Here is a 477971-nt window from a genome sequence, read left to right as displayed (position 1 = left end):
CAGGAATCTCTCTCTTGTTCGCATGCTGGAGGGTCATACAAGTAGATACAGAACAACAAAAACAGGAGTTGCTGGAAAAGCTCATCAGGCCTGGCAGCATCTGTGAAGAAAAAAATCGGAGTTAACTTTTCAGGTCCGGTGACCTTTCCTCTCTCAAGCATTTGAGAAAGAAAGTTCTAAGACAATTTATTCTGATGGGGTAATCATGCCATCACATACCCCAGTTCTGATGAAGGATCCCAAACTGAAACGTCAACTTTCCTGCTCCTATGATGCTGCCTGACCTGCTGGGATCCTCCAGTTCCACACTGTGTTGACTCTGACTCCAGCACCTGCAGTTCTTGCTATCACTGTTTAGCCTAGCTATGAACACTTTCCCTGGTGATCAGCTTTTGGCTCAAAGGACACTGCCAACTGCGCCACAGGATTGCATTTATTCAACATCTTTCCCAACAAGGGAATAGATTTGCATTTATTCAGCACCATTCCCAACCAGTGGCCAGCATAATCAATGAAGCACCTCGTGATGGAATACTGCCCACTCGCCTGGATGGGTGCCGCTCCAACAGTACTCAAGAAGCTTGACACCATCTAGAACAAAGCAGTTTATTTGATTGGGACCACAGCCACAAGCATCCATTCCCTCCACCATCGATGTTCAGTAGCAGCAGTGTGTACCATCTACAAGATGCACTGCAGAAATTCACCTACTCAGACAGCACTTCCAAACGCATGACCACTTCTTTCAAGAAGGACAAGCAGAGCAGGTACATGGAAAAAACACCTGCACCATCCTGATTTGGAAATATATAACCATTCCTTCAGCATTGTTGGGTCAAAATCCTGGAATTCCCTCCCGAACAACATTGTGGATCTACCTACCGCACATGGGTTCAAGAAAGCAGCTCACCACCGCATTCTCAAGAGCATATAGGAATAGAAATAGACAGTTGGGTACATCTATGAGATATTTAAAGTGATAAAAGCATTTGATAGAGAAAGTTCCAAGACAACTTCTTCTGATGGAGTAATCATTGCATCACACACATACAAATTAGGAGAACGAGCAGGCCATTCAGCCTTTTAATCCTGCATTTATATTTGAACAGATCATGGATGACCTGATTGTGGCCTCAATTTGACATTCCTGTTTACCAACATCCCTCCCAAATCTTTGGCTCCCTTATGACTATCAAGGATAATCAGCAGATCTGGCAGAAAAAGCAGAATCATGTTGAAACAGTGAATCTGCTTTCTCTCCACAGACACTGTCAGGCCTGCTGGGTTTCTCCAGAAATTTTTGTTTTAGTTTCAGATTTCCAGCATCTGCAATTCTTTGCTTCTTGTCGAGGATATCAACACGGCTTTATCAGGGGAGTGATACTTCTAAAAAATTTGATGGATCTTTTTGAGAAGATGACTAGGTGTGCAAAGGTGCAGCAATGTTGTCAACATGGACTTCACTAAGGCATTTGACAGGGTCTTGCATGGCAGACTGGTTAAGAAGCTAAGAGTCCAAGGATTCAGGGCAATTGGCAAATTGGATCCAAAATTAGCTGGTGGCACGAAGCAGGCTCGGTGTTGACTCCCTTGTTGTTTGTAGTGTAGCCTACATTCATGATGAATGTAGGAGGTATAATTAGTAAGGTAGCAGGTGACATGAAAGTAGTGAAAACAGAAGCCTTACAATAAAGGGCTATATAGTCTTATGGACTACACCAGGCTCCCTCAGCCTAGACCTAAGGCTTTACGTATTTTAAGCGCAAATGTAAAGTTCTGTGTTTCAGATGCAATCTAACTGGTCAAACTACTCAGCATTAAGCAAAACACAATGTTGTCAAATACTATGGTTAAAATATGAACGAGAAAGAACTGAGAATAATTTAAGTATATTGGAAAACTTAACAGAACATTAGGTAGACTAAATATGACTAATTAACTGTTCAAATATAGTAACATTCCATAAACACACCCCTTGGCAAAAATGTAAATTTAGAAATCAGATTTTCTCACAATCATTGCCTGCAATAGAAGAGTAATTCCTGCTTTTAGCTGAAACAGAGAGGGGATAAAAAGCTTCTACTTCTTCAAGATTCCAGCAATTTCTGCTGAATCTAAAAGCTAAAATAAAACAGAAATCCTGGTCTGTGAGGGATAGCAGAAACTGCAGATGCTGGAGAATTTGAGATAACAAGTTGTAGAGCTGGATCAACATAGCAGGCCAAGCAGCATCAGAGGAGCAGGAAGGCTGACGTTTCTGGCCTAGATCCTTCTTCAGAAATGGGGGAGGAGAAGGAGGTTCTGAAATAAATAGGGAGAGAGGGGGAGGCAGATAGAAGATGAATAGAGGAGAAGATAGGTGGAGAGGAGACAGACAGGTCAAAGAGGCAGGGAAGGAGCCAGTAAAGGTAAGTGTAGGTGGGGAGTTAGGGAGGAGATAGGTCAGTCCGGGGAGGATAGACAGGTCACGAGGCGGGATGAGGTTAGTAGCTAGGAGATGGGGATGGGGCTTGAGGTGGGAGAAGGGGGTAGGTGAGAGGAAGAACAGGTTAGGGAGGCGGGGATGAGCTGGTCTGGTTTTGGGATGCAGTGGGGGAGGGGAGATTTTGAAGCTTGTGAAGTCCACATTGATACCATTGGGCTGCAGAATTCCCAAGCGGAATATGAGGTGCTGTTCTTGCAACCTTTGGCTAGCATCGTTATGGCACTGCAGGAGGCCCAGGATGGACATGTCCTTTGAGGAATGGGAAGGGGAGTTGAAATGGTTTGCGACTGGGAGGTGCTGTTGTTTAGTGCAAAGTTGTTTAGTTCTGCAAAGCGGTCTCCAAGCCGTTTCCCCAATATGTTGGAGGCCACAACAGGAATAGCGGACGCAGTATACCACATTAGCAAATGTGCAGGTGAACATCTGCTTGATGTGGAAAGTCTTCTTGAGCCTGGGATGGGGATGAGGGGGGAGGTGTGGGTGCAGGTGTAGCGATCCCTGCAGTTGCAGGGGAAAGTGCCGGGTGTGGTGGGGCAGTAAGGGATTGTGGAGCGGACAAGGGAGTCACGGAGTGAGTGGTCCCTCCAGAAAGCAGATAAGTGTGGGGAGGGGAAAAATGTCTTTGGTGGTGGGGTCGGATTGCAGTGTTGGAGGATGATGTGTTGGATCCGGAGGTTGGTGGAGTGGTATGTGATGGTGACGGGGATTCTGTTTTGGTTGTTATTGCAGGGAGTGGTTGTGAGGGATGAGTTGTGGGAAATGCTCCCCACCTACACTCACCTTTACTGGCTCCATCCCCACCTCTTTGACTTGTCTGTGTCCTCTCCACCTATCTTCTTTTCTATCCATCTTCTATCTACCGCCCCCTCTCGCCCTATTTATTTCAGAACCTCCTTCTCCTCCCCCGTTTCTGAAGAAGGGTCTAGGCCAGACATGTCTGCCTTCCTGCTCCTCTGCCTGCTGTGTTCATCCAGCTCTATACCTTGTTATCTCCTGGTCTGTGAAGCTGGCCACACCCAACCAGGCTATTTCTGTTGTTCCAAATTAAACAAAAACCAAGGCTTTACAAACTAATTACGTTACCACAGACCGCTCCATATCTCTTGTTCAATCTCTGTCTTAAAAAATACCAGAACAAAATACACCTCTTAAAGCTGCATCATCACAATAGAGTTCAGATGAGCTGAACAGTGACAAATGGAATTTAATCCTTAACAGTGTAACATTTGAACAGGAATGCTAACTATACACGTTTTTACTCACCATTTACACAAATTTATTAAAATGTAAAAAATTTAAAAAGAACTTTGAAACAGCTCCTAAAAGGATTGTTTTATGGACTACATTAGTGCAATGCAGAATTGCAAGTTTCCTCTCCTTTGTTATTGTAATTGTCAACCCTGCTTCCACTCTGATCTGTTTATCCTTGGCCAGCCACAATCCCAATGAAAATCAGCTGGAAGAGCTGAACCTTATCTGCAACTCGGCAAATTCGACATTAGATTCAACGGTTTTACATCTCCTGACTCTATTTTCAACTTTCTTCCCCCATTGATTCAATTTTCTTGCATTTCTTTACGTTTTTTTTCTTTTACTTTGCACTCAGAAAAGCAGCCCTGTAGCCAGTCACTCTTCATCAGACCACATTTTTGATTCTTAATCAATTCTTACAAAGCCTTTCGTCATTTAAGGTCTCCCGCCCGATACCAGATCACAAGCCTACTCTTTTATACTTCCCACACCCCACATTTCTATCGTTCCTCAGGTCATAATCGACTTGAAACTAACATTATTTTCCGCACAAAATGTTGCCCAAATGACGAAGTACTCTTAACATTTTCTAATGTTATTCTGTTACAAGTCTTCCAAAACTATTTTCAACCCAGGTAACTGCATAGAGGAAAGAAACAATCAGCAGAGGCTTTGCTGTATTCAGTGATCTCTGTCTGTGTATTTGATAGTTAACAATAACCCGAGCAGGGTATTCAGGAACTTCCGGTCCCTCATTCCGGCGTTGGTTCAACTCCGGGGCGGAGAGTGCATGCGCACTTGCGATTCCTTGAAAAAGTTCATCGTTTTAACATGGGGACTAAATTCAAAGTGAGGAGTTTGAAGACTGACAGAATGTATGGAATCGTAGCCAGAGATCTGCGAGATCTAATGACAAAGGGATGCCAGAAACTGCAGGTAAAATTGATTAGATTGTGTAAAATACGTATAAATTAATTTCATGAAAGCAAGTGCCCCACAATGAACAGAGAGGCCGGAAATCTGAAGAGACATTTAATGACTTAATTACGGTGGATGTTTAAAAGCACTTCCGTGAATTTTTCTGTAGAGAGAGCTCGCCGATGTTTGCAATTTCCCTGCAGCAGAATTGAAAACGTTCACCATATTTATTAATCCAGGGTTCTCTTGTCTGCTATATAATAAAATGTGAGGCTGGATGAACACAGCAGGCCAAGCAGCATCCCAGGAGCACAATGCTGCTTGGCCTGCTGTGTTCATCCAGCCTCACATTTTATTATCTTGGAATCTCCAGCATCTGCAGTTCCCATTATCTCTTCTCTTGTCTGCGAGTGGCTGAACGGTAGGGGTGCCATATACTGCTTGATCGGAGTGCAGAGTCACATCAGTCTCACCCAATTCAGGTCAAAGGGGACCGATATCTCATGCTACTTTTGAGAATCAAGCCCTGTCGTTTCAGTGCTGTAAATTGTTTTCCCCGAAAACGAATGTTGAATGTAACTTTTGATTCGTGCTTTCCATGTCCATTTAATGGAAGTCTGTCGCCCTTAAATACCTAAATTTAAATAATCAGAAATTAGAAAGCAGATCATGAATGAAATGATAGAATTCCAGAGAGTTGAATACAAAACCCCAAGTGGCACATCAACCTTAAGAGCATGTTGCCCCCTTTACTTTGAATTAATTTGCTGAGATTTGATTTTATTTATTATTGTCACATGTACCTAAGTATTGTGAAAAATTTTGTTTTGTGTGCAGTTCGGGCAGATCATACCTTACAGAGGTAGAATAGAGCGAGAAATACAAAGTTACAGATGTAGAGAAGGTGCACAAAAACCAAGACCAACGTTGGATTTCAATTTTGAGAGGTCCGTTCAGGAGTCTAATAACAGTGGGGAAGAAGCTGTTCTTGAGCATGTTGGTACGTGTGTTTAAGCTTTTGTTATCTTCTGCCCAACAGAAGAGGTTGGAAGAGATTATAGCCAGGTTGGGAGCAGTCTTTGGTGATGTTGGCTGCCTTCCTGAGGCAGCAAGAAGTGTAGATGGAGTCAATGGATTAAAGGCTGGAGTGATGGATTGGGCTGTGTTCACAACTTTATGTAGTTTCTAACAGCCCTGGACAAAACAGCTGCCGTACCAAGCCTTGATACATCCAGATAGAAAACTTTCAATGGTGCTTCTGTAAAAGTTGGTGAGAGTCTTTATGGACATGCTGAAATTCCTTCGCCTCCTGAGGAACAAGAAGCATTGTTATGCTTTCTTGACTATTGCGTCAGTGTGGGTGGACCAGGACAGATTGTTGGTGGTCATCACTCATAGGAACTTGAGCGCACTCGACCATCTCTAACTCAGCTGTATTACTGTAGATAGGGGCGTGAGCTGCTCCTTGCTTCCTGAAGTCAATGATCAGCTCTTTTGCTTTGTTAACATTAAGGGAGAGATTGTTATCTTAAGCTAGACCAACAAGCACTCTATTTCTTCCCTATAAACTGAGGCCTGAATTTTACAATATGATTTTTAGAAAGAGAAGCGGGGAGGGGGAACGAGAGGTCTCCCCTGTGTCCTGGCCAATATTTACTCTCCAGTTGTCACCACAACACCATTATCTGGTCATTATTTTAGTATTTGTGGGATCCTTCAGTCTATAAATTAGCTGTGGTGTTTTCCTGCAACAATGGCACCATTTATGGAAAGTCGTTTAGTACCTAGATGTTGTACATAGGAATCTTTGGTTAAACATTGATATGGCCACTTAACAAATCAAAAAGTGAATTTACTCATGATGGCTGTAGGGAAATTTGCCATTCTCGGGTGGGCATTCAACCAGCACTGAAAAGAGAGACCTTGAAACTGAGTAGAATATTTCGATTGTGATAAATGATATCCACTTCAATGTGATACATTGTGACAGATCACAGAAATACTTAAGGTATTTAATGTTGACTAATTGAGACGTAGTTTCACTCCTCATAAAATTGTACATTGCACCCTTGTATTTAATTCTCACATAAAATTTGCAAATTCAGAGGAAATTCAAATATTCAGCACCAGCAGTAAGATTTTAAACTGTCAGGAACAAACCTTGAGTTTGAAGATTTGTCATTGGTGTTCCAAGAGTCAGCCATCTGCTTTAGGGACATGTTGGCAATGATGAATTCGAGACTGCCTAACTGGAAGTGCTTGGTATGACTTGGTCTGTTGTTGGAGAAACTTGTGCATAGAGTATTCAACTTTGAAATACAGCACTAATGACATACCAATAAAATGTGAAGCATTTCAAATCTAATGAAGCATATTATACCTGTGTGGACTTTTCGTTCTATTTTCTGTTGTATAACACAATGTTACTGGTATAACTAGTTAGAGGCAAAGACACATAGATGACACCACCTCATAAAACACTGTCTCATTTGCACCTATGCCAATGTTCATGTTACAGATGCCAGGAATTCTTTGGTGAACTGTTTGGAGTAATATTGCCAGTGTAATGGCAATTTGAGACAAGTCATGGGCAGCATTTGCTCAGACTCATTGGAAACTGAGTCTTCTCAGATGAAGGTTACCAATGGCTTGAAGTTATTCTATTGTATAGTTCATATTTCGAGACAAGCCTCTTGAGTTAAAAGGACCACTATCATTCCTTTAAAAGTAGCAACAAAATGATTAAAAGGTAAAGTTGCTGTCATCTTACCTTCCATATAGCTGCTCTCTTATTCGATAGAGAGAAACTACTGGTGGTAATTTAACCTGAGGGTCACTGCACCTCAGGCAAGAGGGGAGGCGAGGAAAGAGAACCCTTCATAGGAACCTCACCTGGTGCCGGACATAGAACATAGAACATTACAGCACAGTACAGGCCCTTCGGCCCTCTATGTTGTGCCGACCTGTCATACCGATCTCAAGTCCATCTAACATACGCTATTCCATGTACGTCCATATGCTTATCCAATGATGACTTAAATGTACCTAAAGTTGGCGAATCTACTACCGTTGCAGGCAAAGTGTTCCATTCCCTTACTACTCTCTGACTAAAGAAACTACCTCTGATATCAGGAATTGAATCTACACTGTTAACATCACTTTGTTTCACAAACCAGCCAATCAACCAACTGAACTAACCAACCCCCAGAAAATGATTCCAGGAAAACAGCAATAGTGTTTATTATACTTTATGATAATTGCTTGTTTTATCTTGATTAGATCCCACGTAAAGGATGTCGCATATGTTTACATAAAGATGGCACAGAAGTCCACGCTGACAATTTCTCATGTCTAGAAGATAACTGTAAGCTCATTATTCTGGAGCAGGGACAGCAGTGGGATGGAAGTAAGTACAGATTCCCAGGTTGACTAGGGCAGGCTTTGTGAGGAGTGGGAACAGATTTTTTTGGAAACATGGGAATCCTGGTTTCTCATTGATTTTTTTCAAGTCGTTTCCTCCTCTGGAAGTCAGCCTGATTGATAGGCTTGAGACTGTTTGGAGAGGGATACAACTGCTTCCATACAGTCATAAGGGCAGAGAAGAAGGTCATTTAGCCCACCAAGTCCACAACAGCTCTCTGTAGAGCAGTTTGATATGTATTATTCCGTTACGCTCTCTCTGTAGTCTGCAGTTGTATTTCCATTAAGTGCCCATCCAGTTTTGTTTCAGAATCATTTCTCCCCATGCTCATAGGCAGTGAGTTCCAGGTTATTAATTGCATGTCAGGTAATTTCACTTATAAAAAGCGTTAAATCTGTGTAAACTCATCTTTGAACCATCTAAATTGGCGCATTTTCTGGGAGATTTGTCGCAAATATATACTGTTAGTTGGTTGCTCACACAGAGATCAATGCTAATCTCTGCATTTGAGTAGGAACAGTGTTGGTGAGCATTGAGACAAGAAGACTCAGTGTCACCAAATTAGGACTTTTTGGTGTGGTTATGGGGCATTTGGGAGATGGATTACTTCATGTGTCAAGGCAACATGCTAGACTACATGAAACCCAGTTTCCAACACCTATTATGTAAAAAATAATGGAATCTGATTAGCGGTAACAAAGTGTGGGGCTGGATGAACACAGCAGGCCAAGCAGCATCTTAGGAGCACAAAAGCTGACGTTTCGGGCCTAGACCCTTCATCAGAAAAAGGTTTTTCTGATGAAGGGTCCAGGCCCGAAACGTCAGCTTTTGTGCTCCTAAGATGCTGCTTGGCCTGCTGTGTTCGTCCAGAGCCACACTTTGTTAACTTGGATTCTCCAGCATCTGCAGTTCCCATTATCTCTGAAATCTGATTAGCCATGTTTTACTTTAGTTTATAATAATTTAAGATCATAATTCCAATCCAGACTGATTTTAAAACTGGAGGTTAATGTCTCTGTCCCATTTTCAGAGGTTTGCTACTACTTGAATAAAATACTTCATGACCAAAATAATGAAGAATTAATTATGATTGCAAGACGAATGTTATCTGATGAAACAGAACCCAGAAAAAAGATGCTGCTCAAGTGCATTGTTCAAAACAGTGCTGGAAATATAACAGCTGAAAACCGTAAGGATGACCAGGAATGGTTTGAAGGTGATGTGCTACTGAAGTTGACATTGATATAAGACTGAATAAAGTTGGTTATTTCGAAACAACATGCACAATGTACCAACAGAAAATTCATGCTCCAATGAAACAAGAAATTCCCATTAAGCCCATTGATAGGAGTTCTTTCACAGATAATGCACAATTTTCTCAATCATGCATCATAATCCAGACACCAACATTCTCCCTTTCTCTTGCCCAACACCTTCTATCCTTTCCTAAAGGTGCTTATTGTTTCTATGTGTCCAGAGTGTAAACTTTGACAGGTTCTTTGACTGAGTAAGGTGTCAGCTTTCTGTCTGTTTCAGTGTCTACACATAGCGTATCAATGGGCCCAGATATGCTAAACTACATGAAGAAGTCTTTGTTCCTTTGTAACAGAATCTAGCACCACATTGCATTTAAAAAGCTTGGCATTGAACACATTTGCAGCAATGTGATTTTGACAGGCACCCTCCTAAGCTGCCTAACATTATTAATACTGCTTTGCTAGAGGATGGAAAGTTAATGAGGGGTCAAAGAATCACAGAAGATGGAGACAAGGCTACGTTTTGGCATAGCTGTATCAGATTTATTATAGAAAATGTAACTTGGCATCATGGGGTAATTAATAACTTGCCAGCAATAACTGCTGTTTAGTGACCCATCCTTTCCTGAAGTAGTCAATTACATAGTCCATTCAACACCTTTGTGACTTGATGATTCAGTTAGACTAGTATAAAACTGTTATCACAAATTGCAAGCACTAGCTGTAAGATCTATAATGTTGCAGGTTTGGAGTCACGATTTAAAACCAAATCTGATTACATGAGATTCAGTTGTGGCAGAAGAATGAGAAACTACCTGTCAGAGGTATGAAACTGGAACAATTTATATTCTTTAATATAAAATTATCTGTATGAACCTCAGTTTTCTACCTTTTCTGAGATAGGCACAAAGAATAAGTGTCTCGTTAGCCTAAATAGGCTATTTCTATACCATTGTAATGACTAAGGTTGGAAATATAATAATTCCAAAAGTCTACACGTTTCCGTTTTACACCTTCCACAATGATGTAGTGCAAGTTTGCAATAAAGCAATGTCCTTGCCGTAACCAGGCTGAGGAATATTTGCACACCTAGGGTGGCTTTGGTTCTGAGTAATTTTCCTTTTTCAAAGGAACACCTCCCAAGTCAGTTGCTTCAAGATGTGGCACTCTGCCAACTGATGGTTTGCCTGGATGTTGAATCCTCACAAGGTCATTCTTTGCAGCATAGCATTCCATTGTCTTATGAAAATGCTTCCATCAATGACTATCATTTATCTCACACTTTTAATGTACCATGACACTTTGCAGGAATTTTATCAAACAACATTTGACACTAAAATAAGGAGATTTTGGGGTAGTTGGTCATAAGCTTTATCAAACAGGTGGGTGTTATGGAGCGTCTTAACTGAAGAAGAGAAATTACAGCTTTCGAGAGAAATTACAAAACTTGGAATCTTGGCAGCTGAAAGCACATGCTCCAATTATGGAGTGATTAAAATAATTACTCGCAAATATTCTTAATATTTCCTCCCTTTTTGCAAATTGTACATGTTCACTGTGTTATGTGTACTGATTCAATAAGTAGAATGTAATTGTTCTTTAAAAATACAATGCACATCATTTTTCCATTCGCAGGTTAAAAGCCATGCTGAAAATGTTGATAAAAAAGTAAAGGAGAAGTACTGTGCATTTGTAGCAAGAATAGAGAAGCTGCTTCAACAAAATAAGTTCAATGGTTGTTACTTTGATAGGACAGCAAAAGGGAATAGCCGGCTCTGCACTGACAAAGGATGGTTTACTTGCCAGGTGAGTATGAGTTGATAGCTGAGTAACATACAAGTTGAAACCTCAATCCTGGGGTTTTCCTTGTTCTGTGTCTATTCTATGCGAATTGATAGATATTAGTCATGTTAATCAATAACTCAAACACTATTTCAAAAAGCAAAATATTACAGATGCTCAAGAAATGAAGTAAAAACAAAGTGCTGGAAATATTCAACTTGTCAGGTAGCAACTATGGAGAGAGTAACTGAGCTAACAGTTCAAACCTAAAATCTTCATTCAGAATTGGGAAAAGTTAGAAAAGAAATAGGTTTTAAACATGCTTAGCACCTTCCCTCATTTAAGAACAAAGGAGAAGTTCTATGGCAGGACAGAAGACAACCAAAATTAAAGGGTGCAGAACCAAAGGAATTGGCAAATTTCAAAAAAAAGTTGAAACTTAAGCAGGCCATACAGCTCCTCTTATCTAATCTGCTATTCGATATGATTGTTGCCCACCTTCTATAATAATTCTTATTTCCCATTATATGGCCATGTCTCCAGATTCCCTAGGTACTCAAAATTTATTAGTCCGTCTCTTGAATCTACATTTTGACTGACCATCCACAGCTCTACAAGGCAGAAAATTCCCAAGATTCACAACTTTAAGTGTAGAAATTCCTCCTACCTCAGACCTGAATGTCTGACCCCTTATCTTGAGACGGTGACCCCTTTTTTTCTAGAATTCCCAGCAAAAGGAAACAACCCTCTAAAACTCCCAAGAATTTTTTTACATTTCACTTAAACATGAGAGAATATGAATCCAAATGTACTGAAGCATAACATTCTTACACCTGAAACCCAAGCCTGAGGAGAGGCATGCTGAAATCACAGTAAATTTAGATATTTTGTGTATCTGTGCACTGGCTTATATTGAGTTACAAACACACTAATACCTTGGCCACTCCAGAGCTTCTAGTCATAGAGTCGTACAGCTTGAAAACAGATCCTTCGGTCCAACCAGTCCATGCTGACCATGTCGACCATAATCCCAAACTAAGTCCGTTCCATCTGCCTGTGCTCAGCCTATATCCTTCCAAACATTTCTTAATCATGTATTGATCTAAATGTCTTTTAAACATTGTAACTGTACCCACATCTACAACTTCTTCTGGAAGCTCATTCCATACTTAAACCCACTATCTGTGTAAAAGAAATTGCCCCTTATTGTCAATCAACTGGTTAGTCTTTCTTGGGTCTAGTGTGGATATTCTTGAGATTTCTTCACACTGAATTCCATTTGTCACATTTTTTTCTCAGACACTTGATCTACTCTGTCCTTTTTGTAATTCTCTCCTTCCATCTATATAACAGTTCCTCCTAACAGAAGTATCATCTGCAAACTTGTATGTGCAGCTCTGTTCCTTCATTCATGCTGATATCACGGGGAAAAGTTAAGGTCTCAGCCTGAAACGCTGGAGGATACCATGTGTCACATTGTACGTCAGTCAGGTTTAGATTTGGTATCATAATAATATGTCAGCCAAGGCTCCCTGATAAGGGCCAGATTAATAGCTCCAATCAGGAAAATCATATTCTATGAGATCCACCTGGCTGAGCTCACTACAATCACTACAGCATAGGGATCAAGGTGTTCTAGTGCATGAGTCACAAAATGATCCAAATGCGGCTGTGGGAAGTGGTTAAGAAGGTAAATGGGAAGCTAACCCATTACTGAACGTAAATGTATGGTTATTATATGGGGCATTGATGAGACCACATCTTGAATGCTGTGCAGTGTCAGCATAGACTTTGTGATTATATCTCTGGAGCAAGCTTTGAATGAGGCATCTTCTGTTTCAAAGTTGCATATGTCACCAAATAAAGCAAGACAGATACCTGCACCCCAGTGTCTATGTTCTGTTTAGAAACTAGCAGCATAAGTTTATGTGGAAATGCATGGGCACTGAAGTGGTTCAAATGCTTTGTTTGGTTTGCAGTGGTTCAGGGTGCTTCCAGAGCTGAGGTACACCAACAGCACAAAGTACTCATAAACTTTTCCTGTTCAGACAAGAACCTCAGCCAAATCTCTGTTCAAGACTAAACAGATTGTCAAGTTGGAATTAAACAGTTGAACTGCTGTACATTTTCAGGGGGCATTTGATGAGCAGGAGTGCAATTCTTTCCATTCCATCAATCCATATGCCAGCAAAGAAAACAGAATTGTGTTTAGCACATGGAACCTGGATCACAGGTGGGTGGAGGTATCCAACTGTCTGTGCACTTTCAGTCAGTGCTTATGGATGTTTGAGAAACTGAGCTGTGATTTTCTGCAAAATTTGAGGCTGTCATTTATGTCATTCAGTTTGAATGTTTGTAAAGTTTTCACAATAACTTCAAGATTTCATGTTCAGATTTGATATGGGAGTTAAGAACTAATTATCAGAATTCAGTTCTGAAAAGATCCCTTCTCATTTTGTGTTTTTGCCTCCTTTATTAAGAGCAGGGGAAAAATTTGGCCATTCCTGCTCTTACCCTCAGTTCTGGTCATGCTTAGTGTATTTTCAGTTAGTACATATGTGCCCTTGTATTTTGTACTCTATCTCTCACACACAGACGAACAATCTTACGAATGATGGACACTAAGCTGCTTTAAAGTTTTTGAGAAGATTTGTAGCTCGGGTTGTGGATGAGGTTGCGGGTTGCTCACTGAGCCGGTGTATTTGATCGCAAACATTTCATCACCCTGTTGGGTAACGTCGTCAGTGCGCCACTGCTGAAGCATTGGCATTCTGTACCACTTGTTATTTATATGCCTTGGTTTGCTGGGGTGTTCAGAATTACTTCCTGTTCTGTTTTTCAGTGGTTTGTATACTGGGTCCAGGTCAGCGTGTTTGCTGATGGAGTTCCAGTTGGAATGCCAGGCCTCCAGCAATTCCCTGGCATGTCTCCGTTTGGCTTGTGCTGTTATGGACGTGTTGTCCCAGTCAAATTCATGTCCTTTTTTGTCATGTGTACTGAGACCAGTGAGAATTTGTCATGTCTCATGGTGGCTAGTTGGTGTTCATGTGTCCTTATTGTCAGTTTTCTTCCAGTTTGGCCTATGTAATATTTGTCACAGTAAAAACTAACATACTATACCAAATACCATGCAAAGACTGTGAGAATAACATAATATGTAATGTTTCTCACAGTCTTTGCATAGTATTTGGTATAGTATGTTAGTTTTTACTGTGACAAATATTACATAGGCCAAACTGGAAGAAAACTGACAATAAGGACACATGAACACCAACTAGCCACCATGAGACATGACAAATTCTCACTGGTCTCAATACTCATGACAAAAAAGGACATGAATTTGACTGGGACAACACGTCCATAACAGCACAAGTCAAATGGAGACATGCCAGGGAATTGCTGGAGGCCTGGCATTCCAACCGGAACTCCATCAGCAAACACACTGACCTGGACCCGGTATACAAACCACTGAAAAACAGAACCAAAAGCAATATCAACTACCCCAGCAAACTGAGGCCTATAAATGGCCAGCTGGACAGATCATCAATACTTCAGCGGAAGCGCACTGACGCTGTTACCTAGCAGGGTGACAAAACATCTGCAATCAAACACACTGGCTCAGCGAGCAAGTAATCCAATCTCACCAAGCCATTTGTGCTATTCAAACTCATTCATAAATTTTCCCAACTTGTTTGGATGTGTGCAGCTCCAATAACACTCAAGAAGCTCAATGCCACCCAGGACAAAGCAGCTTGCCTGATTGGCATCCCCCCACCACCTTCAACCTTCACTCCTTCTGCCCCTAGCACAGTGGCATCTGTGTGCATCATCTACACAGTGCATTGCCCCAACTTAACAAACCCCCTCCAGCAGTACCTTCAAAACCCACAACCTGTACTTCCGACAAGGATAAAGATATGAGATACATGTGAATACCACCACATGCAAATTCCCCTCCAAATCACACCATCCTGAATTGGATATATGCTGCTGCTACCTCAATGTCGCTCGGTCAAAATCCTGGAACTCCCTCCCCCACAGCACTGTGAATGTACGTACACATTGTAAACTACAACAGCTCAAGAAGACAGCTCTCATAAGCTTCTCCTGGGTAACCAGGGACAGGCAATAAATTCATCCAATTTTCACTTTTAATGAATTGGACTTAAACGCAGTTTAAACAAAATGTTTAATGTTTTATAAATGTGTAAAAAAAACTTTGAATCACTATATGCCCAGCAAATGAAAATATGTTTAATTGTTAAGTTTTTTTTAATTGAGTTTTTTTGGAACTCTCTTTGCAAAACTATTTTGAAAATTGTAAATGGGTAAAAAAGAATGTTTGATTTGATGTGGGTGGGACTGGGGAGTGGATCATTTCAACCGAGACAGCATGAGGTCAAGAGATTGCAAGCCATTGGCCTGAGCTCAGTCGGCTTCCTGCATGAGGTTGGCGGGAAGTAGATTCTGACAAGAACGAGTGTAAATTCCCAGGTGCAGGAAGTTGTATCATGCAGCAACACAGGAATAGTGCTGAGCTCCAGGCAACTCTCACAAAATTACTTTTTTGAAAAGTGTCTTTTTGTCACAGGCCCACCCCTTGCTTGGGTGACTTGGTTGAAAATCCACAGACCTTGTCCAGGTCTCGGGTTAAAACAGCAGGTAGGCCCTAATGACATGATTGGAGTCTGACCTACTTATTTACAGAAGCATCCTGCATATGCACTCCTAGTTCCTCTGATTAGAAGACTAAAGTTGCAGCTTGAGAAATCAACATAGCTTATCAGTAGGTTTATTGCTGTTGCATTTAATTATCTGTTAAAACTGTCTCTACATTTGCCAGACTTGATTTGCTTTCAGAAAGCATTGTTCGATTGTGATTATTGCACGATCGTTACAATCAGCACTCTAACCAAGTTCTGTTTTATTCTGAACCTCGCATCTTGATACATGGTTAGACATGAAGTAATGTGGGTGATCCTATGAATGTCCCTTCTTCACTCCAGCAATACCCTGTCAATCGTTTGAAATTACCTACCTGCTAAGAATAAATTTTCAAGATTCCCAAGATGAAAATATGAATTGTAACTGTGTTTGTTTGACTGAACAATCCTTGATAGTAACTGTGAAATTCCACTTGTTTAAATATGTACATTTCATGAAGATTGCATTTTATTTTAATGTTCCTAATTACACATTTTCTCCACAGGATTGAGAAGAAGCGGGCCATCATTCCAGCAATAGTCAATACTGTTAGGAAACAGGACACCGATGACCATCAAGTTGAATTTTTCTATAGTCACTTGTTTACTCTAGCCAATCTTAAGCTGGTTCACATTGCATGTCACAAGAAAACAGAGCACAATCTTACATGTGACCCATCCCAGATCAACAAGAGCAAGAAAAGAAAGATGAAGATGCCTTATGCTCCCCCAAGAACTGCTCACAAGTATTTTTCACAGAGTGCCATGTAGTATGCCAGAAGAATATCTTTCAGAATTGGATTAGGGTGGGGAGTGGGGAGACTTCTCCAAAATTACTGAAATGTGTAGTTGTAGAAGAGTTGAGCTTCTCAATTATCCCTTAGCGTGGTGCTCGTTAGTGAATTGAATGCTGTGAAATGGTGAATACCTAAAATAAAGTGATACAGGCTTGTGCAGGTATTCCCAAAATATTGATTACTATTGTCAGAAATTCAGAGATGGTCAAACCCAGACGATTAGTGACACTTATTAATGCCACATTTCCTCAAATTTAATGGTATTCCCTTGATAAGTGAAGGATGGATTGGTACAGTGGTGTTCGAGTACAGAAACATACAGTTTGCTATGTTTGAACGTTCAGGCTTCATTCACACTAAATATATTGAGTTCAAATAAACCTATTGAACATATTTAATAAAAGGGCATCAACCAAGTTTGACTAAACTTATTGGTATTAAAAAATATTCAATGAAAGGCCATCTGTGAAACCTCCATGCCACTTAGAAGTGAATGACAGCAAAACTGGATAGACCCTTTTCAGGTAAGACTCAAATTACTCAGGTAAGATATTAAAAAGAAAAGAGCTTGAACTCCTCTGTGTCTAATCGGTAATAAACGTCGATAGTGGCAATGGCGGCAGAATCTTGTTGTGCTTCATAGATAGAAGATAGTTACTTCTGTAATAACCTTCACTTTGCACATATACAGTTTGTACAGAGTATTCCAAAGCAAGAGGAAGTTGTTATATCATATGGTTACATTTGACAAGAGATAAGTACATCTCTTATCTACACGAGTGTCAGTTAGTTTGGGTAACCTCGATACCATCATTTCTGATGGATTCAACCAGAACCAAGAACCCAAGAGGCACAGAAAACCCATCACTGAAGCGTCTTATTGATTTCAATGTTTCAGAGTTTCATGCCAACCTTACAGTTAAGGAAAAATATTGATTCAGCCACATTGTTCATGAGAAGGTAGTTGTGTATCTGGAAGCACATGCACATTATACACTCTGCTGATTAGACTGGATATCCTTACATGCCTGTATTCCCAAAGTAATATCATAAACTTCAAATAGCCTCCGACTCTGATCTCAATAATAGCTTGGTCAGTGATTCCTGAAGTATTTGTTTATTGTGACATGAATGAATTGCCATTATAAGCACTTCTACATTTGGTTAAGGTAGTGAATCCATTAATGATGTATAATTTAAATCAATACGTAACCTGAAATATATCTCTTACTTGTTTGTATTTTTCATTTCATTTAAAGTTGTGAATCTGACTTCCTTTTAGATTTGTCAATGAGGGCAATTGGCAAATCAGTCATCTGAGTAGCTTGTGGGGATCTGAGTTGAGCACAGAAGGATAAATTTGATCTGAAGTTGTTCATGTAAGACAATTTGGTGAACTGACTTACGCAACTTTCATCTCTTGACTCAACAATGGATGGCAAACAACGGTCCATTCTACAGTGAGGAATTATGGTAATGAAATATTTTATGGGCCCCTTGGCATAAATTTCCTGGGATTCCTAAAATCTGACATTCTTACAGATCCAGAATTATTAGGTAGCAATCAGGAGCAAGGACCATAATTGTTTGATACTTTCCAAAGTTTGTGATGATGAAAGAATTATCATTTGTCCTGGTGCAGTTTCAATGAGAGCATTCATTACAGAGAATGGAACTGAGGAAAGCTTGTATGACTGTATGATAGTAGTCAATCCTAATTCTTCAATGAGCCATAGGAATCCTGTAAAAAAATCTGTTATGTATGTTATGTCCAGATTATTATCTATTTTCTGTAAGGGTATGAATATTTAATTCTATCAAAAGTATTAATTTTAACGTAGAAGAACAAATTGTAGCTCAAGTTGAGGTTCTGGATGTAAGTTTGCTCGCTGAGCTGGAAGATTCGTTTTCAGACATTTCATCACCATTCTAGGTAACATCATCAGTGAGCCTCCGGTGAAGCGCTGGCGTTATGTCCTGCTTTCTATTTATCTGTTTAGGATTCCTTGGGTTGGTGATGTCATTTCTTGTTCTTTTTCTCAGAGGGTGGTAGATGGGCTCCAAATCAATGCGTTTGTTGATAGAGTTCCGGTTGGAATGCCATGCTTATAGGCATTCTCGTGCATGTCTCTGTTTGGCTTGTCCTGGGATGCATGTGTTGTCCCAATCAAAGTGGTGTCTTTCCTCATCTGTATGTAAGGATACTAGTGATAGTGGGTCATGTCTTTTTGTGGCTAGTTGACATCAACAGCGCTTCAACGGAGGCTCACTGATGATGTTACCTAGAATGGTCATGAAACGCCTGAAAACGAACCTTCCAGCTCAGCGAGCAAACTTACATCCAGAAGAAAAATGCTGCAAATAACTTCAAATCATCCAATGGTGGTTTTCATCATTCTTATGTTTGGAGATTTGCTTCTGAAATTATTCTAGTGTCTTGGTTCTTGTGATTTTTCTTATTAAGCTACATCATTTTGTACTTGACATTGTTTGAAATTGACATGAAATTGTTTTATTATATATTTGTATAATAATTGAATTACAGTCTGAGTTTAAATTTGTGTACGTCAAATGCAGCCTCCAAGTTTCTCCACTTGTCTTTGTAACAATGTGTTAGGATATGATCTATTACAACTGTTATGGAAATAGAAATATAAAAATGTGAAAAATGGAATCTTTAATCTAATCAATTGATTATTTCACATTTTTGCTGCAGAATTGATCTGCCTGAATTTTTAGATTGCCACATAAATATATCAAGTTCAAATAAACTTGTTGAACATTTTTAATACCTGTTGCATCTTGCTCATTTGGGCAATGTGATTTTTTTTTCATCCTTGTGAAAATTAAACCCTGCTGCTTAAAACACTATCCTGATCCCAGCCAAAATGGAGACAATTCTGTTAAAAGGCAGCAGAACTCTGGTGATATTACTGTGCTAATAGTGGATAGGGGGAAGGTGATGGTCTGGCAATATTAACACTGGACTGTTAATCCGGGTTCGAATCCTGCCATGGCAAATTGTGGAATTTGAATTCAATAAAATATCTGGAATTAAGAATCTAATGATGACCAGGAATCCATTGTTGATTGTCAGAAAAAACCTACCTGGATCACTGATGTCCTTTAGGGAAGGAAAATGCCAGCCTTACCTGGTCTAACCTACATGTGATTCCAAACCCACAGCAATGTGATTGACTCCGAACTGCCCTCTGGGCAATTAGGGATGGGCCATAAATGCTGCCTAGCCAGCGATGCTCACATCCCATTAATAAAAAAAGTACAAAGGTCTAGAATAAGTTAGGTGTGAGATAAAATCCCACAACTAGGAATAGAAATTATGGGTCCTGGTATTTCTTTTGTGCTCTGAGGTCCATTATTTTGTCTCTTCAATCATACATCTTACCTTTCAGATATTTTCGAATCAACTTGTTCTGAGATGTTGCTCACCCCTCTGGAGGAGGTAGGACTTGAACTTGTTATGGGGATACCACCTCTGCACCATAAGGGCGTCAATCGACATTACTTTTCAACTATCTCCAAATTCACAAAGCAATCACAGAAGAGGCCTTGTAAACTGATATTGCCCAATGTACATGCAGCATGCGTCATTAATGTTGAGAGGAGCATGCAGAGATGGTTTGTGTATATCCAATTGGTGATCCCACCATGACTACTACCATTTCAGCAAGTTCAAAGCATCATGCAATATTATTAATTTGACAAGGAAATATTTTATTTGTTTTTTAGAATCTCAATGATGGCTTCAGTCATCATTAACATGTTCTGCGCATTGCACAATCAAGTTGGTGACAGAAAATTCACATATGGGAGTAGGAGTCCTGTGCATATCAGATGGTGAGAGAACCTTTGTTGGTTGTTCTGATGAAGAGTCACCAGATTCGAAATGTTAACTCTGCTTTCTCCCCATGGATGCCACCAGACCTGCTGAGTTTCACCAGCAATTTCTGTTTTTGTTTCAGGTTGACAGCATCCACAGTTCTTTGTTTTATTTGAACCTGTTTAGATTTTGGTTTTAGAGATGTCAACTACTTTGTTCTGTACAGAAAAGGATTCTCACCATGCTGTAGCTCACATTGTTGGGGAGGGGGAAGGGATGATAGAAGCCGAGGGATAGATGGAGGAAGAGAAGGAGGGAGGTGATGAGGGGGGAAGGGAGGGAGGAAAGGGAAAGTCCTTTCACTTGCTTAGCTCTCTGGACACCCTGACACATACGTCTCTCCGGATAATCCCAGACCACTAGCAGTGAAAGTCCACTACCTCGGAACAGACTGTGGTGTAGATGTGGCTGACTCACTGGAATTTAGAAGAATGAGGAGCGGTTGGGGTGCGATCACATACTAACATGGAAAATCCTGATGGGACTGGACAGGCTATATGTGGGAAGAATGTTCCTGATGTTGGAACTAGAGGTCACAGTCTAAAAATAAGGGGTAAGCCATTCAAGACGAAGATGAGGAAGAATTTCATCACTGAGCATAGGGATTCTGTGGAATTCTCCGCTACAGAAAGCTGTTGGGGCCAGTTTGTTCGATATATTCAAGAGGGAGCTGGATGTGGCCTTGTAGTTAAAGGGATCAAGGGATATAGAGAGAAAGTGGGAATGGGGTACTTAAATTCCATGATCAGCTATGATCATATTGAATGGTGGTACAGGCTCAAGGTGCCAAATGGGCTACGCCTGCACCTAGTTTCTATGTTTCTATAACTGTGCAGTCTGGCCGATGCTAACTATTAATCCCTGGGGCCAGGACTATTCCAGCCTCATCCCGTGCTGTTATTTGGCCTCCTACAAGAGGTCATCCCAACTGGTTCACTGCAACTGGAAGACCCCTGCAATGGTGAGCAGCAGCAAGGACCACAAACAATGTCCCATCTCCTTTGTTCACAGGTTCCCCCGCTCCTACTGCTGCTCTTCTGCCTTGGATAGTCTGCCCACGGAGGAGTGGTAAGTACAAGAGGAAGGGAACCCATGACTAGGCAATGGCTAACTTGACCACTGTCCTGTCTTGTTGGTTCCCTAACAGACTGTCCCCGGGTCTGAGCAACATCAAGCTAAAAAAAATGAGAACCTCAAAAGAAAGATTGTGATGATGCTCTCACACCTAAAGATCAGTTCATACTTTTGAACATGTTTATTTCTTTTTAACCCAAATATAAAATAAAATGTGAAGCTGGATGAACACAGCAGGCCCAGCAGCATCTCAGGAGCACAAAAGCTGACGTTACGGGCCTAGACCCTTCATCAGAGAGGGGGATGGGGTGAGGGTTCTGGAATAAATAGGGAGAGAGGGGGAGGCGGACCGAAGGTGGAGAGAAAACAAGATAGGTAGAGAGGAGAGTATAGGTGGGGAGGTAGGGAGGGGATAGGTCAGTCCAGGGAAGACGGACAGGTCAAGGAGGTGGGATGAGGTTAGTAGGTAGCTGGGGGTGCGGCATGGGGTGGGAGGAAGGGATGGGTGAGAGGAAGAACAGGTTAGGGAGGCAGAGACAGGCTGGACTGGTTTTGGGATGCTGTGGGTGGAGGGGAAGAGCTGGGCTGGTTGTGTGGTGCAGTGGGGGGAGGGGACGAACTGGGCTGGTTTTGGGATGCGGTGGGGGAAGGGGAGATTTTGAAGCTGGTGATGTCCACATTGATACCATTGGGCTGCAGGGTTCCCAAGCGGAATATGAGTTGCTGTTCCTGCAACCTTCGGGTGGCATCATTGTGGCACTGCAGGAGGCCCATGATGGACATGTCATCTAAAGAATGGGAGGGGGAGTGGAAATGATTCGCGACTGGCAGGTGCAGTTGTTTATTGCGAACCGAGTGGAGGTGTTCTGCAAAGCGGTCCCCAAGCCTCTGCTTGGTTTCCCCAATGTAGAGGAAGCCACACCTGGTACAGTGGATACAGTATACCACACTGGCAGATGTGCAGGTGAACCTCTGCTTAATATGGAAAGTCATCTTGGGGCCTGGGATGGGGGTGAGGGAGGAGGTGTGGGGGCAAGTGTAGTACTTCCTGCGGTTGCAGGGGAAGGTGCCAGCAACCACAGGAAGTGCTACACTTGCCCCCACACCTCCTCCCTCACCCCCATCCCAGGCCCCAAGATGACTTTCCATATTAAGCAGAGGTTCACCTGCACATCTGCCAATGTGGTTTACTGTATCCATTGTCCCCAGTGTGGCGTCCTCTACATTGGGGAAACGAAGCCGAGGCTTGGGGACCACTTTGCGGAACACCTCCGCTCGGTTCACAATAAACAACTGCACCTCCCAGTCGCAAACCATTTCAACTTCCCCCTCCCATTCTTTAGATGACATGTCCATCATGGGCCTCCTGCAGTGCCACAATGATGCCACCCGAAGGTTGCAGGAACAGGCACTCATATTCCGCTTGAGAACCCTGCAGCCCAATGGTATCAATGTGGACTTCACCAGCTTCAAAATCTCCCCTTCACCCACCGCATCCCAAAACCAGTCCAGCTCATCCCCTCCCCCCACTGCATCCCCAAACCAGCCCAGCCTGTCTCTGCCTCCCTAACCTGTTCTTCCTCTCACCCATCCCTTCCTCCCACCCCAAGCTGCACCTCCATCTCCTACCTACTAACCTCATCCCACCTCCTTGACCTGTCCGTCTTCCCTGGACTGACCTATCCCCTCCCTACCTATACTCTCCTCTCCACCTATCTTCTTTTTTCTCCATCTTCGGTCCGCCTCCCCCTCTCTCCCTAATTATTCCCGAACCCTCACCCCATCCCCCTCTCTGATGAAGGGTCTAGGCCCGAAATGTCAGCTTTTGTGCTCCTGAGATGCTGCTGGGCCTGCTGTGTTCATCCAGCTTCAGACTTTATTATCTTGGATTCTCCAGCATCTGCAGTTCCCATTGTCTCTTATAAAATGAAATGCATTGCCCAAATGACTTTTACAGAACAGTCAGCACTAGGAAGAGAGAGGAACAGACAGTGCCACATCGCACACACAGACTCTGGAAAATATTTTGACCGGCAAACCACCAGGAATCAAATTAATGCCAGATACTGGAAATCTGAAGTTAAAAGCAGAACATGCTGGAGGAACTCAGCAACTCTGGCCTCATCTGCCTGGTATCAGAAATCTTCAAGAATCTTGACCCTATCCAGGACAACTCAATTCACTTGACTGACACCCCATCCAGCACCTTCATAGCTAAAGCACTGTAGCAACAATATGCGCAAACAACAAGATGCATTACAGCAGCTCACCAAAGCTTTCCTCAGCCCCTCACAAGCCCTGTGATTTGTATGGCCAGGAGGACAGCAGAGACGTGGCAACATCACCACCTGCTTGTGTCACATCAAGCCACAAGCCATTCTGATTTGGAACTGTTTCCCTGTTCTTATACTGTTGCTGGGTGAAAATTCTGGAACTCCCTTACAGCAAAGTGAGTGTCTCTGTACACCATGAACTGTCATACTGCAAGGCAACACCAGGACAATTAGACATGGGCAATAAATGCTGGCTTTGTCTGTGGCACTCAAATGTCAAAAAATGTATAAAATAATTGGCCATTTAGAACACTTTTCATCATTCTGATACCCAGCAGAAGTGCAGGCTTAATATTATCTCTCCACAAAGTGATGGCAGAGTCACTCTTGAGCTGAAACTGTTTTTTCTGTCAAAGTCATCTTTGCACAATGAATCCTCATTTTTGGCTATCTGGAGTAGTTTCATTCCAGGATCCATGTGGAGTATTTCACTTTGACCTGATCAGGTCCTACAAGGATGCAAATTTTCACACTCTTCCAGACCAATTTCAGATTGTGTAGCCATCTGATCTGCCTTGTCGTTCTTATTGGCCCTGAAGCAATTTTAAAATGGTCAACTTTTTATTGTCTCTAATCCTTCACAGCTTTTGACAAGATTCACTGGATCAGCCCCATCAAGGGCAACATTTGACCATTCACATCATCTTTTATTTCAAATCACTTGTTGCTCATCAAAACTTGGGAACTGGGGAGAAGTCTATCACAATAACCAGTCTCAGATTTACAGGAATGAGATAAAGAAAACAGTGCTTCATAAATTATTTTAAAACCAGTAAAATTAATTTAAACTGCACACAATGATGGTTGTTTTTTAGCTGTAATTCAATGAAAGTAAAGTGCTCTGAAGGTGCTTTGAAGAAGTTCAAATTGCTACACAAGCAGATTTTTTAAAAAAGTAACTTATAGTTCTTGAAAACTGCAGCTTTTAATTTAAAACTTTCCTCATCACGTTCAAGTCCTTCAGTGACCTCACGCCTATAATCAGCAAACCTCTTCAATCGGACAACTGCCTGGAACTCTGTTTCTCTGTCTCTTAAGCACTGAATATTCCCTTTATTCCAGAACTGGTGGCTTTGTGTTTATCTACAAATGCCTTATACTCTGTAAGTCCGTTCCTAAACCTCTCCCGTCTGTCTCCTTTGGCATCCTGTTTAAAATCTAACTCTTTACCCAATCCATCGATCATCCCTCTTATCCTCTTTCTTTGATAGCATAAACAGAAATTGGTTGAAATGCTCAGCAGGTTAAACTGTGAAGAGAGAACTTTCTTATTTTTTAAACCAATATTCAGTTTTTGTTTGATCATCTCTCTTGAATGGTTTCTGCTTTCAGGGCACTACCGAAGTGTTAATTGTTGCTGTAGTCTCACAGTGAAGAGTAAAAGGTTATTCCAGAATTCCCTGCAGGTGGCACAGTCTGAGATGAAGGAAGAGCCTGGCAAATTTATTCTTTTCTTGGACAGGATTATTGAAACTAGGGAGACAGCTCTAATAATAGGGAATAAAGTCCCAGCATCAAGTTTCGGACTTCCCTGGTTTCTTCAGATCAGAACAGTTTGTGTTGGAGCATTTTTCATGAAGTAAGTTCTGCATGTTTGCACTTATTTGCTTAGCATTGTAAAAGGAATGGCTGGCATCATTCATCGGAAACAATTTATGGCTTCCCATATAATTACAACAAAAAAAAGGTTTTGTGATTTGGAATGGAAAATGAAAATCCTTAGAAACCATGGTAACTTGAAAGCATTGCAGCATGAAAACACTGACTCATAGGTTTCTACCAGAACTGTTTATTTTTCGTTAAACCAATTTTACAAATAGATATTCACGTACATTATACATAATTTTTTGTACATCCAATAGACAAATAAAACCATTGCTTAAGAGGTTAATTTCTTGATAACTCATATGGATTGACAAAAATGATCTTCCCTGACAGATTCCTGTTTCTTTAAATCAGATGCAGGTGTTTGGAGGCAATATCTCTTAAAAATGCTGCAACCTAGGAAATAAAAATCAAATCTAAAATTCACTAAACATTGATCCATGAGAACTAACACACATTGCTGTCTGGGTTTATAAATGGTTTTCTCTAAATTTCATAGTGCAAATACCAAAAATATTATGAATGAAGAGCATTCAAATTTTATGTCATTTTTAACAGCACAATTTGCACCAATATAGTCTGAAAATATTCTTTTCTTTATTGTTTAAAAGGCTGGGAAGGTGTTGATGGTCTACTGAATATATTTCATGTCAGACACTGTCCACCAGCACCTTCAGCCTGTGAGTTTTCCCCCCTTTTCTTCCTTTGCTGTATGTAAATCATTAGCCTTCAGTATTTAACTCATGAAACAACTTTTTGAATGTAGGTTTTGACGGAGGTGCTGGCAAGGTGGATTGGTGTTGATGTTTAAGCAGTTGTGCCCTCACTCCATTTCAACAAGTAAATGTATTTCCAGCTGGGAGCACTGGACCAACAAGGTCAATAACTAGTGATAATGGGAACTTGCAGATGCCGAAGAATCCAAGATAACAAAGTGTGAAGCTGGATGAACACAGCAGGCCAATAACTAGTCCAATTCATTCCCTTTCACCCAAAATGATTCAGGCTAATCATCATAGCTTAGTTGCTACCCTAGCTGAGGTCGGCTAACTCAAAGTAGAGTTTGGGACATTGCTTGTCTGTAAGACTTATTTCTTACTTTGGTAAGCTAGCTAATCTGTCACTGTTGGAGGGAGGCATTAAATACAAGTTTGAGGTGATGCACTTTGGTAGGAGTAACTAGAAGGCAAAGTACAGGGCTAATGGTAAGATTCTTGGTAGTGTAGATGAGCAGAGAGATCTCGGTGTCCATGTACACAGATCCTTGAAAGTTGCCACCCAGGTTGACAGGGCTGTTAAGAAGGCATACAGTGTTTTAGCCTTTATTTATAGAGGGATCGAGTTCCGGAACCAAGAGGTTATGGTGAAGCTGTACAAAACTCTGGTGCGGCCGCACTTGGAGTATTGTGTACAGTTCTGGTCACCGCATTATAAGAAGGATGTGGAAGCTTTGGAAAGGGTGCAGAGGAGATTTACTAGGATGTTGCCTGGTATGGAGGGAAGGTCTTAGGAGGAAAGGCTGAGGGACTTGAGACATTTTCGTTAGAGAGAAGAAGGTTGAGAGGTGACTTAATTGAAACATATAAAATAATCAGAGGGTTAGATAGGGTGGATAGGGAGAGCCTTTTTCCTAGGATGGTGACGGCGAGCACGAGGGGGCATAGCTTTAAATTGAGGGGTGAAAGATATAGGACAGATGTCCGAGGTAGTTTCTTTACTCAGAGTAGTAAGGGAATGGAACGCTTTGCCTGCAATGGTAGTAGATTCGCCAACTTTAGGTACATTTAAGTTGTCATTGGATAAGCATATGGACGTACATGGAATAGTGTAGGTTAGATGGGCTTGAGATCGGTATGACAGGTCAGCACAACATGGAGGGCCGAAGGGCCTGTACTGTGCTGTAATGTTCTATGTTCTATAACATATTCTTATTTCAATTTCTTCAAATAAATCAATGTTCATTGCATTAGGAAAACTATCTATCTATCTATCTAATGAGAGATGTTATTGAGCTTACAAGAAAATTTTGCTTAGTTGAAATCCAACTTTGAACCACTAGAAATAGACTGAATAAAAAAAGTGCTTCAAAATCTAAATTTCACTAAAATAGCACCAATGTTATTGAGGGAGACAGTTGTGTGGCAAGGTCACCTCATTTGGAAAGTCAGTTATCTGCTTTTTTTTTGTCTTTTTGATTTTGATTCTTAATCATTCCACGCTTTTCACACGTGTTTTCAGTGGCACCAGTCCATCGACCTGATAACATCACTCTCATACCAGTCTTGTATATTTACACAGCCACATTTAGAAGGTCCAGAATTTGGTGCAATGCAAACACAACATATCTCTAACAATGCTTCCTATCTAGACTCTGGGATGAGCTTCACTTCTAGCACTTGAATAAATCAAGACACTTGATTCTTTTTAGGATGTATCAGCAAAAGTAATATATTTGAAAATGGAAATAAAAATAGTATCACTTTGTGTAGAAAGTTAGTGCAACAAGCTTAAATTACTGAAAACTCCTCTGACCAACCCCCTTGGCTCAGTTTCAGATTTCAGTTTACAATTAAACACAGACTAGTGTACTTGCACTGTTCCACTTGGGAACGTTCCAGTTCTGGAGTGGAATTGCACACAAATAGAAGACAGCACACAAGTCACACTATGGAAAATTAGGTAATGGAGAGAAAATGAGAATGAAGCTCAGGGAAGCAAAGAATTTTTCAGAATGCTTTCTGCTGGATGCAGGAGGTCTGAACAATTTAGGTCAGGCTGGGGTCACAGGGCAATGAAGTCATATTCATTAAGTGAGGATTGGTGCATGTGGAGTGCTGTCTCCAATTATCCCAGGTTCAGTGGTAGTACTCTTGTTTCTGAGGCAGAGGATTATTCCTTTTGAGAGAATCTAGTCTGACACTCCATGTATTGCTGACGAAATATTTACTAAGAAAAAAAACCTACTGCATTAATTTGAAGAAAGGTAGGAGACTTCTCTTGTGTTGTGGCTGAGATTTATCCCTCAAGCAATGTCATTAAAACAGATTATTGGGTTATTATCACATTTTTGGCTGTGTGAGTTTGCTGCATACAAAATGGCAGCCATGTTTCCTAAATTATGACAGTAACTACACCTCTGAATGTACTTCATTTGCTGTCGTGCGCTTTCAGGCACATCTAAGTCAGGAAGGATGCTACAGAAATGCAAGTATTTTTCTTTTCAGAATCATAGAATCCTGGCAGATAGAGGCCATTCAGCCCATAAAATCTGCATCGACCCTCCTCGTAAACCCACATTTACTGTGGCTAATCGACGTAGCCAGCACACACCGTGCAATTTAGCACAGCCAATCCACCTAACCTGTACATCTCTGGACTGTGAGGGGAAACCTGAGCACCTGGTGGACAGCCAAGTAGACACAGGGATAATGTACAAACTCCACATAGTCACCCAATGTTGGAATCGAAACTGGGTCCCTGGTGCTGTCAGGCACTAGTGCTAACCACTATGTGTTTACCTCTTTATGAAGAATGATGAAAACTTGATCTCAAAATCAGTGGTAGGTGGAAGGTATCAACTGGAGACACTGCAGAGCAGTGGGTTCAATGCTGATGGAGTGGGGGAGAGAAGAGGAGGGATGGATTTGTGGAAATTGGAACAGTTTTCAGTTACAGACTGAAATAATAACATTTCCTTTTAAAGCACTTTCACAGTCTTCCCTGGCAGAAAATTATGAATTACTGGAAGGATTAACAGACTAATTGCCATGGCCTTTAGCTATCTTTATGCCCTGATGGTAGCATGACTAGCCCTACACATTGGGAGGAACCCATAACACAGTTCAAGGAAATAGAAGAAAGGACAATAAAGGAACAGGGATAAGGAACAAATAAGATGACAAATTAGAATAGTAATAACGATTTATTTCAGGTGAAAACTAAACCCTCTAAATTTTGTCTATCATTTCTAATTTAAAAAAACAGCCAATTTGTTGTTAAAGACATAGCACCAACAACAGAAGGGTAAAGAATACATTCTGATGATGCAGACCAACATTCTCCAGATTTAACAAAAGAAATTTTAATTCTAGGAACAAATTTCTAAACAGAGACATAAACTTATCACTTTGGTCATGAACATGAACCCCATGAGAATCACATAACAGTCATGTAGAATGGAATATCAACCATCACTTTTTGATAATTGTGCTCCTTCCTTCACTGAGTCTATCACGTGCAATAAGCATTTCATAATTTCTTGTCTACTCCTCTTCTGACCAATCTAATGGATTTCCTCTGGCTACGTCCTTAAAATACATTTATTTACCCAACACTTTTCCAAATACCTCCTGTCTGTCATTCAACATGTGCACCCACGACCAATATGATTTTGACAACCAGAGTTCCTGTTCAGTTTGAAATGTAGACTAATCGACCAATGTTTAATATGAGTCAAAAGCAACATTACAAACCACAGTGGCCTCAAAATGCAAATGTCCAACCCTTCTCTTAAAGTTAATTAATTTAAGAAACACAATTAAAAGGCTATTTTGTTGAATACACACAATATAGTTAGGTAGCATAATTGACTTTGTTTGGTTTATTGAAAGATTAACTATTTTTGAATTGAACCACATAACCAAAATCAATTGGATGTTAACTTTCCAATAAGTCAGCTAACTTCCCTCTTGTACCTTATGAACAGTTTACAAAAAAATGTTTTATATTCAGAGCTCTATGTCATCTTGAGGAAAACATTATTCACAATTCTTCACCAACTGCTAACAACGTGCTCAAAGCTCTCTGGGTTTTCATTTTAGCATTTATGAAAGCTTTTTACAGCCAGCTTGAACATATGATTGAATTAAATTATTTAACTGTTTAACTGTTGCTGGGATTTCATAAACTGGTCAATAAATGTGGCTTAGGACATGACTCCATGGATGGCAGAGAAGCACTATTTCTCTGAAACGGTGCTGCCAACATCATTAATTGTACTTCAAGGACAGAGGGCTGAGTGAAGGCCAGTCACAATACCTAGAGTGAGAAAGAACCAAAGCTTACAGAACATTTCTTCCTGAATCATTTCAAACAGCATTAACAGGAAACTGATGGCTGACACAGGGTAACCATGCAAAAGCACTTCCATTTGATCAAATTAAGTGTTAATGAGTTGAATAATTTTCTACGTGGTAACATGATAGTAATGCTGGTAAGATACAGAAAACTCAATAGGATTCAAAATGGCTTTAACTTTACAAAATGCAACCTTCAATGAATATTATCATAAACAATAAGCAGAAAAACTACAAGATGTAATTAGAATGAAGTATATGTACTGAAAATGGAGTTGCAGGCTTCTTTTCCAAGATTAATGAATGCTCTGAAAAATGCCATCCATCATCCCTATTACTTGTTAGCAAATATCTACTGCATCAATTAAGACAACTGACTCAATCAGAAAACTGAAGTGTTTAATTCATTCCTTATGTTAGGTTTTGAACACAGCGAAGACTGGTTACAGATTCTTATGTTTATTTTTGCCGTAATTTATCTTATTTCAATACTTCGTAATTATTGTTTGATGTTGAACAAAAAAATTGCAAATTCACTTCATTCACTTTGCATCACACATTTCCCTAAATTTACAAACTGAATTTAAGAACTGCAAACTAATTTCCATGAAAACACGATTTCAAATATGCAAAACATTCTCAGATGAGAATGGATGGACAGGTCATTTTAGTAGATAAGACAGGATTTTCCAAACCATGTCGTGATTTAAAATGTGACATTAAAAATCAATAATTATTCTAGAAAATGAATATGTACAAAATCCACAAAACCAATGTAAGACTCTGTCTTAGCTGTAAATTTGCAGTTATGATTTTCTGTAGCAGCACACTCTAACCACGCATTCATACTCACACTGGCAAAGGCTCTGCACAAATTCCAAAAGTATTCCAACATTTACTTTCATTTCTAACTTTAAGTAGTTGGTGTAACTTAAAAGGTCCTTAATTTGGATTTTTGCTCTAACAAAAGTTCTAGATATAAAGGTCAGGGCTATTTTACTCTGAGTGCAAACTTAAGTAAAAGAATATCATAAACAGTAAGATATAGCATAAAATCACAGAGCACAGCTGAAATAATTTCAAGCCAAAATTTTGATTACTAAATACCACAGATTCATGTTGTGCAACCATAGAAAGTATATTAGCTGAGTGATTACCAAAGTTGGTTTCCATAACAAACCAGGCCACAAAAATAAGGCTTTGCTATTATTAGGCATGAAATCATACATTTTTGGTTTGCCATTGACTGGTTTACAGTTTCCATCTGTGCTTTGACAGACCATCACAAACACTTTTCCACCATGTCCGGTATATTTTGCTGCACAGCATTTACTTTCATTTCAGTTCCCACAGGCACCTTTGAAGACAAAACATGATTGTTAATTTGTAGACGTGTAATTTTTCCTTTCCTTAACAGTTCAGCAGCTAAGGTAAATCATGAGCCTGTCACAATATGAGCTTCAAAGCGCTTGATACTTTTGCTATTCTGACGATCAGCCAGGAGGAGTTGTTTTCCTTCTCCTTGGCTCTTCTTTGAAGACGACTTGTTTCAACAATGCCTCTCTACCCAGATCGGTAGGAATTGGTTCAGGCTCATGATAACTTCTTCACAACAGCTGTCACTACATTCTTCAACTTACCATCCAGAAACATAATTCAAGCATGGTAGGGGAAGTGATTTTATTTTCATTGTTCACCATCTCTAAAATGCATCTGAACATGTAAATATTCATTCAAATAAAAAGGCCCTAATCCAATTTCTCTCATGAATGCAATCTCTTTTTGTGCTCGATGGTGGATCGCCCCATTTGATGATGAAATAATAACACTGATAAGTAGGTTGTGCAACAACTTCATCAAAAAAAAAATGACCTTGTACAGTTGGAACTTGGAACAAAAGACTGAATTGCTAATAGTAGTTCAAATTCCAAATCATTTCCTAATGGGAAAGGAAACTTTGCTGAGAAGTGAAGGATGTAATGTCAACAGAAATGCATCTCTGTCCCTACTATTTTATCTTCCCCAGAATTTCTGTTTGGAGAGTCAATCAATTTAACAAAAGCATAAAATTTGTTTCTCTCACCACAGAACCTGCCTAATCATCTGAGAATTTCCAGCAGTTTGTTTTCAGCATCAATTGTGTTTGTATGCTCATCGAATATCAGCCATGATCTGAATCATGGAGTACTTGTTTCCATTCAATATTGCTATACTGATTATTGTACACTGATGAAAAACCATCTGATATACTAAAGGAACCTCTGGAGCAGCACGTACACAGGAGTGTCATACCTCAGTTTCTGAAGGAGGCATGGCTCTTGGCTCTCCTGAAGTCTCATTAACTGCCTTGTCCTCTAGCTCTTCATCTTCTTCATCTTTGGCAATAAAATGTCTCCTCCTATACTCCCGCCTGGTGGCAGAATCCAGAAGTGGTACCGACTGCGGAAGGTCCTGAAACATCCATTATGTTATATTTTTATCAAGGTTAAAATGTATCTGCCTGTCCTCAAAGCCCAAATATTTTCTTTTTGTACATGAACATTGTAGCAGAAAATTCAAGTGAGGGCTATGTACTATTCCTGAGGGTGTCAGATATATTTCTGGAGACAAAGCAGATAGTGCATTGATTCAATCACCACATTATCAGGTGCAGACAGACAAAGCAGCACTGTCTCCATTAATAATATATGGGAATTGAAAAGTCCATTACTACGAGGGTCACAACTACTGTCTTGGAGAATTCTAACATCTGGTTTGAGTTTGACGAGTGTTTAAATTTAGGCATTCGAAAATTGAAAGTTAAAATCTGAATTAGTGAAAATGGTGCAATTTTTAAGAGGTTCTCAAATAGGCTTCACTTTTACCATAACTGTTAAAACAAAATAGATAACCCTCAAGAATGTTTTTAAAAGTTTGTGCGTTTATTCTTCAAATGATTTAATAGTTAATGACTGTCCAATAGGATCAGTGTCAATTTATTGCCACGCTTTAAATATTGCTTTGGATTCAAATAGAACATGTTTTAGAATTTTTTTGAACGGTGACAAGCTAATCTTAGCCATAGTAAAGACCTTCTTACTTTACCGGTCATCAATTCCCCCTTGCTTCTGGACAAAACACAGCAAATTATCCATCAGGTAAAGTCTGAAGGAGTGAAAATTGGTTAACCGAGTATGTATACACACACATGTATATGTATCGCGGAAGACACACTGTAGATGAAGAATATAAAGTGCAAAAATTGCTAAACTTCCAGATACACCATCTGCTCATGCACAGGCAAACCTGGCTGAGATTCTCTTTGATATTGTGAGCAAGGGAATTCCACTTCACATCAAATGCCTCTCGAGAGAGAAAGCAATAGTGACACCAAGTAAAGGTAACCAAGTGTGAAGCTAGACAAACACAGCAGGCCAAGCAGCATCTCAGGAGCACAAAAGCTGACGTTTCGGGTTTCACACTTGGTTATCTTGGATTCTCCAGCATCTGCAGTTCCCATTATCTCGTGGCATCAAAGTGTTTCACAACACAATTAGCCACTGCTCCATTGTGGATGCAAGCACGTACATTGGCAAATGATTCAGAATTTTAGATTTGACAGAAAGAGTCATTGCTTTACTTCTAATACTTGGAGTTGTCATATTTTCTCACTGCCAATGTGTGATAAACCTTCAAGAGATATGCTCATGATGACATCACCATATCCAGGCATGTGACCTAATGGTGTAAAGCCTTTAGTCTCCATTTTCCCGAGCCCTGTCCCCTGAACTCTTACAAACAATATTACTCATGTCCTCAGAACTCTTAAAAACGATGTTCCCTCTAAGCTGCTTGGCTGCACAGCTACTGGAAAACTCCACACATATTGATGCATGGCTTCTGGAAGGACATAAGCAAAACAAATTCCAGACTATATTGCCCACATCCCATATTTATGTTCCTACAGCTAACAAATTTAGGATCAAGAATCCCTACAGTATAGAAACAGGCCATTTGACCCATCGAGTCTACACCAACGCTGTGAACAGCATCCCACCCAGACCAACCCCTTTACCCCATCCCTGCATTTCCCATAATGCACCTATCCTGCACATCCCTGAACACTCTGGGACAATTTACCTAAGTCCGATATCTTTGGACTGTGGGGGGAAACCCATGCAGACACAGGGGAGAACATGCAAACTCCACACAGACAGTTGCCCAAGGCTGGAATGGAATTGAACCAGAGTCCCGGGTACTGTGAGGTAGTAGTTCTACCACACACAGTGTGATGGTTCCAGATCATCAACATATCTCGTCACTTCACGTCAGGAGCTCCTTAAAAATCTTGCTTTGTTAGCTTAAAATTGTCTCAAAGCAAATAAAAAGTCTCAGGCTGCATGGTAGCTTGAAAAGGCTTATCTGAGACTACAAGAATGCAAACAACTTATTTCCAGATTTGAGTTTGCGAGATAAACATCAACAAATTAATTCAGTTCTTTGGAGTTGATCATAGGACCACCTCTTTTGTGCCTGGGGCTTACACTGGAAATTGAAATGTCTTTCATTTAAGCATCAAGTATAGACACTCTAATCAGAAATTCACCCTCCAGTGGATTTGATGGTGATGACAAACCTTGCCAGGGAGTACACGTCTTAAAAAAAAATCACACAGCAATGTTACACAAAGCAGAAACGTCACATCTGGCTGGAATCAGCCACTGAGAATATTGCATGTCAAAATCTTGCATATAAATTTTGGCATAAACTGAAATAAATGTAATGGAATAAGACTCCATTGGCTAACTTGAAACATGAAAGAACAATTTATATGAATAACATCAAGAGTGTTGACCTTAAAAATTCAAATTTACATACGCATGGAAATATTTTACAATCATGAGAACTTGCATAGAATGACACATGTTGCGGCATTAAAACATATTATCTGGCCCATGCTCCACTCAAATCTCCCCCCATTCATCCTCATTCTTTTACTCCCTTCTCTTCTTCCTTAAATTTCCCCTTAGATGCACCTGCACCATTAGCTTCAAATACTCCCCGTGATACAAGGTTCCACATGCCCATCATCTTCTGGACAAACTGGTTCCTTCTAAGTTCTTTGCTTGATTTCTCAGTGATTACCTTGTAATAATGTCTCTGTTATGGTGTTCCCTACATTGGAAACACACCCTTTGGATGCAATTTAATGTTCTCCTACAGGGTAGTGTTTGGTATGAGAAGGGCATTCAATCTGATGTGGGAGTAGTGGATGAGAATCTTTCTGCCTCTTCTGACCAGGTGGGTGCACTACTGGCAGTAGCCACCTCCTTCCCGGCTCAGCTGTGGCCTCTGTTTGGCTAGTAGTTCTCCCTGACATCCCAGATTTTAAGGAATGCTCAAGGCTGTCCAATTAAGTTACTGAGAGGCCATCAACAAAAGGAGATGACACGGTACTTCTCTAGCTGGTGAGCAAGATGCCCTTTAAGTACTTCTGCCTGTGTGTAATCTATAAAACCCCTTCATAATTTTAAAAGGCCTCTATAAAAATCCTCCCTCAATCTTAACAAGAAAAAGGAGGCAGAGTGTGTTTGTCTGTTCCGGAGTACAAACTCTCAGTTCTGTTGCAATAATTATAGATCTCTATTAGACCTTCTACTGCCTCCATATCGTTGTTATAACGTGGTAACCAAAAGAGTGAACTGTATAACAAGTGTGGTTGAACCAGGTGATTAGCATTAATTCTCTACTGTTCAAATTCTGTCCCTCTGGGCATAAACCTGAGTGCTTTTGTCATGGCCACATTCACCTGCAGTGGAACTGTTGGTGATTTGTGCATTTGCATGCCCACATCTCCTCGGTTCTCCACCTCAAGCAGCAAGAGTACAGTGGAGGCCGGGACATTAGATGCCTTCAAGGCAGAGATCGATAAATTCTTGATCTCACGAGGAATCAAGGGCTACGGGGAGAGTGCATGGAAGTGGACCCATCAGCCGTGATTTAAATGGCAGAGTGGACTTGATGGGCCGAATGGCCTTACTTCCTCTCCTATGTCTTATCGTCTCATTTAGACTGTTCTTTGAAATAATATTTTGGAAAATAAAGAATGCATATCATGCCTTAGACTTATTAAAGTTGAATTCATTTGTTAGTTATCTGCCCATTAGGCAAATTTGTACCTATCTTCTTGTAATTTGCTGTAGTCTTCCTCAGTGTTTGGCTCTCTTCTCCAATCTAGTATTGTTGACAACGTAAAGATTATGTTTTTGCTTCAAAAGTTGAAATCATTGATATAAATTGTAAGCAACAGATCTGCTTCCACTGATCCCTGTGCAATCCCCTGTCTCACTTGTTGCCACTTAAAATACCAATCCTTTACACTTACCCGGTGTCTGTTTTGTCACTTATTAAATTATGTAAAACAAGCTTTCTCTTTGATTGTCATAGTGCAGACTTCTGCCAACTACAGGAAATACAATATATATCCAGAGCAAAGTTCGATTTACAGGCAGAATGAAGGAAGACCAGTTGATTAATAAAACGTCTTTACGGCATCCTTTTTTGCCTTGAGAGAAAATTTCCCAATGTATTTTATTTTCACAGAATGACATTTAACAGCAATTATGCACAGCACCTACTTGCATTATCTCTACATTTCCGAAGAACTTGCCAACAGGCATTGGCTGATTGCTGTCCTCATCCAGAAAGATGCTGCTGTCCACTTTGAATGAGGTCCCTGGTGGTTGATCAATCTCCATACTATTTCTCCTTTCCGCATCATTATCACTTTTCACTGTTTTCTCAATGTCTTCTTTGCTTTCCAACAGGCCCTTATCAACGACATCCAACATTTTCTTTGTTGTTATCTCTGCTGAAGACTCATTATTAGTAGCCAATTCTTCAGATTCAGCTGCATGCTCCCTTTGTTTCTCTGTGTTGCTCCATTCTATGGTTGTTGTGGAGGGCACTTCATTTTCCAGTTGTAATGGGGTCTCCTGTGTGCAGTCCTCATGAATAACTGGCTTCTCAGTTTGTTCTGCTGATTTATGGGATGGTTTATGAGGAAGGATGACTACAGAATCTTCCAGATCTTGCTCAGTGGTACCAGCTTTCTCCTGTGTTTGCACTTCCACTCTTTCGCATTTCTGTTTTTTTGAGGGATGGTCACTTGTACTGGAAACCACTTTATCCACCATGGGCAGGGCTTCAAATGATGGCTGCAATAAAAACAAACACACGATGGTTGTTGAGTGATAATGGGAACTGCAGATGCTGGAGAATCCAAGATAATGAAACGTGAGGCTGGATGAACACAGCAGGCCCAGCAGCATCTCAGGAGCACAAAAGCTGACGTTTCGGGCCTAGACCCTTCATCAGAGAGGGGGATGAGGTGAGGGTTCTGGAATAAATAGGGAGAGAGGGGGAGGCGGACCGAAGATGGAGAGAAAAGAAGATAGGTGGAGAGGAGAGTATAGGTGGGGAGGTAGGGAGGGGATAGGTCAGTCCAGGGAAGACGGACAGGTCAAGGAGGTGGGATGAGGTTAGTAGGTAGCAAATGGAGGTGCGGCTTGGGGTGGGAGGAAGGGATGAGTGAGAGGAAGAGCAGGTTAGGGAGGCAGAGACAGGCTGGACTGGTTTTGGGATGCCGTGGGTGGAGGGGAAGAGCTGGGCTGGTTGTGTGGTGCAGTGGGGGGAGGGGACGAACTGGGCTGGTTTTGGGATGCGGTGGGGGAAGGGGAGATTTTGAAGCTGGTGAAGTCCACATTGATACCATTGGGCTGCAGGGTTCCCAAGCGGAATATGAGTTGCTGTTCCTGCAACGTTCGGGTGGCATCATTGTGGCACTGCAGGAGGCCCATGATGGACATGTCATCTAAAGAATGGGAGGGGGAAGTTGAAATGGTTTGCGACTGGGAGGTTCAGTTGTTTATTGCGAACCGAGCGGAGGTGTTCTGCAAAGCGGTCCCCAAGCCTCTGCTTGGTTTCCCCAATGTAGAAGAAGCCACACCGGGTACAGTGGATGCCGTATACCACATTGGCAGATGCTCAGGTGAACCTCTGCTTAATGTGGAAAGTCATCTTGGGGCCTGGGATAGGGGTGAGGGAGGAAGTGTGGGGGCAAGAATAGCATTTCCTGCAGTTGCAGGGGAAGGTGCCGGGTGTGGTGGGTTGGAGGGCAGTGTGGAGCGAACAAGGGAGTCACGGAGAGAGTGGTCTCTCCGGAAAGCAGACAGTGGTGGGGATGGAAAAATGTCTTGGGTTGGATTGTAGATGGTGGAAGTGTCGGGGGATGATGTGTTGTATCCGGAGGTTGGTGGGGTGGTGTGTGAGAACGAGGGGGATCCTCTTTGGGCGGTTGTGGCGGGGGCGGGGTGTGAGGGATGTGTTGCGTGAAATGCGGGAGACGCGGTCAAGGGTGTTCTCGACCACTGTGGGGGGAAAGTTGCGGTCCTTGAAGAACTTGGACATCTGGGATGTGCGGGAGGTTGTTAAACATCAAAACACCTCAAATACCAACACCAATTACGAGCATAATATAAATAAAGGATTTTGGTGAGCTACAAGATACTACTCTGTATTGTCCTGAAACATATTTAGATCTTGCTATTTTGACATTGGGCGTCATTTTAAACACAAGACAAACATGTCTATTATTAAGTTATGTTCTCTTTCGTGTTACTTTTAATTCATCATCAAAAATTATCCAATGACATATTTGTAACTAGTAACACCACTCCAGTATTATACAGATCATAGAATTTTACAAAAAGAGGCCATTTGACCCATCGGTGTCTGTACAGGCTCCTGAAAGAGTCCCTTTTATATATGTTCAGCTCTCTTTTGAAACCTCTCACGGAATCCATTTCCACCACTCTCCAGACAGTGCATTCCAAATCCTAATAATTGACAGGTTTCTCCTCATGTCACTCCTAGCTTTCTTGGCGGCACTGGAGGGAGCACACAAATTTCCAAGCATCTCATCTACCTGACCCTTCAAGCACAATAGGCCTCATCTATGCAAATCTGGCAGTGGACTGATTAGCCATCTCAGAACCCACCAAATCCAGTGGAAGGAACTCATCCTTGTTCCTGAAAGACCACTGAAGAAGAATATATAAATTGTCTTATTTCCCTCCAAACTCATACTTGGAAGGACACATTTTTTGCATTCTTGTGTGGTCTATGCAATTTAAAATAGACAGCATACGAAAACTATCATTCACTGCCATGTTTTACTGGAATCTCAATGTCAATCCGATGCGAGAATGTCATCTTTATTGGTTTATCAATGCACAGCATGTTTGAGGTCTGACATGTCACTTGTGCAATGCGAAGCGCAGTTCCAGAGGGAGGGTGTAAAAGGTCATGTTGTCTGTTGCTATTTCAATTAATAATCATGTGAGAGTGAAAACAAAAGAAGGGAAACGTATCAGCAAATGAAAATCAGAGGGGGATAAAAAAACATACCTGTTCTTCTTGAAGCAAAATGTCTCCGAAAAAAACTGCTCATCAGGACATTGTAATATTAAAATACCATTAAACATCTGTCTCATATACCCTAGTACCACTGGGAGAACTATTTTATTAAGAAGGAAGAAAAAAAAAGTGCCTAATGCATGCCAATTTTACAAAAATAAAACAAAGAAACCAGTCATGACTTGAAGGCCAACATTTACAAGTGGTTACAATACCACAATTGATTTCAGCAATTTGTAAGTCACGACAATTAAGTGAACTTGCCTGTCCAAAAATCCCATAGCAGCTAACATGACAGTACTGCAGACCTGCGTATTGCCATGTGATCTGCTAGACGACACGTGTTTCGCATTTGCTACACATTGTCATGGATGCAAAACAAATCATTTTTTAAAATTTTCCCTGAGTGTGGGAGAACCATAACCTCACGTAGAAGAGTGATAATGGGAACTGCAGATGCTGGAGAATCCAAGATAATAAAATGTGAGGCTGGATGAACACAGCAGGCCCAGCAGCATCTCAGGAGCACAAAAGCTCCTGAGATGCTGCTGGGCCTGCTGCGTTCATCCAGCCTCACATTTTATTATCTCACGTAGAAGAGCTATGCGGTGGCTCAGATTTGTGGACCTCTTGTGGGTTTGATCCGGGGCTTAACATGTCCAACAGTACACATGACACCTCATAACCAGTGGGCACCTCAGAGACTGAACTGCATCATCAGCCCCAGGAAAGATATTTCAGTTTAAGTGCAGGATTTTTTTCTGAAGATTTGACTTTTGTTAAAGTTTTGAATTTTGCCCCATTAAGGGCTGCTTCTTTAAGTTAATTACCTCATTGTTTACCTGTGCATTTGATCATCCCAAAAAGGGATACTTTTAGCTTACACCTTAACTGAGTGCTTAATTATCATAACTCAACCCTCTGGCTTTAAAACTGGAGGCCGGAAACTGTTTTGAGCTGTCTAATGTATTGGTCACGAATTTATAAAACCATATAACCCTTCACTCATCATGAGCAGTGGCAGTGAAGATCTATTCATGTCAAAATTTCATGTACAATTTGGAACACAAACCGATTTGCATTTTTAGTAATTTTATTGTTTGGATTTTTTAGAAGATAAGCTTTGTAGCCTTTTTACACAAGTTGGTGCATTCTGCACAGGTGATGTGACTTAGCCATAGCATTCATGCAGGTGAAAGTGGTACTTTAGAATTCTGTTTGGCCCCAATGCTGTATTTTTTAATCATTAGGTCATGGAGACAGAGAACAGTGTGTGAAAATAAGCCTTTTGTTGAATGCAACAGTGTGTTTGGAGAACAAAGTCTAGAACACTAAATGTACAAACAAGCAGGTTCACTGACAACCAGTGGCAGGATGAACACATTATGCCATCCATTATAGTAATGAAAGTCAGATCTGCTATAAAGCATTGCCCCAGCTTTTCGGAAATTTTTGAAATGCAAATAAATAATCCTTCATTATTCAAACTATAATGTGTTGTCCAAATGCAATAACATCATGGATTGTAGAATAAATGCATACAATTGGGTCTCTGGAGTCTCTAGGTGATCAAATTTGGCCTGTGTAGATGTTCGATTTCCGACTGCACTGTAAGTTCTGGGTTTAGAGAAGATATTTTGTGCATCCTTTCTCTGTAAAGTATTCCATGCTATGCGTAGGGTATATATTGAAGCCAGATTCTTCTCAATAAACCTCTGAAACTTGACACATTAGCCATCTTGTTAAACAGTTAGTATTGCAACAGGAACAAAATGACCTAGGTAATCTCAAATAGCTCAGTGAATCTACTTCAGTATTCGTTCATTCAACCATCGACACACAGCTGCTTCAGTACATAATATCTGCCTTGGCCAGTTGGATGTTGGATGTGTATGTAGCCAGAGTGGCTGATATATTTATTACTTGCACTGCTAGGGCCAATAATTTAAGTTAATGCAATTCAAATTCTGATAATCATATTGCAATTTGATTAATTATAGAACTCATGCAAATTCTAACTGTTGCAAGCCTTTGTGAAGTCTGATTTTAAATCAGACCACTGTTATATTAAACATTACCACAGGGAAAAGCAACAATGGCATATAATACTTTGAGGCAAAAATATAAATTGCTTGTTCTGCCAAAATTCTGCTTTAAATGCAATCCAAATCCTCCTTTGAACAAAATGTGGTCCGGGTCATGGGCTAATGTATATCCTAGTAGAGTTAATCGTGGTAAGAGAATACATCACCTGAATACTCCACTTATATCCCAAATGTGTCATCATTTGTGTAATGTGTAGGAATAAACCAGTTGCCTTGTATTGGAAAATTGTGGGATAACTTCTGGCAACTATCCAGTCAAGCACACTAGTCTCTTTTTAAAGTAACTCCTAAAGCCTCTTCCTATATCTGCTTCATGGTTCCCTCTAATAAGTCAGCTTTTAAATTGTCGGCAGATTCCAAATCTTTCTTGCATTCCTACTCTTAAGCAATGCTGACATATTGGAATCCTTTACATTTTGAAGTTATCTACACTTGTGTTATCTGCAATGTGCTTGGGACATAACGTGCTTGAGAAATAGCGTATTGCAAGAGAATCATGTCTTTCTGCCTAATGATTATCGAGTAAAATCACTGGATGTAGTTTCTAGCTCACATTGCTCTCTTTTTACAAGCTTACAAACACAATGCTGAAAAGTTCTCACTTCATCGTAGCTGCACTGATGTCACAACATCCTGTTGCTATAGTTACAGTCATTATTTACTTTTGCAGCCAGTTGCCAAATACAACTGCTGGTTGTAGAAGGTAACTGCAAATGGAATCTGTTGAGGAAAACGTTCCACTCACGTTACAAGAGCTAACTGAAAATATATCTCATATTCATAAGTTTGGCAAGTCAATAAATCTTTGCAATGAAAAGAATACTAGAACGGAATTTAATTTCTTAAACATGTCACACATAAAACAATATGTATCAAACAACTGTACTGAATAGGTGGTGCCTGGGAAGAAGAAATTGAGAGGTTGAAATCACACCGTAAAGGATGAAGGTTCCTCGAAGGAAGACAAATTAGGCTTTTGATCAGTTGATATTCAAAGACAACAAATTTTCTTGTACACACTTAAATTCCTCTCCATCTAAGCCCTTAACACGATGGCAGTCCCAGTCTATGTCTGAAAAGTTTAAATCTCCTACCAAAACCACCCTATTATTCTCACAGATAACTGGATCCCCTTACAAATTTGTTTCTCAATTTCCTGCAAGTTGATCATTCATTTCTTATTTCTCAGTTCCATCCAAGTAACTTCCTTGGATGTATTCCGAGGAATCTCCTCCTTTGGTACAGCCGTAATGTTATCCATAATCAAAAATGCCACTCCCACTCCTCTCTTGCCCCCTTTCTATCCTTCCTATAGCATCGGTACCCTGGAACATGAAGCTGCCAGTCCTGCCCATCCCTGAGCCACATCTTTGTAATTGCTATGATATACCAGTCTCATTTTCCCAATCTTGTCCTGAGTTCATCTACATTGCCCAGTAGGCCTCCTGCATTGAAATAAATGCAGTTTAATTTTTCAGTCCTATCTCATTCAGCCTGCCCTCACCGTTTGATTTGTCCCTTTTCTTCCCAATGATACCAGCCTCAGGCTGATCTCTTTCCTCAGTATCTTCCTGAGACTCACGAACAAAAAGGATTGATGAAGGCAGAGCAGTGGGCGTGACCTATATGGTCGTCAGGAAGGTGCCTAACAGGGTCCCTCACGATGGTTGGTAAGGTGAGATCTCTTGAAATACAGGGAGAACTAGCCATTTGAATGGAGAACTGGATTAAAGGTAGAAGATAGAGGCTGGTGGTGGAGGTTACTTTTCAGACTACAGGCCTGCAACCAGCGGAATGCCACAAGGATTGGTCCTGGGTCCACTGCTTTTTGTCACTCACACACACACACACACACACACACACACACACACACACACACACACACACATACATATATATAAAGATGTCACCAAAATTGAAGGTGTGGGCACAACAGGATCTTGATCAGATGGGCCAATGGGCCTAGGAGTGACAGATGGAGTTTAATTTAGATAAATGTGAGGGGCTGCATCTTGGAAAGGCAAATCAGGGCAGGACATATACGCTTAATGGTAAGGTCCTGGGATGAGCTACTGAACAAAGACAGCTTGGAGTTCAAGTTCATGCATCCTTGAAAGTGGAGTCACAGGTAGACAGGAGAGTGAAGAAGGCATTTGGTATGCTTGCCTTTATTGGTTAGTGCATTGAGTAAAGGAGTTGGGAGATCACGTTGCGGCTGTGCGGGACAATGGTTAGATCACTTTTGGAATACTGCATGCAATTCTGATCTCCACGCAATAAGAAAGAATGTTATGAAAGTTAAAAGGATTCAAAAAAGATTTACAAGAATGCTGCCAGGAATGGAGGGTTTGAGCTTTCAGGAGAGGCTGAAAAGGGTGGGGGTTTGTCCCTGGAGTGTCGGAGGCTTAGGGGTGACCTTATAGAGGTTTATAAAATCATGAGGGGCATGGATAGGCTGAATAGTCGAGGTCTTTTCACCGGGGTGGGGACAGTCCAAAACTACAGGGCATAGGTTTAAGGTGAGAGGAGAAAGATTTAAGAGGAACCCAAAGGGCAACTTTTTCATACAGAAGGTGGAGCATCGATGGAACAAGCTGCCAGAGGAAGTGGTGGAGATAGGTACAATTGTATCATTTAAAAGGCATCTGGATGGGTATATGAACAGGCAGGGTTTACAGGGATATGGGCCTATGGCAAAGTCGACTAGATTAATTTAGGAAATCTGGTTGGCATGGATGTATTGGACCAAATGGTCTGTTTCCATGCTGTACAACTCTGTGACAATCATCACAATGTTTAAGTGTTGCCAAATCTAGAAACTGAGATATATGTACATTCTTTTGTCGAGAAGAGAGTGAATGAACACTTTGTTCCCACAGTTACACCTCTCATTTACTTCAGTTTGGAGATTTACGGAAAGATTGGCATCAGCTTATGGATCCCAAATTTTCTCAACAGTGGAGTGGAACTAGCTAAAACCATACAGTTTATCATTTCGCAAAACTGATTAATTTCCTAAACATAGCAAGAACTGCAGATGTTGGAATCAGAGATAACAAAGTGCGGTACTGGAGGAACATAGCAGGCCAGGCAGCATCAGAGAAACAGAAGAAGAATCCCAAACCGAAACATCAGCTTTCCTGTTCCTCTGATGATGCCTGGCTTATTGCATTCCTCCAGCTCCACACTTGATTAATTTCCTACCTGTCTTGATAAAGCCACTCAACTCATGCAGCAGATTAATTATCTCACAGTAGATTTTACTTCTCGTGATATTGGGATATGCAAACCAAGCATGACATCAGCATAGCTCATGGCTCCACAACTATAATGTGCTGACTTAACTCATTTCATAGCCGTACGAAGATGTTATTCTTAGCCTTGGTGGTTCTGGGAAAGGAAAACAAAATTGAGATTCTTATCCCCTGAACTTTACCCATGCCACACAATGCCATGAATGTTGGTTTAGAAGAAAACAGAATGATGTTTAATGGTAATGTGGCCTTTGGTCTGATGGGATTTTGAGACTTGCTGTTTCAGAAAAATGGTTACAGGTAATGATTGAGGGTACTTAACCTAGAATAATCAGCAACTTCAAGAGACAAATGCAGAAAAACTGGCATTCCCTCGTGGTTTTACATTAGAAGATATGCCAAATAGATGCTAAACAATTCTGATAAGTCAAGTAGTCGGCTGTAGAGGAAATCAAACAGACTTAGTCAGTTAGCTCAATGGGATGACTTTGCTTTTTCCCTAGTGCTGGGAATAGCAGTAAAATTCTTAAGTAGATGCCTCACCCATTCTTCACTGATTGACCTGAAAAAGTGCTAGAGAAATTAAGAGGCAAAAGATCAATGAATTCCCAGACCTAATGGAATGTACCTGAGGATATTAAAGGGAGTAGCTACACAGATAGTAGGCACATTGGTAATAAGCTTCCAGAAATCCTTACATTCTGGAGAAGTCCCAAAGGATTATAAAACTGCCAATATAACATCTTTGTTTATGAAAGGAAGGGACAAAAAGAAAAATCAGGAAACTATAGGCCTGTTAACTTGACATGTTATCGAGAAGATGTTCAAGTTTGTTGTAGAGAATATTACAGCATTTAAAAATGTGGTCAAAAAAAATCACACAACACCAGGTTATAGTCCAACAGATTTATTTGAAAACACTAACTTTCTGAGCATTACTTCTTCCTCAGGTATAGTAAGCCAGGAGGTGTCAAGACACAGATTTAAAAGTAAAAGATCAAAGGATCACACAACTGATGCAAATATATTGGATAAATCTAAAATGGCTGGCTGACTCTCTCCTGTTAAATCTAAAATCTGTTAGAAAGGAGATGCAGGTTTTGATTGATTAAAATGCAAATCCCAAAATGTCTTTCAGGTCACTGCCCTAAGACAACTAAAAGTTTTATCAGAGTCTGTAAGCAGTGACATCTCAGGTCAGACAATGCATTTTAGGTGTCAGGCCTTGTTTGGAGTCCAAGTTTTAACCTGGAGTCAGGTTAGTTTTATTTCCAAAGCAGGAATTTATAAAATGCCCCAGCAGCCAACGATGTTTGCAACTGTGTTTACAAACTTTGTGCTTTTTGAACAAAATAGAATGTAACTGCAAATACAAATCTGCAAATGCAAATTTACTCCATAGATTATACGCATGTGTGCGCATGTGCGTATGTTTGTGCGTGTAAGGGGGAGAGGGAGTGTGTGTGTACTGGTGTCCATTGGTGGGGGACGCAATGTGTGTGTTTGCGTATGTGCGTGTTGTGGGAGACACAGGAAGTTTGTGTGCAAGAGAGTGCGCGTGCTAGATAGTGCACGCGAGACTGCGCATGAGAGAGAGAGAGAGAGAATATGTGCGAGTGTGAGGGAGTACATGGACGTGACCTGACATGCCCAACCCAGGCCAACACTGCCATCTTCAGATCATTTAAAAATATATATATTTATCATGGCTTCATGGAGGGGAAATCACGCCTAACCAATTTACAGGAATTCTTTCAGGGAGGTAACAAGCAGGACAGATAAAGGGAAAGCAGAGAATGTAATATATTTGGATTTTCAGAAAATATTTGATATGGTACCACATATAAGCTACTTAAGTTAAAAGCCCATGGTGTTGGAGGTGGAATATATGCACAGATAGAAGATCAACTAACTAGTAGAAGACAGAAAATTGGGATGGGGGAGGCATTTTCAGGATGGCAACTTGCAACTTGTGGCGTGTTACAGGGGTCAGTGCAGACCACAAATATTATTTACAATATATATTTGTGACTTGGATGGGGAAAGAAAATGTACTAAAGTCAAGTTTGCAGATGGCACAAAAATAGTCGGGAAGGAGAGTGGTGAGGATGACACAAAGAGTCTGCAGAGATACAGGCAGGTTAATCTTCAGACATTTGAGCTCCTATCTTTTACAAATGGTCAACTAATACTTTCTTTAATTTTGACTTAAATTTACTACTTTTAAATTCCCTTTATATTAAGCAGTTGGTGGCATTTAATTTATTTTGAAGTCTTTTGAGTTACTTATGAAATCAGGATCATATGCACCATGCTTTCACAATGATTAGTTTTCTGATAATATTGCTGGTTAGGGGTACATGTGAAGAATTTTAGGTGAGGTATTTTAACCCATTGGTCATATCTCACTATAAGTCACCACCCTCAGGAGAACAGGAAAGAAGCACTGAGGAAAAATAATACACACCCTTCAAAATTTTGAGCAGATATGATAGTCCCTATCTCAATCTGTAACACAAACTTCAATAGAAATACACAGTGCTGTATTCCAACAGTAGGAATCATAAGAAGCCAGATAATATGAACATGGTTAAGTGAAACAAAAATATACACATTCATTGTGAAAATATGTAAAATTTGGTGGCCAGCTCTTGTATTCTGCAACAAAATAAACAAAAACCCAGACCAAACGTAAGCAGAACTTTTTCCTTATAGTGAACCGACCTGACACCAAGAAAGGCAGACTTGCATTTATGTCGCACTTTTTATGGTCACCTGGTATCCCATAACATTTTACCAGACAATGAGTACTCCTGAAGCGTAGTCACGTCAGTAGTAAAGGAAATATGACAGCTAATCTCTGCACAGTAAGCTCCTACAAACAGTGGCCTGTTAATGACCAGAAAATTTGTCTCCGTTTGGGCTTTTGAATGAGCTATAAATATCAGCAAGGATACTAGTGACAATTGCTGTTCTTCTTGGAAATTAGTGCCCTGGGACTTTTTACATCCATTTCAGAGTTCCATATCTCAACCTGTGATGGCATCTCCAACAACACTGCACTCCCCCAGCACTGCACTGGAATGTAAACCACTATTTTTGTACTTAAGTCCTAGAGTGGGACTTGAACCCACAACCCTCTGACTCAGAGTTACAAATACATACTTAACATATTGAAATGGCATTTTAATATTTAAAATTGATTAATGTGATTGCATATCAACAGTGTGTTGAGGAAGCAGACCAGGCAGGACTCTTTCCAAATGTAAAGGGCTATGTGTTATGGTAATAGAATCCTGCAGGGAGTGGTTGGAAGCCACTCATCCAAGATTACTTTGGTGTCGTCACTGGAGAGTGTTTTCCAGACATAACAGTATTCATTTTCCCTGAAGCATGTCATTTCATTTGTAAAATCTGTGGCATACTGCAACAATTTGTTGAAACATTAATATATAATGGCATTGCAACGAACTGGTGCAAATTTAATTTTCCTTCCAGCCCCACAAATTTTGGAAAGTGGACTAAAGGAAGCAGGACAGCTGTCCCTTGGTTATTGTGAAACAATGCCTAATTTCAAAAACTAAATCATAGAAACATGAAAAAAAAATGAGAGAGTTTGGATATCTTCCCTCTCTGTAACAGCAACTGTATGGACTGAGGAGGGAAGTAAGAAGAATGAATGAATCAATTGGTGTATTTCACTTACTCAGTGTTTCTTTTCAGGAATTTCCAAATAAATATTTCTCTCTCATTGGATCGGATTATTAGTTCCCCAAAAGATAGCCCTCATCTTTGGACCCTTGAGGGCACAGATTTGATTGTTTATAGTTCTAATTCCTTTGCTGCTTTGGCCTACATCGGCAATCTCCTATAGCCCTACAACTCAGTGAGATATCTATATTCCTTCAAAGAAGCTCAAGAAGCCTGAATTGATCTCATTCATTCCACCATTGCTGGTTTGTGCCTTCAGCTGCTTAAAGCATCAACTCAAATACATTGCCAGTAAACCTTGTCTGTCGCTCCCCCTTTAAGCTGCCCTTTACAAAGCCTTTCAACAAACCTTTGGTTATATGTCCTGACATTCTTTGTGTGGTTTAGTGTCAAATATTATCTAATGATCCTCCAGAAAAATATCTTGGAATATTTTTATTACATTAAATATACTATATAAATAATTGAGATATTGTTGTTAGATACAATACTGTTATTATAATAAGAAGTTCCAAATTCAAAACAATTAGCTTGTGGGTATAGATCAATGCAGAAGAACAGTTAAATGGATCAACACTGTCACTTCTCTTACCGTGGTTGTTTTCTGCACTGAGCTGTCATCTTTAACATCCTGATTGGGGACATTTGAAGCTGTAGAACAGAGCTCCCTGTTCCTAATACGTGCTGATCGACGGACTCCAACCTTAAACAAGATATTTTGCAAATGTATCATAGCTAAAACAATATGTAAGCATATGTGGATACAATATATATAATATACCTTCAGAAAGTCAATCTGTGATAATATGAGATTTGAAAAGCACATCCAGATTTCTTTCTCCGCCCAATTTGACAATCATGGATCATTTGTGGATTTTAACTTTTGCAACATGCAATCATTAAACTCACCTTTATAACATTTTTGGTTGGTGCAAATTGGTCAAATTATTAAAACTTTACATGTCTAACTTTTGGCTAATGCTGTTGAGAAATAGTGTCAAATGCCACCATGGCAGATGGCGTAATTTAGATCAAATGTTTATCTCAGCGATGTTGACCATGTTATAAAAGCTCATCTGGTTCACTAAGGCCCTCTCAGGAAGGAAATCTGCCATTCTTACCTGATTTTTCCTGCATGTAATTCCCAATCTATAGTAATGTGGTTGACTCTTAACCACCCTCTGGGCAATTCAGGGTGAGTAATAAATACTGATGTAGCCAGTGATGCCCACATCCAAAGAACATACTGTTTAAAAGAGTTAACAAGTCTAAATAATTTTTCAAACTCCCATTTATTCCTATCATTTGGTGAAACAATTACAAATTGTTTTATTCCAATTTGTGATCAAGTTTAATTAAAACTTGAGATATATGAGTATATCCTAGGCAACACAGTGTGGAGCTAGAGGAACATAGTATGCCAGGCAGCATCAGAGGAGCAGGAAAGCTGATGTTTCAGGTCAGAACTTGACCCAAAATGTCAACTTTCCAACTCCTCTGATGCTGCCTGGCCTATTGTGTTCCTCCAGCTCCACACTGTGTCGTCTCTGACTCCAGCATCTGCAGTTCTTGCTTATCTCGGAGTATATCCTGTGTCCCTTCAAGTCTAAGCTATCATTCTATATGACAATATTAATCGAGAGCATTCGATGTTCACTATTTTATAATACGTCAAAACCTTTCATAGTAACTTGTAATGTGTTCATTGCCCCTCAAGCTTTTTACAAATTGTGTGCTTCTGACAAGAATGCAAACCAACCTACAAAATTTTACATTTTGTTCTATACTCTAACAAAGTCAAAGTAAAGAGTAAGATTAAAGATTTCTATGTGGCAATAGATTGATAAAGTTACAGAAGGTAATGTATGTTTAAGGCTGGTATTCTAGCTATAGCAGTGATGTAAGTGCTAAGATAAAGAAACACATTGTACCTGACTAGTTCTTGTATTAGAACAACATTGTACTTGCAAGAAGTATATACTAGCGTTGTGTTTTCAACCAGAGCTATTGCAAGGTGCTGGAGACTATCAGAGTTGATTTAGGTGGTTAAAGAATGGTCTGCAAATCAGAAACACTGGTACTGTCAGAACAAAATTTCATGAAACTGATCCTGTGTAATCAGACATGGGTGAGACAAGGCTGCCGGCTATTACCAATGCAGAAGTCAACATGAAAGAAGCATGAAATAAGTACAAAAAGGTGTCCAAGTAGTTGGTCAATTGGTGAAGGCAGTGAAATTTGTAGATATGGGAAGATGTTGGCATAGCAGTATTGCCATTGGACTAATAATCTAGAGGCCCAGGCTCCGGGATATGGGTTCAAATCCCACCAGGGCAACTGATGGAATTTAAATTAAAATAGTAAATCTGAAACTGAAAGCTAGTCCTATATAATGATGACCATGACAAATATCATCAATTGTTGTAAAACTTCCTCTGGATCAACTATCCCTTTTTGGAAAGGAAAACTGTCATCCTAACTTGGCATGTGACCTACATGTGACTACAGGCCTACAGCTACAGAGTTGACTTTAACTACACGGTGGGACAGTGGTTAGCACTGCTTCTTCACAGCGCCAGGGACCCGGGTTCAATTCCACCCTGGGGCAACTGTCTGTGTGGAGTTTGCACATTCTCCCCATGTTGCGTGGGTTTCCTTTGGGTGCTCTGGTTTCTTCCCACAGTGCAAAAATGCGCAGGCTAGGTGGATTGGCCATGCTAAAATTGCCTGTAGTGTTCAGGGATGTGTAGATTAGGTAGTTTTATAGGGGGGTGGGCATGAACTTGTTAGGCCGAAGGGCCTATTTCCACGCTGTAGGGATTCTATTCTATCCTCTTCAATAACCTTGCAAACCACTCAAATCAAGGATCAAGGATGGGCAACACTGTCCACAGGGTGCTATTGAATTGGCATCAACCGCAGCAACAAGAGATGTTGTTGCACGCTAGCATTTATACAGATCCTAAAGGTCAAAAAGCTCAAACTAGGGATATTCAACAGTACAGACAGCAGAAATATTGCTTCAGAGATAGTAGGAACTGCAGATGCTGGAGAATCTGAAGGGTCTAGGTCCAAAACGTCAGCTTTCCTGCTCCTATGATGCTGCTTGGCCTGCATGTTCATCCAGCTATACACCTTGTTATCTCTTAGAGCAGAAATATTGAACTGCTTCTGAACATTAATCATAACATAGTTAGGGCAGTTGAAAGAAATACTTTTTGTCAATCATTCTTGAAAGATGTTCCCTGGCTCAAAATGCCAATGAGCCACCTGCTGTGATCCTAAATCACAGGGCAGCTTTTAAGACGTTGATAGTGGTTGCACACATGTCAACCATTGCTTCTTTTAGCGAAGACCCACTTAATTAACTGCCACTGAGACATACTTACCAGACAGCAATGACCTTACCCGGGATCAAGGAGCAGGTTGGGAATTAGCAGCAAGAGCAAAATAGTAAGACTCAAGCACTGTGCCTTTGAATGAGGGGCCCACCCATGATTTCTGTCATATGTTCCATGCATGGTGAGCATCCTTTCCCTCTACTCAACAGTGGAAGTGGGATAAATGGCATTAGTTGCTCACTTTGGTCTCAGTTAACAGTGAAGGTGAGAAGATTATCCATTGGCTTAATCAGGGCAGAAGAGGGTAGCTGGCAGAATCCCACCAATTAATTTGGCACCCCGGCATCAAGTTTACCACAGGGAAGAGCATTAAATTCCTCCCACAAAGACCAGGTTCAGTCAAGGAAAACAGTTGGAATGCCTTACCCCACTTGAGCTGGCCTAGAGGAGGAAGTTAGAGTCCAGTGATGTCTCACTGTGAATCACTATCCATTGACACCCCCATGCACAGACTCCGCTATCAGTAGAAGGGTGGTTGAGATGGTTTTTCCAGAACGAACAGCTTGATGACAAATTTTAAATTGAACTTGCAACTTCAGTAGCGATGATGGTTGGGCTGGAGTTTGGTCAGCTGACTGCAAATGCAAAGTTGATGCAGTACAACGAACACAAATTTCCTTTCTCGGAGGAAGGGTCACCGGACCCGAAACGTTAACTGTTTTCTCCTCCACAGATGCTGCCAGACCTGCTGAGCTTTTCCAGCAACTTTTGTTTTTGTTAGTGATTTACAGCATCCGCAGTTCTCTTGGTTTTTATTGCCCCCCACTCGGAACCATTCCGAAGCACTAGCACCCCCCACCTCCCGCCGATGTGGTTGAAATTTCTGCCCGTTAACTGCCGAAACACGCACTTGACAGAATGCTTATTCGTCAAAATAGTCAAAACTGCTCGTGCTGAAGGAACTTCACCCTGGCAATGAATTAACATCCTTGAGAAAGAGTGGGCGAAAACTGTGGAGAAAGAGTGGGTAAAACGAACGAAACCGTTTAACATCAACAAAATGCCTAGACAACCGCCGACAACACAATAAATGACTTCATAGATTTAAAGCTAACTCGCCCACTCGCTGATGAAAGCCTGACAGTATCCCGCCAAAGATCCGACTGTTTACACAAAGCACCTTTATAATGACATAATCGACATTCACACAGCTATCCCTGAGCCAACCATATGGGCCAACCTTCTGACACAGGCCTGCTGAATGTTTATAAACCACTTTCTTGGTGCCAAATATAAATGGAAACAAAGTGACTGGGCCTCAAAGCTCTGAGGACCTGCGACATAAATCTGGCTGTTTAATACTTTTTCTCTTGTTGCTTCATCTTTCAAGAACATCTAGCAGCACTGTACATTGTTGTCCTACTTCACAATTTGAAATCCAGACAAATTATCTTCCACAGACACAGGAAACGGTCCTTTATTGTTTTAGTTGGGGCACATTAGCTGTCATTCGCCTCAAAAAGTGTGCACCTTCCAAAACAAAATCTCGATGCCGGTACAACATCGATCGAAAACTTCACGATTCTGTGGCATCTCTTGATTGTGACAACAGCGAGATTCATATAATAATATTACCTCCAAAACACGTTCCAGCAGTATTCTCAACAAAGCTACCCTCCCAGCTCAGTCTGTGCCATCGTAACTCAGGATTGCTATTCTAGCAGAGCCCATATCAACCTACCCTATATAGGCAGGGCCAACTGGTGGGGAAGGACACAGCCTGCATTGAACTGACTTCCTGACTCCTCTTTTGTGACTTGCCGACGACATATTTGGACCTTGTGCCGGTCGGGTTCTAAGAGGCTCTTGCAATACAAGAGACAGCAATTAACTGTTGATGTTTTAAAACTGCACCTTAAAAAAATTTCAGCGCTTGCAGGCAGGCAGTTTTTGGGAATCTCAACTTTGTGAAGACAAACACTTCAGCGCGCTCAGGCACAGGCTGCGGATCCCTTTAATAACATTCAGTAGCTAGACGGGGAAAATAGCACCTGCAAGCCGAACTCCAGTAAACTCCTACCTGCTTAGTCTTCATCTTCAGTGAAAGCGATCGTCCCAACCTGTTACAGTCACACGCTCGCCGCAAACAGGACTGTAACAAACATTTGCAACTTTCAGCGAAACTCGGTCTCCGAGACTCAACCCCACCCCACACGCCCAGACCGCTGTCTGAATGGAGGATTGTGGCCCACTCGGCGTGTCGATTGGTTTGCTAAGACGTCCATCATTCCGTATTAAATGGGCCCCGCCATCTTTGTGAAGGGCAAAATAGAAAAATGTCAAACTGTGCAGAAAGCTGACTTTGCATTGGATTAATACCTTTTGAGTACTTTTGGCAGATGAAAGTAAACCATGAGCTCTATTTGTGTAAAAGCACAGTTTGCAACGCCAGTAAAAGTGACCGACCATTACTGTACCTTCTAAATTGTTTTGCAGTTTAGCAAGTAAGGGATATGTACAATTTCTAACCAATTTGCTTATCTTCTAGCATACTCGAACTATATGGCACATATTGCTTACACAATTTATATCAAAGTCAAGAACTGTTTCATTAAATTGACCACAATATATGTCGAACAACTCTGATGAATTTTCACGCGCGCGCACAGTAACAAACAGAAATACGGTTCAAATTGCCGCACAAAATGTACCTTATTCCAGGTACTATCAGCAGTGTATCTGTCGACAATTGTTCTTATATTCCCGGAAAAATGACCAAAAATGCCATTTTGAGCACTTTTTAAGATTATAATTGTCACTGATGAATGGCATTACCTATACACAATAACATCTGGAGCTCAAGGGGCGTTCTTAAATCCTTTGTATGTTCTGCAGATTGTCAGGCACAACAATGAATTCAACCGTTTCAAATTGTAACGTCTCTAATCACGTTCATTTTTCTTTGCTGATTTGAGGTTTTTACATTTGATTTGCCTACCCGCTCTTGGTTTTGCTTTTGAGCAGCGACTGTTCATCATTCTGTCGTTCCCAAAACCTCTTGACACATCTTTTGTTTCTTTACTTGTTCCACTATCACTTCTTTGGCTTCTGACTTGAGTCGTTTATCTTTCTTTCCCTCCATCTGACCACAAACATTCCCTTATGTGCTTTTTCTCACCATCACCCCTTCAATTTGCTTCAAACTTATCCCATCTCCCACTTTTTTCTTGTACAGATGAAAGATTATTAACCCGAAACATTAACTGCTTCTTTGTCGAGATGTGCTGCCTGACTTACTGAGTATTTCCACTTTTTTTTGTTTCTATTTCAGATTTCCATATTCTCTGTGCTTTAGAAAAATCGAACTATCGAAAAATTCACTACTTTGGATATTCGGTAAATTGCAAAGTAACTTTTGTGGGGCTAAGACTTATATTATTTTTAAAACTGAAATTTATTACAGCCGTGTGTTTACTCAGTGGATTGCCATTATTTTAGAACTAATTCTCTTTCACTAAATTATCTGACCTATAAATAATATTTAGATTCTTTCCCAGGTAGGGCTGAATGGCAGCTTTATTTTTTAGTGTCTATTTATCCTTAAGTAGAGGGCAGCTTGGTGATATTGCAATTTTTTTCAAGGTTGTGCTCTTTCAGGTCATAGGGTCAGAGTCATACAGCACAAAAACAGACACTTTGGTCCAACTCGTCTATGCTGACCATAATCCCAATCTAAAATGATCCCACCTGCCTGTGCTTGGCTCATATCCCTCCAAACACTTCTTATTTATGTACTTATCTAAATGTCTTTTAAACAATGCAAACAAACCACACCCACCACTCCCTCTGAAAGTTCACTCCACACATGAACCACTTTCTGTGTAAAAAAGTTGCCCATCATGTCTTTATAAAATCTTTCTCCTCTCACCTTAACAATATGGCATCTCGTCTTGAAATCACCCAACCTAGGGAAAAGACACCTATCCATGCCCCTCATGATTTTTTAATCACCCCCAAATTCTTACACTCCAGTGAAAAAAGACCCAGTCCATCCAGCCTATTTTTATAACTCAAAGACTCTACTCCAGCAACATCCTGGTAATTTTTTTTCTGAACCATCTGCAGTTTAATAATATCCTTCCAAAAACATAACTGGACACAATACTTCAGAAGAGGCTTCATCAACTTCCTGTACATCTCAACATGATGTCCCAACTCCTATACTTTGTCTTTGTAAGATAATTTTATTAGCCACTTTTCACTGAAGCGCTATATTTAGGACATTCTTTATTGCAGGAATAAACCATTACTGATCAAACACTATGAGGTTAATTTCAGAATATGATATCAAAGCACTAACATATAACCTCACCAAGCAACTAGATTAACACTGAATTGATACTGATAATATAAGCAATCACTCAGTGTCAGTGCTGTGGTGGATACTACTGAGATGGTAATTGCTTAGTTGTGTGCCTTACAAAGAATATGTATTATCAATCAAGAGTATAGAAATGTATTGAGGAACCTCAGAGTGGAACATGAAACTGTAAAATATGTTCTGACATTTCAAATACAAACTGGTTTACCATCAGCCTGTATACCTTATGTGAACTATATGTTGTATATATTAAGATTATTACAATTATATAAAGTGAAACTCATTGTATTGCGACAAGGTGAATTTTCTCGCAAACTGTAATTTGGAGCCATGTGTTTTGTAATTTTTTCACAAATTTTAAGAATAAAATACATAATTTTGGAAACAGAACGTGATTATTGTCTGGTGTTATCTGACTTGTTTTGAACAACTGCAGATAGGCTTTTAAACATTTCTGATTTTAATTGACTCACACTACGATCAGTGGCCCTGCCTTCAACTACTAAGACCCTAAATTGTGTATCTCCCTCCCTAAGTCTTTCTGCCTATATATTGCTCTTGATTGTTTAAAGACAATACTTAAGGCCTCCCTGTTTGACCAAACATCTGATTTTGTTACTGGTTCAGTGTCAATTTTTGATTTCACAGTAGTTGCAAATTGCCTTGGGACATTTTGTTACATGAAAAGCATGAAACAAATGCAAGTTGTTGTTGTTATAGAGGGTAGGGAAAATACCGAAGAGTGATAATTTGTGCTGAACCATGAGTGCTCTTTCTTAAGGAAATCTTATTTAATGATGTATTGTGTGAGGATCTTTAGGTCATAATCAAGCAGCTAGTTCTGTCAACAACATTCACGAACACTCTCATCCCTCTGGGAATTCTACTGGGAAGTGATTAAGATTAAAGATAAGACATATTTCTTTAGTAATTTGGAATTTGTGAGCAGATGTCTGGTACTATTACGTTCATATCCAGTGTTTACGATTCAGCAGAAAGCCATTGGCATTTTCTTACTGCATTACATGCAGTATGTAATAAATATTCAGATTGATTATATAAAATAGAGGCTCTGAAACCAATTAGAAGACAGGCCTACAGTTATGATATCTTAGGTTTCCATCAGATATACTCTGCAATTCCAATGCCTATTTCCAGGTTTCCATGTTCAGAAAATTTATCTTGGTGCTCTGAAAGGGCCAGCAGTTCCAGCACAGCAGCTGTGATGGCAAAACCTAGAATTACAACCTGTTTGGAGAATTATAGACACAGATTTTCATCAGAATTTGTAAAATAACTTTGTCAGTCCTACTTAAGTTTGCAAAGAAATAAAACCAAGCACTGGGCCCATCTCTCATAATTACTGCATTGGCTATAAGGAGCTCTGGGATATTTGGTGGTTATGTAAAATGCAAGATACTTACAGGTTTTGTTTATCTTTCCCTCCAGCTCACTAAAGAAAGAAGACAAAGTGAACTGTGGGAACTACTGAGGAGCCTCCCTCCTCTCCATCACCCAAATCATTGCTAAGCACCTTCTCTCAGTCTCAGAAGAAATCTTTCCTGAAAGCCAGCATGGCTTCCAACCAAACTGTGGACCTAGGCACATGATTTTCATTGCTTGGCAATACCAAGATAAATGTCAGAAACACCACCAACCACTCTACCTGGCCTTCATCAACCTGAGCAAGACTTTTGACTCAGGCAGGAACTTTTATGGAAGATCCTGTCAAAGTTTGGCTGTCTACTGTTACTCATTACCATCCTCTGTCTCCACTATGGCTAGATGAAGGGTCTGTTTCTATGCTACATGACTCGATATTGGCAATGGTCCTCATTGACAGCAAAGGATAGAATCCTTTGAGATGAAGATAATGATTGAGCAGGGATGTGTCATCACACCCGCCGTTTCCCACCTTCATTGCCAACATCCTTTATCTTGTCAAGAACAAATTTTCCAGTGGTGTGAACATTGTCCACAGCATGGATGGAAATCTTTTCAAACTCAACCAATTGAAATCCAAGAAGAAGCTGACACTGACCTCACTTGCGGAACTTGAGCATGCGGATGACAATGTCACCTCTGGTCTCTTGGAAGAGAATTTTCAAGCTTCACTTAATGCCTTCTCAGAAGCACACTGAAGAATTTGTCTCAGGCTCAACTTTAAGAAAGCTCAAATCCTTTACCAACCCATCCCAGGTCAAGTTCTGGTCCACCCCTCTATTAAGATCAACAGAGAAATCCTCCCAAATGTGGCACATTTCCGTACCTGAGAAGCTACCTCTCATCTAAGGCTGACAATGATGTAGAGATTCAACATTACATATAATCTGCAAGTGCTGCCTTCAGACAGCTAAGGGTGAGCGTCTTCAACAACTGTGACATCCATGTTGATAACAAGATCCTTGGGCATAAGGCAGTCATCCTTCCAACTCTTCTGTATAATAAAGTGTGAAGTTGGATGAACACAGCAGGCCAAGCAGCATCTCAGGAGCACAAAAGCTGATGTTTCGGGCCTAGACCCTTCATCAACTCTTCTATATGGTTTGAAACTTGGATTATGTATACGCGCCTACCTCAAGACCCTTGAGAAATACCAATGTTATTTGAGCTGGATTCTCCACATCAGTTGAGATGACAGGCGTACTAACATCAGCATCCTTGAAGCAGCTAACAGCAACAGCACTGAGGCCACGAGCATCCAAAATTGACTCGCCTGGGCTGGCCATATGCTTAGGATGCCTGAATTCTGACTACTAAAGCAAATCTTCTTTGCCCAATCAAGGAAGGCATTCGAATGTGAGGAGGACAAAGGAAGTGTTTCATAGGATCCACGAAGGCTTCCATCATGAAATGCAACATAGATATCAATTCATAGGAGACCCTCGTTCAGAAGAAACTGGCTTGGAGAAAGCTCCTGTACGAAAGGACACAATACTTTGAAAACACCTGGCAGCAATAGCAATTACAGAAAGGAACTGGAGAAAGGAACACCAACAATCTCAAGGTCAAGGACCAATTCCATCTTCTGGAAACACCTGCCAAATGTGTGCTCAGGATGTGGCTCTCAGATTGGGCTCATCAGTCATACAAGGTCCCACAGAACACATGATCAGTGACACAGAATTTCCTAGGTGGACAAGCATACTCACTCGTGAATGATTGCCGATGACAAGAAAAACAGGTGTTCCAAGAAGAATATAGAACTTCATAATACATACAGATGTACTGTATGCAAACAGACTCTTTGGTCCAACTTGTTCATGTTGACCAGATATCCTAAATTAATCTAGTTCCATTTGCCAACATTTGGCCCATATCCCTCTAAATCTTCCTATTCATATACCCATCCAGGTGCCTTTTAAATGTTGTTTTTGTAGCAGCCTCCACCACTTCCTCTGGCAGCTCATTCCATACATGCACCACCCTCTGCATAAAAGAAAATGAGCCTTAAGTCCTTTTTAAATCTTTCCTCTCTCACCTTCAATCTATGCCCTTTAGTTTTGGACTCCCTTACCCTGGGGTAAAGACCTTGGCTAGTCACTTTTTCTATACCCCTCATGATTTTATAAATTTCTTTAAGGTCACTGCTCAGCTTCTTACACTCGAGGGAAAATAGCCGCAGCCTATTCATCCTCTCCCTAAAGTTCAAACACGCCAACATTGATAACATCCTTGTAAATCTTTTCTGAACCTCTTTAAGTTTCACAACAAGGAGATCAGAAATGAATGCAATAGACCAAAAGCGGTCTGACAAATGTCCTGTACAGCCGCAACATGATCTCCCAACTCCTGTACCCAATGCAATGACCAATAAACCCAAGCATACCAAACACCTTTTACTATCTATCTGCAACTCTATTTTCAAGGAATTATGGACCTGCACTCTAAGGTCTCTTTGTTCAGCAACCTTCCCCTGGACCTACCATTGAGTATATACCTCAAGTCTTCTCCACGACAGAAAGGGACAAGTTAGTCTGATGCCAGGAAGGTTGTAGATGAAAAAAAAGCTCAGAAAGCACTACACCTCCACATCAAAGTTACTGACGCTTAGACCTCACAAATTTCTGCAACCTGTATTGGCAATCTTATGTGGACATTTGTGTATGTATTTAGGTTCAAATTGTAATAAACTAGTTCGGTTGAGTCTAAGACTTTCCATGGAGCATATTGTCTCTTTCTGTCTTGTATGACGTTAGTCTAGTGATGATGCGGGATTTTGAAGGTCAGTAACCAAGCAAATTTAGATTGAAAGAGGTTTCCAGTAAATCAGTGGAGGAATTTCAAATCTTATTATTTTATTCAGAAATAGTTTTAGAAATCTGATTTTCGTTAAATGCGTCTTTATACATATAGATGTCCTGAACTTTGAAATTGTCTGTATCAACAAGTATTATTGGAAGATTGGGAGAATACGGTTGTGGCTGAAAGTGTTTGGTACAAATGTGAAGTAGTTTGAGATGACTTTGACTTCTAATATCCTCAAAGATACTGATAGTCACCAGTTACTCAGGCAGTAGTGAATGGAAAAAGGTAATATTTTTACCAAGCAGATGCAGAGTATATGAAACAGTCAAAAATTTGCTTGCTCCTGCTCTGGCAAAAGGCACACATTGTGAGATGTTTTGTATAAGCTTGAGCAGCCAAACCAAAGCAACTGGAGATTGCTGAAAACTTTTGGCCTGGAACAAGGAATCACTTGCCCAGTGAATACATTGTAGAGTTTATCATGTCTTCGAAAAAAGATGTTAATCCATTGTAATTTCGGAAAACTTCAGCAGACAGCATTATGGGACAAATTTGTATGCAGTTCAAAGGGCAAATTCAATTGGAGCAAGTTGCTGACATTGTTAAAAATTAATTTTCAACGTAGCCTATCAAGTAGCATTGTAACAAGTGCATGGTGGAGTGAAGCTCTGGAGAAGTCTGAGTTAACAACCGTCAGTCATCTGCTGAAGTAAATAAACCCAATTTGACTAAACTGAAGGCCCAAAAGACAACATTTATTTGATCACATAATATTCTTTGAATATCTTACACAATTTTGTTCTTTTCCCATTGAAAAGTTTTGGAAACTGAAAAAGCACTAAATAGCAACCAATGAAACAAAAATAGACTCGAGTTTATTAATAGTCAAATATAACTTAGACTCATCATCTAACTCAAGTTACAGAAACACATTTGTCAGGTCTAATTTTGAAAAAAATCTGGCACTTGACAATGTTATGAATTAATCCTCCATGTGTGGCAAAGCGAAAGGTAGGTGGATTGCACTTTCCTACCAGATTTATGATGAATTTACAGCCTCCACATTTTTGGACATGATTAACTTACTTTGATAATACCAGTGTAGGAGTAGCCTAATTAATCTGTTCTATTTTAGACAAAATGTTCTCAGTCACAAGTTGTTTCAACTCTTGTTCAGCTTTGTCCCTTAAGAGCCCTGTACAAGGCATGAAATGAACAGGTCTTGTATTCCCATGCTTTGGTCCTTGAAATGGGTTGTCAGTTTCATTAAACATCTGAGGATCTCAACCACAAAGCAGCAGTTGCCTGAAAGTCCATCACTTCCAAGTTTCTATTAAAGTCAAACATTATCCTAAATTAGACAGGTATTGTAATTCATTCACTGTGTCTGGGTTAAAATTCTGGAACTCCTTACCTCACTACAATATGGGAGCATTTGCACGATCTAGATTGCTCTTTGCTACTTTGGCTCCATATATTGAATTCCTGTTTATAAACGGTGACTGAAACTGAATTCAGCAAACCCTATCTGATTAGAACATTATACAGTTTGATTATCTCTGATTATGTAATGTGCTATTCTATCTTGACTTTGTTGACTACTCAGCTTCATTCGTAGGACATTGTATAACTATAACGGAACAAAAAATTCTGAAGACATCTTTTGACTTCTTACTCATGGCGTATAATGTTGCCCATTTTCAAATAATATGCAACAAGAAGTCTTTTTAAAATTAAATGAAGTTTATCATACACTGTGTGAATAAAGTATGATCAGACCATAAGAAATGGAAATGGAAGTAGGCTATTTGGCCCATCTAGTCTACTTTGCCACTCACTCATGGCTTATATGTTTCTCGTTCCTATTCTCTTGCCTTCTCCCTGTAGCCCTTGATCCCCCTGCTAACGAAGAACCTGTCTATCTCTGTCTTAAATGCACTCAAATGACTTGGTTTCCACAGTCCTCTGCGGAAATGAGTTCCAAGAATCTCTACTCCCGGCTGAAGAAATACCTCCTCATTTCAGTTCTAAAAAGGTTGTCCCTTCACTCTGAGGCTGTGCCCTCAAATCCTACTCTCTCCCTACTGGTAGAAATACCTTCTCCACGTCCACTCTATCCAGGTCTCTCAGTATTTTGTAAGTTTCAATGAGAAAATCCCCCTTCTTCCATCTAAACTCCATTAAGTACAGACCCAGAATCTTCAACCACTCCTCATATGACAATCCCTTCAACCTGGATCATTCTCGTAATCCTCCTCTGGACTTAGTTCAAGGCCAGCACATCCTTCTTTACAAACAGGGCCCAAAATTGCTCACTATATTACAAATGCGCTCCGACGAGAGGCTTACCCAGCCTCCCACCTCAAGGGAGCCGCATGATTACCACCATCTCCACGGGCAAAAATCATGCTGGGACAAACACAGGGCAGTCTCAGCGAACTTATAAATATCTTCTCCATGCTCATTCTTTCCAGATCTCTCAGCGTTGCGTAATTTTCAGTGAGATTCCCCCTCTTCCTTCTAAACTCCATTGAGCCACAGTCCTCACGACAAGCCCTTCACCCCTGAGATCATTCTCTGGACCCGCTCCAATGCCAGCACATCCTCAAAATATTCCAAGCTGATTTGGATAAAATGAAGAGTCACTGGACCCGAAACGTTAAATCTGTCTTCTCCCCGAAGGGGCTGTCAGACTTGGCGAGTCTCTGCAGCAACTTTCTCGAACAAATTGCTCACTCCACCTCCCTCAACCGACATCGGCCCGTTTCCCTGGCAACCGACACCAGGCACGCCGTCTCCACCACATCAATCACATTTGGGGGTGCAGACAATGCTGGCAAATATTCAGAGCTCGGCCTTTGTGTAACAAAACATTTGAAACAGCATTTGCGTTTGGTTGCAGTTTATACCGTGGATTTTGTGTGAAGAAGGCGGGTTGAATTCCGTGTTGTTGTTGGGCGGCTGGTTTGTTCCTTTATGACACACCCCCCGTTGCAGTGAATGGTGCAGGCCACCGGGCCAGCTGGCAGCCGTGAAGATGGCGGCGGGTTTGTGGCGCGGATCAGGAGCTGGCAGCGGGCTGGCGAACTGCGACGTTCCTCCTCACTTTCAGCGCTATGCTGGGCTGGTGGATGAGTCGGAGGGGTTTCAGCTGTTGCTTAGGACGTTGGAGGGTCTACCGTTTAAAGCGGTAAGGATGCGGCATAGAGTTGGGAAAGAAAGAGGGAGAGACCCCTTCCTCTCTGTAGGAGCAGCACAGATGGGATGGGCCGAACTGCCTTCTGTAATTCCTCTGGGAAAAATTAAGGGTAATAACAGCGCAAAATTTTCACCTTCTTCACGGACCAAAGTGATATATAGACCGGGAAGGTACCCAGAATGTGAACTGGATAGATTATTGTTTGAAGGGGTGTCTGGTATCTTGTATCGCTAGATCTTGAATATTGTTGTTTGTTTAGGAAGTCCAGAAAAAGTGAATTCTTGTTTTGATGTAGACTTCAAAAAATGTCGTTTTTGTATTTGTTCTGGTATTTAGTACTTTCGCCCTCCTTCAAACATTGGTCGTGTCAGTTTTCGCACAACTTGGACTTGTGAATAAATATAAAATAATTGTCAACAATTACCTTTTTGACATCTATTACAAGTTTTATAGACAGTTCACCAGCCGCCTTAGATCTCATTCTGTTGACCCTTTTTATTGCACAAATACAAACTGGTTTGATATCATTTTTTATGTAAGTCAAGATGACAAGTGTGTGTCATCAATTGATTCAGAGTTAATGTGTGGTAACTGGGGATGCTTGACTTTGCCTTTCTAAACTAAGACTGTTCTCAAATTCTCTGTGGGAAGACAGATCCTAGATGATTACTTGATGAACTACAGTTAACCATGAAGGTAGGCCCTGAGGCTACCTTAACTGGAATTGTGTGGAATCCGTAGTCTTTGTGGTAAACTGATACACAGGCTATTCGAGCAATTGAACTCACCATCCCTGACTTGAAGAATACAGAGGCAAATTGTAGTTTTCTGACTTACATCACCTATAATGTTCACAGTTCACAACTTGTTCACAGTTGTTATAGGACACTTTTGGAGCAGGTGGAACTTGAACCTGAACCACTCAGTGCAGAGGGAGAGGCACTACCACTGCACGACACGAGGGCCTAATCATGTTCTTAAAAAGTGATTTGTTCTTGAAAGGACATACTTGATCTTTTTGTGGACATGTAGTGCCTAAGTAATTTTGCACTCTTCCTGTATTTGAATGTCAAATCTCTCATCTAGATATTGGTTTTGTGCAGCTTTTGGAGGAAGAAATTTACTTGGATAGCAATTTTTTGATTTCATGTATAACTGTATGTATGGATGGCAGATGTTTCTCTCTGATTTGTTGTTTAATCACAGTAAGTACTGATATTTTTACTGCAAAATCTTAAACTAAGTGAGGCCATGTGTGGAATTACTGCTTTAAAGCAGCTGCATGTGCATTTTTACTGGCAATTTGGTTGTTCGCACTGATTTCTAACAATCTTGAAGCATAAAGGGATACTTGCATCGTTGTGTATTTGTCAAGTCTGAAATTGGACAGAGAATGCCTTGTGAAGTTGAGATTTGCATGGCAAGGTGTCACCAAATTCTGAAATTCATGTGTCTGTATTATGAAATGCATGTATAAACTGACTTTTGTATCAGTTTATAAATAGCAGTACAGAACTTGAGAGCATATCGCTGTAAAAAGACATGCTTCCAAAGCTGTTCATCTTGCAGTCATAGGTACAAACAGACAAACAATTAGGAGCAAGACTAGGTAATTCAGCACCTCAAGCCTATTCCACCAATCAAAAAGATCGTGGGTGATCTAATTGTGTCCTCAACTTCACTATTCTGTCTATCCCTGATACTCTTGAGGGAATCTCTCTATTTCTGCCTTTAAAATATTCAATGATCCTGCCTCCATTGTGCCCTGGGGATGTCGCTTGCATAGATTTACGACTTCATGAGAGAGAGAGAGAGAGAGAGAGAGAGAGAATGTCTCCTTTTTTTTAATGAGACGCCCCTTTATTTTTAAACCACATCTCTTACTTCTAGCCTTTCTCACAAGGGGAGACATCTTTCAATATCCATCCTATCAAGACCTCTCAAGATCTTATGTGATCAATGTGATCACCTCTCATTCTTCTAAAACTTCAACGGATACAAGTCCAACCTATCCTCTTTCAGGGATCAGTTGAGTGAACCTTCTCTAACTCGCCTCCAGTTCAATAATATCCTTGCTTTTAATAAGATTGAAACTGTATACAATACTCCAGGTTTGTTCAAACCAATACCCTGTACAAGTGTAGCAAAACATTCTTACTTTTATTCCATTATCCTTGCAATAAAACTTAGCGACTCCATACTCCTTCCTTTCTCTACCTGTATATGAACCTTGCATAATTCATTTACGAATTATATCATGTATAATTCATCTGCCAAATTTCTGCCCATTTAAATGATTTACATCCCTTTGCAGTATCCTTGCATCCATTTCACAATTTACTTTCCTACCTAATTTTGTGTCATCAGTACGTTTAGTCCTTTCATCCAAGTCAGTGATGTAGATTGTGAACTGGTGAGGACCCAGCGCTGATCCATTTATGCCTACTGTTTCAGTTTGCTGACTGATTCTCGATCCATGCTAATGTGTTAGCACTGACTGCATGAGCTCTTATTTTCACTAGTAATAGTTATATAGCCATAGAATCGTACAGCATGTGAACAGATCCTTCAATCCAATCTGGCAGTCCTCACCAGACATCCCAATCTGACCTAGTCACGTTTGCCAGCATTGGCACATATATCTCTAAACCCTTCTTATTCATGTACCCATTAAGGTGCCCTCTAAATGTTGTAATTATACCTGCCTCCACCACTTTATCTGGCAGCTTTTCCCATACACGCACCACCATCTGTGAAAAAGTTACCCTTCAGGGCTTTTTAAAAATCTCTCCCCTGTCACCATAAATCTATGCCTTCTAGTTTTGGACTGCCCCACCCTAGGAAAGGACCTTGGTTATTCACCCTATCCGTGCTCCTCATGATTTTATAAACCTCTATAAGGTCATCCTTCAACCTCTGACACTCCAGGGGAAAAATTACCCAGTCCATTTAGCCTCTCATTATAACTCAAACCCTCAACCTGTGAACCATTTCTGTACCCTCTCAAGTTTAACAACATCCATGCCATTGAAAGGTAATCAGAATTGAATACAGTATTCTAAAAGTGGCTTCACCAATGATGTGTACAGCCACAACATGATGTCCCATGTTGATGTAGCACCTTGCCAAGTGCCTTCTGGAAAGCCAAATTTTGCACATCAACAGGTTTCCCTTTTATCTGTATAGTTTGTAACTTCCTCAAATAATTCTGACAAATTCGCCAAATGGAATTTCCCTTTCAATGACTTTGCCTGATTCCATCTAGATTTTCTAAGTGTCCTGCAAAAAAAAAATTCATAATAGTAGATTCTAGTGTTTTTCCCTGTGATGAATGCTAAGCTAACAGGCCTGTGTGACTATCTGCTTCCCTCTCTCCTTGAACAGAAGAATTTAGTCACTATTTTCCATTCTGATAGGAACTTTCCAGAACTTATTCGATTTTAGAAAATTAAGGCACCTTCTCTTACTTCTCTTACTTCCCTTAAGACCTTAAGTTGAAGTCTATTAGGACTTTAAAAATTAGAATGTAAAACAGTACAGCACACGAACAGGCCCTTTAGCTCACCATGTCTGTGGCAACCATGATGCCGTTTTACACTTGTCCCATCTGCCTCCACGTGGTCCACATCAGCCTATTCTTTGCCTGTACAAGTCTATCTTAATGTCTCTTAAACGTTCTTGTACCTGCTCTTAACATCTTCTGTGGCAGCTGTTACACCTCACTGAGATAGTGTTTTAGAAATCAATTCCTGCTATTCAGCACCAAAGTTGAAAAATTTGAAAATATGTAGAATTCCTCAATTTACTTCTTTAGAGCTGGGGTGATCAGCGCAGACCAGGTTTCTGCACTTAACAAGAATTACGATTTATTACAAGTAAATCAACTCTAGCTCCAGGTAAACAATTACGATCTGTTGGCATGTTGCACTATTTAGTTAAAACTCAAATCCCCTCACGAACTCCCTCATAACAACACATACGCAGAGAGACATTTGTCAGTCAGTGGTCCTGGCACAGTAAGCCAAAGGAAGCCTTTGCTACCAGTCTAGAGCCTCTCCTTGTAGGGCATGAGAAGCCAATTCTTTGGAATCATATGCTTTTTCTTTTGATTTGACATAGCGTTAGAAACATAGAGCATAGAATAATATAGCGCAGAACAGGCCCTTCAGCTCTCGTTATTGCGCCGACTTGTGGACTAATCTAAGCCCCTCCCCCTACACTATCCCATCATCATCCATATGCTTATCCAAGGACTGTTTAAATGCCCTTAATGTGGCTGAGTTAACTACATTGGCAGGCAGGGCGTACCACGCCCTTACCACTCTGAGTAAAGAACCTGCCTCTGACATCTGTCTTAAATCTATCACCCCTCAAATTGTAGCTATGCTCCCTTGTACAAGCTGAAGCCATCATCCTCGGAAAAAGACTCTCACTATCCACCCTATCTAATCCTCTGACAAAAAACAGATTTTCCTGTCCTTCCTTTAGAGCCTTTCTTTCTCCCTGGAATATACTTTGGATATTCTGAAGTATTTCCTTCAGTGTCTGTCACTGCATCTCTCCTGACGTTTTGCTTAAACTAATTTCCCTGTTCACTTTAGCTAGATCTGACCTTGTTAGCCTCATTGACCTTATTTGAGTATTATACATTTGTGCCAAGTGCAGCCTCCTTTTCCTCAAACTCAATGTGAAATTTCATCATGTTATGACCACTTCTACTTGGAGACCCCTTTACTAGGAAAGTCATTCATTAATCCTGTCATATTGCATATTACCATGTATGGAACAGCCTGCTTCCTGGTTGATTCTATCAAATTGAAATTGAAACCACAATTACAGCTGTGCCACTGATAAACCCCCATTATTTCCTCCTGCATATCCCATCCGAGTGTGCACTCATCGAGAGACTGACAAGAGTGTTGAATTGAATGAAAAGAAAAGCTGAATTTGACAGCAATTTTTTTTCCAGCAATACCCAAGCGCTGAATCACAGTGATTTTGTTTCAAAGTTGACATTCTTCAAAGAGGATGGTGCAACATGGAGGCGTTGGGATGGATGTGCCTTAATTGACTCTCTGGTAGCCCCATTTCCCTGCAGCCTTTTAAAAAATATGTTCACATGTTTACCAATTTCTTTTTGTGTAGTTGTTGGGAAACTAAAACATTCTGTCCTGTCTGAAAGTTGATTAATGATACCTGTCTTCAACACTGCAAACTGTGATCAGCAGAACAGGGCTTTAGGGTCGTGGTTTGAGTTCTAATGTTTGCTGTTCAGCGGTTGGGGTACAAAGGTACAGCTGTTTTTGTGCTGCAGTCAATTTGGACATACTTGGTTTTGGATTGAATGAGTGAAGTAGGATAAGTATGGAATATTAATTACCCACAGCGGCTTGATGCTTAGAACAAGCCAATTATGTACCTTGTTTAAAGTGAATGAGCATGAGTATTGTATGGTATTCGGGAAGACTTGGGTTTACACAAATAGTCTTCAGTGGTGGAACTGTACTCATTTGATTTGGCTGCACAAAGTTTACAAGATTGCTTGAAAATGATAGAATGGTATGAGGAGTGACATCTCCTTGGAGGCGTCTTTGAAATAATTGAATTTTGCATTCTGCTGGGTGTTCTCTAGTAATGTTATCAAATGTCTGTCAATAATTGTCCGCAATGTCCCTTACAAGAGAATCAAACTGTGTTTGTATCTCCACTTTGGCAACAAAATTTGCCTCTTACGTGTTTCTTTGGAATGAATGGTATGCACAAGGCAAGTCATTATTTATGAAGTTGCGGCACATGTGTTCTTGCTTCTTAGTCACTGCGACAACTTTTTTCTCTGAAGCGGTGGATATTCTGAAAAATGTCACAAGTTAATACTCTAATATGCTTCCAAATGGATAATGCAAATTAAATTGTTTTGATTTGTTACTTGTGCCATATTAACTTGTATATGCAAAGATACTTGTGGAGTGATGGTAAAGGAGGGAAATGCATTTGAAAAGCAGGAATGAAACAGATATACCATGGCATATTTTGTTAGTTTCATTCATAAAATCAAGTGTCACATCAGTTCCAGAGTTAAGTATATTGGTGAATCTTCAACTCCAAATATTGTGGGAGAACAAAATAAATTTTGACAAAAGGAACTTAATCTACTTTACAACTGTGCACAGTTCAAATGCACTTCATTTTCTGTAAAGTACTTAGAGATCTCCTGGCGAGGAAGAAAATTGACTTAATAACCAAAAGGTACAAGGCACAATGAAGACGATGTGATTTAGTAATAAAACACAAGCTTGGTTTTGAAGAATGCTAGTTAATCCACACTTCAGGAGGGACAGAATTCATTTCAAACGTGGTAAGTTTAAAGTGTTACCTAGTTATTTCTTGCATCTTTTTACTGTAAAAGTAGTTGGATACTATTGTGAATGATACATATGTTAGCTTGCTAATATGCATGTAATTCTCATGCATATTTTGCACACATACCTTGACTTGCATACATTATGCTCTGCCTGTTTAGTGTCTGTAAGAATCTTTTCTTTTTAAATGGTCTTGTCACAAGTTCTATAATATTTTTATCTGCAGAGTGGAATAAAGCTCATCCAGCTCTGCTGCATCCATCCACACAACATGTCAAGGCTGCAACAAGAGAGAAGAATTTATCAAAGTGGAATGAAATCATATGCAGCAACCAATTAATTACTACCACTGAAGGGAAATTTCCAGTGTCCTGTTGACCAACGAGGAGACTCCTTTCTGTTGAACTTGCCTATGCTACTACAAATATGTATGAAAGCACATCAGTCACATAAAGCAGATGTAACCTCGACATTTCACTGCCACTTGAAACCTGTATAGATGTTGGTTCTTGCCACTTAATGGAGACAACTAAACTAATATCAGTGCCAATATAAATAAAGTCCATGTGGAGACTTGTCTGGTTTAGCTCCATAATATTCTTCAGTTAGCCGACACATTTGGTGGAGAATATTGTCCAGAGGGGGTCAGTCTATTTCGTGAAACTCATGTAATTACATTCATTATTCTGGAATAACTGAACCTTTTGAAAGTTTCTGCCCAGCGTCTGGTCTGTTTTTCTGCAGCCTTTGTTCGAGACTGTGGTCTGTCAGAAGTCCTTCTCAATCTCAGCAGTCAGTTTGTAAATTTGCAAGTGGGAATGAGTAACTGAACTGCAGTACTGAGATCATTCATGCATTGCAGCAACAGTCAATAGACAGTGAGTTTATATTTTGCACATCTTGTAACCTCATGTCAATGTGACTTAGATGAATTTTATCTTTGTATATGTCTACAGATTTCAAGTATATCTTTTATGATAAAAATATAAGACAGCATCTATTTAAAAGAGAATGTTTGAAATAAAATAATTATTCGTCTCTTGTGCCTCCTTTAGTAGTCATTCTCTTCTCTAATGGAAGTGTTTTGTAATTTTTTCACTGAGTGGATTCTGAAACATACTGGCCATTCAATACCTAAAGGAAATTGATACTTTCTAGACTGTTCAGCTGCATATTCTGGATGAAATTAGGATAGTCCTATTTAAAAAAAAACCTAAATGTCTGCTAATTACAACATCAGCTTAGGATAACTGAATATAATTCTTCAAATCTACTAATTTATCCTTTACATTGGTTATATGCAGAAAAATATGCTGTGGGATACAATATTTGTAATATTCTACACATCTGAATAGTATTCACACTGATTCTTTTTGTAATAAAAACATAAAGTGCTGGAGCAGGTCTGCCACCATCTGCAGAGACGGATACAAAGTTAACAAAGTAATATAACTCTTCTTAATGGACTTGAAATATAAACATGTGGAGAGAGAAGGCATGTTGGCAGACTTGCCGAGTTTCTCCAGCACTTCGTGTTTTTACTTCAGATCGCCAGCATCTGCAGGACTTCGCTTTTATCTAGTCTTTTTTTTGTTTGTAGTAATTCCATATAGCTTGAGCAACATTCTGTGGCACTAGTAATTTTTCAAAACTTCATTTAAATGGCCATTTTTCACGCATGACTTTTGGGGTAACAGATTGTTTTGTCATGGTAGACTGAGAACTTGGAGGCCAGATTCTTTTCTGGCCAGACATTTGTGCCTGTAATTTCTTTGAATTCCAGATAGATATGAAATCAGGAAACGGAACCCATTTGATTTACTGTAGTCTCCTGCCTTAACCCATAGAAGCTTGGGCCAGTTGTTATGATTTCAGTTGTGATCAAACAAGAGCACATACGTTTTAATTAAATCTGGGACCTACTGGTCTCTGGAGTTTGTGTGTGTTAGAGGTGATGCCTTTTACAGAATTCTTGAAAACCATTCAATGTTGGAGTTTATCCATTGATGGAGAGCAAGGCTAGATGTGATTGTTTTAAGTAAAATAGCATTCTGCAAATTTGAAATACTGATAGCTGACTGCCCTTAACCCATGCATCAAAATGGTAAGAAAGCTTTAAAGCTGTACTGACTTGTCAGAAAGGATTTAAGAAAACTTCAAAATATTTAGACTATTTTTGACATGTTTTAAATTTGCAGTACAGTTGACTGTAATTTATTGAATACTTTTAAAATATTGAAGATAAGATTGTTATTTCTGAATTGTAATTGAAAATAATGTTATTTTTTAAAGATGTTACTTTTTGGAAAAGTAATAACTATGCTGTTAGCTTGGTCAATTTATTGCTAGGGCATTGTATTACAGGGAGTTAATCATGTGTCATCCTTTTTTGTAGGCACATCATGGACAAGTGACAACTTCATGTGTCATTATTAATGAATCTGCATTGTGCATCAGTTAATTAATGATGATAAAAAGATTTATCAAGTTTTTTTTGTAGTGAAGATGCCCTTTTTAGGTAGAAATTTCTAATCAATGATTATCAGCATTGCTTAGAGAGAGATTTGTCTCTGAAGGTTGAAACCGTTGCTCAGGAGTGTCACCTCTGTGTTCTTTTGTTTTGTATCCTTGATGACTGTTGCATTTTGGCATCAAGAGTCAAGTTTTTTTTTTGCATCTATTTTTACAATAGGCAAAAATTTTCACAGTGACCATTGATTTGCAAACCTTTCAGCTGTCTTCAGTGACACGGCAATTGAAAGGGGGGAAGTATTATTGGCTTCATCATTGACACAGAGTTAAACATTTAAGCAGACAATTTATGACTTGCATTTTTCAAATGAAAAGTAACAATTTTTCTTGGCCTTTTCATTTTCTTGGGGCTCCACAAATAATTCATGGCAATTAATTTTTTGAGGTGCTGTCTGTGTTACACAGCCAAAAGCAACAGCTGCTTTTCTAATCAACCTGTTCAGAAATGTTATTATACACTTGAATTTGGGACTTGACTCCAGCTCTCCTGGCTCAAGGTAGGGGTAGTACCACTGCACCACAAGATGCCTGCCATCAATTTATTTATTTTATTTATCTCCTTCAAACAATATGTAGGTGAATGTTCTTTGATCCATGTTTGGTGGCCTTTACAAGGCAAAAGAGCTCCCTGTGCTTCGCAAAATGGGACTATTTTCGGAGTTTTGTTTGGTCGTTGCATTAAAACTGCTATCAGGGCAATGCGTTATTCCTCAAGTGCTGCAATGGGTTGTTTATCTGATTTTATGTACTCAGATTTCATGTTGTGGTCTGGTTGAGGCAAAAGTGCTATTTCTGAACCATGTTTGGTAAACTGTATGCATATGATTATTGTAGATGAGATAATACAGATGAGACAGGAAAAGTATAGAGGAAAGCAAGACTGAAGAGTTTTAGAACCAGTGGGTACAGTCTCAGGATTAATATTTGGCAATTTAGATTAACAAGAATTTCTTAACCTGGAAGGTGATAAATTGTGGGAATTCTGTAACCAGAGATCTGTGAAAACTCGGTCATTGAGTACATGCCAGACGAAGATCAAAAGATTTCTAGATGCTATTGAGATCAAGAGTTATTGGGATATGGTGGGAAAATGGTGCTCTGTTAGAAAACAGCAAGATCTGGAAAGATGGCACAGGTTTGAGGGATTGAATGGTCTACTTCTGCTACAGTGTTTCTATGTTTTATTTGTCATTTAAATAGAGAAAGTTGCAAGGTTGAAAAGATCACAGGTCTACTTTGTTCCTCTCTTGTTGGCTTACCAGTTGTAACTGAAAAGTCTTCTTTGTCCAAGTTGCCTATGAAACAGATCTATTTAAAAAAAGCCTACATTATTATCATGCTTTTTAATGAACTCTGGATGACCTGAACTATGGCAGCCAATTTGTGCACAGTAAATTGATTGCAACATTGCAGAGAACTTTTCAGCGCATCAAAATAATGAAGTGGCATTCGTTGTGTGTTCTTGAAATGGCACATGGAGTTTACGATTAATAACTGCTCAAGCTAGCACGCTGACAGTATAACGCATCTCTGTTTGAACTGACTTCCTCAGTGTTCTCGTCCTTTCTCAGGTTTTGCAGATTAAAAACAAAAATGGGACTTTGGGCTACCTGATGACACTATGTTGGGGTCTGTGCCAGTATGAAATATTCAAAAGGAAATACTACTTTTTTAAAAAAGGGACCAAAATGATGACTAGAACCTCTCTTTAAAATAAGAGAGTGGTTTTAATATAACCACTTAAATAATTGGAGAAAATTTATGCTCATTTAGTACTGAGTAGTATTGAGCAGCAAGACAAATAGGAAACAATGGAGGTTTTGAAAAAAGTATTGGAGAGTGGGAGCTCGGAGCTGACGTTGGATGAGAACAGAAAGATTTGGGGATCTCGGGACTAATGTTGCAGTGTGTGGGAAGCAATGACGTTGACTTTGCAGGTGTCTGTACATTTTGGGGTAGCCAGCGGTGGGGAGGAATGACAAAAGTTCAAGGACGTAGGAAGAAAATATAATTAGAAATGGGACAGTAGTTTGCAAAGAGAGGTGAAAGATCTGTTTTTGAGGAGAGGGCCAATGATCAGCTTGAAGACAGGGGAAGCAACATTGTGCAGTAGTTTTTTTTTTCAATGATGATTTTTACTTTTAATGTTGAGACGGAAAAGAAGAGCAAGAGCAAGTAAGAGTTTCTGGTCAGGTGAGATTATTTCAGGACCTGTCACCCATTGTGATGTAAGGTGTGTGATATATATACCTTTCAATATGTAATACATAATTTAATTTAGAATGTGTATTTCAAAGTCGAGGCATGTGGGTTTAATGCTTAACTTGCCAATATTTCTGGAGCTTGTTTTATAGAACCAGTAATGCAGAAATCCTGGACGATGGGAATTTATTTGCATTGGGAGAGTTTTACAATATAACACTAAATGTTGAAAAGGATTAGCATGCTTTCAGTTTGAATAATAGGGAATATTTTCTGCTGAATTTGATTTTTATGTATTGTTGTCATGTGCCTAAGTACAGGGAAAACCTTTGTTTTGTGAGTAGTACAGGCAGATCATAGCAGACAAGGACATAAAGATCATAGGGCACTTGGCATACAAGGTTGTTACTGCACTGGAGGTGCACAAAGCAGAATCAACATTAGCAAGATCAACGTTATTTGAGTCCATTCATCAGTCTCATAATGGCAGGGAAGAAGCTGTTCTTGAACCTGCTGATGTGTGTGTTCAGGCTTCTGTCTCTTCTGTCAGGCAGAAGAGGTTGTAAGAAAGCATTACTAGGAAGTGCTGTGTCTTTGGCAGCCTTTCTGCCGCAGCAAGCTGTGTAAATGTGACTGCCTGAGCTGTGCTCACAATGTTCTGTAGTTTCTTCTGGTCCTAGGCAGTCAGAGCAGTTGCCATACCAGGCTGTTATGCACCTGAACGGCTATACTTTTTAAGGTGTATCTACAGAAGTTGGTGATGGTCTTTATGGAGATGCTGAAGCTCACAAGGCACCCGAGGAAGAAGAGACATTGATGTGCCATCTTGACCAGCGCATCTACGTGGGAGGTCCAGGACACAGTGGTGATAACCGACAACAATGAATCTGATGCTCTCAACCCTTTCAACCTCCACTCTTTTGATGTAGATTGGGGCTTATCATCCTCCTTTCTTCCTGTAGCCAATGATCAAATCTTTTGGTTTTTCTGCCTTTGAGAGAGAGTTTGTTATCATGCACCATGACACCAAGCCCTCTATCTCCTTTTTGTATTCTGACTCATCGTTGTTTGATATTCGTCTTACTACGATGCTGTTGTTGGCAAACTTGTAGATGGTATTTATTTGGAATTTGGCCACACAGTCATAGATGTACAGGGAGTACAGAAGGGGGCTGAGAACACATCTTGCAGGGCCTCCGGTATTGAGACTTATCATGGAGGAGATGCAGTTGTCTATCATCACAGTGGTCTGTGGGTCAGGAAGCTGAGGATCCAGTTTCAGAAGGCAGAGCCGAGACCCAGGTTTTGAAGTTTGGAGCTGAAGTCTGACATAGGTATCCTTGTTAGTCAGGTGTTCCAGGAATGAGTGCTGGGCTGGGAAAATGGCATCCATTGTGGACCTGAAGGGAGAACCCCCCGATGGGAAATTTTTTGTTTTTAGTTTGTAGAAGTCCTGGTTGAGGACATAGTTTCTCTGGAAAACCAAGATCAGAGTAGTTACGTAATACATTAACTCAGTTTAAGGGTTTTAGTGTGAAAGTTCCAGACCAGAAGTGTTTGAGTTGTCTGCAGAAGAGTTATCCAAAACTGAGAACATCTAAATTCGGTTGTTTGAATAATCAAGGCAGAAACTGTCAACCTCCCAAGACTGTGACTTTAAAGAATTGGCACCTTTCCCATGGTGTCCCTGACAGGTCTGTTTATTCCCCAGAATGTTGTCAAGTACTTGCATATGAACACGATGCCAGTAATAAATTGATCACGGTTGCAGCAGCGATATTTTATTTTTAACAAAATAATTTGATTTATTGCTAAATAAATCGTCATTGTGAGAGGACTGCAAGTACTAACATCAACTGGGATCATTTGTCTGTCTGGATTTGTCTCTGGGACTCTGGATAAATACAACTTCAGATATGCCACTAGTAGGAATTACTGCTGCCCGATGGAAGGGTCCCCAGAAATGTCAAAAAATACAATGTTTTTAAATGTAGCAGTTCATGCAGCATAATGACTTGCTCAAAATTCTGAAAGGATTTCAAGCTGCAGATAGGAAAACATTCTTTCTTTTGCAAGGATGGTTGGTAACTTGAGTGCAACAATTTAAGATAATTGACAAAGTATTCAATGGGAATTGAGCAGATTTTTTTTGGTTTTGCTGAGTGAATTACGATTTAGATTGCACTGCCTGAAAGAATGATGGAAACTGATTTGTTCGTGAATTGGATATACACTGGGAAAGTAGAACTTTGCAGGGCTGCACAGATAACTTTTATGAAGAGTTGGCACAAACATGAAGGCAGAAAGAACTCCTAAGTTGTATTCTTAGTTTCCTCAAGTCATGAAACCAAAACAATTTGAATTTATAATATGCTGTTTATAGAAAAAAAAATGATTTGATGCTTCGCTGGCATGAGGGGAGTTGGAAAAATTGACACTGACACAAAGAATGATGAAAGGAGGGCTGGCTGGTGGTGAAGCCGGATGGGTTTTTCCCAACAACCGACAATATATAATGATCATGATTAGTTTCTTAATTCCATTGTTTTACTGAATTCAAATTCAACCATCTGTTGTGGCAGGATTTGAACCCGGATCCCCGGAACATGAGCTGAGTTTGTGGGTTAATAATCTGGTGATAATTCCAGTTGTGCACGCACCCCCACATGTTTGAACAAATAGAGAAGAATATTTTCACGTCTTATTGCTGTTTTAAACACATGAATGGCAAGCGGTTTGTGCTCTAGAATTCATCAGCTGCAGAAGGCTTCCATACCATTAGCCACCTTGGCATTGTAATTCCAGTTATATCATTGAAAATGAGAATAATTGACTTTTCTCAGGATCAAAACAGAATATAATTAATTGAACCTAATGTTCTAAAGTTAATGTTAATTGAATCTTATGAATGGAGTGTTACAGCTTTTTGAATGTAGCAATAACTGATTAGTAACAGTTTTCTGAAAATTTTCATTGTATTCTCCTGAAGGCTAGCACATCTAATTCAGATTTGTGCAAAGCACAGGACAGAATAGATTACAAGCAATTAAACTTTGTCTTTGGCATTTTAAAAGCTGGAAGAGGAACATCAATTGTTACAAAAGGAAGATGAAGCTTGGCGAGGAGATTGAAGTTTTGAGTGGGAAAACATTTCGGGAGAGTGGCCTGAATTCCTTAAGTTTTGTGCAATTTATGGATAAGGATAAATGTAGTCTTCAGGTGAAAGTACTAAATTGGAAGAAAGGTAGTCTTCAGGTGAAAGTACTAAATTGGAAGAAAGGTAATGGCAATAATATTTAGCAGGAACTGGGGAATATAGATTGGGGCAACTATTTGAAGGTAAATTTGCATCAGCTATGTGGGATAAGGGTTAAATAAGGGTTAAAAAGGCTCATGAAATGTCTTTGGCAAACTGGTTCATGGAAAATCCCAAGGTGTTTTATACATATTCAAGGAGCAAGAGGAGCAGTCAAGGACAAAAAAGGGTATTTGATAAGAGCCATACTAAGAGGATGAGGCCGCTAATGAATACTTTGCATCAGTATTCACAAAGGAGAAGGACATGGTGTATGGTGAGACTTGAGAAGGTAATGTTGATATTCTGGGGCATGTCAATATTTAAAAAAAGAGGAGGTGTGGGTGTCTTGAAAAGCATAAGCTAGACAAGCTCCCAGTTCCTGATGGGATGTATCCTGGGATAGCAATATTCTGGGAAATTGCTGGGGCCTTGTAGGAAATCTTTGTGTCCCCTGTTAGTCACAGGGAGATCCCAGAAAATAGCCAATGTTGATTCTTCTGTTTTAAGAAGGGCAACAAGGTTAATCTGGGAAATTACAGACTGGTGCTCCTTAGCTCAATGGTAGGGAATTATTGCAGAAGATTCCTGGGGACAAGATTTACTTGCATTTGGGAAAATGTGGACTTGCTGGCGAGAGGCAGCATGGCTTTGTGTGGACAAGATCTTGTCTCGCAAATTTGAAGAAGTGATGAAGATGATTGAGGAAGGTTGATAGATGTTGCCTATATGGACTTTGGCAAGGCCTTTGACAAGGTTCCCCCCTAATGGCAGGCTGATACAGAAAGTGATGTCTCAACGGTGAGCTGCTAAGAAGGAAACAGAACTGGCTTGGTCAGAGAAAATAGGGAGTAGAGGTGGAAGGGTGTTTTTCTAACTAGACAACTGTGAATCGTGGTGTTCAGTAGTGATCAGAGCTGGGACCCCTGTTTGTAATATTTATGTGTAAAAATGATTTGGAGGAGAATGTAGGTGGTCTAATTACTAAGTTTGGAGACAACACAGATTGAGGGTCTTGCAGATAGTTAGGCTTGCTCGGAGATACAGCAGGGTATAGATAACCTGTGACTTGGGAGGAGAAATGGCAGATGGAGTTAATCCAGTCAAATGCAAGCTAATGCATTTTGGGAGATCTAATGCAAGAGGGAATTACACAGAAAATGGCATAACTCTTAGCATCAACATACAAAAGGATCAAGGCACTCAGGTCCACAGTTCCCTGAAAGTGACCACAAGTGGATCAAGAACGTATATGGCATGCGCACTTCAATGGGTTGGGGCATGGAGTATCAAAATTGGCAAATCATATTGTAGCTGCATATTGCTTTAGTTAAATTTTATGGCAGGCATGGATAGGGTGGACAGTCAGATGTTTTTTCCCAGGGAAGAAATGTCAATTAATTTGTGACATAGGTTTAACGTGAAAGGAGGTAAGTTTTTAAAGGAGCTGAAGCAAAGAGATAATAGAAACTGCAGATGCTGAAGAATCCGAGATAACAAAGTGTAGGGCTGCATGAACATAGCAGGCCAGGCAGCATTTTAGGATCAGAAAAGCTGACGTTTCAGGTCTAGACCCTTCAGGCCTGAAACGTCAGCTTTTCTGCTCCTAAGATGCTGCTTGACCTGCTGTGTTCATCCAGCGCTACACTTTGTCTTGTAGGAGATGAAGCAACTTATTTTACACAGCAAAAGTGCTTAGAATTCACTGCCAGAGGAGGTAATGGAGGCAGGTATAACAGCAACATGTAAGAGGCACTTTGACTGGTAGATAAATAGGCAGGGAATAGAGAGATATGAACTGCACAGAGGTAAAAGGTTTTTAATGATCATGGGTGATTTTTAATCTGCATATAGATTAGCCACATCAAATTAGCCACCATACTATAGAGGAGGAATTCCTAGAGTTTGTACGGGATAGTTTTCAACAACCAATATGTGGAGGAACCAGTTAGGGAGCAGGCCAGCTTAGACTGGGTACTGTGTAATGAAAAGGGAATCATTGCCAATCTAGCAGTGAGAGACCCCTTCGGGATAAGCAACCATAGCATGATAGAATTTTTTATCAAGATGGAGAGTGAGGAAATGGATTTTGAGACGAGGAAGCTAAATCTTTATGAAGGAAATGATGAAGATACAAGGCACGAGTTGGCCTTCATAGACTGGGGAGAGTTACTTAAAGGGATGACAGTGGACAGGCAATGGCAAACACTTGAGGAATGCTTGGGGAATCTGCAACAACTGTTTATTCCTGTCTGGCACAAAAGAAAAATGGGTTAGAGGGCTAATCCATGGCTTATGAAAGAAGTTAGAGTATCTGATGCAAGGAAAAAGCATAGAGGTTGGCCAAGAAAAATAATATATCTGAGGATTGGGAACAGTTTAGAATTCAGCAAAGAAGGACCAAGGGATTGATTTAAGAAGGGGGAAGTATGGTAGGAAAGCAAACTTGCAGGGAACATAAAGACCAAAACTAAGAGTTTCTACAGGTATGTGAAGGAAACTAGTAAAGACAAATGTAGATCCCCTACAGACAGAAACTGGGGACAAAGAAATGGCTGAGCAACTGAATACATATTCTGGTTCTGACCTCATGTAAGAGAACACAAATCAGATACTAGAAATGATGGAGAATGCAAGATTTAGTATGTGGGAAGAATTGAGGGAGACTAATATTTGTAGAGAAATAATGTTGAGAGAATTAATGGGATTGAAGGGGATAAACTCCGAGGGACCGATAATCTGTATACCAGAGAACTTAAGGAAGTGGCTCTAGAAATAGTGGATGCATTGGTGGTCAGCTTCCAGGATTCTATAGACTCTGGAACAGTCCCTGCAGATCGGAAGGTAGCTACTGTCACTCCAATATTCCAAAAGGGAGGTAGTGAGAAAACAAGCAATTATAGACCAGTAAACCTAACATCGTTAGCGGGGAAAATTCTTGAATCCATTATAGATGACATTACAGCGCAGCATTTAGAAAGTAGTGGCAGGATAAGCCAGAGTTAGCATGAATTTATGAAGGGGAAAATCATTACACTGACAAATCTGTTGGAATTCTATGAAAATGTAATTAGTAGAGATGACATGGGAGAGCCGGTCGATGTGGTAAATTTGGACTTGCAGAAAGCGTTCGGCAAAATCCTGCACAAGAAATTACTGTGTGAGGTTAAAATGCATAGGATTAGGGGAAGTGTATTGAGGTGGATAGAAAACTGGTTGGCTGAGAAGAAATAAAGAGTAGGAATTAATGGGTCCTTTTCAAATTGGTAGCAGCAACTAGCGGGGTGCCACAAGGATCAGTGCTGGGGCCCCAGCTATTCACAAGATAGATGAATGATTGGATGAGGGAACAAAATGTAACATCTCAAAGTTTGCAGATGATACCAAGTTGGGTGGGAGGATCAACTGTGACGAGGACTTAGATCTCAGCATGATCTGGACAGTTTGGGTAAGTGAGCAAATCAATGGCAGTTGCAGCATAATTTGGATAAATGTGAGGTTATTCACTTTGTTTTTGATTCCAATGCAGCAGATTACTGCCTGAATGGTTGTAAGTTGGGAGAGGGGAGTGTGCGCAGGACCTGGGCATCTTAGTGCACTAGCTGTTGAAGGTAAGCATACAAGTGCAGCAGGCAGTAAAGGTGACAAATGGTATGTTGGCCTTCATTGCGAGAGGTGTTGAATACAGGGGCAGGGATGTGTTGTTGCAGTTATACAGTGCCTTGGTCAGGCCATGCCTAGAATATTGTGTGCAGTTTAGGCCTCCTTTTCTGAGGAAGTGTGCTGTTGCTCTTGAGAGAGTGCAACAAAGTTTACCACGCTGTGGGTAGCAGGACTGACGTCTGAGGAGAAATTGACTGACTAGGTTAGGATTGTTTTTGCTGGTGTTGAAACAAATGAGGGAGGATCTCCTTGGAGACTAAAAATTCTAACAGGGTAGATGCAGGAAGGATGCTTCTAGTGATTGGCATGCCCAGAACCAAAGAGTCACAGTCTGAGGATTCAGGGTAGAACATTTTGGACAGAGATGAAGAGATGTAAAATGTTGTTCGGAGGGTCGATGTGGACTCGATGGCCTGCTTCCACACTGTCGGGATCCTACCTTTCTATGATTTCAGAAGTTGGTTTCATGCAGCTAATCCCTGTCTGGAATCCCTCAACATATGCTAGAGTGATTTTTTTTTTTAAATTTTGAGCAATCTCAATTGGAGGCCACAGGATGGCTGATATCAGAAATGGAGTGTCCCACTGATGAGTTGCTTTCTGCTCTGCTGTGTATGACCTGACACTGAAGAACAAAAAGTGCTGTGCTTCCCCAATTAGAACCAAAATTTACCATTTTCAAAAAAGCTGCCTCAATGGAAATATGAATTAATTAGTCTTCCATGTTTCAAGTGTGTTGGATTATGTTTTTGTAGGACGAGTCTTAGAAATATGAGTGATCTCCTTGATCTGAAATTTTTTTAAGGAAACAGTATACAGTATTCAAGCCTTTTTTCTTTTTTGAAGGCATACTTTCAAACTAGAACATTCTGGCAAAGTTCTTAATTGTGCCTGGATCTGCAAGTCAAGCAAAGCCAGTATAGGACACTGAGATTTCCCATCAATCTTGTGATCAAGGCTGTTGTCACATATCATGATGCTCTCCTCTGACTGTAGGACCGTCAACTCAGCATTTCTCAATTTGTATATATGCCACTGCTAACGCAAAATGGATGTTGCTTTTAAATTGCTCTGATGCAACAGGTAACACGTTGAACAGATGGCAGAAACAGATTCAATGTGTTCAAGGTCGTCATAACTTTTTGTGCTTTAAAGGAAAGTTTCCTCATTTCATCCGAAGCTCTTTTGCCAAATACTTTTAAATCCCAATTCATCTGTTACTGACACTGCTATCTTTGGCAGCAGTTTTTCTTTATTTGCTTTCCTCAAATCCCTCCATAATTTTATCACCCCATTACCATTTATTATTCTTTTACCGTTTCTACTGTCTGATGACCCATGCCAGGTCTGCTATCTCCATTCTAAGCTAACTCATTCATTGGGAATAATGTTATAATCCAACAGCTTTATTTGCAATCACAAGCTTTTGGAGCATAGTCCCTTCGTCACCTGATTAAAAATAAACCTGTTGGACTATAACCTGGTGTTGTGTGACTTCTGACTTTGTCACCCCAGTCCAACACCAGCACCTCCACATCATAACATTGGTTGGGAGACCAATGTGAACAGGTATAATGCTGGTTTTTCATGTTTATTTAAAAAAAATTTAAGTGAGTGGAGATTGACATATAACAAGACATAGTATCGGGGTTCTAACTTCAGTTTTCTGGCTACCCTGGAAAATTGCTCCCAAGTCGTTGAAGCTGTTATTACATTAGTCAACAGGTAATTTGAGCTTGGTGTGCACAGATGTTGCCAAAATCTGTCTGCCTAGAGGGCATGCAGGTAATCCTTTTCAGGAAGGTGAAATGAAAGGATGATGATGCTTAATGCTGCTGGGAATTTAAATTGATAATGTAAACTGTCAGATTCGATTTAAGGTTTTGTTCTGGGCTATGCATCTTTTGGTTTCCTTTGGTTTTATAACATTAAAAACACACGTGTTGTGTTGCAGATAGTGGACAAAGTGAAGACCATACAATTTCTGAGTTTATGTTAGAAATCCACTTTCAGCTGATCCTTCAGAAGGTCATATTTGTCATCACAGCACTCTATCTTTAGAGACACTGTCCAAGACTTGTTAGTTAACAACCAAACTACCCCATGATGATTTCATACTATTACTTAGCAGCTTAGGCAGTTACACCACCGATCGACAGCCGCAGGCTTAATTTTTAGTTATAATTAATACTATAATCCATTATCCCCACTTGTCGGATCTGGCAAAGAACAAAGGGCTTGCACTTAGGTTGCTACTTGAAAGGATTCTTCCTTTTGAAATGCTGAATTGGAGCGATTGGGAAATTAAAGTGCAAATTTTAGGAGATAGTGGGAACTGCCAATGTTGGAGAATCTGAGATAACATGGTGTGAAGCTAGATGAACACAGCAGGCCGAGCAGGAAAGTCTGACGTTTCAGGTCGAGATCCTTCGTCCGAAACAGGGGAGGGGAAGAGGATTCTGAAATAAATAGGGAGATGGGGAGGTGGATAGAAGATGGATAAAGGAGAAGTCCTTTACGAGACCTTTTACAAGACCTCTTTAAGACCTCCCAGCAGCGAACCATTTCAACCCCCCCCCCCCCCCCAACACTCCTCGGATGACATGTCCATCCTGGGCCTCCTACATTGCCACAATGGCGCAACCCGAAAGATGCAGGAACAGCATCTCCTATTTTGCTTGGGAACTCTGCAGCCCAAGGGTATCAATGTGGACTTCACAAGTTTCTAAATTTCCCCTCCCTCGACCACATCCCAAAACCAGCCCAGCTAGTCCCCACCTCCCTCACCATTTATCCCTCCCACTAACCTCATCCAGCCTCCTTGACCTGCCCATCCTCCCTGGACTGACCTATCGCTCCCACCCAACTGCCCAACTCACCACCTACATTCGCCTTCACTGACTCTAATCCCGCCCCTTTGACCTGTCTGTTTCCTCTCCCCCTATCTTCTCCTTTATCCATCTTTTATCCTCCTCCCCCGTCTCCATTTATTTCAGAATCCCCTTCCCCTCCCCCATTTCTGAAGGGTCTCGACCCAAAACATCAAACTTTCCTGCTCCTCTGTTGCTTGGCTTGCTGTGTTCATTCAGCTTCACACCGTGTTATTGCAAATTTTAAGATACTGGTTCTCTGCTATCAATGAAAATATTAATGTTGCGGATATTGAAATAGTGACAATTCTTGAGTAATAAAATGTCCTAAAGTGTGAGTTATCAGACAGATTTGACGTTGGGCACGTAAGGAAATAAGTGTCCACTAACTTGGTAATAGAACTAGTTTTAATGAGTATCATAAAAGGTGAGAGAAGGAGAGTGTTACTGTCCAGTGGGAAAGCAATAAACCAAAATAATCAAACTTGCCAAATGACTTCCACAAGAAGAACTTACCGAGATTTCACTTTTTGCAGCTTTCACTTCAACAAATATGAGAAGTAATATAAATAAAACATGAATTAATGGACTGATCGTACTTCAAATGAAAAGGTAGATTTCTGTTGTGCAAATGTGGCACAGTGTAGGTACACAGTTCTACAATATTCTGTTCTTTATTTACACAGGGTAGTTAGGAGTGTTGTTTGTCAGTAGCTTCCACATTTGATTCGCGACTTCAGCAAGGTGCATTTCTACGAGCTCTGTTCTCTTCAGGGCCTGACAGCCCTGATGGTACAAATTTCTAGGGTTATTTTAGTGAGTTGGCAAGGACTTGGCAGATGGAATACAATGTGGGAAAATTTAAGGTTATGCACTTTGGCAGGATGAACAGAAGACTGAAATATTCTTTTTAAATGGGGAAAGACTGGAGAAAGCAAAAAGATTTGGGGGCCCTTTGCGTGAATCATAGAATCACCCATGTTCAGCGGGTAATAGAAAGGCAAATGGACCTTAAGCCTTTATATCAAATGGAATGGCGTATTCAAAATAGGAAGATTTTACTAAATCTATGCAACATTCTAGTCAGACCACAGGTGGAATACTTTGAATAGTTTTGGTTCTTGTATTTATGGTAAAATAAATTGACATTGGATGCAGACCAGAGAAGGTTTGCTTGATTGACCCTGGGCCTGGAGGGATTTTCTTACGAAGAACGATTTGAGTGGGACTTGTATTCTTTGTAATTTACAGGAATGAAAGATGACCTTGTTGAAACATACAACACTGTTAGGAGGTTTAGCAGGGTAAATGTAAAGAGGTTGTTTTCCCCGCTAGGAGGGTCTTGCACCAGAGGGAAAGTCTCAGAATAAGGCATATCTATTTAAAACCGAGATGAAGACGAATTTCTTCTCTGAGGATAGTGGACCATTACTGTCTACAACAGAGATTTCCTGAAGCTGTGTTATGAAGTGTATTTTAAAGATAGTCAATTGTAATCCCTAGGGGAATTGAGGATGATGGGGATAAGGCAGAAATGTGGAGTTGAGGATTATTAGTTACTAGTATGATCTTATTGAATGACAGGGCAGACTTAATGGGTTAAATGGGCTACTTCTGCTCCACTGTCATAGTCTTTTTGAACAGACCAAGTAATAAACCTTCTGTGTGAAGTAGTAGTTTTTGTTTTCCCAAAATTGGCCAAACCACCTCACAGTTTCTCTAGGTTATCTGCACAGCATTCTTGGTTTTAGACTTTTTTTTCTATCTTGTACAGTAGCAGTAACTCCAAAAAATATTTTCTACCAAACCATAACTGACCCCTTCTTGTAAATGATTTGCTCCTTAGACTCTCCCGTTGTTGTTTTTTTTTTTGCTGCTGTTTTTCTCCTTGTGTCTGTGTCTGCATCTGGATCCTCACCCTCTAACACCTCTATTTGTAGTTCTTGTTTGTACCTGCCTGTCGTATGGCTTCCTTCTTACCTTCCTGTTGGTACTGCATCCAAGTCAAGAGTTGCTAAGTCACAAGGACCAGCTGTTTTCCTGTTATCCATGAAAGTTATTTCCCTGAAATTTTAAAGAAATTACATATTGCCCTTGTTAAACTGTTTCAGGCTGAAGGTCATTGTGAGATTTTAATGACAAAAAATTCTACGACAATGATCTGAGGTTGCCACCTCAGAATTGAGTCCAGAATTGGACTGACACAGAACTGTGATTGTTTTTTCAGGGCTAGAAGAAGTTATGGAGAAAGGCAGAATTGAAGCCATGGAGGAATTTAAATTTGAGGCATTGCTGAGTGAAAAGCCAGCCCTGATCAATGAGCGTAGATTGTTTGAAAGGACATGTGATACAGAATTTTGGATGATCTCAAATTTAAGTATGGATGATGGGAGGCCAGGAAGGACGAGACAAGAGTAGCCATGTTTGACCAAAGCATGAGATACGCACAGGAGATGGGGTTCAGAAAGAACCAGACAATGGTAGAAGTAGTGTAAGACCCCCAAAGAGTAACCTTACTGTAGGAAAGGGTATAAATCAAGAAATAATAGGAGCATGTAAAAAGAATTGAGCAATAATTATGGGCAACTATAATCTTTACGTTTGGGTCAATTAAGTTGAAAAGCATATCTACAACAATTCAAACAATTCTGCGACAAATTCATAGAATACTTTACAATATGTAATGGATCCAAACAGGGAACTGGCTGTTTTAGATCTTGTAACGGGTAATGAAGCAGATTTAATAAATCACTTCAAGTACAAGATCCCTGAGGAAGGAGTGATCATAGCGTGATAAAATTTAATATCCTATTTGAGTGGGAGAAACTTGAGTCAAAAACAACTTAAAGAACTAAAATAAAGGATATGATAATGAAGTGAGATAGAGTTAGCTAAAGTGAACTTCACCTGATGAAGGAACAGTGTTCCAAAAGCTTGTGATTTCAAAGACCTGTTGGACTATAACCTAGAAGTGTATGACATCTGACTTTGTTCACACCAGTCCAACACTGGCACTTCCACATCAACTCAAGGCTGAGATGAGGAGGAATTTCCTCCCTGAAAAGTTTGAGTCTTTGGAGTTCTTTGCCACAGAGAGCTGTGGGGCTGAGTCCTTGTATATATTTAAGACTGAGGGACATTCTTGATCAGTCAGGGAATCAAGAGTTATGGGGAAAATGCAGGAAAGTGGATGAGAGGAATGTTGGATCAGCTGTGATTGAATTGAATTGTACAGCAAGCTTGAGAAGAACAATCTTCAGCCTGATCCTATTTCTTATGGTCTTGTGGTCATACTTTTAATTTTCCAGGCCAAGTAACATTAAATGGACAGTTACCAATGAATCTGCTTGTACAGGGCTAAGTATTACCAAATTATGTTCATTTAATATTTAGAAGCTGCATTTTGCTTTCTTTCAAGTTCTATTTATTCCCATTGTCCAGGTATGACCAAGTGACGTAAACTCTGGGTACCACTAAATGCATAGCAGAATTGTTTTTTTTGGGAAGTACTGGTTCTGTGCTGTTTACCCACAGTAGACCTACTTGAATTAAAAAAAAGTAGCAGACTTTCTGAACTGGTACCTTGGTGGAATTGCCCACCCAAATCTTGCCTCTCTGTGAAGCTACTTTTTACAAGGTGAGTTATAATAGTGAATAAAGAAATGGCAGACCAACTAAATTGATATTTTGGGTCTGTCTTCATGAAGGAGGACAAAATAATGTCCCAGAGTCTTGGGCAACATGTAGCCTTAGTGAGAGGGAGGAACTGAAGGAAATCAGTATTAGAGAGGCAAGATATTTAGAGAATTTATGGGGTTAAGTACTGAGAAAGCTCCAGGGCCCGATAATCTGCATCCCAGAGTACTTAAGGAAACAACCTTAGGAATAGAAATGCCTGTTGGTGATCATCTTTCAGGATTCTATCCACTGTGGAACAGTTACGTAAGAACATAAGGAATGGAAACAGGTGTTAGCCATCTGGTCCACTGAGCCTGCTTTGCCATTCAATTAGGTCATGGCTGATCTTTTAGTAGACTCCGCTCCATTTATCTGCCCATTTATCATAACCCCTCAGTTCTTTACTGTTCAAAAATCTATCCATCTACCTTTGGCTTCATGGATTGGAGGATTGTTAATGCAACACTATTGCTTATAGGCTGAGAGAAGACAGGAAATGAATGATTGGTTAGCCTGATGTTGACAAAGGACTCTCACATATTCCCCACTATGAAGATTTAATAGCAGAGCACTAAGAAAACAGTGACAGAATCAGACAGAGTCGGCATGGATTTACAAAAGGGAAATCGTGCATGACAAATCTACTGGAAATCTTTTTGAGGATATAACTATTTGAGTTCTTAAGAGGGAGCCAGTGGATCTGGTTTACTTGGACATTCACAAGCCTTTTGATAAGGTCCCACAGAAGAGGTTAGCTCGTTAAATTGAAGTGGATAGAATTGGGGACAGTGTACTGAAACGGATAGAGAACTGGTTGGAAGACAAGAAACAGAATAGGAATAAGTGGGTTAATTTCTGAGTGGCGACCAATGGGATACCACAGAGATCATGGCTGTTCAGAATACATGTTCATGATTTATATGACTGAACTAAATTTAACATCTTCAAGTTTGCACAGGACAGAAAGCTGGTGAGAGAGTGAGTTGTGAGGAGGATGTAGGGATGCCACAGTGTCGTATGGACAAGCTGTATGAGTGGGCAAATGCATGGTAGATGAAGTATAATGCAGATAAATGTTATTCACTTCAGTAACAAAAACTGAGAAAGTAGTTGAGGCCTAAGCATTGAATGTTTACAATAAGTTAGATGTAGCTTTTAGGATATGGGTGGTTGATCAGCTGTGATCATATTGAATGGCAGAGCAGGCCAAGTGTCAAATGGCCTACTTCTGTTCCAGTTTTCTATGTTTATGGTGATCATGCGCTACTTGTTTTTCTGAAATGGATACAATAGAGGCAAACCAATGGGCAAAGGTAATTGATTCAGGATTAAGCAAAGTACCATGAAGCTTGTTAGCAAAAGGTTGCAAATTTCATAGATTGTGTGAATTTCAAAAATGAGTTACTAAGTGAAGGTGAATTTAATCAAAAGGAGTGGTAAACATGGGTAGTAATTGCAATGTTGCCAGTTAATGCTGAATTACCATGAGTGAATTTTTTTCAGTGATGTCTGACTCAGCTGAATCTATGATAGGAAATTTGCCAAAGTACATTGATCTGAAAAATGAATTGATGAAAGCTTTTATTCCTCAAGATATTTTTTGTATTTTTCATGCTGCCTTTCAATGGCAGAGTGAGGCACACGCAGCCTCTGCCAGTTTTGTTACTGACATGGTTTTACTCAGAGTTATGAGAAGATGATGTCAGTGTTCTTCGGTTGATTCACAACACATCTGCCATATTGTGGTATTGCACATTATAGTTACGTTGTATTCGTACTCATATAAGAAATGCAAGTTATTAACTTTTAAATTTGAAATCAATACTGCATGATCATTATTTTGAGCCTGTTCAAATCTTAATTTTTCTTTAAGTGTTTAATTATTACAAAAACAGTCCATTTCAAAGGTGCCTCCTGTCAAGCATAATAGAAAGTATATGTTTATCTTAAAGCAAAATATTTTTTCAGTTGCACAGTTTAAGAATTTCTTGTATAGTTGTAAACTGATAATAAGTACGTTATGCAAGTTTGTTTTCTTGCTTGATTCCTATATCCCAGTATTGTTCTCACTCTGAACTGAGTTAGTTGATGTTAGTTGGGCTGTGTCATGTGTTAGCATTCAGCCAATGTGGAAGAACAGGTATGACTTCGACCCATTAATAATGTCCCAGTTGAAAAGTGTGTTTGCATGGTTGCCAGGTAAGGATTGGCTGGGTTTAGCTGTGAGTCCTTCCACAGCTGATGAGCTTTGCTCGTTGTTCTCTATCCAGATGAATGAATAGTGGCTATTCAGCTGAGATCCTTGGGCGATTGCTGATGCTTCTGGAACTGTATCTTGTCATGAGAGTTTTCTTTCTGAAGAAAACAGGGACACATTGGGCAGTGTTTCAGCAAAAACAGCCCTGATCAATTACAAAGAAAATGGGAAAATTGTTCTTTCAGCATTCATAGTAAAATATTGATAACCACTCATTAGTTGTAAAATTTCAAAACCCAGCCTCAGTGATTTGTTATGAAGTTGTGTAAGAGGCCATAATTCTTTCTTCGTATTTGCTCATAGGATATGGGATTTCTGGCTGTGACAGCATTTATTGTTCATTCTTTGATTTGGTGGTCCAGTTGTGCATTCAATGTCTTTTTGTTGTGTTATTCAAGGTTTGCAATTTAATTCCTGCTATTAGGCTAGTCCATTTATAGGACTACCCTAGTGGTGTGTTTTCTACTTACAGTTGTCAATTTGAATTTTTTTCTGCCTGGAGCTGCTGGAATCTTCAAATTCTGGTTGGATGTTAGCCTGTCGTGTTCTACATTTTTAAAAAATATCTGAAGCCGTTTTGCTGAATCACTCCTGAATCAAGAGTTATTTGAGGTAACCTCTGAGCATACAGTTTTCATTTGGCATCAAATGGCAATATTTTTCCATTGTGCTGAACATGTAGAAGGTTTTTTTTATTGAACAGTGGGCTTCAATGATGATTTGGTGTCTGCCTGTCCTGTTTATTTGAGTGTAACCTGAACAAACTAACACAAAATGTGAAAGGCAGCCTGCTATATTCACTACTTTATATGTGCAAACTGTCACATCGCACGCCCTAGCAACAGAAAACATTACTGTCCAGCATTAGCAGCACACTGCCAGAAGTGCTCACACTGTTCAGCTATTTTTAAAGTGCATTGTGTTCTCTGATCTTTATAAATGTTAAACAGTTTCAGACAGTGATAGAGGATAAGCACAGTAACCAGGTGTTTACCGAATGAACAGTCAAGGTTAATGTTTTCTTTCAATAGCAATGCCGTTAAACACATTTATTGACTTCTTGGAATATTTGCCAAACTCAGGGAGCTTGACAAATCAAATTGACCTTTCCTTCTGTGGTTTTTCTCACACTCCCAGCTTACTACATTCTTATAAATACAATGCAGTTCAATCAAAGGAAAAGAATGCATTGTCAAGTTTTACCTTTTGATATAATGTTCTCTGGCTGCAGATGATTGGAATATTGATGGATGGAATAAGACAGGAGAAAGTTAGTTGCCCAGCGTGGTACAAAACAGAGTCATGGTGACCTGCTGACTTCACTAATCAGCCAATTTCACCTGGGAACTGAATTGCAGCAACATAGATACCATGGAAGCCAGTGGTTGAAGCTGAGCTGTTAAACAAAAGACATCCATGTTTCTTCTACTTTGGAACCTGCTTGATCCCCAGCAGTGGGATTTTTCATTTCATTGTGATCAAACCAAAGGTGCTCTGAATTGATTTCCGTTTCTTGTTGGTATTTATGCTATTAATATCTACATTATTTCCACTAATGGCTGGAATTACCCTCATCAGTCTGTGAGATTGTCAGCCTTGCTGACTTTTTAGCATTAGAGATCCCAACTGAGAGAAACTACAAACTAATAGAAAGGATTACTCAAGATTCAGTAGAAGGTGGGATCTGCACTTGTAATGGATAGAGCTGTCTTCCTAGCTTTGTCCACCTTGGCAAGGAACCAGCACATTGCTTGTGTAGGATTTGCTGAAGGGAGTTCCAGCGAAGAAATACCTGTTGACATGCAGCAAAATCAATTTGCAGTATTGGAGCAGCACAGGATACAAAAACAGTGGTTGAAACAGTTTTACAAGTTGCTAGAGAAAAGATGCATTGTACCACCTAGTTTTCGGTATGAAATGTTGAAACATAACAAGCAGTCAATGCCATATTGCATTGTATTCAGCCAACTACTTGGTTTATGGTGCAACAACAAAATGCAGGTCAGTAATTTAACTTTTTGTTATGAAATCTTTATGATGGTAATTGCTAAGGGGATAATTGCGTTTATTTTGCAACCAGCCTCAAAGGAATGCTTTGCTGCCAATTGTCCAGAGTTTTCTCAAAGGAGTTTTGCTTACTAATCTGGCATTTTCTCCAGTACAGTGCCCTCTACCAGATATCTGTGGTGGTGTTAGCCAATCAGTTTGACAAACCCTCGTTGAGACTTATAGAGTCCAAACTTGGAAATATAAACTGGTTTTAAATAATGTTCAGAAAATGCAATAGAGATTGGAAAATATGAATTGGATTAATGAAGAGATGTAAAGGCAAATAACCAGAAAAAGTTTTATATTTTTTAAAATTTATATATTAATGTTTTAATTTGTTAGGTCTTTGAAAATCTCTACCCTAATTTTCTTCTGAGAGAATGAAATGCCAGACTTGTACACATGTAATATTTCAGCGCTGTTGAAGTTGTGATGAGTAATGGTTACTTACCATGCCTCCAGAATTAGTAAACAAGTACAAAGCGTCACACCATTTGCAGTCACATCAGTTCTGAACTTACTCTATATATTTATATAGTGCTCAAAAAGTAAAGAGAAATGCTGAGGCATTCACAGGAGCATTATACAACAAAATATGATACCAAGCCATGTAAGGTGATCTTAGGCATGTGATCAAAAGTTTGGTCAAAAAGGTTTCAAGGCATGGCCTAAAGGGGGACAATGTGGCAGAGAAGTGTAGGGATTGGATTCAACTAGGCAATTGAAGGTGGGGTTTCATTGCAGCAACTGAAAATGGAGATGCATGAGACCTGAGAGTTAAGGTGGCGTACGTATATTAGAGGAAAATGGGGCCTAAAAGCATTACAGAACTAAGGAGGGAGGAGGCCATGGAGGAATTTGAAAATGAGGATGAAAATTTTCAAATTGAGAACTATTACAGTGTACTGTGTTGAAGAATGACGTGTCATGATGGCAACTTTTTGATTTCAATTCCCAGGCAAGGAAAAAAAAACATAACACGTGTGCAGGTACATGAAGTAACTGTCTGTTTTACACTGTGTTGATGTGCTCTGATAGCTTCAGCATCATTGTAAGCATGAAATCCAAGCCACAGGAAGAGGATATCTCCGAGTTTATAGAATCATGGGCAATCTGTCTGATGGTGTTTGAACATTTTTGTTGTTCTTTTTGGAGTTAAGAGAAAAATGTGTCCAAGCTGAATCACTGTTAAATCCAAATTCTTTCAGGAGCTGTAGTTGCAACTTAGTAGTTGAGGGCGGCACGGTGGCTCAGTGGTTAGCACTGCAGCCTCACAGCACCAGGGACCCAGGTTCAATTCCAGCCTTGGGTGACTTCTGTGTGGAGTTTGCACATTCTCCCCGCGTCTGCGTGGGTTTCCTCCGGGTGCTCCGGTTTCCTCCCACAGTCCAAAGATGTGCAGGCTAGGTGGATTGGCCATGCTAAATGTGGGTGGGATGCTTCAAGGGGCGGTGTGGACTTGTTGGGCCAAAGGGCCTGTTTCCACACTGTGGGGAATCTAATCTAATCTTAACATAGCAAGAAATAGGTTCAGGAAATGCTGGAAATATTTAGTATGTCAGGCAGCAGATGAGAAGAGTAGAACAAGATCAATGTTTCAGGTTCAGGACCATTTATCTGAAATCTTAATTCCAATTCTTTATTTACAGATGCTCAGCATCACTGGTATTTTGATTTTGAAGAGCAATTTTAACTTAGCTTAGATCACCATGTGTTATAAAGTAGGCAAAGAACGAAGACAAGGCCAAGGTACGGTGGCACAGTTGCCATCTTACTGGACTAGTGACTCTGAAGCTTGGACTAATCATCTGGGGACTTCAGTACAAGTCCTAAAATGGCAGCCGAGAAACTGAAATTCAGTTGTTAAATAACAAACTCTGCCTTTTTCTCCGAATCTGTCTGTATGTGATTTCAAACGGTCAGCAGTATGATTAACTCCTAATAGTCCTCTGAAATGGCCAAACAAGCTACTTTGGTGAAGCTGCTCAGATTTTCATTACATGTACTTCATTGGTTCAAGAAAATGCCTGGCCATCATTCTCTCAAGTACAATTACGGATGTGCAATAAATACTGACCATACCAGTTACATTACGTGGCATGAATACCTGTTTATTCATTATTTGGATATAAGCACACTGGAAAGGCCAGCATTTATTACTGATCCCGAGCCCTAATTGCCCTTGAGAAGATGATGCTGAACCATTGTCTTGACCAGTGTGGTGTCAGTATACCTGCGATGCTGTTGATGAGGGTGTTACAAAATTTTGACCCAGGAACAGGAAACAAATTAGTTCCAAGCAAAGCTAGGATCGTATGTGATTTGAAGGAGGACTTGCAAATATTCCTATGTGACCACTGCCCTCTTCTTCTAGTTGGCCGATGTCACAGGTTTGAGAGGTGCCATGGCATGTTCTTGCAGTTCATGTGTCACTGGTACACACTGCTGGTGGAGGAAGTGAATGTTTAAGGTGATGGATGGATACCATTTGAGAAGACTGCTTTGGAATGGATGTTGTTGAGTGCCTTGAAATTGGAACTTCACTAGGCAAATGGTACTTCTTGATTTGCGACTTGTAGAGAGTCGAGAGTCGAGAATCTTTGGGGAGCTAGCAGGTGAGTTAGTTGTTGCAGAATTCCTAGCCTGTGACATGCTGTTATAACCATAAGATTTACGTGGCTGGTTCATTTCAGTTTCTGGCCAGTGGTAATCCTGGCCATTAATGGTAAAGGGATTTGGTGATGGTGGAGCTGCCGAACATTATGTAAATGGTTAGATTCTCTGTTCTTGGAGATGCCACTTATGTGATGCAAATGTTACTTGCTACTTATCAGCCCAAGTCTGAATGTTATACAGGTCTTGCTGCATTTGGACATGGATTGCTTCTGTTTTTGAGGCATTGCGTGGTTCTGAACATGCCTGTTGTTGGTGAAGATCTCTGCTTGCGATTTGTTAATGGAGTGAGCTTGATTTGAATTTTGTGTGGAGGTGACAAAGTGATCGAAGAGGGAGTTGCAAATGATACTTCTTGACTTCTTGTGACTTGTGGAGAGTCTTTGGGGAGTCAGCTGGTGTGCTAGTCTACATGGATCTTAGTAAGGCTTTCGACAAGGTCCCTCATGGTAGGCTCAACCAGAAGGTTAAGATGCATGGGATCCATGGTGACTTGGCTACATGGGTTCAGAATTGGCTTGCCTACAGAAGGCAGATTGTAGTTATGGAATGTTGTTTCTCAGGCTGGAGGTCTGTGATTAGTGGTGTTCCGCAGGAATCCATACTGGGAACTCTGCTATTTGTGATACATATATATATAAACAATTTGGATGAAGATGTAGATGAGTGTGTTAGTAAGTTTGCAGATGATACAAAGATGGGTGGAGTTGTGGATGGTGCAGAAGTTTATCAAAGGATACTATGGGATATAGATCAGTTGCACATGTGGGTGGAAAAATGGCAAATGGACGTTAATCTGTCTCAGTGTGAGGTGCTGCACTTTGGGAGATCAAATGTTAAGGAAAAGTATACAATTAATGGCAGGACTCTGAACAGCATTGAGGGATCTTGAAGTCCTAGTCCATTAGCTCTCTGAAAGTGGCAATGAAAGTAAATAGGGTGTAAAGAAGCTATATGGCATGGTTGTCTATATTGATCAGGGAATTGCGTACAAGAGTCAGGATGTCATGTTGTAGCTTTATTGGGCTTTGGTTAGGCCACACTTAGTATTGCTTTCAATTCTGGTTGCCATATTATAGGAAGGATGTGGAGGCTTTGGAGAGGGTGCAGAAGAGGCTTACTAGGATGCTGCCAAGATTAGAGGGTATGAGCTATAAGAAGAGGCTAGAAAAATGCAGGTTGTTTTTTCTGGAGTTGTGGAGGCTGAAGGGAGACCTGATAGAAGTCTACAAAATTATGAGATGCATAGATAGGGTTGACAATCAGAATCTTTTCCCAGAGTTGAAATATCTAAAACTAGGGGGCATGTATTTAAGCTCGGGAGAATGTTCAATGGAGATATGAAGGGCAAATTTTTTTTTACACAGTGAAAGAAGTCTAGAACACACTGCTAGGGGTGGAGGTGGAGGCAGATACAATAGGAGCGTCAAAGAGACTTTTAGATCAGCATGTGAATATGCAAGAAATGGAGGGATGTGGCCCATGGGCAGGCAGAAGGGATTAGTTTAACTTGGTGTCTTGCTCAGCCCAAACATCGTGGGTCATAGGGCTTATTCCTGTGCTGTACGGTTCTATCTTCCATGTTTTATGTTGAGTGAAAGGCAATGATGAAGCAGCTGAAGGTGTTTGGTGCTAGTACTGTATCCTAAGGAACTCTTGCACTGATGTCCTGGGGCTGATTGGCCTCCAATGAATAGAATAGAGTAGAATACCTCCATTTGGCCTAACAAGTCCACATTGGACCTCTGAAGAGCATCCCACCCTGACCCATCTCCCTACCCTATCCCTATAACCCTGCAATTCCCATGGCTAATGCAATCAGTTGACACATTGCTGAACACTGAGTAATTTAATGTGGCCAATCCACCCAGCTTACACATCTTTGACTGCAAATATATTCTTTGGAGTTTGGTTTGATTCGAAATGTTGGCGAGCTCTCCCTTTATTCTGGTTAGGCTGCAGCTTCTTGATGCTGCTTTGTGTCAGATGTTGCCTTGATGTCAAGGACAGTTAGTCTCACCTCCTCTCTCAAACTCAGCTCCCTAGAACTTGTTTGTGCAAAGGCTGCAGTGAAGTTTGGAGCCAAAGAGTCCTGAAAGAATCTGAACTGAGTGTCAATGAAGAGGTTATTGTTGAATGTGTTACTGGACAACACTGGTAATGATTCTTCCCATCGCTTAAATGAAGATTGACAGTCAATTGAATGGGTAATTTGGCAGGAGACAGTAAGGACTGCAGGTCCTGGAAGCCAGAGTCAATAAACATGGAGCTGGACAAACACAGCAGGTCAGACAGCATCAGGGGAGCAGGAAAGTCAAGGTTTTGGGTCGAAACTGTTTGTCAGGACTGGGGAGGGGTAGGGGAGCCCAGAAGTAAATCAAAGGAGGGAGGTGGGTTGGGGAAAGGTTGGTGGGATGGTGATAGGTGGATGCCGGTAACGGGTTATTGTGATTGATCAGTGGGCAGGATGGCGCAGACAGGTGAAATGAAAGATTTACAGGTCAGGTCAGGGAGGCGGGATGTGGGATAAGGCTGGGAGTGGAGGGACTTTGAAGCTGGTGAAGCCAATATTCTTGGGCTGTAATCTCCCGAGGTGAAATATCAGGTGTAGTTCCTTCAGTTTATGTTGACCTCACTCTGACGGTGGAGGAGGCCAAAGATGGACATGTTACCAGGGGAGCGGTGGGACGGATGGGGTTTAAAGTGGAGAGCAACCAGAAGGTTGGGTTGGTTGCTGCATACAGAGTGCAGAAACTCCATGAACCGGTACCCCCAGTCTGCATTTGGTCTTTCTGATATGGAGGAGACCATGTCAGGCACAAGGAATGCAATAGATCAGGTTGGATGAAGTGTAGGTGAATCTCTGCTGGATCTGGAAGGATTGTTTGGGGCCTTGGGAGGAGGTGAGGGGGAGGTGTATGGACAGGTGTTACACCTCTTGTGGTTGCAGGGAAAGGTACCAGGTGCAGTGGAGGAATTGGTGGGGAGTGTAGAGCTGACAAGGGAGTCACAGAATGAACAGTCCCTGCAGGGGTGGGTAAGGAAATGTCTTTTTGGTGGTAGGGTCTGATTGGTGGTGGTGGAAATGTCAGAGGCTGATGGGTTGTATTTGGAGGTTGGTGGAGTGGTATGTGAGATCAAGGGTGGCTTGATCCTTTATGTTTTTGGGGGGAGGGGTTTTGAGGGCTGAAGTGCAGGAAATGAAGGAGATGCGGTTGAGGGGGTTCTTAATTTCAGAGGAGGGGAAGCTTTGGTCTCTAAAGTAGGAGGATATCTGGGAGGTCCTGAAGTAGAGTGCCTTGTTCTGGGAGCAGATGAGGCAGAGATGGAGGAATTGAAAGGGTGGATGAGAGGAGGTGTAGTTATGGTAATTGTGGGAGTCAGTGTGTTTGAAATGGATGTCAGTGGTGAGCTGGCTTCTGGAGATGGAGACTGACAGGTCCAGAAGTTGGAGGGAGGTGTCAGAAATAGTCAGGTAAATTTGAGGGTGGGGTGGATGGTGTAAGTAAATTTGATGAACTACTTGAGCTCCAATACAGGAACTCCCTACCTATATTTGTCACGCTACCCACATCCTCCACCTTCCAAAACTTTCAGTTCCCTGGTCCGCAAAACCTCATGTTCACAATGTACATACAGTTCTTGTACACCCGTATCCCCCATGTAGAGGGCTCAAAAGGCAGCACCGATATAGTCATCAATATAGTGGAGAAAGAGGTGAGGGATGATGGTGGTGTAGTTGCGGAAGAGGGGCTATTCTATGAATTCTACAAAGAAGCAGGCACAGTTCGGGCCCATCTGGGTGTCCATGGCCACCCCTTTGGTTTGGAGGAAGTGGGGGGAATTGAAAGCAGAATTGTTGAGGGTGAGGACTGGCTCTGCCAAGTGAATGTGGGTGTCAATGGAGGGGGACTGGCTGGGCCTACAGGAGGGGAACAAGTAGAGGTTTTTTAAGCCCCCCATGTGGGGTATATAGATTTACAAAGACTGTATGTCTATGGTGAAGATGAGTTGTTGGGGGCTGTGGAATTGAAAGTTTTGGGAAAGGTGGAGGGTGTGAGTTGGACCCCATATGTAGGTGGGGAGTTCCTGGACCAAAGGGGGAAAAGAATGGAGTTGAGCTAGAAAGAAATGAGCTCAGTGGGACTGGAGCAAGCAGAGATAATGGGTCGACCGGGGAAGTTGGGTTTATGGAGTTTTGGTAGGAGATAGACATGGGCAGTGAAGTTTTGTGAAACTATCAGATTGGCGGCTGTGGACAGGAGATCTCTCGAGCTGATGAGGTTCTTGATAGCCTGGGAGATGATGACTTGGTGATGAGAGACATAAGGTCATAATTTAGGGGGAGGGTAGGTGGAGGTGTCAGCTGGTGTCTGGCCTCAATGATTTGGCGCTCAGTTCACCATTCTACCATCATGCCCACCCCCTCTATTGGTGAGTTTAATTGTGAGCTTGGGTTTGGAGCGAAGGGTGCAGAGTGCTGTGTGCTCTGGGGAGAGGTTGGAGTGAGTGGGAGGAGTGGAGAGATCCAAGTGATTGATATCACAGCAGCAATTTGTGATAATTGGCTAGGCTTAATTTGTTCTGCTTTTTGTTTGGACCAAGGCTGCAATGAGGCCTTGAGCTGAGTTGCCCTTGTGGAGTTAAAACTGAGTATGAATGTTGTTCAATTATTCAGTAATAGGATGAATGCCATCTTCAGTTGCTTTGTTTGGGAGTAAATTGATGCAGTAATTACAGTTAGCTGAATTGGCTAGATGGCTAGTGTGTGGATCAGATAGACTCCAACATTAGCAAATCTGATCCCTGCTTTAGCTATTTTTCAGATTTGGGGCCTGTCTCCTTGTTTGCCTTGTAGGATTAAAAAATCCAAGGCATTTTGCTGTATTTGATAAGTAATTGTTAAAGGTTTGTCTTTGGGCACAGAACTCAAGAAGAAGAACTTATTGAATGTACTTCTTCTGACTTCAATAATATTGAAGCTTTATTGAATTGCTGTCAGTTTTTGTTTTCTCATATCCCTTTCCCCACTTCTGATTATCTACTACCCCTTCATTTTCATCCTACCTCTGTTATATGCTTGGCCGGAAGACCAGGAAGCAATGGCTTAAAATTTCATCCGCTTTGTTGATGTGCTGTCCGATGATGCGCAGTAGGCATCTACTGATTGCTTGTCTAATGAAGCTGAAGTCTGAGATACCATATTGAGGGAGTCTCGGACCCAACTCTGAGCAAAGGATGACAAAACCGTCAAAGTCTAACTTCTGCTGGCAGATGCTGTCCAATTTCCCTTCCATTGTACAAAAGGTATTGTTTTGGTTCCTTTCATGCGCTCATTTTTGAGCGCGTGATAGAGGCTTTAACATTTATATGACAATTTACTTTAACATTATTTATCTAGAGTGCTCCAGATTTTCAAGCATACTTGATATCTGGGAATGATTATAAAGAAACAATCTAATCAAGGTGATGTGATCTGTGAGGAGACTGCAGTTACAAAGTTGCTTTCTTCTACTAAGTAGAAATTACTTGTGATAACCTTAAGAAGGGTGTGGGCCAGTACTGACCATCAAGGACATCCCCACCATGTGGAAATCTGCCCTCACCTGACCTTTATACAAATGGGCTTCCAACACGCAAGATTGTCAGTGATCAGGAAAGGCACCTTATAAAGTTGACCCTTTTTAATCAGAAAGCTGAGACCAGTTCCAGTGCCTGAAGTGCCACTTGGTAAACCACGCAACTTGGTTTTGGGCAGATACCATCCTGGTTTCTATGGCTCAGGAAATTGCCCGTAGATTTGCTGAACTGACAATGGAGAGCTATGCTTGGAGTTGTTCCTTCTGCAATTGTGTTATGACCAAGGGGCAGTTTCACACAGGTTTTAGGATGTACGCTGGAGCCATCATTTATTTAAATTTCAGTGGATCAAATTTGAAGGTTCTGATTTGGGGCTTGCTTTTAGAGGGTCTCAAATTTGAAATCATTTGAATTGAGCTGAATATCAATCCCTCATCCCCAACTCTGCTGTACTCCCACCTTTGTTAACACTGAGGAAAGAAAAGTTCAAAGAAAAGTAAACATCCTGTAACGTCAGATTGCAGCATGATCTCATCTGAATTGAGCAACATATACATTTCGAAACCTGTTTTCTGGAGTGTTGCTGCAGCCAAAATAATTTCAAAATTGAAGTGAGAGTACAAACTTCTAGATTTTCTTCTTTTTGAAATCTTCTTTTATGTCTCTGAATAAATTATTCAAAATCAACTGTCCACATGGGTCCTGGGCGTACGGTAGTGAATTCAGTTTTTGCCAAATACAAAGAATCTTTGAAGATGTCTTTGATGTAAATACTTGCAGCAGTGCTGATTTTAGACTTCAAAGCTGAACAAAAAGAAGATATGCCTTAATATGATATCACTGATGGCATCAAAGAGCTACTTCACATTAGTTATAACAGTTTATCAACTTTGTCAGCAGTCTTATATTGTGAATTACTATGTAATTCAGACAAATTGTTTCCAGCTGTCTTGCACTTAACAGTTGGTTCAGCTATAATGTGAGATTCTTCAACGTGAATTGGCTTTAACGCGATTGTATCTGACTGCTTCACTTGGTCCATGCAGTATTGGATGTGTTCAATTTCTTTGTTTCTCAGAGCACGTTGCGTGAAAGTCAAACTTGAGACTTGCAATTTTTTCTCACTTATTTTCTGATCTACTTTGCATTAATTTTGTGAAGACTTGATATAGTACTGAAAACATACCAGCTACAAGCAAAGCTTTTAATCCTTTATAAATACCCTTTATCCTATTTGACACATCAAAAATCATTTGAAAATTTTGAAGTCAGTAGCCTTTCCATTTAGAAGGTCCCAGTTTGTTTTGTTCTGTGTTATCGATGAGGTAAATTATGTAGTATTATGATCCTTTGTAGAGACCTAAATTTTTTAGAAGAGATTAATTTCCTAAATGACCCAATGGAAATAACCCAAAAGATAAGATTTCATTTTTGAAGATTTTTATCATAACGAAGTAAAATCAACATAAATCAAGTATCAACCAACAGTCAACTGCTACATCAATTTAAAAAAAAAGAGGTAGATTTCTTCAACTTGACACCATATTTCTGATAGACCTGTTATATGGAAGGGACAGTTTCCAAGTCTCTCCTATTCTCCAGCAGAAGTTCATCAAATACGCCACAGCAGGCTGAAACTTCTGGCATCCTTCAACAATTGTTCCGCTGTGTAAGAGTATTCACAGGTACAGCTATCACCTTGATGAATCCCCTACTTTCTAAGATCACAATAGTGTTGACCATCCAGAAAACTAGAACTTCCTGTCTTCAACTCCTTCAAAGCCTTCAAGCATTAAAGTTGGCTTTGATAACACTGTTTATCTTGTAGACTGGGAGCAGAAGTAAAACAGTCGTTTCTGACAGAATGGAATTGACAGATTACTGGAACAGTTCCAAATCTTTCTTTGCTGCTTTCTCAATAGGAACTTTTCCTCTTATGAGTTTTGGTGAGAGGTGCTAAAAACTGCAACTCCAGACCACAATGGCTTTCACTTTGACTTTCTAGCCCTTCACTGTCATTCCCATGGCAATCTGAAATCACTTGGGTATTTTTCCAATCTAAGGTGTTTACCAGAAATTCTACACCCCTTTTGCAGAAGAATCTGTTTTATGTAGAATTAAAGGACATTTTAAATTAAATTTGTTTGGTGAAGTTTCATGTTAGTGACCACAGATGTTATTCTTTAGGCTGCCTGCACCAAGAATTCTGTTCCATTCGCTGCCGGTGACCCTTGATGGTACTATTCACAGTGAGATTTCCTGCACAATGTGATGGAACCCGTAAAAGGAACAAAAATATCTGATCTTCAGCATGAGATCAATTTACATTTGAGAAAAATATGATCAAAAGTAAGACGAAAGTAATGAGATTTTTTCAAACTTTATTGAGATGTAATTACAGATGAAAATGTTCTAAGCTATGCCACCCTCCTCTTTGATCTTCAAGTAACTAGCAAAGCCTTTCTGTTCTGTCTATCAATCATTTCAACCTATGTTGTTTAACCCTTATAGGTTGCACTTGCCTTCCTTACTGAGAGTTCCAAGCTCAGCAACTATAAATTTCCACAGATCAGTTAATGCGATTGCTCATTCTCACAGTCTTTCAGGGGAGAAGTTATTTTGCCATTTCCTGTAAGTTTTTAATGTTTGCCACAAGATGAAGAATGCTGACTGCCATTTAGTTTCTCACTGGATTGGCCTGCCTTCATGTGTAACCCGAGAGATTAGCATGCTATCTGACCATGTGACCTCACAGACTTATTAACTCCTGTCATGAGGATGTCATTTGTATGCAGGACTTTACCCTTCGGGCCAAAATCATGTGTGACAAATTCACTAAAGTAGCATTCATAGTAATTCGAAAATGATGTGATTCATATAAAATAGGCATAAAGTATGATATTCAGTAAACTGCAATTCAAGTGTATCTCAGATTTCTGAGATAATAGGAACTGCAGATGCTGGAGAATCTGAGATAACAAGGTGTAGAGCTGGGTGAACACAGCAGGCCCAGCAGCATCATAGGAGCATGAAAGCTGAGGTTTCGGGGCCGAGACCGTCGGTCTATGCTTGAAACCTTAGCTTTCCTGCTCCTTTGACGCTTAGTGGGCCTACTGTGTTCATTCAGCTCTACATCTTGTTATCTCAGATTTCTGAGGCTTGTTTTAAGATTTTATACCCAATTATGTGTTCAGTTAAAAAAATTACTTTTAATTTTCCATAGCACAGGCAATCTTGCGTTCCTCATGCTGACAATAGTACTGTTGGACGAGACTTTAGTTCATGCCAGGCAAGGCAACATCTCTATATTATCTTAGATCTGAGTCTCTCATTTGGGATAAGCTGGTTTTCTTTATATAGGGCAAAATCCATTGCAATATTTACCAGTAATCTTGCAGGTTTTGTTTCTTGTTGCCCATATTATGAATGATTTTTGTTTATGAAGAATGAGCCTCACAAATATGCTAGTATATAAAGCAGCAGAATGATATGCTGCACTTGCATGCCTGGACAAAATGCAAGAAAAACTTGTCTGATCAGTTGCACTTTCTTTCCCACTTAAGTGCTAACTTTTCTATATAATTTCTTTACTTCACTTGTTCATCGGTATTGCAGTAGTTATTGATCATTGTAATTCCCAAAAGGGTTGTCTTCCACCAACTTCTTTGTTGTTTTGAAATTATGATTTATGCCCATGCCACCTTCTGTTGCTCAGTATTTTTCTGTCATCGGAATTATCTCACTTTTTTTACTTCCTTCAGTAATCTCTACCAGCTCCAATCTTTAAAAACGGTTCTCGGGTTTGAAATTTAATTTCTGTTTTTATTATACATTTTGACCTTGGCTCAAATCTGTTATGCAGATCCTGGTCTGTTACCTTTGTTTCTAAATAATAAAAATTTCATACGCATCATAACCATTCCCCTGATGTCAGGATATTCTTCTAGATTGTTTTCTGTATATACAATGACTCTGCTTTGCATATTACCTTAATTAACAGAAAGCTAAACACATACTGAGTTTTAAATTCATTGTGCAAGAGTGAAGTGCTTGCTTGAACCATCTGCAAAGTGTAGCATGCAGTTACATAACAATATAGAGTCGACTACATGTTGCGATAGAAATAACAGCAAGAATATCTGCATGCACCATTCTGTGTGGAAATGGGAATTAACTACTGGTGAGAGTTCATACTAGAGAACGTGGAAGTTTAGAAGCTGCAGTTCTAAATGTGGCTTTTTTCTAAAAGCTACTTGACCGAAACATCTTGCCACCTCATTTTCCATTCATTAACATTAATCATAGTGTTTGCTGCCTTATAGTATACTGTTATAGTATAGTGTTTGCTATTCTTAGCTCAAAGATACTTAGCTTAACCAGCACGGTGGTTTATTGGTTAGTGCTGCTGCCTTACAGCACCAAGGACCTGAGTTCGATTCCACCCTTGGGTGACTGTGTGGAGTTTGCATGTTCTCCCCATGTGTGTGGGTTTCCCTGGGCACTGTGGTTTCTTCCCACAGTCCAAAGATGTGCTGGTTAAGTGCATTGGCCAGGCTAAATTGCCTGTTATGTTTAGAGGTGTGCAAGTTAGATGGATTAGCCGTTGGAAATGCAGGGCTAAGGGGCTAAGGTAGGGGGATGGGGAGTGTGGATTTGGGTGTGGTTTTCTTCGGAAGGTTGTTGCAGATTTGATGGGCTGAACAGCCTTTATCTGCATTGTGAGGATTCTATGATATGAATTGAACTTGGCAAAAAAATGTCAGGAATTCTTCATTCCACTGTAAACTTAAAATAAAATTTATAAACTTAAAGTTATAATGCTCCAGTAAATCTCAAATGCTGCCAAGCAACTTTGCATATTGTGGACATGAATGTTTAAAATATGGACTCTCATTCATTCTTTCAGGCTTAATTGTAGGATCACCAGCAAATGAAACCTTTATATGCAGATTCATATAGGATTACAGAAGTTATGTTTAATTTGCTCCTGGAAAAATGGAGTTCACCCACATCCCCACATCCAGACTCCCTTCCCTTTTTGCTGGCTCCCTTGCCATGAGCACTTGTTCAACAGTCAGTTGAAAGGGACACTTGCTGTCCATGCCTCAGGCATATCTTTGGGACCCAGATTAGATTTCTTTGCCTTTTGGTGCACAAGATTTGTCTTCATGGTTCTGTATGTGCTGTAATTTGAAGCACTGCCACTTGTACTGACTGCATGTGTTTAAACTCGCTCACGATTGGAGTAGTGATGTTCCATGGTTTGTCTGATTAGATATTTCAGCCAACCTGTGAAAAGTTTAGAAAAATGCATGTGGGAAAGAGTTGGAGTGAGAAATTGACCTGCTTGGCACCTGATTTTGGGTGTTGTGAGTGTCGCTGTGTTCCAATGTGTAATCCATGGTGTGTGTGCAGAGTGAGGTGAATTTTGGCAAATATCACATTGCTGATGGCTGCAGGTGGAAGCATGCAGATACAGCTAATTATAATGTAATGTTAATTTGGTTCTAATGGTAACAAAATCATAAATTGCTGGAAAAACTCAGCAGGCCAGGCAGCATCTGTGACCCTGCTGCAGAACCTTCTGCTCTCTGTCCCTATAATGGTGACAACTATCTTTTCCATAGGAGTTAGGACATGTCAGCTAACCTATTCTACTTTGGTTAGCTCCTCTGGTTGTGCACTACCTTGACCTGCAAGAGAGAAAGTGCTGCTTGTAATTGTAGTGCAAAGCGTTTGGTTGATGTAATTGTTATGATGGAATTGGGGGCAAGCTGAGAGATGTGAGGTGAGATTGTCAGCTGTGGTAATTGGGTGAGATGGACTTAAGCATATGAGTGAGAGATATGAATCCTGGTTGAACGAGCCTGTTAGGAGCAAGTGGAGCACGTTGGTGGAATATGACATGTGGAGATGCATTCATTGACACTGACTGCTTGAGTGTGGCCATTGAAACTCTATATCGCATTATTTAGAACCTCCAGGCTATACTCCAGACATTGACCCCCACCCCCTCCCCGGCAACAATCTGTCCTTTGGCCTTGTGGTCTATAAGATGTTTCTTCTCCTTTCCACTTTCTCCACCAAAGCTTCCAGCGTTGAGTCATTTTTCACAATTTCCCAGGACAGCTTCATTTCCTGCATCTACTTGAGTCACCATCCGCTCCTCCTTTAAGATGTGCAGGCTGGTTTTAAGCAATAGCTTAATTTGGGGCTAGAAGGTTAGGAATTGGAAACTTGATAGCGTATGTAGAACAATGAGTAGCATTGTGCCCCTTGTCTTAGTATTGTCAATTAAAAGAAACAACTTTCCTTTACTCTTGAATAAGAATTAAAGCATCGAGTTCAAATTTATAAGGTAAACATTTCAGGCTGAAGATTTTTAGAAATTCTGTAAGGCAAAATGTGTTTATAATAATGGTCTGAGGTGTTTCGCAAACCATTGCTGGTTTTTGACACTTGCCTAGAGAGCCAAGTATACAGTAAGTTTGTAATGTTTCTCGAGTGAAAGTAGCACAGATGGAAATATTGAATTGCAGTATTTGTGCTGTGAAATTTTCTGTTAATTTTCAGAACTGTCGTTGTGGATTGGAAAGATTCATGCAGTGCTATTTTCTACCTGCAGATGGTGGCAGAGCATTTTATATGATATTTTATGACCCGTTCACTTACACTGCCTGGTATCAGTCATTTTTCTCAGTATGTGGTGATGTTTGGAAAAGGAAAGTTTGTAATGTTAATACAGAAGCCAAAGTAATAGTACAATAACAATGCCCTTGTGATTTGACACATGGCACACAAATATTTTTATTCTTTTCATGGGATGAGGTGTCACTGTCAAGGCAAATGCCTAATTGCCTTTGAACGGGGTGGCTTGTTTGGCCCTTTCAGGGGGCAGTTCAGAGCCAACTGCGTTTCTGGGTAGGATTGGATTTTTACAACAGCCAATGAAAGTTTCGTTGTCTCCTTTTACTTCCATATTTACTTATTAAATTTGGTTACTAGCTGTGGTGGCATTTGAATGTGTCCCTGAAGCTCAGACCTCTGTTATTACTGCAGTGATGTTACTGCTGCACCATCGTTAGAAATAGGCTGGAGTTTCTGGATTCCTCTGCGTTTAGCATTTCCACTGTATGCTGTAATATCTTGGTGATGTTGAGAAAGTAACCTCCACAAAATCTTAGTTGCTACCATTTACATGTGAAAAATCATATGTGAATTTTGAATTATTACTGCTTATGAACCAGGCAACATTTTTTATTTAACAAAATACTGTTGAATTTCAATATTGCGTTTTCCATGGTGATATGCTTCATTACTGGTAGCCTAATTGGTTGGGAAAATTTTCAAAACTGACAATAGGTAATTAAAATAACTAAAAAGGGAGAAGGATGTAGACTTGATTGCCGAGCTGATGTGTTTGGTTGCAATGTTTCATCACCCTGCTAGGTAACATCATTTAGTGTGCCTCCAGTGAAGTGTTGGTCTTCTGTCCCACTTGTTATTTATATGCCTCAGTTTGCGGGGGTGGTTGGCATTACTTCTGGTTCTGTTTTTCAGTGGTTTGTATATTGTGTCTAGTTCAATCTGTTTGTTGATGGAGTTCCAGTTGGAATGCTAGGAATTACCTGGCATGTCTCTGTTTGGATTTTATGCTATTATGGATATTTTGCCCCAGTCAAATTCATGTCCTTCCAATATGTGTGTATTGAGACCAGTGAGAATTGTTGATGGCTAGTTGGTGTTCATGTATCTTATTGTGAATAATAGGCTAGATAAAAGGTATTTGGCGATGTTGTCAGTTTGGATTTCCAAAAGACGTTCGATCTGGTGCCCCAAAATGGTTACCACCCAAGATCTCATAATGTTGAGGGTGATTATATTCACATGGATAGAGGATTGGCAAGCTAACAGGAAACAGCCAAAATGAAAAAGTGTGGTACTGGATGTACACAGCAGGCCAAGCAGCATCTTTGGAACACAAAAGCTGATATTTCGGGCCTAGACCATTTGGCCCAAAACGTCAGCTTTTGTGGTCCTAAGATGCTGCTTGGCCTGCTGTGTACAACCAGCTCCACACTTTGTTATCTCAGATTCTCCAGCATCTGCAGTTCCCATTATCACAGAGCCAGGATAAAGGGGTCATTTTCAGGTTCTCAAACTTCCAGTCTGGAGTGCTGCAATGAACAGTGCTAGGCCTGAAGTAGACATGACGTATGCTACTGACTTGGATGAAGGGGGAGACAATATGTGACAAACAGCCAGAAACCAAGTGATGAGGAGTAAGAGGTTCCAATAAACAATTGCTAGCCTCAGTAACCATACAACATATGAATTAGGCATGAATAGGCCATTTAGCCACTGAAACCTGCTCTTCCATTTAATATTTGAGTGGACAAAAAAAACTTAGCTGATGGACTACAATGTGGGAAGATGTGAGGTTGTCCACTTTGGCTGGGAGAATACAAAAGCAAAGTTTTATCAAAGTGGATGGAGATTATAGAGTGTTGGTGTACAGGGGGATCTGAGTGTCCATGTACATGAATCACAACATCAGAATACAGACATGACAAGGGTTGTTGGTCTTAAATATTGGGATGGGATGGCATGCAGAGGCAGGATAGTCTTGCTACACCTGTACAGAGCATTGGTGAGACTGCATGTAAATCCTGTGCAGTTTTAGTCTCCTTACTTAAGGAGGAATATAGTTGAATTGAACCATTCAGCAATGGTTCATTGGACTGATTTCTGTGAATGGATTTTCTCATAAAGAACTATTGAGCTGATTAGACTTTTGCTCATCGAAGTTTAAAAGGATGAGAGGTGATTTTATTGAAATATGTAATTCTGAGCAGGCTTGACATGCTGAATGCTGGGAGAATGTTACTTCTTGTCATGCAATCCAGATCCAGGGGGACACAGTTTAAAACTGAGTCTTCCGTCTAAGTTGGAGAGGAGAGGAATTTCTTTTACTCGGCATTGTATTTAGGCATCTACAGAGTAGACATGATGTGGTGATACTGATGTTGGTTTTGGGTGGACAAAGTCAGAAGTCACATGTTATCAGGTCTTAGTCCAACAGGTTTATTTAAAATCACAAGCTTTTGGAGTGTTGCTCCTTCATCCTTTTGTCACACTTGACCTGACGTCTTGGATCACAGTGCGTATCCAAGCGGTTCTTTTCAGATTTGGAACATAGAACATAGAACTATACAGCGCAGAACAGGCCCTTTGGCCCTCGCTGTTGCGCCAACTTGTGAGCTAATCTAAGCCCATCCCCCTACACTATCCCATCATCATCCAGGTCAGTTGACCATTTAGGTCAATATAATTTGGAGAAGGGTCAACAACAGCACTTTGCTTAAATATGAATGTTTATTAAGTAATAATAAACAATTATAGTGGTAATAATAAACGATTAATAAATGGAAGAGGAAAGAGAAAAGAGAAAGAAGAAGTCTCATGCCCTTCTAGAAAAAACAACAAGTCTCATGCCCTCCTGCCTATTGGGGGGCCTGCGAGCGATGGCTGGTCTGGAGGCTTCAGTTCGCTCCAGACTCCGTTCGTGATTCTGAGCTAAGGCAAAGTCCAGTGACTTGAAACGAAGCTCTGTCTCTCTTATACACTTGATAAGAAGGAATAGATGATAGGGTGACCTTTTCCTGCACTGGAAGCCGGGAGTACTCCCAGTATGTTGACCAAAGGAGATCAGGCTCCCTCTGATGGGCAATGGATGTTTACAAATATACTTATTTCTGATGCACAAGTTGGGACTTTTAAAATGTAATCTTCTGACAAGCCTGGAGTTAGTATTGAAATGGATTAACGTAAATCAGCAGTGCAGCCAAGAGAGGGAGTGCTGCTTACGACTATCCCCGGAGCACAAAACAGTCACCATCTGTTCTTTTTCTGTTCCTTGGTTTTGGTATTAGACTATTCTGTAGATTTCCAACTCATCCCGTACACCAAGCACTTTGTAAAGTTCCCCCTTTTCAGCCATGGGACTAACTTGTAGCCACCTTAGCAAGAAGGTTTCAAATAAGTTGTTCTTTTTAAAGCTAATGACAGCCAAGACAAATGCAGCATGAACCTGGATTGTGGTGATCTAATGGCTTCATTTCTGGCACAGAAATCTGACTGGTGTTTAATTTGCAATTTGTTTCAACCAAGTGAAGCAGGGGAATTAGTTCCCTTCTTCATAACCCCTTTATCAGTTGGTTGCAACAAATATTTTTATTTCCTTTTTAGCACATTACACGCTAATTAAAAATATTGCCAACTAGATAACAATGAAGGGGCCAGTTTCAAAGTGTTCTTGAATGAAAGAAAGAGGAATTTTATTACCTGCTAACCCTAGAAAATATAATGAAAGATGACATAAAATCTAACACATAGGTAATATATTTTTTAAAAAAGGAGAGACAGCCTGCTACACACTGGAAAAATAAAGTTTTTTTTAAAGCCCTTACAGTCCTAAAAGTGTGCACCTTTTTAACCTGACATCACATGTTTAATGGATAACTTGTAGCTCAGCAGTATTGGAAACTCTAGACAGCTTTGAGCTCTCAGTGAATCATTATCTTCTCAGCATGCATTTTCATTGGTGTTAGCTTCCAAAATGTTGTTGAAGAGGAATTAGTACCAGAGGGAATGGCAGAACCTTCCAGATTCTGCTGCTCTGAGTCCATCGTTCCTTCTCTCTGCTCTGCTGCCTACTAAAGCAGTGACTAAAATACAGTTGATTTTGTATATTCCCACGTTTGGTTTCATTGTCCAGGCTGATGCAAGCCTTTCATCCCCCAACATGTGAAATTATCATACATGTGTGAATTAAAGTAGGAGATGTAAATTTATTGAAGCTAACACACTTGACTCATTTCAGTGTCTTTAGATAAAATTGTATTGCCATTACAGAATGTTTAACAAATTCCACATGGGACTCCTGAATGTGCCCAATCCTTGGTGACTACAGCAGCTACTTTAGCTGAATATTTGCCCTTTTTAAAAACTGACTTTTACCCATTAACGGTCTGCAGAGTACTAATCTGATGATGGAAGTTGAAATTTGATAGTCCATTTTTTACTACTTTTGTAACAAATTCCCAGGTTCAGATTTGGATTGAATGGTCAGAGTTTGCAGCTTTCGTGCTTTCCAATCAGCAAGGCCACAGCATAGCCAGTGTGGTGTGGTTTCCCCTGGTATACTGTGGTTTTATCCACTGTTTATAATTAAAGCACAACAGAATAATAGAAGAACTAAAAATAACTTGGTAACCATGTGTACATATCAACGCTCTGGTGCAGTGGTTAAAGTGATGCCCTTCAACTGCTCCTTCAAATACAATGTTATTAGAATCAAATGGATGCTATGCACACCCATAATACTCCATCAGAACTATTGATGATTTTAGTGAACTTGCAAGTAAGTTGAGTGAAAACTTCAGGAATTTTATCAAGCCAGAGGGACAGCTGTCAAATGGCCCAAGGTGCTCTCTCATCTATGAAGGTGGTTATTGATCACAAGTAGCACGGGAAAACATTAAAATACTTGTCTTAAATGTGCAGAAATTTTATGAACCAAATTTAAGCATCAATGTCATTGGGTGCTGACATTTAAGAGTAGTGTTTAAATAAATGTGCCAATCTGAAATCTGCATTATCTTGAATTTGTCAAAACTTGGCAGATTTAGGTCCCAATAATAAGCCAATTATTGTTTCTCTTTATCTGTCACTGCAGTTAAACTGGCCACTTCGAGTTGTGCAAGATTTGACGATTTGTTTCCTGCTTGTTGGATAGATTTTTATTTTCTCCCCTTTCCTTGGTTTCCCCCAGCTCTATGTGAAGAAATGTAACAAAAGGCAATGTCAGTCTGTTGATGCAGAAATTTAATTAGGTTATTTAATTGCTACATGAGTGAAATGATACTGGAACATTAGTTCAATGAATTTGCAGCGTGTTTAACAAACAAGGCAAGTGAAACTAATTGTTGATAAACAGGTTTATTCTCATATAGAGATAGTAGAAACTACAGATGCTGGGGAATTTGAGATAACGAGGTGTAGAGCTGGATGAACACAGCAGGCCAGGCAGCATCGTAGGAGCAGGAAAGCTGAGGTTTCGGGCCTAGACCCTTCTTCTGAAGGGTTTTCTGAAAAAGTGTGTAGGCCTGAAATGTAAGCTTTTCCCCTCCTATGATGCTGCTTGGCCTGCTGTGTTCATCCAGCTCTACACCTCGTTATTTCTTTATTCTCATATAATTTGAATTGACAGTCACTCCCGTCCTTTATGGGTCTTGTGGTGCAGTGCTAGCGACCCTATCTCTCATCAGCAGGCCTTGGTTCATGCCCCACCTGCCCCAGAGTTGTGTCATAACACATTTGACCAGTTGGGCGAAGAAAATCTTTTTTTTTGAAGTAATTATCTCTTGAAACTGAAGTTAATATCGCTCTAGTTTTCATCTGATTGATAATCAAATTTACTGAAATTCATTGCAGTTCTCCCCGAGACTGTGATAAGACTTTGCTACATTCCTCAGTTACATTTGTTCACGCAGATCATTTATTAGGTTTGATAATTTTAAAATAACTTTGATGTATGTGGATTGAGTAACAAATTGGAATGTTTTAGAAAATAACTTTTTCACAGGCTGTAATAGAAATGAACCTTGTGGAGTTGGGAGAATGGGGATCATTGCTGTGCCACAAGAATTTGTGCTTGGCCATTTTATTTCTCCTGATGCACTGATTGTCCAGTGATATTCTTCCTAATTTATGCAACGAAGATTGACCTGCTTAAATGTGGAACTGGCTTTTGAGCATTATTTCTACTTTTGTGTCATATTTTGATATCAATTTTAATCTGCTGAGTTGGGAATTAACTTCTTTAAAATTCTTGGGTTATATGCATCACTTGGATTGTGCCATCTTTAAATGTCATTGAACCAAGCAACTTGGTGGGCTATTCAGAGCCAGGTAAGAATCAACCACATTGCTGTTGGTCTGGAGTCAGATATGTACCTGACTGGTCATGACCTGCAGGTGAATTTTTTTTAAGGAAAAATCTGATAGTATGGTAATATTACTAGACTGATAGAATTATGGAGGTGTGCAGCATAGAATGGGGAGACAATGGCCTAGTGGTATTATTGCTGGACTGTTAATCTAGAGACCGAGACAATGTTCTGGGGACCTGGGTTTGAATCCCGCCATGGCAGATGGTGCTATTTGAATTTTAAAAATATTTAGAAGTAAGAGTGTAATGATGACCATGAATCAATTGCCGAATGTCAGGTAAAGCCTGTCTGGTTCACTAACGTCCTTTAGGGAAGGAAACTGCCATCTTTACCTGGTCTGGCCTACATGTGACTCCAGACCCACAACAATGTGGTTGACTCTTAACTACCCTCATGCAATTATGAATGGGCAATAAATGCTGGCCTAGTCTGTGACACCCTCATCCCCAGAATGAAATGAAGGAAACAGACGCTTGGTCTAATTTGTCCATGCTGACCAGATATCCGAAACTGATCTCGTCCCATTTGTCAGCATATCCCTCTGTAGCCTTCCTATTCATTTACCCATCCAGATGCCTTTTAAATGTTGTAATTGTACCCACCTTCACCATTTTCTCTTACAGCTCATTCCAAACACGCACCATTCTCTGTATGAAAAAGGTGCCCCTCAGATCCTTTTTAAATCTTTCCCTTCTCACCTTAAACCTAGGCCTTTAGTTTTGGACTCCCCTACTTTGGGGAAAAGTCTTTGATTATTTACCCTAGCCATGTCCCTCATGATTTTATAAACCTCTATAAGATAACCCCTCAGCCTCTGATGCTCCAGGGAAAATAACCCCAACATAATCAGCCTTTCCCTATAGCTCAAACCCTCCAATCCCGGAAATATCCCTATAAACCTTTTCTTAACCCTGTCAAGTTTAACAGCATCTTTCCTATAGCAGGGAGCAGAAATAAATGTAGTATTCCAAAAGTGGCCTCACCAATGTCCTGTACAACAATTGCGAATAACCTAGAAGGCTAGTTTGAAGCTCTACGGGCATGGGTTCAAATCCCGCAAGAGCAACAAGTGGAATTTAAATTAATTTAATTAATTTGGAAAATAAAACCCAGCCTTGACATGGTTACCATAACGAACTTTCATTGATTGTTGTAAGAACTCACCTGGCTCATTGACATCCTGTAGGAAACATAATCTGCTGCCCTTAAGTGGTCTGGCCAACACATGACTTCAGATCCAAAGTAATGTGGTTGACTCTGAGCTGCCCTTTGAAATGTCTGAGCAACCCTTTTAGTTCAAGAACATTTAGGGATGGGTGACAAATGCTGGCCTTGCCAGTGATGGCCCACATTGCATGAAATAATGAAGAAAGAGAAATAATGGAAATTTTTTTTTCAAAGGATGTTAGTGGACTGTATTTGCATCAGTTACTCGGGCTAGCATTTTTCATTCCAGTTTATAAAAGAGAAACTGACTGAATTTACTATCCTTAGCAGCTGAGACTGAGATAGACAGATTAATAATCAGCAAAGAAATCTAAAGTTATCGGAAAAGGGCAGGAAAGTGGAGTTGAAGATGATCAGATCATCTGTGATCTTATTTAATGAAAAACAGATTCAGTGGGCTGAATGGTCTACTCCTATTTCTACATCCTCTGTGATGGGATTGGAACTCGCATCTCCAGATCACTGGTTCTGGCCTTTGGATTATCAGTCCAGTGACACATTGCTTTGCTGTCACTGCCTGTCAATAGTAATATGAACTTTTACTGTATTAATACATTCAAGCATAATTATCTTCACCCCTGTTTTCTCCTGCAGAGTTTGTTGGAGGGAGTGGCGAATGTCCAGTGCCAGCTGCGACTTACCCTCTTTGATACCACATATTCCCATTTTTTTGGCAGAACCTGGAAGAGTTCGCCACAGCCCATAATGCACACCCGTGGCCAGCCAACCAAAGTCTTCTTCAATCAGGTAAGAAAGCATTCAGTGATGCCATTCTCTGGGCCTGTATATTTGGTGTTGTGCCTGCTCTGATCAACAGAAAGTAAGTTGATGGTATATTTTCGATCCATTTAAGCTGTCTGGATGCAGGCAAGAAGGGTCATGTATTAGACCATTTCCAGAAATAAATGTTTTTATTTCCAGGTAAGGGTATCAGTTTGAAGAATGGAATTCTCTTCAAGTAATGTGACCCCTCAGATGCAGAATAAAGCTTTTGGGTTGCCAGAACACCTTAATGCAGAATGTCATGTTATGAAGAATGAGATCTAAACGCTATTCTTTAAAAGTACCCATATAATTATATCCTGAATCTTTAAACAAAGGACATTTTGCGAAGGATGGTATTTACAATGGCGAACCTGCACGGAACAGGGCGCTTTGATAGACTCGTCTGAAGAACTTCCAGAGAAAAAATCCAGTTTGAGAGTGGAATATGATGATAATATTTTTGAACTCAATCAGAGGTAACTTGAGACTTGTCTGAGAAACAACTACCCGTTGCTCCATCTCTCTTTGTTTGTAACTCGTCTTAGTAAAGTGTTTGCGTTTATAACCTACCATAAATCACCTTTATCATTTGTGGAGGATTCTTAAGAGGATTTGTTTGAATTGGCTGTACCATTTAGTAGTCAGGGTAAAATTGTACATATGAATGACTTGCAAATTAGATACCAAATGTACAAAGGCAAAGTATTGCTGAAAATTTGCATAAAAGCCAAGTGTTGGAAATACTCAGCAAGTCAGGCAATATTTATTAATAAAGAGAAACAGACATGCTGATTCAAGTTAATAACCTTTTGTCAGAATTTATGAAAGATCATTTTCCTGTTTTTCTCTCCAAGAATGTTGTGTGACTCACTGATACAAAGCATACTTATGATCAGTTATTCAAGCCAGAGTCGTCATCTAGCTCCTGAGCCAAAGCATGGACCTACAGTCGGAGGATAGTGCAGAGCACACTGTAGGCACCCAGATGGCTTGTGCAGTCAAAGAATCACTAACTCAAATATCTTCACAAAAAAATTGACAGACTAATTCACATTTTGCAAGTAGAGAGTTGCTAAGGTTAAGCTATGAAGGGTAAGAATGCCTTGATAATTGCTCCAGGAAAGAAGTCCAAAAAAGCCTGTCCCATATCAGCTGGACAGATACATGCCAGAACTGTCTGTGCATACAGCTTTGTAGGATGTTCAACTCTTTGCTGCAGGAAGGTGATGCACCTCGTCCCAGTGCCATGGTCAGTTACAGCTGATTTAAGAATAACTGTCATACACGCGCGACTTTGCAATCAAATAGTAATCATAATCTAACTTTATTTTACAATAATAGCAAGTATTAATTGCTAAGTTTACCTAGTTGCAAACTTGAGCCTATTTGGAAATTGCATCACTGCTATACTGTGGTAAGAGCAATGACCTGTGCTGGCTTGACCTTGATTGGGTGGACTGTACACAGAAATCATGTTTAATGTTATTTGTAATCTCTCACCAGTGCTCTGTAGTTCAGTACATTTTACCTAGACTTAGGGTAGCAATAAAGCAATGGGTGATAGAATTTTGTTGTTGTCCCATAGCCAACTTTTGAAAGCTAATTGCTGTTGTATTGTCACCCACACTTGTATCCTTCAACATAAGTATCATGAGATCAGAAATGAAAGTTGGATTATCTGTAAAACCTCTCCAAGGGTTTTCCAATTGTTCAGATATGAAAGTAACATAGATTTGAATTGAGCCTAAGAGGTAGGGAAATTTCATGTTGAATTACTTTGCCGATCTTAATTGGGTATCAGAAGAGAAGCTACAAGATTTAAAACCCCTGCCTTAGACTGTCTATACTGAGCTAAATGATGTGTCAGCGTACAGGTGGTTACGTTGTTATATCTGTACCCAAGGTATCCCTGGTTTCCTCTGAAATTTGGACCAAATTCACAATCACAATCCATTGTCTATTGCTACTGTGGTTTAGTTTGCATTGACTACTTGCAATCATTGTGCCAGAGGCTGAGTATAGAAGTAGCATTAGGCACTTGCTTTCAGCCTGGAGTCAATGATGCAAAGAAGATGATGTTTGAAAGCAAACTAAGCAATAGATGAAATCGTGGCAATAGATCAGAGGTTGCATTAAATATGCTGAAAAGGAGAAGACAAGTTATACTGAGAAGGTGTAAACTACAGTGCAATTACATTTGTTCTTGCCTTATGCCTTGTTTGCAGCTCTATTGTGTCTTTGTAGTGTGTTATCGCTAATACCATTACTTTATCTTTCTCCTTTATTCATTTTATATGTTTGTTCATTGTGTCATTGTTGTGCCCTAGCACTGTACCTCATCATTATGCCCACTTTTATCAGGTTTTGTCACCAGAAAATCGGATGGCTAGAATGAAAAGAACCTTTTTTTAACTGCGTGACTGAAGTAATTAAATACTAAAATAATACCTTTCTGGAAGTGGTTAGCAAATTCTGCTACCTTGGGTTGGGATGACAGATCATTTGTCCCATGGTACAGAACTTGATACATGCACAGTATAAACAACTACCACCTATGGTTGATCCATGAAACATGTGTGGAATAACATCAGGCTAACTCTTTGGATCAAGCTGATTGCTTATAATGTCAGGGTACTCACTATCTTCCTGAATGGCTGTGATAGATGACTTGCATCTATCAGGAAAAGAAACTCTGTTATTTCTGTCTTCGCTGGTTGTCTGTATCATGGCAGGGCAAAATCTCAAATGCATGAATGTGACTGTTCTCCATTTGATGCTACTCATCAAACAGAAGTGGTTTCTTGGGCTCAAGCATGTCTACAGGATGGAAGTCAGATGCATACCTGAGGAATTTCAGTATGTTGAGGTAATTGTAGTCAGATGACCAGCTCCGTTGCCTCTTTTATTGTTTTCTTCTGCACAAATATGAAGTCTGCGCATAGCAGTGGCTTCTAAAATTAGAAGTCAGTGCTGGGAATGGTGCGGCTTGCCAATCAGCACTCATAGACCCTCAGAGTGGAAAGGCCATGCAGATCAGAGGTAACATTTGTGACCAAAGATCCAATTGAAGAATGCTCGCAAGCATGACATAAAGGCGCTGAATATCATCTATTGAACTTGATAGTCATTAACTGACATCAGCGGAAAATAGTGACACCTCATGTGGGATGCTGTGCACTGTATACTGTAGTGGCTGCCAACAGATGCCAATGTCAAAAGCAGTATCCCACAATGACATTTAGTAGCTTCATACATCTCAACGAATTGCCTCTTCAGCCATTGCCATCACTTCATGAAGACGTCCCATTTGGAGATGATTTATTTACTGCGAGTTCATCATCCTTAGTAGGTGAAAGGATGACAGAATGGAAACAGAGAAATTCATACTCGTGAGTGTCCAGTTGTGTAGGTTCTCTCAAAATGTCATTCTCACTTGGAGGGAATCTTTTTGATAACTTTATTGAGGTAGATATCTTGTACCTATGTACCTTTTGCTTTTTTTGGAACTTAATTATTTTGAGAGTTAGTCTAAAACTAGGGGTACTGCTTAAAAATAAGGGGTCTCCAGTTTATGACAGTTAAGGCTGAATTTCCTCACTAAGGGTATTTAGTCTTTAGAATATCCTTCCTCAGAGAGCAGTGGAAGCTTGGTCTTTGAATATATTGAAGGCTGAACTAGATTTTTGATTGACTCGGGAGTCAATAACAATGGGGCAGCTGGACAGCACGGTGGCTCCAAGCAATCACTAAGTTATCGGCCTTGGGATTAGTTGACCTTTGGAATTGATTTTAACGCCTGGTGAGTTTTTGATGGGTGGGATGTGATTGAGATAAATACATTTATAGACTTGGATTTCAAGTCTGAGTTTGTTTAAATATTAGGTCTCATCTGCGTGCTCTGAATCAGTGACCATGAAGGGTGTATATTGTTAGCTGTCTGATGGGTAGACGGTGAAAATTCAGACGACGAGTTACTAAGAGTTACTCACAAGAAGATAAGGTATAACTTCCTTTTTTTAGGGTTCCAGTTATTTAGAATTGAAATGTTTCAGCAGCCATCCCAAAGGTTACCTGCAGGCTGAGTGTGATACCAAATCAAAGCCTCCCTGAAGTCAAAGAGATGACTTTATTGAATGACAGCATGTTGTTGAGTGAAAAGATAGTATGGTACGTTTCCTGATTTGTGGAGACATTTGTGATGTGAAGAACCATGTGAGTTGTATCAATGAAAAGAAGTTGAAAAAGCTTTGGATTTTTTTTTCAGTGCGGAGAGCATTGAGGAGGGACCTGACAGAGGTGTAGAAAATTGTGAGGGCCGTGGACAAGGTGGGTAGAAAGTAGCTGTTTCTTTGTGTAGAAGGGTCATTAACAAGGTGCCATAAGTTTACAGTGAAGGGTAGGAGGTTTAGAGGGAATTTAAGAATAACTATTTTCATCTAGTGTATGGTATAGTGGGGGATCTGGAATGTATTGTGTGGAAGGGAAAATTGAAGTGGGAAATCTTACAACCTTTAAAATGTACTTGGATGAGCACTTGAATTGTCAAAACATGCAAAGCTAAGGCCTAATGCAGAAAGGTGGGATAGTGTAGTATATTTTCAGTGGTGCAGACTCATTAAGGCAAAAAGCCTCTCCATAGCGTACGATTCCATGATTCTAAAGTAGGATGTTACAAAGATACTGTGACAGATTAAGTGACTGAGGAAAACTAAAGTAATTAAACTTGAGAAAACTTGTTGTTTTTCACTTTAGGCTCAAGAAAGACAAATCGGAATACTTTCTTGAATTGAAAGCCGTGAAACTGTGGAAGAGCAAAGTGATTTAAATGTCTTGGTGCACAAACCACTAAAAACTAATCCACAGGCACAAACAGTAATCAATAAAGATAATGGAATGTTAGCCTGTATCTCGAGCAGGTTGAAATACAAAGTTGTGTTCACTTGTTCTGATCCCCATCTGCAGAATTACTTTCAGGATGGATATATTACACCTTAGGAATGATCTATTGTCTTGGCCTCAGTACAGTGCAGAATTGCCAAAACAGTATTGGGTTTTAAGAGTTAATTTATTAGTGTGTGTTTCATCAGCTTGCTTGTGTTTCTTTTGAGTTCGAGTCTGGTGGATGATCTAATTGAGGCATTTATAAATGTTTCAAGGATTTGACAGAGTTCAGTAGATGCAGAAAACCTATCTTTGCCTGCAGAGCATGTAACAGGGATGCACAGTATTAAAATTAGAGCCTGGCCTTTTGACAGTTAAATCAGGAATCCTCTTTCATACAAAATGTGGTGGGAACATGAAATTCTGTCCCCAAGATAGCAGCAGATGCTTGGTCAATTGAAATTGTTATAACTGGCATTAACAGGTATCAATTGCATGTATGTACGATTTGGAGATATTAGCGTAAAGAGGGGCATTGGTTTTGATCAGCTCTGACCTAATTAAATGACAGCATAGGTTTGAGAGCCTGAATCCTATACTCCTGTTCCAGTAGATCCTATTTTTAGTGACACATGATGGACAAATTTTCAGTACTTCTGCTAAACCTCGATTGTTGTGGACAGGTGCCTGACTTTAGTCTACTTGGCTGTGGCCTTTGTAACGAAACAGCTCGGAAGAAGGTATAATTTTGAATATTGGCCTTTTTTTTTAAAACCATGTTTTAGCTCACAGCAGAACCATTTTAAGAATTCTCATCAGAGTAACCCTGTTCTGGTGATCCAGGTGAAATGTTAAGCAATTTGCTTTTGGAAATTCAACATGAATAATCAATGTGTACTGTGTGTGTTGTCCCACTTTTGTTTTCTTGTGAAAGATATCCTTCACTGAAATATTTTGCAGAATCTTCACTCTGTAGCTTATTTAAAGGTGACACTGTATTGAACAAATAGGCCTGAACTTTACATTGCGAATAATGGTGACATTCACAGTGCTCGCAGTTCTTACGACTTGGAATTGAATTGGACAGCAACTCATGGCACATGAGATGTACATTTAAGTGTAAAAATTCAGCAGTTGCAAGTTAACCTGCAGTGCCGTAAGCTTGACTGCAGTGGTACCGTGCCAATAGAATCAACATTAAATTCAGTGTAAGATTGTGAAGTTCTGATACATAGTGACTGGCTACTAACTACTGGCTACCCACAAAGCATGCCAGAAAAGGTTAAAACTGGTGTATTCAGATAATAGTAATTTCTTAGTGGCATGTTCATTTGCAATGACTGCCAAACAATCTCTCTGGTTGCAAATATTCAATTTTATTAGTGTTGAATTTCATTTTTCCTATTTCTGAATTTGACCCGGAGATGTAATAAGTTCTCTTCAACTTTTAAGCCATCTGTCTCTCTAAATTCTATTTCTGTCCAATCTTTATTTTGCTGTCTACATGATTTGAATCTAATTGCTATTTCCTGCTCAGATTGCTCGTGTCTCCGTGAGAATTCTTCAATCTGATTTGGTTGAAGAGACATGGTGTTACTGCCATGTCGAATCAGACATCCGATGATGATGTTTGTCTGTATTCAGCAGCTCATGAAATCTTCGTGGGCAGTTGTTAACTTCACAAATAGCAAATTTTATTCTTTTGGCACTAACTGTAAAATGTGGACCACAGACTGGAATGCCTGTTGTGTATGAATTGTCATAGGCAATGGTTTGGATGGCACAGTGGCTCAGTAGCTGGTACTGTTGCCTCAGTGCTGGGGACCCGCATTTGATTCCACCCTCAGGTGACTGTCTGTGTGGAGTTTGCACATCGTCCCTGTGACTGCATGGGCTTCTGCCTGGTGCTCTGGTTTCCTCCCGGAGTCCAAAAATATGGAGATTATGTAGATTGACCATGCTAAATTGCTCAGTGCCCAGGGATGTAGAGGCCAGGTGGATTAACCATGGGAAATGAGTTTGTGGAGATGAGGTGGCTCTGGGTGTGATGCTCTTTGGAGGGTTGGTGCAGACTTCATGGGCCAAATGGCCTCTTTCTGCACTGTAGGGATTCTGTGATGCCAGGATTTTTAAATAAGCAATTCATTGGACATATCCATCAAGAAAGAGTCTACTATTCAGTTAATATTTTCAGCAATATAAATTAGTACAGCTTATGCTCAGCAGTCATAACTGAACCCAATTTTATGCTGCTGATGCTGTGAATGCGAGGCATATTCAAACTACTAATAACGTTGGCAAATTGATGTATTATTTCTACAGACTGCTTGACATCTGTAATTCTGAACTTTAATATTCTACAAGGGCAGTTCTATATTTTCCAGTTTTCAGAGAGCGGTACTTGATATATAACTCATGACCTCCAAGCAATATATGAGGAGATTTTATTGAGTGAGAATTCAGCTGGAGCTCATCTCTTTTTCTTACATCTGTTGACTGAATTCCTGACTGTAAAGTAATTGAAGGTCATGTAATTGAAGGTGCGGCAGATATTCGAGATACGAACAATGGCAATGAAAATGAACTAAAAGATGGAAGCTAGACCCGGGCATTTGCTTTTTGAGTTACTATGTTATGCAGTGGAACTCAACACACCTACAGACACCAATTCTTATTAATTAGTCTAAAAGATGGAGGCTGGCTCTCGTGGGTACAATGCCTTTATTCATTATGAAATCCCTACAGTGTGGAAACAGGCCATTGAACCCAATAATACTGCCCTGCTGAAGAGCATCCCACCTACCCCTGCATTTCCCCATGTCTAACCCAAACATTCCTGGACACAAGGGGGAAATTTATCATGGCCAGTCCACCTATGCTGCACATCTTTGGATTGTGGATGAAACGGGAGGAAACCCATGCAGACACCGTGAGAATGCGCAAACTCCACACAGACAGTCGCCGAGGATGGAATTGAACCTGGGTCTCTGGTGCTGTGAGGCAGCAGTGCAAATCACTGAGCCACCATGCTGCCCCAAAATTATTGACATTAGCTTATCTCATTGGAGGTAAATGTGCCTGTTTTCCCGGTGACTTTATTTTTCAAAATTGATCTTTCCCTTATAACGTAACATACCACTTGTGATGGGATGAAGAAACTTTTTGCTGGCAACACAGTCTTGTCATGTAAGTGGGATCAGAGATAATGGGAACTGCAGATGCTGGAGATTCCAAGATAATAAAATGTGAGGCTGGGTGAACACAGCAGGCCAAGCAGCATCCCAGTATGCTGCTTGGCCTGCTGTGTTCATCCAGCCTCACATTTTATTATCTTGTCATGTAAGTGTTCTGATAAAATGTGTTGAAATTTTGATGACTTTCTGTAGAGGGCAGTGTTGCACCAGTGAAGAGAAATGCCTGTTCATGGTTGTAAGTTTTGTGTTACTTTGATCCTTGGTGATTGGGTGAGCAGATAACTTATTTCTTTGTCATTCTTGCTTCACACTGTAGCTGTTTTCTGGCGATGCCACAACAGGTCTTCTGTAGGCTCTTGAGATACATATATCACTTTATTAAGGGCCTTTTTCGCTCATCCTAATCTGACTGACTGGCACCTAAACACACACAAATCAAGACTCTTTTCAGAGGGGGTGCCAAACATTCCTGGACACAAGGGGGCAATTTATCATGGCCAGTCCACCTACGCTGCACATCTTTGGATTGTGGATGAAACGGGAGGAAACCCATGCAGACACAAGGAGAATGTGCAAACTCCACCCCCTTGACCTGTCCGTCCTCCCCGGACTGATCTATCCCCTCCCTACCTCCCCACCCATACTCTCCTCTCCACCTATCTCCTCCCCTATTCATCTTCAGTCTGCCTCCCCCTCTCTCCCTATTTATTTCAGAATCCTCTCCCCATTCCCCTTTTCTGATGAAGGGTCTAGGCCCGAAACGTCACCTTTTATGCTCCTAAGATGCTTCATGGCCTGCTGTGTTCATCCAGCCCCACACTTTGTTATCTCGCATTTTATGATGTTTTGTGTTGTCTTGTAGCAGCAGGACGTGTTAGATATCTAAGTGATGTGAAGTGTTCATGATTAGAGGGCATATAACAGAATACTTTCCAAAATCCAGGATGAAAAATGATTAGAAATACTGAGCTTTACTTAATCTTTGCAGGCTTACGCAAGGTGCATTTAAAAATAGATCATCCTTAAAAACACTTTCTGACCTCTCAGCATTGCTCAACAATTTTGTTTTTGGTGAATTAAAAATAGATGAATAATATGCCAAGAAAGAGCATCCAACATTTTGCATTATTAATTACTTAACTTTATTTTAGTGCCATTTTGTAATTTGATAAACTTGAAGTTAATTTGATTACTTCAATTTTTGGTGCATCTACCACTGTAAGTTTCTGTCTGCATGATGTTTCCTTTCAATGTTTTGGTTATTTCTCACTTTGCTTCGCTGAGTTGTTTTCATCCATTCACATCACTAAGGGGATTTTTGGGCAGCAGAATTTTCTTAGACCTCGACCGCTGACTTTATTAATGACTAGATAGCATGAACCTGCAGAATGAAAGGGCCACAGTGATGTGTTTGAGCATGAATTTAATTAGCTTACACTGCATTATTTGCTGAAGGCAGCCCTGATGTTTCAGGTATACCATTGTGCTACTTGTGTAGGAAACTTCTCCCTCGCTGCAATCTTCTGAAAAAGCCCACAGGGTACTCTGCTTATGTCTTTGTCTCCATTGCATCTATTCAGATGGTGTAACCTTGCGTACCAGTGCTTCTGATATGTTTTCCTGTTTCTTCAAACTGACCATTTCCCCACTGTGATTGACATGGCCCTTGAGTGACTTCATCCTTCAGCCCTCGCAACTTCTCTCAAAACTTCCCTTCCCTCCTTGACCAGTTATAGTATTTGCCTGGTCCCCAAATTCCATCTGATTTTATCCAATATAACATCCTGTCTACTTACTTCCAGCAGGTACCACCACCAAACACACCTTACCCCTTTCCTTTCTTTCTGGTGTTCCTGTGGTATTTCTCTGTCTCTAATATCCTGGTCCGACCCCCAGTTTAACATCCCTCCCCTTCTACAGCACCTTTTCATTGCGAGCACAGAAGATGTGGCCCCAATCCCTTCACCTCCCCTCTCCTTAGAAGTGTCCAAACTCTGCTCCCTGGTGAAGCAGTGATTTACGTGTACAGCTTCCAATTCAGTATATTTTATTTGTGCTCTCAAAATGGTCTGCACTGCAATGGCAAGACCAAATACAGATTGGATGCCTGCTTCTGAACAATTTCTAGCCATCTGCCATTTTAAGTCTCCCTTTTACTGTCTGCCATTGGTCATCTGTACCCTCCCAATGACCCTCATTTGCACTTTTGATTTGGTACTTGACAGCCATCTGGACTCATCCATTAATTCAAAAAAATTAAGACTGCATTTTCTGCTTCCTTGTTGTTTCTTTTTCCAAATTGTGTTTTAAACTTGTTTTTCTGTGGTTTTGTCTCAGATGGCAACTGATCATCATTCTACTATTTTCAAACCCCTCGAGGCACATCTTTTGTTACTTTGCTTGTCCCAATGCGACGACCTTTGGTGTTGCAACACCACCTCTCTTTTTTTGCCTTCCCACCTATTGCAGACCATCCCTTTTGTTCTTTATTTCTTCTTTCACTAGTTTAAAACTGATGCATTTCTAATTGTTTGATGCTCTGATTTTAAAAAAATCGTGGACCTGAAACTTGAACTCAATTTCTCTCTCCACAGATGCTGCCTAATCTTCTGAGTATTTCTAGCAATTTCTGTTTTGTATTCCAGCATCCGCAGCATTCTCTTTTTGTTTTGTTTTCCATTATCAAGATGATCCTTTCTTTTCTCATCTAGCCATTCAACTGATACAGTTATAATATTCAGAATGTTGCATGTTTCAAGTTCTCTCGTTCAGCCAAAGTATGTTTGACATTGTTTTCTTATGGATGACACTTATAAAGTTCACTTATCAGTGATGGATTATTGGAGAAGGTGAATTGGAACAGGAATAGGCCATTCATCCCATCAAGTCTTCTGCTCTATTCGGTGGGATTGTGACTAATCATTGACCTCAGTGCCACTTTCCCTCACGACCCTTCAACTCCTGAATGTCAATAGTCTCCAGAAATTGAACATAACTCTAAAGCTAACCCCATTATAAACTCTGTTCCTACATATACAAGGAGAAAAACATGGGTGCGATGGGCAGAGAGAAAGACTGGAAAGTGCTGGAAAGACTGGAAAAGTAGTTTTTGGTGGTGCCTATTCACAAGGTTTATTGAGATGGTTATTTTGGACATTTGTCAGGACATGCCGCACCTTGATACTCTCGGTGGCTTGCACATAATACGGGGCAGGTGGTTCATACCTTTAAAGTCACTTTCTTGCTGCCCAGGAACCACAGCTCGTAGCAACTGTTGAGGGAAAAATAACCTGGATTTCTTGAGGCTTCATGTGATTTTTTTTACTGAAGTGAAAAGACAATGACCCCTTTTGGAGATCTGATCTCTCAAATGACCAAGCTGTACAGCTATCTGGGAATCAAACATGTAATTGTTGATAGGTAGGAGACCTTTGTCATTGATAAATATTTATGATTCCACAGACGCGTCACCTACTAGTTCTCAACCAAGTTTACACTTTTACACATAGCTCTGCCTCCAATTTATCTGTAACCAGATTTCCATGACTGCTTGAACAATTACCTGTGTAAGCAGCACTTACCATAAGTGTCAGGTTACTTGTTTTTAAAAAATATGACTACCTTACTTGGGTATTAAGCCAGTGCTTTTCCCACTTCAGTACATAGTCGAAAATGAAGAAAAATAAAAAGACAGTATTTATATCCCTTATCAAGTGTACTATTCCAAGTCAGTTCCTCTCTTACTATCCTTGGTTATTCAGCTGTCAAGCTAAAAAATAGATTTTGAATAAAATGGGTAAATATGGATGCAGGGTTCAGAAACATGTTTCGGCTAAGGTGCAACAAAGCACCTGGCAACAGCGAACCAAAAAAATTGTAAGAACTGCCAATGCTGGAAATCAGAAACAAAAACAGAAATTGTTGGTGATACTCTGAGGTTTTTTTTGTGCTCCTGAGATGCTGCTTGACCTGCTGTGTTCATCCAGTTTCACACTTTGTTATATTGTTGGTGATACTCAACAGGTTTGTAAGCATCTGTGGAGAGAAAGCAGAGTGAACGTTCAGATTCCAGTGACTCATCTTTAGTTCTGTTCACAGCTTCCTGTCTTGATCCCATTTGTCAAATACAGGTGTTTATAATGCGATAGACCAGACCAGACCCCCTCAAAATATTTTAAGAAGGTAGCCTAGGCCCTAACTTTTCTTAGTTTAGAGGCCAATGTGAAGTGCTGTGTTCCAGATGCAATGCGACTGGTCAAACTACTCGACATTAAGCAAAACACAATTTATTTAAACACTATAGTGAAAACACAAACAAAAAAAAGTGGAATTTAGAATAACAACTTTATTGCAGAAACTATTACTAATTAACTGTTGGAACAGATGCAATGCGACTGGTCAAACTACTCGACATAGTAACATCCCATTAGTTACTATGTTCAAACAGTTAATTAGTAATAGATTCTCACATGCACTTCTCCAATCCAGTAGGAAAAAGCATTGAGAAAATTCAGAGAGTGTAGCAGCCAAGATGAATTCACTGAAGCTTCCAACTCTCTTGAAACCCCAATAGCTTCTGATGCAACTTAAAAAATAAAACCCAGAAATCCTTAATAACAAGGTGTAGAGCTGGATGAACATAGCAGGCCAAGCAGCATCAGAAGAGCAGGAAGGCTAGATTGTCCAGCATCCTCATTTTCTACTATTCCAGAAGTCCTTATCTGAGAGACCTGGCCACATCCATTCAGGCCTCCCAAGCTGCTGTTTAAGTGGTGTTCAGTAGTTAGCTCTGCATGTCTCAATGAATGTCACTTAAAAGAAGCCATAACAAAATAACTTCTTAAAACCACAGCCTCTTTGCAGCAATGTGACGTTCTTTTTATATATAGTACAAGGCTTGCCATTGTCATGTGTTCTGCCACTTTCACTGAAATTTCAACTTAATCAATGCAATGATCCACGTACAGTTCTTGTATTGGGCAAATTTAATTTTGCCATTAACTACAATTATGCAATTCAAATGGAATATTTTACACAGCGAAGAGAACAGAGCTCGCAACTTGTTTTTATTAAGTAATTTACGGGTAACACAGACTGAATGCATAAAGAACTGATCTGCTTCAAATAGTTTATAAATTTATTCATCTGTCAGCTTTGTATTGCTGCCAGATGCAGATAAACAGGCTGCCTCCCTGGACTTTTGGTACCCTAAATATTCAGGAAATGGAAATGGACTTAACATAGGCACTTTTTTGGAGATGCAACTGATCAATCGATATTTGTGAATTGGTGGGGATGATAGGGTGGGTGACTGGGAGAAGAATACTTTTCAGCTGCTGCATGTTTTTTTTCTGTGTAAGTGCCAATACAACAAGGTCCAGGTCAGTTGTACTGCGATATACTAGTCATTGTGTTTTTGCAAACGTTAATATTTCCACTTGCACTGTCAGCATTGACAAAACTGATTGTGTCATTGTAAAAGGGATGTGATAATATATTTTATAATGACTTAGTAATTGTCAAAACAATATAATATGGCATTAGCTTCTCGATGAGATTAATTATTGTCAATCTGGTTTATTCAGCTCTTTCACACTCTGGTCATAAATTATCATAAGTTTATACTAACAATGCCTTGAAAGAACTTTGTTTTAGGGTCTTTCCTTTTAACATTACCTCTATAAATATGTTAATACAACTTTAAAATTAGAAATAATTGGGTCCTCCTATATCCTGAACGGATCAGGCTATTTGTTGTGTAGGTTGTGGCTCTGGACATTACCAGTTTTCGTTGCAGTACTAAATGTATTGCTGCATAAAACTGTTTCCTCTTGGCAAAATGTTGGAGGACACTCAAAATGCTGCACGTGACCATTTTCTCCAGTGGTTGTGCTTGGTGTCACATGTTGTCAGTTTTCCTCACAAATAGATGGATACTGAGCTGAATGACCAGTGTCGTCTATTTTTGCACCATTTTGTTCATCGTTAAAAAGAAGCAACTTTTCAATACATGCACCATGGAATTAAATTTGATGAATTGCATAACGAGGTACTCACCTTTCAATGTTTACAGGAAGTAAAGTTGATTGAATATCAATGGAAGCTAACATCTCTTGTTAAAAATACCTTAATTTTTCTTTGCATTTATTGAAATCTTTTAAATAATAAATATCATAATTAAAATTATAAAAAAAACCTAGTAACTTATCAAACTCTGCTGTTCAATAAGATTGTTGTTGATCAGATTGTGGCCTTAACTCCACTTTCCTGCCTGGCTGACTATAACCCTCAATCCCTGGTGTATCAAAATTTTGTCTAACTCAGCCTTGAATACATTTCATGACATAGCCTCCTATGCTTCCTGAAAATTCTGCAATTCTGTTCCTGACAGCACCGTGTGCGTCCCTACGTCCAAAGACCAAAGTGATTCAGAGACACTTGGGAATGGACAATAAATCCTGGCCTTGTCAAATATTCTGCATCCCGTTTCTTAAGAAAACTTAATTCCTTAGGTTCTTTGAATACAGAAAGGAAAACCAAGAAAGAAGTTTTACATTCACAGTTACTGTACTTTGCAGTTGAATAAAAGTGTTATAATTGTGCAATTTCAATAAACTGTCACAGCCACTTGTATAAACCAACTATTTAGAAGAAACTTAAACCAGTAACCCTTTCTTTGGTCATAAAGCTCTGCTTTGATAAAAAAGATCATTTATGAAGAGAAGATGGTGTCATGATAATATTGCTTCACTAATAATTCAGAGGTCCAGGTTAATGCTCTGGGGATATGGGTTCAAATCTTATCATGCCAGCTGGAGGAATTTAAATGGAAAGCTACTCGCAATGATAGTCATGAATCTATTATCAATTGTCATACAAGCCCACCTGCTTCACAAGTATCCTTGGGTGAAGGAAATCTACCATCCTCACTTTGTCTAGCTCTACATGTTACTCTATATCCACAATAACAAGATTGACTCTGACTCTGAACTGCCCTTTTCACCCAATTCCTAGGGTAGCCGGGAAGGGGGAACTATTACTGGCCTTGCAATTGATGCTCACATCTCTTAAAAGATTAAAAACAGGTAACATAGCTCTATCAGAAATCCTAGCAAATTTGGGATAGGACATACACCTGGTTGTTTGCTCCCCAAGTCCATCGTTCTGTGGTATGCAGATGTTTTGTTACCATTCTAGGCGTCATCACCAGAGCCATCAACAAACACATTGATTTGGAGCCCATCTATCACCCTCTGAGAAAAAGAACAGGACATGACATCACCAACACAGGAAATGACATCACCAACCCAAGGAAACCTAAACACATAAATAGAAAGCAGAACATAACACCAGCGTTCACCGGAGGCTCACTGATGTTACCTAGAATGGTGATGAAACGTCTGAAAACGACCCGTCTAGCTCAGTGAGCAAATTTACATCCAGAACCTCAACCTGAGCTACAAATCTTCGCAAAACTTGCTAGCACCTATGGGCGCAATATGCTAAAACTGGCCCGAAGATGGGAAACCAACACCATCCGACAGAGTGCCACCCGCAAACAGCTGTACTTCCTGCACGAATGCCTAAGGAAACAGGTACTACCTGAATGTCTTAAATACAAACCTTCCCTTAACACCCCTCTAGCCAAACGTATAGCAGAGCAAAATGGCTGCAGAATGCTTAGAGAAGTGATCAATGATGCCCATGACAGACTCTGTAAATACAACTGGCAAATTTCCCGCCAAAAAACTTTACCCACTAACGCAACAGACCATGAATGGTCAGACACAGTACAACGAGCCATAGACATTAGACAACGGCAAACACAGAAAACGAAAAAACTAGACCTGCAGAAAAAATTAGACAAACTCACACAAAATAACAACACCGAAGCATGGATAAAAAACCTATCTGACCGGCCATTAACACACTGAAAAAGCCGTCTTAGTAAGAGGATTAAATTACAACTTCCGGGATGCGGATAAGAAAGATTTCTTAGCAGCATTTAGAAACAACACCGAAAGACAACGAACTCACAGAAGAAACCCAGCAAACCATCAGACAGACAGTTGCACCAACATTAAGCAGGAAAATGGAAGGAAGGAAACACACTCCATACACAAGAAAGGAAAGCACTAAAAGGACTCAAAAAAGATAAAAACAACGTTATCCTACCTGCAGACAAAGGACACTTGACAGTCATTTTAAACCGAACAGACTACATTGAGAAAGTGAACACACTGCTTGCAGTTACCGACACTTAGCAACAAGTGGCGATAGACCCGACCCCACAACAAGAGAACCGACTCGCAGCCTTACTCAAAAAACTTCAAAAATCTGGAGAATTAAACAAGAGAGACTTGCAAAAAATGAAACCAGATGGATCCAACACACCACGCTTCTACGGACTACCCAAAATTCACAAACCAGGAGCCCCCCGCTCCGACCCATAGTCTTGCTACCTGGAACACCAACGTACAGATTAGCCAAGGAACGACACCAAAGACTAAAACACCTAGTAGAAGACTCACGCCACTCCATTCACTCCACCGAAGAATTCCTGAACACCAAAGACACCAATTTAGAAGAGGATGAAATAATGGTCTCCTTTGATGTAACAGCCCTGTTCACATCCATCAACATCAACCTGGTCAAGGAAACACTGACTACACTATTAGAAGAACTGAAGACACATACACCAGACACCACCAACCTCATCAGCTAGGACAACATCATCAAGCAAGTGGACCTATGCCTTACCACACACTTTCAATAACAAAACCTACAGGCAAACCAACGGAACACCCATGGGATCTCCAATATCAGGGTTCTTAGCAGAGGCAGTAATGCAGAGACTCGAACAAACAGCTCTGCCAATCATCCAACCCAAACTTTGGGTCCGCTACTTGGATGACACCTTTGTCATCACTAAACAAAACAAATCAGAGGAAACATTCAAGACCATCAATAATACCCTTTACTGGCATAACATTCACAAAAGAGAAGGAAAACGACAACAAACTGCCATTCCTAGATGTCACAGTAGAGCGAACAGTCAATGGGGAACTTCAAACCAGCGTCTACAGGAAAACAACACATACGGACCAAATACTGAACTACAGGAGCAACCATCCCAACACCCACAAACGAAGCTGCATTAGAACATTATTCCAATGAGCCACCACACACTGCAGCACAGAGGACCTATGAAGAGCAGAAGAAAATCACCTATACAGCGAATTCAAAAAGAACGGGTACCCAATGAACACAGTCCGCCGACTTTCTCAGTAACAAACCCAAACAAACAGACAAAACATGCCCAGAAACCATAACCACTCTCCCTTACATCAAAAACATCTCAGAAATGACTGCCAGACTACTCAGACCTCTTGGCATCGTGGTAGCCCACAAACCCACCAACACACTAAAACAGCAGCTAATGAACATAAAAGACCCTATACAGACAACAAATAAAACAAACGTCATCTACAAAATATCTTGCAAGAACTGTGACAAACACTACATTGGACAAACTGGCAGAAAGCTAGCCACCAGGATACATGAACATCAACTAGCCACAAAACGACATGATCCACTTTCACTAGTATCCTTGCATACAGATGAGGAAGGACACCACTTTGATTGACAACACATCCATCCTAGGACAAGCCAAACAGAGACACGCACGAGAATTCCTAGAAGCATGGCATTCCAACCGGAACTTCATCAACAAACAGAGTGATTTGGAGCCCATCTACCACCGTCTGAGAAAAAGAACAGGAAATGACATCACCAACACAAGAAATGACATCAACACAGGAGATGACATCACCAACCCAAGGAAACCAAAACACACAAATAGAAAGCGGAACATAACATCAGCGCTTCATCAGAGGCTCGCTGATGATGTTACCTAGAATGGTGACAAAGCGTCTGAAAATGAACCTTCCAGCTCAGTGAGCAAATTTACATCAAGGGCTAGTTATTTTATTCTTCAAATAAGTGGGGGGTGGGGGCAGCTGCTTTCAATCTATGCTGTCCATGCCCCTCATAATCTTATACACCTCTCTCAGGTCCTGCCTTAATGTTTGCTGCTCCAAATAAACAACGTAGGTTGATCAAGCCTCTCTTTGTCACTAAGGTGCTTCATCCCAGGCAACATCTTGGTGAATCTTCTCTTCACTCCTTCCAGTGCAGTCACATCCTTCTTATGGCACGGTGGCCCAAAACTGCATATAGTACTCCAGCTGCAGCCTAATCGAAGCCCTTTTTACAGTTCTATCGTAACCTCCTGCTCTTATAAATTATATCTTGACTGATAAAGGTAAGAGTCCCCTATGACTTCTGACCTGTGTGCTGTTTGATCACCACATTATGAGGAGGATGTCATTGCATTGGAGGGGGTGCAAAGGAGATTCATCTGTTGCCTGGGACGAAGCACTTCAGTGAAGAAGCAAGGTTGGATAAGCTTGGGTTGTTTTCTTCAGAACGGAGAAAGTTGAGGGAAGAAAGTAGAGGTTTGTAAGATTATGTGGGCCATGGATATGGCGAATAGAAAGCAGCTGTTTCCCTTTGAAGGTTGACTAATAAGGGGGCATAATTTTCAAGTCCAAGGCAGGGATTTGTCAAGGGTATTTCATATTTGATTAATTGGCCTGAATTCTTTCAAGAGGTCACGAATAAGATTGATGTGGGTGTATGTGTGGATGTTGATTCATGAACTTTCAGAAGGCATTTGATGAGGTCCCTAACAAGGGGCTATGAGCAGAAATGAGAGCATATGGAACTGGCTGATAATTTTCTGAATTGGATTGCAATTGGTTGGCAGGTAGATGTCGGAGACTTAGGTTAAAGGGAAGAAATTCTGAATGATAGATCTGAGAAATGATCTTCTGGATCCTCAGCTCTTCAACATGCATGTCAATGTCTTGGACAAAGAATTGCATGTTGAAACTTAGAGGTGTAATAAATAGTGGAGCTGGGACCAGAAGTGATGTAAAGAAGCGATGTCTATTTATTCCTCCCTGCCAGTGAGAGATTTCTCCTGGCTTAAAAAAAAATGCAAAGAGCTGCGGATGCTGGAGTTGTGAAGCAATATAAGAAATTGCTGGAAACTCTAAGCACGTCTGGCAGCGTCAATGCAGAGAAAACAGTTAATGTTTCAGGTTCAGTGACCTTGGGCCTATTCTAAAAAAATGGTCATTGGATGTGAAGCGTTAGCTCTACATTCTCTCCGTAGATGCTGCCAGATCTGCTGACAGTTGCTCCAGTACTTTCTGTTTTTGTTTCAGATATCTCATCTTGTATACTTTGATGAGACATTTATAATTTTGAACATCTGTTTGAAAAACTCCTCTGAGCTCAGGAAAATAATCCCAGCTTCTTTTGTCTTCCTAGATAACTGAAATCTCTCATCATTAACAGAAAGCTGTAACACCAGGGGACTTAGGGGTACTTGTATACAAAACACAGAAAGCTAACGTACAGGTGCAGCAAGTAATCAGCAAGACTAAAGGAACATTGACCCTTATTTCAAGGTTGTTGGAATTTACAAGTAAAGAAGGCCTACTGCATCTGGATTACTGTGAACAGTTTTAGTTCCCTTATCTAAGCAAAAATATCACTTTATAGGAGGGAGTTCAGAGAAGATTCACTAGGATGATCCCTGGAATGAAGGAATTGTCTTACAAGCAAAGGCAAAACAAGTTGTTACTCTACTAACTGGAATTTAGAAGAATGAGAGGTGATCTCATTGAAACGTATAGGATTTTTAAGGGGGTTGACAGGGTAAATGCTGACGGGATGTTTCCCCACAAGGGAGATTCCAGGACTAGAGGACATAGTCTTAAATTGACACCCCTTTATTCTGAAACTGAGATAAGGAGGAATTTCTTCTCTGAGGGTTGGAAGTTTTTGGAACGCCTTGCCACAGCAAAGTGTGGGAAGAGTCCTTGTCTATATTTAAGGCTGAGATCAATTAAAGATTATTGGGAAAACACAGGAAAGTTGACATGAGGAATGTCAGACCAGCCATGATGCTACTGAATGATGGAACATGCTTGATTGTCAAACGGTGTACTCCTGTTCCTATTATAGTCAATGATAATTTCCTTAGTACACCCTCTAAGGTGTTGTTATCCTTCCTGAAATGCGAAACCTGGATTTGGATATCTGAAGCACACTCAGTAATTGAGAAGAACCATTCACTTGCTATGGTTCAGTGGTAGCTCTTTCATCTTTGGGTTAGAAAGTTATTAAACTCACTTCACAGACTTGAGAACAGAAGAAGGGCTGTATGGCTGGAGTTATAGTCTCTGGATGGAACATTGAAACTGAGTTTTCATCTGCCTTTTCACTGTGCAACTCTGAAGAAGAGCCCCAGAGTTATTCAACTGTCCTGGTCAGTATTTATCCCTAAATAATATGATGGAAAGGTCATCACTTGAAACATCAATTGTGCTTCTCTCTCTACAGATGTAGCCAGACTTACTGAGTAGTTCTGTTTTAATATGGACTTCCAGCAGTATCATGCTTTTGGTCATTATCATGTTGCTTGCTGTTTGTGGGATTTTAGTGTGTATAAAGTTGTCTGCTGCATTTTCTATGTTGTAGAAGTGTCTTAGCTTCAAAAAATAAATGATTGATTGTGAAGCAACAGTGTTTTAAGGCTATGTACAGTGCGATATAAATACAGATTCTTTGTACTATTTTGCACTCCATGCTTCTATTTATAAAGCCAAGAATTTCATAATATGTTTGAAGAGCTTTATCAACTTACCATCACTGAAAAATGTGTGGACGCTGTTACCATATTCTTCTGTTTCTGCAGCCCCTTGAATCATTATATGTATGTTCTCTGTCTTTATTCTACCTCTCAAAATGCCACAGCTTGTATTTCATTTGCTTTTCGTTGGCTAGATTTGTTATTTCATCACTCTTGCTATGTCTTCCTGAAGTCTTATTATTTTTCTTATTTTATGACGCACATTCATGTCATGGAAATAGTTCCCTTATACCCAAAATCGAGAAAAGTAATTTGTCAAAAAGAGCAACGATTCTATGGGACGCCATTGTATATAGTCCTTTCCGGTCAGAAACAAACAATTCACTCTTTCCTGTCTCCTGACTAATCCTATATCCAGTCTGCTTTTTCGATCCTATGGGATCAATTTTGCCAGTGAGTTACAAATTGACAATAAGAGCAATGAGGTTCAGGAAACAAAGAAAGCTCCACACCGTTTCAGATGATTTTAGTAGATAGGATTGCAAATGATTACACACTCAGTTTTAGGTCAAAATATGCCCAACTACTGAGATTGTTGACTTGCTCGCCGAGCTGGCATGTTCTTGTTCAGATGTTTCATCACCATGCTAGGTGACATCGTCAGTGGAGCCTCTGATGAGTTGGTGTTCTTCTACTCCACATGGAATCTGTACTGTCCGGTCCATTATGGTGAGTAGTGTCATTTCCAGTTTTGATCTGTATGGGTTTGTATACAGCTCCAATTCAATATCTTTGTTGATTGCATTCCATGTAGAGAACGATGGCTCCAGGGATTCCTGTGCGTGTCTGTGTTGGCTTGGGCTACTATGGTTACCTTTTCTCATTTAAACTGGCATTCATTTGACGTTCTATTTTGCTGCTAGTCATTTATTCTGATGGCTAGTTTTCTTCCGATGTAATGTTTGTGGTAGTTGTTGCATGGTGTTTTGCTAGCCATGTTGGTTCTGAATGTTTATTGTCGAGTGGCTGTGGGCTTGTAAGCTACCATGATTCCTAGTGGTTTTAGGAATCTTGTTGTCAGTTCTGATATTATCTTGATGTAGGGCAGTGTGGTCAATGTGTTAGGGTGTACTGTGTGCTCCTGTTGTTGTCTATTGTGTAGCATCTGTGAGGATATCCGTTTATAGTGAGGGATTTTGTGTAGGTGCTTTCCTCTTTGCTGCGTAGTTCCAGAGCGCTGCAGTGTGTCCTGGCCCATTTAAATAGTGTCCTAATGCAGTTTTGTTGGCAGGCTTTGGAGGTGGTTGCTGTGGAAGTCGAGGATTCAATCTGTATGGGTTGCTTTTCTCTATTTTGAGGATTGAAACTCCCCATTGGTCATATGCTCAACATTAACATCCACAAATGGAAGTTGATTGTTATTTTCTTCTTCCCTTGTGAAGTCCTGTGAATACGCTGTTGATGATTGGTGGGAATCTTCTAATTTGTTGCTTTTAAAAATGTCAAATGTGTCGTCTGTGTACCGGATCCTCCGTTTAAGTTGAATGCGGGGGGAGGGTGGTGTGGTCTAGTCTTTGCATGACTGCCTCTGCAATAAGTCCTGAGATGGGTGACCCCATTGGGGTACCATTAATCTGTTTGTATTCCTGACTGTTAAAGACAAAGTGTGTGGTGAGGCAGAGGTCTAATAGTTGGAGTATGTTGCTATTGCTGATGGAGCTGCTGGTCTGCGTTGCTCCTTCCTCTGGTAAAGTCACCAGTGTTTCTTTTGGCTAGTGGGCCGTTGACTGATGTGAATAAAGCTGTGATATGAAAGGATACCATAATCTTGTTGCTGATTTTTATGTTCTTGAAGGTGTTGAGGAAATCTTGGGTTGAGTGGATAGAATAGGGTGATCCAGCACCTAGGTGTTGCAATCTCTGTTGTTGGTCCTTGGCTAGTTTGTGTGAAGGTGTCCCCGGTAGGGAAACAATGGGTCTGAGCGGGATGTCTGGTTTATGTAATTTAGGAAGTCCGTAGATGGGGGGGGTGCTCGTGCCTTCTGATTTCGATGAAGATCGCCTTGGTTATCTGCCCTGCATCCTTTAGACTGTTCAGCATCTGGGTGATCCTATTACTTAGTTGCTGTGTTGGGTCTATCGCCACCTGCCAGGAAGTGGCTGTATCTGCAAGCAGTGCCTGTGCTTTCTTAATGTCGCCTGGTTTGTTCATAATGATGGTCATGCGCTCTTTGTTTGCTGATAGGGTTTTAATATTCTTGAGTTTATCTAGTGCTTTTCTCTCTGTGTTCAGGTTGTCCCCTTTGTTCATTCTGTGAGCGTGGTGATTATAGTTTGTTGGATGGCATGTGTGCTTCGTCCACGTGTCTGTCATCTTTTAAGGTAGTCTTCAGGGCAGCCAATGAAGGCTGTTCTGTTCATATCTTTGTGGTTATAGTTACACTGCGTAATAGGACTGCTTTCTCAGTTTCTGTCAGTTGTCTGCTGGATAGATTTCTTATCCCCGCAGTGTGAAGTACAAACCTCCACTCAAAAAGAAAATTCCCAACTATGCCGCATACATGCAAAGAACGAGAAGCCTTGTCAAGGAAAAGTGCTTTGGCTGGATAACAATACTTTATATACTTAAAAAGTAATTCTTTGGTAAATTTCTTGACAATACTTGGATGAGACAAGCCACTATTTAAATGCGGGATTTGCAGAGTCCTTCAGTGCTGCAAAACAACACATCTGTTAAAGGTTTCCAAGCAACTCACCAAGACAAAGAGAAGAGAATTGAATATTGATGGATTTCTGAAATAGCATGATTTTTGATACCACGTGTTATAGTTATGAAACTTGTGCTGCCTACTGAAGATGATGCCCTCTATACCTTTACACATACATGTACCTTTTTAATCAATAGGGTATTATTTTTCAGATTGAACACACTGTTCATAATGAAATTTGTATGAACTCAGGCTATCACTGAAGTCTTAACATGTAGGACAACAACATCAAAATCAAGGTTAAAGTATCACGTTAAAATTTCGAATTGTCTAATTTTATTGTCTTTCCTGTGCTTACTCTCAAAACATATCATTTCATATTCCTTGCCATTAAATTCAATCTATGTCCTCTACAACCTGTGCTAGCTAATCCATGATAGAGAAAATGAAATTCTATAGTAAAACCCTTAGAGCAAAGAAGAGGAATGACAAATAAAAGGAACATTTAGTTTGTTCATCCCAACATAGTTCATCAAGTGTCCCTCATGTTCAGTGCCCCTAAAAGAGTAGTGTTGAGTCTAAATATTTGATGTAACAGCTATCTTCCATCCTGTGTTGCAAGAGTCATTCTCATTTGTTGCCACATCTGATGGTAGACAATTTCTACATTTCGGCATTTTATTTTACAGGATAGTTGCTACATAAATGCAAACTGTTATTATTACTATGTTTGGCCATCATATGTGTTTCCAACAAGGGTGGCTGTTTTCCCTGCTCTCAGTACTCTGCTGTTCGTCAAGAAAATTAATTTTTAAATCACATTAACATTGTGAACTGAGCTTGATGCTGGTAACCTCTGAAATAAACATTTGCAAGTTTTGCTTTATTCACCTGAGGGATGTGTGCACTCCTGGCAGGGACAGCATTTATTGCCCATCCCTAGTTACTGTCTGGAAAGGTGGTGGTGAGCTGTTTTCTTGAACCACTGCAGTACGTGTACTGTAGGTAAACACACAATGCTGTTAGGGAGGGAATTCCAGGATTTTGACCCTGTGGCAGTAAAGGCATGGCAATATATTTCCAAGCCTGGATTGTGAATGTCTTGGAGGGGTACCTGCAGTGTTGGTGTTCCCATGTACCTGCTGGCCTTGTCTTTCTGGATTGAATTTAACATGGGCTTGGAAGGTGCTATTTAAGGATCTTTGGTGAATTTCTGCAGGGTATCTTGAAGATAGTACACACTGCTGCAAATGAGCATCAGTGGTAGAATGATTGAGTGGCACCAGATCCGCAAATGATTTAGTGGGGTGCTTTGTCCGAGATAATGTTGAGTTTCTTGAGCATTGTTGTAGCTGTTCCTTTCCAGGCAGGTGGGGAGCATTCCATCACAAACCTGACTTGTGTCTTGAAGATAAGAAAGATTGTGGAGAGTCAAAGGGTGAACTACTCACTGCAGTGTACTTAGCTTCTGACCAGCTCTTGTAGCCACTGTGTTTTGTATGACATAAGTTTCTGGCCAATGGTAACCCCAAGGATGTTGACAGTGGGGGATTCAGTGATGGTAATGACATTGAATATCAAGGGGCGGTAGTTAGATCAGCTCGTATTGATGATGGATATTGTCTGGCATTTGTGGCATGTAAGTTAGTTGCTACTTGTCAGCCCAAGCCTTGCCCAGATGTTGCATTTGGAGTCCTGCTGCATTATTTTATGAGTCGTGAATGGAACTGAACGTTGTGCAATCGTCGATGAACATCCCCACTTGTGGTCTTATGATGGTGGGGAAAGTCGATGATGAAGCAGTTGAAAATGGTTGGGCCTAGGACACTGCCCTGAGGAACTCCTCGCAATGATGTCCTGAACCTAAGATGACTGATCTTCCAAAACCACAACCATCTTCCAACCAGGAGTTAGTTTACCCCCGAAACCTATTTGGTCCATTTGAGTGAGGGCTCTTTGATGTCACACTCGGTTAAATGCGACCTTGACGTCACTCTTACCTCACATCTGGAATTCTGCTCTTCCATCCATGTTTGGAACAAGGCTGGAAAAGGTCAGGAACTCAGCCTCCCTGGCAGAACCCAAACTTGATGTTAGTGAACAGACTATTGCTGAGGAGCTGCACAACTTGATAGTTCTGTTGATGACATCTTCCGTCGCTTTATTGATGGTAGACAAACGGGGTTGTAATTGGCGGGTTCTGTTTGTGCTACGTTTTGTGCACAGAACAGAACTGGACAATTTTCCACGTAGTCATGTAGATGCCACTGTTGTAGCTGTACTAGAACAGCTTGGCTAGGAGTGTGACAAATTCCAGAGCACAAGTCTTCAGTACCATTGCCAGAATGTTACCAGTGCCCAGAGCCTTTGTGGCATCCAATGCCTGCAACCATATCTTGTGTCACATGGAGTGAATTGAGTTAGCTGAAGACTGGCACCTGTGATGCTGAGGACCTTGCGGGGAGGTCAAAAGGATCGTCCACCTCACACTTCTGGCTGAAGATTGTTGCAGATGCTTCAGCCTTACCTTTTACACTAATATGCTAGCCTCTTCCATCATTAGGAATTGGATATTTTTGGAGCCTGCTCCACCAATGAGTTGTTTAATTGTTCATCACCATGCACAACTGGATGCAGCAGGACTGAAGAGTTTAGATCCTGCTCCGTTGATTTCGGATTGCTTAGTTCTGTCTTTAACTTGTTGCTTACGCTGTTTGTCATGCACAGTCCTGTTTTGTAGCTTCACCAAGTTGGCACCTCATTTTTAGGTATGCATGATGCTGCTCCTGGCATGCCTTCCTCCTCCTCTTTCCAATGAATCAGAGTTGTTCCCCTGACATGATGGTAATGGTAAAGTGAAGGTTGGACTTTGTCTCTACAAGGATTATGCTGTGGTCACATTTACCGATACTGTTGTTGACAGATGCATCTGTGGCAGGCACATTGATCAGGATGAGGTCAGGTATGTTTTCACCTGTTGCTGGTTCCCTCACCAATTGCCGCAGACCCAGTTATGACCTTGAACTTAATCATTAATGCTCCTGCTAAGCCACCCTTGGCAGTGGACATTGAAATCCCCTACCCAGAGTACATTTTGTGTTCTTGCCACCCTCAGTGTTTCTTCCAAATGTTGTTCAACATGGAGGAGCACCTAGTCATCAGCTGAGGGAAGACAGTACATGATAAAGAGCAGGAGGTTTGTTTATGCTACTTTATAACCTGATGCTAGACAATTTCATAGTGTCTTGAGTCAATGTTAAGGACTCAGAGGGAAACTCGCTCTTGATTGTATACTATTGTGCCCCCACTGCTGCTGGGTCTATCCTGCTCATGAGACCGGAAATATCCAGGGATGGTGAAGGTGATGCCTGGGATATTGTCTGTAATGAATGATTCTGAGATTGTGTGACTATGTTTGATGGCTGCTTGACCTGTCTGTGAGACAGTTCTCCTAACACTGGCATGAGCCCCCAGATGTTAGTGAGGAGGACTTGGCAGTGTCAGCAGGGCTGCTTTTGCTGTTGTTGTTTCCTGTGTCTAGGTCAATGCCATCTGTTTCATTTCTGTTTTGAGACAGTGCAGCGATTGTTACAACTGAGTGGCTTGCGAGGCCATTTCAGAGGATACTTGAGAGTCAGCCGCATAGTTGTGAGTCTGAAGTCACATGTCGGCCAGATCAGGTACGGATGGTATATTTCCTTACTTGAAGGGCAATGGTGAACCAGATGGGCTTTTCTGATAATAAACAGCGGTTTCATGGTTAGAATTGGACTCTGAATCCTAGAAATTTATTGAATTCAGATTCCAAAATCTGCTGTGTCAGGATTTGAACCCTGATCCCAGAACATTACCTGAGTTTCTGGATTAATAGTTTAGCAATAATATTACTCGGCCATCAACGGCCAAAAACATAGTCAATTGTATCAGTCTATGCAATTTGTGCTGGATGATTGTAATTTTATGGGTTAATAAGGTGGCGTGCTAACTTGAAAGCTGTAACTGAGCTTTTAGTTAATAAAGTGTGAAGCTGGATGAACACAGCAGGCCAAGCAGCATCTCAGGAGCACAAAAGCTGACGTTTCGGGCCTAGACCCTTCATCAGAGAGGGGGTTGGGGTGAGGGTTCTGGAATAAATAGGGAGACGGGGGAGGCAGACCGAAGATGGAGAGAAAAGAGGATAGGTGGAGAGGAGAGTATAGGTGGGGAGGTAGGGAGGGGATAGGTCAGTCCAGGGAAGACGGACAGGTCAAGGAGGTGGGATGAGGTTAGTAGGTAGGAAATGGAGGTGCGGCTTGAGGTGAGAGGAAGAATAGGTTAGGGAGGCAGAGACAGGCTGGGCTGGTTGTGTGATGCAGTGGGGGGAGGGGACCTACCTCCCCACCTATACCCTCCTCTCCACCTATCTTCTTTTCTCTCCATCTTCAGTCTGCCTCCCCCTCTCCCTATTTATTCCAGAACCCTCACCCCATCCCCCTCTCTGATGAAGGGTCTAGGCCCGAAACGTCAGCTTTTGTGCTCCTGAGATGCTGCTTGGCCTGCTGTGTTCATCCAGCTTCACACTTTATTATCTTGGATTCTCCAGCATCTGCAGTTCCCATTATCTCTGAGCTTTTAGTGTCTGATCTTAACTGTTAATTAAGATGTGAAGATGGCTTTCAGTGCAGAAGTCTGGCTAATTCAAGAGCTTTGACGTACAAACAGCATTGTAGTTGAGGTCTAATTCCTTGAATTCGCATCAGCTTTTATGACTAATTTTGCATCTAACTACAGAATTACAATCCTTAATTACTGACAACCTTTGACAGTTAAAAGGGAATTCATTTTGAGTGAAGATTTGCTGTGAAAATCATGGTGAAGGCTACAGTTACCTTGGGGGCCTATGTTTTGATTTTGCTGATGGGTAGAATAAAGCATTATTTCATCATGGCTGTCTATTTGTTGACTATGAATGTTCATTTTTATTCATAGACCATTGTAGTTAATGGAAGATTATTTATACTTACAACATCTACCTAACGTATCCATTATCTTAGCCTGACAATGCTTTGATTCAAAGCCAAGATTCTTTTTGTGGCACGTTGTTAATAGCCTATTTATTCTATGTAGTGATAATGTAGTCTCTCACAGGTATATATACATAATCTTCTATACAGACATTGATGATACATAACTTAGCAAATTTAGTTCAGTCTTTCTACCTTATTTAAACCTTTCTTTGGTGTCATATCGCTAATAGCATACTTTTGATTGAAACTGTTTGCAGAGCAATGTTAGTACGTATTTTAAAAAATTATTTTTTGTCACGTATTTTACAGCAATGCAGTAAAATACAATGAAAAGCTTTCATTTGTTGCCATAATCCAGTACCGTTTTGATAGTTTAAGAAGACGAGAAAATGATAAGGTGTACCTTAAGGGGAAGACCATCTCCGTATGAGTCCTGAGCCAGTTCAGAACCACCACTGCCTTGCCACTCCCAACTAACATCCAAGATGCTGATTCTCAGGCGCCATCTTCCATCACTGGTCCTACTTTGCTGACGCTGCCTCCAGGCTTGCTCTCCTTCACGCTGGGCTTGCGCTGTGCCCCCACCTGTATGTATTGAGCTTGCCAAGCAACCCACCCCCTCCCCACCCCCTCCACACGGGGATGTGCTCCCCTCCATGCTGGGCTTGTTATTCCCTTGGTGCTGACCTCACTCTATTGTCCCCATGAGTCTCACTACCGCTGATGCGAGAAGGAGCTGACTTTGTTACCACCACTGCTGCACATGTGCTGTGAAAGGTTTTGAACAGGGGGAAAAAAAAGGAAAAACAGCAACAGCAAAAGAGCAAAAGTGAAAAAAAAAAGAAAGCAGATGATATAACAAGGTGTAGAGCTGGATGAACACAGCAGGCCAAGCAGCATCAGAGGAGCAAGAAGGGTGATGTTTCTGGCCTAGGCCCTTCTTCAGAAATGTGGGAGGGGAAGGGAGTTCTGAAAGAAGTAGAGAGAGGGGCAGAGGTGGAGAGAAGATGGATAGAAGAGAAGATAGGTAGAGAGGAGACAGACCTCCCACCCATAGCCCCTAACCACCTCGTTCCCTAACCCCGCATCGCCTGCTTCTATCTCCTTCCCAGGATCCACAAACCTGACTGCCCTGGTCGACCCATTGTCTCCACCTGCTCCTGCCCCACTGAATTTACTCCCACCTATCTGGACTCCATTTTCTCCCCCTTGGCCCAGGAACTCCCTACCTATGTCCATGACACCACCCACACCCTCCGCCTCCTCCAGAACTTTCAATTCCCCAGTCCCCAACACCTCATCTTTACTATGGACGTCCGGTCCCTATACACCTGCATTCCCCATACAGATGGCCTAAAGGCCCTCTACTTCTTCCTGTCCCACAGGCCTGACCAGTCCCCCACCACTGACACCCTCATCCGCCTGTCTGAACTCATCCTCACCTTCAACAACTTCTCTTCCAATTCCTCCCACTTCCCACAGACACGGGAGTGGCCAAGGGTACCCGCATGGGCCCAAGCTATGCCTGCCTCTTTGTAGGATACGTGGAACAATCGCCCGCCTGTACCTGCACTGGCCCTAAACCCCACCTTTCTGTTTCCACTTCTGACAACCACCTAGAAACTGATATCCATTTCAAGCCCACCGACTCCCACAGCAATAAAGCCGTCTGTCTCCTCGCCACTTATCTTCTCCTCTATCCATCTTCTCTCCACCTCCCCATTTCTCCCTATCTATTTCAGAACCCCCTGCTCCTTCCCCCATTTCTGAAGAAAGATCTAAGCCCGAAACGTCAGCCTTCCTGCTCCCCTGATGTTGCTTGGCCTGCTGTGTTCATCCAGCTCTACCTTGTTATCTCAGATTCTCCAGCATCTGCCGTTCCTACTATCGCAGAAAGTGGATGACCCTTGGGCCAGGAGGTCGAATGCAGTGCTGGGCCTTGAGGCTTGCCACGGGCAGTGAAATGAGACTGTACATCCAATCATTTGAACACAATCAATTCATCAGGGTATTTTTTTTTTGTGGGAAGGCAAGTTGAAAGTATGTTTGTTAGTTTTGTTCTTTTATTTTTCCACGTCTCACACATTGTTCTCCTGAAATAGTGGGACAGCCTTCACAGGGCTTTACTTAACAGTTGCAATATAACTGCCCCCTTGGGATTTATCTCCTTTTCCATGGAGTTCATCTTATGTGCATGCCTGTGCCATCATCTGGTGTGTTTGGGAAATGGCAATGCCACATGTGTGGATCAGGCTCATTAATCACCAGCCTATTGTATGGTATTCTTATACATTGTGTCACCCACACTGACCTTGATGAAAATTGTTTTTGGAGTGTTAAGGGTTTTCATACTAAGGATGGATACTTACCTACTTTAGCCACTTGGTTTCAGAATCAAGCCCTTTCAAGTTGGACTTAGATTCAAGAATGTGCCACAGAAGACCATTTTGTACTGCAGTGGCATTTTTATTCCAATTCCTACAGCTGTGTCAGCCTGTGCTGATGAGGGAAAGTGGGCACATATCAAAATGGATGTCTGTTGAGACTGCCTAAATTCATCAACTTTATCTTTAGTACAATCATTTCATAATTAATGAAATGAGCAGAGTTACTTCCCAAAGGCTCCATTTAGATTTTGCCCTGAGAATTTCATCTGTTGGTAGCCACAGTGGCGGAATTAACCAGCTCTTACTTGGACTGTTTGGGGCAATCTGTTGAGAATAACTGCTTCATTTCAAAAAACAGAAAATCTGACCAAGCCGGCTCTTATTATTTGAATTGTGCCTTCCACTGGCTTACTGTGAAGAGAATTGTCTGTGGGGCAAGGTCAATCTGTCTTCTTGGTTGAAGGCAATTGTTTGATGACCAGATGGAAAGTGCAGTGTGGCTGCATGCTTCACTTCAGGGGAACTGAAAAGTAAATGACATGGAATTTGTTGCCATGCATTAGCTACTCTGATGCTGGAATGTAGTCAACTCACTGACTGCTAAATTATTCATAAAGCACTCCACATCAAGTTATCTCAGCATGCTATTACTTATCTTAGTCAATATAGACTAAATGAATTGTTGCAATATCTAGTGCACGTAACCTCTTGCTGTTAAAGTAGCACACCATCTTGTAAGTAGCATTTTAGAGATTTGCTAAAATTTCATTGCCTTGTGGTGACAGAATTGATCAATAAAAATCTATTTTATAGTTGTCTTAAAGTGCACCAGCTAAACTGCTCGATCAAGATTAAGAGCCTGGAACAGCAGCAGTCCAAACTTGCTTTGTGCGCCTGAGATGAGGATCCTGTAACTTTTCAACTTTCCTAAAGAAAGACAACCACATGTTGCTGGTCAGATTTTACTGAGCTGAATGTCAGTGGCGTGCACCCAACTAATTCCCCATGTGGGGCACTTTCAAGGTCTCCAATTTATAGTTATTCGCAGCTCTTTGCTTATCTATGTCAGTTACAGCAACAGCCCAAGAAAATGATGACATTAGATTGACAGGGATAGTCAAATTCATGAGAGTTGGAAGGAATAAATAGGCCCAGAGGTAAAGTAATTTGCAAAATGAGCAATAGAGACATGAGAAGAAACTTTCTCATGGAGCAAATGGGTAACATCTGGAATATGCTACCTGCGAGCATAGTGGGGCATGTTCAATCAAGGCACTCACGAAGAAGTTGGATTATCTGAAAAGGACAAATTTGCATTTACAGGGAGAAGATGGGGGAAAAGGCACTAATTGAGTTGTTCATTAAGAAAGCTGGTCCAGACATTACAGGCCGAATGGCTTCCTTTCAAACTGTAACCATCAGGATGTTTCATGAATGACAAGCAGAATGACAAAGTTTGGTTTTCACTCTATTTCACCTGACCTTTGCAATCTGTGTATGTTGACTTCATTGAGGGTGAAGGTAACTTGCATTTACACAGTTTCTGCCATGACTTTGAGGCACTTTTGCAACTGTGACTACATTCCATTTTATGGAAATGCTGCAGTCAGTTTTTTCACAGCAAGATCCCATCAACAGCATGAGATAAATGATCTCTCGGTACTTCTGCATATTGAACATCAAGAATGTAATCTGGGTGTTAGACTTCAAATGCCATCACCTTTAGTGGTTTGGCAACACCACGACTGACCAAGCTGATCGAGCCCAAAAGGATATAGCTGGTAGGTTGGCTCTGGAGCATTTGGTGGAGGAACCAACAAGAGGGAGAAAGATAACGTGACCTAATCTTCACGTCTCTGCCTGCTGCAGATGTATCTGTCTATGATAGCATAGTAGGAGTGTTCACTGCATGACCTTGTGGAGGTGAAGTCCCATTTTCACATTGAAGAACCCTTCATCATACCGTGGTAAAAACTAGTTTGGAAGTTTAGTAAAATGATCAATCTGATAGATACTCCTCATTGCTGGAAGAAGAATCATTTATGTCGCATGAACACGTAGAAGCAATAGGTTTACAGGGAAGATGCTAGGAAAGAGTACCACTGTTGGGTGGTGAGATTAGTGGGTGATAATGGGGATAGTAAGAGTGAAGTAGATGGAGACAGTTCATCAATGCTGTAATTAGCCAGTGCTGTACAGTTGGATAGCATGTTTCCATATTTGGAGGAAGGACAATGTGAAGATCTCATAAAATTACCTGGGAGAATGAAGTTCATTTGTAGAGATACACCTGGATGTACTGTTTAAGCTAGACATGATGCATACTTGGTAGAATCAGTGACAATTAAACAACGTTCTTAGCAAACAAATGCTGAAAAGTGAGTTTAGTTGGAAATGGAGATTCAATGCATGCTAGAAGATCACCTGATTGATTATAGCCAAAGCTGTTGGAGTTCATCAGTATTGTTAGTTCTGAAAACTGGATGAGTCAACTATATTCTGCATAGGTCACTGACAGGTGAATACAATAACAGAATCAATTTCCTAGCCAGTTCCATGGTTAGATGATTATATCAACAGGTTTGGCAATTCCTTTTTTTTTTGTCAGAATGATCTGTTGAAGGGGTACGAGCAAATACCATGAACATTGAAAGCTAAAGAGTGATCCACCTTGGTTACACTGATTGGGTGGTACAAGTGTTCAGTGGTATCAGTTAGGTTTAAAAATCCCCCAGCTGAAATCCGAAGACTTAATGAATCAAATCCTTGTTCAAGTACCAAGCTCTAATTTATTTTCAGAAAGTGGTAATATACAGTAACACATGGGAACAACATGTAAAGTAACTAAAGAGTTACAGTCAGCTGACTTAGTTATCAATCTTACGAAGGCTGAACTTAACCAAAGTACGAGTAACCCACCTTCTAAACATTGTCGGGTGTGTTGCCAAGAATAGCAAAAGCGAAGGCTCTAGTCAAAATTCTCTTTTGAAATTAAAACAGATATCGTGAGATTTTTGGATATGTGTGGGTTCTCCTAGAAATTTGTGCCTAACGCCAGCAAAATGGGTGTACCTTTGACAAATTTAGTACAGAAACAGGCAAAGATGGTGTGGTCAGCAGAGTGCCAAGCAAACTTTGAGAAGCTGAAGGCATTTCTAATAAATAAGCAATTGTTGGCCACTCCTGACTAATGAAACCTTTTAAAATGGCAATTGATGCTCCTGTAATCTAGTTGCAAGATGGTGAATTAGGATTAGAGAAGGCAGTGATCTAATTTTGTAAGCAATTAAATCAATGTCAGAAAAAGTTGAAAAGAAGACTGTGGATTATTTTTATCTCTCTAACATTTTGAAGTCTATGTCTGATGAGTTTGGAAATAAACATTAATATATACTGATTATGATTTATAAAACTTTTGTTGAAAACTTCAAAACTTTAAATGCAAGATGGATTTTGCACATTACTTGATGAGATAATATGATATCAGATATATTGCCCTGCATGTGAAAATGATTGAATAGGTTAAGAATTGAAGAGAAAGCTATCAATAAATTGTTAAATACTGTTTAGGAGATAAATGAGGATGAATGGATGTACATTTTGGTGTTTTGTTGTCTATGTGCCACAACGTTGCAATGAAACATATTTAAAAATGATGCTTTGTTTTATTTAAGGGTGGAGGTGTACAAAAGACCACTTCATTACTTTTTGACTATGGACTGTAAATTAGACAAATGGGTGCTGCTTTAAAGAAGAAAGAAAGTTGCAAGAGTTGTGTGCAACTTTGGGAAAATAAGTAAAACTAACTGGCTCCTGAGATGCTGCTTGGCCAGCTGTGTTCATCCAGCCTCACATTTTATTATCTTGGAATCTCCAGCATCTGCAGTTCCCATTATCTCTGGTGCATATAAAGCCATGTTGCTTTTTGGGGATTTTGAATCCAAACTAAGTGGCAGTTTTTTGTACATGACAAGGATTCACTGGACTCAAAATGTTAACTCTTTCACAGTCAACACTTCTTGTTTTTCTGAAAGACTGTATAGGCTGGGGTTAAAATAGTGATCAGAGATAACGGGAACTGCAGATGCTGGAGAATCCGAAATAACAAAGTGTGGAGCTGGATGACCACAGCAGGCCAAGCAGCATCTTGTTCATCCAGCTCCACACTTTGTTATCCCTGTATAGGCTGAGGTTGTTTTTTTTGTGTTTGAGAGGAATGTCATGAAGCATACGAGATTACAAGGGACATAAATAGGGTGGATAGGAAGGCACTTCTTCCATTAGTAGAAGGGTCAATAACTAGGGAACAAACGTTTAAGCGAAGTGTAGAAGGCTTAGAGGAGAGTTGAGCAATTTTTCATTCCGAGAGGTGGTAGTAGTCTGGAACTTGCTGACTGAAAAGGTAGTTAGATTGAAAATTTTCAGAATGTTTCAACAATATTTAGATATTCACTTGTATTACTGTAGCCTTCAGGGTAATGGGCCAACAGCTAAAAATAGAATCTCTTCAGTCAGGTATTTTTTTGACTGACTGTATGGACATGACGACTGTAATGGCTTCCCTCTCTGTTCTAAGCATCACTGAGTCTACTTAAAGATCCAGGGTCTAACCAGGCAACTGGTGAATTACAGAATGATTGTCTCTGTTCAGATGACATCAAGTGATTGTTGAAGAACCGTGGATTGTGAAACCCATCTCGTTGTGTGATTTTGGATTGGTTATGTAGTACTGTGTTCTGGCTGTTTTTGTTCTCCAATGCATGATGTGTTCTTTCCTTTTTGTGTCTGAGTGGACAAATTCTAAGAGATCAACTTGAACTAACATAAGTTTAAAATCATGTTCTTTTACACTTCTTAATGTTGAGAGTGTTAGAATAAATAGAGCTTTTTTTTTACTGATAATGAAGGAAAGTGGTGTGGTTTATTTTTAAAAACAAATATAGAAATTCAATCCAAAGAAGGGTCACTGGTCCCAAAATGTTAACTTTGTTTTCTCTCCATAGATGCTGAGTTTTTCTAGCCACTTCTGTTTTTGTTTCTGATTTCTAGCATCCATAGTCCTTTGGTTTTCTTTGTGTTGTGTGGCTCGTTTTCATCCTGGGTAGCAGTCAGTCAGAGGATAAATGAGATTTTTGGTTTCATTTAAATCTTTACATTTGTTATGAGTCCATGAATAATGAGACTTGATCAGCAGCACACAATATCTTTGAGTCATGACAACAGAAGCTTATGATGTGTAAGATAGGAAGATATATACATGCGCAGTCACTTGCACAAACAGGATTTGGATCCATCCAGAACTGATGGTATTCAAGGTCCTCAATGAAATGAGTTTTGTTCTTTAGCTTCCTATTGTAATCAACTTACACCCAGAATCCCAATATCCTATAAAAACTCCATGGATGGTGAATTTGAGTTCCTGGAGGTGCTTTGGTATAGTAAGGAGTTTTTTTTTGAAATTAGAATTATGGCACATTGTTAGAGCAGAATAAAGGTGACTTTGCCCTAGAAAGCTTCATCTGATTAGGCTATTAAAAATTTTTTGACCATTGTAAGAATTGTTCCATTCCTCAGTAATGCCAATACTGGTCAAAAATTCACAGATTAATCCAAATGATCAAAAAAAATTAGGACTGAATAATTCATATCAGTCTCTGCATTAAATTGCTAAGTACTGAAAAGGCAATTGGAAAATAACTCTTAGGTATAAACTAACCATAGCAGCCATTAAAACTCCCATGAAAATGGGCATGGAAGTTTGTGGAAAATGCTTAAAGGAAAAAGAAGAATAGGTTTCAAAATTGTAACATTCTTTATTGTTTCACGTTCTTTTTCAGGCTGTTTACTTTCACACCTCCCTAAACTGTAACCACATTGCAATCGTTGTGGAAATAGTTGCAATTGCGAAGAAGCGTGAAGATAATGAACAAGTCCTGTCGTGTGGGTTTGGAATTCTGCACTTGTGCAGCACACAGAAATTTACACCAGATACTGCTAAAGGTCAAAATATTAAAAGGTCAGTACTTTGGATTGCTGCCTTTGATATGACAATAATTACATTAGAATTACAGCAAAACATGATCGTGCAAATGACAAACACTGAGAAATCTGGGCACTTATTGACACTTCCAAATATTGTACTTTGATAAAAGATAAATAAGGCACTCTGTAATGACAGGCATGCATAAATTATGGACAACAAACATCCCTGCATGTCCCAAGCTTTATCTATGTTATGGATTTTATGCTTTGAAATATGCATCTCTGATGAAGGCTCTGATGTATGGATCTGGCAGTTTTCTCTGGCACGAACCTGTATGAAGGTGCTGTCACTGGCCAATTCTGTTTTAGTTATCTTCGATAGTAATGACACAGTGTGCCATTCGATCTTGTATTGGGCAACAAGCTTGGACAGATTTGGCATCAGACTGTGGTGACAGGGTATCCTTCCATCAGATCACATAACTCATCTGAGGTACCTGTTTTTATCTACTGTTATTGCTTCATCATTGGTCCTAATTGTTTCCACCACTTATTGCTTTCCTCCTTTGTGGGCGTTCCAGTGATGTAACTCCTTTCATTCTGAAGGCTTTATTGATTTGGATGTCCACACTGAATTCCAAGCATTGCCTGGCACACCCTATCTGCCTGCTCTGTAAGGTCTCTGACAGTTCAGATCTTTGACGAGAATGGACATTCATGACTGTTGATATTCAAATCCACCCATCAAGCATGCATGTGGTATGCTCTGCTCTTTGTGGGTTGACCTGACAGACAGGTTGCCTGACAACTGAGTGTTTGACAGGTTAAAAGTTGTTGTCCATAAATTATGGATGTTTAAAAATTCTCAAATGCAGTGATTATAACTTTGAAATTCAAGATTGCCAGTCCAAGTGATGAACAGTTATTTGGCATAGTGAAGGAACGGTCACCATTTGGAAAACTGCACAAATCAAGAATTTGCTATGTGTAACCATGGTGCATTGGTTAAATCCTTCGTTCACGAGTTGGCATTTAGAAAAATAACTTTTTCTTTGTTCCTACTGAGAGGGAAAAAATGAAGAAAACAATTAATTCCTAAATGGCAAGTATTGCACTTTTGAATACGTGACCTTCTTAGTTGGAAAAAATGAGCAGCTTTTGTTTCATCTAGCTATTAAACTAAAGCAGCAAATTCAAAAAATTTTTGGAAGAACTTGGGCTTTTATGATTTTCTGATTATTTCCTTTTCAGCTCCAAGTAATATTGGTCTACATCTTAAGTTGCAAGCACATGTCCCACACCACTTTCAATGTAATTGCTTATTTTTACCAAGAACTATTTTAAAAGTACCAACTTGCTTTTGAAAGTGGAGGACAGAGTTTGTTAGATTGCAGATAGGCATGAACAATTTTTGTTTCAGTGTTCTTAAAATATGAAATGCACATGTGAAACCTAAACTGATATTGAATTATTTGAACTGTTAGGAAAGCAATTTTTTTTAGGTAAGCTTTTATCGACAGTGGAAAACACATTATGAATTCTACAGGTCTGTAAATTGCACCTACTTCTGGGATTGGAAATGAAGAACAGGAAGGGTGTTGCTTCCCTTCCAAATAAAGAGAACAGGCCAAATAACAAGTTTTGTTTCTGTACAACCTTCTTCAAGTAACCAAGTCTTTGACAGAGGGAACACCAATGTAAGGCAGTAAATGGAGAATTTGCAGAAGTGACTGAAGGCATGGTTGAAGAAGAGTCATTTGGAAGTGAGGCCCAGTGTCACAAGAAGGTGGCGGTTGGGGAGGGAATTCCATTGCATGCAGTCAAGATGTTTGAAAGATATGATCAAAAAGTCATTTCAGCGGTCTTTCCTGGTCAAGACCTTGATGTAAGAGGCTTACAGCAGTCTTCTCACCCACTAAAATGCTGGTATTTTTTATTTGACCGGAGAAATAGTGAACCTTTTCATGACTATGTAGGCTACAGTAGCTAAGCATGATGAGACAATTTAAGGGAGATTTAAATATGTAATACGTAAGAAGCAAAGTGCCACATATGGTGGAAAATGGAAATCAAATCCCTGAGCTACTGATGCCTTATCATTTTAATTCTGTACTCCATTCCTACTTTAAACTCTCTTGACTTTCTATACCGCTCATTGAGACTCAATGTAACCTTGATAAATAGCAACTCATTCTTCAATTAGGAACCTCTATGGTCATCTGGACTCTGCACAATTTCAGGTCATAACCTCCATACCTATTTATTTGGACCACAGCTCCATGTAATGGTTCTGCTTTGCCCATTCACATTTCCTCTAGATCCATCTCATGTTTCTTTACTTGTCCCTTTACCATATCGTTTTCTTTTCTAATATTGCCTCTTTTGTCATTTGATCTCTTCTGCCTTCCACTCAATTATAGGCCTTTTGCTGCTATCTCCTTTCTGGCCTCTGTATTTACTGAAAGCCAGTTAAATTTTTTTTCAGTTACAATCAAACTCGAACATTAAATCTATTTCTTCATAAATTCTACTAGTTCTGCTGAGTAATTGCAGAACTTTCCATTCTTGTGTTGTATATAAAATTTTCTCTATTCTTGATTTTTAAAATCCAGGGTGTTGTTTTCACAATGCTTAACAAAAAAAAATTGATCTTTTACACCAGCTGGTGTCCCTTCTGTCCCTCACCTCCAGTGATCTTTACACAATCTGTCACTGTACCAGAAGGCGATTATGGAGGCTGATCTGTCCAACCACCTTGTGCAATTAAAACAAAACCTTTTAGAGTCAAATTGTATTTGACAGCTCTTTGAAGGTGTGATCAAATTATTATTTAATCCCCCTAATCGTGTCTGATAAAGCTGGCCCAGCTGTCTAAAGTACAGCTACCTGGAGACACAACTAACTGCCCAAATCCTGGCCTCTAGCCTGGTACTTGCTGTTAATGCAGCCTTTTTGGCTCCAGAGTGAAAATGAAATAGGCTGTAGAAGATTTTTGCACTGATTTGGTAAGTGGTGGCTCTCCACAGGTACTGATAGTGCAGTTTTTCAGATCACTTACAGTCACTGCATCACATTGTGCCTGTAATTGTTGATGGCTACAAAGTAAAACATCATCATCCTTAAACACCTTTCATGTTTAAAATATCGTACTTTCACACCTAAAACCCTCTTTCATGCTTTTGGTATCTCTAGACCTGTTATTGTAATGCACTCCCTGCTGAACTGGCATCTACTAGCTGAATAATTTATACGCATCCAAAACTGTCAGCAATTCTTGTTCTCTCATCATTCTTTTGCCTACAGACCTACACTGGTTTCTGTTCTGACAGTTTAAAGTCATTGTCTTTTCTTTCTTTCTTTTTACATACCTCCATGGCCTTGCACCTTTGTGTGTCCTCCAGCTTTCCAAATCGCTGCATTCTTCCAATTCTTTCACTTTGTGCCTTCCTGATTTTAATCTCTCTGCCATCGACAGCCACACTTTTAGCTTTTTGGGTTCTCAGCTCAGGAATTTCTCCCTAAGTTTTTCCTGCCTCTTTGCCCATTTGTTCTCCTTTAACAGGCTCCTTAAACCTACATCATTGGTAACCTGACTACCTACTAACCTCAGATAATAAAATGTGAGGCTGGATGAACACAGCAGGCCAAGCAGCATCTCAGGAGCACAAAAGCTGACGTTTCGGGCCTAGACCCTTCATCAGACTTCATCAGACTCTCTACCTACTAACCTCATCCCACCTCCTTGACCTGTCCGTCTTCCCTGGACTGACCTATCCCCTCCCTACCTTCCCCACCTATACTCTCCCCACCTATCTTCTTTACTCTCCATCTTCGTTCCGCCTCCCTCTCTCTCCCTATTTATTCCAGTTCCCTCTCCCCATCACCCTCTCTGATGAAGGGTCTAGGCCCGAAACGTCAGCTTTTGTGCTGCTTGGCCTGCTGTGTTCATCCAGCCTCACATTTTATTATCATTGGTAACCTGTCCTGACATTAACCTTGGTGGCTCAGTGTCAGACTTTGTGGAGAATTGTGAGGTGTAAAGAGGCCATGTAATGTAGGTTGTTGTTAATGAACTCCTATGTTGTGCACATAAACATGCATAAAGTTGACAGAAATATCGGTTAAAAAAGGTCACTTCATTGATTTGTTTTGGTGTTTGCACCAGAACTGTTTTTCATGTTTTTACAGTAATTTCAATCCACAGTGACTTCTAATAGAGTGTAACTTTGGTTTGCATCTGTTTAATTAGACTTTATGTGCTCGACATGTGAAAAGAAGAAACTTGCAATAATCTAATGCCTTTCTTGACCTTGATGCTAAGTCCTTTGTAACTAATGAGATACTTTGGAGGTGTAGTCATAAAAGGTCAAAGTGACTGTTCGTAGAAAGGTTTTGTAAACAGCAAGTTAAATGGTCAAATTGTTTGTTTGATATTGCTATCTCCTCAAGGTGAAGAGCATTGTCTTGTAAAACAGTTCATAGAGAGCAGATGTGAATTTAATTGCAATTAGTTTACAACCTGGAAATTATATCAACAACAAAAACAAAATCGCTGGAAAAGCTCAGCAGGTCTGGCAGCATCTGTGGAGGAGAAAACAGAGTTAACGTTTCAGGTCTGGTGACCCTTCCTCAGAACTGGAAATTATATCAACTGGGAAAACAGAGAAGTATTTGCGTTTTAATTAACATTGATTATAGTAACTTTGGGAATAGAGTTTGGGTGTCTGATTGTAAAGATACTCAATAACTTTACAAAACAAATTCAGACACAGAAGACTGGGTGATCCAAGTGATACATCTTCACGAAGTGATGTGAGCCATTTTCAGTCAGTCATAGACCAAGCTACTAACACTCACCTCTGACTTAGAGGTTTGTGTGTTCATTTCTCACTCTAGAAACTTGAGCAGAAAGATCTAGATTGAGTTATCGATGCCGTACTGAGGGGCTACCTGTCTGCTTCAGCAGTCATCTTCTAGGTAAGATGTTAAACTGAGGCTCCGTTTGTGCCCTTAATTTGATGTAAACGATTGTGTGGCACTATTTTAGTGAAGAACAGATTCCTCTCCAGTGGCTTGGTCAAAATTTATCTCTCAATAAACAATCCTGATAAAATAGCAGATTTTCACATTGTCGCTTTTGGGATCTAGCTGCGTGTATGTTGGCTGCTGTGTTTGCTGCATTGTTGCGGAGATTATATTTCAGAAGCAGTGTGTGGAGAAAGAACTTTGCCACATCCTGAGGTTGTGAAAGTTCCCAGTCTTTCTTAGTTATGCGTTCAGCCCTTTTTGATAGCAAGTCCAGCCACAGTGCATTGGTGGCAGTGATGGGTTCCATCAGCTACTTTTTGATGATTGCTTAGCCCTGCCCCTGCAAAAACTGTTAGCCAATCAGAGTCTGACAGCATCTAGGTCCTAGAGATTATTGCAGGAGAGCTCAGGCTTGGGGATTTACAATGAGAAGGGTATCATTGGTAGACAACAGGGACTGGCTTTCATGGGCCACCCCATTATACCACTGTCCAAGCCCCAGATTGGGATAAATGGTTGCCAAGGTCCCCAGTAGACCTCATTGTCCAGCATTATCGGGCAAGAGGGACAGAATTGAATATCTCTCCAGGGTGAACTCGCCCAATTACTTGCTCTTCATGACACCTTTCTCACTACCTTCAGGGAGAGGATAATCAGGCTTCTCGAAACAGCGGGAACATCTGGTGAAGCAGGTTGGCTCACCAATTGTAGTATCATCCTGATCTTCATATCATTGATTTCAATTATACTGGACTTGAGCTGGGTTTCATCTGATTCCTGACAAGTCAGTGAACGTGGACATACATGGTTGTGAATTTCATATTTACTTCCTTTTGAATTGCATGCGGATGCAAGACTGTTTGGGTTTTCTGGCCATGAGTAGTGGCAAGTAAGTAGTTAGTTTTGGATTTGGCACAGATAAATTAGTGCCCATATCCTGATATGAATGATTCCTATGATTAGATTTAAATCAGTATATAGCTCGTTTGGTACAGAATCAGTAAATGTGTGAAGATGAGGCATCCACTTCTCTCCTGAAAGCGTGTAGAGGCTTCTTGTTTTCAGAGGGTATCTTGTCTTTGAATTCTCTTCCCCAAAAAGCAGTGGTGGCTGGGTCATCAAATGTAGTCACATCTATGTTGGATAGACTTTTAATCTACAAGGAAGTTGAAAGCTCTTGGTGACAGGTAGGAAAATACTGCTACAGCCATAGTCCAATCAGTCATGGTCTTATTGAATGTACAGGAGACCCATGGGCCAGAAGGATACTTCCTGCTCCTAAGAAATTCTGATGATTTTTTGATTATATTAACACCTCAACCTTTAATTTGTAGTTATTTAACTTGTATCAGATAAGGTAAAAACTTCTAGTGTCAAATTTGCATTTAACTGCATTTTTTATCCTGTTTAATTCAAATCATTGAATAATTCAAGGTTTTATTTTAGTTCAGAAATAAAATTTTACCGAACTTAGGATTTATTTCTCCAGGCTTCTGTGACACTATGAAGCACGTAGGCAGTGACAGATGACTTGTTTCCTGCATGCAAACCTATCTGTAATGTTATACTATCTTTGTAATTTGTTGAGCAGATTAATGGCCTTCCATCTGAGGACCCTGGTGCCTTTTGAAAACAATGTAATTTTGGCCGTACTTCTTGACCGCTGTGTGTGATCAGAAATAGGAATGAGGCTGTATAGGTGGATGTAAAGATGATCCATCTAAACATTCATCATGTTTGTTTTTCTGAACAACTCATCGGTAGTTCTCTATTGCAAAATATGATTATGTACATACTTGTGCTCAGGGTAATCTGTAATTAACTTTGTTATATTACAGTTGACCTCTTTGTAAATAATTCAGGGTAACACTTAAAATAGAGGAACTTCCCATCCTGATCTGAAAATTTGATTTTCTAGTTTTGGTGATGGATAAGCCTCCAATCAGCCTTCATTAGGAGTCTCATTAATAAATGCGCAATGGGGCCCTAGGATACACAATGGGTCTTGTATTACATTTTAATCCTTTCCCGAGGAGGTGCCGACCATAGCAAAATACCTGTTAAATCCATTGGGAAGCTAGCAGAGCTACAAAAAAGAGAAGTCTTTCCTTTATGATATTTCACTTCGTGTGTACGAATACATATTTTTGTTGTTACAGTCACAGGACCAGAAGCACAAGAATATCTAGTGGATTCAGTGTGGAAACGAGAGCTTCTCTTGCTTCTCCTTGACCCACGATCAGTGTGATTTTACAAGGACCTGCCCAGAATCTGCCCTGTTCCAGGTGAACTTCTCCCAATGCCAACAAAGTTGTGCCACTGGTGTTCCTGCTACAATGCAGACAGCCGTCTTTTTGTATTGTAAATGAATGAGAAGCTCACCAGTGAAATTCACACGTGGCACAGCCATTGAAAACTGCTTGGCCTCCAAACCACATTCCCTGATGACAGCCATAGTCCAATCAGTCATGGTCTTATTGAATGTACAGCAGACCCATGGGCCAAAAGACTACCTCCTGCTCCGAAGGAATTCTGATGATTTTTTGATTATATTAACATCTCAACCTTTAATTTGAAGTTAGTTAACTTGTATCAGATAAGGTAAAAACTTCTAGTGTCAAATTTGCATTTAACTGCATTTTTTATACTGTTTAATTCAAATAATTGAATAATTGATTTTTCTGAAGAAGGGTCTAGACCCAAAACGTCAAGCCCCTCTGATGTTGCTTGGCCTGCTGTGTTCATCCAGCTCTACACCTTGTTATCTCAGATTCTCCAGCATCGGCAGTTCCTACTATCCCTGATGGATTGATCGCTTTTTGATCCTTTCTGGTGTATATCAGGAGGTAAAATCAAGTTCTAATTTTTCCTTGTCAGTTCCATTCTACAGAGCTCTATAGGATATTAATCACTTGGATTTTAATGCAAACTGTGGAATTAAATCTGGCCAAATAATGGTGTGCATCAATTTTTGGAATATGGTTATAAGTTTACACTAAGCACTTTCTTTTGTTGCTTCTTGCCTTTATTGTGATTTCCAAGAAAATCATGTTGGGTGGAATCTTGTTGAGGTTTGGAATCAGCAGCAGGCAAGTAGATCTCTGCAGATGGCCCTTTGTCCTCTGTGAAGTCCCTCAATCAGGGATTCAGTTCCTTTTGATTGAAGGACTCCCACCTCAACCTGCCAACACCCTTTAAAAACCACAAGAACTGTGGATGCTGTAAATCAGGAACAAAAACAAAGTTGCTGGAAAAGCTCAGCAGGTCAGGTAGCATCTGTGAAAGCAAAAACAGAGCTAATGTTTCGGGTCCAGTGACCCTTCCTCAGAGTTCTGGTGAGGAACTCAGAACTGCTGAGTTCTGAAGAAGGGTCACCAGACCCAGAACGTTAACTCTGTTTTTGCTTTCACAGATGCTACCTGACCTGCTGAGCTTTTCCAGCAACTTTGTTTTTGTTCCTGCTAACAACCTTTGTTGTGCAAGCCACATGGTAACATACCCAGAGATAGTAAGAACTGCAAATGCTGGAGTCAGAGGTAACGTAGAGTGGAGCTAGAGAAACACAGCATGCAGCATCAGAGAAGCAGGAAAGTTGACGTTTCCGGTTGGGACCCTTCTTCAGAAATGGGCTTCATAAGGGTCCCGACCTGAAACATCAACTTTCCTGCTCCTCTGATGCTGCCTGGCCTGCTGTGTTCCTTCAGCTCTACAGTCTGGTAATATGCTCATAGGTTAATGCCAGCAGTGGGAGGTGAGGCTCTAAAGTGATTCCTAATGAGCCACTTAAGGACCTCAATTCCTGAATTGGTAGGAGGGTGGGAAGGTTGACCATGGACCGACCTGCCCCAAACTTAACACAGAAAGAAGGCAATGGGATGAGGTTTAGCTATACCACAAGCTTGCTTAATTACCTGACCACCATTCCTCCAAACTTGCCACTTCTGTCAATACAGTATTCTGCCAATTGAGTGCTGTGGGAGCTGTCAGTGGAGTTGTGTGGGAGCTGGAAGTAAAACCTGCTGCTTAATCTAAAGCATTCCAGATTAATGTCTGAATACGCCACGATGTTTGATCACATCTTACTAAGCCTGCCAGACTTGGTAAATCCACCAAACCAAATCTCCCTCTGACGTTATGAACACGTAAACATGCAAAAAAAACCCCAATTAATTTTAAAGGTGATTTTAAAAGATTTAGATGTGTGTTGTTTTGTTCACTGCTGCTGAGTATATTTTTACGTTTGTACTTGGAATGTTGGTGCTGCTGGCAAAACCAGCATTTACTGTTCCTCACTGCTGCCTTTGATAGGGTGGGGGTGAATCATCCTCTTGAATTACTTCTGATTGATAGTGATCAGGCCTGCTCTTTCTGAAAACTCAGCACCACAATACAATTTTAAGTAAAAGAAAGAACTTGCATTTTTATAGAACTGTTCATAACGCAGGTCATTTCAAAGTTAAAATTAATGAAATACTCCTGAAATTCAGTAAAAATTGGCCGAATTTACAAAAAGCACATGGAATGTTACAAATTGTATAGCTATTAAGAGTAACAATTTGCTAATTCACAGGTGATATTATAACTGATTTGCTGCAGCCACTTAATTCATAACAAAAATAAATTACTTATTGCTTGTATTGGTAAATTGTGATCAAGTTTAGTCATTCCATAATATATTTTTCAACTGTTACTTTCCATCCATTCTGTAAGATATTTAATCCTGGATTTTCATCTGCGAATTGGGTGCACAGATTCAGGAGAATTCTTGGTTCTGCAAAACTGGCTTATATAAATAATTGTCCGAGCATAATAGAAGTTGAGGCAAACCCTCAAAGCCCAAAGACAGTTGGACAAGTTCAATAATTTTAGGGCCTAAACTCTCTCATGTCCCAGCCCCCTAGCCCACATACCAGGCTTTGTTGCCACATAGCCTGCCAGTACACACCCGCTGTTGATAGTCACTAACAGTCCCCATTAACAACTGTTCACCCTCCCAGCCTGATGGTTAGCAACTCCTTTGTCTGTCTAACTGACTTTCTCTCCCTTTGGGCTGTATTCTATCGTTTACTCCCTACCCAACCAACCTCCCTATTTTCTGTATATAAACTGATGTTTTCCCATCCATTATCAGTTCTGAGAAGGATCACCCGACCTGAAATGTTAACTCTGTTTTTCCCTTCACAGATGCTGCCAAACCAGCTGAGCTTTTCCATTTTTTTTTGTTCATACAATCCTTGTGTCCACGTCATGTAATTAACTCCCTGTACCTAGCCATATCTCCTCATATTCCCATTCCCACCGATGCACCTATCCATTCCTCAGGCTCTCTGTAATTCTAAAGTCAATTTGGAAGTCATCCCATGATCTCCGTCGCCCTCTGGCTTGGATTTAGCGCACTAACCTGCTCTCTGTTCACAAACTGCAGGCTTCACAACCTATACAGAGAAGAGATTGTAGTGACTAAAATGAGGTTAGCTAGATGGACCACATAAAATGTGAGTTCCTTGATTGGACTGTTAACCTCATCTCATCAGGGAGCCCTGGCTGACAGATAAAAACAGGAGCGTCAGCGATTCTATTCACTTTGAGAGTTGGCTCCGTGGAACTGGACCAGTGTCAAGCACACTGCATGTATAAATAGAGAGTGACTTGGTGATGGGACACTGGCCTCTATGGAGTTATTCAGAGATAAAAGTGAAATTTCAATGAAACAACATTCTGTGTATGGTGTACTTCACTGTATGAATAAAAGACATTCACTTGTAAGCATGTTCTCTGACACCAATGAGCCCATTTTCTCTTAGCCCTCTGGCCATCCTTCATGTGTTTTTAGAATTCTTAAAACAGAATGAGTTTGTCTCAGTAGCCTGTACTACTGCCAACTCTTTAAAAAGGGAATTTGATTGGTCCCTTTTCAGTTCGTCCTCCCCAACCTGTGGTTTACCTGCTCATTCAAGTTAATCTGAGGGAATGTGTGCAATCTTGTATAGACACTTGGGGGAGGAAAAAACATGTCCATGTGCACATAATCCATTTCCTTGCCCATTCCTTGGCTCCCATTATACTTTATGGGTACTTTTTATAAAAGCTTATCCATTTGCTATTTAAACAATGATATAATCTTTACCACATTAGTTATTTGTGGCATAATATTACATGCTGTAATAACCTTCTGTGTGATAAAAATCATACCTTCCCTTTGTACCGTGGATGATAATGTTGGAACTCTTGCTGATATTTCATTATGTTTATTTGTTTAACATTGATTTTAGTTTGGAACTGTGAACTGGGAACTGTGAACTAAAGATGACCTTTTTGGACTATGCTTGTGTTAAAAGAAAAATGGATGAAACAAGCTCTTGTTTATTCATAAAGTTGGGCCTGAAACTTAATTGCAAGTTGTTCTTGATCAAAAGATTTTGTAGACACTTCATCACCGGGGAAGAACATGATGTTCAATCAAATAATATAAGTTGTTGTCTAACGAGATCAGTACCTGGGAATTGGTTCCAGCAAGTTTGGGAAAATCCTTATGCTCAAGCAGATGGCAGATGTTAAATGGTAACTGGGATCTGGTGGAGGAGATGATCAATCTGTCAGAGAGTGGTCAGAATTTGAATTGGGTTTTGGACTGTGTGTTCTGTGAGAAAGAATTCTGGCTGTTGATGCTACAGCGTAACATTTTGAAAGCTTTCTCCTTCACCTCCTCTTGGAAGCTCAGAGAATAGAAAACTAAGTTATAGGCTTTACTGCGTTTATCTGAGTGAACTGAAGAGGTGATCCTGACTGACACCTAAGAACCATCATCTATACATGAGGAACAATGGATCATGAAAACCACTTAAGTAATCTGGCCAGTTTTATTATTTTCTTTTGTTTACCCTTTAATTGTGTTTATATGCTTTTCTGTCTGTCTTTTGTATGACTGGAGTGGGAAACAAAGGTTTTTGGGTTTAATTTTGCTCTATTGTATTAAAGTTGTTGCATTGTTAATAAATTGCAAAGTCTTTTGTTTAAACTACAAATTGGTATTGACAATTAATTATTCACAAAAGCTGGGATTGGTTATTCAAAAGTCTAGTTAGGAGCCATTGGAGTTAATTTTGATGGCCCTGGAAGGGTTTAATTTCAATGAAAATAGTGTTTTTGGTTTGGCTATGTATTTCTGTGTTGAAACAATAGCCTTAAACCTGAGATAACACAGTGCAAAGCTGGATGAACACAGCAGGTTAAGCAGCATCAGGGGAGGAAGAAAGCTGACGTTTCGGGTCTGGACCCTTCTTCAAAAATGGCGGAGGGGAAGGGGACTCTGAAATAAATAAAGAGAGAGGGGGACCTGGATGGAAGATAGATAAAGGAGCAGATAGGTGGAGAGGAGATGGATAGGTCAAGGAGGCAAGGATTGAGCCAGGAAAGGTGAGTGTTGGTGGGGAGTTAGTATAGTGGTAGGTCAGTCAAGGGAAGACTGACAGGTCAAGCAGGTGGGGGTGAGGGTGGTTGGTCAGAGGTGGGGGTGGAGGTTGAGGTGGGAGGAGTGGAGAGGTGGGAGAAAGGACAGACAGGTCAGGGAGGCGGGATGAGCTGGGCTGGTTTGGGATGCGGTCGGGGGTTTGGGAGAATTTGAAGCTTATGATGTCCATATTGATAGCATTGGGCTGCAGGTTTCCCAGGTGAAATATGAGGTGCTGTTCCTGCAACCTTCAGGTGGCATCATTGTGGCACTGGAGGAGGCCCAGGATGGACACGTCATCCAAGGAGTGGGAGGAGGAGTTGAAGTGGACCGCGACTGGGAGGTGCAGTCGTTTGTCGTGAACTGAGCGTAGCTGTTCCACAAAGCAGTCTCCAAGCCTCCACTTGGTTTCCTCGATGTAGAGGAGGCCACATGGGGAACAGCAGATACAATATACCACATTAACAGATATGCAGGTGAGGTGAACATCTGTTTAATGTAGAAGGTTTTCTTGGGGCCTGGAATGGGTGTGAGGGGGAGGTGTAGGGGCAGGTGTAGCGCTTCCTGCGGTTGCAGAGGCAAGTGCCAGGGGTGGTGGGGCTAATGGGGAGTGTGGAGCAGACAAGGGAGTCACAGAGAGAGCAGTCCCTCCAAAAGGCAGTTAAATGTGGGGAGGGAAAAATGCCCTTCGTAGTGGGGTCAGATTGCTGATGGCGGAAGTGGTGGAGGATGAGGTGTTGGATCTGGAGGTTGGTGGGGTGGTAAGTGAGGATGAGGGGTATTTTGCTGTTATTGCGGGGAGGGGCTGTGAGGGATGAGTTGCAGGAAATGAGAGAGATGCGGTCGAGGGCGTTTTCGACCACTGTGGAGGGGAAGTTGCAGTCCTTGAAAAATGAGGACATCTGGGATGTCAGGGAATGGAATGCCTCGTCAAGGTGCCGTTATACTCTTGAGATAATCTTCTTCAATGTCCACTACACCACTAAATGATTAAAAGCAATGGACCCAGTACCAATCCTTGTGGCACACCGCTGGTCTTAGGGCTCCAGTCTTTTTAAAAAAAACTTCTGCCTCCACTCTACTCCTACTTCCAAGCCAATTTTGTATTGAAATGGCTAGCTCCCCCTGGATCCCATGTGATCTAACCTTACTAACCAGTCTACCATTTGGAACTTTGTCAAACATTTTGAAGTCCATTTAGACAACATCTGCCAGACTTCCTTCATTAATCTTCTTTGCTCTTCAAAAAAAACTCAATCAAGTCAATTTCCCACACACAATGCTATGTTGCCTATTCATACTCCTTCCTTGTTTTTCCAAATGCATGTAAATCCTATCCCAGAAATCCCATCCAACAACTTACTTAGCACTGATGTAACACTTGCTGGCCTGTAGTTCCCTGGCTTTTCCTTACAGCCTTTCTTAAATAATGGCACCACTTCAGGCAACCTCCAGTCTTCCAGCACCTCACCACCGGCTGTCAATGATACAAACATCTCAGCAAGCATCCCAGCAATCCCTTCCCTAGTTTCTCACAAAGTTCTGGGAACTTGATCCTGATCAGGTCCTGGGGATTTATCAACCTTTATGTATTTTAAGACCTCCAGCACCCTCTTCTGTAAATGAACTCTTTTCAAGACATCACTGTTTATTTCACCAAGTCCCCTAGCTTCCATGTCTTTCTCCACAGTAAATACTGATACAAAATATTTGTTTAGCACCTCACCCATCTCCTGTTCCACACTTAGATGGCCACATTGATCATTCAGGGGTACTATTCTCTTCCTAGTTACTCTTTTGCTGTTAGAGAACTTATAGAATCTCTTTGGATTATCCTTATTTCTATTTGCAAAAGCTATCTCATGTTCCCTTTTTGCCTCCTGATTTCTTTCTTAAGTATACTCCTACTGCCCTTACACTCATCTAGGGATTCATTTGATCCCTGCTGTCTAAGCTTGACATTTGCCTCCTTTTCTTTTGACCAGAGCCTCAATTTCCTTAGTCATTCAGCATTCCCTGCGCCTCCTAGCCTTTCCCTTTGCACTCACAGGAACATACTGTGTCTGATCTCTTATTATCTCATTTTTAAGGCCCCCACTTCCCAATGGTCCCTGTACCTGCTAATAGCTTCCCCCAATCAACTTTTGAAATTTTACATCTATCCATTTTAACTTTTCAGTCAGTTCTATCCTTTGCGCATGCACACGCATGCATGCACACACACACAACTGTGGGGTGAATTTATATTTGTAGGTACATTTTATTTTGTCAAACAGCACACAGTTTTTAGACAGCCAGTCAATTTGGTGTTTTATAAATTCCTACTTTAGAAATATAACCAATCTGACTCCAAACTAAAACACAAACAGATTCTAAACAAAGTTTCACACCGAACATGCATTGTCTGATCTAAAGTGTCACCTCTTCTTTACACTGAGTTCTCTTGGGGCCATGACTTGAAAGGAATTCAGGGACTTACGTGTATATATATTAATCAATTAAAACCTTCTAACTGATTAAAGATTTAACAGCATCCTAGATTTGTTTAGCACATCCTCATCAATAGTGTGAACCTTTGATCTTTTACTTATAAATTCTGATACTACCTCTCTCACTAACATCCGGAGGAAGACTGAGACTCTGAAAACTTGTGCTTTCAAATAAACCTGTTGGACTATAACCTGGTGCCCTGTGATTTCTGACCACCCAGTCCAACACCGGCGCCTTCACATCACATTTTAAAACTAGTAGAATTGTTATCACTTGCCCTTAAGTGCTCCACCATTGAAAGCTCAGTCACTTCCCCTGCCTTATTCCCAACAGAAGGTCAAGTATTGCTCCTTCTCTAGTGGATACATCCACGTACTGAATAAAAAAGTTGTACTGTATATGCTGAAAAAATTGCTCCCCATTCAAACCCTTAACACTATGTCCCAGTCCCAGTCTATTATGGAAAGCTAAAACACCCTACCATTACAATCCTATTATTCTAACAGATATCCGAGATCTCCTTTACATATTTGTTTCTCAATTTCCCACTGACTGTCGGGGTGCCAAACCTTTCATGTTTATGTACCTATCCATATGTTTTTTAAATGTTGTAACTGTTCCTGCATCTACCACTTCCTCTGACAGTTTGTTCCACATATGAACCACACTCTGTGTTAAAAAAGTTGTCCCTCACGTCCTTTTAAATCTTGTTTCTCTTAAAAATATGCCTCCTATTTTTGGACTGCCCTACCGTTGGGAAAAGAACCTTGCTATTAATCTTACCTATGCCCCTCATGATTTCATAAATTTCTATAAGGTCACACCTCAAACTCTGATGTTCCAGTGAAAGAGGTTCCAGCCTATCTTTGTACTTTAAATCCTCTATTCCTTGCAACATCCTTGTAAATCTTTTCTGAACCCTTTCCAATTTGAGTGTGTACTTGCTGTTGGAGAGCATTGTAAGTGAAAATTCCACCCCCCCCCCCCCCTCCACCCTAGCCATCTGACCTTGTGGTACTAAACAATTCAAAAATCCTAACTAGTGAAGTCTGGGATCTTCTGGTCTGTCGGGTCTAGTACTACACTAGCTAATGCTTTATTCAGAAAGCCACCAAGGGACCTTGCAAAATGGGTCTATTGATTTTGTTTTTTTCCCCAAATATGTCTGAAGTGTAATTGTGTTATATATTTCAATGTCATTTTCTACTTTTGACTTTATTCAAATCTGATAATCTAATTTTTGAATAACCATAAAAATTCAAAAATCCAATTGTCTGATAGGATGTATTGAATGCCTAAACTGGTAGCATGCTGTTCTTTTTCTCATGGTTTTTGAAAGATCTTGTAATTCTGGCTTTGAATCTGGTTAGAACATAGGTGCTGCTTCATTAATATATATGCCTCCTTCTTTTGTCTCACTTAATTACATCATAGATTGAGATAGTATTATGAAGTGCAGGAATTAGATCCAAATCATGGCTTCAAACAGATAAAACACAGTGCACTAATATCAATTTTAAAGAACATTTAAATTTATATAGCTTATTGGAACCTATGAGTGTTAGAATGTTAATAAAGTAATCTAAGACTTGACATAAGTAAGGTTAGTTATTGCCAATTACTATCAGTGGTTAACTTTGATCTGTTACTTGGAAGTCAATTTATTAGTTTTGATTTATTTAAAATCTGGCCTCAAGCTATCTAATTCTCTGGTTTGAATGCTTAGAAAACTGATGTCACCAGTAACACTGATCAACCTTCCTGGTTTCTCATAAATTATTTCTAACTCACATTGCTAAAGCATCTGTATTTTAAAGTGCTCCATTTGCACTGTATTTATTAACTGTTAAATCCATTTCACTTTATTGACCATGCTGACAGTAACTATTAGACGATTTGCAGATGTCTTACGAATGGTTTCCTTCACCTAATGTAGTGAACGAGTGATTGTCATGTGCTGGCATAGAACTCTGTAGGTGTTTTAAATACATCAACTCCAGGAAGAGAAAATATAATTGTGAGAACAGTATGGGATATGACTTTTAGCAAAAAAATGACAAATATGCTTTTACATCTTTACTAAACTTGTTCTGCATTATTGATGAAAGCCTGTTTATACCATTTTGAAACTGCAGTCCATGGTAAATTCTATTCACCAATTGTTTATTTTGAATTCTTTTTCTGATGAATATTTTTATGTTAATAAAAAAATGTGAAGTGACTTTCTTTCAGATATTTAAGGCTGAACAATAATTTCCATCTCATTTATAATTCACTCTTTTTTTTCACAGAAATCTATTCGCAATAATTGAACCCCTAAACCTGTCTAGAAAAGGAGTGACTTGTTTCATTTCCCATCCCCCGCCCGTGTATGAAATTGACTTGAAATTGGCAGGCAGATTGTGAAAAGTAGGCCGACAAGAACATCGAAAATGCCACCATTTCACCATCATATATTAATCTATTGTGCCTCCAAGGCAAGACTGGAAAAGTCAGCTAATCCAGATTGAGTCGATCTGATTTAATTCTTGTATTCCTGTGGGAAATATGGCATTTGTCTCCTCTTTGTTCAGCCCCTTATTGCTGTGTTCATGATAGTTTGCAGCCTCCATTTAGTTACAGGTCTATTTCAAAGCTCTTTAATACCAGAATTGGAGCCTGCCATGGGTGGCTATTGTCTTGCAGTGTTTATCAATGCCATCTGGAATTGGACTTTATTTCATCACAGTGTTTTCAATACAAGTTTAATAAAGCTATACCCAATAGCTGGTGCTCAATCTAATAAAATAAGAAAAAGTTAACAGTCTTCTTTTTTCCTTTTCTGAAAACTCCAGATTGAGTCTCTATCATGGTACTCCAAGAGCTTTGCTGCATCCAAAGTTACAGGATCCCATTGAGAGTAAGTCTGTTTTTTGCAAGAGCAGAATATTGACTCCAGTTACTGAAGTATTCCAGATCGTGAATTATTTTTTAAAATTATAAAATACCAGCCTTTGAGTTTATATTTCAGAGCATTGCAAAATAAAGTAAGCAGTTATAATTGCCAATGGATTTGACAGATTTCTTCAGTGCTTTCATCATTGTTATTAAAATTCCCATATATTATGTCTTCCAGTTGAAATATTAAAGTTAACATGTGCAACAAGTGAGCTGTTTTATAGCATCAAGCAACAAATTGAATTTTCAGCAATAAGCATGAACCAGTTTTTTTTCAAGTTTTGTCAATTTAATAATTCTAATTTAATCAGAAGATCTGATGTATTGGCACAAACACAAATTTGTTATTTACTCAAGCAAATAACTAATCTTTTGATTCGAAGAGTCTGTTATCCTTGGAGATGTTTTGCTTATTTATCTCGATGAAGTCGAAGTATTGGCATTGAGGGTTGAATCTTCTGCCCTATCTGATGGTCCAGCTGGTGACAGGGATGGCATTTAATTGGGTGTGAGGTTGGTGGGTGAACCAATGGATGGTATTCCCATCTTTCCAACAATTCACGCTCTTAATAGGCACTTAAAGGATCCCATCCTGTTCGTCCTGGTGTTGTCCAGTGGCTGGCAGGGGTCACTGGGTGACATGGATGATAAGCCAGTGTAGTGTGATTGTCATTCTGACAGTAGTGACCACCTCGTGGGGGTGGGGAGCTACCATTGAAATGATCTGGTAGTCTTTGATTGGCTGGCAACTTTATGTAAGAAAGACTCCAGGAGTCACCATCTGCATCTCAAAGGCAATCAAGGATGAGCAATGAAATATAGCCTTGTGAATGACAGCCACATGGCCATGAATGAAAAAGAGAACTATCACTAGACCTTTTGTTTTTATTATTTGTTAATGTCATCTACTGTGGAGAATGATAAAAATATTTCAAATCTGTCATTTTCTTATTTCCCATAATAATTTGTCTTGGATTTACATCTGAGGCACAATGGTTACTTTGCAGTTTGTTTTATGTACCTTCGTAAACTCTTACAATCTACTTTTATATTTGTTGCTAGTTTATTCTTTTTCTCCAACTTTCTCCCCTTTATTTATTTTTTTGGTCATCCATAGCTCATTTCTAAAGCTGTTCGAATCACCAGGTTGTCGATAACCTCATAAGCTTTTTATTTCTTCCTTACTCACTTCTTATTGCCACAGATCAATTACTTGATTGGCTCAATTTTTATTTCTCATCAGAACCTTTTTTTTGGTGAGAGTTATGGAATATTTATTCATGTCTTCATTTTTGCCATCAGATCTATACATTTTAATTTCCCAACCTACCTTAGAGCAATGTTTATTGGTCTAACACTTGAGTTTTGGACATGGCATTCCACTCTTAAAGTCTGTGTAAGCAGTGGGAAGGGCGGCCATTTGATTGATTGGGAAAATATATGTTAGAAATCCCACCATCTATACAAATGATTTGGGTGTGAATCTAGGAGGAATAGTTAATAAGTTTGCAGATGACACCAAAATTGGTGGGGTTGTGGATGGTGAAGAAGGTTATCTTGAGAGTACAACGAAACCTCGATCAGATGGGCAAATGGGCTGAGGAGTGGCCGATGAAGTTTAATCTAGGTAAGTGTGATATGCTACATTTTGGTAAGGCAAATCAGGGCTGGACCTATTCAGTTATTGGTAGGGTCGTGACGTGTGTAGCTGAACAAAAAGACCTTGTGGTGCAGGTTCATGGTTCCTTGAAGGTGGAGTTGTAGGTAGGCACACTCGTGAAGAATGCATTTGGTACACTTGTCTCTTTTGGTCAGTGCATTAGGCATAGGAATTGGGATGTCATGTTGCAGCTATATAGGACATTGGTAAGTCCACTTTTGGAATACAGCATTCACTTCTGGTCTCCCTGCTATAGGAAGCATGTTGTTAAACTTGAAAGGGTTCAAAAAAGATTTATAAGGATGTTGCCAGAGTTAGAGGGTTTGAGCTACAGGGAGAGGCTGGATAGGCTGGGGCTGTTTTCCCTGGAACATCGGAGGCTGAGGGATGACCTTGTCGAGGTTTATAAAATCATGAGGGGCATGGATAGAGTTAATAGCCAAGGTCTTTTTCCCAGAGTAGAGGAGTTCAAGGGTAGAGGGCATAAGTTTGAGGTGAGAGGGAAAAGATTAAAAAGGGATCTAAGGGGCAACTTTTTCACGCAGAGGGTGGTGTGTGTATGGAATGAGCTGCCAGAGGAAGTATTGGAGGCCGGTTCAATTACAACATTTAAAAGGCATGTGGATGGATACATAAATAGGAATATGGGCCAAATAGAGTCACACAGCTCAGAAACATACCCTTCGGTCCAACCAGTCCACGCGGAACATGATCCTAAACTATACTAGTCTGAGCTGCCTGCTCCTGGCCCATATCCCTCCAAATGTTTCTTATTCATTTATCCATCCAAATGTCTATTAAATATTGTAATAGTACCTGCATTCACCACTTCCTCAGGAAGTTCATTCCATCCTCTGTGTAAACAAATTTGCATTTTATGTCATTTTTAAAAAATCACTCTCCTTTCACCTTAAAAATGTACCCCCTTGCCTTGAAATTCCCCATTTTAGGGAAATGACAACTACCATGAACTCTATCTATGCCCCTCATTATTTTATAAACCTCTTTCAGGCCATCTTTCAATCTCCTACCTTCCAGTGGGAAAAGTCCCAGCCTTTCCTTATAACTCAAACCTTTCATATCTGGCGACATCCTGGTAAATATGCTGGATACTGGGAGTGGCTCAGTGGTTTGTACTGCTGCCTCACAGCACCAAGGACCAGGGTTTGATTCTAGCTGCGGGTGACTGTTTATGTAGGGTTTTCACATTCTCCCTGTGTCTGCGTGGGTTTCTTCCGGGTACTCTGGCTTCCCCCCACAGTCCAAAGATGTGCAGGGTAGGTGGATTGGGCATGCTGAATTGAAAATAGTGTTCAGGGATGTTTAGGTTAGGTGGGTTAGAAATGGCAAATTAGGGGAATGAGTCTGGGTGGGATGCACTTCAGAGGGGTGGTGTGGACTTGTTGGGCCAAATGGCCTGTTTCCACGCTGTAGGGATTCTATGACTCTATGATAACTGGTCAGCATGGACGAGTTGGATGAAAGGGTCTGTTTCCATGCTGTACAACTCTGTTACTCATCATCCCAATTCCCCCTGATCAAGCCCTGTTGGGAAGTGAAAAGTCCCTCATCACTTAGCAACACTTGTTCAGATTTTCTAAGTTTGTAATCAGTGCCATTTAACATTGAGAAACGTACCTTAACAGTTTGGTTGCTATTATTCTTTCTCCATTGTTTTCTGTAACCATGTTTCCATTCTATCTGCCAATGAATTTTTCATGTGCCGTGTCCCTAGATTAAAACTTATATCCGATGTGCTTATAAAATGCCAAATAGCTCACTGAATTTTCGCTGCAGCTTTAATGAATGCCTTCCTCCCTGAATGCAGGTCATTTCAGTGCTTGGAAAAAGTGGAGTTCATTGCAGCCCCCTCGCAAACTGATGAATGATCACTCATTACTCAAAGAATTTTTGTTTTTCTTCCATTATAAATGGACTGTCGCCCACAACAATTTGCAATGAGTCGTCCATGTGGACTCCCCGTGCCAAGTGCACAAGTTGGATGGCCCACTCGGATTAGGCTTTCACCTGTCACCATGTGATTTCCTTCATGCACTCCATGACTAAAGAGACTTTCTGTTGATGTGTTCATTACCACATAATTTATCACATACATTCTTCAATTCATTATTGGCAAATGCCCCCTCATTGTCAGCTTAGAATTCAGGTGATGCCCACAATGCAGTCTCTAACCATTTCTCCATTACCTTGTCCACTGTTACTCTATTCTCTTTACTCTATGTTTGGCAGACTGCCTTAATCTGGTTGCTATATCAATGAAGGATTAGAATGACATTTTCCTCACCCCATATTTTGGAGTTCCTTGGTACAACTTTGATAAAGTTTTCACGAATGGGAGATTCACTATGGGCTGTGAAAGTGTTCTGTATGTTTTATATATCACATTTATTGCTGATCTCTTTGATAAGCTTAGTGTACTCATAGTAACTTATTCCTGTATTCTTTAGATGGATTTTTAACCCAAGAAGATGAATGAACGAACTGCTGATCTCGTTTAAAGATACTTACCCTTTTCCCTCTTTGTATATTTCATATCCAATAGAAGTCATACCAGACCCAAGGCAGTAATTCTGTTTCTGTCTCTGCAGATGCTGCCAGATCTGCTGAGTTTCTGCAGCATTTTCTGTGTTCGACTTAGTTTCCAACCTCCCCCTTTCAGCAACTATTCTCTGCTACTAAATCTGGATCCAAGCCAGCTGGATTATTAAGATGCCCTACTTTATGGATTGAGTTTATTATCTATTTAGTTTTATTGCTCCTTCCACACACCAGTTCAAATTATTCCCCCTCGTATCAACCCATAGTAGAATGATCAATTAATCTGAATAACTATCTGCTGTGTTATCATTGAGTTCCTGATCTTATTTGCGTCATTCTCTGTTATCCTTTTCTATTTTTTTCTGTCACTTCAAAATGATGGATACCTGAAATGTCTATTTCCCAACCTTTGCCACCACATAACTATCTTTGTGCAGTGGCTTTAGGTCAAATCTCTATTTATGCTATTCATGTATCTTTCAATGTTTTGTGCATTCCATTAAAGTACCTTTAATTCTGCTCTTTATCAGTTTTATCATTTTATTCACCAATGCGCTATGCTGAAATTTTCCCTTCCTATCGCACTTTGCTTATCTTTCTCCAACTTGCTACGTCTTTGGAGTTTCTGTTTCTATTTTTGACCTCCCTTCTCTGAACCTTACCCACCATTCAGTTCAAAGTCCTGTCAACCATCCTAGTTTTGTGCCAGGATTTTGCTCTCAGCCAGGTTAAATAGCAATAACTCCATTACTCCCCAGTACTGGTCTAGGTGTTCCAGGATTCAAAACACGTGCCTCCCACACCACGCACAACTCTGAATAAAGGTGCAGACCCGAAGCGCCATCATGGCTATCATTGAATTGGAGCTACTGACTAATCTGTTTCATTTCTTACGTGACATGCATTTTCATTTGAAGAACTGTCCCCACCCTATTGATATATGTGGTGTGTTTTTCATAGAATTTTTAATTGATTGAACTTCATTTGCAGATGTATTGGACGTATTTTTGTTTTGCTTAAGTACTAATGAGTGTTTCATATTATATCCTATAATCTTTGCTGTTCAAGGTGAACTTGCTATCTTTGCTACTTTCATACTCTGATCTTTGCTTGCGGGGTCTTTTGCTTTTATCTCAATTACTGTTATTAATTTATGGACATTGCCCTGCGCCTTCCTTACTGCAGTAAGGACTTATGCTGAGATCTTCCTTTCAGCTGCAAGTTCCCCTCCATGTAATTCATCATATTGACTTGGAAATACATCAGCATTCCTTCACTGTCGTTGAGTCAAAATCCTGAATTCTAGCTGTGCGCCTGATTTCTGTCCCAGTACTGGTGTCAATGTCCCATAAATTGAATCCATTTTCTTTCCACTCCAATATTTCAGCTGTACAGCTACTTCCCAGTAAATCACAACTTTGATGCCTGATAATAATAATCAAAATAAATTCATGTGCGCCAGTGATGTTAGTTATTAAACTCAGGCATGTACATCTCGCAATTTCCTGGGATTGGCTGCATGCAAAAATTGTTGCTTTTATTTGGTGAGGCATGAAATGTCTTGGGTCAAAAATTTGTGCTGAAGGACAAAGACATTTATTTTTCAGAAATATAAGGTAATAATGTGAGGGTTAAACACAGGTGACAGTTGCTTTGTAAAATGATAATTGTCCAAGCAATTAAAATATTAACCGTGGCACTTTCTATTGAGTAGTTTCATCATGGAGTGTGATTCAGGTGTGTGAACTGATGATGTGTCTTTTATTCCTTGTCAGCCCTTTTGCTGTTGTGATTCATCAAAGTGACTGACCCTGCAGTCCAATTTTTGCATCCTTGTTGCATAGTTTTTGACGAACTGGGTAATGGAGAAATCCTTGGAGAAAGTTGTTCAAATACCATTAAAAATATTAAATACTTTCCATTACAAAATGTGAAAATTGAGAAAACAAAGGCATTTGAGGTAATCTAGGAGGAAAGTTGGAGTAAATTATATTGGATGGGAGATAATAAATATTAACAGGCAGGGAGGATGGAGATAATGATAGATTCAGTCAGCTGTGTTACTTAACCTGTAAAACCGTAAGATACAGGTGCAGAATGAGGCTATTCAGTCCATCGAGTCTGTTCCACCATTTGATCGTGGCTGATTTGTTTCGCAGCCCCGCTCTCCTGCCTTCTGGTAACCCTTGATCTCCTCACTAGAAACTCTCTCTGTCTTAAATGCACTCAGTAACTTGGCCTCGACAGGCCTCTGCAGCATTGAGTTCTACAGGTTCACCACACTCTGGCTGAAGAACTTCCTCCTCATCTAAAGATTAAATGGTCGTCACTTCACTCTGAGGCTGCGCCGTTGGGTCCTAATCTTTTCTACTTGTAAAACCATCTTCTCCACGTCTGCTTATCCAGGACCCTCAGCATTCTGTAAGTTTCAGTCAGATATCCCCCTCATCCTTCTAAACTCCACTGAGTACAGACCCAGAGTCCTCAAATGCCCCTCATATGACAAGCTCTTCATCCTTGGGATCATTCTTGTAAACTCCTCCTGACCCTCTCCAATGCCAGCAATACTTCCTTTGCTTCTGGATGAGAAGGCCATTTGAGAGGGCAGTTGAGAATCAACCACATTACTGAGAGCCGAGGGTCATGTGTAGGCTAGGCCAGGAAAGGTCACAGATTTCCTTCCCTGATGGACATTGATGAACCAAATGTATTTATTTACATGCTGCCTTGGTGAGTAGCAACAAAGATGATTTAATCAGGATCCCTCCCTTCAAACATGCCTTTCTCCCAGACCACATGAGGTTGATGTCTGAAAAGGAGCCAATTTAACCAGCTTTTCTTAATAAGATAATGAATTTATTTGTTACTAAATGTGAAAATAAAGAAAAATGTAACGCAGAAATGTAGCAGTGTTTACTTATGGGCAGGTGATGGCCTTAGTAGTAGTATTGCTAGACTATTAATGAAAACCTTAGCTAATGTTCTGGGACTGGATTAGAATCAATAACATTCAATAAAATTCAATAAAATGAATTCAATTTAAACATTCTAAATTTAAGATTCTTCTGATCACCATGGTAGCATTGCCAGAAAAACATACTTGCATCACTTTTATGTCCTCAGCCTCACCAGTCTTCTAGCTGCAGATGCATCTGTCCATGACAGTATTGGTGAGAGTGACCATCACACAGTCCTTTTGGAGGTGAAGTCCCGTCTTCATATTGAGAATACTGTGTATTGTGTTGTGTGGCACTATCGCTGTGCTAAATAGGACAGACTTCAAACAGACTGAGAAACTCAAAACAGGACATCCGTGAGGCACTGTGGGCCATCAAGAGCAGCATAATGGATCTCTAGCACAGTCTGTAACCTCATAGCCCAGCATATCCTCACTCAACCATTGCCATCAAGCTAGGGGATCAAACTTGGTTTCAAGGAGAGTGTGGGAGGGCATGCCAGGAGCAGCACCTGGCACACATAAAAGCAAAGTGTCAACCTGGTAAGGCCATCAAACAGGACTGCTTGCATTCCAAACAGCATAAGCAGCTAATGATAGACTAAACAATCCCACAAACAAAGGATCATATCTAAGCTCTGCGGTTCTGCCACATCCCCTTGGGAATGGTGATGGATAATTAGACAACTCAATCTTGGAGGGAGAGGCTCCACAAATATCGCCATCCTCAATGATTGAGGAACCCAACACATCAGTGCAAAGGATAAAGCTGAAACTTTTGCAGCAATGTTCAGCTGGAAGTGCCGATTGGGTGATCCATTGTGGCCTCCTCCAGTGGTCCCAGCATTACAGATACCATCTTCAGACAATTTGATTCACCCCACGTGATATTAAGAAATGGATGAAGACAATGGATTCTGCAGTGTTGCCTGAGAACATTCCAGCCTGAGTACTGAAGACGTGTTTTCCAGATTTTGCTGTTCCCCCAGCCAAGCTTCCAGCACAGTTGCAACACTGGCATCTACCTGACAATGTGGAAATCACCCAGGTATGTCCTGTGCTTAAAGAGCAGGACGAATCGAACCCAGCCAATTACTGCTTCTCAGTCTGCTCTTGATCACCAGTAAAATGATGGAGCATGTCATCAACATTGCTATCACCTGCTCAGCAAAAACCTGCTCAGTGATGCCCAGTTTGGGTTCTTCCAGGGGCGCTCAACTCCTGATCTCATTACAGCTTTCGTTTAAGCATGGACAGAAGAGCTGAATTCCAGAGGTCGGGTTGAGAGTGGCAGCCTTTGACTTCCAGGCTGCATTCGACTGAGTGTGCAATCAAGGAACCCCAGTAAAACTGGAATCAATGGGTATCAGGGGGTAACCTCTCCACTGGTTGGAGTCATACCTGACACATAGGAAGATGGTTGTAGTTGTTGGGGGTCAGGCAGTTCCATGTTCAAATGAAACAAGATCTGCACAATATGCAGGCTTGGGCTGACAAATGGCAATTAACATTCGTGTCACACAGACACCAAGCAATGACTTTCTCCAATAAGAGACAATCTAATGTTGGAGAAAATTGCTCCAGATGCTAGAATCTGAACTGAAAACAAAAAATGCTGGAGATCACAGTGTATCAGGCAGCATGCAAGGAGAGAAAGCAAGCTAATGTTTCAAGTCTCGATTATTCTTCATCAGACTTGTCTAGACTTGAAACATTTTCTGAAGAAGGATCTAGGCCCGAAATGTCAGCTTTCCCGTTCCTCTGATGCTGCTTGGTCTGCTGTGTTCATCCAGGTCTACACCGTATCATTCTATGAATTTACATCCGTGTGTCCCGAACATTTTCCCACTGTGATCCCATCGTGTGACTTGAAAATTGTCATGGTTCCTCAGTAAGAAATGAGAGGGTGGGTGCCTGCTTGAGAACGAGCATAGCTGTTATAACCCAGTCAGAGCACAATTGGAGCCTTAGCTGCCTCAAAGATCACAATACCAAAATTTCAGCTTGCAACCCCATTTGGGGTCTCAACCCCAATTTGGAAAGCCCTGACTTACGTGCTTTGGAGACTTGGAAAAACTACAGTGTGCACCTCATAACACTGGAGGTAAATCCAGTGACAAGAAATATGGTCTAACAACGGAATTGTCTTTCCAGCTAACTTGCCTAACATCAATATGCTAATCATTGAAAAGCAGCTTCACTAGGTGAGAAAGGTGTGCCTGACACTAATACCCAAAAGAAAAACTTCATTCAGAACTCAAGTTGAGGAAGGTGACTCCTGGAAGATTGTAGAAAGACTAAGAATGTCCTCAAATCATCCTTGAAGGGGCTAAAACAAACCAATAGAATCATGGCTTAAGGCTGACCAAAATAGAAAGCTACTGAATACATCGAGAAACTTAATTGGGAACAGAGAGAGGATGTCGGGGCATCAGAAAGAAACTGAACAGTTCATTTGCATGACCCTCAAGGGCCCAATGCTCTCTTCAGTCTAGTACGCATAGGGTGCATAAATCACCATTCACCCCACTGAGTCTGCCCTGCCATTTTGATGTAATCATGGCTGATTTGTTAATCCTCCACTTTTGTACTTTTTCTTCATAACCTATGATTCCCTTACTAATTAAAAATCTGTCTATCACAGCCTTGATAACCATCTGTGGTAAAGAATTCCATATCAAATTCGCAACACTCTGAGAGAAGAAATCCCTTTCCATCTCTGTGTTAAATGGGTAATTGCTTACTCTGAGCTTATCCGCTTTTATCCGAGACTCTCTCACAAGGGAACACAACTTTTTAGTATTTTGTAGTGCTGTGTTGATCAGGAAATGGATAAGCACTCCTCAAGCATGAGTTTTGAAAACCATAAGTGACCTTTTTCAGTTTATAAATTGAGAGCAGTAGCATTCTCAGTCTTGAGGGGTAGTGTATTATTTCAGTGCACTGATGGTATTTACATTTTGATTTGCGTTTGCCTGCGATGTAAAAATAAAACATTTTAGAAAGACAAGAAGACATCCTGCAAACCAGGCATTAATCAGATCAGAATTATAGCTCAACCAGGAAATGTAATATATAAATATTGTAACACCCAATAACTTGTCAATCAGTGTCTGAATTCTGCAACCAGGGACTTAGTTCTGTTTGTTTTTGTGTATTTTTTATGCTAAACAGAGCCTTCAATTAAGTAGAGAAGTTTGTGTTCTTTATCAGTAAAATATATCCTTTTCTGTGAATTTTGTATTTGGCTGAATGGATGCTTTATGACAGGGGAAGTAATTCATTGATTGTACTTTAGGATGTCAGGAGATCTTAGTTAGTGCTATATAAACACAAGTCTTTCTTTCTAAAGTCACAGGTTGCAGACAGTGATTTTGTCCAAAATAACGTTGTCCGTATATGCCGGACATACATATGGTGCTTCTGTTGATAATGGTTCAGTGCTCTAAATGAATTCTGAAGGCGCTGCATTCTGAGTTTGGTTGTATTCTCTTGATCCGCTAGTAAGAGAGGTTCTCGCAGGCTTTGCCTCAGTTTCCTCTGTCTTACTGATAAGAGTCGATAGTGTTGGAGCTCATGACTATTCTGGTGATCCTGTATTAGGCTGCCACCCTGCCAGCAGGGTGCTGATGATGCATTGCATTTATTATTCTGGAAAGGAGAGATTTTGTGACCTGGATGGTCAGTTTGATCAAGAACAGAGATCCCAATTTATGGCTTGACTCTTGGAAATGCAATCTTAGTTTCCAGAAGGAAAGAATGAATTATGAAAGTTTGAGCTATCAAACTAAAGAAAACACAACATCTCCAGTTGTATTTTTATCATTATTTCAGTGTGTATGAGTGCTGCTGGATCAGGGACTCAGTCTAAGCTCTCTGAGAACTGTCTTTGTTTTCTTTTTTGTTTTGCAGTGGCCTCTGATGTGCATCTAATTGCAGTTCCCACTAAGATATTCTAAAAACATATTGTTTTGACCAAGCTTTTGGGCATCTGTTCAAATCTGGATCAGTGTCCTTTTTCTTATAACACCCCTGTGAAGCGAATTGGGATGTTCCATTATGTTAAAGATGTTCTGTAAATCTGAAAATTTTTAATATTTAAATAGTGCATTTCACAGCCACTGGACATCACAGAGGTCTTTCCAGCCAATGGCATTTTTCTGAAGTGTAGCCACTGCTGTGCTGTACAAAAAGAAGTGGCCAATGTGTGCACAGGAAGCTCCCACAAACAGTAATGTATTAATGATCAGATTTCTGCTTCAACGCTGTTAATTATGGGATAAATTGCAGCCAGTTGTCCCTGTTTAGCTTTTCAAAGCAGTGCCATGGATTACTTGCACTGAGAGGGTATACAGGGCCTTGGTCTGATATATCATGTGAAAAACTCTGAAGAGGTCACTTTAAGCTGGGTATCCAGTTATGGGATGTGGGCATTGCTGGCTGCGGCAGCATTTTTTGTCTATCCCTAATTGTCCCTGTGATAGTGGAGAGTTGTTGCTTTGAACTGCTGCACTCCATGAGCTGTAGGTAGATCCACAATGCCATTAGGGAGGGAATTCCAAGATTCTGACTCCGCTTCAGTGATACTGAAATTATGGCAAAATCTTTCCAAGTCAGGCTGGTGACTTGGAGGGCAACTTGCAGGTGGTGATGTTCCCATGTATCTGCTGCCCTTGACCTTCTAGATGGAAATGGTTGTGGGTTTGGAATGCACTGGCTGAGTATCTTTGGTGAATTTCTGTAGTGCATCGTGTAGAAAGTATGTATTGCTACTACTGAGCATTGGTGGTGGAAGGAGTAGATGTTTCTGGATGTGCTGCCAATCAAGCGGGCTACTTTGTCCTGGATGATATCAAGCTTCTTGAGCATTCCTGGAGCTGCACCAATCCAGGGAAGTGGGGAATGATCCGTCACAGTCCTGCCTTGTGCCTTGTAGATAGTGGACAGGCTTCGGGGAGTCCGGAGGTGAGTTACTTGCTGCAGTATTCCTAGCCTCTGACCTGTTCTTGTAGCCACTGTAATTATAACGCTAGTTGAGTTTAGTTTCTGGTCAATGATAATACTCAGGATATTGATATAAGATTCTGTGATGGAAACACATTGAATATCAAAGGGCAATGGATAAAGTGTCATTTCTTTGAGATGGTCATTACCTGGCATTTGTGTAGTGTGAATGTTACTTACCACTTGTCAGTCCAAGCCTTGATATCGTCCAAGTCTTGTTGCATTTGGACGTGGGCTGCTACAATATCTTAGGAGTTGAAAATTGTGCTGAACATTGTGCAGTCATCAGGAAACATATCTGTTCCTGACCTTAAGCTGGAGCGTGGGTTTCCTCCAGGTGCTCCGGTTTCCTCCCACAGTCCAAAGATGTGCAGGCTAGGTGGATTGGCCATGTTAAATTGCCCATAGTGGTCTAGGGGTGTGTGGGTTATAGGGGAATGGGTCTGGGTGGGATGCTCCAAAGGGCAGTGTGGACTTGTTGGGCCAAAGGGCCTGTTTCCACACTGTAGGGAATCTAATCTAGGGTCATTGGTGAATCAGCTGAAGGACACTACCCTGAGGAGCACCTGCAGAGATATCCTGGGGTTGATATGACTGACCTTTTAATAATGTCAACCATCTTTCTATGTGCCAGATATAACTCCAACTAGCGGAGAGGTTTTCCCCTAATTTCTGCTGACTCTGGTTTTGCCATTGCCCTTTGCTCCACTTATGGATTTGGTATCAAGGGCAGTCAATCTCACCTCACCTCACATGATAGATCCAGGAGTTATAACCACACTTACCTTATGCCTATCGATGTGATAGGAAAAGATGTGAGTCCTGTAGAAGGGGTTCTTTTGGGTACAACATCAAGTATTTCCTTTTGAACTTCCATAGTTTTAGGATTAAAGGGATTATACTTTCATTGTGTGTTTAAAATTCTTTGAAGTTGTATTGTATGTAAATAGTTTGAATTGTTTTATTTTAATTTATTTTGGATAAACTTCTGTTTTGGTGCTAAAATAAAATCTGCAACATTGTGTGCTTATTTTTTAATGAGGGCCCACTTTGTTAAAATCAAATCAAGTCAAAACAAAATATGATAAATCAAGGCTGATTTCAGTCTGGGATCTGACTTGTCCAGTGATTGCAATTTGGTAGCAGTAATAAAAAAGACCCCTAGTTCTAGATTCTGCCAGGAAAAAAATCCTTTCTACATGCACCCTGTCAAGCTTACTCAAGCTTTTGTTTCAAGTCGGTCACCTCTTACTCATGTCAACTGCAATCGATACAAGCCAAGCAAACCATTTGAGGTATTACTGTCATAAAGTTTTCTGAACTGCTTCAGTGCATTTACATCTTTCCTTGAGAGTATTCCCAGCCTGGTTCCGCCAATGCTCTACATAACTGGAACATAATGCCCCTATCTTTGTGTTCAATTCTTGTTGCAATGAATGATTACATTCTATTACCTTTCTATTACTTGCTGTTCCTGCATGTGAACCTTTTGTGATTCAGCCACCAGGATACCTAAATCCTTCTGTGTCTTTGAGCTTTGCAATCTGTTCATTTAGATAATATGCTTATTTTTAATGCTTCCTGCCAAATTAGACACTTCCACAATATCTCTAACTTTGTACTCCACTTGCCAGATCATTTCACACTTAATTGACCAATATCCCTTTGTGGCAAAGATGTCATCTTTGTAACTTAATTTCCTACCTATCTTTGTGTCATCCGCACATACAACAATGATAATTTTGGTTCTATCATTCAAATCCTTTCGTGAACTATAAGAAGGATGAGGCTATGATACTGTGACATATCTCTCATTACATTGTGCCAACCAAGACATGACTCATTTATGCCATATCTATTTCCTGTTAGCCATCCAATCCTTCTGTCTCAGTTTATATGTTACTGTGCATACCTGGAGCTTTTATTTTGTCCAATAACATTTGACATGTACGTCCCTTTGGAATTTTTTTTTCCTCATTAAAATGTATCCATTCTGCACTATCCACTTTAATGTCTGCCACTGCATCTATATTGACCTTTCTATTCAACTAATTTGTTAGTTCAGCTTTGCCAACTCTGTTTTTGTGGCCTTATTTAAATTTAAAATACTAGTATTGAATCCACTCCTCTTTCCATCAAACTCAATGTGAAGTTCAACACAATATGATTCTTCGTAACCAGGAGCATCCCCACTCCTAGGTCATTAATTGATCCTATCTCGCTGCCTAGTATGAGGCCAGATATAGCTTGCTCCCTTAGAATGTGCTAGTCTCAGAAGCTATCCCAAAAATATTGTATGAATTACTTACTTGGTCTACCTTTCGTCCATCTGATTTTTTCCAGTATATATTTAGATCAAAATCTTGCATCGTTATCATTGTATCTCCAATAATTTACCCATTATTTCTTCTCTTCTCCTCCATCTGCCATGCAGCTACTGTTAAGGTTACTGTACATCACTTCTGCAAGCAATTGTGCCTTTATCATTACTCAGCTCTTAGGTCATCCTTCTCTATTCTGCTTTTACAATTGTTATTTAATAGAGCCTTCTCTCTTCCTTTTCCTAGTGTCCAGTTCATCCTAAATGTAAGGTAAATTTGCCAGAGGACCATTGGGCTACTGTCTCAGATGAGAGAGATGATTGTTCCTAAATGTAATGTACCCTTCAATATTCAGGTTCCAATCTATTTTATCTTGCAGCCATGACTTTGCTTTTTTAAAATTTTGTTTTGTGCTTGTTTGTTTTGTTTCCAAAGTTACATGCCCTCAAATTCACAGTGTTTTAGTTCTATCCTTTTATTATTTTTGATTTCCTCTTAGGTTTGTACTAACACTTCATGTCATAGTGTGTTTGTTTTCCCATGTAATACCTTCCTAACTTGCTTTGTCTTTAACTTTTTCTCTAACTACATCTTTCCTAAATGTGATTTCTTGTCCCCACTATGTAGTTTAAAAGCCTCTCTACTCCCCTAATTAAGCAGCTTGCTGGATAACTGGTCAAAGTGCATGTAGGCATAGATTGTCCCAGTGTTACAGCCCCACTTCTCCTAGTACTCATGGTAGTGACTCACTATCCAGAGCACACGTCTACGCTATCAAACTAGATCCATGTGTTTGTTTCTCTAGTTTTATTTTTATGTTGGAAATTTGCACGTGGCTCAGTAATAATCCAACTTTTGTGATACTTTTTCTTAAATTAATGTCGAGCTATCATATTCACTGTGCAGAACATCTTTACTCATCCTGCCAACGTTATTGATACAAACATTGATCACAACAACTGGATCCTCCCCTCCCATCAAAGGTTCGTATCCAGCCCTGAGCAGATGCCCGAGACCCCGGCACCAGCCAGGCAACATAGCCGTCTGACTGACTTTCCAGCAGAGTGCAGTGTCAGTCTCCCTCCCTATACTGTTCCCTAGCACTATATTCTGTTTTGTTTTCCCCAGTAATTGAGTGGTTTCCTGTGCTGCAATGTCAGGGCCAATGAACTCATCCACCCTACAGCACTCACTCTCATCCAAACAAGCTGAAAGAACCTCAAACCTATCAAAACTGTTGCAAAGGCCGAGGCCCCTGCGCCCCTACCCTTTGGGCCCCCTCACCTGCCTCGCTTGCAGTCATACACTCCTTTCGACCAGTGACCAAATTAGAAGAGCCAAAAGAGTGTGACCACCTCCTGGAATCAAGTGTTGAGGTGACTTGCCTCTTCCTGATATGTCATGGTGTCTGTAGTTTGGCCTCCAGCTCATAAATTGAGCTGAAACTGCTTGAGCTGCAAACGGAAACCTGGATCACACTGGTAAGCAGGAGTATCTATATTCAATAAGAACAACGTTATCACTTGATCAGCCATTGTTTTTAATTAATTACTTATTTGATCGCTTATTAAATGAATATGAAATAAAGTCTCCTCTCACAAACGCCAACTGAAACCTTATAAACCAATAAACTTTACCAGTTAAGAAAAAGATAAGTAATGAAATCCCTCATTTCTTACTTCCCTTCTGCTAGAATTTCCTAAATCATCATTAGCTTTGCAGTTATATTTTGTTAAAGTTGTTTCACATTTTATCAATTTCAGCACTATTGACAGCCCCTTAAAGACAGTTGTGGCACAGTGGTGGTGACCCTACCTCGAATCAGATATTTTGTAACACCCCCAAACATGTTGATTAGAAGATATTTATATATCACAAACAGTCGTTGTCACTGTCCAGTCAATGCATGACTTCATTGCGTTGCGGTTTGATTTTTGTTTCAAAAATCTGGTATACTTATCCTCCTTTTGGCTCTGTTATCTCCGACTTGTCTGCCTCCATTCACTTCTCTCCCAGTTAATCATGTCATGGCTTTCCTAAGGTGTCACTGTCAATTATTTCTTTGAAAATGCCTTACTGACTGCCTGTCTAGAGATCCTCCTCTTGGTACAGCTGACCATCCGCTGAGCTTCTCCACTTCCTCACTCCTCTCAGTGCTGCTGCCTGTCTAGATGCTCTGCTCTACAATGTTCCTAACATTGGTGCTGACCACCTGTCTACCTGCAAGCTCCTGTAAATTTTGTCGACTGCTTGTCTTGAGGGGGGTCTTCTTGGCTATTTTTGTAGGTGCTGCTGAAAGTCTGTTTTGGGGTTATTTACTCAGCTGACCCAGTATTACACAAGTGACCCAATATCTATTATTGTGTTCGAGTCCTGGCGTGGGATTTGAATCTAGAACTACTTGACTCAGTGGCAAGAGTGAGAGTAATTTTGCTGACATGCAAAGTGTTATGTTCTTACAGTCCTAATGACATACATTTTTAGAAAACTGATCCAGAAGTTACATAGTCAAACCTTTGAGTGAGCTGAAGGCTGTTTTTGAAATGGATTCAGAGAGTCACCTGACTTTCTCATTGTGGATTCCGACTGGAATCGTTTCTGAAGAGATGAAAAGTTTCAAGACATTTTCAACCGCATACTTGTATAGACATTTGAAATTGAGTTAGCGTTCCACAGGTGCAAACAAGGTCCATTGACTTGGTAGTTTTCCTTCAAGCACAAACAGACCTTGACTGTTTCAGGCTTTGAGGTGTGAAAGTCTGGGCCTAAAACTTCAGATTGTTAAATGGAATTACATTTAGTTACATTTCACATGATTCAGCGGCTACCTTCACATGCCCGCCAAGAATAATACAAAAGACAGGTCAAGTTGCAAAACAGAAGAGAAGCATCTTGTGACGAGAGACATCTTGAAAGATCTTCTCACACTGACAAGGATGACGCAAAGGTCAACTCTGAGAGAGTGGAAGAGAGAGGGAGACATCCAGATACATTGAGTGGTCTGCTTTAATGTTTGGGAGCTAAAAGTGTCTTGGCTGCAGAACCGGAAAAACAAAAACCTACTCTCTCCCCTATTCTCTTCCAACTACGGAGCTTACCTGTGAAAGCAGCCATCAGCAATTTGACAGAGAAAACCATCACAACTGCTGAAACAATCATGCAATTCCGAGTCTTTATCTCAGAAAATATCTTGGCTTCAGACATCAGGCTGACATCAAACAATAGAAGCTAGTCTTGATTCACTGTGTGTTTGAGTGGTTTTGTTTCTTTTGTAAGCCCCAGAGCGTGAAATAAACGAATTCCTTTTAAATGCAAAATGTTTTACTGCTGGGTTACCTCGTTGATTCATATACTGCAAAGATATGACATAATCACATCCATATACAATAACAATAATCATGGGCAACTTGGCAAAAATATCTTAAAGCTGCCTGTGACAAAAGTGTGTTGTTGTGAAACAGTTGTTTAAAGTGATTAATACTCTTATGTTGGCAATAATCACTTTGTGCACTTTGCATTGCTTCTAACTGGGAATGTGGATATGCTGGTTCTTAAACTACATCACTTGTTAAAAAGTAAGCTGTTTGCTGAGCTTCATCCATCATGAAATCACTGTACTGATATTTCATTCCTTACATTCCCTTCAAAGGAAACAATTGTAATTTGGTTGATGTGAATAGCCTGTAGCTTACAGTAAGACAAAGGACTCTGGTTGAATTGGCTCCCTATGTTTTGGAAAGTGAGCTTTCAGTAAATTAAGTGCTAAAGTGGTGAACGGACTTAATGAAGTGCATCTGCTTGCATCTGTGAAGGAAGACATTTCTAGGAAATCTAGGATTCACTCAACTTGTACATTAGCCAGTTCTTGAGGTAACATGAGTTGGGTCACTTTGATGTTCACCGACATAAGACCATAAGACATAGGAGTGGAGGGAAGGCCCTTCGGCCCATCAAGTCCACTCCGCCATTTAAATCATGGCTGATGGGCATTTCAACTCCACTTTCCTGCAGTCTCCCTGTAATCCTTGATTCCTTGTGAGATCAAGAATTTGTCGATCTCTGCCTTGAAGGCATCCAACGTCCTGGCCTCCACTGCACTCCGTGGCAATGTTTATATTCCTCCTGCAGGCTGTGATCTATAGATTACTCAATCCAAAATAATGTATTATAACACAAAAATGTTTAGTCCTTTCTCGGGAGTCTATGACACCCTTCGATCTGAAGCAGTAACATTGAGAACAGTTACACCACCAGACTACTTGTATTCCAAATAGCAGAATGTAATAGACACAGCTAAGTAATTCCACACCTGGCCTTAAACTGAAGGTAGCAGAGCAGGCAGCATTCCGGGATCCTGTGCCTCGGGCTTGTCCACTCTGTTCATGTTTCCTTTTGTCCTTTTTTCCTGTTTATTTTTGGCAGAAGGCCGTAGGAAGCCGGCTTTGTCAGAATCTAAAGCCTGGCAGTAGCTGGTGATCACTGAGCGGTGTCGAGGAGGGGCAGTCATGGGGACCCAGCATCGCCGTAGTTGATGTTGGCGTGGTATAGGAGGGATGTTTTGGGTGGCTGCTGTGGATTTTTGCTGCCCAGGATTCCGGTGGCCCAGCACATCGGTGTTGTCTTTTCCTGAACCCAGGAGCTGTGAATTGAACCAAGATGTACTTTAAAATAGGTGCCATTGTATGGCAACTTGAACATTTTTCACTGAATTTTTTGTAAAAACTATAAATGACAATAAATGACTCTTGTACTGTAAATGGTGGTGGATAATTAAACAACTAAATGGAGGAAGAGAAGGAGGAGGCTCCAGAAATCTCACCAGTTCTAGGAAGAGAGCCCAAAACATCAATACACAAGTCAAGGCTGATTCATTTTAAGCAAGATTCACCCAGAAGTGCCAGGTGGATGATCCATCTCAGCTTCCTCCTGAGGACCCACGCATCACAGACATCAGTCTTCAAACAATTCAATTCACTCCATGTGATATCAAGAAACAGCTGAAAGCACTGGATACCACAAAGCTAATGGTCCCTGACAACCTTCCAGCAATATTACTGCAGATGTGCGCACCAGCACTGGATTGGATACTCATGAGATTAATTGGAGTCGAGAAGCAAATGGAGGGAAGACCTTCTGAGCCATTTTTGGGAGGACTCTTGAATTGAGATTAGAAACTTCCTTTCTGCTCCTGCATTTCCTCTGAACTCTCCTGGAATGTGTAATTTTCTGTCAGGGAACCATGCGTATTGTAGGAAAGCCCCCCCTCGCCACTGTTCAACCTTATGTGCATTATTGACTTGGAGCAAGTCATCCATCAATCCTGAGTATATGTTCCTGAAATTCTAGCTTGCTAATTTGAAGAGTTGACACTTATTTGCCTAGTGATATGGACCAGGAAAGTCCAAAGGCACTCCTTGGTTGCAGGATTTGAACATTTGCTGCGAAGATGATCCTCTTGGGCATCATCTCAAGACTTTTTTGTCAGTCTACTCCTTCGCCTTCAACCTTCTTGAGATAGTTCTATTGCCTTGTGTCTATATGGCCGAAGCTGGGAGTTTGATTTTAAGATGTCAGGGTGTGCACAGCATGCCTGGGAGCTAACTTCCTGTGTTCCTCCGAAACTTTAGCCTGGTATCATAGGAACCCAGTTTCATTATATCATCACAAGGAAGTGCAGCAGATCTCTGTAGTGACAAGGCAAGATTCTCAAATTGCTGCAAGTCAACAATGTGACCTTAAAATGAGAAGTGAACGAGCACATTACATTGGTAAGCATGCTAACTCTCTTCATCCATATATTAGACACATCACATTGAACTGTTGGATACCTGGATCTGGAACAAAAGGATGTTCTGTTGAAAATCATGACCCCCAGTGGGGTCTCTCGATTCCACGATTGGTCAATGAGCACTCGCAATCGGTCTGGCTTTTTAAGACTTTACTCTTTATTTCTTCGTACGGCCGGGTACAGACCATCCAGAAACACAGAAGTTGAGCACTTCCGTATTCCTCGGAGGAGCTGCACACCACAGGTTAATACAAAGACATTTTTATACTTTTCTTAAAGCAGGGTACATGGCGTGATCGCACAGTGTATTCAAACAATTACCAATCAATACATGATATTGTTTCATTGACAGTTATTTAATCCAATAGTATTAACTGGTAAACAACTTGTGTCAAAATGCTTAGGTTACTTTTTGTCTCGCCGTACAGCGCCACAACATTTTCAACCGAAGGTCACTAGAACGGTTAGTACTGCATTATCTTATTATTACTGCATTATTTATGCAGCTGTAGCACAATTCACAGTTCCCAGGATAAAAGAGCAGCTCTCGCAGAATTTACAGTTCCCAGGCTAGAAGCCATTTTTGTTGTGCTAACTTGCACCGAGAAGCCATCTTGTGCCTGTATCCAAGTTTCAGATTCTCACTATGAACAAGTATGAAATTCAGGGCCAAGCTGAGAAAATGTGGCTAATTAATGAAGAGAGAATTAGTGTCAACGCAGTGTACCTTGACTGAAAGCCCACACACAAGATTGATTGAGTATTTGATGCTGAGAAAAGCAGGCACATGTTGTTGGGCTTGTATATTTAGAATGTAAGATTTGCTGACATGACAGGGGCTGCATCCCATGTTGAAGTCAGTTGTCACATCTTTAGCTACTGGGACCACTATTCAGTGGGTGTAGTGATCTTCATGCTGTGGTTGGAAGGATTGTGCTACTACATTGGATGTGTTTTAGTGAAGCGCTCACCATGCTACCTCATGAATCTCTTCTAGTACTTATTATTCACTGCCTGTTGGCTATCCACCTTAAAGGGGAATGCAGTTGATTTAGGACACTCTCTAAAACATACAAATGAGGGTAGAGGTCTACCATTTGGCCCCTTGAGTGTGCTCCACCATTCAACTGTGGCTGATCTATGTTGAGTCTACCATATTCTCACCTACCTTCGATACCTTTGATCCCATCATGAGCAAAAGTCTATCTATAATAAAGAACTGCAGATGCTGGAGATCTGAAACAAGCAAAATCAGAAGTTGCTGGAGAAATTCAGTAGGTCTGGCAACATCTATGGAGAGAGAAACACAACTACTGTCTCAAATTCAATGACCGCACTGCCTCCACAGATACTGCCAGACCTGTTGAGTTTCTCCAGCAACCTCTGCTTTTACTTGTTCAAGAATCTGTTTATTTCTGCCTTAAATATTTCAATGACCCTGGCTCCACCATCTTCTGAGGGAGGAGCTCCACAGTTACAAAACTGTTTGAGAGAAAAACATTCTCCTGATCGCTGATCCAAATGCATGACTCCTGATTTTTAAACAGTGCCCCAAAGTCTTGGACAGACAGCAAGAAGAAACAACCTTTCCATGTCCACCTTGTCAAAAGCATTCAGGCTCTTATACATTTCAATCAAGTTATTCCTCACTATGCTAAACTCCAGTGGAAATAAGTCCATATGTTCATCTTTTCCTCAGAGGAAACTCGCTCGTTCCAGGTATCAATCTCATAGACCCTCTCTGAATCACCTCCAATACACGTGTATTTTTCCTTTAATATGGAGACCAAAACTATACGCAGTATTGCGGATATGTTCTCCCCAATGCCCTGCAGAGTTGAAGATTAACATCCCTTTATGTTACATTCCTCATATAATGAAGGTTTCCATACGTACAGGATGTAATTACAAAACTGTAATTATTTCACAATTTAGTTGAAGAGCAAAAGTATAGAAAAATAAACAGTCTAATTATTTTGTGCTATAAAACCGTTGTCACTTGGAACCTTCAGTCCAATGGAGCAAGGAGAGACAATGTTCTCCTTTTGACCTTGGGAGTGCAGCAAGGGTAAATTCACCTGAATATGACAAGGGAAAGGTTAATATGATGCACAATTACCTATGTAAAAGCTACCTATGTGGAAAAAAAGAGTACTGGAATTTTGGAACTGGGTGCAATGAAAAGTAGCTCTTACCTCACACTTCACGAATGTTCCTGACTTAAATTGTCCAGATTAATCCTCTCATCTAGTTGAGAATTGCTTTAAGCACCAAACTAGAAGTCTAATGCAGTATTTGGTTTCCAGTGGAATTACTTGAGTTATATCACTGCAAACAGACTGATGTGAAAAGTACAGGATCTATTTTACCAAACGTCATAAAACGATGTTGGGCTAGAATACAATAAATGAAACAGTTAGAGAAAGGTAAAACTCTTCACAACCATTTCCGAGAAGAGTGCAATCAGTTCAGAGCAGGAAACAGTGTCACTAATTATTATCATTAACAGGTTTGTGGGCTCTGTGCCAAGAATTGTTGCACAATAGTTGTATTCAGTCAGTTGGCACGTGATGTCTGGATTCTCTAATTTAAAAACAATTGTTCAGTTGTCACTGAAGTGTACTATATGAGATCTAGCCTGGAGTGCGGTGACTGTCTTTCACACAGCTGACTAGAGACATTTAAAGTGCATTAAGAATGTTACTATCTCCACTGCACAGACAGAGTCCGTCACACCAAATAAAGAACCTTATTTAAGATCTTAAGATATCGAAAGATCTCTTTGTTAACTAGACAGAGGATGATCTTTTACAACAATAAGGGTTAATAAGGTAAATTTAGTAATGCTCCATTCACGTTGGAGTAAAACAACAAAAGATTTTCCCTGATGTTTCAAATTAAACTTCCATTGATATATCTTTCGGCATGCATTGAATTTGTTCCTTTTTTGTTGGAGTATTGTGTACAGTTCTGGTCACCGCATTATAAGAAGATGTGGAAGCTTTGGAAAGGGTGCAGAGGAGATTTACTAGGATGTTGCCTGGTGTGGAGGGAAGGTCTTATGAGGAAAGGCTGAGGGACTTGAGGCTGTTTATGTTAGAGAGAAGAATGTTGAGAGGTGACTTAATTGAAACATATAAAATAATCAGAGGGTTAGATAGGGTGGATAGGGAGAGCCTTTTTCCTCGGATGGTGACGGCGAGCACGAGGGGGCATAGCTTTAAATTGAGGGGTGAAAGATATAGGACAGATGTCAGAGGTAGTTTCTTTACTCAGAGAGTAGAAAGGGAATGGAACGCTTTGCCTGCAACGGTAGTAGATTCGCCAACTTTAGGTACATTTAAGTCGACATTGGACACGCATATGGATGTACATGGAATAGTGTAGGTTAGATGGGCTTGAGAGCGGTATGACAGGTCGGCACAACATGGAGGGCCGAAGGGCCTGTACTGTGCTGTAATGTTCTATGTTCTAATATTAAAACTCAGCTGTGATTATTAAGATACTGAAGATCTTTGGTTTATGAAGAAGACATACAGCTCACCTGGTTTGCTGCAACCAATATTCTCGTTGCAAACATGTACAATATCTTTCATTTTTATCCTTCTGAATCAGCTGTTCACACACCTTTTAGAATATGGATTTGTACTTCCAAAGTTCTCCACTTGTAGTGGTGAGGTAGATAGGAAACATCCCTTGATCTTAAAGCTTCCTTCAGTGCTGAGAAACACGATCAGTGTGAAAATTAGAGCCCACTGGACAGGATCTGCAAACTCAACCTTTCTACTAGGTGGCAAGATGATTGCCCATGACAGTAATGGTCTCAAACATGAAAGCTTCCCCAATGACTTTAAAGTGCTGTTGCAATGTCAATTGCAATGTCTTCCACATTGTTTACAATGTTTGTTTTGACGAAGAGGATAATTTACCCTTCTGAGCATGCCTTCATTGTGCAGTGAATGAGGTTCCTTTTACTCTTCTTCCTTTCATAACTAACTTGTAAATGATGTCTGATTGGACTCTTGTAATTAAAAATAAATTAGGCTACCCAGCAAAATTGAACCCTATCAATGCAATTCATTGTGTATCAAGAAGTCTGAACTTGCTTCTGTGAAGTTTAACTGAAATACCACTTCAGGAAATAACATGCAAGATGACAGGGGTGGAGAGTTTGTGACCTGAATTTAGAATGAAATGTTAATCTCAAAAAGAAGCTACATTTCAGCTTTGCAACAGTTTTAATCAAAAGTGCCTTGTTTCAAATAATGCAATATTCTCATTGATTTTAACTGCATTGTGCCACAATCTGTCTGAAAAAATCTGTGTGCTCTTTCAAATCAGCCACAGAGGAATGCAATTGTACAAAATATTCAATGTACAAAATAAAAATTACAGGGTCCTTGTGCTTCAGTTTTTGGGAATTTGTATTTTTTGCTCAATCTTTATCTACGTGCAACTGTTAGATTAAAAAGAAAGAAATGTTTCCATTTTTAGCCTCGTATATATTGAGCTGAAGTTGCTGATGATATCAGCTTAACTGAGAAAGTAAGGAGTGGGAGTTACAGTAAGTGATGGTGTTGAAGGGTTGGTTTCACCATGACCTCTCATCTCCAACTGCCACACCCATCAAACTAACATTATACCCTACTTTGGCAATAGTTTTGGAAGTAGTTAACACAGTAAGTCAAATAAGATTGAATAAAATAGTGCACTTATTTAACCCCCTTTCCCTAATGATTTTTCTCCTGGGTTGCTCGTAGGGGGTTAAAATTTACTTCCAAGATTATCCTGGATTCTATAGGAGCGTTGGCAATCTTACTGAAGGGACACGCTAACATTGTTTCAGTGGCCAGTGTGGGTTAATCCACTTTGGGAGGAAAAATCAAAACAGAATGTATTTTGAATGGTTAGAGACTTGGAAATGTTTCCATGCAGAGGGGCCTGGGTGCCTTATATATAAATCATTAGAAGGTTAGTTGCAAGTACAGCAAAGTTTTATAAAGGCAAATGGTATGTTCATGTTTCTTACAAAAGGATTGGAGTGTTAAAACATGGTAGTCTTGCTGCAATTATCTAGGGCATTTGTGTGGTTACCCCTGGAGTGTTGTGGATTGGTTTAGTCTCTTTACGTACAGAAGAACAAATTTGTCTCCGACGTAATGCAATAAAGGTTCACTTGGTCGAATGATCATGATTCTATTAGTTTTAAAATAGTTATGGAAAAGAATCTAAAAAGTTAAGTTCTAAATTGGAGGGAGGCCCATTTTGACAGTATTAGACAAGAACGTTCAAAAGGTGATCGGGAGGTGGATATTTGTAGGTAAAGGGATGACTGGAAAGTGGGAAGCCTTCAAAAATGGGTTAATAAGAGTCCAAGGACCGTATATCCCTGTTAGGGTGAAGTGCAAGGCTGGTAGATGTAGGGAATGCTGGATGACTGGGGAAACTGGAGTTCTGATCAAGATAAAAAAGGAAACGTACATCAGACATAGACGGCAGGGATTGATTGAATCCCGAGAGGAGTATGAGAGTTGTTTGAGTATACTTAAGACGGAAATCAGGATGATGAAAAAGGGCATGAGATTGCTTTGGCAAATAGGGTTAATACAAATCCAAAGGGATTCTACAAATATGTTAAGGACAAAAGAGTAACTGGGGAGAGAATAGGGCCCCTTAAAGATCAGTGAGGCCACCTATGTGTGAAACCGTAGGAGATGGGTGAGATGTTAAACGTGTGATGTTTGTGTCAATGTTTACTGTGTAGAAGGATCTGCAAGCTAGAGAACTTGGGGAAAATAAACAGCAATATCTTGAAAAGTGTCCATTTTACCGAGAAGGAAGTACTGGATGCCTTAAAATGTATAAAGGTGAACAAATCCTCAGAACTTAATCAAACATATGCTAGAGCTTTGTGGGAAGCTTGGGAAGTGATTGCTGGGCCCCTTGCTGAGATATTTGTACCATTGTTAGCCGTGTTTGAGGTGCCGGAAGCCTGGATGTTGGCTAATTTGGTGCTATTATTTCAGAAAGGCCATAAGGAAAAGCCAGGGAACTATAGACTGGTGAGCTTGACCCCAGAGGTGGGCAAATTGTTTGAGGGGTTTCTGAGGTGCAGAATTTGCATAGATCTGGAAAGGCAAGGACTGATTAGGGATAGTGAACATGGCTTTGTCTGTGGGAAAACATGTCTTACTAACTTGATTGAGTTTTTTGAAGAAGTGATGTAGAGGATTGATGAGACCAGAAAGGTGGACATGATCTATATGGACTTCAGTAAGGTGTTCGATAAGGTTCCACATGATAGAATGGTTAGCAAGGTTAGATCACATGGGATAGAGGGAGAACTGGCTATATAGGTACAGAACTGGCTTGAAGGTGGGAATCAGAGGGTGGTAGTGGAGGGTTGCTTTTCAGACAGGAGACCTGTATTAGTGCTGGGTCCACAGCTTTTTTTGTCATTTAAAGAAATGATTTGGATGTGAATATAGGAGATATAGTTAGTAAGTTTGCAGATCACACCAAATTAGGAGATGTAGCAGTGAAGAAGGGTACCTCAGTGTACAGTGGGACCTGATCATAATTCGTTGAAAGTGTAGAGGGATATGGGACAAATGCTGGCAAATGGGTTAGTTTAATTTGAGATAGCTGGTCAGCATGGATGAGGTAGACTGAAAGGTCTGTATCCATGCTGTACAACTCTATGATTAGTTTCTGGAATGATGGTGATTGAGATAGATTGATTAGAGTAAGCCTGACTTTGCTGGAATGTATTCGATTGTGAGGTGATCTAATTGAAACATGTACAACTCCGAAGCATCCTGACTGTGTAAATGTTGAGAAAATGCTCCCTTGGCTGTGCAGTCTACAGTCTAGAATTCAGGGAATTAAATACAAAATACAGGGATAACCAATTGGGATTCAACTGAGGAAAATTTTGTTGTGAATCTTTGAAATTCTCCTTGAGGCAATGAATAATCGGTACTTAAGGATATTCAAGGCCGAGTTCGCAAGATGTTTGGGTACTCGGTAAATTTTGGAATATGGGGATAGTACAAAAACTGCAGACGACATTGAAGATTAGCTGTAATCTAACTGAAATGCCGAGCAGGCTTCAAAGGCCAAATGCTTTACACTTCCTTCTATTTTGTTCAATCTCCTGACAGTATTACGTTGTTGACTGCAAGAGATGGTTCAATTTTGTGGATACCCATTGCCCTCCAACCAAGTGGTAATTCTGCACAAGTGCTTAATGGTGATTGTTGTGATGCACTTCAACCATGTTAGGCATCATGGCTGAGGGAAATCTGGCCATTATGTGAACATTTCCAACAGTAGTGGCTGGAACATGAATAAGAGCGGAACCTTAGCGTGTTTTTCTCACTTGATCAAAGATATTAAGACCAGGTCCTTCCAGCAACTCACTGTGGGTGAGAGTGGCAATCAAGTTCAAGAACCTTCAATTCTAGATTTTCAACGACATGCTTCAGTTGTCAACAAAGCAAATTAAACTAACTTTTGTGAATTGCTAAAAAAATGTTGCTGCTACTTTAACGAAGATCTGTATGGCATCTAATCAATAGGTCGCTGTCAATATGATTTATGATAACTTTCAAAGAATCGTTATCCTGTAGTGTAAATAACTCTAAAATTGCTGACAGTGATTTATAAGGGGTTGAGATGATGAATGTGAAGAAATTGATCTTCTCCCTTGTGTTTAGATGGACTTTAGAGCTCCCTTGTTTGAATTATTCCTTCTCTTTTACCGACCACTGTCCAATTAATCAATTCTTGAGATGTGTCATGTTGGGAATTTGATTTATTTACATGTTGTGTTATTATTATCATAATCGCATGTGCTTTGTCCAAAGACTGGTCCTTATCTTCTAGTCGGTGTTCCCTGTATGCTGTGCGCTCTCCTAACTGCACTACTGCATGTTGACCTTGGAGGTTTGTGCAGAGAAAAGACACATTAGAGGGAACATTAGCGGGGCGACGGCCTGTAGAGTTTTGCATATTCTCCCCATGTCTGCGTGGGTTTCCTTTGGGTGCTCCAGTTTCCTCCCACAATCCAAAGATCTGCAGGCTAGGTGGATTGGCTGTGCTAGTTTGCTGATCGCGTCTGGGGATGGGACTGGGTGGGATACTCTGAGGGTTGGTGTGGACTTGTTGGGCCAAAGGGCCTGTTTCCATACTGCAGGGATTCTATGAAGTTTCAGAGCCTCAGTCCTCCTCCGGATGTTAGTGAGAGAGGTAGTATCAGAATTTACAAGTAAAAGATCAAAGGTTCACACTATTGATGAGGATGTGCTAAACAAATCTAAGATGCTGTTAAATATTTAACCAGCTAGAAGGTTTTAATTGATTAATATGTATATGTAAATCCCCAAATTCCTTTGAAGTCACTGTCCTGAGAGAACAAAAGGTCTTATCAGTGTTAAGAAGAGGTGACATTTTAGGTCATTCAATGTATGTTAGTTGTGAAACCTTGTTTAGAATCACTTTTTGTGTTTTGGTTTAGAGTCAGATTGGTTGTAGGAATTTATTAAACACCACATTACCTGGCTGTCTGTAAATTGTGTGCTTTGTGAACAAAATATAATGTATCTGCAAATACAAATTCACCCCATAGGTGTGTGTGTGTGTGTGTGTGTGTGTGTGTGTGTGTATGTGAAAGAGAGGAAAAAAGAGAGTGTGTGGGTGCATGCGTGTGTGTGAGAGAGGGGGAGAGAGTGTGTGGGTGCATGCGTGTGTGTGAATGACTGTATGAGAAAGAATGTGAGTGTGTGTGTATTTGTGTAAGTCTTCAGTACACTATACTCTCACTCGCACACATGCACTCACTCTCGCATACACTCACACACTCAGAGAGATCCTCTCATACACACAATCTCTCTCTCACACACACACAGAACCCCTCTCATATGCACACATTCTCTCAAGCGTGCGTGCACACACACACGCTCTCCCTCTCTGTCTCTGTCTCACTCTCTCTCTCCCTCTACTTCCCTCCTGCCCTCTCACAACAACCTTTTTTTCCTCTCTCTCTCTCTCCACCTACATTCCATTTTGTTTAAAAAGCACACAATTCATAGACAGCCAATCCATGTGGTGTTTTATAATTTCCTACAACGAGTAATACAACCAGTCTGACTCCGAACCAAAATGGAAACAGATTCTAAACAAAGTCTCATACCTAACGTGCATTGTCTGATTTTAAAATGTCACCCCTCCTTTACACTGATTAAACCTTTAGTTCACTCAGGACAGTGACTTCAAAGGAATTTGGGGATTTATATATACACATTACTCAATTAAAATCTTGTAACAGGTTAAAGATTTAACAGCATCTTAAGTTTGTTATAACCTAACTATAACCTGGTGTCATGTCTGACCTTGTGCACCCAATCCAATATCAGCACCTCCACATGTTTGAATCAAGTAATGGAAAATGCAAACCAGATGCCTGTACTTATCAAAGATGTGCAGGCTACGTGGATTGGCCATGCTAAATTGCCCCTAGTATTCAGGGATGTGTAGATTAAGTGGCTTATAGAGGGATGGGTCTGTGTGGGATACTGAGAGAGTCGACGTGGACTTGTTGGGCCAAAAGGCCTGTTTCCACACTGTAGGGAGCCTAAGTCAGGAAAAAACATACTCTTCACATCCACCTGGTCAATCCTTCTTAGGATATTTTACGCTGCAATTAAGTCAAAGTTGACTCTTCTAAATTCCAGCGGATGCAGGCCTAGCCTTTTCTTATAAGGCTATAAGGCAATAAGCTTTATTCCAGGTAATAGTCTGGCAAATCTTTTCTGAACTGCTTCCAATTATTTAACATCCTGTCGTGAATGTGGTGACCACTACTGGACACAGTGCTGCAAATGCAATTTCACCAATGCCCTGTATACCTGAGATATAACCTCCCTGCTCTTGTATTTAATACCCCTTGCAAGAAACTATTTGCTTTCCTGATTACTGTTACATTCTGTGATTCATGCACTCGGACACCCAGATCTCTCTACATCTCTGAGCTCTAAAACCTCTCATTATTTAGATAATATGCTTTATCTTTATTCTTGCTGCCAAAATGGACAATTTCCCACTTTCCCCCATTTGCTGGGTCTTTGCCCACTCACTTTCCTATCTGTATCACTTTGTTAGACCCTTTATGTCCTTTTCACAACTCACTTTCCCATTTATTGCTTGTGTCATCAGCAAATTTAGTTACTACACCTTCAATCACTTCATCCACATTATTTTCAAATTGTAAAGAGTTGAGACCCTACCACTGACCCTTGCGAGTCACCTTTTTTGGCATCCTGCCAGCTGAAAATAAGACCCACCTATTCCTACTCTCTACTTGATGTAAACAAACCAATGTACTATCCACGCTAATTTGTTACCCTCACACCATGAGCTCTTATTTTCCACAATAACCTCTAATGTGGCACCCTATTAAATGCCTTCTGGAAGTCTAAATATATTACCTCCTCTGGTTACCCTTTATCTACAGCATAAGCTACATTATCAAAGGACCCTCCCATAAACCAGTTGAACATGCTTTCCCTTTGACAAAACCATATTGGCTTTGTGCAATTATCTTGAACTTACCCAAGTGACCTGTTATAACATCTTTAAGAATAGCTTCTGACATCTTCTCTATGACAGATGCTAATCTAACTGGCTTGTCTACCTGCTTTCTGCCTTCCACCCTTTTTTAGTACAGGAGTTATGGTAGTTATTTTCCAAACTAAAAGACCCTTCCCTGAATCTAATTGGTTTGGAAAATTAAAACCAACATGTTAATTATTTCTGGCTGCTTCTTATAAGACCCTAAGATGAAATCTGTCAGGACTTGGGGACTCGCAATTCCAACATCTTACTCAATACCACTTCCCTGGTAATTGTAATTTTCTGAAGATTTTCCCTTTCCTTTCAATTCCAGATTTGCAGGATTTTTTTGGAATGCTATTTGTATCCTTTCTCAAGAAGGTGAACCCAAAATATCTGTTTGATTTGTCTGCCATCTCTTAATCCTCCATTACTAATTCTCCAGATTCATTCCTATAAGGCCAACACTTATTTTGTTAACAACAACCAAAACAAAGTTGCTGGAAAAGCTCAGCAGGTCTGGCAGCATCTGTGAGGGAGAAAACAAAGTTAGCGTTTCGGGTCCGGTGAGCCTTCCTCTGAGGTGATTCATTTTGGAAGGACAAACTTGAAAGCAGAATACAGGGTTAAGGGAAATATTCTTGGCAGTATGGAAGAGCAGAGGGATCTTGGGGTTCATGACCACAGTTTTCCTGAAAGCTGCCACCCAGGTGGATAGAGTTGTTAAGAAGGTATATTAGCTTTCAGTAATAGAGGGATTGAGTTCAAGAGCCATGAAATGATGCTCCAGCTGCACTAAACCTTGGTTTGGCCACATCTGGAGTATTGTGTGCAGTTTTGTTATCCTCATTACAAGAAAGATGTGGAAAAGGCGCAGAGGAGATTTACCAGGATGTTGCCTGGAATGGAGCGAATGTCTTAAGAGGAAAGGTTGAGAGAGTTACAGCTTTTCTCTATAGAACGACAAAGGATGAGAGGTGACTTGACAGAGGTGTACAAAATGACCAGAGATAATGATAGAGTGGACAGCCAGAGACTTTTTCCTAGCCGTGGAGATGGCTATTATGAGGGGGCATAGCTTTAAAGCAAGTGGAAGTAGATATAAGGGAGATGTCAGAGGTAGGCTCTTTACTCAGAGAGAGGTTGGGGTGTGGAATGCATTGTTGGAACGGGTAGTGGAGTCGGCTCCATTAGGGGCATTTAAGCGGCTATTAGATAGGCATATGGATGATAGTATAAGGTAGGGGTGGAGGTTAGATTGACTTTAGGATTATGGTAAAAGCTTGGCACAAAAACATGGACCAAAGGTCCTGTACTGTGCTGTATTATTATATGTTATGTGTTCTATGTTAACTCTGTTTTCTCCTTCATTGATGGTGTCAGATCTGCTGACCTTTTCCAGCAACTTGTCTTTGTTCCTGATTTATAGTATCTGCAGTTCTTTTGGTTTTTACCTATTTTGTTAACTCTGTTAAATATCTGAAGAAACTTGTCTGATCTTTATAGTTTCAGCTGACTTTCTCTTGTACTCTAATTTTTAGCCCGTTATTCATGTTTTAGTGCTACTTTTTATATTCTGTTCGATCTTCTGTCAGGCAACCTATCTTTGCAAAATTACACATTTTCTTTGTGTTTGTTTTAAAAGTGCTGCAATTTTGACTTGTTCTTAAAAGTGCAGTAATTCCTTCCACAGACTCGGTTTTAGAAAAGCCCTTTCCCCATTTCAGTCGACATTCAAAAAGTACAGAAAATACAACAAATGTTAATTGGTATTTTGTTGTGAAGTCATCATTAATCATTCTTACTTCACTCTAGGGTTACACATATGGACTTTTCAGGATGCATCACAGAACAGCAATTCGGAGCCTACAGCATAGTGCATTCTGTCCCTTCTTCCGTAGTAACCCAGAGCTGCCTTGGCTCAATTATAGTATATACTTTTTTAAAAATCCCTGTTCTTCCTTCTGGGAAAAGCATTCATTGGCAAAGCCACTGGCAGACACTCATTGTTTGATTTGCTCATTCTTCAGCACGCGCGTTGATGAGGTGTGTTTGGTCAAGAATGGAATTATAAACTGTTGGCTTGTGCCATGGAGGTGATCTGATTTGAGCATAAGATTTTGATGAGGCATTCAGTTATTCGTGTTGTTAGATTTTCAAGCATTAAGAATGTATTTTCTCTCTGCTTTTTAGAAACAATTTTCAATTAAAATATCCCCCAACCTCCTAACAAATCGGTTACATTGGATAAGGCAAGAATTGCTTCTAATATTTGTTCTTTGTCACTTCCAGCATCATTATTAAATATCCACATAACTAACATAAAATGATCAAAATGTAAATAACCTGACAATGTTTTGGTAAGTTGTATTAAAATTTATCTCCCTTTATGATTGGTGCCAGATTAGTTATGCCAGCTAGAAATTACTCCCATTATGACCTCAGATATTTGCTTACTGTCTATAATTCTTTTGAAATGAGGATTATAAACCATCTACATGATTTAAGACACCTTTATATTAGTGGTTCTGCTTGTTTTTTAGTGTAGAAGGTAATCTTTCTACAACTAGTCTTTGTTTTAAATTTGGTGTTGAATGAATCTATCTGCTTTTCTAAGAATAAAGGGTAAGCCATTCAGGACTAAGATGAGGAAGAATTTATTCACTAAGAGTAGTGACCCCATGGCATTCTCTACCACAGAAAGCTGTTGGGTCAGTTTGTTAGCTAAATTCAAGAGGTAGCTAAAAGGTATCAAGGGGTATGGAAAAAAAGTGGGATTCAGACAGTAAAATTGCATGATCAACGATGATCATATTGAGTGGTGGAGCAGGCTCAAAGGGCCGAATGGCATAATCCTACACCCATTTTCTATGTTTCTATGTGCGCTGCACTTGGTTTTATTGCTCAGAGATCAAATATGGAGACTACTTAGCAGCAAAAACCATGGAAGTTAAAGCATTAATGTGTTGAAGGAGAAAGGGAAGGTCTTCCAATTATCTGGCACCTTTCACAACAGCAGGATGCCCCAAAGCGCTTTATAGTCAATGAGTATTTGGAAATGTGGTTACTATTTTAACAAAACATTTGAAATTGTCACTGAGGAAAAGACCATCTGGTTCATCAAGCCTGTCCCAAAAAACATGGACAGACACACATCTACTGCACCAGCTCCTGGGTGAGACAAAAGTCCAGAGGGAAGGAGACAAAGCCAGTAAGAGAAAATATATTCTGGATAGTTTCTTTTCAAATCCCTCAGCTGATTGTAGCAGTTGCATAGATCAAATGCTTTATATAACAATATATGAGTCAATCTTGGCCCTTTTCCAAAAGAGGTCAATTCCATTTTGAAGGAACACAGTTTTTTTTCTTTATTCACTTTATTCATTCATGGCATGAGGGCGTCACTGGCTCGGCCAGCATTTATTGCCCCATCCCTAATTGCTCCGAGGGCTGTTAAAAGTCAACCACATTGCCATGGGTCTGGACTCTCACATAGACCAGACCAGGTCAGGATGGGAGTTTCATTCCCTAAAGAACAGAAGTGAACCTGAGGTTTTTCGTGACAATTGATAATGGATTCACGGGTAATCGTTAGATTGTTAATTCTAGATATTTACTGAATTCAAATTCCACCATCTGCTGTGGTGGGATTTGAACTCAGGTCCCCAGAACATTATCTGGGTCTCTGGATTAACAATGCAGCGATTAATACCACTAGGCCATCACCTCCACCCCCCCCCCCCCCCCCCCCCACCCCGCCCCCCGCATCTCAGTAGTCAAGTGTTTTCCAAGGACTGCTTACTCTCTAAAGAAAGAAGACCTCCATAACATTCATTCCAATCCTACCCTTACATAGTTTCCTGGTTCTCACCAATCTGTTATACTAGAATATTCCATCAATGGCCTCTCATGTAGACCCTTAATTATTCACCTATTCTATTAGTCTGTCAGCCTGTGCTGTTGTGAAGGAAGGAACTGGAGATCGTAAAGTTTGGAATCATTCCAGTAACTCTCCAGTGGATTTGTTTCAAAGTTACTATATTACTCACTGTCTGAGGACCAATCTGAGTACAGTGCAGTCAGACCAATTACATGTATAGTGGTAAAATGGTGCTGTTTCACTTATACTGAATGATTGAAAGCATCAATGCAACCCAGTACTCTGCTGCCTTTAGCCAGGTTCTACTTACCAGAAAGGATTCAACAGGCTGGTCTCTTTTCTCTCAAAGGGAAGACTGAGGAGAGACTCGAGAGGTTTTCCAGGTTATGAAAGGGTCTGACAGTGACTGACATAGTCAAGCTGCTTCTACCTGTAGGCAAGAGCAGAACTAAGGAACTGGATAGGAAATAGCTATGAATAAATGCAGTCGGAAATTTCAGAAAAATGTCATCTCCCAAAGAGTGGTTAGAATGTAGAACTTGCTGACACCAGGAGTAAATGACTCCACAGCATAAATGCATTCAAAGAGAATGGATTTTAAGAATATGTTGATAGGGATCAATGAAGAGCAGTGGGAGGAGGTTTGCATACAACACAAGTACCTGTATGGACTTGTGGAGCTGAATAGTCTGTTTCTGCACTGAAAGCATGTGTATACTTGTTGCAGCTACAGTCTGTAAACTGCCATTAGCAAGGTGGGGCTTTGTGCAAATGAACATATAAAAATGAATACTTAAAAAGGAAGTGAGAGGTCAAAATGAACCTAGGCTCCTTAGAAAATGAGTGTGGGGAGATAATTATGGAGAACAAGGAAATGACAGAGGAGTTAATACTTTGCATCAATGTTTATGGTGGAAGATACTTGGCATATCCCATTGTGGAAGACACTGAACTAAAATAGATTTGTTTGCTGTGCGTCCATCATCATTTGTAGATAGGTGGAGGTCAGCAATGATAAACCTTTACACTCTTATTTGCATAGGCCAGAGGCCTTCAGTGTTATGTAGACAATAGTACCTCTATCTGTTTCATTAATGTTGTTGAAATGCATGTATACTCTGAGAATGTACATTATATTCCATTTATTTAAGTCAGAGATTTTCAAACTATTTTTCTACTGTGACTCCAATTTGAGGCCCATTGATGAGAACAATGAGAGTGAGATGAGAGCCTGTGAGAGCAAGGGCCTTTGAGAGTGGAAGCTGTAGTAATTTGGTCAGAACTCTGCAGTGGATATTGCTGCCTCTGAGGTTACAAACTAAATTTCCATCTCATGACCCTTCTTGGGTCTGGATCCCTACTTTAGGAAGCACTGATCTAAGCTGTACTCTATTTACCACTGGTTGAGTTACTTAGAACACCTTTTTTTTAAGCATTCATTGCACTCCTCCACTAGGCTAACTCATCTACAGATGTTGGTAACATTTGCAGACATGGGAAGATGCTGGTGTACTGGTAATATGCATCCAGACAAATGCTCTGTGAACTTGGGGTCAGATCTTACCGTAGGAGCTGGTGGAATTTGAAACCAGTTAATAAAAATCTGGAATCGAAAGTTGGTGTCAATCTCATGATCACCATTACAATCTTTAAATGTGGTCAGAACTCATTTAGTTGCCTTATGCCTTCTAGTAAAGATCTGGTCTCCATGTGTCTCCAGATCCATAGTAAAATGGGTGATAGTTAATTGCCCTTTGAAATGGCTTAGCAAGCCATTCAGTTCAAGGGCTAGTAGATAATGGACCACAAATTCTGGCTTTGCCAGCAACAACCAATCTCATGAAAGGATTAAGACAAAATCTTCCTCACTGTACTCCCAACTTCACTGTCCAGTTCATGAATAGGAACATTGAAGAATAAACTGATTCCTGACTGACACAACTAGTGAGTTTTCTCCAGGTTAAAACACATCTTGGCCACAGGATTGGAGCTGATTTCTAATCCACAAATGCAAGTTCATGCTTGTACCACAAGATTCTATCTTATAACATAACTCAGTGTGAAGGACTTATCGAAGGCTTACTACAAACCCAGTTGACAATGTCTACCAGGTTTCTCCTATTGAAGGTTCCAGTGAGAGAAACTATCAAATACAAACTTTTTTTTAAAAGCCACATTGTTTATTTCTAATTGTTTCTTTCCTTTGCCATTAATAGCAAGGGTCATCTCTTATGTGCTAGTTTCTCATGTAAGGGGATTATCCCTGGCTGTACTGAATAATTAAAGATGCAACAAAAGGCTCAGAAAGCAGCTGTCCTATGTGAGGGAGCTGTGGCAGCTAAAGTGCATTCATAACAGTTCCTAATCAACAATTTCATTTTAGCCAGATAGCCATTTTAGAAATGACCTGAGTTAAAGGATGTATGTTGACCAGGACACCATGGAGCATCTGCTGGTTGTTCTTCAAAAAAGTGGAATTTTTAATTCCAGCTGAGAAGAGTGCTGGGATTTTGGTTTAACCCGTCCAGTCGACAGATATGGTAGCAAATCTATAACAACGGTATCTCTTCCTTTGATGTTGCTAGGTCCTTGCAGTTTGGTCATTTATGTTGGGTCAAAAAGCTGGTGTTCTGGGGCCACCATCTATAAAATGCTTGAAATGTGAAAACTTAATCTGGTTTTGTTCTGATTTGTGATTCCAAACAGTTTTCCACAATGTGCAGAATGATCGCGGAACTGTCGAATGCTTTATTTTACACCATTGGCATCATAATTAATTTAATTTACTCCTTGTGGGAATTTTAACCAAGTGCCTTTTTATCTTGTTTTTCCTTTCTGAAGCTGGCAACAGCGCAGCATGTCTTCTGCTGTCGAGACCACTTCAATATTATCTCCACAATCTTTGTGGAAATTCAGCAGTTCACATCTTATTACCTAACCTTAAAATATTGTTTGTACTGATAGCGAGTTTTGAGAGTACTGATTTTCAAGAGCTGCATTAATTTCCTTTCATTCAGATTGTCTCCTCTCTGTGTGCAGTACACATACTCTCATGATTGATCAAACAACATAAGGAAGTGCTAATTAATTTTTCTTAATAAATCTTGTAACTTCAAAAAGGATGCAGCAAGATTAAAGGGCTTATCAGTGAACTTACATCTGATGTATATTCTCCTTGATTTCTTTTAGGTTTAAAAAAAATTTAGACTGTCCTGTGAGCAGTTGCCATTCCATTCAAAAACTGTTGTGTCAACATTTCAACACCCTCCACTGGTCACTCTTGTGGTGGTTGTGATTTGAACATTCAGAACTTGTTCATTTATTATCAGCAGATCTGGCAGCCTTCGTGCAGAGAAAAAGAAAATTACTATTTGAACTCAAGCTGTGCTGAGTCACTGAAACTTGCTTTTTGTTGTTCCTTGCATTCAAATAGTTACTTAATGTCCGGGTTGAAACATGAGCAAGCTGAGTGTAATTTTGCAATTTTAAGTTTTGCATGAACAGTAGGTGACTCCAGCACCTGACCCAGACCCATGAACTTTCTGGTTAAACTTTCTAATGGGGTCCAAATTAGAACTCTCCTTGGGAATAGTTGCCCAATTAGTTATGCTGAGCAGAAGGTGATCTTCCTAGTACCTGCAAAGAGATTTGTGTGGTGATAACCTGGTGGAGCTGCATTTGACCAATGTGCAAGAGGGAATGGAGAAGATGTATTATCTCCTTAAGTCGTGGTGGTGTCGGGAAGAAATTATCAGCAATTTCCTTGTCATGTTACACTGTTCATTACTCCTCCAATTGCGCACTCTTTCTCTCCCATGTTTACTGCTTTTAGGCTCACTGTCTGCAACAAATAAGGAACAGAATTGACATCTGATTGGAGGAGCAGTTCCTGGCAAAATCTTCAGTCATAGAGTCATAGAGATAGACAACGCAGAAACAGACCCTTCAGTCTAAGTCGTCCATGCTGACCAGATGTGCTAAATCAATGTAGTTCCATTTGCCTGCACTTGGCCCATATCCCTCTAAGCTCTTCATGTTCGTATACCCATCCAGATGCCTTTTAAATGTTGTAATTGTACCAATTCCTCTAGCAGCTCATTCTACACACACACCACCCTCGGAATGAAAAAGTTGCCCCTTAGATCCCTTTTTAATCTTTTCCCTCTCAGCTTAAACCTCTGCCCTCTAGTTTTGGACTTCCCCACCCCAGGGAAAAGACTTTGTCTATTTACCCTGTCCATGCCCCTCATGATTTTATAAAACCTCTATAAGGTCACCCTCAACCTCTGATGCTCCATGGAAAATAGCCCCAGTCTATTCAGCCTCTCCCTTTTTAGCTCAAACCTTGGCAACATACTTGTAAATCTTTTCTGAATGCTTTCTAGTTTCACAAACATCCTTCCTAAGGGAGGGAGACCAGAATTGCGTGCAATACTCCAAAAGTGGCCTAACCAATGTCCTGTACAGCTGCAGTATGATTTTTCAACTCAGTCCACTGACCAATAAAGGCAAGCATACCAAACACCACCTTCACTTATCCTCTCTACCTGCCACTCAACTTTCAAGTAACTATGAACCTGCACTCCAAGGTCTGTTTGTTCAGCAGTACTCCAGAGGTCCTCACCATTAAGTGTTTAAGTCCTGCCCAGATTTGCCTTTCCAAAGTGCAGCACCTCACATTTATCTAAATTAAACTCCATCTGCCACTTCTCAGCCCTTTGGCCCATTTTGGAATAGCAGTTGGGCAGTTTACTTAGTACATCTCGGAGGCCTGCATTGTTGCCTGCAGACTTCCTGCTGGCCAAGCCTGTTCTTGATTCTGCAAGTCTCCCTATTAGTGGAAAATGGTCTGTGCAAGTATAAAGTTGCTCTTGATTGCTCCCTCTACTACTTCATTTGCCTCCTCGCTGTTATGTTTGTTGATAGATGGCTAATCCACCCTGATGTGTTCTCTTCTGACGTCCCTCTCCCCTTCCCCATATCTCCAATGTATTGAAAACAGTAGCAGTAACACTAACCTCACAATGTTACAAAAACATTTAAATATTGCATCTTATTTCTCTTGTACCTTGGTCAAAATGAGTTACAGCACCCTGCATCAAAATGATTAAAAGTGTGTTCTGGACTTGAAAGAAACCACTGTTGATCTGATTTCACTCTTTGTAAGGCCCAATCGCATCATTGAGCAGAAATGTGAGTCGGGCATCCAGAAGGTGATTTTTGAAGCAGTAGCCAATGAAGTGCTTGCCCTTGGTAGTCCCATCCAATGGAGAATGGGGGAGGGGGAAGTTCCAGAGAAGAGAGGTCCAATAGGAATAATCTTTCAAGGTGAAAGCATTCTCTGAAGAACTGTGGCAAATATTTAAAAATCACAGACGATCGCTGTTGCTCAGCTCCCATTGTGAAAAAGGCTAGACTCCTTGCAGGACTACAGCTGTGACAGTAGTAGGTGGTTGACTCTCTCACAGCATGAATAAGTGCCACTCCCTCTCCCCCTCCCCAACCTGTCTTTGTTTCCACCTTTACTAAACTCCAGCTTTCAGCTGCTGCCAGGCCCACATACAACTGGAAAAGTCCCATTGCAGTGTGTATTGTGACTTTAATGGACCCCTTTAATTACTTGTCATTTACAGGTATGTACCTGTTGCCTCTCATCCTCCCTCCCCAGTCTGCTCTCTGTCAAAATTGTGCAGAAGTGGAGCATGGTGGGAGACTGGTGGCAGTTGGATAGTAGCCAGAAATTGAGAGCCCATCTATCTTCACAACTGAATGAAAATTAACTGCAAATGTTATTAGATGTCACATAATAGCTCATTAATGTATTTTTGTTTTTCTGTTTTAGAAAATAAGTTTATGACATTGATTGAAGGAAGCACTCTTTTTTACTCATTTTCATCTCATCCTCCGCTCATGGAAGCTAGCCACCTCATCCCAGAAAACATGTTGGTCGCTGGGTCAGAAGTAGTTCCTGGGCTTGTTGCGCCTTCTAAACAGACAAGTAAGTCAAGGAAGCTTTTGTACTCATTGGCTGCAGCTAACTGGAATCCGTGATGTGTTTAGATTTTATTTTGTTTACACTCATGCATTGATGTGTGCTGTGCCTAAAACCAGGCACTTTGCTCATGTTTGCTGATGTTTCAGCCTGAGCTCTTTACTCTGCGGTTTTTGATCGTGGTAATTTTGCCACTGCCTTTCAAGGTGAGGAGGCAAGTCCTGAGTCTCTCTCAGCTGGATTGGAAATCAAATCCATCCTCTCTGTGTTACTCTGAACTCTGCCCTAGCCAGTGACCCAGTCCCTTAAATTAAGCGTCTTCACTTCATTCTTGTAGGCCGAGATTTTTCACTCTTTCTGTGGCAGCTCTCACAGCTTGGTCGAGCTACAATAAAACCAAGCATTTTTTTCTATTGGTGGTAGAGTTTGATGGATTGGCTGATGATAACCTATTATGAAAAGCTGCTATTTTTTCAGTTTGTCATCTTGGTGCACTGTCAGCCCGGAGTCAATCGGTTGATGTTGAAACCCCAGTCATAAGCATGTATTCCAGGCTGATATAACAGTTGATTACTTAGAGAATGACTCATTTATGGAAGTGCTGTCTTTCAGATGAAAATTTAAATTTATGTCTGTCTGTGTATTCAGGTGGGTGCACAGTATTTTGTGGCATTGCAGGAGGGAATTCTCTCAGTCTCCTGACAACAATTTTTCTGCGACCAAAAGCACCAAAGCTGATAACTGATTTTATAGGAGATAATAGGAACTGCAGATGCTGGAGAATCCGATATAACAAGGTGTAGAGCTGGATGAACACCAAAAATCCTCAGCCAACCCCTTCCATATGCACAACGGCTTTCATTGTGAAGAACAATTGAAGAAGATACATGTGAACACCACTGCCTCCAAGGTGGTGTCCAAGCTGTTCACCACCTATTTTAGAAATATATCACCGTTTCTTCACCGTCATTGGGTCAATATTCTGGAATTCCGTCCCTAACAGTATTGTGAGTAAACCCACAGCAGGTGGACTGCAGTACTTTGAGGGTAGCTCACTATGACCTTCTCAAGGGCAACAAGGGTTGGGCAGTAAATGCTGGCCAGCCACCAATGCCCACATCTCAAGAGTGAATAACAAAAATTGTAGGAAATACAAGCTTACTGAATTCTCAGGGCCCAGTGTTTACTCCATCATGATTTGAGAAGATGGTGGTCCTTCAAAGTAATCATTCATCCAAATTTCTGTAACTTTATCATTATAAGGCTAATGGATGTTTACACTGGAGCAAAAGTACAAGCCCTACTTGTTCTCCTTTCCCCTTGCAGTGTATCTAGCTCAATAGGCTCTAGGAAACTATGCAGATGAAACTTTGCAGAAAGATAGTTGTCTTTTTATTGCAGAAAGCCTCAGTAGCCCTTCTTTTGATTGTGTACTCCTTTAGCACTACTCTGTTGGTGGAATCTTGCCACGGCATTGGGGGTCTTATTACTTTACTGGAGACTTGGCAATTGAGCAGTGCTGCCTCTTCCAGGGAAGGCCACTGAACCACTCAGGCAATGGTGAGTGCCATCAGGGGCCTTACTCTGGAATCCAGACCCTAAGGTGGAAGACCAAGCCAACAAAAACTGATGCTCAGTATAGGCAAGGACAAGGACATGGACATGGACATGGCTGCTATTTGGACAGATCCCAGTGTTCCAGGACGGTGGAGGACCAGGGCAAAGGCGAGTGGTGGGGTGTTGAGGGGAGTCTTTGTTTGAGGGTTGCACCAGAGGCAGCAAGGGTGCAGTTGGAAGAACCAACAAGGGTGTAACTCCCAGATGGTATTCCCCGTTTTGGTGTCCACTACCTTCATCTGACACTGTTAGCCTTGAAGGAAGGAAACCCCCTTTCCCCCTCAAGCGAGTTGACAGATCGCCTCAGGGTAGCAGTTACCAAGAATGCCACCTAGCAACAAACCTACCAGTTAGGTTAATTAAAATGGGGGAGTGGCTACGGCTCTTAATTAGCCACCTAAGGGTCTTAATTGATGATGAAGCAGGAAGGTTGACCATGCTCCTTCCTACCCTGAACCTATTGTTGTGAAGATGAAAAGGAGGCACAGTTTGTGTACGCCAACACCACCTCCAGATTATCTGTAATATCTACCTCTTTGTGGGATCAGAAGATTCCACGCTCTGTGTGCTCCTTCAACAACCCAAAGCCCTCTACACGCTCCTCCTTAAGTAACCCTGATATATTTTAGTAATGTTGGCTTCCTCCCTGCCTGTTTATTTACTGCACCTGACAACCTGTAATAAAATGAAGTGAGTCTTTTAAAGCAGAATGATAGCAGCAGGCTTAAGAAGGAGAGAGAAACAGAACAGAAGGCAAAGGAAAGGATGAAGGAAATCAAATAGAGTGGGAGAGAGTAAAATAGAAGGGAACAGGGTAGGGAAGAGTGAAAGTAACAAGGGATGTAAATGGTGGAAGAAAGATGTACAGAGGAGGAGGGACAGCGAATAAAATGGATGAGAAAGAAAAGCCGAGCAGGGACAACATGCAACTAACCATTGTTTATGCCTCTCTGATTCTGGCAAAGTTAAAAATGTTAATCTCTAAAATGAGTAGGATGTTTGCCATGAGAAACTCGGGTGCATGCTGCATATTCTAAGTTATATCCTGAAGTGCAGAGAGCTCTGACTGGCACAGGAATAATCATAACTGTCATAGTTATTCAAGCTTATCTCCAAACTATAGTGCCAAAAACCGTTATTAGGCCTTGACCATTCCTACATCTGTCCTAATCAAGTGATCAAATTGAACTCTATCACAGCTGCTGCTCAGTCATGAGGGATCCAAGTCTGCCAGACTAACTTTCTGTGAAGTGGCCATGTGTTTTAATGTCCTGAAAGTATGTATTTTTTTCATTTGTACCAAGAACTACAGCTGAGAGTTTTGTTGAAGATCTGCATGGGAGCCTTGAGCAAAATTGCTGAACTGCTATTTAGTTTGTAAATTTGATCACCTTTTTGCTTGTGCTGTGTGTATTAGGGACTGTTTTGTATTTGAAATGTATTATCACAAACCATTTATTCATTTTATTTAAGAAAGCTGACTTAAAGCAACACAAGTAGATGATTTACAATAAAGTAAGATATGAGGGGATGAGGATGCTGCAGTTGACACGTGGAAGCAGGCTCAGTTACATGTTCACTGGCAGCTTTTGTTGCCAGTTTAAAGTCGGATTTTTCAATAAGTTTGATTTTTCACAGAATTGTTACAGTGTAGAAAGAGGTCATCTGGCCCATTGTACCTGCACCAGGTTTAGTACGTAATGCTAATCTCCTGGCTTTCCCCCACATCTCTGTATACCGTTTCTGTTCAATTAACCGTCTGATGCCTTCTTGACTGCCTCAGTTGAACCTGCCTCCATTACACTGTCAGACAGTGCATTCCATACCCTAACTACGCACTGTGTGAAATCGCCCCAACTTCTTCAATCCACATAACGAGCTTTTTTATTTCTGGAATCATTCATAAGTCACTTTTTCACTGAATCCAATGAATTCATATCTTTCCTTTAATGAGGCACCCACAACTGTGACACTACTCCAGCTGAGGTCTAACGAGTGTCTTATACAAGTGCAACGTCATCTCCTTGCTTTATAGCTATACCCCTATTAATAAAGCTAAAAACACCGAATGCTTTAGAAACTGCTTGCTATATCTTTCCTGCCTTCTTCAGTGAATTGTGCAAATATACACCCAGGTCCCTGTTTTTGCTGCTGTGAACATTGTGGAGCAAGAAAATGTAACTAGTATTCCTTCTCTTCTGCCAAAATAACAAATGAAATGGGAATGAATCATACAAGGGATTGAAGATAAGACAGAAGTCTACAAAGTTCCTTCCTTGTATGCGCACTGTCTGAACTGATTCTTGTTGCTGTTGCTATGGTTCCCTTCCTTGCTATTACCTCCATTTCCTATGAGCCTGCCTTGAGTTGTGTTGTCAGCAGAATGGTCTAAGTATTCTTTTTTCCCAGCACTGTGACCAACAGAGTCCTGTGATCTCTTTGGAATATGTAGCAAAAATGAACTTTGCGTTACTATGCTACCCACTAGAAAACATTGATTTTTTAAAAAATCACAAATGTCGTACCTATCACATGCTGTTGTGTCGAAAAAACTGTAGCACTTAAAATGTTGAGTTTGAACATCAACTAAGCTGTAATTGATATCAGAGTATGCAGCTCTCAAGTCACAAATCTTTTCATAAAATGCAAAGAAAAATTCCCCTCTATGTGGCATTTAGACATATAAGCCAATAAAATCATGGAACGAAAACTATTCAAATTATAAATGAAATAAACTATTTAAATGGTCAAAAACATAAAAAGTGATGAGCTTCTATAACTGATCATGACCACAAAAGCTATCTGAGTCTAAATTGTTTGAATTAACTTGTCCCATTACTTGGCCCTGATTGTGCTGGATCCTGGAATGTTGTCTTATTGGTGCAGCAGCTGTTGATGGTGCTTAGCTCTGACTCCCTCATTGCTGGCCCTCCATCTTTTCTGCAGTGCTGTCTCATGAACCCTGTTAACAATATCATGTATTTATTTGATCAATTCACCTCTTGACCTACCAATCGGTCACATCAACCATTTGTTGCTCCAGTGCTTGTCTTGACCACCTCTGCTGTCTGCCTTCTCAGTCATGTCTCCCCCTCAGCTGCTGGGTTTGTTGGTGGTGTTACCTCCTCCAGGCCAAGATCACCATCTCAGGGTTAGTTTGGGGATACTTGTTTGGAATAGTGGATTGGGTGTGTGCAGGAGACTTTTTCTTTCTTGCCCTTTGCCTGCTCTATCTCTCTCACTTCCTTTCTCTGTTTTTGCTGTCCTTTTAATTCCTATTAAAAAGGTGTTAAAGCTTTCTGGTAGAGTTATAATTGAAGTTGCATTTCCAGATATGTTTTTCCATTTTCTTAATTTGTTTGTATGTCTCTACAAGATCACCTCTCAGCTGCTTCCTTTCTGGATGAAAAAGTCTAAGATTGTCAAATCTTCCTTGTAATTGTATTGCCACTGCTCGGAATCAACTGGATCACTATTGATGATTCAATGAGCTTTGTTTTTAATAAAACAAAGTGTAGGAGAAACTCAACAGATCTGACAGTATTTTGTGGAGAGAGAAACAGAGTTAATATTTCAAGTCTAATATGACCCTAGACTTGAAATGCCAACACTGTACCCCTTTCCACAGATGCTGCGAGGCGTGCTGCATTTCTCCAGGACTTTCTACTGTTATTTCAGATCTCCAACATCTGCAGACTTTGCTTTAATTTGATTCTTCCCAAATCTTGGATAAGTGTCATTTTTGAAGATTCTCATTCTTTCTGAGCTTTTTCGACTTTCCTCACAATCCTCCACTGCTGAACGCATTAATTATGCATCCAGTGTCCTCCTCGTTGAATCGTGTGCAAGCAAAGCCTGAAGGGCACCCTATTGCTGGAGCCTTACAGCGTACATACTGTGGATGTCATGTTTAAAGCCCAGTTGTGCACCACTTCAAACACTGCAAGCCAGGATCAACCATTCCAAGTCTGTTGCTGCACTGCATTTCTAAGGGAGCTGGCTGAGAAGGGGTAGTTATCATGCTGCTTCACTGAAGGGGACTTGGAGGTCATGGTGGATGGGCTAGTGGACAGGAGGGCTGTCCTCTTCCTTCAGGACCACCAACGAAGATGGTGGCAACAAATCATGCCACTCTAGTCAGAGACAGCCTTCAAGATCAGCGCTAGGCTCAGTAACCTACTGCGGTCTGCAAGGCTAAGTGCCACAATATTTTTCTCTCTTCTATCTAACACTCACTTTAACTCTGCCACTGCCATCACTTCCTACCAAGGCTAATGATCTATCATGTTCATCATCTCTTAACTCAATGACCCACTTTGCCCTCTTACGCTGCTAATCTTTTCTGCCTTCTGCGCTTCCTACTCAGGCTGTGTTGTTCATGAGCTGCCATGAACAGCTGTTCCAGCCACTTCCATCACACTCACACCCTTCCTTTGTTTCATTGCAGGAGAATTGTCTCATAATAGATCAGAATGGGGTAAAATTGGTGGCAAAATGGTTGACATCTGTCTCCTTGTTGCCAGTGGGAGAAGACCCTTAAATTAATGGGAGAGAATTGAGATGCACGTACTCAGGAAGACAAATAAGCTTCCTTTTGTGGTGCTGTGCTATTTTCCCATTTCCAGCACGCAGCATGTATTCTTAACATAGAGTCATAGAATCATAGAGATGTACAGCTGGAATTAGCCCCTTTAGTCCAACTTGTCCATGCTGATCAGATATCCTAAATAAATCTAGTCCCATTTTCCAGCATTTGGCCAAAATCCCTTTAAACACTTCCTATTCATATATCCATCCCGATAGTTTTTAAATGTTGTAATTGTACCAGCCTTCACTATTTCCTGTGGTAGTTCATTCCATACACACGCCACCCTCTGCTTGAAAATGTTTCCCCTTAGGCCCCTTTTAAATATTTTCCCTCTCACCTTAAACCTGTACTATCTAGTTGTGGACTCCCCAACCCTGGGAAAAAGACCTTGCCTATTTACCCTATCGATGCCCCTCATGATTTTATAAACCTCTATTAGAGGTTTATCGTCAGCCTCTGACCATCCACGGAAAGAAGCCCTAGTCTATTCAGCTTCTCCCTATAGCTCAACCCCTCCAAAACTGGCCATATTTCAAGCTTCTATCAGTATTATATCGCTTATTCCCTCTATTCTCTTTTGCAGGCACCAATGTACCCTCATAGTTCCATACAAAAGAGGCCAGCCTCTTCAGCCATCAGCTGTTCCTCCTTCTCTGAGGAAGAAGCCCCAATCCTTCAGAGAAGGCACCAGCAACTTTCTCACATACCCTCCACCAGCTCATATTCTTCCACCTCAGTGTGTACTTTATCCAAATTATACTCAAGAGCAGATTCTGTTGAGTACATCATTGGCAGATCTTCATAGTTGGCCAAGGAAGAAATATCCCAGGTCTCTAACACATAGAGGATGGCCAGAGACCAGGCATTTTCTGTGCCCCAGTTAGAGCCATTGTTGATCTGATTGGCTTGTGAGTTACTTCGGAGGGCAATTGAAAGTCAACTGCATTTGCTGTGGGTATGGAGTCACTAGTCGGCCAGACCAGATAAGAATGATAGATTTCCTTCTTGAAAGAACATCAGTGAACCAGATGAGATTTTGCAACATTGATGCTGGTTACTTGGTTACCATGTGGTTGGTGCTGCAAATTCCAAATTTTGTTAAGTTGAAGCTTCAAAATGTACCATAGCAGGATTTGAACCCATGTCCCCGGGGTTCTGGATTACTCAACTTGTGACAAGAGTGCTGCATCACTACCTCACCCTAGTCTACAATTTGTATCAATGATTAGTGTTGGCAGATTACGTGTGCGGAACATGATAAGCAAGCCAACTCAGGTCTTCTGCTATACTAAAACCAAGAACTGTGGATGCTGGAAATCTGAAACAAGAGCAGAAAATGCTGGAGAAACTCAGCAGGTCTGGCGGTGTCTCTAGAGAGAAAAACGTAGTTGATGTTTGTTTTCTTCTTCACAGACACTGCCAGACCTGTTGTGTTTCTCCAACACATTCTCTTTTTGTTTCTGTTTTTACATCTGTACCCGTGTGTTCTGTAAGAGGTGAGAGTGATCAAAACATTTTAAAATTAATTCAATAAATAAATAATGAATTATGTTGATTTATGCAGTATAATATTTAATTTAGTATTACTTTTGTTTCTTGTCCTTAATTTGTTGGTAATAACCTTTGTTTTTGGAAGACTTTTAAAATGAAGTTGGATAAACCACTGATGCTTGACAGCTTGTAGTGTTTGTAGGCACATCAGTGATTGCAACAGTTTGCACAGCGCGTTGACTTGGCACAGAAAAACATTGTCAGAAAAAAGGACTGCTTGGTTGGGTAGGGGTTTACTTAAATAATTATGGCACTAACCATATGTAGAGGTGGGTAAACTGTCATCATGTTTACTATTGACAGATGTAATGTTAATTATAACTGTTACTTCAGAAGAGACTGCTGGTATCTATGTTAAAGTAAAGATCTCATGTTACTCCGAAAGACTATTTCTAGTTATGGCTTTTGTTGCTTTGAAGGATAAAAAGTGATTGAATTATTGATGTACGTGTATCCTTTACATTAATTAAGAATCTTTGAGTTTAGATTTTAGTTATGTTGACTGATGTAGGGAGAATAAATAGGTGAAAATAGTTATTTTTAAGGTATCAAGCATGAAGACAGTGTGCTATGTGAAATCTCCAACAGGCCTTATTGCTGGCTAAGCATCCCTGGAGATGGAAAGAAAAAGGGAGGTCCGTGCGGTTCCATCCTAAGACACCACTGGAAAGGAGTTCAGAGTATGTCTTCCCTCTCAGGCAGAAGAAACTTAAATAGACATGAAGTCGAAGCAAGACAACCCTTTTGCCATCAACATCATTCTTGTGTTTTATCTCTGTTGTAAACAGGCAGTGTTTAAGTTCACCTGATATTGGTGGACCGTTTGACTGTGAAGGCCATTATAGCATTCTGCATCGACACTTTCCCACAGGATCATGGGATAAATGATCAGGAGTAGAATCCCTAATTTGTTTTCTTTCAACATCTGCTTGCTTTAGGGATGTTGAATTCGCGTGTAGTGTGTCTGCCAGCACCATGCTGGTGTAAAGATCACATATTAACTTTGTTTGGACCATGGATTTTAAAAAAAAGTACATTCTGCTTTAAACCAAGGAGACTGTGTGAAGAGTTCTAAAAATCATGTTTATCAGTACACTCTATGAGTTGTGTACAATACTGCTTTCCCAGGAACATCAAAAGCAAAAGTGGACATGACAGAGCTGATGGGCTCTGAACTAAGGACCCGGTGACCATGATTTGACTGGGACCATTGCAGCAAAGAACTACCCAACCTGCAAAGAGAAAACGACAAGAAAATGGGGGTCTCTCTCGATTTCTCTCCTCCCCCCTCCCCCCTGTCTTGTACAGAGGTACTGGAAAGCCTCCAATAACTGTCTTCCATTCACTTTGCTTGACAAATCCTTGGTTGAAGGAGGAATACATCAACTTCAAGGACAACAAAAGGACAATTTCTTCACTAGTGAATGAAAGAGAGCACTGGTGTGCACAGAGATAATGGGAACTGCAGATGCTGGAGAATTTCAAGATAATAAAATGTGAGGCTGGATGGTGCACAATCTTGTGAAAACAGCAAAAAATTAAAAGGAATTAAAACAACAAATCAAATCCTGTAGTCAAATCTGGTGCTATTGAGCTGTGTTTCTCTGATCTCTTTCTTTTCCTTTTTCTGCTCTTAGTATCTATGTCTTGTCTGTCTTAGCGTGTCTCTCCGTTTAAAGAGGTGAGAATTTAAGTTAGGAGAGAGTTGAGGTTATGGCGTTACAAGTTAGCAATTCATATATCTGAATTGCCATTGGTTAAAGGCAACTTTCATGATAAATAATATTTTCACATTGAGTTATAGAAACTTGGTGAATGTTTTCTTTTAAGCTGAGCTTGTCAGTCAGGTAAACTGGCGATTTTGGATTATTTGATCAAACTTTTTCACATTTGTGATGGTTGCAAAAATAATGGGGTATGATTTCTATTGCACTATCCCAGTGAGCTGTGACGCTGGTTTCATCTTAAAACATTGATCATGAAATGAATATTGGACAGTCTCACTCTAAATCACTCAAAAAGTCTTCCACATGCTGAAATACTTTGTGTACCAGTGGGTCAGCATGGTGGTGGTGGTTGTCAGTGCAGAGGTGGGAGGTGTTGGTGGTGGAAGAGGGGACAGATCGATATTGTTAAATCTTCTTGTTTTTTATGAAGAGCAGGTTTGACATGCCCTAAGCTCTACAGTAATGAGAGGTGAATGTTGTGATTTATAATAAGCAATAGGTTAATTTTGTTAACCAGGAAGAGCAAATAGTCTAGGCTGGGAACTGAGAGCCATGACATATAGGATGCAATGTGTTGTTCAGGTGCAGGAGCCAAGTCAGTAAAAATAGCCATAGATCTGAATATTCACTTTCTTCTCTATAAAAGCAAATGAAGTAGTACAAAGCAAAAGTGATTTTGAGAAGCTCAAAAGATTAACCATAGCTCTGCCCTACCTTAAGCATATATGAATTATATATGTATAAATTAATGATTCTGGAAGTGTCATTGTTCGAGTCTGATTTAGGCTCCTCCCAATCTGATGATATTACACAGCCTTGAGCCTTCTGCCTGCCAACAACTATGTGATTGGCTCCTGTGTAACTGAAAAGCTTGCTGGTGTGAACATTTAGCTGGAAGTCATTGGACCTGTGAGAAGGACATAGCTTACCTTCTCTCAAGTGGAAATAAAAGTTCAAGCCTCAAGAAAGCCAGTTTGTTTCTCCCCATCATTCGCTGTAGCTTTTAACCAGTAAGTCAAAGATTTTGTAAATGTGACCCAGCCTCTGTGCCTTCTACAAGCGACTAGAGTCATTGAGCCTTACAGCATATAGACAGACATTGGAGAAGGAAAATTGTGCAACAGCAAGACCTGATAAGCCAAAAGGACATGGACCATTGAACTGTCTTTCGTGCCTATCCCTCCATCCATTGCCTTTCTTTTAATATCTCTCTGCGTCTGTCCATATGTGTGTCAGAGGAGTTTTATAAGGGGTTAGAGTGTTAATGAGGAGATTTATTTGTTGACAATTTGTGATTGTTTAGCTGTAGCTAGATTCAATTGATGTGTAACTAATAGGCATTCTTGTTGACTCCAGGAACCTGATCTGTGCTTTCTGTCAATCTGGGTCTAAATACACAGTAAATTGGGGAATTTTGTGTACTTTTATAATATTTTTAACTTTTGTGACAATTCCGGGAATAGTAGGCTTCACTTTCCAGTACGTTATTCCCAGTGGATGTAATAGTTTCCCTAACACTCTTTGTTGTCGACATTGCAGATGTTCGGCTACAGGATGAATTTCACGTAGACTGATAACAATGAATATTATGTACTTATTCAAAATAAGAAATTAGAAGTGTAGAATAATATTTCTGAATTGGTGAAATACGTGTTCAGTGCAAAATGGCTCCTTTGATTAAGTGGAAACATTCTGTTGTAGGAACCACAAGTGTGAATCCATTGAATGATTGATTGCACCTAACCGTGTATTTACATTATTTACTTCATTCATTACATCTCTGTAAGCATATTGGTTAAATGAGTAAGTGTGGCATGTCTTTAGATAGATTTATAATAAGACAATTTATATTTTGATTCAAGGCAATGTTTTGAAGAAACCCAGTTTAATGAAGACTGTAACTTGCAACTTGGACAAGCTGTCCCTTCAACTTTACCCAACACTGGAGAAATTTGAAGAGGAGCTGGTGGAATTGCTTAATGCAGACCGACTGCTCAAGGTAGGGCAGAGCTATGGTTAATCTTTTGAGCTTCTCAAATTCACTTTTTTGCTTTGTACTACTTCGTTAGCACTTTGATTCTTCTTTTTCTCACTTTATTGTTGCTCCCAATGACACAGCCTTCTATAGCTAAGTGAGGTGAAAGTTATAAATGCCATCTCAGTTTTCATTATGCATATGATACTGTTAACTTAGAGCAACAGCCTGCAATTGTGGAGTGAGCTACTTATTTGCTGGATGCAAACCACATTGGCCACATGTTTGTATGTTATTGCGTTCTACTGTGATTGTGCACTTACTGTAATTGACATTATTGTTTTTAGCAATATCTGCTAAGAAGTAATATTGATAATTGCCTTGGGTGATTTACTGATGCTATCCATAAATGGGATCTAAATTGACATGGATGGAAAATTGTTTAGGGTGGTTCAATGAATGTCTATCAACTTCGGTTGTATTTTCTGGCATGATGAGGTCACAGTGTTGATTAAGGCACTAAAGATGTTGCATACTTTGAGGCAACTTTTGAGTCTTTATCATTTAACCACGTTTCAGTGTCTATCTCATTTATCGCACAACTGCTCTGTCTAGCTATCTCTCCATGTAGAAACCAAATGCCTCCTCGGATGTGCACTTCTGAACTCCAGCCATGTTTGACAATGTTATGAAGGTGTAAGTTGTTTTTCTTAGGATTATATCAGCGCTAAACATTTGAAACAAAGATTTAAGAACGAAGACTAAGCACCCTTTATGTCAACCAACTTCCTTTTGGGCCTCATTTTGGGATCAGCCATTGAACTAATTGATATAACAAGGCGTAGAGCTGGATGAACACAGCAGGCCAAGCAGCATCAGAGGAGCAGGAAAGCTGATGTTTCAGGCCTGGGCCCTCCTTCCTGCTCCTCTGATGCTGCTTGGCTGGCTGTGTTCATCCAGCTCTACGCCTTGTTATCTCAGGTTTTTCCAGCATCTGCAGTTCCTACTATCTCTTGAACTACCTGATGTTTCATTTGTGTTCTGCTCAAACATCATTGTCCTGAAAGTTAACACTGTTTCTGTTCCCATGGGTGCTGCTGAGTGTTTCAAGCATTTTGTATTTTAATTTTGAATTTCCAAATCTGAAATATTTTGCTTTTGCCACTCTGTTTAATTCATGGTCAGGACTTTACATGGATTGCTTACCTTAAGGCCATTTTGCTGTTCTAGCCAAAGGAAGTTCAGTTTTTTTCTCTTTCACCTCGTATATTTCCATTGTTTCCAATTTCCTTTCCTGTTTTGTTGAATTATCTCTCAAAGATGGTTTTCATACTCACATTTCCCTCCTTAGCAATTTATCTCTGACTCTGATTTATTCCACATAGATATCAATTAAATTTTCACCCTTTGTGTTTATGATTACTGACATAAGACTCCTTAGATATCTAGCGTTCCATAAAGCACTGTTCTCACCTCATCATGAGATTCACTCTCAACTGTTATCACAACCCTGATGGAAAGAGTATGCTGGAAGTCAAGTCATTATTCCACGAGTTGTCCTAAATGTAAAAATGACCAGTTTAATCACCAGGATGGTTAGTTTGCCAGAATTTAGTCCCAATCTAAGGCTTCATCAAGAAAAAGGTTCATGTATCAGAGCAAACTTCTCCTTTAGCAAGTGGTAAAATGCAAAACTAATTGCTAACATGCAAACTTTAATTACACCTTCTTTAAATCCAACAATACACATCTTAATTCACAAATATAACAGACCACTCCGGCAGTTTTGCAGAACTTTTGTGAATAGAAGATAAATTCAGAAAGGAAAACATCTTGTGGGTCAAAAGTCCAAACCGCAAGGGTGGAATGAAGTGACATTCTCATAGTTGTGTAGTTTTTTGGTGATGATACTGTGTTCTTGTTGACGGTAACCAATAAGTGAACACTATGCAATTCCATTTTTGATTTGGTTTATAGAAAAGAAAAACAACTATTTCATTCTCTGCAGCACATTTTTCTATTTATATTTCAGATAAAATATGTGTATACTTTGCATCAGGCACTGGCACGTGAATCTTTTGACCTTTTTGAAGCACTAACTTTATCTCTCACTGCCCTGGTTCACCATTTTATTTCATCCATGATCCCATTCAAAACTTTAACATTAAATACTTCTTTTCTTTAGGTGTGAAGAATCTGTGTTCTGGTGATGGGTTACTGCATTAAATCATGATTTACTATGAGTAGTCCTTTGAGTTCTCCATTTTATTAACAACATATTCCATCTATTCCACTTGTTTTGAAATGAATAATTCATCCAGTGCTGCATATGTTTTTAATAAATAAAACACCTTGATAAATCTCTAGACTCTTAAGCAAATGCTGCATCAAAAAGCAAATTTGGGAGAAGGAAATGTTTGTCTGTCTGTGGAATGATAAAAGCTACTAATGCGTTTTTACACAGAGTGGCATGATTTGAAATGTACAACATTGTATGTATCTCATGAACAAATCAAGTGTTCATAAAAAGTGTTTTATGAAACTATACGCACAGCATCTTCAAACTGAAAGAAAGGCAGGGATGCAGCAAAACATATTGCCTGTGAAATAAATTGGAGTCTGCAGTCCAACTGGCTGGTAAACTTTCATAAGTAATGCAAATATTTACATTTTTTGAACAAAAAAAATGCTTTTGACCACTTCAATCACTGCCGCATCTCGTTTACGTATCATTGAAGTCAATCTAGCAGTGATAATGTGAGCTTTGCTTTAAGTTCTGGACAGAAGAAAGAAAAGGGGGAAGAAAAACCTTCATGAGACAGTTGTCTTCAAGTTGAAGACCTTGGAGATAAATGCTTTGAATGGTGAGTAATGGCTGACATGTTTGTGGTGTTAATAATTCTGAAGGGTTCCTCCATGGAACTCTATAGATCCCTTCAGCAAGAGTCAGAGACTTTAATGGTACCGCGAGGGGAATCCCCTTGAAGAGCATCAGTTTTGCAGAAAACTGATGCCGTTGCAAGAGCTGTGTTCAACAAATGAGTGCTTTTGTTTAAATATGTTCCATTTAACTCTGTCCATGTTATATTGAATGGTTGGTGGTCAATAGCATTCTTCCCCCTTACGCCTCTGTCAGCTCCTCACCTTCCACAGGGTTCCTTGCCTCCATCTATCATCTGGAGACAAAGTGAAGATATAAGGTGGTGGACTGGCACCCAATCAAAAAGTTGCTTTATCCTGGATGGTTTTTCATTCATTTTTGGAACTGTACTCATCTAGGCAAATGGAGTGTATTTCAGTGCTGTAGAATTTGTGCCATGTAGATGGTGGATAGACTTTAGTAGATCAAGAAATGAGTCATTTGCTGCAGAATTCCCAACCTCTGCCCTTACAGTCACATTGTGGGTGATGCAGTTCATTTTCTGCCAGTAGTGATCCTTGGGATCTTGGTGGTTAGGCATTTAATGATGGTAATTGCTTTGGATATCTTTTCAGAGATGGTCATTATTTGGCATTGCATGACACGAGTGCCAAATGCCTATTATCAGTCAAACCTTGTACATACAAAGGCAAAATAATTAAATATTTCAGCCATACTTTTTTCATTACCTGTACATTATTTAGTTCTTGCTTTCCTATTTTTGTATCCCCTTGTAAATTAAAACCACCAAATTAATGCAGAAGTTGAGGTGTTAAACATGTTACAGAATTACTATTACAAATACAGTAAAACAAGAATCTGGTACGGAGTTTGAAACTTTGCCAAAAGCAAAGTCGGAAACAATTTTGCCAGAAAGCATGGGAAGCTATGAACAGCCTTAAAACAGGTATGACACTGCTATACAGATGCATACAGAAACATCTTATTATGTTAAGAACCAAAAGAACAGCGGATGCTGTAAATCAGGAACAAAAACAAAGTTGCTGGAAAAGCTCAGCAGGTCTGGCAGCACCTATCGAGGAGAAAACAGAGTTAACGTTTCGGGCCCAGTTCTGAGGAAGGGTCGGGCCTGAAACGGTAACTCTGTTTTCTCCTCCACAGATGCTGCCAGACCAGCTGAGCTTTTCCAGCAACTTTGTTTTTGTTCCATCTTATTATGTTATTCAGATAAATATCATTTTTGAAGTTCTGATTTTCAAAGTGACATAGAAGTTACTTAAGACTAACTTATAACTAAAGAGGAAGAGAGCAGCTCTCTTAGATAAAATAAATTTTCCCTAAAAGTTTTAAACTTGACAAAAAAATACCAATAATGCTGAAATTATGAACACAGTTGTTGGATACCTTCTTTATTTTTAGATGCACTTGAAAATTGTGTTATAGTACTTTCGAAATAACTATTCTCCTGCAGTATTTAACTGTTAGTCCTAATTGTTACAAAGCTATGTTTAAGCCGCTCCTTTGTCATGATCCTGATGAGAAGAATGTGCTGGTAATTATACCTCACTCTTCCTTGAATCGTTCCAAATTTGTAAATGACCAGTTTAATCAGTAGGATGCTTAATTTGCATGACTATTGATCATGATCTAAGATAAAAGGAACTAATGTCAGGTTTCATTGATAATCAAGAACAGAAAAGAACTTGTGCTTTAAAAATTGGAAAAATAGATTAATTACTAATATGCAAACTTAAACTGTATCCCTTTTAAATGGACAAGTTAGACAATTCTGCAGAAATATCTTGGATGGAAAACATAGACAAAAGGAACAGATTCTGTGGATCAAGAGTCCAGACCAGTTCAGTGGGAAAAGGTGACTTTCACACAATACTCTAAGCTTTTGATGATTGAATGGCATTGTTGTTGATAACAGTGAATCTCAGTTGGTAGCTGGTCAGTTGAACCTGGGTCGTTTATTTGAGTTAAACATTCTTCTTTCCATTCACAGATGGACAGACAGAGGGAGAGAGAGGGAGGTACCTGCCTTAACTTGTAGACAGTGGTGGACAGTGTACAGCTTTCCTTTCTCGCTTCTGTGATACTGTAACTGAACTCCAACAGATTTTGCTAGCCGTTGTTTTTAACCCAATGACACCTGGTGCTAGTCTCCCTCTCAGAAGTATCAGATCTAGCTTTTCCAAAAGCTACATAACCTTGACCAACTAATAACTGAACACCTCATAGTTCCATTGTTGAACTTTGAACTTTGAGTTCTGAAAATCAACTCGTTCTATCTCTGCAATCTAGATGTGCAAGTGATTACCCCCATCACTCTTTATAATAAGCCATTTTGTACTTCTACAACTGGATTTGTGATTGTTTGTTTTTCTTGTCATTGACCTTGGCTTTTACTCTCATTCTCTCTCTCACTTCATGTTATTCTTATATATTGCCAGATTGCTCCCTTATCACATCCTTTCTTGTTTAAAGTCCTATCTACAGCTCTGTTTCTCCTTCCTACTGTTGCTGTGGTCCCCTTTTGGTTCATCTGGGGCTTATTGCAAAGGTCCAGCTGTGTCTTGCCCTAATACTGCTGCTAAACTGCTATAGAATTGTACCTCTCTTTCCCATACTAGTCTTGCAGCCATGCATACATCTTCCTGCTCTGTCTGTTTCAGTGTTAATTAACAGCTGTCTTGGGCAATAATCCTGAGATTACCATGCATGAGGTTCTGCTTTTTAATTGAATTCTTCCTTCAATCCAATTGCAGTCAAAGTATATTGACTATTCATTTTGTTGTTTTATGTTTTTGCTGTGCGCAGATTGGCAGCTCTGTCTGTCTGTTATAGCGATTACCTTCAAAAGTGAGAAATGCTCATTTCAGATTTCCAATGTTTATTTTTCAACTCAAGATTTTGTAATGTTCGCTGTATTTGAAGCATGATGGTTTTAGTAAATAAAATGTCTAACGTAGACTGTAAAAAGTATCCAACTGGTCAACTGTTTAATTGGGGCAGCTGTAGAATCTAGTTAAACTCACTGTGCTGCATGAAACCAATTTTACAAATATATTTGAATGGCATATCTCTTTGGAGATAGTCAGAAATCACACAACACCAGGTTATAGTCCAACAGGTTTATTTGAAATCACAAGCTTTTGGAGTGCTGCTCCTTTGTCATCTCCGAAAGCTTGTGATTTCAAATAAACCCATTGGTCTATAACCTGGTGACGTGTGATTTCTGACTTTGTCCATCCTAGTCCATCACTGACATCTGCACATCTTTGGAGATAAGCAAAGCATATGCAAAATACACATACCATTTTTTAGTGTGATCATTTACTGCACTTTCCCACTTCTTATTTGTTCCCTTGCATCCTTTCAAAGGCACTATTCATGTTGAGTCATGATTCATCCTGAGACTTTCCCAGATGTCTTGGCACTGTCCTAGCTATCCTGATAAAGGTTAAACAAAATTAGCATAGTCATTTTTATTTAATCTTCCTATCTGTTGGTAGAACTATTTTCCTGGCCAGTGCTGGTAACTAACAGTTGTTTAGTAAGCAAACTATTAGAAATGTGTTTTATTATTTGTAGCCTTTGTTTATTGGTTGACCAACCAAGAGCAGGCCAGTATTCCAATTTAATATTTGGGGTGTATTAGGATAGCCTGGTTAACTTTCACTGTACGTGGGCTTAGAATAGGTCATGAAGTCTAACTTAAAGAATCTTCTCATCTGCAAAAGTAGGCTGTGTTTTATTTTTGTGAAACATTAACTTTCTTTTCTGGCTGTTTCTCCAAGGATGCTATCTTGGGTTGTGGTTGAGGTTGTTGACTTGCTCTCTGAGCTGGTTTGTTTTGGAAAACAAGCCAGTTTGGCGAGCAAGTCAACAACCTCACTTGCATCTTAGTAATCCACCATGTTCGTGTTTGGCTATGAAGTACAGATGTCTGTTTTGTCTATGTTTTATAGAATAATCAGGTTTCTGACGGAAGCATGGTTGTCATTCAAGAGCGAAGGCTGCATGTTTGTGTTCACAATGGCTGGTGCTACGTTCACAAGCCGCAGGTAGTAGTTTTAATACCTGGAACGGTGCAAGGAAAATCCAGGACCCTCTCCAAAAGGTAAAGTTTATTGTCAGTGAGGTGAAATATATTACAAATGCAAAAGATATGGGCTGTTTTACAGTGATTCTGTTAACCATTGTTAAGGCACAAAGATGGCATACGATCTAACTGTTATATTTTGCTTTCATGAAACAATGCCATCTCCACGTAGTTTTTTAAAATCAAGATCACTTTTGATCTTCTCATTCTGTTGTCACATGCATTGTGATGTGCATCTTGATACCTACAGAAAATCAATTGGAGACAGCCCAGTATGGCAGTCTTCATGAAGGTATCTGGAATCTGCAAGTGAATTACTCCAGAGATATTACATCATAAATGGAGCTATACGGGCTGTTCCCCAATGATTACATGTTGAGTTACTTTAGTTTTTGCTTCTCGGAGCTCAGAAAAAGATTAAAAATATTTTCAATTGCTGCTATAAGGTTGATGGGGAATATTACACAAGTGACAGTGAGTTATGGTAGTTCTCATCATTATGTGAAAGGTCCGTAACTCATAAGTAAATTAAATTGTGAATATACTGTGATGGTTGTTGGTAAGAATTAATAAACTGCTGGTACTTTGTGTAATGGTGTGATAATCACACTTTTCTGCAGTACAAGTGCTAACTGACCTTAAGGGAGGTCTTATTCCAAATCATTATACACATTCAATTCCATGTTGAATTGATTCATTCATTCTCAGATTTTGTTACAATGCCGCACACTTCCTTGATCCTTCAAAATTTTGCAGCATTTACTGCATTTATGGACATTGATCTGGGTGTGAGACTAATGTCTTTGTGCTTTGCTTAAATGCATCAGCAGGGCATAGAAATTGGCAAGATCAGCCTTTATAGTCCATCCCTAAACTTTCGTGAAAGTGGTGTTGAGCTGCCTTCTTGATCTTCTGCAGTTCATGTGGATTTTCTTTAAGATTTTCTTTAAATATTTTTTTTCTTTATTCATTCATGGGATGAGGGCAACACTGGCTAGGCAGCATTTATTGCCCATCCCTAATTGCTCACAGGGCAGTTAAGAGTCAACCACATTGCCATGGTTCTGGAGTGACATGTAGGCCAGACCAGATAAGGATGGCAGTTTCCTTCACTAAAGGACATTAGCGAACTGAATTGGTTTTTACCAACAATCAACAATGAATTCACAGTAATCATTTGATTCTTAATTTCAGATATTTATTGAATTCAAATTCCACCATCTGCTGTGGCATGATTTGAACCTGGGTCCCCAGAATGTTGTCTGGTCTCTGGATTAACAGTCCAGTGATAATGCTACTAGGCATCACCTCCCCCTCTGCTGTATCCATGTGGTGTTATTTCTCATTTTGGTGTGATGACTTTTTAAAATCCAGATAAATGTTTAAACCTGTGCAAAACCTATAGTCTTCTTCACTGAGATGTCCAAGTTTGTGAAAGTTAAAAGTACCAGTCAGTGGAGCACTGTGCTATGCCAGAAGATCCTAGATTTGATTTGTGACCTGAGGGAAGTGGGATCTTGGTCTCGAGTGCCGGTGGCCATTCAAAATTGATTCTTGAACTAACTTTCTTACAATAAATGTGAATGGGTTTCAGGGGAGGTAGGTTTTCATGCAGGAATGGGGGTAGTGGTGTGGAATTTACAGGCACCTCTTGAAGGGGGATATTTAATGACAAACACTCACTATTAGAGTACTGCACATAAGGGTATTCAATAAGATAAGAGCCAATGTACTAGAGGTAGCATATTAGCATGGATAGTGGATTGGCTAGCAAATAGAAGACAGAAAGCTTGGATAAAGGGGGTATTTTCATGATGGCAACCTATATCAGTGGAGTGCCTCAGGGATCAGTGCTGGGCTGCAATTATTTACAGCATGTATTAATGACTTTGATGTAGAAAGTGAATGGAAGGCCCAAAAAATAGGTGGGAAGTGGTGAGGATGACTGAAAGAGACTGTAGAGGAATATTGATAGGTTAAGCGAGTGAGCTAAAACTTGGCAGATGGCGTATACTATGGGGAAAATATGAAATATTGCCCTTTAGCAGGAAGATTAGAAGAGCTGAATGTTATTTTAATGAAGAAAGCTGCAGAACAGAGGGATTTGGGGTCCTCGTGCGTAAATCATAAAATGTTAGTGTCTACGTTCAGCAGATATTCGTAAACCAGATGGATAATTGTCCTTTAATTTTAAAGGGAATGGAGTACAAGATACCAGTCAGATTACAGCTGGAGCACAGTGAAGAGTTTTGGTTCCTATATCAAAGGAAGATACACCGACATTAGAGACGCTCCAGAGAAGGTTCAGATAGTTGATTCTGGTATTGAGGGATTTTCTTTTGAAGAGAGGTTACGTAGATTGATTTTTGTACTCATTGGAGTTGAGAAGAATAAATGGAGACCTTCATGTAATGTATAAGTTTCTTAAGGGCCTTGAAAGGATAGATATAGAGAGGTTGTATCCTCTTGGGAGATTCTGGGACCAGAAGCCATAATTTCAGAGTGAGCATCACCATTTAAGACAAGGATCAGGAGAAATTATTCTTTCAGGAGGTGGGAGGCCTGTTGAAGCTGGTTTATTAAGAATATTCAAGACCGGGATGGGCAGATTTTTAATCCGAATGGGTTCAAGGATAATGGGGAAAAGGCAGGCAAGTGATGTTGAGAGTTATCAGATCCACCATGACTTGATGGGTCAAATGGCCTACTTCTGCTCCTATGCTTTAGGTCTTGTATTCAAGAACAATTTGTTGCTAAATGATAACTCTGTACAGATTGCATTTAATTGATGGGACTTGGAGCCAATTAAGATAAGGCATTGAATGGCAGTCTAAGCTACTAAAAGAATGTCAGGAAGCCTACCACTGACTGATGTAATTCAACTTGAACAAAAGACATACATCTTTAGAAAGTCTGTGATAGACAAGTTAATTCAGTGGGACACACATTGCTTGATGTTGGGCTGTTTTGCATAGTTCTGTGTCATGCACTGTTCCTGTGTTCCACTAATGTAGAGCAATTTGTTTTATTTGTGCAATTTACTTGCACAGCTGTGCAGAACTTTAACGAAAAGCTAGACCGTCTGTCTGTTATAAAATGCTGATTTGAGTTTTTAATTGTACTTCTGCATTCGCAATTCATTCACTCTGTAACTGCCACATATCAAGAATGGGTAGTATACTTTGGAATCGGATTCTGATCTGCCTGTGGAATGCAACAACACAAAATCCTTTGTTGGAAGTTGTCTGGCTGGATTGGATTCTACCTCATGTAAACCCTAATTGTAGTGTGGGCTCAAGCCACATTTAAAAGATACTTATGTGGACCTGCTGAGCACTTCCTACATTTGTTGCGAAGCATGTTTTCAAAAACATTTTAAGAGAGCAGAGCATTAGATGCTTATCTGCAGTGAGCGAATCATATATAAAATGCAGTGGCCAGTTAGATTCCTCCATTGCTAGTTGCAAATTGCACTCTACACCTCTGACCCAAATACCGTATTTATTTTGATGGCCCAAAAGTAATGAACTTGAAGCCTCTAACTGAGAAGCATCGTAGAAGTAAATGGTTTCTGTCCTTTTCCTACATCATATGGTCAAAATTAATTACGTTTGGCTCTTTAGTCATGGTTAGCGACTAAGAATATTTGAAGTGTGTTCACCCTTGTGCAGACAGTGAGGAATTATCGCAGAAAAATGCATTAAAATGCCATGAATTCGATATTGAGTACAACTGTGATTCAATAGTGAATGGGCCCAGGATTTTAAATGCATTTTTCTAATCTTGTCTCTTCTTATAGGTTAAAAGAAAATGACTTGGAGTTCTATGTCTAATCAGAAAAGGAACATTTCATACATTTTGAAGAAGGGGGTCAAAGGACAGAGTGTTAATTGGTTATTAGAAGACTCCTTGTTTGTAGTACAGCGCACTTTCTGTGCAAACACTTAAATGATGAGTGTTAGCCAAACAGAACAGGGTTAACTTGTTGCCTTTAACTCAGTCTGGACTGCAAGCCACTTATGGCTGTGAATAATGGAAAAGTTTTATAGTAAAAAGTGGCTTGTGTTTCTTTTCTAACCACAGTTCCCAAAAAACGTCCCTGGTCCTCAGGAGCCGTATCCAGCTGACAGAAATGGTAAAACTGCCAACGTTTGCTATAGTTTTCCACCTGGAATATGTGTTTTCCAACTCCACAGGAGCAGATAGGAAGGTGAGTCTATGATTCCTGGATTTGGTTTACCTGCAATGACCTCATGATGGGTTTCTAGCAGTGTTTTCTACAAACTGTGACACAACTGATATTTAACAATATTTATCTGGGGTTTAACCTATCACAGATAAATAGGAAATGCTGGGACCATACATTTGTGAATACCCTCCTTCTCTGTCAGTTTGGAAGTGTGTTTGGCTGCCATACAAGGGTTTATCCTGAAATAATCACTGACCTGAATCGAATGTTGATCAATCCACTGTGGGTTTTTATTTGTATCTAATTTTTGGAAATTGTATTTTCATTTCATTCTCAGTTGCATTATATGTTTCGTGCATGTTTGATGACATTCTGTTAAAATGTGTTTTTCAACTCCAGTTAAAAGAATACAGATAGGACATATTGTAATTGTGAATATTTAATGCAACTATTAATTTTGGTTCTTGTATTTTGAAAGTCATGTGTCCGGTCTCAGTTAGTTCCTGCCAAAGATAATCCAATTACAACCTAAATCTCACCTTGTTGAAAATGCAAGCAAACCCTATCTTAGTCATATGGTTACAATTTGATTGTGTAGATCCATATAATTCTGGTGTAAAATGTGTCTGTTTCCTGCAGTTAAATGACTTACAAGGATACCATTAAATCCAAATATTTCATTCCTGATTTTATCATACAGTGGTGGCTGTGATACAACTTAGAATGTTGAACCAAACTTTCTATTTCCTTCAGAGAAGGCAACAACTGCGGGTGCCTGAGTCAGAGATAACACAGTGTGGAGCTGGAGGAACACAGCAGGCCAGGCAGGGTCAGAAGAGCAAGAGAGTTGATGTTTCGGGTTGGGACCATTCTTCAGAAATGGGGAGGGCAAAGAGAACACGGAAATAAATAGTGGGAGGAGGGGTGGGGCGAGGGAAGTTAGGTAGGATGGTGATAGGTGAGTGCAGTTAGGCAGTGGTGGGGAGTGGTCAGTGAGTTGGGAGAGAAGATGGACAGATTGTGTCAGGTCAGGAAGACAGGAATAAGAGGGAGGATTAGTCATGGGATGAGGCCGAGAGTGGGGAGATTTTGAAACTGGTAAAATCCACGTTTAGACCATTGGGATGTAGGCTCCCAAGGTGGAGTATGAGGTGCTGCTCCTCCAGTTTGTGGGTGGCATCACTGTGACACTGGAGGAAGCCCAGGATGGACATGTCACCCGGGGAGTGGGAGTGAAAGTGGGAAGGGGAGTTAAAATGGTTCACAACTGGTAGGCGTTGTGGCTTGGTGCACACAGAGTGCAGATGCTCCTCAAAATGGTCTCTGAGCCTACACTTGGCCTCCTCCACAGCAGTGAGACCATGTCGGGAGCTGGGGATGCTGGTCACGAACCATTTTAACTCTTCCCTCCCACTCCCTGGGTGACATTTCCATCCTGGGCCTCCTCCAGTGTCACAATGACAGCATCTGCAAAACTGGAGGTGTAGCACCCTATATTCTGCCTTGGGACCCAATAGCCTAATGGCCTAAACATGCAATTCACCATTTTTAAAATCTCCCCACCCCCAGCCTCATCCCATGTCCAACCCTCCCCCTCCTCTCTGCCTCCTTCATCTGACACAACCTGTCCATCTTCTCTCCCACCTATCTGCTACTCCTACCTCATGACCAATCCCTATCACTCCACTATCACCATCCCACCTACCCCTCCCCTCCCTATTTATTTCTGAGCTCCCTTCCCTCTCCCCATTTCTGAAGGGTCCCAATCCAAAATTTCCTTCTCCTCTGAAGCTGCCTGGCCTGCTGTGTTCCCCCAGCACCACAATGTGTTAGTTCTATTTTCTTCAATGTTTGAAATGTTCTTGGTTGTTCTGTTTTGTCTTCCTGATCTGATGGGAGTTGCACTTTTTTTAGAAATGGAGTTATACTAGCAATGGTGACCGTGGCTTCAAAGGTAACAGTAGAGATCGGAGTCAGGTCTAGATCTGTTTCCTGAATTCAGTAAACAGAGCCTTTCGACGAGAGATTTTTTTATTTGCAGCCCAGTTGAAAGTTATAATTTAAACGTGTCCACTGAATTAGAATTTGATTTTGTGCAGAATCTGTCAATATTATAAAAATAAATAGATTTTATTGCTAGTCTTTTTCAACATGGGAAATCAAAATCCAGGATTGTGTTGTCATCTGAGACAATGGGAACTGCAGATGCTGGAGAATCCACGTGAACAAAGTGTGAAGCTGGATGAACACAGCAGGCCAAGCAGCATCTCAGGAGCACAAAAGCTGACGTTTCGGGCCTAGACCCTTCATCAGAGAGGGGGATGGGGAGAGGGAACTGGAATAAATAGGGAGACAGGGGGAGGCGGACCGAAGATGGAGAGACCTGCTTTGCTTCAGGATATGATCGAGCAGTTTCAAGGCTGAAGAGATTACAAGAGAGTTGCAGTGGGAGAGAGATTCCCTGAGGTTGGACGGGAGGGAGGAGGGTAACTTCTTCAGGTTTGGCATCCCTGGAAAAGGCTTCAAAGTAAGGTTAAAATTGTATCAGAGATAATGGGAACTGCAGATGCTGGAGAATCCAAGATAGCAAAGTGTGAAGCTGGAGGAACACAGCAGGCCAAGCAGCATCTCAGGAGCACAAAAGCTGACGTTTCGGGCCTAGACCCTTCATCAGAGAGGGGGACGGGGAGAGGGAACTGGAATAAATAGGGAGAGAGGGGGAGGCGGACCGAAGATGGAGTGACCTGGTTTGCTTCTCCCCATGTCCCTCTCTGATGAAGGGTCTAGGCCTGAAATGTCAGCTTTTGTGCTCCTGAGATGCTGCTTGGCCTGCTGTGTTCATCCAGCTTCACACTTTATTATCTTGTGTTATCATCTAATGTGTCTGAAGGGATGCTTGAGACCTAGTGGAATGAGAGGTTAAGTGATGGATATGTTAATTGAGAGTGAACGTGATGTGAATTAGTTATGTAAATATGGGGAGCTAGTAACCAGCAGGGCCAGACATGTATGGAATGTGGGAAACTGAAATAAAGCTGTCTTCAAAAGTGTGGACTTGGACTTTGTTCGAAAACTCATATCTTTTAGTGTATCACAGAGTGAAGTGTTGCAAATGCATCCAAAGATACATTTGTGAGTTCTTTTGCAGTTGGGTATAGTATTTGTGAATTGGAAGGCAGGATATTAGAATTTGTTTGTAAAATGATCGGGGACAAGAATGTGTGGTCCCTTTAAAAGATGATGTGCTTTTCTGGGTTTGGAGATTGAAAAAATCTGCAGGCAGCAGCAGATGCATGGATAGTTCTTCAAATAGAAACGTTGTATCAGAACGACTATACTGTTAGGAGGCAAAGCAGCATTTTTACCACGACAAAGGTTTAGCTGATTAATTTAAACAAGACCCTAGATACCAAAACACAAATAAATTTATATCTGATGATTTTGGCAACCCAGGACTAATCCTAGTTTAAGAAATTGATAGGTCATTCAGGGTAAAAAAAGAAGTTACTTGAAAATGTGAGTGTGCGTGAGAATGAACTGCCATCTGAAGAGGAACTCACTGGCTCTCAAAGAAATCTCTAAACTGCCAGAGTAAGCACCGTCGAAGTAAAGGTGCTACAGCGCTGTTAGCTAGTCTTCCTGACCCAAGAATTCGATGGAAAAAGGCACTTTAAATGGAAAACAACAGTGAAGGCCAAGAACATTCCGGAAGACTTATCCTAGCTGTAAGTTTGAGAGACTAAGTTTTAATTTTTTTCTTTCTTATTACTTTTCTTCATATACATGAGACTGATATTTATTGGAACTGCGTATCATTAGAATTTTGTTTTGTTCCGGAGTAGTTGGTAATTAAGGGGGGAATTGTTCAGTTTGTAGTAGTTCAGTAATCTGTTTACTGTCACAGTTAGGTTAATAGATTGTTACTTGCTGCTTATAAAGTGAACCTCAGGGATTTCTTTCATTTAACCACTCCTTTACAACAGATTGGGGGTGAGAGGCAGGTTATATCACTTTTCACACTTCCTTTAATGGATTACTAGGCAAGGTGAGCTTCTGAACACAGAACATTGAACAGTACAGGCCCTTCGGCCCATGATGTTGTGCTGACATACTATCCTACTAAGGTCAAACTACCCTGCATACCCTACATTTTACTATTCTGCCTATCCAAGAGTTGCTTAAATGTCTCTAATGTATCTGACTCCACTACCACTGCCGGAAGTGCATTCCACATGCCCACCACACTCTGCGTGAAGAACCTCCCTCTGTTATCTCCCCTGTACCTTCCTCCAATTGCCTTAAAATTATGCCCCTTGTAATAGTCATTTCTGCCCTGGGAAAAAAGTTTCTGGGTATCCACTCTATCTATGCCTCTCATTATCTTGTACACCTCTATCAAGTCACCTCTCATCCTTCTTCGTTCCAATGAGCCCCCTCAACCTTTCCTCACAAGACCTGCCCTCCAGTCCAGGCAGCATCCTAGTAAATCTCCGCTGCACCCTCATAAAGCTTCCACATCTTTCCGATAATGAGGTGACCAGAACTGAACAAAATATTTCAATTGTGGTCTAACCAGGGTGTTATAGAGCTGCAGTATAACCTCACGGCTCTTAAACTCAATTCCCCTACCAGTGAAAGACACCACACCATACACCTTCTTAACAACCCTATCAATTTGGGTAGCAATTTTGAGGGACCTATGGATATGGACCCTAAGATCCCTCTGTTCCTCCACACTGCCGAGAATCCTGCCGTTAACCCTATATTCTGCATTCAAATTGGACCTTCCAAAATGATTCACTTCATACTTTTCTGAGTTGAATTCCATCTGCCACTTCTTTGCCTAGCTCTGCATCCTGTCAATGACCAGTTCCAACCTACAACTGGCTTTGTGAGGTCAGGTCATGCCTCACAAGCCTGATTGAATTCTTTAAGGATGTGACAAAACACATCAATGAAGGCAGAGCTGTGGATGTGGTGTGTATGGATTTCTGAAGACGAGTCTAGACCCGAAACATCAGCCTTCCTGCTCCTCTGATGCTGCTAGGCCTGGTGTGTTCATCCAGCTCTACACTGTTTAATCTCTTTACTGAAGGGAAGTGACTTTCTACTCCTGAAGTTTCATCTCAGTTACATTAGGTGGCACTATTGCATGGTTCATTAAATGATGAGTGTGACGAGCGAGAAGTCTTGGTATGTTCAGCAAAACAGCTAAATGTTTGCAAGTGTTTGAACTAATTTATGACCTGCTAAGTAATTCATGAAGGGCCTTAAACTCTAATGCACAAAATAGACCTATTTATGCTTGCTGTAATTCAGTTTGGCTGGATAATTCTGCTTTACACATTTTTCAGGGTTCGTGCTATTTTAGTGTGCAAAATGTAAGCAAGCAAAGTATCATGTTTAGAGTCTTTATAGGACATTTCTGATCAATTAATTAGAATGTTATAGCATTTCATCATTGCTACAGGTCACTGGGCTGTTTCAGATTGCTTCTTACACTCACAACTCAGTAATGTAAAGCTAAAATGTATTGACTATAAAAATTCCTGATACTCTTAATTAAATGTCAGATGTAGCAAATCCAATGAACCTTTTACAAACACAGTTGTTATTTTACTGCAGTTCGCATTGCTTAATGCTTGCATCGAGAAAAGAGATGTTATTGCTATGTAGCCAGATTTCCTGTTAAACAATTCCCGCAACTCATCCCTCACACCCCGCCCTCGCAACAACCGCCAAAAGAGAATCCCCCTCTTTCATACCACCCTCACATACCACCCTACCAACCGCCGGATGCAACGCATCATCCTCTGACACTTCTGATATCTACAATCTGACCCCACCACCAAAGACATTTTTCCATCCCCACCCTTGTCTGCCTTCCGGAGAGACCACTCTCTCCGCGACTCCCTTGTCTGCTCCACACTCCCCTCCAACCGCATCTCACCCGGCACTTGCCCCTGCAACCGCAGGAAGTGCTACACCTGCCCCCACACCACCTCCCTCACCCCCATCCCAGGCCCCAAGAAGACTTTGCACATTAAGCAGATATTCACCTGCACATCCACCGATGTGTGGTATACTGCATCTGCTGTCCACGGTGTGGCATCCTCTACATTGGGAGAACCAAGCGGAGGCTTGGGGACCGCTTTGCAGAACACCTGCGCTCGGTTCGCAATAAACAACTGCACCTCCCAGTCACGAACCATTTCCACTCCCCCTCCCATTCCTTAGATGACATGTCCATCCTGGGCCTCCTGCAGTGCCACAATGATGCCACCTGTAGGTTGCAGGAACAGCAACTCATATTCCGCTTGGGAACCCTGCAGCCCAATGGTATCAATGTGGACTTCACAAGCTTCAAATTCTCCCCTGCCTCCACTGCATCCCAAAACCAGCCCAGCTCGTTCCCGCCTCCCTAACCTGTTCTTCCTCTCACCTATGCCCTCCTCCCACCTCAAGCTGCACCTCCATTTCCTACCTACTAACCTCATCCCGCTTCCTTGACCTGTTTGTCCTCCCCGGACTGACCTATCCCCTCCCTACCTCCCCACCCATGCTCTCCTCTCCACCTATCTTCTCCTCTATCCATTTTCGATCTGCCTCCCCCTCTCTCTCTATTTATTTCAGAACCCTCTCCCCATCCCCCTTTTCTGATGAAAGGTCTCGGCTCGAAACGTCAGCTTTTGCGCTCCTAAGTTGCTGCTTGGCCTGCTGTGTTCACCCAGCTTCACACTTTGTTATCTTGGAATAAAGGCAACTGAATCCCCATTCATCTCTTACACTTCTGAATAACAGAAGAAAATATTGAGCGAGTAAAGGTCACCAGGTTCGTGGAAGTCAATTTATTTTCACAGACTATGTACATTTTGTCCTCAACCAAGGTCAGTTAATCTTCAAGAGATGACCAGTGACATACATACCGCAAAAGCAGGAATGTTTCTCCCTAACTGTCTTTATGAAACACTTGATAATGTGCATAAACTACATAAAACTTCAACCAATTGTCTTTGTAGATGACAGATAACCTATTTCATAAGTGCAGGAACTTCTGTATTTCATGGTGATCTATGTCTCTCTTAATAACTTATCAGTTCATTCTGAAATATGAAATTATCTGCCTTTTTAAAAATGATTTCTCATTTACTTTATTGTAGAATCAGTCTTATATCTCCATCGTTTTTGAGGGAAACAAGATTGTTTTGATCTTTAATGTTGAGACTTATTTCAGTTAACATCTCTTGTTTTGGTGTTAAAGACCATATTTAGCATCTGCTTATGTTTACAATATTCACAAATCTCAGCATTTGAAACATGTTATATACCTCCTCTTTGCTCCAATCAAAATAGTTTCTTCTTCATAATTTAAGTGACAAGCTCCGAAAGATCATGGTTATTGTACTCAACACTTCATCAAGTATCACAGAGCAGTGGCAATAGTCAAATATCATTTGGCTAAAAATTGAGAAACTCATGTAGCGCTCTGGGGACCCAAGCTCCAATCCTGCCATGGCAGATGGTGGGATTTGAATTCTAAAAAAATTTTGGAATTAAGAATCGACTGAAGATGATGAAATTATTGTCAGTTGTTTGAAAAAAAACCCTTCTGTCCTCCAAGGAAGGAAATCTGCCATCCTCACATGGTCTGGTCAACATGTGACCCCACTTGTTAAGAAACCTCATCAAAGAAATGAAACCAAGTTCAACACATGGCATCGATTGAGGCATTGGAAAAGGCAGCAGCAGAACCAGTCCTGTCGACCCTGCAAAGCCCTCCTTTGTACTATCTGGGGATCTGTGCCAAAATTGCCAGACCTGACTCTCAAACTCGGCAAGCAACAGCATGACACATTCACAATCATACCTTATAGACAATGACTCGGAGGTAGCAGCGCAGTGGTATACCTGCAAGACGGAGTCGCCCTGGGAGTCCTCAACGTTGACCATGGACCCCATGAAATCTCGTGATTCAGATTAAACATGAACAAGGAAACCCACATACGCCCTCTCTCAGCTGTTGAATCCGTACTCTTCCATGTTGGACAATACTGAGAGTGGCAAGGGCACAAAATGTGCTTTGGGTGGTGGGTTTAAATGTATACCACCAAGAGTGGCTCGTCAGCAATAGCACTGACCAAGTTGGTCGGGCCCTAAAGGACATAGCTGCTAGACTGGGTGTGCAGCAGGTGGTGGGGGATCCAACAAGAAGTAAAAACATATTTTACCTCATCCTTAATAATCTGTCAGCTGCAAATACATCTGTCCATGAGAGTATCAGTAAGATTTATCACTTCACAATTCTTGTGGAGACCCTGTCTTGGGCCAGTTATCTCTAGTTACTTCATCAATGACCTTCCCTCCATCATAAGGTCAGAAGTGGGGATGTTCCCTAATGATTGCGCAATGTTCAGCACCACTCGCGACTCCTATGATACCGAAGCAGTCCATGTTCAAATGCAATGAAACCTGAATATCCAGGTTTGGGCTGACGTGGCAAGTAACATTTGCTGCCATATAAATAGCAGGCAATGACCATTACCAATAAAAGACAATCTAATCACCACCTCTTGACATTCAATGGTGGTACCATCACCAAATCCCCAATTATCAACAACCTTGGGGTTACCATTGACCAGAAACTCAACTGGACTCACCACATAAACACGGGGGCTGCAAGAGTGGGTCAGAGGCAAGGAATACTGCAACAAGTAACTCACCTCCTAATTCTCCAAAGCTTGTCTAGCATCTATAAGGCACAAATCAGAAGTACGATTTATTACACACCAGAAGTCTGGATGGATGCTGTTCCAACAACACTCAGGAACCTGAACACCATCCAGGACGAAGCACCACGCTTCATCGGCACTACGTCCACAAGCATCCACACACTCCATCACTGATTCTTAGTAGCAGCAGTGTGTACTATCTACAAGATGCACTGTAGAAATTCACCCAAGATTCTTAGACAGCACCTTCCAAACACATGACTACTTCCAGCTAGAAGGATAAGGGCACTGAATACATGGGAACACCATCACCTGCAAGTTCCCTTCCAAGCCACTCACCATCCTGACTTGGAAATATGTCACTCTTCTTTCACTGTTGCTAGATCAAAATCATGGAATTCCCAACACAACGGCATTGTGGATCAACCTACAGCATATGGACTGCACCAGTTTAAGAAGGCAGTTGACCACCACCTTCTCCAGGGCAACTAGGGATGAGCAGTAAAAGCTGGCCAAGCTCGCAGCGCCCAATCCCAAGAGTGAATAATAAAGAGAAAAGATCCTCAGCCAGTTGGGTACCAGGACTACTTCTACTTCTTCTTCTTCTTCTTCTTCTTCTTCTTCTTCTTCTTCTTCTTCTTCTTCTTCTCCTTCTCCTTCTCCTTCTCCTTCTCCTTCTCCTTCTCCTTCTCCTTCTCCTTCTTCTTCTTCTCCTTCTCCTTCTCCTTCTCCTTCTCCTTCTCCTTCTCCTTCTCCTTCTCCTTCTCCTTCTTCTTCTTCTTCTTCTCCTTCTCCTTCTCCTTCTCCTTCTCCTTCTCCTTCTCCTTCTCCTTCTCCTTCTCCTTCTCCTTCTCCTTCTCCTTCTCCTTCTCCTTCTTCTTCTTCTTCTTCTTCTTCTTCTTCTTCTTCTCCTTCTCCTTCTCCTTCTCCTTCTCCTTCTCCTTCTCCTTCTCCTTCTCCTTCTCCTTCTCCTTCTTCTTCTTCTTCTTCTTCTTCTTCTTCTTCTTCTTCTTCTTCTTCTTCTCCTTCTTCTTCTCCTTCTTCTTCTTCTTCTTCTTCTTCTTCTCCTTCTTCTTCTTCATTGAATCCCTGCAGTGTGGAAACAGGCCCTTTGGCCCAACAAGTCCATACTGAAACTCAGAACATTCCGCACATTCCCATCCCCCTATCACCCACCTAATCTATATATCTCTGAACATTACGGGCAATTTAGCATGGCCAATCCACCTAGCCTGCACATCTTTGAACTCTTGGGGGGAACTGGGGCACCTGGAGGAAACCCACGCAAACACGGGAAGAATGTGCAAACTCCAAACAGACAGTCGTCCAAGGGTAGAATTGAACCTGGGTCTCTGGCGCCGTAAGGCAGCGATGCTAACCACTGAGCCGTGCTGTCAACTTTCCACCTGAGCACAGAACTGGTGTTGCTGTTGGTCATTTATAAAAATCAGCTGATTTTTGTTTCCATTCATTTCAACTAAAAGGAACATTGAACAGTTTAAATCAGTTTACCAGCCCGCAAGCTAAGACTTTACATCTGCAGATGCTTCAATGTTGGACCTCACTGGCCTGCTGCTCAGCATTTGACATTTCACCCCTCTTTTCTCCTCTCCGAGTCGGAGAGTGTGCCCCAGCTATGCTGATATTATCCTTGGTGCCCATCCATTGCACAAAAGTAGCCTGACTGCACAGTTGACAGAAGATAATTCTGGAATGCCATTATTACGTCTGCCATGGTGGGCTAATGGGTTGGATGGAATATGAGCTTTCTGATCAACATAGTGAACGTGCTTCATTCTAAATGGTGTGGCATGTAACATTGAATTTCAAGTCATAGCAGTTTACAGAGTGAAAACAGACCCTTTGGCCCGTAGCGTCCATGCTAGTCACCAGCACCTATCTGATCCATTTCCATTTCTGAGCACTTAAACCTGTAGCCTGATATGCTTTGTTCTTAAATGTTGATATGGTTCCTGCCTCTACTACTGTTTCAGGGGATGACTTCCGATCACCTATCACTTTCTGGGTGAAAGTTTTTCCTTAAATTCTCTCATAACCTACCCTTTACTTTAAATCTGTGTCTCCTGGTTATTGACCCCCTTGTACTAAGGGAACAAACTTCTTCCTATCTGCTCAATCCATGACTCTCATAATTTTGTAGAGCTCAATCAGATCCCTGCCTAAGCTTCTCTGCTCTAACTGAAACAACCTGCCTGTCTAGCCTCTCTTCATAGCTGAAATACTCCAGCCCAGGCACATCATGAGAAATCTCCAGTGTATCATCTCCAGTTCAATGACATTCTTCCCATAATGTGGGGACCAGAACAATACACGGTAGTAACTAAGCTATTATGGAGCTCCATCATAGCCTCCCTGCTCTTGTATTCAATACCTCGACACATAAAGGCAGTTATTCCACATGCATTCTTAATCAGCCTGTTCACCTTCAGTGATCCATGACATGAAGGCCCCTTTGATTCTTTGTACTTCCCTTGCTTTGTTAGTCCTCTGAAATGCAACAGCTCAGACTTTTCAGGATTAAACTCTACCTGCCTCAATTCTACCCATCTACCAGCCCATCTATATCACCCTGGTGACAAAGGCTTTCCTCCTTGCTATTGAAACTGTTCTAAGTTTTGTGCCATCTGTGAACTTAGTGATTAAACCTCTTAGATTCATATCTAGATCATTCATGTACACTCATAAAGTGAAGGTCCCACCACCTAGCCTTGCAGTACACCGTTGGAAAGAGGCTGCAATCACACTAACAACTGCTGAACATCACACTTTTCCTCCAGTCACAAAACCAATTTTGAATCCAAATTGCTAACTTGATCTGGATCCCATCAGTTCTTACCACCTTCGTTCCTTTTTTTAAGATTGCTACTCCTCAATGAAAACTCAAATAAAAACTGAAAATGCTGGAAATACTCAGGAAGGAATGGAGGTAACAAAGCAGAGTTGTGATGAATGGTTAGCTACTTCTCAAACGAGAGGGAGCAAATTTACCTAGTTTTTAATATTAAGACTATTACTAACCTTGAGACTTCAACTGGTGGGTACAGTGCACTATTTTGAAACTTACAGGTGACAACAAACCTTGCAAATGTAATAAAATGCAAGGATGATTGTCATGGACTTTAAGACAACAAAGAATGAGCAGACAGATGGCAGATGAAATTCAGTGTTGAAAAGTACTAGATTTAAAGTGCAATCAGGAGAGAATACATTCCAAATGATATAATTTTAAAAAGGAAAGTTCTAGCACACAAATCTTTGCATGTGTTTGGACATATTTATGATACAGCTAATAAAGTATAATGAATCCTTGGCTTTATAAAGACAGATACAAAAATCAGGAAATTATGTTTAACCAATATACAACAATATTTCAGCCCAAGCTAGAATATTATGTTTAATTCTGGACACCACGTTTTAGGAACGCTGTGAAGATTTCAAAGAAGAAGCAGAGAGATTTACTCGAGTCATTCTAGGCATAAGGATTATTGTCACATGAGTCAACTGCAGAAACTGAGGTTGCTCTCCTTTTGAGCAGAAACAGTTAACAGAAAATTTGATAGATATGTTTAGAATCATGTGCTTTAGATACAGTGCCTAATGACTGGAAGGCAGATAACCAGAGTACAGATTTCAGGCAAAAGGTGAAAGAAACAGAGAAGATGCTATAAGGAAACCTGTCTTGCACAGCGAATAGTTCATATCTAGGATACACTGCTTGGTGGAAACAGATGCAAGTCCTCAATCCTTTAGCATCACCTTACAAATCTGTGACCTTGACCGCCTCAAAGGACAAGAGCCACGAATGCTTGGGAATATCATCACCTACAAGTTTCTTCCATGTCACAAACCATCTTGACATGGGAAAATATCACTGATCCTTCAGTGTTGATCGGTCAACATCCTCAAACTCCCTTCCTAGTGGCAATGTGGGTAGACCTATATCAAATGGAATGCAGCGATAAAAGAAAGTGATTTGCACCCTGTTCTCAAGGGCAACTAGAGATAGGCAATACATTTTTTAATCTTCACTAATGGGGTGTGTGCATTGTTGGCTGGCCAGTATTTATTACCTGTTGCTAGCAGCCCTTGATCTGAGCAGCTTGCTAGGCCAGTTCAGAGGGCAATTGAAAATCAGCCACATTGCTGTTGATCTGGAGTCACATGTGAGCCAGACCAGATGAGGATGGCAGATTTCCTTCCCTGCAGGACATGAGTGAGCCACATGGTTTTTTTTTCCAACAATGGGCGGTAGTTTCATGATCTAAAGCAGATTCTTAATTCCAGATTTTTAAAAGAAAATCGAATTCAAATTTTCCCATCTTCCATGTTAGGATTCAAACTTGTATATGCAGAACATTACTTCAGTTTCTGGATTAGTAACCTAGTGATAATACCATCACCTCCTCTATGTCGACCCAGCCAGCGATGCTCACATCATGTGAATGAGAAAAAAATGCTTTCGCAGGAGAGTCGAATAAATACTTGAGAAAAAGATTGCATGGAATTAGAGAATTGAACAGGAGATTTGGGATAACTGGGATTGTTTTGCAAAAACGTTGATGCAGATTTGATGGGCTAAATGGTCTCTTCCTGTGCTGCACTTTCTGTGACTTGACAGGGATAATGTTTCTTTGTGATGGTTTGACACTGGTGCATCTTATCATCCTCTTCTTGTAATGTATTTGAATTGAACTATAATTGAATAAAATTGCCTGTGTGATTGGTGATCTTACTGTTCAAAACTGCCCTTGATAATCTTCATAATCACAATCTATCTTGAATGCAGAAGATCTTTCTCCTAGCATACGATTTGCCTTTGATGGAGTGTTTCATTTATGTTGTTTCCCAATGAAGTAAAATGAATATTTTAATAGGAAGACTATGCAAACAGACTTACTTTCTGTGGGAAATTTTTAATAATGTTTTATCAGGCTTACCTTTATACATCAGGAATGCAAACACAGTTGCATAACTGCCATTCTGCAATTGTCTGCCAATTTGAGGTATTGTTTCCTGTGAAAGATGACAGAAGTGATTGAGTGGGGTGGGGGGTAACACTTAAACCGTGAGCAGAAACAGTAGTTCAAATATGTTTCAGTGGTACAATCAGTGTAATTTTGTCCTTTTTAATGTGCCTGTAAAATGATTTCTAACTGCTGAGCATAAGATTGGAGTGTCTACTTGTATTTAAAGGAATCCATCAGTCTTGTTTTAAGTGTTCCAGGGAATAGCAGGTAATTTTAGCTTTAAATGACATAACTGCATAAAATATCATGATGGGAGCTGGTCTGGATGAATTGCTGAGTCCTTTATGGAATGGAGTTAGCACCAGCAGATATAGCCATTAACACTGGGTACTTGAGTGACTCCGTTAACTTAGCTTTATGTTCATGTACCTTAGATACAATGCTTTAGTTCAGTTACTCTTCCCTTGAGGCTTTCCTAATTATGTATTTAGCATTAACTGTTCCAAAAAATTGCTTCAAAGAAACCTAGACAAGAAGAGTCATGTTAAAGAATCACAGATAATTGCAGTGTGAAACGAGACCATTTGGCCTGACATGTCTGCACCAGCTCTCCAAATAATCCATCTTCCTGCTAGTCTTTACTGCAGTCCTCATTTCCAATTATTGGGCCATGGATTTCCATTGGATCGGTCTGTGTTTGTGAGAAAAGTGCTGTAATGGTTTGTGCATTGCCTTCTGTAGGATGGTTGACCAGGAGACTGAACACCCCACCCCCCAGTCCTTACTGTCTGCCATCTGCCATATTGGAAGGATTTACAAGCTGACAATGAACCTGTTTGGCCACAGTACTAATGAATCTTCCACATGTCCTACAGTTTTGGCATGGATCCAGATTCCCACTTCCTGGGATTCCCAGTGCAGGTGCAATATTTAGATGCAGTTATCTACCAAGATGTGGGCTGTCAGTACAGAGCTACTCTGCTTGGCTCCTGTGAATTGTCCCGGAGATGGTGGACAGAGGCAAGTTAATCTTACACTTTGGAGGTCCTACTGAACAAGATGGTGTGCAGAAGGGCAGTGCCGTTCGTTCTTCTGACTACCTGAGGAGATCATGGCACCAGATCCTGCTATTCTATGAGTTCCCTGATTGGGACTGTTAATCTGGTCCAATCAGCAAACCCTGGCTGACAGATAAAAACAGGAGTGTCAGACGCGCTGAGGGAGCTGGATCAGTGTCAGAGGGTGACTTGGTGACAGGATACCAGCTTCTATGGGGTTATTTCAGTGGTGACAAGAGTGAGGCATGCCCCTGAAGAAAGTTGCTCACAATAGTTGTCTTTGAGTTGGGGTAAGCATTTCTGATATCATATCGTTCCTTGGGAAGCATGACTTGTTTCATACTGCCGTTGAAGACTGGACCCAGTATGTGGAAAGATACACTACTTTTTCTGGGTGAATGATATTGGGGCAGATGAGAAATGAGAAGTAGTTCACCTGACAGCTTGTAGGCCCATAGTTTCAGCAGTTACTAGGAGCCTGCCTTTCCCTGAGGCAGATATTCCCAGATGTTAAAACTTTTCAACAGTTGACAGATTTAGTTATGGAATATTACGACCCCAAAGCCGCCTCCAATTCTGAGACACTATTGGTTTTAGTAGGCAGCTCGAGAACCATGGGATTCCATTTTGGAATTTTTGACTAGGTTAAGATGATTGGCAAAGGCATGTGACTTTGGTTTAACTCTTAATGCGATGCTGAAAGACCGTTTGGTTTGTGGGGTTAATGATGTAACCATGCAAAAGGACTGCAATCTGAAGCCCAACTGGACTTCAAACAGGCACGACAACTGGCTTTATTATTGGAAAATGTAGCAAGTGGAGGATAAGAGTTGCAGGGCATTCCCATGGAACCAGACAACTTCACCAGTCTGACTAATCCTGGGGTACACTACTTTAGTGAAGGCAATTGCATAGCCTCCTCAGGATATATCCTGCAAAGAGGGGATCAAGCAGTGCACAGCAAAACCCCAAAACAAAGCCAAGCCTTGACCAAATGGTTAAAATTTTATTTTTGATCTTGGCCAGCAAGCCCTTGTAGTTACTGCAGGTATGTGGACTGGAGATAGCGAAAGAGTCCTAAATTGAGAAGCCATCAGATGGCATCCAAGAGAATGCACACCCTGGAAAGCTCACCTACATCTGGTTTGGAACAGTTAAATTTCTCAGCAACATCCAAACCAGAAACAATCAAAATAAGTTTCTGGTTAAATGGTCACTTAGTTCTAAAGGAGGTTGCTACCAGTGTGGCTGTTTTCAGTGATCACAGAACCAGTCTGCTTAAAGAGAACAAGGCAGCGCTGTGAGTAGTTTCAGGTGCAGTTCAGCAGTGGGCTTCAATACTAAGTGCATATTACTATAAGTTGGAACACTTGTCCGGGAGACCAAGAAGGAAGTGGGGATGCACTGAGCCACCTTACACTGACACATACAACATTGATGGTACCGCCACTGGAAGAGCCTGTAATCGGTTTAAATTTTCTGGATACGCTTCCAATCACAGCTGACAATATTAGACTTTGAATACAGAAAGGTCTGGTCCTGGCAAAACTGAAATAGCTGATGGAGAGGGGGAGACCAAAGGGCTGTCACAGCCAGAATTGGTCGCAGCGAGATCAGATCACAGTGAGGATGGCATATTATTATCGGGAGCAAGAGTGATTCTCTCGAGCAAAGGTCACCTGCCAGACACTGCTTAACTCCATCCGGGTCATCAAAATGAAGATGTTTCTGAGAAGTTATGTCTTTTGGCCAGAATTGAACGTAGACATAGTTGTGTGTGTTGGGCACTGCCTAATAAGGATAAAAATCACTCCCAGCAGCACACCCCCATTCATGGGAATGGCTCCGTAAACTCTGGACTCCAGTCACAGCATCTCTCCACACCGAAGATCGTCCCACCCAGACACACTGCTCCTGGTCCCCATAACTATGTGTTTCCTTTGGCTAATCCATCTTGCCTGCAGATTCCTGGACACTATGAAGCAATCTGGCATTACCAATCCACTTAACCTGCACATCTTTGGACTGAGAGGAAACCGGAGTACCCAGAGGAAACCCACACAGACAGAGTGAGAATGTGTAAACTCCACACATACAGTCATCTGAGGGTGGAAATGAACCTGGGTCCCTGGTGCTGTGAGGCAGCAGAGCTAACCAATGAGCCACTGTGCTGTTGTGGGGAGCGTCAGCTGTTATGAAGGCCTCCAGCCTTTTGCAACCTTATTTTTTTTATTAAGCAGTGTGAACTGCAATAGGAACATCAAAGTATTAAGTTGCTCTTGCAGTTGGGATTATACAGGGGTTGCTGGACTCAGTAGATTCAAACATTTCCAGTCAGTGAAAGATGGCTTCACATAGCTCATTTCCATTGAACAACGTTCAGAAGGAAGTCCTAGTGTTGTTTTGGCTGACATAGCTGCACTGTCACATGCTGAAGGTGCCGATCTGTCTGAAGAGCATCCTTTCAATTGCAATGCTGTCGCGCTCACTGATCCCCAGTTGTTGAACCTAAAGCCTGGGTCATCCTCCAGTTGCTTGTAGCAGCGATTCTGTGGATCCAGCCCCATTCACTGTCTGAGCAACACCAGTTTAAGGGCTCTGGACATGGCCAAAAAGGAAGCCTGATGTTGAGGGGCCGCTCAATGTCCCACATTGGCTGCAGTAGGAGGAGATGTTTCATTGCAAACACAGCATTATATGGCATTCTGAGCTGCACCCCTGGGCAGAGTCTGTCACCATTGCCTTCTGTCATCTGTATGGGAGGCGAGTGACTGTGGCTGTTCTGCATAGTTGTCAGATCATGAAGACATATCTTGCTGCAGATCCTGCATTAAGGGATGATTTCACTTCAGTTGGAGGTTAATGCTGGTTCTGGGCATGTAGATGCATGTGTCCCTCATCCATTCTTGTTGCAGCCCTTTGTGCAGTGGTCTGGGGACTGTTCGAATGACCCTCTGTGGGACAACATCAGAAACAAGTTGGTGATGTGTTCATACCATATTCACAGCAACACAAACTACATTTGGACATAGTAGTTCAAACAATGGGCATGATAAGGAGACCAGTGGGATGCCTCTACATAAACACTGCACATTATTGCTCTGATTCAAATGTCTATTAGTCACATACATTTGACGATTGTAAGAGAGGCAGCAATAATGAGAACCTGTCCACTCCCCCCTCCAACCCTCTCAGTACCTAAGAAAGTTAGCGTTGCGTGTAAGATAGTGGTGTGGACACGTTATGGACCAAGTTGTGAAGTAGCAGCTCCTGCACCTTGTTTGGGCTTTTGGACCTTGGGAAGTGAGTTTAACTTTAACAACTAAGGTAAATATTTCCAGGCTGTAAAATATTGCTTGTGTTTCCCAGCAATTAGTGGAACTGATTCTCGATGGCCACATTGCTTGGCGTCAGGAGTTTTAGGCAATATGGTGGGTCGATGCATAATATGCACATCCAGCATACTGTACTCTCAGATATCCTTAACCTGCACTGTGTGGGTGTCTGTTTAATACTTTTTGAAGGCCCCCCCATTGTATAAAAGTGGACCCTGCTCCCTCACAGAATGAATGTCTTATCCTGCTTACTGAGGTGGGGTGGCAGCCATTTTCACCTCCATTGCACGTCTGCAGTTTGTATGAGGGCAGAAGGAAGCAGCATCACAGACTCAACCCCTCAGTCTAGATAACCCCCAGAGTCTTCATGTTCCCTATTTGGTTGCCCATCCTGTCTACTCCTCAACTTGGCTCTTCTACACTTTTCCACCCAATCCATTTATTTCACTTTTCAGCTCTCCACTTTACCCTCCGAGTCTCAAGCATATGGCATACAGGCCAAATATAACCATGCATTGCCCACCATCAAGTCAGGTTGGCGCTGATTTTGAGGACACTTCTGTCCTGCATTATCCTTACCCTCACATACGCTATCATATCTTCCCTTTTGTGTTGATTTTCTTTTCTTCAAAACCATATCTCAGCTTGTTGACTCTATTCCCCATAATCTAGTTCCCAATTTCCCTACCACATCAGTGCACCTGATGACCCTTCCTTGATTTTCAGTGGATAGGGCTGACCATGGAGTTCCCCTGACCGACTGAGAGAGCTAACGCTAACTGATAAATGAACAGACCCCAACTGATCTCTGGGTACCTTTCAGAGTGACTTGGCATACTTCCACAGACTAGTTTCACAGGATCGACTGGATTCAATGTGGTGAGTTTCTGTCTTGGTGAATTCACCTGATTATATCCCCTTTGTGCCACATCCAGGGAGAGAAACATCATGTCCAGACACACCCTCGAACCTGCTTTCTTCCATGGCTTGTCGCACTCATTTTGCCACTCCCATACATGGCCATCTCTGATTATCTCCACAGTGAGGCGATAGCCTAGCAATATTATCACTGGATTATTAACCCAGGGACCCAGGTTTGAATCACGCCACAGCAGATCGTGGAATTTGAATTTCATAAAAATCTGGAATTATGGGTCTAACAATGATCATGAATTCATTGTCCAGCTTCGGAAAAACCTATCTGGTTCACTCATGTCCTTTAGAGAAGGAAACTTCCATCTTTGCCAGGTCTGGCTTATGTGTGACTCTAGACCCACAGCAATGTGGTTGATTGTTAAACTAGTCTCTGGCAATCAGGGATGGGCAATACATGCTGGTCTAGCCTGCGACACCCTCATCCTGTATACATATAAAAATATTTCCTTGACTTGCACTCTAGCCACATTCCACTTCCTCCTCTTACACATACTTCCTTCTGTGCCTGTCCCTGGAAACAATTCTGCTCTGGAAACACTTTGATCTACAAATTCAAATTCAAGACTTTCATCTTCTATTCGTGAAACCATTTTTGCAACTACTGATTTGCACAAATACATCCTTACCTCCACCTTTGACCCCATTATAACCTGTTTCATCAGGCCAAGCAGCATCTCAGGAGCACAAAAGCTGATGTTTCGGGCCTCGACCCTTCATCAGAAAGGGGGATGGGGTGAGGGTTCTGGAATAAATAGGGAGAGTGGGGAGGCGGACCGAAGATGGAGAGAAAAGAAGATAGGTGGAGAGAGTATAGGTGGGGAGGTAGGGAGGGGATAGGTCAGTCCAGGGAAGACGGACAGGCCAAGGAGGTGGGATGAGGTTAGTAGGTGGATGGGGGTACGGCTTGGGTTGGGAGGAAGGGATGGGTGAGAGGAAGAACAGGTTAGGGAGGCAGAGACAGGTTGGACTGGTTTTGGGATGCAGTGAGTGGAGGGGAAGAGCTGGGCTGGTTGTGTGGTGCAGTGGGGGGAGGGGACGAACTGGGCTGGTTTAGGGATGCAGTTGGGAAAGGGGAGATTTTGAAACTGGTGAAGTCCACCTTGATACCATTAGGCTGCAGGGTTCCCAGGCGGAATATGAGTTGCTGTTCCTGCAACCTTCGGGTGGCATCATTGTGGCACTGCAGGAGGCCCATGATGGACATGTCATCTAAAGAATGGGAGGGGGAGTGGAAATGGTTTGCGACTGGGCGGTGCAGTTGTTTGTTGCGAACTGAGCGGAGCTCGAACAGTTCATTCACTTCACCAACACCTTCCACCCCAACCTTCAGTTCACCTGGGCCATCTCCAGCACATCCTTCACCTTCCTGGACCTCTCAGTCTCCATCTCAGGCAACCAGCTTGTAACTGATGTCCATTTCAAGCCCACCGACTCCCACAGCTACCTAGAATACACCTCCTCCCACCCACCCTCCTGCAAAAATTCCATCCCCTATTCCCAATTCCTCCGCCTCCGCCGCATCTGCTCCCACGAAAAGACATTCCACTCCCGCACATCCCAGATGTCCAAGTTCTTCAAGGACCGCAACTTTCCCCCCACAGTGATCGAGAACGCCCTTCACCGTGTCTCCCGCATTTCCCGCAACACATCCCTCACACCCCGCCCCTGCCACAACCGCCCAAACAGGATCCCCCTCGTTCTCACACACCACCCTACCAACCTCCGGATACAACGCATTATCCTCCGACACTTCCGCCATTTACAATCCGACCCCACCACCCAAGACATTTTTCCATCCCCTCCCCTGTCAGCTTTCCGGAGAGACCACTCTCTCCGTGACTCCCTTGTTCGCTCCACACTGCCCTCCAACCCCACCACACCCGGCACCTTCCCCTGCAACCGCAGGAAATGCTACACTTGTCCCCACACCTCCTCCCTCACCCCCATCCCAGGCCCCAAGATGACATTCCACATTAAGCAGAGGTTCACCTGCACATCTGCCAATGTGGTATACTGCATCCACTGTACCCGGTGCGGCTTCCTCTACATTGGGGAAACCAAGTGGAGGCTTGGGGACCGCTTTGCAGAACACCTCCGCTCAGTTCGCAACAAACAACTGCACCTCCCAGTCGCAAACCATTTCCACTCCCCCTCCCATTCTCTTGATGACATGTCCATCATGGGCCTCCTGCACTGCCACAATGATGCCACCCGAAGGTTGCAGGAACAGCAACTCATATTCCGCCTGGGAACCCTGCAGCCATATGGTATCAATGTGGACTTCACCAGTTTCAAAATCTCTCCTTCCCCTACTGCATCCCTAAACCAGCCCAGTTTATCCCCTCCCCCCACTGCACCACACAACCAGCCCAGCTCTTCCCCCCCACCCACTGCACCCCAAAACCAGTCCAACCTGTCTCTGCCTCCCTAACCGGTTCTTCCTCTCACCCATCCCTTCCTCCCACCCCAAGCCGCACCCCCAGCTACCTACTAACCTCATCCCACCTCCTTGACCTGTCCGTCTTCCCTGGACTGACCTATCCCCTCCCTACCTCCCCACCTACACCCTCTCCACCTATCTTCTTTACTCTCCATCTTCGGTCCGCCTCCCCCTCTCTCCCTATTTATTCCAGTTCCCTCCCCCCATCCCCCTCTCTGATGAAGGGTCTAGGCCCGAAACGTCAGCTTTTGTGCTCCTGAGATGCTGCTTGGCCTGCTGTGTTCATCCAGCCTCACATTTTATTATCTTGGAATCTCCAGCATCTGCAGTTCCCATTATCTCTGATAGTGAAGAAGGAGTTTGGTAAGCTTGCTTTTATTGGTCAGTACATTGAGTATAGGAGTTGAGAGTCATGTTTGGCCACTTTTAGAGTATTACGTGCAATTCTGGCCTCCCTGCTATAGGAAGTATGTTGTGAAACTTAAAAGGATTCAGAAAAGATTTACAAGGATGTTGCGAGGGTTGGAAGGTTTGAGCTGGAAGGAGAGGCTGGATAAGCTGGGGCTAATTTTCTGTGGAGTGTTGGAGGCTGAGGGGTGACCTTATAGAGCTTTCTAAAATCATGAGGAACGTGGATAGGGTAAATAGATGAAGTCTTTTCCCCAGGTTGAGTGAGTCCAAAACTAGTGGGCATAGGTTGAAGGTGAGAGGGGAAAGATATTTAAGGGACCTAAGGGGCAACTTTTGCATGCAGGGGATGATGCGTGTATGGAACAAACTGCCAAAGGAAGTGGTGGAGGTTGATACAACATTTAAAAGGCATCTGGATGGGTATAAGAATGGGAAGGGTTTAGAGGGATATGGGCCAAACGCTGGCAAATGGGTCTAGATTTATACAGGATACCTGTTCGGCATGGACAAATTGGACTGAAGGGTCGGTTTCCATACTGTATATGTTAATGACTCTCTTGCTTCAGTTACCTGACCATTTGTAGCCAGGGAATCACCTGCAGTGGATTCTTTTGGAGACTGCAGTGAGCAGAGGCACAAATGATATACACTAGATCCCTCCCCCTTTACATCTAATCTATGTATTGAACCTTGATGTCATCGTTCAAATATAGAACATCCCTAAAAACATCCAGATCTACCTCACCCATCATCTGTTACTTCTACTTCACTGTATCCGATTTGTCACTCTTTCTGTCTAATCTTTGGTATGCGATGAGAAAAAATTTCTGCCTAATAAAATATTACAAAGACTGAAGCCATTATTGTTGGTCTTTGCTACAAACTCTGTTCCTGAGCTACGTGGCTCTAGTCCTCATGCTGATTACACTCTGAGGGTTAACCAGACCTTTTGCTGTTTTGGTATTTTATTTGAACAGGGGATGGGCCTCTAAGGCTGCCCGCTTCTATCACTGTGGCATTACCTATCTCTGCTGCTGCTCCATGTCAACTTCATGTCAATTCCATTGTTTCATTGGGTCTTGATGATTTCAATGCTCTTCTGGGTGATTTGCCATCTTTGGCTCACCATAATTATCAAAAACTTTGTATTCTATCTTGACTAGTTCCCACTCACTGACCTACATGGGCTCCCTGTCCAACAGTGCTGTGGTTATAAAGTGCTTACCCTTATTTTCAAATTCCATTGTGGCTTCATTCTCCCCAGTATCTGGAACCTTCTTCAGATCTAAAATCTCTGAGATTGCTCCATTCCTCCTGGATTTTTATTTACTGCATCGTTTGCGTCAGTGCCTGAAGTTGCTTCCACCTTAAAATTTCCAGTCTAATCCTTTGTAGCTCTCTTTTCAATTTTAAAGTGCTTATGGAAAGTTAGATTTTTGGCTACACTTTTGATCATCTATCTTGATGACGACTTACATGGTTTGGTGTCAAATTTTGGTGGTTGATGTGTCTGTGAAATGCCTTAATTTGTTTCACTACATGGTTTATTATTACCAAATGAAACCGTAATTCCATGCCCCCTTTCTTTACGAGAAGAACGAAAATAATTGCAGCAAAACCATTTAACAAAGTGTGGGGCTGGATGAACACAGCAGGCCAAGCAGCATCTCAGGAGCACAAAAGCTGACGTTTCGGGCTGAGACCCTTCATCAGAGAGGGGGATCTCTGATGAAGGGTCTAGGCCCAAAATGTCAGCTTTTGTGCTCCTGAGATGCTGCTTGGCCAGCTGTGTTCATCCAGCTCCACACTTTGTTATCTCGGATTCTCCAGCATCTGCAGTTCCCATTATCACTGCATTTGTTTTGCATCAAATGTTTGTAAAAGTAAGAAAGATAAGTAACATACTCACCTTTGTTTTGATTTGTCTCATGTCTTTCCTAGACAAAAGCAAGCCAGCCTGGGTAATTACATTGTCTGACTATTGTCGCAATCAAGTAATATAATATTAACAATATTCAGATAAGCCCTGTGTATAAAAGGTTTTGACATTGCAAGAGCGAAGAGTTTAGACAATCTGTCAGCACATTGTTCTGGGGTTTTTCATCTGTGTCCCTATGCAACAAGACAATTAAGTGTTCTCCGCAGATAAAGCTAATTTACATTTATTGAGTGTGGAAGCAGCCTTTTGCTTTTCGCAACACTCTAGACAGTTGGTAAATTCAGGGCAATTCCTTCTTTAATTATCAATGAAAGAGTGTAATTGCATTGAATTGTCTTTGGGTAAGGGGAAGGTGCTGGCTTAGCCTCCTTTATTCTATCAGTTACTGTGTTTACTCACAAAAGATAATTAGATTTGAAATTAAACTGAAAGTAATTTCCTTCTGCTTACCTGCTTGCATGTAGTTGCTTTGACCAAAGCTAATGTGCCAAATAGTTCTTCCTATTGGATTGTCCTGGTTATTCCCTGAATCTGTGAATATGATGTAAAAAAAATTCCTTTTAAAATACGTTCTTGTAATCAATAACTTGTTAAGCAGGTAGTACTAAATTAGAAAATACTCCTAAATATACAGACTGAACCCTCATGTCATGTTTCTGTCATCTAAATGAGCTAAGCAATACTTGGGTTTGGCCACACGAATCGGAGAGCAGAAACTGTTTCAGTGTTAACACCCAGGGCCTCCCATGATGCTCTGCCATATGACATGACCTTGAATTGAGCCAGCATTGTTTATGGCTCTGATTAATTCTGTGTAGCAGAGATAATGGGAACTGCAGATGCTGGAGAATCTGAGATAACAAAGTGTGAACCTGGATGAACACAGCAGGCCAAGCAGCATCTTAGGAGCACAAAAGCTGACGTTTCGGGCCTAGACCCTTCATCAGAAACAGGGGATGGGGAGAGGATTCTGAAATAAATAGGGAGAGAGGGGGAGGCGGACCAAAGATGGCTTCAGGACATGATCGAGCAGTTTCAAGGCCGAAGAGATGACAAGAACCCTCCTCTCTCCGGACCAACCTCAGGAGTTCTCTCTTCCACTGCAACTCTCTTGTCATCTCTTTGGCCTTGAAACTGTTCGATCCTCATCCTCCTTTTCTGATGAGGGGTCTAGGTCTGAAGCATCGGCTTTTGTGCTCCTGGGATGCTGCTTGGCCTGCTGTGTTCATCCAGCTTCACGCTTTGTTATCTTGGATTCTCCGGCATCTGCAGTTCCCATTATCACTAAAAGCATTTTCAGTCTTCTTTACCAGTATGCCTTGGGAAAAATTATACCTAAATTATAATGTGAAATAATATTTGTGATGTTCCTAATTAATAGCTTAAATCATGGTATTTTTGATTGTATGTATTACCAACACCAGTGACAAATCCATAACTTTAGCCTCAAGTACAGCTGAAAATGCTGTCGATATAGTACACATTTGGAAGGTCAATATTTTTGCAAGGTTTTTTTGGAAATTTAAAATTGACGAAGTACAAAATGTTTACATACCCGATTAAATCCTCCTGAAATTACAGGAGTGACAGTACTTGAAATTTTTGTACCTTAGTATCAGCAGATCTCTCTCAGTAAAATACTAAACACACTGTTTTAAAGGACATTTGAATTAAAATGAAATACTCTACAGGCCTTTCCTTTTTAAAGTGACTCTGTTGTATGCAAACATACGAAGCCTGAGGCTAATCACATTATCTTGAGATATACACTGTCTGGTCCTGTTAAGCAAGTCAATAAGAAGACAGTTGTTCTCTACAGATTTTGTAGCTGGTTGTAAATTTCCAGGAACATTTCCTGATGGATCGCAGCTATTTGTAAATTCTGATTTTAAAATGAGAAAACCAGCTCAAAATGACTGACTTTACTTTTATGTCAAAGTTGAACATTGTATTATAGCTATATGAAATGTGATATTCAAAATGTGGCAGCTGTTAATTTAAATCAAGGTGAATCCCCAGTTAATTTGCTCATTGTAAATTATATCAGAAATAAATACCATATAATGTAGAATGTATGAGTGTGATTGTTAAGTAAACATCCAGGGTTTAATTTTTTGACTAGGAAACAGATTTAGAATATGTGTAAAAGTATATTTGTCAACGGAGCCTTGTAACATTGTTTGCCCTTGATGCTGCAGGTCAGAACTTAGGTTAAAGTGTATGTGCTTACTTGATCTCCATTCCATGCTTGTTAAGTAAGTAATTGGCATTACAGAGGATGGTCATCATTTGTGTTGGTGGGAATTTTTATTACCTCCATTTTTAATCTTTTTTTTAAATGATTAGTGGAAGCAGTTTGGATTTCATCAATGATCTTAAGTTTGCAACGTTTAACAGAAAAACAATGCAGACTGTTTAATGCTCTGCTAAAATCTTCTCTTCATCTTTTCTGTTTCAATGGAAATTTTCTTAGCTTCGCAAATCTTCAGTCAAAGTTGTAGTTCCTTACTCTTGCCACTATCCTGGCAGTCAGTCAGCATTGCCCACATACTTTGTTTCTGTTTCAATGGAAATTTTCTTAGCTTCGCAAATCTTCAGTCAAAGTTGTAGTTCCTTACTCTTGCCACTATCCTGGCAGTCAGTCAGCATTGCCCACATACTTTGAAAGAATCATAAATTAGTTTTGTTCTTTCAAAGTATGTGGGCAATGCTGACTGACTGCCAGGATAGTGGCAAGAGTAAGGAACTACAACTTTGACTGAAGATTTGCGAAGCTAAGAAAATTTCCATTGAAACAGAAAAGATGAAGAGAAGATTTTAGCAGAGCATTAAACAGTCTGCATTGTTTTTCTGTTCAACGTTGATCCCCTGTAATGCTGGTGAGCCATCTTGAACTACTGCTGTCCTTGTGGTGTTGATATACCCAGAGACCTGTTAGAAAGGGATTTCCATGTTTTTGATCCACTGATAAAGGAGGAATGATATAGTTCCAGTCAGGATGGTATGGTCTTTGGAAGAGAATTAGCAGTGGTGGCATTTTCACGCATCTGCTGCTGTTGTCCTTGTCGGTGTCCAGATTGTCGGTTTGGAAGCTGCTACTGAAGGAGTCTTTTTGAGGTGCTGTAGTGTGTCATGTCGATGGTACACACTTGGGGGCGTGAATGTTGAAGTAGTTGATGGGCTATCAATCAGGTAGAATACTTTGTTCTGGACGCTGGAAGCTTTGAGTGTTGGATGTGCAGTGATCCACGACAGTGGGGAGCATTCCATCACTTTGCTGACTTCTGACCTAGAAATGGTGGACAGGCTTTGGGGAGATGAGAGAAGAGTGGTACTCTGCAGAATTTCCACCATGTGACCTGCTCTTATAGTCACCATGTTGATATAGCGGGTCCAGTTCAGTTTCTGGTCAAGTTACCTGCAGTACTCTCGAAGATGATGTTGTGCAGCTGACAGTAACAGCTATTGCCAGTAGGTACACAATATTAATGTTTACTCTAACACAGTGCCAGGGACTTGGCTGAAAACATTAACTTTATTTCTCTTAAAACAGATAGCACCTGAACTGCTAAATGTTTCCAGCATTTGCTCTCTTCATTCAAAATTTACTCCATTGCTTTTCAATAGGCAAAATAAAATCCACAGTTTTTGAAAGTAATTGGAGGTTTTTCAACCATCTGTACTACCTTAGGCAGTCTCTGAGAATGGCCCATCACAGTTACTGATCCCAGCTGGAACCCTTCTACACACATTCTTTTGTCTCATGAAGTACAATGTCAGCAGTTCCTGGGCTTTGCCGAGTTCTGAATTTTGCATTGGTTTGACAGTAAAGCAACAACTTTGCGTTGAATCAATCCCATTTGCTGTTAACTTCACGCAAAATTCTTGCCTATGCAGGTTTAATCAGCAGTTTGGAAAATCTTACAAAACTGCACATTAGACCAAAAGGACTAACGGTATTGAGTGAAGAATGAATGGGGTACAGGCTGTAGGAGGCCTGCCCCAGTTGTACTGCAGTTTAATTTGCTAATGCAGCCGTGCTTTAGTCACTGTGAGCATATTGCTGCACTATCCAGAGAAAACATGACCTCTCAATAAGGAGAACTTCAAGTCCAGTCTTCAACTTGCCTTTGTTTTCATGAACCATCGAGCAATATATGTGTGCAACTATTACTTTGAACTGCATCAACCATTCATTTTCTGGCCTGTTTGAGTCTTCTGTTTGCAGACTGTGAGCTGACAAGTTTTTACTTCACTTTGCTGTGGAGTTATGCAAATTGGCTTGGTTGCTGTAACTGTAGATGGTTAGTTCTTGATTTTAGCCCCACAACCCAAGTAGAGTTGCTGAATGCTCACAGTAGGATGGGGTAAGTAACATCTTCTGGAAAGCCATGCAGAGCTGCTCATACATAGATTGCAACTCTAAGGATGGAATCTTGTGTGAGAGATGAACCATGACCATAGGTTTACTGTGAGCTCTACTGTCATACATGAAGTATACAAAGGGTAGGTGGTAAGGTGTCATTCCATCAAAGACACATTTTGCATAGAACCCAATAAGTATAAATGACGACAATATGAAGTTGGATAGTATCAAGCAGCATATACCTTTAGCTATTTGCAGCAAACAATGTAATGACTGATGTTCTGTATAATTTTCTTTCCTTCTGCATGGACCTTCGACATCCGTGTATGGCAGGCTCTTCCTTAACTGGAAAACAATGGCTTGATCTTCATCGGCGTGCCAATTGCCTTGAGCAGAACATTAGAATGGTTGCATGTGCAGTTTTGTGGGAATGTTGATACAGATCATATTCAAACAGCCCATATTTGCAACACTGAGTCAGTATCCATTATTGTATGTTAGGGACAACATTTACTAAACAATCCTAAATGTGTGAAGAATTAATCTGACAACTAATTGTGAGTTTGTCTTACAGTGTGGTGCAAATGGATGTATAGGAAGCTATCTATTAATACACAGGGCATGTTGACAGAAGGACATGGACTATGATTGATTCAACTCAGCAAAACAGATGATAACAATTCTGTGGTCCATTTCTCAGGGTAATGCCCTGAACAATGAGTCAACCTAACTTGTTTAAAATTTAAGCAAAACTTGGCATTTAACTGTCAGTCATCACTAACTCCTAATCAGTATCTTAAATCATGGTATTTTTGATTGTCTGTGTTACTAACACCAGTGACAAATCCATAACATTAGCTCTGGATGTGAGTTTGCTCCCTGAGCTGGAAGGTTAGTTTTCAGCTGTTTCGTTACCATTCTAGGTAACACTATCAGTGAGCCCGGTTAAATAGAAAGCGGGACATAACACTAGCGCTTCACCGGAGGCTCACTGATGATGTTACCTAGAATGGTGACGAATTGTCTGAAAATTAACCTTCCAGCTCAGCGAGCAAACTCACATCCAGAACCTCAACCTGAGCTACAAATCTTCCCAAAATTCTCTACCATAACATTAGCCTCAAGTGCAGCTAAAGATGCTCTTGGTATAGTGCACGTTTGGAAGGACAATGTTTTTGCAATTTTGTCTTTTTTGAAATTCAAGTTGACAAAGTGTAAAACATTTACAAATGCTCTTTTAAATTGTCCTGAAACTGTGGTGACAGCATTTGAAACATTTGTACTTAGTACAAGCAAATCTCTCTGTTTTAAAACTCATTTCGGCTACAAGATATTCTACAGGTCTTTCCTTTTTAAAGTGGCTCTGATTTATGCAAATATACGAAGCTTGAAGTTAATCACTGTATCTTGAGATATGCTGTGCCCAGTCCTGTTGAGCAGGTCAATAAGAAGACATTTGTATCTCTGTAGATTTGTAGCTGGTTGTAAATTTCTAGGAACATTTTCTTGATGGATCGCAGCTATTTTTGAATTCTGATTGGAAACCAGAAAATCAGCACAAAATGACTGATTTTCACGACAATGTTGAACATTGTACTATAGCTATATGAAGTGTGATATTCAAAATGTGGCAGCTGCCAATTTAAATCAAGGTGAATCCCCTGTTAATTTGTTCATTGTAAATTATATCAGAAAGAAATGCCATATAATGTAGAATGTATAAATATGATTGTTAAGTGAACATTGTCCAAGCAATTTACAGATAGTAGGAACTGCTGATGCTGGTGTCTGAGATAACAAGGTATGGAGCTGGAGGAACACAGCAGGCCAGGCAGCATCAGAGGAAGCTGATGTTTCTGGTCTGGACCCTTCTTTGTATCCCATCTGGGGTGTCTGATTATTTTAAAGCCTGGTTCTATGTGGGGGATCTTGGATGTAAGTGACGTTCACTTCTCATCTACTCTGTAAATTGGCATTTGAAATGATGTTCAATAGAAACTTGAACAAGGCAGTTACACAATCTGGGGGATATACAGGATGTGGGATGAATTTTCACAGAGACAGCACAGCCTCAATGGGCTGAATGCATGCCAAGATTCAGTTGATTTGCCCTCTTTGCAGTTTTGCGCAACATCTCCACTTAATCAGAAAGAAAATGATTCCTGGACGAGAAGCATTAACTTTGATTTCTCTTCACAGGTGCTGCCAGACCTGCTCAGCTTTCCTGCTCCTCTGATGCTGCCTGGCTTGCTGTGTTCCTCCAGCTCCACACTTTGTTATCTGAAGCAATTTAGGATTGTCAGCTGGGCTTGTTGTATGATACAAATGCGTATCTGGAAAGCTACCTATTAATACACAGGGCCCACAGTTGGCAAAAAACTATGTACATAAACTATGTTTCCATTTCTGGGGATAAATTGGTCACTATAATCCACTATAAACCCACTGACTCCCACAGCTACCTGGACTATACATCCTCGCACCCACTTTCCTGTGAAGACTCCATTCCATTCTCCCAGTCCCTCAGTCTCCACATGCACCTCTGCACATGTTCCAAAATCACCACCATGTTTAACATTCCGTTGACAGATGCTGTCGCCTCATCCTGAGATACACACTCAGTGCCGTGCAGTGTCTTATGCACACTCTTGACCTCTCTCTCCAACAACATTGCATCATGCTGGCCCAATGTTGCACCACTCCGCAGTTCCACTTCATTGTCTGGCTCATTCATGGTGCTAACAAAAGCTTTTTGTTTTCCTTTCAGGTATCAAGGCACACATGATGCAACAACTCCGAGATACCCATGGCCCTCGGGAACCTTGCCACTCTCCCCTGGCCTCTGATTCCATCCCCACACCTAACCCCACCTCTTGTCAGATATTAACCATCCCTGCTAACCTTCCACTCTCCAATGCTGAACGTTCTGTACCCCGCAAAGATGTCCGTTTTATCCCTCTACATGCTCATCTTAATGAATTTTGTGCATGACATAATGCAAACTCTTCTTCTCTTGTCATCACCTCCGTCCCTGTTTCTTTGGACAAGATTCCTCTCCCTGTCCCACAGACCCTTTTGCCCAGCTTCAACTCTCTTCCACCACCTGGATCTGCTCCTCTGGCCTTTTACGTGTACTCAGTCTGTTCATTGAGAACTGTTGACATGACAATGATTGCCTCAATTTTTCTGCCCCCTCACCCAATCCAACCTGCCTCCCTCCAAACTAACTCCACTGCAAGTGCTTAGATTCAACTCTGACTTTGTTCTTAAGCCTGCCTGTAAGAGTGTAGCCTCTTGTTCACTGACCTTGCAGTGAAACATTTCACAGGCTGAGCGCCAGCTCTCAGGTACCTCTTCCTATCTCTCCCTGACCACGACCCCACCATGGAACATCAGGACATTGTATCAACCACGGTCACTGGCCTCATTTAATATGGCGATCTCCCCCTGACTGCGTCCAAGCTGATTGTCCCCCAGCCCTGCACACCTCGATTCTACCATTTTCCGAAAATCCACAAACAGGACTGCCAGGGCAGACCTATTGTTTCTGCCTGCTGCTGTCCCTTGGAACTCATCTCTTCCTACCTTGGTCTTATTTTTTCCCTGGTCCAGTCCCTTGCCCACTTACATCTGTGATTTCTTTGACGCTCTATGCCAGTTTAGGAAATTCCAGTTTGCAGGCTCCAGCAGCTTCCTCTTTACCATAGACATGCAATCCCTTTACACGTCCATCCTCCACCAAGATGGTCTTGGGGGGTCTCTGCTTCTTCCTAGAGTAGATGTCTGAAGTGACCCCACCCACCACCACCATCCTCTGTTTGGCTAAGCTGGTCCTCAACCTGAACAACTTCTCTTTTAACTCCTCTCAGTTTCTTCAGGTCAGAGGGGTGGCCATGGCTACATGCATGGGCCCCAGTTATGCCTGTATCTTCATGAGGTACTTGCAACGTTCCTTGTTCCAGTCCTATTCCGGCTCTCACTCACAATTCTTTCTCTGATATATTGATGACGTTATTGGTGCTGCTTCCCTCTCATCCAGAATTGGAAAAGTTCATTGATTTCGCTTCCAACTTCCACCCCTCCCTCACTTTCACTCCATCTCTGACTCTTCCCTTCCCTTCGTCGACATTTCTCTTTCCATTTCTGGGGGTAATCCAGCCACTAATATCCACTATAAACCCACCGACTCCCACAGCTACCTGGACTGTACATCCTCACACTCTGCTTCCTGTAAAGACTCCATTCCATCCTCCCAGTTCCTCCATCTTTGTCACATATGTTCTGGCTTGTTATCACATGGTCTTCCATTACACACTACATTTTGTTAGCCACTAACAGTCTCCATTAACAAGTATTCACTTTGCTAGCCAGATCATTATCCACTCATTGTCTGTCCACCTGTTGTTCTCTCTCTTTGGGCTCTATTCCCATCTCTCATTTACTACCTAGCCCCTTCTCCACCACCCCCTCTTCTGCATATGAACCAACATTTTCCTAGCTACCATCAGTTTTGAGAATGGGTCATAAGACCCAAAGCATTAACTCTGATATCTCTTCACGGATGCTGCCAAACCTGCTGAGCTTTTCGAGCAACTTCTATTTTAGTTACACAAACTACGTCTGATTCAACGGAATAAAAACCACTCTGTCGTCCATTTGACAGGGCAATGCCCTTGAACAACATGAGTCAACCTATTTTGTTTAAAATTTAAACCATGCTCGGTCGTTAACTGTGAGCCATCATTAGCTGTTGGATTCTCCATGGCAATATCTACCAGAGTCCCTTGTTAATCAATCAGAACTCTCCGCCCATATGATATAAATGTTGTTTTCCCTTAACTTTGCAATGCCTGAGCATTATTGTGATGAGCGCAAGACAAAAATATGTATTTTTTAGAAAGTACTAAATGAATAATTATAAACATTATGTGATGTATGTTGATTTTAGGGGGTTCGTGATTACACTTACCTAATATACGCAGTTGATGACGTTGTGTAATTTTCTGATATTTTATTGAAAAGCAGGAGTTCAGATGTGGTACATTAAGTAATTAGGCAAATAAAGGAAATATACTACCTGTGACAAATGAGAATGCTTTACTGATCCTGGAGTTGTTAATAGAATAGTAGGGTAGAGATAGCGCACTCCCAAGTCCATTGGTCCTAATCCTCTTGTCATTGTCTCCGATAGTTTTTGGTGATCTCAGTATCAGCTGTCTTTGTTCTTTCCTCGGCCTAATGTAAGGGATTTCCTGCTCTTCTCCCACAGTCAGGGTGTGGGTCCTCTCCTTGGATCTTTGTGCCCTTTCCTTCTATCCTGCCCATTATTTTGGGGTTGGCAACAGTGCTTTGTCAAAGATCTTTCTGATCCTGTTGGACAATGGCCATAGTGCAGCTACTCATGTATCTGATGACTGTTGTCTCCTTGCCTACCTCCATTTGAAGATTAGCTCACCATTCTTTCTAATAACAAGTGTTTCTTATTTTTGGTGTGCTCCAATTGGCGACATTATTATTCTGAACATAACCTCTCACCCCTATTGAAGCCTGATAGCCAGTGATAGAATTTCCTAATTTTGTTCCACAATTCTCTCACAAGCAACAAATTGTTTTGATGACCTGCTCTGTGAACGTTTTATTCTGTGAACGTGAATACCTTGAGCCAGGTGACAGTCTCCTCATTTGCTAAATTTAAGGTAATTAGGCCATTACCATTCTGTGGAAGGCACACTCTTTGGTAGTGTTCATTGTTGTTTGTGTCTCTCCCCAAGGGAGTAGGGGATTTATACTGAGGCCCCAGCAGTGGAATTTGGCTGCACAAGAACCACTCTCGGTGTGAGATCAAAGCCTGCTGTTCAGCTGATGATATTTTCATAAGGAACTTGTCAATGACTTCCAGTGTTTCATATTCCTTGGTCCAAGGAATGTCTGCTGGTTGATCTTTAGTAGGAAGGCTGTTCCATGGGGATCTTCAGCTAAAGTGGCTGGCAAATATTGAGATAACAAGGTTCAGAGCGGATGAACACAGCAGGCCAAGCAACATCAGAGGAGCAAAAAAGCTGATGTTTCAGGCCGAGACCAATTGTTAGTCCTGCTCCTCTGATGCTGCTTGGCCTGCTGTGTTCATCCAGCTCTACACCTTGTTATCTCAGTTTCTCCAGCATCTGCAGTTCCTACTACCTCTGGCAAATGTTGATCTGTTTTTTGGTTGAGGGAAGAATATTAGGCAATTGCTGTCTCTATCTTTAAAATATGCTTTTAGAACAATCATCATCTCTTTACTGTGAACTAAGACTGTAACAAATAGCCTGCTGTCCCTTTAATTCTTTAAAGGCTTTTCTTTAATTCTCTTTAATACATTCTAAGCAATTTCCTTCATATTTGCCATGAGGATTTGTGCAAGAGAAAGTTGCTATTTGGTCTGTTGAGTTTTCTTCATGCGGTACACTGTGTATCATCTTTTCTATAATGGATTCAGTCCAATCCATTTCATCTCTGGAGGGAAGTGCATCATCCTGGGTAAGTCTTCCAACACTCAGATTCCTCATATGGTTCAGCAAATAATGGAGTGTGAATTTCAGCATAGTAATCTGACATCAATGCTGTGCAGTTACTTTGACTTGGTAACTGGAGATTTGGAGATTTCATAATTTATGGCCTTTAAATGTTTGTAACAAGACAATACGTTTCCCTCTCTTGATATTGCTGAGTCCCTTTAATCCCATCCTGTGCATTTATTTCCAGTTTTGGTTTACATTACTGCTTCTCGTCACCCATATTTTAAAATCACGTGACCCAGTGCGTGCTAATTTGATTGTAAATGCTCAAAAGTAATCTGGGAGGAGGCAGTGGCCAGTGGTCATGCCACTAAGCTCATAGTCCAGCAGCGTAGGCTTATACCCTGGAGACCTGGGTTCAAATCTCACTATGGCAGCTAGTGGAATTCAAATTGAAATTCAATCAGTACAAAATTCTAGATGTCAAAAGTCAGTGATGGTGACCATTAAATTGTTATCAATTGTTGTGAAAACTCATCTGGTTAACTCATGCTATTTGGGGAAGAGTATCTGCCATCGTTACTTGACCCTCATAGTAAAGCTGTACAAGACATTGGTGAGCCTACCTTTGGAGCATTCTGGTTGTTCTGCTATAGGAGGTATGCTATTAAACTGGAAAGGGTTCAGAGAATATTTACAGGGATGGTGACAGGACTGGAGGGTCTAAGTTATAGGGAGAGGCTGCCATTGTCTGTGACTTTTTTAAATCAGTGAGTCAGAAGCTGAGGGGTGATCTGATAGAAGTTTATAAAATCATGAGGGGTATGGATAGGGTGAATAGCCAAAGTCTTTTCTCCAGGGTAGGGGAGTCCAAAACCAGAGGGTATAGGTTTAAGGTCAGAGGGGAAAGATTTGAAAGGGACCTGAGGGGGACAGCATTTTCATACAGAAGATGGTGCATATGTGGAACGAACTACCAGAGGAATTGGTAGAGGCAAGTACAAATACATTTGGATAGGTATATGAATAGGAAAGGTTTAGAGGGAAGTGGGCTTAAGCGCAGGCAAATGGGACTAATTCAGTTTAGAAAACCTGGTTGGAATGGAGGAGCTGGGCTGAAGGGTCTGTTTCTGTGCTGTAAGTCTCTATGACTCTTAACTCTAATACAATGATATAGTTAACCACTCTATCAAGGACGATTAAGGAAGGACAACAGATGCTGGCCTTGCTAGCAATGTCCATGTCCCATTAAAGATCGTTTTTTCAAAGTAATTTAAGAACTTTTAAAAGCCCCGAATATTTGAACCAGTGGAATTAATAATGAGAGTATGTTCAGTCACCATGTTGTTATAAAGTCGGAAGTCTGATGAAGGGTCTAGGCCTGAAATGTCAGCTTTTGTGCTCCTGAGATGCTGCTTGGCCTGCTGTGTTCATCCAGCTTCACACTTTATTATCTAGAAGTCACATGACACCAGGTTACACTCCAACAGGTTTATTTGAAATCAGAAGCCTTCACCTGGTAAAGGAGCAGCACTTTGAAAACTTGTGATTTCAGATAAACCTATTGGCCCGTAATCTGATGTTGTGTGACTTCAGATTTTGTCCATCATATGTCCACACCAGTACCTCCACATTTTGTTACAGATACCTACTTAATAAGTGAGGGAAGAAACAGTTTATGGTTATTGCAGTCAGACAGTAGGAACATACACTCTAGTCCAGGATCACTTCATGCAAATAGCCAAGCTGAATTTAAGTTTCTTCAGTAGTGTAAGTTTTTGTTACCCAAAATAGCAAAAGAATTGGTAGAAATTACTCTATAGATCCATCTAGTGGCCAAGTTCTGCGAATATATTGTACCAGTTGACAAAAATAATTCTCAATGTGGGTATGAGAAATGAGACTGTGCAGAGAGGAAGAAAAAAGCACTGTATCACAGGTGGCTGCTCACCTGTCTGGATTGTCTAGATTTTAGGAAGATTAGTCTTAAGTAATAAATAAGGTTAACCTTCTTCAGAAACATCCATTTTGGTTAACCGTGCTGTAGTAAAACATTAAAAACTGAAAGAACTGCGGATGCCGTTAATCAGGAACAAAAACAAAATTGCTGGAAAAGCTCAGCAGGTCTGGCAGCATCTGTGAAGCAAAAAAAAGAGTTAACATTTTGGGTCTGATGATCCTTCCTCAGAATGGTTTTTGTTGCAGTAAAACTTTAACGGGCGTTACCTTGCATTGAAATAGACAGCAGTATCCTAATATGTGAAGATGTAGTTTGAAATGTGGTTACTGGGCCGTAGAGCTATCAGTCATGTATGTTTAACAATGTTTTCAATCTGCAGTCTTGGTGTTAAACTATTATTCAAGGATAGTGACAATATTTAACTCAGGATATTTATAAATGGTTTCTTTGTTTATTTTGAAATTTTATATGCAAAGTGAAATCTTCAACTTTGGATTGCAAATGCTATTTAATTCAATTTAACTTAGTGAGTTATATTGAAACTGAATATTAGAAGGAAATTCCCTTTATTTGAATTGTAAATTTAATGATGATGTGAATCAGTGACAGGCATATGGAAGCAGTGATTAGAAACTTGTTGTGTTTATGGTTTGGGCTGCTGATTGGAAGCATCCTGGGTGCAGATATTTCCTATAGGACTTTTTATCCGATGTCAGTAAGAGATTAAATGAACCGTTTGTGAAGGGAGAAATCTATTCCTGGTGCATTGTTCGGATTCAAGGGACCAAGTTTTCATCTCCCACGTTAATTTTTCTGTGGCTGTGCATACCGCCACCACTCCCCCCAAAAATATTAGAAAGACCTTTAGGTGTTGGGGACCAGAAAAAGTTGTATTTTCTCCCTCGTGTGCTGCTGTGGATCTTGGAAGCTTTTTTTAATATAAAAAAGAGTTACCAACCAAAAAGCTTTGTGATCAGTATGTGAAGCCTTCTGAGGAATTAGGTGCATTCTGACAGCTCATTGTAAAATGGTTTGGCACCTTTAAATGTCATGATTAGATGCCGTATTATAACATGGATGTGTTTTTCTTAATGCAATGATTCATCAGAGGGATTTGTCTTGCAAAACTAAGTGGACCTTTACCTTGACTTTTATTGTATAAGTTTTGTCACATATTGCAGTACCTTTTACATTATGGCATTTACTCCCATGGATAATCATGTTTTTAAAAAGTCCTGTCTACCTCTAATGTCAAAATTTATGCACTGTTTTAAGTCAATTGACAACTCTTTTTTTTTAAAAAAAAAACTTGCCTTAAAAGTTTCAAAAGCCTGCCCCTGTTCCCCTCTTTTGATTCTCAACATTCTACTTCCAAATGGAAGTGGTAGAGGGCTCTCGTGGTACAACCATAGAATCCATAGCATAGAATCTGAGCCAGGGAGCCAGGAAGCCAGGGTTCAGTCCCATCTGCTCCAGAGTTGTGGAGTAACACCTCTGAGCAGGTTGACTGGAAAGTATCTGCAAATGGCAATGGAGCACCATTCTGGCATGACTTTTCCACCTACATGGCTGGAAACACTTTGTCATGACAGCTGTAGCCACTAAAGGTGTTTGGTTGGGTTTCAAAATTAATAGTAGTTTCAGCTCTGCAGCTGGTGTATTAATCCAATGAAAAATTTTAAGAGGCTACAATGACAAAACAAACATGTAATGTGGTTTTTTTCTGTTTATTTGCAAACCTAACAGACAATACTTAAAGGATTACATGCTATTGCACTGAACATAGAACATTACAGCGCAGTACAGGCCTTTTGGCCCTCGATGTTGCACCGACCTGTGAAACCAATCTGAAGCCCATCTAACCTACTCTATTCCATTATCATCCATATGTTTATCCAATGACCATTTAAACGCCCTTAAAGTTGGTGAGTCTACCACTGTTGCAGGCAGGGCATTCCATGCCCTTACTACTCTCTGAGTAAAGAACCTACCTCTGACATCTGTCCTTTATCTATCACCCCTCAATTTAAAGCTATGTCCCCTCATGCTAGTCATCACCATCTGAGGAAAAAGGCTCTCACTGTCCACCCTATCTTATCCTCTGATCATCTTGTATGTCTGTATTAGGTCACCTCTTAACCTTCTCTCTAATGAAAACAGCCTCAAGTCCCTCAGCCTTTCCTCATAAGACCTTCCCTCCATACCAGGCAACATCTTGGTAAATCTCCTCTGCACCCTTTCCAATGCTTCCACATCCTTCCTATAATGCAGCGACCAGAACTGTACGCAATACTCTAAGTGCAACCGCACCAGAGTTTTGTACAGCTGCAACACGACCTCATGGCTCCAAAACTCAATCCTTCCACCAATAAAACCTAACACACTGTATGCCTTCTTAACAACCCCATCAACCTGGGTGGCAACTTTCAGGGATCTATGCACGTAGACACCAAGATCACTCTGCTCATCCACACAGCCAAGAATCTGACCATTAGCCCAGTCCTCTGTATTCCTGTTACTCCTTCCAAAGTGAATCATCTCACACGTTTCCACATTAAATTCCATTTGCCACCCCTCAGCCCAGCTCTGCAGCTTATCTCTGCCCATCTGTAACTTGCAACATCCTTCTGCACTATCCACAACTCCACCGACTTTAGTGTCATCCGCAAATTTACTAACCCATCCTTCTATACCCTCATCCGGGTCATTTATGAAAATGACAAACAGCGGTGGCCCAAAACAGATCCTTGTGGCACACTACTAGTAACTGAACTCCAGGATGAACATTTCCCATCAACCATCACCCTCTGTCTTCTTACAGCTAGCCAATTTCTGATCCAAACCGCTAACTCACCCTCAATCCCATGCCTCCGTATTTTCTGCAATAGCCTACTGTGGGGAACCTTATCAAACGCTTTACTGAAATCCATATACACCACATCAACAGCTTTACCCTCATCCACCTGTTTGGTCACCTTCTCAAAGAACTCAACAAGGTTTGTGAGGCATGACCTGCCCCCCCCTCAAAACTGTGTTGACTATCTCTAATCAAATTTTTCCTTTCTAGATGATTATAAATCCTATCACTGATAATCCTCTCCAACACTTTACCCACAACCGAAGTAAGGCTCACTGGTCTACAATTACCAGGGTTGTCTCGACTCCCCTTCTTGAACCAGGGTACAACGTTTGCTATCATCCAGTCTTCTGGCACTGTTCCTGTAGACAATGACAACGTAAAGCTCAAAGCCAAAGGCTCTGTAATCTCCGCCCTGGCTTCCCAGAGAATCCTAGGATAAGTCCCATATGTCTAATTGCCTGTATGTCCATATTCTCCTCAACAACATTGTCTTTTTCCTGTCTGAATACTGATGAAAAATATTCATTTAGCACCTCTTCTATCTCTTTGGACTCCACGCTCAACTTCCCACTACTGTTCTTGACTGACCCTAATCTTAGTCTAGATATTCTTTTGTTCCTGACATACCTATAGAAGGCTTTCGGGTTTTCCTTGATCGTACCTGCCAAAGACTTCTCATGTCCCCTCCTGGCTCTTAGCCTCTCTCTTTAGGTCCTTCCTGGCTAACTTCTAACTCTCAAGTGCCCTAACTGAGCCTTCATGCCTCATCTTTACATAAGCCTCCTTCTTCCTCTTGACAAGAGATTCAACTTCTTTCGTAAACCACGGTTACCTCTCTCAACCACTTCCTCCCTGCCTGACAGGTACATACTTATCAAGGACATGCAGTAGTTGTTCCTTGAACAAGCTCCACATTTCAATTGTACCCAGACCCTGCAGTTTCCTTCCCCATCCTCTGCATCCTAAATCTTGCCTAATCGCCTCATAACTGCCTTTCCCCCAGCTATAACTCTTGCCCTGCGTTATATACCTATCCCTTTCCATCGCTAAAGTAAACGTAACCGAATTATCGTCACTATCACCAAAGTGCTCATCTTCCTCCAAATCTGACACCTGGCCTGGTTCATTACCCAGTGCCAAATCCAATGTGGCTTCACCTCTTGTTGGCCTATCTACATACTGTGTCAGGAAACCCTCGTGCGCACATTGGTCAAAAACTGACCCATCTAAAGTACTTGAACTGTAGCTTTTCCAGTCAATATTTGGAAAGTTAAAGTTACTTTTGCTCCAATCCAGAACATCTTTATAATCCTTTCCTCTACATCTCTGGAACTTTTCGGAGGCCTATAGAAAACTCCCAACAGGGTGATCTCTCCTTTCCTGTTTCTAACCTCAGCCCACACGACCTCAGTAGTCGAGTCCTCATCAAACATCCTTTCTGCTATTGTAACACTATCCTTGACTAATAATGCCATTCCTCCCCCTCTTTTACCACCCTCCCTGCTCTTACTGAAACATCTAAACCCTGGAACCTGCAACAACGATTCCTGTCCCTGCTCTATCCATGTCTCCGAAATGGCCACAACATCGAAGTCCCAGGTACCAACCCATGCTGCAAGTTCACCCACCTTATTCCGGATGCGCCTGACGTTGAAATAGACACACTTCAAGCCACCTTCCTGCCTGCCGGTACACTCCTGTGATCTTTAAACCTTAATCATGACCTCCCTACTCTTAACCTCCTGTACACTGGAGCTACAATTCAGGTTTCCATCCCCCTGCTGAATTAGTTTAAACCCTCCCGAAAAGCATTAGCAAATTTTCCCCCCAGGATATTGGTACCACGCTGGTTCAGGTGTAGACCATCCTGTGGTCCTACCCCAGAATGAGCCCCAATTATCCAGGTATCTGAATCCCTCCCTCCTGCACCATCCCTGTAGCCATTTGTTCAACTGCTCTCTCTCCCTAGTCCCTGCCTTGCTAGCGTGTGGCATGGGTAACAAACCAGAGATGCCTACGTGGACCACGACTTGGGGCTGCTCGCCCTCACCCTTAGGGATCCCGAAAACATGACTCGAGACATCACGGACCCTGGCACCTGGGAGGCAGCACACCAACCGCGAGTCTCTGTCATTCTCACAGAATCTCCTATCTGACCCTCTAACTATGGAGTCCCCAAAGACTAATGCTCTCCTCCTCTCCCCTCTTCCCGTCTGAGCAACAGGGACAGACTCTGTGCCAGAGACCTGTACCCCATGACTTACCCCTGGTAAGCCATGGTTCTAGTGTGAAAGATACTGTGTTTTAATTCAGGGTTTCGATAGATTCATAGTGCTTTAATTGTTTTGCAATGATTTTAAAGGAATTCCCATTGCTATTGTACTGGATCTGAGGATGGTATAACGTACAAATTAGTGAGTAACTGTGGAGGATTCAAAGGGGCATGAGGGATTTGAGTGGGAACAGCAGTGACACAGGCAATCTGAGGAAGCAATCTGGGCTGGCATGAGGATGGGTACTGAGGGCATGAAGGGTCATGGTAGATGTGCAGGATCATGTAGTGCTATGCTGTGTGGGCTGAGGGAGTATAGTTTTGGAGGTCTTGACAGAACTTAGGGAGCTGGCTGGAGAATTGAGGTGGGCCTTCTATCTGGGCCATCTCCACACCCATACTCCTCAGGAACTCCATCTGAGAACATATGAGGAACCTGACCACTGTGAAAAGACAAATATCCCGGGCTAAGACACATGTGGACTGGATGTTGGACAGCAGTCTGACAACACTGACACAAATAAAGTCCGGGGTATCTTTGGCATGGATGGGGAAACTGCCTAATTAGCCTGAATCATAGACAGGTACTCTGTGGCATAGACTAATATTTCTACAGCAACCCACATGTTTGCAAGGAGTAAGCTGCACCATCGCCCTGAACAACTGAATCCTGGTTCCTCTGCCATTGGCAGAGCTGCATGTGAAAGGCCCCTTGCCTGAGCTATTGTGAACCTCAGGTTAAACTCACCACCAGTCATCCTTCTTTCATCCTCTAGGGCTATGGTAATTTTCACTTTCAAATACAGGGAATGTACCTCAGCTCATAAACAATTCACTGAGACTTACAGGGAACCATGTAGTGTTAAATATGAACCAATTAATTCTCTCTGTTTGAATTCTTTGTCATGCTCAGGTACGGGTTATATGCTGAAGGTTTCATTCTGCTTTTCTCTCTCAAGTTGTAAATCCTAAATTGTAATTAGCAATGGCAGTAGCTTAACTCCCAAGATTTAATCAAATCTTGATATTGTATATCTCCCTCTGAAAGAAACGTTGGTATTTAAGTCACTCTGCTTTCTTCTATGCTGAAATACACAACAGGCCTGTAAGCAACTCCAACAGAAAAGCGAGGTGGCAATCTTTTTGTGGTAAAAGCCCTTTCTGAAGGATATTTAAAATCTTTATAGTTTTTTTAATCATTGTATATGGCTGCAATTGAATAGTGAAATGACTTGTGTTCTCTCTCTCCCTCAGTATCTGGAAAAGCTCACCTTCCTTCAGTTAGTAATGAATACTTTGACATTGCTTTGCAGACTCTTGGTGGTTCAGCCTAGTAGGCTTAGAGACCAATGTGCTTCACTATTCCCAGACTCAGATAGTAAAAGTGAGTAGATATAAAATAGAGAGAGAGAGAGAGAGAGAGAGAGAGAGAGAGAGAGAAATATTGAGAGTCTGACGAAGAACGATTGATCTCCTTACACGGAGAAAATGAAACAGCTTGTGGGCATAAAAGCCTCGTTTCTGAAGGAATTCGGTGTTTCATTTGTTGCTTTTAATCGGTCTGTGTTGATATCTTTTCACCTGTGTAGAATTCTGCTCAAATTGGAGAGTATCTGAAGAATAATCTCCATAGCTTTTGATATGTCTGCAGCTTTAATCAATCAACAAGCAGCATACTTGTAAGGATTGATAAAAGCAGAGTTGGGTTTCTGTTCTTACGTAGCAGACAACGAGGAACAGATGTAAGTCAGTCCCAAGTGAATTGGAACATCTGTCTTTAGTCTGCGGTTGGACTGATAACAATTGCTTTGCTGTGAATTCTATTGCTTGGCCAAATGTATGGAATTCATTATTACATGTGAACTCTCAAATCTTTTCCCCTATGTTCCTTCCTAAAAGCTAAGCCCATTTTAAGATTACTAAGCACTGAGGGGATTTACTTATTGATTTTTCTAAAGGGGAATATATAATATTTTGGCTTGTTGTGCTGTAGTATGTGGGTAGTACAAAAATAGATGAAATCCACTGGACAGAAAGTTTAAGACATGGAGTAAAACCTGACCCCAGGGTATGCTCCACTCTGCAAAAACCCTCTGACAGATGATTCTGTTCTTTAATTAGTGAAATAATTTGCATACATTGCTAAGTGAGTCTGAGGGCCAGCCTCTCTCTAGTTGTAAATTTGCTGCTGTGTACATATGTGAGAAACAATTATTTCTTCATAGTTCACTTCACTTTAGACAGCAGTTTGAATCTGAGTTAAATCAGATCATTACAAAGCCCAGAACTGAAATGGAAATATTACCCTTGTGAAACCAAAGCTCAGTTTTTTGATTCTGTCATCAAAATGAGTTAAACCTGTTTTTCAGAATTTTGTTGCAACTAGATTATTTAAGTTTGTGTTCTGGTGAAAGTGATTTGAGGTCATTTGATCTACTGATGAACATCATTTACTTTCGTGCATTATATTAAACATAATCATCCTCGCTCTCCACTGGAGTCGTACCTGAGGACTGGAGAGAGGCAAATATAATTCCTCTCTTCAAGAAAGGAAATAGGGAAATCCCCAGCAATTACAGACCAGTAAGTCTCACGTCTGTCGTCTGCAAGGTGTTAGAAAGGATTCTGAGGGATAGGATTTATGACCATCTGGAAGAGCATGGCTTGATTAAATGCAGTCAACACGGCTTTGTGAGGGGCAGGTCATGCCTCACAAACCTTATCGAGTTCGTTGAGGATGTGACTAGAAAAGTTGATGAGGGTCGAGCTGTGGATGTGGTATACATGGACTTCAGCAAGGCATTTGATAAGGTTCCCCATGGTAGGCTCATTCAGAAGGTCAGGAGGAATGGGATACAGGGGAACTTAGCTGTCTGGATACAGAATTGGCTGGCCAACAGAAGACAGCGAGTGGTAGTAGAAGGAAAATATTCTGCCTGGAAGTCAGTGGTGAGTGGTGTTCCACAGGGCTCTGTCCTTGGGCCTCTACTGTTTGTAATTTTTGTTAATGACTTGGATGAGGGGATTGAAGGATGGGTCAGCAAGTTTGCAGACGACACGAAGGTTGGAGGTGTCGTCGACAGTATAGGGGGCTATTGTAGGCTGCAGCGGGACGTTGACGGGATGCAGAGATGGGCTGAGAGGTGGCAGATGGAGTTCGACCTGGATAGATGCGGGGTGATGCATTTTGGAAGGTCGAATTTGAAAGCTGAGTACAGGATTAGGATAGGATTCTTGGCAGTGTGGAGGAACAGAGGGATCTTGGTGTGCAGATACATAGATCCCTTAAAGTGGCCACCCAGGTAGACAGGGTTGTTAAGAAAGCATATGGTGTTTTGGCTTTCATTAACAGGGGGATTGAGTTTAAGAGTCGTGAGATCTTGTTGCAGCTCTATGGAACTTTGGTTGGACCGCACTTGGAGTGCTGCGTCCAGTTCTGGTCGCCCTATTATAGGAAGGATGTGGATGCTTTGGAGGGGGTTCAGAGGAGGTTTACCAGGATGCTGCCTGGACTGGAGGGCTTATCTTATGAAGAGAGGTTGACTGAGCTCGGACTTTTTTCATTGGAGAAAAGGAGGAGGAGAGGGGACCTAATTGAGGTATACAAGATAGTGAGAGGCATGGATATAGTTGATGGCCAGAGACTATTTCCCAGGGCAGAAATGGCTAACATGAGGGGTCATAGTTTTAAGCTGGTTGGAGGAAAGTATAGAGGGGATGTCAGAGGTGGGTTCTTTGCACAGAGAGTTGTGAGGGCATGGAATGCGTTGCCAGCAGCAGTTGTGGAAGCAAGGTCATTGGGGTCATTTAAGAGACTGCTGGACATGCATATGGTCACAGAAATTTGAGGGTACATACATGAGGATCAATGGTCGGCACAACATCGTGGGCTGAAGGGCCTGTTCTGTGCTGTACTGTTCTATGTTCTATTCTATGTTCTATAATTTGTTGCTACTAAAGCGTTTTACTTTCAAATCAGTGTCATTCTCATTTTCATAATGCAGCTCAACTCAAACTAATTTTTAAAAGAAAATTGAAAATTCATTTGATTACATTTGTACTAATTTTCATACTACCTTAGCCAAGGAAGTTTCATTTCTGCCCTTTTTTTGAAAGAGTTCAAATGAAATGTTTCGATAATTTATTTCTGTTAGAAATTTTGAAAGATATAGATTGACTCTATTTTTAATTAAAGTAGACAGTCTGCGCTGTAATTTTAAAATATTTTATTTTATTGAAGTCTGATATGCTCATTTAGAGTTGTTGGGGTAAATGCAACATAAGCAAATTCAGCTCAGGTTGAACAATGATCTAATTTATACTTCTGTTGTCTCCTTGTGGTCATAAAGATATTCATACATCTATTTAGCTTTCCCCAAGTGACTTTGATTTTCAAACCCAATATTAATTTAGCTTCTTTCAGTAGCAGGTCTGCAATGACCATGTGTGTTACATGATGTCTGACTGGCCAAATAGAGTGAAGACTAAATGTAAGTACCTTAAGCTTAATTTAGATCATCAAAATGTGGGCATTATAGGTAAATATGTTGTTGGAGTTTATGATCCGAATTTTGTTAGTGCATGAATGCTGGCCAAGGGTGCAGGGAGTCCTGGCAGGATGGCTAGCTTATGGAGGGCATCTAGGGTAGGGAAGGCCTTTGAGTCTTGAGGGTTGGGATGGCAGGCCAGGGATGATAAGAGAGAGATGGTCCAATGGAACAGGTTCTTGTGTATTGAACTATGTACTTGGAAGCGGAGAGAACAGTGACAGTCAGCGGGGTGGTGGAATGCTTTAGAATGGCAACAGTATAACCGTTGGGTAGATGGTCAGTATGGTGGCTCAGTGGTTAGCACTGCTGCCTCACAGCGCCAGGGACACTTATTCGATTCCACCCTCGGGCGACTGTATGGAGTTTGCACATTCTCCCCGTGTCTGCATGGGTTTCCTCCAGGTGCTCTGGTTTCCTCTCACCGTTCAAAGATGTGCAGGCTAGGTAGATTAGCCGTGTTCAATTGTCCATTGTATTCAACTCCACAGTTGCTGATGATTTTCCCATAACTTTTTTTTTAATAAGTAGAAATCATAGCTACATTGACAATATATTGAGCACAAGGCAGGAGAATAGCCACCTTTTATTTTTCATTGAGAGTTTGTAATAAATCCAATGTGGCTATTACCACACAATGCAAAATATATTGCCTGTATTTACGGTGTGAAATGATTGAAGGCTAAATGCTGTCACAAAATGCAGTGAATATAAAATGATGCATACCAGAGTTGCCTGCAAGAATGGAAATCTAATTAAAGTGACAGGCAAATTCAAACGGCTTATGATTGTGTTCTGAGCTCTCAAGATATATTATGGCCTAAAAATCAATTGCTTTTATTGGTTTCTCCAACTTTTTGTTTATGTCTTAATTTTATATTTCATTTTGATTGAGCCCTGCTTCAACAGTGGGAAACTGTATGTTGTCAGGAGCTAGTGCACATGTTTTAACAACATTGTTTAACAACATTTGTCTTTCTGGCATAGCGATACTTGACGGATAAATTTGCTTGTCATCATAGTGACAGTTAAGACCATAAGACCATCAGACACAGGAGTGGAAGTAAGGCCATTTGGCCCATCAAGTCCACTCCGCCATTTAAATCATGGCTGACGGGCATTTCAACACCACTTCCCTGCACTCTCCCCCGGCACTTATTCCTTTTGAGATCAAGAATTTGTCGATCTCTGCCTTGAAGGCATCCAACGTCCCGGCCTCCACTGCACTCTGTGGCAATGAATTCCACAAGCCCACCACTCTCTGGCTGAAGAAATGTCATCTCACTTTCAGTTTTAAATTGACCCCCTCGAATTTTAAGGATGTGCCCACGGGTCCTAGTCTCCCCGCCTAATGGGAACAACTTCCTAGTGTCCATCCCTTCTAAACCATACATTATCTTGTAAGTTCCTATTAGATCTCCTCTCGACCTTCTAAACTCTAATGAGTACAATCCCAGGATCCTTAGCCGTTCATCATACGTTAAACCTACCATTCCAGAGATCATCCATGTGAATCTCTGCTGGACATGCTCAAGGGCTAGTATGTCCTTCCCGAGGTGTGGGGCCCAAAATTGGACACAGTATTCTAAATGGGGTCTAACTAGAGCCTTATAAAGCCTCAGAAGCACATTGCTGCTTTTATATTCCAACCCTCTTGAGATAAACGACAACATTACATTCGCTTTCTTAATTACGGACTCTCCCTGCAAGTTAACCTTTAGAGAATCCTGGACCAACGCTCCCAGATCCCTTTGCACTTCTGATTTGTGAATTTCCTCACCGTTTAGAAAATAGTCCATGCCTGTATTTTTTTTTCCAAAGTGCAAAACCTCACATTTACTCACATTGAATTAATGAGGACAAAAGGAATCTTTGTCTCGGCAATCAGTGGACTTTTGTAATAAGTGAACTTTTGGAAACATGTGCAGCGCCATTAAGAGATAACAAGGTGTAGAGCTGGATGAATACAGTAGGCCAAGCAGCATCAGAGGAGAAGGAAGGCTGACGTTTCGGGCCTAGACTCTTTCTGAAGAAGGGTCTAGGCCCGAAACGTCAGCCTTCCTGCTCCTCTGATAGTGCTTGGCTTTCTGTGTTCATCCAGCTCTACATCTTGTTATCTCAGATTTTCCAGCATCTGCAGTTCCTACTATCTCTGAAACAACGCAATTAGCTTGTTTGCTATGAGCTACATGCAATGGAGAAGCCACGTTTTCAGTTTATTGTTCAAATTAATGCAATATTTATCAAAAGGAAAAGAAATAATTTGCATTTCATGAAGACTTTCATGTCTGTGAAATGGCCCAGAATGCTTAATAACAAGCAAAGTACTTTTAAAAATGTGACTACACTTGTTAGGGAATATTACGTTGCCAGTTAGCATGCAACAGGCACTACAAACAGCAATGAGGTACATGACCAAATAACTTATTTTTGGTGTCGCGTTTGGCAATTATTTTTGGTCAAGACCATTTAACAAACTCTTCTCTCCAAGGAATCTTTGCATTCACATGGGAGAGAAGGTGGGTATTGTATCAATGTCTCAACTGCAAGGCAATCAAGCTGACAGAGCAGAACTGTCTCAGAACTACAGTTTAAAGAAAAACAGTCGTTTAGTGCTCAAGTATTTGGAGTGGGGCTTGAACCTACATGAGTAATAATTGCAACCAAGTTTGACATCCAAGCATTATTTTCTGAATTACCTAATCTTCTTGACACTTTTGTTTCAGGTTTCTACTGATCACTTCTTTCCTGACGTAATGAGCTAATTGCTGGTGCATATTCCTTCGATTTAATTTGCTTTTCAATGATTCACCCTTATGGCTATTATTGAAAGCTCAATTTTAACAGTAACAGTGATCCAATTAACACTGGAACATCACACCTGAACCTGATTCTGCCTCCACTGGATGTCTGTATTGTTCACATGCCCATGGAAAGGGATGGGGGTGATCATTGAATGTCGAAAAAACAATGTAAATTCTGATGCCTTTTCCCAACTCTAATCCTGTGTCTTTGAGGCTAATTTTGCACACTTTTACTGCACTGACTGGAGATCAGCTGATTTAGTGAAAATTAGTATCAAATTTGGGAGCATCGTGAAAGGAGCTGAGCCATTGATTATGGTTAACTTCCTCTGTCCGACCTTGCTGGCATTTACATTTTGGGGCTTGGTCTTCATCTGCTTTTCCCAATAATATTATATGTTGAATGTGTTTTAGAAATGAATGATATGTCAGTGAAGGAGCCATCAAATGACATTGGCAATAGTCATGCTCATTGATCAGTAGGTTTTTATTTTGAAAAATAATCAATCTTGGCTTTGCACCTTATTGGGAATATTTCATAGTTTTTTTTGTCTTTGAATGATATGTACTTGAAGGTTGAAACAGTATGTCAATTTTACCCTTTAATCTGCCACTTTTGATATATAAGTAATTTTAATACTGTTTCCAAATGCGACCATGCATTTAGATTTGGTTGTTGTAAGTTTGGCGGAGAGACACAGATGGAGATGGAATGAAATAGTCATGAGAAGACATGCTTCTTATGGATGCAAATGAAAGATGTAGGTGCTGTGAAAGAGCAGAGAATGGTCTATAAAACCAGAGATAATGATATGCATAAGGGAAGATGAAGACTGATATTGGAGCTGAGAGTGGCTGTCTGTACCAACAACAGCTGTCACTCTATGTCACTGATGCTTGATGACAGTTACCCTCCAGGCTTAATGGATTGACATCAATACTGCAACTTTGTTAAGAAATGATCTGTTGTGCATTACCTTCTAATTCTATGTCTGATGTACATTGCAAGCGATTAGTATAAGTATGAAATGAAGGTCACAAGAAACAATGTAGAGTATTTAACTCTGCTCTGTGCAACCCAGCACTCAAATCAGAACTTTCCAGATATGTAATACCTATAATCGTGCAGTGGGTATATCCAAAGTAGTTATTTGACTGCATTTCATTTGCTATTTTCATGCTTTTCAATATAGTGCAATAATTAAATTTCTGGTGACAGGTAATTAATCCAGTGGTGAACCATGACACATGAAATTGAGAAAAGAATATCAAATATCTATATCTTACCACATCCAGATGCTTACTAATATGAATATTTCAAAGAACTGGTCTAAGTAGTGAAATTTATAATACGATCATTGATGCAGCCAAGAAGCAGTTTAAATTGAGTCTGCAAGTGTCAGGTTTAGGAAACAGAAATCAAACAAGACCCTTGAGTGTATAAAGAGACAGAAAATAACTTAAAGAATACATTAGGAGGGCTAGAAGGGGTCATGAAATGTCCTTGGCAAGCAGGATTAAGGAAGATCCTGATGTCTTGTACACATACATAGGAGTAAGAAGGAAACTAGGTTAGGGGAGATCCATGCAAGAACAAAGGAAGGAATTTGTGTGTGGAGCCAGAGGAAGTCGATGATGTCCTAAATGAGGATTTTGTATTGATATTCACCAAGGGAAAACATGTGGATGATGGTAAGTTTAGAGGGCTTATTGATATTCTATGGCATGTCAGTATTAAGAAGGAAATGATGCCTTCGTGAGTTGGCAAGTCATGTTGCAACTCTATAAGACTTTGGCCTTGAAAAACATTAAGATAGCTAAGTCCCCAGGGCCTGATGGGATCTATCACAGGATACTGAAGGAGGCAAGGGAGGACATTGTTGAGACCTTGGTAGAGACCTTTGTATCTTCTTTAGCCATTGACTATTCTGTGGTCTTTAGGGAGCTAGCCTATGTTGTCCCTTTGTTCAAGAATGGCAAAAAATAATCCAGGAAATGATAAGCCAGTGACCCTTACATCAGTGGTAGGGAAGTTATTGGACAAAATGTTTAGGCATAGGATTTACTTACACTTGGAGAAGAACAGAATTACTAGATTATGGCTCATCTGGAAGGATTGTTTAGTGCCTTAGATGGAGGTGAGAGGGGTAGTACCACCCCGCCAACCTCCGAATACAATGCATCATCATCTGACATTTCCACCACCCACAATCAGACCCCACCACCCAAAAAATATTTCCCTCCCCACCCCTGTCCGCTTTCAGCAGGGACTGTTCATTCCGTGGCTCTCGCATCAGCTCTACACTCCCCACCAATTCCCCCACTGCACCCGGTACCTTTCCCTGCAACTGCAAGAGGTGCTACACCTGCCCATACACCTCCCCCCTCACCTCCGCCCAAGGCCCCAAACAATCCTTCCAGATCCAGCAGAGATTCCCCTGCACTTCACCCAACCTGATCTATTGCATCCGTTGCTCCCGATGTGGCCTCCTTCATATCGGGGAGACCGAGTGCAGACTCAGGGACCGGGTTGCAGAGTATCTGTGCTCTCCACGCATCAGTCAACCTGACCTTCTGTTGCCATCTGTTTTAATTACCCCTCCCACTCCCTTGGCAACATGTTCATCCTTGGCCTCCTCCACTGTCAAAGTGAGGCTAAATGCTGAGGAATAACACCTGATATTTTGCCTTTGAAGCTTACAGCCTAATGGCCTTAACATTGACTTCACCAGCTTCAAAATCCCTCCATGCCCAGCCTTCTCCCAGGTCCAGCCCTCCCCACTCCTCTTCACTTCCCTGACCCAACCTAACCTGTCCATCTTCCTATTCACCTATCCGTTCCACCCTTCCCACTGATAAATCACAATAACCCCCCCGCAACTGCATCCACTTATCACAATACCACCTACCTTTCCCCAGCCTCATTCCCCCCCACATTCCCTGTATTTATTTCTGGTCTCTCCTCCCCATCCCCAGTCCTGACAAAAGTTCCTGGCTTGCAGCATTGACTTTCCTACCATCCTTTTGCTGTCTGATTTGCTATACTTTTCTGGCCTTGCACCTATAGACTCTGGTTTCCGGCATCTGCAGTCCTTATTGTCTCTACAAACATCGCATCCTAAATGATGGGAGAGTTCAATACACCAGTGCAAAAGACAAGACTCTAGCATTTGCAGGATCTTCAGCCAGATATGTGGAGTGGATGATCTATCTTGGCTGCCAGCTGGGATTCCCAGCATCATACATAATGCCCTTAAATGAATTGTGTTCACTCCACATGATATCAAGAAACTGTTCAAGGCACTGGAAATTGCAGTGGACCAAGATAGCATTCTGGCTGTACTACTAAAGACCTGTGCCCCACGACTAGCCATGCTCCGAGCTGTGTTCCAGTACATCTACCCAACAATGTGAAAAATTGCCTGGTATATCCATTCACAAAAAACAGGACAGTTAAACCCATTCTATTACTGCCCCATCAGTCTACTCTTGAATCATCAGCCAAATGATGGAAGGCATCATTGGCAGTGCTATCTCACTCACGTAGCAATAACCTTCTTGGTGAATGTTGTCAGGACTGCTCAGCTGAGGGTAGAGAAGCTTGACGTCAGGGCCTGAGTATGGCATCGGGAACAAAAATTGAAATCCACAGGAATTGGGGGTAAACTAGTCAGACCAAGTGTAAAGGAGGTTGATCTGTTGGAAGTCAAACATTACAGCCTTAGGACATCAATAAAGGAGTTCCTCAGCATAGTGATCTCCAGCCTTCCTTCTTCACCAATGACCTCCCCTCTATCATAAGCTCAGAAATGGAGATTTTGCTGATGATTGCACAATGCTCAGCACAAGTTGCAATTCTTCAGATACTGAAGTAGTCTGTGTGCATCTAGAACAGAAATATACACAGCAGTCAGGCATGAGTTGACAATGCCAAATAATATTCATGCCAAGCAATGATCATCTCCAACAAGAGAAAATCTAATCCCCTCTCTTTAATAGTCAATGGCATTACCATCATTAATTCTCCTACTATTATCATTCCTAATGGATACCATTGTCCAGAAACTGTAACTTAACTATCCATACAAATAATGTGGCTACAAAAGCTGGTTAAAGGCTGAGAATTTTGTGGTAAGCAAGTTAGCTCCTGTCTCCCAAAGCCTGTACCCCGACTACAAGTCAAAAATCAGGAGTGTGATGGGAATATCTTACATTTGCCTGGATGAATGCAGCTCCAACAAATAAGTAGCTTGTAGCCACTTGGACAAGGCAGCCTGCTCGATAGGTACCCATCCACTACTTTAATCGGTCACTCTCTGTACCACTGGTTTGTACCATTGACAAGAGGTGCTATAGGAACTCATCAGGCCTGCTTAGACAGCAATGTCATAACAAGTGAACTCTACCATCTAGAAGGACAAGGGCAGCATCTGCATGGGAATACCACCACTGACCAGTCTTCCCCTCCTCTTCACCCCCAACAAACTGTGACCACCATGACTTGGAGCTCTGTTATTCTTTCACTGTCATTCAATCAGAATCCAGGAACTCCCTTCTCTATGGATACACATCATATGGACTGATGTGTTTCAAGAAATTTGACATAGTGACACAAGCTAGAATTAATTGAATCCCTACAGTGTGGAAACAGGCTCTTCGGCCCAACAAGTCCACACCACCCTTCTATAACCCACCTAATCTACACATCCCTGAACACTACAGGCAACTTAGCATGGCCAATCCACCTAGCCTGCACATCTTTGGGGAGGAAACCGGAGCACCCGGATGAAACCCACACAGACACTGGAAAATGTGCAAATTCCACGCAGTCACCTGAGGCGGGAATTGAACCCGGGTCCCTGGCACTGTGAGGCAGCAGCGCTAGCCACTGAGCCGTTGTGCTCACCGTTGTGGAGAATTACCAGTAAATAATGTACTTGCCAATGGTAATTTTTTTTTGAATGTATTGAAAAACAAGCACTTCCTAAATAGGTACGTTAACTAACTAGAGCTCAATATAGCCAAGCGTAAGGTTTTGATCAGAAGAATATAGATCCCTCCCTTTGGGAAAAGGGATCAAAATTATGCAATCTCAGTTGGAAGAGCTCTCTAATTTTCCACCTCCTGGCGCTCTTGTTAATATCTTACTTCTGTAGAACTTACTCTTAATAATTTGGTGCCTCGTATAAATTTTAAAGTTCGTCTTCTGATTTCTAATTTGATATTGCTGTGTCCCAGTGATTCCCTGTTGCCTTGTTACTTCCTTATCTTGCTATCAGATTTTCATTTAGAGGCATATTCTAACACAGACTCACTGTTTCTCATCTCAGCAGTACTCTGGGACCAAGCTACATTTGTTCACCTTTGTTCTTTGCATTATATTAACCCCATTTAAGGTTCTATAAAATATACAGTCCTTGGTATTGCTGAGTAGAGCGATATGTTACCAAATCTTTTGGTCCTTGTACTAATCATGAGAAATGCAAGAATGCCAAAATTTAAATGATCATTGAAACTTCCTCTACAGGAGAAGAGGATGCTGATTGGTTGGCAAATCAGTTCCGATTGGCCAAGATACTGCCATGGAGAAAACCGCAGGGAACTAAGTATAGCTCCTGAAGCTCCTAGGCAAAGTATGAACATTTTAATTTGGTTGACAGAAAACAAATCCCTTCTATAAGTCATAAATGAATCAGATTACGAGCTTGACTGATGATCTTAAATTGATTATTTGCAGTTCTAATTGCAATTAGGATTGCTCAGGAAATGCTGCTGTATCCCATTTAACATGCCTTTTAAATAAAATGAATTTTCCAAACAACCAATGAAAATCATTGAAGGCTAGATTTCATATTTCGAGAATTTGACTGTAAGAAACAAATTAAAATCATCATAGACCTAACATTGCTTAGCTGGTAATTAATACAACAAACTAAAGAAAAGGTGTTTATGCTTTAACTAATTAGCATTGTTTACATCTTGCAACTTCTGTCACTGTGCATAGCGCTTCTCCCCGATTGATAGCATTACAGGATGTAGTTGCAAATTACTCCCACCTTTCCAGCAGGTTCACTTGCACTGAAACGCCAAAGTCTAATTTTCCAGTGAGCTTTGAAAATTGGCCAACTCAGGCTGAGTATTCCTGGGTCACCTGCTACAAGCAAGAGCCACCTTGGTGACTCATCGTCCCATAAATCTTCAAAGGTCCATCTCTTCTTTCAAATAGAGGAACAGCCATTTGCAGCATCCTCTTTGAAAGAAACTGTCTTCCCTTGCCATCCATATCAGGTGCTGCATTGACTCTCTCTTTCTTTCTCTCTGTCTTTCTCCAGCAAACAGCTGTTCCTTTTCTGTGTCAAGGTATGAAAGTTAGCACCTTATTTACAGTAGGTTTTGGTTTTTGTTTCACCATGAAAGGCAGTTCATGTGAGCCTGTATTAGGCAGTTTTAGTTTGATTAGCTTCCCCATCTGTGGAAACAGGCCCTTTGGCCCAACGATCCACACCGAACCTCAGAATGCCTCATCCAGGCCCATCCCCCTAATCTACACATCCCTGTACACTATGGGCAATTTGGCATGGCCAATCCACCTAACTCGCACACCTTTGGACTGTGGGAGGAAGCCAGAGCACCAGGAGGAAACCCTCGCAGACATGGGCAGAATGTGCAAACTCCACGCAGATATTTGCCCAAGGGTGGAATCGAACCCTGGTTCCTGGCGCTGAGGCAGCAATGCTAACCACTGAGCCATTGCACTGCCCCAGAACATTCTATTTCACTGATGTTGAAGGCGATATTTTGAATCATGACTGTCTTGTAAAGTATACATAAGACAGTACAAAGTTAAATGTGAAGTAAGTTGTGGGAAGGATGCTATAATGTGGACAAGTGTGAAGTTATTGACTTTGCTGGGAAAAATAGAGATGCAGAATGTTGTTAAATGATGGGAAACTGTGAATTGCTGGTAATCGGAGGAGCCTAAGTATCCTTGTGCTCAAATCACAGTAATGACATGCAGGACAGCACACAATTAAGAAAACTAATGGTATGTTAACCTTTAGAAGATAATCCTTGATATATTAGAGAAACAATTTCTACAGTTATACAGGGGCTTTCATGAGACCAGATCTGGAGCTGCACGTGCAGTTTGGGCCTTAAAGACAGTGGCAAAGTAACTCAGCCTGTTACTGTGGATGCAGGAGAATGGAGGCAAAGATGCTGAGTGCCTCATTTAGGGAAGAAATGTATTTTCTTGAACATTTTTTCAATTCATTCATGGAACAATGGTTTTGTTGGCTGGGACAGAATTTATTGCCCATCCTTTGTAACCTTTCGGAAAGTGGTAGTGAGCTGTCTTTTTGTACCAGTGCAGACCATTCGGTGGAGGTGTGCACACAATGCCGATAGGGATGGAGTTCCAGGATTTTGACCCAGAGACAGAGAAGAAATGATGATATATTTTCAAGTTAGAGTGGTGAGTTGTTTGGAGAGGAAGTTGCCAGTGATGGTATTCCCGTGTATCTGCCAACTTGTCCTTCAGTGTGATAGTTGTCATGGTTTCGGATTGATGAATTTCTGCAGTGCCTCTTTCAGAAGGCACGCATTCCTGCAAATGAGCATCAATGCTGGAGGAAATTAATATTTGTGGTTGTGGTACCAATCAAGTGGGCTGCTTTTTCCTGTATGGTATCTACCGAGATAAATGTTTTTGAAACTGTACTCACGGAGGCATGTGGAAAGTGTTCAACACATTCCTGACTTTTGCCTTGTAGATGATGGATAAACTTTGAGGCTCTGGAGGTGAGTTGCCTGCTGCAGCATTCCTGGCCTCTGACCTTTCATATAGTTACAGCATTTATATGGTAAGTCTAGTTCAGTTTTGAGACAATGCTAATGTCCAGGATGTTCATAGTAGGAGATTCATTGATGGTGATGCCATTGAATGTCAAGAGGAAATGTTTAGATGCTGTCTTGATGGCGATTGTCATTGATTGGACCTGTGTCACATGAATATTATCTGCCTCTTGAGATCCCAAACTTGGATGTAGCCCCTGCCATGTTGCATACAGACATAGAAACTTAAAATTATAGTCTGGTTAACGTGCAGTACGTTCTCGGTATCTTGGGGCCGATACCACTTGAAGGAAAATAACATCTAGTGAATGTATAGAAAATTACCTAAAATAAATTGGCTACCAAACTACCAGCCTAGGCCTGAACATGAAGGCTTTATATGAAGACAGTGTTGCATCATCACTGAGGATCACCTATTTTATAGGTATATTGTTCTGATTAAAGCAATAATCTGATTTTTTTTCTGATAGTTGTAATGAAATCTTCCCAACATACCATTTTGTACAATGTACATGATCTTGTTTGATAAATGTTTTAATCCTTGTGTTAGAAGTGCACTGACAGCCTCTTGAACAAATTATCCTTTATTGTCATGTGTACTCAGGTAGACAAGTACAGGAGAACACTGAAATGTTTTACAATGTCACCTCTCATGGCACCATCCTAGGTACAAGTATGTAGGTCCCAACCTTAGATACAGAAGAGGAATAAAAAGAAAAGTGGTTGCATTATTTTGCAGTATTTAAAGAATAAGTTAGAAATAAGACAAGCTGAAAAGACTGACATTACAGAGTCAGATAAAAAAAATTAAATTTTGAAGGGTCTAGGCCGGAAATGTCAGCCTTCCTGCTACTTGGCCTGCTGTGTTCATCCAGCTCCACACCTTGTTATCTCAGAATCTCCATCATCTGCAGTTCCTACTGTCTTTGATTAAATTGACATTACTTTGCTCAGTGCAGGGCATTCCACACACGGTCTGACTGCCAACGCCAGACCCCAGCCCAACAACCGTCCCCACTCCACTCTAACCCCACAGTCTGTTTGGTACCGGTTCTCAGCTCCTCCGGGATCAGTTATAGGACTGCCTCTTCCGCGCCAGTCTCCACCTGGGACAAGGTCCTTGTGCTGGCCCTGCTCTGGGACTCCTCCCCACACCTGTACCCTGTGGGGTGGGGGGGGGGGGGGGGGGGGGGGGCCTGCTGCTCTGGGACCTTCCACCCACCAAAAAAAAATCCATGCCTGCTGCTGCTCTGAGACTGTTGACATTGTGAATGTGATCAGTAATTGACCTCCATAGTTTAAAAAAATGGCAAGCATCTAATAAGGCAGCCTTTCATTCTGGGATCTGACGTGTCCAGTATTAATATCAGCGGTGATCACAACACCATGAAAAGGTGGAAAATGTATCAAAGAAAAATTTTTAAAGAATTGTTTTCTGTTTTCTTTGCCTATGAATCCACTACAAAGTAAATGCAAGTGTTTTCTTTATAACACCTGCAGGGAGTTTAGAGTTTCTCTGTATGTGATTGATTCTGGTAATCATTTTCTATTATGCAAGTTCACTGAACTGAGATTTCGATGTGATGGAAATAAGACAAATAGGCACTCAGCTGCTAAATTATGCATTGAATTTATTTTAATGAAGCAGTTTTCTTGAGACGATGATTAAAGCCAATTGATTTTTGTGATGCACTCAATGGAACTGCTTTGAACGTAGTAAAAGAGGTAGAGCACTTCATTGACACCAACCCTAACTTCATGCAAACTGTTTACTATTAAATTAAAAGTAGCTTACACATATTTCAAATTTATTGATCCAATATGATTCAATTTAAAACAAAGTCCTCGAACTGAAAGTTTGCGATGAGTACTCTGAAACCTGCTGCAAATAAAAGAACAATTATCACAGGAAACAATTTGAAATGACTTGAAATTATAAATAGTGCATCATTTCCTGCAATCTGTATGCCACAAAGGTATTGCTACTCCTGCAGACCATGCTTTCTTTAGCATTCTTGTGACATTGTTTAATGTTGCTTGGAGATACCTGTTTTATGGCAGTGGTTAATTGTTGTCAGCAATAGTCAAAATGTGTGATGGAGAAAGTGGTACAGAAAGTATAGCAGTTGCAGGAATTGCATTTTTATTCTCCGCTTCTAATATATTATTAGGTGGTATTTTTGGAGGACATTGGCTTGATGTCACTTTGGTAATGGCACTCTGCAATTCAGGGGGCTGTGGTAGCAGTTAGTGACCACAGCCTGAATGCGCAGAATCATAAGACATGTTTAAATACAACCATTCTGACACGACAACATCTATAATGTTAAATAAAAACCAAAAGAACTGCGGATGCTGTAAATCAGGAACAAAAACAAAGTTGCTGGAAAAGCTCAGCAGGTCTGGCAGAATCTGTGGAGGAGGAAACAGAGCTAACGTTTCGGGTCCGGTGATCCTTCAAAATATGCCAGACCTGCTGAGCTTTTCCAACAACTTTGTTTTTGCGTAGAAAATGTTAAATATCAATATAGACTTTAGGAAGTGATTGTCTTCCATAATATTTCTTTTCCAAATTTGTCTTTTCTCTGGAAATACAGTTGACATGAATGTATAGTTTTAGCAATGCATGATTGGGTTTATATTAGTACTTGGTGCTCTTTATTCCCACATGAGTGCTGCTACCAGGGATTCAGATACTTATTTCCCATTTAGATCATCTTTGATTGCTGCATTCCATGCATTCCATCAATAACTCAAAGGGGAGCAAGGATGTATATATCAGAATAATAGACATTGATTCCACAAAATGCACTTATCCCTTCTTCATTGCTTTGAGTGATCTTACTACTATGATTATATTGCCTGATTATTCAGTCTATTCTCCAACAAGTGACCAAACCAAGTTACTCAATGCCAAACACAATGTGGCTGTGTACCTTTTGTACATAAGAATTCCTGTACTTTTCTGTCTTGGCCCCTTACACAATAGATGGCTTACAATCTCATACATTTGTTTTAACTTAGTATACACTGACCCCACAGGTTGTCCAGAGCTTTTAGATACTAGGCAGGGTCATTTACTGCACATTTTGGACAAAATTTAATGAGAAGCACATGGGCCTTGATGATAGAACTGGAAGAGAATGCCATTTTTCTTTCTTTGTCAAGACTCCAACCACATATAATTCAAATTAAAATTTGAAGGGCATGCGGCAGGCAAAAGGGCTGGATCTTGCCATCAGATGACAACACAAGTAGGTACGAGTGAGTTGTCAAAGAGCTCCTGCGTAAGCAAGGAGGCTGTCCTTGCCTAGCGAGAAAACCTACAGTTGTCGTTAGGGAGGGAATTCCAGGATTTTGACATTGAAGGAACAGCAATATATTTCCAAGTCAGGATGGTGAGTAGCTTGGAGGTAGCTTGTGATAGTAGGTGATGTTGTTCCATGGTAGCTGCTGACTTAGCCAGTAGTGGCCTTGGAAGGTGCTTTCTAAAGAGCCATGGCGAATTGTGCTACCAGATTCCCTTGCTTTCAGCATGTGGCATAACTAAAATCCAGCTTTATTTCTTTCTATTCATTCAATATTCATGTATTTTTCCTGCTAAATGGATGGAACTTTTGTAAAGACGTTTTCCTGGTGGTGTATTGGTTGCACTGCCCGCTGGGGGAATAATTATGTGACTTTTGTTTTCATCTTTTTTCAACAACTGCCATTCTTAATATCAGTTGTCCAAGTCTTCATCGAGTGTGATTTTCCATTTTCTGTCAAATGGACATTGTAAATAAATTATGGTATTATGAACACCTACAATTCCTTAAGACTTGACTGACTAACCTCATCAGGACCCTGCTGGGGTTGGGCCCAATCTCGAGCTGATGCATGAGGAGCTAGAATTAATTCAACAGTATTGTGTAAACATCTGTACAACTGTACAACTTGAATAAGATGCAAGATGAGTTAGACATCTGATAGGTAATCCTTCTGTTGCCGAGGTGCTGCTGAATGCTGCGTTAGTGATTCTGTCTTTTTCATGAGATGTTGAACTGGGACCTTAATCATTGCCTGTTCAGCTGAGCATAGATCTCCACATGCAGGGATGCTTCCAGGTACATTTGCAACTATTAGTTCCTCAAGCAACACCATCCAAACAGAACAAAATAAGAACATAAAGTGTATCACTCTAATAATTTCCTCCTATCTTAGTTCAGCTCACCAACATAGCTGTGACGAAGAAAAGCTTCCCCTTAACATCGGCATGAGGAAATTTCCAGATTAGTTCTTTCTGCAAAAACCTATGCCTTTAAATTCCTTGTCCGTTTCTTAATTTTGTTAATTGCTTTGAGCTGGAAGATTCTAGGTTTCAAAACCAGATTTTGAGCACACAATGCAGGCTGACATTCCAGGATGTTACTGCAATGTCTATATTGCTATCCTTCAAATGAAACTGCAGCTGAAATTTTCTGTTCAAATTGTTGAATATGACGAATGGAACAACCTTTTTTTAAAAAAAAACACACCGTTCCTCACAGGAATCTTGAGAAAATGGAGCCAAAAGCACTTGAAGCAAATTTCATTTTCCTACTGTTTAGTGTGGGCAATAACATACATAACATTAAATATAAAATTATTTTCAGCAACTCTGTTACTAAGTCAGAAATGCTCTGTGAAAGAAATTTCTTTAAATCTTACTTTAGTGACGAGCACTGATTTAAAATTCCTGATGAAGTGTGTAAACCCGAAACGTTGTCTTTCCTACTCCTCTGATGCTGCCTGCCCTGGTGTGTTCCTCCAACTCCACACTGTATTGACTCTGAGTTTAACATCCCTGCCTTGTTTCTCAAAATGTTATTATTTGGAAAGGTTAATTTTACATTTTCAACACGACAACAAAAACAAAGTTGCTGGAAAAGCTCAGCAGGTCTGGCAGAGCCTGTGAAGGGAAAAACAGAGTTAACGTTTTGGGTCTGGTGACCCTTAGTCAGAACTGATGATAGATGCGAAAGCATTAGTTTAAATGCAGAAAATAGGGAGGTAGGTGAGGTGGGGAGTAAATGATCGGATAGACCCCGAAGAGAGAGAAAGGCAGTTGGACAGACAAAGGATGAACACAGCAGGCCAAGCAGCATCTTAGGAGCACACAAGCTGATGTTTCAGGTCTAGACCCTTCATCAGAGAGGGGGATGGGGTGCGGGTTCTGAAATAACTAGGGAGAGAGGGGGAGGCGGACCGAAGATGGGTGGAGAGGAGAATGTAGGTGGGGAGGTAGGGAGGGGATAGGCCAGTTCGGGAAGGACAGACAGGTCAAGGAGGCGGGATGAGTTTAGTAGGTGGGAAATGGAGGTATGGTTTGAGGTGGGAGGAGGGGATAGGTGAGAGGAAGAACAGGTTAGGGAAGCGGGGAAGAGCTAGGCTGGTTTTGGGATGCAGTCGGGGGAGGGAACGAGCTGGGCTGGTTTTGAGATGCAGTGGGGCAAGGGGAGATTTTGAAGCTTGTGAAGTCCACATTGATACCATTGGGCTGCAGGGTTCCCAAGCGGAATATGAGTTGCTGTTCCTGCAACCTTTGGGTGGCATCATTGTGGCGCTGCAGGAGGCCTGGGATGGACATGTCATTTAAGGAATGGGAGGGGGAGTTAAAATGTTCGTGACTGGGAGGTGCAGTTGTTTGTTGCGAACTGAGCGGAGGTGTTCTGCAAAGTGGTCCCCAAGCCTCCGCTTGGTTCTCCCAATGTAGAGGAAGCCACACCGGGTACAGTGGATACAGTATACCACATTGGCAGACGTGCAGATGAACATCTGCTTGATATGGAAAGTCATCTTGGGGCCTGGGATGGGGGTGAGAGAGGAGGTGTGGGGACAAATGTAGCGCTTCCTGTGGTTGCAGGGGAAGGTGCCGGGTGTGGTGGGGTTGGAGGGAAGTGTGGAGCGGACAAGGGAGTCACGGGGAGAGTGGTCACTCCGGAAGGCAGACAAGGGTGGGGATGGAAAAATGTCTTGGGTGGTGGGATTGGATTGTAGATGGCAGAAGTGTCGGAGCATGATGCATTGTATCCGGTAGTTGGTGGCGTGGTATGTGAGGACTAGGGGGATTCTCTTTGGGTGGTTATTGTGGGGCAGGGTGTGAGAGATGTGTTGCGGGAAATACGGGATATGGTATCAATGTGGACTTCACAAGCTTCAAAATCTCCCCTTCCCCCACTGCATCCCAAAACCAGCCCAGCTCGTCCCCGCCTCCCTAACCTGTTCTTCCTCTCACCTATCCCCTCCTCCCACCTCAAGCCGCATCTCCATTTCCCACCTACTAACCTCATCCCGCCTTCTTGACCTGTCCGTCCTCCCCAGACTGACCTATCCCCTCCCTACCTCCCCACCTACACTCTCCTCTCCACCCATCTTCTCTTCTATCCATCTTCGGTCCATCGCACCCCCGCCGCTCCCTATTTATTTCAGAACTCTCTCCCCATCCCCCTCTCTGATGAAGGGTCTAGCCCGAAACTTCAGCTCTTGTGCTCCTAAGATGCTGCTTGGCCTGCTGTGTTCATCCAGCTTCACACTTTGTTATCTTGGAATCTCCAGCATCTGCAGTTCCCATTATCTCTGGACAGACAAAGGAGTTGCTAACGGTCAGGCTGGGAGGGCGAATAGTTGTTAATGGGGACTGTTAGTGACTAACAACAGGGGTATGTGTAATGGCAGGCCATGTGATAACAAAGCCTGGTGTTTGGGGTGGGGGTGCTGGGACATGGGAAAGTTTAGGCCCTACAACTATTGAACTCAATATTGAATCCGAAGGGCTGTCGGGTCCCCAAGCCGAAAATGAGGTGTTGTTCCTCCAGCTTGCGTTGGGCTTCGCTGGAACACTGCAGCAAGCCAGATACATGGATGTTGGCCAGGGAGCAGGGTGGTGTGTTCAAGTGGCAGGCAACAGGTAGCTCTGGGTCTTTTTTGCAAGTCGAACATAGATGTTCTGCGAAGCAGTCGCTAAGTCTATGCTTTGTTGCCCCAAAGTAGAGGAGACCACATTGTGAGCAGCAAACGCAGTAGACTTGATTCTGGCAAGTGCAGGTGAAGTGTTGATTCACCTGGAAGATATGTTTGGGCCCTTGGATACTGGGGAGGGAAGATGTAAATGGGCAGGCGCTTGACCTTCGCCGGTTACAGGGGAAGGTGCCATAGGGCTTTGGGGAGGTATTTTTATTTAAGTTTACATTTTGTTTAGCTAATGTAATGAAAATATTTCTTGGAGTATCTTGGAGATTTTTTGATGTTGCTTTATCCTACAACAAAGAAATCTGCCCCCTCTGGCTCAAAATATGGGGATGATTTGGTGGAAATTCCCTTTGTTGTCAGATTACTGCAAGGGGCTGATACAGCCCCGGGTAGCAGACAGACATGCAGATGTCAGGCCTATGCACGTTCTTATGTTAATTTGTTTCTGTTTTTCTCTGATATTGACTAAGAATGTCCTCTGGGCTCCAGTACAAGTGAGGGCACACCAGTGAAACTTCTTGGGGGTTAGTAGATGTGAAAAGCAGTCTTTAACATTGGTGGAAGAAATGTACTGGAAAGGAGTAGATCATAATCATGATGTGTGGCTGTTGGCAAACAGAAATTTGTAAGGAAGCTAAATGATGACATCAATGTTGTCTTAATTTTTATGAAATCAAAGGTCCATCTTAAATGATATCCAAATGTAAATATTCAGACTGAAGACCCACAGATGTTTATGTAATACTGTTGAATTAATTCTAGCTCCTCATGCATTGATCAGCCAGAGATTGGACCCAACCCTAGCAGGGTCCTGGTGAGGATGGTCAGTCAAGTCTTAAGGAAACGTAGGAGTGTTTCATAATACCATAATTTATTTATTATGTCCATGTTTATTTTTGGGAGCTCTTCCTTTGGTCTACTGCCAAAAAGAAAATGATAGTCACTGTAGTTTTTAAAAAAATGTGAGTAAGTAATCTGACTGAGTTGCTGTTGTTTTTAATTGGTAGAAAACCTAGCATCAGGTCAAGGGGTTAAAATGTACCGGAGTATAAATAAGGTAAACTTAAAATTTGTACTTATTTTGTAGGCTTTGCTTATTTATAAACAGGGTGAAATTAATTTGTAAGATAAATAATTGTAACAGTGGTAATGAATGAGTTAATGTGTTCAGAGGAAAGTTTGAGACATAGTCAGTTTGAGATAAGTAGCAGGGCAACTCCAGGAAAAATCATCTGTGCAACAGTTTACATAGGCTGGACTTCAGGGTACAGTCTGTCAGGATAAGAGACACCTGCAGCTCTAACCCGTACATAAACATGGTAAAGCGAGATCAATAAGAAGTACCTAATGCCTTCGCTCTCTGCCTTTATGGCCACGTTTTCCCTTTTTCTCATGGATGAAGCCTTCCAGTGTCTCGCTTGGGTTGACTTGTTTCAGTATGAGCCTTGACAGTGAATGTCAGCTTTGTTCAACCTGAGATGCCAATATGACAGCTAAAATTAATTTTGCCCTCAACTAACATCAGCCGTTGTACTTGGCAGGAAGAGGTTCTGGATAGCAATGGTTGCCAATTACACAAGCTGCATGAGATGCAGCAGTCAATTATACAACTCCAGCTTAGGGCAGCTACAGAGCAAACTGGAATCTGTAACTCCCTGGTCTCTAAGATTTAATGCACATGGAATCATAGAATCTTTTAGCACAGAAAGAGAACAAATGATGATCCTCTCAGAAGAAATTCCCTTACATCTCAGATTTAAATGAATATCCTCTTATTCTGTACCTATAAAGCCGAGTTTGAGATTACCGTCTCCCAACTAGTGGAAATATCTTCTCAAAATCTACCCCATCAAGCCCCTTCAAAATCTGCCATGTTTTAGTAAGATCACCCCTTATTCTTCTAAACTGTAATGTATAAAAGATAACCTTTTTAGCGTTCTTGATAAGTCAACCTCTTCATCCAAGGAATCAACCGAGTGAATCTCTTTGTTGAATTGCCTGTAATGCCAGTGCATCCTATGGGAACAAAACTGTACACCATGCTCTAAGTGCAGCCTCGTCAATACCCTGAACAGTTATAACAAGGCTTCAACTCCCTTACAATAAAGACTGAAATTCCATTACCTTATTAATTACTTGCTGTACCTGTATGCTATATTTTGTGTTGCATGCACAATAATACCCAGGTCCCACTGCACATTTTTGGAGTCTCTGTCCATTTGTACTATAGTCTGCCTTCAATTCTACCTACCAAAGTGCGTGATCTCAAACTCTCCTACCATAAACACAATTTGTCAAGTTTTCTGCCCACTCACTCAACCCATATATATATCCTGTGCAGATTCCGTTATGTCCCCTCACAATGTGTTGTCTCACCTATTTTTGTATAGTCATCAATTTTAGATACTTTACACTCTGCCTCCAACTCCAAGATGTTTATCTCGATAGTAAATAATTGAGGCCCCAGGACTGATCCTTGTGCACTCATTAGTTATGTATTTATAGCCTGAAAAATGGATTCATTAATTCCATTTCGCTGAGCATTATGAAATAGCTGCTTAATTGTTTTGCTTTCCATGTTAAGCTTGCCTGTCTGATTTGTCCTTTCAATGTGCAATTTGAAATCACCCCTGAGAATTGTAGCACATTTCTTAGATATCTCTATTATTTTCTGATTTGGATTTTGTACCACAGTGAGGCAACTCTGTAGACAATTCTTGCATGTGACTTCTTCCCTTGCTATTCCTTATTTCCATCGAAATTGATTCCATATCACAACTTTTGCATCTGCATCACTACTCACAGCACGCATGTACCTTTCTTGATTAACATGTTTCTTTTAGCTCAGTTCCATTTCATTTCTGCCTATTCTTCCAAAACATTGTGTAACCTTGAATATTCAGAGTCCCAGTCACCCTGCAACCACATCTCTATTGTGGCCACCAAGTCATTTTCATTTCTTTCTATCTGTGCTGTCACTTTACCTAGTACAAGTGCTATTGTCATGAACTGTTGCACAGTAAATGAGGAGTCACCACATTGTAAGATCATCTGTTGGAATGTTCTCTGATGCTTGGAAATCAGATACACAGAAGCAGACTGCAATTTCCATCTCATAAGTTTGATTTGCACTGCAAGCCTGCCATTATAAGGGAATATTGATGTGTCAGAATTGGTCATGTTTGATCTTTGATATAGTCACGAAAAATGGCTCATCCACTTATACAGTCCCTCTTCCGCACCTACACAGGCCCCAAACCCCACCTCTTCCTCCGGTACATTGATGACTGTATCGGCGCCGCCTCTTGCTCCCCAGAGGAGCTCGAACAGTTCGTCCACTTCACCAACACCTTCCACCCCAACCTTCAGTTCACCTGGGCCATCTCCAGCACATCCCTCACCTTCCTGGACCTCTCAGTCTCCATCTCAGGCAACCAGCTTGTAACTGATGTCCATTTCAAGCCCACCGACTCCCACAGCTACCTAGAATACACCTCCTCCCACCCACCCTCCTGCAAAAATTCCATCCCTATTCCCAATTCCTCCGCCTCCGCCGCATCTGCTCCCACGATAAGACATTCCACTCCCGCACATCCCAGATGTCCAAGTTCTTTAAGGACTGCAACTTTCCCTCCATGGTGATCGAGAACGCCCTTGACCGCGTCTCCCGCATTTCCCGCGACACATCCCTCACACCCCGCCCCCGCCACAACCGCCCCAAGAGGATCCCCCTCGTTCTCACACACCACCCCACCAACCTCCGGATACAACGCATTATCCTCCGACACTTCCGCCATTTACAATCCGACCCCACCACCCAAGACAATTTTCCATCCCCTCCCCTGTCTGCTTTCCGGAGAGACCACTCTCTCCGTGACTCCCTTGTTCGCTCCACACTGCCCTCCAACCCCACCACACCCGGCACCTTCCCCTGCAACCGCAGGAAATGCTACACTTGTCCCCACACCTCCTCCCTCACCCCCATCCCAGGCCCCAAGATGACATTCCACATTAAGCAGAGGTTCACCTGCACATCTGCCAATGTGGTATACTGCATCCACTGTACCCGGTGCGGCTACCTCTACATTGGGGAAACCAAGCGGAGGCTTGGGGACCGCTTTGCAGAACACCTCCGCTCAGTTTGCAACAAACAACTGCACCTCCCAGTCGCAAACCATTTCCACTCCCCCTCCCATTCTCTAGATGACATGTCCATCATGGGCCTCCTGCAGTGCCACAATGATGCCACCCGAAGGTTGCAGGAACAGCAACTCATATTCCGCCTGGGAACCCTGCAGCCATATGGTATCAATGTGGACTTCACCAGTTTCAAAATCTCCCCTTCCCCTACTGCATCCCCAAACCAGCCTAGTTCATCCCCTCCCCCCACTGCACCACACAACCAGCCCAGCTCTTCCCCCCCACCCACTGCATCCCAAAACCAGTCCAACCTGTCTCTGCCTCCCTAACCGGTTCTTCCTCTCACCCATCCCTTCCTCCCACCCCAAGCCGCACCCCCAGCTACCTACTAACCTCATCCCGCCTCCTTGACCTGTCCGTCTTCCCTGGACTGACCTATCCCCTCCCTACCTCCCCACCTACACTCTCTCCACCTATCTTCTTTACTCTCCATCTTCGGTCCGCCTCTCCCTCTCTCCCTATTTATTCCAGTTCCCTCCCCCCATCCCCCTCTCTGATGAAGGGTCTAGGCCCGAAACGTCAGCTTTTGTGCTCCTGAGATGCTGCTTGGCCTGCTGTGTTCATCCAGCCTCACATTTTGTTGTCTTGGAATCTCCAGCATCTGCAGTTCCCATTATCTCTCATCCACTTATCTACCTTTTTAGATTTAAAATCCAGGAAGCCAAAAATTCTTTGATCTTTCAATGCAGAGCTCTTAGTTATTAACATATTGCTTTGATCTCAACTTTGGTCAGTATTTGTGTATCATAATTTGGTGCCATATCTGAGGTGACATGACCATCATTACAGTAATGGAATGAGTTGGCCTGTACTTATTAAAACGATGCAGCTGCTAATGCCATCAAACAGAATGCTGTTTTGGTGCCCTTTGTGCCTTCCTTGAGTTGTTCTCACATTGTAATTCAAAGTGAATACGTGCTGCTTGGCCTGCTGTGTTCATCCAGCTCCATACTTTATCTTGAATACCATAGATATTCTCCCACTGAATAAATTTCAGTATCTCAGTATTATCTTGCTACTGCCAATGAACATTGCAATACTGTCCCTTCTGTATGCATGTGTTTGTATTTCCACATCTAATGTGTTTAATAGTATTGTTATGATTAAAAAGAAAGGATTGCATTCATGCAGTGTCTTTCATGACACAGGGATATTTCCAAAATGCCCTTGACCGTGTCTCCAGCATTTCCCGCAACTCAACCCTCACACCCTCTCCATGCAATAACAACCAAAGCAGAATCCTCTCATCGTCACGTACCACCCCACCAACCTCCAGATCCAACACATCGTCCTCCGACACTTCTGCCATTTGCAATCCGATCCCACCACCAAAGACATTTTTCCCTCCCCACCCTTATCTGCTTTCCGGAGGGACCACTCCCTCCAGGACTCTCTTGTCCGCTCCACACTCCCCTCCAGCCCCACCACCCTCAGCACTTTTCCCTGCAACCACAGGATGTGCTACACCTGCCCTACACTTCCCCCCTCACCCCCATCCCAGGCCCCAAGAAGACTTCCCACATCAAGCAGATGTTCACCTGCACGTCTGCTAATGTGGTATACTGTATCCTCTGTTCCCATTGTGGCCTGCTCTACATCGGTGAAACCAAGCGGAAGCTTGGGGGACTGCTTTGCAGAACACCTATGTTTCGTTTGCACTGAACAACTGCACCTCCCAGTCGCGAACCATTTCAACTCCCCCCTCCCACTCCTCAGACGACATGTTCATCCTGGGCCTCCTGCAGTGCCACAACGATGCCACCCGAAGGTTGCAGGAACAGCAACTCATATTCCGCTTGGGAACCCTGCAGCCCAATGGCATCAATGTGGATTTAACAAGCTTCAAAATCTCCCCTCCCCCACCGCATCCCAAAACCAGCCCTGCTCGTTCCTGCCTCCCTAACCTGTCCTTCCTCCCACCTATCCCCTCCTCCCACCTCAAGCCCCACCCCCATCTACCTGTCTTTCCTTCCTGGACTGACCTATCTCCCCCCTAACTCCCCACCTACACTCACCTTTACTGGCTCCCTCCATGCCTCTTTGACCTGTCTGTCTCCTCTCCACTTATCTTCTCCTCTCCACTTATCTTCTCCTCTCCACTTATCTTCTCCTCTCCACTTATCTTCTCCTCTATCCATCTTCTCTCCGCCTCCCCCTCGCCCCCTAGTTATTTCAGAACCTTCTTCCCCTCTCCCATTTCTGAGAAGGGTCTAGGCCCGAAACGTCAGATTTCCTACTCCTCTGATGCTGCTTGGCCTGCTGTGTTCATCCAGTTCTACACCTTTTTATCTCTACACCCAATAAAGTCTTTTCAAACTGTAATGTGCAGATGCCGGTATTGGACTGGGGTGGACAAAGTCAGAAGGCTCATGACATCAAATTATATTCCGTCAGGTTTATTTAAAATCACAAGCTTTGAGAACGGCTATTTTAAATAAACTAGAGGGCGTATTGGAATTAAGATGTAGATCAGTCAAGATCCAAATGAATTGCTGAGAAAGGCATAAGGAGCTGAATGAACGTCCCCTGTTCCCATGTTCCTGTGCAGCACTTCATCAGGAATGCACAGAGGTGTTGTCCTTGATTTTATGCTCGCGTCTATGAGTCCAAACAGAAATATTGATCTAACTGCCTTTTAAGCCACTTTAGTTTTTGTTGGGTATATTTACAATGTTCAGCATTTGCCCTATGAGTTTTACCATGCCTGTGTTGTTGTCAGATTTACATCTTATGAGATTTGTTCACTTTTGGCTCTGGCTGTGAATTTTCACAGAGCTGTTTCGAATCCTGTCATTGCCACTTCACTAGAAGTGCACTGAAAACTGTTAATGCAGGTAGACAAGGTCACTTCCATGCAACCGGCAACGTCATGGAGGTGAACTGGGAAAAAGCTGTGAAGAAGCCTTGGCCGAAGCTTTTTGTATGTTTACGGGAGGCCTATCTTTGAGAGTCATACATCATTAGGCAGTGCAGAGAATATAAATTATAACTCAATCTAAATGGCAATACTTGTAGATAAGACTAGGCTGGAGGCTGCCTTAGCTGTTGTTGAACCCCTCTCCACTTTACAAATGCACATATATATTACATTTTAACAAATTCTGCCTCCATCCCTGATTAATGCCATAACCAGTGTTTGTCAGCAACAAAATAATAGATCAAAAAATTGATTCTTGCCAGAGGACACGACAAAAGTGACTTTAACAATTTAATCACTGTTTTGTATTTATGCATTCCCATAGAGAAATGCAACACAACACTTTGAGAGGCCATATGAACACATGGAAAGCATAATTAATTGGAAACTAATCATTTCATTGGGCCTGATACCCCAAAGGACAGAGGAGACCTGACGGTAATGTAAAGCAATAACAATAGGCCTTCATTATTATGGAGATATTCAGCAATGATCACGTAATTCTTTACAGATTTATGCAGTGGATCTGTTGTACTCATTAGAAAAAAAAGTAATGTAGATAAGACCAGCAAGGAATAGAACAAGAAACTGGTTCTGCTTGCTTAAGGCTACACAGATATAAAGAATACTAATCGGGTAAGCTCATTAATTCCAAGTGCTACTGTTCTTCTCCTTCTAAACTTGAATACTTCAAGCTGAAATGCTCTTTTGTTTAATGCCCTGCTTATCATTTCCAGGTTGGTTTCTTACATGGGAAATCATCAACCAGTGCTCTCATATTACCTGTACTGATTTTATAGCAGAGTTGGCCATAATATCTTATTGTTATGTGTCAGCATTCAATTCAGTGCAAAGTTTGTTCTGGAAATTTCCAAACTCGTTGCATTCCATGTTTTTAAAATTATAGATGGGACATGCTTCTGGACAGGACATGGCACCCTGGCTGAGTTTAACACACAGTGCAGACCAGGAATTGATCTTGGCATCAAACTGAGACATTTGTTCAAGGCTTGGCTATTAGCTGCTGGGACACTTGGATTCTGTCTGGGTTGCAGTCGTGAAGATTTTGGCAACATGGCTTTAACGGTGTTGGCAGAAGAATTAGAGTTAGTTACATGCTCATGCTAAGAGATTAAGCATCAACAAGGCTTAGAGGAAGAACAAAATGGCTCTTTGGTATGAACCATGCAGACATTTTTCTCCCTACCTTCAAAACGAGAGAACCATTTAAACATGGAAAATCTGAGATAATGTGAGCAATCCCACAGCAGGTCCCTAATTGAAACACAAAAAATTTACAGAATTTGCTGACTTTTGGTATGTTGGAAAACATACATGGATCAACTTTGCTTCTCATTTAGTTACAATGATTTCTAATGTATGAAATTGTATACAGAACTCACTTTAAAATAAAAGTTCTTGGACATTAGCAATTTATGATCCACCTCTTTTCCTACATTTTTCAGCAGAAAAATTTAGTTTAACATTTGACAGTTAAAATGGAATCTGAATTCAATTTTTTAAAAACCACATATCTTTAATATATTCTGAGCAAAATTGCATATTTTGTCATTTTATGTTTATTTTGTGACAGAAGACTATTATGAATCAGACATTAGATTTTTAACATTGAGAAAAGTTTGTGATTAAAATCTGTATGGCCTGAATTTCAGACAGTAAACAGATTCCTAAATTGATGGTCTTCTTAGAAATTGCATTTTAATCAAACAATCATTGCCTCATAAACTAAAGTTCCAAAATCAATTTTATTATTTTGTTTTTCACTATTACATACTTGTATCATAAATTTACCTCATATCACAAATTATACTGTCCTGTGAGACCTGCTTTACTTCATGATTGCATTGTTTATTAATACATTCATCATTCATTATGATTGATCTATAGCTCATTTGTAACCTTAGGAAATTAGTTTGCAAACATAGAAGTGTATCCAGTCAAAAATAGTTTTTTTTTAATTTAAAAATTTAAATGCAGGGAACCATAAAGCATGACGATTTCATGACTAATTCATTCTGATGAACAAACTCAGTTTTGGATTTTGTTTTCTATCGAGTTTTGAGAAGATTTGTAGCTCAGGTTGAGTTTCTGGATGTGAGTTTGCTCGCTGATCTGGAAGGTTAGTTTTCAGACGTTTTGTCACCATTCTAGGTAACATCATCAGTGAGCCTCTGATGAAGCGCTGGTGTTATGTCCCACTTTCTATTTGTCTGTTTAGGTTTCCTTGGGTTGGTGATGTCATTTCCTGTTCTTTTTCTCAGGGGATGGTAGATTGGCTCCAAATCAATGTGTTTGTTGATGGAGTTCCGGTTGGAATGCCATGCTTCTAGGAATTCTCGTGCGTGCCTCTGTTTGGCTTGTCCAAGGATGGATGTGTTGTCCCAATCAAAGTGGTGTCCTTCCTCATCTGTATGTAAGGATACGAGTGATAGTGGGTCATGTCGTTTTGTGGCTAGTTGATGTTCATAATTCTGGTGGCTAGCTTTCTGCCTGTTTGTCCAGTGTAGTGCTTGTCACAGTTCTTGTAAGGTATTGCGTAGATGACGTTTGTTTTGCTTGTTGTCTGTATAGGGTCTTTTAAGTTCATTAGCTGCTGTTTTAGTGTGTTGGTGGGTTTGTGGGCTACCCTGATGCCAAGAGGTCTGAGTAGTCTGGCAGTCATTTTGGATAATAAAATGTGAGGCTGGATGAACACAGCAGGCCAAGCAGCATCTCAGGAGCACAAAAGCTGACGTTTCGGGCCTAGACCCTTCATCAGAGAGGGGGATGGGGGGAGGGAACTGGAATAAATAGGGAGAGAGGGGGAGGCGGACCGAAGATGGAGAGTAAAGAAGATAGGTGGAGAGGGTGTAGGTGGGGAGGTAGGGAGGGGATAGGTCAGTCCAGGGAAGACGGACAGGTCAAGGAGGTGGGATGAGGTTAGTAGGTAGCTGGGGGTGCGGCTTGGGGTGGGAGGAAGGGATGGGTGAGAGGAAGAACCGGTTAGGGAGGCAGAGACAGGTTGGACTGGTTTTGGGATGCAGTGGGTGGGGGGGAAGAGCTGGGCTGGTTGTGTGGTGCAGTGGGGGGAGGGGATGAACTGGGCTGGTTGAGGGATGCAGTGGGGGAAGGGGAGATTTTGAAACTGGTGAAGTCCACATTGATACCATATGGCTGCAGGGTTCCCAGGCGGAATATGAGTTGCTGTTCCTGCAACCTTCGGGTGGCATCATTGTGGCAGTGCAGGAGGCCCATGATGGACATGTCATCAAGAGAATGGGAGGGGGAGTGGAAATGGTTTGCGACTGGGAGGTGCAGTTGTTTGTTGCGAACTGAGCGGAGGTGTTCTGCAAAGCGGTCCCCAAGCCTCCGCTTGGTTTCCCCAATGTAGAGAAAGCCGCACCGGGTACAGTGTCTTTGATGTAGGGGAGAGTGGTTATGGATTCTGAGCCCGTTTTGTCTGGTTGTTTGGGTTTGTTGCTGAGAACTCGGCGGACTGTGTTCATAGGGTACCCATTCTTTTTGAATACGCTGGATAGGTGATTTTCTTCTGCTTTTCATAGTTCCTCTGTGCTGCAGTGTGTGGTGGCTTGTTGGAATAATATTCTAATGCAGCTTCTTTGTGGGTGTTGGGATGGTTGCACCTGTAGTTCAGTATTTGGTCCGTATGTGTTTGTTTTCTATGCTGTGCAATTCATGTCGCTTAGCTATGCCACCCAATGGGATAGCTGCACCCATACTATTGTTGTTGTGGTGAATGTGCCATTTCTTATCATTTTAGATGTGTGGAAAGAAAAAGCACTGAATTATTAGCATGATAAAGAATGTTTGGTCTTTAACATGTTATCCACCCACTATTTTCAGAAACAAATTGTAAACCTCTTATGATGTGCTTTCATCAGGCTGCAACCATTGACTGCTCAGCTGTGGTTCAGTGACCAGCAGTTATTAAATGTACACATTTACCTTGGGTATAAGCTACATAATCTTAATTCCTGATTATAACTTATTCCTTCTGCTGTTCGCAGGATATGAGCACCATTGGCAAGGTTATCATTCGTTGATATCCCAGTTGCCCTTGAGAGCAGTTAAGTGTTAACCACCTTGTTGTGGGTCTGGAAGTGACATGAAGGCCAGACCAGGTTAGGATGACCCCTTTCCATCCCTCAAAGACAGTAGTGAACCAAATGGGTTTTTATAGTTTCATGGTCAGGTCTGAGATCCCAGAAATCCATTATTCTGTTCAAACTGAGCTCCTACTTGATTGACTGCTTAAATATCTGATCTCTGCTATCAATTTTACAAAGTCAGCAGTCATGCGACACCAGGTTATAGACCAACAGGTTTATTTGAAATCACAAGCTTTCGGAGCGCAAGCCCCATTGTCAGGTGCTCATGATTTCAAATAGTCCTGTTGGACTATGACCTGGTGTTGTATGACTTCTGACTTTGTCCAACCCAGTTCAACGCCAGCACATCATCAATTTTACAGTGTTTATTTCTACAAGGTTTGATGTTTCAAGTGATTTGCATTTTCATTTATTGAAGTTTTAAAGATGATTGACTTTTTTGGCTATAGAGATGTTTTTAACATGGTCGATAATTATAATTTCAGTTTCCATCCAATTGCCTCAATAGAGTTCATTGATTCTGTAACGAATAAAGTGAATGAATGGGTATGAGGAGTCTAGGGGAATGAGTGGAGGGGCAGACCCCAGCATGGGATCATTAGGGGGGATGTTTTGAATTCTCCTTTCAAAAGATTCCCTCATGCACACCATGGTACATAATATCTCTGAGGTGCTGTTAGTGGTGACCATTTAAACAACTGGCCTAGCTATGTGCAAATTGCAGAGGATTAGGCCACTCCAATCTCTGCAATGGTCACGTTGGAAGTGTCAGATGTTGGCTTGTGACCTGAAACAGCCTGCATGCTTAAAATGTGCTCCTGAGAATTGGAACAGGCTCCGGAATTCTGACATTAGGACTTTTCCAAAATTTTTAAAGGGCTTTGATTCATCCTGACTTGGCACAAATCCAAGGCCAAGATCTCTTTCAAAATTGCTTTTGAACTGGCCTTCTGAAAATGCTCATGATTGATAAGCTGATGTCTGACTCCTTCCCCTGAGAAGTGGTGAGGGAACCTTGCTTTGAGTGCATACTGAAGTCATCCTGAGAATCTCTAAGCAACATGTTTCAAGTAATGAAGAACTCTCCTATGTTCGGCTCATGCACAGTATCAGTTTTATATGCCAATGTACTGCATCCACTGAGCTGCCTGTTTTAATATTCACACCTTAAGTCTTTTGAGAAAAGGGGCATTCGACCAAAACATTTAGCAGACCCGTTGAGAAGTGCCATTCTCATTGAAATTTCTCAGAATATTGATTTACATTATGGAATAAAGACTCCAAGCTGTCATAACTGGGCTGTGAGACTGGAGGACAACAAAATGTGAGGCTGGATGAACACAGCACGCCAAGCATCTCAGGAGCACAAAAGCTGACGTGTCGGGCCTAGACCCTTCATCAGAGAGGGGGATGGGGTGAGGGTTCTGGAATAAATAGGGAGAGAGGGGGAGGCGGACCGAAGATGGAGAGAAAAGAAGATAGGTGGAGAGAGTATAGGTGGGATGGTAGGGAGGGGATAGGTCAGTCCAGGGAAGACGGACAGGTCAAGGAGGTGGGATGAGGTTAGTAGGTAGATGAGGGTGCGGCTTGGGGTGGGAGGAAGGGATGGGTGAGAGGAAGAACAGGTTAGGGAGGCGGAGACAGGTTGGACTGGTTTTGGGATGCAGTGGGTGGAGGGGAAGAGCTGGGCTGGTTGTGTGGTGCCGTGGGGGGAGGGGACGAACTGGGCTGGTTTAGGGAGACTGCATCTGCAGTTCCCATTATCTGTGAGACTGGAGGAATTCCTTTGCTCACTGTGATTAAAACGTGAAAACCACTACCAGAAGGCAGAGATGAAGTGAATAGATGTGTTTAAGAGTAGGTAGACCTACATATGTGATAAAGGAATTGGAGGCTAATCTGGCTTGAGCAGGCCTTTCTAGAACATAAACACTGATGTGAAACTATTGGGCTTGTTGCCTTTTTTCTGTGCTATACAATCTAAGTTATGCAATAATTATTCCAAATAAAAAAGCTTCATTAGCTGCCAAACTATTGTTGTGTAATTGCAATTTGATCTGATTGACGTTTTATCCCACTTGTCGAACACTCCACTGCCCATTAAAATTTCTGCTGTTGCATTCTAATGATTGGTGCATTGAATAATATGATACTCTGTGGGAGCCTTAAGGTCCATGTTCCAAGATTTGTAAAATGGTTAATCATAGAGCAGGCTGTGTTGTGAACAACTTTTATGTACCATTTAATAATTCATATGCGCAGGATCATCAAAGAGGAAAGTAAAGGTTGGAAATTGAAGAGCAGGATGTAGCAGTGAAGCACCTAATGTATACTCTATCTCAGATAAGGTGCTTTATTATTGTTGAATGGACAATTTTGTACTGAAACCAATGATCGTTGTTTTCAATATATGGAGAGTTGATGACTGCTTCTTCCAGTAAAGTGTTTTGATGTGATCTCTGCTTTCCGTCATACTTTTAGCAGAAAGACAAGTTGTTAAAGACCTTCCAAAAGTGGTGATGCTGCTGAGGAATGGTCTACTGTTAAAGGTGCTACGTAGACTCGTTATTAATGAAGTCCATATTGTGTTTCCTAAAGAAGCAAATTGTTTTGTTCACAGTTATCCTCTTCTACCTCTTCATTGGACAATGCGGCATACATGCAAACATTGCGTTGGGCTGCTTGGAATCCATTCTTGGGATCTAATGCTTCTGATGTAACGATATCACTTCATGGTGGACCTTCACCCAACCCAAGTAATTTGCTGGTTTATAAAACACCTTCCACTGACATGAGCTCGGAAGAGGTAGGTGAATCAAGATCAATAACGTAATCACTCATGCCGAGCAGGCTAGACAACCCAACCTGCCATATGTTAAAAGATTGGAGCTCTCGCCATCTCTAGGGGTAGCACTGTGCTTTTCTACTACTTCTTAACTTGCATTTATGTAGTGCCTTTCATGAGATAGGATGTTCCAAAGCATTTTGCACTGATGAATTAGCTTTGAACTGTAGCCATGTAATACAGGCCAATGCATATCAACAAAGATCGAGTGGGAGCAATGAATCCAGGGATATACAGGAACAAAAACGGAAATTGCTGGAGAAAGTTAGCAGTTCTGGCGGAATCTGTGGAGAGAAAGCAGGGATTTATCGTTTTGAGTTGGGTGAAAGAACAGTGTCCTGTTTTGGTTTCGCTTTTGTTTCAGATTTGTCGCACTCACAGCTCTTTGTTTTATTTCATAGCCATACAGCACAGAAACAGACCCTTTGGTCCAAATCATCCATGCCGACAAGTTTCCCAACTGAACTAGTCCCATTAGCCTGCATTTGGCCCAAATGCCTGTAAACCTTTCCTTTTCGTATACCTGATCAAATGTCTCTTAAATATTGTAACTGTACCTGCATCCACCACTTCCTCAGGCAGTTTATCCAACATGTGAACCACCCTCGGTCGGAAAAAGTGGTGCCTCAGGCCCCTTTTAAATCTTTCTCTTCTCACCCTAAAAAAAATGCCCCCTAGTTTTGACCTCCCCTACCCTAGGAAAAGACATTTGCTATTCACCCTATCTATACCCATGACAATTGTTTAAACCTTTATAAGGTCACTGCTCAACCTCCTATGTTCCAGTGAAAAATGCCCCAGCCTATTCATCTCTCTTCATAACTTAAACCCTCCGGCCCTGGTAAATCTTTACTCTGCCCTCTCCAATTTATAATATCCTTCCTCTGTAGGATTAGATAAAGAGAAAAAGGGAGGGTTATGGCAGATAATGAAGGCTGCAAAGCCCTAGAGGAGCATAGAATGTGCAAAGGGAGACTTGTAAAGGAAATAAGACAGCAAAAAAGGGGACATTAAAGAAAGATGACAGGTTAAATAATGGAAAATCTGGAGTTATCTTGCAAGTGCATTATGGGTAGAAGGATAATGGGGGAGAAAGTTGAAGTGTGTGGAGCCAGAGGATGTAGGTAGAATTTTAAATGAATGCTGTCAGTATTCACTAGTGATGTGGGAAAGAATTCAGGGAGAAGGACTCTGATAATTTTTTAAAAATTAGTTAGCAGGCATAAAACTAGATAAATCTCCTGAGTTGAATGAAATGTACCCCAAGGTGTTGAATAAGGCAGGGGAGGAAATTACAAGGGCACTGGTAACAATTTCAGTTCATCTCTGGCCATTGGGGAGGTGCCAGAGGGCAGCTAATGTGGTACCATGATTCAAGAAGGGAGCAAGGGATAAACTAGGAAACTGTGGACCTGTCAGTCTAGCCTTAGTGGTGTGCAAGCGTTTGGAAGCAGTTCTGAGGAACAGAATTAATTGGAAAGACTGGGACTAAGCAAGAACAATCGGCATGGGATAACGAAGTGTGGAGCTGGATGAACACAGCAGGCCAAGCAGCATCTTGGGAGCACAGGCGCTGCTTGGCCTGCTGTGTTCATCCAGCTCCACACTTTGTTATCTCAGATTCTCCTGCATCTACAGTTCTCATTATCTCTGATAACAATCGGCATGGTTTTGTTAAGGGAAGGTCATATCTGATTAATGTGGTTGAATTTTTAGAATAGTCTGCTTGGACTTCAGCAAGGCTTTTACTGAATCCCGCATGGCAGATTGATAGTGCAGGTAAGAGACCATGAAATCCAATGAAGGACTTTACCAAATATAAAAGTCCCCGTCAGTGACATCCATAGACATTGCCCTGCCCAAAACTCAAGTCACCTCTTAAAAAAAAATTCAGTCAGGCTCATTTATATGATCTGTCATGTATAAACCCACTGATCAGCTGAAAAAGTATTCAGCTCTTTCATGACAGGTTCTAATAATTTCCTGAACACAAATGTTAGGTCAGCTGATGTATATTTCATTGGTTTCCTTTTGCCATATTTCTTCATTACTGAAGTGACCTGCAATTTTCTGACCTAAAACAGTGTTTGCTGAAATGATAGAACTAGATGATTATGGCTCAGGTACCTACTGTGTTCACATCTGTGTCTTTTAAAACCAATTGGGTGGAAATTCTTTGGTTCTGGGGATTTGTCACTTTTCAGTGCCATTATTTTTACTATTCCTGTTTTCTTGCTTATGAGCTAATATTGTTGAGTTTATTTGTAATATCTAGCATGCTCTTGCATTTCTGTAAATACTGACACCAATTACTCGCATGATTGCCACTTTCCTATTTCATGAATGGCATCACTATTATTAGCTCTGAAAGAGCTCACATTGCTTCCCACTGACCTGTTTCTCTGAAAGAAATTGTCAAAGTTTTAGTTATGATTTTAATATCCCATGCCAGTTTTTTTTCATGTTCCATTTTGGTGCTCCATCTGTTTTGTCAGCCCTTAGTATTCTTTGTTTCCTTCTTTCTCCAAGATTTATGTTTTATTTTACAAATTGAGTGCTTTTTTTTTTAGATATTCCTGGTAAGCTGGACAATTTGAGACAGGTTAAGGGTGAGATCTCTAAGAAAAAGCTATTCACCCATAAATCCAATAAGATGTTTTGACAGAGCATGTCAAAACAGATTGTTGAGAATATAAAACTTGTTGCTACAGAATGGTGACTTTCTGTTGTAAGATTTGACTTACACAATTTTTTTTAAAGTACTTCACTCGGTCAGCATCTTATTCATGTCAGAAGCTGCTTTCAACTTTGCAGAAAACAAGGGTCTAGGCCTGAAATGTCAGCTTTCCTGCTCCTCTGATGCTGCTTGGCCTGCTGTGTTCATCCAGCTCTACACTTTGTTATCTCAGATTCTCCAGCATCTGCAGTTCCTACTATCTCTTCAACTTTGCAACTTTGTATGTTTTTGAAAGAACTTGGAGCATTGAGTCAGAATTTTCTAACTCAAGTTGTCCATGCAGTCTATAGTACCTGTGCTAGCTCTCTGCAAGAACAATTTTAACCTGTCTCACTCTTCTGTCTTTTCCACAGTTTTAATTCCCTTCAGTTGCTTACCAAATACTGGGGTACCTTAAGTTCATAGTTGTTACATCAGTTAGTTACTTAACAGACATATACGCCCATCCATACAAATCAAGCAATCTTTTTACAAATAATGAATGTTTTTAATCATGGCACAGTTTAAAAAAAATCTTCCCAATATCTTTCTTTTTCTCACCCTGTTAACACGGTGTTGGCACAATGCTTTTTGATCATCTTCATGTCATCCATCAACGTTTTGGGGGGTTTTGCAGCTCGATACCCTTTCCATTGATAACACTTATCTGACCACCAACACCAATCCCATTATTCCTGTACTCAACAGCTCCTGGAGTTGGACTTAAGATCAGGCCTTCTAGCTGAGAATTGGGTGAACTCCACCAGCTCCTGTAGGTTTAACTTCTTGCAACATCACTAGAACAGGCCATCATTACCTTATTGATGTAAGGTACTTTGTTGGCGGTAATGTGCTTTGGGATATCCTGAGGCCACAGGAAGTGTTATATATAAATGCAGGTCTGTCTTTTTATGTATCTTCCTATTAACACTGGACCTGGAAGTGTATCAGTCCTGGATGTAGATGTGGTATCGACTGACTCTGGGATAATGATTGGAAGTTATTTTATGATCACAGGTCAGGCCTGATAACTTTGGATGGAAAATAAAACCCTCTTAATTTTCTCTAGCGTTGTGCATGACCTCCACACTCAAAAGCCAATCTTTGTTTGTATTGGCCCAAGTATGTTCAATTTTCCAAACCAGTTGGAAAACATAAAGTTGCAATGAAACAAGGTGTGGAGCTGGTTGAACACAGCAGGCTAGGCAGCATTAGAGGAGCAGGAAAGCTAATGTTTCAGGTCTGGACCCTTCTTCAGAAATAGGGAAGGGGAAGGGGGCTGTGAAATAAATAGTGTTGGGGGGGCACGGTGATAGAAGGTGGATAGAGGAGCGGATAGGTGGAGAGAAGACAGACAGATCAAGGAGCCGGAGTGAAGCTAGTAAAGGTGAATGTAGGTAGGGAGTAGGGATGGAGGGTTGGCCAGTGAGAAGGGAGGGGCGGGTAGGTGGGAGGGAAGACGGACAGGTCAAGGATGCAGGGATGAGAGTGTGGGCTGGTCTTGGGATGAGTTCAGAGATTTTGAAGCTCGTAAAGTCCACATTGAGACCATTGGGTTGTAAGGTTCCAAGGTGCAATATGAGGTGCTGTTCCTCCAGTTTTTGGGTGGCATTGTTGTGACCCTGGAGGGGAGGCCCAGGATGGACATGTCATCCAAGGAGTGGAGGGGAGTGGCGGGGGGCATGGGTTGAAGTGGTTCATGATGGTGTTTTTTGTCGCGAACTGAGCGTAGTTGCTCCACAAAGCGGTCTCCGAGTCTCTGCTTGGTTTCCCTGATGTAGAGGAGGCCACATCAGGAACAGCGGATACGATATACCACATTAGCGGATATGCAGGTGAACATGTGTTTAATGTGGAAGGTTTTCTTGGAGCCTGGGATGGAGGTGAGGGGGGAGGTGTGGGGCAGTTGTAGCACCTCTTCCGGTTGCAGGGAAAAGTGGTGGGGCTAGTAGGGCATTTTTAACAGGCTTCCTGCGTATTTGTAAAGCTACATCTCCCAGGATCAATCTTGATGTGACCCCACTTTAATGTTTCAGAGGTGACCCCAGAGTGAAGGCTTGACAGATTGAAAGTTGTCGGGTTGGATTAGCCTTCATCAGTTGAGTGGGTTGGGCTGCAAGTTGGAAGACAAGTTTTAGAGAGCTATGAGGTGTTTAAACTGCAGAGTTGCTTTTCTTTGAAAAAATCCTTCTCATGGGCAATTTATTTATGGCAGCAATTAGGACTCACATGTCAGTCCATTGGCCAGGAAACAGTCATGAGACTTTAAACAGGTCTTTCACCTGTTAGCTAGCGCTTAGTCCAAACTTGCAGCAGCCATTGCTACCCTTGCAGTCTTGTGAACCAAAAATCTCATCTCACGGCCCACAATTTGTGCAGCTTTATGTAAAATAAAAATGCACCAGACCTTTTAACATGTGGACATTGCTGTGTGTTGTGCATATTTTTGTGTGATTAAAATTTTTTCAAACACCTTACTTGTGTAGGCAAGATTCAGGGTACCATTCAAGAAAATAAAGAACTGCGGATGCTGGAGATCTGAATCAAACAGCAACAGAAATTGCTGGAGAAACTCAGCAGGTCTGGCAGCATCTGTGGAGAGATGTTCTCTTGTTTCTCCAGCAATTGCAATTCTTGTTTGTTTCAGCCAGTGAATGGTTATGTCCAATAAAATTTCTTCCTCAATGAAAACTTTCAGAAAGCTATTCTTTTATTTTCAGGTAAAGCAGGTAGAATCAGGCACCATCAGCTTCCATTTCTCATGCCGTTTGGATAAGCATGCAGATAGCAGTGCCGAGCTGAGTGTTCCTACAAAATCAAGCCAAGCGCTTGGATTGCAAACTTCTTCATTCCGTAAGTTACATGCAAGCTGATGTAGAAGTGGTGGCATTGTGGTCATTTTGAATAAAGCACTAATTAGCAATTTTTGTTCATGTGGGTAATTGAAGTTTGCATTTTCCCAAACTGGGCATTCATTTGTTTGTACTGTATCAAAAAGTGGATTTCAAATCTCTTTTGCTAACTAGAAGTATACTAGGAGGGGAAAATGAAATATATTCATTTTATGTTTTAAAAAAGAAGTTCCAATTTGGGTAAAGTGGAGAGTTAATGAGTGTCATATCTACTCAAGTTAAATCCTTTCAAGAGGGTAAATCCATGAAAAATATTTGTCATACATTTTTTTCCTGAAGAAGGGTCCCAACCCGAAACATCAAGCTTTCCTCTTCCTCTGATGCTGCTTGGCCTGCTGTGTTCAACCAGCTTCACACCGTGTTATGCCATACATTCAAGATTTGATTGTATAATCCAGTATGACATTTCTGTATTGGGTATTGATAGAGTGCTGCACTGTCATGGGTCTGTTTTTTTTGGAATGGCACATTAACCAAAATCCCATTTTGCCTATTGTTATTAATAGAAGAGGTCTTGTGGTATTTTTGAAATGAGAATAGAGTGTTTTTCCACATTGATTCCTCTGCTAGCTTTATCAAAAAAGCTAACATGTGATTGAGTAATGGCCCTGTTATTTTCTTCAGTTAGTAATTTTCTCCACTGCCTTCCTGAAACACGCTAGTTTCCCTGGGCTAGCTTGCCTTTCCGGTTACAGTGGCCAAATGGATATACTTTGTCTGGATGTTAGGAAATTAATTGATAACATGCAGGGCATCAATAATGCTTTATCTCATCTTCATCCAATGTATTTTAAATAATAGGAAGAGGAATATTAAATAAATGATTCAACCTTAAAGTGGATAAACTTCTGGCCTGGAAGAGATGTCATAGGCATATTTAATAAATAATTTATAAAATGGTGGATGCATAATGTTATGCCTGTATTTAAGAAGGAGCCTGAAGAATTGGAGTCCATTATGAAGTCCTTATTAAATGAGAAGATTAATAATAGATCTAGAAACTAAAAGCACACTCCATAAATTGAACATGGATTTTAAGGCTTGTTTGAAGAGGTAGCAGAGAGAATAGACGAGGATAGATAGATTTAATAGATAAGAATAGATTTAATAAATCTAAATTCCAGTAAGGCCTTCAATAGGTCCCACATAATAGACTAATGAATATATTCAAAGCATATGGAGTCAGGGGACATGTTATAGAATGGATAGAAACCTGATGTAAAGCACAGAAATTAGAGTAGTGATTAAGTGTAGTTAGCCAGAGTGACAGAAGGCCAGAAATGGGTGCCATACAGATCAATACTGGGACGACTGCTGTTCCCAGCTTATGTTAGCAGTTTAGACTTTGGAATCGAAAATGTTGACTGAATTTTCACTCCGTGCCGGGGTGCAGAAGTTGATCTTGACTCTGTGAACCTGATTCAGGAGAAAATGAAGGATTTGGATGCTCTGATTTTCATTCTAGGGATGAGTTGGGTGGCAGGTAATAACGTGAATAAGGTCCATTGCCCCTGGAAACAGTGCAGTGGCAGTCTCGGGGAGTGCAGGGTGTGAAAGCAGTTTGTTGAAAAAGGCCTTCGCCCACCTCCCATCTATTTTACAAAAACCTGGAGTTCCCTCCTATCCCTTCAGCAAACCTTCTGTCATCTGTCGTCTCTCCTCACTGTCCTAATCAGCTAGCCCCTTATCTCGAGCTGTCTGCTCCACTCCCTCTCTCACAGCCCCTGACCTTTCTCTCCCACCTGATTGTTGAACTGTGCTGCTGTCCTATCCCTCCACCAGTTCTTGATCTTTCTGTCTTACCATTACATACCCCCAGGTTGCGACCTTTTGACTCTCTTTACCTCTGTACAGTTAGTCATCAATCTGCCCACTTGCTGGGATGGAAATGGGCTAAAAAATGATAGTGTCATTAAATTTGTTTTCCCGGGATTTCCGGGTTTCATTAACTTCAACACAACTGCACCGTGAACCTCTGAACATCGGGGTCTAAGGGTGGTAACTGTATAAATACGCGGATACAAAACCAATGTGCATTTTTCAATGATAATGGGAACTGCAGATGCTGGAGAATCCAAGATAACAAAGTGTGGAGCTGGATGAACACAGCAGGTCCAGCAGCATCTCAGGAGCACAAAAGCTGACGTTTAGAGCCTAGACCCTTCATCAGAGAGGGAGATGGGGAGAAGGTTCTGGAATAAATAGAGAGAGACGGGGAGGCGGACTGAAGATGGAGAGAAAAGAAGATAGGTGGGGAGGGGACAGGTCAGTCCAGGGAAGACGGACAGGTTGAAGATGGGATGAAGTTAGTAGGTAGGAGATGGAGGTGCGGCTTGGGGTGGGAGGAAGGGATGGGTGAGAGGAAGAACAGGTTAGGGAGGCAGAGACAGGCTGGACTGGTTTTGGGATGCAGTGGGTGGAGGGGAAGAGCTGGGCTGGTTTTGTGATGCGGTGGGGGGAGGGGAGATTTTGAAGCTGGTGAAGTCCACATTGATACCATTGGGCTGCAGGGTTCCCAAGCAGAATATGAGTTGCTGTTCCTACAACCTTCGGATGGCATCATTGTGGCACTGCAGGTGGCCCATGATGGACATGTCATCTAAAGAATGGGAGGGGAAGTGGAAATGGTTTGCGACTGGGAGGTGCCGTTGTTTATTGCAAACCAAGCGGAGGTGTTGTGCAAAGCAGTCCCCAAGCCTCCGCTTGGTTTCCCCAATGTAGAGGAAGCCACACCGGGTACAATCGATACAGTATAACACATTGACAGATGTGCAGGTGAACCTCTGCTTAATATGGAAAGTCATCTTGGGGCCTGGGATAGGGGTGAGGGAGGAGGTGTGGGGGCAAGTGTAGCATTTCCTGTGGTTGCAAGGGAAGGTGCCGGGTGTGGTGGGGTTGGAGGGCAGTGTGGAGCGAACAAGGGAGTCACGGAGAGAGTGGTCTCTGCGGAAGGCAGACAAGGGTGGGGATGGAAAAATGTCTTGGGTGGTGGGGTCGGATTGTAGATGGTGGAAGTGTCGGAGGATGATGCGTTGTATCTGGAGGTTGGTGGGGTGGTGTGTGAGAACAAGGGGGATCCTCTTTGGGCGGTTGTGGCGGGGGCGGGGTGTGAGGGATGTGTTGCGGGAAATGCAGGAGACGCGATCAAGGGCGTTATTGAGCATATTAAGCAGAGGTTCACCTGCACATCTGCTAATGTGGTATACTGTATCCATTGTACCGGGTGTGGCTTCCTCTACATTGGGGAAATCAAGCGGAGGCTTGGGGACCGCTTTGCACAACACCTCCGCTCGGTTTGCTATAAACAACGGCACCTCCCAGTCGCAAACCATTTCCACTCCCCCTCCCATTCTTTAGATGACATGTCCATCATGGGCCTCCTGCAGTGCCACAATGATGCCACCCGAAGGTTGCAGGAACAGCAACTCATATTCCGCTTGGGAACCCTGCAGCCCAATGGTATCAATGTGGACTTCACCAGCTTCAAAATCTCCCCTTCCCCCACCGCATCCCAAAACCAGCCCAGCTCTTCCCCTCCACCCACTGCATCCCAAAACCAGTCCAGCCTGTCTCTGCCTCCCTAACCTGTTCTTCCTCTCACCCATCCCTTCCTCCCACCCCAAGCCGCACCTCCATCTCCTACCTACTAACCTCATCCCACCTCCTTGACCTGTCCGTCTTCCCTGGACTGACCTATCCCCTCCCTACCTCCCCACCTATACTCTCCTCTCCACCTATCTTCTTTTCTCTCCATCTTCAGTCCGCCTCCCCCTCTCTCTCTATTTATTCCAGAACCCTCTCCCCATCCCCTTCTCTGATGAAGGGTCTCTGTCCGAAACAGCTTTTGTGCTCCTGAGATGCTGCTGGGTCTGCTGTGGTCATCCAGCCTCACAATTTATTATCATGCATCTTTCAATGTACTGGATGGTATTAGCTCTGTTATCTATTGGTCTTGACTCCTTGCCATTTCAGTGTTTTATGGAAAATGCAAATAGCATTTTGAAAATATTTGTATGTTTGTCCTTTCAGTTGGTACTGACCTCTGTAAAAAGAGAAAATAAAACACATTTGTTTACCTTGCAAACAGCTTTTTAAGTAATATGATCCTTAGACTTATTGTAGGCTTGGTGAAAACTCTTGCTCTGGGCTAACCAGTGTATCAATTCACACTCTGTACTGTTGAAGCAAATATTGCAATATAAAAATCTCAGTTGTAAGGAATCCCAATTTTATATTGAATTAAAAATAACACTGATGGTTTTAGTCCCATTGTCCCCGTTTCCCATCCCCATTTCCTACTTCCTGTTTCTTGATTTTTTTTAACCTTACCTTCCGCTCCCCTAACTGTCATAACTAGTTTACATCACTGTGCTTTTTAAAGCTCTAAATGTGCCTGAAGATTGTTGTCTAGGGAATTTCAGTGGCTGAAAATTAGTTTTAAACATCAATTTACCAACTTGTTTAAAGCCCCTACATGGGGTACACTGACAGGGTTGCATCGTGTTTGTAATGGATGACGTTTTTAACATGAGAATTCCGACCCTCACTTGCAAACATTGCAGCTCCTGGAGCTTGTTAATGCCCAGAATACCCAGCTTATCTGTGATGATTGGTCTTTTTAAAAAAATAACCTGTTCCTGTATGGAGTGCATCAGCAGTCTTGGTGGTTGAATTGCCAAAGGAACATTCTCCTTCCATCAGTCAGAGTGTAATAATTTGATAGGGGTCCCCTATGAGATGAGATTGATTTGTAGAGTGTAGGTTGTCACGGAAAATTGAATTTTCAGGCATTTGGTGAGACATGGGTTATTGTGCAAAGCTGATTCCTTTCATCACAAGCAGTCTGTGTACAACTGGCTGTTTCTGAATAAAAGCAATATTCCCTTTCCACTTGTTAGAAATCATTCTACCTCCCATTTCATGTTTAAAGCAAAGATCTTGCCTGTTATGTTGCATATTTCAAGATGTGAATCCCGTCCCCATTTTGACATATAAGTGGGACAAGGATAATTACGGTGGGAAAATTGGGCAAGACCTGTTTCTGCCTCTCTTTCACCATTCCTTTGCAATCCTATGTTTCTCTTGTGCTTTCTGAGATTGTTTGAGATGTGGGTTAGTCATGGAGTGGAGGAATGAAGGACTGTGAAGCTGAGGACTACAGGACCTAATAGCTTCTAAAACAACCAGAACGAAGTCCCAGAGAACTGAGACAGCCTTCTAACCAGCTTGCCTGTCTCCTCTCCACCTACGTTCTCCTCTATCCATCTTCGATCTGCCTTCCCCTCTCTCCCTATTTATTTCAGAATCCTCTCCCCCTACCCTTTTTCTGATGAAGGGTCTAGGCCCGAAACATCAGCTTTTGTGCTCCTGGGATGCTGCTTGTCCTGCTGTGTTCATCCAGCTCCACACTTTGTTGCCTCAGAATGTGCCTCCCACCCCAACGCCCCAAAGGTCACCTAAGACTTGCTTCTGGGGTTAGCATGTCTGACACCATCTCCATGGAATGAAATCTGGGTGTAAAGTCTTCTATTAAGCCAAGGGGTCAACAGGGGGTCTGCTAAGTTTGATCATTTCTTGACTCAGGCTCCCTACCTTGTTCTGAAAATCTGGCCTCTCATGTCTGTATTCTGCAAAGAAAACAACTGAAAGTGTCATCCAGGACAGCTTCTTACATGCAGCAGAGACAGGTGGCAGGGAGGCAGTATCTCTCAGTATTCAGGGTATGCTTTCCTTACTGGGATAATTGTGCACATCTTGTCACGGGAATTGGCATCAGAATCCTGCTTTTAAGTAGATTGGAACTTTCTATCAGAGCATTCGTTACGATTGCAACCTAACAAGCTGCATCAAATCTAACTCATCCTCACAACTAATTTTCTGTGATAGCAGAGATAGTAGGAACTGCAGGTCCTGGAGAATCAGAGATAACAAGGTGTAGAGCTGGATGAACATAGCAGGCCAAGCAGCATCCGAGGAGGAGGAAGGCTGTTGTTTTGAGCCTCAACGCTTCTTCAGAAAAAGGGTCTAGGCCTGAAATGTCAGCCTTCCTGCTCCTCTGACGTTGTTTGGCCTGCTGTGTACATCCAGCTCTACACTGTCTGTGACAGCATATGAGTTGCCTCACGCAAACACCAGTGTAATCTTAATGTGACATTAAGCCTGACTGGTGAAATGGGCTAGATTTTTCTACCTGTTGTCAATGATCTGAGAACTTAATTCCTCAATATTTCTCCATTGAGTAACGGAGCCATACCCTACAAAGATGCTTGGTTCAATCCAATGTCTGTCTTTCCAGTTAGCTGATTTTGATGGGGCAAAAATAGAGACATGACATGTAGTGTAAATACTCTTGATATTGAGACGAAGCTCAAGTTAGCAGAGCTACTGCACAGAGACAGTGCCTAAACGCCCTTTGTTTGGCAGCACTTGATGAATGGAGAGTGCAGGGGTTAATGACAAGTACTTTTACTGTGCGTCAGAGGCCCACACCTCCTTCAGAGATGTGTTTGCACAGTTTGATTAAAATAACTGGATGAGGGGAGGCGTGCTAGCTAGATTTGCAGATGACATAAAGCTTGATACAAAACTATGTCATTGTGAAGACGTAAGGCGTTTGCAGATGGATAGATGGGTTGAGTGAGTGGGCAAAAACTTGACAGACGGAGTATAATCTGAGAAAACATGAAATTGTTCACTTTGGCAGGAAGATTAAAGAAGTTACATAAAGCTTGCAGAATTTTGAGGTGCAGAGGTGTCTAGATGTTTAGGTACGTAAGTGACACAAAAATTTAGTATGCAGGCACAGCAAATAATTGTGAAGGCGAATGGAATGCTATCCTTTAATACGAGAGAAATTGGACATACAGAGAAGGATGCTGCCCTTCAGTTATACAGTTCATTGGTGAGACCACATTTTAAATACTGTGTTCAGAGATAATAGGAACTGCAGATGCTGGAGAGTCCGAGATAACAAAGTGTGGAGTGGATGAATACAGCAGGCCAAGCAGCATCTTAGGAGCACAAAAGCTGATGTTTCGGGCCTAGACCCTTCATCAGAAAAGCCCCTGAGGTTGGTCCGGAGGGAGGAGTGTAACTTCTTCAGGTTAGGAAGCGTCTAGGCCCGAAACATCAGCTTTTGTCTTTTGGCCTTTCTGCAGTGGAGTGCTATTTAAGTAGGTGTGTTCTCAGCCCCAGGTTCTACACGGTAGGGCCTCCCTCCCACCCTCCTCCTCTAACTTAATTAAGAGTCCACAGACTCACAGCAAACAACAAGGGTTGAGGGAAGTGCCTGGTGAGTAAAGTGCGAGGTTTTGGCGAAGAGGCTCAGTGAGGAGATTACGCCACTATTGAAGAGGGTGAAGACGTGACTGCCAAGCTGATTCAGTGTGCTGTGTGCATGATGTGGAACGACAGGGACACTGATGTTTCTGGCTCCTATAGCTGTGGTAAGTGTGTACACATTCAGCTTCTGAAGGAAGTTGTTGCAGCTCTGAAGAAAGAACTAGATGGCCTCGGGCTCATCCGAGAGAATGAGAATTTTCTGGACAGGACCTTCAGCGAGGTCATTACACCAAGGATACCTGCAGGGAGAAGGGGCATGTTGATGACGAAGGAAGACGTGAATGAAGTACGAGAGACTTCAGGGGAAGCACCTATTGTAAACAGGCTGATTGTCTTGGAAACTGTCAAGACAGATGACATTGCCAGTCTGAGAGGTGGACAGGTGTGCAAGTCAAAAATTGGTGTCGAGGCAGAGCTGAGAAGTCAGACATCACGGAGAGCTGTGGTAATAGGGGACTCCATTGTGAGAGGGACTGACAGGGGTTTCTGTGGCAACAGGCGAGATTTGAGGATGGTGTGTTGCCTTCCTGGTGCCAGGATCCAGGACATCACTGACAGAGTGCAGAGAATCCTCGAGGGTGAAGGTGAAGACCCAGAGGTGGTGGTGCATGTCGGCACTAATGACGTTGGGAAGAAAAGGAGGAGCATTCTACAGCGGGACTTCAGAGAACTCGGAAGAAGGCTGAAAAGCAGGACTTACAGGGTGGTTATCTCTGGTTTGCTTCCAGTTCCACGGGCTGGAGAGGGCAGGAACAGAGAGATAATGGACTTGAACGTGTGGCTGAAGGACTGGTGCCGGAAGCAAGGATTTAAATTCTTGGATCACTGGGGTATGTTTTGTGGTAAGAATAAATTGTATAAGAGGGACAGTTTGCATCTTAATAGGTGGGGCACCAGCTTTCTGGCAGGCAGGTTTGCCCCTGCAACACAGGTGTGTTTAAAATAAGTAATGGGGGGGAGGGGCCAAACTGGAAATTTAAGAATGAAGTTAAAGGGAAAGTGAGAATAAGAGAAGTTAAGAAGGACAACAGAATCAACAGACCAGAAAACTCAAGAAGGGATCCTACAGTATGGCCAAGTGAAATAGGGATTGATAAGAAGGGTGAGGGGAGAAACAAATTAAAAATATTATATATGAATGCCCGAAGCATAAGAAATAAGGTGGATGAGCTTGAGGCTCAGTTGGAAGTTGGCAAGTACGATGTTGTGGGGATAACTGAGACGTGGCTTCAAGTGGACAGGGCCTGGGAAATGAATATTCAAGGCTATAGGTGCTATTGAAAGGACAGACTGGTCGGCGGAGGGGGTGGGGTTGCCCTGTTGGTGAGGAATGATATTCAGTCCCTTGTGAGGGGGGACATAGAGCCAGGAGATGTAGAGTCAGTATGGATAGAGCTGAGAAATTTTAAGGGTAGAAAGACCCTAATGGGAGTTATCTGCAGGCCCCCAGACAGTAGTCAGGAGGTAGGGTGCAAGTTGAATCAGGAGTTGAAATTGGCCCGTCACAAAGGTATCACTACAGTTGTTATGGGAGATTTCAACATGCAGGTAGGCTAGGAGAATCAGGATGGTACTGGACCCCATGAAAGGGAGTCTGTGGAACACCTCTGAGATGGATTCTTAGAATAGCTTGTACTGGAGCCTACCAGGGAGGAGGCAATTCTGGATCTGGTGTTGTGCAATGAACCGGATTTGATCAGGGACCTCAAAGTAAAGGAGCCATTAGGAGGTCGTGACCATAATACGATAAGTTTTAATCTGCAGTTTGAGAGGGAGAAGGTAGAATCGGAAGTGTCAGTATTGCGGTTGAATAAAGGGAACTATGGAGCCATGAGGGAGGAGCTGGCCAAAGTTCAGTGGTACAATACCCTCGCAGGGATGGCAGTGGAACAACAATGGCCGGTATTTCTGGATATAATGCAGAAGGTGCAGGATCAGTTCATTCCAAAGAGGAAGAAAGATCCTAAGGGGAGGCAGGGGCGGCCATGGCTGACAAGGGAAGTTAAGGACTTTATAAAGATAAAAGAGAAGAAGTATAACATAGCAAAGATGAGCGGGAAGCTGGAGGACTGGGAAGCTTTTAAAGAGCAACAGCGGATAACTAAAAAGGCAATACACAGAGAAAAAATGAGCTATGAAGGAAAACTGCCCAAAAATATAAAGGAGGATAGTAAAAGCTTTTTCAGGTATGTGAAAAGAAAATAAATGGTTAAGACTAAAATTGGGCCCTTGAAGTCAGAAACGGGTGAATTTATTATGGGGAACTAGGAAATGGCAGAAGAGTTGAATAGTTACTTTGGATCTGTCTTCACTCGGGAAGACACAAGCAATCTCCCAGATGCAATAGTAGCTGAAGGACCTAGGGTTATGAACGAACTGAAGGGTATTTATAGTAGGTAGGAAATGGTGTTGGATAGACTGTTAGGTCTGAAGGTCAATAAGTCCCCGGGACCTGATGGTCTGCATCCCAGGGTACTTAAGGAGGTGGCTCTAGAAATTGTGGACGCGTTGGTAATTATTTTCCAAGGTTCTATAGATTCAGGGTCAGTTCCTGCGGATTGGAGGATGGTAAATGTTGTCCCACTTTTCAAGAAAGGAGGGAGAGAGAAAACAGGAAATTATAGACCAGTTAGCCTGACGTTAGTGGTGGGAAAGATGAAATTACGACTCATTTGGATAGCAGTAACAGAATAGGTCAGAGTCAGCATGGATTTATGAAGGGGAAATCGTGCTTGACTAATCTTCTGGAATTTTTTGAGGATGTATCTATGAAGATGGATAAGGGAGAACCAGTGGATGTAGTGTACCTGGACTTTCAGAAAGCCTTTAATAAAGTCCCGCATAGGAGATTGGTGAGCAAAATTAGGGCACATGGTATTGGGGACAAAATACTGAGTTGGATTGAAAATTGGCTGGCTGACAGGAAGCAAAGAGTAGTGATAAATGGGTCCCTTTCAGAATGGCAGGCAGTGACCAGTGGGGTACCACAAGGTTCGGTGCTGGGACCGCAGCTGTTTACGATATATATTAATGATATAGACGAAGGCATTAAAAGTAATATTAGCAAATTTGCTGATGACACAAAGTTGGGTGGCAGTGTGAAATGTGAGGAGGATGTTATGAGAATACAGGGTGACTTGGACAGGCTAGGTCAGTGGACGGATGCATGGCAGATGCAGTTTAATGTGGATAAATGTGTGGTTATACACTTTGGTGGCAAGAACAGGAAGGCAGATTACTATCTCAATGGAGTCAAGTTAGGTAAAGGGGAAGCTCAACAAGATCTAGGTGTTCTTGTACTCAGTCAATGAAAACAAGCATGCAGGTACAGCAGGCAGTGAAGAAAGCTAATAGCATGCTGGCCTTCATAACAAGAGGAATTGAGTATAGGAGAAAAGAGGTCCTTCTGCAGCTGTACAGGGCCCTGGTGAGACCGTACCTGGAATATTGTGTGCAGTTTTGGTCTCCAGATTGAGGAAGGACATACTTGCTATTGAGGGAGTGCAGCGTAGGTTCACGAGGTCAATTCCCGGAATGGTGGGACTATCATTTGTTGAAAGATTGGAGTGACTGGGCTTGTATACGCTTGAGTTTAGAAGGATGAGAGGGGATCTGATTGAGGCGTATAAGATTATTAAGGGATTGGACACTCTGGAGGCAGGAAGCATGTTTCCGCTGATGGGTGAGTCCAGAACCAGAGGACACAGTTTAAAAATAAGGGGTAAGCCATTTAGAACAGTTGAGGAAAAACTTCTTCACCCAGAGAGTGGTGGATACATGGAATGCTCTGCCTCAGAAGGTAATGGAGGCCAAGTCTCTGGATACTTTCAAGAAAGAGATGGATAGAGCTCTTAAAGATAGTGGAATCAAGGGTTGTGGGGATAAGGCTGGAACAGGATTCTGATTGTTGATGATCAGCCATGATCATAATGGTGGTGCTGGCTTGAAGGGCCGAATGGCCTACTCCAGCACCTATTGTCTATTGTCTATTGTGCTCCTAAGATGCTGCTTGGCCTGCTGTGTTCATCCAGCTACCCACTTTGTTATTTTAAATACTGTGTGTAGTTTTGGTCTCATTTTTTACAGAAGGATGTAAATCTGTTGGAGGAGATTTGTTAAATTGATATCTGGAATGAGAGGATTGTGTTTTGAAGAAGGTTGGATAGACTGTGATTGTTCTCACTGGAATCAAGAACAGCAAATGGTGACTGAACTGAATTGTATAAAGCTCTGAACTACCTTGACAAGGTGGAGGTGAAATGATGTTTCCTCATTTGGATTAGTGCACATCAAAGGAGGTGTTCAAAATTAGGGATTGCTCTTTCAGGACTGAGGTGAAGAGAATCTTTTTCAGAGTGTTGTGCCACTTTGAAACACACTGCCTCAAAAAGTGTCTGAGGTGGGGTGTTTGAGTATTTTTAAGGTGGAGGTAGGTAGAAGAAAGAATCAAAGGTTGTTGGGAATAAATGACAATGAGGATTTAAAACACAGACAGATAAGCAGCAATCTTAGTGAAAGGCAGATCAGGTTTGACAGCTGGAATGACTGACTTCTGCTCCTAATTTGTATGTTCATGTGATCACTGGCTCATACTGTGAATGATTGGGTGAGGACAGGATAGATTTCAGCTGTACTGCAAATTATTAAAGAATAGTGCTTTGGCATTCACTGTTGAAGCCTCGCACATCAGAAATAGCCACTTGATGGGCAGGCGGTTTATTGAAAAGCTCCCAACTGCTCAGGAACTGTTTTTAAAGAAAGGATTAGCAAGGAGTTGTCGAAAAATGAAGGGTAAATATTTTAGGCATGAGGTTGGGAAATACATGGAGACTCAGAGAATTGTGGAAAGTTCAAACTCAGTTGGTGTGTGATTGATTATTAATTTTAAAGCGGAGATTGACAGGTTTTTTGCTATCCAAAAATATTAAGGGGTATAGGCCAGAGGGCAGTATATGGAGCTAGGTTGCAGATGAGCAATGAACTCATTGACAACTAGGATATGTTTGGGGATAAATAGTTCCTCTCAATCCTCTCCTGTCAGATTCCTTTCTCATCTGTTGACACTTTGAGATAAAGCTATAGATTCCCAGTGATGTATTTATTTATTTTTAGCACATTTACTCAATCCAGGATTGAATCTGATCGATGAAACCATTGACAGTATTCAGCAGAACTTTTGCCTGTTGAGGGCCAAGGTCTTCCTTTATATTTTCTTGGAAAAAGCCATCGTTTGACATGCTTATTAATGCATTCAATGGGTATGGAACTGCACCGAATAAAGAATAAGTATCTGCAGGTGATAAGATGAGGTCAAAAGTTATCTTGTGTGCTTTATAACATTTGACGAGTGATGGCTACCAATGTCTTCATGTTCTTTTGTGGAACTTGCCAAATAATTGTGCTTGTGTTTTTATCTGTAGGTGGAAAAACCTCTGATGCTTCGAAATATCCACCTGATCAAATGGTGAGTAGGCTTTTAGGTTAACATTTGAAACCTTTTATTTCCTTCATCCACCTGCTAGTTCTAAATTCTGAAAACTTGTCCTGTGCCATAAACCATTTTCTGTTGTAGCTAGAGGTCTGTCTGGCTGAAAAACAACCCAAAAGGTCACAAGTTCAAATCCCACTGTGACAACTTGTGAAATTAAATTGAATAATTTTTATCTTGTAAATTACGAGGCTGGTGTGATACAGTGACAATGCAAGCTGCTGTATGTTGGTTAGATTTACTTCGTGTCAAATCAGTTACGGTTTTTAATCTTCAGCTTTATCTTTAGCTTTTTCAAACACCATTTATGCCATCCTGTATTTCACACTTTTGTTCACTGTATCTCACCATCAGTTACCCGCTGATCCCATTCCGGGGTTTAACCTGAAACTTGCGAGTATTTTGTTCAAGAGGTAAATAGGGTGGAAGTTGTATTATAGTCATACATAACTCTGGTTAGCCTTTATGTAGCCTGGATTCATTCTGGGCATTGCAGGGCAGCAAAGATATTTTGGAGGATATGAAGCTAGAATGACACCAAGGCTAAAAGATTGAGTTGTTGAGACAGATTGCATAGGCCTGCATTTACTTCAATTTTGAAGATTAAGGATTGATTAAATTGGGATATTGCGGGGATTATGTAGAGTGAAGAGAAAGAAGCTGTTTCAGCCCAATTTTTTTTCAGGTGGAATAGTCCACAAATGAAGGCTAAACTTTTTAGGAGTGAAATTAGGAAGCATTTGTATACAAAAAGGATCATGAAAAACAAGGATTATAAGACGTTCAAGCTCTTCTGATTAATTGTTGCTTTTAAGACTGAGATCGACCGCTTTCTTGCTATCAAAATATGTTGAAGAGATATCGGGCTAAGGCAGTATGTGGCGTGAAGTTTACGTAGGAGCAATGGACTCATAGACTGAATATGTTTGAGGGAATGAATAACCTACTCCTATTCCTTTCTTCTGATCAGAGGTTTTCTTCCTCATCTACTGGCACATTGAGGAAATGCCATATATTCCTGAGAGCTTAATTGCCCTGTGCATATTTAACCAACTCAGGATCTGAATCTGATTTATAATGAAACCAATGACTTTACTTGGCAGAACCTTTGTCTGGTGAGAACTTAAGCCTTCCCTTATGACTACTCGGAGGAAGCAATCACTAAGAATTGTAAGCCTGCGGATTGTTTCTATTTAAATAATCATCCAGTTCCCTCTTGAATGCCTGAATTAAACTTACCTCCATCACCTGGCTACTTGCTGAGTGGGGGGGGAAAAGAAATTCTCACTCAAAACTGAATCGTTTGCAAAACACTTTCAAACTGTACCTTGTTGTTTCCAATCTATTTACAAGTGGGAACAGTTTCTCTCTGTTCAGAACCCTCTTGATTTTGAAAACTTCTTTTAGCCTTCCCTCTCCCAACATCTCTTATACATAGGCCAACAGATACTGAGTTTGATTCTTGCCCAATGCTGAGTTTGTTCATCTTACTCGAGGTAGTGAGTGAAGTGCTGAAAATCCTTTTGACACCTGTTAGCCAGGAAGGTAAGAAACCAAACAAAATACGATGAAAGCAAAGTACTCCAGATGCTGCAAGCTGAAACAAAGAAAAGAAAGTGCTGGAAACTTGCTTTGCAGCTGACAAGAGGTAAAAATTAAGCATTATTTCTACTTGCCTGTCAGAAAGCTGCCACCAAGATACAATCAGGTGTCTTTAACAGTTTCACCACCTGACATTGCCTAAGTTCACAAACAAATGTAAAATGTTCCCTTGACTTGAGATATGTCAGTGTTGCTGAGACTTCTGCTGCAGTACTTTGGTAAGATTCTACTTCACTCAGGAGTGGAGGTAGGGGTTGAGGTGGGAAGAGAAAATTGCAGACAAAGGTGCCCGTGGTTACTAAGTGATGGTTCTAATGCAACAGCAAGTCTTCAGTAGAGTTGTTGGGAAACAGATTTTCCCAAACAGAGTTGAGCTGCCACTATTATCTGTTTGTCGGCAGTTATCCCGTTTCCAACAGTCGCCTTCTCAGTATTTAATTACAAGCCTTCCTACAAACAGAACATTGCTGAGGCAGTTTAGTGATCATCGTACACACCCAAAAATGACTTCAATCCACCAGGTAGGACCTTCAGTGATTAACAAGAAGAACACTTCCTATTTCCACTTAGACAATAATGTTTTAGTTAGTCACTTAGAGGAATTTGGAAAAACCAATTGTGTTAATTTATTATTTTGAAATTAAATATTCAACTTCTCCAGTTGAGACAGTTCTCTTGCCTGTTAAGTACATCAGGAACATTGAACATATGCACAAATCTCTGCTTTATTCAGCTTTCTCATATATCATCGCCTGTTGTTCACCTATCCTGTTTGGGCTGTGTATTTTACTGGGAGAATTTGCAGGCAATGTCCTGCTCAAAAACCATTCATCAAGATGCAGTCAGAGTGATAGCTGTCCTGCCATTTCAAAACAAATTGACAAAAATATCAGCAAGTTACATTTTTCTTTCATCCACAAAACACTAGAGTGACTTCCTTGTCACCATGCGTAACCAAATGTACTGATCTACTACTCTCCAGCATATGCCTGACTTTATGATGGTCCTCCCTGGATAGCCATGGATCATCTCACCCAGCTGACGCCCACTGTTTTGAGTTGAATCCTGCCTGCACTGCAGCTTGTACAAGTCACCGTATTGCTGTTGAGTTCTGGGCCTTTTGCCAGACCTACTTCAGTGTCGCTGCAGCTTCACACTCTGTCTTCACTTCCATTTATTGCTGGTCCCGGTTGTATGTGAGGCTTGGGTTTTGTCACTCACAGCTTTCTTGCCTTCTCCATACTCTCGAAACATGCACCAGAATTCGATGTATACGTCCTTCTATCTCAGTTTCAAAAGGAGACGCATTAGATTTTCTGATTGCTTACAGAAAGCATTGTTAGTCGGAGGGACTAATTCAAGCACTTAAAGTGCATACACGTTCTTTAAAACTTGCACCAGTTTATTGGAATTTTGCTGAAATAATCAGTTTAAGGCAATGAAAACCATCTCCAAAACAACCAAACTTTTCAGAGGCATACAAGTCAAAAATTACATGCCGAAGTTTTAAAAAAAAACAAGGTCTAGGGAAATGAAATAAAAAAATTTAAAATTCGAGGCAGTGTTACAAATTATATTTACCTTTTTAAACTTTAAACAAAGCCTTGCATTTTAACTATGGATATTGTAATCATAATATTGAGTCGTTTGTTACTGTCTGAAAAATCACAAGGGTGCAAAGTGTACGTTTGAACCAGAAAATGATAATGTATAATTTGAGTTTTATAACAGATTGAACCCATTATGTTTTGAAGCCAAACTTTTTAAGGCTCAAATAGGCATGACACCTGAATCTTTGCATGTACGATTTGATATCTAGTGTGGTGCAATAGACATGAATGATTCCTACAGACCTGCCTCAATTTAAATTGTAAGGTAATGTGGAAGTTGGCAACTACTGCTGTGCTCTAGGGCAATATGACAGTCTGAAGACAGAAAGAAGACCTCTAATGAGGCATGTCTTAACTGGGGGAGATGACAGGGTAAAGCTTATTAAGCAGTCGAAGGAAGTTCTGGATGTGAGTTTGCTCGCTGAGCTGGAAGGTTAGTTTTCAGACGTTTCGTCACCATTCTAGGTAACATCATCAGTGAGCCTCCGATGAAGCGGTGGTGTTATGTCCCGCTTTCTATTTATCTGCTTAGGTTTCCTTGGGTTGGTGATGTCAGGAAATGACATCACCAACCCAAGGAAACCTAAACAGATAAATAGAAAGCGGGACATAACACCAGCGCTTCGTCGGAGGCTCACTGATGATGTTACCTAGAATGGTGACGAAACGTCTGAAAACTAACCTTCCAGCTCAGCGAGCAAACTCACATCCAGAACCTCAACCTGAGCTACAAATCTTCTCAAAACTCGCAAGTCGAAGGAAGCGTTGATTAACAGTGATTGTAGAGGAGGGTGTGACACATATAGGCCAGCAGATACTAGATTTGAGTCTTACTCTATGCTGAATTTGCTTCACTTACTTCAGGTAGTGACCAGGATACTGAAGATCCCTTTGGCACCCATTAGCTGGGAAGGGAAGAAACCAATCAAAATACAATAAAAGCAAAGTACTGCAGATGCTGGGAAACATCTCAGCCCCTGATATTGCCTAAGTTCGCAAATATAAAATGGCCCCTTGACTTGGGATTCAGTGTTACTGAGACTTCAGATTCTATGGCAACAAAACATAGAGGTAGCGGATGAGGTGCGAAGAGAAAAATTGCAGACAGAGGCTCTTGTGGTTACTAAGTGATGGTTCCATTACAACAGCAAGTCTTTAATACAGTTGTTGGGAAACAGATTTTCCCAAACAGCGTTGAGCTGCCACTATTATCTATTTGTCTGCAGTTATCTCGTTCCCAGCAGTCTTTACCTCAGTACTCAACTACAAGTCTTCCGATGAACAGAACATTGCTGAGGCAGTTTAGTCGTCACCGTACATTTTCAAAAATGACTTCAATCCACCAGGTAGGACCTTCAGTGATTAACAAAAAGAATGCTTCCAATTTCCACTTAGACAGCAATTTTTTAGTTAGCCACTCAGAGGAACTTGGAAAATTCGCTTTGTTTGTTATTTTTGACTTATCCATTTCAGGCATATTTTCCTTTAAAACTACATTTAAAGCTTCAGGAGCTCCAAATTATGTGTCTGAAATGGAAATATTTACATGAAGGAGATATCCAATTGTGTTAATTTATTGTTTGGAAATTACATTCAAAATCTCTCAATAAAACACTTCTTTTGCCTGTTAAGTACATAAGGAACATTGAACACATGTGCAAATCCGTTTTATTCAGTCTTGTTATGCATCATCACTGATTGTTATTTGCCTATTTCTGTTGCATATTACTCGGAAAGAATTTGTAGGTAACATTTTGCTCAAAAACCATTCATCAAGATATAGACAGAATGATTGTCAATAAATGTGGAGCTGGGAAAAGCAGGTCAGACAGCATCTGAGGAGCAGAAAAGGTGAAGTTTTGGGCCAAAACCCTTTGCCAAGACTGAGGAGGAGGAGGAGAGACCAGAAATAAATAGAGAGGCGGGGAGGCGGCGGGGGGTGGGTGTTGGGGGAGGGTAGGTGAGATAGGTGGAAGCTGCTACAGGGTTATTGTGGTTGGTCAGTGGGAAGGTGAGTAGGCAGGTGGACAGATTGGGGATGGAGAGATTTTGAAGCTGGTGGTGCAGTTAGGTGGTTGTTGTGGCTGGCCAGTGGGAAAGGTGATGCGTGCTCCCGTGTGGAACTCGGACGGTTCATCAATTTTGCCAACACCTTCCACAGCACCTTGAAATTCACCCGAACCATTTCTAACAATTCCCTCCCCTTCCCGGACCTCTAAGTCCATCTCTGATAACTACTTCACCACTGACATCCATTTCAAACCCAATGACTCCCACAATTACCTTAACTACACTGCCTCTCATCTACCATCCTGCAAAAATTTATTCCATACTCACAATTCCTCAGCCTCTGCTGCACCTTCTCCCAGAATGAGGCATTCTATTCTCAGACATCCCAGATTTCCTCCTCCTTTAGAGACCATAGTTTCTTCTCCTCTATAATTAAGGATGCCCTCAACCGCATCTCCCCAATTTCCCACATTTCTGCCCACAAGCCCCTCCTCCAACGACAATAAGGATAGAGTCCCCTTAGTTAACACATACCACCCCACCAACATCCAAATCCAACATATCGTCCTCTGACATTTCTGCCACCTACAATCAGACTCCATGACCAAAAAGATATTTCCCTCCCCATTCCTGTCTGCTTTCCACAGGAACCATTCACTTTGTGGCCCTTTGTCAGCCCCTCCACCACACTCGGTACCTTTCCCTGCAACTGCAGGAGGAGCAACACCTGCCCTTACATTTCCCACCTCACCTCCATCCAAGGCCCCAAACAATCCTTCCAAATCCAGCAGAGATTCACCTGCACTCTTCTGACCTCATCTACTGCAGTGATTGCTCCCGATGTGGTCTCCTCCATATCCAGGAGACCGAACACAGACTTGGGGATATTGTAGAATATCTGTCCTCTGCATGCAACGACCAACCCGACCTCTGGTTGCCACCCACTTTAACTCCCACCCCTCACCCCCAACTCCCCTGCTGACATGTCCAGCCTTGGCCTCCTCCACTGTCGGAGTGAGGCCAAGTGTAAACTGGAGGAAAAACACCTGATACTTCAGCTTGGGAGCTTACAGCCCAATGGCCTGAATACTGACTTCACCAGCTTCAAAATCTCTCCTGCCCCAACCTGTGCATCTTCCGACTCACCCATCCACTCCACCCTTCCTGCTGACCAACCATAATAACCCACTACCAGCATCCACCGAACTCCATCTCAGCCACAACCCCCCCCCCACCAAAGTCCTGATGAAGTGTTTTGGCCGGAACGTTGACTTTCCTGCTCATTGGATGCTGCCTGACCAGCTGTCCTTTTCCAGCTCTGGCTTCCAGCATGTGCAACCTTTACTGTCTCCACAGACACAGCGATCATTGTGCTGTCATCTCAAAAAACAATATCCACAAAAATATCAGCATGTTACATGTCAGTTTCATCCACAAAATACTCGAATGAGTTCCTTGTCATCATGCTTAACCAAGTGTACTGATCTCCTACTCTCCAGCACGTCCCTGACTTTATGACGATCCTCCCTGGATAGTCATGGATCATCTCACCCAGCTGAGGCCCAGTGTTTTGAGTTGAATCCTGCCTGCACTGCAGCTTGTACAAGTCACCGTATTGCTGTTGAGTTCTGGGCCTTTTGCCAGACCTACTTCAGCGTCGCTGCAGCTTCACACTCTGTCTTCACTTCCATTTATTGCTGGTCCCAGTTGTATGTGAGGCTTGGGTTTTGTCACTCACATCTTTCTTGCCTTCTCCATACTCTCGAAACATGCACCAGAATTCGATGTATACGTCCTTCTATCTCAGTTTCAAAAGGAGATGCATTAGATTTTCTGATTGCTTACAGAAAGCATTGTTAGTTGGAGGAACTAATTCATGCACTTAAAGTCTAAGCATGCTATTCAAAGCTTGCACCAGTTTATTGGAATTTTGCTGAAATAATCAGTTTAAGGCAATGAAAACCATCTCCAAAATAGCCAAACTTTTCAGAGGCATACAAGTCAAAAATTACATGCCGAAGTTTTAAAAAAAAAAATAAGGTCTAGGGAAATGAAATACCAAAAAATTTTCCGTGGTTCTTTCAAATTATGTTTACATTTTTTTAATCCTTAAGCAAAGCCTTATGTTGTAACTATGGATAGTGTAATCATGTCATTTGTAAGGAGCCATTTGTAACTGTCTGAAAGTCACAAGGGTGCAAAGTGTAGGTTTGAACCAGAAAATGATAATGTATAATTTGAGTTTTACAACAGATTGAACCCAATATGTTTTGAAGCCAATCTTTTTAAGGCTCAATAAGCATGACAACTGAATCTTTGTGTGCAGGATCTGATAACTACTGTGGCATAATAGACATGAATGATTCCTACAGACCTGCCTCAATTTAAATTGTAAGGTAATGTGGAAGTTGGCAACTACAACAGTGCTCTGCAGGCTGAAGACAGAAAGAAGACTACTAATGAGGCATGTCTTAACTGAAGGAAATGACAGGGTAAAGCTTATTAAGCAGTCAAAGGAAGTGTTACTTAACAACAATTGCAGATGAGGGATCAGAGACTGTAACAATGAAGGATGTGATTAAGAAGATGATTTTAAAAAAAGCAATAAATAATTAATACCAGGTATCAGAAACTGGGATAAAGGTATCCAGATCAGATATTGGATAAGCTTGAAAGTGAGAAAGATCCAGAGCAATTAGAAAAGGGAGAATGAGAAAAGGGAAGATCAAATTTGCTAGTTAGAAATAAATGGAAGTTAAATTTGCTGGGAAAGGTGGAGTTACCGAAAGCAGGATGTAATTGAGTTACACAAGTCCATTGAAATCCCAGGATTGATCAGTAGCTTGCACTGGCTGGCCTCAACTAGAGTGGCAGAAGATATGCAAAAGCTGGCTTCACTACCTTAGTTCAGTGGGGGGGAAACTTCAAATAAAAAACTTCAATGCTGCTTGCTGCTTATTGACTTAGCAAGAGCTGGCTGGGGACAGGATCTGCTTCGGCTGTGATGCTCCTATAGTCAAATAGTCTAGGATCGTCTAAATGAGGTCCTGGCAAGCAGCTGGCTTGCCTGGAAAGATATCCCGACAAACATTAATGCCTTCAGAGGTTGGGATGTAAAATGTCAAAATGACCCATACTTCAAAAATGTTTCATAGTCAAGCACTTTGACACATTCACTGATAGTGAAAGGTGCTATACAAATGCTTTTTGTGTAAAAAAAATGCTTTTTAAAAATGTATTGATACTGTTATAAAGTGAGTTTATTCAGAGCTACCACAAAGCTATAACTGTAAGAGTTTCTGAGAACTCCCAGGACTGGACCTAATATGACTATTTGAGTAATGAAGTCAAATGCTGAACTTGCACATTAGATTAGATTAGATTCCCTACAGTGTGGAAACAGGCCCTTCAGCCCAACAAGTCCACACCGCCCCTTGAAACATCCCACCCAGACCCATTCCCCTAATACCCACTCACCCCCTGAACACTACGGGCAATTTAGCATGACCAATCCACCTAGCCTGCACATCATTGGACTGTGGGAGGAAACCGGAGCACCCGGAGGAAACCCATGCAGACATGGGGAAAATATGCAAACTCCGCACAGATAGTCGCCCAAGGCTGGAATTGAACCTGGGTCCCTGGCGCTGTGAGGCTGCAGTGCTAACCGCTGAGCCACCGTGCCGCCCCCGGTTCCTTGGGTTTGACACTGCATTGTGTTGGCAGCATTCCAATCTGCATAAAAATGTAACAAAAACAGAACATTCTGGAAAAGCTCAGCAGGTCTAGCAGCACTTGTTAAGAAAATGTCAGAGTTAACATTTTGGATCCAGTGACCCTGACCAAAACATTAACTCTGATTCTTCTTTTTCACAGACACTGCCAGACTCGCTGAGCTTTTCCAGAATGTTCTGTTTTTGTTCCTGATGTACAGCATCTGTAGCTCTTTTGGTTTTTATCTGGTTAAAAATGTACTTGGTAAATCTCTTGAACCCTTTGGGCACTTTTCAGACTTATCCCTTGAGTTGACATCAAAGTTTAGAAAGTGCTGATGCTCCCAATCTCTGAACATTTAATTCTGAACCATCAGGCAGAGAGCTTTGTGCAAAGCTGTAGTAATGCATGCATGTTCATCTGCTGCAGACAAAAAAAGATACCAACCTGGTAGACTGACAATGCAGCTGTGAGTATCAGTCCAGCAGATGGGAGGTAAATTCAGCCACTGAGAAGGCCCAGCCTTTTGAAGGTTGACATTCAGCTAAGTCCAATCGAATGGACATTGATTATTCAATATGACCATACTGAGTGAGATATTATGGTTCTGTTCCAAACCAAGCACCTTTTTTTTGAAGGTAATTATTAGAATCATAGAATCCCTACAGTGTGGAAGTAGGCCAGTTGGCCCAACAAGTCCACACCGTCCATCTGAAGATCATCCCACTCGGACCCATTCCCCTACACACATCCCTCTCACCCTGCATTTCCCACAGCAAATCCACCTAACGTACACATCCCTGGACACTACGGGACAATTTAGCATGGCCAATCCACCTGATCTGCACATCTTTGGACAATGGTGGGAAACCAGAGCTCCCAGAGGAAACCCACACAGACACGGGGAGAATGTGCAAACTCCACACAGACGGTTGCCAAAGGTTGGAATTGAACCTGGGTCTCTGGTGCTGTGAGGCAGCAGTGCTAATTACTAAGCCACTTTTGCTGCTCATTCCTTTAGTTTTTTTATAGTAAAACAATGCTCAATGAAATTTCTAATTAATTCAAATTAATGAAGCTCCTGTTGCGCTACTTTGGATCCCATGAGCTAGTGTGAATCTCACCTTGGAGATACAGATAAATGGACTGGATGCTGGATGCAACAGGACTGTGCAGCTGAACAACTTTATAAACAGAGAGTTATTAATAGCTTGTTGTTCCTTTCTTACAATGTTACCTTTTCCTGAACAGAAATAGAGTTACACAGAACTAGGTTGTGTGAGCGAAACATGAATGCTTTTCTGATGGCTGATTAGTTGTACAGTGTCACATACATCAGCATGACATTGTCATTAAAGCTATGTGCTGTAGATTTAAAGGGGCACCAGCACCTGGAAATGCAGTACTGGGAAAAATGTCAGAATTTTTAGAAATTGCTTAATCAATGGTGTCCAACATGGTCATATGCTCCTGGTGTGGCAAGATAGCATTGCCTTATTTCTAAAAATAACATTGCTTTAAAGATCTCAGTGATGCTGCACTCTGCAGTTCAGGTTCTTCTGATGACTGCACTTCTCCAACCATGAAATATACGCCACATTCCCATCAGTCACCCATCTGCAGCCATTGGCACTTAGAACTTATGCCTAACATCCAAATGCTTCACCTTACCCTCACAAACTTATCAATGTTATCAGCTTCAAACTCATCTCCCACTTCCCTCATATCTGCAGCAATTCTGGACACATCACAAAAATGAAACAAAGAACTGTGAATGCTAAAGATCTGAAACAAAAACAGAAATTGCTAGAGAAACTCAGCAGGTCTCTGAAGAAAGGTCACTGGACTTGAAATGTTAACTGTACGTTCTCAACATCACACAAAAACACTCTACACAACCACTGAGATTCTGCTGTCCTCTCTCTCGTAGATGACAGGGTGGCACACAATAGACGAGAGTAGGGGCAACTGGTGGAGGACAAGAATATCAGCAGCATCTTCATAAGACTAAACTACTTAGAAGTAGGCCATTCAGCCCATCAAGTCTTCTCTGCCATTCAATGAAATTATGGCTATTTGATAATCCTCAACCGATTCCCTTACTGATAGACATTTTCAATCTCAGCCTTGAATATACTTAATGACCGAGTTTCAACTTCTCTAAGCACTGAGAACTCCATTGATTTACTACCCTCTGAGAGAAGAAATTCCTTGTCATCTCTGTTTTAAATATGCTACCCCTTGTTCTGAGATTATGTCCCTTGTCTTGAGCATCTCATGAACTTGCAGACACCCATCCCTCTGTCAACATGGAACTAGCAGCACTAAACATTGAGCATCCAACATTGCTGAGAGCATTGAGGATGATGTATAATCCAGTTTTGTGTCTTTTGCAGCTCCAGGCTCACCCTAAACCTATTACTGGTGAAATGAGAAAGCTGCTGATGGAGCAATCATGAACCTTGTACTTCTCACCTCACTTTTTTTTACCCTCACCTTCCTCTTCTTAGTTTCTGTTTTCAGATGCCCAAGAATAGGTGTCTGTCCCGACACAGTAGTGCCAAAAGGAGCAAAGAAAGTAACAAAACAGAATCGACGATATGACCCCAATGACTTGATCTAACACTCGTTGTTACTAGTTCAGTTATAGACAGTGCGTGCATTTTGGCAGTTTTGATAGAGATTGCATCAGTATTTGGTGAGAGTCCAGCCAGGCCAGGGGTAAAGTCTGATTCCGAATTGGCAAACAAACGGTACTAATGAAAACTGAAAGAACAGTGGAAGCTATAAATCAGGAACAAAAACAGAACTTGCTGGAAAAGCTCAGTGGGTCTGGCAGCACCTGTGAAGAAAACAATCAGAGTAAATGTTTTGGGTCTGGTAACCCTTCCTCAGAACTAATATGTTTAGGGGAGAAATCTCATGTCCTTACCTGGTCTGGCCTATGTGTGGCTCCAGACAAAAATGATGTGGTTGATTCTTAAATGCCCCCTGGGCAATTACACCTGGGCAATAAATGCTGCCTGGTCAGTGACACCCTCATGAATGAAGAAAGAAAAATAACATATGGCACGGAACAGAACATGCCCTCTGTATAGCCTGGGCTCCATAAGCCTATCATCTTGCAAACCCTGTTGCAGCCTATGTTTGGACATATTACCCAAAACTGAACCCATTCATGTGACACCTGCCAATTCCGGAACTCAACGCAAGTCTTCCAAAATTACTCCAGACCACTCTCACATATTTTGTTGAAGAAAAAAAAGCTTCATATCCAATTAGAACACTGTTTTTTGAAATAATACAACTGAGAGAAAACTTTGCAGCTTCAGGCTTTTTTTCTTGAATGTGTAATGAACTCAACATCCTGCACATTCATTATGAAAATTGCAAGACCTTTGTTTGAGAACCACATTTGCATCCTTTAAGTCTAAGTCGCAGCTGTGAGATAATGACAAGAATCTAGTCAAACAATAATCGCTACTGCTTTCAGTGAGTGTAGATGATCAGAATTAGCTTCTAACTATTATTGATGCCAGATCATGGCTAAGAAGCACAGGAAAGTATGGACCACAAGCCAATGCAATGATGCAAATTTTTAGGAAAATATGTACATCCTATATTCTTTAAATGGTGAAACTTTTCAGTTGGACCTATTTCTTGTCTATTTTATAGGAACATAGAGGCAGCATCGATTATACGCCGTTTGATGCGCCAGAGTCCCATGCTGCTGAACAGCTGCATGAATTGCCTGTCACCCCAATGCAGGCACCAATCCTAACCTTGATAACTGAGTCTGAACGGTAAGAATCCAATTCGTGTTGAAGTCAGTCTGAATCTTTACAGGATTAAACTCTAGAGAAAGCTATGCAGCTTGGGAACTATCTCACTACGTTATGACATGGGCTGGCTAGCGTAGAGATTTTTTTTTAAAGCCACAAGGGTCTATTGGGTCTTCTGAAATGACTCTTAGTCAGTGTTGCAGTTGATCTAAAGTCAGTTAATGGTTGTAAATAGGAGCTGTGCTGATATTTATTGAGAAAACGATTGAATGCTTTGAGGTCTTAACAAAAAACACTTTGTTTCTTTTATGGGAGATGAGGAATAAACAAGAAATGCTTGAGAAGTAGCCCTGTTGAAAATATTGATGGAGTGAGCTTCTTTGTGCTCTCACATTTGATCAGGCTTTAAAGTCTTTCAGAAAGATGGACATTTGGAAGAAAGATAGTTCACTCCACTTATTTATTAATCCTTGATTCAAATGAAAACTGGTTCTCAGCTGCAAAAGTTGGTTAAGCAAATGATTGAAAAATAGAGTTTGGTTTTATGCTAATGACTGTGGAAGATCTGCACTACCTTGTCCAGCTGCATAGATGTTAGGTAGATGTTGTTTGCTAAAATGGTGTGTTGACTACGATCATTTGAATCAGACTTAATGCAGAGGTAGGCATATCAGTATAATAGTTCACTTTGTTTGAAAAATGAAATAAAATATGCCCAGTGCTTTAAATTATTTTCTGTCTAGCTCTTTTGAGGAAGGACCAGAGATAAAACATTAACATTGTCTTTTCAGACAACCACAAATCTTCAACTGCTTTTAAAAATGTTATATCTTTGTAGGTACTTCCTTAATTGACACAATGGCATCACATTCCAAAACCAATCAATGTCTTTAAATGTTTTGCTGTATACTTCCTGGCTTTGCAACTTGGTAAAATTAATTCAAATCAGTTTCACCTGACCCAGAAGTTATGGTACACTGTGAACAAGTCACAAGGGAAATAATCAGTTCCTGCACTTACATGTTTTGTTGAAAGCTCAATTTTTCAGAATTTCTTAGATTACCATTCTCTCTCAGATCCACTATGTGAAAACAATATACTGTCAGCGTCTTCTAGCAAACTCCTAGCAACCTAATTATAGTGTAATGTAAATCAGTGCTCACCTGCATTATGAAAAGATGAAGTTAAGGGTTACCAAAATATTAGGTACACCTACAATGCTGAAACCTGTCAGGTGGAAATAGCTGGTGGTCAAGATGCAAAGGTTTGTGCCAGTTTTTTCATGGAATATTTTAGAGTGCATTAATTTCAGCAAATCACTTTTTCTAAAATAGTAAAACTAAGAATTTTGAGGTCATTTTTAAAGAAACTATTAACAGGTATATAAAAAAAGCGATCCTAAAATTTGTGTTGAATGTGAGAATGGGTGACCTAGCAGCAATGTACTTGCATTAGAGAATCTTAGCTAATTAAAACACTGAAATGTCAGTTCGTGCTTTAATTAGCCTGGGATTTAACATGGAATCTGATGGATGCCCCATGATAGCTGATTACAACATTTATTCCTCATGAAGAGACAGCAATAGAGATTTATTTTCTGCTCATTCTGTATACATGAGACAGAAGTAGGATACTTTTTTGTTTGGTGCGGAAGTCAGACGGATTGGTTATTCAATGAAATTTTAGACATATCATATGATCTCACTCATTACTGATTTCTTTAAAAAAACCCATTGTTCCATTGTTCAATCTTACATGGCCATATTATCAAAAAAAAGCCTAAAATATCCATTTACCATTTCATTCCCTTTGCTTGGAAATATGTTGTCACGTACTTTTGGTGATGGGTGTCTACTGTGCAGCGTACCATATAGTGAGAGGCTGGAAGCGAGTGGGCTGTGTGTTGTGACTAGGCTTGACCCTGGGTTTGCCTCTGGGCAGCCGCAGTGTTAATGAATTTGTGCCGCTGCATTTTCATCCTCCTATTTGTCTGAAGGATTCCATTTGAGGTAGTTTCTGTGTTAAGGCTCTACACGTGTCTGTCTGGCCTGACTAGCATTTAGGGTGTGGCCAGACTGATGTTCAATGAGCGTTCTTGAGCAGGAACGGTGTCTACTACAGGACTAGTCAGCTGAAAAGGGCCAATTGAAGATTTGGTGTTGGGTTGGCCAATTGTTACTTGATTGAAGTGAGACACAACATGAGCAGTGATAACAAAATGTAGAGCTGGATGAACACAGCAGGCCAAGCAGCATCTTAGGAGCACAAAAGCTGACGTTTCGGGCCTAGACCCTTCGTCAGAAAAGGGGGATAGGGAGAGGGTTCTGGAATAAATAGGGAGAGAGGGGGAGGTGGACCGAAGATGGATAGAGGAGGAGATGGGGGAGAGGAGAGTATGGGTGGGGAGGTAGGGAGGGGATAGGTCAGTCCAGGGAGGACGGACAAGCTGCACCACCATCTCCCACCTACTATCCTCATCCCGCCCCCTTGACCTGTCCGTCCTCCCTGGACTAACCTATCCCCTCCCTACCTCCCCACCCATACTCTCCTCTCCACCTATCTTCTCCTCCATCCATCTTCAGTCCACCTCCCCCGCTCCCCATCCCCCTTTTCTGATGAAGGGTCTAGGCCCGAAACATCAGCTTTTGTGCTCCTAAGATGCTGCTTGGCCTGCTGTGTTCATCCAGCTTCACACTTTATTATCTCGGATTCTCCAGCATCTGCAGTTCCCATTGTCTATGAGCAGTGATGTCTATTTTTATTCTTTTAATACTATTTTACAGAGTTGTGAATCAAACATAATTTTTGTGATTTGCTTGTTAAGAATAACCACAATCTAATATTTTGGGGGTCCATGGAAATAAAGACATTGCTGACTTTAGATGAAAGAAGATGGTGATTCGGCCAAGGAGAGAAGTGTTTTACAATTAATGGAATGAAATCTCAAGGTATTGAGAGGAAATGTGTATTTTTGTTTCCTAGGTAATAAGTCAGGAGTGACTAAACCCGTCGTTAAGCAGGTCTGTAGAGATGGTAATAATGACTTCTATCTGTAGAGTACACGGAACAAATAGAGAAAAAAAGCATTTTGTGGCCAGCAATGCCTTCATCCCATGAATGAATGCAAGAAAAAAAGTTTCTCAATCTGGGACATAAGGGTATAATTTTACTTTGTGCAATCTTAGTCGTGTAGTTGCAGGTTATGGAACCAAATTCCATTTTAAAACTTGGCCACATAAACACAAACTGACAGTTTGTTTCAGTGCTAAGCGAGTGTTGAAGTACAGGTGAATTGTGGGCCCAAGGGCTCTCCTTCCTGTTCCATTGCATGTTAAAAATACAGCAATGTTTGTCAGAGCTCTGTTGATAGGCAACAATTATTCCTTAACTTAGCTCGTCAAATGGAACCAGCTTACATGTATAACAGCCCCACTATCAGCAACCAAGCATCCAGCCTATAAAAATGATGAACAGGAGCTGCAGCATGCTTTTATGAAAAATGCAGCATGACAAATGGACTGCAAAGCTTTTTTATTGAGCTGAGTGTCATGATGTGTGTTTTCGCAATGTGGTGAAGACTATGTACAGCCCATCACCGTAATCTTTCCTGCTGTCCTTACAGCTGATGGAAATGATAAAGATGTGTTATAGAAGGGCACCTTGTCTTGCTTTTCATCAGAGACTCCTACACTTGAGAAGGCTCTGCTTGCAATTGTGAGAGAGAGAGAGAGAGAGAGAGAGAGAAAGGGGGTGGGGAAGGGAGAGAGGGGGAGAGAGAAAGCTTGTCTCTTCCCACTTTACATAGAAGCATAAGAGATAGCACAGGAGGCAGCCATTAAGCCCATCACGTTTCTTGACTATTCAACTAGATCATGACTAATCTCCATTTCAGTGCTATTTTCCCACACTAGCCCCATGGCCATTGATGTCATTATCTAAAAATTTGTCAAACTCAGTGTTGAATATACTCAATGATAGGGTGCTGCAGTACCCTGGGGTAGAGAATTCTAAAGATTCAGCATCCTCAGAGTGAAGATATTTCTCCTCATCTAAATCCTAATCAGGGTGTCTTTTCTTCTAGGTCTGCATTCCCTTGGTCTGGTTTCCTCAGCCATGGAAACACCCTTCTTGGATCCGCCCTAGTGAGACGTAAGAACATAAGAAATAGGACCAGGAATAGGCCTTTCAGGCCCTCAGGTCTGCCTCATCATTATAGAAAGTCATGCCCAATTTGCGGAGGCCTCAACTCATCTTCCATGCCAGACTCTTATAGCCTGCAACTCCTTGATATTTTAAAAATCTATCTACCTCTTCCTTAAATACTTAGTGATCTAGTCTCCAAGCCTCTCTGGGTAGAGAATTCCAGACATTCACTACACTTAATGAAAGGAAACTCCTTCATACCTCAGTTTTAAGTGAACCCCCATGAATTATTCATAGAATTTAGAACATAGAACATAGAACAATACAGCGCAGAACAGGCCCTTCGGCCCTCGATGTTGCGCCGACCTGTGAACTAATCTAAGCCCCTCCCCCTACACTATCCCATCATTATCCATATGCTTATCCAAGGACTGTTTAAATGCCCCTAATGTGGCTGAGTTAACCACATTGGATTTCTTTTGTACCAGCCTCCATCACTTCCACTGGTAGCCCATTCCATACACGTGCCACCCTCTGTGTGAAAATGCTGCCCCTTTTGTATCTTTATCCTCTCACCTTAAAGCTATGCCCTCTATAGAACATAGAATTTATAGATTCCTTACAGTGTGGAAAGAGGCCATTTGGCCCATCAAATCCACATTGACCCTCCAAGGAGCATCTCACCCAGACACCTCTGTCCCCATACCTCCATATGTAGTGTAGCTAACTCACCTAGCCTGCACATCGCTGGGCACTGTGGACAGTTTCCCAGGCTAGTACACCTAACACGTCTTTGGGCGTGTGGAAGGAAACAGGAACACCTGGAGGAAACCTATGCAGACATGGACGGAATGAACAAACTCCAAACAGACAGTCGCCCAAGGCTGCAATCGAACCTGGCTCTGTGGTGTTGTAAGGCAGCAGTACTAATCACTGAGCCACCATGCCATATGTAACGATATCCCCTAGTTCAGATTCTCCCACTGGTTGAAACGTCTTCTCATTGTCTACCCTGTCAAACCCGATCAGAATCTTGTGTTCGTAGATAATCGTCTTTCTTTCTTCTGATATCTAAAGAATAAACGGCCAATCTGTTTAGCTATTCTTAATAAATCATCTCCATCAACACAGGAATCGGCGTTAAAAAAAAACAATTTTTGAGCTGCGTCCAATGGCAATCCATTCTTAAATACAGGGATCAAAACTGTATGTAGTATTCCAGGTGCAGCTTCAGTGTTGTGTTGTGCACTTTAAAGTCCAGTCTCCTAGAAATGAAGGCCAATAGTCTATTTGCTGCCTTATTATTGCTGTACCTGTGTGCTCACATTTTGTGTTTTACGCTCAAGGACACAGATCCCTCTGTTATGTGTTTTTTTGGAATCTCTCTCTGTTTACACTTTAGACTGCCTTGTCTCTTTGTGGCAAAGTGCATGACATCACATTTTCCTCCATTAAACACCGTTGACTACATTTTTACTCAGTTGCTCATGCAAGCTGTATGTATTCCCTTGAAGATTCCCTGTGTCCTCATCACAACATGCCCTCCCACCTATTTGTGTAGCATCAGCAAATTTGGAGATGTTATTCTTTTTTCCCTCCTCCAGGTCACTCATAGGTAGTAAATAAATGAGGGTATAGGACTGATCCTTGTGGCATTCCACTCGTTATGTCTTTCCAACCTGAAAAAAATACTTTTTGTGCGTTAACCAATCTGCATTCCTCGCTAATACTTTGAGCTCCTATCTTGTGCGATAACTTTTTATGTGGCATCTTATCGAATACCATCTGGAAGTCAAAACACACTATGTCTACTGGTTCCCCCTTTATCAATTCTGTTTATTGTATTCTCAAAGAACTGTAGCAAATTTTCAAATATGATTTCCCTCTCACAAAACCATGGTGTCTCTGCTTGATTGTGTTTAAGCTTTTCTACATTTCCTGCTTTTTCTTCCTGGCTAATGAATTCTAGCATTTTCCCCACTAAAGATATTAGAAGCTAACTGGCCTGTAGTTTCCTACAATCTGTCTCCCTTTCTTTTCAAACAGGCGATCAGATTACAAGTTCTCCAATCTGCTAGAACTCTCTCAGGAGCCAATGTGTTCGGGACCAATACCTCCACTGGCTCTGCTGCCGCTTCTTTTAGAAGTTTTGAATACAGGCCATCAGGTCCTGGTTACACGTCTGCCTTAAGTCTTGCTAGTTTGTCAAATATTTTGTCTATCGCTTGTAAAAGAAAAGAGAACAGGAGAAAATAAATGTAAAATGATGAAGCAAGGTAATGGAATAAAAGCCCTTTTCACAAAGTGAACAGTTAGCCAATAGAATGCATTGGCTGGAAATGTGGTGGAGGCAAGTTCAACTGAGACATTTAAGAGGGCATTAGAAGGTTATTTGGGTAAAAATGGTATGCGTGGATATGTGGCAAAGGCAGGTGATTGGTACCAGGAAATAGAACTGGTTCATGATGGGCTGAAAGGCTGCCTCCTGCGCTGCAACAAATTTGTAATGGAAACTGATAGAGATTTTTACAAGACTTTTCCTCACATTAGTACCTTACTTATCTAATATATTTAGGATGTTTGCAGTGTTTTCCGTTGTGAAGACTGATACAAAATATCGGTTTAAATTGCCTGCAATTTCCTTGTTTATTAGATCCCCAGTCGCATCCTCCAATGGTTCTGTTCTCATAGAAGTTCATTGTTTTTATATTTCTTGCAAATTTACTTCCATAATAAATTGCCTCCATTTGGTTTCACTTTATAGTCTTTTGATGCTGGTTCTTAACAATATTTCCAATCCTTTGGCCTCCTATTACCTCTCTCTGTTTTGGAATCTTAGTTTAAATTAAATATTCGCCTTTGTTAACCACAGGTCATTTATCCTTTTTCATCAAATTCTTTTTTCAACCAGAATAAATATTTGCTAAGTATTTTGAACTATCTTCTTAAATGTCTGTTGGTGCTCATCTACTGACATCTCCCTCAGGCCGTTTTCCCAACCCACTTTAGTCAACTCGTTCTTTTAATTAACCTTGTCTAAGGTGGGGTCACTGGTTTGAGACCCAAATTGCTCACGTTTGAACAAAGCTTGAAATTCTGTTGCCCACCAAAGGATTGCAAGATCTTTTATTAATCTTGCCTTATTACAAGGACTAGATATAAAATAGCCTGATCCTGGGTTTGTGCAATGTACCACTCTAATAAATAATCCCTGATGTTAAATGGAGCGATGGTTCACCTACTGTTTACAAAGCATCAGATAACTTTGTGAAAGCAAGCAAACAAAACTTTAAGACAGATAAGAGATTTTCTTTGGCTTTACTTGCTTTACAAACATGGTTGAGAATTGATGGGGCCAATGCACTGGAAGTTGTCTAGCAACAGCCTCTCGACTGCAGTTGCTGCATTTTCCAGTCCACACCTTGTTGTGTCAGTTGAAGCAATATCTTTTCTCTCCTGAGAAGAAAAATTCTTACAGCCGGACAGGATGCACCAATTTTTCTCAATAACTTATCTCCTGGGAACCTTTCAGAAATTGAACCTCATCATAAACTTTGAGACCTGAACTGTTCCTTCCATTCAAAGACCAAGCCTAACTAATTGTCATCTGAACTGAATTCCGAATTGAAGATCTGATCAATTCAACAACAATTAACATTGTGATCTGTACAATGGGAAATTGACTGGATTCTGCAAAGTCTTTCCTTTTTTTGATCCCTTTGAGTTCAGGCCCAGGTCCCAATAAAGCTTTCTGCTTTTTACCTCTTTTGAAAACCTGTATCATCCCTGCAGCTTGTCTCTTGTGTGAATGTGTTTGGGATTAAAGTGATATGGTTTAATTCTGAATAGTAGCTTAGATGTTAAGCGGTTTTGCCACTTCTTCTACGGACAAATTGTGACGCCATTAGAAGTGTAACACCCAGTTTACAATACCTTTGGGATGTTCTGAAAGATAAGTAAATGCATTTCTTTCTGATTGCTACATTACTGCCATTTGTGCTGCCTCTGTGAGCTTTTGTCCAAAATTATACACATTGTAAAAATTCTTGTGATGTTTTGTGGTATTCTAGTAAGTGACTGTCTCCAAATAAGGAATGGTAGTTCTCAATACAAAACGTAGCAAGAATATTCTGTTGCAGCGCAGGACTAACTTATTGATCAATTTAGGATAGCTGACAGTCTTATCGAAAAATCCCACATGCATCTCAAGGTCCTGACAAATTGTCAGCAGTGTGTTTGAGATAATCAATCACAGCTCAACCCAGTGAGCTAGTACCCCTGAATCACCAATATTGCCAGCATAATTATTTGATGTTGATATCTATTAATAGACTTTTCTATTGCTATCTGTACAATGGGAGAGTGAAGGCCATGAGATGCAGATACTCCAGACCAGCTAGTCACTACTACTTTAGCTGGCAGATTGTAATCTATTAAATGTATGGTCTAGCTACTTGCTGTTTGCCTTGTATAGATGTATGCGTTGTTAAAGCTATGCATTTTGTGAGCTCGCAAGTAACTATTGGCTTCAGCATGTGTTTGCTGTCGTGTTGTTCAGATTTTGCTTTCACATGCAGGGGGAATCGAAGTGCACCAGTGAAGCACAGTGTTAATAAAAAGGTCCAGTAATTTTAAATATTTTCTCTCAGTTGCATCATAAACCACTGTTGAGAAGATGCTAAAATCACCAGAGTTGACCGTGTGGAATATTCAAGTCCCAGAAAACCTATTAGACACATTTATAAACCAATGCTATCACTGCTTGTTTCTTGCAGAGTCAGTGCAAGAGCTTTTACAGTTTAGGATGTGCACAGCATAGTTATATTATGCAACCCGATTACAAATAAGTCACCAGTGAAGAGGGACGTGATTTGATTTCAATTTATCACATCTTCTGATTCTGTTTTACAACTTGTGTATTGTACAGCTTGTAATCCTGGGTTTTTAAACAAGAGTCAAAACTTGACGAAGGGTCTAGGCCCGAAACGTCAGCTTTTGTGCTCCTGAGATGCTGCTTGGCCTGCTGTGTTCATCCAGCCTCACATTTTATTATCTCAAAACTTGACTTAGTTGCTATATGAAGCCAACTGAATGTAAAAGGTACTGTTTAAAAGATTGTGGACTAGGCACTTGATCATTCCGACAGTTCTTTAATCCTTCACAGAACTTTGACAATGCTAAGGTTCCGGCCGAAGCGCATTCGCTACAACTGCCGTCAGTCAAATGGACATTTGCATTTAAATATCCAAAATAGATAAGAAAGAAGATAAGAATACATTTAACACCTAATCTATTATTAGTCCTGATTTCTTCTCACTTCTCTACTTTTGGTCCCTTCACTAAAATGGGCAATAAGTGATTAAGATGCTGTCATTTCAAACATCAAGCCTGCCCTAGTGTATTTCATCATAATTCATTGTATGTGATACACTTTTTGGGATGTTCTGAAAGTGAAACAGCATCCTATATATAAATACAACCGTTTCTTTCTTGGTTCTTGAGAAACTGGCATATTTAGAGTCTTTGGGAGATTTTGCACAGTATTATACACATTGGAAAAATTAATGTGCCATTTTGTGGGATTCTGCCAGGCCACCTGCCCAACCGGAAAAGAATGGTGTTTCTCAATACATAGATCAGCAAGAATTCTGTGCTGCAGAGCAGAAATAACTTATTGATAGTGCTGCTGACCTTTACCTGGGTTTTGGATTACAAATGATGTTAAATGCTAATAGTTTTACTGAAACAATATGACACACTCATTGACAACCTGTGAATCGGAACGTGCATAAGTTCCCCAAGTGCAGCGACAGGAGAAGAATTAATAGAATCAAAGAACTATAGAAGCCCTACACTGTGGGAGCAGGCCATTGGGCCCATTGAGTCCACATTGACATCTGAACAGCATCCCAGCCAGACCCATCCCCCCACCCTACCCCTGTCACCTTCCATTTCGCACTGCTAATCCACCTAGCCTGCACATTCCCGCACACTATGGGCATTTAGCATGACCATTCCACCTGACCTCCATGTCCTTTGGACTTAGAATATCCACTCCTAACCCCTGTACAATGGCGGTTTGAGGGCCTTTGGATTCCCTGTGGATAGAGACCCTATCTCCTCCTGCTCCATTGGAGAATCTTGAACACCTCTGTCATATTGATCATTGTTTTGAGTTCATGTTCAAAAAGTGTTCCCCAGTGCATTCCAGCCCTTGATGGGCCAGAGTGCATCTAAACGTTACTAAGTGTAGGCTAGCTTTAAGTTATGCAGCCTTGCTTCAAGAGCTGCATGCCGTGCATATACTTTCCTTCACTTGCCTCCCCATCCCAACCATTTAACTGCCCCTTACGAGCTGGGCTGCATGGCACTATCACTCCATTTAGCAGCTAGCATGAGATTTGTGGGCTGTCTTTGTCTCAGGGAGATGGTACAACATGAGTATTAGTTGTGTTCTCTGCATCTGTTTTTGCTTCTTACCCAAATGTATCCCTCTAATTCTGATATATTTATGATACAGAGGCCAAAACGCTTTGATATGATGATGGGATGCACCACCAGGGTAGAGATTGAATCAAAGTGTTTTGTTTTATTAACAGCATTTAAGAATCTGTTGTATAACATGCAATTTGAATAAATCTTGGGGGAGAATAAACACCATGTCAGACAGGTGGGGTCAAGGAGCTTGCTTCTGCATTGTCATTTCTGTGTAATTCTACTTAATTCCATGAAAATTGGAGAAACTAGGAAATGATAAGTATAGCAATTGAGTTTTTCCTATCCACTGAACTATTGAAAAATAGGTCAAGTTTTCAGATATAATGGGAACTGCAGATGCTGGAGAATTCCAAGAAAATAAAATGTGAGGCTGGATGAACACAGCAGGCCAAGCAGCATCTCAGGAGCACAAAAGCTGACGTTTCGGGCCTAGACCCTTCATCAGAGAGGGGGATGGGGAGAGGGAACTGGAATAAATAGGGAGAGAGGGGGAGGCGGACCGAAGATGGAGAGAAAAGAAGATAGGTGGAGAGAGTATAGGTGGGGAGGTAGGGAGGGGATAGGTAAGTCCAGGGAAGACGGACAGGTCAAGGAGGTGGGATGAGGTTAGTAGGTAGCTGGGGGTGCGGCTTGGTGTGGGAGGAAGGGATGGGTGAGAGGAAGAGCCGGTTAGGGAGGCAGAGACAGGTTGGACTGGTTTTGGGATGCAGTGGGTGGGGGGGAAGAGCTGGGCTGGTTGTGTGGTGCAGTGGGGGGAGGGGACGAACTAGGCTGGTTTAGGGATGCAGTAGGGGAAGGGGAGATTTTGAAACTGGTGAAGTCCACATTGATACCATGTGGCTGCAGGGTTCCCAGGCGGAATATGAGTTGCTGTTCCTGCAACCTTCGGGTGGCATCATTGTGGCAGTGCAGGAGGCCCATGATGGACATGTCATCAAGAGAATGGGAGGGGGAGTGGAAATGGTTTGCAACTGGGAGGTGCAGTTGTCTGTTGCGAACTGAGCGGAGGTGTTCTGCAAAGTTTTCAGATGTTGCTTTGGTTACCTGTCTATGAAATCAATAAATCAGAGATAGTAGGAACACCTTTGCTTGGTTCGCAATAAACAACTGCACCTCCCAGTCACGAACCATTTCAACTCCCCTTCCCATTCCTCAGACGACATGTCCTTCCTGGGTCTCCTGCAGTGCCGCAATGATGCCACTCAAAGGTTGCAGGAACAGCTCCTCATATTTTGCTTGGGAACCCTGCAGCCCAATGGTATCAATGTAGGCTTCACAAGCATCAAAATCTCCCCTCCCCTGACCATATGCCAAAACCAGCCCAGCTTGTCCCTGCCTCACTAACCTGTCCTTCCTCCCACCTATCCCCTCCTCCCACCTCAAGCCCCACCCCTATCTCCTACCTACTAGCCTCATCCCAACCCCTTGACCTGTCCGTCCTCCCCGGACTGACCTATCTCCTCCCTAACTCCCCACCTACACTCACCTTTACTGGGTCCATCCCTGCCTTTTTGACCTGTCTGTCTCCTCTCCACTTATCTTCTCCTCTATCCATCTTTGATACGCCTCCCCCTCTCTCCCCATATATTTCAGAACCCCCTTCCCCTCCCCCATTTCTGAAGAAGGGTCTAGGCCTGAAACTTCCTGCTCCTCTAATGCTGCACGGCCTGCTGTGTTCATCCAGCTCTACACCTTGTTAAATGAATAAATCATGTACTTTTGAGGAATTTGAGTTGACTGTCATGTCATGAGAGCACATGATCAAATGTGATCCTTTCTCGAATCGTCATGAAAGTAATGAGCAAATGGGTATGATTCTGGTTAATATCTTTAAGAGTTCCGTATAAACAGGAGTAAATGTTCATCAGATATTCTAAAAGGGAATTGGAGATGAACTGGAAAGTAGAGGTTAGTTAGCCACACAGTGACAGTGATGTAAAGGTCATTTCAACTAGTTATTGTGATGTTTATTTAGAGAGTGATGAGGTCATGAAGAAGAGTAATCACTGATTTAAATGTAATGGAGCAATTTTCTTGACAATTTTATGGAGCGGCAACTAAGTTTGTGAGCTTGGATTTCCTCGTGCATTAAATTTGTTTTGGGAAAATATTTAATGAAAGCATTTTGAAAAACATTAAAGCTCAGGAAGTGCGCGATGAATTAGTTTATTGGATTAGGAAATGACTGTAGCATAAGATAATAAATTGAAGAAATTTTATTGGGGCTCAACATGAATTAAAGGAGTACCCCAGAGGTCTTTTTGGAGTCCCCTGCTGTTTGTGATATTTGTGAACTCTCCGTAGTATTAGCTGTTGGGCTAAGTTTATGAATGATTGGCAACCAAAGTGTTCTGAATTAATCACGTGACTGGATTAGTTAACAGCAGATCAATTTCAATATGAATAACTGAAATTGGACTGGAACAAGAAGCATGAAATGTGTGCATGAAGTGCCCTTTACAAAGTGGTTTGATTGTGAGAACATGAAGTTAAGGGAATTCCAGTGACTTGTATATGGAATGCTGAGGACAGTTTCTGAGAATGGTTTCTCGGATGCATTGCTACATAAATACAGCTCTTTCAAATGCATGTCTTAATTTGCTCCAAGTGTTCAACTAGAAAGAATCTACTTACAAGACTAATCATGTTCCTGGATATATTTCAAGAGTATTTAATTAATCAAATGGACCTTGTCACTTTGTATTGAGCATTTGTGAGATTAGACCACATCTGGTATTTCTTTAGGTTGTCTGTGAGCCAGCTATACAGGGAAGATATCTTTGGACGAAAAATAACTCTGTTGACCGTACACGGATTACTGACCTGGTCTTGAATCTTGGAGTCATGATTATTTACATATTGGTATTAATGTCCATGGTACTTCAGATGGCAAGGAACATTACCTGACTATTGTCAGTGTTGGAGAATTGGACGGAGATTTCGCTGCTCATTTCTAATAGCCTCCTTTTGTCGATTACTCTGTGAATAATTCCAACGGCGAAGTCCATGTCTCAATGTTGGCAAAACTAAAGAACTGATCAATTTTTGAAAGAAGTCAGGAGAAAACTCTCCCAACTATAACAACGGAACTGAGGTTGAGAGGGTGAAGAGCACCAAGTTCCTCAGAGTGACTATAATTGACAACCTGTTCTGGGCCTCCCATGTAGATGTGACAGCCAAGAAGGCATAACAAATGCCTCCTCTTCCTCAGGTAGCTCAGGAAATTTGGCATGTGTATAAGGTCCCTCACCAGCTACTACTGATGCACCAATGAAAGCATACTGTGCAGGTGCATAATGGTATAGCAGCTTCTCTGTTCAGGACAGTAAGAAACTACAGCAGGTGGTGTGCACAGCCCAGACCATCACAGAAACCAACCTTCCACCCATAGACTCCATTTACAAGGCTTGCTGCCACAGAAAGGCTGCCAACATCATCAAAGACCCATCATACCCAGTAATGACCTCCTACAACCTTTTCCTTCAGATAAAAGACACAGAGCCTGAACACAGGCATGAGCAGGTTCAGGAACAGCTTCTTTCCAGCCGTTATCAGACTGATGAATGAGTTCTAGCCTCAAATGGCGTAACTTTTAATGTAACCTGTATACCTCCAAGTCTTTTTGATTTGTACATCCTTTGCTTGCTGTGATCTTTCTGCACCACTTGTAAACAAAGTTTTTCACTGTATTTCGGTACATGTGACAATAAAATCAACCAATTAAGCTGGCTGTATAAATTTTCAATCTTTCATTTCCTTAAGCTACCTTGATGCCAGTGATACCCAGATATCCCTCAAGTCTGAACATACTTGAGTGCAGATAATGGCAATTTTCTTCCATTGTGTCATAGGTACATCTGCAGAGCCATATAACATTCTTGGCAGATTAGGAACACTGCAAGTCACTGGAATATTTTGGCATGCAGAAAATTGGATTGGGGGACAATTCTGTCTTGATTTCTGATTCTCTGCACCCCCCTCCCAAACTAAATTCTGATTCTTGTGTAACCACATGTCGCTGAAAATTTGTCACTTTCTCTAAAAGGCTATAATGACTTTCCACAGAATCAGAAAGAACAGCAACCTACTGGTGGTATTTTAATCTCAACTTCATGAGGCTCCTGTCTATTGGGCTGCACCCTCACAGAGGACAGAGGAAGGAAGCTTGGAAGTGAGTTGCGTTGTCACTGCCACCGATATCCAATGCAATTCTGCCTTCACTTAAGACCTTCAAGGTGGCAATTGAAAACTGCTTTAGGATCCTTCGCCCCCAGCAGATACCACATCGCCTACCCAACGGGTAAGCCTGTGCAAGCTTCATGTCAGTTGGAGGTTCGGGTCTGTCTCAGTCTGCAAACATGCCTGCATGATTAATTACATGGACATGGGGCAAGGAGGGGCTGCTGACACCCATTGCCCTGCTCTTGCTCCTGACCTGCATGGTCCTTGTCTCCCCAAAACCTTTACTTTGCAAGGAACCCATCCCTTTCCAACAGTGCCTACCTTTGTTGCTGGGTTGCTCCTGCACCCTCCGAGTCCAGGAAGTGTTGTTCCAACAGGAGACATGGCCACCTCCATGCACTGCCACTGATTGGCTGGCACCTACAGGCAGGCAGGACTTCGTATCCTGGATTCCGGCCCAGTGGTGTCTATCAAAGTGTCCAATGAGCTGAAGATCTGGCAGGTTTCCCTTCTGAGAGTGAGCATGGATGTCTCCGTACTGTTGCCAGCAGCAGCGAGATACCGACGTAAAAGATTCTACCTATATGCTCTTGTAAACATGAGCACAAACCTGTTCCATCATTCCATGAGATCATGTCTGATCTCTATCTTAATTTAATCTACTCGTTTTCATTCTAACGCTGAAAATAACGCTGCCCAACAGAAGTTTATCAATTTGGGCATTTTCAAATGACACCCAGCCTCAAAAATGTTTTGGAGGAGAATGATCCAGGTTTCCACTACCCTTTACATAACGACGTGATTCCTGGTATCCACCTTCAATATTCTACCTCTGTTTGAAAGTTTATTGCTCACCAAAAGGAATAACTTCTGCCTATCTACCCCAAAGCTTTCTTAATCACTGTAAATATGCAAGGAAAGAATTCTTTCCTAATCTGCAGCTATGTTAAGGATTTAGCAACGTAAGTAGAAACAGCTAACTCTCCCTCAACACAATCATATAAAGCAGCTAGAGGAAGAGTGCACCGACTGGAAAGATTGATCAGGGTCATGACTCAGGTCTTTTCAGACCTCTGAGAGGCATTAATGATGTACAAGAATTATTAGCTCTACAAATAGACAGAGCAGTAAGGATTAGAAGAAGTGATTTTCTGACAAAGTAGTGGATATGTTTAACATACTTCATCAACAGTAATGAATGCAGTGCTGATTAACTTCTTTTAAAGGAGTTGGGTATATATCAAGCTGGAGAGGGATTGAATGTTTCAATTGAAGATGGAGATAATTTACAGTGCAATGGAATGTAATGGAGCCTGAAATGCAAGGACCATCACCCTTGGAAAACCACCTTGACATAACTAGATAATATAGTTAGCAAAGCTAGGTATATATTATGAAATTTCACATAATTGGCTGGCTTTTTAGAATGTTGAGGGCCTCATTAAATGGATTAAAGGGAAATTGTATCTTTCGATAAAATAGAAAGTATACTCATTGTTCCGAAATTAAAGATTGCTCATGTGCCATATCAGAGTGACACCTGGGAACGTTCTTGGTCTGAGAATGTGATTTTTGTTTCAGCAGACAAATAATTGTGTTGAGAATGGAGTATTTTTCTGTTTAGTTTCATGGGCTGAATGCCTTCTTTTTGTGCTTCTGTACATTGTGAGCTATGAATTTACAAGCTGTACATTGAGGAGTTTGCCCATTTTTCTCATGACCCTTAATGTATGACCATACAAGAATAGGACTGTAAACAGTGGCATTTCTGATAGCTATGCTTACCAAGCTGGAACTCGGCCCTAAACCATTTTGCGTTCTCTATTTCTTCACCACCTGTCCTCATGTACCATCAGAGGACTTTTAAATAGGACTTTGGAACGGGAGAAAAGCCTCAGGAGAGAGGCAACCCTGGAGAGAAGGGAGTGATGAAGTACTGACAACCAGGAAGAGGATTGGGAGGTGGGTAGTGCAGGGATCAGAGCGATGTGACTGGTAGAGTTGGGAAACAATCGGGGGAGTGCAGGCAGTGTTCTGCGTCAGTCTGTGTAATTTTAATGTGGACTCAAGGTGGAAACCCACTATATCTCCTGCTCTACATTCACATAAGTAATTTTTATTAAACTTACCCCTTCATTGGTCATCTGCAGACATCCCTTTGAGGGAAAAGGACCACAATTACGTGGACACAGTTCTCTTAAAACTAGCTGTTTTCAGGACAATAGGAACTGCAGACGCTGGAGAATCTGAGATAACAAAGTGTGGAGCTGGATGAACACTGCAGGCCAAGAAGCATCTTAGGAGCACAAGATGCTGCTTGGCCTGCTGTGTTCATCCAGCTCCACACTTTGTTATCTTGTTTTCAGGACAGCCCATTTTTACAAACACTTCAGGTATTTATATGTGCAAAGTGACCTGCAACTGTTTTAGGTGAAGGCTCAATCTGCTACTTGTCTTTACCAATAAAGCCGAAGAATAGTTTATGTGTACAATGAGTGTGTTCATGTTGCTCTTGATGTTGGATACTTTGGTCCCATTTGTGTCTGAAAATTGGGCCCATATATTTCTATTTTCACATGCTAATTGACATTGCAATTAAATAGCTAACACAAAAATCTGTTTGAATCCATAATGTTTTAACTTAAGGATTAGTTTTCTACAGTGTTAACAAATAACAGATTACCCTATATTCTCATAGCTATGAATACTAAATTGTGTTTTTATTGGGCAATCAATGGCAAGCATTTCAAAGCGATATATAAAATTTAACATTTTCTCATAAATTATTTCTTGGAAAACGCAGCAGTTGACAAGTAATCAGAGATAGTAAGAACTGCCGATGCTGGAGTCAGAAATAACAGTGTGGAGCAGGAGGAACACAGCAGGCCAGGCAGCATCAGATTAGGAGGAAAGCTGACGTTTCGGGTCGGGACCCTTCTTCAGAAATGGGGAAGGGAGAAGGAAGGTCAGAAATAATTAGAGAGAAAGGAGGGTGTGGTTGGGGAAGGTAGGTGGGATGGTGATCGGTGAGTGCAGGTAGGCAATGGTGGGGATTGGTCATTGAGATAGGTGGAAGAGAAGATGGACAGGTCAAGGAGATGGAGATGAGAGGGAAGGTTAGTCACGGGATGAGGCCGGGGCTGGGGAGATTTTGAAACTAGTAAAGTCCACATTGAAACCATTGGGTTGTAGGCTCCCGAGGCAGAATACAAGGTGCTGCTCCTCCAGTTTCCAGGTGATGTCATAGTGATACTGGAGGAGGCCCAGGGTGGACATATTGTACAGGGAGGGGGGAGTTGAAGTGGTTCACAACCGGAAGGTGTCGTTTGTCGTGCACTGAGTGCAGGTGCTCTACAAAGCGGTTCCCAAGCCTCCACATGATCTTACCAGTGTAGAGGAAGCCACATTGGGAGCAGCAGATGAAATAGACCACATGGATGGATGTGCAGGTGAACCTCTGACTGATGTGAAAGGTTTGCTTGGTGCCTTGGATGGAGGAGAGTTGAGGTTATGTAGGGGCAAGCTAGCACTTCCTGTGGTTGCAGGGAAAGGTGCTGGGAGTGGTAGGGCTGCTGGGGAGTGTAGAGCAGATGAGGGAATCACAGAGAGAGCAGTCCCTGTGAAAAGCAGATAGGGATGGGTAGGGAAATATATTGTTGGCTGTGTGGTCGGATTATAGGTGGTGGAAGTGGCAGAGAATAATACGTTGAATACGGAGGTTAGTGGGGTGATATGTGAGGACAAAGTGGATTCTGACTTTGTTTCTGTTGCAGGGAGTGGATGTGAGAGCAGAGGTGCGGGAAATGCCAGGGATGCGGTCAAGAGCATTTGCGACCACTGTAGTGGGGGAAGTTGTGGTCCTTGAAATAAGAGGACACCTGGGATGTTTGGGAGTGAAACACCTCATCTTGGGAGCAGGCGTAGGTCAAGGGATTGGGAGTAGGGGATTGCGTTCTTGCAGGAAGGTGGGTGAGAGGAGGTGTAGTTAACTAACTTTGGGAGTTGGTGGGCTTGAAATAGATGTCACTTTTGAGGCGGTCACCAGATATGGAGACAGAGGGGTCCAGGAAGGAGAGAGAGGCATTAGAGATGGTCCAGGTGAGCTTGAGGTTGGGGTGAAAGGTGTTCATAAAATTGATCAACTGTTCAAGCTTCTTGTAGAAGACCAAGGCAGCGCTGATACAGTTATCGTTGTAGTGGAGGAAGAGGTGGGGGCTGGGCCCACTGTGACAGCGGAATAGGGACTGTTCCACGTATTCTCTGAAGAGGGAGGCATAGCTTGGGCCCATGTGGGTGCCCGTGGCCACCCCCTTCATCTATAGGAAGTAGGAGGAGTTAAAGGAGAAGTTGTTAAGGGTAAGGACGAGTTCATTGATTTGCAGTTGTCCTGAGAGAGCCCTTCCTAAGTATTGCCTTATAAACTGCAGTTACATGTTTGCGCACACTGTATCAATGTGATATTGGTGGTTACAAGGCTTTGGAGCAGGTTCCAATCTTCATTCTGGTTAAGCTGCTGAGCTACAATTCTATTTTGTATAATTTGTTCACTCTTCAGATAACTTCACTGAGGAGGATGTGTAAGAGGAGAATTTAGCCTACTTTGCTGAGATAGATTTGACCCAAATGCCAATGGGGAAGAGAGTATTTCTCCTAATAAAAACAAAATATTGTGGATGCTGGAAATCTGCAATAATATGAAATCTCGACATGTTAATTGTTTCTCTCTCCACAGGTGCTGCCAGACCTGCTGGGTTTCTCCAAGACTTTCTGTATTTATTGAGTATTTCTCCCAGCATTGCTGAATTTGAGCAATCTTGGTCTATAATGATTGTTGTGTTTGATTCCTAGAGCTACCACTGTGAGTTCAAGAGCAGCTTTAGCGCAATTGCATGCTGTTGGCTTTCCCGAAATCCTAGATGATAACAATGAACTGGCAACTGTGATTGACCCTGATGAACTTTCAAACTTTAATCTGCAGAAGGAAAAAGCAGACCATCTTCAGAGCAATGAGATAATTCTGCAATTTCTGGCTTTCAGCAGGTAAAATAAGGAACAATGCAATGTCTTGACTCTTCAGTAACTGTTATCTTAAATAGCTGACATGTGTTCACTTAGAAATATCTTATAGCTGCCAGGCATGAAATCAGACACATTGTTCAGAATTTCTGCGAAACCTTTAGGGGCAAGCATCTCTTCACAAGGTCAAAAGGAAAGACTGAGAGTGACAGGAAGACAGTATGTGTTTTTGTCCTTAGAATATCATGAGACCGTTAATATTCCTTAGGGTTCATACAAATTATGAGTAACAAACTGGAAATCTAATTCATGCAGACCACTGATATGTAGAATTACTGAGCATGTATGATACAGAAACAGATCATTTGTCCTGACTGGTCTCTGTTTTCTACTCCTCATTATCTTGATTAAATCCTTTCACATAACCTTTTATTCGTTTCTGTCTCATGTACTCCTGGCATGGTAGCACAGTGGTTAGCATTGCTGCCTCACAGTGCCAGGGGCCCAGGTTTGATTTCATCCTCAGGCAACTGTCTCTGTGGAATTTGCACATTCTCCCTGTGTCTGCATGACGTTCTGCCAGAGGTAGGAATGGAGCTGATAAATTTTAAGACTTCACAAGATAAATCCAATGTACGACAGGCATCAAAGATAAATCAACCTTTGAAGACTCTAAAATGGGGTTGATTGAATGGACAAGACACTTATGAGTGTGCATGCGAATTCTGTTTTTAAACATTTCCATTAATGTTCTATTAACTATGTTGTTGACATCTGGTACTTGAAGCAATTTTTATAATGAAGTTTATTTACTGTGACTTGCATTGATTGTGTTGCATTGACTGACCAACATGGAGTGCTGCATTTTTGGGTGTTTAGCCTTCTGTATGAGATGTTAAACAAACATCTGTTCTCTTCAGGTGGATGTAAAAGGTATCACAGCACTATTTGACAAAGCATAGTGAGGCCTCCCAGACTCCTGGACAACATTTATCCCTCTATCAGCACTTCAAACATTGATCTGGTCATTGATTACATTGTTATTTGAGAACTTGCTGTGTGTCCTAGATTATGTCAGTGACTACATTTCAAAATTAATTAATTGGCTCAAGAATGCTTTGGGTTGTTCTGGATCTGTTATGTTGTTATGTAAATCCAAAATATCTTTTTGTTTCCGAATTGGTATAATTCTCTGTCTAGTTTCCATCAAAGTACTTGTATATTCCAGAACCACAAAGGCTATTAATGTGCATGCAGTCTACTGATCTTAGCAGTATATTGAATAAAAGGAGTGTCATTTCCAAGTCTGATGGAGAACACAGTAGATATCAGGTCACTCTTAAGAAGTAGATGAACCTTTGCTGTTTATACTGACTTGCAGCTGACCACTAACAGTGTTCCATGCTGCTCAATTAACGGTGCTGTGATTGTGCTAGTGACCAAACATTACACTGGCAGCTGATCACTACACAATAATCCTTAGCAAAATTTTCTTTTGAGGAAAACATCAGGAGCTGCTGAATGTTTCATGGTTAAATGCACTTTTTTTAAACTATCTCACCAAAAATCCTTTAAGTGTCCCTGTTTTTTATTTGCTGAAATGAAACACGTTATTTTGTAGTAATTTAGAATTCCAGTTTGAAATTCAGGAAAGTGTATTTTAATCGTCTTAAGCAAAGCCAGAAATATTGCCACTTGGGCCTAGTAAAATATTTCATGCCTGAGAACATATGAAAGTTGTTGACCATAGGAGCTGGAGAATGTCTTGCGCCAACAGATGCCAACCTTCAGCTCTTTGCTGGATATCCACACTTAGTGACTGTTTAGCATAGATTAAACATACACCAATTTACTACATTACGCCAATTTGCTGGTTTAGATGGTTACAAAACTGCCTATGCTGTTTGAAGCAGAGAATCGATGCTGCAAAGTTCCTATCCAGTGGGGAATCTAGAACAAGTAAGCATTGTTTAAAAATAGGATAGCTCACATTTAACACAGAGCTTAGAAGGAGCTGCTTTTCTCACGGTGTAACTGGTATTTGAAATTCTTTTCCCAGATGCATGAGTGCAGGCCAGGATAGAATATATTGCTTATATATTTTTGATTAGCTTGATGGTTGAGGGTTGATGGTTAAGGGTTAGTTGATGGTTAAGGGGAACAGATGGGAAGGTGGAGCTAAGGTAACAATCCGATCAGCCATGATCTTATTGAATCTTGTTCACTCAGGCCTTTTAGATAGGAAATCTGCCAACCCTACCTGGTCTGGCCCATGTGTGAGTCCAGACCAATAGCAATGTAGTTGACTCTTAGTATTCACTGAAATAAGGCCATAAGATACAGGAGTGGAATTAAGGCCATTAGGCCCATCAAGTCCACACTGCCATTTAAATCATGGCTGATGGGCATTTCAACTCCACTTCCCTGCACTCTCCCCGTAGCCCTTGATTCCTTCTGAGATCAAGAATTTGTCGATCTCTGCCTTGAAGGCATCCAACGTCCCGGCCTCCACTGCACTCTGTGGCAATGAATTCCACAGTCCACCACTCTCTGGCTGAAGAAATGTCGTCTCATTTCAGTTTTAAATTGACCCCCTCGAATTTTAAGGATGTGCCCACAGGTCCTAGTCTCTCCGCCTAATGGAAACAACTTCCTAGTGTCCACCCCTTCTAAACCATACGTTATCTTGTAAGTTTCTATTAGATCTCCCCTCAACCTTCTAAACTCTAATGAGTACAATCACAGGATCCTTAGCCATTCATCATATGTTAAAACCTACCATTCCAGGAATCATCCGTGTGAATCTCCGCTGGACACGCTCCAGGGCTAGTATGTCCTTCCCGAGGTGTGGGGCCCAAACTTTGACGCAGTATTCTAAATGGGGCCTAACTAGAGCTTTATAAAGCCTCAGAAGCACATCGCTGCTTTTATATTCCAAACCTCTTGAGATAAACGACAACATTACATTCGCTTTCTTAATTACGGACTCGACCTGCAAGTTAACCTTTAGAGAATCCTGGACCAACACTCCCAGATCCCTTTGTACTTCTGCTCTGCGAATTTTCTCACCGTTTAGAAAATAGTCCATGCCTGTATTCTTTTTTCCAAAGTGCAAAACCTCACATTTGCTCACATTGAATTTCATCAGCCATTTCCTGGACCACTCTCCTAAACTGTCTAAATCTTTCTGCAGCTTCCCCACCTCCTCAGTACTACCTGCCTGTCCACCTATCTTCGTATCATCGGCAAACGTCGCCAGAATGCCCCCAGTCCCTTCATCCAGGTCGTTAATGTATAAGGTGAATAGCTGTGGCCCCAACACTGAACCCTGCGGGACACCACTCGTCACCGGTTGCCATCCCAAAAAAGAGCCTTTTATCCCAACTCCCTGCCTTCTGTCAGACAGCCAATCCTCAATCCAAGCCAGTAGCTCACCTCGAACACCATGGGCCCTCACCTTGCTCAACAGCCTCCCATGAGGCACCGTATCAAAGGCCTTTTGGAAGTCTAGATAGATAACATCTACTGGGTTTCCCTGGTCTAACATACTTGTTACCTCTTCAAAGAATTCTAACAGGTTTGTCAGGCATGACCTCCCCTTACTAAATCCATGCTGACTTGTTCTAATCTGACCCTGCACTTCCAAGAATTTAGAAATCTCATCCTTGACAATGGATTCTCGAGTTTTACCAACTACCGAGGTTAGGCTAATCGACCTATAATTTTCCAATTGGTATTTTCCAAATGGCCTACCAAGCCACTCAGTTCGAGCTTAACAGAGTCATAGAATTGAACAGACCCTTCAGTCCAACTTGTCCATGCCAACCAGATGTCCTCAATTAATTTAGCCCCATTTTCCAGCACTTGGTCCATATCCCTCTAAATCCTTCCTATTTGTGTACCCATCTTGATGCCTTTTAAATGTTGTAAATGTACCAGCCTCCACCACTTCCTCTGGCAGCTCATTCCATACACACATCACCCTCTGTGCGAAAAAGTCGCCCTTTTAAATCTTTCGCTCCTCACCTTAAACCTATGCTCCTTAGTTCTGGATCCCCCTACCCTGGGGAAAAGACCTTGGCTAATCATGCTATACATGACCCTCATTATTTTATAAATCATTATAAGGTTACCTCTCAGCCTTCGTTGCTCCAGGAAAAATAACTCCAGCCTGTTCAGCTTCTCCTTACAGCTTAAACCTTCCAACACGGGAAACATCCTCGTAAATCTTATCTGAACCCTTTCAAGTATCACAGCATCCTTCCTATAGCAGGGAGAATTAAAGGCAGTATTCCAAAAGTGGCCCAACCAATGTTCTGTACAGCTGTAATATGGCCTAACTCCTATACTCGATGCATTGACCAATAAAGGTAAGCATACTAAACTTAATTTTCTGAAGAAGGGTGTAGCCTGAAATGTCAGCTTTTCTGCTCCTCTGATGCTGCTTGGCCTTGCTGTGTTCATTCAGCTCTACACCTTGCTATCTCAAGCATACTAAACACCTTCTTCACCACCCTGTCTACCTGCAACTCAATTTTCAAGGAACTATGGACCTGCACCCCAAGGTCTCTTTGCTTAGCAACAAACCCTAGGACCTCACCATTAAGTGTATAAATCCTGCCCTAGTTTGCCTTTCCAAAATGCAGCACTTCACATTTATCTAAATTAAACTCCCCGGCCACTCCTTGGCCCATTTGCCCATCTGACCAAGGTCCAGTGAGGGATGGATGACAAATGCTGGCTCAGCCAGTGATGCTGACGTTCCACGAATGAATAAAAATTAAAGCAGACCTGAAGGGCTGCTTCTACTATTTCATTTGTTCTTAGATTTGAGAATAACACATTTGGAACTTATAATTACAGCAACTCTGTTGAAAATAAATGGAAAGAGCATGGAGCTGAGTAATTGTGAGATTCAGATTGTAACATTTCAATTTAATATTCTTATAGGAACAAGTGACACAAATGGTTCAATTTGGGCTGTCCCTGCAGAGTTAAATCTATGATACATGAAGGAGACTGGAAACTGAGAGAAGTAGAAGGTCAATTTAAACTTTAAAGCATCGTCTGGTTGGATTTGTAAACACACTTCAGGGTGTGTTATCATTGCTGATAAGCAGCACGATTGCATTTGTCAGTGCAGCTGACCTTAACAAAAAGGCCAGAGAGAGAGAGTGGAAAGATAATGCACGACATGAATGTTAAATAACCTAGAGCTATACCAGTACACAGAGTCGTGGATTCACCACAAGGATTGTTGACAGATGGAGAGGAATTACTGTGCTTGCAACATGCATCAACATCATAAATGTGCTGACGAATATTTCTTTTATTCTGTATTTATCATAAAACCCCTGGCACAAAGGAAGATGATTGTGGTTGTTTGAAGTCACTTATCTCAGCCCCAGAACATCCTGCAGGAATTCTTCAGGCTATTGGATTAGGCCCATCATAAAGTCAGAAGTGGAATGCTCAATTATGATTGCACAATATTCAGCAACATTCATGATGCCTCAGATACTTAACAGTCTGTGCTCACATTTAAGAAGATCTGGATAATGTTCAAGTTTTGACTGATAACTCGCAAGTAACATTTAAGTATCGGGCCACGTCCATCTCCAACAAGGCAGAATCTTAACATCTCTAGACATTCAAAGCATTACCACCACTGAAATCCCCACTAACAACATTGTGGGTGTTACCATTGATTTGATTCTGAACTGTACTTGGCGTACAAATACCTTGGAAAGTTAGAGGCTAGGAATTCTGCAGCAGGTAACTCTTCTCCATGAATTCCCAAAACCTGTCACCATCTACAAGGCACAAGTTAGGAGTATGATGAAAAACTCCCCACTAGATTGGATGAATGCAACTCCACAGCATCATCCTGAACATAGGTGCCCAATTGAGTGGCACTACATACGCAATCTTAAAAAACACTTCGTCCTTCCACCTTCAGTGCACACTGGTTACCATGTGTACCATCTACAAGATGCATTGCAATAACTCATCAAGTCTTTTTTAACAGCACCTTCCAAATCCATGACATCATCTACCTTAAAGAACAGGAGTAACGGATACATTGGAGCAACATCAATTCCTAAATTATCTCTGAGTCACATGCCATGTTGACTGCTGCTAGGAGATAAGAGAATGGGCAGAAAATGGAATTTCCCAGTCAGCTATTGAAACAATTGGAATCTGCTGTGAAGAATGGTAGGAAACTTTCAACAGAGATGTTGTTTAGTGAGGCATGTTGAGATGTGCAACAATCAGTGAGTATGGCTGTGTTTAATGAGTTAGCAGTGGCTCTTACTGACTGACTAGAGATAATGTGGATGTCTTAGGGAAAACTCATCAAGCTATGTGCCACTCAGACACTTTGCTGGACTGTGGTGTGCCTTTTCTGGGATCCCAGGCTGGCAGTGCCACCCACCAACAGTTGCTGGCTAAAGAGAATCTAGCAGCTCTCTTGAATGGCAGTGCACTGATGAGAGGACTACAGTCAGCAATACACCCATGTGAGGTCTCAGATGGTGGCTAGATTATGGGCCAGCATGAAAAATGGCAGATGGAGTTCAATCTGGATAAATGCCAAGTATTGCACTTTGGTGCAACCAACAAGAGTAGGGTTTATACAATTAATGTTAGGGCCTTGGGTGGTGTTGTAGAACAGAGGGACCTAAGGGTGAAGGTACATAATTCTTTGAAGTTTGCATCGCATATGTACAGGTTGGTTAAAAAGGCGTTTGGCATGCTTGCCTTCATTGCTCAGTCCTTTGAATATAGGAGTTGGGATGTCTTGTTGAGGTTGTATGGGACATTGGTGAGGCCTCTTCTGGAATACTGTATCCAGTTTTGGTTGATCAGTTATAGGGAGGATATTATCAAGCTAGAGAGGGTTCAGAAGAGATTTACCAGAATGTTGCCGGGTATGTAGGGTTTGAGTTGTCAAGGAAGGCTGGATAGGCTGGGACTTTTTTCACTGGAGCGTAGGAGGTTGAGAGGTGACCTGTTAGAAGTTTATAATATGATAAGTGGTATAGAAAGAGTTGATGGTAGTTGTCTCTTCCGTAAGATGCGGAATTTCAAGACTAGGGGGCACATTTTTAAGCTGAGAGGAGAGAGATTTAAGAAAGACGTAAGAGGCAAATTCTTTACATAAAGGGTGGTTCATGTGTGGAATGAACTTCCTGAGGGAATGGTGGATGCAGGTACAATTATAGCCCTCTGGATGGATCCATGAATAGGAAAGGTTCGGAGGGGTATGGGCCAGGAGCAGGGACATGGTACTAGTTTAGTTTGGTATTATGTTTGGCATGGACTGGTTGGACCGAAGAGACTGTATGACTCTATGTGAATGATAGTGGCAAGGGATTGGAGGGTCGGGATGGGCAGAAGGGAACATGACCTCACATTCTGTTACTGGATCCCTTGGTTAGGCACCGAATAACCCTTTACATGGGTTTGCTTGCCATGTTTCCAGCTTGGTGCCTTCTCTATCTGCCATTGGGTCAGTGCAAGTAGTCATTTGGTCATTGCGAGTAGTCATAGGATTGGGCCCTTAATTGGTCATTGTTTGCTCACGGAAGGGTCACAAATGGTGGCAGGGTAGGAAGGGGCCATTCTATCATGGATTTAATTTGGGTGGAGGCTGGGGTCCCCACCATCTCTCACCCACCCGACTAAATTCTCCTCTGCTACCAGGCTGGATGTGGAAGAGTGCATTGAATTCTAGTCATAGGCACTGGAGCAAAGGTAATGACGATAATGGTCAATTTTTACTGACATCTTTCTGTTCTTTACTTAAAGTGCTCAAAACTGGATATAGAAACTTTTTTCCTCAACAAATTATATACATGGTACTGAGCCTAGATGTCTTCTCAGAGACATGGACCCAAAGCCCAAATGGCTTCTTTCATTGAGACACTAAACCTCCAACCCTGAGCTCTAACTCTAAAATACCAAGATGCACAGCAAAGGCGAGATACCAGAAGATTAACTCTGCTCAGTATGCATCTACATAAAAAAGTAGCATTCTGTTAATATTTTATGAATCTACAGTTAGGAATGAAAACTCATTCTACTTTACAACAAATTGATCACATGCAATTTGTGTCAATAATTAACATGGCTGTCTGTGTTAAATTGACAATAATGTATTCTCCTACAAAGATCTGTTTGCTTGTAATTCAGCAGTATTAAGTGAACAGATTGATCTAATAACTCAGCCCAGTAATCAACATCGAAAGCTCAAGCGCTAAAAGAATCATAAATCATCTTAAACGCTGGTTTCTATGTTTAACTGTTTAAATGTTTCTATACTTTATTGAACAGTATAAAAGTGGTTGTAAAAAATGTGTTTGGATATCTTGCTGCTAATGAAATCTTAGACAGCGATAATTTAGCAACAGAGATGTTGTTTACTGAGGCATGTTGAGATGTGTAACAATCAGTGAGTAGGGTTGTATGTAGATAGGCCAACAAGGGGCGAAGCCACATTAGATTTGGTACTGGGTAATAAGCCTGGCCAGGTGTTAGATTTGGAAGTAGGTGAGCGCTTTGGTGATAGCAATCACAATTCTGTTATGTCTACTTTAGTGATGGAAAGGGATAGGTGTATACCACTGGGCAAGAGTTATAGCCGGGGGAAAGGCAACTATGATGAGATTAGGCAAGATTTAGGGAGCATAGGATGGGGAAGGAAACTGCAGGGGATGGGTACATTAGAAATGTGGAGCTTATTCAAGGAAAAGCTCCTGTGTGTCCTAGATAAGTATCTACCTCTCAGGCAGGGAGGAAGCTGTAGAGTGCGGGAGCCGTGGCTTACGAAGGAGATGGAATCTCTCTTCAAGAGGAAGAAGAAGGCTTATGTTAGGATGAGATGTGAAGGCTCAGTTAGGGCACTTGAGGGCTACGAGGTAGCCAGGAAAGACCTAAAGAAAGAGCTCAGAAGAGCCAGGAGGAGACATGAGAAGTTGTTGGCGGATAGGATCAGGGTAAACCCTAAGGCTTTCTATAGGTATTTAAGGAATAAAAGAATGACAAAAGTAAGATTAGGCCCAATCAAGGATAGTAGTGGTAAGTTGTGTGTGGAGTCAGATGAGATAGGGGAAGCACTAAATGAATATTTTTCAACAGTATTCACTCTAGAAAACGACAATGTTGTCAGGAGAATACTGAGATACAGGCTACTAGACTAGGTGGGAATGAGGTTCACAAGGAAGAGGTATTACAGAGGGTGAAGATAGGTAAGTCCCCGGGCCGGATGGGATTTATCCTCGGATCCTCTGGGAAGCCAGGGAGGAGATTGCCAAGCCTTTGGCATTGATCTTTAACTCGTCATTGTCTACAGGAATAGTGCCAGATGACTGGAGGATAGCAAATGTGGTTCCCCTGTTCAAGAAGGGGAGTAGAGACAACCCTGGTAATTATAGACCAATGAGCCTTACCTCAGTTGTTGGTAAAGTGTTGGAAAAGGTTATAAGGGATAGGATTTATAATAATCTAGAAAAGAATAAATTGATTAGGGATAGTCAGCACGGTTTTGTGAAGGGAAGGTCGTGCCTCACAAACCTTATTGAGTTCGTTGAGAAGGTGACCAAACAGGTAGATGAGAGTAAACAGTTGATGTGGTGTATATGGATTTCAGCAAGGTGTTCGCTAAGGTTCCCCACAGTAGGCTATTGTACAAAATGCGGAGGAATGGAATTGTGGGAGATATAGCAGTTTGGATCGGAAATTGGCTTGCTGAAAGAAGACAGAGGGTGGTAGTTGATGGGAAATGTTCATCCTGGAGACCAGTTACTAGTGGCGTACCGCAAGGGTCGCTGTTGGGTCCACTGCTGTTTGTCATTCTTATAAATGACCTGGATGAGGGCGTAGAAGGATGGGTTAGTAAATTTGCAGACGACACTAAGGTCGGTGGAGTTGTGGATAGTGACGAAGGATGCTGTAGGTTGCAGAGAGACATAGATAAGCTGCAGAGCTTGGCTGAGAGGTGGCAAATGGAGTTTAATGCAGACAAGTGTGAGGTGATGCACTTTGGTAGGAGTAACCGGAAGGCAAGCACAGGGCTAATGGTAAGATTCTTAGCAGTGTAGATGAGCAGAGAGATCTCGGTGTCCATGTACACAGATCCTTGAAAATTGCCACCCAGGTTGACCGGGCTGTTAAGAAGGCATACAGTGTTTTAGCTTTTATTCATAGAGGGATCGAGTTCTGGAACCAAGAGGTTATGGTGAAGCTGTACAAAACTCTGGTGCGGCCGCACTTGGAGTATTGTGTACAGTTCTGGTCACCGCATTATAAGAAGGATGTGGAAGCTTTGGAAAGGGTGCAGAGGAGATTTACTAGGATGTTGCCTGGTATGGAGGGAAGGTCTTACGAGGAAAGGCTGAGGGACTTGAGGCTGTTTTCGTTAGAGAGGAGGAGGTTGGGAGGTGACTTAATCGAGACATATAAAATAATCAGAGGGTTAGATAGGATGGATAGGGAGAGCCTTTTTCCTAGGATGGTGACGGCGAGCATGAGGGGGCATAGCTTTAAATTGAGGGGTGAGAGATAGAGGACAGATGTCAGAGGTAGCTTCTTTACTCAGAGAGTAGTAAGGGAATGGAACGCTTTGCCTGCAACGGTAGTAGATTTGCCAACTTTAGGTACATTTAAGTCGTCATTGGGTAAGCATGTGGACGTACGTGGAATAGTGTAGGTTAGATGGGCTTGAGATCGGTATGACAGGTCGGCACAACATCGAGGGCCGAAGGGCCTGTACTGTCCTGTAATGTTCTATGTTCTAGATTTCACTCTGCATGAGGAACAGATATGCCAGCCTTAGTTCAGGCTTACTATTCTCCCCTCTGAGGTGAATTAAGATCAGCATGCAGTCACGTCTGACTCTCCAGAGCTCTCTGAGGGCCTGCTTGGCTTTCCTGAGGTGTGTTTTAGGAGTGAAATTAATCCAAGACTGACTATTGGTGATGTGAAAGGTCCTTGGCACTTTGTAATGAAGTGCTAGAGATTTTCTGAGTGCCCAGGAAAACATCCCAACAACATCACCAAAAGCTGAGTCATTGGTCATTGGTTTCATTTTTATTTGTGGCATTTTGTTGTGTGCAAGTAATTGCCTGCTGTATTTTGCTATTTGATAACAGTTACTATGCTTCAAAAGCATGACCTTCATTGTGGAGTATTTTGGGATGTCCTGAAGTCATTAAAAGAGCGATATAAATATAATTTTATTTTCATCCTTAATTTAACATTGGAGTATTCCGCAGAAGCTGAAGGAATAGAATTAATTTTAAATACCTATCGAGTCTGTTTTGTAATGATTAGATACTGAGAGCTGGCTGCTCATGAAATCAAAATGTAAAGGGAATCACAAAACAACAACTGTTAGCAACTGAAGGGGTCACCATCTCTGTAGAAACCTCAAACCAGAGACTTTTCGTTTCTAAGTGGAGGAATGAATTGTGTCACAAAAGACTAAACTTTGTTTTTTCCAGCAAGGAAAACGTTTTTTCCTGAGTTTTCCTAACCCTTGTGTGTTTTTTTCCTCTGAGGCTTCATTGACATATATTATAGCAATTTTCCTAATGGATTAAATGCTACAATGCATTAAAAATAGTGAACAATTTGTTGGCGCACTCTTCTGATTTGATTTGGAATGTAATTTCAATGTCCGACTATCCTGTGTTTTGAAAAAATCTTGCATTGCTGTATTTTTTTTAACTTTCATCAGTATGTGCTGTTCTTCATTGATGAACAGGTCACCTTCTTTGAAATGGAAATGAGACCCCATTGTCTGAAATGAAGTAGTTTGTTTTGATAAATGTGGCTAGAATGAATGCTTCACTGATTTGTAGCATTGCCTCATGTAGATGTATTTGTGAATGTGAGTGTATACATTTTCAAAGTATTTCAAAATGCAAATTTAAAACCATATGAGGTTGCACTTTCTGTATATACATTTTACAACTTAACTCTCAGTAGCTTAGTTTCACATTGAACAATTAATGTCCAGCCCTTTGGCCAACAAGGTACAAAATGAATGGAGGCACAATCTGATGTGTGGAAGACACACCTGTTTCAGTGAAGGGTGCCACCCTATTGGTAAGTTCTTGCCTTTGATTTTTATTCAGAGATCCTGAGGGCAGTAGTCAGCCTGGATCAATCTACTTCACCTTCCAGTTTTATCGCTTTCCACCGGTAACGACACAGCAGCTGCATCTTGTGAAGCCGCACAACTCACAAAAGAGAACCTTGAAGTCTACACCTTTCATTCTTGTACCACTAAAGACAAATGGTACTGGTAATTTAGGTGAGTACTACATTTAATTATAACAGCTGCATAATGGAGTTCATGCTTCATTAGATCTTCCTCCTGTCCTTATTCCTTTAACACCTTCTATTCCTGTTTTCCTCATTTTTTATTTAGCTGGCCCTTAACTGCATCCATGCTTTTTGCTGTGGCTGCTTTTAATGATAGTAACACACTCCAGCCACCACATTAATGGGAGTTAGTGCAGGTGCCTTGCTAACTGAATTCTTTATTGCTTGCTTAATATTCTTTGTAAATTAAATTCATTTATCCAACAGAACGTACCTTCAGCGATTGAAGGAAGGTTATTCGTCTCAATAAGGAACCAATTGGACTTTGCAATTCAATCAAAGGGTAGATTTTGGTATAAGACTGGTTTTTGTACAAGTCCCATCAAGCTGCAATACCTGAGATTTGAAGGAAATGTGTCTTTACGGTTGGCTTAATTTGACAACACTGGTCATGTCACCATAATGTAGTGCCAAGGGAGGGTAAGAGAAAACATTGTTACAATGTAACCCCTTGTAGCAGAGAATGACAAGCACTAGAATCCAAAGGAGCTGTGGACCTGGAGGTTATTATAAATCTTAAGATGACAGTGGATAAATTTTGACGGGCAGGCTGTTGAAGACTATTTCAGAGAAAATGGAATAAGAAATATGTGATTTTGAGATTAGCTCAATCTTTGCTTCCAAACTTGTACAGTCCCATATCTTAGGATGATCTCTATTCTTTCACAGCATGTAGGGAACAGAAAGGTATCAAATGAACAATCCCTATTTATTAATAAATATTAACATAATATAAACATTTGTTCTGAGATGGTCAACTTTCAAATCATAGGATCACAGTCATAGTGAGGACACAATCAGATCAACCGGCATCCTGTTGAATGGTGGAACAGGCTTAAGGGGCTGAATGGCCTCCTCCTGCTCATAATTTGTATGTTCTCATGTATCCATGCTCTTTTAAGTAAGAGACCCTTTGAAAGTTTTCTAATCCAAGTCTCCCGAGTAATCTTAGCAGCAGAACTAATTAGAAGGTTCATGTAATGCTAACGCAAGGTTAACGTTTCCCTTTCTTTAGATGCCTCTCACTTTTGTGGGGTGAGGCCAGCCTTGAGTACCAGCATTTCCTTATCTAGCCACACATTTCTCACATTTGAAGATCTGCTTGGCTTTGAGTTTTGTGTGCTAATGCAGATCCGCAATTATGAAGCTGTAGCCCAACCTTTTACTCTATCACTCAGCCCTAACCCCTTCCTCTAACTCTATAATCATGACAGTTGTTAAGTTGCCATACTTTTTATTCCTAACACTGTATTCCTCAGGAATTTGGTGAATGTGGGAGGGGGAAGGATCAGATTTGGAATAGTTTAAATATATCAAATGATAATACATACTATGCTGTGAGATGCGGATAAGTGCACAATTTCAGTTGAAGTTGATGGTAGAGTTTTTCTTCTGTTTCAGCCCCTCACCCCCTTCCATGGAGTTAATGTAATGAGTGCCTCTTGAGCGTGGTGCATGTGGTTGCAATGGAGAGGCCCGATGGGATTCTGTCAGTTTATTTTCATGTCTTGAGCTACAAGAGTTGACAAAGCAAATGTATACATTTCAAAAGTCTGTCCCTAGACTGGAAAAAACAAATATCAAAAATAATGCATCTTATTGTGTATTGCTTCATCTTCTGAATATTGTAGGATCATTTGCAGAAGAAATTTTGTCCAGGACCCTTCTAATGTTGTTTACCCTGTATTTAACTGACATGTATACAACAACAGCCTGACCCTCATTTATTGCCATTTGTGTGCAGATTCTCCAGGGCTGGAACTGAAATTCTTGGTGGAGCCGGGTTGTATGAAAGCAGGAGAACAGCGCTGGTTTATGCAATACCTGACCATGCAGACGTTGCAGATTGATGTCTGGGATGCAGAATCATTACTTCTGATTGGCACAGCAGCTGTGGAACTGAAGGTAAAGGTTATCAAGCCGTAGTTCTAGATGGTGTAAAGACCCTAAAATAAATTTAAGTTGTTTTGTTGATGGAACAGTGGAGTGTCAGACAATGTCAACTTTCTTCACCAAATTAGTCCAAATTACATTTGTCCAAAAAATGTTTAATGAGGAGTAGGAGTTGGTCATTTCCTCCTCTCGAACTTGCTCTGCTATATAATAAGATCCTGGCTGATCTGATTGTGGCCTCTGAAATGGACAAGTTCATATTTTCCCCACGTTGTACTACAACTGCCACTTTATTACCACCTCTCCTTACCAGTCGCTATCCATTTGGAACATTCTTCTGTCCTCTTCATGACTTAACATTTCTACCGATATGTATAGATGAGCCAAATTGAACAACCCTACATTTGGTCCCTTCGTCCAAGTCATTGACGAAGACTGTAAACGCTTGAAGCCCTAGCACTGACCCCTGTAGTGCTGTATTGCTTATGTTTTTCCAACCCAAAAATAATCCATTTATGTCTACTGCCTGCTTCCTATTACCTGACCATTCATCTATCCATGCGAATATATGGCCCCTATACGAGGGGCTGTAACAGTTTGTAACAATCTTTAATATGGCACTTTGTCAAAGCCTTTTGGAAATCTAAGTACACCACATCAATAGGTTCTCCTTTTTCATGTTGCTTGTTACTTCCTCTAAAACCTTCAGAGTTTAAAATGTTTCTTGTTAATGCTTCTGAGCATAAATTACCTGATAAATTACTTGACATACAAAGCAATAGGGTACATTTGATCGCTTCTGAACATTTCTTACTATTCAGCATATCTGTGTTAGTACCTGAAATTTAGATACTTCTTTGAGCAGGTGAAATGAATGCCTGAGGCCTGAAGTAAAGAGCACTAAAGAGAGATGGCAATGTAAACAAGAAGCGGTTAATTAAGTTCTCAAAAAGGATCACTTGACCTGAAACATTAACTCTGATTTCTCTCAGCAGATACTGCCAAACCTGCTGATCACTTCCAGCAATTTCTGTTTTTGTATCTGATCTACAGCATCTGCAGCTATTTTGGTTTTCATTGTCAATTAAGTGATGTAAAGCTATGGTTTCAACAGCTAAGGAGCAAACAAAGACAGAGATGGTCTATAGTTGGAAGTCTTGGAGAAAGTGAGTTAGAAGTGATTTCGAAACATGAGTACATGAGGGATAGGAAGGGGTGGTTAGTCTGTGGACTGTGTTAGACACTAGGATATACATTCTCAGCAGTCAGAATACACGGATCAGTAGATTAATGTATAATTTCAAAATTTATTGGACAGATTTTTTTCTGCAGCTGAGCAGCTTAAAGGCTCAGATTGCTGTGAGAAAACAAGGCATATTAGGAATGATAAAAGACCTGAATCCGATTGTCCATTCTCTCACTTCTGTCATTTCATTTTTTAAAAATTCTTTTTGTCCTGGTTTGGCAAGGCTATACTCATAGAATCCCTTCAGTGTGGAAGTAGGCCATTCAGCCCATTGAGTACGCACCACCCCTCTGAAAAGCATCACACCCAGACCCACCCACCTACCTGTCCCTATAACCCTGTATTTCCTGTGGCCAATCCACCTAATCTGCACGTCCCTGGACACCACGAAGCAAGTTAGCATGACCAATCCACCTAACCTACATATCTTTAGACTGGTGGGAGGAAACTGGAGCACCCGGAGAAAACCCACGCAGACACAAGAGTGTGCAAACTCTGCACAGACAGTTGCTCGAGGCTGGAATCAAACCAGGGCCCCTGGCACTGTGAGACCGTGGTACTAATCACTGAGTCACTGTGCCACCCTATTGTCTATCTTGTTTTAAAGAAGACACATAATTGAATGTGATTTCCCTTCATCACTAAAGGAGTCAAAGATCAGTCATGAAAGTAAGTCCTCTGCTTGTATTTTTCCTTCGATTACTGCTTTCATTGTAGTACTACTGAGGGAGATGCTGTATGAACCTTCAGAAAATTTACTTGCTGCAGGTGAATCTAGCACACCTTTTGGATGAGAGCAGCAAATAGAGAGAAGTAGACTGCATTATGCCAAGAAGAATTCTGTTGTCGAAATGATTATATTTACATGTATTTTGCATTCTGAAGTATGTTTGCTATGAAAGATGAATTTAAATCAGGCTTTTCATTATCCATTGCCATTCTTTTCAATTATTAATGCCTATAAACTAGGTTTGAGCTCTATCATCAACTCACGCTCATACAATTCATTCCTAATTGTCAAAATATCCTTTCCATTAAAAGCCAAATAAAACTGCTAATGTTTCACAGTTAATTGAAAATTCCTGTTTGAGGATGCCACTGACACCTCTGCTTCCACACTAAGTGGTTTCACTGGTTTCTATTTGTGTGGCTGGAGGGATTTTCGAGGTGAGCAGTTTTTACAAAATTCTGAAAGTTTAGGATTGACGCTTGCTGTGAAAATAATGAGGCTGGAAGCGCTCACGATTACTAAAATGTATAGTTAAACATGGAAATCTGGAAGTTGCTATTTGTGTTGCCCTATCCCACTAGAAGCTTCTTTGTACCAGGAGAGACTCGCTACCCATATCAAGAGCAGAGCTGAAATTGGAGCACTGAGCGCGGAGATTGTTTAGCAGTAATTAAGATTTGCACCCCATTAAAAATCCAATGAAAGAAATTTCGGCAAGTAGCTTTTTAAATAGTGAATTAAGTAATTTCCCACGAAAGTCACCATAAAACATAGGACTTGCTTAGACATGTGTATGTGGTAAGTCACCTGTCTGGCACATTTTACCTTTACAAATATGAAGTCTCATTCCTTCTGATTTTAATTATCATGTGAGATTTTTAAAAAGTTATCATTTTACTTTTGGTGCGCTTTCCCCTCATGTTCTCGCTCTCTCCGTCCTATCTATCTTTCCCCTTATATCATTGGCACTGAATTAACTATTCTAACTTAATTCTTAATGAGCCAGAACATTTATGCATTGTATTTGGTTGAAGAACCAGACTGTAACTTTTGTTTTATTTGTTTACCCAGGTCTCAGATCCCTAATATGAATTTCTAATTAAAACAAGCTCTAGAAATCCTGAAAAATAGTTGCAGAAATGTAATGAATGACTGTACCATTTAGCTATTGACTTGCCTAAAAATGGGTCAATATATTTATTGGTCCTATAGGTTTCTTTGTATGTGTTTTAATGCAACATTAGTAGAATAAGCTAACAACATCATCATATTGTTGCAGTATTTGTTACGTCAAGGTCGTACTGCAGTCCAAGTTTCTCATGAGCTGCCAGTCATAACGACGGAATACACCCCAGATGTACCAATGACTTTAGCTGATATCACCAAGCATGGCACCGTTAAGCCATATGGAATGACAACTGTAACAAAAGGAAGACTACATATGCGCCTGGGAAATGTTGGTGAGCAAATGTATACTTCTGACATCTTCATTTTCTAAGAAAATAAAGATGATTTAATAACACAGGTCTGGAAATTCTTCCTGTGAAGATTAACATTCAGGCACTTTAAACTGCTATAATGGATTACAAAATTTAATAAAACTTCACGAAGAGGCGGATGGCCGCAGACTGGTCAGTATAAGAGCAAAGAGGCAATGTTGAAGTTGTAGAGCATTTGTTCGGCCACAGCTGGAGTGCTGTGTGCAGTTCTGGTCACTTCACTACAGGAAGGATGTGATAGTACCCCAGTTGTGGCCTGACAAAACTCTGTACGATTCCAACATTACCTTTACTCTTTTACTCCATGCTACAACTGATGAAAGCAAGAGCCCCAAATACCTTCTTAACTTTCCTATTCATGTGCTCTGCTGATTTCAGGGATCTGTGAATAATTATCCCAAGCTACCCAGTGTCCTGTCATTCATTAAATACTGAGATAGTAGGAACTGCTGGTGCTGGAGAACCTGAGATAACAAGGTGTAGAGCTGGATGAACACAGCAGGCCAAACAGCATCAGAGGAGCAGAAAACCTGACGTTTCGAGACCCGAAATGTCAGCTTTCCTGCTCCTCTGATTCATTAAATACTCCCTTGTCTTGTTTCTTCTTCCAAAGTACATCACTTCACACTTATCTGTACTAAATACCACCTGTCATTGGACTGCCCTTCTGACCAACCCATCTATATCTTCCTGTAACCTCCAACCATCTTCTTTGCAATTCATCCAAGCCAGGCGATTTGCCTATTTTAAAGCCTGACAGAGCCTCCAATACCTCCCCATTTCCTATTTTGAAATTGTGCAGGTCCCTCCCAGTACCTTTTCTTGAATTCTATACCTGCGTTCTTCTTTCCAGAGTGAAGAATGAAGAGAAGTATTCATCAAATACCCTTCCAATATCCTGTGGCTTCACATACAGGTTGTCCCCTTGGTCCTGAATGGGCCCTGCTCTTTCCCTGGTCCTCTTCCCTTTAACTTATTTATAAAATATCTTAGGATTCTCCCTAATCCTGTTCACAAGTCCTTTGTCATGCCTCCCTTTTGCTCTTGTAATTATTTTCTTAAGTTCCCCTCTGAACTTCCTGTTTTCCCCTCGGGCTGCAGCTGAATTGCTCCCTTTGGACTTGCTAAAAGCCCTACGCTGCTTCTTAATCCCAGTCCTGAATTGTCCCAGACATCCAGGGTTCTCTGACCTTGTTGCTGCTACATCTCCCTCGAAAGGCTACATGCTGGACCTGTACTTTCTGAATCTCACCATTCCCCCTTCCCCCAGATACTCTGCTGTATTACCTGCAACGAGGTGCCACAGTGTACTGTGGCCATATCCTGTTTTATTCTAACAAAATATGCCTTCCCCCAGTCCCAAGCTGTCTTTTGCAGGCCATCTTTTCCCTTGTCCAAAACAAATTTTTAGCATGCTGTGTTGTGGGCTTCTATCACCTAAATGTTCTTCCACCGCTACATTGAACATTTGTCCAGCTTCTTTCCCTAGAACCAGATCCAGCACTGCACCATCCATTGTTAAGCCTTCTATGTATTGATATAAAAATCTCCTCTGGATGCATTTCAAGAAGTCCATCCACTCTAAGCCTCTAACACTATGACTATCTCAATTTATGTTGGGAATGTTCAATCCCTTAGTATATCTATCCAATTATTACTCTTACACACCCTGTGAATTGTCTACATATTTGCTCCTGTACTCCCCAGTTTGCTTTGGAGGCATATAATACATTCCCAGTAATGTAGCTGCCCCCCCAAGTCCTACCCACAAAGCCTCGTTTGAGGACCCTTCCAAGATACAATCTCTCTTTATTGCAGTAATTGACTCCTTAATTAATAATGCTACACTGTCATGATTTTTACACCCTCCTCTGTCTTGCCTATAGATCCTATATCCCAGAACATTGAGTTGCCAGTCCAGCCCTTCCCTCAACCTGTTTCTGAGATGGCAACGATATCATATTCCTGTGTGTCAATCCACACATTAACTCACCAGTCTTACCTATTGCACTCCTAGTGTTAAAGTAAAGACCATCCCGCCTTGCCTTACTCTCTTGATACTTAACATAGCTGAACTTACTCTGAGTTGCTTCCTTTGCTGGAGCATAACGTGTCTCTGTTTCATTGATATCCTGTGTCCCCCCCCCCCCCCCCCCCCCCGTACCCAACTAGTTTAAACTCCTTCCAACAGCACTAACAAACCTGCCTGAAAGGATGTTGGTACCAATGTGCAAACCATCCTGTTTGTACATGTTCCACTTTCCCCAGAAATGGTCCCAGTGATCCAGGAATCTAAAACCCTCCCGCTTGTATCATCTCTTGAACCACACATTCATCTGTCCTATTTTCCTATTTCTAAGCTCACCAGTGCATGACACCAGGAGGAATCCAGACATTACAACCACTTGCTTTTTAAGCTACTGCCCAGCTCCCTGAATTCTTGGTACAAAATCTCATTCCTCACTTTACCCATATCACTGGCACCAACATGTACCACAACCTCTAACTCCCCACTCTTTCCTTTAGATATCGTGGGAACTGCTGATGCTGGAGAATCTGAGATAACAAAGTGTAGAGCTGGATGAACACTGCAGGCCAACCAACATTCCTGCTCCTCTGATACTGCTTGGCCTGCTGTGTTCATCCAGCTCTACACCTTGTTATCTCACCCTCCTTTAGGACCTCGAGACATTCCGTGACATCCCTGACTGTGGCACCAGGGAGGCAGTACACAAACCTGATTCACATCTTTATCTTCAGAGATGCCTATCTGCTCCCCTGACTAAAGAACAGGAGAATGCCATGCAATCCATCGACCCTTGTCTCACTCAACACTCCCCACCCCCATGTAAATATGATCATGGCTAACTGAGCATTTAATTGCATTTAATATTTTAAAATATTTTATTAGCAGATCCTGAAGGGCTTGTTAAAGCAAATGGAGACAACAGCTTTCTTTTTCATTATTTAGCTGGAAGGACTGAAGGCTAACCATTCATGTTAAAAGTAATGACTGCTGAAAGGTTCAGTGTGGCTGACGAAAATGGAGAAAATGACTACTTTCTCCCAAGGATGTGCATCTAATAAGAATTGCAGCCTCCAACTCTTCCCCCTTATTATTTAATTGACCTTCCCTCCTGCTCTACTGGTTCCACTAATTCAGCAGTTTCTGCTGTACTCAGGCGTGGAAGCTTTGCAGCGATTTGCTCAGTGTGTACATGATTTGGATGGATTAGAGTTACTTACAGTATTAATTTCCTGGTGTGCTGACTGTGTGAGAGCTTTGTACTGGACAAAATTCTGTCCTTGGAAGAAGAACATATGGTGCAAATTCAAACATTCAATCGACATGCATTGAAGTTGAACTGTGATTTATTTCTGCGTGTTCCAATTGCTAATTGCACTGAGGCAAATGCAATAGTAACTTATTTACACAGCATTTGTCAATTCTTTGTGGATCTCACTAAAAAGTTGAAGTGAACAATGAACAGGAAAGATGGAAAGAAAGGAGGCAAGACTGAAGACCACAGCATTTAGCAATTTTTTAATCGAGGAAGAAAGAACATATTGTCCCAGGAGTGGATAGATTTGCCAGACTGAATGAGAGACAGATAGCATTAAGAAATGAGGACTAAATGTATATATCAGGTTTATATTCGCCAAGCATCGAAGACTGAAGCCGGGGGTGGGGGGGGGGGTGGAAAACTGAAGGATTTAAGATGTTTAAAGAATGTGATACAGAGTATAGAAACTACTTTCTCTGGTGGAAGCATCCAGCTTAAGAGGGCGTAATGTTAAATTAGAATGAGCTTGTTCAGCAGTGATGTCAGGAAGTGTTGTAGAAATATGGAACTCTGCCACATAGCACTGTGAAAATTTCAATACTTGAAGTTGATAGGGTTTATCAGAGGAATACTGTTTTTGAAAAATAACGTGGTGCAAAGAGGCAGTGATGCAGAAGTGGAAGAGTTAGTCTTTCTGGTGGCCCACGTGTGAGGTCTGAAGCTCACTTCAGGATGAAGAAGAAAGCTGAGCATGTACATCGGGTTCTGACGAAGAGTTGTTCAACCTGAAATGTCAACTCTGACTTATCTCCCCAAATGCTGCCAGACCTGCTGAGCTTTTCCAGCAATTTCTGCTTTTGTTTCTGATTTACAACATTTTATCATCAGGCTCAGTGGGATAGTTAACAAGCAGAGAGCTTCATGAACATGGAACTGCAGGAGATTTTAATGTCAGATGTGGTTAAGTTGTTGTTCCGATCCCTGTAGACACCAATAATTTTAAAAATAGAATTCTAAACTTTTGGTTAACAGCTGAAAGATGACATGATTTGATTTAATGTTTAAAGACCTTACTGTAACAAACTAACTGAAAATACCATTGACTAATAAGTATTATAGTAGGCAACTTCTTAATTTAGCACAATGAAGAAAGACAAGGGCATAAAATGCAAGGGGATAGCATCACTTGCAAGTTCCCCTCCAAGCTGCCCACGATCATGACCTGGAATAATATCTCTGTTACTTCACTGTCACTGGGTCAAAGTCCTGGGACTCCCTTCCTGATAGCACTGTGAGTGTACCCAAATGTCCATGTACTGTAGTAGTTCAATAAGGCAGCACATTACCACTTTCTCAAGAGCAACTAAGAATGGGCAATAAATGCTAGCCTGGCTAGTAATATCCATAAATGAATGTAAAATAAGACACTTCACAGGTGTACTTTACTCTGTTCTGAAATAAAATCAAACCAAAGATAGAAACAGAAATTGCTGGAAAAGCTCAGCAGGGCTGGCAGCATCTGTAGAGAGAAATCAAAGTTACCATTTCTGGTTGAGTGACCCTTCCTCAGAAATCAAATCAAATCAAGTAGTCATTTCATTTTGCTGGAATCCAGTCTAAAGTGATTCTTAGCGCTGGAGAAATTACTTTTGTACTTCACCTTTCCTAGTGTAGTTACTTTTAACCCTAAAAATGTCTTCATGGTATTCCATGACATTTCCTGACAATTCTGTCTCTGGTGCAAACTTGATGAGTCTTTCACCTTGGTTTTAATCCTCATGTATTTGGTGTTTCAGTCCAAGTACAAATTTCCATTCTAGTTTCTGTGCAGTAAGTCAAAGAGACTTTCAGCCTCTGGCTGATATTTTTCTCAATCTTGCTAGTCTAATTTTGTGAGTTTTTAGGAATTTTGTAGAAAGCTTTCCCTTCTTGAAGCTCATTGCCATAATATTGTGAACCCCATGGGCATTGTACCCAGGTAGAAATGCTGTTAAACTAGCGTTGAGACCTCAGTGTTTTTTTTTAATCTTGGAAGTAAACAGACAATTTAAAACTTAACTTTTTACAACTCAACAGTTTGAACACTTGCTTGGAAATTTGGAGACTTATAGTCTATTCATTGCTGTTATAATGAATGTTGGCATTATCTCCAGGAGGAGCATTTTGTAACTTTTTCCTGCTAAAACCATCTCGTTCCCCTTCAATCTTTAATAATCAAACCAGCCAGGCAAATTTTGGAACAGGTCTTTCATTTGACCTTAAATTATACATACAGTCCTGAAACATGACATTCTTTTTACCTCATAATTGTAACATCAGTACACAATAGATTTTGTTTGTCTTTGGATTGGCAACTACTTGTTTGCAAGACACAGAAATGGTACAATTCACAACAGACTTTAAGAAGTCAACACCCTCAGTAAAATATTCCCATTTGTGAATGCAACTTGGCTTGCTTCCTGGAGAATCTTTGGGTTTCAAATCATTTCAAGCTTGACCTTTTTAAGTGAAATGACTGTGGCTCTAGGTTATTTCTGTGACTGCAAGTCCTTGACAATGCTGCAGTTACACTTCACTCACAATGCATTGACCTGGAACACGAGCTGCTCCTCAGTTATAACTGCAATCAAATCTCAGAGGTTGGTTAGAATCTTTGCCTCCCGATCTCACTTTGTTAACGCAAGGAGTTAAGGCAATGCCACCAGCCCTAGATCTAAGTTTTAATAATTCATTAAGCTTTTAGTTGTATATTTCAACATTCAAAGTGAACAGCAGTGTTTTGTGACTTCACTAACTTCACTTACTTTGCCAGTACAAATATTTTGACTGTTGCCATTGCAAATCCACATAAAACATCCATAAGCTTTCAATACATTGTCTTATTCACTATGTTTGGTTTTACACTAGTGAAATGAAATGTTTCCATGCCAGGAATTAGAACATGAAGCCCTTCTAGTATTCAGAACCTCCTTCTAATAGTATTGTGTCGCTGTTCAGCCTCCACCGCAAGCGGGCGCACCTTCATTACAATGGCTTGTACCTTGTGACTATCTGGTATACATGATCATATTTACTAATTGAAAATGACCTGCAGTTGTCTAGCTGTGAAAGAGAGTGAGAATGCCATGCTCACTGATACCATTCAATCCTGTAAAAATGGGCTTTGATGCAAACAATTTTCCTAAATATATGTAGGAAGGAAGGGGACACCTATTACTCATCACCCATTCAGCCAGTATCCTATGGCAGATTCAATACCTCATCGTTAAACTGGACCTTTATTTAGACACTATACAACCAGCTAATGTAAAATGGAACTGAGGATGTGCATGCATATTCTTAAAAGGAAGTGCTTGAATTGCCATCTTGGAAAGGGGTTTATGTGCCAAACAGCCTTCAACAGCATGTAGAGCAGAGATGTGAAAGCCCAGTTAGTGTGCAACACTACTTTGGAGTCACTACCACTTTGGAATTCCACACACTAGCCAATACCTAGCCTTAATCTCACTTGATTTACCACGATGTGAAACAGCATGATGGATCAAACACAGTAACCACACTTCAAATTGAATCGTGAATCACTTCCTGGTCAGTTGTCTGATTATTTAATCTGGCTACAGATGCAATTGTTTAGTGTTTTAGACCTTTTCTGAGGGTTGAAAAGCTTTACAGGAATTGGTCCACCTGGCCTTGCACTACTGATTTTGTCATCACTATTATTTGATATTGACTTGTGCCACTGGATTGATTGCGGACCATGTGTAGCTCCTTCCATTGTTGATATAGTTGTTGTTAGCCCTTTGTTCATTGAACCCTTGCTGCACATTTCCAATCTCTCACTGGGACCCGCTGCCCACCTCCCATCTGCCTCTGCTACCAATCCTCTCACTGCCTTGATTGCTACTCTGCTCATTAAACCTCATGCCACCCCACTCCCAAACTGCTCACCTCCCATTCACTGAGGTTGGCAAGCGAGGAGGCGAAAGGTTGGGTGCAGCACAGTGAGTGGGGATTGTTGTTGACGTGGCAGAAACAGTTCTTTTCTGGTTTGATTGGTACCAACTTTGGTGATGTGGGACATTTCTAGCTATGTCGTCATAGGCATTGTAACTGCATGTGGAATGAGCATACCCTCTGCAGTTCAGGTGTTAACAAATGCAACGTATGTCATATCAGATAGTGTGCTGACTGAACCTGTTACTAGGGAGAGATGGTCTGGTAGAACTTCCTCTGAGAATTGACTAAGGCTGGGAGAATGGCAAAAGACCACACAATGTGAGATAATCTGTGAGAAGAGGAAGGAGGTGGAGAAGGCAGAATGGTAAAGGCTATTTAGCTGATACTATGTTCCCCTTGGGCCATTATGTAGCAATGTCCTTACCACTTTGACCAGCTCTAATATGTGGAATATCTTAGCTTGGCAAAAAAAGGATGTGAGAAACAGGGCCAGAAAACTTCGCCAGTGGCTGACAAAAGTAACCAAGGCTTTCACTATTTGCCTCTGCTTCTGTTCAGGCTTTCATTGAAATTATTACGAGCATCTTGAAAGAAAAGTGAGGTCACTGTGAGGGAACAGCCTTCACATGGTCTATCATCTGAGAGGCTGAGGAGTGGTACCATGAGCGGACAGGGGAGATACCAGAGAAAATGGAGCAACGTAAAGGGAGCAGGAGGCTACAACATGACCTTGACAGACCTGTCTTTGTATAAATGGTCCCTATTTTGCCTCTGGGAAGATGGAGGCAGGATCACATCAGATATGCTGACCCTGGAAGCAATTTGACTGTGGTCAGGAAGGCAGTGAGTGCTGAGGCAGGTTGGTTACAAGGCCTGCTTTGCTTCTCTTGGATTTTATCTCAGTTGTGTCAAAAGTTAGAATACCATCTAGCCCTCTTACCTCACATTTCTCAGTTCGTCCCATGTTATTACTATGACCTCTGTGTGCCCTCAATTTCACTTCCAACACCTGTCACTGCATCCTCCATGCCCACTCACTCAAATATATAATTTAGAACCAATGAACCCATTTACTGTAAACCTTTTAATAACTGGCACCTATGGGACAGGGGCATTCCAGTTGATCAAATTTTCTGATTGATTATGCAGACCTCTTGATCAATGAAAAAACACACACTAAGTAGTCAAAATGTAATGTTAGGGGTGTATACATCGCTGTTTTACTTTATTTGCAGCATAAATCACTTAAATAATAATGCGACTTTGCCTTAAATAAAACTTACTGCAGAGAGCCTTCTCACTCTATCCCTTAACTGACTCTTTGGATATCACAGAGAAAACAACTGCACAGTAAACTTATGGTATTTCAGGTATTTAATTTTTACTGGTTTGTCGAGACTGCTGGTTTATAAGGGGTCAGTTAAAACAAAGTTTGCTGTAATAGCATTGGCAAATCTTGAGTTGTACTTGGAAAAAAAATTCATTCAAAAATCACCTCTGATTAAAAACACTTACTTATATACCCCTATAAGAATGTCAATCACACAGACGATTTATAGAATCAATACCAGATGCTTTACTCCTTTTAATTTTGAAAAAAAAAACTTTTATGTTGTAAAAAAAATTCAATTAAAAACCCCTATTATAACTTCACAAAGTTCTCCGATAGACAAAGCAAATATTGCATTCCTACCTGTGGAAACAGACCCCTGCTGAATTAATCCATTAGTGATTCTTGGAGCCCAGCCAGGCCTTCGTTTGGAGAATCAGGTGGCTGGACATCTGCGAACTGTGTCAGGCTGAACAATCTGACCACACATTCAAGACTGAAGCTGATGGATATTTAGGAATGAAGGAAAATCAGAGGAGAATGGAAAAACAGAGTTGATCTGAAGTTCAGTCATGTCCTTATCAAATGGCAGAGGCAGACCTAGTTCTGTTTCAATTTCCTGCCACCTTCTGTCTCTATGGTTACAATGCCTCTCCGCATTTAGAGGCTGTAGGTTGGCTTTAAGCAAAGCTAGTCATCTGCAATGTTGGCTTTCCTGCTGTTCAGTAGGCAGCATTAATTCAACATCCAGCTGGTAGCTGAATGAGTGAGCTCATTGTGGAACCTGCCCCATTTTCCCTTTTTTCAGGTCATCCCGTTCAAACCCTCATGGAATTGCATGCAGAGGCTGCCAACCTATGGAATATTGGTTCACTTGAATTCATTGCTGCTCATACTTGTCCACTTGCAATTCTCCAAGAGAAGGCAAGGGATATTGAGTAATGAGCTTTTTCTATGTTGAACAATTGTCTGTCATTAAATTGAGGAGGGGTGGAGGGAGAATATACACCCTTGTGGATGCTAGATACTGTAGTGGATTAGCACACTGTCCTTTGATTCTCATCCTGTGTGGCTGGATAAAGCCTTGCTCTCACAACTGGCACAGTCTTCTGAACAAATGCAGTTTGTTGGCAAATTAGCATTTATAGTCAAGAGTTTGTAAGGTGTAAAAGATGGAAAGGAAAGTGAAATGTGAAAGTGAGATTGAGCTGCAATGTATTGCTGGAAAAATATGACTTTACTCTGTAGTTAACGAGCCTGTGTATTAACCTGGGAGTGCTTAGATCTGAAACAGTGTTGGTGTGCCCTGTTCCTAACACTGAGACTCCTCACCAAAAGGAGCACAAACGTTCATAGGGGAGCAAAATGTTCAGTCAATGTGTTGCAAGCAAAATTGATCCCACTAAGAATCATGGATAAACCCTGTGTCCTGCAGCTGTAATGTTCCATTTACGTTTATTCTTTTAACGTGCTGGCTGCCAGCTGTGGGGCAGACAACCTGTCTATGCATCACAGGGAAAAACGAAATGTGCATGAGATAGTCCTGTCTTTCTTTCCATGCATACCAGGGACAGTCTTTACCAGGGAAGTGAAATTGAATCCACAGTGCTGTACAGGAATACAGACCACTTCAAGCTGCTGCTTCAGTGACAGAACTCTTGATCACTGCTTCCCAAACCTTTTTTTTCCCACAGTGACCCCTTTCTGTGACTTGAAAGTTATTGTGACTCCCTCAGTGAAAAGTGAGAGAATGAGGGTGGAGGTGGAGGTGGGCTGGGGGAAAGGTTTGTGGCTGTGACAGCAGAAACATGATAGCTGTTACAGTTCTACAGTGGTCTTTTCTGCCTCGGAGTACATGGCCCCAAACTTCTGTTTGCAATCCACTTGGAGTCCCCACCCCCACCTTGGGAAGTCCTGTTGTAAATTTCAACCACTGATCTACACTGGCTACCTTGGGATGTGACAGAAAGAAAGAAATCCATTTCTTAACCTGGCTCTGGGAGGTCTCGAAGGTGAAGCAAGGTCATTGAATATTTCTAAGACAGGTGGATAAACTTTTGTTTGGCAGGAATTTGGATTGGTGCAATTTGGAAGACAAACAGATCAGCATGATTGGTAGGGCAGGCTTGAGGGATCTGATTTACTTTGCACTGACAACGCAGTTGCAAGTGACAGCAAATGTTCGAAGCAGCAGCAATAGTACAACCACTTGCACCGAAATTGCAACATGAGCAGAATAAAATGCTGGGACATCTAAAGTCCTGTTAAAGAGTTTTTGATGCTGAGCTGCATACTGTGACAAGTGACCAAATGCTAGTCCCAAGAGGTAAAGAGAGATAATTTCAGAATTTAGGGTTAAAGGTTAAAGCAAATAGAAGAATTGCAACAGCAATCCCCCATGTACAGTACTGTAATAACAAACTGATACCCTGTGATTTTGATTAAGCGTTTTTGGGCAGGATACTTCGATATCTTTTATATTCGTCTTTGTAATAACGATTTGGGAGTTTTTGATAGCTGCCTGAACTGGCCAAAAGCACTTTGGTTTAATGTCTTATCTGAAAGCTGACACCTCCCATAGTTCAAAACATGTTCAGTACTGCATCAGAATGTCAACCTTGAATTTCGTTTGCAACTCACAGTTGGGATTTGAAGTGGAACCTTGTAGCCCTAAAGGTAAGAATGCTACCAACTGACACAGATAGAAATAAAGGACAGGAGAGTGCTTTTTAAGGCCTCATTAAACAGAGATAGAGGTTGCTTGGGTTGATGAAATAGGCACACTGGAGCCACTTAAGGTGCGATTTGTCAATTTGAGACTTATGAGACCTAATAGCTATCATTGTGCTAAAATAGAGATCATAATGTTATCAGTTTTGTGAATTATTCACTGCATGTTTTTGGTAATACAGTCCTGAACATAAACTGCTGTCTCTACCTTTTGATACCATCTATATTAAGGCTTATCAATACATGTAGAATCGGGCAAATTGAGATTTAGTTTAACCTGCTCCAGTGAGCACAGCAAGCTAGAACAGAATTGATCTAAAAACCAAATTAAATTTCCATGGATGACTGGCCATTCAATCAGAAAAATATTAGCATGCAAAGGACATGTGCTGTGTTAGAAGTTGAAAGACCATGTCAGTCATGTTTTGAGAAAGATAACAGTTTGTTGTTAGGGGAGTTGCTGATGTAGTGGTAATGTCACACTGACAGAACCCAGACTAGTGTTCTGGGGATATTAGTTCAAATCCCGCCACAAGTTCTGCTGGAGTATAAATTCAATAAATAATCTGGGATATTATACTAGACTCAATACTAGTTATTGTTAAACTATTATTGATAGGTGTGAAAACCCATGTAATTCACTAACAGCTTTTGGGGAAAGATCTGCCATCCTTACCATGACTGATCCATGTGTGATTCCAGACCCACACCAATCTGGATGACTCTCAACTCTCTCTAAAATAGTTCAGCAAGCCACTCAGTTCTAGGGATAGACAACACATGTTTGCCTTGCCAATGACACGTTCATCCCATTAAAGGATCAAGAAAAAAGCAAGAACGTTTCTGTGCACTTGCAGTTAACTGAAGTGTAAATTTGTTTTGACGGTGCTGTCCAAATAGGAATCAGAAATAGACCGTTCAGTCACTTAAGCCTGCCTTGCTATTCATGCCGACCTGTTTGTCTTTCAAGTTCCACCAATTCAAATTCATAGCCTCACAAAAATGTATCCAACTGTGTCTTAGAAATAATCAGTGATCACACTTCCTTCTGAGGCAGAGTTCCAAACTCACCCATCTCTTCATCTCTGTCCTGAAAGGATATCCCCTAATTTTAAAATGGTGCTCCCTATTTCTGGACTCAGCCATCAGAGGAAACATTCTTTCTTTGTCCACCATGTTAAGAATGTTCAGGATCTTATGACTTTCAATCAAGTCACCCCTCACTCTTCTAAGCTCTTGTGGAAACAAATTCAGCCTGTCAAACAAACCCTCATTTCAGGTATCAATCTAGTAAACCCTGTCTGAACCATCTCCAAAGCTGTTTCATCCCACTTTAAATAAGGAGATCAAAATTACACACAGAATGTGAGATGTGGCATCATCAGTGCCCTGCATGACTGAAGTATTTTATCCTTACATTTATGTTCAATTTCTCTTGCAACAAAGGATAGCATTCCATTGTCTTTGCTGACTATTTGCTTACACCTGTAAATAGACCTCACTCATGCAACAGAACACCTAATTCACTCTGAACCTTGGAATTTTGTGGTTATTCCCCATTTAAATAATACAATTTTTTATTCTCTCAGCCAAAGTGAACAATTTCACATGTTCCCATATTAAATTCCATCTGCCAGAATTTTGCCCATTCATTCAGGCAATCAATCCTTGCCTAGCGCTAACTTCCTTATGTATTTTTCACAACATACTTTCCTACCTATCTTGGTGCCATCTCTGAATTTAGCTAGCATGCCTTCCTTCCCCTCATCTAAGCCATTAATGTAAATTGTAAACCATGGAACCAACCCATTTGGGACTCCAGTCATCACATCCTCCCAATGACACAAAGACCTATTTATGCATACTCTGTTACCCACCAGCCAGCCAATTTTCCATCCATGCTAATATGTCATCCCAGCTATCATGAGCTTTTATTTTCTGTAATAACCTTATCAAATGTCTCTTGAAATTCAAGTACAGTACATACCCTTTTATCCATAGCATGTGCTGCTGCTTCAAAGAACTCTAATAAATTGGTAATACATAATTTTCCCTCTGGCAAAACCATGCTGACTCTTCCCTATTACCTTGAGCTTTATGACGTGTGCAGTTATAATCTGCTTAATGATTGATTCCAAGACATTCCCCATGATAAACATCAAGCTTAATGGCCTATACGTTCTAGTTTAGTTTTTCCCCTCCCTGCCTTCTGGAATAGGGAGACCTGAGCTGTCCTATCCTGTCAATCAGGACTCATTTATGCATACTCTGTTAGCTGTCAGCCAGCCAGTTTTCTACCCATGTTTCCCTCACTGTCATTAGATTAGATTCCCTACAGTGTGGAAACAGGCCCTTTGGCCCATCAAGTCCACACCACCCCTTTGGAGCATCCCACCCAGACCCATCCCCCTATAACCCACACACCCCTGAACACTATGGGCAATTTAGCATGGCCAATCCACCTAGCATGCACATCTTTGGACTGTGGGAGGAAATTGGAGCACGCGGAGAAAACCCATTCAGACATGAGGAGAATGTGCAAACTCCACACAGACAGTTGCCCGAGGGTGGAATTGAACCTGGGTCCCTGGCGCTGTGAGGCTGCAGTGCTAACCACTGGGCCACCATGCTACCTACGGGCCTCATGAACTACGTGCCACTTTCCAGTCAGATGAAATCATTCCCAAATCTAGGAAACTTTGGAAAATTAACACCAGCACACCCATTATCTCACTTAAGACCCTCAGATGAAGACCACCTGGACTCTCAGATTTGTCGGCTCCCGCTTCGTCCATTTGCTTTGTACCACTTCTCTTGCAATTGTAACTTTGCTATGTTCCTCTCTCCCTTCCACCCTTTAATGATTAATGTTTGTTGTATTCCCTGTAGTGATGACGGAAGGGAAATATTTCTGAGTTTAATCCAACATTTCCTTATTATCTATTATTAAACTCCAATTTTCACTCTTTACAGGACCAACACTCTACTCACTCATTTCCTTCTTAAATACATATGAAATCCCTGCTCTCCATTCTATATTCCTAGCTAGCCTCGTTTTGTACTCTAAGTTTTTCCTCCTGATTAACTTTTTGGTCATTCTCTGCTGTTCTTTATATTCAGACCAGTTGTTTGATCTCTACTTATCTTAGCTCAGTTGTTCACTTTTTCTTTAAGTTTGATGCTTTTTCTAACTTCTTCAGTTAACTATGGTGAAGCTATCTTTAATATTTTCTTGTTGTAGTAGGAAGACTCTTATTCTCAGTACTCTGAAATATTCCCTTAAATGGCTTCCACCGTGCCTTTATTGATCTGACCCTAAACTAGTATGTCAGTTTGGTTCTGCTAGTTCAGCTTTCAGGCCAATGTAGTTGTCCTTATTTAGGCCTAAAACACTACTTCTCCCCTTGCTCCCTTTCAAACTGGATATAAAGATCAGTCATATTGTAGCCACTGCTACCTATGATTGCCTTAAATGTGACGTCATTCAGTAATTGTGCCACATTACACAATAATGAAGTCAAATGTAACCTGCTGTCTGTTTGGTTCCAAACTGGCTGCTTTCAGAGATTATCTCTAAAGCATAAAGTCCTCATCCAGGCTATGAAACCCAGTCCAAGTTTTCAAGTTTAAAAGTAGATTAAAGTCACCCATGATATTCACTGTCCTTTTAGTCAGAAACATAAAATATTCCTTCTTGTATTCTTTGTCCCATATTGTGGTTACTGTTTGGAGCCCTGTAGATCACTCCCATTATTGACATTTTCCCCTACTATCCCTTATTTACCCCCTCCCACCCTGAACCAATTCCACATCATGATAAACTGAACCAAGGCCATCCCCAACTATTACACAAATGTCATCCTTCATTAGCGGTGCTATCCCTTCAACTTTACCTAGTTTCCTATTTTTCTTGAATGCCACATAACCTCTCAATATTCAACACCTAACTCTTGACATCCTGAATTCATTTTTCTGTAATGGCTATCAAATCAGAATTGTTTGCTTCAAATGCACACACCAATTTGTTTTACTTTGTGAGGAATGCTACGGGCATTCAGGTAGAACCTTTAATTATGACTACTTGTTCTTTTTGTTAAAAATGCTCTTACTTGTTGGTGTATTCCTAGGTTTCTTTCTCTCTGTCCCTCCTGCTATTTCCAAACCTGCATTTCCCATTCCTCTCAACTTTAAGACATTGATGTATTGCATTTTACCATGTTTGGTCTCTTGCCCCACTTTTTAGTTTAAACTCCTCTGTACATTCCTGGCTATCCAGTAAGTACCCAATACCAATTTGCTTGCAGCTCTGATGATAGTTCAGAGATTATAACCTTTGATCTTCTGCTGTTTACTTTCAGGCCCATCTCCTCATACTCTGTAAGCAGATACTCTTTTCCTAGACCTACTTATGAAGATGGAATCACAACTATTGGCTTTTTCCCCTGCCACTGCAAGGTCCTTTTCAGCCTGAGCAGATGTTGGATGTTTGGATTTTATTACAACAGTTAATAGACTCAGATCAGATTCTGCAAGCCGCAGCAATCAATTGCTTGTCTGTTAGAACTAAGTGAGTGCCTGAATAAAAGCCAATTTGGGAGATCTGGGTCAAGTGATAATTTCCTGTTGTTGGCCACTTAACTCTGAGCCTGCACTTTGTGCATCACTACATTGTACAGACATAGGCATCTCAACTAGACTGAGTGTTCATTGCAGGACTGAAGGTGTCCTGCATTGTCCACAGTGCTTTGAGAAGCAATGTTAATTTAATACTCTTGACTGCCCTCTGAGGAGGATGAGAGAGATCTAGTGGCACTACTTAGAGGAGCTGGGAAGCTGTCTCCAGCATCCTGACCAATATTTATTTCATACAAACATATAAAAGATAGGAGCAGGAAGAGGCCATTCAACCCTTCAAGCCTACTCTGCCAATCTTCACAATCATGGCTGATCATTCAACTCAATAGGCTACTCCTGTTTTTCTCGCCAGAACTTTTGATCCCAAATTTCAATATACATTTGCCAATACGAAATTAAATGTTAGTAAAAACTTCATTCAAAATTAATTACCTGGTTATTTAAAAACAATGTCTGAGGATGTAGGCATTGCTGGCTGGACCAGCATTTGTTATCCATCCATAACTGCCCTATAGAAGGTGCTGGTGAACTGCTGCAGTCCATCTTGTAGCTATACTCATGGTGCTCTTATAAGAAAACAGTTTGAATATTTTGACCCAGGATGGAGGATTATTGTTGTTTGTTGGATTGGTGAGTGTCTTGAATGGGTACTGTCAGCAAAACGTCCAGCCTCTGTCCTGCTATAGGTACAGAATTTATTTGGCTGGCTCAGTTGAGTTTCTTGCTTGATGGTGGATACTTGGGGATGTGGGCAGTTTGAAATGAAGTGATAGTAATGGTGTTGAATATCAAGAGAAGTTTGTTAGATAATGTGTTCTTGGGTGTTGTTCATTTCCTGGCTGTATCTGATTATCACATTGCTGTCTGTGGAAACTTGAAGTGTGCAAGTTGGCTGCCAGGCTTTCTATGTTACAACTGTGACTACACTTCAAAAGTACTGCTATGGCTGTGAACCACTTGGGACTTGTTGAGGTTGTGATTGGCACTATAAAAATATACAACTTTTCAATATGTTCAAGGTTATGCAGTTACAAGTACGTTCTGCCAACTAGCACACAGTGTCTTCGTTTTTATTCTATTGTAGCTTCACTGTTGGGCAAAATAGACATTTTCTTGTAGCTGTGCAGCAATGATGGACTTTACTTGTGCTGTTGTTTATGTCACTACTGTTCTGATGAAATCTGTGGTTTTAAAGCTTGTATTTTTTGAGGCAGACTGTAACTGAATAGGGAAAACATAAGGGACACAGAAATAAAACTAAGACAGGAAGTTTCTCAGGAAATTGAGACTGCAACAGAAGTTCTTCTGGGGAGTGGAAACTGGTTTAATCTATCTAAAAGGATTTTGATCTAGAAGATCCTAGTGATGCAATCTAGGCAGGCTGAAGAAGATGTAGCATAAATCAAGAAGATGAGAGTGGGCAAATAGCTCTGTAGCTTTTACTGGACCAACACCATCCAACTGGTCCAAAGCAGTGTTGAGGAAGTTCTTCAGATGTTTGCCATTTTTGGTATTGATCATGCCTGTGCAATTTAGGTTGCTTATATACTGCTGTCGATTTGGGCACAAGCTAAGTTCAAGAAAAAGACCAGCTGAAATTCTTTGTGAAAAAGACAGAACTTTGAAGGACCTTGGCTGAGATTTGACCGCCTATCCAATTTGTAAGATCTGTCCTAATTGCATTTGTCACTTAATGTGTAATTTATAGTTTATAATCAATCTGCTTGTTAATTTGTCTTTATCACATGTTAGTTTTGGGTTTTAGGCAGTTATCTGAGAGAGTACTCATGGTTTTGTTTGATTCTTGTACGGGAAAAATATCATTTTGTTTGGACAGAACCTTGTGGCCTCATTCTTTCAGTAACTGGGATTTTAAATATTTTTCAGAAAAAGTATATTGTTTTCCACTGAGATGATAATCCTGTGCAATTATTTTCTCATTGTCTCTCTGCATTTTCCTGTAATTTTTTTTCTCCTCTGAGTGTCTCTATTATCTCAGTGTGGCTCTCACTCATGAGAGCTTAGAGGCATGATCAACTTCTCTATTTATTCAATTACTCTTAAAGCCTGAGGCATAGAATCATGGACTTTTACAGCACAGAAGGAGACCATTTGAACACCGTGGCTTTCTGAAAGAGTTATCAAATTTGTCCCACTCCCCAATTCTTTCTCTGGAGTCTGCAGTTTATTCCTTTTCAAATATTTATCTGGTTTTCTTTTGAAAGGTGTTATTGAATTGACTCCCGTTGCTCTTTCAGATACTATTCCAGATCACAGCAACTTGCTACGTAAAAAATTCTCTGCATTTCCTGCTGACTTTTATGCCAATTATCTGCGTTGTCTTGTGACTGTCCGCCTTTCTACTGGAAGTAGTTTTTCTTTCAAAATCTCTCATAATTTGGTACACCTCAGTAAAAAGGTGGTTTGAGGTGCCTTGGTGTAAGTGTAGCAGGGTCCCGGGTATTATTGAGGACCTTTAATGGTCATACGTGAATCCTGATGTTGTCTGTTGTCCTGATAATCTGATAGATTGCATAAGAACCTGCTGAAGGATTCTCTTGAACAGCTAAGCTTAACATTTGACTGAAAATGTTTAGATTAAGTCCTATCTGCTCCCAGTGAGAGGAGCAGGCAGCTTAGTATCGGATGGGGAGATGGCTTTGGTCAGAGGCCTGCTGGCTGGATCATAGCTCAGTCAGTCAGTGTAGCTTTTTGAGAAAAGAACAAAAACGTGAAAAGCAAAGGCCTTCTGTCAAGGATACATCTATCTTCCATGCCCAATTTAGTAGTTTATTGTAAGAAACTGACCCATCATTTGGATCAATCTCGTTTAATTTAATGTCAGGTTTCTTTTAGGTGTTCACGCACCCACAGCTACCATCACACTAAATGCCCTCAAGCCGGACTTGAACCTGGGAATATCCTGTTCTCAACAGTTAAATGCCGAATCAAGAATGAAATACAGTTTTATAATAAGCAAATAAGCTGCTTTATGTTAAACATCATCATTTCTGATATTCATGTAGCATGAGTTAACGTGAGGCATTGGATAATATTGCTACGTGTTTTATTACCATAAGGTCACCACCCTAAGCGGACAGCAAAGATTCCGACGCTCGTTCCTGAGTCAAGAATCATCTCCTCACAGGACAGATCCAGTGCGTTTTCTGGAGGGAGCCTGTCTTCAATAAGTTCAAAGAAACTCAGTGGTGAGTGTTGGCTTAGCTTTTGGTTAGCCTGACCCTTCACAGGGATCAGAGTAGAATGCTTTCAGTAAACACAGTGTCTTCAATAGTGGAACACATTGAGCTGAATTTATTTACATACTGCATACATGATGACTCTATGTCATACAAAGAATTAGCTATGTGTTTAGGACAGGAGATCGATGAGTAGAAACTAATTTTGGGCAGTAACACAAATTATTGGTATTGGTTCTGCCTCCTGGCCAATGTAACAACAGGTGTATTGCTATCTCCGAGTGACTGAAAACCCTACTGTGAAGCCTTTTCCAAGGATTTTCACCTTGAAGGACTTGTCTTCCTCTCTCTGAAAAGATCTCAGTGGATCTCTCTCCCACTGCAACCCACTGGTCATTTCCTCTGCCTTGAAACTCTTCAACCACATACTGAAACAAACCTGTTACTACAGCCATGTCTCCTTTCACAGTACCTGCCTACACAGCCAGCTCATACCCCATGGACTCTAAACAATGTTCAGACTATCCTAATTTGGACCAAACCATGACAACCGCTCCTACAGAACATCCAGAGCCTCCAAAAAACATTTTTCCCTGCAGATCCTCAGCTCCAGGCTCGCAGCCATGTGCCAGCATCTTTTTGCACTGCAGTCAGCCCTACCCCAGCTGAAAGCCTCTTTTTCCCAGACTTGCAAAGACCCTGTACTGTTTTGCATTCTACACATCATCTACACCCTCAACCAATGCTTTTTCTCTGTCCTTACATCAAGAATCTTAAGTAAACCAATCTTACCTCTAAACACTGTCCTCCTGCATCACCCTCGACACCAATCCTATCTGCGACCTCATCCTTAATTTGTCTGGCGCCATTAACCACCACCTTGGCTGCTCCTGCCATTGACAATGTCACTTCTGTTAATGCTGCTGACCACATCACTACTTCAGCTTCCGCCCACGTTCCCATTCCCAAACACATACCCACTCCCGAAACAGTCTCCAACTCCACTTCAGGCTCCAACTCCACACGGAACTCCAGGCCTAAGCTCTGTGGGGCATTCACCATCCCCCTCAGACGTCTCCCTCACTGAGGATGAACGGTTAGTCCTTAACAAAGGACTCGCATTCGTTCCCTGTGCCCACACGTCAACAAATTATGTACACGCCTGGATGTCAAACTCTTTTCCTGCTGCCTCTATTTCTTTGAAAGGGAGCCTGTCCTCCCCTCTGCAGACCCCTTCTCCCATGTCCAACTTACCCCCTCCTCCTGGACACCACCCCACAGCCTTCTACCCTCCCTCAACCTCCTACCCTCCCTCAGCCTCTTAATCTCCAACTGCCATCACAACAATTGCCTCGATCTCTCCTCCCGCTCACTTGCTCCAACGCTCTCACTCGCTCCAACCTCTTTCGCCTCTCACTCACTTCAACCTTTCCAACCCTCTCACTCGCTTCAACCTCTCCCCCCTCTAACTTGCTGTACCCCCTCACTCGCTCCAACCTGTCCACTCCCCTCACTCGCTCCAATCTCTCCACCCCTCTCAGTTGCCCCACCCCTCTCACTTGCTCTAACCTCCCCACCCCTCTCACTCGCTCCACCCCTTTCACTCACTCCAATCTTTCCACCCCTCTCACTTGCTCAAAACTCTTACCCCCTCACTCACTCCAACCTCCCCCCCGACTCGATCCAATCTTTTCCCCCGACTCACTCGCTCCAACCTCTCCTCCCCCGACTCACTCGCTCCAACCTCTCCTCCCCCCCACTCGCTCCAACCTCTCCTCCCCCCCACTCGCTCCAACCTGTCCTCCCCCCCACTCGCTCCAACCTGTCCTCCCCCCCACTCGCTCCAACCTCTCCTCCCCCTCACTCGCTCCAACCTCTCCTCCCCCTCACTCGCTCCAACCTCTCCTTCCCTCTCACTCGCTATACCCCCCTCACTCGTTCCAACCTCTCCTCCCCCTCACTCGCTCCAACCTCTCCTCCCATCTCAGTTACTCCAACCTCTTGCCCCCTCTCACTTGCTCTACCCCTTTCACTCGGTCCACCCTTTCCACCTCTCTCACTGACTCTAACCTCTCTACCTCTCTCACTGACTCTAACCTCTCCACCTCTCTCACTGACTCTAACCTCTCCACCTCTCTCACTTGCCCAACCCCCCTCACTCATTGCAAACTCTTCACTCCCTTTCTCTCGCTCGCCCCGACCTCCCCTCCCCGCTCGCTCGCCCCGACCTCCCCTCCCCGGACTTCTCCCCATGGAATGCACAGCCTTCCGCTCCAGCCCCAACTTCACCATCAAACTCATAAATGGCGGGTGAGGGCGTGGGGAGCTGCGCAGTTTTGGTATGGCACACTGACCTCCATATTGTGGAGGCCATGCACCAACTCTGATACTTCCTCCTTCAGCCCCCACTCCTTGATTAAGACCCCACTGCTGACCACCAAACCATCGCCCCAACCTCACCTTCCCACCCACCACCTCCAACCTTATCATTCCCAAACCCCACATCATCCAGTTTTAGCTCCTTCCTAAAATCCACAAACATGACTGCCCTGGCTGACCCATTGCCTCTGCCTGCTCCAGCCCCACTGAACTCATCTCCGCTTACCCTGACTCTGTCTTTTCCCCTGGCCCAGGAACTCCCCATCTGCATTCCAGACACCATCCAGGCTCTCCACCTCCTCCAAGACTTACAATTCGCCGGCACCCAACACCTCATCTTTACCCTGGACATCCAGTCCCTGTACGCTTGTTTCTCCCATGCAGGTGGCCTAAAAGCCCTCTGCTTCTTCCTCTCCAGCAGGCCCAACCAGGCCCCTCCACCGATGCCCTCATTTGCTTAATGGAACTTGTCCTTACTGTCAACAACTTTTCCATTAAATCCTCCCACTTCCTACAAACGTGATGGTCGTGTGGGCGCCTGTATGAGCCCAGGCTATGCAGGTATGTGGAACAGTCCCTCCTCCATTATTACACTGGCACCATCCCTCACTTTTTCCTCTGTTACGTTGACAGTATTGATGCTGCCTCCTGCTCCTCTGAGAAGTTTGAACAGTTAATCAACTTTATTAACATCTTTCACCCCCAATCTCAAATTCACCTGGACCATCTCCTATATCTCCCTCCTCTTCCTGGAACTCCATTTCCATCTCCAGTAACCGTCACAATGCTAATATCAATTTCAAACCCACCGACTCCCATAGCTACCTGGGCTACACCTCCTGCAAGAATGTGATCCCTTACTCCCAATTCCTCCACTGTATCTGCTGCCAAGATGGAGCGTTCTACTCTTGGGCATCCCAGATGTCCTCCTACTTCAAGGCCACGACTTTCCCCCCTCCAATGAGCCACAATGCCCCCAACTGAACCTCTTGCATTTTCTGCACTTCTGTCCTCAAAGACCTGCCACTCAACAAAAATAAGGACAGAGTCCCCCGGTCCCAACATACCATCCCAACAATCTCTGCATCCAGTGCATTTTTCTCCACCACTTCTGCCACCTGCAATCTGACCCCACCACCAATGAGATATTTTCCCCAGACAATTTTTCCAACTCTGAAAGGGGCTCTTGTGCACGTCCTCCAACCTGGTCTACTATATCCATTGCTCTTGACATGGTCTCCTCTACATTAGTGAGACCAAGTGCAGACTTGGTGACTGATTCGTGGAGCATCTGCTCTGTCTACATTATAATCAACAATACCTTCTGGTTGCCAACTATTTTAACAACTACTCCTTCTGCCTTGGTGACATATCCATCCTGGGCCTCCTTCAGTGCCACAATGATGCCATACACAAGCTGGAGGAACAACACCTCATATTCCACCTCAGGAGTCTACAGCCCAATGGCCTAAACATGGAATGCACCTGTTTTAAAATGCCCCCCCCCCCCCCCCCCCCCCCGGCTTCATCCCATGTCAAACCATCCCTTTCATCACCACTTCCATGACCTGACACAACCTGCCCATCCTGTCTCCCAACTATCTGCCCCACTCTACCCACTAAACAATCCCCACCACTCCTTACCTGCATCCACTTATCACCGTTCCATCTACCTTCCCTCAGTCCCACCTCTTCTCCCTCGATTTATTTCCCAGCTCCCTTTCCCCTCCCTAGTCCTGATGAAGAATGTAAACCCAAAAGTGTTGACTTTCCTGCTCGTCTGATGCTGCCTGACCTGCTGTGTTCCTCCAGCACTTCACTGTATTGACTCTGACTCCAGCATCTGCAGTTCTTGCTATCTCCGGGTGTCCAGTTATGTTCATTGCAATGGAACGGGACCAGGCACCAAATGTAAATGGCTAATCTCTTATTCATCGCCCCAGACAAATTTCTAGACTTGTATCCTTCATGCTATTCACTCGACTCTGAAAATAGTTGCTCTTCTCATACTTTGGCCAACATTTTATTCCTATGCAGGTGCTCCCTTACTCTACAGCAATTGAAGATCTGACAGGGTTTCTGTGTCACCTCCATCAGGGAGACCTGGCGAGATTAAATGCCTGTCCAAAATTGAACTGGCCAGAGTTGAGATTTTGAAGCCTAGGGGACAGAAACCCTGCCCACCAGCTGGATGCTGGCAGCTTTTAATTGCTGGCAGTGCCACTTTAGTCATGACATCCTCTAACCTCAAATACTTGTGAGCTTTGTGATGACGGTCCTGAGGAACAGAATATAGTAGACTTGGTGTTGTATGCTGTAGGCTGAGTGATCATAAAACACAGGACAGAGTTCACATCGAAAGACTAAATCAGCACCATGACTTCAAGATCTCCTGCCGGCCTATTGACTCTTTCTCTGGGTATGTGATCATTTTTGAATGAAAGAGTCGCTCTTCAGCCTGCCTTTCTTAGTTTGTATTTTTTAGCCCATACTGTCAGTCGATGACCTCCCATCATGGCCAGCATTGTGAATATGTCACCAGTGCTGCCTGTATATCATACATGTCCTCAATTGTATCTGCAAGTGAGCTACACACTAGCCCATTCTGGTGGGCAGAACCAAGACTGGAATTCATGCCTTGAGTTGTCTCTTTAATCTCATTAGTTTCGTTGTTTTAAAAGGTTTTTTTTGCTCATGGTACCAATAGTGCAATACCAGTAGCATCTCTTTCAGAAGGGATACCTAGCTCCTCCACATTGATGTCCTACCAGTTGAATCAAAAGTGGGTGGTATTGCTATTTGGTCCCTTTGCCTATGGCCATTACAATAAATACTAAAGTCAATTCCTTGTGGTCAATGTTGTGGCTGTCACTTATTTCTTGCAGGCAGTGATCAAATGTTTTAAATGGAAGATAAAGTCATGGGGACGTTTTATCCTGTTTGTCTTTGAAAACCTGTTGCCCCAAACTAGCACGTCCCCCATGGCCTCATCCCTCAGAAATGGTAACAGTGCTTCATATTGAGTTAATCACTTGAGCGTGTTTTGAGATGACTGCTTATGTAAAGTCATTTTCATACATAATCAGATCCCAAAACAAAAGTGAGATTGGTGCCCTCACTTGTTTCATTGTGTAATGTGTCAGTCAGAGAATCCTAAGCTTTCTTCAAAGGAGTTGTGACTATTTCATGGTCCCTTGACCGACAAACAGTGCCTCGGCTAGTAGTTCATCACTGTTTCGCTCATTCTCCCTCTCCTTGTTGCTGTAGATTTTACTGTGCTTTCTTGCAGTCATTCTTATACAATCACTTTTTCATATATTTCATACAATCCCTACAGTGCAGAAACAGGCCATTTGGCCCAACAAGCCCACACCAACCCTCCAAAGAGCATCCCACCTAGACTCATCCACCTACCCTTTCTCTGTAACCTTACATTTCTCTAGGCTAACACACCTGACCTGCACATCCCTGGACACTATGAGACAATTTAGTATGACCAATCCACCTAACCTACATGTCTTTGGCCCATGAGAAGAGACCAAATCACGCAGACATGGGGAGAACATACAAATTCCACACAGACAGTTGGCCAAGGTTGGAATCAAACCCGGGTCCCTGGTGCATTGATGCAGCAGTGCTAACCACTGAGCCACAGTGCTGTCCCAATATATAAAAGCACACTCCCTGTCACATGTAACCTCTTAAACATACAAACGCACAGAAACACTTCGCTCTTTCTCCTCTTTCCGTGTTCTTCATGAACAGAAATCAGGCAAATTCTTAAAAGGGCAAGTTATTCACTGACCCAGGTGTTTGCCCAGGCAGCACATGGGCAGCATGGTGGCTCAGTGGTTAGCATTGCTGCCTCACAGTGCCAGGGACGTGGGTTCGATTCCAGCCTTGGGTGACTGTCCATGTGGAGTTAGCATGTTTTCCCCGTATCTGCGTGAGTTTCCTCCCACAGTCTAAAGATGTACAGGTTAGGTGGATTGGTCATGCTGAATTCCCGTAGTGTGCAGGGGTGTGTAGGCTAGGTGGATTACAAGGGGATGGGTCTGGATGGGATGCTCTGAAGGTCGGTGTAGACTTGCTGGGCCAAAGAGCCTGTTTCCACATCATAAGGATTCTATGATGATTTGTAATTTACACCAGCTCCCATTGCAGTGATGATATTTGCCTGTGCTCTATTCATTGCTGCTGCATGCTGTCTCAGTACTTCATTCGTCTGATCTCCCGTGTTATCTCAGCATAAATTCTCCATCCCTTCAGTGAATTAATGAAAAAAACAGCATGCTTTTACAAAGATTGACATTTATATTATCTGAATGGACTTTCCTAATAATTCATGAGTAGCATTCTCAGTTTGAGTTGAAACATTAATTGTGTACTCTACAATATCTGCGTATTTAATTTGAAACAAAATGACTAGGTAAAATTAGATCAAGGCAAGAAAATTTGTCTTAAGATTTGCAACCACCTCTTACGTAGCTAAAAACAGTGAAGTATAAACTTGTGTACTGTGAAATGGGAATATTTACAATTTACATGTCCAAATTTTCAGAGAAGCAACTTCAGTAAGTTTAACATAAAGTTATGGAAGGTGATGCAGCGGGGAGTACCCGTCTCCTGAACTAGAGCTTCTTGGATTTAGTCGCCTGCTCATAAAGTGGATAAGCGGGCTGATCATCAGCCTGTTACTCCTTCTGATACGCCTGTGGCAGCTGGTAGTAATGAAAGAGTCTCTTGGCTTGTTATGCTTGATGTGGTGCAGGCCCACTACAGCCTCTGGCAACAGGCTCGAGACCTGTTCTGGGAAAATCTATCAATAAAAACAGAAGTAAGCATATGCTTTGCCTACCTCATGTGCCACTAGCCATGAGAAGACAGAAGAGGAAAAATATAATGTGAAGTGCCAGGTCCATGAAAAGCGTTACTAGGAAGTGCTCCTTTGTAAATGGTACCACAGTGTAAAGTCTGATAGGACAGTTTGAGAGTCCGTCATCTCAGCTGCTGAGATATCAAACCTTGTCAGTGTTCCTTGGGTGCACGGATGATTTTTCTCTCCTGCCCCACCCTACCTCTGATGGGAAGCAGATATTGCCGGGTCTCCAGTTTCTCAGTCTCCTGGAATTTCAGACGGTCACCAGAAGTCCTGCTTGTGCTTGCCATTGGGATTCCCATTGATCTTAGTGGTAAAGTTATGCTGCAGCGTGTTAGAAACCTGAAGAAGTGAGGTTATCATAATTTGCTCTGATAATTCTCACACCTCAGAATCTTACGGCAGGGATGGTGACAATTTGGCTATTGTGCCTGTGTGTTGAAAGAGCTGTCCACTTAATCTCATTCCCTGGTTCCCATCCACCCTCTCACCCCGGTGTTGCAAATATCCCCTTTTCAAATACATTACAATTCCCTCTTGAATCATCTTTCAGCACCCAACCAGGCAGCCCAATATGGATGGTAACAGCTTGTGTTTTTAAAAAAAATCCTCTGTACCTTGTGGGTTCTCTGTAAATTATCTTACAGTTTGTCTTCTGTTACTTTTTCAGCTCTTAACACATATAGAGCACAGCGAATGGTAGACTTGGATAGCGAGCTGGCTTCTGTCCTTTTCTCCAGAGCACGAATTGACAGTTTTGGACATCAAGATCTGGATAGTGATGCGGATATTGTTCGGAAAAGGAAGCTGCAGAGGATGATGTCTGTTCGACAGCTGGAATCCGGTGTCGATCTTAAATCAAAGACCCACATTTTGGTACAATGCTTAGATTTAAGTTCCACAAATGAAGGAATGGAAAGTGCATCTTAAAAGGAAACAGGATTTGGTCATAACTGGCTGGGCCATTATTGTTTGACTGTTGCACAGAAACAGACCCTTCGGTCCAACCATTCCATGCTGACCATAATCTCAAGCTAAAGTAGTCCCACCTGCCGATGTTTGACCCACATCCTACCGAACATGTCTTATTCATGTACTTGCCTAAATATCTTTTAAACATTGTAACTGTACCCACATCCACCACTTCCTCTGGAAATTCATTCCACACACAAACCACTATCTGTTGGCGGGGGGGAGTTGTCCCCATGTCTTTTTTAAATATTTCACCTCTCACCTTAAAAATATGCCCCCCTAGTCTTGAAATCCCCCACCCTAGGGAAAACACACCTGCCATTCACCTTATCTATATCCCTTATATATCTATATCCCTTTATAAACCCCTATAAAGTCACCCATCAACTTCCTACACTTCATTGAAAAAAAGTCCCAGCCTATTCAGCCTCTCCTCAAAACTCAAACCCTCCATTCCTAGCAATATCCTGGTAAATCTGTTCTGAACCCTCTCCAACTTCATAATATCCTTCCTATAATAGGACTACCCAGAACTGGACACAGTACTGCAGAAGGGGCCTTGCTAGTGTCTTGCTAGACTGTTTTAGAGGGCAATTAAGAATCAACCACATTGCTGTGGGTCTTGGGTCATGTGTAAGTCAGCCTGGATAAGGACAGCCGATTTCCCTCCCTGAAGGGCATCAATTAACCAGACAGATGTGTCACGATAAATGATAGATTCATGGTTACCATTACCGAGGCAAGCTCTCGATTCCCAGGTTTAATTCATCTAATCTAAATTCCAGCAGTTGTTGTGGTGGGATCTGAACTCCTGTACCCTAAGCATTAGCTTGGGCTTCTGGATTCCTCAGCCAGTCATTATGCCACTGGGGACCACTGACCTGTCATAACATAGCCATCCAGTAATGGGTAATATGATTCACTGTTGAAATGTGTATTTATCCAAAAGGTAATTTCCCGATGCTGTGCTGTGAACAAGGTGCAAAATCTCAGGACATTTCGTGTGTGTGTGCAGTCAGAGATTCTTGTCTTATTGTTTGTATAACGCGATGGCCACTCCCCAAAATGTCCTCACCCTGAGAGTTAAACTAAGTATTTTCTCCTCTCTTTTTGCTTTGGCCAGGCAGTTGAGTAGATAACTGATGTGATATTAGTCTCGCATCAGGGAATGTGGGTCACATGACTAAGGGCCCATTTAGTTTGCACATCAAGGAAACTACCACCAGTTTCTTTTTATCTGTATGATTCCACTTTGAAACATATGTTGGATTGCAATAAACTGTCTGTCACACAATGCGTGCAACATCCTAGTTTCCTTTTAATGGGCCAATGTATGTATTTTGGTCCAAACGCATCATTCACCCAGGAAGTTAGGATTATTGAATTAACAGAATGCTGTATAAATTGTTTATTGTTTCTCTGATTCCTGCCCTTTCATTCAATTTCTAAATAGTGTGAGCAGGCCCAACTGTTCAAAGCAGTAGATCCCTTGCCTGAAATACTCAGTTATTAATGACAATTGTCATGTTTGGAATTTGATGAAGTTGCATGATGTTCAGCACAGTTTAAATGTGCCACAAATTGACAGATTGTGGTAATGGATTTAAAAGTATTTACTGACATATTTCTCTCTGATCCGGTAATACATAAGTTACACACAAATGATAGATTTCCCTGTCCCTAGTGTGTTATCTACAGGACAGAATTTTAATCTTTACTGCAAGTATTGACATCTCTCCTAGGAACTCCCCTACAAAAATGAACACATTTCTATGGTCTCCCTCCAAACAGTGTAACACTCCAAGAAAGATCCTGTAAAAATTGGCCTTGAATGGGGTTGTGGGAGTCAGGAAAATTTCCAGTCAGCCAGCCTGTTTTGGGAGAAAGTTCCAGGTTGAGCTATTTAAAACATCTACTTTGGTGCTGTGGAACATGATGTCAGTTAGAATAAAAAGTGGCCCTTCAGCCCTCATACCTCCTCAACCACTCTCTGTCTCCCCACCCCCACGTACTCTCTACTCTCCCGAAAATCCCCCACCCCCAAACAATCCCATGATCCCTCTGATCTCCCATGCCCATATGTCCACTAAATGCCATATAGAAGCAATATACCGTATAGTGACTGTAGAATTTATTGAAACAAAACTGTTTAAAAATAGTTATTTATTGAAAAAATTCCACTCTTAAAGAAGCTCCTTTTTAATATAGTGCACTAAAAGCTTTAATCGTCCAGTCCCTTTGAAGTTTGAACAGCTGAAACTGCAGGCGATTGAAACCACTTCATCTTGTGTTAATAAAAAGTGTGAAATTGATAGCAAAGATTAGACAGCCATTGCTGTCAATCAGGTAGGAGCTGATCTGGCCTCTCAGCTAATCTTCCCATTCAAGACATCCATTAATCTGCACTCAAGTTCCTGCTTGATTGAGAGCTATGGCTGTCTGAGAGAATATAAGTTAATGTTTCAGGTCCATGAACGTTTATCAGAACAAAGCAATTACTCTCCGCTTGCCTGGATGTGTACAGCTCTAAACAACTCTCTAGAAGATTGACAACATCGAGTATGAAGGGTCAATATTCTGCCTCCACTGCCAGTACACTGTGGCTGTTGTGTGTTCTTGCAACTTGCCAAGGTATATTTTTCAGTACTTTCCAAATCCATGACCATCGACCTGCAAAAGCAAGGGCAGCAGGTCAGTGGGAACACAACCATCTCCAAATTTCCCTCCAAATCATTCATCATTTTGACTTAGAAATATTACTGATATTCATGATTGTCACTGAGTCAAAAATGTTGAATTTCTTACTAAAGTGTTGTGGCTGAACGTTCAGTGCACAAACCATAGCATGACAGTGATTCAACAAGGTGGCTGTTCTCAGGAGTAATGGCCTTTTAATGTGTTTGTAGTCATTTTGAAAGTAACATGAAAGTGAATCATTTTCTTTCAATTTGGCAGTCATTTTCTCTCTCAGGAATTGTTTGTTCCAGCTTGGCTTAAATGATGAGTTTTAAAAGAGTTTCAATTTTTCTTTCCTCCTCTTCTTCCTCTCTTTCTCTTCCCTTGTTTGCTTATTTAGAATATATTTACTGATTATAAATATTTGCGAGCTTATTGCGAGCAAAAAAGTAGGTGAATGGCCTTTTTCTGGTCAATACCAAGTCAGAGTTGCCAACTAGTGAATGCATTTATGGTCCTCAAATGGATTGGGTGAGGAAGTTACCCTGAGACCAAGGAATGGTCTGAGCTGAATTTTTCACCTATTTGCAACCTGTCTGCCGAAGAGATGCCCACACTTGATAATGAGTGTGTTCTTTTTCCAGACAAAACGCGAGGAACAAATCCACCATGAGAGAGACTTGCAGATCATCGAGGCCTACCGGGAGCGGATTAAATCAGAAAGTATCAGCAGGATGTTATCCCAGGCCATCACCACACAGTACACCTTGTATGCTACACTTGGACATGCTGAATTTTTTGAGTTTTCTCTGAAAAATCCCTACAGTGTTCAACACACAATAACCATTGAATGTGAACATCCAGAACTCAGGTATACTGTTTGTTACTCAAATGGATGAAGACTGACACAACATTACCATCTGTGACTGCAATACATTATGGACACCAAGATTATGACTCCTCCCAGCCTTCCTTTTGCTCCCTTTAACCCTCAGCAGATTTTCGGCTCCATAGCCTTTGATTTTACCATACACCCTTCTTGCCTAAAATTGGAATTAGGATTGAGCTGGCCAAGCAACAGACAGAGAAAACGCTTAAAAATGAATAAAAGTGATGTCTGGGCTATGAGAATTTCCCAAGAGCAAATCACAGATTAGCTCAGTATCCCTTGAACAAAGATTAGAATTTTCCCGCTGTATTGAATATGCTGGAGAGAATTACTGGATTCCACCACCCCCCCCCCCCCCCCCCGACACTTTTATACTTTTTAGTCAGCCATCTTTTTCCAGTTATTGGACAAACAAAGAAATAGCCCACCTTCAGTCTTCTTCAAAAATCTCTCCTGTCCTAGGAACCATAACATTGATTTGTGATTTTTCTCTCTCCCTTTCTGTTACATGTGGAAATGTCTTTCGGTCTTGGTGATAAATTGTAAGAAGGTCTCCTATCAGTATGTGATTTGGCAAAACACACAAGTTGGGCCCAATACCATCGGATACAAACCGAAAAGCTCTTGCCTGTACCTCACTCGTGTGAGCCTGCTCCTACTACAGGAGATCACATGCACCCCCCAAACCATCACCACTGCACCAATGTTCGTTATGCTTAGCCTTTCAGACTGGGGTTGCTGATTGCGAACGGTCATGTTCACCACAAAACTGGACTGAGTCTGCTTGACATGTTTTATCAAGCATGCTTAAAGCCAGGCATGGATGAAGATTTTCATCCAATCAGTCTGGGTTGCACCTAACTTCAAGACAACAAGAAAATACAACATGCTTTCTTTACTAAAATAATAACAGGCAATACTGGAAAAACTCAGCTGGTCTGGCAGCATATGTGGGGAGAGAAACAGAGTTAATATGACTCTTCTTTGGACCTTGAAGGGGCTGGAAAATTGTTTGTTTTTACGCTATAGTGAAAGAGATAGAGGAGAAGTAAGTGGAACAAATGGGAAAGGCAACAGTAGTACTGATGGGAGTGGAGAAGTGATATAGTTGAAGAGTTGGTGTTAATGGTGAGTGTTAATAGCAAACAATAGGTCAAGTCTCCTGAGATCGCTCTTTTTTGCTCTGTTTTCTACTGAGTATTATGCAACAATAAGCTTAACACCAAAGCTTTTCCTTCTTTGGTGTTAATGTTGAGTCTCTGGTTTGTATCTGTTCCAGTGTCATTGTGAACAGCAGGGAATGGAAGCACTTCAAGAACCTCACTAAAACGCTGACACCACTGGAAGAGGACATGTTCCATGTTGAAGGAGGAGTGCAGTTTCCTCAGATCTACCTACGGCCAAAGGAGACTGTCTACATCCCATTTAAATTCCAGACCTTCAGTGCTGATCACTCCATTGCTCCACAGGTGAGCTGAAGTCTGAACTCTGGTAGCTTTTCATGTCTCTAGGTTCCTTTAATCCTGGTTCACTCAATTTTATTCAATTTTAAAGCAGTATCATAATTCATCAAGTGGCTCAGGTGGTAAGGCACTACTTGATATTAATTGAAGTGTATATATATATGTATGCTTTCCTTTTCAGTTTCTGGTCTGTGATAATTTTGTAGTAATATTCTGATGTCATATGGAATTAAAAATGAGCCTGTGTTTAAATTGCACCTTCCACAACCACTGAAGTATTGCAACATTGGACACAAATTGACCTCAGCACCACAAGGTTAAATTGCTGGAGAGTAGGCTACCTGTGATTTCTGCTTATGATCACTATCCTCATGCCACTGCTGGGAGATCGATGTTGATGTATTGGACAATGGTAGTGACCTTTTAGAATGGAGATAAGGAGAAACCTCTTCGGCCAGAGAGTGATGAATCTATGGAATTCACTGCCACAGAAGGCTGTGGAGCCCAGGTCATCGAGTACGTTTAGGACTGAGATAGATATGTTCTTGATTGTCAAGGGGATCAAGGGTTATGGGGAGAAAGCAGGAGAATGGGGCTAAGAAACTTATCAGCCATGATTGAATGGTGGAGCAGTTTCGATGGGCTGAATGGCCTAATTTCTGCTCCTTTGTCTTAGGACATCTGCTAACAATCGTCTTGTTGCATTGTGCACAACAGATGCCACTGAGACCAGGTTTCTGAGAATGACTCGCATCCTGAGAAACTTAAGGAGCGGACAGGATCAAATTAGAGAAATAAATCCAATAATGCTTAAAATCGTTATCAAATCTGATGACCTCCATTTCTGTATCATGTGTGTGAGAATCAGAAATCTATGAATTGTAACCTTCAAAAAGCCGACAGCTTCAAGTGATTAGAGAGAGATAATGGGAACTGCAGATGTTGGAGAATACGAGATAACAAAGTGTGGAGCTGGATGAACATGCTGCTTGGCCTGCTGTGTTCATCTAGATTCAAGTGATTGCTACATTTGTCTTCCACTGCTGATCACTACTTTTGGTTCTCACTAGGATGGCGTATATTACAAGAATTTTGGTAGTTCACTCAAAGTAGCTCAGGGATCATGATGGAGCAATTTTTGAGTCACAGTTCATTGGAGTTAGAAAACACAAGAGGCAGAATTAGACTCGGTGCACGGAAGAGCTGTTTAACTGGATCGCTGAGACGGCAGGTTCTGTGCTGCTGAGATTTAATGAGAAATCAAGAACACTGGAATAGCACTGTGCAGCCAGAGCTCAGCAAGTGTTTCTAGGGGTCAGAAGGCAACATTAGAGTATTAGAGTTAGGTCTCAGAAGAAGCCATGTACCACTAATAATACAGTAGAGAATAGGCCCTTGTCATGCAATGGTAGTGTCCCTACCGCTGGATCAAGAGACTCCGGGATCAAGTCCCACCTGCTCTAGAGGTGTGTAGTAACATCTCTGAACAGGTTGATTAGAAAAATAGGTTCCATAAAATTTTTTAAAAATTGAGAGTTAAAAGGCCATGAGCAGTAATTGGTGAGTGCAGTAGGATCAGAGCTTAAACAAATAGGGACACAATACTAGGGGACTCATAATTTTTGAGCAGCTGAAGTTGTGCCTGTAAGTGCTGGAGAGCAGTTTCCAGAATCCAGGGGTCCACAGACCAAGGAAAGAAAGGTGAGTTACCAGAATATGAGTAATTATCGAGGCAGTACATGGTGGAATGGCTCTTGAGGGAGTTCCAAGGCTAGGCCATGAAAATTGAGCAATTTGATTCTTGTCAAATTTTAATGAAATTTGTCAACCCACCGTGTCACTAACAGTAGTGGGTGGAGGTGGTGGGTTGCTGAGAAATCTGTGGGATCTGACTTGATCACATTTGCTATTTGATCTACTTAGTGTGGGTCACAGTCTGTCTGTTAGCCATATTTGCTTTGTTTTAATTTTGTAATGAATATAAATTACATCTATCTTTGCAAAGTCTTAACCTTTTTTTAGAAAACAAATAGTATATGCATGTTTGTTCAAGTTTTATTCATAATTACATTATTATTCTTTGAATGACCTGAGAAACCTAGCTGACCGGTTACTAAAACTAAATGGGATAATGTCTGAGATCTATAAAATTAGCAAAATCATCACCCTAGTGAAACGTAAATGTTCTTGTGTCCTGTGGACGACTAGGACCAGAAAGGAATCAGTGCTCCACCCCATCTTTCGCCACAGCACAATACGTGGAAAGACATTGTGCAATTATGATAAATCAAAATAAGGTATGGAAATTGTCGTTTTATATTCCCAGCCTAATTTGTCAATAGGTGCATTTCCAAGACTTTTAAAAAAAAATCTCTTCAGGAACACTAATGGTGCTTCATATTTTCATTCATTTTCTCATATTCCAGGGGCTATTTGCAGCCACCTTCCCTTGAGCTACAGCCAAAGGTCAGCATATTGCTGCATTTATGACTGGGTTCTGTCCATGAGCCAACTTGCAAATGAGGTACAGAGCTATTCCTTTTCTTTTACTTGTTCTCCAGCAAGAAAAGCGAGCACATATTTACCATTACAGGAGCTTCAGGTAATAGACCAGAATCGCAGAAGTATGTTTTGTTCATTCTTCACTGCTGAACCCAGTGGCAAAGTGAACGATAGTTGCTCCAAATTGCTAATTCAGTTTTGATCAGATACCCCAGAAGTGACTGGTAATTGAAGGCTCGTGTGATGGAGACAGAGTTATGCTGTACTCCAAAACAGTTACTTTTTCTACCGCATATATGTTTCAGACCTGACAAGTGACGGAATTTACATTGATTACAGCAACCAGAAAAAAAAATGTCTTGAAGTGGAATGTGATCTACAAGTCTGCCTTTCAATAGTCGTGAGTGCCAAACAAAGATGGGTAGCTGGTTTCCTGAATGGTAGTCGCTTAGCTTTCCCACAAGCTAACAGCATCAAAAATTCCCTCTTTTTTCGTAAGACAGTAAACTTAATTTATATCAGAACTCAAGGCCACCTTATCAAACCAAATTATTTGATGCAAAAATATAAATCGCTGGAGAAACTCAGCAGATCTGGCAATATCTGTGAAGAAAAAGCAGAGAAACGATACAGGCCCAGTAATCCTTTACACAATCAAGGACGCTGAGCACCAATAGTAAACGGACACGCAAATCATACACAGAACAACTGAACACTACAGTGGAGACAAGATTTTCATTTCTGAAGAAGGGTCTAGGCCTGAAATGTCAGCTTTTCTGCTCCTGAGATGCTACTTGGCCTGCTGTGTTCATCCAGCTCTACACTTTGTTATCTTGGATTCTCCAGCATCTGCAGTTCCCATGATCTCTCTCATATACCCATCCAGATGCCTTTTAAATGTTGTAATTGTACCAGCCTCCGCCACTTCCTCTGGGAGCTCATTCCACACACACACCACCCACTGCATGAAAATGTTGCCCCTTATGTCCCTTTTTAAACCTTTCCCCTCTCACCTTAAACCTATGCTGTCTAATTTTGGACTCTCTTACCCTGGGAAAAAGACCTTGTCTATATACCCTGTCTATGTCCCTCATGATTTTATAAACTTCTATATAGTCACTCCTCAGCCTCCAGTGTTCCAGAGAAAATAGCCCAGGCCTATTCAGCCTTTCCCTGTAGCTCAAACCCTCCAACCCTGGCAACATCCTTGTAAATATTTTCTGAACCCTTCCAAGTGTCACAACATCTTTCCTGTAGCAGCAAGACCAGAATTAAAAGTAGTATTCCGAAAGTGGCCTAACTAACGTCCTGTACAGCTGCAATATGACCTCCCATCTCTAATACTCAGAGCACTGACCAATAAAGGCAAGCATACCAAATGCCTTCACTATCCTATCTACCTGCGACTCTACTTTCAAGGAACTATGGACCTACACTCCAAGATCTCTTTGCTCAGCAACACTCGCTGGGACCTTACCATTAAGCGTATAAGTGCTGCCTTGATTTGCCTTTCCAAAATGCAGTACCTCACATTTATCTAAATTAAACTCCATCTGTCGCTCTTTGACCCATTGGCTTATCTAACTCTAAGGTAACCTTCTTGGCTGTCCACTACATGACTAATTTTGGTGTCATCTGCAAACTACTGACCATATCTGCTATGTTCACATCCAAATCATTTATATAAATGACAAAAAGCCGTGGACCAAGCGCCCATTCCTGTAGCACACCACTGGTCACAGGCCTCTAGGCTGAAAAACAACACTGCACCACTACCCTCTGTCTCAAACCTTTGAGCCAATTCTGTAGCCACATGGCTAGTTCTCCCTGTATTCCATGTGATCTAATCTTGCTAACTGATCTACCATGAAGAACCTTGTCAAATGCCTTGCTGGAGTCCATATAGATCGCATCCAGTGCTCTGCCTTCAACAACCCTCTTTGTAACTTCTTCAAAAAACTCAATCAAGTTAGTGAGACACGATTTCCCACACACCAAGTCATGTTGACTATCCTTAATCAGTTCTAGCCTTTCCAAATACATGTAAATCTGTCCGTCAGGATTCCCTCCAACAATTTGCTCACCACTGATGTCAGGTTCAACGTTTTATAGTTCCCTGGATTTTCCTTGCCACCTTTCTTAAACAGTCGCACCACATTAGCCAACCTTCAGTCTTCCGATGCCTCACTTGTGGCTATCGATGACTTAAATATCCCAGCAAGGGGTTCAACAATCTCTTCACTAGCTCCCCACAGAGTTCTAGGGTACACCTGATCAGGTCCTGGGGATTTATCCATATTAATGCGTTTTAAGATGTCCGGCACCACCACCTCTGTATTAGGGATGTTTTTCAAGATATCACTATTTATTTCTCAATGTTCTATTTCATCTATATCCTTCTACATAGTAAACACTGATGCAAAATACTCTATTTAGTATCTCATCCATCTCCTACAGTTTCACACATAGGTGACCTTGCTGATCTTTAAGGGACCCTGTCCTCTCCCAAGTTACTCTTTTGTCCTTAATGTATTTGTAGAATCTCTTTGGATTCTCCTCAACTTTATTTGCCAAAGCTATCTCATGGCCCCTTTTTGCCCTCTTGATTTCCCTGTTAAGCTTACTTCTGTTCTAGGGATTAACTCAATGTCTGCTGACTATACATGACAAATGCTGCCTCCTTTTTCTTGACCAAAGGTGTAACACTTGACCTACTCTTGAGAAAAAGGCAACGTAGCTGACGGAGGTGTCAGTGGGGGAGCACTTTGGGGCTATTGACCATAATTCTGTTAGTGATGGAAACGGATTCCCTCCACCTACCAACCTTGCCCTTCACCCTAATAGGAACATACTGTCTTTGGATTCTCATTATCTCATTTTTGAAGGCTTCCTCCTTTCTACTTTCCAGCTGTCCCTTTTCCTGCTAATATCTGCTGCAATCAACTTTTGAAAGCTTTTGCCTAATACCATCAAAATTAGCCTTCCTTTCATTTAGAACTTTAACTTTTAGATCCAGTCTATCCTTTTCCATCAGTATTTTAGAACTGATAGGATTATAGTCACTGGCCCCAAAGTGCTCCCTCACTAACACCTCAGTCACCTGCACTGCCTTATTTCTCAAGTGTTGGTCAAGTTTTACTCCTTTTCTGGTAGGTACATATACGTTCTGAATCAGAAAATTTTCTTGAACACACTTAAATTCCTCTCCATCCAAGTCCTGAACACTACAGCTGTCCCAGCCTATGTTTGGAAAGTTAAAATCCCCTACCTTTACCATCCTATTATTCTTACAGGTAACTGAGATGTCCTTACAAATTTGTTTCTCAATTTCCCGCTGACTATTGGGGGCTGAGGTGGTTAAAATACATTCTCAATAACGTGATAATTCCTTTCTTATTTCTGAGTTCCACACAACTAACTTTCCTGGATGTACTCCCAGGTATATCCTCCCTAAGTACAGGCATAATGTCATCCCTAATCAAAAATGCCACTCCCCATCCTGTCTTGCTCCCCCTTTCTATCCATCCTATCGCATCTTTATCTGGGGACATTACGTTGCCAGACTTGTCCATCCCTTAGCCATATTTTTGTAATTGTTATGTTGTCCAAATCCCCTGTTTCCAGCCACGTCCTGAGTTCATCTGTCTTACCTGTCAGGCCTCTGGCATTGAAATAAATGCAGTTTAATTTTTCAATCCTATCTTGTTCTCTGCTTTGTTCCTGCCTGTTTGATTTGCTCCTGTACCCAATTGCACCAGTCTCGGACTGATCTCTTTTCTCACTAACTCCCTGGGTCCCCCCCCTCCTCCCTACTAGTTTTAACTTCTCCCGAGCAGCTCTAGCAAATCTCCCCACCAATATATTAGTTTCCTTCCACTTAGGTGCAATCTGTCTTTCTTAAATAGGTCACTTCTACCCCAAAAAGTTCTGAAACTTTAACTCTGCTTTTTCTCCACACATACTGCCAGACCTGCTGAGTTTTTCCAGTAATTTTTGTTTTTGCTTCAGATTTCTTTGTTTTATCAAAATATTTGTTGCGCGCTTTGATATCTTTGTCTATCAAGCCACTAGAATGATGGGATATTTGAGAAATGCCTGACTGACAAATGGCGAGTCTAGTTGGGGAAAAAAATCTCTCCCTCAGTAAATTCTCCCCAGCTCGTTCCCAAGAATACGGATTGCGAAATTAGTTGGACCACCTTATCTCATCCTGCACTCACCTGATAAAGTTGCTCACTATTCCAGAATTATCCTGGACTGCAAAAGCAATATGTGACTTCTTGCCTCCACTATGGTTGCAGTTGCTCTATGTCTGAACATGTGAGTCTGTTTAGTGTTGATATTCAACGTTCTCGATTATTTAAACCTTTCTATGGGCCCAGGAAAAACTGTAGGAAGAATTGAGATTTGAAACACTGAGATAGACTTTTGAAAACTGTTGTAGACTTAGAAATTAATGTTAGATCTGCATAGATCTGAGCTCTAACATATATAATATCTACTGTAAAACATCTTCTTCAGTTTCTCTGCTTTGTTTCCATCACCCTCACCTCCAACAAGAAGGGGCTCATGGATGCCTTTGTCACTAAGGTTATGAAAATTTACCAATTGCCTCGACTGCTTTCTTCGCTTCATCTTGCCCATTGGACCAGACTTCTTCTAATGCTGAAGTGCATCATAAACCTGAACTCATAACCAATCCTGGTTGGTCTCCTATATGCCCCCTCTGGGATCATCGTCTCCATAAGACTGATTTGCCTGGCCCTCACATAGACTGATATTGTTAATATTTCTCAATTTTTGCATACGGTTTGCTCCATCCACCAAATCTGTTGGCATCACCCTTTCCCCTCTTATTTAGCGAGTCAATTCCTTTGCTGTTTCTTGTAGTTGCCGTAAGCATTTTTATTTGATGTCCACAAAACCATCTGTATGAGTTTGATGGTGTCGATGCCATGGGCAAGTCCAGGGTCTTGTCAAAGCTGCATGTCTGGTCAATGAGAAAAAAGGAACCAGAATCACTCGCCATGCTTGTGCATCAGTGGGCCATGAATTGGATCTGCCACCTGCTGTCAACTTGAAGAATATCATGGCCATTGCCACCTTCACAACCATGAGCAGTTCAGTCATCATGTGATCCCTTCTCTTCACTGCCTGTTCTCTCATGCTGCAGTCGATAGGGAAGGGTTATGAGAACACCGATCACTGGGGCCAGGTGGTTAGACAGAAGACTGCAACACAGAATAAGGGCCTCTTCCACCTCCAACACCACTCTCCACATACTTTGCCAACTTCAAACTACAGTATAAGCTATAAGCAATTCGACAAGTCCACGTGGGGCCAGAAGAGCATAATTAGCAGCTGACCTGTGGAATGGTCCTTTCTGCTGTTGAATGAATAGGACTAGGCCATTTGGCCCATCGACCCTGCCTTGTCATTCAGTACGATCAAAGAATTTTTACTGTACAAACTTGAACAAAACAAATCCAAGTGATAAAGATTATATAGGCACGATTAAATTTATGGTTCCAAATGATCTAAGCTACTGCCTTAAACTCAATCCAGATTTAATGGAACTTAATATTTTTATTTAACTGCGGTTTTGAAATGTACTCATATACTGGAAGGAAGTTCCCCTTTATTCTGGGCCTGGCCACAGAAATCACAGCTCATGTCCATAGTATATGTCTACCAATGTGACCCACTGGTCTAAGTATTGGTGTTGCTGGCAGTCACCTACCGGGACTCACCAGACACACATGGACGCTCTGTTGGCAACTATTCCATATTTTAATCAATTTCTCTAGAACTCACTATTTGTCTCCCTAAAGTTAGAATTGAATTCCCAGAATAAACGGCAGACTGAATATGGTCAGCTACCAGATTATCTTTCTTCATTCTTGCTTATTTTGAAACCAAAACCTACTAGTTTTATCCTTAGAGATAGCATGGTGTGAAGCTGGAGGAACACAGCAGGCCAGGCAGCAGCAGAGGAGCAGGAAAGTTGACATTTTGGGTCGGGACACTTCTTCAGAAATGATGGGGGTGAAGTTGGGAAAGGTTGCTAAGAAATAAATAGAGAGAGAAAGGATGTGGCTCGGGAAGGCAGGTGGGATAATGGATAGGTGCGTGCAGGTAGCGAGTGTTGGGGATTGGTCAGTGAGGTGTGAGGGTCAGATAGGTGGGAGAGAAGATGGACAGGTTGAGTCAGGTCAAGGAGGCAAGGATGAGACAGAGGGTTGCACATGGGACGTGTCCAGGGTGGGGAGATTTTGAAACTGGTAAAATCCACATTTAGGCCATCAAGCTGTAGGCTCCCGAGGCAGAATATGAGGTGCTGCTCCCCCACTTTGTGGGTGGTGTCGTTGTGATACTGGAGGAGGCCCAGGATGGACATGTTACACAGGGAGTGGGAGGGGGATGGGGAGAGGGGTTTGAAATTTTTTCCGACTGGAAGATGGTGTTGTTTGTCATGAACCCAGAGCAGGTGCTCTACAAAACAGCCTCCAAGCATCCGCTTGGTCTCACTAATGTAGAGGCGGCCACATTGGGAGAAGCGGATGCAATAGACCACATTGGCGGATGTATGGGTGAACTTCTGTCGAATGTGAAAGGTCTGTTTAGTGCCTTGGATGGAGGAGAGTTGGGGTGATGTAAGGGCAGGTATAGCACTTCCTGCAGTTGCAGGGAAAGGTGCCAGGGGTGCTGGGGCTAGTGGGGGGTGTAGAATGTGGAGTGAATGAGGGAGTTGTGGCGAGAGTGGTCCCTCTGGAAGGCAGATGGGGGGGGGGAGGGAAATATATCTTTGGTTGTGGGGTCGGATTGCATGTGGCAGAAGTGGCGGAGAATGATACATTGGATACAGGCTGGTGGGATGATATATGAATACAAGGGGGATTCTGTCTTTGTTTTTGTTGGGGGGAGTGGATGTGAGGGCAGAGGCGAGGAAAACGCAAGCAATGCGGTTGAGGGCATTTTCGAAGTGGGGAGGTTGTGGTCCTTGAAATAAGAGGACATTTGAGATGTTCGGGAGTGGAACGCCCCATCTTGGGACCAGACGTGACAGAGGAACTGGGAATGGGGGATTGCATTCCCTATGGGGACTGTGTTATGTCTGACTCCAGCATCTGCAGTTATTACTATCTCTGAGTTTTTGCTTAGAGCCTTGTTCCCCACTCGGCAATTATGTCTAAAGCAATCTCGTAGCTTTCTTGCTTCTAAAAGCGTCAGCTGGGGCCAAAGTTCAAGTGTCATTTGTAAACACACACAAGCATACCAAAACAAACTGAAAATTAACAAGCTTTGCTTCATCAAACCTAAATTTTACATTTTTAACCTTGATATAATCTACAATAGAGACAGTTATAGCAGTGTTTAAGAATAGGGCATTATCTGCAGTGGTGAGATTGACAATGGCAACTGTGATATCATTCAGTATTGCAAACCATTGATATCACACTCTGCTTAGCCAGCATAGCTCTGGCATGCTCTCCGAACATCCCATGTTGACAACCGCAGCAAAGTGGCTCTGCAAGCCAGGGCAGGAGCACATGCATACAGTGTGGGTACCACTTTTGAACCAAATTGACTGAAATTATGGGCACGAACTACAAAGCTGAATTTTTTGTAGCAGGACCAGTTTTAGTCTGAATAGGGCTGAAAGTGGCATACATGTTCACAAACATAAATTGGGCATTTGGGTCCGTACTGATCATCCTGTAAGAAAAACATTATTATTGGTCAATGGAATGTTGGCCAGGCATGGTATGTGTAGCATTATAAACTTTAAATCATACAAGATACTGATCTATTTATTGAAACTGTCCTTTTTGAGTGATCTCTGATAAGATGGCCTCGTGCCATAGTAATTCCATTACTCTATTGTGCATCAAGGGAGTGCAATATGATTCTTATTGATTTTCTGAAATATAAGGCTGCTGAAAATGAAGACTAAATTATGAATGAGTTACATGATGACCGAATGTTGGTGTTCACTTGATAAAAAATGACTTACAGCATGAACATCAACCATTGTTTCCCACCTTGAGAAATGATTTCTTTCTCCCATGTCTACAGAGGGTGGAATTTGTCATCATTTTTAGCCCAGTGATGTAGCGAAACAAATGCCTGGAGCAGGTAATTACTATGCACTGAGCTGAACCGATGTGTGTAATTTGATGTGGGTTCAGAAATACAACAGAGAGCACAGAAAATTCCCCAGAAATCACCATGGGAGGAAACGATTCCAGTGGTGCAGTGCACTACCTACAGTGCTATTGAGCTATGTAGATCAGCTTCAGTACCTCACAGGGTGATGCATTTAATCACCATACCATCAGGGAAGACAATATTTAAATGTTAATCTGTTGTTTGCTCAATGGAGCATTTTTATTGCAAGTTCTGTTCGTCCACAAACGCTAACTTAGTACATTCCTGCATTTATTTCTATTTTAAACAAACCTCATGTGGGGCAAGATCAAAGTTTCCAGAGCTGTCAAAACACTTAGAAAAGTTTGGCAAGTTCAGCCCTCAGTGCAAAGATGAAACTATAGTTTCAAAATAGTGTTATGGTAAACCATTTAAAATGAACAAGTTGACACGCCCATTGAAGTAATATCTGTTGGAATATATACTCTTCTGAGGACAGATAGCACACCGTTTTCCAAAAAACAACTAAATTACAGTTTGCAACAATCTTAGAGGATTCATATAAATGAATTATAAACAGGCAGACTGTGGAATTATATGCCATGTGGTAATAGTTTTCAGGTAACAGATGTAAAACAATGATTAAAGAAAGGAGGCCAGTTACTCTGATGTCAGTTATGGAGATATAAAAGAACAGAACTGCGATTGCTGTAAATCAGAAACAAAAATAGAAATTGCTGCAAAAGCTCAGCAGCAGTTCTGAGGAAGGGTCATTTGACTCGAAATGTTAACTCTGATATCTCTCCTCAGAGGCTGCCAGACCAGCTTTTCCAGCAATTTCTAGTTATTGGGAAATGCTTGAATCGATCATTAAGGAAGTTTTCACAGTGCAGTTTGAAGAAAACATCTTGGAATCAAAGTCAACATAATTTCAAGAAAGGTACACAGAGATAGTAAGAACTGCCAAGGCTGGAGTCAGAGATAACAAGATGCGGAGTCAGAGATAACAAGATGTAGAGCTGGATGAACGCAGCATGTCAAGCAGCATCAGAAGAGCAGGAAAGCTGATGTTTTGGGTCAGGACCCTTCTTCAGAAATGGGGGATGGGAAGGGAGCTCTGAAATAAAGAGAGGAGGGCTGGGGTTGGGGAAGGTAGGTGGGATGGTGATAGGTGAGTGCAGGTAGTGAGTGGTGGGGATTGGTCAGTGAGGTGTGACGGGCGGATATTTGGGAGTGAAGATGGACAGGTTGTGTCAGGCCAAGGAGGGGGGAATAAGAGGGAGGGTTGGTCATGGAATAAGGCTGGGGGTGGGGAGATTTTAAAACTGGTGAATTCCACGTTTAGGCCATTGGGCTGTAGGCTCCCGAGACGGAATATGAGGTTCTGCTCCTCCAGTTTGTGGGTGGTGTTATTGTGACACTGGAGGAAGTTCAAGGTGGACATGTCGCCCAGGAATTGGGAGGGGAGTTGAAATGGCTCATGACTGGAAGGTGGTGTTGTTTGTCATGAACAGAGCGCGGGTGCTCTACAAGCAGTCTGATTCTCCACTTGGTCTCACTGATGTAGAGGCAGCCACACTGGGAGCAGCAGATACAATAGACCACGTTGATAGATGCGCAGGTGAATCTCTGTCTAATGTGCAAGGTTTGTATTGTGTTTAACAGATTAATTTGCATTTTTTCGAGGATGTCAATAGTAAAGTAGTTGAAAGGATGCCAGCAGGAGTAGAATCCTTGGGGTTTCAAAGGGCATTCACAAAGAAGCCACATAAAAGGAGAGAACAAACCAAGGACTCAGAGCTGGAGGTGATATATTAAGATAAAAGTTTTGTTTTAGTCAATAGGAAGCAGAAAGCAAAGAAGAATGGGACGTTTTCAAGTTGGCAGGTTTTAACTAATTAAGTTCTGCAGAAATGACTTAGATAAAGAGACCAAGAGTAAATTTCTTTTTGTTTTTTAATTTCCATGAATGATTTCATTTATTTTCTAATCAAACTGTTCAAAGATGTTAATACAGAAATTTGCTCTGGAGCAGATGGGACTTGAGCCTGTGCCCTGTGGCTCAGAGGCAGGAACACTATCACTGCACCAGAAGAGCCCTACCAAGAGTGATGTAGCTAAGTGCACTGATGTACGGCTGAGAGGCATTGTAAACTGTGAAGATGGCACAAAGACACCGCAAAGAAATTAAGACCAGTTAATTGAGTAGATAACAGCTTGGCAGATAGAGTCTAACTTGAGCAAGTGTGAGGTATTAAATCTTCATTTTCAAAGAAATAAATCAAAGATGGTTTACATTGATTTGTTAAGGCAAGGTCGTGTTCCATTAACATGATTGGGTTCTTTGAGTAAGTAATGAGGATAATGCATTTTATGTAGTCTGCATAGATTTTACCCAAGTTTTTGATTAGATCCCAGTGGCAGACTGCTCATGAAAGAAAAAAACCCATGGGATCTAAGGCAACAGTCTGTTGCTTTTAGTATTGTATATCAAACATTTTGACTTCAATGAATGGGGTTTAATCAAGATGTTTGCAGGCGATACTAATATCAGACACGTGTTTGATAAATGTAAGAGTTTAAAATCTGCAGGTAAATGCTGGTGGAATAACCTTTAGTGGTTGTTATTGTTGGTGCAGGCTTGATGGGCTGAAGGGCCTTTTCTGTGCTGTATGACTCTGTGATTCTGATCAGTTGCAGAAAGCTGAAAAGGCAAGGAAGTACAAAATAATTCGCAAGTGTGGAAGGAGTATCGAGTAGTGTGGGAAAAATGCCCAGTTTGCCATACACCTTAAGAGGCATTATTTATTATCTGTGATAGATAATCTCAGAGCAGGGAGGTTATGTTAAAACACTGAGACGCAATAAAACGCTAAAACAGAGTAAGGAGTTGCGTGTTAAGGTAGAGAGGTTTTTCCACTGAGGGTGGTGAATCTGTGGAATTCTTTGCTGCAGAGGGTTGTCAAGGCTGTGTTGTTAGGTACGTTTAACGCTGAGATAGACAGACCTCTAATCATTATGGGAGTCAAGGTTTGTGGGATAAGGCAGGACAGTGGAGTTGGGGATTATCAGATCAGTCATGACCTCATTGGTCTACCTCTGCTCCAAATCGTATAGTCTAATACTTGGCATACGGTGTGCAGTTTGTTCGTTGTATTACAAGAAAGATGTGATTGCTGTAGAGGGGGAATGTAGGAGAGATGCCAGAGGATGTCGCGTGAGACTTTTATGATGAGACTTTTAGGAGGAATGATTGGATAGATTAGAATAGCGAATGATGAGAAGAGGAGTAATCAAAGTGTCTAAAATTATCAGGAGTTAGAATGGATAGGCAGCTTCTTCTTCCCTTTGTTCAAAGGTCCATAACTAACAACTTATTTAGTGAGGGTAAGATGGAGGCGGTTTAGAGGGATTCAAGGGGAAATGTAACCATACATGATTGTGTTCTGAAAAATAGTTCCCGAGGCTATAGTGGAGGCAGAAACCTTCAGCATTTAAAAATGCTTTCAAACTTAATTTTACCAACAAGACAACAGAATAAAAGCTGAAACCTGGGATTCAGTTAGATGAAAATTTCTTAGCTGGAACAGACACAATGGACCAAATGGTCTCCTTCCATGTTATAAATTTATATGGTTCTCTGATTGAAAATACAGCAAAGCAATTTGGAAAGCAAATGGCAAGTTGACTTTTATTGTGAGGGGATTGGAGTACAAGGATTAGGAAGTCTTGCTTTGATTTTATAAGTCCTTGGTGATACCATTTCCTGGATTACAGTGCCCACTTTTGGTTTCTATATTCTAGGAAGGATATACTTACCTTGGAGTTGGAACAGTGAAGGGCCATTTGACTTCTGACTGGGATTGGAGGGTTGTGTGATGAGATGCTGTGTACATTGGGTCCATACTATCTGGAAATTAGAAGAGCGGGAGGTAATCTCGTAGAAATGTCAGTGATTCTGATGGAGTTTGACAGGATAGTCTCAGACAGATTGTTTTCCCTGGCTACGGAGTCCAGAACTTTGGGGGCGCAGGCTCAGGAAAAAGCTTTCAATCATTTAGGATGGGATGAGGAGTGTCTTCAACATGAAAGAGTTGTGAATCTTCGGAATTCAAATGACACACCATGTTGTCATGGCACCACCTTTTGATATATTTAAAGCTGGGATAGACAGATTTTTGATGCCTTGAGGAATTATGGGAAATATTGGAAATTAATGCTTAAGATAACAGATTGTTAAGTATATTAAAGGCTGAGATATGCAGATTTTTAATCAGTAAGTGAATCAAACGTTATGGGGAAAAGACAGGAAAATGGAGTTGAGGATTATCAAATCAGCAGTGATCTCATTGAATGGCAGAGCAGGTTTGATGGGCTGAATGGCCTACTCCTGCTACTGCATTTTATGGCCTATAGTGGGAAGAGGATAGAAGTTGCCAAAGATTATCCATGAGGGATTGCATGACCTATTGTGCTTTTATTTCTTATGCCCTTAAGTTCAAACTATCATTTCTACAATACGTGGTGTCAATCTCAGCTCTGTTAATAAAACTATTCTGAGAGAAGACACCAATCAAACAGGAAGGGAAAGCCACATTTTCCCAATGACAGCTAGTTGTTTACTAAAACAGTACAGATCAGTAAACTCAGATGGTAATTTGAACACACACTTGTCTTTGTGGATGTGAGTTTGCTCGCTGAGCTGGAAGGTTAGTTTTCAGACGTTTTGTCACCATTCTTGGTAACATCATCAGTGAGCCTCCGATGAAGCGCTGGTGTTATGTCCCGTTTTGGGTTTATTGCTGAGGAATCGGCAGACTGTGTTCATAGGGTACCCGTTCTTTTTGAATATGCTGTATAGGTGATTTTCTTCTGCTCTTCATAGTTCCTCTGTGCTGCAGTGTGTGGTGGCTCATTGGAATAATGTTTTAATGCAGCTTCATTTGTGGGTGTTGGGATGGTTGCTCCTGTAGTTCAGTATTTGGTCCGTATGTGTTGTTTTCCTGTAGACGCTGGTTTGAAGTTCCCCATTGACTGTTCGCTCTACTGTGACATCTAGGAATGGCAGCTTGTTGTTGTTTTCCTCCTCTTTTGTGAATGTTATGCCAGTAAGGGTATTATTGATGGTCTTGACGGTTTCCTCTAATTTGTTAGCCAAGGAACTACACCAAAGACTATACTATTAGAAGAACCGAAGACACACACACCAGACACCGCCAAACCTCATCAGCAAGGGCAACATCATCAAGCAAGTGGACCTATGCCTTACCACCCACTTCACTTTCAATAACAAAACCTACAGACAAACCAACGGTACACCCATGGGATCTCCAATATCAGGGTTCTTAGCAGAGGCAGTAATGCAGAGACTCGAACAAACAGCTCTGCCAATCATCCAACCCAAACTTTGGGTCCGCTACTTGGATGACACCTTTGTCATCACTAAACAAAACAAATTAGAGGAAACCTTTAAGACGGGCTCAGAAACCATAACCACTCTCCCCTACATCAAAGACATTTCCAAAATGACTGCCAGACTACTCGGACCTCTTGGCATCGTGGTAGCCCACAAACCCACCAACACACTAAAACAGCAGCTAATGAACATAAAAGACCCTATACAGACGACAAATAAAACAAATGTCATCTACAAAATACCTTGCAAGAACTGTGACAAACACTACATTGGACAAACGGGCAGAAAGCTAGCCACCAGAATACATGAACATCAACTAGCCACAAAACGACATGACCCACTATCACTCGTATCCTTCCATACAGATGAGGAAGGACACCACTTTGATTGGGACAACACATCCATCCTTGGACAAGCCAAACAGAGACACACACGAGAATTCCTAGAAGCATGGCATTCCAACCAGAACTCCATCAACAAACACATTGATTTGGAGCCAATCTACCATCCCCTGAGAAAAAGAACAGGAAATGACATCACCAACCCAAGGAAACCTAACCAGATAAATAGAAAGCGGGACATAACACCAGTGCTTCGTCGGAGGCTCACTGATGATGTTACCTGGAATGGTGACGAAACGTCTTGAAAACTAACCTTCCAGATCAGCGAGCAAACTCACAACCAGAACCTCAACCTGAGCTACAAATCTTCTCAAAACTCACTTGTCTTTGTTATTATTAGCAACAAGGTAGGAATGTATATCAAGTCATCATGAGGTATTATTGTTTGCTGTCTACAGTAGCACTGGTTGAGGCCTGGACTCAGGTCACATGTTGACTATCTTTACTACATCTCGTAAAAGGAAGTAGGGAATTTTAAGAAACCAAAACGAAAATGCAAATATGTGTGACTTTGTTTTGTTTAGGCCGTCTTGAACTGTTATTGCTATCTTCCTCAGGGGCCAGCAAAGGGGAAACTTGCAAAAAAGAACATCATTAATCAACAGGATCCTGACTCCTCAACCAAGAAAATTGAAGTACGTATTATTTCATCAGCAGTGCATCTCATTCTATTCCTGTTTTAATTTTGATTCATGTTCTCTAAAATTCTACATGAGGAGCGATAGTGATATTTGAGCTGCTTGTGTTTGTTTTTGGTCAGTTGGGGCTTTGACTGTCCATGTTACCTACCCATAAGGCCCGCCCTTCTTGGTAAACACTTGCTGACCCCTGAAAAGTCTCTATGGAGCCTCATGATTCTGTGGATTTGAGAACCAGTGCCAACCGCAATCCCAACTCCATCAAAGAGTTGTGAATCTTTGGAATTACAAAAACACTATCGTTTTGGTACTTGCAAGTCACAGAATAGTTAGAGTGCAGACGGGGTCTGTTTGGCCCATCATGCCACCACGGGCTCAATGAATGATCAATTCAATTTGTGCCTTTTTGCTGCCATCGCACCCCACCCCCGTAAGCCTGCACATTGTTCCTTGACTTGCAATGATTTTCCCATTTCTGTCATCAGAAGCATTTGCTTCCATCTTCCTGTAAATTCTGAAATTAAAGAAAGCGATAAAACTCACCGCTAAACATAGTGACTGATTTGCAGCTACCCTGACAATGTGAATATTATCGTAGTTGCAGTGACATTTGGTCACAAAGATACAATCTTATTTATCAGTCACCTAAAGTTATTGGCCCTGATAATAGATGACATATAACATCACTTAGTTCTTCCCAAAGCACTCCACGTACAAACTGCTAGGCCCGAAACGTCAGCTTTTGTGCTCCTGAGATGCTGCTTGGCCTGCTGTGTTCATCCAGCCTCACATTTTGTTGTCTTGGATTCTCCAGCATCTGCAGTTCCCATTATCCCTGTTCAGCACTTACTGTTCCCATATGAACAAATGTCACAGGCATTTTGTACCCAGCAGGCTCCCTCAAACATGACAAGGTGAATGTCCAATTAATCTGTTGTTGGTCATGTTGATTGAGGGAAGAATGAATCCCACTGTGTATTCAAGTGGTGTCATGAGATATTATGTGTTCTCCAGAACAAGCAAACATAGCCTTGGTGTAATTTTTAACCCAGGAAACCCCTGGCACTTCTGTTCTTCCGCACAATTACACTGAAGATTTTATGCCCAGGTGCTGTGGGACTTGAGCTCATGTTGGACAGAAGTCCCATATCCCTGAATAAAGCTGTGAGGATTGCTGCTGACTCTGGTATTGTTAACTTGTAATTTATAATGCTTGAAACACCACATGTGAGGTCTTTCTTAAAAAAAAAGACAAAAAAGCAGTGAGTAAAGCCAGTTGTCTTCTTTCAGGTGATTTTTAAAATTGAAAATCAGAAGCCGATTGCCATCCTTCAGGTGAATGTTGAAGCTCAGCCCTATGTTATTGATCAGACATTTCGCTTTTATCACTCTGAAATGACATTCCTGAAGAAATCAATCCGCCTACCTCCATTGCATGCTCTGTCAGGTATCACATTATTTGTTCTTTCCAAAATAGTAATTTTATTTCATTCTAGAAATTGACATCAATTGAATTGATTGGCTCTGTGTTGATCCTTTTGTATAACTGAACTGACTGTACAATATTGCCAATGAAATCTTCAGATCCCACTCCATGTTATATTGATTACCTCTTCACTGGCATCATTTTCTGTTCCACTTGGTCCGTGATGCCAGCTTGGAATAGGTATGTGGGAAGTTGGCAGTAATTGATGTTAACATAAGAAATGGGAGCAGCAAGTCATTCCACCTCTGGAACTAGCTCCACCATAACAATAAATCATGGCTGATATGATTGTGGTCTTGACCTGCCCATCTTCCCCATGTCAATCAAAATCAATTCTTTTGAATCAGCCTTGTCCGTGTTCAGTGAACTGCCTCGACTGCTCACTTTCTAGATCACTGAGTCTGTTCTGTGGTCTGATCTTTCACTATTTTTGTTGTAAGCTGGTCTGTCAGGAATTTTCATTAAATAAGAGAGAGCTTAATTGATCTTTGGAGCATGTGGTACACTTATACTGGACATGAGGTATGTGATTCTCTGATCCTTGCTGTGTTCTCCTTTCGCTGATATGAAATGGTTCATTAGAACCATTGTAGTTAAAAGTCTGCTCAATGCAGAGACCAAGGCTTAAGATCCACAGGTAACCTCCTGCCATCCTGCTCTGGCTAACCTGATCTGAAAAGTGTTCTACTCCTTTCTAGCATCCCCTATGCTGTTTGCCTCAATGCTTCAAAGTGGTTCCATATTCTGCTCACTCTCTGGGTAAAGAAATTGCTCTTGAGTTCGTGATTGAATGTATTACTGACTAGCCTATAACTATGGCCACTAGTTTGATCTCCCTCACCCTTTATAGCCAGTTTCTGAGGAAGATTCAGTCGACTGAATATACCCCAAACTGTTAAGTTCCTGACTGAGGAGGGATAAACCAGCTCCCGTTCTTTATTCACTTGGCCCCTCTGTTGGTTGCATCGAAGCTAAATTGAAAAGGATCCTTTCCCTTGTGGACCCGTCTCCCAGGAAGGAAGGAATATGCTTTTACAGGAGGGAATATAGCCAGCTTTTCTTGCATTAACAAAAAGAGTGAGCTTAATAATTAAAATGCTCGGGAAAAATTAGTAACACACAAACACACAGATTAGAAATAAGAGGTGAATCCAATAAAAGCTTATGAAAAAACAGATGTATGGATCAATATGCGATTTGTTTGTGAACAGCAGCTGTTTCAGTGGGGGTCACAGCTAGTACCAGTGTTGGCAGTTGAATGGATGGTTTTTGAGACTCTTTGTTTTGCAGGCTGATTGAAGTACCTTCTTCCAGTTCCTTTTTTCTGTAGCTGGTTTGCAGCATCAGGAATGAGGGGGCTTATCTTTTTATCAGCCACACAGTGTGACTAGGGGTGAGTTCTTCAGCAATGACCTTCATGGCATACTAATGCTTTGAACTGAACACAAGAGTGTTCACTCCCATTAATCCACCGCAGTAGGATTGAAGATAATAAAGTGTGAAGCTGGATGAACACAGCAGGCCAAGCAGCATCTTAGGAGCACAAAAGCTGACGTTTCGGGCCTAGACCCTTCAGAGAGCTCTCTGATGAAGGGTCTAGGCCCGAAACGTCAGCTTTTGTGCTCCTGAGATGCTGCTTGGCCTGCTGTGTTCATCCAGCTTCACACTTTATTATCTCTCGTAGTAGGTTTGAAACTGGTTTTATAGCCCCTCTTTTTGTATGTTTCTGAATAAAACAGGCATGTCTGCAAGTGGTGGCTTTCTGCAGGCCCCCCCCACCATTATCTGCTTTTGTTAAATCCCATCCCTGTTTGATGTTTCCATGATGATTTACAAGACATTTCATTGGCTTCACACAGGACTTTGCCAGTCACTGAATTTAAATCTGCAGTTAATCTGCAGCAATGCACTTTTAAAAAATGCACTTTGAATTAAAAGTAAACAATGTCTATAAGTACTTTTGAGTTCTGATCCATCACCATGATTCCCCGCAACTGGAAACATCAGCCTGGATTTTTGCACAGTCCGGATCAATGTCATTTTAAAAATGGCTGGACCCTACTCTCGGATTCCTGCCTCTATTCTTGACACCAGCAATATTCGTTAGCTTGTGATAAGTGTGTAGGTAGTGACCCAATCCATGCTAAAGGGAGGCATTTCCCAGCACCCCTTATGGTTTTTCTTCAGTGGGACCAGCTTCGCCATGACTCATGGTCCACAGACCCTCAGCTTTGTTTCAAATGAGTGTCTGAATTTGGGAACTTTTTGAAGGTAGTTTCAAAAGTTTTATTTTACCTGTTCCCCCTTCTTGCCCCTCCCATTCCCTACCCAGCTACTCCCCATTGGTCCTCCTACTCTCCATGGCAACTCATGTCCCGTCCTTCCGTATTCACCCAGTATACACTTTGTTTATACTATGAGGACAGGGTCATCTGTAATTCTACCTGGCCTGACAAGGAATGTTTCACCAAGAGCCCAGACTGGTCAAAACATGGACAAAAACAGAATTTGCTGAAAAAAGCTCAGACTTGCTGAGCTTCTTCAGCAAATTTTGTTTCTGTTTCTGTTTTTGTTTCTGATTTTGAGAATCTGCAGTTCTTTCGGTTTTGATCAAAACACAGGTTCAACAGGAGTCCTGTTTGCCAAGTGAAGAGATTTGTTCACTTTGCTTGATCAACATCATTAACTGGTTATGAATGGTTTATTTTCAGTGCTGTCCTTTGCCAATGTCTCAATGTCTCTTTGGACATGATTTAGAGGGATGAGCATTTGAAGCCCTTGTTAGTTATACTTCAATGGGATGTCTCATTGTCACTTTCATAAGGTTGTAGGAACAATAGTTTTTAATGATGAACATTACAGAATTGTTTCTCATCAGTCATTCAACATTTGCTCTTTAGTTTTGCACATAGTGTATATTGAGTTATTGGGTATGGAAGGGGCTTACCTTGGCATGAATGGTCTAGGTAAGCAACTGGGAGGCATGTGTTGGTATTGTGTTGGCTTGAGGGTGTGAGGGTGATGGATGGCAAGGGTTTGTGGGCCTAACTTCTTTCATTACAACTGGAATCGAGCCCCAAAGAACCAAGGCAGGCCTTCTAATCAGCCCAGTTTGGCATATACCTGCCCACCCAGGATCTACTTCCAGGGTCCTTGTTCTGCATATATTCACCCTTCCCCAGGAGCAAAAATAACAGGATTTGGGTCCCTTTAAACTCAGATGGATCCACTCTACCAGGACAGTTCCCAACTCAGGTTACACACCACCGTTGCCCAAATCCAGCCCATAGTCTTTACTTCTACCCAATGATGTCCCTTATAACTCTGCTCATTCCCAAGCTTTCTGTAAGAGTCTCAAGCTGTTTAGTTTTTCCTGAGTTGTAGTACTCTCTGATATCTGGTATAATCCTTTCAAATCATTTTTGTACATCCTCCAATGTCTCTATCTTTTTTGTACTCTGGAATCCATAATTTCATTGGGCTTACCAATGTTCAATACATGTTTAGGATAATATCCATTCTTTTTAATGTTCTTGCTCCAGAAATGGACCCCAATGTTGAGTTTGCGCTTCTAAAAACTGCTCTCCACATTTGTAGCTTGAAATTTCTTTATTTGTCTGCCTCATTATGGAGAGAATGTTTGTCCTTGCTAGTGAGTCTTGGGTGGGGGAGAAGCTCGCTTGGCCACTCCTGTTCCTAATTTCTGGGCTCCTGAGAGACTCTTATTCTGTTGACTATCAGACTCTCTTAGGAGCATGTACTGGTAAATTTCTGATTGTCAACAGATGTTGATATGCCATACCAAACTGCAAAGGTCTGCACTTTTCTGCAAAATAATGGCAATTAACAAAGTTGTCAAAATCCTTCAATTATGTGGCTCCTTATCACACCTTTCAAAGAGGCAATAAAGTACATCATTGAATGCAAAGAATTACAGCAATTTTGTATGTGAGCAAATCGAATAGTGCATATACTAGCTGAGCCACTGCCAGTGCTGTAAAACAGCTACCTGACTGTTAGGCTTCAACATCTACTTTCAGTCGCTGAAGATTTCTGAATATGTCAGTGTATAAGTTGACCTTTGAGACCTCAAAAAATCCCTCTATTATTGGGGGCTGATTTACAATCTGAGTACAATCTGAGTCAGCAGTTTGAAACATCATCAGCATCAGCACAAAGAGAAGGCATATCTTAAACTCCTATGCATCTCATAATACAGCTTGTGGCATCTGCTAGCTCTGTTACATCCCATTATAATGCAGCAGTAAGTAAAAACATACATTTGTGGTGTGAAAGATTGGGCCTGACTACTAATGCAAGTATAGCATGTCTTGGATGAAAAAGGGAGACGGGGTTGCAGATGGGAAACGAATTGCTTTATGTGCCGAGTACATGCAAAAGCGTGATTTTTTGGTGCTGGGGAAACTGGCTTGTCTTATGTTCCAGATTGACACACATGTCATGATCTACAGTATTTTCTGGATTCCCAATTTCTTCAGATCCATCAATTTAGAGTGACCAGCAAGAATTCCATACTAATGAAAGGGGGACAGATTCAGAGACAGTATATTAACACTGAAAGGGTACATTCAAAGCAATTGCTTATAGTCCACAATAGCAATCTCTTGTCAGCCTCTATTTACCTTGTCAGAACAAATTCAGCACTTCAATCAGTCCATTTTATGATTAATGGCCCTTCTAAATTGAAGACCCTTGATAGTTACTGTCTGTTACAATAGGTTGTATGACATTAATTCAGCTTTCATTGAGGTGTTAGGTTTTAAAAGGGACAGTTCCATTGCAGCTCCATTTGAACGTGGGGGGTCATAAAGGACTGATGATAAATTGTACCTGGGGTGGAAGAGAACACTTCCTTGGCTGTCAGATAGAATGACAGCAGAATCTGTGAAATAAATGAGAAATTTATTGACTAGCTGATAATGTGCATTGTTTTGTGTGATAGTTTAAAGTATATTTATGAGCCTTCTGCAATTGTTTCTTTTTCTTAGATTATATTTGTAGGGAGACATTTTATTCAGTTTCAGAAATACATGTACTCTCTGAATAAGTGCTGAGCAGTTAATTGACTGTGATGTATCTTCACATCTTCAGCAGAGGCTGGCAATGATTATTCCCTGTTCGGTGTTTGCTTAAACCTCTTCTTTTATCTTCCTGCTTTGTGGAGGAGTGTCTGTTCACGAGGCACCATTGTCCGATGGCTGTGCGATCCCTATAGTTCTCCCTGCACAGCAGCAGCTAATTCCCTTTTCTCTTAAATGGCACTTGGGCTTTGGGCCCACTACACTGCCTGGGGAGGCTAGTCCATTTGTCAATCATTCCTCCTATGGAGAGCCAACCACTTGAATTCTTCATAAATTTTCTTGTTTGTATTTAGCTGAGACCTGTGTTCTGTTGTTCTGCCTACCCTCATAATGTACTTTAAAACAATTCTGCAGATTTATCATATTATTTACTGTCTTTTTCACAGCTAAAACACAAAATTCTGACAATGCAGAGTCAGCATCAGCCAGTTCTGGTGTGCCCTGCAAGCTCAAAGCATTCATATGTCATTTCTGTCAGCAGATGCTTCCTTTAATATTTGTGTTTTGATGATTGTAACCTGCAACAAATGTATTTTTAATTTGGTTATGTTTTAATATGTCTCTAATTCAAGGCGTAATGGGATAGCAAATAGGGTCATATTCTGATGAATAACAGTTTGTGTGGCCTAGTTACAATTGGGATCTGAAGGTTGGGGGCTTTATGGGTGTTTCAGCAGACCAATTACTTCTGTAAGCATCCAGGTTTACAGTCTGAATACAAGGGGAAGGCCAGTTCTTTTCGATATTACTAACTACAAGATATTGAAAAGTACAGCTTCAGTCATGGGAGGGTTAAAGGCTGCTTTCTCTGTTAGCTTCCAGACTGAAGGTAGGTGAGAAAATGTTCCCTGGCAGGAAAGATGTATCCCATGATAATTGAAGGACAATAGAAGATTTGTTTTGTGTGGTTGGGAGAACGAGTACGATGGATGTGATTGCAGGTCAGATCAGGATTTCTCTGAAATCCAGGACAGGAATGTCAGTTGTTCACTGGACATTATGAAAGCATGAAACAGAAGAGTTACCAGACCCAAAATGTTAACTCTGATTTCTCCTCACAGATGCTGCCAGGCCTGTTGAACTTTTCCAGCTATTTCTGTTTCTGTTTTTGAGCAATTTTTAGCTGTGTTTACATTGGATTTACTTTGATGCTCTGGAAATGCTGAATTTGTGGTACTCCGCTCTATTAAGACCTCTAGACCTTGTTGGTTACTCAAGCACCATTCGTGGAATGTGTCTGTTGCTCACGTTTCATGCTGTTCATGGGTGTCTAAAAGTTGGCTGTGGTAAATGAACCGGCTATGGCCCCACCCACTCTTTCTGTGCAAATTATTTTATTTTACAAGTTGCCTCCTCCTATTTATCGTCTTCAAATTTAATGGATTTGCAAACTTCTAAATATTTGCCATTGATGAAAATTTGAAACAGCTGTTGGACTCAACTCTTGGCGACCCTACTTCATTCTTCTTCCACCAATCCACCTCAATAATACGATTTCTATCATGTTTTTCAACCAACTATTTTATCCTCAGTCAAGATTACTGTCTACTGCTTTTAACTTAATTGGATGACTATTTTGTAGTAGTTTGCCCAATGAATATTGAAGGGATTTCAAATCTTGAAAAGATAGAACATGAGGTAAAGGTGAAGGAGTTGCTCTGTTAATTAAGCTTTCAGTAGTATGGTAGTGAGAGATGACCTTAGTTTGACAGAGCAGGATATAGAATCAGTCTAGGTGGAGTTGCAAAAAGGAAGGACAAAAGATCAGTTTTGGGAATACTTAATAGGTGCCCTTACATAGTCAGACATTAAGACCCAGCAAAGACTGACTTAAAAAAGGTAGAAAGTGAAAAATGAAAGAACGCCAGCCAGTAATAGTTTAAAAAGTAAGAGCTTGTGCAAGTATTTAAATAGGAAAATCTAACCAAGTTTAGCATTGGCTCATGAGAGGGAGCCTGGGATAAAAAAGGAAATGCTGGCATTGCTAAACAGGTTTTCTTGAGTCTGTTTCATTGTAGAAAACTTATAGACAATGGGTGCAGGAGTAGGCCATTCGGCCCTTCGAGCCAGCACCACCATTCATTATGATCATGGCTGATCATCCACAATCAGTATCCTGTTCCTGCCTTATCCCCATAACCCTTGATTCCACTATCTTTAAGAGCTCTATCTATCTCTTTCTTGAAAGTATCCAGAGACTTGGCCTCCACTGCTTTCTGGGGCAGAGCATTCCATATATCCACCACTCTCTGGGTGAAGAAGTTTCTCCTCAACTCTGTTCTAAATGGCCTACCTCTTATTTTTAAACTGTGTCCTCTGGCTCTGGACTCCCCCATCAATGGAAACATACTTCCTGCCTCCAGATTGTCCAATCTTTTAATAATCTTATACGTCTCAATCAGATCCGCTCTCATCCTTCTAAACTCAAGTGTATACAAGCCCAGTCGCTCCAATCTTTCAACATATGATAGTCCCGCCATTCCGGGAATTGACCTCGTGAACCTATGCTGCACTCCCTCAATAGCAAGAATGTCCTTCCTCAAATTTGGAGACCAAAACTGCACACAATACTCCAGTTGCGGTCTCACCAGGGCCCTGTACAGCTGCAGAAGGACCTCTTTGCTCCTATACTCAATTCCTCTTGTTATGAAGGCCAGCATGCCATTAGCTTTCTTATAAAGTATCCCGATAATGCTTGAGAATCGAGAGTTGAATAGGGGTGGGACTTGTGGTTTCTACCCTTACTTTGGTGTCGTAATGATTGGGATCAATGATGTGATAATCAGCTGATGATCTGTTTTTGTGAAGATGATTGAAGGAACAATATTGATTCAGACATTGGGAGCAACACGTATATCCTCCCCCACCCCCAGTTTGACTGATGTTTATTTTTTGATGTGATTTGATTCAGGCTTAAGATATTAACAGGAACCAATGAGACACATAGAGAAAAACTATTTTTCAATGGCAACAGCACCTATGATTAGAACACATTGCTTCAAAATTAGAGCCAGGCTGTTCAGGAGTGAAGTTAGGAACCCTTTCTCCACACAAGAAGTGGCAGAGGACTGGCCAATATTTCAAAAATAAGTGAACTGTGATGCCATCAGTTGAGCCATTATGGAAAATTGTGAAATCACTTAAAGAGAAGATGTAAATGATCAACGAATTGCAGTGTACAGCAGCCTATAATTATCAGTTGGTTAATGCAACTGGAATTGTTCTTTTGAGTCATGGCAGTAGTTGAAACTTTACTATCCTGTCATATATTTCTATGGATTGGAGTCTTCAAATTGACTTTGGAAAAGTTAGTTGGTATGCAGCGCAATGGTGCCAACAGCAGAGGTTCAACTCCCGTATGGGTTGAGGTCAGGCACTGCCTTCTTGATCTCGTCCCTCGCCTGAGGCGAGGTGACCCTGAGGTTAAACTTACTTACTGCTTGTGTCTCTCTAATGACTGAGAAGGTAGACAGTGAGACAAAGGGCTTTCACTTCACTGAACCCAAATATATTTTACCAGGTAAACGAAGCTAAACGAGCAGCAGAAAGCACTGGGAAACAATATATTGTCTCCTTTTAGTTTCACTGTCCACATCATTTTTCTTTATAATACTAATTTTACAATCAATTACTCTGCACATCTCCTGTTCATATGGAGGGAAGGGCAGTGAGTTTGTGAAAATCCTGTATTTCTCCTTACTACTGTGTGTGTTATTTGAAATTTTTCAGGTCTGACAGTACAGTCACTGAATGCCGAGCTTCAGATCAACGTTCGCTGCAGTGATTTCAACATCATTTGTGAGACAAGAAAAACGGTATGTTATTGATTTCCTCATGTTAATGACAAGCCAGTAAGTTTTAAGTGCTTTTGACCTTTTGGAAACTGAGAAAGAATTTAGAGCCACTTGTACAAATAAACATTAGCAGTAAGCTGAGTCAACTGGTCAGAAGCATCTGGGCCTCATGTGACTTGTCTGTTCCTGTGCAGAACCCGCTTCTAAGCTACTTTCTAAAATACTCGTTGTCAGTGACTGAGCTAATCACTGCAAGCTTGAGAGTAAGTGATAATCTTTCATCTTTATCATGCCTTGCATTGTTGCCTGACTTGATTGCTGTAGTTGGGACTCTGAAATGAGAAAAACTCAAGAGCAGCATTGAAGTGGAGAGAGGCTAATTGGAGCTGAATTATCTTGAAGGAGAGGGAGAAATAGAACGTGAGAAGGAGGTTTGGCACTGAGCCCTTTCTATTTATTCTTTCATGGTATGTAGACTTTGCTGGCAAGACCAGTCTTTGTTGTCTGTCCTTAATTGCCCTAGAATTGAAAAGCATTTCAGAGGGAAGTAAAGAGTTAACCACTTTGCTGATTCATACGTAGACCAGACAAGGTAAGGATGGCCGATATCATTCCCTAAAAGTGAGCTCAGTTTTTATGACATTCAGTGATGTACTCGCAGTCAATGTTTATCGAGACAACCTTTCAATTCCAAATTCTGTGAACTGAAGTTAGATTTCATTAACTGCCATGGTGGGATTTTAACCAGAGAGTTTGCCTAGGCTCTGAGTTACTAACCCATTGAGATTGCTGGTATACCACTGCCTCTCCTGTTATCCTTAATGGTTTCAGCCTTGGCATTTGACACAGCCTCCAACATGGCTGATCCAATCACAGTGAGCCATTGAAATGAGGACAAGTATTATGCCTCCTCCTTGTCAGTTACATAGGCAACGCAACTTACATTTAGATTACATTCTTGATGTGATAAAACTTCCTAAAGCATTTCAGAAGAACATTATAAAACAAAATATGACACTGAGCTACATGAGGAAGTAGCAGATCAAATGACCAAAAACTTTGTTGAAAAGGAATTTTTAGAAGGTGGTGGATGTGGTAGCTGGCCGAGAGACTGAGGGAGGGAATTCAGGAATTTAGGCTCTGGGCAGCTGAATGCATGGAGGCCAATGATGGGACGATCAAAACCAGGATTACTCAGGAGACTGGATTAGATGAGAGCGGATACCTTGGAGAGATGTGGGCTGAGAGAAACTTTGAGGTAGGGGCAGCAGTGCAAACATGAGAGGATTTGAAAACAAGGATGACAGTTTAATATGAAGATGTTACTTGAACTGGGCTAATGTTGTTCAGCAAGCACAGAAGATATAAGTCAATGGGACTTGGTGCAACTTAAAACCACAGGCAGCAGAGTTTTGTATGACCTTAGATTTACAGAGTAAGCCAGGAGTGTGTTGGAATAATCGAGTCCTGAGGTAACAAAGGCCAAAGAAAGGTTTTAGCAGCAGAGAGACTGAGGTGGAGATAAAGTTGCACAGTGTAATGTTCTTGTGAAGGTTTGTAACTTGGGTTGTGGATGAGGTTGCTGACTTGCCCACGGCGCTGGCTGGTTATCGTACAGACATTTCCTCACCATGCTAGGTAACATCATCGGTGTGGCCTCCGATGAAGCGAGGTTATTTTACTCTGCTTGGTATTTATTTAATCCAGTTTGTTCAGTCGGGTTGTGTCATTTCCGTTTCTGTCCTGCATGGGTTTGTATATGGGATCTAATTCTACATGTTTGTTGATTGCATTATGAGTTGAAAACCAGGCCTGTAGGAATCTCCATGCGTGTCTCTGGTTGGCTTGAGCGAGGATGGTCATGTTGTCCCGGTTAACTTGATAGTCTTCATTGTCCAAGTGCACTGACATGAGGAAAAGTTTGTTGTGTTTTGCTGCTAGCTGGTGTTCGTGTTTCCTGGTGACTAGTTTCCTGGCCGATGTTAATGTCCCTTGCAGTCATTGCAAGGTATTTTGTAAACTACGTTGGTCCTGCATGTCACGAGTAAGAGTCTTTGGTCCTTGTGAGCGTTTGTCATAACATGGCTGTGGGTTTGTGTGCCATCATCGTTCTTAGTGGTTGTTGCAAAGTTGCACAGTGTTATGGAAGTGCAAATAGACAGTCTTCATGCTGGCATGGAAGCATGATTGGAAACTATTCTTGGATTAAGTGTGTCATTGCCACCATAAACAGGCTGGTTTAGTTTTACTGCGTTGGCCGTGAGATGGATGGAGTCAGAGCTAGGGAACAGAGTTTAGACACGGGGCTGATAACAATGGCTTCAATCGTCACCTACAAATGAAAATATCTTCTCTACAACATCTCAGTCAAACAGTGTTAAAATTTTTAAAACACTTTCTCTGATTATCTCTTGATATGCTCTTTTTTAGAGAAACAGCTTCAGCCTGTTCAGTTTTTTACGATTAAGTATAACCACTCCATTCTGGCATACCCTCGGAAATCCTTTTGCACTCCCTTCTCAGCACCTTACCATTTTTATAATATGGAAGCAAAAACTGCTCACAGTGACATCTAACCAAAAGATTCCATTCAGGTGTAAATGATTTTTCTCACAGAAACTTGGCTGAGAACACAATCATCCATTAATGCAGATCACTAAAACTCAGTGACCTGTAACCGAAAAATATTGCTTCATGAGGAATCTTTGAACATGTTCCATTATTCTTTAGGGCACACCCAAAGATCTTGATGGCTGCAATTTTTTTCTAGATAACTTGTTTTATTAATGAGAAATTACATGAATAGAGATGCCTCCCATTTTAGCCATTAGCATGATATCTCCTTTGGGAGCTGGGGTGTGTTGTGAGTTTATTCTTTCCTCATGTCTTCTTTAAACAGCACCATTTTGGTCTCCTCGCAGTCACTGTAAAAAAAAGGCTGTTTTATACCTCTCTTGCTGCTACTAAAACAGCTGCCAATGCATGTGATTTCTCGCTTTGTCTCCCTCACTGTTTGACAAAGCAGCTATCTTTATCATGACTTGCCGATCTCTCCTTGCCTTTCAAAAGTACAGCAAATCTTGTATGGCCATAAATCATTACTTAGGTTTGCACAGCAGTCAGTCTCCAACAGTCTCTAGTGATCATTATGCCTTTTGAACCTGGCTAAGCTTTGCAGCATGCTTGCTGAACACTTGTGTGTTTCACATTCACCCTTTTACTTTGAAAAGTCTGTTTTGAAAAGTCCATACTCCCCCTGCAAAGAATGTAATAGATATGTTGTGACGCAGATTGTATATTAAATTCAGACATTTTTGACAGATATGGGATTATCCATAGCTTTTTTAGCTTTTTGTAAAATAATTTATTTGCCATACCCTAACGTGCTTTACAATCAATTAATTGTTGAAGTGTTGTTGTTCTTATAATGTGGGAAATTGAGGAGCTAATTATCACACTGTTAAGCTTCCAAAAAAACAGCAAAGTGTGGAGCTGGATGAACACAGCAGGCCAAGCAGCATCTCAGGAGCACAAAAGCTGACGTTTCAGGCCTAGACCCTTCATCAGAGCTCTAATGTAGGATCTAGGCCCGAAACGTCAGCTTTTGTGCTCCTGAGATGCTGCTTGGCCTGCTGTGTTCATCCAGCCCCACACTTTGTTATCTTGGATTCTCCAGCATCTGCAGTTCCCATTATCACAGCAATGTAATAATGAACAGATAACCCAATTTAGGTGTTAATTGAGGGATAGAAGTATTGGCCATGACACCAGAGAGCAGGCCTGTTTGAATTATGTCATATATGCACCTGGAAGAGTACACAAGACTGTGGTTTTAACAGCTCCTCTGAAAGATAACGCCTCTGGCAGTGCAGCACTCCCTCAGGTCTGTAGTGTTGGTCTAGACTTTGCACGTAGGTCTCAGGTTAGGTTATAGATGTTAGCACCAGTCACAGTTGACATCATGTAAAGAATAGGAGGCCACCTCCTTCCAGTATTTGGACAGTAACCTGATGGAACTGATTCTATGCCTATTGTAGAACCTGCTTGTTTTTTTAATATTTTTAATTTCTGTGGGTTTCACCAGAATGTTGTTTACCCACTGGACCAGATTGACTGTGGGTCAACCTGACTTCTAAATGTTAGCCCACTCACCTGGTATTTGTTGCTCCTGACACAGCTCTGAAGCAGCTACAGAGGTGGGCAGAGCATGAGGTGGCAGATTGGAATGCCCACCTCCCGTTACTTGGCATCAGGCCATGGTGTTATCTTCTTCCACCAACTATGCTCCCTCCATGCTTCTTCATATGTACCATTGCCACCTTTATGCCCCATCATATTTCCCATGCCCACAGGAACCCTCATCCAGTTCTCACTAGGTATACAATTCATGAGCCAGATAATAACAGTGGCCAATGTTTGAAACTCTCATGAAATATATTAAAAAAATCAGTCATTCAAGTTAATCTTTGAAGAAAACTATCTTATATGCTCATAAAATTGTAAATCTGTTTCGAAAACCACCTCAAACAAAGATTATTATGAGCTAATTAAACTGACAATCAAACAAAAGTCACAGTTCCTGTTGCACTGTGTAAACAATTTCTTACCAGGTGGAGTCACTAGTCATTCTAGGATCTCGGTCAACTTTGATAAAAAAGTCACCTTGCAACTGTGTCGACTGAAGCAGAATGAAACAATACCAAACACCATAACGTTATCTTTATTTGAACTCATCTTTCGATGCCAATGTTTGTTTATTTGTACAAGATTCTGCTTGTACAAGGTTTCTGCTTCCGAAGTTCATAAACTGCCTTATCTGAAGTGGCTCCGTAGGCTTCAAGACCTTATCCACCCCCACAAAATAGCCACTACATGGAAACTTGAATTTTCATCTGACATTTAAATAGCAAACCCGACATCACTTCTAACTGAGCGTTGAGTTGAACCTACCATATTTCCTGACTTGCTGAAAATAGCAGCTGGTAGAAATCAGAGGCTAAATTTTAAAATGCAGCTCCACCAGGTCCAAGATAATAAAATGTGAGGCTGGATGAACACAGCAGGCCAAGCAGCATCTCAGGAGCACAAAAGCTGACGTTTCGGACCTAGACCCTTCATCAGAGAGGGGGATGGGGAGAGGGAACTGGAATAAATAGGGAGAGAGGGGGAGGCGGACCGAAGATGGAGAGTAAAGAAGATAGGTGGAGAGAGTATAGGTGGGGAGGTAGGGAGGGGATAGGTCAGTCCAGGGAAGACGGACAGGTCAAGGAGGTGGGATGAGGTTAGTAGGTAGCTGGGGGTTCCTGTTTTGTCCTCCCAACATGGGTTAACTCAGGGTGAAACATTAAAACTCAGACCACAGTATGAGAAAATGACCGTGGTTTAGATCTAAGTTTCAAACAGTGCAAAACCCTGGAAGCTTTCACATGTTGTTTCTTTTACTGGAAATAGAAATGTAATCCAATCATCTGCTGAGAACACAGAAATCATGTGCAGGAGTCTTGTGATAATGGGGCGAATATATTCCCATTAGTGATAAATTTGTCAAAACTGATGAAAGTTCCAAATATATGTGTTAAATTCTTGTATGATGATTGAACAGCGATCCTATTGTAAACTCAAACGAGAAAGAATATTAACACAGGGGGATCCTGGTGTGGCGCCAAGCCTCAGTGGTTAGGCACTTTGAAGAAGATCTGATTATTATCCACCTGAATGGATTAACTGTTTAAAGCATATTTAGCACTGTGGTTGGTTTACTGCTCAGAACCTTAATGAGAGCTATAGAAGCATGACAATTTGTATTTCCACTTGCTTCAAGCTGCCAGTGATGCCAAAAATAATCATAGGTCTATTTGCTGGCTTCTAAAAGGTACAAAATAAGACACGGAAGAAATATGGATGGTAGAAATTAGAACAAAGTCAGAAATTGCTGGACAAACTCAGGGGGTCTGGCAACATCTGCGGACAGAAAGCAAAGTTAACATTTCGTATCCAGTGCCCCTTCTGCAGAACGGGTTTTTTCTGACAGCATTTTCATTGGGATAGAAGTGAGCTTTCAATGTAACCTATATAAAGCAAATGACTCCTATGGGAAAAAATTACCAGCACAGATTCAGCTGGACCAAATGGCCTTCTGCAAAATTCCATGAAGTAGTATGTGGTTGTGGAGCAGTACATGGTGAGAAGTGAACCGAGTGATACAGAGATCTGTAACTATGCTGGGTAACTCTCAATGTAGTTAATGAAGGAAGTTTCTGTTTCTGAAAGTACAGGCTTTAGCTAGCACAGATTGCACGGGTTAAATAACCTCCTCCCATTCCAGACTTTAGTGATTACATTTTGTATAAAATACCAGTTTTTTTCAACTTTATTCTTTCATTGGATGTGGGCAGCATTGCTGACAAGATCAGCGTTTATTACCCATTTCAGTTGCCCTTGAGCTAAGTGGTTTGCTTGGCCTAGCAGAGGGCAGTTTGGAGTTTATCACATAGCTGTGGGTCAGGAATTACATATAGGACAGATCGAGTAAGCATGGCAGATTTCCATTCCAATGGCCACCATTACTGAAACTGGTTTTATATTCCAGATTTATTGATTGAATTTAAATTCCAGAGTAGGATTTGTCCTGCTAACCCTGAAGCATTAATCTGGGTCTCTGGATTACATTTACTCCAGCGCTGCTGATTCCCTAAAGTGTGGAAGCAGGCCATTCGGCCCATTGAGTTACACCAACCCTCTGAAGGGAATGACTCTGATAAATAATGCAGCACAAGATGGTGGGATGCTGGTCCCAGCTTGGCAGTCACACACCTTGGGTTTCTCATTTCAATGATGTTCTTGCTAAATGGAGTAAAGGAGAGTACCTCCAGCGATGGACATTAGCATTGTCCTTTATCAGCATTTTCTTATTCCTTCTTGTCAGAAGGCAAGGAAAGGATTGAGAAGAATAAATTTTACCCAGTAGGAAGGTGGGCATTGATCATGTTCCATGGTCTCTGAGCTCCACCTGACTGATAGAAAATGTTTTCTACTAACATTGTTTGAGAGACGATAACATGCTTAGAAACACTCTGTTTCTGAACTAGTTTGAGTTCTTCAGTCTGTGTATATTCTTCTGGTGAGGTGCAGGCACTTGTTTGGTATGCAAATTAATAAATGCTGTAAAATCTGATTATGTGAAATCCCTACAGTGTGGAAGCAGGCCATTGGGCCTACTGAGTCCACACCGACTCTCTGAAGAGCATCCTGCTCAGATCCACCCCATCCTACCCTACCCCTGTAACCCTGCATTTCCGGTGGCCAACCCTCCTATCCTGCACATCTTTGGACTGTGGGAGGAGACCAGAGCACCCGGAGGAAACCCGTTGCAAACTCCACACAGACAGTCGCCGGAGGCTGAAATCAAACCTGGGTCCCTGGAGCTGCAAGTCAGTCGTCCTAACCACTGAGCCACTGTTCCATACGGCAATATGGCAAGAAGTATCTCCGTTTCTGGTGCTGGGTTTCTCTGCCTTTCTAAAGGCCTTAGCACTGCTTTGGGAGTTTGCAAAGTTGTGAAGTGAGAGAAGTATCAAAGATTTATAGGGTTGCCTCACATATTAGCTGAAGTTACTGGAAAGATTTTATGGTTGCTTACTCGCAGATGACTTACCATTAGCATCCGCGGAGAAAGTTTTACGTTTTGATTGGAGATCATATATTAAAGTACCTATCAATCGGCTTTTTAAACTACCTCATTTTTATTTCTTCTACAGGCCCTCAATGAGCCTCAGGATGTCTTCCTGAAAGTGGCATGTGGCCCCAGCCCAGAGGTTAAGAAGTTCTTTGTCATTATTTACATGTGAGAAACTGTTACCCATTAATTTGAATCTGCTGTGATTAAGCATCAACTAATCATTGTATGAAGTAGCTGGGTCTGCAATAACATCAGTACTCCCTTCTATACTTTGCATTTGTCACAGTAGCAGATCTGAGAGTATACAATGCAATTTTCGACCAAAAACGCATGTAGTATTGCAGGTATGGTTAATAAATTTGCAGATGACACAAAATTAGGCAGTGCAGTGGAGAAGGAAGAAGGTTATCTCAGAGCACAACGGGGTCGGATGGGCCAATTCCGTGTACAATTCTGGTCGCCCTTCTGTAGGAAGGATGTTGTTAAACTTGAAAGGGTATAGAAAAGATTTACAAAGATGTTGCCAAACGGGGAGGGTTTGAGCTGCAGGGAGAGGCGGAATAGGCTGGGGCTTCCTTCACAGAAGTGCTGGAGGATGAGGTGTGAGTTTATAAGGGTTTGTAAAATCATGAGGAGCATGGATAGGATAAATAGACAAGGTCGTTTTCCCAGGGTAGGGGAATCCAAAATTAGAGGGCATAGGTTTAAGGTGGGAGGGGAAAGATTTAAAAGAGACCTAAAGGGCAACTTTTTCATGCAGAGGATAGTATGTGTATGGAGTGAGCTGCCAGAGGAAGTGGTGGAGTCGGGTAAAATTACAACATTTAAAAGGCATCTGGATGGGTATATGAATAGGTAGGGTTTTGGGGGCACGGGCCAAATGCTGGAAAATGGGACTAAATCATTTTAGGATGTCTGGTTTGGCGCAGATGTATTGGACCAAAGGATTTGTTTCCATGCTATATGACACTGTGACTGTGTACATAACAGTGTAGATCCCGTTTGATGCCCTTTGTCTGTACACTGCAGGTCTGGAGAGCTGAGTTTTTGAATAGCGCATATCTTTGACTGCTGTCGGGGTTGTGCATTAGGGGAGGAGAATTTCCAGTAATCCCTTTCTTCCGTGATGGGAGCGTTCTGCCATGCAGCCATGACAGACAGATAGAAGGAGACCACTAAACCTATTGAATCAGTGCTGTCAGATCGACAAAGTGAAAATGAAATGACCAGTGCTGGAAATTTGAATAAGATTAGAAAATTCTTCTGTTGCTTTTTGATAAAATGCCCTGCCAGCCTATTGTCTTCAGATGCTGTTCATCTGCTGCACTTTGTTCTATCCTGGAACCCGATTGGCAATCACCTACAGAGATTTATTTTCCCAAGTACCAGTCAGTGATTGGAAGCTTTGATGTGCCAGTAGTACATCAGGAGACGCTAGGGTAGAGCTTCCTAAAATTGGCATCAGGACCTCTGACCAAGTTATATCAGGTATGCTTCCATTCTAATAAGCTCCTGCTCTCACAACCTTTCCTTCCCTACATTCTCATATTCCCCCTCCTTTCCTCAAACCCTGGAGCTTTTAATTGAGAAATATACTTCAATCCTCAAAATCAGATCACAACTAGGAAAAGGTTTGGGAAGCACTGCCAGGGAATGTTCTAAAAATTTGTCCCAATCTTTGCAACTGGAGTTCAATTAGTGGCAAACTATACACATTTATCTTGCATTGTGCTATTGCAGTTTGATCAAATTGAGAGAGTGGGAAACAAGGAGAAACAACTGGGAGGAATGTTTTGGCTTCATTTTGCAGGGACCCCTGGCTGGCAGTGCCCATCCAGATCTGGCAATTCTACATACACTCCCTGCAAAAGATTGATGTGAGCTGTGTGGTCGGGGAACTTACTCAACTCTCACTGGTTCTGCGTGGGACACAAACTGTCAGGAAAGTGGCTGCTTATAGCTCAAGCCCTGAAGAGTTACAGGTAAATACATTGACAGAGAGATTACTTTTAGTAATTTCAAATATTGGTGTGTCACTTTCACATGTTTCAAGATGCAAGAGATTAGCTTCCAAATTGATGCAACACCACAATTCCTTGCTACTATTGTATTAGCCTGAAAATCAGTGTGAGCTGAGTTCAGGGTGAGCTGCCCAATGTGCAAATAACAACTATAAATCAAAATGCTCCCTGGTTTAATTCAGAAGTAAGCTGAGTGAATTCGCTAAGGCGATTATACTTTGCACCTTTGACTGAAGAGAGTGAGGCACGTTAAGCAGTGTGACCACAGCTGCAGATTGTGGGGTTGCAGTGAGGACAGGGTGAGAGCTGGAAGAGGCATTCCCATTCATGTTCGAAAACCGCTCAGCTGAATGGGGTAGCACAAACTGCTGCATGGAAAGAGCTTGTATCGTTCAGAATTTCAGCATGAGAGCGAAAAAAAGACCTGTGTTGTTAGCTTGCTCTGTCTTTGTGAGAATTTATATAGATTGATGTTTAGGAATACAATTTTATAAATTTTTCTTTCAAAATATCAACATGTTTTTGTTATCACTGTAGCCTACACCATCCGATGTCTTCCTACTTCGACCACATGAAGTCAAGGACCTGCACATTAGTGTGCGTCCTCAGAAAGAAGGAGATCGCTGTCTCTACCTGAATGTAGTGGATGTAGATTTTCGCCAGTTGGTGGCAACATGGTTGATCTGCTTAAGTTGTAAGCAGCCCACCATCTCGAAGGTAATGGGATTATTACATCTTTATTAAAGACAGATGGATCGACAGGAGACTATTTACTTAACCATTTGAGTACCTCGATGAATCCTTTCGTATAAATAAGAATAACTCCTCTTGCCTGTTAGTGCTGCCTGCTTTGGTTTCTTCCTCTTATTTCTGTATCCTTTCAATACCAAGCATCAGCAGCTCAGTGATTTAATTGACCTCACTTACTTCTGTTCCCTTTAGTCCCAACATTCCTCAGGCCCGATAATTCCTCAGCTGTAATATTTTTTCCAACATAACCCCTCCTGGTTCTGATACCTCCTACAGCCCCAATACTACCTCTGCTCATTTACTGAACACCTGTGAAGATGCGAAATGTTAATGTTGAAAAGAAAGGCAAGACTTTAGTAGATTTTTAAAATTTGTTTGTGGGTCATGGGTGTCACTGGCTGGGTCAGCATTTATTGCCTGTCCCTAATTGCCCTTGAGAATGTGTAGATGAGCTGCCTTCTTGAGCTGCTGCAGACCCCCTGGTCATGCACAGTATACCCTGATGCTACTTAATTTATGTCAATGAAAAGATTCTGCTGCCTCTGTGATTATGTTGATGAACTAATCGTTTCAGTGAAGATAAGTAATTTAGTCATAAAATCAGTAATCTTTAGAGAGGATGTTTTTGTTCTGTGACGTTAGAGCATTAGATATAACCAAGGTATCATGCTGTGAACAAGGTTGTTGGCATGAACTGCATTGACCCTGAAACTACTGCAGTGAAGCTTCACATCTGAACTCACTGTGATCAAGGTCTGGAGAGCCCACTGTGACTGCTGCACAAACTCTCTCATAAATCGCTAGGTGAGTTATGTTGCTTTTCAAGAGAAGCATCCTATGTTGTGGCAAAAACGGGAGAAAATAATTTCAGACAGTAGAGCATGGCTGTGGTACAGGATGCCTGTTATACATCCTGCCCAATAGTCACTAACTTCAGCAGAGTTGATTATTGGGCGTAAACAGGAATTGTTGGAAAAAAAGTCAGCAGGCCTGGTCACATCTGTGGGGAGAAAATAGAGTTGCACAGATGCTTCTGAGGTTTTCCAGCATTTCTGTTTTTGTTTCTGAATTCCAGCACCTGCAGTTCTTTGGGGTTTTTTTGGGTGATTTTCGAGCAGGTTGATTAGACAAGGCAACAGGAGCACGTCCACTTGTATTTCGTGATTACCAGCACAGATTGTTACTTTTTCAGTTTTCTAGCTAATTAAACTTGAGCTTCTTGGATGGCCTTGTTTCTTCAGTTGTTAAGTGCATGGATTAATGTGGAAATGAGCTGTATAAACCAGCAAAGTTTGAGGCTCAATCTGTCTTAGTGCTATGTTTGTTGACCTGAGCTGAAGCAGTGCTGCATTTGACATTCATATCTCAGAACTCTTCAATGACGGCTTAATAGAGCATCAATGATGAGAGAGAGAGGGCCAAGTAATCAACCTCCTGTTGACTGATGGATGACTACGTAGAAAGACCTTGTTACTGCTGAAAAGAGAGACAAGTTGTCAAAACAACTCATCTTGCATCGGGGCATATGTAAGAGTACCAAAACTGATCACGACCATTTTTAATGCAGGGGAAAAAAAAGTTTGCTAATTGGTTGGCAAGTTGATCCTGATTGCCATGTACTTGAAATTTAACCACAAATTTTGGGAAAAAAAGTTAAATAATCACAACAGTTTATACTATTAGAGAAAAGAGTGCTAATGGGTTGGATAGTTGACTCTCATTGGTCCGGTTGCCTTGTAGTACAAGTGGTTGTTTGCAATTTGGCATTCTTGCATTTGCCCTGACAAACCATGTGTAAAGCATCAGTAACATTTTTCTCTTTGCAGCAGTACTCGAGTTCAGTAATTGTGATGTGGGAATATTGACCTACATTGGGGTTAGGCAGTAGGATCGACATAAAAATCTTGTTGGTTTCTTTTTTCAGTTCGAATTCATGCTGGTTTCTTTGTTCAAAGGCTTTCGAGATCTCTATTCCTGTTGGGGAAAGGAGAGGTAGCACCAAACGCATCAGCTACTCCAATCCGTACCCAAACAAACGGAGGTTTTTCCTGCGGACCAACCGGCCGGATTTACTCCAATACAAAGAAGACTCTTTCGAGGTGAATGCTGTGCATGATTCAATTTAAGATAATTTCAATGTTTTCACCAAATATTGAAAAGTAATCCTTTAAGGAAAATAAAAATCTAGAGTAGCATCTGGAACATTTTTTTTGTGGAACATACTTCGTGAACTTTGGACACACTGCCTTCAAAAAGTAATGACCTTGTAATGCCTAGGTCATTCTGCACCTGGAGCACTGCAGTCAGCTCTGGTCATCAGCCACTCACCGGATGATGCAAGCTGGGGGGATTGAGCTATGAGGGAAGGTTAGAGAATGTTGAATTAAAGCAGAATGCACAGGAAGCACTCAGCAGATCAGGCAGCTTATGTGGAGAGTGAAATAGAGTTAAAATTGCAAATCAATGGTCTGTCCTCAACAAGTTAGAGAATCTTACATTCTGTCACCTGTAGGGAGGATTGAGTGAGGAGATGCCATCAGGATGGATTAAATATGATATTTAATTGATTTAGAATGTATGAAATGAATTGCAAAGCAACAAAGAAAATACACAGCCTTCTCCTAATGTCCTGGTACATACTTGGTAATGAAGTCCTGCCAGTGTCTATAGTCAAGCTCTGGTAATTCTACTGCACAAACTCAAATATCGCCGCATCTCTCGGATGTAGGACATGAGGGACTGAGGTCCAATCCTCCCTCTAGTTTTTCCTCTCATGTTTCATTTACTATATGACATGTTTAGCATTAGCCACAAATTGCATTTCAAACTATTATTTTCTGAAATAAACATATCTAATTTGCATTTGAATGAGTCAATCCCGTAGCTTCCATCATCTCCTTCGGGATCCTGTTCAGTGAAGTGACCACTCACTCACTAAGGATTATCTTTAAATTTAGCCCCTTCAGTTTCTGGCCAAGTCCTCAGGCTCAACTGCTCTAGACAGAGGATAATGTGTCAGCTGGAGTCAGTCACCTCTTGGCCTTAAGGCTTCAAATGTGTCCTCAAACACTGAAGCACCGATTCTAGGCTGAAAGTTCAGTATAGTGAGAAAAAGCAGTCTTTTAGATGAGGCACTAAAACACCATCTGTTTGTACCAAATGGATTTAAAAGATCCCAAGACAGCATTTAGAGAAGTGCAATAGATGAAGAGAGGCAGATTTTCTGTGTTCTGGCCAATATTCATTCCTCAATGTAATGAAAACAGATTAGTCACTTGTGCGTGCTCTGTCTCTCTCTGTATCTCTCTCTCTGTCTTCTCTTCCCCTCTATGTAATATGTTTACCTAAGGTAATACTTTTAAACCTCACCATTGTTTGCTATGTCCTGATGAAGGAAGCATGTCATCATTTCTTCTTTTTGTCAATAATGTAGATCAAAATTAATACTGCCAGGTAGAATAGAGTGACTACGAGTTACAAATATTAAGTTGATGAAAAGTAACTTTGGAACAGATATTGATAAGGACTACTTTATTTAACTTAATAATTAGAATAATCTTCAAGACAAGGCTATAAGAGAAAAGCTTTAGAATTGTTCAAACTACCGGGAATAAAAATATGTTATTAATTAACTTTGGGATGAATAGCCTCTTCTTCACTCCTGAGAGAGTTACACAGTGCTACAATGTATTTATGGTGTGGATATTAATGTTATATCAATTGTATTGTTAAGGTTCAGAATAAAGAGGCAGAGAGTATTTATTGATCCAGTAGCTTGGGCAGATGCACAAAAAGGACTTTGTCTGAGGAATAGAGAAGTAATTGATGTTGTGTTGCAATTATATGGAGCTCTGGTGAGTACTGTGAACTGTTTTTGGTTCGCTTACCTAAAGCAGGTAATACTTACCAATGAGGAAGAGCAAAAAAAATGTTCATCGCACTAATCCCTGGGCTGGGTGGCTGTCTAATCAGAAGAGATTCAGGAGTCTGGGCCTGTATTATTTGGAGGTCGAAGAATGAGAGATGATCTCACTGAAACTTACAAAATTCCTAAAGGGCTGGTCCGGATAGGTTGCATGAAAGAGATTTTTCCTGGCTGGGTAGGGATGAGGATTGGTCTATGACCATCAACCAGAATAAGATATTGGCCAATTAGGGCTGAAGTGAGGAGGAATTTCTTCATTTGGAGAGTGATGATTTTTAAAAGTTCTCTACTCCAAAATAATGTGGAAACTCAACAATTGGTTATATTCATGAACTGGATTGATAGATTTCCAGATGTAAAAGCCACCTAAGAATATGGGGATAGTGACAGAACGTGTGGCTGGGACTGAAGGAGATCAGTTGTGATCTTATTGAATGGCAGAATGAACCAGAAGGACCGAATGGCCTAATCCCGCTCCATTCTCCAACTTCGTGCTAATTTGCTTGTGCACATTTAAGGGGCAATTCATGAGTTTATTTCTAAAATAAAACAAAGAACTGCGGGATGCTGGAGGTCTGAAACAAAATTATAAATTGCTGGTGAAACTCAGTAAAATCATAGAATCCCTACAGTGTGGAAACAGGCCCTTTGGCCCAACAAGTCCACACTGACCCTCCACAGCATCCCACCCAGACCCATCACCTAATCTACGCATCCTTGAACACTACGGGCAATTAAACATGTCCAATTTGCCTAGCTTGCATATCTTTGGACTGTGAGAGGAAACCGGAGCATTTGGAGGGAACCCACGCAGACACGAGGAGAATGTGCAAACTCCATACAGATACTTGCTCAAGGGTGGGATTGAACCCAGGCCCCTGGCACTGTGAGGCGGTAGTGCTAACCACAGTGCTGCCCCTAAGGTGTGGCAGTATCTGCTAGGAGAGAGCAGCGTTAATGCTTCGAGTCCAGTGACCCTTCATCAGAACTGATACAGAAGGGTCATTCGGAACATTCTGAAGAAGAGTTGCTGGACTCAAAATGTTGACTCTGCTTTCGTCCCAAGATGCTGCTAAACCTGCTGAGTTTCTCCAGCAATTTCTGTTTTTGTTCCATTGGTTTATTTGATGTACTGATGAGTGTGAAAAGAAACACTGGGAGTTGGTAAGCAGGACTTCCATGTTGATCTGCACCATTATCTGTTGAGTAAAGATTGTTCAGGCTGCGTCTCTATCCATTGGAGTTTATAAGAACACGAGGTGATCTTATTGAAACATATAAGATCCTGACAGGATTTGATCGGGTGGATGCTGAAAGGATTCCTTCTCTTGTTGAACAGATTAGAATATAGTGGCATAGTTTAAAAATAAGGGATGTCCAATTTATGATGGAAGCAAGGGGAATTTTTTTTCTGAATTATTAGTCTGAGGAGCTCTCCTCCTGAAACAACGATAAAGGCAAGGTCATTGAATATTTTTGAGGAAAAATCAGTTTCTTGATTACCAGGGGAGTCAAAGGTAGCAGAGTATGCAAGAAAATGGAGTTTTAGGCTACAGTGAGATCAGTCATGATCTCATCAAACGATGGAATAGACTGAAGGCATCAGAAAGACTACTCTTGCTCCTAATTCAGGCTGTATGTAAATCTGTGAGTTACAATCAGGATTAGATAGGGAATTGGTAAACAGTTGTTACGTCAGTAAATAAGGTACCGTTCGGAATCAAAAGCCCTGAAAATCCAGGCCACTCTTCATTCACTGGTTAATGCAGCACAAAGACAGACAAATGTCAAAAAAGGCCAATATAATTTGGCTAAAGCTAACTGTAGAATCAAGCCTTAGGACCCAATGTGCCTCAGTATCTAATGGAGCTAAAGCATGAGCTGGTAGTGCCATGTGTCACTCACAGAGTGTGGACGTTTCTGGCTAGGCCAGCCTTTACTGTATCCCTAATTGGCCAGAGGGCAATTAAGAGTCAGCCACACTGCTGTGGGCCTGGAGTGACGTGTAGACAAGACCAAGTGAGGGTGACAGATTTCCTTCCCTAAAAGACATTAATGACCGAGTTGGTCTTTTCCAGCAATTGACAATGGTCACCATTAGACCCTTAATTCCAGATTCTTTTTACTGAATACAAATTCCACCATCCCTGGACCATTCGCTGAGTTTCTGGATTAACAGTCTAGCAATAACACCACTAAGGCCATTGCCTGCTCAAAGCTGGGGACTGAGGTGAAATGGGCTTCATTGCAGAGGCACATTATTCTTTAGTTTAATGAGACCTGAATGCATTGGGATAGCATTTCCTTGCTACTCCCTCATTTCCTACTGTGATCTTGCTGGAAGATCTGTGGAAAGTTAGAGGAAAGTGGCGTTTTCGCCCTTCTTCCAGATTTGCACTGACCCATCAGACAGGAGAAGAAATTATATAATTAATTTTTAAATGTTTCTGAAGTGCGTGTTAATCGTCATGATCCCAAGTATAAAACTGTCACATTTTTCAGAAACTTTGCATTTTCTTTCAGCTTGAAGGTGGTGAGACTTATCATATCGGCCTGCGGTTTGCACCAGGCCAGAATCCTGGCGTGGAAGAAATCCTGATTTTCATTAACGACCAGGCTGAGAAGAATGAAGCAACTTATTGCGTGAAAATCACTTACCAGTAAAATGTATACTGAGTGCATGATACACCAGCACCTTTGAAGTGAGTGCATTTTGAAAGAGATGTGGATCCCATACCGAGCCACTACAGGCTTGCTGGAAGAGAAGAAAGTGTTGAAACCTGGTGAATGTATGCCAGAGTGTTAATAAAACAGCTCTTGGATAAGACATGACTGCTACTCAGGAAAAGATGGAAGTTTCACTTTCATCCCCTATATTTGTAAGTACTACCTCCCCAACTTGTGCTTTGGTTTAGATAGGCTGATTCGTATTATGTCATGCACTGCGTTCTCAATTATTTTTCAAAATATTTCACTCCCAAGACCTTAAAATATTGCCATCCCTTTGGCAATGTTAGTGGTTGACAGTTTAGCAGTTCCAAATGTTATAGTTTTCTAATTCTATTCCTTTCGTCTCATTGGCAATCTACCACCCACATCTTTCCACCAGCATTAAATGCATTATCAATGTTTGTATTACCTCAAGATTCTCCTCCTGGCCCCAAGCTCCATATTAAACTAACCCCAATTCAACACAAATACATTCAGAATCTCTTGTCTTGCTGTCAGTCCTGTGACTCATTAGCAGTCCTCATCAACGTACAACGTACTCTTGGATTCCAGCACATAATCCTTGAAATCTTCGGCCTCATTTACAATCTCTCCCTGGCCTCACTTCACCTGATCGGTACAGCTTGGTGTCTTCGCTTGGCATCCAGTGCTTTTCAGCTGTGGACCCTTCTGTAACATCTGTTGTGACATTTGACAGTGGAGCCAGCTCCTGTATCAGTGCAGTTCTGAGGTTCCATCCCAAAATCCCTTGCTTCACACCTTCCCTTGTTTTAAAACTTCCCTTCAGAAACATGGTATTGCTTAACTTTTCAGATTATTGTTTGTTCTTCACTCTGCAACATGAATCATCTCATCCCGTTTTATCATGTTAGAGCCATAAAAGCAAGCTATCATCACCTGTCAATGATTTAGTTGTACAAAGAGCTGAAAATTCTTGGCCGGAAAGACCCTAATAACAACACTTCACTATAGAGTCCTAGAGCTCTACTGCACAGAAAAATGCCCTTCAGCATTTCAAATATGTACTGGTCAAAAACAGGCACTTAACTATTCTAATCCCATTTCCCAGCACCTGGCCCACAGTCTTGTGAACGTTGACATTGCAAGTGCCTTTCTAAATAGTTCTTATGAGGGTTTCTGCCTCTACCACCCTTACAGGCAGTGAGTTCCAGATTTCCACCACCCTCTGTGTGGGCGGTAAAAATCCTTACATCCGCTCTAAATCTCCTGCCCTTTGTCTTAAATCTATGCTCCCAGTCATTGATCCCTGTACCAGGAGGGTAATTTCATTCCTGTATCCTGCTCGATGCCCCCTCTGTAATGTTATACTCCTCAATTATGTTCCTCTTCAGCCTTCTCTGCACCAAGATAAACGACCTCACTCTGCAGCGTCTCTTCATAACTAAAAACTCTTCAGCCCAGGCAACATTCTGGTAAATCTGCCCTTTGCTTTCCCAAAACACAAACGTACAATTTTCCTGCTGGTGCTCTCATCGCTCTGGCGGACATTTTTCATTTAATTGGGAGCTGACCTTATTCCCTCGTGTCAAAATAAGGCACATGTTCGTAGTATATTTTGATAGTTTGTCTGGATTCTAACGTCACATAAATCAGCAATCAGTGTGTTAATCTTCGTTTGTCTCATTTGACTTCTTGAGAGTAACAACACAGGAAAGAAGTGTTAAGTGCAGCCGTTGATGGGTGCAGCTTTAGCCAGTGTTGATAGAGAAAAAGGGAAGCTTATTTCAGACTGTAGAAAGCAGACCTCGGCCAGTCAAGGTTGCTGCTGATAAAACAAGTCACTGAGAAGTCTGGAATCCCCTAATGGAGCATTATGTGTGGCCATTGACCTGATGTATGAGGGCTACTGATAGCTTCACTCTGCTCGGCTGGGGAGGTCTGTAGCCTTACACAAGCATCCAGACTAACAGGCAATGACTGCACTAACAGTTGACATCCAGACCGACAGGTATTATCCAAACCTGCAGTCAGTTGATCAGATATCTGTTTGGAAGCATATAAAGGCACAATGTTAATGACATTTTATTTCGTACTGAGCAAAGCAATCATGACCCCGAGCATTTATTTTTAACTTTTTGCCAGTCTGAGTTTTCTAGAATGAAGAGTCATCGCGTAGTAACACACTGCTACTAGAAGTACAGCAAAGGAAGCCCAGTGCATTTACTGTTTGGATAAGTTAATCCTCTTGTAATGAATAAATAGTACAAAATATATTTTTAAATAGAGAATATGCTGATTCACCACAAACTGGGTGTGCACAGTTTTTTTCAGTATTATTTGTATGCAGTATTTATTTTATATTTGTTACAATGCTTTATGGAAATCTGTATAAATCTTTTAAAGAATAAATTCAGTTTTGTTTGTCAGATTCTGTCTGTCTTAATTTGGAAAGGCCGAAATAAAGGTCATTAAAATGGAGCATTTTGCAGGGACTGACTCTGGGCCTTTCACATCTGCGACCTGGCCTCGAATTAAACCAAGACAGCTGAGGAGTGTTCCTTGTTCTAAGAGTCCCGTGAACAATGTTTGGGGGGGGGTGGGGAAGTTCATAACAGACACAGGCTTGCAGCCCAAAACAGGTCTAGTTTGGCTGTAACTGGCATGTTATTCAGAGGTCACATGGAATGGTTGCTATGTGCACTATGGGATTGAGTTGTGACAAAGTGTCCAAAAACACTCATGGAAGTGCTTGACATTGCCTGTGTAAACACTAAGAAATTGCCCTTTCCCGGTGACAAATTTCCCTGCAGTGCCATTGACAATGAATACTGTTCAGGGAAGGAGGTACGTTTCTGTATTCCTATGGCACATGCATGTTCCCGTGGTATGATGGCATTTAAGGTGTCTGCCAAGAACCCTTTGTAAACAGGTCCAAATATCTTTTGCCTTACAGTCCATGAATCTCAGTTTCCAGGGCGTTGTCAGGGATTCCATAGATGTTGTCACTTACAATCAAGATTGAGCTGACATTTTGTGTTAACGTTCAACCCCATATAGGAAACTTGCGGGTTTGGACTTGAGAGATGAAAAGTGCTAAGTGAATCATGCCTCACTATTTCAAAATAATCAGCCTACAGCTGTTCCCCTGTCATCTTCCACCCCACCCTGAATTCACTTCACAGAGTCAGAAGGTTATCAATTTCTACCGAAATCCAAATTAAGTTAAGGGTCAATATTGACACAGAGCTATTTCTGGCCGAGAAACAGCCAGATTTCATCCATCCTGGGAATAGCAACATGTGATTGTGAAGCTCTTAACTCATCCAAAATGTAATTATCTAAAACATACATGGTAATATTAAACTGATAAAACACTAATGGCTATGGGTGGCGGGATGAAATCTTGCCCCATGATCCAATGATTTAACGTGGCTGGGTCATTCTGCGGTTCCTTCCTGTGAAAGGATAGGCTGTACCTGCCTTTGGAGCGATGTGTCCCTAAAACACACTGGTTCTCCGCATGCTCGCACAGTATTCCAACTAGTCATAATGTTGGCCGTGAGTGTGGCCTCTTTATGGCAGCTGTCCCCTTGCGGTTAATTTTCTGTATTCTTTCATGGGATGTGGGCATGGTGGCAAGACCAGCATCAACCTTGAACTCGGTGTTGTATTAGGTCCATTTCAGAGGGCCATTGGATGTCAACTGTATGGCAGTGGGTGTGGAGTCACGCAAGATCCAGTCAAGGTAAGCATGGCAGATTTACTTCCCTTGAAGACATTTGTGAACTGTTTGTATTTTACAATAATTGATAATAGTTTCATGGTCACTGTCACTGAGACTTGCTTTATAATTAACTCCAGACATGTATAAAATCCTGGAACCCCATTTCCAATGGTATGTGGGTATTCCTACGCGACATGAACTGCAGCAGTTCAAGATGGCAGCGCACCACTATCTTCTGGAGGAGTAGGCAGTAACAGCTGATCTAGCCAGTGACACCCACATCCCATGAATGAGTAAAAAGGATCTCTACATTCCATCCAGACTCCCTGGTGTGATTTGAACCAATATTATTAGAGCATTCTGAAACATGTGTTCCATTTTAAAAATTGTTCACAACCTTCCAGCTGTGTAATTCTTTGTTCAGTTTTGTATGTTTAAAATGAGAATTAGTGCTATTAATATTATTAGAATTTCTAATTTCAGTAGAATTTCTACAGATTCTTCCTCGAATGTTGTCTTTATTGTATTCAATAATCATTTATTCAACATTTCATAATTGTGAACCGCCTGAACAAAGCCTGAGCCAGCACATAACCCAACAAGAAAACTGTTTAAAAACTAAATAAAAGCCACCGAATAAAGATTGCCCACAAGTATTTTGTACTTTTCGGGTGAGATTCAGACTGTGTACAAACTTCGCACTGTCATCTAAATCCTACACTAAGGTTAGTTATATCTCTTAACTTCTAGATCTCCAGTTGTTTGCCTTTTTTAAAGTTCATTTGAGCTGCAGACGATCTAATCATCAAAAGCCAGTTGCTTCATCTACAGTGGCCTCAGAACATGGTTGAAATTTAGGATTGTTGACCATGTTCGCATTCATCCTCAGTATTCAGATTCGCAGCTGGGGATATCTGTTGACAGTCTGGGATGTCAGATCATAAGAAATAGGACTGGAGTAGGCCGTTCAGCCCATGGAACCATCTCTTCCAGCTGTCTGTCATAGCTGATATTATTGTGGCCTTAACTCTTCCTTCCTCCCTCTTCCCCCTAACCCTGTCTCCCTCATTGAGCAAAAATCTGTCTAATCAATGACCTAGCCTCCACTGCTGTAAGTGAAAGAGAATTCCAAAGAGTAACAACCTTTAGAGAAGAAATACCATCTCATCGCTACCTTCAATAGAACCTTTCAACGTCTCCATAGCTCTATATTTCCCCATGAGGGGAAACATCCACTCAGTATCCATACAGTCAAATCCTCTCCAATCTTTGATAACAAAGTGTAGAGCTGGATGAAAACAACAGGCCAAGCAGCATCTCAGGAGCACAAAAGCTGACGTTTCGGGCCTAGACCCTTCAACAGAAAAGGGGGATGGGGAGAGGGTTCTGGAATAAATAGGGAGAGAGGGGGAGGCGGACCGAAGATGGAGAGAAAAGAAGATAAGTGGAGAGGAGAGAATAGGTGAGGAGGTAGGGAGGGGATAGGCCAGTCCAGGGAGCAGCATGATACAGACTTCCTGGAAAGTCATCTGCTGAATAAATGTGAAATGTTAGTCATCACCTTAAGATGCAAACGCATGGAGGCCCATGATGGACATGTCAGCTCAGGAATGGGAGGGGGAGTTGAAATGGTTCACGACTGGGAAGTGCAGTTGTTTATTGTGAACCGAGCGGAGGTGTCGTGCAAAGCAGTCCCCAAGCCTCCGCTTGGTTTCTCCAATGTAGATGAAGCCACACCAGGTACAATAGATACAGTATACCACGTTGGCAGATGTGCAGGTGAACATCTACTTGATGTGGAAAGTCTTCTTGGGGCCTGGAATGTGGTTTAATAAGAACTCATGTTTCTAAACTCGAATAAGCATATGTCTGAACTGTAGAACATTTCCTCGTAAGATAAGCCCTTTTTTGCAAGGAATCTGCTGAGTGAATGTCTTCTAAAATGTTGGGGATTGTTTTCACAGTCGGAATCCGTATTGCTGTGTGACTCCATGTTGACAGGCTCAATATATATCAGCAGCTGGAGTCAGTACTGACCATTGTAAACTTGGACAAGCGTAAATCAAGTGTAGAATCCTCCCATTTTGCCTTGGGAAGTTGAATTTTATTCACTGTGCATAAATGAGAGAGATTATGGTACAAGGAATGTCTTTCACTAAAACATATGTGTTTGCATCTTAAGGTGATGACTAACATTTCACATTTATTCAGCAGATGACTTTCCAGGAAGTCTGTATCATGCTGCTGGTCTCTATAATCTTGTGTCTCACTGTGACCACTTGTCTGAGGGGTGTCACTGCATCATCTGATCAGTCTGTATCATCTCAAACCTCGGCACCATCTCTAACCCATTGCAACACCTGAAAACCCAACTCGGGTTAATTTAAATGGATGACGAACAGAAAAAGTATACATTCTGATTTATTGTGTTACCAAACCTGTGACAATTTCTGATGACTGTTTGGCACCATTTGTTCAAACTCATGACACAGTTCCGAGGTGTGTGAAGACCTGGGATATTTTAGCATATCCTTCCCAGACTATTTCCTTTGTGACTCCAATTCAAGGCTTTAAAACTGTCAGATTTGGGGATTGTGGCAAGTGGTGGTATTATACACAAACATATGGGTGTATGATCTAGAAGCAGGAATAGATCATTCAGCCTCTGAAACTGCTCAACCATTCAATAAGACAATAGCTGATTTGATTATTCCAGATTTTTTAAGGACCCAATAATATTTCTTATTGAGAACCTATCTGCATCCACCTTAAAAATATCCAAAGACTCTGTTTCTACCAGCCTTCAAAGATTCACAATGCTCTGTGAAAATATTACTCCTCATTCAGTCTTAAATGAGGGATCCCCTGAAATGATGACCTCTAGTTCAAGATTGTCCCACAAGAGGAAGTGTTCTTTCCACATCTATCCTGTCATGATTCTTTGAGATCTTATTTATTATGAATCAAATTAGCCTTTTAAACTCCAGTAGGTTTTTAAAAATTCATTTTGTAGGATGTGGACATCACTGGCTGGCCAACATTTATTGTCCGTCCCTAGTTGCCCCTAAGAAGCTGCCTTCTTGAACTGCTGCAGTCCACTTGCTGTGGGTTGGCCCACAATGTCATTAGAGAGGGAATTCCAGGATGTTGACCCAGCAAATGTGAAGGAACACTGGAATATTTCTAAATCAGAATGGTGAGTGGCTTGGAGGGGATCTTGGAGGTGGTGGTGTTCCCATATATCTGCTGCCCTTGTCCTTCTAGATGGAAGTGGTGTGGGTTTGGAAGGTGATGTCTGAGGACCTTTGGTGAATTTCTGTAGTGCACCTTGTAGATAGTACACAGTGCTGCTACTGAGCGTTGGCAGTGGAGGGAATGAGTGTTTGTAAATGTGGTGCCAATCAAGTGGGCTGTTTTGTCCTGGATGGTGTCAAGCTTCTTGACTGTGCTTGGAGCTGCTCTCATCCAGGCAAGTGGGGAGTATTCCATCCCACTCCTGACTTGTGCCTTGTAGATGGTGAACAGTCTTTCGGGAGTCAGGAAGTGAGTTACTCGCCACAGTATTCCTAGCTTTTGACCTGCTCTTGGAGCCACTGTGTTTATGTGGTGACTCCAGTTGAGTCTCTGACCAATGATAACTCGCAGGAAGATTATAGTGGGGGATTCGGCGATGGTAACACCATATGAAAGCGAATGTGGTCATAGTTCCAGAGAAAGACCATTGGTGGTGAGTTTAATTTGAGGGTCACCATACTTCAGGCAAGGGATGTGGTTGAGAAGGTGGTGCTTTCACAGTGATCTCAGTTAGTGCAGGAATTGAACTATTGCTGTCGGTGTCAGTCTGCATCACAAAACCAGTCATCCAGAAACCTGTCCAATCTTCTCCCATGAGACAAACCACCCATTCCATGTGTTAGTCTTACAAATCTGCTCTGTACTGGGGCTTCGGTGAAGCTGTTGGCTGGATAGTTTGTTTGTAATGCAGGATGATGCCAACATTGTGGGTTCACTCCCACACTGGTTGAGGTTACCATGAAAGACTTTCCTTCTCGACCTCTCCCCTTGCCTGAGGCCAGGGTACCTTCGGTTAAACCACTCCGGTTATATCTCCCTACCTCTCTCTAATGAGAGAGCAACAGCCCGCTGGGATTGTAGGTCTATACTGCTTCCAATGTATTTAAATCCTTTGCTTACTAAGGGGAAAAATACATCGTACCCAAGATGTGGTCTCTCAAATTTCTTCTATAACTAATGTGTAACCCCTCTACATTTATATTTAATTCCCATCTCAGTAAATTATAACATTCTGTTTGCTGTCCTAATTACTTGCTGTGCCTGGAAACTAACCTTGTGTGATTTACTGTTTTGTATGAAGAAACCCAGTCCCACTCTACCTCAGAGCTCTGCAATATCTCACTGTTTAGCTAACATGCAACCTTTTATATTGTTCTTGCTGAAATAGCTGGGAGGACTTTTAAAACCTACCTTCTTTTCCATTTTTTAAAAACTTTTGTTTTGGAGAGGCATCAGGCCCCAGGTTACTGGTGCAACAGGACATAATTTTAAAGTGGTGTGGAATCAGTGATAGATGCCTCTCCAATCTCTATAAAAGCTGTATACCAACCAGTTGTGGAATGTTTGCCTGCAGCATACTTGTTTAGAAAGTGAATTTCTCCATCTCCAGCCTAAATAAGCCCTGGGGAGGGATTTCCTTTTGCCCTGTTTACATGTCCTGTGGGAGACAAACACGCAGTAGAAGGGAATGCAAACTGATTCCATCTGTTGTCGTTTTAGAGCAGATATTTTCACACAGCAAGCTGGTAACTGTAATGACCACTAGATAACTAATGCAGAATCTACCACTTGTACACAATGGACGCATTAGTGAAACATAAACTGCCCAGTTTGAAATATCACTGCTCAAGTTTCTCTTTTTCAGAGAGTAAAAATATCACTTTATTTTGAACAATAAAGTCCATTGGGAAATTTATACTGTTGATGGTGCATTATGTTAATGCACTGTCTGGTTTCTCTCTTGAACTTGCATTATGTTAACACACTGAACTTTCCCCTCACCATGGTGCATTATGTCAACTCTAGGTCCTTTCCTCTCAGGGGGTTAGGTTGGGATGCAGCTCTCACTGAAGGAATAAAGCCTTATCCCACCTTATTGGTGAAGAATTTCCTGCAAATTTAGTTTGACTGATCTCAGCCCAATTGCTAAGAGTTGGGATTCATCCAAAACTCTTGTTGAAGAAATGCATTTATACATTCACCGACCGCCACAGTGGTGCGACCTCTGCTTTCACTTTTGAATTAGTAGCCATTTAATGCAAAGCTTGAGATATAACTCATAACTTGGCAATCTTGTCAGAGGAACAATGAGCTTGGCGAGTTTTAGAAGTGGAAGGAGGGGGATGAGTACTCTCTTGTCAAAAGTGTGCATCGGTCTTGGCTGGGATTGATGGTCTTCCATCTTGGAAATTCTCTAACTAAATGCGTCTTCTTAATGTCAAAATGTTCTCGCAACTGACAGACCTGAATAATAGAAATGTGTGTACAATAAACCCGGGATACCATAACCTCATTATTTTTTGGAACCCAGCGGCTTTATGCTCTACAGTAAAGGTTCTGGTCTAGAAATAAGCAGGTTGTTATAAGACAAACAAATCAAGTAGAGGAATAATATGATAAATCCATTTTGCATGATTCCCTTTGCTGTGTTTGAGGCTATTAAAGGAAAAGAGCTGAGAACTTTGGGCAGCTTGTTTGTTTTGTTGCATTTTGGACAACTGGTAGTCTGATTGCTTTTTGAGATTTAAACCTGCCTGATATTGTCGTTCCCCTTATAAGGCTGACGGCAAATTTAAACATTGTTTACTAAAAAGAAACAAACAGTTCAGAGAACAGAAAATAAAGAGACCAAAGAAAACACAACAGCTTGAAAATCATCCCCGATTTTATTTGGTGATTGTACCTCTAGTGGTCTGTGGTAAGCTCTGAAATTCCATTTAAAACACTCATTAACACAGCATCACTTGCCTAGAATCTTGGCCATTTACCCAAACATTGCTGTATGTGGATTGTGGTCATATTTTGCTTTATAATATTGCTATAAAGTATGTCAAGAAATGTTATTATGTTAAAGGCAGTGCATAAACGCAGGTTGTTGTTGTGTTTTTAGCATGTTGGAGGGTAGGAAAAGGAAACATCCACTTTGCCTCCTTGAGCTTGCTCAATGCAATCATAGCTGATCTGCGGTTTAACTCCATGCGCCCAGCTATGTCTTGTATTCCTTAATACGTTATTTATTAAGAATGAACTCAGATTTTAATTTTGCAGCTGAACTAATGACAATTGCCTTTTGTAATAGAGACTTCCTAGCTTCCAACCCACATCACATGATAGCTGTGATTCTAATTCTTGACTATTTCTCCATCAAATCCCTCAAACAGAAGTCAAAAGGTTAACAGAGAAGACGAGATATAGGATCACCCCTGGCTTTAACGGGAAGTGGGGGTTGAGCTCTGTGTGTAAAATTTAATGTCTGTAGCTCTTTGAATGATTGAAATTCCTAGAGCAAGGTTTTCCATCTGGGAAGAAATCATAATTTGTTTCTGAATGAAGTGTAAATGCTTCAGAACACTGAGAGGAACTCTGTGCTCGTCTACAAATAAGTCATGGTCCACATTACAGGACCTCAGTTTAACATTGCAGCTGGAATTCAGTGGGAACTCTGACACTCCAGCATCAATAATACAGAAAAGGTAAAGAGTTAATCAGAGTAGCAGCTTGATAATATTTCTTTGGTCATAAATGCCCAGATCTGATTCAGGTCCATTCCAATTTAATAATTACAGGCTGCAAGTAATATCAGTGTCAATTAATTTACAACTGTAGGAAAATGTGATAATGTTCACTTTGGCGGTGAAAATGAAAAAGCAGACTATTATGTAATTAGTGTGTGACTGCAGAATTTGAAGGTCTGGAGGGATTTAGGGACTCTGGATGAACTGCAATACGTTAGCAGGCAGTTACAATGTGTAATAACAAGGCAAAAGGGATCCTATCCTTTGTTGCAAGAGGAATTCAACGCCAAATTGAGAACATTGAGCTTCAGTTATATATGGCATTCGTGAGAATTTTTAAAAAAAATTCATTCATGGGATGTTGGCATCATTGACTAGAACAGCGCTTATTGCCCGTCCCTAATTGCCGTCTGCAAGAGTCAACCACATTACTGTGGGTCTGGAGTCACATGTAGGCCAGACCAGGTAATGATAGCAGGTTTTCCTCCCTAAAAAGGGTTAGTGAGCCAGATGGACTCCCCACCCCTCACCAAAACTAGCAATGGTTTCATGGTCATCATAACGCTCTCAATTCCAGTCCAGATTTTTATTGAATTCAAATTCCACCATCTGTCATGGCAGGATTCCAACCCAGGTCCCAGAACGTTACCTGTGTCTCTAGATTAATAGTTGAATGATGATACCACTAGGTTGTTGCCTGGAACACTGTGCGGTCTTTCCATCCTGATTAATGGAAAAGGACACAAATGCATTGGAGGCAGATTTGTTACCTGGAGTGAGAGAATTGTCTTATGATTAATTGGATAGACTGAGCTTGTTTCACTGGAGTTTAGAAGAGACGGGGTTCACTTGATTGAAATGTATAAGATCCTGAATGGTCTTGGAAAGGCGGACATGGAAAGGAGGTATTCTCTTGTGTCAGTCAGAACTACGGAGCATTACTTTAAAGTCAGAAGTGGCCCTTTCAGGATAGAGCTAAGGAGAATTTTCTTCCATCCCCGCTAATGGTTCTGTAACTTCTCTGCTCCAGGAAGTGGTGAAGATAGAGACCATTGAAAATCTTTAAGATTGATATGGATAGGCTCTTGTTAGGCAGGAGATTTAAAAGTTTTTGGAGATGGAGGGGAATGTGGAATTCAATAGACAAAAAGCCATGATTTTGTTCAATGGCTAGGCAGGCTCAAAGGGCCTTTTTCTGCTCTCAATTTCTGTGTTTGTGCATTTTTAATCCAGTTTTAAAATTAATAATAGCATTTGCATCTTGAATTTACTGTATTATAGAATCACATTGACTGATTGCAGCCTCCCTTTCTGTGCAATTTTTCTGTTTGTGGAGAACAGAAGAATTTCTCATTGACTTGTGCTCTGAGCAGCAAGAGCCCAGATACCATGGCAGATCTGTGTTGAGTTAGAGTTGCTATGATAGCCTCAGTGTTCTGGATTAGGGAAAGGGTGAAACCAGCAGTTAAAGGTTCCCACTTTGATTAGTCTCCCATCAGCACGACTGAAAAGTGATTGCTTGTGAGTCATAGCCAGGAACAAGCTTCACAGTGCATTCCCTCCCCCGTTGAAGACCAGCTATTTGCCAGAGATATCTGTAGAATTGGCAAAATACTCATTCGGGCCCAATGTTGTAGTATGGTAATTCCATCATGCAACGGCAGAGAAAAGGAACAAGACAAGAGAAGTAGAGTTTTAGGAATATTATAAATATCATGGGCAGAAAGGTCAGTTCCTATGCTATACAGTTCTATAACAATGGAATTATAGCCTTTGCATCAGACATTTGCAAATATTGAATTGGGAAGACAGATTTGACTCTTGTTCTATGTGTTTTGCATACAGACTTAGGCTGATAAGAGCCTCTTCATCTCCTTTCACAAGTTTCTGACAAGTTTCATATGCGAGGAGTCTTTAACTTTTCAGAGTTTGATGGAATTTCTTTTCAATTGGGATTATCAGCCCACCAACAATATTGCAGGAATCTGTTTTTCACCCAGTCCTAAATTTCATTAAGATGCATTTTAAGGGTTCTGAACTCTTGACTATCCCCTGTTCAAAGATGCCTTGTTCCAATTATCTGACAACCCAATATTTTAGCAGCTCTTAAATTCTTGCATGGGGTTTAGACTGCTCAACTCACATCATTGAATAATTCCGGACGCCTTAACTCAAAAAAAATCACTGAATTTTGAAGAGTAGTTGCTTTTGTTAAAAAGTCCATTAATGTTTGGTAATTTATTGCAGCTACCTGTTACTTTTGCACTGATAGAATCGGCTTCAATCAAACAAATGTAACAGCGTGGTAGTTAATTTCAGGCTATTTATTCCCACATCCTGCTCCAACTGTAGTTGTGAATACAAAATTTGTGAATGAGTATTTAATGTAAATTGTAAATTTTATTTGGAAAGAACAGTTTATCTATCACATTTGCAATGTTCATAGGTTCAGTAGTCTTCATTTCTGACAAAATTATGGACAAACATGAACTGCTAATAATATAATTCTGTGCATTTATAATAAATGCTTTTAAATAAAATACATTACATTTTCTAATGATAATGTTATGCTCAGAATGTTTTCTGTCTCTGCTTCAATAAACTGGGAATAAAACCGTGTTTATTAAACCCTAATACAGAGAAGTGAAGAAGCAACACGGACTTCGGTCCGCCTCCCCCTCTCTCCCTATTTATTCCAGTTCCCTCTCCCCATCCCCCTCTCTGATGAAGGGTCTAGGCCCGAAACGTCAGCTTTTGTGCTCCTGAGATGCTGCTCATCCAGCTTCACACTTTGTTATCTCAGATTCTCCAGCATCTGCAGTTCCCATTATCTCTGATACTATTTTAACCTCACTGCGAAGCAACACAAGACCTTTGTTTTGAACTGCAGATGCTGTTTACTTTATCCTCTGTTGACCTTTGATTGTGTTTCTGATCCTAACAGCTTGCACAAACAGATGATTAACCCGGCAACTGGCTCTCAAGGCTGCAATGACACTGTAGTTGTAATTCATAATTCCACCTTTCCCTATCTGACCCAACAATGTCGTGAACAATGGGATCTGCATAGAATGTTAAGGCAGCTTACTTGACATAATCAACCGCCTTCTGGCAAAATCCATTCTTATTAAACAACTTTTCTTTCAAATCTGATTATTACGCAACTCTGGCAGATCAATGACCAAAACATCTCACTCCCATATTGCTATCTTTTGCTGGCATTTCCCAATTAGGCCTTTCCTGAACATTTCCCAGATGAAATCCATTCCTTTTGGAGATTCTCATCCCAAACCAGATTTACGTCATGACTCCCACATCCTCCTTGCCATCACACCCTTTTTGACCTCTATACTCTTTATCTTACCGCGAGCATGTCTCTGAGCCTGGTAAATTGATTTTGCTCCATGTCCTTAGTTGGTATGAACATAGAACAGTACAGCGCAGTACAGGCCCTTTGGCCCACAATGTTGTGCCGACCTGTTGTCCTACTAAGATCAATCGACCCTGTAGAACCTACATTTTACTATCCTATGTTGGAAATTGGAAGGATGTTGAGTTATTGTTTAGGACCCATTCAGTCAATGATAGAAACTGGGCATCTACTGTGAGCGGACACTTCAGCAACATGATCAGATCCTTTACTAGATTCCTACATCCTTGCAATTAATTTTCTTTGATACTTCTACTTCTCAGATCACTCATGGAATGCAATGACTTGGGTATTACTGCAATGTTTTAACATACATTACAGCATCCTGTGCCTGCAGTGCATCCAAAAATGTGCAGGTAGGGTGAATTGACCATGGCCAAATTGCCCATAGTGCCCAGGGATGTGCAGGCTGGGTGGATGCATGGGGAATACAGACTTACAGGGATAGGGTAGTGGGATGGGTTTGGGTGAGATTCTCTTTGGAGAATTGGTGTGGACCCAATGGGCTGAATGGCCTGCTTCCACAGCTTAGGGATTCTATGTGGGTCAGTTAGCTCAGTTAGCTGGACAGTTTTTTTGCAACGCTGAGTGATGCCAACAGTATGGGTGTTATTCTGCTCTGACTAAGGTTACAGTGAAGGATTCTCTTTCTCAACCTCTCCCCTCATCTGAGGCATGGTGACCCTCAGTTAAATCACTACCAGTTGTTTCTCTCTAATGAGAGAGCAGACCTGTGGTCTTGTAAGACTATGACGAATTTCCCTTTACTTATACAACATCATTATCAAACCAGAGAATGAGCTACTCCAGTTGTATTAAAAACTGAGATTCGTGGAATGTCTTAGAGGAGGAGAGTGAAATGGGAAGGCTGTCAACAATGGGTGAGAGAAGTAGGGCAGTTACATCCAGCATTAAATGAGGGAAACAATGTTTGAAAATTGTAGAGCTGGAGAAGGTTTAAAATGATAGAGAGTTGGCAAGGCTATAGAGGAGATAACACTATGGAGCTGGAGGAGCACAGTGGGCCAGGCAGCATCAGAGGAGCAGGAAAATTGACGTTTTGGCTGTAGAGGAATTTTGATAGAAGGGTGACAATTTCAAAACCATGAATATCCAGTAGTTGGCACACAACAATGTGTCTACTGGACCCACAATTAGCTGATCCTTCTCCAAAGCTCTTCTTGAGTTTCTCTGCCTACAGGCAGGTTCTAGTAGGCAATTATTTGCCAAACCACTAGAAAATGCTGTGATGTATTAGGATGGGCAAAGCAAGGAGGCAAAACTTTGTATCACGGCCAGAGCAAAGATCAAACCCCTCACACAATCCAGGCTTTCAAAGCACTAGATCAACAGGTAATAGGAAAGACACATGGAATGTTGGCCTTAATTTCAAAGTGAATGGAATATATAAGAAGGAAAGGCAATGGCCTGGTAGTATTATCACTGGACTATTAATCCAGAGAACCATGTAATATTCTGGGAATATGGTTTCGAACCAAGCCACAGCAGATGGTGGAGTCTGAATTTAGTTTAAAAATAAAAGTCTGGAATTAAGAGTCTAATGATCATGAGTCCATTATTGAATGTTGGAAAAACCCATCTGGTTTCACATACTTGGTCTGGCCTACATGTGACCCCAGACCCATAGCAACGTGGTTGACTCTTAACTGCCCTCTGGGATGGGCAATAAATATAGGCCTAGCCAGCAATGCCTTCATCCTGTGAATAAATAAACTTAATATAAATAGGGGGTCTCACTAAATCTGTACAAGGCACTCGTCAGACCACAGCTGGAATATTGTGAACAGTCTTGGTCACTTTATCTGAAGAAAAATGCATTGACATTGGAGCAAGTGTAGGGAAGGTTCATGTGGCTGATATCAGCTATGAAGGGACAGTCTTATTGAGGTTTTATAGATTGGGCCTGTTGAAGAATAAGAGGTGATCTTATTAAAACATATAATATTCATATTGGATATGGTGGTAGATACAAGAAGGTAGTTTCCCTTTGTGGGAGAGCCCAGGAATGGACAGCAGCATCTCAGGATAAGGATGTTGCACACTTAAGACAGAGATGAGGAGCAATTTCTTTCCTCAGTGAATCTGTGGAAGTCCTTACCATACAGCGTAGTCATGGCTTTGTCATTGAGTATATTCAAGGCTGAGACAGACATATTTTTAATCAAAAAGGGGATCACGGTTATGGGGAAAAGCCAGGAAGGGGGAGTTGTGGATTATCAGATCAGCCATGATCCCGTTGAATGATTGTGAAGACTCCATGGGCTGAATGGCCTATCTTTGATCCTATGTCATGGCTTCAACCATATTCAATGAGAAAACTGGCCTCAATTTTCTCGCTGCCTTTGGAACCAAATGCAGGTCCTGAGCCTCCATTTGCCACCAGTTTAACTTGCTCGGCAACCTTCCCAGATGTAGACTCCAGATTGAACCCAAAAGCAGCCAATGACAGACAGTGGACCAGTGCCTGACCCTGCCAGCCCAAACTCAGGGCACACAGCTCGAGAGCTTGGCAATGCCATCAGGGGAGGCGAACCCTGCAGAGGCAGGTTGGAGATACCGAGGGGTAGTGAACTCAAATTTAAAAAAAACGCCTGAGCTAGTGTGAGGTGGGAGATTGAATCATTGCTGTTGACATTCCCACATCCACACAGGCCCTCCCTCATTGGGCTGTGGAGCCTCTGAATCAATGGGCCCACCAGGATGACACTGCAACACTTATTCCATGAAGATGGCAGGTTCCCCACATTGTGAAGGGGCACCTTGCCAACTGCCCTTCTTGTCCCTAATTTGGGCTATAATCGAGCAAATCAATTTCCATTCTTCCTGGAACAGGAGAATGATAGACAGTGTACCTACAATACTTGGTGAACATTCCAGACAGTGGGATGCGTTGAGGAGCCATTTTCACCCAGGCCCCCAGTATTTTACCAGCTGCTCAACCTCTGACCTCCAGCCCACCTTCCTCTCTGGCCAAACAGTAGCTGACAAAAAATGGAGCTCAGTTCCCCTGTCCATTCAACAATAGTGGAAGAATTAGTTCTGAACACTTATCTATAAGTTTATCAATCATTAGTCTTTCTCTCTTACTTGTGTTCTCACATTTTAATTTTTTAGGAGTCGTCCTTAGTGATAAATCACATTAAAAAATCATGCAGATATAATTGTTGCAATTATGTAAAACATGGCTCTGCCGTTAGTAAATTTGAACTGAATATTCATCAAGTTTAAACAGACAATAAATACGTAGAATACCTTCATCAGGTGATTAAGCAGGCATCATTCTGAATATTTATGATTGGCACAGTTAACTAAAGTCAAATTGAATTTTATTCCAGTGTAGCCGTGCCTGACACAACATCATTTCAATATTCCCATCAGGTGAAACATGTTTCCAACCCAGTACCTGTAAATTCCAGTCAGTCTCATGAGGAAACTCAGAAATTCAAGCGTCTCCATCTGCAGCTTAATCTTACTTGGTAAAGCAATCGCATTTACCCTCACTTCATTGTGATGGTTATGTTTGGTAGCATCACAGATTGACTATACGATGTACAATGCATATATAAACAGATATATCAATCACTGGGAAGTGTGTAATGTAGGTTCAATACAGCTGGTATTGAGGTGATGGTTATGAAGAAAGATTTGAAGATTTAAGGCTTTCTAAAATATGTAAACATAGGAGGATGTAGGGCGGATTTGAAAAATACTAAAGGAAATCAATTTAGAAAATCATAAGTAGGATGGTTAGATTGCAGAAAGTTAAGGTGAGCACAAAAAGACATAAAATAAGATTAACGTATGGATTTCCTCACCATGAATAACTGGCAAATCTCAATCCACAAATAAAAACCAGGAGAACTGTGGATCCTGTAAATCAGAAACAAAAACAGAGATTGCTGGAAAATCTCTGTGGAGAGAAATCAGAATTAATCTTTTGTGTTGAGTGGGCCTTCGTCAGAACTGATAAATGGTTACTTGATCTGAAACGTTAACTCTGATTTCTCTCCATTGCCAGGCCTGTTGAGCTTTTCAAGCAATTTCTGCTTTGCTCAAAATCCACAAATTATTTTAGAGAGATAAGCAAACAACAGTTTAAATCAGCTTAGTATGAAACAGTATGAGAAGCAAACAGGAGAGTGGGATGTGATTAAGTGGCCCACGGGGGAAAGCAATTGCAGGCCTTGGAATATTTTCCATGGTTATCTTCACCTGGAAGCAATTGCAACGGAGAAAATAAAAGGTTCAAATCTGATTTTGTAAAAGTTCATTGACCCAAGAAAGACATAGAATTTTAAAGTAGGGATGGGGAAAACCATTTGTTCCATCTTGTTCATTCTAGCTCTTCGGAATGACTTGAGGATTGCCCTAAAACTATTGTGTTTTTTGCTCTGTAATGCTGCATCTTGCATAATTATGGGGGAAGGCTCCAATGGTTTTCTTGTCTGTCTGGGAGAAAGATGATTAAAAGCTGATCTAATGAAAAGTTTTGAAAATTACGAAAGGTTTTCGAGCGTAAATAGTGAAGAATATTTCCACTGTTAACAAGAAGGCAGGATTATCCATGGAAAACGAACAAGGATGAATGAAGTTCTCTGCCTCGGATTGTTACACAATACAGCATGTTGGCTGTTGCTGCAGAGAACAAGTCATCATTTAATGTGAAATTAATGAAGTGTCACTGACAAAGTGTGCAAACAGGGGTGTGAAAAGGGCTTGGGAGTGATATTGAAATTGTTAGCTCCAGTTGAATGCTCAGCACCAGTAAAGACAGGATGGTTGAACGGTTTCTGTTCTGTAATTCCACAGTCCTATGAGTCAATTCTATCTCAATCTCAATGGATATGAAAAAAATTAATAGACAAAAGCCCACTACTAATTTGGTATTCATTTGGCAAGGATTACTGGGACCTATTACAGAAAATGAGTACTTTACGCTTGAGAAATAAGAGACGCATTTTTAAATAGCATTAATTCTCAGGAAGTCCATTCTACTGACTTTGGCTCATCAACCTAGTTGAGGGCTTTGTGGTGCTGGGGCAGTGATGCTGTCTGAAGGATAGGAAGTCTGGGCTCAAGTCTCACCTGACCCAGACACCATGTCTGAACAGCTTGATGAAATATGCTTCCAAAAGCCTGAGAGCATTTTGACACCATGACTGTTTACAAAGAGAAGGGGATATAGTGGAGAAATTGATGTGCCTATTTCATGCATCATTGGTAAATAAACAACTGAAGTTATGTTTGTGCGGGTGGCTGTTCATCAAGCATTAATCCCTGTTAAAATCCTCATGTTAGCACACGTATAAAGAGCTGAAAGTGTTTGATTAATGTGACAATCCCAAAAATCTGGGTCATTGATTTATGAAGACTAATTCAAAAACGTTCTTTAGCAGACTGGATTTTAAAACCTTTTATTTTTTGCGAGTTTAATTGATTCTACTTGCTAAACTGAGAAAAACACAAAAACATGATCTTTGCTCCTTTGAACATTCTAGATTTGGGGAAGTATAAGATATTTAGCCATCTCATGGTGCA

At 41.3% G+C, this 477971-nt stretch overlaps 3 protein-coding genes across 3 annotated transcripts; 2 read left to right on the top strand and 1 right to left on the bottom strand.

Annotated features, from left to right (window-relative positions):
- Nucleotides 1-4528: 4528 nt before the first annotated feature.
- dffb (DNA fragmentation factor, beta polypeptide (caspase-activated DNase)) lies at nt 4529-19404 on the top strand. The gene is made up of 7 exons (XM_048561175.2): nt 4529-4672; nt 7934-8060; nt 9106-9291; nt 10076-10155; nt 10967-11137; nt 13246-13346; nt 16323-19404. Exons 1-7 carry the CDS (start codon nt 4568-4570, stop codon nt 16585-16587), a joined length of 1035 nt encoding a protein of 344 aa, XP_048417132.1. The 5' UTR covers nt 4529-4567; the 3' UTR covers nt 16588-19404.
- Nucleotides 19405-25694: 6290 nt separating this feature from the next.
- Nucleotides 25695-54704, bottom strand: c28h1orf174 (chromosome 28 C1orf174 homolog). The gene is made up of 5 exons (XM_048561715.2): nt 54549-54704; nt 49720-49830; nt 37219-37797; nt 32894-33052; nt 25695-31958 (listed from the first exon to the last, which is right to left on the bottom strand). Exons 1-5 carry the CDS (start codon nt 54561-54563, stop codon nt 31884-31886), a joined length of 939 nt encoding a protein of 312 aa, XP_048417672.1. The 5' UTR covers nt 54564-54704; the 3' UTR covers nt 25695-31883.
- Nucleotides 54705-64118: 9414 nt separating this feature from the next.
- nphp4 (nephronophthisis 4) lies at nt 64119-460809 on the top strand. The gene is given in 29 exon segments (XM_059655664.1): nt 64119-64287; nt 116289-116441; nt 153197-153375; nt 171144-171208; nt 211868-212023; nt 223363-223499; nt 230331-230482; nt 234548-234674; nt 312507-312692; nt 318168-318304; nt 327079-327131; nt 343810-343918; nt 347727-347737; nt 363580-363769; nt 375886-376064; nt 377880-378040; nt 381284-381464; nt 400520-400648; nt 408568-408773; nt 412190-412416; nt 413714-413903; nt 430922-430999; nt 432293-432449; nt 441320-441405; nt 449142-449227; nt 450873-451044; nt 451621-451800; nt 453789-453932; nt 458282-460809. Coding segments are annotated over 29 exon segments (4125 nt in total). The 5' UTR covers nt 64119-64134; the 3' UTR covers nt 458423-460809.
- The last annotated feature ends 17162 nt before the right edge of the window (nt 460810-477971 follow it).

The sequence above is a fragment of the Stegostoma tigrinum genome, chromosome 28, assembly GCF_030684315.1.
Source record: "Stegostoma tigrinum isolate sSteTig4 chromosome 28, sSteTig4.hap1, whole genome shotgun sequence".
Taxonomy (NCBI): Eukaryota; Metazoa; Chordata; class Chondrichthyes; order Orectolobiformes; family Stegostomatidae; genus Stegostoma; species Stegostoma tigrinum.
The sequence above is the reverse complement of the archived record's forward strand: the minus strand, read 5'-3'. Positions and strand labels throughout refer to the sequence as shown.

Excerpts from the sequence above, each read along its gene's own strand:
- dffb (XM_048561175.2), top strand. The coding sequence starts at position 4,568 with ATGGGGACTAAATTCAAAGTGAGGAGTTTGAAGACTGACAGAATGTAT. Across the intron at positions 9,292-10,075 it reads TGACCAGGAATGGTTTGAAG|GTTTGGAGTCACGATTTAAA; the intron begins GTGATGTGCTAC and ends ATAATGTTGCAG. Across the intron at positions 10,156-10,966 it reads TGAGAAACTACCTGTCAGAG|GTTAAAAGCCATGCTGAAAA; the intron begins GTATGAAACTGG and ends TTCCATTCGCAG.
- c28h1orf174 (XM_048561715.2), bottom strand. Across the intron at positions 37,798-49,719 it reads CAGTGCAGAAAACAACCACG|CCATCATTTGAAGCCCTGCC; the intron begins GTAAGAGAAGTG and ends TTTTTATTGCAG. Across the intron at positions 31,959-32,893 it reads TGCCTCCTTCAGAAACTGAG|GTGCCTGTGGGAACTGAAAT; the intron begins GTATGACACTCC and ends TTGTCTTCAAAG.